At 45.6% G+C, this 509,783-nt stretch overlaps 1 protein-coding gene across 3 annotated transcripts; it reads right to left on the reverse strand.

Annotated features, from left to right (window-relative positions):
* Window positions 1-15,902: 15,902 nt before the first annotated feature.
* LOC135383958 (neural cell adhesion molecule 1-like) lies at window positions 15,903-357,106 on the reverse strand. Of its 3 annotated transcripts, none has more exons than XM_064613233.1 (14): window positions 356,802-357,106; window positions 125,815-126,150; window positions 80,327-80,437; window positions 73,885-74,091; window positions 55,360-55,659; window positions 53,694-53,984; window positions 43,905-44,201; window positions 37,524-37,832; window positions 31,734-31,859; window positions 31,079-31,106; window positions 29,572-29,654; window positions 26,237-26,370; window positions 23,134-23,457; window positions 15,903-17,833 (listed from the first exon to the last, which is right to left on the reverse strand). In XM_064613233.1, the coding sequence occupies exons 1-13, from the start codon at window positions 356,938-356,940 to the stop codon at window positions 23,188-23,190; spliced, it is 2,631 nt and encodes an 876-aa protein (XP_064469303.1). In that variant the 5' UTR covers window positions 356,941-357,106; the 3' UTR covers window positions 15,903-17,833; window positions 23,134-23,187. The 3 variants fall into 3 exon arrangements, with proteins under 3 accessions (XP_064469303.1, XP_064469304.1, XP_064469302.1); XM_064613234.1 differs by having other exon boundaries at window positions 26,237-26,361; window positions 31,734-31,862; XM_064613232.1 differs by having other exon boundaries at window positions 31,734-31,862.
* Window positions 357,107-509,783: the final 152,677 nt, after the last annotated feature.

Raw genomic sequence — 509,783 nt, forward strand, 5'->3', positions numbered from 1 at the left:
ACAAAAACTCCCTTAAGATAGCCAAACGGTGCTTCGTTCGGTTAGAAGCAGGCATTGGTTGTTCCCACCGTGAAACCAGGCAAGCCCCTAAATGCCCGTCCTTTCACCCTGTGAGCCTGTCAAGCTGTATGGGAAAACTAACGGAGACAAAGGTTTTGCATCGTCTCGACTGGTGCGTCGAAAAACATGGTGTGTTTTCTCAGGGAATGGCTCAATTACGTCGCCACCGAAGCTCCATGGATCCAGTTCTCGACCTGTTCTCTGCAGTCCAACATCCTCGTGCTCATCGACGGATCGTCCTGTCGGCTTTCCTGGACATCACGCGCGCTTACGATACCGTTTCACACACTTGTGTACTGCACGCCTTGCACATCTTTTGTATTCCCATCCACTCTTCAGCTGGCTCCAAGACCGAACTGTCGCTGTCCATACATCCCAGGGCCAAATCCCTAAGCATAACGTTCGTCAAGGAACTCCGGAAGGTAGGATCCCGAGTCCTACACTCTTTAATGTGGTGATTACGGTCCTAAAATCGATAATTCCTCGAAAAGTGGCGTTCTCTGTGTATGCAGATGACGGTGCCTTTTGGGCAGTAGGAAAATCACGACCTGCCATTCAGCGCCGCTTGCAGCTGGCTTTAGATAACATCCACAAGTACATCACGCAACTGGGGACGGACCTTTCGTTGAAAAGTGCGTCGAGGTCTTGAAGAAGAAGCTTGAGCCTGTACGTCTCAATCGCTTCCTTTGCGTGGTCATGGACTCGGATCAGTGTTGGACTCGCCACATTAAGCACCTTGAAGCCAAAGTGGTGCAATGGCTCCCGACTATTCAACAACTTTCTGGTTCAGGATGTGGCTCTAATCAGCTCCCTTCTTACAGTTCGCAGGCCTTTGGTACGGGCGACTCTCCTTTACATCCTTCCGATCCTGCATAGGATTCCTACAACATCATTAAATAGCCTTTGGAGCCTGTTTGCTCGAAGCCTTCGTCGCTGACTTGGAGTTTCAAGAATCGCTGAAACTGGTGAACCCCCGATTGAGGTTCTACGTCAATGTGAAATAGCTCGGCAGTTCCTGTGTTTGCGTACGCCTAATCGCCGTCACCCGCTCCTCAGGAAAATTCGATACGGCACTGAAAGCGACTTTACGACTTCTATCGAGTGGCGCAGAGCACACGCTCGAACCTAACTGGCTATGGACGTAACACTGCCGGAAGCCCCTTGGTCTCTACTGGTCCCGCCCGCGCTTCGTAAGTATTCCGAATCTTTGGGAACGAAGAGACCAAGTTCCCCCCAAGTCCTTCGAGCTTATTTTTATGTTCTGGTACAAGGGAAATTATCCACCTCTGCAGCAGTGTACACGGATGGCGCTTCCAGAAATGGCAAATCTGCCTCGGCATTTGTAATACCATCCGAAGGCGTAGTTTAAGGACGACGCCTTTCGTATCCAACCTCATAAACAGCTGCACAACTATATGCCGTTCTATTCTTTCTGCAGCACAGAGCGGATTTTACCCCGCGAGAATAGACAGCGTTCACCGACTCAAAATCTGCAGTGGGAGCTGCACTGCACTGGCGTCGGGAAGGACGTCTTTCCGAACGTCGAAGTATAAAAATAAATGATAGCTTACCTGAGCCTCTCAAAGAAACGTTCGCGCGGAGATTTATATTGCTCTTATGTGAGAATTTTTATGGCTGAGCAACACGCTGCATGGAGTTTCGTATTTGTGTGCGCGGTGTTTGAGTGAGCTGCAGATCTTCCAGGCGCGATGTCTGTCACGTCGTCTTATCAGCCAATTAATCACGCAGGAGTTCCTCATGGGCTTGTACGTGGTCGCTAGTTGATCGTGAAGCGGATGAGCGCAAAGCAAACGAGATAAAATAAAATGGAGAGATTACAAGCTTCTTCCACTATGTTTACCTAAGTTGAATTATTCAGTTGAAGTATGCAACTGGGCGTTGTGAGGCTTATGTTGCGTTTGTGCTTCTATGTTTAATTGTCTAATCTACTACTGCATTACTTCCACACGGCAGCGGATAAGCTACTCAGTTCTGTCGAAGTTGTCCTGGAGCGAGGCCCCTAGGTTGAAAGCTCCCTCAACACATGCGACCATCCATGGCAGCCCAAAGTGCAAAAAGAGGACCGCAGCAGTTTTCTTCGACATCGTGCATGCCTTTTGGCACCGGATCGACGTATCTAGTGAAGCAGGCCCTCGATACAATCAACATTCGGAGGGAGGCTTTCACTCTCGCCACTTACTTTCATGATGCTTTCAGGGACGGTAGATTTAAGGCGCGCCTGGGAAAGGCACTCAGCCTTCCCAGACGCCAAAATCATCTAGGATACATACCCAGTAGCCTTCTCTTCAATCTGGTCCTCTTTGTTCTTTCCAGGTCCTTACCTTCTCTGACATTATCAGCCCTGTACCGGAGCTCAACTTTTCATATCTGCGCAGCCGACTGATGTCTGTGGGCATCAAGAAAAAAAATTGCAGATGATCACGGAAGGTGTTGCGATTATCAGCGGCAGCTGTTAGTGACCTTTGCTGACGCTGCGAAAACGTTTACTTTCCTTGTCTCAGAGTTCCTTTTCATCATGTACAACCAGCAAACCTGCATCTTATCTCTCCTTCAAGGTTATTAAAACCTATCCCTTAATGCTGTATTAACCTCCACCGTGCATGAGGGTATGATCGAGGCGCCGGATCTGCATAAATGGCACTCGCGGAGAGGTCAGTCGTTCACTCATCAAGTCTAGCTCCGGCAAATTGGTCGGCATGGGCGGATGGACATAGCCTTGACACGCTGCGAGTTGCGGAACCTTGCCGGCGCGCAGTGAACACAGACATGTCGAGGCAACGCGAGACGTGGTCAGGTCGGCGTCGGGTAGGAGATCTCAATGCCTAGTTCCCACTTGTTGTGTTGATGCCCGACGCGAAGTCGCGGTGCGAATTGTGACTTCAAGGGACGTCGGCAGAAAGCACGTTTTCAGTTTTCACTACGGCGAGCTTGCCGCTATGTCTCGCGGTTGACGAGACTCTTCGGTAATATTCCGTCGGTCGGCTGTTCTTTTAGTGTGTTCTGTGGTGTCTGCATGTAGTTTCCTCTAACTTCGACAGTTCTAGACAGGTCTAGAATAAGTCGGAGGAGTAGAAGAGGTTCAGCAGATTGGAAGGCCTTTATGATAACGTTTCCCAAAATATGGTATTACGCCAGGCACCTGATTCTTTTAAAGTGGGTGGCATCACGTTGCTGATCTTGGACTTGAAAGCTTCCTGTTTGTTTTCGGTTTGCTTCCCTGGAACGCTTCCGACGTGCTAAAACTCATTAATGTGTGCTTCCTTTAGAATCCCCTACTCCGCACGCAGCTGCCGCTTTCCCGCGCCACTTTCCCTTCCCACACCTGTTTCCTCTTTTTTCCTCCTCTCGGGCACTGAGATGCGAGGGTTTTTTGTTCCACAGACACGGCGATCTCCTGAAACCATCCCGTTAACAGCTGACGCTGTAAAACACTGGAAAGTTCAGACAAGCCATTCAAGAGGACATTATTGCGGTTGACAACCACTTTAGCGTCCGCGACTGAATCTTTTTCAGGACAAATGCTACATGATCCTGGGCCCGGGGAAAGACTCGTCGCACCTGTCCCCGTTCTCCCGAATGGCATACCTTACTCAGTGCGAAGACTCAGGGTGCGTTGATAAACCAACTCCCCGGGTAGAGTTGATCACGTGACCAGGTTGTACCATGTGATGCCATGTGATCACGGAGTAGCTCACCGGCCGATTAGATGTAGGAGCGCAAGGCGCAACCGGACAGAGTAACTTGGAGGCGGGTAGCTTCATCTTACGTGCGTCACGGCTGCTGTATTGCGATGACGCCGTAAGATATACAGCTTCGCGTTGACAACAGGTACAGACTTTATTAATTATGAAAATCGTTAAACCCCAAGACAAGGAAAACAGAGACGATCACAAACACATCCTGGAAGACAGAAACAGGTTTATACTCAGCCAGGACCTTTCAACCGGAGAAAATTTGACAGAGAGAGAGAAGACGACACGGGGGGATTGCTAACACAATTCGCTCTACTCTTAATTTGCACCAATTCCAGGAGGAGCCCTTTGGCCCAGTTTCAATCTTTCTTTAGCACAGATGTCGACTGAACGTCCGCCAGGCAATTGTTACATTCGTCCAAATGTCTACGCTCACACAGTTCGAAATTGGTGGCGGCAGTTTTTATGTTTTGGTTGTGCTTCGTCAATCTTGTATTTAAATAGCGTCCAGTTTGGCTCACATAGCAGAAACCAAACGCCACGCATGTGGTAAGCAATATTTTGCACACAATTCACAAATTTCTCCTTGTGGATGATGCCACATTGCGTCCGGACCTAAGTGAACGGTGTCAACTGGGAAAAGCAAAAAGTATTTGAGAAAGCAACATGCACGATAAATTTCTCCACAACAGAGAGAACATTGTGGGAAACACCGTGTGGAAACACAAACGTTCAACAGCCTGTGTATCTGTGCCTGTATGCTTGAGTGAACAAAGTGAGAAAAACTTTTTATTAGTGAAGAACCAAGTAGGGAATGTATGATCCCACCTCTGACTGTTTCGGAACGAGCGCTGTCACTTTGAAGAATCGGCTTTGGGTATACTTACCCATAGTACCAACAAAGGCTAGGTGACAGTAACGACTTTAGATTCAGGAACGGGATCATATTGTCAGCCACAGATTCAGTAGAGAAGAGGGATAATTAATATATTGAGAGAAAAATAAAAAAATCTTTGGAGACGAATAATCCATGTACTGTCGCCTTGCAGGTGCTAGGTGAATGATTAGATGCTTTCTGACGTAATATCTCACAATAATGGAGCATATAGAAATGAAACCTTGTGGTGTTGCCCCAGCTAACCCGTAGCTGTGTAAAAAACTAGCTCAGGCCCTGATGCTTTAAATTTAAGAAATTTGTACATCGTCCAAAGCAGCACATGAAAAGCAAGTCACTGACGCAGGGTGGCCACAACCACTTGTTCATCAGACAGGGAACAAGTCTGCAAGAACAGGCGGTCTTCTGTACGGCAGTGATCGCTGACGATGACGAAGCTGCAGAACTGGTTCCAGAAACGAGGACTGATGTGGAGATTCCTGGAATGGTGACCAACTTGAAGTGAATGAAGTGCACATTGCGTGAAGGTCCTCGATTTCCTGCGTGTAGATACAACGCCGTACGACACACAGTAGTACGAGGACGAAGTGCCAATGCCAGACGGGAAATTGAATGGCATTCCCAGCGAATGACGTTCGCACCGAATGTCGTTTGTTTGTATTGCGTTGAGCTACACGAAGAAAAAGAATGTCATTCGCAAATGGTGTCACTGTCGATGATTAAGACACCACGGCCAAACATACGAAGCTATATACAACTGCATTCGTTATATTTTATTTAGTTTTTCTCGAAACTAGCTAAACATTATATTACTTCACAAAATCGTTGCGTTTTGGACGACACTCAGTTGCCTAAGTATCAGAAACTGCAAAACAGATATGGCATACACCACACCCATGCAACTCCATCTGCTCCATGGCAGTGCAAGCTTTTACAGCCGTGCCCCTTGAATGTAAAAAATGCTGATTGATTTTAATAAACAATCTACAGGGAAATATAATGTATTTTTTGTACATTGCATGTCACACATGTATCACCACAGCAGGTTGTGTTATGCATGTGTAGCCGCAGCGTCATCCTCATCACCAGCACCGCCAGCGGTTACGCGCAGCACTGCGCGCGACCCGAGCTTTCGTTTTCGGTTCATCGCCATTAACCGTCATTATAACCCATCAACCTCAGTAGAGCCTGGTCGCCTCCTTTCTCGCTCTACAACTGGTGACCCGAACGTGACGTTCCAATGTTCCACCATCATGAACGGTGACCAGCACTCCACCAGCCCTTCGCCTCCCAACCACCGCCACTTGAAGCTTCTGTGGCACCCCCTTTCGCAATCCTCCCTTTCGCCGACCTCCCTTTCGCAATCCTTGACGCCGACTTCCTCCGCCATTTCGACCTTCTTGTGGATATTCGGCGCCAGCGCCTCGTCGACAACACTACTCCTTTGCACGTTCATGGAGCCCCAGCGCATATAGCCGCCATTTGTCCCACCATACGGCTACCGCTGCCCGCTGCTTTCGCCGACATTGTCACAGAGTTCCCCGCTGTCCTGCGCCAATCGCACGCCTCTTGCCCGCCTTGTCACAGCGTCACTCACCACATCGTGACACGGGGCCCGCCTGTCTTCGCTCGCCCCAGACGGCTGGCTCCCGAGCGCCTCGTCATTGCGAAAAGGGAATTTGAGCACATACTCGAACTGGGGATCATTCGACCTTCATGCAGCCCGTGGTCTTCCGCTCTCTACATGGTGCCCAAAGCAACAGCTGGTGATTGGCGCACATGTGGGGACTACCGTGTACTCAACATCGTCACGGTACCGGACAGATACCCGCTTCCCCATATTCAGGACTTCACGGCGAATCTTGACGGAGCGACCATCTTCTCCAAGATAGACGTTATCAAAGCCTATCACCAAATTCCCGTCCATCCCCCTGGCATCCCGAAGACTGCTATAACCACTCCTTTTGGCCTCTGAATACGTGCGGATGCCCTTTGGCCTGCGTAATGCCGCGCAGACATTCCAGCGATTTATCAACGAAGTGCTCCGCGGCCTGGACTTCGCATTCGCATACATGGATGACATCCTCGTCGCAAGTCCATCTCCGGAGGCTCATCGCGCCCATCTGCGCGACCTGTTCTCGCGCCTGCAGGACTACGGAGTCTCTATCAATGCCACGAAGTGCGAGTTTGGCGTTACCACCCTTACCTTCCTGGGACACACCATCACCCCGGAAGGCATCCGACCACTCTCATCCAAGCTCCAACCTCTCCACGCTCCATCCATGCTCCAACCTCTCTACGCCGCTCTCGGCGCTGACCATCCGAAAGAGGCCCGCGCTGCCCCCCTGGAGTGGCCACCGGCAGCGGATAGCGCGTTCGCAGAAGTCAAGCAGGCCCTGGCAGATGCTGTGCTGCTCCACCACCCTCGTCCTGACGCCGAGACAGCGTTGTTCGTCGACGCATCCACTGCTGCTGTCGGCGCCGTCTTGCAGCAGCGTCAGGATGGCAACTGGAAACCTCTCGGTTTCTTTTCCCAGTGCCTCTCGCCAGTAGAAACACGCTACAGCACCTTCGGGCGTGAGCTCCTCGCCGCCTACCTGGCATGCAGACACTACCGCCATTTTCTCGAGGGCGCCCGTTTGTGCTGTACACAAACCACAAGCCTCTCATGTTCGCCCTGCGATCGGCATCCCTCAACCACTCGCCTCGTGAAACCCGCCACATGTGCTACCTCCTGGAATTCACGACCGGTGTACGCCACGTCCCCGGCGAAGCCAATGCAGCTGCCTAACGCCCAATGCAGCTGCCTAACGTCCGGCCGCGAGAGCAGCCGGACGTTAGTGCTCTCCATCCGCCCCCCGCGGTCGATTTGGACGGCATCGCCCAAGCGCAACAGGCTGATCAAGAGCTCGCCGATCTTCGTTCATCCCCGCCTCATCCACCATTTTTCCGGAAATCTCGCTCCCCGGTTCGACGGCGAGTCTATGGTGCGACACATCTACTGGTACCCCGCGCCCTTTCGTTCCCCTGGACTTTCGCCGGCCTGTTTTCAACGCCCTCCACTCGCTGTCCCACCCTGGCGTGCGCGGAACGCAAAAGATCGTCGCTGAGCGCTACATATGGCCTCGCATGAATGCCGGTGTCCGTGCCTGGGCGCGCGCCTGCCTTGCCTGCCAGCGGTCCAAAATCCACCGCCACACCATCTCGCCTCCATCGCGGTTCCTTCCGCCAGATGCTCGTTTCGACCAGGTGCACATCGACTTGGTCGGCCCGCTTCCTCCGGCCAAGGGCTACCGCTACCAGCTCTCGTGCATCGACCGGTTTACCCGCTGGCCGGAGGTAACGCCGATTCCTGACATCACAGCAGAGACGGTGGCCCATGCATTCCTCTTCTCCTAGGTTTCCCGATTCGGCGTCCCGTCCACTGTCACCACGGACAGAGGACGCCAGTTTGAATCGGCCCTCTTCCGTCATCTGTGCAGCGCCCTCGGAACCCATCACATCCGAACCACGGCCTACCATCCGGCTGCAACGGCCTGGTCGAGCGCCTTCATCGGCAGCTCAAGGTTTCCCTCCGCGCCACTGACCACGGCGACACAACATGGCCCGAGCGTCTTCCCTTCGTCCTGCTTTGCCTTCGCGCCGCGATCCGCCAGGACGACTGCAGCGCGGCCCACATGGTCTACGGCTGCCCGTTCCGCCTTCCCGGAGCATTCTTCACCCCCTCGGCTCCGCTCGTGCCCGACCCTTCCTCATACATCGACCGTCTCCGCCAGCTCTTCCAGGACCTCAAGCCCACGCCTACCCGCTCCGGTCCCGCAACAGGCGTGTTCGTGAGCCCCGCCCTTCATCAAGTCACTCACGTTTTCGTCCGCCGGGACTCTGTACGCACCAGCTTGCAGCCACCCTACGACGGCCCCCACAGGGTCATCTCGCGAGCCGGGAAGTTTTTCCGCCTGGATCTTCCGCGGGGACCCGACACTGTGTCCATCGACAGGCTCAAGCCCGCATTCCTGGAGTCGGCACCTCTGGTATCGCCCGAACCGCCCTCCCTACGTCCGCGCTCACCTCCTGTCTCCGGCCTTTCTCCTCCCTTCACGTCGGGTACATTGGGCTCCGCAGCTCGCACACTACGCGCCGCCCGCCGCCTCGGGCAGCCTCCTGCCTTCCTTGGCTCCGGCGCCCGACCTTCCCGCTGCCCTCTTCGCCGGCTTTGTCATCCGCCACGGGGGGAGCCCTGTAGCAGCAGCGTCGTCATCATCACCAGCACCGCCATCGGTTACGCGCAGCACTGCGCGCGACCCGAGCTTTCGTTTTCGGTTCGTCGCCATTAACCGTCATTAAAACCCATCAACCTCAGTAGAGCCTGGTCGCCTCCTTTCTCGCTCTACACATGCTATGTTGCCCATACAGGCATTGCATAGGCAATATATGAGATATAGGTCCTATATCTCCTATAATACCTATATTTCCTATAGCCCTGTAAGACCTATAACTCTTGTAATACCTATATACCTACTAACTAACTCCCACAAAAACAACGGACGGTTGACTGCGAAACACAAAGCACTCGTAGACGAGCGCGTTTGGCTTGCTGAAATCTCAGCTCAGGCGGCGTATCCATTTGGAGACGCGTCGACTGGGCATTCTAGCGACATTGATAATCTCTGCGTGCATTGCATGGGGTGACGAGTACAGCTTGGGACAAAAGTTTACGGAACACGGCACTTGCGCATTTCCTCACCGGAGTTGTCTCCTGCTAGCTATCCGGGCGAGTTCAAATAAGAAACGGGTGACCGGCTATGCTATCCATCTCCTAGTATGAGTATCCGCTCCTGTTTGCTGCTAGGATGTCACCCGAATGGAGAAATGCGACACCCCGGTGTTCCGTAAACTTCTGTCCCAAGCTGTACACAGGAGTCCTGAGGGCCCTGATCTTGAAGTTTCACATGGCGATCATTATCGTTATATTTAAACTTCGCGCGCTCCAAAGGTTCGCTAGGCTCGCGCAAGAGCTCGTTGTGAATCACTGACTGCAGTGATGCATTTAACGCGCGTTATGGGATAACGGCAAGTTACAGATCGGGCCTCTGTACAGTCTTGACGAAATGGACGATGAAGACGACAGGACACTAGAGGACGATTCAGTGCAAAAAGAAGCAGGAATGCAAAAGAGAGACGCTATCATGAACATTCTGTAGATTGTGCCTGTAAGTTACGGGAAGCTGTACAGGATGTATTTTTCAATTCCATTATTGAAATGTTCAGCAGCTCCTGCCTCGAGTTCCAACTTCTTCTTCAGTACCTCAAGAATGTCCTCAAGGATCTGCTTGCTTTTGGGTGGCTGTTTTGGGTGGCTGCTGCAGGTGTACATCCTCTCGTGTGCTGTTGACGCCTTGCAATGAAGTTAATCCATTTTTTCCGAGTTCGGCCCACTGTTTTCTACATTAGAAAGATTAAGTTGCCCCATGCATGCATGCAACAGGTCAGACTACACAAGTGGTAATAAAACCACAGCGCTAGTTACCTGTCGTTCCCACTTTATTTATTGTGGTCCTTCCTGGAAAAGTGTGGCCAGCTTACTGAAGCGCAACAGATATCCTGTGGAAATGCACGTTTTGATTATTGCACTTACAAAACCAACATAATACTTACGTTGCCCAAAACGATTGAGGCATTAGGCCCTTCTATGGAAGCCGCTCACAAATTGCGAGCAGACTGGTTAACGCATCATCTGTCCATTTAGTTGGCCCCTTTTCCTTCGTGGGTATTTGGAGGGTACATTAGGTTTAGGTGAGGTTGCCTCAGCTTCATTACATACATACGTCTGAAGACAACTGCGGTCATGAGCGACGCCACAGTGGTCGGGTCTGTGGAATAATTTTGCCCAACCTGAGGCTTCTTTCAACGGCACATGGAACAATACCCGAAGCGCTATGCATCAGCGCCAAGATTAACAAACAAGTGACGAGAACTACGCCTCGGAAGCAAAAACAACACCCTCCGCCGCATAACTTTTTAATACGAATTCATTTTCCTTCTTTTCTGCCTTTCTGCGTATACGCCTAACGGAACCTCTTTTTCTTTTTTGTTTTGTGCGTCATGTGGGGGAAGTGAGACTTACCTTGGAGACCAGGGAAATGTATTTCGCAGATGAAAGCATGGGCACTTGCCTCAGCCTATGCGCAAATGAAACACCGGAAAATGTCGCATCACAAATGTGTTGCCTTATCAGCGGCGAAATAAACACTCGAAGTTTCCCGAAATCGGGAGACGCTGCCGGCATGACATAATTACTCGAACCTACCGGTCCCTCCGACCACACAACCATGTTCCACGGAAGAGTTCCACGGACGTCGGCGGCATGTGCGACACCGAAATAGCCGAACTCCCCAGTACGTCCGTAAAGAGCCACGCACCGTGGAGAGGACATGAGGACGACGAACAAAATCAAGCCGAAATAACGTAATTTCACCCCGGATTACGCGTCCACCACGTCCGCCACCGGGCGTCCCCGTATTGGGAGGCTCGTCTCTTTCTATCTTGTGTTCCTTTGTTTTTGTTTCCTTCCCGGGTAGCGTCTGCCGCTCCTGGCCTGTTGTCAGGTGCAGCCAGCTTTACTGCGCGTGTATTTCGGTCTGAACGCCGTCTTTAAATGAGAACACGCTGCGCTTGTCTTGCAGCGGTTGCACGGCGCAGGTTTTCCCATGTCACTCATTTCGGAAGTAGTGTTATGAAGAAATATGCGCTCTTCTACCGCTGCAAGACAAGAGCAGAGTCATCTCATTTAACACGGTGCTCATACGGAAACGCCAAACCGAAACGCATTCCGCTGTGGAATTCCGGTTCTCGCACACAGGGTGACAAACAGGAATGAAAACGCGAAAGTAAACGTGTAACTTTTATTCTTATGTTTTTATATCATTAAGTATAAAACAGACACGACAGCACACTAGATACGCTGATCATATGAGGAATAGGTTTGAAAATGAGAAGACAAATTGTCATGGGCAATTAGGGACACTGGCATATGGACACTCAAAATGTAGCACACCAATAACGTCCTGCACACAATAAAGTCAGCACCCATTCAGAAACTAAATATGAATTGAGAAAGCTGAAATGGAGACTTACACATACACAGTAAGTTAAGGAACAGTAACACAAGTTACGTTGTCTTCTCTGGTGAACCGTTCCTGTGACTAGGATTTCCTTCCTCAAGGGTGGCACTGCAGGACTCAGATGAAAGGGCAGGGGCTCCTACTCAGGCACACTGGGGGCTCAAATAAAACAAAGGAAAGTTGAAATAGTTTAAACATTGTTGGGAATACAGAAAAATCAAATGTAAGTCAATTATCTGGGCCCAAAAGCTGTCATTCAAAGTTAGTGTAGTCAACTGAACTTAAATTTTGGTGTCTGACTGAGCGCCCAGACCGCAACCAGATTTCGAATGAAACGAAGCACACCGGAAGATGCCCTAATGATGGCGCAAAATTAACTTCATACAATGACCCATTAGAATTGCATGCAGTCCGGTTTTCTGCGATTTCTACTTTGTAACGTGTTGGTAGTGGAATGTTGAATGTCGGCTCAAATGAAATTTATGAAATTCAATTTTTAATGGTTTGAAGATTTTCACCTTCCCTGTACTAATATGACGACGAGGAGAGGCACCTGCGTTTCAATGCATAGGCACGGTGAAATACAGCGTCGTTCGTAACGTCTTCTATTACACAAGAACCGACATCTCAGTCGTTTCAGTCAACTCCACACTGTGATCCACAGCAGATATTTACGCTAACGGTTACTGTAGAGATGCAGGTTAAGGAAAGCCTTGTCCCGAGTCAGTCAACCGGTGAAACCCCGTGCTGTCAGCAACTTGTTGTGCGCGTTTCTTACGCACCGCACGCGACACAACTGTTGAAATAACGTAAATAGATACTCACTGTCAAACAAGAACGCAGATATCAGACGAACACAGGAGCATGTTGATGAGCAGGATATCTTGAAAACGCTGCAACGCCGCCAATGCATCTGGACTGTCTTGGCTGTGGCAGGCTAGAGCATGTTCAGATGGCGTGTACACTGGAAAGGTCACGTGGTTCCGTAGATTTCTTCAAGCATCACTTGCTGAGTGGCGGGATGCCGGCGCGCCATCCATCCCCGGCACGTTCGGGGGGGGGGGGGGGGGGATCTTTGCTGTACTTTTGAGATAGCGCGAAGCGGGATTTAATAGGGATGTCCGAGCTGCTCCCAGAACCGCGAGGACGTTCGGCTCAAGTATGGACGTCTGTCGTTCCTTCGCGATTACTTCCTGGTTTACTCGACCTATTTTGGAACGCCACTTCCAGTAGAATGCAACTCCCGAGTTAACTTGAGTAGGTTTAGGAACGCACCCTCAGCTGTAGCTTGACCTTGTGGTCGAGAGCCGACTCTTATAGGCACCATTCACAAAAGACCTGAAAGTTCGCCTCGCGACTAGAATGCGACATCTGAATGCCCCAAACGTAGAGTGCTAGCCATTCATCAGGCCACAACGTCAGCAAGGTACTTTATGGCCCCGTATTCGCTCATACCATCCCTTCGCGCTCCAGGACCTGGATTGCTCCACAGAAAGGGATTAAGAAATACCCTAGGCGTTTCCTGTCTTGGCATGAAGCAAGGTTGTGTACGCAGGGGCTCCAGCCTTTCACCTTCTCTTCGCCTTATCTCACCAGTCACTCAACAACTCCAGGAACAGCTCACCCGATTCCACACCACCGGCCCTAATCGCCAGACTTCAGGGTCGTATACACTCCCGCAGTGATTTATCCAGACCCCCTATACCCCCCTGACATCCACCCAAAATCTACAGGAGACCCCCCTAAAATTTTGTGAGATTGTGCAATATTTCATCAAAAGCATGTAAAGACACCCCCTTGCGGAGCCCAACAACCCTGTGACGGCGCTGGTGCATGGAAGCCCGGAAGAAGGACGAAGAGAAGCGGCGGCGGCAGTTCCTTGCAGCTGTAGCTCGAGAGAGGGTGTAGACTGGCTTCGCTGGAAAAACGAACTGGACGGAACTTCTGGCTCGAACCGCAGACTTGCAGACACCGGCCCTTGGTGGACTTCAACCTCCACTGCACTTCCCGGTCTGTTCCAGCTGCCGCCTCACTGTCACGTCGTACGAGGGTTCTCCATCAGTTCGGCCATTCATCCCACCCGGTTCCAGTTACCCTGGGCGGTACCCGACCGGGTCCGGCGACATCCCTGGCAGCCCATACCACCAAGGGAGTAAAATCACGTTCAAAACCCTCGTTTGTGCCTGTGTCTCGATGTTTCCCACTATGCTCCCCACACCAGGTGTAGGCCAGCTCACCGTGAGGTGAACGGGATCATTCACGACAAACCCCCCAAAACGAAATTCTCTGTAAACCAGTGTACTCCCGCCTTGCGGCAAATCATTTAACGGGCATTCCCCTTTCTTCTTTCCGTCAACCCTGAGCAGCGTGTTGCCAGTCTCGGTTGAGATATCGGTCGTCAACTCACCCTTTGCCTTTCGGATTCAGTTTCCGCGTTAGGCAGCGAAGGCCTGCAAGCGACCGCTTTCCATCGGACAGTACATCAGCTGTGAATAATCAACCCACAATGTTGTCTTCGCACGCTCCAGGGTAAACGAAACCTCCACGATCGAACTCTCGTTATTACACTTGCAGGACGCACCCGTGCTAATTGCTATCCTGCTTGCGAGGTTATTGGGGACACATAGCTCTCGTGGCCAGAAAAATGTTACAGAAACCACTTCACTGGTTCTCTACAATATGCGAAGCATCGTGTATGATGACTCACGACGTGACGTAGAAGAAGAGGCCAGATTTTGTTACGATGCCAGATAGCCACATCGCAACTCACGACGCAGCTCGCCATGAATAAAAGGACGCCAAGGACGCAACTGCTCAGGCACCACCGATGCGACGCTCTTGAAAGTCTTTGCATTATTGCCAGCCTTGTTACCGTCGTATTTCAGTATTGGGTTGAGGATACGAGTTTCTTTCGGGCCAGAACGGTGCATTAAGCGACACACAGACCTGGTCTTGTCCAGTCGCCGTGCGCTGTTTCCGGTCGAGGAGCTCCTCTTCTGTGGGTTGCGAGGCCCCACCTCATCTGACGCAACGAGTGCCTGAAGATCGGGTTTTAGAAACCGTTTATTATGCACGGTTTACGACGCAATCATTGACGTCAGCAGCGCACCACTTAGAAATCGGTTTTGCATTGGTCTGGGCGCGAATGTGAACGAGTCCGTATTACCGCTTCGTGTACGCGCGGCGCGGCGCGGCGCGGTGCGGCCGGCTCCTTGTGCCGCAGGCAATAAGGCGCGATTGTGAAGGACTGCGTACTCCATTTACTCGCGGCACGTGTACACCTCCTTGTTTGGTTACGAGGCCAGAACACGCACCACTTTTTCGGTGTCAGTATCTAAAGAATGCTTCGCATTAAAATACGGAATCACAGAATAGTCACATCTTTGTACGGTGTCCCGCGTTTGGACTGGTCAGTGCGCAGTTACGGAGAAAGGATAAAGTTTTCGAATATATCTTGTCCCTCACCTGCATTTTATGAAATATAGGGCGCACATTGTTTCTGCAGCCCTCACATTGGATAACTCAAGCCGGTTATTGGGTATTTTCGACGGTGGTTTCTTGAACTCTACGCTCGGTTCAGAAACTGAAGCTGAAGCCCGGACAAATGAAGACCGAAGGACTGAAATTCGTCCGCGTGTTTCATTTCCGTGTGGCGTGGGATGCAGATACATGAGGAACGGATAGATAAACGGGCGGAAGGAGTGAAAATGGAGGTAGGAATGTGCAAGTTCCATGACAGGTCGGATTCTAGCCTGACACCTAAGCACGTTGTGTTGTCAGCACGGCGCAATCTGATCAGTCATAGAACTTGCTGGTTTCGTTATGGGCATTAAGAGAGGTTGGACCGTATACTCCTCACAATCACTGAAACCTGAAATCACTGAAGCTAGTGCACAAATACTGAAGACATTTAGAATTATTTGGGATTTGGAAAGTGTGCGCGCTTCAAGGACACCCGCTCTGCAGTACGACTTTTCTTTGTTTTGTTTGTTTGCCCTCGATTTTCGCAAGTCAAACTGTCGTATTTTATTCGTCGCACAGAGAAGCAAACCATTCGCACCCGTACTTCACTGGTGCAAAGAAACAGAACGAGAATGCTTGGAACATAAAAAATTTTATTCTCGGGAGAGTGTCTTCTAATAATTTTGCCATCTATGCATGACTCATAAATTTAACGCATTCATCAGCAATATGTATCCAAAGAAAACGCCTCTGTGCGACACCAGTAGGCACAGACCACACTCGTTACCTGGAACTTTCAAACACAAAACGGGACTAAGACACGAACACGTGAACGTATCACGAAAGGCAATGACTAGTGTTTCACGGGCAAGCTGTACACTATTCCCACGTTCTTTATGTTTTGTTGCGGCTTGATGTGAAGAGGCACTTCAGAGTGGTATCACACTGTCGAAAGCTGTTACAAGATCTCGAGACTATGTCGTAGAAAGGTGTACATTTATCAAAATAATTATAGGTATGAAGTGTGAAAGCAAGGTGCTTCGACATCACCATTTACATGTCAGAAACAAAATGCACGGACACGAAACGAGAAATCAGACGCTGTTCGGCATTTAGGTCACTTCAAGCTACCACCACTTGCCAATGACGCATGTACTTGGCTGACAAGACGGTCAACAGTGGCAAACTCCAACTCCGTGCATGCACTCAAACAACTTCGCACGTCATCCCTTGTTTATCCACAGAATGTCGTGACCCCCCGTATTTGTGTGAACGTGATATGTCGTTTAGCTACCACTAAACCAGCGTTGTACACAGCATCATCGAAACATATATGGACACATCCAGCTAAGAAAACGAGAAAAAAAAAAGAAAAAGAAAGAAAGACAAAGAAAGAAAAAGAAAAACAGCTTGAAACAACGCTGTCAAATTATGTAATAAAATACGCTAGTGCTTTTCATCACACTGGAATGCATCATTGGTGACGTTATGACGGAATCCTGTTCCTATCAATGAAATGATTTGCCACGTGGCTCGTTACCAACGTCGCAGCCTTAATCTTCCTCTTGATAAATGGCATGTGATTTATGTAAACGTTTCTGGGGGAAGTACTATTAATTTTTTTAAGTAGCTCCGGAGTCGTGCTATTGTTCTCTTAATGTGTGGAATGGTACACAAGTTCGGTTTGCTCGAACGTTTACGCAGTTCTACGAAGACTACCAAGACAGTGTGCTCAACGCGGACTGCCCTATATTGACACGACATTTAGGCTTGCTCCGTAGTTTATCTTACTTGACGATAATGACATTCCTCGTGGGCTTGTAATGACCTTAAAGCCGTTCATGAAAGGAAATAAAACTGGGTACGCGACATCCTACCTCATTGCAACTTCCTGGGTATGGCCTAAGGACGGGATTCGAAGTCTACCGTTATACCCGTGCCTTCTTATAGATTTCTTGAGTTTTCCCTTCTTATAGCGTCAGTTTCATTGTTATTTATGTACCGCGGGATCGTTCAAACAAAGCAAATCAGATCCTGAAGCTATCTGCCAAAAATTATGGTACATAGCTGCATCACTACCTGCTGATCACTTTCTGTGAAGAGTCGTCACCTGTAACTCATCGCATGCACGGAGCATGTAGAAATATATTACCTAGTATGCAACTCTTTCATACTCACTTATATGTATGTATATATATATATATATGTATGTGTAAGTATGTACAGTTTGAAAAATCATAAACTATTATGTTGTTCAACAGTTCATGTCTTATAATCATCGTCCGAAGGCACCCCTACTGGCAGTTTAGGGGCACAATAACGTATCGATTAGTCACACTATAGTCACCATGTTTCTTTAGCACCACCTTCCAACGAACAAAGCAATCGTGTTTGGCTTCTTAGGAGCCCAGTGGCTCAAAAGTGAACGTGGCACATAGGCTGGGTGCAGATGTCAGTCTTCTTTCGGGGGAAAGTGTTGGAGCTGTCCCGGAGCCGCGAGCTGTGAGCTGATATGAGTTGAGCAGACTTTCAGTGGCTCCACCGACCCCCCTTTCAAGGGCACTTCCGCGCCGCTTTGGCTACTGCAAAGAAAGAAGAGAAATGCTCGCTTCAGACAAGAACGGCATCGTGCCCCTAGCAGGAGATTACACAGATAGTCATGTTGACCCGTTCCATTCCGTAGCATTTACAACAATAGTTACGTTACAGCGTCAGCTGTTATGTGCAGACCAACCGCTGATCGCGTGGTCTGCGTAGCTCCGCACAGAACGGATGTTTAGTGGAATGGCAATAAGAAAAGAAGCGTCTATTTAATGCGCGCCGACCACGTCATTCACCACGGAAGAAAAGGGCGAAACAGCTGCGGCGCGACAGGAGAGGGTGACAGCAACCAGATTGGGTGCGGCGCCTGGATAGGAGGCCATCACGCCACCACGTTGCCGGGCTCCTCCGGTATCCGCCGTCGCGGCACGGTTGAAAAACGAGACAACACAAACGACACAAGCACGTGAAATATCAACATTCCCGGCAGCCTATAGTGCGCCACCAAAATGACGGGAAACGCATGTCAGGATAATCTCAGGTGAAACATACGATACGCTCACAAATTTTGGTAGGAATGTACTAGTAATATCAGTCAAGTAAACATCAACACAGCGACAGGTTTAGAGAGTCATCAGCGAAGACGACGAAAGCAACACAAAAAGTAACACATTAGACAGAAAAGGAACGTCCAACGTCCAACCTTTTTATCAAATGATTAAAGGTTAATTATGATTAAAAGTTGGAAGTTCGACATTGATTGATTGATTCGGAAAATAAAAAGCGCAGATGGAAGTGGACTGTGTGTGGTGTTCGACGATCTCCGGCTTTCTTTGCGTTACTTTTAATGTTTTTGTCGTCCTCACAAGTGCCAACTGGCCCCGCTCGCGTCTCTTATGGCGAATTCGGATGGACATCTTATGGCAACACAGCCTAGCGCCCAGAAATTGCTAGGTCGGCGCCCCAGCTGGAACACGTGACCGCTCGCACCAGAACATGAGTGCTAGGAATCTAGTTGTTTTAGCCGCTTGGATCACGCTAGGGGCATCGCTGTCACTCGCATTCGAATTCTGCCGTCTGCTAGCACACATGAACTTCAACGTGCTGGCCAATGAGGGCCCTCGCTACCCTCGCGATGCGGATATGAGGACACCGCATATTGTTGTGCAATCTGCTACCCGGTCGCTTTGAGGCCGGGTGGAAAAGTGATAACTGGAAAATTCCTCTCGCCCAGAAAGTATCACGCGAACATGCGAGACCTCGCAAAACAAGCGGGAACAGGCCGGATCTAGCCGAAAAAGTTGCCACGAATGACCACCCGAATTCGCCATTAGTTAGAGAGTCCTCGGCTGCTACATGCCAGTGGCAACAGTTTGCTATCACTAACGCAAGATAAACTGTACGAGCACCGAATCGAATGGGAACGCCACGACCGTTAATGAAGCGAGTATTTTTATGTTCGTTATTTTTATACACGAATATGTTTTTATTTTGTGCTCGAGTACCACGCGGGCAGCCACTTCGGCAGTCCTGCTATAGAACGAGTATGGACGTCCACAAAACTGCGTGGCTGCTTCCGTCTTATTTCTCAAGAATGCAGATGCGAATGCTGAATTTTACTGAAGAAGTTAAGCATCAGCGTCTTCATTCGTCGAAAGTAGAAACAGATTGCGATTAAATAATAGATACATCATTAGTACGTGTGCTGACTCGTGCACGAACACGGGCAAGTTCTCTTTTTCCTTATGGTGACGTGAAAGTAGAGATGTGCGCCGGTGCACCTTTTGTCGTCGACGACGTTGGGTCATATATATTGAGCAGTCGCCTGCGGCATGCTCACCACGGCCGTTGCCTGTATGCACTGCCGGTGTACATGGGCTGCTGATTTGGTCACCAAGCAAACTGCCAAGATCATGACGTTATCTCAAAACCAGTCTTAAAAAAACTTTATATAATGGAAGGGAGATTTGCCCAGCCATTTGTGCTTATTCAAACGAGTGTACTGACAATACAAGTATAAGCTGATTTAAACAGGTTTTACCGACCAGAATTTTAAAAACAACGTACAATCACGTCACATGTCACGTCACATGTCGACGTCACGTCACATGTCGACAGCAGAGAACAGCCATCAATTTGGGATTAAAATCCCGGCAGAGCAAGACACAGCTTGCCTTAAAGGGACTATGAAATTTCCCGAACCCCCATACTTTTTTTCGATGGAAACTGTTCTTCCCGCAGAGAAACTAATATGCCACAAATTTTTCCGGACGAAATCGCTCCACTCTGCGAGGAGCGCGCGCTGGAAATGTCTCTTCCGCGTTCCTCCTCTCCCGCCCATATTTCTCTGCCGATGGTGTAACTGTACGGACCGCACTTCGGTTCCCCGTTACGTCCCCGGTGTTGCACAATGGCAAGTAATGCCGCGAGCTCGCGCTGTGGCTGCCGCCACTGCCGAAATCGGCAATCGCGCGAAAGCTGCTGTCATGGAGATTTCCACTCCCGATGAACGCATACGCGGGATCCTACGGCGCATGCTCCTGGCGGGATTCCTCGGCTCGGCAACACGTCACGATGACGTGTTGCTGAGCCGGCCGTGGTCGCGTCAAGTTACCCGTTGTGTCTCCGCTCGGCAGCTCGTCACGGCGCGGCGCCAGCTGTCCTCCCTTCGCCGCTCCGTTTAAATTCGCTCCCGAGAAATCCGCTCGCGCGACGAAAGTAAAATTTCGGTTCTAGACTCAGAAAAATGTCTTCTTTCGAACGAAACGAAGAAAAAAATCGTTTCATAGTCCCTTTAAGAAGTGTTTATCATACACACGATCAGCTATAAACACAAAAAAAATATTCAGAGCTTTGTCCGTATCACTTCACCATACAGGCCGGACGCTACAAAAGGAGGAAGTCAGTCTCCTGATGCCCTCCTTGGAATGTCACGTGATCTTAAGTTGGGATCGACCGACTTAATATATATTTTACCTCCCCCAGAACAATGCCAGTAGAGCATGCAACTCGGGAACGCCTGACCTAAAGTTGCCTGGCCTAAAATTAACCAAAACAAATATTAGAATTCGACGAATCGTTTTCTTTCGCAAGACATCTCTACCACTCGACCCCCTGTGGACGACGATTCATGTGCTGATTCCTCGCTGCATGTGCTGCACCGTTATCTCAAGAAACCTGGGGATCTGCTCGGGGCAGTGAAGTGGCCCAACCTTTTTTGTAGAATGGAACTTTTTTTACAGAACTGTCAGTGGTATATTCTAAGCTTTCCACATGTTATAGGAAGCCGGGGCATTTTCTCCCGTAAAGTCAAGTCAAGTCAAGTCAAGCCTAATCTACTCCCAAAGTTAAGCCAACACGCCTGATCGTCCAGTTTCGAGCCCTGTTTGCTCCGTTCTAAAAAGGAATTTTGACAAAACCGATGCAGAATTAGTTAGTAAGAGACATTAAGGGTACACTCCTCCAGGGTGGGGTATTTTCAGTGAAACTACTGCAGTTTTGGGTAGCAGAAGTGGGCCCAGCGAAATCGGTACCGTCGGCCGCTGCCAAAAACATGTTACCGAGTCAGTTCGCTTTCCCCAGCCTGCGGAGTGCTTACTTAGGTCCTGGCTATGGTTGATAGTTACCCTAGCTATAAAGTTGATTATTATAATATGCACTGTTTCTTTTAACCTGCTTATTCAGTCTACTTCGAAATGGTAACTACCAAGCACAACCACGTTTCACAAGAGAAATATTATTTTATTGTTCAGACAAAGTATTTTTCGAAGACGAAGACGTCGCCTCTGTATTTCTCACACTCAAGAAAACGTTGCCCAGCTGTCGTATTTGGAAATATAATTATTTGACGCGACCGCAACTTTGATCGTTTCTACAACCAACATTCCAGACATTTTTTCCTCTGTCAGTCTCTCTATCAATAGACCCTTTTCAAAGGACAGTCTGATTACCTTCTAGCAGACGACATTCGGCCATATCTTTGGCACGTCGTACATGCGGTGCCGTGTATAGTAAGCGAACGCGCGATGGTGAACGAGAATATTCAGTGGCCGAGAGACTTGACGAACATACCAGATGGGTATTCCCAAAGACGTGCGGACACCTTTTGTGAACATATAGTGCATCTGGCATGACTGGCCGCGCTAGCGAGAACAGCTATTATGCGTGTCATATACGGATTCTACTTCCATCCGTGTCGCCTTGTCGACTTTCAGATACGGTACACCATATTTTTACATGCTGCATGCATTGTGTTTCCTATGCACATTTCAAGACCAGTCGTGTATTTTGAAAGTGGGACCTTACTGTGTTTCATGCTTTCGCCGATGCTTCCTACTATCCTACTACATGTTCAACGCTTTCGCCTGCGAGGTATTTATAGTTCGTCCATTTAGAATGGCAACAGAACGCTTCAGACGATAGTTACTTGGAAAGCCATGTATCACGTGAACTTTAACCGGCAAACAGTTTGTGCACACGACTTGTTTCGTTCGGCGTCTCTCACACCACGCTGGCTGCAGAGGGGCACGCAACAACAGACTGACATTACAAATGCAGATGGACGATCCACTCATGAAAAGAGCGATGCTTCGATGAGGAAGCAGACCAAGTCCCAGGCGGCGGCCGACAAAAGATCACCCCAGACGCGCGGTTCAAACAGAGCCATACTGTCCGCGCGCGGGCAACGCTTCCATCCTTGCCCAAAATATGGCGGAGGCCCGCGGCCCGCGGCCAGAGCGTAGTTGGTTCGCCTTAAACCGGATGGCGCCGAGTTATGAAAACACCCTATTGGTGCGATACACTACATAGCATGGAAAGCGGTGTGTTCACCCCCTTGAAATGACAAGAACAGTATTGGTGTCGATGCAGGAGGTGTCACACTGACATAATTTATCTTGTCACAACTTCATTTCCCTCCGTATTTTTGAAGGCACTTCGTGATGGCTGACCTTTCAGTTGTGCGTAATGTCTGCAGCTTCAGCACTGATCACACTGCTGCTGCAGGGTACGCCTGAGAGCTGAACCTACCGTTCGCTATGTACAATGAACGGACGCAACATTATTGCCAAAACGAAGATTACACACACACACACACACACACACAAATACTATCGTGGTAGTACTCATGTTTTCTCCCTGCAGTTTTGTACTTCTTGAAATACGATGTACAAAGTTCAAACTTCGTTCACCGACACGTAGAGTAACGCATTACAAAGTAGTTGGTGCCTTAATGGTAACGCGTTAATTTGAGTAATGAGTTATGATAGTGCATTCGATTTTAGAGATAAGTAATGAGTAACGTAATGTCATGGCATTTTTTCCAAGTCTTGCTGATACATACCGTATGGGGATGTAGAGCTTATGATGCAGGTCCAGCTGCACCATACTCGTTGAGCTATACTGTGCTTTCTCTCCTATTTGACATTAAGGGTGTCTCGCACGTGGCACCGCCTTCATCCTCGAGTTCCTCCCCCGTAAGGCCCAGGTTACCTGGCACCGGCCGTAGGGTCCTGTGGAAATCTATTCGTGCATATTCGGTGGGAGAATCCTGCATTTGAGAACTCTGACACGGTGCAGTCCTCCTCAGAGTCCCAGTGCCTGACGTGGGCACAAGTGTCACACCCTTCGGGAATGTCAGTTCTGCATACGTTACTTCACTGGGATCCTGTGCAAAAGAAATCACAGTGTCAACCATGTCACGCTACACATATAGTGCTCATAAAATGTGCAGAGGAACTCCAAAATCTTGACAACCGGAAAAGAGTTTACAGTGATTTCATTGCCTATTGACTTGCCAATTTGCCCACAAAGCGTTACGCGTTGTTCCGTTGTTCAGGTCTCGGGCGTGTTGAAAAGACAACATTTAAAGTAGTCCAAAATCAAAGCTGAAAGAAATGGTCGGAAGGAAGTTGTCTGCCCAAATTGCATCTCTGTTTGCACCAACCTTTTTGGGCCTACTACATTTCACCGGACAAATTAAGAATTCTTATATTAATTTGCATACAGTCTTAGTGTCGTGCGTAGCAGCTGTACACGTTACGCTGCTACCGTATTCGCTACTTTTTTCAGAAGCGGCGTAGTATTCCGCTACGTTTTAAGATGGTATTGGCTAAAGTATTTCCGTTAGAAATTCAGGGTAGCGGAGTGCTCTTTCTCGGCTACCGGTACTTTCCATGAAATGAAAAACGTAGAATGCGGAGGGGGCAAAAGCACGACACCCAAAAACCTGTTTTTCTTTCTCTTTATTTCATTGCCTTCTCATTCAAGCAGACATGTCTGGCAATCCTCCTAGATTGCCACTACTCTCATAACTTAAGCCCCCTGAATATAATGAGAAATGACGCCGTTATCTCGTAGTATCTCAGAATCCAGTTTCCTTGCGTGCATGCGTGTACTTTTCAACGTCTTCCGAAACGCATTACAGTCTATGTGATGGTGAATAACATCAACAACATGTCTCCGTTTTCAGTTATACAAGCAGCTGCAACGCTATACCGGATGCGTGTTCAGTCGTTTATTGCAATTGTATTTTTCGCTGCAGGCAAACAATATGTTGTTTAGTACGGGACAGGAAGAGAGAGAGATGGTGGAAACACGACAAAATATCCTCATTGTCATTTCACGGGAGAAAACTTTGCTTTACGTGCGTTTCGTTTCCTACTAGTCCGATGCATGGGCGCCGTTAAGGGGGGGGGGGGGGCAGCAAGAGGTTTTTTTTACTTCTTCTTCACTTTTTTTTTCGTGACTTTGCAAGAGCCCTGCCGAGTGAGATGGATCGGTCGGCTTCTTTAAAGTGATAACTAAAAGCATCGGCTCTTGGGTCGTGTAACTGTGGTAATTCAACAAATAGCAACATCTCATGCACCAACAAGTTGCGGGAGGCAGAGACAGTAGCGGGAGCGTTTTAATGACGGATGTCTCTGATGGCACTCGGAGTTATTGCGCAAGAGTGAGTTGTAGAACGTCACATTCCCACACGGGGGACTGTGCAGTTTCGCGTGGGTGCGAGAACTTGCCCCTCCTTTAAAAATTGATTAGCGGCGCCCATGGTTCGATGTACTAGTCCGATGTGAAACAGGCATGAGTCAGGCTTTCTATCGAGATTAAATAACCCTAGCTTTTTTTTTTTTTTTTTTTTGTCGTCTAACGCGATGTTGTTTCGGATGACGCATGTAAGCCTGCGGAAAGTGCGCTTTGCCTTCGTTGACGATTTCCTTCAGTCATAATACTGCATGGGGGCTCACGCTGCTTGTCGTGTTTGTCCCCCTCTGTGTGCTCGGCGTTTGTAACATGGCACGTGAGAGAAACGGTAACGGTTTACGCAGCCACAGCTGGCAAATCGCTTGTAAAAAAAAGAAGAAAAAAGTAGCATGTTTTTAAATCAATAAGTGATGCGGTATATTTTGCAGAACTAAACCCAATGAAAATCAACACGGTTACAATAGGTAGACGGAAGAGCTTGAGGTTGGGAATTGTGGATATTTAGAACACGGAACTGCTCTCTTAGAACAACATTCATGAGAACTCGTTGTGTTGCGGAAGATAACGTAAACGCGGATAATAGGCCGTTTTACAATAGGGCAGCCACGCGCTCTGGGACCCAAAAGACATCAGAAGTCGTCTCTGCGCTTTCTGCATAATACTGTTTGATTTCTGGGCATGCGCAGTGAAGACCTCTTATTTCTTTGGGGACCCAAAGCACATGCGTACCCTGATCCAAATCTGCCTAAATCGGAGACACCAATTACCAAGGCGGTAGCTTGTGGTGTGAGGAATTTAAATCATCCACCATCGCAAGATACACGGGACAACGATATGCCTGAACACCGATTATATAGGTAGCGAAAGACAGCGGAAGAGTACTTAGGTTACTTCAATTTGTTAGCGGGAGTGGCATCCCGCTACATTTTCGAATTTGCATGCGACGCCAATATTGCTCTGCTTTTGAGCGAAGTAAAGGGCTAGCCGTATTCCGTTACTTCGTTTCGGTAGAGGAGGCGACACTGATTCACTTGCATTGCCAAGTTCCACAGCGCTTTTGTAATGAAGACACATTCGCTTTGTTTTTAATTATCGTTATTACGCTTATTATTTATTGTCTGTATAAGTATCTGTATTTATTTCTATTCATTGTCTATGTAAGTCCCATGCCCATATAGAGACCGTGCAGTAAAGTTTCGGAGGGGAGAAAGAAGGCGCTAAGCGGTCGTGTAGCGGCCGTGCTTTGTTCGCAAGAATCGTCTACATTTCGTTTGCTTCCCTTATCTGCTTTTCTGAATGGCAGTGAAGTTGGTAGTGATGAAAAGGCGGTGTAGGGAGCGACCGGAGAGTTAAAATTCTACCACTTTGGCACTGTCGCCACAGTGTTCGGCGTGCCACCTGGAAAAGCGCACGTCCCCTATAGCCAGAGAGGCAGCGAGGCAGCGAACAGGACCTTAGCTTACCCTCTTTGGCGAAGACGTCCTATGGCTTCCCAAGCTCTCTAAACTTTCTTTTAATGGAGCTGCCACTGTGTACGTGTCCGTCCCAGCAGTTAATGACATTACTTTCTCTGTTGCGACGTCGTAACCTGAAAATACTGTTGAATGAACACTGGATATTAAGGCAGGCGTTGACATCATTAGATACGAGCTGCGCAAAATATCGCTAAGGCTAATACAATTACTAGGCTCTGCAGGAGTGGCATGCAGCATCTTTTGTTGACGACATTTCATTGTGTGCGCCATTTAAACTCGGAATATTTACACAGAAATCCGCACTGACTAATGAATAAACAGTGTTGGAGCCTTTGCTGAATGAGGGCAAAAAACGAAGAAAGAATACGACGCTGTTGATTTTTTAATTGTTCAAGAAATTCATACGATAGTTATTTCAGCGTTCGCATATCGAAACGTTCACTCCTTCCAGACGTGCGTTCATAGTGGTGGTATGTTCCTGTATGTCATCTCACACAATGTCATTCTAGGCAAGTCTAGACACACGATGTCATTCTAGACACACACAAGTCTAGACACACGATGTCATTCTAGACTTTAAACTTTGTACACAATAAGAGACAGAGGCAAACGTGATTTTGAAGGAATAATTGTTGTTGTTCAGTGCATCTATCAAGTGTGCCAAGCCCACAAATGTGAACTGATTTCTGGGTTCTGCTATGACAGGTGTTAATCCCAGCTGTGTATTTTGCACTGGCCCTTGTAACCCCGAACACGCGTCTTCATCACGGCATTACTTACGTTTTTCATAGGTTTATCAAAGTTTCCTAACCTTTTATCACCGGTTCTGCATTCACAGTGTATCGGCCAGCTCTGTGATTATTTGCTGCGACATTGGGTCCCCTAGCGGATTCTAGAGTGAATTTATTGACACATTTATACACAATTATTTGTTTGTAATATCCCAACGCATGCACAACAACTCTAATTTTTGTGGTTCATATAGCACAGTAAAGGTATCGCAATTATTAGTTGCATTACATTTCCATGTTCCAGGACGCGCGTGTGTTTTCGTTTTCTGTTGTTGTCTGCCATCTAGAAAGCGAGAGCTCAGATATGACTAGGCAGCAGATATCAGCGAGATGGTGATTTCACGCCCTCGCTGAGTGGCTCCTAATTTGGGAATACTCGAGTGAGAAGTGTGACATTATCACGCTCTCGCCTGTCAAAATCGCCCGTTTGGAAACGCAGCATTAAACGGACGGACGGTCGCATCCGGAAGTTGATCTATGAAACCGATACTACTATGTTCCGCATCGGCCGGCAATCTACTTGGCTAATTTGTTCGTCCGCCCTTTCAAGAGACTGCACAGGGGGTGCAGACCACGAACCTCTTTCGCGCTGCAGGTGAGCCACAAGTATTATTTCCGGGCAAAAACGCATGTTTTCAGCCGCGCAAAAGCATTAGTCAAACAACGAAAATTTTATGAGGGGTGTATTATACACTGTTCCTTCAAATCTCAGAGGCTAGGCAATGAGCTAGGCAGGGGCTAGTCCGTGTGCACATCTGCTGTGTTGTGTTTGTTGGTGTGCTAACAATTGTGAGCACGTCTGCTTCCTTTTAGTTATTAACGGGTAAATCACCGTTATGACAAGTGGCTGATAGCTTTTAGGGTTGAAATTCCTGAAAGAGCCAATATAAAATATGACGACGCTAAATTAGGAACGGAATAAATGAAGAATGTGAGCAAAATATCGACGTATGTCTATCTAGATCTCCGTCGTCATTTTTCACTATCTACAAATGCCACTGGGGCAGCGCCCAGCATCAACCCCATCTCATCATCATCTCTTTATGTGTATGTGTGTGTGTGTCAATCTACTACTAATGTGAGAATAAGACTAGAAACTCCTCAGATAAGTAACAAATATGATGTGTTTCACTGCGCATAGATAAATACTGCTTTACTTCCTGTGCTGCTGGTGGCTATTTTGATTTCGAAGTTTGTCCTAAACCGGGCAGAGAGAGAGAGAGAAAGCAGGAGGTGGTAGCGACATTTCCTAGATGCTGTGAAAGGTACATGCATACATGTACCTTTTTTTAGTCGCATCTCATGGCCTCAAACCTGCTGGATGGTAATGCCTATACTTGCATCAGCTAATCTGTTCTGTTACTACTCATTACAATCACTTCTAGCAGCAGCTATAAATGCAGTATAATTAGCAATCTAAAACAAGTGATAGCTGAACTCAGCAACTTTTCCCATTATTGCTGAAGTGATTTTCGATAACACAGTGAATGTTTCAGCCACGTTGATTTGTTTTTCGACCGTCGCCGCGAACCAACTATGGCTGCCGCGTTAAATGCTGTGGGTGTGCAATAAGAATGCATTGCTCAACATTCTGCATCTTGATATACGTTTCTGTCGTGCATTTACAACGAGGTTTGTATGGGTGTCAGGAAAGATGGCGTTCTTAAAGGGACTGTAAAGTGAAATATAACAACCACGTTTCAAGATACCAGCGTGTAGAACTGGGCTGTGACGACACACACACAAATCAGCAAGTCTCAGTTCTAGAAACTGAAGGGTGGCGACCTTCGACTTTCGCGGTGGACAAAGTGGGAGCCGGTCGCGGATTGGCGGACAGATATCACGTGATATTGAAGCACTACGAAACGCACTTGAGACAGGTTGTAAACTTCAATTAGAAATGTCTTGAACAACAACAACAAATCTTGAGAAGCGCGGTTTAAACTGTTGTAATGGCTGTAACCTATCGCCATCTGTTGGCGTTTCTCTCTCTCCGCGTCTCGGTGCCGGTGCAGTCTGGTTATCTGCCATCATCCACGGCTGCGTTGGGAGTGGAGTAACCAGACGACGAAAGCTGTGAAAGTTCCTCGGTATTGCTGCTGTCTGCAAACCTCGCATCCGTGCGCTTTCTACGGATGTCTGGTTTACGTTCTAGTGTTCCGGGATACACTGATCGCGCACCTTCGACTACGAAACGCGCACTGCACCCGCGACGCACCATATGTCTCGCCTAGTTGCTCGCGTTTTCAATAGATGGCGCTCGAGTCGCTTCGGGGTTGGCGCGTCTGGGAGTCCGCAAGTTTTGCTCGGCGCGGCAATCTTTGAAATTCAATTGCTGAAAAAATGTTCAATGTACAGCAGAGCAATTATGTATATGAAATTTCCACGTTACAAGCTTTCAGAAAAGTACACAGTTTATGCAGGTTTGCCATTCGCTTTACAGTCCCTTCAAGCTTGTTCATGTCAACATATTTGTACTGGTGTCAATATAAGAAATTTCTTCCAGAACCCCGATTCAGGAAAGTTTCTTACTCGTAGTGGCAGGTATAATGTCAGGCCCTTTCTCCTCCATGTCAACAGACTCGTCAGGGTCTTTCTTGAGCAAAGTTAAAGATCTGAAAGACAATGCACAAGCTAACTTTACATAATCCACTTCGGAGAACATTCCAGACTCGTAGATCAGTAACAAACTTTTTCCTTCTATTATTGGTTTTCGTCCTATAGCCATCCGGTGGCCATCAGAAACATTTCAAAGTTCAATAGTGTCACAATGAGGTAAGAAGCCACTCCACCCTCTCTGCACAAACATTTGTAAACATTTGTTACAATGACTTGTTCCAAAATTTTCGCCAACGTCTACCACGGCGTCAACATTGCGCTCTATGCCGTCCCATTTCTTAATCTTCTCAAAGGTGATAATATTAATTGGGAGTAGATTATATAGAGTAGCATAGCAGAGTAGTAGAGCAGTCAGATGTCGTATACAACATTTGACTCATTCTTAATTCATGGCAAATTGTAGGTAGACATTTTCATGTGAGAAATTAAAATTGGAGAGCAGCAGGTGGGTAGAAGGTCGGAGGGACAAACTAGAAACACTTGCAAACGTGTTAACGAAATATGTTCATGATGCGTGTTCATAAACCTGTTGTGTAAGCTCCCCGTCATACTGAACAAGGAACATGCTCGCACCTGATGAAGGACGGACTCCGTCCGAAAGCTTGTTTTTCAGTAAAATAAATGTTTCAATCTCTTTAAATACTTATTTTATTCACTTGCGAGTGCTAGACTTCTCCCACTTTTGCCTGTTAGTTTCCTTTTCAACAAGTATAGTTAACTGTTTGATAGCCTCCATTATAACTATGGTAATAGCAAGCAACTGCGCACATATTGGGTGCAAAACATACAGTACCCAGTTACCCAGATACAGTTAAAACATACAGGCGACCTGAATGGTGTGTTATTTCCTTTTCGGCATTGCGCTAAGCTGTTCTTCACTTCTCGCTAACTGTTGTTATACTTAAGTACCTAATGTATATGCGGAGCTATATTTTTGTTTCTTCAAAATGTCGCAGTGGAGTGTACAATGTAATATCTTTTTGTAATAGCTTTTAGTGCAAAAGCCTTGTCCTATGAATTTTTTCGTAACTAGTTTGTCGGTGTATGTGTAATATTCCTGCTGTGTTTAACTGTAATGTCATTCCACGCCACGTAGTGTGCGGTCCCCGGGTTTTCTCAAGCTGCAGAGTAGCAGCTTTTCAGCTGGGGCCACTGCCACCTTTGCAGATGGAAGCGGATCTATATCAATTAAAAAAAAATGATGGGTTTGTTGCAAACCACTTTGCTCTCTGTGGCAATGTTATAACCGATGTTCGAGTGAAATGCGTGAAAATTTTCAGAGAAACATGAAACGAGTCCATACTGAAGCCTAAGAAGAGTGACACACCGTCTTTCATCCACGCAATACAAACTGCGGTACTCACAGTACACACACGCACACACATAGCATATTTTACGACGGATATAACTCTTCACTTACTTGTCTTCCAAGTGCTCCTTCTCGGGACCTATAAAAGGATATAACGCGTGTTACACATCGATCAGAACAACAACAACATACGACAACAGAGAGAGGGCGCAGACAAGCTGGTTCATGATGACAAGGATGCAACCCGAGACAGACGTCTGTTGTTTATTTCCCTGTCTCGGGTTGCATCCTTGTCAACAACAACATAGTATATTCGGTAAACTTCTTAACGTCACCTATAAATTTATCTTTTACCTAACTTAGAAAAACACCGGCAAATAAATCTGAAAATCACGCTCATGAAAATTTGACAAGCGATGATGCCCTAACCTAACCTCAAGCGTTTAAATACTGCGGCGCATTTACACACCACCGAGACGCTTGATAACTGACGAGCCGCTATACACAAGCCCGTTTCCTCATCCCACAATTATCAGGAAAACAACGAGATTTAGCCGAGGCAGACCACAACTAGGGACGACACAAAGGAAAAGGTTATCAGGAAAAGTTCTCGGGAAAGGTTGCGCTACAAATTTACTTGACGTGCGTTTGCAAACCTGATCTTCTTTAGAGAAATTGAAGGTGCACGGTGAGAAATTGAGGAGTATATAGGGATAAATTAGAAATTAAAGGTGACTAATTTGTTGCACGCGTATGTGGAACTTACTTTTGCCTCGTTTCACTTTTTTGCAACGCAGGAAGATGGCTACTACGACAGCAGCGATGACGAGTGCTATGACCACACCAATGAGAACTCCGAGGACTGGCCTGATGATGATCATCCCTTGCACACCTGCTGTACGAAATATAAGGCCGATTTAGTTTGTAGCCGTTGTAAACGAGAGTTCAGTTGTCAGGTAAAATCCGTCCCCTTGAAAGTAGTCTTCGGTAATTGTTGCCGGCTTTGTCATACGTGCTCTCTCAGAGCATTTGCTTATTGTATCGCGGTTCGTATTGCAAATTACACGTGATCACAGATTCCTTATCAAGTTTACCCACAAATTTGTTTCAGAAAAAAAAAAGTGGCAGCAAAAGTGGCAGGCGTATTGTTACTTATACCCCCCTATCATCACGGGCAGTACTTAGGTTTCTTTAACAAGCTTTCAACTGTAGAGCACGGTGATAGAAGCTCCGAGGTTTGGTTGTGTGAAAGGTGCAAAAGAAAATGGGACTGAGGAGAAGATGATGTTCGCACTAAGGCAATTCGTAGCGGTTATAACAATATGAGCCATGTGATTACTCTTTCGGAGGGCAGAGGGATCGATTGATGACAGAGACACCTTCGTAGAAACTGAATTCAAACATGGGGTGGAGGCGAAAGAACGGGAAATCGCTCCACCTGCGGCTCCATCCCTATGCACGTCCCTATTGCTCTGTGCTACGCAGCTACGCAAGCCAACGTTACAAGCGTCTTGATTAGGTCAGATAAACGGAAACGACAAACAGCTGCCTTACCACAGAGTATCGTTACGCGATTATCCCATACCATATTTTTTCTTGTTTACAGCGACATCATTCTGCTTAACGCCCCCACACTGTATACAGTGGTAGTAGCGAAAGTAGCGCTAAGAAGACAATAACAAACATCCTCAATCAAACGTGAGAACGTCATAGTCCCTTATACGAAGGAATTTCATTTGCCCAGCGCACTCTAAATTTCATTGTGGATATTAAATGCGATAGCATTTCTTTAATGGACTTTTGGGACCTCGGTGTACCTCTAACCCATGACCCAATTCTGAATATCTAATCCATGCAATGCTCTCGTCCTCTCTTATGTAAGAACCAATATAAAGCGTCATGAAATTTCGGTCATCCTATGAATTTTATGGCGTATATTCTCTCAAGATTATCTGCAATCAAAGTATTCAATCGTGTTTTTGCACAAAGAATGGTGCAGCGTATCCATGGCATCGTTAATACATTCCGTTCGCATCTAAACAATTTTCTTCTCTAATTCTAAATGTATAATCTAAAATATTGCCTAATGTGAACAATGTTCTCTTGTCTTCATTTGCAAAAGAACTACTGTAAAATCCACATGAAATTTACAGCATCCTGCGATGTCAATACCCTAACACACAAAAAAAAAAGAAGAGAGAGAGGGAGAGAAACACAATTTCTGTCAGCGTAAATGTGCACCGTAAAACAGGAGTTCTTATACATATCTTATCGCACACTACACTCTATAATGTGAAGGTCACAACATGTTCAAGTCATGCTCAGGGCCAACCACAGGCCCGATTGACACAATCATCTTTCCACACTTGAGAGAAAACCGGGATGTGGAAAATTTTCCCGGCCGACAATTAAATCCACGTCTAAAATTAGCTGTCTCGAGACGTAAACCACCGAATTAATAATAATATTAATAATAATAATAAACATCTAAGATTCCGGAAAATGGAATAGGCGTCCTCATGATAACGAAGCGAAAGAGAGTACAACGTGGGTCTGAATGAGAGTTCGTTTAAACGTAGTAAACTTGTGCCTTAAGAGTGTGCTGCATTATCATTTTTTATTTTATTCCTTCAGCTAGCCTTATCACCTGTCCGCGGCTCAAAAGTTGCTTTAAGCTCGCATATATCGTGAATATATGCCTTTATGCCTCCTTCGCATTATACAATAGCCTCCCCGCTGTGTCTAGTTTTGGAAGGGCTTAGGAAAGATACGACCATGACGCATGCGTGTTTTTGACACGGCTGTCTTGCTCAACATTTATCTTGGCACCTTAAAACTGACACAGTATCTCGAAGGAGTAGCACGTGTCCTTTCATATAAGAGACTTGATGAGAAATACTCGCGTCCGAGGCGGGACGCCTGACTTATGATAAATTATTCTGAAGGTTGTTAGGCGCACGATTAATGTAATATTCTCGCGCCCCGGAAGCTGTCGTTATAACGTGCAAATGTAAAAAAATGAAGCAACAAGAAGGTTACACACGTGTTCGCGCGAGTTCCTCAGAAAAGAGAATCAGAGCGGCAGAGACAAAAGCAGAATGAAATGCTAAATGAGCTAAGTTAAAAAAAAGAGCGCGCCCCGTGAGCTTCGCCGTATACTGGAAGAGCAGTGAAAACTGAGAAAAGAGAATATATTGTTGAGTATGTACGTGTTTGAAGAACGGAAGTTCGCAGTGGACCAGTCGTTCGAAGAACAAAACCAGACAACGACCGACTTCTTGGTCTAGCATGAGGCAACTAAATCATTTTATTTTGAGACGAAAAAAAAAAACATACTTGTGCCACGAAATGAGCAGTGATGCTAATGATGATGATTGATTAACCAGACGCAGGATATTCGTACACCAACAAAAACCCCCGACGCGTCGGTTTATCATTTCAAAGGAGAGAGTCCAAAACCAGCTGTGCACATGACGTTCTGTGCGTGAGAGACTGGCTTAGATAGTGTATCTGCGACCATCTTGTCCGTCGGGATATACTGAAGCAAGAATTCCTTGTTCTCTGCGTCGTTGCGCGCGTAGAGATACTTCAAGGCGATATCTTTTGACCGCTGATGATGAACTGGGTTTTCCATGAGTTTGATAGCTGACTGACTATCACGGTTGAGCTTTAGTCCACCAGAGCTGTATTTTCCGAGACGGAGTTCATGTAAAAACGCCTTGATCCCATTTCCTTCTCGCATGGTTTCCACAAGAGCTACATACTCTGCTTCACATGTTGACAAGGCTTCTGTTTACAGAACCTCCAACTAATGGCTCCCCACGAGAAAACAAACACGTAAGCGCTACTGGAGTTTCCTTCACTTTGCTCGTTCCAGCTAGCGTCGGAGTACCCGATCACGTTGTCTACACGAACTGTGTAGGTAAGACTCTCGTCTCGTGTTCCTTTCAGGTATCGCAGTATCCGCTTAGTGAAGTTCCAATGCACTTCCGAGAAAGAGTTATTGAATTGACTCAAGAAATTTGTTGCAAAAGCAATGTCAGGTCTAGTTCCCTGAACGAAGTACATAAGATGGTCCATAAGACCTTGGTACGCTATGTTTAGTTTCTCTTTGTTCTCCCACGCTTCCTTTTTGTCTTCCTGTGCTTCGTTCTATAGCAGAGCTTTCCAGTTGGAAATGTCCATTGGTGTTTTCACCGGTTTACACTGCTCCATCTGGACTCCTAAGTATGTCATCTATCTGTTTTCTTTGACTGAGTGTCAGCGTCTTAGCCTTTTTGTCTTGGTGAACTTCTATGCCTAGTATATACTTGGGTTCACTCAGGCCTTTTAAGTCAACACTTTTTGCAAGTTCATCAATGGCGTCTTGCAACGCTTGCTGCGTGTTTGCGAACATAATCATGTCGCCGTCGTAAACGCTTAGAATGACTTTCACACTTCCCTTTCGGAGACGGTACACACACCAGTTTGACTCCAACCGTCTATAGCCTTGTTTAAGCAGGCTTGCGTCCAACGTCTTAATACCCCTGTCACACGGGCATTTCGATCCTTCTCGAATCTGATCTGCATCGAACTTCCCGAGCATGCTCGAGTTTTGACGCTGCTACACGGCCACTTTCGTTTTTGACGTCTGAGATCGTCGAGACGATCTTCCCAGATGTCTATGAGAACTGAAGTCTCCTGGTCAGTCCACAAATTCCGTGCGGACGAGGCAGCACCGCTTGAAGTCATTGCGACCGAATGTATACGCGAACCAAACAGACTGATCCGGCGTGGCCGATTAGCTGTTCCGGCTGTTGTCGCGCGGTGTCGAGAATATAGGCAAATGAATAAACGGAAATCATTAATTTCGCGTTTCCTATATAACAGCGATATTAGTGGTAATTTATCGTATACCGATGTGAGCATCATTTGTAGCTCCGCGCGCATGTCCGTCAAATTATGACAGTTCACCGGGGTCGAGGATGCAAATGGCGGCCGTCGAGCCGCCTTGAAATTCGCAATCCTGTTATGGGAACTGTCTTGAGTCAAGCAGGATCAAAGTTCGATCCTGCTTGGAAGCGGCCGTGTAGCACCATATGATCTGCATTGGGTTCAAGCGGGTTCGGTCAAGCAGGATCGAAAATGCCCGTGTGACAGGGGTTATTCCTGCAAACCATATGATTTTCGTTGTTTAGAGCGGGTTGTTCCATGTATACCACTTCGTCCAATTTTCCGTGAAGGTAGGCAGTTTTCACATCCAGTTGTCGCATAAACATCCCCTCTTCAATTGCGAGTGCAAGGAGTAGACTCACGCTGGTTAATTTCACTACTGAAGCCTCAAAGTAGTCTATCCCTTGAACTTGTGAGCAGCCCACTGCCACGACGCGTGCTTTATATTTTTCAACTGTTCCTGCGGACCTCTTTTTACGCGAAAGACCCACTTGGACTTCACTACTTTCATACAAGGTTCTCTCTTCACAAGGGTCCAAGTGCCCATTTTATGCAATGAAGAAATTTCCTCTTCCATTGCCTGCTTCCATTCTCGCCGCTCCGGTGAGGTAATAGATTCGTCATAACTGCAATGTTCTTGAAGATCTTCTTCGACCGATTTACAGTACCTTTTTTTCTATGGGTCTATTTGTATTCGTTGGGGGATCTTTTTTTCCCGCGTAGGTCTCTGTGGCTCAACTACTGGAGGTGCTTGTGGGCTTTCAGTTTCGTGGCGCTACAGTCACAAACCTTTACTCGCATCTGGCATCGTACAAAAAATAAATAAACAAACAAACAAAAAATGTAGGTTGTTAGTACAATTATTTCATCTCTGAACCGATTCCCCAAACGGCAACCGTATCAAATTTTTTTCGGTTCATATCCGGTTCGGATCAGGACAAGGAAAAGAATTGTTCAGGTTCGTAGCAGTTCGGGCTCGACAGAAAATACCGTTTTTTTTTTTCGGTTCGGATTCAGTTGTGGTTCCGATCCCTGCGTATACGTATCGGTGTGTACGGAGGGACGAAGTTGACATGTTCCAGCATCACTATGCCTTCTAGTATTTTGTGAGTTGAAATTGTGATGCGGGCTGTATACTTGCTATAGACAGGGAACAAATTGGTCTATTTATGTGTCTACTTCATGAAAACGACTTACATATGTGCATGTTAGCAGATTTCGAACGATTTTGGACAAAATGTGATTCCGTCTGCTGAATCAGAAAAAGAGTAGCGATGGTTAAACCACATGAACCAGTAGCGTTATCAGGGCTTACGCCGCAAACAGGATGATGCTAGGCGCACATATCAGGCCGGTACGGCATTATTGTTATCCTGTGAACTTGCATACGGGAAGAAAACGTTCTCCTCATTAGATGAAGATGTAACAATGTAATAGCCGAGAATTTGCCATGCTTCTCAACGAAGAACAATTTACTTTTTTTTACAAGAACTGTTCGTAACGAATACCTCAGTATCATAAGTAGCAGTTGACAATATGGTTGCTTTCTATTTTCCCACAAACGCAAATTGATTAATAATTCAATCTGAATGAAACGTGGACTGCACGTCGGCCGCTTCCTTACCAGTAAACTTCTCAGCAGGCCTCAGAGTGTGTGTCATCACCACATGGGGCGCGCTGCGACCCTTCGGGTTGGTCGCGTACACGTGTACGCGGAACGTGGTTCCACCTGGAAGGTTGCGTATGACGAAAGCCGGAATCCCTGAGGGTGAACTCAGATTGGCGTAAAGGGTTCCTGATTCCAGTTCATAAACTTCCGCGACGAAGATAGGTGGTGACATGCCGCCGTCCCAGTGACCTTCAGTGCACTCAATTGACATTCCGTCTTCTGTGGCGTTTATTTGGGAGCAGTTGATTACAGAATCCGGAGGACCTAGAAGAAGATTGGAAATTTTACATATATCGCGATATTGTTGCGAACAAATGGGACACTGTAAGAATATCATGTATTATATTTAGGGTTCCGGTTTTCGGATTTATCCGAAAAAATCGGAAAACGTACTCCGCTAAAATTTTGAGCAATTCGGATTAATCCGAAAGACTCCGCTTGGCAGATGTTTCACCTGATAACCGGGTTACTGTTGTTGGCCTCCTTTTGTGTCCTGGGTTTTTTCTGACCTCGGGTACTGGCCCCACCGCAACATAATAATGGTGCATAATGTAAAACCCCAAGACTAGGGAACACGAAAGGACAGACTTCTTCTTGTTCCCCCGAACTGACCCTTTTTGTCCTCAACTGGTTGTTCCCTTCCCTCTGGTTGTACATAATTCTTGTATGTGAAGTAAAATTTTCAGCTGTGTTTGAGACTTCGTGTTTGTGACTGTCCTTTCGTGTTCCCTGGTCTCGGGGCTTTACATTATGCATCATCTTCACCAGCTCGCTTGCTTCCTAGCCGTTTTTTCATTATAATAATGGTTTCCGTGACCTAGCGTTTTCTGCGACGGTCATCTCGACCACTTGAGGATTCACCGCCCGGGTTTTTTCCCAGTCTGTTTCCTGATTTCCTTGTCGTACATGTGACCTAAGCACTAAAATAAGCATCGAACCGAGGCCATACGGAGTGATATTTTTGAAAGGACAACTAGTTGCAGTGCTGACGACTAGACAGGACGCAAACGAAAGCTGCCCTGCGACTACGTCAAGTAGTACCCTGATTTCGAGGAGTTGACATCGTCCCTCGATCGTGATGCAAAGGGTGTTCTATGTAAGTATTGCCGCATAACAGTGAGCACTAAACACGGAAAGGATGCATTTGGAATTGCGGAACACCTCAGTGTGCGTCGCACGAAATGTATTGTTAAGCTTGTGTCTCTTTAGTGTAGAAGCAATAAATGTGACAACTGCGTTTTCGCTGCACAACTGCGTGCGTCGTCAAGTTTTCTCCGACATTCGGGCATTAACTGAGCTGGAAATCATACACTCCGAAAAAATCAATTTTTTGAAAACAGAATAAACTCCGAAAAACATCATCCCAGTAACACCCAGAAACAAACCCCGAAACCCTGGAACCGTAATTACAATGTACAACAGGTTCGCTAAAGGAGAAGCGGAAATCCGCCACCATTCTCCTGGAGAACGTACCCCAAAAGTGTTTATTTCAACCTCCTCTTTTCCTTCCCCTGTTCCCTTCCTCTTCAAGCCCTACATGTATCAATCCTTCGTAGGTGCTGTACAAACTCTGAGCGTAGGGTTGACGTAGATGTGTACCACGTGGGGAAGCGTAGTTTTTCTGCTTGTGCATTTCTTATTACGTATCACGGAACATGCTACTGAGAGCAAAGCCAGGTGTTCGGCACGTTGGTGAGACATGAGGTGAAGACAAGAATGATAGGGGCACAAAGAGAAACCATCGCGGACGATACATCGGACTGATTTGTCCCCGTCTCCGTTTGCATCTTCGGCAGTCTAAATCTCAGTTTTTTTTCCTTTTAATTCCGTTTCAGCGCTGCGAAGCAACTGTGGCTATGAGCTGCGTACAGATGTGGACAGATGGAGAGAAGACAGCACGAAGGAGTGGGGGACGGGGGAACGGTGCCGACATTCGTCTGGAAAGTCTTCGGAAAATCCAAGGAAAACCTTAGACAGCACAGCCGGCGGTAGGATTCGAACCCACCACCTCGCAGTCTTCAGCACGACTTTGGCTGCCATCAACGCGCGGGACACCTAAACCCGCTCGGTCATGCCGCTGGTATACGCACAGGGGAGACCTGGGGAATCGGTAACGAATGTGCCATTTGATCGTGCTTCCCTTTGAGCAGCCGTAATGGGAGCACGATAGCAATGGTTAGGTGTGAATAAGCTAGAGGTAGTGCTTGGTAGAGAGGGTGAGAACAATGTGATGTCAGACACCTCTGCACAAGTGAAACACGAATTTTATTCAAAAGACCATTGGGCACTATGCACATGACTAGCCTGTAATATGAAATTAACTGACTTGCAAAATTTCCCTTCTACGACGATGTGATTGGGCTTGCTGGCCGAGGCGAATACAAGCATTATTTTTAGTCATCGGCAATGAATTTTTTTAACGACTAATAAGAATATATATTCGCCAAATGTGTGCGCAGAAGCACTTTCGGAACAATAGAGCCCTACATTTCCTGACATGTGCAGTACTCTTTTCTTCAGAAATATATGTCTCAAGGGGAAGAAATGAATACAACGTACCGATATAAAGGTTACTTGCAACTTAATTCCGGTAATTAGATTGTTCGTGTTACTAGACCCACAGCACAGTATTGCGGCACATTGTGCAAAGTAGGTTACCTATCCAGCTTTTCGGCGCAAGTTCAGTCGATTCGACGATAGTCCAGAAAGTCTTCAACGTCTAAAGTTCACCACCCTACGCAGCCGCATTAAACGACATCCTTTCAAAAGTTTTAGCGCCCTTATCTGAAACACTAAACGCCGGTCACAACCCCTGAGCTATTGTAACGGATTAAAATAAAAGCACCCTTTGTCCCGAGAACAAAGGCAGCCGCTAACATCGCTGAATTGTTTATTACACGCTCAGTCATCTGCAGAGCATTAGGGAAGCGTCCTAAAGCGATGGTTGTTTTTGCGTCATCCACGTCATCCTTGATGCAGAGAAAGCAGCGTTTAGAAGCTTCACGCATAGATTCAGAAGGCGGAAAATGTAAGCCCACCCACTGTTTAAATTTCCGTCACCAAAACAAAAGGGTCTTTTTCCGACGAGGCAGATACACGAAATGGGTGGGCGTTCTGCAGGACAAATGTTCCGGAAAGGTGGCACTTGCAACTCCCCTCTGCAGCAACAGCTTTGAGGAGAAGAGAAAAAAAGAAAGAAAAAGGCCAGTAACCGCTCCTTCAGACGGACCAAGTTTCCTGCGGCCTGATCTATGAGGCGAGGCACGGTAAAAGATATACAAGAGGCGCGCATGAGCTCTGCTTGTGAAGAGTTCGTCGGCTGGGCAGAATGTAAAGAATGCTAGAAGGTGTGTGCGGTTGGGTGGAAGGTTTAATGGAAACCTGTCATTGCTTTCTACGGGGCGCTTGAGTACTTGCGGTTTGGGCGCTGTGCGTCATTGAGTGAGGGGGTGACACACCTTTTAGGAACATGTATGTGTTTTATAATACCTTAAAAATGCTCTTAGAAAAGGGAAGAACAAAAACAGACTAACCTAGCTGCTTCGCACTTAATACGAAGCTGAACGCCTTAGGCGCGCAGTCATTTGCAAAATGAGAGACAAATCATTTGCACCGCGTAAAAAGTTAATGACAACAGCATCAAGTGTGCCGTTAAAGTGCGTGTATTTGTGTGTACATAAGCACTGATGTATGTAACGTGAAGAATAGAGGTTTAGAGGCCAGGAAGTAATATAAAAACAAGGAAAATGCTGCTTGCGTTGATGTTTCTAGTGCACCAAGACTTTATCAAGTTTCACATGTATGGGGTGACGAAAAGTAAAGCAAATGGAGTCGACGCTTTGGTGTAGGCTGTACCTTACTCAGGTCCGAGGAAGACCTGAGGAGGGCCTGAGTAAGGCAGAACCTTCACCGAAACGTCGGACGCACGATTGTACTACTGACACAATAATTACGTTGCACTGAGGGGGGAATCTGCTTATAGGACCTTGCACTAAATTCCTACCGTTACAATTTTGTAGCACACACATATTCTTGCACTGAAATTTAAATGATGGTCGGCCGCGAAGTGATACACGTATAAACATATGAGCAGTTTAATATGAGCGTTGAATAAGTAAAAGGCCACTTGTAGAAATACTATGGATGTTGACGTTGCAGCCGAAACATGTCCCGCTCTTCAGAGGCCAGACTTTGCCCAAGTAGCTTTTGTTGATGAAATCGTCAAAACTGCGACAAGCTGGTATACATTCGTGCTTTAAAAAAAAACTGGGGCTTGAGGAGACAAAAAAAAAGAACAACACAACACAGGGGCTAATAAACAGCAAATACGTTTATTAAGGTCAGAGTCACCCGGGCACAACACGGACGAAATCTCGCAGCGCTCTCGGAAGCCGTTGCTGAAGCCGTGGCCGTTGACACAGCAACCCGTCACTCTCCCTTCCGAGGGTGCTGCGAGATTTCGTCTGTCTCATAGAACTCCAATAATAACAAGAAACCGAGCTAGCGAAGACGGGGTCTTAACAAGTGAGCCACCATGATAGATACGCTAGGCCTAACATTTTACGAATGGTGTCTCCTACGAGCTCCGTGCGCAATTCACGCACACTGTAGCACAATTTTTAAACACTATAATGCCCGTTCCTTACGGAATACGAAGCAATCCATGCGCATACGATGATAGCAAACAAAACGAATGCACTTCGCACACAGCATGGCACACGGAGCCCAGCGAGAGGAAGCACGACTTGGATTGGATTGGATACCAGGGTGCCGAAGCGGAGTGGCATTCACGCGTGAAAAGGTAGTGGCCAAATCCATCGATGATGGCACCTCCCAGACTTCGACGTTGGGAGGAGGTATTGCACCCGTAAAAGCAATTTTCTCTCCCAGATTACTCTTTCCCTGTCAGCTTTTTCTCTAGCCTCTCTCCTTGTGATTCCTTGTGCCCGGATAACTCTGACCCTAATAAATGTATTTGCTGGTTTTGGGCACCTTTGTCGCATTGTCCCGTTTTCTTTGCCCGTGTTTTGTTTTGCAATAAACCTATATCCCCCCCCCCCCCCCCCGTTTTCTTCACCTCAAGCTCAAGGTTTTGTTTCAAGCATAAAGTAGCGTTTGCCTGCACGTTGCCAGCCCAAGTACCTTCTTAAACGGTTTTTCCGTTTTAGTGTGTTACTCTCCAAGCTATTGTTGTCCGTGTAGCACCTATTTACTAGTTATGCATCTATATACGCATGCATATATATGGGGTGGAAACATTAGTATACAAAATTAGGAACTCATGTGCCAGCAACAGATTTCTAGAAGCTTGTTTTCTCCACGAGGTAATGGTAATCGGTAATCACAACATTTGAAACTTCTTGTAAGCATGGATGAATGACAGTGACACATCAACAACTTGGCATCTTTACCCTCTGGGCATTACGGAAATTAGGGCTACTTCATAAGGACTTCAACAAGAGGCTTCCAAAAAAGAAGGCGCCTGCCATAGGAGTCTATCAAGGAAGCTCCAGAATACATCTAAAGAAAAGGAGGTCGAAAGTTTCGAAAACAATGCTGCGCTCCAAAAAGAACCTGTATCATCATGGCATACAGATACCTAAATTAAATATCTTCTTGTTTATCCTGCTTCCCGCACACAGAAGGCACATACAGAAGGCAAGCGCGGAAAGAACTTCACATCGGACATCCTAACTGATTTATGTTTGAAGCGAAGTCCAAGAGCGGAAGAGACGTAAAAAGAATTCGAATGAAGGATGAAGCGCATGACCGGTTAAAGCAGCATCAGGCTGAATGAAGAAGAACATCAAAAGAAGATTGGTCTCAAAGGAAGACCGATGATATTGCGCTTGAGTCAACAACCGTCCCAGAGGTTAGGTGTATCCCCTCCCTTTTTTCTTCTTGCTCCAGCTAACCGTAGAAGATAAATTGTGCCGTAATGCCAGTATGTCATACCAAATCTGATTCACCTAGCTTGTTACTGGCCAATAGGTTTTCGACGTTCTGGGGCCACAGGATCAAGCAAATGGTCCTCACTGTCATATAGCAAATTGCTGATACGACGCTGACGCCATGGCGAGATCACCGGTGAGTAACGTCAATTGCTCTAGAGAGGGTAACGTCTTGAGGCAGAGGATATAGTACAAAAAATACGGACAATAATTCATGGGAGTTTGAAATCCGGAATGTTGATAACGTGACACAAAACGCAACAAAATTTAGACTGCTGCGGAAACACAGAGGCAAGACAAAAAGCACCTGACCCATCAGGGAAGAACCACGCACGCTACGAGCAACTTGTCATGATTCAAGAGATGTGCTGACAGCCCGACTTACCCGCAGGGACAATGGTGAAGACGCAGGGCTCTCTCTGGATGCCGACCGCGTTTGTGCCCCAACACAAGAGCGTTCCGTAGTCGTCGTTGGTGTGCGGCATGAAGCTCACGATGCTATGGGAATAACTGGAGGAGATGCCCTTGGTGATATCCATGCGCTTCCCGGTCGATGAGCTATTAAAGGACCAACGGAAGGACACGTCCGCAGGGTCGGCGTCCAGGTCGCACCGCACAGATACAGACTCCTGCTTTGACACTCCATACACCAACTTCTGTTCGGATTTGCACACGGGAGCGTCTGCAGCAACATGCATGAAATGTGGAGACGAAAATAACATATAACTTATTGTTAATAAATTACACAGGCAGCAATGAAACTGTAGAAGTGTCCTCTAAACATGACGTCATGCCTAAACATACGTGTCCCCAACATTTATCAATAGTGTTTGTCGCGAACGGTGGATCTCAGTGTTATATTGAGAGGACGCCTCTTCGTTGATCACATTGCGTTCGTTTATTGCACTCGAGCAAGTCGAGCAGTTAAAAGAGAGTCGCCTCTTGGTTGCCAAAAATGCATCGGCGCGGCTCCCCTGTCGCCATGCCCGTGGTCATGACTCCTGCTCTAATTAGCTGCTAAGTTCGCAAAGGTTCCAGGCTTAGGAGCAGCACAGACACTAGAAAAAGTATGCCACAGCTTACTCCGCGGGGTTTCATCAAGCACTGTTGCTATACGAGACCCTGCTTGAAAGCGAGCCCGTGCCGTTTGAATTGGCGTGCATTCCAAAGGGAAATCAGGCATTAAGGGCAGCCACAACGACAACGCGAGGTTGTGAAGAATTCAGCCTCTCCCTATTAATTTCTTTTTTTTTTTCTCTCTTTTTTTGCCAACATCCAACATTTGCTCGGCTGCAGCATAATCTGCGCAATTAGGTTTGTAGGGTTCCTGGTGAACTTCAGCTGATTAGTGTTTGCGTGTTTCTTAATTTACTACAGCCATAAACGCCGGGAAGGAATGAAGGATAACGAAAGCACACAAAAGAGATTTCTCGTTGCCACGTGGTCAAGCTGGAATCGCTAACTATGAGGGCAAATTTCGGCCATCTAGGCGAATATGCTTTTTCCGTTCTTATACACATGTTGTGTCTTCTTTAGCGCTCTACGTGCAATGGTACGATTCAGAGTCCTGTCAGATCGCGCTGCATGTATATTAGATAACATCGGAGATCAAATCAGATAGGCAATCAGGTAGACAGAAATTCAGATCGATAGATACAAACAAATACAAATGAAATAGATCAGATAGTAAAGAAAAAACAACTGGATAAAACAGCTGACCATGTAGCTGTCGCGAACGTGTTTGCTAACTCTGTTTCACAGATATCGCGCGTTGCAAGTTTATTACGCGTGTTTGTTCGCTGCTCACGAGGCTGCCAGCGGCATGCAGTTTTTGAGGACCCTCGAAAGCTTCGATGGCGTTTCACGAAACTGCATCAAGACCAGGGCCATGCAAGTCAATGGCAATTCAAGGTGCCCGTGTAGCAGCACCCGTTCCATACCACTGACGCATATTCAAGCCTGCGTTCTTCCCCGACTTGAATATGCGTCAGTGGTATGGAATGCTTTATGTGCCACCAATATCAAACGTCTTGAAGCTGTGCAAAAGAGGGCACTTCATATTATTCATTGGCGTTTCTTGCAGAATATCCCGCATTTTTATCGTATGACTATGACAAGCTTTCAAATTACCTGCACTTGCTTCCTCTTGTTAACCGCCGCCACATTCATGGCATGATGTTTCTTTATAAATGTGTGTACTCAATATTTGATTCCCCTTTTCTGTTAGGCCGCCTAAATTTTTGTCTCCCGCGTGCTACTCTGCGGAACCCCCCAACGTTCTATGTCAACCACTGCTGTCCTAATGACCCCATTACACGATGCCAAATCTTGTTTAACTCGCTCCCTTCATCTCTCGATATTTTTTCAACATCATGTACATCATTCATGTGTCATATCTCTTCTCATTTTTCGGAGATTGCTTTTCTTTGACTTTTTCAGATAATTTCCCTTTTGCTGCAGTGCGATTGCATGTGTTTCTCACATTACAATGTGCGTGTGCAATTCAAGTCATGTATTTTTTTTTCTTTTCTTCATGTACAGTCTCTTTTGTTTTTGTTTTTGTGTGTGTGACCGCATAGATCGTGTCTTGTTGTTAGTGCATATTGTATTACTGTATTTGTATGTATATTGGGTCTATTTGTAGTGCATTGTATTGTATTTGTGTGCGCCAACATTAGGGTCGTCACGACCGTTCTTGGGCACCAATAAAACATTATTATTATTATTATTAATATTCAGTTCGATCACCATTCATTTCAAGGACTATAGAAACGGCTTTATGACAGCGGTATTATTTATTGGAGTTAAAGAGCTAGTGGTTCGTCCCATAACAATATGCTACATTAGAAATTGGTACCAAACTATCGGTCACAACTTATGATCGATAGTTAGACTGTTAGACCGTAAGACCGATAGTACCTAAACGACGAGGAAAGTTTATGACTCATAAACATTCCCCGTTTTTCTTTTTCTTTCTCTCTCTTCCTTCCTTCCTTCCTTCATCAAGATTGTCCTGATCCTCAGGACGGAGGGGCTTCGCCCCATCCCGTCAACGCCTCGCTTTACGGACAATTCATAGCCTTAATTTGTATGTGAGAATGGAAGAACCCTGTGTATGATATGACCAAGACACAGACTGTCGATATTATGAGTATACCAAAGTAGCGTAATACTTTGTTCCAATTTTCATTGGTTGGCTGTCGGCAATACTGGTCCAATAGTGAACCAATATTAGAGCAGTACTGCCAATATATAACCACAATGTTGGACCAAGAGGCTGTGCTGTTTGGGCATGTATCATTCAAGCATATCGTTGTGGGAGCTTCGTCACCAAATAGTTCCAAAGTGCAGTCCAGTAAAAGATGTACCGAAGTGAATTGTATTGGTTAATCACAGTTACTTGCCAGCGTTCACGTTGTACTCACTTAGGTGCTACGTCAGCCACAGGACATACGAGCAGCAAAACATACCGGTCACAGAAATTACCCCCTTTCACTTGGCACCTGAATTTATCTGTCATTCCCATTTTTGATGCGCGGAATTTTACATTTCTTCGTCGCTCACCGCTCTTTTAGGTGAGCGCTCTTCAAGTTGTACGGCGTTCCCCCTTCCTCGCTTATCGAACAAGAAAAACGAAGAAGAAGCAAAATCCGTACAGTAGAACATGGCGGAGAAAACCACGATCGCACGGGTCAGCAAACTGGCGCAATATTTTAATGCGAGAAAAAAACTGATCCCGCCAGCGAAAGCTGGAAACCGTTAACAGCGGCTACGAAAACCACGTCAACAGAGCACCAATAATGGCGCAACAGCTTGCAGAGACGCAATGGCAGGCGCCTTTCCGCGTCTTTCTCTTTCGGCAAGCTGAAGTCGTTGCTTCTTCTGATAACAACGACCGTTCTGCTATCAAAGATTGCGAGTGTCCCCCCCCCCCCTTGCATGTTTTTTTTTCTTTCTTTCTTTCTTTCTTTCTTTCTTTCTTTCCTACATATGCAGCTCTGGCTACTTGGGTGTGCGGGCAACAGTTTTAGCGCTCTAGTTTTAGTGTACCATAAAAATGCTGTAACCTCTGCACCGCTTGGGGAAAGCCGCTAGACGATATCTATAGTATATTCTCTTTTGCTCCTTGCGTTACTTTAGGGCTGAAAACAAAATCCCTGATGGAATACAGGGAGCTATTCTCTTCCGCGTGGCAGCAACGAATTTGAATGGCAAATTCGGAGGGAATTGACAGGTCTCCTGAGACGCAGTCCCGACTTTATTGAACGTGCTTTCACGTTTCTGTTTGCTCTCCGCTGATGTCATACATGCGTACTGTGCAGGCTCCAGACTTCCATGACATTTTTTTTTCTCCTTTTTTCGTCTAGTATAGCGCCTAGCTAAACTTTCTGAAAAAGGTGGGAACGCCGTCAACCATTACGTTATGCAGATCACTGCTACATAAACTACGCCATATATATTTAAATAAACTGCAACATTTATTGATTTAAATGTCTGCATCGCGAAAAACCGTTAAAATCCTGTACAACATCAGAAGAGCACGTCAAGATACCGGTACCACCGCCAGAGCATTGCGTACGACGAACATATTCACGTTACGTTTATCCCACACACATCAGTGAATTGTCATTCACAGTCTCAAAGTGAATATAGGCACCGTGTTCTCGACTAAACCATATATTTCTTAGACAATGAAATGTCTCTACTACCGCAGGTGTTTTTCTCTATTCCATTTTCTACCGCTTTTTTTTCTTTTTTTTTCCATTGTATTATATTTTCTTCTATTACATTCTATTACACACCAAGGGAGTGCACTTAGTACCGTAGGGAGCCCGAATGATCTCCGTGGCCGATACAGTGCTGTCAAGGTACTAAGCTTTCCCATGTTAACTACATATATTTTACGTATTGGCTTGAATAGTGGCTATCACAGTGCCAGCAGTGGCACAAGACGTCTTCTTCAAGCATACGGGCTAGGGAGAGCCATACATTCTGGAGTGCTGGCTCAACTCACAGATAGCGAATGGGCGTTTCTTTAATTCGATTCCATTCCTTTCAATGTGGCTGACAGTGTGCTCCCGATCGCTTCGTATTCCGCCCCACATGGCAAACTTTCGCACGGTTGGTATATTGGTACTAATGTATATGGAGTCACTCTACACTGTGTGTTCCGCCGTGTTGTTCTGTAAGGGGCACGGATACATATGCGGTAGAGATGCGCGGAACTGCCTACGGGGACTTGTCCCTCACATCAGATGCAAGGCCTACGAGTTGTTGCTGAGTTCCTCTCCAGCACAGGACTAATGGCAAACTCGAATAGGACAGTTTTCATCATCATCCCTTTCTCATCGCTTCCGCAAGAGCAACGGGGCAGTGTACCGCCATAGCGACGGTGGATGACCCACCACATCATCATCCCATTTATGTGTGTGCGTGCGTGTGTGCGTATATATATATATATATAATGAGGAAAAAAAGCCATTACACAAAGAAGTAAATGACACTAGACGTGTTGGAAATTTCAAACACGTCTAGTGTCATTCACTTGTTTCTGTAATGGATTTTTTTCCCTCATTATAATTCACTGGCTTGCACTGTGGCATTGAGGAGTGTTCAGAATCCCTTCCAGGTGTATATCGCTCGCTGAGCGACTCCTGTTTTGCCGATTCCGAACGATGCGCAGCTACCCAGAGCTGACGAGCCGCAAACACGGCGAAACACGTGTCCTCTGGTGCTGTCGCATCGTTCCATCAGTATATATAACAGCGCGAATATATAGAACAGTATACAGAGAAGAACAAGATACATACAAGAACAATATATAGAACAGCGCGAATCTTATCTCATTCATAAATTCCAATGTCAGATAAACGAAAATCCAGGAATCCTTTCTACTATTCGCAACCTGCATTCCTAATCCAGCACAATACATACGCTCTTTTGTCTCTTTTTCAGGCTCACTGGTATTTCCTCAAGATCCTGCTGCACAGACCCGGTCATTCCCCTTTCACTTAGTCACAAACCTCTGTTAGTCATGACAAAAGCGCATGCGCTGCTCTCTTTCCCTTGTACATAACCCTCTCCCATATATAAAGCTTGTTCTTGTCACCAAACCCCAGTCCCGTCGAAGGCAGCGCTGACTGCCGAAACGTCGACCCCTATCCCTATATGTGTTAATAAACTCCCCTTTGTGTTTTCCTGTAAGCTCTTTGTCGTCTTCTGATTTTTCCTGCTTATTTCATTCTCGTGGTCAACCGCCCTCCTAAGCTTCTAATTATATATATATATATATTGTGAGACATAAACGAGCTCATTGGACCACTCACTGAGACGGCGCCTTTCAAGATGGCGATCGACAGCGCAGTCTCGCATCTCAGCTTTAGCGAAATCGACAGCACACACGCAAGTAACGCAGGATCTGGGTTCACTCGTTCTGGTGATAACGCATTCTTTTGTTGTGAACGATATTTAGCTGTCACTCCCCCCACCCTCCTTCGTGACACAGCAACAACAACGATAAATAATGACGATGAGATGAGGTGTTTCACCGCGGTGGTGCGGCACCCTACCCCATTGCACGTGGAACATTATGTGAAGATGATGAAGGAAGGATGAAAATACAAGAAAGAACTAAAGCGTCTGGGGCAATCCAGACACTATGACAATCATTATCTTACACTTTACGTGCCTATACTCCCGAATTTATTCCAATCTCGAACGAAGATGTCATTTTTAACGCTGTAACAACTACTTTATTGCGAGATGATAAATCGGGAGTTTCAACGCTACGGGCGATACTCTACCCCATTTTTGGTGGTGATGCGGGGACTGAAATAATGAACCTCTTCACAGTAGGAATCGAATTCCTATGGTATCCAGAAAGGTGAAGAGAGCTTTGAGGGCAGAACGTTGGTGGGCTGGACGTGGCCAGGGACCAAGCATTGTTGTGAGCTCGTTAAGGGATCCGGAGAGTACGGATCGAGAAGGTTGGTAACGCCGTATACCTGGTATGTCAGCAATGCTTCCTAATGTAGGCAGCGATGACATTTTATTTGCTCCATAAATTCGCTGGTTCAAAAACGTGACTTGCAGTCAACGACGCTGTCAATGCTCTGCGCGCGGAAGGCCTGAAGAAACCAAGAACATGACGCAACTTCCGTTTACTTCCTGATCTCTCGACGATGCACGACATGCCGCTAAAAATCGTGCACTGCGCGATCGACGAAAAACGGGAAACGGAGGCGGCTTTTCCCGCCCCGCGGCAAGAGTTCACCGCACCGTTCTTGCATTTCCGCGCACATTCTCAGGATGTGGGTACTCTTCCTTCCAGTCCTTTTTGTCAGGAATAGCAAGTCGACTCTTTGCCTGCCTAACCTTTCCTTCTTCTCCTTTTCCTTTTTTTAGTAAACATACCCCCTTTCTTTTTTTATGTCATTTGCATACAGAAGGTTCTTAGTGCACTAATCTTTCAAACTACGTCTCGTTTCCCCACCCCCACCCCAAGTGGGGTGGGGATAAGTCGGGGAGTTGCTCAACTAACCAACCTGCGCGATTAAAATATTTTAAGTATTCCAAGACATTCTTCGGGTGTGCCTTTCCTGAAACACCAAGACATACGATCACTCGCGTTAAAGTTAAAAACAACTAAAACGTTATCAAGTATCGCGGAACTTGCGCTGTAAATGTTTTATTACCGTCCAAATCAGCCGGGCTGACTCAATTGGAACTTTTCTACGTTCTTTCTAAGTAAACCACAAAAAAAAAAGTAAAAGACAAATCCTCGAAATAAAGGATACCAAAGGGAAACTACCTGTACCTGCGTTTCATACTGTTTTTTTGAAAAGCCATAGCAGTTTGTTCTGAAACGCTTTTTTTCTTCTCTTCTTCTGCTTCTTCAGTGTGCTTTACGCAGCAGCAAAGAAAACGTGGAATGTGTGCACCCCGGAGGGTTCCCGCCTATCAGTTCCTTTCTTCTACTGTGTCTACGATTGGGGTAGATCGAAGACCTTCCATTCTCTTTTGATGTCTGCTTAAACACTACTTATTTCTTTTCTCATTCGGTATCGAAGAGAACTTAAGTACCATTCTGTAACTGCCTCAAGTATCATATCTGTAGTTACACAACCCAAGCAAACAATCTGTTCCTGAAGAATGTCCTAATGTATCTCTGGAGATTCTATTAGACTTGTATCATTTGGAAGCAATCACTTCGTCCACACACCACTGTATTAGTTTAAAGTAGACAAATGTGATGTGGTTCGATACGTAGGAGATGATGATATCCTTTGATATGATTCACTAATGGGAGTGTGCCGAACAGAAATGCACCTCACCATTAAGAGAATGAATGCGCGTACTGTCATTCTGATATCTGTTATGCGCTCATATACCAATTAACAACTCACTCATCACCGATATTCCTATCTTGCGTGCGTCTGCAACGGCAGTTTTCACTGCTTTTCCTTGTTTTTCTTCAGCTGTTATCATTGCAGTAGGGAATGCATATTGTGATGGAATGAGGTAAATCAAGGACGCGCTTTTTGTTTCTGGCAGAACAAACACCACGTTCACTTTGCAAATTTCGGTGCTGACTTCGAGCAATTAAATTTCTGGAAATTACAATTTGGTAAAATATTTTGCAGTATACGAGGCAAAACATTCCTGCTGATAAGTGTCGCTAATCGCATATTTTTCTATATCGCACTTTTTTATTAAAATTGTTTTACATGGTTACTGAAACACCCGGTATATAACGGCCGACAAAGTAGTATCGCGCCACGTCTAATCATTTTAGAATGTCATACGTCTTGAATGTTCTTGGCAGTTCTCCTTCGTCAATCGTTCATTTGCTCCGTATTATACGGGAAGAGATATCCGTTCGCGCTTACGGGCTACGGGTTGCGCTTACGTAGTACCCGTCTCGTTGCCGGCTGCCCGTTCCTCCATCGTTCACATTACTACGTTTCGGCGCTCCGTTCCTCCAATCAGGAGCGGCCTTCTAGAGCGCCATCCTTCCGAAGAAAAGTGAAATAGAGCCACAGGGTAGCACGGCGTCCAGCGTCCAGCACGCCGATGACGGCTGCTTTGGAAGGCAATCAGACATTCCTTGACGATGTTCTTAACTGTTCACCGTTTATGTTCTTAGCTTAACGCCATCGTCGCCAGTGCAACGTACAACTCGCTGCTTCAGACAGGTTCATGGAGTGAAGATATCACCTGACAGACCCACTGCTATGCTAATTGTCATAGATGAGTTTTCTTTTTTCGTGGAATCTTCTCAACTTGGAGAATAAGAGCTTCTAGACATCCAGTGTTTCCGCCATCTTTGCAAGGAGACGCGCGAGACAAAACGCTTGCGCGGCATCCGAACTTTTCTGCTATCATAATGGCCAGTGGGCTTACGGTTACGGAGCTTGCTGGAGAAAAATTGAAGTTGCCTCAACTCCTTACGAAAACGATCTTGCGGGCGCCGTCTCTTCGTCGTCATGGCAACCCCCACTGTAAGCGCCCGTAACCCGTAGCCGCAAGCGTAAACGTGACAGTGTGAACCAGCCTTAAGTGTTTTGTCGCCTTTTGCGGTAGTGCTAAGGGCGGCGGCGGCGGTGCTGCTGCAGCCTGCCGTTGTTTGTCTCAGATTATGGCATGCACATGGTAACGTTGGGTCTTCTCGCAAATGGCAAGTTTGCGAATAGATGGCGATTTACCTATAGTTCAAACGGAGGACTGTACCACTTGGAAACCATTTCTTTACTAGTAGGTGTCTGTGTGGTTAGCCCTGACGTTAGCTTACCCACGAAGGCGACACCAGCTGCGCATGAGTTGCTACGACAACGTCATCTTTTCCCGGCCCTAGCGGAAACCTTATATCGTCACACCGGCCAGGAGCTATTTCTCTTCGACAGGCTTGTTTTGGCACTGAGGCTTCAATTGTTCAGCCCGTCTTCGCTGCTGTTCCGCAATGCCGCACACACACATACAGCACCATTCCACACAGTCACTAAAGAAGGTAAACCCCACATGAAAAGGTACACCATCCTTCTTTCCTGGTGTAGCCAGCAATCTCTTTGTCGCGACCTGCGTCACATTTATTTTGTTTTTTTCTGTTCCTCACCATCACCATCACCAGTTCAAAACAATATCCACTGAGTTTGGTGTAGGCAACTTGAATACTCACATTTCACGCGGAGGTACAGGTCCTTGCTCACTCCTCGACCTTCCTTGTTGGTGGCTGAGCACGCGTAGCGGCCACGTTGCCAACGCTGTACCCGCTGAAGCACTAGGCTCTGTGTACTAACGATGATACCCAGCGTGGAGTTTGATACGAGTTCCCGTCCGTCGAATAGCCATCCCACGTCAGTGGTGTAAGGATTGGCGACAATCTTGCAGTCAAGATACACGTCTCTGCCCTCCTGAATCTCCGTGTCTCTGAGATTGCTGCCAAGCTGAAGTGTCACTATTGGAGCATCTGCAATGAATTCGCAACGGGTTGGAACGGGTGTAATCTTTTGTGAAGACGACGAAGCCACCTGTATGACATGATGATCTGTGACGTATAAGCATATAAGTTGGGCGAACTGATCGTAACACTACATGGGAAAAGGGGCACAAAAGACTGGAAATATCGCCATATATTGTTTTATATTTTCAGACAAATTGCACAGAGCTTCTGCAAGTGCAGCGGCGCTGACACGAAGACGGTGAAGAAGCTTTCTTTCTGTGTGTGTGTTTAACCAACGACTCCAAATATTTTCTTGTGTCCCTTGCTAAATTTTCTGTTTCCTCTTTATTTCTTGATTCTCTGGGAGGATCTAGGTAGAACTGCGGCATCAGTTGCTGCTTCGTACGATGGAATAGGCTTTGCTCACTGAACCTGACACTAATAATTTTTGTTGTGAGCTTTCATTAAATTTATCGGCTATCCCTACCTGTCACCAAAACAGCAAAAAAAAAAAAAGAGAAAGAGACGAAAAAACAGTATTTTAGTGTATGTGTGGGTTTAATTGCGGTGTTTAGCTGAAAAACACAATTTTCTTTTTGTCTTCTTCAAAGCCTTACATGCCTCCGTGCAACACCTACATTTTCATGGAGCTTAGCCACTTGGCGACTTGTATAGCGTTTCATACCATTCACGGAAGCAGAGCAGCCTTCAGCATATCACTTCGTTAGATAACTATTTCATATTTTATCACAGTTACTCATTATGTCGACAGTGTCATTAGAGAGTTTCAGTAGATCGTACGCAAAGGCGATAGCGTACGTAACAGATAGCGTTGGTGCTTCGGCGCACTGCGCGAAGCTGCACTGAGCTCTTTCTGTTAGGGGCGTGCGCAGAACAATCAACGCTATCCATTACGTACGCAAAGGCGACCAGCCTACGATGTACTAAAACTCTCTATTCTCATGAAACCTCCAGTTCGAAGCGTGTAAGAAACGACATCAAGGCTTAGGAAGGCACAACGGCAACGACGGTTAAAAGATTTCAAGTGTGGCAATGCGTAAGTCGTTATTACAGAGTCGACTTCCTGTACTATTACTATTTACTACGCCCCAATGATATGTTTACCTCCTTAAATCGTCATTTCATCCCATTTATATCATTACATTTTATTATTATTATTATTCCATACTCTATCACAGTTACTCATTCCAATGGCAGTGGCGTTCTCAGGGCCCTTTACAGGAAGTCAATCACGACCTCTTAAACAAGGACTATAACCTTGACTAACTCACTAAACCCGCACGCTGGAAAAAGTACTGCAACACGACAAATTCTGCATACAATGCGACACAAAATCGCATGCCAGCTAAATCAAACTGCAATACACAAAACATCGACTTACAATAGACCTCCAGCTTCCACCCTTCTTCAAGAGCACTCCCTGGGATGGCTTTGTTTTCCGCGCGGCAAGACAAAATACGGTTATTGTCGTCGACTGTGGGTGTAAATAGCAGCACTGATGTGCTGGTACTGAGACCACCCTTGCTGTCGTCCTCACGCACCGACCGTATCTGCTGACCGTTCTTCCACCAGGTGAGGGAGGCTTGAGGTCGGGATCCGCTCGACGTGCACACCAGCTCGACTTCCTTGTTGGCCGAGAGAGGCCGCTCCGGGGGCTGTATCGTTACGTCCAACGGTTTGACTGAAGCAGTAAGCGTGTGTTAATATACGAAAACAAACTGAAAAACAAGTAAACTGCATACTCTGCTAATATCTCAGATTAACACCACGCTAGAACTGCGCCGCACATCTAGCCAACCATCATCCCGTATAGCATCGTTCTCCGCCCTCCTCGGTAGCTCAGTCGGTAACGTGTTGGCTTGCTGAGCTCAAGATCGCGGGTTCGATCCCGGCCGAGTAAGGTAGCAATGTGGGGGAGGTAAACATTGCTCCCAGCATGGCTCCGGCGCACGTCAAAAGAACCCCAAGTGGTCGAAACTATCCGCAGTCCTACCCTGCGGCACTGCCGTACTATAGGCAAACAAACCTTACATGTAACATCATGGCACCATTATTAGTGAGTTATAGTACATCGTACGCTATCGCATTTGCGTACGAAAGGGATAGCGCTGTTAGTTCTGCTCATGCTCAAGACACAAGCAGAGCTTTGCGCAGAACCACAACGCTATATCTTACGTGCGCAAAGGCGACAGCAAGCGTTATATTACAACTCACTATTATTTAGCATCGTTCTCTCTTTCCGATCTGGTGAAAACAGAGGGCGTAAACAACTCTCTGTGACGCTGATGCGGTTACAAAATGGCATACATGCAGGCGCGAGCTGGTGGATGAACTCCATACTGAAGAAGCCTGAAGTCGTGTCCTTTCTGTGATTTGCACATAACTAGCGCTTGAAGCGCTTGAACTGCGGTATGAAGCCCATGCAGTTACGGCAAGTGTCCCAAGAAAAGCGTATGCCCAGCGCTTTCCACAAAATGGAGTGAAAGTGGTATTATTCTGTGCAATCGTCGGCCTTGAGCATCTTATCTAGTTCTATTTTAAGAGTGCAGATGGCACAATCGAGCGTATTTTGCTTTTTGTTTGTCTGTTTGTTTATTTTTCTACTGAGAGGAATATTGAAGTGATGACAACAAAGGCATACAGAGCAAAAATACAAATGATGATCCTAAAAATGATTCGATATGGGTATCTTTCCGAGCCGTGCAAGATGAAAAATATCACAAGCTGCTACGTCGCCCTTGAATAGTATAAAATAGTCAAAACTAGTGATGAACTTGCCTTTGGATTGTTATTAGCACCTCTCATGGCTATGGTATACTGTCAGTCGACCTCACAACAATGTACAATGCACCAGAACAGCTGGGCAAACTTACGTAACATAAACGTCAATAACGTGAACCAGCTTCGCACACTGGCATCACGCGAGCAACTACATGTTCGTGTTTTTTTTTTTTTTTTTATATAAATCGTTGATTTGCTTATCATCGTGTGGAACTAAGTGTATACGGGATGGCTGATAGTACTGCAGTACACTGCACAAGGTAGGCGTATGAAAAAACGTTATTTGACCACGCTGTTGTAGTATTGCATGAGATGACAAATATTAAGCAGAACCCTTTCTAACGAAACTTCATTCACGTCCTTCAAAGCGCAGGAATGGTAAGCAACGAATGACAGTTTTTGAACGAGACTTCCCAAATACATCTGCAAGATGGGTACTCATTTGAAGTACCTAGTGTAAAAGACTGTTGACTGTAGAATGCCTTAGGAGGATCGAGTCATAAAAATAAGTTCAGAGACATAAAGACCAACTTTACACTTTCCTAATTAGTGTAACATCTGCCGCGATTTATCACCTGCTCACCATTGTCCTTGGCGAGCGCTGCACGCAAGTGCGATAATACACCCTGGCGAAGGTATAAGCTCCACTGCTTTCAACACCTGAAAACAGTTGGGACCAACCGCATTTTGCTCGTTGTGTCGCCAAACTCTGAGCTGCGTTTATAAATGCCCCACGAAATCATACTCGATGCTTTCAAATATTTATAGCCCTTTTGCTTATATGAATCCACATATGAACTTAGCCAGCATCGCGCCTTAAGTTCCGTGTCTCCATTTTACGGATGCTGAATTCATGAGACTGCTTCGCGAGAAACGCGTATTACGTTGCCAGTTTCCTGTACCACGGAGGTAGATTGCCCTAACGGAAATGTTTAAATAATGCAAACCAGATTACTCGTGTGGCAAGGAACGTGTCGCAAAGGTGTTTTGCAGAATACATGCTTATCTAATTTTCACAATGTCTACTCCATGAAAGTTTATTGCCCCAGTTTCTGCGCCAGGGAAGCCTACTGGAGGTGTTCATTTACCGTGTGAGGACTCAGTTATTTAAATGTTTCTTGCTTTCACAATGTACCTCCAGACATCCGCAATGACGTGGATGCCATTACCTAAAAAACGCAGTAAAGGCAACCGTAATAGCCCAATTCGATTGGATTTGAATTGGATTGGATTGGATTGGAGCCCCATTCGAATGTACACCTCAGATCTCCTAACGCGCTTAGTTTTTCTTGAACGCTTTCAGCGACACATTCAATGCTTAGAAGACCATGGTAGTTCGCTTAGTGACTCGTGCAATGTTACGAAGAATAAAAGATGCCGAGCAAAAGAAAATGTCAAGGCCCACACATCCTCTCCTTTTGCTAAACAGGCATATTTTGTCGGCCCCTCATTGCGGGACATCTACGGCTGTCGTGTCCGCTTACATGGAAATAGCGTCAAAGATTTGCATATTTCTCAAAAAATGCCATTTCATTTGCATCATATCATCACTTCTACGCTAAGTGCCTCATTACTACGGCTAGTGACGCAGTGAAAAAGTCAAAAGTGTGAAATGTGAAAGTGCCGTGAAAAATGATCGCATGGCGTCCACGTGTAATCACGTCCTGAAACATTGTGTGATGCAAAAGAAACATAGAGATTAAAATGTCGAAAATGAACAGTCTATAGCATGATACCGAACGAGGGACAGTTCAGTACACATGTACATCTGTGCACTTAGCTAGCTCAAATGTTATTCAGACAACAATGTCAAATGGTTTGAAGAGTACGTTTGAGGCTTTATTTACTTTACTTATTATTTACTTATATTTACTTTCCTTATTTACTTTATTAGGAGATGATGAATGGGGAGGTTCATCGCCAGGGGCGATGCTCTTCCCCATTGCTGGTGGTGATGCAGGGAATGAAATAATGAGCCCCTTCAAAATAAGGATCGAAGTCCTATGGTATACAGAAAGGTGAAGAGAGCTTTTGAGGGCAGAACGTTGGCGGGCTGGATGTGGCCAGGGACCTTTATAAAACGCAGGGTAGCTTCATAAAACTATCATACACCTAAATAACTGCGCAGATAAAATCTTATTTGCGGTGGTTTCACGCAACATACGTGTGAAGAGCGAAAATATATTCCTCTTAAGCACTGTTACGGGAGACGTTTCCTAAATACAGAAAGTATTAGCAGTCTCCTGCTGAGGAACGCCGCTGATTACTTTTAACGGATCACTCACTGAGTGTACAGAACGCAAATCTTTTCGCACCAAGTCCCTGTGAAGTGGCTATTACAATTTGTTTAATGCAGTCGCGCTATGCGCAAGCCCTAATTTTAGGAACTGATCAACTACCGTATGCGATGACGTTAAAAGCTGATATTACAAAATTATGAAGACATGTTATTTAGAGGAGCCTAACAGAAGCATGCTGACACCCTTGGGACGATGCACCTTATGTGAAACTATCGGACGAATTTGCGCAGGCGGTACTAATGACGGCGAATAATACTGAGCAGCAACCTATCATTAGAGAGGAATTCCCTGCTACACAAGACGCCGTGTTAATGAGATGCCTATTGTCTAAATGGCGCCGTCTTACAGCCGCTATAGCCGAAACCCTTTGAACATAGTCACACAAATTCCGTGTTAGGCCCGCGAAGCAACTGTGGCTATGTGCAGCATAGAGGCGTGGACAGAGTAAGGTGGAGTTGGAGAAAAAGCGTTAGTGTACGTCTATTGCTGACCTCAGCCGCAAACTGCCGACTGCAAGGTGCCGGCTATCCGTCTGGAAAATGTTCCGGAAAACCCGGGGAAACCTCAGACAGCACAGCAGGTGGTGGGTTCAGTCCCACCACCTCCCACTCTTCAACACGGCTATCCCCTGCCCACCACCGGCGAGCGGATGCTGAACCCACTCTGGCATGTCGCTGTTTTAGCCACACGAACCAGTAAACCAGGGCCGACCCGACATTGTGTTTGCTCCGTCGTTTTATTCATATTTCACTGACATAATAACGTATAAGGAGTTTTCGCAGACGTCACGCAGTGTCCTGGCAGTGACGTGGCATACTCGTAAGCTCCTCCCACTGGTGGTCACTTTTCGTACTAGCGGCATTGGAAGATGACAAACTGCGCTATTTTTCAATGCGACAACCAAACGTGAGAACGACAATGATGACCTGTCTTCGGGATAAAAGAAGGATACGGACGCGACCGGATTTCAAAACACCATTCAAGGCGTCGTTTTCGAGCAAATGCTAGAAAATCTCGGCAGCTGCGCCCAAAAAGTGACCACCACCATGGCGGCCAAACGCGCTCGTTATACGTCATGTGAAAACATCAATGTCAGGAAATGTTATGAAGGAGCTGATGTCACCATCGTTGTCCCGACTACAGGATCTGACGTGCAAATGATATAACGCGAATTTTGACACACTGTGTCACAGAACAAAGCAATACGACGAGGGTGGTGCTTCAGGGACGTTCCTGGTGGCCATTAAAACCCGAAGGAGTCCCCTTGGCATCTGCCTTGCTGCAAGGAGCACTGGCGCTGTTCTGTTATGGTTGCAGGAATAAAAAAGTAATCGACTACCTCCTGAAGGGAGACCATCGTTCAGTGACTAGTCGTTCAAACTCCCAGTTGGAGCAGTGATTTGGAATTTTCGATTTTTTGTTTGTTTGTACAGGTAACCTTTAATACGCTTCCTTATTCTTAAATTCTCATATCCGGTGGTAGATAATTTAACATGTACCATAACATATGTCCATATATTTCTGCCATCTCATCATCTCGACGACATCAAGTCTCAGGCACGTTCAAGCACGTTTATGGTATGAGGCGCGGAGGCTAGTTCTTGAGGAAGTATGGAGTCAGTCGCCACGGAAACGAGCAGCTTATTTTGTGTGCGATTCAGGAAGTGTACTTCAATATCTGTGGTGCTACGTGAGTGACTTGCTGGTGTACCCATGTTTCCCGTGTAGTGGGGTAGTGTACTGCTTTCCAGTGGTGAATCACCCCATGTCACAGTCAGGATTTATTTGTTGTTGTTGTTGTTGCTGGTCTACCGATCTGTGGTTTCGCTAACGTTTATGTTTTCCTTAGGAACAACACCACCGAGTGCGCTGATGATGAGTGGGGAAATTCGTCACCTCAGTTGTGGCCCACTACCCCAATGTTGACGGAACTGCATGAGATGAGAGACGGTAGGAAGGCTGCCCATCAGTATCTGCGAAGTAAGGCTCCCGTAAACGAGGGAAGGCACAGAATGTTGCGAGGCGTACTAAAGGACATAAAGGGGACTGGTGAGTTGCAGAAAATCCAGAAAAATCTGCAGGGCGCGACGGTGTTGCAGGATGTCGGCCTAGGATGCAAGTACTGTCGCCAAAGTGAACGGAGCGGCAGTGATATTTGAATCGGCTTTGTAACTTTTCTCGTAAACTCCTGAAGAGGACGCAGTCCACGATCCCGTACTGGATAACTGCCAGCACGGCACACCTCCTCAGGATAATAAATGCGTACAAATGAAAAATAACGAGCCTCGTCAGCACCCTGTCCAGCACTGTTGTGGTCTTCAAATGTTTATGGTGTTCCTGACAATGTTATGTTAGTGTTATACTCTGTTTCTGAGTAACCCTCTGCGCTCGTTTCGGAGATTTGACCTTAATTTCGTCATCCATTTTTCTTTTTTTTTAATGGCACAAACACCCGACGACTTCTCAACTGCATTGTGAGCTACGTAACTCATTTCATTCTTATTTGGCATGAGACCATCGACATTTCCTTGAGTCTGAGGAAGGACAAAAACAGAGAAGGGAACACGGAACGAAGTGGACAACACGGAACTTGAGTCCCGTGTTGTCCACTTCGTTCATCTAGCTCATCATCGTTCCTCATTTGGCATCCCTGCAGAGTGTGAAACACTGCACGTCATCGCCATTATCTATCAGTTCTCGTTGCAGACGCCGTGTTCACGCCACGGCAAACGTGCCGACAGACGAGATTCTCCGAACAGCTTTTCTGATGTCACATAGCATACGTCACATGGGCGACAGGTCAACAACGCGTTCTCTCATTCACGCGGTGTTCACTTGTGATCATATCGAGTACCGTGCACTAAAAAATACAAACGTTTTCTTGTCGTTTGTCTTCATTTATTTTACTTATCCCTCCCCAGTGCTCAAAAACTTTCAATCGTCTGTTCATTTCGAAGTCAGTAAGTTATACAGCGTCGGCCATGTATCCTACTTTCAACAAATCAAAACCCTTGCAACTCTACCATCCGGCGTCTACGTCGTCAATTTTCTCAAATACCTTTGGGAAATCACGGCTTCAAAAGCCTGTGGGAATTTCGTTCTTGAGGCCCGCAACACGACGCGCAGCAAGAATTCTTTCAAAAGAGGCGCAAGGAGGGATTGTCTGAGGCACAAACCACGAGGTCATGAGTGCACACGAGAGGTATAGTCTCAGGAAGCAACCTCTACACTCCGCACTTCTTCACGCGGGATGAAAAATTAGATTTTTTTAAACGTCACTCGCAGATGCTACCGGTCTGTAGGCGTGTATTCACCGAAGTGCACCACTGCGTATTTTGCGTTCGGCACAGTTTCAAGGCGCCCTTCTTCTCACAGTTTCAGTTGCCAAGTCTTCTTTTTATTTTCGTTCTCTTGGCAACATTGCAATCCAGATTCCGAGACCTGTGCTATTCATTTTTGTGCAGTTCCCAACGGTGCATATAACATAAAGTGTCCTCTTTCGCACGAACAGAAGTAGTGTGCTGGAACGTTGCTGGCATGCCTCTTCCACTTCGTCTTGTTTGCTTTCACGATCGTATTCTGAAATCGTGAATCGTGAAATTTTGAAATGAAATATGATTCTCGTTTTTTTTTGCGTTTAACAACTGTTTTATAACCTGATTCTAGTATAATTATTTTTAAATTGTTGTCCATGATATGACCTGGCAGGTTGAAATGAACGGAAATGGGCGATTGACGCTTATTTTGGATATCAAACTTATGTCCGTAGAACCTTTCCCGCATGGAGTTGGAGGATTCCCCAATGTATTGTACATTGCATATGCTCCATAATATTAGATAAAAAATATTCGAAGAATTACAATGGAGCGGTTGGAGGATGCTGAATGAGAATTCAGAGCTAGTACTACGGTGGATGTAGAAGGGAGAATGAAATTGCAAGTTTGAACCGTTGTGTTACCACATGTGTAGCAACCAGATTGTTGTTGTGTTAAACGGGAAGATGCAAGAATGTTGCGTAGATTATTAGATCTACGGAATGCAACCAGTGGGGGAGTCGGGAATAGTTCTTTTTAATTTGTCGTCCCCATGTAGGATTTGAGAATGGATTTATCATTTGATAGTAGTCTTGTGATACGAGGTGGAGAAGATGACGTTATCATTAACCTTTTTTTGGGTCTGGGGATGAGTAAGGAATTTCTGTCAACCGATGAGGATTTGATTAACGATCCATGCAGAAGTTCGGGGGGATAATTTCTATTCTCAAAATCTAAAGTCATTTCCTGGGCGTGTTTAATGTAGTCGTTATTATCAGAGCAAATGCGTTTTGATACGGAGGTACTGACCAAGAGGTATGCTTCTTTTTTGTGAATTGAGGTGGTAGCTATTGAAGTGAAGGTATTGGCATCGGTCATTCGGTTTCTTGTATAACTCTGTGATGAGCTTCCCTGATTTTAGAGAAACTGTGACATCCAGGAAGTGGATTTCCGTTTCAGAATAGTTACAAGTGAATTCGATTTTCTCATGGAGATAGTTGAAGTGGTTGAAGAATGGTTGCAAAGAAGACTCATCTCCAGACCATACAACAAAAATGTCGTCAATGAATGGAAGGAACAACAGAGGTTTTATGGGGAAGGATTCAACTGTTTTTCTTTTTTTCAAAAGGGCTCATGAATAAATTAGCATAGTTTCGGGATACCCGGGAGCCCTTAGCTGTTCCGTGGATCTGTAGAAAATGTGTTATTATTATTATTATGTGTTATAAAAATTATTGCAGTTCAGTACTAATTCCTAGAGTCCTAATTCCTAATTGCGGAGCGGAATATAGCCCCCTCTTGGAATTAGTACTCAACTGCAGTAATCTATCTACATTTTCAGAATCATTTTCTATCACTATACACGTGTTTGACCAGTCCGTCGTCATGCGAGGCCGGAGATTCCCTGTCACGCTTTTGCCATATGCACTGCGTGAGCCATTTCTGTCACTTTTCTTTAACGAATTCCCTTATCTTGACCTTCGCTGGTATTCCTTATGCTTCCATTGGGGAACTTGTGGTTTCGTTTCCCCTTCCAGAGCGATACGTGCTTTTTCTTCTTCGCTCCTTTTTCCTCTCTCGTTCTTTTTTGTTGTCCCCGCCTCTCTGTTTTCACGTGACCACTTCGTATGCTCGTACATAGAGAGGTCAGCTCTTTATCACTTTTGTACCTGACGAAATGCAGGCTACTGCAAGAAAGCTTGTACCTTAAGAAACAGTAGTTTCAGTGTTTTTATCTTTTTATCACTCGTGTTGACTGCACTTGAAAAAGTTTCTACATTCCTCCATTCCTGTTTGAGAAGAAAGAGAAGAAAAAAAAGGATAGCGTGGTCTCAGATGATTCGGACGAACGTGCAAATTGGGGCGGTGCAAAATTCATGATCAAACAATCTGTTACTGAAAAATGCATATTAGAAAGCCGGGATCAAAGGAAGAACGCTAACGTGAAACAACTACATCAGAAGAGCACCGCCTAACAAAAAAAGTATACAGGCATAGCGAGAGCACGGCAAGCACGTTGTTTTTACTTTCTTGAAAGCGTATTCCTTCTGTATTTTTGAACGTATAGTAGCCTTCAGCATTAAGGCGCAGCAGAAGACATGCAGGGACTAAGCAATGAAGAAAGACGAAACTGTTACCGTGATGAGAACGGAGGAAAAAAAGTGTTCTTGGTATATTCTATCACGAAGTGCAGCGGTTCTAATCAGAGTCCCAAACTCCCTCGACGCTCCGTTACCGAAACTGCGGACGACGAGAAGATCTAAAGAAACTCTTTTCATCTGGATAAACGCGCAATTAAGGAAAGTAGGGTACCCAACGACCAGGTTGTTGCGTTCTTACTTTCTGAAACGTCCTACATGGTAAACCTAATGTACTATACCCTTTTACACCGGGGCGAGTATCCCTTGCGCAAATATCTTCAGCATTTGGCCTTGATCATGCAGAAGATTGGATACTGTGCATGTTGCAAAATATGAGGTTACCTTCATCGAGTTATAGAGGACGCGCTTTCTGAAGATGTGCCGTAGTGAACATCACGCGCCATTTATTTAAGCAGTCTACAACATTTTCTGTAGAATTACAGCCAAGAAGTACACATCCCTATTGACAGAGGTATCGAAGACAACAGTACAATGATATGGCTCAAGCCAGGTTTCGACGTGTCGTGAGTACGGTGCTAAAGAGAATGAGGGGTATCTTTCCTTGATAATGCGATATCTTACTGAACATATCTATGCTTTCTTCTTCTTTTTTTTACTGTTCCTTTTCGATTTTTACGCAATGCCGTCGATACTTTTAGCCCTATCTATTCGCATTCTGGCGTCGTGGCCGCACCTCATGTGGCGAATTTCTCCATTCGTCATCATCAATTTATCTGTTGTTGTTGTTTAGCCCTGTCCATTGTCATTATGCCGTTAAATATTTCGATATTCTGACCTACGCGCCAGCAAACTCAGTCCTTGCTCAGTGCACCACTGCTTCTTTGCCCACGTTATCTGGATTTCGCAATTTCGATCTCAAACCTGATACAAGAGATTTTTTTTAGCCCCGGTTCGTTCAATTTCATTACTGTGTCTGCCACCTCCACCACAACTTAAATGGATTGGGAAAAGTAGAGACATCTTTCTCCCTTTCCCGACGCGACCATGGACAATTAATGGCGACCACAGCGTAGGTTTGCATGGTACGACCACCATGCAAGGTCCAAGGTCGAGGCGGCAAGATCAAGAGATGGCGGTACTTTTTCCCAGCTCAGGGACTTTACCACAACTGGCGCGAGGTCATGTGAGCGTAACAAAAACAAGAAGAGAAGAAACATCTACTTATTGCGTAGGTTACAAGCTTCTAACGTCCGCAATAAATAGACGTTTCATCACTTCTTGTTTTTGCTATATCGAGGCTATCTTTTTCAAAGCTATAAAAGCTTAAAGCTTAAAGAAACAAATATATATTTTTACAATTTGATCAAATTGTAAACATATGCTCAACGTGCAGTCAGAAAGCTTCGGCTATTTTTAATTAGTATATATATATATATATATATAAAGAGGGGGGAAAGCCATTAAAAAAAAGGTAAATGATGCTAGACGTGTTTGAAATTCAAACTTACAGTTAAGATGGCTTCTATGGCTGCACGTAGAGAAACAGATACTCATTGAACGATGCGACAGCACCAGAGGACACGTGTTTCGCCGTGTTTGCGGCTCGTCGGCCCTGGGTAGCTGCGCATCGTTCGGGATTGGCAAACCAGGGGTCACTCAGCGAGCGATATACACCTGGGAGGGTGACCAAGCACTCCTCAATGCCACAGTGCAAGCCAGTGAATTATAAAGAGGGGGAAAAGCCATTAAAAAAATAGGTAAATGATGCTATATATATATATATATATATATATAGAACAAATAGGTTAATATATCAGACGGCTACGAAGTTGAATAAAAGTGAAATAATAAGACTTGGACTACAGATTACAGGAACGTTAACAAAAACTAATTTATTTATTGGGCAATTTAACACATAGATTAAAAAAAGAATGGTCGACGTTTCGACAGTGGCACTGTCTTCGTCAGGACAATATATATATATATATATATATAGTAGGAAAATGTTAGCCGGAACTCTTTGGCTGCACATATAGCATATGCTTGTGCAGTTACAAACATATATATATAGTACTGGCATGGCGACGTTTGACTTACAAACATATGTTATACATGCCGCCAAAGAGTTCCTGCTATTTTTTCCGATATATATATATATATATATATATATATATATATATATATACTATATGTAATATACTTTATAATATTTTACAATATATATATTTATATGCTTGATACTATACTACATATAATACTATATATATATATATATATATATAGTAGTGCTAATAGGTTATCTTCTTGGTTTTCTTTATACTTTCACGTGATACTTTGATTTCTACGTGTTTGTACTATATCTGAACCTCTTTCTGGCTGTACCATACCGTACTCTTCCACGTGCAATGGGGTAGGGTACTGCACCGCCGCGGTGAAACACCCCATGTTGTCATCATTGGCTTTATAGTTGTTGATGCTGCTGGCTTTACTTTTTCAAAGTAAGTTTAGAATTTACAATTACTTTCAAGGGAGCATCGATATGTTCTCATGAAAGAAGGTGCCCGATAAAATAATTACTGCACACGGCGCTTTTTCGGGTACTTCAACCTTTTTTGTCTTCTCAAAGTATTGGAGCTCAAAAGACGTTTCAGACCACGTGACACTAACATTACCTGCATTGTGTATCGATACGGAAAATATCTTCATTCACGATCATGGGGAGGCGTAACCTAATCCAAAGGTACTTTTCCGAGTGGCTCTCACGACAGATTCAAGAGATAGTAAAGGAGAACTCTGCAAATTACATTCTGCATATATCCTGTAAAAATCATAAATGTGAACAAGCATAACGGACGTGGTCAACGTACCCTTCGAGCATTTTGAAACTACAAACAATATTCTGCATGCCGCAATACAAAGCGAGTGTGGTTCCCTAATGCTTCGCGCCGCACAAATACAGCGTAATCTAGTACCTATGTAGTATATCTACGCCATAGCAACAAGGAGAGCCCAGGAGCCGTCTCACATGGCATCAACTGTGCGTGTGCTACGATTTGCTTGAAAAACAGAACGAAATAAATAGCGCAGAATTTAATGGCCAAAAAGAAGCGTGCTGTTCCCATGTGTATTGATGGGTATAATGATGGTGGAATCGGATACTCCCTTTTGGCGTCTCTTTCACTGTTTCGCAAAACTTCCTGTACTTTTTGCACAGTTACGACTTTCATTACGTACAGGCTCTTTGTGGCGAATATTCTGTAATGACCAGGATAACTACAGCTAGAAAATACAAAACCAGATGCTCGTTTTGTTTGGTATACGCTGAACGATGCGAGGAAAAGGTTTCTCTTTGTTTGTGTTATTTGTCACACAGAAATGACTCTGTTGCAAGATGTTGCAACGAAAGACGAAAACGTTAACTTTTTATTGGACTCATGTTCTTCACTATCGGTGTTGCGAACAGCAACAACTCACCGAGAATATCTCTACAGTGACGCCATCTATCTGTATTATTTATCAATACATAACATGCCTTTTTTTTTTTTTAAGTAACTCGAAGAAGAAGAGAATAAACACAATCGGCACTTTCAGTCTTGAAATCTTCTGGAGACTTTAACCTTCCGTCGTGAACGTGTAACCATCCGTTGCCTTGTAACATTAAGTGATACGGAGTCCTCAGCGGAACGTGCCGGGTCAGTTCCGACCACTTCCACTTCTGGTGGTGTGCTGGATGTTGTCAAGCAGTAATCCTCAGCGGATGACCTCTAGGCTTCTTGCTGGAGGCCTACTGGATAGTTGGTTGCATGCCACAGATGTACACGATCCCTACGGTACGGTGGTCCTTGCCCTGCCCGGACCACATAGGACGTAGGCTGCGTCCCCACCTGGTACACAGTTACCCTCAGCCACCGGTTTCCATTCCAGAACCAGACTGCTTCATTTATGCTCAGTGGCATCAGCGATTTTCGGTGCTTGTCACCATGGATATGTTGTGCTTGTCGCCTTCTGCGAAGCTCTTGCTGGTAGTGTCTGGTAGGAAAGTCCGGCTTGAGAAGTGTAGGATGGACAGGTACAAAACTATTCAGTTTCCTCCCCATGAGCATTTCTGCTGGTGACGGCAAACCATCGAGAGGATTGCACGATAGTTATGCACTATCATGGGATCTTGGCCACTTTGCACTGCCTTGATGAGGGACGATTTAACAGTTTTTACACAGCGCTCAACTAGTCCATTGGACTGTGGGTAAAGGGGTGAAGATGGGTTGTGTAGAATGTCCCACTCGCTATTTTTTAAATTCCGTGTTAGAGCCGCGAAGCAACTGTGGCTATGAGCGGCGTACAGACGTGGACAGATGGAGAGAGGACAGCAGGAATGAGTGGGGGACAGGGGTTAGTATCAGTATAGTCAGAGCCTTCCAGAGGGATTTCGCGTGGTGATGTTACATAAGGCACTGCGTCTTCCTTGAGGACTATTTTGTGTTTCCCATTTAGACGACCTGGCCCTACAAATACATCTTCGTACTCTCGCACGATTGTCTCCGGTGTTTCATGTGTCATCGCTTGAACTGGAGTCACCTTTACCAGCACATCTGTGGTTACGTGCTTCGATTGAGGTATGCGATTCACCAAATTCAAGGCTTTACAGGCATCTAGCCCCAGGATTGTTATGGCATGCAGGTCCACAACTATGAACTTCAGTGTCTTTTCACAGTTATTTGTGGCACAGTTTAGTTCACACTTATCCACAACTGGAAAGCTCTCGCCGCAATACGTAATAACTCTGACTTGAGTGCGATATACAGTTGTCCTCTGTTGCCATTTTAGCAATGCACGCTTGGATATGACGTTGACCTGGGTACCAGTGTCCAATTTGGCTGACACAAGTTGTTCGTTCATATTTACTTGCTCTATCCACTCTCCCGACCCTCTCTGCAGGTCACATACTGTAAGGATGTCTAGTGATACAACATCGCTGTCCTCTTCTAGGCATTGCACCTTTTTGTCACCTGCCTGTTGACGTCTGACACTCATGCACACGTGTGCTAAGTGATTCAGTAGGTTGCAGTTAAAACAGGTATTTCCACATGCCTGACATTTCCACGGCTGGTGTGACTGTCCACATCTTGAAATTTTTTCCTGTTGTCCTACTGCTTTCCTTCACGGTCATGTTGTTGACGCTGGGCAGATGGTCCTCCATTTTGCATGTTGCTACGACTCTCGGCGTCTTTGGTAGCTCCGTCGGTATTCTTTGTCTTCTATCGCAACACGTTTAGCGTTGGAGTCTCTTTCATAGCATCTCAAAGGGCTTTTGACAATTCTGCTGCTTTCCCCAGCGCAATGATAGATTCTAATGTTATGTTAGCTTCACGGAGCAAGCGTTCGCGGAGGACGCCATCTCGGATCCCCATTATGAGACGATCCTTCACCACTCGTTTGTACGAGGTCACCAAATTCGCAGTGCTCTGCCTGCAACTTTACCTCTCCTGCAAACTGGTGAAACGACTGGCCTTGCTGTTGCCATAAAAAGTTGTCAAAGGTTGCATTCGTCACATTCTTGTATGGTTTGAAATGGTTGTCGAACGCCGTCAACACCTGCTCTGTGCTTCGGAAGCTCCCTTCCTGCGTTGCTTTGAACGTTAGCGTTTGATAGATGTCGGTAATTTCCTTGCCAGCCACATGCACAAAAAGTGATATCCTGGTGTCGTTGCCTTCACGACGATACTTGCACGCCTCCTCGTAGATTCCAAAGCTTCGGCGCCATTTTGCCCATGCCTCTGCCGGGTTGGACGTTGCTTGAAACGACGGAACTTGTTGCAGGGATGCTACCATGGGTGTGCTTGCGTTATTCTGAGTTCCCTTCAGGGTTCCTTGACTTCTGACACCATGTTATATGTCACACAGAAATTACTCGGTTGCAACAAGTTGCAACGAAACACGAAAACGTTGACTTTTTATTGCACTCATGTTCTTCACAGCCATATGCAGCGTTGCGAACAGTAACAACTCACCGAGAATATCTCTACAGTGGCGCCATCTATCTGTATTACATATCAATACATAACAGTTTGTAAATGTAGCATCCCGTGCAGGGAGCGACATCAGGAACAGTCTGACGTGAACATCAGTATTCCACGCGTTTACGGAACACCACGTTGACGTAACACCAGAAAACATGACGCTTGCTCTGGTCAGAGGTGAGCGCGGATAAGATTGACAGTATCTGTATCCGCACGGTATCCTCGCACGTGGGATCCGCGACCGCACCCGCAACCGCACTAGGTAAAATATGAGTATTCGCATCCACATTGGCGCGGGTATTAAGAATATCTGCACATTCTGCATAAAAAAAAATGCACGTAACGACAAATTTCGAAAGAAGTAATGTTCTCGCGCACAGGCAGAGCAGTGCAGTTTCATTCGCATTTTACGCGCGCAGACTTCAAAACGTTTTATTTCTATACGCAAACCAGGATTCCACGCGGATATCCGCGCTGATCCTCATTTACAACCGCTCCCGCGCACACCTCTATAGTTCTGATGTCCTCAGAGCAACCTAGTGTCACAGTATTCAACCAGACGAGAAAGCGATATCAGCATAGTCTGGTGTGAACATCAGGATGCTTGATGTAACCGAAGAAAAAGCCTGATGTCCCTTCCAGTGTTCTCGCAGAACGCTGATGTCGACAAGAACAGCGAGTTCTTCCACGTTTCTTCGCAACGTCTCTCTATCAGTGCTGCAAAATAGTTAGCGTGATCTCAAGTGCTTGTGAATAATCCTTCTAAGCTACGAGTGTCTTTGTAGGTTCGTACTGCCATTCCTACTTGAAACTATTGCTCTAGCAGTCTGTGTAACACTGCACCGCACATAAAAATGGAAGCGTTTCTGCTAACCGTCAGCAGATTAATCAGTCTGTTTTGAAACATCCAAGCGTGGGGATGTTGGCCGCGCATCTGAAGCAATTCGCGCTTCATCTTCAGGATTTTACTCGTTTTTCAAGCATGTAATTGATGTGTGAGGTATGCATTCGTGCATGCCAAGCATTCCATCCGTCACAAGCTTTTACCCCTAATCGCATGCATTATGAGCGCTGATCGGAACGCACAATGCGAGATGAAATGCAGTGAGAGCAACTGTTTTGAAGAAACATGGTGTTATATATGTCGGTATAGCTGCCTGGCACTGGCATGCTGTTATAACACTGTCTTTTGAAGTGGCGTGTGGCTTGCTGGTTAAGTTTGGACGAAGCGGCAGGCAATGATGACTAATGCATTGTACTCGAGGTGGTGGTGAAAACTCATTCTATCTTGCGTTTCAAGTTTGATGGCTTTACGCAAGTTTTTACGCACGGAAGGCAAACTGGGCGGGAAATCGCAAGTACCCAAGTCTGCTCAGCTTAGTAGGCAAGACAGAGGTGCAGAGCTCTGTGTATTTTTGGCTGCTGGTTCATGTTCTCACACAACATACATACATGGTTTGCAAACAGCATCGCCGACGGGTGCTCTGAAATGGAGGAATGGCAGTGGACGTAATTAACTGAGTGAAATGTGGTTGAGGTATTACAATATTGCAGCTAACTAGCATTGTGCGTCAATGAAAGGCAGTCACCACAAAGGTGTGCAAGACAGCACGCAGAAGTTAATCACATTGTGTGTTCTTCGGCCTGGCTTGTAATTACGCGTTGTATTTATTGGTGTGATGCATTCGTTGATATAGGTATGGTATCGGTGTTACATTTTTCACCAATTTCATTTCTTAAACTTGAACTACTGCATTCGCTACGATATGCCTTCAGGATGTAACCTTATACGCACTTTCCTTACTATTCCTGGAACCACTTCAACAGAACATATAGAGCTGTTCCTGTGATTTGCCTCATGAAGGACAACAAAAAGTGTGTACTATGTACTACCATATAGTTACTGCAGTAGAGGAAATCTATCGCTATATTACAGGAACACGGCAGAATATGCGACGAATGTTCTCGGGCAGGTATAACCAAAGTGTCATGAATCCCTTTCCTTTGCGTCAGGCACGTAGTACACCGTAGACCGTCTTCTTCTATAGCGCTTCCGACATGATAGCGTGGCTGTCGATAATGATAGCACAAACAATAGCCCCCGTATCTCAAGAGTCCAGACACGTTCTCGGTATTGAGCGGCTGCGAAGGCAACTCGCACCAGACAGACAATCCCTTAATAGAGAGCTCTTCGACACCCTGCTAATAGAATCAATACGATTTCCATGTTTGTCTTTCGCCCCGCGATCGAATGAACGAAACGCTTCTCTCACGGGCACTGGCTGGCTTCCGAGACTCTATTCATCACATGAGGGTGCGTCGGAGTGCGCAAAATAGCATGGCGTAGAACGGGAACACTGTGCAGAAGTGTAAAGTCTAGTGTCAAAATAATTAGGTCGTACATTACCGAGGAAATGACAGAATAGGTCCCCAGTGGCGCAGCCCGCTTGCATGAACGTTGAGAAGATTCCGCAATGGTGTCCTCAGTAGCTTTGGCAGTGCTTTATACGCACGAGTGTCGTTGAGGATTGTAGCACGCGCAGGAAGCACTACCGAAGCGGAATCTGAGGCGGCGCCACTGAGGAATATCTTCAACGTTCGTGCACGCCAGCACCGCTTATTCTCTATTTGAATTGGGTAACGCCCACCAGTTTAGTCATACTTGTGAATTCGTCGTCGCGAGTAGTGGTCGCATGTATATGCTACAAGTAGTCTGTGTCTACCTCGTCCGTGTTTGCTTTTCCGTGTGTGCTCAGGCTTACCTCCTTATGGATACGACCCATCAGCTGGCCTGTCCGTATGGCATTTTATCTGTCACATTGCAAATATGTACTTTCGTGCATAACTTGAGCATATGCTCATTGGTGCACGAGTACAGGTTGCAACTGCTGAAGTTCGGGGATGCGATGTCTTACTGTGCAGAATGAATTACAATAAATGCTCGCACGTTTGACTAATTGTTAGTCATCGCCTTTGCCTGCTTTAACACTAGTCATAGGTCTTTCAAAGTACTTGCAAAGTACTGTATTTCGCATTATGTTTTAAATTGCCAACGCAAGTTACCAATTTTCTTCTTCGGTCTAAACGTAATACACATAAAGACGATGCCGGAGTTGCGTATGGCAAAAGTACATAATTAATGCCAAAACACAGGAGGTACAAGCTCCGCTTACGGTTAAGGTCGAGGGTGACGGAGCTAGAGGCCGGAACAGTGATGTTGTTGTTGGCTGCTTGACAGGTGAGGATTGCGAGCAAATCGTTTCGGGTGAGGGCGCTGATTTCCAGCTTGTTCTTCACCAATGAACCGTCCGGAGAAAAGAAGTAGGACTCGTCCAATAGCGTGTAGTCCTTCCACCATGTGACAGCCGGCCGTGGCTTCCCTGCGGCGTACGGAGAAGTTGTCCAATAAACATTCAGCAGCAAGATCTAGAAAACTGGAAGAGGCTTAGCAAATGCACGCGGTCAGTTCACGAGCAGACATTCCTAATCGCAGTCAACTGATGATTGAAGCTGAGGGCTGAGTGTGCCTCAGGCGCACTTGTGCCGGAATACTAAAACACACTTTTTTTTCGTTTGCTTTCCATGCGCTTAATTGTATTAAACAAGTATTTTATCCATCCTGGCCAGGGTCTGGCCTCTGGATTAAACGCACTCTCCTTTACCATGGAACATCGGAAAATACGGACACTTTTTTCGACGAGTTAAAAATTCAAGTGCAAAAAGACGACGTGCGGAAGGAAACGTATTAAAGTTTTCGGGCTTTATCATCCAACATTTTATCTGGTCATGAAGAATGGACCTCATAAATCGTGCTGTTCCGATAGTAAGAATAATAACTAGTAGCGACTGGTAGGACGTCTCCCGTTGTGGAGACTCGATCATTAAACATAGGAGGCGGACGCCAGCATCTTTCGTCCATGAAAAAAAAAAAAAAAAGAAAGAACAGGTTTTTCCATCTGGTTATGAAGCTGCAGCTTCATTTCAGTTCTTGTCTGATAGCGGTCGGTTTTCGCGCATGGTTTGCTTTCCAGTCTACTTGCGTGCAGGTTTCATGACAACTACACATCCACACGTGCTCTTCACTGAGTCCTCGAGACAGTTTCAACGTTTTACAGGAACGCGTCTCAGGAAGCACAAACAAATGTAAGGTACGCATGCAATACTGCAAGGCCGTCTCCTTTCATCAAAATCCCGCATTGTGGAGTCTCTAAGGTTGCTTTGTTCATCGCTTGTACCGAACGCCGATTCCTTTAGTTTAAACACTCGCGTCTCTCTCACGCATCCTCTGCAGGCGCTTCCCATGCAGATGCGAAATGCGTGGGAAAACCAGACAAAAAACCCGCTGTGAAAATGTGCGCCAAACGAAGCGAAGGATTATTCTCCGTTTCACACCGCTCTCAAATGTGCAGACAGATTTGAAAACCGGGCTTTCCTTTAACCACCGCACAACCAGCACAGTACAAAGCCATAAACAGACAAGTCTTTCCGTTCTGCGCTGTTCTTAAAAGGAAAGTTTGCTTCGAGAAGATCTTTTCCGCGCCGGAGCATATATTTCCACTATTTGTGGTAGCGAGACCTTCGCGCATATGCATATAAATTACTTTATATAAAGCCCCTACGCAGAGGATGAGATATATAGGTCCATATATTATGGGACCGGCGCATCCACAACTGGAAGTTGTTCTTGCTCATTGCTCTGCATACAGGGAGCCTTTCGGGCACAATAAATTTGTCGCCGTCGTCGGAATCGCGTTTACCAACGCGATCTGGCCATAAACCACGCGATTCTATGTAATGCACCAGGGATCACTGTGCATATGCATGCGATAACGTCCTTGGGAGCAATCCCCACTCGAGCTTGCCGCTAGATGTGCTGGCGAAAAATACCAAAAGTGTGAGCGGGTTCATTAAATTAAGGACTTGTGCTAGCGAAGACAAGCGCGCTGCAGTGCACAATAAATTTGCTAGGATGATAGGTAGCGTCCCGCGAAATTATGCGCACGCGGAACGGGAAGGTACGAATGGGAATGTGATCTTCATAATTTAATGACTTCCACAGAAATGAAGACGCGATCAAGGTTGATGGAGAGCAACGTTCTTTCCGATTTCTAGCTTAAAGATTTCGTGATGTGGTTGATGGCAGTCATAAGGAAGGGATATGAGGTCGATATTAGGGAATTTGCAAACACCAGCACGAAGTGTCTCATGAAAAAAAAAAAAAAAAAACATCGCTATAGGCTCCTAGTTAAAGAATAAAGAAACCATCAAATTTTCTCGCATAATTACTTGGCTACTTTTAGAAGGAAAAAGTCTCCAAGCGTGATTTAGCGCAGCTGACGACCTGTCTGTGCTACACTGAAAACAACTAGCAATCTAAATGTTAAGTTAGTGTTGAGATTAGGGGTACTATTCAATAATAACTGCAGAATGTGAATACCCAACGTTAAGCAGTCGTTACTTTAACGTCATGCCGTAAAAGGTAGGGTGAAAGAGCTCCCAATACAAAATGTGTTTTCGATTTTGATGGCACGTTCGATCCGTCTCCACAGAAGATGAAACACTTCCATCACCATAAGCTTGTTGTTGCTGTTGTTGTTGTTCACGTAAAAGCACATATCTAGCCTGGCATGACGTGTGCACAGCCGTGTACATTCTCTGTAGAGACAGCCGAAACGACTCTGAACGGTTAGATGCGGCCAGGGTGCTGTAGGAGCGCACGCCAGTAGCACAGCGCACTGTTTGTAGTAGACGAATTTGTCATTGGAGATGCGCGAACACTCCCCCATTCGCGTCACTACTGCATCTCTAATCTAGATTTGAGCGCCAGTCGCCACGTCGCGTATTTTTAGCGCCCTTGTAAATCAAAATGCGCCGTGATAATAGGTCGCTTGGCAACAGCATTTTGTGCATTGATACGCCGCCTAACGAATTAAGCGCATTATTAATATTATTATTATTAGTAGTAGTAGTATTTTCTAATGCCACTATCGATTAAATCCCGTGCCTTCGTGATCCTAGTCCTACCGACTTTATGCCACTGCGACCTACGCGGCTGACGACGTGGGTGTGTGGGAGTAGCTGGGACGGACGGACAGACAGATACATAGTGGGAAATGACAACTCGCGGCTGAGATCGTGATGACGTGATTACGTCACGTCAGGTGATTAGCCGGGCCTCCACGACGACGCCACAGGGCTCATGACTGGGTTACGATGGCGTTCCTTTTCTCTTTTTTAACTAGATTGCGCAGTGGCAAAAAACCGTTCAGCAAAAATGTTCTGCATGCCTTGTACTGATAGATTACTTGAAGAATGAAACGAGGATTCGAGCAACGCTAAGTGTCAACCCATTGCTCCTTCTTGCTTGTCATAGAGCACTGGTAGCGCCAAGTGTCATGACTCCATACGCAGCACACTTCAATACCTAGTCTTTTGCAAATATACGCAAATTTAAACTAAATAAATATGCAAGTCAGTAACAACGTCATCGTCGCTAGCTCTCGTCGACGGGCCTTTCGGTAATTTGCATCTTGTAGTATCGGTACAATAGTACGTACTTCCTCCTACATCAATGGACTCCACGAACAAAGATAAAATGTTTCACAAAATGGAAACAGGTGTGAACATCTGAGAAAAAATGTCTAGGATTACAGGTGACGCGCGTATTGAAGCGCTACACAGAGCCTCCCAGTCGGGCATGGTGGTGTCACTCTCTCCGGAGCGCACAATGAGTGACGTGGACATGCTCCGTGACGTATGCAAGGTGGATAAGAGTTCCGATCGTGGGACTGATGCGACTTCATGCTCACGCTAACATCCTTAGTCGCGTCAGGATATCTCGCCGAAAGAGCACGATTTCTTCTTGAAGTGGACACTTTGGTCACTCCAGCGTCTGTGGGAACGAAGAGGGCTGATGCAGTAGTGTCCCGTACCAGAGTTCTTTGTTAGACCTGACAGACGGTTCATGCTATGAGCAATAGAATGGGTAATGAGCTCCTGCGCAGTGCCGCACCAAGCAGGTCATTACCGCACTTCAGCCAAGCGGTAAGCGTAGAAGAAACAGAAGATTTGCACTACGTCTGTCCGTCCAAAGGCTACTAGGGTTCTACGCACAAGCTCCAGCATCCGCTTTCACGTCTACATGTGACACAATTTACACAGGACGTGTCCTCTACTGAGATACTGCTTCATCGCTGTCTGCTGAATGTGCCCTATAGTGCCCGCCGGTGTGGGTCGTTGTAAGAGGGTGCATAACATATCCTAGTTACGTGCGTACGGTACCTTCATCCCTCTCAGTGCTAACAGCTGGGGATGTCTGCACTGGAGGGCCGGCTACTCAGTATAGAAAATGCTCTGGAAGCGTGATCTAATCAACACCAGGAACGCGCTTTGCAGAGAGCTTGGATATACTGACCCACGTAGCAGGTTTTGAATCCCAGTCGATAACAGCTGTTGTTAGTTTATGGGCCACAATACGAAAGGGCTAGGGTACTTCGATCGTAGCGTAAGTGTGTCCGTGAGTCGCAGCGTGAGTAGGCAGGGAATTAGGTGCATATCGTTCCAATAAATAACGTCAATGTGGCATATAAATAATAATATGTAAAGCTGCACATAATGATCAATAAGCGACAAAAAAAAAAGAAAACTGTCTTCTGTGTCGTCTCAACTGTGAGCAGGTCGTATCCGTTGCGCTGTCATTGTTTTTACACACAGGTAAGCGATATGTCCTTTAGATAAGACAGCAGTCTCAGCGATGCGCGATACACTAGGCGAAACTGAACTGGTTCCTAATGATTACATAGTGACGTTTAAGCAAACACAGGTACTGCTATGGGTAAAAAATTGCGGAACACGGCAGTGGCGTATTTCTTCATCGGAGCGACACCCTGCTAGAAGTCAGGAAAAGATTAGGTAAGAAACGGGTGACCGGCTATTCTATCCACCTGCCAGTATAGGTGTCCATTCCTGCTTGCTGCGATAGTGCCGCTGCAATGGAGAAATGCGACACACCGGTGTTCCGTAAACTATACTTTTGTCCCAAGCTCTACTAAATTGTTCCGCATAACGGACCAAAACTGCTGCTTAGCAGTAACTGCATGCATTAAATTGAATTTGAGTTGAGCTTCGAGAGCAATCTGCTCTACAACATTCCTTCTACGGCTAAAAACTGGTGTACGGGTGGATGTCTGCAGATACGTCACAAATTCCTCAACCAGAAATCCATGGGCTTAAATGGGGATGGCGCATAAATCAAGGCGCCGTTTAACCAAAAAGAAAGAAAACGAAAAATGACTAATACAGTCTCAGGAACGAAAGCTGATGAAAAGTGAGCGTGGCACTAATATTGTCTTTCCAATACAATCATCCTTAAACGTGGCTTTAATTAGCAGCCGAGGAAATGATGAATATGCATGAAGCTAGAGCGTTTGAATCAATAATGTAGAATCAATATTGGCAAAACGCAGCAGGAAAATTCCACAAAACACCTAAAAAACAGAAGCAGGACTAGATCATATCTTTGACGTAATTTAATGCAATAATAAGATTAATATAAGTAAGTTTATAAGTTTATAAGTAATTAATAATAAGATTATTCGTGTTTGTCGTTTCGTACTCGGATGCTGTGATATTTTACAGTCTCGCTCTATCATTACAATTCCATAATATGGTCAGTCACCACTGAATAACTAGATTAACTGCATGGGTTTTAAAGAACAACTTAACAACAACAACAAAGCAATGATAATGTAGTGGGATGTTAAAGAACCTAAGGTGAAGCTGGTAGGTACACAAATGTGGGTCCTTCTGCTAAATAACATTTGAAAGTGATTGGTCAGCGATAGCTTGTGATTGAAGGAGCTATGAACGAGAAAATTTGGAATGTGAAGAAGAAGCAAGATAAAAAGAAGAAAAGTGGAAGAAAGAGTGATATCGCTGATGCATGAGTGTGCGACACTATGGTCGTGTTTTATCTACGACAGACACGTTTAAGACCTGATCTGCGCTTTGTGCTAACTACAGATTGCAATAGGTAGCCGCGTCAATCAATGATACAACAAGTAGTACTGGAACCTGGTTGTCGTATGGTTGTGCTGTTGTGCTGCGGAATATTTTATCTGGCAGAGTAACTCTGCTATGGTTGACATACTATATATTTCGTGCTGTTCAACACAGGTATATGAAGCGACGAAGCCGGGTAAGTTCTACGGTGCCTCACTGAGGTCCCAAAGCTTTAGAGCATGTTATAGGCATCGATGTTCCATCAGTGTCTGACTGCAGTGCGGAATGCGCGTTGCATGCCATGTGGGAGTCATGACCCTATAATTTTCACGATTTCACGACACTGAGTCTGGTCGTCCAGTGATGCCAACTAGAATCGTTGGCAGCAATGGGCTTCAGAGTGGCGTTCACAGACAACTAGGATGGGTTCCAGTTTCTCCAAAAATAATTAGACTTAAAGATGAACGCATGAAATGCCAGTTCAGTTTCCAGGGAAACAGTAGAAACAGCGGCATGGAAAAGCAGCCTTCAGCCAAAGAAATTAACTCGATAGAACATACCTGCACTGTAGATGACTGTGCCATGTGCATTATGTTATGCTTAACCAGAACTTACCTATGTCGACTTGGCAGGACAGAGTGAGAGGGTCGCCTTCATTGAAAGGTCCCACGAGCCCTTGAAGTTGCTTGCCGTTCTCGTCCTGGATAAATGGCTCTCCCGGTGGCACTGAAAAGGAATAGGTGCAAAAATATTCAATTTGCATAGGTACGATATACTATAATATACAGGATGTCTTTTTTTTTTCGCTACACATTTTTCATTAAAAAACTATAAGGGCTATAGACATCCTGTTTTCACTTCTATCGGCGGACGTTCTTGACCATCTGTTGCTCGACCGTCGAATGATTAACTACCTAAAAATCGTTAAAGGGACCGAAAAGTGAATATAAACCTATCGAAACTTTATGTTCAGCGAAAAGCTTGAATCTTCAAGGGTTCAAATATCAAAGAACTCCGCTGAAATTGCTGTAGTTTTTCTGTAATCGAATTTCCCATGATTGCATGTCCAGGGACCTAGTAGGAAACCGAGCAGTCTGTCAACGACTGCATCACCCCGCGCCCTCTGTCAACGACGCATGTAATACGGGAGCTTCCGGACGCTAATCCTGCGAAAACGAAAATGGCCTTAGCATTTGTGACCACTTTCTACGTCAAGAATGTCGAACTTCTTGAACATGAGTGCGCTGGAATTCCTCATTCCAGAACTATCGCTCACACAACTTCTGTTCGTGCGATAGCGTGCTGGAAAGCGTGTTCTTCGCAGCAGAAGATTCCTCGTCCAGAGATTTACCGGAGTCACCTTCGTCCTCACCAGTAGCTCACCGCGCCGTGAGCACGGACGTGTTTGTGAAATTTACATGTATCAGGGAGAAACACTTGTGTAAGCCGAAACAAGCGCTGTTTTTTCGTCGTGCAGGTGTTCATTTGGGAAATGCAAACCTATGGATACCATGGACCAGTGTTTTTACTGCCGAGAGGTAGAGAATGCGTCTGAAAAGCAGAGACAATTGCATCACAACTGACGAATATTTTGAAATACTGTGCCTGGACACCGAAGTACTGCAAGTGCCTTTTACATACATCCGAGAAACTGAACAGCATGGCAACATACGCGTAAGCGCCGTGTGGTCTTTACGCGCTACTTGAACGGCAAACCGGACGGAAAACCCTTATTTCAACAGGAAATTCCGTCATATCACCTGTCGGCTATTCACAAGGAGGATATGGGGTGCTCTGAGAAAGCACAATAGAAAGTATTCTTCCTGCGTGCGTCGGGCATGCTATTAGGGACGCTTTCCCCATCAGTGTGCGGACTTTTAGAAATGTATATATTGAACATGACAACATGAGACATATTGAACATCTTTCATCTGTATATATTTATGTCAGCAAATTTTCATTTCTTGCTTGCTGCAAGTTTTTCTCATTGCTTTTTCTTTGCAGTCACAGCATATTATAATTATTAGTTTGTTCCTGGAGGGTTAAGTAACCCGGGGGCATATCTGTATTTGTAGATTATACTCATGTCTTCTATATATATGAGGAGTATTAAATAAGATAATTTTCATCAGTGTCACTCAGCTGAACTGTGTTCATAACCTTTTAATATACTTCTTATTGACCAGATTTCCAAATGCCAAATAATATTCGAGCCGAGATTGGGATTTAACACTTAATTAACTCTGTTTCGCTAAAAGGAGTACTTGTAACTGATTCATTATCATATCACCAACTAACATTCGTAAAGAAGGACTACTTCAAGTATTGCAACCCTTAATCTAGGTTCAAAGTTAACCATGCAGTATTGGTGTGGGCAATAATACTCCAAATGGCTAAATAATTTATTGTGTAAGTTCTCTGTTACTCTAATTGGGATGTACTTTTGTAAAGTACTTTTGACAGCCCTGCAAATTGAAAGTGGCTTCAGTGCACACGACAAACGCATCGTAACATTTAACTGAAATATAATGTAAGAGCTGAAGCAACATTTTGTCACAACTCCAACTATAGCCTTCTTTTTTTATTGTCCAGGGATTTAGGAAACAGAGCAGGACTTCCTGCCCTCTGATGTTTTGACATGCTTGATAGAGTTGCAAAACCTGCAATAAAATAAACAAGAGAAGTATAAACAGTTTTGTCTTTCTCTTTTAACAAAAAAGTTATATTTTACCATTTGTGCACTTTTGTATTCTGTGTTGATGAAAATATTACAGGAACAATACTGCTGCAGTTAGATCCAACAATGACCTGTCATCTTGATGAAGATGAGAACTTTTCTTCACGTGTGCTAAGTGAGACAAAAGAACAACAACAACATATATATTGTGATGATGAAGTGGGGAGATTTTCCACTCTAGGAGTGGAACGCTACCCCATAGCTAGGGGTCTAATATGAGTGGTGACAATGATCAGTGATGACGATGAGAGATGACGGGAATGATCGAAGTGGCGATGACGATGCTGGACGTGATCGTGGTGGTGGGAGTGTCCGAGACAAAAGAAATGTACAATGAAGGTTGTACAAAAACAGCAAATCTACATTGACTAAAATTTTATATATGTGGATGTCACCACACGTAGTTTCCATCCAAAGGTAGGACTAGGCAAGGTTGTTTGGTTGTTGTTGGTAGGTTGCTGGCATGTTGGTGTGCTGTACCGTTATAGCACATCAATATAGATGAGGGGCAAACACAGTAGACAAGCGTGATGGCTGCAAACTCTCAATTGAAGATTTATTCAACACAACAAGAAACTGAAAGCATGAGTAGAAAAAGGCAGTGTCAATGCAATGCATGGAGAACCACATTAATCTCTGAGAGGGTAGGATCGGGAGAGCAATAAAGAGAAATGACAGTTGCGTCCGAAATAGGGGAACTCTGCAGAGTTAGGACCAATATGATGTGGTAACCTTGCATGGCTCACTGCAGCTGTGACACACTTTGAAAAATTCCAGTAGTGGGGATTCAAAGACCAGGAACTTCCGCTGTTTCACTGGAAATTCAAGTGTAGAGTATGCATCTCTAGAAAATTAATTAGCGTTCCTTAGTCTACCTCAACAGGAAGTATTCCTCTACCCTTCAAAGAATATAGTAGTTCTCATCGGTTTCTTCTCTATACTGTTCACGTCATACTATGTTCTGCACCTGTCCAAAGACCCCCAAAATGTCACAAAGTCTGCAACACGTAAAAGATCTAGTGATCCCATCAGTGGACTTTGCATACCTGTTTTCAGCTATTTCTGCCATGTCAGCTTGAGTGCCTGGATCACATATACACGAAGCAGTCTTGAGCCACTTCAACACTGGAAGGCCCCCAAAATTAAATTTGTTGATGTTGACAATGTTCAGCACGGGACAAGTAGGATAACATAAGTTAAATGGAATACGTCATCGCTATATTATAATTTTCACATGTGTGACACCTGTACAGGTTGGGACAAAAGTTTACGGAACACGCGAGCGGCGTATTTTTTCCTCGGGACGACACCCTAGCGGCGGTCGGAAGCGGGATAGCTCACTCGTTCGGAGGGGTGGCGGTAGGCCGCCGTGCTGGAAGCGACGTACTGCGGCAGTTTTGGTATTGAGTGTGTTGGGAAAATTGAGTGCTATTCATCTGTCTCGCAAGGAAGCATGTTGCAGATGCTAGGGAGCTCTCTGCTGTAGATATGATAAGAAGGACAGATAATGGAGGTTCACAATCAGCTTTTATTGCAATATAAAATGAAAAAGTCGGGCGCACTTGACCGAACAGAATAAAAATAAAAAGAAACTGAAAGAAGAACGGCAAAGCCAGGGCTACCCTTTTACCAAATGAGTAGTATTTTGCGCTTTCTACCGCAATGATAGCAGCCATCCGTCGTGGCAGCGACTTATATAGGCGATGAATGAGGCCGATATCGCTCTGAAGATCTGTCCATTCGGCTAATACCATTTCCCACATTGAGTCCTTTCTTCGGATTGGCCTCTGCTGACTCATCATACGGTACTTGAGGTTACCCCAGATGTTTTGTTATATTTAAATCAAGGCTTGTCGAGACGAGACGAACTGTGGGAAGCAAAGTGGTCTTGAGTACCCTGGACCTGTGGATAGGGCAGAGTTGAACCGCCCATCTGGGCGAACGAGTGGTCTGAGTCGCTGATAGCTCGGGCAGCCACACACACTCAGGTTTGGTTCCTGGGCACTGGATAGCACGCGTTACACGTACTGGGGCATGAACCTTTGCGACAAAATAGTCAGTATTACAAAAACAGGCAAAGTTATCTATAAGAGTAAATAACCTGGCAATGTATACCTGGTAGCTCAGGCAACCCCGTATATAGTAACGCCTCTTCAATGGGTCAGGACTCCACTAGCGCGACAAGTGCCGTGAACTTGGATTACGCTGTTCTTTTATAAAATTCCAAGATAGAGGATGAGAAGGTTTTAGGGAGAGCCTACTTTCTAAAATGGGTGAGGTATCTTGTCTTCAATAGTAATCTCTAGACTGCATTGTAGTACAGCATCTTGATTATCACATACCGACGTAACCTCAAGGAATTCTTGGCCGCGTCTCAGATTCAAATTGTTATCATGTGATACCTGCGAAAAGCTTAAAAGATGAAAGAGAGCCGGTCCCAGGCACATTTCAAAATGAGTGAAAGAGAAAGTACCAGAAGGATAAGCATCGAAAAGAGGCGGGAGATTATCGGACTCTCCCAGGCCGGAGTGTCCCAGCGCGCCATTGCTCAGCGAATCGGCTGCTGTCTATCTTCGGTCAACCGCATCGTGCAAGCATACAGAGACGAAAATCGAATTGAAGATGCTCCCCGAAGCGGTAGGCCATCGTCGACCACGGCCGAAGATGACAGGGCCATTATAGGAGCCACCTGCGCGGATCCTTTTTCCACGGCGGTGGACATAAAGCGGGAGCTCGGCCTGGGCGTGTCTGCAAAGACAGTAAGGCGACGACTCAAGTTTCTAGGTCTGGAGTCTGGCGTCGCCGTGCAGAAGCCGCTGCTCACTGCGGATCACACGGCAGCTAGACTACAGTTCGCCATTCGACACCAGCACTGGGACGTTGCAGAATGGGGAAACGTCGTGTTTAGCGACGAAGCGGCGTTCAGCACTCGATGGTGACAAACAAGACGGGTGTGGCGGCCCCCGAAGTCCAGGTATATAATCTTTCATTACTCTCATAGAGAACTTAGCCCCTTTTTCTAACACTGTCTATTTTGTCACAAAGGTACATGCCCCAGTACGTGTACCGGGTACTATCAAGTGGCCGCCAGACCGTTACCGTATGGGGCTGCCTGTCTTACCAGGGGCTCGGGCCACTTGTGCGCCTTGATGGGCGCTTCAACTCTGCGCTCTACATTGAAGTCATCGAGAGCTCCCTGCTGCCGTACGTGCTTGACGGACCGTTCCCCGACGGTTGTTTCCTTTATCAGCACGACGGCAGCTCTATTCACATGTCCAAGAAAACCCAGGACCGCCTGGAGGACTTGTGCATCCAGCAGCTCCCCTGGCCTGCGAAAAGCCCGGATTTGAACATAATTGAAAATATCTGGGGCATCCTCAAGTACCGCATGATGAGTCAGCGCAGACCCATCAGAAGCAAGGACGCACTGTGGGAAACCGTATTAGCGGAATGGACAGCCCTCAGGAGAGATATCGGCCTCATTCACCGCCTCTATGAGTCTCTGCCACGACGGATGGCTGCAGTCATTGCGGCAGAAGGCGCCGTAACAAAATATTAGGCCTTTGTAAACTGGGTAGCTCTGGCTTTGCCGTTTTTCTGTTCCTTTTCTTTTTGTTCGGAAATTAAGTGCACTCAATTTTCTTTTCATTTTATATATCATTCTCATTCTTTTCATTTTGCAATAAAAGCTGATTGTGAACTGAAAATCGCCCTGGATTATCAATCCTTCTTATCATATCTACATCAGAGAGCTCCCTAGCATCTGCAACATGTCTCATTGCGAGACCAGATGAATAGAACTAAATTTTCCCAACATACTCAATACCAAAACTGCCGCAGTACGTCGCTTCCAGCACGGCGGCCTACCGCCACCCCTCCGAACGAGTGAGCTATCCCGCTTCCGACCGCCGCTAGGGTGTCGTCCCGAGGAAAAAATACGCCGCTCGCGTGTTCCGTAAACTTTTGTCCCAAGCTGTACATACCTAAGACGTTGTGTTGAACTTGTCACCTCGGTGAAGCAAAATCACTGGTTACTGAACCGCAGTTTGCTTCGGACGTCTTCGCAGCTCGCCTTCTACGGCATCTTCGTAGTCATCGGCAACAAAATGAGCTCAGCACACACGACACGACTGCTGTATCTAATAGCCGAGTGCTTCGAACCACATTTGTTTTCGCGCACTGTCCTGAGGAACCTTGTGCTAGAACACGCCCGTCGTCGAAGATGAACGAAGATTATTTTTGCATCCCCGAACACCAAAACTACACCAGGCATATGTAGGTCTCTCTAATACGTGATACAGCAGCCACAGACATGTCATTCACTTCCATTTTCTGCTTCGCGCGACCAACACGACCACCCACGAGGTAGACAATGAACGCGATAACACACAGACGACCTTGCAGATGGCGCGGCGGATCGTAGCTCGTAGCGGTGAAGTAGCTGAATGCTTTATTAATGCTTTATCAATGTAGAAACTATGGAAGTGAGCGTCATTTTTAAAATGGCGTTTAGCTGTAAGATAATGTGAGTCAACTTTGTTCTCTACAAAATTAACTCTCACGTGGTAAGGGTTGACTAATCCCTGGGAGCCCTGGACCCGAACCCAAGTTGCTCTTTTTCGCCGTTTGTTGGCACCGTCCATGTTTCGGCAATCCGAATTGAGAAGTAATGCTTTCTGTGAGTTATCAAACAACGACGTTGTGCACGATAGTGGGCAAAAATATGGGGGTTATTTTTCACTTTTCGGTCCCTATAATGAACTTTTTAATTATAAAAGCTACGAAGTTATCCCAATGAGAACATCTGTTCCTTTCGGTCACCTGATATCGTAGCCGTTTACAGAACAAAAATCCGTTCGGTAGATCCTTCGCAAAAAAATTCGTGAAGGAACACCATTTTTTAATTGATTTTGTTCATTGCGCATCTTCGGAGACCCGCCTTTCCTTCACCGCCAATGTGAGAGGGTGAAAGAGCACACTGTCCCCTCTTGCGTCCTGAAAAAAAGATTAAAAGAAAACAGAAAATGCAACCCAAGATAAGGGCAGTTCCGATAACGTCACCCGATACATGTGTTTTTCTACTGTTTCCGACAGTTCCCAAGCAGCACAATGTACTGAAAGTCGAGTGCAATAGAGGTGGAGGGTATGTGTCTTATCAATGTTCTTTAGTTTCAAAAGTCTGTACAAGGTCTTCCAACTACCCGTCCACCCCTATTGCACTCGACTTTCAGTACATTGTGCTGCTTGGGTTAAAGCGACGCATGAGGCGGCACTGTGCTCCTTCACACTTTCACATTGGGGGTGAAGGAAAGACGCGTCTCCGAAGATGTGCGCCTTCGAAGTGAACAAAATAAAGAGAAAAAGAAACTGTGTTCCTTCCCTAACTTTTTGCGAACGATCTACCGGACGGATTTTTGTTCTGAAAACGGCTGCGATATCACGTGACCGAAAGGAACAGATGTTCTCATTGGGATAACTTCGTAGCTTTTATATTTAAAACGTCAATTACCGACTTTTCGGTAATTAGTCATTCGACGGTTGAGCAACAGATGGCCAAGGACGTCCACCGGCCCACAGATGATAGAAGTGGAAACAGGATGTATATAGGCCTTATAGTTTTTTAATAAAAAATCTGTATCGAAAAACAAAAAAGACACCCTGTATAATGTCTAGCAAAGGCGCCGCAGTGTAATCGCACTCTAGAGAAATGTTTGAAACGCTCTCGCGGTTAGCATTGCTGGACGATCAGGAGACAATAGAGTACAGTGAACCCTCGTTAATATGACGCCCGATAATATGACTTACGCGCTTTACGACCCTACTCCTGGGGAACAATGCAGCGAAACCTCTGCAAATCCCCCGTTAATATGACAATTCCGCATTATGACCAAAATTTTCGGGAACGACCATGGTCATAATAACGAGGGTTCACTGTACAATAACAGGGTGTTCGCACTGTAAATGTATCGCAACAAACCAGCCATGCAATGTAACAAGCACTCCACGCTTTCGTTTGGCATATCCACAAAGCTGGACTCGCCGATCGATATGGCACTCGTAACTTAGCACTAGTGACAGATCGTGAGCCACATCGAGCCACATCGTGCCACATCGTGACTCAATTACTCTGTGGTCTTGCTGTTGCCTATGCGGTCCGCACGTCTCTAATTGACGTGCACGTGCTTACGCGTGTTTCTGCGTGATTTAAACGTCGACTACCGTTTTTCGAATCGCAATATCATGGCGAATTCCGCTGGTCTTTTCGTGGAGCGCGATGTAGTGCGCTGGTGTGGGCTCAGTGTGACACGAACGAAGATGGACCGACCAATGAAACGTGACAGACGCTGCACTGAAGCGACCATATAACATTGCACGCGCAAGCCAATGTATTTTCTGCGCTATACAACGAGCATTGGAATTTGATATCAACTACCAGCGTTCGTGGGTTACGCGTCGGGCGGCGGAAATGCGGACGCGGAAATGCGGCTACGGAAAAGGGAAATAGGGTATCAAGTGTCTGCTAAAGATTGCAACATGCTGAGGAAAGCTTTTAATCCGTTGCATCATTGGGTTACTCCCCACCCCCGCAGATTTCTTTGGTGTGCGCTAAAAACGCATCTCGGACTATAGATGGGGCCACGAGAACCGTGGGCGGAGAAGCGTTTATGGCAGACTGCCAAGACGGGAGAGCGACGCCTTACTTCGTCCTGGCGTGGGCCTGCCGACATGATCAAAGGGTCGTTCTCGGACTTCCCATGTTGCAGCATAGGCCTAGGCACTTGGGGGCCGGAGCCCCCCCGCCCCCCGGCCTCAGCCCCCGGAACTTTTCCAGGATTCCCAGGCCCCCTCCAAGAAGTCTACTTAGCTGACACTCAAGATGAACGTTTCGATGGACATCCTAAGAATCGCATGTTTCGTGCGAGTGAACATGAATATCCTGCAAAAATTTGCGTGTTACCGGCACCGGCACGACAATCGACTTCGATATTGATTGTGAACCTGACACCCTGAAACGTACCGATTCTGTAAAGCATACCAGCACTCGTTTTTATGCAATAGTATTACTCTGGTACGAGCACAAGTCCTCCTGGCCGCTGTAAGACAAAAAAAAAAAAAAGAAACAAAGACAGAAACAAACGTTCAGTAGTTGCATGGCGTTCACGGGTACCGCGAAGGAATCTCGTTTGACCCCTAAAACAGACCTGTACACTAACTTGAGTAGAATATTTAGGTTATGTATCTTAAACTATTTTACGAGTACCTTGGTATCTTGCAGATGCGTTCAAGGGTCAGTACTAAGTACTCTAACTTCTATACTTTTTCGATAACTTCTACTCATTCTTCAAGTTACTTTGAAGATACTTCTCAGCGTGACACGGAAGTCGAGCGAAATGTTCTCTTTTTTCTTGGCAATGCGCTTTGTAGTGTAGATGTGCTTTGACGTCTAAGATATGCGACGCAAACACAGCCCTTTTGGGGTAGGATAGCGTGCAGCGCCTTGGGAACGAGAGCATGCCCGAGGCGACGTGTTGTCTTGAAGGGTATGCGGGTAAACGATTGAGACCCCTACCAGGCAGGAAGACACGTGCCAATGGCCATAGCGAGAGAAGGCACGTAAAATATTAATAACACCTCATGAGGTTAAAGGAAGGATAAGGAGAAACACGAAAGTAAATTCTGGCGTTCACGTCTGTAGAGCGTATCTTCGATATTGGGGGTAATGGGTGATGGGGGTAATGGGTTTTAAAAAAGCCGGGCCGAGCTATCGGATAATAATTTTGAAAAACAACTGTTCCCCCGAGCTAACAAAGCTTAATGGTAATGCCATTTTCAACTTGACGCAAGACTAGATTAGATTATAATTAGAGCAAAAAAACATGGAGATGGTCGCTCCTACAAAACAACTAGACCCGAAAAAAGGACACCATGTTCTGCGTAATTCAACCATTGACCATCCCAAGTTTCACAACGACTACCGTCATCGGGCATCAAAGTCCGCGCACCTGCTCAGGAAGCAGACGATGGCGCAAGGGACCGCCTCGTGATACACCGAACACGTCCCTCCACCGCGGACTCGTAATGGGAGGTATACGCTCGCCCCTTCCGCTTCGGCGCCCCGTACCGTCGCGGTACGCCGTGGTCCCGCACTCTTCGTATTTCTTTGATAGCGAATACCAACTGTAAGTCGAAGTATCTTGCAAGTAGCTACCTTTAAGAGTATTTAGTACTCTACCTTAAATACTTTTCGGGATTGGGTATTTAGTACTCTACTCAGTTACATTTTATGCACGGTACTCAGTAACTTAACATAAATAATTTTTGTGAGTATCTTGTACAAGCCAGCCCTGAAAGGACTGCAGTCGGAAGACGGACCGTTGCCGTGCTGTGTGACGTTCAAATTAATTGAGGAACCAGCTGCGGGATCGCGGTTCCTTCAGTTTCACATCGGGCGACTATTTCTTCACGCCAAACCCCACATCGCCTTAACGTCTCGTTACATAACTCATTGCAGTTATGCTTCTACATTTGACGATATCTGCAAACCATTACGCCCAAATTAAAATTATCCCCGCATTTTCTTAGCAGTTCAACGATTGGTATCGTTTTACTCGGTGCATCAGCAATGAGACCGCAATAGCTTTTAATAGCTTGGGTTAGATTAGTTTGTCATTGCGCTACTTACTCGTTATGTTCCGTAATCATTTATTTTATTTATCAATTTATTTGCTATACCTTAAGGGCCTTAAAGGGCGTTACATGAGTATAATTACACTGCCAAATTACAAAGCGGGAAATCTTGTTCATTTCCTCCTAGGGGTTTCCTTCAAAGACTGACGGGAATGAATGAAGCGGTATAATTTTCGATCGGTGACAGAATCAAGCACTACGTTGACTCCATGCGCCTTTGATCCGAGATGTAACAATTTTCGCGATGAGCTAAGTTTGGTTCAGGTACTATCGGTCTTCTTTAATCGTTCTGATGAGCCAATGTAAAAGAAATAATGAAAAATCTCCAGACACACGTTTTTCTTTCACTTAGCACGAGCAGGATCCCCATCCTAAGTGATAATTATACGGGTTCCGCTATAATTACTCCATAGAACGATTCATTAGCGCCTTTTTCATCCGCCAATCTGTGAGGGCAATTTGCCAAGAAGGTCGTAAGGGACCTGAGCGCAAAAAGCGCGACCAACGGGAGCCAATGCGCAATTGGAACTCATCAGACATCGATTCGTGCAAATCGAAGGCAGCGCATGTTTATTTCCTTGTCGGAGTCCAAGGAGAATGAAACAGGCGGAATCTCGCATCTCCGTTTTCTCTCCTGGAATCACAGGAATCGAAAATCGATCTGCGTGTACTCGTCATTTTTGATGTCCTACTTTGGACACCACGGGGTGCCGCGCCGGTTGTGCTCCTGTTGTTTGGGGAGGGGGGGGGGGGGGGGGGGGAGCAGATGGAAACAGAAGCGAAAGTACGCGCCATATGCGCTCAATTTCATTTCAAGCAATATTGCTTCTACAACCGACATCGTCGGAGCGGACATTTGAGCTTTGTGTCAGGCCTAGCATATTTGCCGCGGTAGTATTCTCCTTCTCAGGAAGGCAAACAGACGTTGATAGCGCGTTCGTCCCCAATCAAGAGCACATTAGTCGCATTAAGGGTAGAACTAAACGTAGAACCCGAGACAAGGAAACAGGAAGGACAAGACGTCAAGTTCTCGAACTGGTCGTCTCGTCCTTCCATGTCTCGGGTTATACGTTTAGTTACGATGTACTATTTCGCTTGTGCCTTAGCCCTTCATCCCTTAAGGGCACAAGACGTACGGGTAAAAAGTTGTTTGTGAAGAATTTCATTGGACCAGTTGCAGTTACGGTGCATCTCCACGTGCGGTATATTACCTGCCATGCCCCGAGGTAGGCTATCGTAATGTCTACGGTGAAGTACCTCTTCCTGTCGCACGCATGTAGCTGTGTTTTTGTTGGTGTTATAAAGAATTTCATGCATATCCTGTAAGTACCGTAGACTAGCCGATGCGGTCAGCTCGCTGAGAAACAATCACAAGTCTCTTCTGCAGTCAGCAGCAACTATAGAAACACAAATTTGTTGTGGTTGCCCGTTGCAACTCCCCAAGGGATACTATCAACATACATTAATTATTTCGATTCATATTCATGGCATCATTAGAGCCGCTTCGATTTGTGTTAAAGGAAGTCAACCACGCAATCACTGTAACGATTCAGGAATGGATGGAACGTAGGCAAGTCCCAGGAGCGCACTACAAGGTACTCAATGGTTGTAAAAAAATCGGATTTATTTGATTTAAATCTATGTTTTATTTAAATCATGCTCACGTATTTGACCCTCTCCCTCCATTTTTTATATTTCTTTAGATAAACGAACCCCCCTCCCCCTCATAACAATCAGGCACGATGACAATCCGATCCAGCATCCATTCACCCATGTGATGTCCTTGGCACATACCTACCTTCCATCAAACGCTGCTTCCAGTTGTTATAAACTTTAAGGCAACGGGACCCCCCTTTAAAAGCTACATGTTTTGCGATGAAGTTGTTCGGGGCGTAACTGCACTTAACTGGTGGAAATCTGCTGGATAGTTCTTGCAATCAGACGAGTTAGGTGCCGTGTTGCAGCTACAGATCGCGCTAGCGCCTTCTGGGGGTACCGAAAGGGCATTTTCGTCGCTTGCGTTGGAGCAAGCAAAGTTGCGGAACCGACTAGGAATTGAGAAGGGCACGAAAATAGTATTTCATTTCTCATGCAATACATGGACAAGCGGCAGTGATTTTAGTTAGCGAGTGTTCTTACGTGTCCGACAACATTCTAGTGACGCGTATTTGCAGATTGTAAGTGCAAGGTTTATTCACCTTTTCACTGTTTACAACCAGCAAGCTCAACCGGAAGTAGTCTAAAGATCCCAGCGTCAGCGGCTACATGTGGCATACGCAAGGGGGCGCAATTTCCCAACAACTGAATTCGGATGTGAAGAAAAGTGCTGGAATCGATAAGTAGATCAGTAGAGAGAGGAAGAGAAACTGAAAAACTGAAAAGGAGAAAATCATCTTCTGCAGGCACCTTGCAAGTGATCTCATTTGATGCATAGTGTTTTCCTTCGTTGCTTCTTCTATGGTGCTCTGGCGTCAGAAGCATAAATAGGTAAATTAAAACTATCACCTTCTAACGTCCGTACCTTTCATAAGCAAGATCATAAGTAAGCATGCCAATGGAACGCTCCATGGGTGAACGAAATAAGCATGCACACCTACAACGACGTCTTTGTTTAGCAATCTAGCACCTCTGGTGCCTTGCTAGCAGTACATATTATTTATCCTTACTTTTTGGTGGCTCTGTGTCACTTGGTATTATACGACCCTGCTGCAATAAGCAAAAGCAAGGCACAGTTTTTGTGTGGCAAGTAGCTGGTATCATTTGCGTCCACGTTGGTATAGACATACTCAGGTTAGGGAAAAGCAAACATGAAAAGTATTTACTTTAAAAAGGGATGAACCTTCTTCCCTCACACGAGCAACTTATACGGACCTCATCATAAGTGCAGAAACACAAGCCCTGCGTAACTACCGCCGTCATTTATTAGTCGCACCTGTTACCGCACTCGCCGTTCTACAGGCGGTAACGGACGATTGATCCTGAGAAACCATCGTTAATATTAATGATGATAACCCAGAGAGACAAGAAAAAATAATTTGCGCAAGTATTCCGCGAGCCGTCCAGTAATTTACGTGCTTTTCTGGCGGCGCTCAGTATCTTCAAATGTTCCGTAGCAGCAATACACAAAATGAATGAATCGTAGCAATTTCGTACATCATGCATAATTTATCGAGGAAGCGCTATTGAAAGAACACTAATCTCTTATGGCAACGTCATGAACGGTAACGCATTATGCGTATATCGTTTGTTTGATTTACCGAACGAACATTCAAGGAGAACAGGCACCGATAAGAAAGAAGTGATGTACGGCGCTCGTTGAAAGCGCTCCGGCAGGCGTTTCTTTCTGCTCAAAGCAAGCTTTGCCCTCGCGTATCGTCCGATGGCATAGGAACATCACCGACCCGCATCACCATAAAGCAGATGAATGAGAGGGACGGGTATGACAGGGAACCTTTATATTGAAGATGACTTTCAATATAGTTCAAAGTTTGCCAAGTTAACATACGGAAGATGCACGTTCTATGCAGTGTTTCTTTCTCTTTTTTTTTTTCTCGAAGCGGATACATATTTCTGCCTTTTCGCTTTTCCTGGAAAGGAAGATTTGGAGGAGCCGATGAAAATCTGTAACGGCAGATAACGTTCGACGAGGAAGGAGAACGCTGTCACCGGTTCCCTTCAAAGCAGCTTCATGCAAGAAACGAAGATGGTTTACAAAAGTTGGCTTTAGGGTATTACAAAAAGCGGCGGCAACTGAATTAGTCATCAATGTAGTATACCAGATTCGTGCAGTGCGTGCCTCAGGGAAGCATTTGCTGTGGGGGAATGTACACCGCGGGCCGTGCGATTGCGCTTCTCTGCTCAAGTTACCTGGTATCCACCCTCACGAAATGACGGGAGAACGGCGTTAGTCAGCTCCCTGGGAGATGCTTGAGCTAGAAACGCGTACTTTACGCTGCAGGTCATAGACATTCAATGTCCCCCTTCGCTCCACCATAAATATTCATCTGCATGTATTTCCATAACGGTGGCACTTGGATGGAAGTTCGCCGGAAGGTTGGAACGTTGGTATAGTGTCGTTCTTAGTTCGTTCACGTTGTCATCATCATCCTAATCTCACAACAGTTCTTTCCCATAATATAAATATGGTGAGACAGAATCAGCACCCTAAACGTCACGATCGTCATCATCCGTTTAGGGGCGCGGGCTTTCGAGCCCTTAGCATTCCTTCCCTTCTTGTATACCATAAACGGTGCCTTATATATATATATATATCTATAATATTTTTTATATGTAAGGATCTTTTGCACAGCCTGAAGCATAGGTACACAATAAATATCTTGAACATGCTCGAGATGAGGACATGTGTGGCGGACATGAGCTTTTCATCACAAGCGTACATTGCTTCATCAAGACCTCAAGAAACTAACATGCACTTTGTCGAAATAATAATGGTACCGTGATGTTACGCGTAAGGTTTGTCTGCGCGGCGTGGCGACATGTTGCACGTGCCGCGGGGTAGGACTGCGGATAATTTGGGCCATCTGGGGTTCGTTTGACATGCGCCGGAAATCTCCGACACACGGTACTAAAAGCGATGTTTGTCTCCCTCACATTGCTACCGCCGAGAAGTGGAAAATTCGGGCATCTGGTGAAGGTACGTGAAAGGAGAAGCGTCATGAGGGGAGCCGTCGATATTTCGAAAAGCGACTGTTGTTCAGGCTTTTGCTTCAACCTATAGCACATGCTTGCACTTAATCGGAATTTGAATTGGAAAAGAAAGAAAAATATGGAGATGTTAGTCCCGACGCAGTAAGAACTGGCTACTCCGAAACGCGTTTGTTGGTGGAAAAATAGAGCCAGGAAAAATAGAGAAAAAAAAAGACAAGAAAGAGGTACAGTGAGTCAAGCAGGAGAATGCATAAAGGAAACGGCGGAAAGGAAAGGGGGAGACGTTAGGCACACAGGAACATTCACTGGTTCATAATGTCACATACCGTGCGAACACAGTGTCACAGATGTTGTCACAGAGAGTTAAGCAGGTTCGAAGCGGTAAGGAAGTCAACAAGAGCGCGCAATGCCGTCACCTGATGATGGGCTTGCACTTAAAAATTGGCATCGAATGATTCAATTTAGATTCTTGCTGAACGTGCAGGTTGATCAATATTTGCACACCTTGCACAAGATCGTCGTGGTATGTATCTTACGCGCGGTTCATACTGCTACGCGTATGACACGCGCAGTGCAGCGGAGGACGGTGCAATAACTAACATCCAATAGTTTTTTTGACGAACAATGAAATTAACATGAGAGAACTGATGTTCTGACGCTGGAACAACATAGAAGGGACAAATACATACAAAGCCTATATTTGCCTAAGAAATTCACGATGAAAGATGAAAGTCACTGAAAAGGTTGAACTGAATGTCACTGAAAATGAACATGGCAAATATTCAACAATTAATGCATCATTTTTCTACGTAATTCCCAAGCTTTCCAGTGCAGTGCGCAATCGTTTGCGAAGCGCTTGTATTCCAGCAGATAAGAAAAGTTTTTGGGTAGGGTCCGGTGTCCATTGATGCACCACATTGTTATACACCTTGCAACAACAGTAGGTTCGTACAGATGAAGCTCATTTCGTGTCCATTAGCTTAGAAAAATCAGAGTTAGCGGTCGTGCAAAATAAACCAAAAACCGTTGAACATACGCTGTTTTCCTTATTAGAAAGTGTGCTCACACATGCACTTTTATTACGATACAACAGCTTCGTGAGAGGTGCCCCACAGCGCAAATGGTATTTTGAAATCCTAGTACGGTAGCTAAAATCTTGGAAGACTATTGCCGTCTAATGACTTGCGCGAGAAGTGTGACGCAAGTGTTAAAGAACGGCAATAGCTCGAACTTCTTTATTTTCTCCGCTCCACAAGAAGAGCCTTCTTTTCCAATTTATTTTTACGCCGAGGAACGCATACAAATGTATCTTTTCAGGGAAGTGCATGTCCTACCAGAAAGTCCGTTACGAAATCAATATCGCGCATTTGGAGGCCACTTCGGAATTTTCGAGAGCTGTCGAGACGAAGTGCGAATACTTTGTTAGAATTTCGAGTTCCTTCCTTGGGAGTGTAGAGGAAGAGACTTTCTTTCGATGTTTGCAGATTGCGCCATCTGAAATAGCACATGGGACAGACTGTTTTCGTTGCCGGTAGCGTTGCATCAACTGTATATATACGCACCGTTGTCGGTCTTGAAGAGGGAAAAAAATATCAGACTCTCACAGTCTGTAAGAAATCCAGAAAGCGGAGGTATGGGGAAGCTCGCGCTCGTTCTATTACTTGCTACACTTAGAAATTCGTTAGGCCAATCTGGAGCTTTTATAGACCTTGGTTAGTCCTTGACAAATTTGTTTAAATCAACGTGGCCATTCTTGCCGTATTTTCTGAAATTGCTGTGTTCGTTAGCGGAACGGTAGGGTGCACTGTAATCACTCCTGGGCTCCGATTTCAACTCTGAGATAGGAATCGTTAGGGCCAGTTCTCACTTGGCGACGCCCGACGCGGCGTCGTGAGCGGGCGGCGGAAATAGACGCGCATTGCCGGAGTCGGGAGAGGAGAGACGTCGAGCAAAAAAAACTGCCATTGCGACCTTCTCTCACGACGTCGGCGAGAGCTGCTTAGAACGACAGCTGGCGACCAATTAGGTGACACAGAAAGGCCACGCCTCCTGATTTTTCGTCTGCTTTGGACGACGGAATGCCACTGTGATGGGAACATGAAAGTCGTGCGCGCTGACGGGGCGGCGGAAATGCTCCTCTACTTTCGCCGCCCGCTCACGACGCCGCGTCGGGCGTCGCCAAGTGAGAACTGGCCCTCATAGTTAGATTTAAAGTTTGCGCGCTCCAAAGCCACTCTGGTAGCATCGCAAAAGAGCTCCTGGCGAATCACAGCTCCCGTCGCCACCACCACCGACACAGCTCCGGTGGCTCAGTGGTTAGCGTGCTGGCCATGTCACACCGAGATTAGGAGGTACCCGGGTTCGAATCCCTGTGCAGACTGTGCTGTCTGGGGTTTCTCCTGGGTTTTTCTCAGACGCTTTCAGACATATGTCGGCGTAGGTCCCCTAAAGAAGTCGGCCCAGGACGCACATTCCCCAAGGACGTCAGTCGTGACGTTGCCGACGTCTGTGAGGCCGACGACGGCGAGCCCTTTCACCATCACCACCACCACCACAGGCGAACAACAACAAATATATTCTGACGGCCAAATGGGGAGGTTTTCCACTCTAGGGGTGGAACGCTACCCCATAGCTGGGGGTCTAATATGAGTGATGACGGTGATGATCGGAGCGTTGATGGCGATCCTCATTGTGATGGTGGGAATGTCCGAGGGCGTTGTCGCGGTCACAACGAGTCTTTTCGGCAAGTCACCTTAAAAAAAAAAAACTATGTGACGTAAGACCGCCCTGGAGTGGCCAGCGGTGTCTCAAGGGTCAATGGTGCACGACAAGTTGAAGAGGCGGCAGCCAAGAGTGGCAAGCTGTGATTGCAGCGTACACCGCTCGTTGATAGAAGTCCGACAGCGGAGGAGTATGTGCTCTACGTTGGCAAGTACACCGCACTCGTTGCAAATAGGGCAAGCCTCACAACCTAGCTGGTAGCTACAGAAGGGAGTGAAGGCCACCTTCAGACCAATCACGTGCGGAGTGACGCATTTCACTCGCATTATGCGATAATTTGAAGACCAGGCTCCAGGTGTCAGTGGAGGTATGCAAATCGTCATGGCACAATGCAGTTCCGAGTCCTACGCAGTTTTTAAATCTTAATATATCCTCTAAGTATTTAAAGGGCTAGTTCGGAGACATTATTACCACAGGCGTTTCGTTTCAGTTATTGGTGATTTCGAAGAACACGTTGGAATATGTTCGTTGCGCTACAAACAGAGTCACATGACCCGTCCTCGTTTTCATGAGGATAAGGAGCATACCGATGCAATAAACTGCGCTTATTTGCGTCCGACATAGACACAGAGCGCAACACAATAAATCATTTAACGCCTTTAGCCGCTCAAAACACGTGAATTTTAATAAAAAAAACTTTTTTATCCAGCAAACTGGATCAAAGGGTGTAAAACCGTTTGATCCAGTTGCTGGATAAAAAAGGGCTTTTTTTAATTTAAGAGCGTTACTAAAGGTATAGTATCGACGTAAACCACATTTTATCCCAGCGTCGATCATTAGGGGTGTAAAGTGGGGTGTCGAAAGAGGTGTTTACGTCGTGTACACCTTTTTTTACACCTCATTTGAGCTGGAAATGTGGTTAATAATGAAAGCGCTAGTAGAGCGTGTTGGTTTAGGTGAAACATAATGTACGAACGCGACTGTGTGTCTGAGTCGTCCGTCTGAGTATCTGTCTTGTTCGTGCGTCCTGCTTGAAGGGGCACGGACAATTGGTCACCAAAAAACTGCTGATGCCGGACAATTGCTCACCACAGAACCACTGAAGATGAACAATTGCTCACGCCTTTCACCGCAGTTATATCGCGGTTTTATTTCGCGTTTTAAGTGATGTGATGTTAATTCGCGTTTATGGCGCCCACATAGTACTTAACTTTCTTATGTTAGCTGAACTTCTTTTTTAGCTTTCTAAGATTGCTTCAAATGGATCTAGGAAATCCACCAGCGAAGAGGGTGAGGCGAGAGGTCGCCCACTTGCAGGCACGGCTGAAGCATCTTTGTCAGGGCTACCTGCGTCACCAGGATCTTCCAACACACATAGTAGCCGTGGGGAGATGCATCCGCTTCCAAAGCCATTATGATGATGAAAATAAACACCACGTGGTTTCAAAAGCACACTTGTCTTTGGGAGAAGAGCTTCGCTTTTTCCACGAATAAGGTGAAGAACTCACAAGGAAGCAGAACCCGCAACATGGCAAGGAAGCATGCAGGCGAGCTGGCAATGACGGACATCGGTAATTAAAACCCCGAGACACATAAACGACACGCCGTACTGTGACTGTGTTGTTTATGTTTTCCTCAGTCTCTGGGTTTTAATTATGGATGCTCGACGTTTGCGGAAAGCGTTCAACCGTAGAAGACGAAAAAGGGAGTTCGACCAACATAAAAACGTCAGGTACATAAGCGCCATAAACGCGAAATAAAACAACATCACAAAGAAAGAAGAAATAATAACAACAAGAAGTTTATTTTATGATTAACTTAATAATATATCTATTTATCTGATTGTGTGTGGTGGGGGGTATGTTTATTACATTATAAAAAAGGAGGGAAAGGTTAGCCTGCGCTACGGCGGCTTGCTATTCCCAGCAAAGAATGAAAAATGAAAAGAAAAAGAAAGACAAACAAAAAGGACAACAACCACGAAATTGATCACAGTGATTGATCTGATTGTGATCGTATTAACTTTATTATTGTGATCACAGCATAAGTGCGGTGTAAGAGGCGGTGAGCAATTGTCCGGCTTCAGCGGTTGTGTGGTGAGCAATTGTCCGGGATCCATGTTTGGAAATATGGTGTTGAAAACGGTGTTTTAATTCGTGGTGTATTAACAAAAGAAAAAGTGTACTCGTTTCACAGCTCCACTCAGCAAGTAATTATATTATAGACGATAGCCTGAAGCCTGAGTAAAAACGCAGTACTTGACAGGGAGGGGTGTCAGGAATGTTAGCAAGTATACTTTCACTCGTTGCTGACGCACAAGTTTTAATTGCAAAACGCATTCCCGTCATCGTTACAGACCTTCGCCGCCCCACTACACCTAACGAACGTGCCTCAGCAAATTGTATTTCATTATATTATCCATCCAGTACGTACACGGCGTGACCAGCCGCAATGCCCGAGTAACGCAGGTGCGTTACGGCGCTTATAAGCTGGTTCCACAGCGTTGCCGAGCAAACGACGGATGCCTGTGACGCATTGCGCTCCGGTTTAGTTTGTACCACGGTCTCTTTACACTCTCTGGGTCGAGTGTGTAGAGGGATCGTGGTTGTACTGTCATTTTCAGGGTGGTGCTTGCCATACAAGCAAAAACGACGGACTGCTTTGCTGTGCATCTATGCTGTTCTGGGAGCTAGCATTACACTATTTCAGAGGGAGTTACTTAAATGCCACAAAACACCCCTTCCTCAAAGGTGTTTCGAAGGTGCTTTTCTTTTAAAGCACCCTTTTGGAAGGGTGTCTTATGAGGAATACACATAATTAAAGGGTGCTTCAGAAAACACCCACGGGAGTCGGGAGACGGGTTCAATTTCTCCTTTTTTTCCTTACAAACAAACAAACCCACATGTCAGGGCGTAAATAAAGGAGCGCGCCATGGGAAAACCACGTGCTTAAAAAAGGTGTAAAATGATTCACTCTCAATCTATTGTACAGGTACCAGCTCCCGTGGCATAGTGGTTAGGGTGGCCGCTTTCCACGGCGAGGCTGGGACGTGAAGCGGGTTCGAATCCCGACACTGGTTGTGGTGCTCCCCCTGGGTTTTCCGGTAAGCTTTCCAGAGGAACATCGGCACAGTTTCCCCTGAAGTCGGCCCGGGACGCATACTAACCCCCGTCCCCCTACTACTTCCTGCTGTCCTCTCTCATCTATCTTCGTCTGTACGCCGCCCATATTCACAGTTGCTTCGCGGCGCTCACACAGAATAAAGGGTTAACGGAATCACTGCGTTGTGTTATATTGTTAACTGAACACTCATATCGTGGTGATCACTACTGGCACTGGTCATTGATATTATTCAATGATGAGTTCAGAGCACAAATCAGGTGGAATACGTGCGGTCCTCCATGCACCAATGGTTCGTGCACTAATGCCTTACTGCTCGAACATATGAGATTGCACATAATGATTACACATTTTGGTAACCTTATTCAGGACAAGCGGTGTTCTTTCCACGTCTCGCTAGTTAACGAAGGGTAGCCTCAGCGGCTTACTAAGTTGAGAAAATGCCAGTAAATGGACGCCACAGTGCGTTCAGCTTAATGAAAGGCAATCTTCGTGCCATGATTTTTTTCTGTACTGAACACGTAAGAAACGTGGAACAAGGGGAGGAAACGCTGGGTCAGCCAGGAGAACAACCATTACAGAGTCTCAGAAAGCGTTCCTCGGTGAAGGTTGACCCACACTGGTTCATCAAGGAGGGAAAGAAGCTAAGCGGATACAAAACACAAAACGTTAATGCGCTTGTAGTATACGAAAAGCACCTTTGGTCACGTTTCCGTTCAGGGCACTTCTTGAGTGCCATTACGTTTTATACCCTAGGAGGATTCCCGCATCGCGTCAGGGGAGCACGATAATCGGAGTTCGACCCTGTCATTGCTTTGTCTTCTCACGCTCTCTGTCTTCTTGAAAGAGCTCAACGCTTCGAACGAAGTAGGCATGAATAAAAAAACAAGCGGCTTGATGGTACGTTTTTATGGCCTCACAGCTCATGGCATTAATTAACGCTACGTTGGACGCTTAAACAAAGATACGTAGGTTAGATATGTGGCTTTACCCAGGATGTACAATGCGCGTAGATCATATAGAATGTTATAAGACCGCATATAATATCACGAATTGAACTTGCCAGGGGAGACAACAAAGCAAGCACGTAGTGGTTATGATGACATGGGGGTGTTTCACCAATGGAGCTATACGGAGACCTGGCCACTACGCGTCACATATTAGATGAGTAAAAAGGGAACGAACCGGAAAGGAATGAAGGGGAACGAATATGAGCCTTCGTCGGTGAAACGCTAGTAGTATGAGATAGGGCAGAACGATACCGGGGCTAAGCTAGTTTGATTTACAAACTGCAAGATGGGACAAGCGCAAGCTTGCCTAAGTTAGTTCCACAGCAACAAGACCTCATTACATTAGTAACGGCTGCTTGGTGGTCCCCGCACTCTATAGTCAACCACCATGCGCGCGTCGCCGGACAGCTATGGCCAACGAGCGAACACCCCAAAGGCGTCATCATCATCACCGCACACATGCTGTTGGGTCTTGTGGTCAAGACAACACTGACCATGAACTTTGATAAGGACAGCGTGAACTGATAGCGATTTGCGGGGGCTCACACGCTCCCAAGTAGGGGGCGCTAGTGATGTGTGGGAAGCAGATATAAGCGAGTGGCGTGACAACGCAGGGGGTCTTTTTCCTCGGTATTGCCGGTTGCGGGCTGGGCTGTATTTCGCAAGTGTTAAAGGTATGCAATAAACCTTTGTTGTTGTTGTTCGAACCTTTTGCTTGCTGTGTCTTCCTCGGTGACATAGCGGTTGGACTGACGCCCCGAGGTTGTGGAAACACGGGTTTCCACAACTGGCGCCCAACGTTTGGGGTCACAATTCGTCCGTTTGACAGCGGGGAGGACGCAGCACACGTTTCTCATTTTTAGTTTGGTACGTTGTTTTCTTTCTTTTCTTTTCTTTCATTCACAACTCCACCGGTTTGCTTGTGTTCTTTTTCCGGGGTGTCATTTTTTTCCTTTTTTGAGCTAGCGTTGTTCTTTTGAGTGTGTTTGCTTGTATTTGAGTGCTTTAGAGCTCCCACTCGGTGCCCGAGCCCCGGAGCCGATGCACCATTCACCGCCAGGCCAATACAATCTCCGGAGCAAAGGCCCTGTTCATCAGCGGTCCCGTTCATAGGAGACTCTGGTTTCGGACAACTCGGCGCCTTTGGAGCCGAAAGGACCAGCCGAGGACAAAGAGGTACATGCAGTGCCTCCGTCCGAAGGTACGCCAACTACGGTACCTGCAGTGCCGCAGTTGGACTCCGCTATAATGACAGAACTCTTGTCACGCATGACGGAGTTATGTTCGTTGGTGGCACAACGCCTTGATGCCGGGTCAGTTTCGCAGCCGCAGGCACGAGCACCCTCGCGACTGAATTTACCGGTCCCTACCTTCTCAGGGTATAACGATAAAAAGTCGGTCGCAGACTTTTTGGATGACCTTACAGCCTATCAGGCTGGTATGGGAATCTCAGATCAGCTCCTGATACAACGCATCCTGCAGGTTGCTTTGATCGGAGACGCCGCTTGCTGGCTTCGGCTGCAGTCGAGGTTTACGTCCGTTCAGGACTTTCAGAACCGGTTTAAGAGCGAATTTCTTCCCCTGGATTAGGAATATCGTATCCTGGAGGAACTGCATAAGCGTGCTCAGCATCCAGATGAGACCTTAGCAGAATTCGTTCAGGCCTTTCTTGCTGTGGCGATTGGGACGGCAAGTGCTGTGCGAAAGATATGCAATAAATCCTTGTTTGTTATTTGAACCTTTTGCCTGCTGTGTCTTCTTCGGCGACGGAGCGGACGGACTGACGCCACGAGGTTGTGGAAACACGGGTTTCTTTTGCTTTGTGCTGCTGCTTTGCTTTTGTGCACGAGCAGGATGACAGTGTCCCGTGACCGACGATGGCGGTGCCGATGCCGATTAGGATGTATCCCGGAGCCAACGGTAGCGACACAGGGTGGTAAAAATAGCACGGGAAAAAAGTGACTGAAGAAGTTCCTACAACAGAAAATTTTATTCAAACTCGGAGCGTAGGAAGTCTGTGAAGTTATGTACTTTTAGGGCAGCCATTCGAAACAAAGTGAAGTGAAGTGAAGCTGTTAAACGACGTAGACGTTCTCGATGCATGCACCAGGTGTGCCACCCTGAGTGCGACGACGTGCGTCTACCCGACGTGTTCAATGGACACGTTGACAGTATAGTACCCGAAACTTTTTAGCGCGACCAGAATGTACGGCTCGGAATTATCTCCATCATTTGACGTTTTTAGTTTTTAGAAACTGCGGAAACGACACTTAACTTCACAAACTTTCCACTTCCTCGAGTTCGAATTACTCTTGCTTAGTAAAATCTGCTTTGTTATTCTGTGTGGAGTTTTCAATATACATCTCAATATTCGCAACAGATTTTTTTTTTTAATCTATCAAGGGAACACAGTGGCTTGTTGGTACGATATGATGTAAATGAAAGCGCAGAACTTCTAAGGTAGGGACACAAAGGACAACATGCAAGCGCATCTACCTGTTGTCTCCTCTGTTCCTCTATTCCAAGTTCTGTGCCTCAGGTTAAATGATACACTATGAGATCCGCATGGATGCCGCTTTTGCAGTTGCATAAAGGGCCAAACAACAACTTTTGTGAGACGATGAATGGGGTAAACCGCCAGGCAGACACCCTCTCGATTGAGAGTCTGCAAGTAGAAGATGACTTCTCCAAGATTATATTGATTCATTGACCTGAGATAGAATCATAGAATTGGACCTATGATTCATGCCTAACACTGCTAGCACCCGGAAAAATGTTCTCGAAACACAACGTGTCTCGCGTATCTGGTGAGATGGGGGTCCTGATGTCCTGAACCCCATTAATTTCTGCCGTCACATATGCTTCAATGGACCTCACGTACTGCATGTCGTATGCCGGAGCCGGAACCCCTTAGGAAAATCCTGGGGCGCGTCCCTGGAAGCGCGTGAGTACCGTAGCATTGTTGCGCAGTCGGTGCTTTTGCAATGAGCGGAACGATGCTGCGGTGCCCACGCGCTTCCAGGAACGCGCCCCTAGAACCGCCCCAGCGTGCGGCAAGTAGCCAGCGAGTTGAAGAAAGTAAATGTCGCAAGCATCCGCGTGTTGAAGACATTGGCGTGAAAAATGACTTAGGGGCCATTCATGCTAATTTCTCATTTCTTCCTTGGTGCATGGCAAAAGCTGGAGCCTGGAAACTCGTCTCTCTGAGATGCTTTGGACGTTACCCATGAAGTGCGGAGGACCCTGCGAAGGTCACATAGTGGACCTGTCTCTGTCACGAACGGCGAGGCTTAAAGCTTTATATAGAACGGACTCAAAGTATCGCAGTCTCTGAGCGCCGTCTCGAAGATGCTTTCTTTTTTCGTGAAGTCTTTCACTTTTGAAAACCAACCTGAGAATGGCTTTGGTGGCATTCCACAATTATCACTGAGGAATAGCTGAATGAACGTAGGCACCAAGTTCTAATAAAGAATGTATTTCCGTTTGCACGGCGCGTTTTTAGACTATTTACGTATTTGTGCAGCTCCTACCTAGGCTAAAGCATCTGGAACAAAATTCCCTGTGTACCTTAATATTTCTGCATAATATGTGTACACTTACACATTTATTATCACATAAAGCTCCAGACCTTACTCATGATGATGATTTTCACATTACAATGTTGGCTCATGCCGCCAATGGGAGATGAAATACTGTCTAAATAACTTTGAAGGACCAGCATAGATGCTACTAAAGGGACTGCAAAGCAAACTATAACCACTGTTTGTTAAGAACAACAACTTTATTTTAATGATGATGAATGAAGAGTTCCATCGCCAGGGGCAATAGCCTACCCAAGTGTTAAGATATTATCATGCAGAACTTGGCTTTGTGATGTAAGTCATCACCTCACTGTTCTTCATACTTTTCGTATGAATGGATTTGGAACACTTTTAGAGCCTTATCGGTGGTGGCCTTCTACGTTCACCGGGAAAAACAGTGGGAGCCCGCCTCGGATTGGCGGACACGTATCACGTGATACTGAAATGCTACGTAACGCATTTCTGACAGGTTGCTTTTTCTATCAGACCTGTTTTCAAAGCAAAAAAAGTGTTGTGTCCGCAAATTTTGCTTGGCGCAGCAATATTTGAAATTAGATTGCTAAAAAAAACGTAACAACACAGCTATTACGTATCTGAAGCGTCCGACTTGCAAGCTTTCAGAAAAGCACACAGTTTCTATAGGTTTACTCACTATGCAGTCCCTTTAAATTCAACATAGCCACACTATATGACAAGGTGTTGAGGGGCAAAAACGAAACAGAACTGCACTGTCAAGATAAATAACTTGATACACAAGGACCAGTGCACAGTACTGCAAAGCCTCATGGCTTTTTTGCCCTGATTTCCAACACCGTGAGTGTGAAATAAATTATCTATCTATCTATCATCTACTACATACATACACAGTACATAGTGCATAGTACATTGTAACTCAGGGCGACAGTCGCCGATATTTCGGACGAGGGAAAAGGACGAAGACATTTCAACCCTCAAAACGCTGGGCTGCACATTTCGATTGCATAGATAGGAACGCGTCTGTCAACCGTGAATGCTTTTTTGTCTGTGCATTTTTATGTTGATGAGTAAGGTTCATTTTATTAAGTCATTTACATAGACTGTCAAGAACATCCTCTGAACTATCAACGAGAATACGACAAGTGACAATACGACATAGTGGCAACGAAGAGAAAATATTAACTATGTACCTTTTCCATTTTCAACTACGACATTCAAATGTGTTACAGCTCTCACAAGCAAAGGTGCCAACGTATCCTAGGCTCTACACGAGTCTTCTTGACGAAAGAAATAACCATGCTTCCTTTTTGTCCATTAATTATGGAGCAGGTACATGCTGTACTCAATGCTCATTATTTCGAATACATTAGTAGTGCAACGCAAGAAGAATAACATGTGCGCGCTATTTCCCGATGTGCGCTCATTGTGAGGTGCGTGTAACGAGGAGTTTCACGTCAAAATGACGAATGCTACTACCGCGTACTAGCCCGAGACGTTCGCATGGTGCTTGCTAAACTATCCACACTGAACAGCTTTCTGCTGATGATCACCCAAGCAGGCTGGAATGATCAAAACAGTTTATTTGCAATGCAGACAGGCTACATATATTTTATTTTCGCGATTGTAACGGTTTGAAGTAAGAGCAAAAAGGTACCCACATAAATGAATGCACAACGATTTCATTATTATTTCATATTTTCTTTTGGAACGTTAAAAAGCAAAGGCGACCATTGGTAGGGTATCTCATTAGAAGTGACCACTACAGTTTCCTCTGTACAGCGAAAAGATAGGTCTTGAATGCTGCTCCGACTGGAGTTTCCGTGCGTGCACTTTCATACGCAGTCCTTCATTTTGCACGCGCGCCATTTGCTGACGTCCCTACTTCGGCCATTGTTCAACACAACGACTTCAGCAAGAAACTTGGAGCAATAACAATCTTTTTGGTTACCCGGCATGCATCACGTGTGAGAAAGACGATTATAAACTAATCAGCTGAGCCGCGGATGAGCTCTCATAAGCCGATTTCAAGGCCATGTGTTAAAGGTTACGTAGATGTACGAGCGCGTTTTTGGACGCTACAATGTAGCAAAAGCCATCCGCTCACAAAGTGCGTTGCCATTAATCATAAGAAACGCCCATCTGAAGGGTTAGTATGGTTTGTTCATAATGTTCCTTGTGAGTGTGAAAGCATCGCTGCCGTTTCTCATGACTACCACATTAAAACGCCGCGAATGAACTACTCTGAGAAACACCTACTAACAATACTTACCAATGCACTGATAACAATAAAAACTACACAGTTTATTAACAAAAGGGCTGGCAAAAAATAGGATATGCTCATATCCGCCCGCAGGACGCGGCTTGTGAAACCTGGGCACCGGATCTGTTCGCGCGCCTCACAGGGAACCGTCTCGTGCGGCCCTCGCGTAACCATGTGGGACATAAAAAATATTTTCACGCCCTTATCAAAAAGTACCTTCTCAATTTTTTATATACTTTAGTATAGATATTGATCTGTCATCTCCATCTATTTGAATTGCTCTTGGCCGAACGCTTCATTTTCAAAAATGCCGTTGAAAACGGCCAACTTTACCAAAACTACGGCATTTGGTATTAAATTGGGCAAAAAGTATTGTGTGGTCGGCCTTCAAAACATGTGATTTTGAAGTATGGAAGGTCGAGAACACGCTGAATTTATTTGTCCCTTCCAGCTTGTGCGAAGAGTGCCCTAAGCAAGGCGCAAAGTTGTAAGAAATAGCGCCAAAAGCATCCCTGTTTCGCTGCCCGAAAATGAAACACAAGGGAAGAACTTGATATTGGCAGAATGTTATGGCCACGCTCTTTCATTTTATGTCACTAAAGTCCACCTAAACTCAAAACCCTGCTCAGTAGGTAACTTTTTTCGTAGCATGGTTTTCGCGATTCTGACGAACTTTAACCCTGCCTAAATCGACAACGGTTCAACATTGTCCAGTAAAACTCGGGAAAATATCTTTATTTGCAAAAAGGAGTCCATCATAATTTTTGGAAGCAAAACTGACGGGGTCGAGCACGACCTTTGGGTGATTTGGCCTGGAATGACCCAGTTGGTTAAGCTTCTCGCGCTGACTGTGTAGCCTCAGTTTGGTAAAGTTTCGTTTTTCGAGCGTTGGCTATAATGTTTGTGTTTGATCACGTGGATGCGCTGATTCCGTTCCTGTCACCTTGTATGGTGGTAGTATTAGCGAAAGCTTCCGCTAGTACAGAATATGCGTATAATATACGCCCCGGCGAGGTGTATCCCTACGAGTCACAGCCAAGTCGGAGGCCTCACGTTGATTGGACAATAAGATGCGGGAAGGGGCAGTTTCCGCAATGTATGCCCCTTAGCAATTGAATGCGCTGGGGTTGACGTACCCTTGACGTTTTGCGCCGATTCGGAGGAAGGAAATAGGAACCTCCAAACCTTACCTGTATTCACTTTTTAATTGCAAACGGCGCAACGGATGGATCTCGTTCCTTTTGCATTATTGTCATGATGACGGAATCTTTCATATCCCGAAGATAATTTTTTGCACTTCCGTGTTCCTTTAAAGGTGAAAAGGATGCTGAGGCTAACGAGTGAACGCGGTGTTGAAATGCAGATAAAGTGGTCACTGTAACTGCATTTTTTTTTTCTTAGCTTCAAGACTAAGCTTAAGCTAAGCTTCAGAACTGTAAGCTAAAGACTACAAGCTAAGGCTTGTACACTAACCCCACCTTAATTTACCAAAATATAGGTACGAGAAGAACGCGATTGGCCGAATATTCTGGCAGATCGTGTGTGGTATATGTGAATTTGGATTATTTGGGAACGTTGTATAGGACGAATATTTGAACGTCCATGTTCTCACGCCTCCACAGAATCGCATACCACCCGGGAGGCACTTACTCTCTCGTGCTGTTGGGAGGTGCATTCGGTGAGTGGCGAAGCACTTGGACGCACTGCTGCCGACACGGCAGAAGAGAGCGCAAGGTCCACTTCGTTAATTTGCCACGACGCAATTAGAGATTAGTACACACACCTACAGCCCATCAACTCGCTGCTGAGAATCGCCTTTCCCCCAATGGCTTCCGGAGATTTGCATTCGTAATTACCAAATACTACAAGGAGCGGGGTCACCACTTCAAAGAACGTTCCTCCGCTTCTAGATTAGTGCTTCTGGATAGCAACGAAATACGTGCAGTATTTCGTTGCTATCCAGAAGCACTAATCTAGAAGCGGAGGAACGTTCTTTGAAGTGGTGACCCCGCTCCTTGTAGTATTTGGTAATTACGAATTACTTCAGGAATGTCAGATGATCAAAAAAGGAGATAGAAAATGTTATTTCCGTGTAAAGTACTACAGACAGCGTGTTACTTGATGGCCACACGGAGATTGGCTACCACGGCACGAGATTCATAGGCATTTCTCAGTAATGTCACATGGTGGTCACGATTTGCAAGCAGTGGACCATCAGCATTTTCCACTGGTAGGGCAGCACGACGGGATGTTAAAGACCTGTTCAGACCACGACCTACTAGATTATAACGACCATGTTATAATCGCCCACCCCTATGAGGAGCCCGTCCGCACGATCCACTTGGGGCGCTGCTCATCGGCACGCGAGATAGACATCATGGTTGGACAATGGAAATTGAATTTTGAACACGAAGAAGGCGGACGTACGACTACCGTAGCAAACGACCAGCTCCCGTGGCTCAGTGGTTAGCGTGCTAGCCATGTCACGTCGAGACTGGGAGGTACCCGGGTTCGAATCCCGGTGGCGGCTGTGGCGGCTGTGCTGTCTGGGGTTTTTCCTGGGTTTTCCTCAGACGCTTTCAGACATATGTCGGCACAGTTCCCCTAGAAGTCGGCCCAGGACGCACATTTCCCCAGGGCGTCAGACGTGACGTTGCCCACATACGTGAGGCCGACAACGGCAAGCCCTTTCAACATCACCACCACCACCACCGTAGCAGACGACAAAAACAGCTCCCATGAAAACGCGTAGAATGACGATAATCGACTTCAGAATGAAACACCTTCCGTGGGACATCCACCGCTTGTACAAAAATACTTAGGGTAGCTGAAGTATAAAGTATTGTAGAAGTTGAGGAAGCAATAACCGGGCCGATGAGTAGCGCTGTGGAAAGGGCGCAAATGCGGCGCTGGGAAGGGGTGCCTATTACATGGTCGTTATAATCTAGTAGGACGTGGTTCAGACTTCAATTATCTCACTAAGGCAATTCGCAGTTACATACTGGGCAGCGGGATGTAAACGTGATCCTCCACATTCCAATAAGTTATGCAGTTCCACGTTATGCACTTTCAGCTTAAATATGTTTAGAATGGTTAGAGGAGACGACCAATTTAGTCACAGTCTCCGAAGTTGTAGGCTAAATCGTGACGATGAACTTTCATAGCAGATCAACTCCTGACTTTTCGCCGCTCACTCCTTTCCCCAGTATGAACGTTTGTCGAATGCCGCAACCCAGTATCTTCCTCTTTCTCCGCTTTTTGCAACGTTATTTACAGGTCAATTACAACATTATTTGGCATGCTTACAAATTGTCACGTCTTGCAAAGACTAAAGAAGCGAAGTAGCTAGGTTAGGTGGTGGTGACGTACTCGACAAAAACATGCATTAGCCTGTGTTATTTATAGCTCGCAAAAGCCGGAAGTTTGTAGCGGGCCGTGGACAACAACGAAGATGGCCACGCGCCTTGAGCACCAGCTTCTGTTCCACCGGCGCGGCCATGGAGATAGGCCACCGTAATCGCCTCGCCGTGGCATACCATCACCGTCGGTCGGGACTCATGTAGAGGAACTCCACCTCCTCTACAATTCTATTATGTTTCTATCAGGTGAGATTAAAGGCAGATTCAGCAGTGTTCGCGAACGAAAAGTCAATAAAATAGCTGTGTATCAGTGATCATGTCATTTTGCCGGTACGTTTTGCGTTTGGTGCGTTTGGTGAGCTAGAATAGTCATTGTGCGCGATTATTACACTTTCATCAACATTAAATGCGAAGTCAAGCCAAATTTTGCAAAATCGCTCTTGTCGCAGAACACGTCAGCTATCAACCGCACAGTTTCGACGCTATGATCGATTATAATCGGATCCCGGGATTTCGGCATAATTTCATGTCCCGTCATACCGGAATAATGAATTTCAGCTTTCTGGAAAACGAATATGCGGCCGCACGGGTCAAAAGGAAGGAACGATGTGTTACCGACTCTTCGTTTCGAGCGGCCATCCCCTAAAATGTCATTAGCAATCCGTAACCGAACCAACCTCGTCGTCCACGATACATAGCACAGACGTTACCTGCTGACTTATGTGAACCACGCACTGACACAAAACACGCGATGTTTTCATTCCTTCCCAATAAATCGCAGTGGTTTGTCAGCGCTTCGTTTGTCTACTCACGTCCTGTCTCTGCGCTGTTGTATGTGGCATTAAAACTTCTACGAATTCTTGAGTCTTCCGGTTCATAAGGCGGCACGAAGTATTGCAGAATCCCCCCTCTCTCTGCAGAATTTCTCTTTTTCCTTTTTTGCTTTTGACCTCCATGAATACGTATGTTTGAAAGTGAGAGGGAAAAAAACTCAGACAGCCTTTTGAGGAAACTAGACTGGGATGCTCCAGACCAGAACGCAAGAATTACTGTGGATGACTAAAAGGAGGAGAAGAGCAAAACGCACCGGTACCCAGAATAATAATCACAACAATAAATGAAGGAGAAGTAATGATGACATGGGCTGTTTCCTCGTGGTAGCCGAAGGACCGTACCCAACTTCACAGAGGTTAATATGAGAGCCATGCGACGCCATGCGACGACATGCGAACGAGAAGAGACGCATTCCAAGTCGATATTCCTGCACGGTGCGAATGCTAAATATAAAACGCGGCGAACTTTTCCCCAGTGAGCAGCTTTTCTTTCTCTCACTCTCTCTCTCTCTTCGTTTGTTTGTTTATTTGCGTGGTTGTGTGTGTGTGTGTTTTCTTCCACTAGAATGTTCCCCGGGGATGACAGGACACGCACAGTTTAACGCAGTTTGTTTTAGTATATCGGCGTGCAGCTGGATACAGTCCTATACGGCATCCTGGGAATAGCTGCAAAAAAAAAATCCCGATCTCGTCCCGGGACCCCCGGATCCACGTTCAGAAATCCCGAAATCCGAAAATCGGGCCGCGATTCCGAACCCTAATCATCAAGTTATTCAATATCAGTTCAGTCCACCTGATAACTGTCAAAGCTGTCATTCGAGAAGTGCCTCTTGCCGCCCATAGTAAGCATGGTGCGATTCTGGACTGCCCCATTACTTTCTGGGCAATAAGCTATAAACTGTGTCCTTGTTAAGCGCTTTTTCACGCAACAACATCTGTGTCTTTTCCGTAGGAACCAGGCTCACCCCACAGACCCAGTCCATACATTTGTGGAAACACACGACCACACTGGGAAGCGTTCACATATCCACATATGGTCTGGGCCTGCAGCTAGCCAATTTAGATAGTACCCTATGGCAAATGGACCGCGAACACGGCGGTTCTTCCACCGTCATTTGTTCTTGCGTTAAATCAAGCGTAACGAAGTTTATTTTGTTGCTTCAGTCTAATAAAACGATGGTGAACTTAACCGGCCTCCTTCGCATCTGGCAAATTTCTTTTTGTCTTCCGAAAGCCGACTATTCGAGGCACCGCACAGGTTATCAATCTTGAAGGGCAATCTCCTAAAACCACGGATGGCTACAAGTGTTTAGAAGATAAGAACAGACGCAGAGATAGAGGGTAATTGAAAGAAGAGCAAGCACTACAAAAAATGGAGTGCACAGAGTTGGTTGGAATAGCTGTTGTTGCATTGTGTAGCAGTATAGCATTGTTATTGATGATCCTTATGCATGGACGCGTATATATATATATATATGTGTGTGTGTGTGTGTGTGTGTGTGTGTGTATACAAAGTGAAAAGTACAAGCAACGGGCAACAAAGAAAAGCAAAGAAGTAGCAAACAAACTGCATAACAAAAGGTATTCACTGAAGAATGTCATCTATATGCAGCAAAGGCTCGGTCTTCTTCGAGTATCCATACCATGCATGTGCGAACATGTAGCTGTTAGTGAGAATATGCGCATTTTCCGGATAACGCATAATCCCATATTGGACAGCTGAATAGCTTTCTTACATAGTCATACTTCCAGCAGAATAGCTCACACATAATCTCCCGCACACAAAAGCCGGGAACTAACAGTCTGCCGTGCTTTCTCAGTAAAACCCAACTGCGCACGATAGACTGCACATGAAAAAGGCACCTAAAAGAAGCAAACAAGTGAAATGAGTACCTTTATGACTGGCTTAGCTTTCTATCAATTGCACTATATTATTTTGTGTTATAATCCAACTAAGTATAAGCAGACTAAGTGTTTCACGGGCTAAGTAGGCTAAATTTAGGCATTAGGCTAACTATTCACGCATCATTGACGTGCCCCAGGATGCACATGCTTGCTAAACAGCGAGTTTCTTTTTGTGTAGGCCGGAGCATTGGAGTACGCTGTGGCAAAGCGCAAGTTCACGCGTTACCCAATAAAAGCTTCAGCAAACACGACGACATACTTTGGAAACAATTTACAAAATTTGCTAACTACCCTCACAACTCCTTCCCACGAACCCTTTCCTGGCTTGCACTCTAAGGCTCGTACGAGTTCTTCCGGTTTATAAAGAATTCGTCCTTAAACACTTCATGCATATGCTATAAGCATCGCGAAAAGAGGATTCCCAAGTCCATTACAATATCTTGTTGCTTTCGTGTTATATCACAGTAGTCGCGTGTGTTTTGAAAGCAGACCACGTATTCCGCGCGTAGGGAGATGGTTTTCTCAGTGGAAATAATTCACTACGATTCCCGGCGTTGTCAAACAAGGCTTACTCTCAGCCCGTGCTAGTTGTTCCCTGAGGCGTGTTTTCATTTCTCTGTGCTCAGAAGTATGCTTTTCCAATCTTATCTAAGAGAAATCTTGTTCTGTGGATGCCGCGAACGCACGTAATAGGCATGTGCATTCCGCTGTGGAAAAGCAAACAGTGAAAAGTAAAACTAAAGAAGCCTGAAAGAAACTGCAAAAAGAAAGTTCTTGTTTTTAGGATATGGGCCTTCCGATATGAAACCATCGGCTAAGGCTGGCTTGGTGTCAAAGACGCCATCTGGTTTGCGGACTCACAAGAAAGATTACTAAGGCTCATTCAGTAAGCAGCATGACCAGCACCGCACAATCGGCTCATGCGTCCAAGAAAGCAAACTGATTTTGCAGGAGCTAGGAACTGGCGTTCGGTAACGAGGTCAGAAGTAACAACGTCAATTACTGCCGGTATTGGCAATGGCAGAAATTAAATAGCTTCTGTGAAACTCTTTCGCCAAACAAATATCATCCGTAAATAACTTTCATGGAAACATCCGTCACCGTGAAAAGTTTTATTGACTCAAACTAAGCGTTCATGTATTACCCAAGGAAAAACTGTGCAACAATCAGTTCGCTTACCTGCCATATTGGCGCTCTCTACAAGGCTGTTAAGCAGAGCACGATCCGTTGCGGGAAACTTCAATACTCCATGTTTAGCGCAATCAAAATGCATGGTACTCGCTTCTAAGGAGGAGAAAATGGGTCAAACAAAGTTTGTTCAGTCTAGGCCTCCATGTGTTACACGAGGCCGGAACGCTTCACGACGCCCCATAGAAAACTGATGCCGAACTTAGTTTACTTTCTGTTACTTTACTTTCGCCTAATAAGTGTTGCCCATTGCTCAGGCTTGTTTCATCGTGCATTTTGTCCACCAGATAGCCTGCGTTTGTGCTATTTTGTCAGTTTGTTTACTTACCGCAATTGCGCTCGCTACATGGCTCAGAATGGTGACGATGTCCTTGGATGGCATTCTGTGCAAAATGCATAAGAGTAACAAAATAGCGAATTATAGCACACATTTTTTACCATCCTCGATCCTCCGCTCCGGCAATAGCATGCCACACCATCTCCCCAAAAGTGGTTTCATGCACTTCAAGCAAGCCATGTTTAACCCTTACAGCGTTCCTCCGAATAAACGATATATCTGGCAAAAATTGAAGCAGAATGCTAATTTGAAGTACTTTAAATTACTTCCACCCGTTGCTCGGCACATCCTGTGCCTGCAGATGGTCACAACAGACGACGCTAACCGTCGTCATCACACTTTTTTTTTTTTTTCTGTTACAAGCACTTTTGAGAATCAAATTTGAGATGTTCACACAAATGCCAGAATTGAATTCTTCAAAATGTGTGCTATAATTCGCTATTTTGTTAGTCTTATGAATTTTACACAGAACGCCACTGCATCCGACGACATCGTCACCATTCTGAGCCATGTAGCGAGCGCCATTGCGGTAAGTAAGTAAACTAACAAAATAGCATAAACGCAGGCTATAGCTGGTGGACGAAATCCACGATGAAACAAGCCTGAGCAATGGGGAACACTTATTAGACCAGCAGAGAAGAGTGTTTATTCTGGCAGGGTGCTGCCGGTGGACTGACGGCCAGAGAGCCGAGAAGCGCGGGCCGAAAAAGGAAAAGGGGGCGCGCGATAGATGGCACGGCTGGATGTCGTCGTTGTCGTCACCACAGTATCTTCTATTCGGTTGAGAATAATTAATTATAATTGTAATTGCAGTACTAATTGTAGTCTTATTCTGCGCTTCCTCCTTAATAACTTGATGGCGTCTCCATCGTCCTCGATTGCAGCGCCGCCGCAAGCTGTTGACGCCGCGATAGTCCTGCAGCGCGGAGAGCGCGGTCGTTCCACTGTACTCTTCTAGTTGACTGTACTCTGGCTAGCGTTGCTACAGAACATGTACCTCCGCAAGGTATATCGCTACGCGTCGTAGCCAATTCGGAGCTTCCCTCGTACACCTCGTACGGCGTTGATTGGACAATGACATGCGGGCATGGGCCGTTCCCGCAACATATTTCCTTCGACAATAGACGTCTACTCGAAACGTCATCATGACGTTGGTAGACAGATTGAAACCGAAACAAATCGGAGGGGGACGGCTGGCTTTCACGAATCGGCACTTGTTCGCTGCCTCCTATTGAAAGAAAAGTACGACAGAAGGTCGCGTCCCTTTCAGAGGCCACCTCCTCAAGACCGTGGCTTTCGTGAGCGATCTTGTTCGCCCCTAGCTACCAGGGTAGTTTAACTGTACCAAATTAGTGGCGCTGTCAAACACTATGACGTCATTTGTTTACAAACAGGGAGAGGTGTATTGGGAGCGCTGGAGGTGATGTGCCCTTGACGATTTTCGCCGATTCGGAGGAAGGTAAGAGGAAGCTCCGAAATTGACAAACCCCTACAAACCCCTACAAACGGTACAACGGATGAGCCCCGTTCCTTTTACGTTACTGTCATGGTAGCGGGGACCTTTCATATGGCGAAGAGACATTTCGGCACTCTAACGCCTCTTTAAAGCCGAATTTGCGTATATTTCAATCTGATGGGTTGAGAAATCTTGCTGGCAATAAGTTAACGTTGGATGTAAATAGAGTCATACAACTCCAAAATCTCTTTCCTCCGCGTTCAAACTGGAATAATAATGTATTTATTATTAATAGTGATAAAAACCCCAGTGCTAGGACATAGGACGATACGAAGAAGGAGACACGACAACTGCACTGACTTTTGCGCTTTACTGCACTGAGTTGAACTGTGCTTTTAATAACGAATAACCAACCAGCCCAGATTTTAACCTTATTTAATAATGTCTAGAACGAATGCCATGACGGGAGCGCCAAGAACGGATGTAACATAAACCAACTGTGAAAACACAACAACAGGAAACAGGGGAATTGCTACATGAAGCCCCTTTAATCCGTATAGCGTTCATGCGGCCAGAGGCATGCCTCATTTTTAAGCTCTATCGGACTCGCTATGACGGATAGCGCCCCTTGTGTTTCGTGCACTTTTTCACGGCTCTCTCTGTCTCAATGACAAAAGACGTGTCACGACGAAAGTGGGTGATAAGCACTTCGAAGCCATGCTTTCAATTATGCGAGGCCAAGTTTTTTCTTTCTTTCTGAATCTGTTTTCCAGACCTGTTCGTTATGAGGTAAGCCTGGTCCACTTTGTCATACTTATGTGAGTGCACACGGGGACATGTAATATATCGCTCCCTTTGCATATTTCAAGGACCTGTTCATATGCCTAATGCCATACGGGATCATGACCGTTACTATCCGACAACTCACAGTTTAGATAATACGACCGTGATATGACATTATGCAGCTCACTTCTAGATGCTGGAAGAGTGAACGCCGTAAGGAGAAAACAAAAACAAAACAAAAAACGGCTGTTTAACCCGAGGGCCTCACCCAATGTGAATAGGAGACACTGTTCGATAAAACCCTGCGAGGAACTTCACAGCCTTATCAAACCTCTTGGATATTTGTGACCGGTGCAGGCGAAAATAGTTACGTAGTGCACTTTCTGGCGTTCGAAAGAAACATTTATGTACAACAAAGATATATACTACATGTAACAAACTTGTATGACCTTTTTTGTTTTGTTTTGTTGTGTGTGTGTGTGTGTGCCGCTGGAGGCCGCAGGCTTGTAGCATGACAGCCCTTTGAGGATATCTGTGGGGCGTCTGAACTAGCCGAAGATAAGTTCGCGAAGAGTTGAAGTTTCATTACGCGACATTCAGGATGCCATGTGACTCACAAAAGTATATCTAAGCTCCTCCGGCGACGGGACTCAAGCGTAGAAGAAAGGACGGGGTATAGGTTGTCGTGCTCTGTCTGACCTGCGTTTCGTGGCAGTTGCCTCTAAAGGAGATTCTTAAAAAATGAAATAAAATAAAAGGACAGAAAAAAAAAGACGAAACGTTGGGCGCGTTGGGACCGTTTCGCGGTGTGTAAAGGATTCCACGATAGTAGATGCGAAAGACGCAAAGCAAAAGGTAAACAAGATTGCAAAGTGAAGTAGCTGCAAGGTTTAAGGGTTCCCAGAGGAGCATCTAGAAAACGCCAGAATGCAGTTACCGTCGCGGGACAGCTGGGCCAGAAACAGAGTCCCTTGTAGTGGAATTACCAACAAAAATCGACCAAGACAGCAGGAATGTGAAATATAACAGTTGTCTTCTTTAGGACCCATAACGAACAAACTGCCGGCCATGTATTTCGTATGGTGCGCTGGAAGAATAGTACCTAAGATTACGTTGCGTTGTTCACACACGCGCCTTCAGAAGCCATGTAGAAAAGAGAAGCAGTTTAGGAGTTGCCAAAATGACACACACAGAGAGAGAGAGAGAGAGAGAGGGAGAAAGAGATGTGATGACGGCGATGATGATATGAATCTGTTGTCTTCCATCAAGACTGCCCCCTGCCTAACTGCTTACAGAAGAAGTGGTGATGTGAAGTTGCATTAGTCGATTGCGTGTCTCTCGCAAGGCCGATTGCCGTCAAGAAAATTCACCCCAATTGATAACTATTCCTGCTTCACCAGGTTCAGACGCACGAGGACTTAAATGCTGCACTGCAGAACGAGGGTATATGATAGAAACACACGGAAAACACCGAGACCGAGGACTACACAGGGTGTGTGGTCCTCGTGCGTCTTCCACAACAGATTCCTCAACAGTTCCGCACGTGAAGGATTACGTATGAGAGAATACTGTAGGAAGAGTGCATGCCATTGTGTGTGACATTATACTACAAACGATTTTGCAGGGCATGTTGAGTCGAGGGCTCTCAACGACAAGAACAAGAAGAACATAGCGGTATACCGCTGCATTATGACATTGTTACTCTTCTGTGAAAATCTAGGGGGATCGCAGTTGAAAAATGCCAGTGAAATGTTGGTGACCACTGCAAATCCTAAGAAGGTCTCACAATCATGAAAAGTTCCACGTGAAGCTCGAATATTTCGCGGATGCCATATTTGACTCCCATGAATTTGCTTTCGACAGCATCCTCGTCCAGTATTCCAAGCGCGCGTGATTTCAACAAATTGGTGTCCTCCCCCGTATAGTGGTGTTCGTATATCGCTCTCAAAATTACGGTCTCAATTTTCCCAGTATCAAACTCTGTTCGCGCACATGTGTTCCAGATTACAAGCGGGACATAAAATATTAATATTCCCGAGCGAATGCGTTACACTAGCAATCACGGATTGCCGCTTCTCCAATTCCCCACTGACTCGTTCGACTGGCGACTGGAGACGCGAGCATTTGTGGAAGCGCACGGCCACTCTCTCATCACGGGACGAAATATGATATGAAGCAAGAAGAAGGGCAACGGAAGGAAAGAGGAAAAAATGTTCACGCTTACAGCCATGCATCTCAATGCCTCCTGTTCGTTAGCTTTGAGCAAACCCTTTCCGAATGGACGTTGAAGGCAAAATTGAGTTCGCTGTTGCAATTCCGTGTGGTTTACTTTGTATTTTATTTTCAGTCTTCCGCCGTCTATTTCTTTACAACCGCTCTCGGAAAACATGCGGGTGCAAATGTTGCCGGTTCCCTGCGGGTCTAACTAAAGATACGTTTCGTTTTGTATGTCCAATTTTCGATCTATTTTTCGTTCGCGCATTCGTTTCAGTGGTGGAACCTTATCGCCAGTCGCATCATATATTAAGTCATATCTCTGTCCAACCTGTAGGAAGATATGAATGGGGTTTGTGCCCTCGACCATATTTCTCCCAATCCCGTGTTTAAAAAAAAATGTGCAGGGTGGTTCACATAACGGGATAAAAAAAAATCGTACGAAGAAATCTACTTCCCCGAACATTATGGGGTCAACGCTATTTATTTCGGGGGAGATTTTGTCACGACTTGCGAGCAGTTCTATCAAATTTAATTCGCGAGAAATTGAATTTTCCCAATTGAACTCTGAAATGTGCCAAGTCAACCTCACCGTTTTCGGACAAAAACAGGTAGAGACGGATTTACCCCATTCTATTGCAAAATGCATTCACTACTATAATGGTAATAGCTTGAAAAAAATTGCGAAAACCGACCTTGGCGCAAATTGCCGGCCGCGCCTGTGAACATAATCGTCATCAGCTTCGGGACTCGAGCATTCGAGCCCTTAGCACTCGACCTGCCCTTTGCAACCTCGTCCGCAGGCGGACGTGTTCTCGAAGAGAGACTAAAAGATGAACAATTTCTTCAAGTACATTAATTAACTCTTTAATTAGGGGATTTTGCGCAAAAAAAAACAAGATAGCACAATCGGAGACAATCCTCGTTGAAAGCCGTTCCATTTCATTTAAATCCTGAAACGCATTAAGAGTATCCATAGTCCAATTTTGCCATCCAAGTGAGCGGGATTGCCTCTTCGAGAGGATGTGCGCCTGGCCGTATAACTCAACTGCAGAAACAACATCTATGGTGATCTCATGGCGTTCTTATAAAAATATGTAAAGGATAAAGATGAACACCAGGTTTCCGAGCACTATAGTAGCTTCTCAAAGTATAGGATTTCTGTGTTGCGTTTTCTGACGGAGTGCAGTGTCCGTTTTTGTTTTTGTTTTGTTCTTTTTTATTTATGTTTTCACGGCGTGCTCTTACGCATGCAGCCCTATCCACGTGACACACCATCGATGTTCCAACGTTCGCGGTCACCTTCCCTCTTGATTCCCAGTAGATCACGGAATCGAATTAATTTGAAGCTAACATCGGCGGTTAACGCTTTAGAGCCTTGTAAACGGGGAAAAAAAGAGGGTCTTGCGACTCTACATTTTATATTTTGTCTAGTCTAATCCTAACGGGGAAGACGCGGAATGTCGAGAGTGCTTGTTGCATTGCAACTACTACATCGTTGTATTGCTATGGGGGAATTTATGACACGTTGTGAACACATACAGGGTGTCCCAGAAAACGTGTCACTGAATTATAATTACAAAACAACGCCACCTAAAATCATGCGGTCAACGGCTTTTATCCTTGCTAGGTTTTTGACACGTCCTGATGTGAAAGTCATGTAACGTAAGTTTAATTATGTAAATATTTGCGAAGTGAACTCTGAAATTTGCCAAGTAAAGGTTACCTTTTTACCCCACCAATATGAAGAGCGTGCCGAATTTACTCAAATTCATGATAATTGACAGTGACATTCAGAACCTATCCCATAGAAAAAAATAGCCGAACATCACGTTTTTTTCTGATCACCCGAGCATAACGCACGACGACTTTTTGAGCGCGATCGCTGTCAGTCGTAGAAAAAGTGACAGTTCCTCAAATTGGGAGAGGGAAGGCATGATCCCAGCGGAAGCCGGACGCGATAAGCCATGTCTGTGTTGCCTCTTTCTGGGATGCCGGTGCGGGCAGGGTGTCCAACCTCCTTTCGTCGGAATGACAACGATTGCGCTGAAAGATTCTTCGCGCGCTATCCTCTGGGAGAGCCGTACAGCATGATGTTCGGCTATTTTTTCAGATGGGATAGCTCCTCAATATCCCCGTCGATCATCATTAATTTGAGTAAACAGGGTACGCTATTCACATTGGTGAGGTAAAAAAGTGACATTTACTTAGAAAATTTCGGAGTTCAGTTCGCCAAAATTTACATAATTAAACTTACGCTACATGACATTCACATCACGAGGTGGTAAAAACCTAGTAATAACAATGCCGTTGACCGCATAATTCTAGGCAGTGTAGATTTTTACTATAATTCAGTGGCATGTTTTTTGGGACACCCTGTATACACACACATTGCACGGCGCTCATACGTCTAAGTGACACATGGCTGTAACCGTAAAAAATTACTGCATCGATATTACATTAGTATAATACGATAAGCCTTCTTTCTCAATAATACGCTCTGCCTTGCGAGAGTGACACAAGGCATGTTCAAGGCATACATCATTCAACATAAACTGATTTCGCTTCGCATCTCGATTGACGATACTGACGTTATAGAAGCAGTTGTGTGACACAAAAAGCTTAAGAGACATTTGTGCCTTTTGTTTTCACGCTTTGACAAATCACTTGCAACAGTTCTCAATGAAACGATGTATTTTAGCAGCTAGTCGCACTCGAGGCGATATGAAGCACGTGTAGAAAGGTGTACAACGTTCGTGACGTTGAAAATTGAGTAAATGGCGAATACAGGAATATTATAAGGCGCGCAAATTGCACTTCGCACGGCACTGCATGCAACTTCCTTTGACACCTTATCGTAGAGAATAGCGGCCATGCTCGCGCGATAACTCTGGACACCCTTTTGTAACTTTATATCACGCTCCGGTAGTGACATCCCGTTGCAGCCGTCGCACGAAATAATTATGCGTGTCACACACAAAAGGGAACAAAGGGTCATTAGACGACGAGAACGTGAGTTTGCGCCCGTCTAACGGAAAATCTAATTCCGGACACGAGGATTTTAGCCTGCATAATACAGATTTAATGACGTGACACTCAAAAAACGCCAGGCTAATAACATCCCTCCTGAAATATTCAAAGCGAAGAAACTAAAACTACACGTTTTCGTCAGAATTAGTACAAAAGCGTCAGGGCGGCAGTCGAAATGATGGACGCAAGCGATTATGGGTGGCAGAACAATTGCTAGGCGCCGTACGATATAATGTGCGGGATTTTTGCGGTATGAAGCAGACGACGAAAACTTGTAAGGAACTCTTGCGTGCCTAATTCCGGTTAGTTAAATTGCGGTTTTCGGGATTACATTCATATCATAAGAAGGATTGATTATTTGTAGAACGCACAACATGAATAAGCAGTGTTCGTACGCCGTGCCACACGATGGTAGGCATGCTCTAATGGGAGACGATATCGGTTTAGGGTACATTTTGGTATGAATATAGTGGTGTAACGAGATATTTCTAAACAAAGAAAGTGCCCGAGTCGAATTGTTGAGGTTTCTTTTTTTCATAATCATCGTCGTCATCACTGAGGTTTCGTAGCGCCACTATGATAATTGGTAATCGGAGTAGATTTACCTCTAAACAACTAGAACTCAGTTATACAAAATTACGTATACCAAAATTACGTATATACTAACAGAAAAGTAGTACGCGTAAGTCACATCTTGAAAGATGCCGGGGCAAGTCAGTCATTATAGCAAACATTGCAATGCACCTATGTCGCAATAGATATACAGGTCTTTGGTCATCCCGACTGAACCTGCATTTGTAGAATATACGTTCTACCGTACTCTATATATAGGCTATTCGGTTGCAAGATAAGTTTAACTGGATTGTGGTCTATTGGAGCTAGGTGGCTGCCCTAAGGGCGCCTGCAGCTCCAGTTCTTACGCGTTAAAATATAATAATTGCAAATGAAAAAGTCAATATGCGCGGAACTAAATTTTTGTTTTTCTTTGTTCATTTTTTGCATGCTAGTGGTAACGCTTCTTTGCGCGTTTCTGAAGGCGAAGCACTCTTGCTTTTGCTTCACGTTACAGCCACTGGAAGCGCCACGGAACTGGACGATGTTAGCAGACCCTGACGGCCCGCTTCACTATCATCGCATTTCATTCCAACAGCGCAGCAGGTTTAGAGTTGAGTAGATACATAGCAGAGGAGGTTTGAAAAAGTGGGTGAAATCGGTACACAGTATTCATGCATGGCAAGCGTGGGCGTAAACAGGGCGTCTTTGCGGCACTCGCTTCTACAAAGGGTGATTTCACGCTACACAGAGCTAGGTAGTATTCTGCTCGGACAGATACAGCCGGAAAGAGATGGAAGCAAGCGAATCGCACCATCATTAATGCAGCCGAAGGAGAAGTGGAGAGTTGGACCAACGCGAGCGCATCACGTGATACCGTTACGGACACGGGCATTGTCCGACTCTATCTCGCTGTTTGTAGAATGCATTCTGCATTCAAAAGGAGCTGCGGTTTTAAAATGGAAAGGCAAAACATTACAGCAGAAGAAAAGGCGCAGGGAAACAAATGGTTGCCTTACTTCGTAGCACCCATTGGCAGCGACCTTCTGTTCGCATCGCCTCGGTGCCTTTTGTGTTCTTGAGGCAAATATCTGACAGCCTGCCACGGACATGGGTATATCGATTTGATGGCACTTACTTAAATACGATCGCTACTGAAGCCTATTTTAAGCGCTAAAAGCAAAGCTCAACGACATTAGGGTGCCCGAATACTAGCTCCCTCTGTGTAGGGTGAAGTCAACCGTGTCGTCTGCTACGAATTTTCGCCATCTTTACGCCCACGCAAAGCCCCGATGCGCTCACAAAAGTGTAGCTATACGCTTAGCTAACACTACAATTTAGAATTGAATAGATAGATAACAGAGGAGGTTTAGAAAAGTGGGTGAAATCGATACACAGCTTTCCCGCATGGTAAGCGTGGGTGTAAACATGGCGGCTTTGCGGCGTTCGCTTCTACAAAGGGTGATTGCACACTACACAGTGGGATGTAGTATCCAGGCACCCTGGACGACACACGCTGGTAGTGTTACCTGTGTGGGTCGTTCGTCTTTTGCTCTTTGGCTTCACCGATGTTGATTGTCGCTCAAGCGAAATGCTGTTGAGCAGCACATCGCGCAAATTACGCCGACGATTGCGTTCATACCTCAATACTAATTCCTACACTCTGCATGCATAGAGAGGCTTACCAATGACTTTGAGATTGATGACGGTGTTGACAGACCGTGCCTTACGGAAGTCTACCCGGCAGCGGTATTCTCCAGCGTCGTCTTCTTCCACTGGGTCCAGTTGCAGAAAGGCCGGCCGGTTCATCATGTTGAAGTAGGCTCTTGTTCCCAGCTCACTAACGGCGGACTGCCTGGCTTGGTCCAAGTGGCCTCGCCGGGCGTCCAACGTGTAGATGGGCGCAGGGCCTTCGTCCTTGTACCACAACACTAGGGCGACGGCGTCGTCAGCGGACGGTGGCGTAATGTCGCACGGCAGCGCCACTTTTCCGCGGATTACCGCCGTGTAGAGGATTGAAGCTGTCAGAAAGAAAAAAAGGCAACAATTAGCCAATGCATATTATCAGTGGCATGGAAGTTGTACGATATTCCATTGCTATTGTGTGACCAAGAAGTGACGGTCGTTCGCGCCACGAACAAACACTTCGGGGTTTACTTCGCATTCAGTGCTTAGTGGCTTTCTGGTAGATTAGGGAGACCGTTAGCTTCTGGTTGTTATCACAATCCTTGAGGATGAAGAATGTACAAACTGAACGAAATACGTTTTCACTGTAACAACACTTACGGGTGCACCATAACCAGATGTATTACTCTTTCGATAAGGAAACGGGCGAGACTTAAGTTTGTGTACCTACTGCACAACCACAAGTTAGGCATACTCCCCGACCAGTATTTATCCAAGACACAAACCAGACATACCCGACGTAAGCATCACTTAAAATAACGCTCGCACTAACAGATTGAAGAGCTCATTTGTTGTGAGAACCATCGAAAATTTGAATGAGATACCGCAGGACGCAGCGATATGCCTGGGAAACCCGAATGCTTATCTTGGCCACGTGTAGCATGTTTAACATTTCATCTATGTAATAGATATAGCTTGTATTTATGCCATCACTTTACTGTTTCCGTACTTGTTATTTGTTCCGTTTGTTTGTCCGTGTACAATTGCGCAGTGAACACACGCCCACTATGGCCCTAGTGTTACTCATTTCAGTTAAACCCTTTCATTCTTTACGAATAGTTAAAGGGTTTAACTGAAATAAGTAACAGGGCGTGGCGCCACATGCAGCCGCTGACGCTGGGAAACCTAGACAACTTCCGCTTGTGCCATCTCTTTGTAAACAACGAAAGAGTGAATAGGGAATAGAAAGTGATAAAAAGACAAACGAAAGAGATACGAAGTGTAGAGAGACAGTAGAGAGTATCAGCAAACCGTTGATAACGTTGCTTGCGTCGAACCGTATCAACCAGAACCAATCAGTGGATAAGGTTTTGAGTCACACGACTGCGGTTGGTTCCGATGGGCACGATAACCTTACCAACGTTTTGTTAAAACTGCCTAATAGCAGCCTAAACCTCGAGCATTATTGATACAGATAGAAAGCATGTCGTAAGTAAGCTTAAAATAACGTTGACGCCGTTGCCTTAAGAGTAGACAAAATTTGATTAATCATAACTCGTTTGCACCACATGACACCAGCGGCATGACCGAGTGGATAAAAGCAGTGTCATGTATGCTAAAGGGAGTCTCGCCATTAATGGGGCCTTCCTGTTTCTGGAGCTCCACCCACACCCACTTTTTGAGCTCTCTGGCCAATCACGAGCAGTTCGCTATTAATCCCAGGCTATCCAATATCACCCGTATTCACTGGGTGCAGACATTTCCGGGAAACTGGATTGGATTGGATTGAATAGGATATTCTGTGACGATCTACTCACATAATGGATTTTGCGGCCACTTTTACCGACGCCATCTGGATGGGGAGGGGCACGTCGGAAAGACGCAGAACAGCAGCAGTGTTTGCTAGCAGAAGTGATTGGCCGGCAGAACCGCTTGTTGGGACAGACTGCCGGTAGTATATGTATTATATTTACGTATTTTATTTATAAAACAAAACAAGATTTAATCAAGACAATACGAGCAAACAAAGAACGAGCAAGGGTGCGTATGTGAACAAAAGTCTGTCATACATTGCAAATTTTTGGGCATCCGTCGCGTTTTTTCTTCTTTCTTTCTTTCTTTTTTTTTTGTGCTTGTTGCTTGCGATCGCTGTCTTTACTAGGCTTAACAAGGACGACGTAACATATTCTTTTCACGCAAACTGGACACTGGAGCGTAATTTAAAGGTGATTTGCGAGACAATTGCAACAGAATGTGCCCTTACGTAACAAAATTGAAGTTATATGTCATGAACTCGCTTCACCGTTCCAAACTACGCCGCCATTTTGGGGGAAATTTTAGTGCCACGGCGGCTCGCATAGGCAAAAACAGTCAGTTATAAACACTGAATTCAATTGATAGGTCGAGCCCCTTCTTTAGGCTCTTCCTAATGGCCAGCTTTCCTTTGGCACACACGGCACTGGATATGTAAGGTCACTGCATTGGGGAAAGTAACGCCATCCTTTTCCTTTCCTGCAGCGACCTTGGAGCAACAATGGCGACCGCAGCGTGGTAATCCAGTGACTACAGAAAGAGCGTCCGCTCGATGGTGGTGGCCAGGGTCGTCTTGAAGAGTGGAAGGCGTTGGGTTCCAATCATACCACCAGCTCGGTTGTGTAAGGTTTTTTCCTGGGTTTTCTGGCGGACTTTCCAGACAAATGTCGGCAAAGTTCCCGTGAAGTCGCCCCATGACGCGTACTAATCCCCACCCTGTTCCCGACTCCTTCCTTTCCTGCTGTCCTCTCTCCATCTATCCACATCTACACGCTGCCCATCGTTACAGCTGCTTCGCGTCGCCAACACGGGATACAACACAACAACACAATACTTCGACCCCAACTGAACCCCTTGACAGCATTGCTGATTCAGTAGAGTAGCCTTGTGCCTTTCTGAAGCTTGCCTATACCACACTTCGCCTGGTACTGAGCCGCTCAAACGTGTATCTGTTCAAGTGTCCTAACAATAAACACAAAGCAAATAGCTATACGAAAAACAAGAAAAACGAAAAGGGATGTTAATACAAAGAAGAAAGCAGTGCAAATAGATTACGTCACTGACGTCGTTGCCGTTCGATCTCATACCACATTCGAGGGCTTCGCCGCTAAGATAGAACGGCACTTTTATGAGTACATTTAATTTCCACATTGATCCAATAGCTTCCGCTTCTATATTGAACGTCACGTTAAGCAGAACTCCTAAGTCCACACACACGCGTACAGCTGTGTCGCTCGTGCTAAGTCCCAAAAGAAGTTATGTTTGTGCGAAAGGTTTAGTTCCTCCCAGGAAAATCCATCCACTCTGCGCTGGTTGCTATGGAGACCTCAGGCGCGGATACGTTTCCAGTGCCTCTGAGGCATCTTTCGGGCCACCGACTCCTACTTTATTAAGCTGGGACATTTCGTTGCGCAACGATCATGCGGTCTTCCACTATATATATTATTCCTTCTTTCCCGTGCGTGGAATTTAACAGGGATTTCTCGCTCCTTGTGGGCGTTAGCGCTTTACAGTTGAATGTTGTACATTGAAATTTGAAATTTGTTGCTAGGCATCGTCTGGATGCGGCTGAACGAAGAGAGGAGCACTTGGATGAAGATTTCACCAGTTCTGGTCCGGTGCAGGCCTGAGTGGAAGTAGTGAGTTCTCGTTGCAGATATCAAAGTTCCGCCTTGAAACACGCATTATCCGTTATTAGGCACACTCCTCACGTGTGCTGTTATGTCCGGCTATGGGAACGTCATCTGCCCAGCCATCTTGTGCTTTGTTTGCCCGTCCGCCTGCCATCGGTGAGCCATTTCCCCGACCAAGCGACAACCCACTCTTGAGGGATCACGAGGGGAAGACCGAGGTCTTGTTCCGAGAACCACGTCCGGAGGTAACCTCTTTCCCATGGAGCATCGGCTACATAAGCTGACACGCACACCTGCTAATCCAGATTTCATATTTTGTACGTTCCTGTAAATACACTTCCCATTTCGTTGTGCTTCTTGCGACTGCCGACGTTTCTGCCCAGGGTGTTGGGGATCAACCTCGCTACAGTCTGGCAGTTCGCAACAAGTGGTGATCCGCGACGGAATGGGATCCACGACTTCGGGATGCAGCTGGTAAACGGTTACGCTTTATTCCCATTTGGCCAGGAATATATTTGTGGGTTATCAATTCTATCCTGGGGTCCCTCTCATCGTACTAGCTGAATGTTTTGCGTTTAGCACGAGAGATGTGTGTTAGGACAGGAGCGAAACGCGACGTAACTGCATCATGGATTCGGTAAGCGTCCTTAGAGCTGATTTGCTGCACGTGTGTGCAAGGATTTTAGGATACCCATAGACAGTACGGCAAAGAAGGCGCAAGTTATTGAGGCAATTCTTCTGGCTGAAGTCGAGGAGGATGAGATTAATAAAACCCTCACAGCCGTAGAAAAGTCGAAACAGGAACAAAAGGAAAAACAGAAGCAGGAATCTCAGGCTCTCGAACTAGAGAAGGTAAAAGTTACAACAGATGAGACAGTCACAGGCGTTCGAGCTACAGAACATGAAGCTAGAACTCGAGCTCCGTAAGCAGGCGCCACATCTCTCAGCAAACAGTAAGCCGGTTTCGAGGGCAGAGAACTTAGACATGTCCAGGCTTCTGGAGTCCTTCAAGATTGGCCAAGATATTGCGCTATTTCTGGTCAACTTCAAGTGTGTGCGCGAAAGAGAAGTGCACTGGAAAGGAACTTGGCTCGCTAGGCTTATGACACTCATCCCGTGTGAGGTGGCGGACAGTGTAGCTCGCTTTTCTGCAGAAGACACGAAAGACTACGCGTAAGTAAAGCGAAGGGCGTAAGTAAAGCGGCTGTTGAAGCGCTTCCGTCTTTCTGCCAAAGCGTTCAGGTGTAGGTTCCGCGATGGCACGGGAAGGAATGAGACGAGCTTTGCCGGTAGAGCGTTCAGCATTAAGGCAAACCTGCGCGAATGGCTAAACAGTGCGGATGCTTTCTGAAACGCGTATAACGTTGTAGAGGTAATTGCGTTGGAACAATCATACCTAGAAGTCCAAGAAACCATTAGAAATTGGACTCGAGATAAGTCTGGGGTAGACACAGTTGAGGCAGCTGAAGACCACGCAGATCAGTACGTCTCGTTATGAGGGTTAGACGCAAAGGAGGCCAAAGTTGCCGAGAGAAGTAGGCCAAAGACCAGTCGAAAAACGGGAACAAAGGGAGCGCACCTGCGAAAACAGTCCTGAGAGCGGCCGACAGGCTTAGCGAAAGGGGGACAGAAGAAACAGGAGGGGCGCGATGAAAGGGCAAAGGCGAAAGTTTTTGAAAAAACAAAAAAACAAAAAAAACGTTGTTTGTTATAAGAAGTGTCATCAAGACGGGCACATAGCAGCAGGATGTCCCAAAACGTACGTAGCAGTGACACTTCAGGTTGATAGGGATGACAAAGACATTTTATTCCGTATTTAACGCGACATTTGTCGGCTTGTGGATGATTCTACAAACCTGAGGATTCTTTAACGTGCGCTTGAAATCTATGCGCCGGCACGCCGTACTTAGCATTCCTCGCGGAAGATCGTGTGTCGAAGCAACTTGTACCTTGCCAGAACCCGCAACATAAAAACAGAACAGAAAAAAAAAATAGACAGACGGGTACACGCATGAGAATGTCGTTCCTGTGAGTCCTACCTATCGCTTGGATAAGGAACTTAAAACTGTGATGCGAAATATTTTTACGACGGCAACAACTGACGTGCAGAACCGTGCAACACAGACTTTTTTTACATACGAGTATATCTCGGTGACGAGAAAATACATGAGGCAACGTGAGGCACTGACAGAGCAATCGCAACCTCGGGGGCCGGATAAGTTTACTTGAGAGAGACGACAGCGCAGCGTGAACGCCTTTGGCAAACAGGCGCCGAGCAACCAGACACCCAGAATTTCCATAAGAATGCGTTTCAGCCTAGGAATCTGCAAACCGCTCCGGTTTCCAGCGTGAACACCTTAGAAAAACTGCTGTTTGTATTTCTCCTCTGTGTTTGTGTTTTTGCGCTCCTTTTCCCGTCTTCCAGAAGGTAAGCAAAAAAAGAAAAAAACGATTCGAAGAATAAGAGAGGATATATCATTCACTTTCTTGCAAAACAGCAATTTTTCTTTGTCGCCGCGTTGGTGCATAGGAAGAGGAAAGGCACAGTGAACATGGATCGATATGTCTGAGCGCGCTAAGGGTGCTTGATCGTTCTCACTAAGCGTTTCTTTCGAAGGCGTGCTGGTGACGTGTGTTGTTGGGACGTCTTGGTTCCTCTAACAAGGTGCCAGATTTTTGCTGGATTTCGTGGTGCCGCGCTTGTGCCGGTGGGCTGAGTCGCGTTGTAGATTGGTGCGTGACACGCCGTCGTTTGTACTTTCGCATGTATTGTGGCGACGGACGCTGTGTCAGGAATCGTTATAGAACACGGTTTGCGAAAAGTACATGTAATTTATTTTGATCAAGGGTTCCAGGAAATAAGTTTTCATCTAGTTTAGGAATTACAGGCCAGAAGCGAGAACAGGAGCTTCACACCTCACGCGTACTTCTAATGTGGTGAATATAAAGAAGCACCTCGGCAAGTGAGCGCACATCAGCTGATGGCATTACGCACCCGTAAGAACTCTTTAGCTCTAGAAAATGGGAGGAATTCGGTGAGTGGCGAACTACAAACGTTTTTGAAGATAAGTTCACCCTGTGGTAACTCACCTAATAAGTCAACAATGCAAAATAAACTATTTTTATGAAACATTGACTATTTGCGTACCAGGGCATTGGAACCTCTGAATCGAAAATAAGAAATAGGCAATTTTTACAATGATATGGTAATTATTTCCACACCAACGTCAACTCAGTTTTATTTCTTGGTTTTAGTCAGAGTTTACTGGCCTTACACAACATGAATATAGCTCTGACAATAAGCACGGATGGTAGCAATCAGTCTCTAGCAGCAAGTCTCCGTCTTTCTCAGCTACTCTCCCAAGGACAGGGTACATTGTGAAAGTGCGTTGAGGAGGGTCTTTGGTGTATTTGGTCTATGAACTTTTGAACTATTTGTCTTGCTAACTGTTGATTGATTGATTGATTGAGAAATAAAAATATGGAGATATGGTTAACTGTTGAGTTTGTATGTTTAAATGTTGCTTGCATGGTCATTAGTTGGACCTTGCTTGTTCTTTGTAATGCCTAATAGACATCTTGGAGTTGCATTTGTTGCGTTTCCCTGCTTTCTCTTCTATTTACGCGCTCTGGCGTAGGACTCACATCTCCCTATTTTTTTTCTTTTTCGATCAATTAATCAGCCTTTATTTTCCGGTCCTTTTTTGCCAAGATTAAACATTCATCGGTTCCTTTTACCCCGAGCTCTTAAATACTTGCCGGAAATTACCTCCTTTACCAAAAGTAATTTCTTATTGGAACTCATGCTCGTCATCGGCGTTGGGATGATGTCGTTGTGACACACAAATAAGGGTTCTGGAACATCGCAACTGCACCCGCACAAGTTGAATCGATACGTGTCTCCACAGAGCGGATATGTCGTTGAGCTGTTGTTCTTATAATTGTGAAATTCGATATTGAAAGACTCTTTCGTCTATGCTGGAGAGGATATGTGTTTGTGCTTTTGCGTTGAAGCCTTTTCCTTTCCTTCGTTGCGCGAGCGTCACCAGACGGCGGGATTGAGTGAGTTCAGCGGTGTCACTTTCCTTGCGCACCCAGAGATTATTCCTTCTGCTGTGAGTTGTAAAAGTCGTGGGGGCTCCATCCTACGCGTGGAATACGGCTTAACTAGCTCGAGCAGCGCTGCCCCACTGTCATTGATTATGCTGCACCATTCCCAATCCTTTTCCCAAGCGTGCCGCGACTGCCGCATCGCTAAATAGTGCAAATGCGCTCTTGAAGCTGGTGAAATGAAGGCGCTTGTAATACGGCTGTGTCCGTGTTCTGGGCATAAGTACGAAGTAATGATGACGGTTCGTTTCGCGGTTCTTATGTGTGAGTAAGCGAAAATTTCAGCGAGTCATTCCAAGCAGTACCTACCCGCGGTTAATCCGCTCTCGGTGCTACTGTATGCCTAATAGTATCCCTATACTATCAGTTTCTTCCATGCAGCACCTTTGGGTGGTTGCTCGCAGCGAAACCTATTTCTGTGTACTTCTGTAGTATCGGGACAGATGTAACCGACATCCGTATGGAATGGTCGTGATTCGTATGGCCGTGATAATGAAGCGGAGAGCTCCTAGAGCAACTGCGAGTATTGAGGTAAGTAATAACATTAGACGGAGAAAGTGTTTATAATCATTATGGCGAACACAAAATTAGACCGAAGACTAACAAAAAAACTAACAAATACAAAGACAGGTAGAAATCCAGCGAACCGGTAAGGGAGTACGGAGGGAGGTGCGTCAGGACGAGAGCCGCCGATATTTCGAACAGAGACGCCCAAAAGAAGAGTCTCTGTTCGAAATATCAGCGGCTCTCGTCCTGAGGCAACAACAGCAAAAACTTCATTAGGAGATGATGAACGGGGAGTTTCGTCGCTAGGACGCACTGAGGCATCTTGACATCCCGAGGCACTTCACTTCATAGCAAATACAAAGTAAGGACATCACAAAAAAAAAAAAGACTGGAGTGTGCCCAGCTCAGCCATTATGTAGATAAAGTGTTCCTACAAGGTAAAAATTGAAGCTAAACTACTAAGGACGTATGCTCAAGCTCCAACCAAGCTAGTACAGAAGCGGTCCCGACGTTTCGGACCCGTCTTGGCTACTTCATGGATTGATACTGAAGTCCAGGGAACAGCACGTTTTATATTCGGCGCATCATCGTTCGTGTGGTCACGTGACAGATGGCGTTGACATATATGCCCGGTTGGATCGCTATGGAGCGATTAAGGTTTCCAGTTGTGGACTGGATATGCCATGACTGAATCAGGGGCCTTCTGGGCAGGTCACTTTCAAGGTCACTGACGCGGCCATGATCAAAGTCTATGACGATCTATCTCTTCTCCTATGATATCAAAATCTATGACGTCTATTCCGATTGAGTCATGGCATATCTAGTCCACAACTGCAAACCCGAGCCGCTGCGTAGGGACCCTAAAGGGCGTATATGTCAACGCGCTGTGTCACGCGACCACAAGAACAATGATGCACCAAGTATGAAACATGCTGCTTCCTAGACTCCACTGTGACTCCTGAAGAAGAGGCCAAGCTGGTTCCGAAACGCTGTGACCCCTTCTGTACGAGCTTGGCTGGAGCTTCAGCATGACCCTAGATTTCTAGCCAACCAGACACATATCTGTCGAATATCTTCAGTTTCAAAATTACTAAATTATTAAACCGTGTTGACACCTGACGAACAAGTTAACTCTCTAGAATATAACAATGCAAGCAACTGCTTCAGGCTAGCTGTTGGGAACAATTGCCTAAGCCTGAAGAGTTATATTGCCCCAGAATAAGGGAAATGTTAAGAACAACTAAAATTTGCTCTGTTTATGAAGCACCGAGTCTGTTTCTCAAGTCAACTGCCGTTCTGACGTAACGTACAATATGAAAGGCAGTACAGAAACGAACAGTAAGGCTCTACCATTTTATCTGTCCGTACATGCTTGACAAAAGACAATCTGATTAATTCATCGATAGTAATGGATTGTTTATCTTTCAATCATCATCATCATCAATGGAATAAAGTGATAAGAGGTCAATGTGTCACATAACATAGCCCCTTCCCAATATCACACGCAGGTAGTCTCTGTCATTCTTTTTTTTTTTTTTTTTTTTTACAGGTTCTCTGCGTTAGGACCTAGAGGCCTGACTAGCAACGACATACATGGAGATGCTGAAGGACGAGCGTAATACAAAACGTTAGCGTATTAGACAATATTCTCACAGTGAAAAGGGTGTCCTCACTACTTTCACGGCATCACGCGTTCAATTGAGACACAATTCGCGTGTACCACGCCATAGGCTGCATCATAAATATTTCAACGTCCTTGCATCGAGGTACACACAAGTGCCTTTTGCCGTGTGCAACCTCAGGCAACCGTTTTCATAAAGATATCCTGTCCCTCACTCTTTTGTAGTTTGTCTTCTTCTTTTTTTTCTTTTTCGTAGTGTTGGTCGGACGCCATGCGGGGATATACACCTAATTCTGTCCTCCATCATTTTTGAGACGGTACAAGGTGACGGGCTGCCTCATAGAGATGCGTCAAAGATGGTCATTGGCGAACCGCCGAACATAAAGGGCGAACCGCTCTCGCGGGAAAGAAGTGGGTAGAAGAAAACGTCGGAAGTAAGTGGTTCCACGGGGGAAATAAAGCGACATATAAAAAGGACAGTGCATCAAGGAATACAAAAGCGGGGAAGGGAAAGTGGACGGTAACATTGTATGGAGATTGATGAACGCTGGAGCGAAGCGACTTGCCCTGTTGGGTGAAACCTTAGATAACCCCATTCGAGCCACAGACGCTTGTAGCACATGTACAAAAAGAAAGCGGTGATATCGTCATGGCGGCCTTCCTGTACGCAAAGGATGGTTCAATGTTTCCCAGCAAGTGTACAGAAGTTACGTGAATAACAGAAACGGTCAACCTGAGCGCTGTTTTGCACGTCTCATCTGAAAAGTCAGCCGTTCAGTATTTTCTCCAAAAATGCCATACACAATCATCTGTATTTTAACGTAAAGTTAATTTTGCTTGGTATTGATGACGTTTGTGTTAGATGAGAAAAATATTGTGATGTAGCGCGTTCGCTTCTTCGTTAGTATTGGTGTCTCGTAATTGCCGAGCGATCTGTCTGCCGATGTGGGGTCATGTTGCTCTGGAAGAACCGTGCGGCCTAGGCCGACTTCCCAGAGAACTTTGCCGGCATTTGCCTGATAGCGTCAGAGGAAAACTCGGGGAAAAACACACAGGCCGCGCAGATACCTCTTAGCAGGCCAGGTACTCCAGAGCTGGGATCGGAAGCGTTTTTTTTTTTTCGGCTCGGTTCAGGTTCAGGAATATTGGTTCGGTTCGGGTTCAGCTCCGCAGCAGCGCAAAATATCGGTTCGAACCGGTTCAGGAAAGTGAATTTTAAGCAGATTGCCATGGGTTAAAAGCAAGCACATCCTTACGAATACCAAATAACACAAATGTAGTTTTGTTGTTGTTGTTGTTGCCGACACAGCAGTGGTTCACGGCAACAGTGCGTGTTACAGATCTGCATTTCAGGTGCAACGTTACGGTAGCATACTGTACTCTCCATGTTCACTCATCGTATATATCCTGTTACATCCCGCTCAGGGACTGGCTGTTATTTCCAGAGCCCAAAATGAAAACTTGAAGTTGCTGGACAACAAAAATCGCGTACAAGGAAGCCTACAACTGCCAAAAGGAAGACCAAAAAGCTAACACAACTGAATGAATGCAATAGCGGCGAGGAGGAAATACCTCGCGCACTTGGGTTGCAGATTTGTTTTGCTCGGTTTCGGTTTCAAATTTGTTTGGCAACACTGCTCAATCCCCAGTGTAAATCGTAGTTCTGAACTCTCACTACGCACATTACGTCTGAACCGTTTCGCGAACAGGTAACCGCCTAAATTTATTTCGGTTCAGTTTCGGTTCGGTTCAACGCGAGAATGGTTCGGTTCAGTTCCGGTTCAGCGAAAAATACGGGGTTTTAGCGGTTTTCGGTACGGGTTCAGTTTCGGTTCCGACAAGAGCCATAAGTGGACGCTGCGCAGTCTGTCGACGGAGTGCAGGCCAACAGCACAACACTCTCACGACGCCAAAAGGTGTTATGTAGACCGGTGCGAATAGCGGATTGAAAACCGAAGCGAATAGTCACAAAATCGAACTGTTTTCACGCATAGGCGAAGCGTAAATAAAGTGCAATCGTGCAGGAAAACTAAGCAGAGAACAGATGTATTTTAATTCGCAGGCGGTATACAAATCAGTATGCGTTCAGAAGGTGGTGTTGCCGTCCAGAAACACTCGCTGCTCTACGTGATCCGACAGAAGACTGTCCCTGGATGTCACGGTAAGGCCACAAACTATAGGCGAAGAATAGTCGTTCGCTCGCTACTTTGATGGCTGGAATAAAAAGATATCTCCGCGCCCCGTTCGCATGCTTGTTGTATAGCTGCACCCTGTTTTGCGCCACCATGGTAGTGGACATTCTGTGCGCTATGCACTCAACAAAGCAAAAGCCCCCAAGAGAAAACGAGGAGGAAGCAGACTGCTGCTCCACCTCGTTTTGACTTAAGAAAGTGCGATTAAACAATGTCTCAGGCAGTTTCGCTGTAGATTAACTGCTTGTTCTTGCGTGGCTTTTTGCGCGGCAACTGTTGGAATATATTCGGTATGGAAGAGGCATTCGATTCGATTCGCAATTCGAATACCGAAATTCGAATCGAACATATCAGTATTTGCTTCGATGTTCGAAAAATCCGGATATTCGCAAGGCACAAGTGTTATGTCGATCCCGTCCACATTTTTGTTCTTCATAATCGTCATTTTTCCCCTTATTTTCTCCTTCAATCTCAAAAGATTGCCGAGTCAGCTTGAAGCGTCGTGGAGCAGCAGGTTCCAACACTTGTGGGACTACCATCTTCATAATTTCTCTAAGTATTCATCCATTCATCCATTAATCCAAGCGTTCTTCGAAACGCCTGCAGAAAGTCAATCGCGCTCTATCGCAATGTGTTGCGTGTCTCTCGAGCCACAGGGCTGTACCCATTGGTGAGGCTGCAGGACTGTTAAGAAACACATTTATGAATAAGACCAGAAGGGGTGAAGCAGTTCTTCTAATGGCCGGGCCATCCCAGTTTTTTTATTCACGAATGAAAAATTTGGAACGATTCTGTGAAGCAGTCGTCTCAACGGCGCTACTCTCGCCCGTTTGCTTGTTGTTAAACGATACTGGTGGTCTGCAGCCGTGAAACATATATTTTGCGACGCAAAATTGGCATGGGATTGCGCCGGTGAGCAGCCAGCGCTTCCCCGACAGCTGCATTGTTCCCACCAGTGCCGGTGTGTGCAAACATCTACTGTAGGCTTTTGTCCTTTTCAAATAGCGGTATTGTGTACCACGATTCTGTACTGCACAATAACTGAAAGGCTATTTGTGCCGTGCACTGTACGAAGTGCTGTGAAAGCATAGATCTTGGCCGCAGTAGACAGTATCTTTTGTGATAGGCGGATGGCATGGTGTACACTGGATCCTTGCATCACATAGGCGCAGGTTGATCATGTGTATAGCACATTCCAATCTGTGTACTTTGTACTGCACTTTAAGTACTTTTCTTCTGTATTTTCCTTCCAATTACTCAAGTACCGAATTGGCAATACAAACGTAAATTTTGGTTGCAAAATCATTTCTTTCGCTTCATAATTAATCAGTGTAAACTATCCTTGTTTTCTAGCTGGCACTTGGCAAAAATGCTTGCTGAAAGCTTTCTAAAGATAGCAGTCGAAACATGATTATCTCATGCACTAGCAAGTGTTGAAACGTCCAGCGATACGATCTAAATTTGAAAGGCATTGATGAGTTCTTTAAAGTACGAGGGGCGTTCAAGCAAACCGGGACTTTCTGCCTCCTGAGTGTACAAATGGCTCGCTCTACTCCTTTTTCGTCATTTTCACACGCGACGGGCCTCCGCGTTCACCACGTGGTGGTCCAAAGTTTGTGCAAAACAGAAGACACGTGCTGGACAAGACGGCCGACAACGAGGTGAGCGCGCACATCGAACAGCGAATTGTCATGAAGTTTCTCGTGAATGAAGGCGTAAAGTCATCTGAAGTTCACAGAAAACTTCAGGCTCAGTATATGGCCACGATACACTTAGCCGCAGCAAAGCGTTTGAGTGGTGCAAACGGTTCCGAGACGGCCGTACATCAGCGCTGGGCGATCCCGGCCGGGGCGGCTCAGAGCCCAGTGTCAGAGTTCCCGAGAACATCCAACTTGAGGAGCGCCTGATCCTCAAGGACCGACGGATAACATGTGTCGATATCAATCGTGCATATAGTGCGATCAATAGTGCATAATGCTGGTGGTTCTCAGGGATGTGCATAAGGCGCTGAAGCAAAAGCGGTCGGGCCTCATCACGAACGGAGTCCTCCTCCTACAGTACAATGCACGCCCGCATACCGCGCATCTCACGACACGCACCTTACAGGAACTTGGCTGGGTGTTGCTGCCACATCCCCCTTACAGTCCAGACCTCGCCCCTAGCGATTTCCATGTCTTCGGGCCACTGAAGGTGTTCCTTGGGAGCCGCCACTTCTGCGACGACAAGGTCAAAAATGCAGTCCGATCATGGCTGCTACGCGCCGGTAAGGATTTCGACGCTGCTGGCATCCAAGCCCCCGTGAAACGCTGGGACAAGTGCATTAGTGCCCCCCAACTGGATATTACGTAGAAAAATAAAACTAATTTCTCGGCTGTAAGTTCATTTTACTTTTGCGAAAAATGAAAAGTCCCGGTTTGACTTCAACGCCCCTCGTATTTTCAAATGACTTTGTACTTTACTTTAAGTACATTTCTAGTATGGTGCTTTGTACAGGTGCTAGGTACTTGGGACTTTACTTGAAGTGCAATTTTCCGGTACTTTGCCCATCATTGGTAGCGAGACAGCGTATGATGCGAGGGGTGACATTACGAACGCACGACCGGATTGGACATCATATGATGAAACATTTCAACAATTGAAATTATAAGAACCAAACATTGATTCACACACAGCCGACGCTGAGAATAGCGTTACAATTGCGTAACCGTACCCTCAGTTTTTGTCAAGATCAGCTACGACGACACCCATGATGGCATGATGGAACCCACGACTCTTTCCCTATACGGCGTATTCCCATTGGTATGTTGATTAGAACCAGGCATACGTTTGCGAGTGATTCGAAGGTGCGTTCATACCTCGCTCAGTGCGGCACAACATCTATCGGTCCATTGTGTTCCGCAGTCTAGTTGCAGCGCCGGCCATTGGTTTCCAGATGATCAGATACATACGTCGTCCGCGTACGGCAAGCCAGTTTTTGTCACCACCACCACCGCCACCGTCCGCGTACATGCAGATGTGTATGCCCCGCGCAAGGATGTCATGTAAATCATCTATCAATCAACCAATCTAGGCAATAACTACGCATTGCTTGCCTTCCGACAACATATATGTTCTATAATGTAAATGAAGACGTTGATTGTTCGCGCTTGCAGTGTATTTTAATCCTTGTTGCAGAATTGTCTAGACAGTTTACGTTAAAATGTCATATGCTTTCTAAATGAATTCCCTATTGCGATAAATATAGTGACGACCACCATATCGTTTCGGTCCTACAACTTGTACACTTATCAAAACATATTGCGACGCGTGCGGAAATGAATCATGATGAGCTGCGTGTGTCAACAATATAATGTACTTTATTTTGCTTGTGTGTTTAGGACTGATTTCTTCACCCCCGTCACAAAATCGCGTTACCACTTTCTAATCAAGAGCTCTTCCTGGGCCTTTCTACAGTACAACACATAGGTTAAGGGTAGATACAGAGAATAAGCAAGGAGAAAGCGAAGAAGTGCAATTTTCTACGCAGCAGTGTGAATGGCTCGTTCCGAAAATTGAGACTAAATTGAAAACCAGAATGGCATAGTATTGTTCATATGGGGTCGCAGCGAAACGAATATATTCTATATGCTCGTATTACTAAGCATCGGCTCAAATAGGTTGATATACTTGTATGCTATGTGATGACTGCGTATATCATCCACAGTAAAACGTGCACAAGAGCAGACACACCAACGTGTTCTATTCGTAGGAACGGAGCCACTCTTCGCTTCAGAAATGGATAGGACGAGGTTGCGTGATGCAATCCTGCACCATGATTTTCCCTCTCCGAATTCCATTGTGGATATTCAACACGAGATCGTGCTACAGTCCCAGAAGTCAGGGCTAGGAAGAACAGACACCATCGTCATCTCTTATTTCCATGCTTTCTCTCCAACTACAAACAGATGCAGTACGCCTATCGTCGTGGCTAGTACAAAACTGCCCCATATACATATTCACTTAATCATATGCATCTACGCACGACACTGCTGCATTATCGACCGATAAACCTGCGTCTCCACTGTAACACTAAAACATAGAACAGAATCAATAAAATTGGGCGGGTAAATTTTAATTAAACGAAATACCAATCAACGCTGCTCTTAGAGCCGGTTTGGAGACTTGTTAAACAGTACAAACGCTTGCTGGGACGTGACATTTCTTTAATTAAACTCCGTGAAAATCCGTTGCGCTCATGCATGTTTGCGCACGTTGCTAGACAGCCCACACAAATGTTTCCCAGGCACTTCTCTCGACTTTCTGAGCTTGATGTACAGGTGGTTTGTTGCCATTATCTTGTAATCAGATATATTTGCAATATTTTTCTTACATGTCCAGGGAAAAAACGAACGAACATGCACGAATCCGAATGTCACGAAGGTGTCAAGTATTGCCTCGATAAATGTACGTGTGAACTATTTCGTTTCTGCGCGCGCACTGTTTCACGGTATATGAAACGTCATCTGTCCGATGCGACGTTGCCATTTTTGGAGAATATCGTCAGGCGCGTCATTCTTCTTGTTGTACATACGTTTTCGCGCGAGGACAACGCCAAGCCTCGGCGGCTGTCAAATGGAGCAACCAAACACCGAATATGTCCAGAAAGTTCAGACGTATTCTATCGGACTGTACACGCGATGCTGTCATGAAGCAGAAAGCCAATGTACACAAAATTAAATTGTTCATTAAGATTTATTTTTTTCATGATTGTGTGAACATTTCTCACCGTGATTCAGGTGGGAGAGCACTCCTGCGTTACCGACCCTAACACTAGGGTCGGGAATCCCTGGTCACTTTTACAACTGTCCTCTCGAGGTTTGGCGGCGGCGAATGACCCACCAAATCATCATCCCATTTGTGCGCGCGCGCGCGCGTGTGTGTGTCCAGGTTTGTATCTAAGCTAACTCGAGGGGCCCGCTTCACTGTAATCACACTCCATTTCTGCTGCTCAACCACATTGTGTTTGCGCGCCAAGAGAGCGCGGCAAGTAGCATTTTGTTTGCTTTCTTCTCCTGCGTACACGTGCTGCTGCAGTGAAAGCACGCTTTACAGGAGACCACCACGTCCCCTTTGTGTGTGTGTGTGTGTGTGTGTGTGTCCAGGTTTCTATCTAAGCTAACTCGAGCGGCCCGCTTCACTGCAATCACACTCCATTTCTGCTGCTCAACAACATTGTGTCTGCGCGCCAAGAGAGCGAGAAGAGGAATTTTGCTTGGTTTCTTCTCTTGCGTACACGGTGTCGGTGCAGTGAAAGCACGCTTCGCGGGAGACCCCCACGTCCCCTTTGTGTGTGTGTCTAGGTTTGTACCTACGCTAACTCGAGGGTCCCGCTTCACTGTAATCACACTCCGTTTCTGCTGCTCAACAACGTTGTGTCTGCGCGCCAAGACAGCGGGAAGAGGCATTTTGCTTGGTTTCTTCTCCTGCGTACACGGTGTCACTGCAGTGAAAGCACGCTTCACAGGAGACCACCACGTCCCCCTTGTCTGACTTGTTGAATGCATTCTCCATTAATAAAGCACATTTCCTCACTCATTGTCATCATCATGTGTGTGTGTGTGTGTGTGTGTGTCCAGGTTTGTATCTAAGCTATCTCGAGGGGCCCGCTTACTGTCATCACACTCCATTTCTGCTGCTCAACAACATTGTGCCGGCGCTCCAAGAGAGCGGGAAGAGGCATTTTGCGTGGTTTCTTCTCCTGCGTACATGATGTCGGTGCAGTGAAAGCACTCTTCGCAGGAGACTACCACGTCCCCTTTATGTGTGTATCCAGGTTTGTATCTAAGCTAACTCGAGAGGCCCGCTTCACTGTAATCGCACCCCATTTCTGCAGCTCAACAACATTGTGTCTGCGCGCCAAGAGAGCGGGAAGAGGCATTTTGCTTGGTTTCTTCTTCTGCGTGCACGGTGTCGCTGCAGTGAAAGCACGCTTCACAGGAGACCACCACGTCCCCTTTGTCTGACTTGTTAAGTACATTCTGCATTAATAAAGCACATTTCCTGACTCATTGTCGTCATCATCATTATCAATACCATTTCCTCATGTATGTGTGTGTCACTACGTCTATCTGTTATTATTGTTGCATTAAAAGCAGAAAATGAGTGATCGAAGGAGAAGACACTGCCGTCCAATTGTTTATTTACAAGTGCACGTTTGTCAATCTGCTAGTAATTTCGTGGTACTACACACCTCACTGCCGCCAGATATTTTGCAGGTAGAATCACGGATGTTCGTCACAAAATCGTTCTGCACTTCCCATTGTAGTCGAACTATCACGCATGGCGCCGACATACCGCGCTCATAAAAAATGCTCACTTGTTAAACGTACCTTGGTGAAAATCATTTCCATTGGTACAAAGTTTACTGTAGCAACAGAAGCGTATACGAAGAGGGGAGTCAAGTCCTGTAGATCACATAAACAAAATACAGAAACCGACACTGAAGATTTTAGTTTAAGTTTAATTTGTACAAGCTTTCGCGTGGAGGTCCACGCTTCCTCAGGTACCTGAGGAAGCGTGGACCTCCACGCGAAAGCTTGTACAAATTAAACTTAAACTAAAATCTTCAGTGTCGGTTTCTGTATTTTGTTTATGTAGCAACAGAAGCTGAACTTTGTTGAAGCTGAACACGTTGACGTAAACGACCGAGACCCCAGCGCACTCTGCTTTCGAAATACACCTTATCGGCAGCCAGAAAAGGTGGACCGCGCCAGTGAAACCGCACACGAAATTAGCTTACGACTCAAGTAGCTCTAACGTACGCAGGATATTTCTGCGACCACAAGAATGAAACTCAGTATCCGCCGCACGACAACAGGACAACAATAGGGCTGATAGAGAACAATTTGAGAATGCAACTGCGCCAGTCTTGCAACGCGTGGTGTATTGAAGATAGGGCAGGCGTATTGAATGCAAATCCCTTGTGTATGGAAGATGGCGAATCCGCAGCAAATTGGTTCACAGAGTAATAAAAGGGCAAACATCGTGCGTTCCTTTATATTACTTATATTACTTACGCTTTATACCGTGGTCAGTATTGTGGCAAATTCTAAACAAACAACAAAAAAAAAAGTCCTGGTGCTGCAAGACAAGATTAAAAGGAATGGGTGAAGCGATCGAGTAGAGTTGAAAGAACGGAAGGAGAGATGCGTATTTATTTCTACTCGCCCTGAAATATACTCAGGCGGAGGAAGTTTCATTCTTTTTGATACAGCCAACTGTACGTCGTATGTTTCCTTCGGAAGACCGAAATCTATTAGGCGTATCTGCGACCCCGCACTGGAGATTACATGGCTCATCGGAGCATCCCTTCTTTGGATGATATCCCCATGAGGTCATAGGTGAGGATTTTGGAAAAGTTGTCGACAGATGTCTCTCAGAGACTACAACAGAAGACAAACGACGGCGTTGGTGTCTGAATGTGTCCTGACAAAGAGCTGTGTGGGAATAGTATGAAGACTGTGCTGATCTTATGACAAGCGGGACAGTGAGCACTGAAGAGATCGATCAAAGAGATACGTGTCTGCCGCACTAACGACTCATGATCGAAAACGTGCTATTGCTTCTGTGAAGTTGTACAGCGTAGGACAGCCAGTACTTTTGAAGAAATTTGTTAGATATTACTAATACGCTCGTGTCGCGAACACGGCTTCGCCATTGTCTTGCCTTTTTCTCCTTGGCGCCTTTTGTGCACCTGAGACCGCATTTCTTTAAACGTTATGCCACACCACACCGGATCACTCACGCAAACGTTACCTTCTCCGTGACCATTTATTATGCTCTCCTGGCACGTGAGGAGCGTCCGCTATTGCTAGAACTTCCAAAGTAACGTGATGGAACACTGCGCCAAACGCTCCACAGTTGCCGTGCCAGCACATGCCACTGAGTGCAACCATCGCCACAATGTGAAAAAGTACTGGGGATATAACAGGGGGAAATATCTGGCAGGAAACCGTCGCATGTCCCTATCAAAAATCCGCCTAAGAGACCACTCAAGATTTCCTAAGAGGTCTGAGAGGACTACCAAAAAAATCTGAAAGGTCTGAGAAGACCCTCTAGCACAGGGGTCTCAAACACGCGGCCCACGGGACACATGTGGCCCGCGGCGACCTATTCTGTGGCCTGCAGTCCCTTCACAACCAAAGAGAACGAAGCTCCCTTCTTAAAATGTAGTGAAGAATTTGGAATAAAACCAGATTTTTATGCACTGTTTTTAGCCTTGCCCTGTGTACTGCTGCCCCTATCCATGATAGGAAGAATATACGCATGTGAGATCTGCGCCTCATGAACCTCACCAAGTTACGAACACAGCAACAGGGTCTTCACGTGCACTTCGGTAAACTGCCACCGTAACTAATGTCAGGAGGATGGGCTTATCTTAGTTTTCACACTCAGTCAACTAGGGACACTAAAAAATTAAGACGAAGCTGTTACGTACAAAGGTCATTGTATTTCAGTTTTAGAACACATTACAGTACCACAGTACAAACAACAACAACAACAACTTTATTTTTGACCTTGGAGAGAGGGGAGTTTCATCGCCACAGGCGATACTCTACCCCATTGTTGGTTGGAATGGGGGGAATAAAATAACGAGCCCCTTCATAATAACGATAGAAATCACACAAGTACCACAGTACATTTAGCCACATTACAGTAGAAAAATCGAAGCCATCCATTGTCAATAATGTCAGCTAGCTGTTTCTCTCTGATGTTTCCATTTCTTTTTCCCAAACTGAAACTCTAGGCAAAGACAACAATAGAGTGTGTAAATGGGATATATTTTTCAGTGCTCCTGAACATTGTGGAAATCCTTTGTGAAGGACTACGTATTTTTCCAGAATCAATTTTTAATATTTTCAGTACCCGATTTGAAAGGCGGCTTGGTGTGTGAAGTGAGGTCTTTCAGTAACGATTCTGCACACACCATCCAGGCTCCACAATAACTACACCACTCCTGTTTTTTGTGTATATTTTTATTCTATTGTATATCAGGGTATCTTATGGTAATAACCACCATTTCTTTGCTGTGTGACCCTCCATGACGTGAGCTTAGTTCAAAGCGGCACGCGACTCCGTTAGACTTTGAGGACCCTGCTTTACATCTCTGGAGGATCTGAAAGGACCTTCAGAGAAAGACTGAAAGCTGTTATTGGACATGAGAGAACTCATGTTCTGAGGCTGGAACAACAAAGAAGGACAAATACATACAAAGCCTCAAATTGCCTAAGAAATTAACGAAAGAAATTAATGAAATTGCCAAAGAAATTAAATTAATTTCATCTCTCATCTGTTATTGCTCCCTTCATGCAGGCCTAAGAGGTCTGAGAGGACCTTTAATCAAAATCTGAAAGGTGTTGTAGAAACCTTCAGGCAGCCCTGAGGGATCTGAGAGGACCTTTCGGACCAGGTTCGAGGGGTCGTGCAAGACTTTCCAGAGCAAGTTGTTGCTCAGCAAGGATGCTACAACATCCGTGTTGCAAAATAGTTCGCAAGATTTCAAATGTTTCTGGATTATTATTCCTCCAAGGTATCGGTGCCGTGATAGCTTCGTGTTGTCGCTCCTCCTCGAAGCTACTGTTTTTGCAATCCGTGCAACGTTGCACCGCACATAAGTGGAAGCGTTTCCGCCAGCGGATTAATCAGTCTGTTTTGAAACGTCGAAGTGTGAGGGTGACGGCCGAGCATCTCAAGTAGTTCGCGCTTTGTCTGCGGGAGTTTAGCCGTTTTTGTGGTATGTAGACGATGTGTCAGATATCCTTTCTTGAGTGACAGGCATTCCCGTTCTCTTTCGCTTTTATCCCTTCTCACATGCACGCATTATGAGCGCTGATACGAATATAGCAAAATGAAATGCCGTGAGGCCGTTGCCAACCGCGCTTTGCGCAAACGGTATGTTATATTGCGATGCCTACGTCACATTGACATCCCGAATTGGTATTTCTCGATGATTAAGCTCGTACGGAGCGGCATGCAAGGGATGTTAAGAGATTTGTCTCAAGTTGGTGGGGAAAAATTAATCTCGCCGAAGTTAGATGGCGTTTTTACGCAAGCAAGGCAAACTGGACGGTACATCGTGAGTCCCAAAGTGTATATACAAAACACAGACGAACATGATCACCGAGAAGCTGAGTTCTTTAATATTTTTTTTTGTTGTTGTTGTCGCTGTTAGTTGTTCGAAGATTATGAATTTACGCTCTGTTGAATACGACAGTGTGTGTTGGTGATGTACGTACATGTTTAAAGACACGTAAGTGCTGAATTAAGTGTTTGTTGCTACTATTTACTGTTTCGTGTGATTTCTTGCGAGCGAACCTTAACTTCATGTTAAATATTCACAATTGTGCAAGACATTTGAAATAACAGTTATGTAATTCGACATTGCAGTGTGCATGCCTTGAGTATATCTGTACCATGGAAGGAAGTCAATGTGTATGCAGAGTACTGTGACATGCACCTGTCTGTTTCTATCTCTGCCGTATCGTACCGTATGATCCTATACCGCTCCGACTACAGGTGCAGTATACATGGACCAAATTGGACCTCGGTGTTTGTATGTCGCATCATAGAATCAACATCTGATGTAACATCAGAACATTAAGCTTCAATTTCGCATCAGACCATGGAGGTCTGATGTCCAGGACACCAAGGTCCCAAATTACAGCCTGATGTTTACATGAGGATTGCTTGGTGTCCCTGGTGTGCCTATTGAGAGGTCCCTTGAAGGTGAGAGGTCTCTGGCCTGGGAGGTCCCGTTAACCTAGGGACATCACAGAAGAGCACTGCACGAGCCGCATCCGTAGGCCCAGGCCCGGCCTGAGCCTGGCCTTTCTTTGATTTACCCGCCCGGGCCCGTCACGACGGCTTCATCCCTGGCCAATGCCTGGCCCAAGCCCGAAACAATTTCTAGGTTCTCAGGCTCAGACACGGCCCGAGCCCGAGATATTTATACACGCTATATAGGCTACACGGTACGGCACAGCCCAGTGTAGGCGGGATGTAAAAGTTGACCGTGGCTAGCAAACAGTGGGGTAACACAGGCTCGTGCCCGACCTAGGCACCTGCCACGCGGAATCACTTATGCACCATTTCCGTCTCAAGGTTGCCCGCTCTCCATTGCTTCTGTACAAAATTGGGCAATCCAGCTCCCCCTTGTGTTCCAGCTGTGGCGTGGTGGCTGATATTTCTCAATATCTCCTGCACTGCCGGCAGCTCCTTCCCCAACGACAAGCCCATCGTCACCGTCTAATGCAGCTTGGGTGCAGCGCAATGTCCATGGCCACCCTCCTTGGTCTCGTCCCTCGGACTACCCAGTGGGCCGACACCACAGCCCTGCTCCGCTTCCTGCAAGATTCGGGCCCTGCGTACACCCTCTCACCGGGCTGTACTCGTGCTCTGGCCGTTTTTTTATATAGTTGTTTTCTCGCTTTCTTTTTCTTTCTTTTGCTGGCTGATCTTTCATCTTTTCTTTTCTTTCTGTTAAACATATCCCCCCTCCCAACCTAGGCACGGCCCGAGCTCATAGTGCGCAAACCCGAGCCCATACAAGGCCCGCAAAAAGAAGGGTTTACCCGGCCCGGCTCCTCGGGCTTTCGGATAAGCTCGAGCCCCTGCAGTGATTTACCTCTCAACATGGGAGGCCCTGTCAACCTAAGAGATCCTCTCAGCCTGAAAGGTCAACATGAGGGATCGTCTCAGCCTGAGGGGCCCCATAGCACATCAGACCTGAGGGGCTTTTTCATGAACAACCGAAACGTACATACAGGAGAGCATACTAAAACACTTTAAGGTAAGGTAAGCAGACACACGCGAGGTGACTGTGTATCTCATGTATGCAATCTTCGGTTGTTCAATTGTGTGTCACGAACTCGGCAAATTTTCTATTGTTACGGTCTACCATTTTTCAATTCTACGACATGTCAAATACCGTGCAGTGCGATGTAAAACAAATAACACCCATTCATCTGTAATGCCTGCAGCCAACGTCCTGCGTCTTCTTTGTTTCAATGGCGTGCACTGCTCTAAAACGCACGAGTATTTCCTGGACAATCTAACAGCAACATCTCTTTCCAGCTCCCCTCGTGTAAGATTTTTCTATCAAAAGCGGAAGAGCGAAACCTAAAAGATAGTAAAAACTCATACGTCACGAAAACTTCCTGAAGCAGTAGCTCAAGTTACGAGCAACGCGTCTCTCCGCTGCATCTTACCAACTTGTACGAAAAACTTGAAGCTGTCGACGGAGAATTGTTTTAGAGCTGATGATCATTGCGATGGTGCTGGAATGAATCGTTGCACACCAAGACATAACATTTCAGCATTACCACATGCGAGCCAGAAAGTAAAGCCTGCTTCGGTAGAACTATGAGGGGACGATAAAACATACGGGCGAACTGAACGGAACAGGAAATGATGAGTGGAAGCAACATTTCATGTACCAGCGGAAGTGGATGCCATAGGCCTTCTTCCGAGCTCCTGTGTCCATAAACGCGCGTCCATTTCGTGTTTCCTGAAGAAAATTGCTCAGCGTATAATTGTGTGTGACACTATAACCCGCTTCCACCGGAAAGCACGCAGGGGCGAGTTTCCGTGTCGAAAAATCTTAAATGTTTCACCACAGTATGCTGCATCACAGAAAGTATAGGTGCAATATACAAAATGCGCAGTCTTTATTATGCGGTGCAGAATGATAGCGTGAAAGTAGTGATTTCTCTCCTTATTTATTTATTTATTTATTTGTTGTTCAACCAACGTCGAGCTCGTCCTCGTTGACTTGCAGACACAACGAAGCTACATTAAAACTACTATATAACACAACTCAATAAGGACCAGAAGGAATTCGCAATAATGAAGACGTCAAATCCGCTAATCGTATTTTCATCGCCGAAGAAAAATGTAATCGTGTTATATCATAAACAAGCATTAGTTTATATTGTTCCGGTATGCTTTTTAGAGATGATAAGGAAGGGCTCTATGCGGACGTTGTACCTAAGGAGTGATATTAAACGGTAGGAGGAACTTGCGGGAGACTGCACTTCTTCAGGTTGAAAAAATGGTCTCGTGCACGAAAGTCTTGTTTAGCTTGAGTAAATAAATAAGTTGCTCCTACCGTTTAATAGCACTCCTTCTTTTACTCCTCATCGGCAACTTGACATCGCTCATGTTTTTGGCGTTCTTATCTGGACGATAGTTTGTTCATTTCGAGCAATGAAGAATTACATTGCGAAAACGCTAGACTACAGTAATCATTATTTCATCCCTCATTTGCTGTTTCCTGGTTTCGCCTGCTTACCTGAGGTCTTATCTTCTGACGGTCCCTTCGTCCCTTCGGTAATGTGAGCATCTTGCTCAAACGAGCACTTGTGTGCAGGAAGACGGATGTGATAACACGATACTATAATATAGCACGGTAATGTAATACGAAACGATAGCGCAGAAACGGTTGGTCACATTGTTCACTTAATGAAAGTATGTTGTTGTTCTTGCTGCTAGTGAAATCGAATGCGAGGGGGAAAGGATTTCTAATGAATACTGTTGCCTACTGTCTGGCAAGCACTGGAAACGCCATATCTCGTTTTGAAGTTCAAGAGCCTGCAGTATTCACCAAGAATAGTTGACTTGTAATATTTAGCGCCCCGTTATAGAAGCCACGAGGAGTCAGACGCGAAATTCATGGGACGGTGAGTCATGCGAATAATTTTTTCACATGTCAAGTGTCTGCACGTGGCACAAGACCGCAAATGGAATATCTGGGCAGCTAGGACATTGGAGTAAAAAAAAAAAAAAACTCGCATGATTATGATTTCTGAAAATTATGCTGATGATAAAGAATGCGGTCAACAACCACGACATGTTCCTCAAATGCTATACCAACAACTGCACGCAAGATACAAAAGAAAAAGGAAGAAAGGAAGGAAACGGACACGCTTCAAATTCCTATGTGCATAACTGTAAGTGCGCTGAAGCTCTTCCACAGCCACCACCTAGGGTGTTTTACGGCCTCGCCCCGTCTTCGCAGACGACGCCATATATTTTCGTCACGCGCGTTCGTGAACTAGGCAGGAAATTCCCGAGCGATATGCGCGCTATGCGGGGGGTTCCGGACGGTAGCCCGTTTAAACTTTCATCCTGACGCAAATGATGCCCCGGAGGTAGACGGTGCGCCATATCTGCTACCTTCCACCTTCCCGTTGAGCAGGCAGCCTATAGCGGCACGCACGCAAAGGCAGCGCCCGGTATAAGGACGGTAGATTTCGCGTAGCACTCTCTACTTCCGCGACCCGGATATTTGTTCAGTGCTAGGAAAGGCAAATTTGGAAAATAACGTATCCCCTAGATTCACCGGTAAACTAAGCTTATAAAGACGTAGCCGACGTAGATAAGGTTATGCTGTTGCTGCTGCATAGCGGTAATGAGATTTCTATGCGGCGCGGGAATGGAACGCGTTCTGACCTCCGTTTAGTAATGGGGGCTTGGTGATGTTAAGTACAGCCAAGACAGCGTTAACGGTGCTCTTCGTTTTCTCATCGACGGGGGCGGTTCAGTAATGATGTCAATGTAATGAGAGCTCGGTTGGTAATGGACGAATAATGCTGCATTTTTGGGACACAGATATAATTTGGTAACGCGCACGCTATATGTACCGAACCTATTTATTACACATTTATAGGGTTCCTACTTTCCCTGCATCAGTTACTTTTTTCTGTTCCCTGTATGAATGAACCGACATGGTTGTGTGAGATTGATCTCGTTTCCTCGAACTCTATGCATGAAAGGAAAAAAGGTATATTGGGTCGTACGTTTATATTTAGCGAAAAGAAAAATGCGTATGTTAGTTCTAGACTTCGTTAGTTTCCGGACGAAGAAGTAATACGCGGCAAGAAAGCAGGCGAGCTGGTGATAATTGATCTTCATACCGAACCCTGAAACTGGAGAAATAACACACAATACAGGAGTCTGTTGAGACTCTTGCATTGTATGTTATTTCCCCAGTCTCAGGGTTCGTTATGAAGAAGAAGTAATACTTTCTACTTTCATTCTTTATTTATCGCGCACATAGGTGAACCAAACGAAACGCTCGCGTGGTACCAAGTTATTTGAGTTATCTGTGTCGCTTCCTCGAGATATTCTATATCTATCATTACACTGGAAGTCACTAAGTATAAGCAAATACGTACTATTATGCACTCCTTGCAACATACTTGTCCGAAATCGTCATGTCGCTGTTTATCCTGCCTCAAATCTGCAGGTGTTGCAGGTGTTGTTTCTTCGAACTGATAGACTCGTACGGCAGACTGCCCACCCTCAAACGCAATAATGGTACGGCTCCTTCCGGGGCTGCCAAGTCAATACAGGCTGCTGTACCTTCGAATGAATATATCGGACAAGTGTGTCGCAAGCAGCACATACAGGTATCAGTTTCTAAGAAATTTTGTTTGGCACAGTACACTACGCTACGCTACGCTGGAACGAGGTTGAATATCGTCAATCACTTACAGATATTAGCGAGTTTTAGTGAATCGTTTTTGCTCAAACCATTCGTAAACGGTATAGCGGGGAACCAGGGACAAGATGGAGTGACTCAGAATGGAATCCTCTGGCTGGACAGTGGCAAAACCGTTCACGAACCATTTCAGCGAAAACGATTCACTAAAACTCCTTACTGTACAATACAGTACCCTATTTAGTGCCGTCTCCTTGCAGCGCGGGTTATTCTGACATTGCTCTCGTGGGATATAACAGCTGTCAGGATAGCAGATAAAATAGCGAAAAGTTGATACAAAATTAGTCGACTATACCACAGTAAGGATGTACTATCATAGCGCACTTCCCCAAACGCGGACTGAAGGCGATCACGAGATTTTCGCGTTCCATGGATTGGGTACGCTTTAATTTCGACAGACAGTAATATATCAGAGAATAATAACGTTCCCTGGAGGGATATCCCGGCGGAGTATCTGGTTCGTTTCTTTCCTCTCTTAGACTTTTGTCGTAGCGCGTGCTAGTACCAACACTGTTGCTCCATTCTTGAGAGCAAAAGAGCACGAAAATCCCCAACGGCAGTCGCGGTACGAGCTGTAGCATACTCAATGCCTGGTAACCGTACGTATGCAAATGTCTATGGAAATAAGGAGCACAAGGCGGTTGTCCCAAGCCTTACATGGCCGTGCTCCTCTTTGCCTATTTTCCCAGGGAGCATTTGCACGCTGAGCTTTTCCAGGTTGAGCACCTCTTGCGTGGAGCAATCTGCAACTTCGTTGCACTCATGCAAATTGCGTCACATGTGACTTGCAAAGTTCGGGGCCATACAAGAGGGATTTCTAGAGCCCTCATATAGACTTAAACATAGTCGGAGACAGTAACGCAAGACAACAGTTGAACTCGAAATTGAATGTCGAATTCTAAACCAATTGCTTTCGTTTTTTAGGATAATATAAAGGTTCGATTCTATACGCACATATAGTACGAGAACAAGACCTTTCCCGAAACAACGCCTCTTTTACCAAAACAGTCAGAGGAACGATAACAGCAATTATATGGGACGCGTTTTCTTATTCAACCCGAGTTGCCAAGGAGTTGGGTAATGACGTCAGAGCCTTTACCATCACGTAACTGCAGAGTAGCCACCTTTGACCGGGACTGTAATAAAGTGCTCTAGAGTTCGTCCAGTTGACGCTTGCGGAACCTGAGTTCTGCAATAGTGCACATGTCCTGCACGTTTTCTAAGGGCGTTCGGCCATTTCCCGAGAGATTTCGTTGCATTGAACGGACGCGGATCGACTCGTTGCACGTCATTCTCTATGTGACCGCACTCCCATTCATGCTGCCCACAGACCATAAGGATGTGGTGCAGCCTCGCCGCGCACTCAACAGGAACAAAGTAGGAATGTGCGAAACCGAAGCGAATAGTTATAGAATATTTATAATATTCTATAAATAGTTATAAAACCGAAGTGAATACAAAGCAAATAGTAGTATACATGGAGCACACGTTCGGATATAGGCATGTCCACCTGATGTATGCGCGATTTATTAATGTGGAGTATCACTCGCTTTATTTTATGCACTCTTAATTGTGTCGTTTTCTGCCTTACATGTGCAGTTCCGTAACAATTCGAATATATTCAGTTCGAAAGAAACAGCGATTCGATTCGAAATTCGAATTTGTAATTCTGTATTTGATTCGAAAATCGAATTGAATACATAATTATTCGCTTCAGTATTCGAAAAATTCGGATATTCACACAGCCCCAGAGCAGTGGTTCTGAACTTATGTTATTCCAGGGAACCCATAACCGTGCCAGCACAACCTCAAGTAACCTACTACTACTACTACTGTGTAGAAGTGGGTGAGGCGAACTAGATGTCGTACGAGTAGCAAATTCTTATTCTGTATAACTGATTATTTAATTGTTAAATCATAATTTATTTAATTGTTTCGTCGCAAAACGTTGCTTGTGGTTTAACGGATTTTTTCAACTGTTTCACCGTACTTCCCCACAGATAACGCATTGTGGGATGCCACTGTCGCTTGAAAATCCAACGTCTATGTAGGCAGGAGAGTATCTCTAAGGTTTGTCAGAAGTAGTTCTGACTTTTCATTTGTTCGTAATGCTTTGGAAACACAAGAGAAAAGCAAAAGCGTATCGCCGCGAAATTGTCGGGTTGAGTTGCGGGTGAAGCCAACCGATAAAGGCGACAGCTGCTGGCTCTAGTCTTGCTGCTTCTCTTGCAGCTGGCAGTGACCGTCAGCCGCGGCAACCTGCTACTGCGGTCTCGATCTCAATCCCAATGCCAACGATCAAACGTCGAGCCGATAAAAAGGCTGTCCGAGAGCGATGCTTGGTATATGGACGACCCGCACCCCTACGTCATTGATTACGTAACGCCGTCACGCAAACCATGCTGGTGCGCACTGTCAGCTTTGTCAACTTTATCAGCTTTATCAGCCGACGTGTTTTTCCCGCCGTGTTTTTTCTTGCCCACCGCAGCAAAATATAACCTCGAACCGGTCTTCTCCTGATGTCACATGTTTGTAAACAGAAGGTCGTCTATAGGCGGTGGTGATGCTGAACTCTCGATAGTGGTATGAGGATCGAACCATCGATAGTGAGAAAACTATCGATTGCACTATCGATAGTGGACTGTCGATAGTGACAAAACTATCCGATAGTACTATCGAGAGTCGGCTATCGGGAAGCTATCGGGGAGCAGATAAAAATAGAAAAAGAAAATGCCTCACTCCTGCAAGTTTTACATTACAACTCAGAGCAGCTTTCCCTTCCGACGCTGACCTTCAGCTTCTAATGCCGCTCCAACTAACCGCAAGGTCATGCAATACACTCTGGATTGGATTGGCTTATGGTTATGGCTAGATTGACTGCAGCATTGCAGTCTCATGAGTGCGATGATTATGATGAGCATCTTCTTTCGCTGCTTGCGGTGCATTATTCATACGTTAAAGACAAACGGAAAGAACTTGCGTCGTGCACGTGATTCTGTTTTCGTTGTCACTCTGCCAGTGCGAAAACGGCGACGGGAACGAAAGCAACGATAGCAAGAACGAAATCTAGCTATCGATAGTAAAGCAAAACGAGGAGACAGTACTATCGATAGTCAATTATCGTAAAACTTTCGACAGTTTTTCAACACTATCGATAGTGTTGAAACGATAGCCAACAATCGATAATTGAGAGCTTTAGCAGACCGTTGATAACGTGGCTTGCGTCGAACCGTATCAACCGGAACCAATCAGTGGGCAAGATTCTGAGTCACGCACCACTGCGATTGGTTGCGATCCATCTGACTATCGATATTACTATCGATAGTCAATTTTTCGATAGTTTTCTATCACTAAGAGGCGGTGAAGTTACACTCGCGGGCGCTGAACCATATCCTGTTCCCGGAACCTCAGTACAAGGCATGTGGCACCCCGGTTGAGACACACTGGCATATAGAGTAAAGAAATTAAGAGCGGAACCTCCAATTCACTCATGTTTTCTCGCTCACTCTCTGTTCACTCGCATTTTACTCCCATAGAAAGTGTACGCGCGTCTTCCATATTATACTGATACATTCTCTAACATTGTGTGCAACAACAGCAACCATTCGTCGTCGCTATCCTTTGTGGACTGTGCGAAATGGACTCCGCGGCCAGATCGCTTCTTATTTTGTACACTCATTCATTTTCTTGTCATTTTCCCCCCTTCCAAACGAGAAAAATGATCATGTGTGACGTGTGCTCAATAATAAACGCACAGGAGTGAACCGTGCGCTGTAGATTTACCGTCAAAGTAATCCTGCACTTTTACACACTTTAAGAAAACAAGGAGTAAAATTGCAGCATCTAGTCCCTTAGATTCCAATAACTCCCGCATTTTAGTCCGCTAACCCCGACATTTGCTCCCCAGGACTGCAAATAGGCACTCAACTTCGCTAATGGTCTTCAGAATGCAACATTCTTCGTAAATATGTCCTCTTGGTCAATTTGATGGCACAAGGCTGTATAACTCAACCAACTTAGCAATTTTCCAGCCACGCAGGGTAAGAAACAGTTACTGCTTCTTTCTTCGCAAATTGTGCCCTATGTATGTCGCAAGATTTTATATCACTCTGTATATCACGGTTGACGGTTTGATTCAAAGTATTTTCATGCATGCACACGAATTATGTACCAGGGACTCCTAGAACGGAGCGTGAAATGCAGTCTCCACTCTGTGACATTCATTTACTCCCGTGCATTTACTCCTGAAAACGACTATTTTTTGTGGCAATGCATTTACCCAAAAGGAGTAATATTGTATGTGTGTTTTTTTTTCTTTTTTCTTAGAGTGCAACAGAACTTCATAGCATAACACTCCTAGCCCCCGGGACGTCCGGAATAAATGGCTGTTCTCTCCCCTTATTTTTTTAGCGGAAAGGGTACACCTCGTTGCGATACTGACGCAGTTGTGTTGTTACGAACGGGCGTACGTCCCTTGCTTCCCACACATCATATGTGATAATGTTACCATTCTGTGAAATAGTTGACCTTCAGCCTGTTATGTGGTGAAGTTCTGTTTTAACAGTGTGCCGCACATAACACGAAGGCTCAAAAGTCAGCTTCCGATACAGTGTACGGTTGCTAATCTACTAATCTGCTAATCTACGGTCGCTATATGCTGGACCATGAAGCGCCCTTAAAACACATGCCATCATACGTCTTAATAAAGTCACGTGAAGGGGCACTTCGCCACGGTCTATAAATCCGCATACAGAGAGAAGAACACACAAAAATGAGTTACGGAAGGTTACATTTTAAGAATAGTTCATTTCTTTCGCTTCGTAGACGGCTAATTACGATGGCAGTAACACTTTTCTGCAAAATAGCAGAATGGGAGAGAAACAGCGAAACCTATATTCGTGACACAACAACGTGCAACGACCACCCATCCAGATCTTTAGTTCTTTCGGCATGTGTGAAGTGTTGCGCAAGGTATCGGAGCGAAAGAACTGGGTGACGTACTCCTTTCGTTTCTTATTTTTGCAGTCGATCAGTCGCTATTGACGGACAGTCGCTATTGACAAAAGAAATGAAAAGTCAACAGACATCCTCGTATATCACTCATCCTCATATGTCCTGGGTACATCACTCTAACCATTTGTGTGTTTACACGGAAGTCGCTACAGAATGGATGTTGTCGCGGTACACGTCGTATGGAAACGCCATCGAAACACGTGTATCAACGTTGCTCTAGGAGTCAATATTTGAACCTATACGATACAAATAGCTCTCTTAGAACAGGTCACAAATTCCGGCATCACTGTATCCAAGACATTCTTATTAGACTTTTTCCCTAGCAAACCAGATATATAGGGCGTTTTTATTATTATTATTATTGCTTAAATATTTATTTTATAAGGAAGCTACGAGTAGGTACTACCTTTTTGCGGGTTGGGTTACACGACAAGGCGACTGTCTCGCCAAGACAAGATGTAACTAATCGATAACTATAATTCTCTATAACTAATTGATTAACCCTTTAATTATGAACAATCCTTCTTGAACGCCACTCTGCTTTTTTTCTTTTCTTTTTTTGAAAATTCTGAAACGAGCCCGTTCGTTGAAATATGCATCGTGGAATTTTGATGCGCAAATTCGCCGAAACCGCACTGATGCAGCAACGCAGGGAGGACAACGCTCATTCCACGTGAAAGGGCCACGTGCTCTGGAGTGCTCATCTGCTGGCCAGATAAGCCACAGGAGGGGAAGGTCATGTCCAAGGAGGCTATATACCTGAGCTTCTGGAGCGGCGATCCCCCATATACACCATTGTGAGCGGGTGAAGCCAGCGGCCATATCGGAAGGGGCAAAAACTGACACCGCAAGTACGGTTGCAGGCAAAGTTTACGGTTTCGTTTTTTTCTTCTTTTCCTTTATTTATTTATTTATTTTTTGCAGCTGCGTATTGCGGGGAAACCGATAAAAAGAATCAGTTCGTCAGACGTATGTCTTTATGAGCAGTAAATCATAGATTTGGTAGGTGATGCTCGCATTTGCAAGGGGGTTATGAGAGTTTTATCCGGCGACTTCCAGCTGTATTTCACGGTCCAGTTAAAAGCGACAGATGGGCAGAACACCCTTTTTAAAGCACTTATTTTGCATGTTTGCATAAAAGCAGACATCCTAGAGTGTCTGCAGATGTTTATTGATCCTTTTTTTTTTTTTTTTTTTTGTTCTTTCTAAGATGGCCACGCGCCGGCGTCACCTGCGCGGGCGGCTCCTTCCACTTCGGAAGTTTTAGTATATGACCTCCTTCGTCATGTCCCCAATGTGCTCCTCATGAGCGCGGTGTTGGTTTCGGCTCATTTGCATAGCAATGTGTGGCGATGGATATTTCAACGTACGTGCTCATTTCAGGACAAAAAAAAAGAAAAACACCAGCGGCTTGGCCGAGCGGGTTATGCCGTCCCGCTCGTTGGCGATAGCCAAGGTCGTGCTGAAGACTGGGAGGTGTTGGGTTCGAATCCTGCCACCGGCTGTGCTGTCTGAGGTTTTCCCTGGGTTTTCCGAAGGCTTTCCAGACGAATGTCGGCACAATTCCACCTGAAGTCGGCTCAGGACGCATACTAATCTCCCACTCCTTCCTGCTGTCCTCTCTCCATCTGTCCACGTCTGTGCGCCGATCATAGCCACAGTTGCTTCGCGGCGCTAACACGTAATAAAAAATTAAACGTGAATTTCAACGAAAATTGTCTTCCTTTTGTCGCGTTGGGCTGATAGAGCCTAACTAAACAGTTAATTAATGAATCAAATAACTCGTATTTAATTAATAGTTACATACACTTTTCACCTGGCTGTCACGTGCAAAAACGGCATCTATGCTGCTGTCATAGTTTTTTTTAATAAGAAATCTGTAACAAATAAAAAGAACACTACCTATAACATTGTCATCGCCATTGAGTAACAATGCAACGTCAACGCTCTCACAACATCGTCATTCTTTTTGTTGCGTTTGAACTGCCATCCTTCACCTACGAGGTAATAAATAATACGTCAGAGCGAGTCTTGCGGTCTATTAACTTAGTGTTACATTTCGTAATATTTTTCGACGGTGTGTCCACAGAATGCAGGTACATGCGGGTACGGAGTTATTCCTGCTGAACATGAGAGAACTGATGTACTGAGGCTGGAACAACATAGAAAGGACAAATACATACAAGGCCTGAAATTGCCTAATAATTAACGATGAAAGATGAAAGTCACTGAAAAGGTTATTAGCCAGAAGATGTAGGTTCGAGTCCTGCAGCTGGCTGACCTTTTCAGTGACTTTCATCTTTCATCGTTATTCCTGTTGCTGTTCCTCCGATGGCTCAGGACCCCATTTAGCAATGATGCTATGCACGTACTTTGCGTACGGTGACGCAGTGCTTTTTTTTTTTTTACTTTCGTGTTAGCGCCGCGAAGCAACTGTGGCTATGAGCGGCGTACAGGTGTGGACAGATGGAGAGAGGACAGCACGAAGGAGTGGGGTGACAGGGGGGTTAGTATGCGTTCTGGGCTGACTTCAGGGGGAACTGTGCCGACATTCGTCTGGACAGACAGCACAGCCGGTGGTAGGATTCGAACCCACTACCTCCCAGTCAGCACGACACTAATGAGCGAGGCGCCGGTGACGCAGTGGTGCTGCCTAACGTTTTGTAATGGATCCTCCACTATGACCGTCCCCTCCAGGTTACACCTTTCTCTGCAGCCACCAGATTGTAGGGTAAAGTAAGCCTTTATTGTTTGTCTCTCTTCTTCTTTTTTCCTTACTGCTTGGTTCACGGCTCTCGTCGTTTTGTACTCCGGAGGCGACTTATTATGTATTCCCTCAAGCCACCTCCCTCTAGATTCCCTTGTTGTTGACAAGCAGCCTTCGTCGCTGAGAGTCTGAATTCCTTCTGCCGTGAAATAACGGCGCGCAAGCACATTCCAAAGAGATTCTCTCACTCTTTGCTTCATGATATCACGCGAGGCACATATATAAATAACAAATGGCGCGGCATGTCTATGAAAAATGAACCAGCCTCGCCGAATCAGAGAAAACGAATAAAGAAGAGAGAGTGGCCATCGCTGCAGGAACGAACCTCACTGACCGGCTCATACCACATAAGAAAGAATCGGCCATGCATGGGCTAGTTCCAGCTATAGCATTATATCCGTGCAGATAAATGAGACCGCCATCCGCAACGAATTCGGGCCTCCTTTGATGGGAACAGTAGCAAAAGTGCCCATTCTTCCATTGTGTGTCCAGTGGTTTCCCTCGGAGGTATTGTTCCATACGGATGACATATAGAAGTGTTTGTTTTGGCTTGTGACTCTACAGGTACTGGATCAGTCAGTCGTGACACCGCCGGGTTTAACAACTCCGCATTTTTCTTTTTCGTCCCCTAATGTAATATTATATTGACTGTACAAGCGTTTCTCATCATGTTGCAGTATTGTCAACAGTACGGTAAGAGCCGTAAGTGCGAATCTATGTCCCGTTCACACTGTTTCATTTTCACGCGTTTCGGATGCGGCGCGGCACGGTTGTCATGGCAACGAAGTACGGCGCTGCGGATTACCTCCGGCTACGCAGCTGACCTATGAGCGAATGCGCACTGGAGAGTGGGTACAGATAGATAAATAGATAATTAGACGCATAAAGAGTGGTGTCGAAAGGGAAAACACAGGCGTTTCCCGTATCACGAACGCATGTGTCTGAAGTTCTGAACAGCGTGCCGTATACAACAACCGCACCTGCACTCGATCTGTGCCGTACCCGCAGCAGACAGAAGTTGCAGTGTGAACCAGGTATTGTTCTGAACAGCCTCACTGCGTTGCATCAAACTGCTGTCATCATGACCGGCACCGTTTAAATCGCTTGAAAACGCCACCCCTTATCTCCGTCGCTCAGGTAAGGTCAATGCGCTAACCGTATAAGGCTAACCGGGAGCAGGCTAACTAGCCTGCGGCTCCCTCCCGTCTCAACGTCTGTCTGTCCTCGTCCCCTCAGCGCTTCACATTCGATAGCCTGCGGCGTCCGTTGGCAAGGTTTCAGTGCGTGGCGTGGGAATTTACAATACTGGCGAATGTTGTGCAAGAACTGACCACGTGTTTCTATACTGAGTGCGTAGCATCGAAGTGGCATCGCACTGGTGTCTGATGCTTCAGATAAAAGATTCTACTTGTATATAGGCCATACATTCTAAATTTCTCCTACAAAGTTTAGAGGTTGGTATAGTTCAGCTTTGCCAATGCTCGTGCGATGCATTTTGTTTTTTTCACACAAATTGGACATACCTGCTATCATTTTGGTAGCACCTGGTCGATTTCGGCTTGCAGCTTACAACCTATTAATGCAGAGTAGCACGTCCTTATTTGTATCCTGGCCAACCGCTGTGCATAACCTTCTCTCTCCCTCGCTCTCTCTCTTTTTTTTTCACCTTGCCATGAGAGTCGTATTCAACAATATTTTACTTCGCGAGGAGCATAGTGTAAATATATATATATATAATCTCCTCACACATAATTTCTGTAGGACGCCGACCGATAAAAGGCAACTGAAGAACAAAATTAAACTGTTGGTCTATGTTCACACGTGCCGAGAAATTTACACAGGTAAAAAAAAAAAAAAAAAAAAAAACGGGACAGCGTCGTAGCGCTTTGTTGACAGCGTGGCATTTAATGGGTAATGCCCCTGGCATACCCGGGAGATCGATCTCAGCGAGGTGCAACCGCTAACCAGAAAGACGCGGGTTCAAATCTTGGCACTGGCACTTACTGTATCTTCGTTTACTCCCCTTCTTACACTCCACATAAAGCTCAGCAATCTGCACAATCTGGAACACGTATACGTATAAGTGACGCTCGACACACGCGTCCTATTCAAACACCGAAGAGCTTGAATCGAATAGAATCAGATTGATGCCATTCCGTTGCAACATCATAAGGTTAAAGTAATACAGCGGGAACGGGAGAACTCTCTGTGAACCCCGCAATTTGCAGGCGGCGCTGTGTACGAAATTAATAAAATGGTCCATTTCATCTGCAAAGGGTTACGCTACGGGCATTCTTCCTATCGACTGGAGCAATATTTGAACCGGGCGTAAACCGAGCGCACGAATATATTCCCACAACGGTGCTCATATTATGCCTTGAGAAGTGAACCCCATTATCCCGTGCAGCGAACGTCCTCCACTTCGACCCGGGGGCATGCATAATACACAGGCCTCTCCCATTCATCCACTGTGCCGTAACACCGGGGATTCATAGCCGGGGCACTGCAGTTATAGCTGCCTGCCAAATCGCTGGACCCAGGAATTCCACGGCGTGCCTCTAATTGCAGGAAGCACGTCACAAGCGTCAAACGCACGCCAGCGGACGCGTTCGTCGTTCCCTGATTGCGTTAAATGTTATCGGGAGTATTACTGGGCGGAAATCGTCACCGTCATTAGGATGCACGCGCTAGCCGAAAATTAATTCGCCTATAGACTAAGGTTACAATTTGAACATTTCCAACTCGTATAGACTCTGTACGTGCGTATCTAAAAGTTCCTCCGCATAATGACATATTTGGAATGGTGTCTGTGTCTGGCAGGGATGGTAGGAAGGGGTCGGAAGTATAGGGGGTGCCAGATATATAGGAAGCCATGATCTGCAGGTGTTCCGAGACGCATTTTGGGATCCACGACTCGGAATTGAAACCTTCCAGCGGATGTGCCGTAATAATGCTGCGTATGTAATGAATAGGGGAGGGGACACCCGCTATGCCCGTAGTAGAGCAGTAGGAAAATGGCAGCAGGAGGAACAGCTCTGAAAATTATGCGGAACACGAGTTGCATGACTGACACGACATTGAGGCATGATTTGAAAGAAAACACGACGTTTCGTAAGTACTGAGGCAATACCGACGTTGCTGTATATGAGAATCCAAGAATGGCAGCATAGAACAGTACGCCAGCCAACAAAATATTTTACAAGTTGACTAATTCTTTTAATTGGGCTGGTTCATTATGTAGGCGCAATGAAATGTACTGGCGACCACTATGCAAGACTGCGACATAACATTGTGCTGGTTACATTTGTGCAGAGCGTCCACTTTTTTTTTTTTGTCTTGGTGCATGTTAGTTGGGGCCATGACCTACTAAGATCAGTGTTTCGCGAACTCCCGTACGTGACACCTTTGAGTAGTACCAAACCTACCATGACCTCCCACCTTTGTAAGCCTTCCGAAAATTTACGTTTTTCAATGACGCAGATACATTTACATCGTAATTTATTTCAAAAAACATTAACTGTAGAGAGAGCTACCAAAAATGCATATTAATGTTTTTAACAAGGATTGATTTAATCATGTTTTTTAATGAGGAGGATGTATTTGCTTTCTTCATACAATCAAATCAATACGTTGGTCTGTGTAGCTCAAGGTAAAACGCATGTCGGCTTGGACCCTTCATGACCCCCAGAAAAAGGCTCATGGCCCATTTGGGTGTCATGACCCGCAGTTTGAGAAACACTGTACTAGATTATAACGACACTATCATGATCGGCAACCCCTATGAGGAGCCCGTCCGCCCGATCGCCTAGGGGCGCTACTCATAGGCCCGCGAGATCTACATCATGACTGGACAATGGAAATTAGAATTTTGAACGCACAGAAACGAACGTACGACTACCGTAACAGACGACAGCCACAGTTTCTGTGAAAATGCGTAAAATGATGATGATAATCAACTTTAGAAATAAGTAGCTCCAGTGGGACAGCCACTGCTTGCACAAAAGTACTAAGCTAAGCTGATGTACAACGTATTGTAGAAGTTGAGGAAGCAATAACCGGGCCGATGAGTAGCGCCACCGCTATATAGCTTCCAAATGCGGTGCTGGGAAGGGGTGCCTATGACATGGTCGTTATAATCTGGTAGGTCGTGGTTGGGACACCACTAAAATTATTGCGCTGGGCACTATAGGAGCTACATAGACTAGCGGGAAAATAGCTGCAGTATTTGCGTTAAATTTATTCGGTAGCTAAAAGTCGTATCCCCCAACATTTTTGAATTTGTAGCGCATCTAATATTGCGGTACACTTGAGTGGAGTAGCGGGAAACGGCATACCGTTACTTATAGTTTCGGTAGCACCTACGACACTGTGAATGAGAAAACTAAGAAGAAAAAAAAAATGACAGACGACCACGGTAGGTGTTGCGATTTCCAGCGGCAACTGCTGTTGCCACTTTTGCTGACGCTGAAGTTGTTTTTCTTTTGTGGAATGCGCTCGATGTGCTAAAACTCCCTAATCTGTGATTTCTTCCGTGTTAGCGCCTCGAAACAACCGTACAGGTGTGGAGAGATGGAGAGAGGAGAGCAGGACGAAGTGGGGGAAGAGTGATTTGGTACGCGTCCTGGGCCCACTTCAGGGGGAACGGTGCCGTCATTCGTCTGGGGAGTCGGCCACAAAACCCAGAGAAAACCTTAGACAGTACAGCCGGTGGTGGTTTCAAACCAAATCTTCCGCACGACCTAGGCTACCACCAACGAACGGACGCTTTTACCGATTCGGCCATGCCACTGATCGCTAAATGTGGCCGCACAGCGCGTCTCACGCGATGTCGATAACAGTTTTGTAGACAGGGTACGCCAAGCACCTGATTCCTTTCCAGTGACTGACATCACGTTGCTGGTCTTGGATTTGAAAGTGCTTCCTTTTCATGTCCGTGCCCCGCAAGCAGATACCGCTATCTAGCGCCGCTTGCCTTTTCCACACGTGCGCGCACCTGTCACTACTTTCCTCCTCTCTGGAGCAGAGGGGCGACAAGGATCTTGCCACGTAGACTAGAGCTGTGCGCCGCCGACTCGGGCCGCGTTCGCCCACGACCTGCCTCACGCCGTTGCCGCCGCCGGCTCCAGCCTGGCGTGCCGGTGGGCTTCGAGCGTTCAGCCCGGCGTTCCGTGGTTGATTTCGTTTTATGTGTGGGCGAGTGGGAGAGCGCATGCGGGAATCTCAAAACGGTTTCCTTTGGGATTTCTCATGGCACCGGAAACGAGTTGTCCGTTCCAAAAAGAATAAAGAAAAGGCGTCGATCTTTTCTATCGATAAAAGTTCAAACGCAACAAAAACGTTTGGCGCTATCTTGGTAGTCTAGTTCCGCAAGATGCTGACAAGAAGAGAAAGATCGGGCCTCATTTCTTCTGTAAAGAGTGCAATGGTACCGCAATGGTATGATCGTATGGCAGTATGGCATGGGCTAGCATTTGCATGCTCGCGCTGCCGGCGCTATACCGCCGCCGGTCGAACTGTCATCGACGCTCAGGTCTAACACGGACACTTCATAACGCCCGGATCCCGGATCCTTCCCGTTAACAGCTGCCTCAGTAAAACAATGAAAAATAGGAGAAACGAAGTGATGATCCCTGGTCCTCCATAAGTTGACAAAAGATGTGCTGAAATTATCCCGGAATGGCTCTCTATTCATGTCTACGTTAGAGCGGGGAGCGGAGTCCGTCCTCTTTAGCGACATAAATGGCGAAAAAGAAGAAGAAGAGAAAGAAAAGAAACGAAAACGTCATACTGGGCCACCTTTATCGCAAAACAGTGGCACGTAATTTTTGTCAGTGGTTTAGCGTCATGAATTTAACGGTAGGTCATCGAGGTGTTTTGTGCCCAAAATCTAGCATTACTTCATAGTTGCATACGGTAAGCGCACAACAACAACAGCCTTATTTGGAGATGATGAATTGGGAGTTTCATCGACAGGGGCGATAGTCTACCCCATTGCTGCTCGTGATGTGAGGAATAAAATAATCAGCCTCTTCACAATAAGGATCGAAGTCCTATGGTGTCCAAAAAGGTCGAAATAGCTTTGAGGGCAGAGCGTTGGTGGGGCGGATGTGGCCAGGGACCAAGCAACTTTGAGAGAGAGAGGGGGAGCGAGAGTCCAGCTGATTACGGCTGCGTTCCAATACCCCGGTTAGTCGACTGCCTAGCGGTCTAACCGGAAGTGCCGCCATGTTAAGTCTCGTTCCAAATCTAGCCAAGTCCGCTATTCAGTCGGCTACAGCCTAGTGCGCATCGATGCAGTCTAGTTATACGCCTGACCATCTGACAGCCGGGATGGCTGACAGCGGGAAACCCTAGTACCTGCTGCGCTTGCGCCGTACGCATTTCTTGCGTGAGCAACGAGATGGCGCCACAGGCGCCTCGACTAGGCAAGCCTGTTCCAATAGTGACAAGCAAAGGCTCAGCTGCCTAGTCAGGCGGCTTCGCGGCCGCGAGGTATTGGAACGCAGTCTAAGAGACCCGGAGAGTGCGCTTCGGGAAGGTTGGTATTGTGGGCTATGAAGAAGAATGTGCTCTAGATTTTCTCCAGCGCTGCGGGGACAGCATCTGGGAGAATCAACTATAAAAACAAACTTTTTGCAGAGCACGCTTACTCTCTTTAAAATAGTACAGAAAGATGAGAAAAAGTCGCATATTGTTCTACAGTATCAACGATTTTTGACTGCGTATTACCAAAGACAACGGCAGTTCCAAATTAGCGCGAGCAGCGCGGTACAGTGTCGCCTCCGGTGGCAAAACGCCCCACTCAAGTCCACGAAAATAAAGCTATCGTTACTGACACCGATATATGTCTTTCATAGAAGCGTCCCGTATTTGGAAGTGCCTCACGCAGACCGTCAGCCCTTTCGTGGCATGCCTTATCTTTAAGGGCAGTGGCGTAATCGCGTTAATTCTCCTTTTCTGCGCCAGACGCTTCGGCAATCGCTCGAAGCACCGGCAAGCTCTTAAACGACCTGGGATCGCAAATTCGTGCCACTTCATTCCTTCGACAACACCATCATGCTGGTTGACAGATAAGCAGCACATTTCACTCGATCTCAGCCTTTCAATGGCTTCGTCACTTTATGCAAGCTTTATGCAGTCTAAAGTTATAACATACTATATATTCAGAGCTTAGAGGGCATGGCCGAACGGGTTAAGGCGTCCCGCTCGTTGGTGGTAACTAAGATTGTGTTGAAGACTGGGAGGTGGTGGGTTCGAATCCTCCCACCGGCTCTGCTGTCTGAGGTTTTTTCCGCACACTTTTCAGATGAATGTCGGCACAGTTCCCCTTGAAGTCGTCCCAGGATGCATACTAACCCCCCTGCCCCCACTCACTCCTGCTGTCCTCTCTCCATCTGTCCACATCTGTACTCTCGTCGTAGCCACAGCTGCTTCGCGGTTTTCACAAAGAACAAAAAAGCGTAGAAGAGCTTAGCGATAACGCACAGGGTGGTTGGACTTGTTTCTCAAACAGGGTTGTTTGCGAGCACAGCACAAACTCAACAAGAGAGATGGATCTTTTATTTTTTTTTTTACAATGAAAAAAGAGAATGCACGGTAACGCGTGGTATTTAATGTATGGCCCCACCTTATGGAGAACGCCAAAAAGTAAACTTTTGTTAGGAGTCACCAAACTCTCATTATCATACGCAGAGAGCCAACAACAGCCCGTTCTTTTCTTCTTTTTTTTTCGCCATGCTTAAACCATTAAATGTCATCGTCCCGGCTAAAGTACACGTTAAAAAGAACCACCGTCCCAGTCGACCGCAAAAACGCGCAATCTGCAACATGGTTCCGGTTTTCCCAGGAGAACAAGCGATACAGCGCAGCGTGCTATAGGAAGGTACGGTTCGCCTCTCTGGCTGGCGCCAACCCTTGGCGTCTGCAATGGCGGCTGGTTTAATGAGGAGGGGAAAAGGAAAGGCTGTTGCGTTAGGGAACGCTCTGCAGAAGTCGAATAGGGCGGGCGCCTCTGTCAACAGCACGTTGCTCAGCCTTCGTTCTTTATCTTATTCTTGCTTTTCTTGGGGTGAGGATTTATGAAACGAGAGCACTTGCTGTTTGCGCGCGGAACGTAAAAAGAAAAAAAAAAGAATGAGTAAGAGGTCGATGAAATTGCAGACAGTGGAAAAAGAAGAAGGTGGAAGAAAGGGGGTAAAATGACAGCGTGCGCCTCAGGCGACTATGATGACGGCCAAAAAGGAGGCCCGAAAATTCGCGCTGAATACTAGCCGCGATATAATCTCGGAGGATGACGACAAGAGAAGGATGACAATTGCATTGGGAATATCAATGTCGGTTTGAACATGTGTTGGAGAGTGCGTAATACTGGCCATGCGCGAGATCTGCTTGGGCGGGGGGAGGGGGGGGTGATGTTGGGGGAGTGTACGGTCGACCTGCTGTGTAGTGGCGGCTCGGTGCACCCAGGTGAGGGAGAAGAGGGGAGGGTGAAAGAGGGACGGGAGAGATGATGATGGTCGTACAGGAGGGGGGGGGGTGCTAACCCTATTGTTCTGGGATTGGGTAGTTCAATAGAACTACCCACCACAGAAGACATCTGAGCATCCACAATAGTCTTCTTTGGGATGATCCCTGCACCACGGTAACCGCCAGGATTATTGGCGAAGTTACCTCATGTCTCGGTTATGCTGGTACCGGTCGTTACCTTTTTGTTGAACGTTGTCCGCGGAAAAATGAAATTTGCCTGTCTATTGACATGTTTTGGACATTTTGTGGCTTCTTTGACCTTCCTTTTGACTTTTATTTCCAATAGACAATTATCCAAACAATTGCTCTCGACGGCCTTTGGTGTTTCTTTTTCCTGAAAGTCTAAAGAGGTCGCGCAAAAGGAAATCTGTTGACTGCCTTTGAACTTCCCTTTTCTTCTTTCTCAAAAGGCAAGTCAATAGGTAGTCCAAAGACGACCAAAAAGGGTGTTTCGAAGGAATCACGAAAATTTAGGTGGAAGTGTAAAGTGGATTAGTGTTGCGGTAATAGATTACACTATAAGGGGGTTAGACATTCCTTTAGTAGGAAAGAAAAGAATGCCAGGGGTTCCACGTGATAGCACAAACATATATAATCCCGTGAACGGGCTGAGTATGAATGAGTCAATAGGGCTCTGCATGATTTCACAGCGGTTAAGTAACTTAATTATTTGCACTGCAGTATAAGAAAGGAAAAAGAAACAAGCGTTTTTGCTTCCATTAATTATAGTATCACCTCATATTTTTTTCCTTCATCTTCTTCTTTTTCCTTCAATACTGTCATTTTTAGCGTGCACCTTTCCTGCTAAATTCCTCGCTTTTGGTGACAGTGAATCACGGCGGGCAACATTGTATAGTTTCCAAGCCAAGCCATTCCTTCCTCGCCTACGTTTCTTTGCCATGTTTACTTGATAGCGTCGTGGCGCAATTGACAAGTTCTCTGATAAGGTCGTGTTTTTCGCGTTCCAAGTGGATTTTTGTTCGTGTGAAGTGGCCCGATGTGGGCATGCTGGACGTCTATCCGATCGAAAACCTCTAGGACGTTGATGCGGGTTTACAGATGCCGCAAAGCGTAGATGATTTGTGCGGAAGAAAATTCGTCGTCAAATGGATTTCCGACACTGATGCTTCCGAGGCTTAGGGTAAGGTGGGGCAAGATGAGACAGAAACTTGCAATTGAATATGGAATTTTTATTTTTCGTGTTTTTCAAGAAAAACTACCCATAGGCACATTCTCAGATGTCTAGAGCTTCTGATCTGTATATCAGAACGGACGTAACCGGTTCTAAAATAAGCACAGAACAAGAAATTCAAAAATGAAGATTGTCTCATCTTGCCCAAACCCTCGGGGCAAGACGAGACAGCGCGTGAGGCAAGATGAGACATGCAGTGGTAATGAGCTACACAAATTAGCTTTTGTAATTTAAGCACCTACACAATCCCCTTGAGCCCACCGCCCACATGATGTGCGATAAAACCATACAGAACCCGGTGCTATTTCCCTCCACCGTCCTTACAAGGCACCGCCAGTCTGATGTGTCGCTGGTCACTTGCTGTTGAGCGCGCTTCTGCTTTGCTCAAAATATCCTAGGACACAGGAAAACTTCCAGAAAAATCTTGGGCAATATGCAAAAAAGGAATCTGTGAGGAACAAGCATAAGGCCTACTAATAGTTGACTTAGCAGTTTCTAAATTACATTAAATTTAAATTGCATTATAAATTACATTAAGTTGTCGCGTCTTGCACCGTGGATACCATCGGATGCCTTAATTTTTCTGTTAAACACCGGATAACCATTTAATCATAACCGCTTACATTGAGAGAATAAACCTACGACACGCTGCTGCACAGCTGACAAGAAAAACGACTACAGAAAATTGCGCCTTTTTTGCGGGTCTATTTACATTCCAGGTAGAAGTAACCGATTTTTTTCTCTTCATGGCAAATACCAATCCAGACAATTCTCACGTGCAATAGAGCGGACATGCAGAGCCGCCTATGAGTAAAGTTTCAAGCGCACGGGCCAATGCGTCTCTGGGACAGGCGGCGTCGAACCAAAAATGTCGCATCTTGCCACGTGTCACATCTTGACCCACCTTGCCCTATATTGTTGCTAACGGTGAGTCTTCTAATATTTTACTTATTTCAACATATTAAGGGAGGGATAAGTTTAATGATGATAAAAAGTATTTGTAGCTGCTGCACGTAGTAAGCTGCAGTGCACGTGGTTCTGAGTTAGAGCTCAGCTCAACTCTTTATTTTCCGAGCGCCTACAGAAGATTTCAGTTGCATACTTAATGGTCCACACCGGCCAGCCGTATATTGAGAGAGGACGCGCAATACAGTTGGGGGACTTGTTTATTCCACTACCTATCACGATGACGGAGTAACATAACTGGTGTCTAATTAATCTATGGAAGTGTGTGTAAATGTCAAGTATGCGACACAGTAATGGCCACTCTTTGTCCCCATATGGGGGATAGGCGTAGAGGGTGTGTGATATTACTCAATTAAATGCAGATGCCGCGGATTTCAAAATATTTAGGAGATACTATTCTATGTTTTGAATCAAATGCTGAAAATTGTGCTTTCCCTGTAGGAACACGGTGAAAGTAGACAAGCATCAGCCTACGAGAGACCAAGGAAAGCTTCGCGTCAATGCTTTCAAAAATGAAGTGACTCAATAAAGTACACCTGTTCACCATGTGATTTTGCGTTCCTGTCCCTCAATATTTCACAGCAAATTGAAAATTCAATTAAATTTGTGGCCAGGGCAACCCGAGACAACGTAGTATGTGCGGTGGGGGGGAGGAAGTAATCAAAAGAAAAATCAATGACTTTCAATAGATGTTCAACGCAAACGTGTTCGCTCTCAAAAGGAAGTCTAAAGTAGGTCTGACCCAAATGACCATTAGTTCGCCAGAGCAATTCCAGAGGATTTTCCATATAAGAACTATAGAATTGCGACATCATGTCTACTGACTCTTTTGACTTATTTTATATAATTTCTATGACATGGACAAATATTTTTCATAAGGTACTGACGGAGACTGTCTTCGCGTTGGACTACTCAGCTGTAGTAGGTTCACTTGTAACTGGTGTGTGCCGTATGGTTTGTTTTAAATTCTGCCAACTTCTGGGATCAACTATACTGAACGGCAAAATAAAACGCAAGCAGCGTTCACCTTCATTTATTCAACAAATGAAGGTGGTTTACTCACGTATAGGTTTCAGAAACTAAAAGAAATAAACCAGCGGCATGGCCGAGCGGGTTAAAGCATCCGCTCGTTTGTGGTAGCCAAAGTCGTGCTAAAGACTGGGAGGTGGTAGGTTAGAATCCTACCACCGGCTGTGCTGGCCGTGGTCTTCCCTGGGTTTTCCGGCAAACTTTCCAGAAGAATGTTGGCACATTTCCCCTTCAAGTCGGCCCAGGACGCGTACTAACCCCGCCTGTCCCCCACACCTTCCTTCTGTGCTCTCTCCATCTGTCCACGTCTGTATGCCTCTCGTAGCCACAGTTGCTTCGGGCTCTAACACGGAATAAAAAAAGTTCCGTATACAACCAGTCCACTGAAACTGTTGATGCACACGGCGTGCAGCGCGCACGTCCCATAATGCTGTTGCTCCACATTTTTTTACTGATATTTTCGTTTTACGCTGTGCAGAAAAGCTGTACGTATTCACACAACGTGAGGAAATTCTGTGTGCTATTTGCAAGCTATCATAACGTCATTCAGAGTTCTGTATCTGAAAAGCCTCAAAGGAGCAGCTGTCGAAACTTTGATACACTTCGCATGTCTCGATTCACCTTCTATGGGAGCGTTCCCTGTAGAACAATTAATGAATACTAATGCGCCCCTGCACGCATATATTATTTGCACACTACTTAATCGTTAAGTTAGTGTGGCGCGATTCGCTCAAATTTGTGCTTATATCCGTATTGCGCTGAAACCCATAGGGTCTGTGGAGCAATGGTATTTGCGAGGAGCGGCACCAATTCCCCACAGTAATTCCACTGAGTGAGCGGATGTTTGTACAACGGGCGTGTGCACCTTGTGTAAACACGTCCATAATATCTCTTTTTCACGCTCGTTTCGGTTCCCAGACGAGCATGAAAGGTACTACATTGCATACGGCACACGCAATGCGCGTACTAGTAGGATTGGTACTGGAGTTCGCCCAACAAAGGGCGCAGTCATAGTGGAAAATGCAGTGATCCGATGAAAGCTGATCGAAGCACGCGCCGCCGAATGCAGGCCTGTACAAGATACAAGGTAAAAGTATTTAGGTTAAGCTGCTGAGTACCGGGGGGGGGGGGGGGGTAACTGAGCTGAGTACTAAATACCCAATCTTGAAAATTATTTAAGACACAGTATACGTAACACCCGTGCCACACGGGCTGGCTAGAACTGCTTTGCAGTAGTGGTCCCTTATAGCTCTGAAGGGCCATTAATGGAAAGGAGTTCGCGCAGCTCGCATTACTCTTAGTGCACCCCGGAATTGCTCAATGCCTCGGCGATACGGGCGTAGACTTCACCATTGTGTTTTTGTCCATGAAGGTCACATAAATTGGCTACCAATAACTTTATTTACAGTCCATGCCACTGTACACGTGACTTTTTGGGCGCGAGATTATTCTATTTATTATCACCCGAAAAAGATATCATAAGGCCCGTGTAAGATTTTAAAACTATTTTAACGACTGATAAAAATGTTCAACATCGGCATTTGTGTGCTAAATAATCGGGATCGTCGGAGGAGTGTGCTATCGTGGCTACGCCTTTTCGGTCGGAAAGGAGATAGTCAGTCTCCTTTTTTCGAAAAGGCCAGTTATCTAAAAGGCGAATATCCATTACCGTGTGTCAATGGGCACAAAACGCCGTTTCTTTTCCTTTCCTCCTCTGGAAAGGCCTTTAGAGTGCCTGTGTGTCTGGGGTACCCAAAGTAATCTTAAAAGTAACTCGTTACTTTCACGATATTTTGACATCACACTTGGAATTTGCTATCAACGAAATATGAAGAGCGTAAACTGGGAAATACCATTAACAAAAAGCTTTATTAGCTCGCAGGAACAACTTCCTTCCAAAATTACAATGCCATAGCCTGCCCCGTTCTTTCTTCAGAACAGACACTCTACAGATGAAAACAAATGCTCTACAGTAACGACAGAACCTACTGTCGTTTTTCTCATTGTCGTTAACCTCATAAAGAGTTATTAGCATTTTACGTGCCTTCTCTCGCTTTCAGCACGGGTTTCTGATAGTGCTTGATAGGAGTCTCAATGGATTACCCACATACCCTTCAGGACAGCACATCGCCTCATCCATGATCCCAAACCCGAGGTGCTGCCCGCTACCCCTTCCCAAGAGGGACGTGGATGTCCCGAATATCTCAGACGCTAAAGCATTTGTACAGGCGCATTGCCGAGGTAAAAGAAAATCTTTCGTCACAATCTGTGGATGTTGGAAAATAAGTAGAATTTATTGAGAAAAGTATTTAGCACAGATTACGAACTACTGAACTTTGAAAGTATTTGCACAATTTCAGGTTTATCACGGAAGTATTTAGGATACGACACTTATAAATACTCGACTCATGTTGTACTATGCAAGTCTGCCGCCGATATTTCGAACACAAACGCAAAGTCGAAGAACGGACATTCGCTAGGAAGGGTCACAGTATAGTTTGTGCTTCGAGGAATGCAAAGGCCAAACTTGAAGTTTTCTCGCGAATAGTGTGGGCGATCGTGCTGCCTCTGCACTGGCGCTTTCGTCTCCCCGTGCCCCTGTGTACCGCCGCCACTGGCACGTAAGAGAAAAAAGAGCATCTTTAAATTTAAATTACCTACGTTAAATAGAACCTTTTTCTTTTTGTGACGAAGAGCTCTCATAAGCTCTCATATTTTGAACACGTTTGCTTTTCTTTTTTCTTATAGGTGTGGGAATAGGTAAATATGATTTGTTCTTGGTGTTTTCTGACAAACTTTTCCATGTGTGACGTCTGCTAAATTATGCAATTTCACATTGTGAGAGGTAGGTTACCAACCAATTTACAAAAAGTTGACGCAGTATATATCGATGTCTGGGGAAGCGGCGCGGGACGCAGGATAACTGTGTTCTGTGTATTGCTGTTGGCAGCGTCATTCTGTGCCGAGCTGCTTTCTCGCCGATGTTAACGTAAACATTCCTAATTATACGCGCATCTGTTAGAGAGGCCGAGTACCCGCACTCTACGGCAAAAAAGAAAGAAAAGAGAAGAGCAAATTTGGGAGAAATTAGAGCCTCCAGAGACTCCTAGACAGCAATTGCTTCCAATTCCAGTCCTCTGACCCCGAAACCTACTTTCCAGCACTGCAGATATTGTTTCTAACCTTCACATAAACGCCCGTGCATATATTGTCTCAAAAAGAATTAATGGTTGCGGCGCAACGCATACTCCCCAGAGTTGTTGAGACAGCTCCTGTTCGCCTGGTCACAAGGCATCGTATCATTGTGGCATAGATAGGCATTCTTATGGCTTCATTGTGGGAAGTTAGCCAGGTTTACGAATGTTAGCTGCATTTGGGGTAATGAATTAAATGCGTTGAAATGACTAACTCTTGCGCAACGACTTCTGTAAAGATTAGGGATGGGACAATCCTCGGATCTACCGAATCTTAGGCAGGGATTCGAGATTCGGGAATCCGAATATAATAATAATAATAATAATAATGGTACTGCATGTTATACGTAAGGTTTGTCTGCGCAGTGTGGCGACATGTTGCACGTGCCGCAGGGTAGGACTGCGGATAATTTGGACCACCTGGGGTTCTTCTGACGTGCGCCATTAATCTCCGACACACGGTGCTGGAAGCAATGTTTACCTCTCCCACATTGCTACTGCCGTCGGCCGGGAACGAACCCGAATCTTTCGAACCCACCAACCAGGTTCGTTTGTTTCTTTTTTAAAATTGGCGCCTCCGGAGTCCATCGAAAGCCTAATTGGCCTCATCCGAATCCCAGTGCCCAATACGGTGAATCGAATCGTTCGAATCCACCAACCACGTTTGTTTGTTTCTTTTTAAATTTGGCGCCTCCAGAGCCCATAGAAAGCCTTATTGGCCTGCACCGGGCCTCAACGGTTAATTCCAATGCCATTCAATGTTTAATGATTAATCACGGTCCGGGCCGCAGTGAGTAATTGCGTCTGAACCACACCATCAAGCTCCGACATTAAGTTTAAAAGTAACATGGCTTCTGATTGTTTCTAAGTTTTATAAAAAGAATTCAGACACGAGAGTTTAGGTATTTCCTGTAGCCGATGAACAACATGTTAAATATAAATTACGTTTACGAAGTAGTATAGAGTATGTTTTCTCCTGAAAGTGAAGCATTGTTTAAATTGTTTTTCATTAAACAAATATATGAAATTCTGCTTAAAAACTCTTCTCAGTAGGTTTTTGAACTTTTTTTTTAAAGAGAGGATCCGAAAGATTTGAGATTCGTAAGATTCGTGGATTCGCAGAACCTTCCTTGGATTCGGATTCGGGAAATTCTGGATTCGTCCCATCCTTAGTAAAGATTATTGCACGAACATCATTCTGTAGGTGCTGTTAATGCACACATTGCCAGAAGGACCTGTATGCGGCCATCCAGGCATTCGTAACTGCGGTCCCATAAGTGGTTCAGCGGGTTGGAATGCACGAGACCCAAGACGAGAGCCCTAGTGTCTAATTGACGTGGCGGACAACGACGAGTTCGCATAAATTGCACTTCCTCGTTGGCCGCAGCCCCAGTTTTTAGTTGGCGGTTGCCATTCCCAGAATGCCGACCAAGAGTAAATGAGTGCGTGTGTGTGTCCCTGCCTAACGGCACCATCAACACCTCCTAATTACCATTAACGACTCCCACTCGACTGAGCCCCGGACAAAACGACCCACCAATGAAACTCGGCCTTCCTCTGTTGCAGATATACTCAATTCTTTGGCCTTCGATGGTGGTTTCGTTAACTTTGGCAGCAATGAACCTTGCCTATATTGCTGTCCGCAGCTCAATTATTGATCAGCTTTATAGGGCAGCGTGTTGGCATACGTACCTCTGGAGAAAAGCAATCCGGCGTTTTCCTGAGTAAGCTTAAAGTTGTGAAGGGACACTGATCGCCACAGGAAAAAGTGGCTGCGACTGCGATTATTGAGATTTTTGTGGCGCAAAAGCAAGTAGGCTATAGTGTGGGGAAAAAAGATAGAAAAATGTAGCTGCGTTCTCGATTACTTGGAGATAACTTTTTATGAACAGTGTGTTCGCCCTTCAGTCTTCCTGCGTGCTTTAATTTATAAGGTGCCTTACCAGAAATGTTTATTCACCACCAACAGAAAATATATCAAGTAATAGGTTGAATGCGATTGCTTGTAGCTTTTTGCCATGACTTACGAGTACTAAATTTTCAGTCTCGGGAAACGGAATTTTCTTTATTGAACTCTGAAATTTTATAAGTCACAGTCACGTGATATCTTTTTTCTGGAAACAGAAATCACATGTCGGATTTACGGCCAGACATGTGAAGATACTACAAAAAAGTATTATTTAAAATACGTTACTAGACACTGAGTGCAAAATATATTTAAAATACACTAAGGATAGTTAGAAATGAAAGCACTTAGAGTAGAGTAATAAATACTATGAAAAGTATTTATGAAAGTTATAAAATACTCAAAAAATATACAGCCACAAATGTGTCAAAATATGCCCGCAAATTAAACATATGCTTTACCTGCACGCACTAGTAGCTGCATTTCAACGTGCTCATCCGACAACCGACCTCTCTTCCTTTGAAAAATGTTTCAAGCCAAATGATAGCAGCGTGGACTTCTTTTGAAACGGCCTGGAAAGGTCAACTTTTGTCAGGCGCGACAAAAGAAAAAGAAAACAGGTGCGGAACAAAAAAAAAAAAAAGAAAGAGAAAGGAGAGAAAAGACTCGACAAAAATGAAAGAGTAATTAGAGTACTCAGCAGTAAATACTGAAAAAAGTATTTTAAAACAGGTCAAATACTCTTCATGAAACGTAAGATAGTAAGATAACAAAATAAGTTTTTAGGATACAGTATTTGGAGTAGGGTACTAAATATAGCTCCAAGTCTGGATTGACCCCACTCCATTATAAACTTAATTTCCCTACTGCAAGGGTTTAAAAAAAGCAGACTCCCTTCAGATGCAACGAGAGTAACGCGATAGCAGTCATTGAACCGGTGAGAAAATGCGGAGATAGTTTCAAATTGCGCATAATGGTTTGCAGATATGAGTCAAATGTAGGAGCAGAAGTGCAATGAGTTATGATGTAATGCTAGAGAGGGTAACGTGTTGTGGGGTTTGGGGTGAAGAAATAAAACCCACTGACCCGAATTACAGGATAGTTTGCTTGTTTCTTCACCGTTTAGACCTGCTTCTGCGGGCCAGGTAGCGCGAGTGAGCAGCAACGTCAGCGCCACAAAATATGCAACGCGCGGTAGTTAGGCGGCACTTTCAAATACATGGTCTCGAGTTGGCAAGATGCACCGATCTTTCTGTGGATTTCCTACAGGTTTTGTAGCTTTCCTTGGTGCCATGCCGCATGCACCATGTCAAAACCCGTTGATGAAACCACCTACTGTTGGACCCGTGGCCGCTTGGGCCCGAAATGGCGCTGTGCAAACTTTGCTGCAACAGCCCAATATACACGGGTTTAGAATACGCACACTAGCGGCTTATGAGTGCTGTAATACCTATTTCAAGAGCCATTGATTTTAATCATCTGAAGTATTTACTTGAAACCTGTGGGGATGACGACGGGCCTAACTGGATTTACTGCAACGCGTAGACAGCGGCCACCATCATGGGAAGTCCGAGAACGACTGTTTCATGACCGTTCATGTCGGCAGGCCTACCAATGTTATACCAATGCCCGCAGCTGCCTCGTAATAACCTCACCTAGCAAACACGCGCAGTGCTGTGATTTACTACGCACTGTTACAGCGGGTTGTGAAGCATCCCTCTGCACGCGAGCTGTGTACGGGAAAAGGGGAGGAGTTACGTTGAATACCCCGCCGTAACCATTTCTACTCCCACGGTTCCCGTGGCGCCATTTGTCGTCTGAGGTGAGTTTTCGGCGCAGATCACAGGGCGTTTTCAGGAGGTAGCCCAATAATGCTATATTGGATTTAAAAAAGCCTGCACCTTTTGGCATGGTACCAAACGCGTTTAAATGCGGCTGCTTTATAGGGCCATCGTTGGCGGTACATTTTTAGTAACATGGTCCGATGCAGCTACAGAAGGACCTGTAAGGTGGTTGGCCTTATACAGAAGTGGAAACCGTCGTTTCGAGGCAGGCAATTTGCCTGGGGCTACCAGTTCACTATCAAGTAAATACATAAAGGGTCGAAAACATAAGTAAAAAGAACGGTGACATGCTTTTCTGTTTCGTTCTCACTGTTTTTTCAGACAACTGTTGTTTTCTAACATTTTGTCGCTATCGACAGGACCATCGAAAGGCTACCGAGGCGGCAAGTCGAAGTCCTCCTCGCGTCTCTATTTCACGGAGAACTGAGGGCTCTCGATTATATGGGCGTCTCGAATACGTTTTTCAGCTTCTATTAAAGAAAGTATTTTGTCGATTTAAAAAAAAAAATTTGCACATGTTAAGTGAAACAGAGGTTATGTGCACCGTGGGTAGGCTCGAACTGTTTGGCACTAGCACGCGACGACTTATAAAGTCGTTGCAACAACAGCTTCCAATTTGGAGGCTCGTCGATAACTATAATAAGACAAGATGGCAAGGAAGCATGGTGACTGGTGATGACGGACATCCATAATCAAACCATGGGACTGAGGGACACACAAACCCGTGTCGTGTTGTTTGCGTGCCTCTCAGTCTCAGTGTTTGGACTAAGGCTATAATGAGGTTTATTGTAAAAGAAATTTTTTGTACTGGCTCCCGGATGCTAAGAGTTCCCAACTGAAATAAAGTCTGAAGCAAGTGCACACTGATGCATGAAAGCTTGTTATAGATAAAATAGACGCTCCTAAACATGTAATCTCATCATTTTTTTATCAAAAATAGAAGCTGAAAGGCGGTCCCGAAGAGCCGTGAGACACAGACGGAAGCGCCGCGGTCACTGTACGTCCAGTATGTGTGCCGTGTTCAAAGCTCTTTTGAGCTTTCTGGACACAATCGGACTTCGATCCTTATTATGAAGGGGGTCATTCTCGCATTCCCCACATCACCACCGGCAATGGGGTAGAGCATCGCCTCTGGCGATGAAATTCCCCATTCATCATCGTAAAATAAAGTTGGCGTTGTTAGAAAATTGAAGCTTGCTATCCAGTGCCAGTATATGTCACAGTTGGAGAAACGATTCGGAATTTCCTCAAGACGTGTTTTACGCCTACCTCTTTGTCAATCATATTTGACGTTGTTTTATCGACAGTTATAATGAAGAAGCAGAGTTTTGCCCAGGCGCGGACAGGAAATGAGAAGAAAAGTGCCTTAACAAGTTGTGGGAGTCACTCCTGAATAGTAAATCGGATTAAGGCAGTTCCTCCAAACGCAGTTTAGAGGCAATTATCTGTCCGCGTTGCCTACTAAATGGTCCTGCCTCCAGACAGGCACTTTCTGTATTCGTATTTTTTGCGAAAACTAATTAGCACGGCGAATATTCGTTCAGATGAAATGTGTGAGCTTTCTAGCAGTTCTGTACACAGACAGTGGCTTAATGGACATTCCCTACCTGCAGGCTAAACGAACGTGGGCATTCCTCTCTTAAATACGTTCCGTGGTCTCTAATTAGCAGCCGCATTACCATAAAAAAGTGCCTTTTATTCGAAAACGTTGGTGTAATTATGAGACCACAAAAAGGAAACTAGTGACATCTTTGTATTGGTCTATGTCAGTTACGCGTTTAATTTATGTTAGCAAACAGGGAGTCATTGGTATGTCTCAGTTATGCTGAGGGTACACGGCACTGTCTTGCAAAGGTTGCAGCAAGTACAGCACAGAAAGCACTGTATAGAGACAAAGTTCATGACCTGTGCTGTGGTTGCATTAGGGATATTTATATTATACGAACGATACAGAAGGACGGACAATTAGCGGGACGGATTTGTAATATTTCGGTAGTACTTCAATTAATACACGTTTCATTTCATGCGCATTTCAACAAGCGCTTCGCGTAGCGGAGAAAGAATGTTCGCGTTTTTTTTTTTTTTTCGGGGGGGGGGGGGGGGGGGGTAATGTAGTGGGCAGTACACCAGGGGGAGAAGAAAGCGTGAAAAAACGCAATACTGGTATTACAACACACACCGGCACACAGATCACAACAAGCACTGACGTAATGTGTTTCCTCAAATTCGACCTATCTCGCTAAAATCGAACTTTCGTGCATAGCCCAAAAAGGGGCGCTCTTTGCATCAACAGTCCTTCTCCGACGGTGTACATACGTGGAGATCCTTCGAACCTGAATTCCCTGCTGTCATGTATGGAGAACGACCGTCAGAATGTCATTTGTGGCCGACGCTATGTGCCATAACAGAAAGCTAGTTATACGTCATAGCTTCTTGCCATATGCATTTTGTAGCGCTCGCTTGCATAAGATCACTTGCGGGACAGGATACGTGAATCACTTTTGATCGTGTCTCTCCGTGTATGACGTGCTATTCAGCTGTCATTTTGCGTCCTGGATAGCACCGGCCTGCGAAACTTCCATGCATCCTTCTGTCAAGCTGGTATTCTAGGATCTTATGTACGACAAGGTTATTTTCGCTATGTTTCAATGCATATCGAGCGCTCGTCGTGTCAGCTGATTTGAAGATGATCACTCAGGATAGTAAATAGACAATTCCATGCGCACTTTGACAAAGAGAGCTAATGCGCTGTCAGAGGTCCCAACGTTCCAAAGATACCCAGTTCCGCCCAAGCCCTCCGCTGAAATTGTTAAAAACGTCTCCATTTGTCAGTGCGTAATTTTGAAGGAATCCCTGGACTAGACATGAAACAGGTTAGTGAAATGGATATCGAAAAATATGAGTCAGACACGGCACAGGCGTCTTCGGAGCGCATCCGATACGCGGCATTCGCATTCACGGCGTTTAATTGCAAGACGCAACAAAAGTCGACCGGGAGAAAAGGAGAAAAAAAAAATCCATGTGCGGTGCAACTGTATGTCAAGTAAGTTAGCCAGGAAAAAGAAAAGCGCTGAGGTCTGGTGTAAACGGTGGGTATACATTAATTGCACTAATGTATGTACATTCGTATGTACACTTTGCATGCACTTGTATGTACACTTTGAAGTAGGCTTATCTTCAAACTGTACGCTTGCAAGGAACCTCCATCGTGTTGTGGTGCGTTATCATAATATTCGAAGGCCCCAAGCAGCAGATCTCGTTTTACGTCTGTACGGGTTTACTCGATACGTGTTGAAAAATTGAGCTTGATCTCTCAAGAAATGAATGGCTTAAAATTAAAAAAAAAAGTTGATTCCACCAACCAAAAAAGGTTCTTGCGAGATTGGCATACTTCTTATTTCTTATCGTGCTTTATTTAATATTCGATAGTGATAATTTGTGACTTTACGTATGATGATAAGCGGAGTCACAGTTGCGAGTCCGTAGTGTAATATTGCTTTAACGTTCCCTGACATCCCAGCACGTGGAACCTCATGTTTCACACTTCCCGCGGATGATAACTTCTCTAGACAACTTGTACCATATCACTTATAAGCGATATGGCACAAGTTGTCTAGAGATATTGTGACGCCATTATAATGGCGTCCGTGTCCCAAACCACAAGCATGGGAGCAGTAAGCGGATACATTACCAACTGGACCAATTAGCACACGTGCTTCAATTAACGCATGAGTTTACCAAGCCGCTCAGATGACTGGGCTAAGTGGTACCATGTTTCACTTTGATGGACAAGAGGTGCCGGCGTCACTTATGCTGAACCCACAACGAATAAACAACAATTACGGGCGTCCAATTAATCTCAATTCCACCCCAAGGTATGTTTCATTGACCAATGTAAGGCGAAGCAAGAAAGCTGCGAACGTTCACGATAATGGGAGCCAGACATACACAAGGGAAATGGCTCAGGAGGGCGTTCTTCATTGCAGTATTTTTTCCTTTTCCTTCTTCACCAACAACTACCATGTTTACTTTCCCGATTTGTAAACAGACCCTTTCCCCGTCCCTGCAACTAGGCACGCTTCAGACATACCAGAAGGAAAGAAGAAAAAAATCAATACAAGTGATTATCAGCGGCTTCGTAATTTGTTAGTGGTTTTCTTTCACAATAAAAACAGAACAAGCTGCCTTTCTCAGCCACAAGAACTAATCAATAGGAGAGGATGGATACGGGCTAAAGGAGGGGAAAGTTAGGAAGTCTTTTTCCTATACGAGTATATAGCTATGGGTGGAAGAACAGAAGAGATACGGGTGCAACTCGATTTCCACGGGAAGATACGAGGAAATTGCGAGGACATTGGGAAGACTCCGGTTATGGGACGAGATTGGGCGGCCCGGCCCACGCTTGATAGCGAAACAGCGGGTGGCGAAGATAGGGGGAAGCGAGGGAGGCCGTATAAGAATGGAAAGCGAAGATCGTGATTGGAATATGAGAGCTAGAAGTGGTCGATGGATACTCTTGGGGTTAAGGAACGGGTGGACAGAAAGCGACACAGATTCTGCGTCTGAGGAGAATTTTGACGAGGACGGTACAACAGTGACAAAATAAAGCGACAGACAGGAATCGCGGTGGAACAGGAGTAGGCTGGAGTTTGTAATCGTGTGCGACAGTGTGAAACGTTGCGGATGGTTAGGTGTTCAAAGGCATACACAGAGAGGACGGACAGTGAACAGGTAGAGTCAAATGAAGAGTCAGGCATGCCAGCAGGTGTGACGTGGCCTGAAGATTCATACCCTGAGTATGAGGAGGACTGAAAGGACAACACAACTACACCTAGCAATGAAGTGTGCCATTTTCACATTGCAGAACATATGAAGGGGAGAGGATTTTAAGAGAGGCTTTTGATCATCTTCCTCCCTGGTATCACTTTCCTCCTCTCTGGCTTGTGCTGACTGCAAAGGCGCTGGGTGTGAGGCTAGCTGGAGAACGGTGTATTGACATTGTTTGCACACATCTGAGCACGTGTTCAATAGAATTCTATGAAAAGCTAGCTATAATCATCGGTAGTTTCATTAATGCAGGCCACCTGGAAAATAGATATTTGTTATTATTATTGCAAGCACCTTCAAGTGTCTCCTCCCAGCAGTTCCTTCATGGTCCGCACGTCATTCAGTTTTATTTAACAGTCCAAAGAAAGATTGATTGATTAATTCGCTTTTTTTTATAGGAACAACAGCAAGGGTCATAATACGCCAGTACTGTGGTCCACAGTAAGAACATCATCTGTTGAAAGGTGTTATGAAGTTTGACACAATGACAAAACAAAAACCAAAGACAGAGAAGAACAGCGAGGGGGCCGTGGGGTAGAGCTGTCTCTCTCTCTAGTTCGTCTGGAGAAGTCCGTCAGATGAAAATGTAATAAGACAGCTCCTGCTCTTGAAGTCTGCTTTTCTCGAGAAAGGACAAAAATGTTGATGCTGTGCTTCTCGGTTGACGTCGCTCGGTATTCCGTCACGACCGGGGACAGAATTGCGTGATAAGGTTGAGAGGGCTTCGTACTCTTCACTCGTATTCCTCTTTGAAAGCGGTGGTGGCTTCTTTTTTACGACCGTTTCTGGATGCGTTTTTTCCGCCATGAACTCATACTCTTCATCATCAAAATAGACACTTGGTTGGAATATGGCAGCCGTCAAAAAAGTAGACAGCTCCGGGAATGGAGCCGCGCACTTGTAGAATGTCGGTTGAGTGCTCTAACCACTATCACTCGACAAGTCCTTGTCAGCGTAGGGTAGTGGTTAGCGCAGTCAACCGGCGATCGAGAGGTGTTGGAATCCCGCCGCTGACTGGCTTTTTCGGCGACTGCGATATTTTGCTGTTCTCGGGCACCTTGGGTTGTGTTCGTCTGTTCCCTCTGTTCGCGTGTTTCAGCCTCAGAGCATTTACTTTCCATGAAATGTTGCTGCTGTCATTACGTCGAGGTAGATTTCCTGTTCAGCGTCTCTCCTTATCTCTTGTCTCTGCTGGGAAGAGAATTGCCATGGCAGTCCCTAAGAGGAGCTTGAACATTGAAGAACACCCTCGATATACTAGACCATTGATCCTTCAGCCTTGAGAAGGTACTGGGGAGTTGAACAAAGCATCACCGACAACCTGCGCTGTGTGCCTTAATGAGCTGTGTCAATGACATGCGGGATGAAGTAATGTCTAAAACACTCAAAGCGTCATGGACCAGCTGGGCGCACCGGTGTCTCCTTCCCTTTTTTTTAACCTACGTCTATCTCTCTCGCTCTCTTTTTTACGTCTATCTTTACTTCCGTGGATGAAATCAGTAATCGAAAACACATTTATTCTCCGTGAAAAACAATAATCAGATAATAATTTATAACTGGTGACCTTATATTGGTGAACTATGATCATGAACGACGCCACAGTGGTCGGTCTGTGGATTACACCAGGGAGTAGAACCGAATCCGAACCTGAACCGAAAACAGTTATTAACCGTTATTTTTGGCCGAACAGGAACTGAACGGAACCGAAACAGTCGACGCCGACTTGGAGCTGAACCGGAACTGAACCGTTAAAAAAATACCGGTAACCGGCTCAAATAACGGTTCATACGGAACTAAGGGTGAAACTTTGCATGTTGTGAATGAACATAAAAAATAAATCTTTTTTTCTCTCTCTCTCTCATTCTTGCTTCTTCTGTGAGCTTCGTAGCCTTCCTCTTACTTGCCGAAAAAGTCGTGCCCTGCAGAAATGCTCTGGATTGTCTCGAGTCGCGAAATAATAACAACAACAACAGCAACAACTTTATTTTAAGATGATGAATGGCAAGTTATGATTGAAAACTGAAAACTGTTTTGACTAATAATGTCTAAGACATACACAAGAATATATATAAGAATTATGGACCAACGACACTTTTGGCTAGCATTAAGGAAGTGACATATATTATAATAATATACTAATCAACCTGACCTATACAGGACGTCCAACCTAACTGCAGAAATGATCGCTGACACATAGCACTGTCCAAGAAAAACTGACTGCCCTCCTATGACATTTGTGTTACGAACAGGTGCAGCGTTGTTAGATCCAGCCTGTCTGTAACACAAACGTTATAGGAGAGCTGTCAGTTTTTCTTGGACATCGCCATGTGGTAGAGATCATTTCTACGGTTATCATGGACATCCTGTATATGTGCATATAAATGCGAGTGGGCGGACCAACCGATGGATATGTCGTCGGCTGTAGGACTATAAGTCTTTCAAATTTTCTCTTCGTCGTTGGTTTGTTTCTTATTCTCCTGTTCTTTTTTGTGTAGTGCATTGCAAAAGCAAACTATCTGAGCTCAAATACAGCGTGCGTCCGTGCGTACGACGCTGCAGGATAAACTGCCAACGTGCGTGTGTAAACTTACAAAAGAACATACCAAGCTAGTTTTCTTTGTGCATTCGAAATAAAAAAGGTAAAGCCAATCATGCTGACATCGTATTTAAAAATCTTGAATAGGCCGAAACTGAGTCGAACTCTCTGTTTGCACTTGCTCTTACCCGTGCTCTGTATTTGTTTCACAGATACTTCACTCTAACGCGACATGGTAGCACGGCGGCGGTCAGTGATGAACGATAACGCGCATACACATAAAGACTCCGGGCTCAGAATCGCACAATTCCAATCTACCATGACGCATCGTTTACTGATTAACGTGTATTCGTGTCTCGTGTCTGCTAATCAATATATCAATATCAATTATTTAAATGACTTAGGCCGAGGTAGCAGGCTTTTGGTTGACTGTTATATTCCTGCCGAGATTCTGCGAACAATCCGGTGGGTTAGTTAACCACAACGACATGAGCCACTTGCTGGGGTAGTCAACACAAACGGGTAATTCATGGTTGCGCTGCTGTCGTAACCACTACTAAACTTGTCTTTCATTTCGCGCAAAATCTTTCATAATCCTGAACGACCGTTGACGTTTTCCTGTCCACTGTAGCAGCACTGTACGACACAAACGGAAGTGTGCTTTAACCTGCCTGTTCTGCTTCGTTCCCACCCGCGGCCCGTGAACCGAACAGTTTGGAAAAAACCGGTTTGAACCATTATAGTTGCCTCCTGGAGCTGAACCGGAACTGAACCCTTACCGTCGGACCTAAACCCGATCCGAACCGATAAACGTTTCGGTTTGACTCTCTGGATGTCGAACGATCTATACATGTACGGATATAGATAAAGATTGTAGTTTCAATTCTGGCGAAACATATGTTGAATATGTTTTACTTTTGCCTAGTACTGAATTATACTTGTATGTGTGTGTGTGGGGGGGGGAGAGGCATTAGGCAATAAGTCGAGAATGACTTGATTATCCCTCAGCCCCCTGCATAAGGTATAAACAGTAAGTAAAATGAAATAGTCATGTACATGTCATAGCCATAGTTATAGTTCAAGAACTACAGTCATATTGTGTTCCTGTTACACACTTTTCAGGACTAAGAAGCTTCCAGCACCTGCACCAATGCAACCAGTGCATGGCAGCATGCTTGCTGCCATTCCTGCAGATGGGCAGGATGGAACTCCGCCTTGTCAAATAGGGACGACAGCCTTCAGGGGTGTCAAACAACGAGGCAGGTGAAGAAGATAGCCCTGTGTCTAGTGAGTACTCTGTTATGTCTCCAGTGGAACCTAATTGTGTCGGAGAGTAGACAGTTCCACAGTTGTGGAACACTTTGTTCCACATTTAGCGTCATTCAGGCAAACCGACATGTTAAAGCAACTTGTACACTGCCACTAAGTTGCTGGGCCCTCGGCCGGGTTCGAACCCGCGTCCTTGGAATCAGCAGTCGAACACGCTACCAAATGAGCCACCGAGTCCGATAAATACTACGATCGTATTATAGTCGTACAGAATAGTCCGTCATACAGAACAGTGGTTTCCACTTCTGGAAATAGTCAGTCCACTTCGAGTGCTTATTATGCACAGTGCGGGAATATTAACGATCTTTCGCCATCTTCATTGCCAGCATTGTTTGCGTAGTATACGTAGCTTTTCTTTCTCCTTTTTTCGTCTTGTGCAGTTGTTTTGAAAACGAGTGCATAAACGGGATTGTGCCCATGTCAAGGAGCTACTCTCGCTGCTGTTAGGCAATTCCCGGTATAGTAATTTGAAATTTCACTGACTGGTTATTTACGCTGTGAATACCTGATGCCAGTGATGCTAGTCTGTGCAGATGAAATTCTGATTTCGGGAGAAGCTTATTTATTCCCCCCTTTCATCATCATCATTTCTTATTATCGAACAGGGAGAAGGAATGGACACTGTTTGTACAGAACAGATGAAGCCGATCCCAAGGCACGGGCCTCGCGTTCTTTGTCAGTTCAGTTCGGATTTTCTGCAACGCCGATCCTTCCACAGATCTTATCCCTCTACATGCCATTTGCTTGCCTTGTAGCGGCAGGCTGCTGGGCGGGGCGTCTTGCTTACCTGACCTATAGCCCTGCCAGACCGCAGAGAGTCCCAACACGTATACGATTTCAGAATGAGCATGAATCGCTTCTTTGGCGGGCGCGATCGCGAGACGCCTGAGCGAGGAAATTTTCTGAATTCAAACGGTATTGATAGGGAGGACAAGTTACCATTGTAGAGGAGGTGGTGTTACCCTACATGAGTCCTGACCGGGCGATGATGGAATGTTCCAGCGGGCAAATGGACGTGGCTTCACACTAAGACGGTGCCGGTAGAACTGGCTGCCAGGCGCAGTAGCGCGCGGCAGCAGATGCGCGTCGTCGTCGTCGTCCACGGGCCGCCACATCATCCCCCCCTCAGACGCGGAGCGGTGCATGCGGTCGAGGTCCGCGTCGATACCATGGAGAGGAGAATGACGACGGCTCGTAGATGGTGGACGACTGGCCACACGGCTTGTGCTTGTGGCAGTTGATGCAACAGCAGCGGGATGGCGGGAACAAGAGTGCTGCGATCCGGCCGGGTTCCAGTGATGGGATGTGAATGCCGATTGGCTGAGTGGTTGGGTGCTTGAGTGGTTGCTGACTGTGTTGATTGTCTGCTGAGTGCGTTGAGCCCTTGTTGAGTGCGCTGAGTGATTGCTGCCGAGCGTTGATTGTTGCTGAGTGAGCGAGTTGCTCAGTGCTGATTGTTGCTGGGTGAGTGCGTTGATGAGTGGGCGACAGTACCGGGACCGGTACGACAGCGTGAATGCCGGTTGCCGCCAGAGAAGTGCCGGGGAGGTCCATCATGAAGCAGGTGGAGGCCGGAAAGTCAGCTTACTGTGGTCTCCCTGCGGGTCCCCGGTCGAACAGTGGTCCCGGTGCGCCTTGCCTGCTAGAGGGTGGTTCGCTGCTGGTTTGCCGAAAAATTTAGGATGTTGCATGGCCGAATTACGCCGAACATGGTCTCCGTAGTTCGGGTCGCCAAATGTAGAGGAGGTGGTGTTCCCCTACATGAGTCCTGACCGGCGATGATGGAATGTCCCAGCGGGCAGATGGACGTGGCCTCACACTAGGACGGTGCCGGTAGAACTGGCTGCCAGGCGCAGTAGCGCGCGGCAGCAGATGCGCGTCGTCGTCGTCGTCCACGGGCCGCCACACCATATTTCTATTTCTCCCTCCTATCAAAGCAATCACTACAAACAAACACAAACACACACCGACCCGCTAAATATGTGCTCAGATGTCATCAAGCGATTACACAATATGAGGCTCTTAGTGAATAATCTTATTCACTATTATTCGAAGTGACAGACATGAACATCGCAGACCAGTGCTGCAACTTTAAAATCGCTGTAGCCGAACATCCAAGAAACGAGTTCAAATATTCATGCGCTAGAAGAAATGGGACGATATTTAACTTCCTTCACTTGTTCTGACCTGGACTTATTATCTTCCTTTTATTTTCGCATGGTCGTAATTGTAACGAACAGATCCACCTGTACCTGATGGCGCTCGTAAATGAAAAGGGGTATCCTCTTTGTAACGACTCTCATCCCTCAGTACGAACGGCTGTTTCTCGCCGAGAAGCGAACGGGTAAATGAGGCAGGAGGCTTCACGTTTTTCTTCTGCCGGAAACCCATCGCTCTCAGTTCAGGACAAGCAGCTCGTAAAGCGAGACGAACGACTCTATGGGCGATAAAATTCCAATTAAAGTTTAATTGGGGCTGTGGCGTGTGTGCGGGTAGTATCTCCGCGCATGCTCATACAGGGCCCTCCTTTGTGACGAACGATGCTCCACATGTCAGTTAATAGACACGTGCCGTCCAGCTTATTTATTTGTGGGTTTTATGTCGAAGAGTACACGTGGACAAGGCACAGCATCAAGATGAACTTCGCACGGGCGTGCTCAGCGCGTAGAGTCATGGTCTGAACGTTGCTATTATATGCCGTATGTCGACGAAGGGTAGTGCCACACAAGATCACGTACGCATGGACGCGTGAACGTAGCTGACGTTCAATGTTACCGACGAAGCGATGCGATGTGGGAGCTCCTGGTTCCGCCCTATTTTGGATCAACCAGAATCGATGCACATTATAACGTTATGATTTCGGTCATCATCCCTTTGAGTTGTATAAACTGATAACATAATTACAGAGGCAGTCGGAACATGCACCATCGATTTGGAACGTTCAGCGTCAGGACTTGTGCAGTAACTTGTGCAGTAACTGAGTCGAGTATTAAAGTTACGTATCGTAAATACCTTTGCGAGTAACCTGGTATCTTTCAAATACTTTCAAATGTCAGTATTTAGTAATCGAATACAAATACTTTTTTTAAGAAGTTCTACTCATTTTTCAAGTTACTTTGAAGATACTTCTCTGTGCGTGACACGAAGGTCGACCGAAATATTATCTTTTTTCTCGGCAATGCGCTTTGCACGGTACGTATGCTTTAGCGTCTGAGATATTCGGGACATCCATGTACCTCTCAGGAAGGGGGGGGGGGGTATATTTATTAGACGAAAAGGAAAGAAAAAAAAAGGGAGGAAAGGTCAGCCAAACGGGACGTCGGCTTGCTATTCCAGATATAAATAAATAAAGAAGGGGTAGTGTGCTGCGCCTTGGGTTTTGGAGCATGTGTGAGGCGATGTGTTCTCCTGAAGGGCATGCGGGTGAACCATTAAGACCCCTATCATGCAGGATAAAAGACCCATGCCGAAAGCCGTAGCGAGAGAGGGCACTTAGAGTATTAATAACCCTTTATGAGGTTAAAACAACGATAAGAAGAAAAACAAAAGTAAACTGGGGTAGCAGAATTCGCTTGCGCGAATTCAACCTCCCTTTGTTGTTGTTGTTGTTGGTGGTGGTGGTGATAGGGCCTCCCTTTGTTATTTTACCAACAACCAACCAACCAACCAACCAACCAAAAGTAAATTATGTCATTTCTCTCGAGTTATGTCATTCGTTCGCGTCTGTAGGGCGCCTGTTCAGTATTGGGGGTATTGTGCTGAAAAAGAAAAATACCGGGGCAGGCTACAGGATTGTAAGTTTCAAAAACAGTTGTTCAATGTAATAAAGCTTCTTGGTATTGCCATTTTCAACTTCACACTCTTCGTATTCCTTTGACAGGGAGTTCGAACTGTGACGTCAAAGTATCTTCAAGGTAATGAGTCAGTTTATAGAGTATTTAACACTCTATCTTAAATACTTTTCAAGTTTGGGTATTTGGTACTCTACCTAGTTACTTTTTTGCCCGGTACCCAGTAACTTCATTTTAATACTTTCTCCGAGTATTTTGTACAAGCCTGGCGCATACCTATTCCGGTTACACATTTAAATCGGATATATAACTTCCGGCCGCCAATTTTACATTGTACTTATTCTCCGCATTCGATAAGCAAGGGTCGCGTTTGTAGAACGACAACACAGAGTGCTCGAGTGAAGAACAGCCGGAATATGTCCTTTTCACCTCCAGGAAGATTACCAAAGTTTTCAACGACTTCAGGACGGAAATACTTCGTCTACAGCTATGCGATGCACTTTAATGTGAATCACATGAGCCAATCCCCGGTTTCGTTCAGTTATAGGTTTTAAGCCAGAGCTCTGTGCGAATGCCATGCTAGAGGGACCGTAATGAGCAGGCTACGCGTCGATAGGAAAAGTTTGTAAAGCTGAAGCCGATAGCCAGGAGAGCAGATTACCGTCCTTAAATGTTTGTCAATACGCCGTCCAAGCACTGCCCGAGCATTAATGGGAAATCGATGACAAATTTGGATTCCAGACGAAGTCTGCACCAGACGTGAAAGAAAGTGTCATTTTCGTTTCATTTAAGTTATTTGTAACAACAGCTGTCTCTTGCAAGAGGTATCTCATTTCCGGTGCAGAAGCGAGACCAGTCACTTTGAACTGCGAGAAAATGCGAGATCGACTCGAGACCACGAATGCATTGAAAGTTTTTAATCGAGATGCGGAGCGCGTACGTCGGAATAAAATGGAGAAAAGGTATATAACTCGAATAACACGTGGATGATCAGAGGCAGATCACAAGGACAAAACGATTCCCTCGCCAAACATTTAAAGGGACCATCCCATCCGGAAACGTGTGTATAAGACCGATAGTGTAATGTATTTGGAACCGCTTCACAGTCTTTTTGGCCAAATTTTTCTTTAAAAAAAACAGCTTACATATTAAATAAACGAGTTTTAAACACCCCCACTGTATCTGCACGAAGCCCCAGCGACAGTAACATCATGATGACGTGGGCTAGGCACACCAATGGGAGCGTAACGCAGGTGATTGTCTCCCCTAGCTCGTCTACTTCGTGTTCGCATCGCAAATTATAAGTGAAAAGTCCGCTTTAAATACGTCGATTTTTGCTTATGAGTGGGAATTCTGTCGCGACCATGCCGCGTGAAACGCCGCGTTACCTTCCTAGCTGTACGAACACGTCATGCGCTAACCCAGAAACGACATTCCGACACTCCACAAGCCGACCACAGGTATCCGCGACTTGAAGACGCCCGCCCTCCAGCCCGTCACGCCGGTCGCCAAAGGGCGCGCCCTGACTTTACTCGTCCGTCCGTGTGACGTTTTCTGTCTTTCCCAGAGAGAAAATTCCGCCATACTCTCAACATCCGGCGTCTGCTCTGCCGTGCATTAGAGCAAATTGCACAGAAACCCCCTTTTTTCCCCTAGTTCAACTAGGGGAAATTCCTCTAGAAGGAAACCTGGTTGCAAATACAGAAATAAGAATACTAGGTAGTAGGTACAAGGGCAGGAATAACAGCAAGAAGGACTCACCTTACGCGTAAGTCTACTCCGAATTATTATTCAACTTCATTAACTTTTTATTCATAAGTTGCGTATTGTCATCAACTAGGGTAAATTCCTCTAGAAGGAAACCTGGTTGCAAATACAGAAGTAACAATAAGAACACTAGGAAGGGAGTTGTCTTATGACAGAAGCCGCCGATATTTCGAACAGAGACTGTTCTTCTTCTGGGAGATGAGACTGTTCTTCTTCCCAGAAGAACAACAGTCTCTGTTCGAAATATCAGCGGCTTCTATCCTGAGGCAACTCCCTTCCTACATCTCTACCGGTTCGCTGGATTTCTACCCAATAAGAACACTAGGTAGTGTAAGGATAGGAATAACTGCAAGAACAGGGTGAGGATATCAGCGCTGGAGAGCTTATAGGATCTCATACCCAAGAAATATTTAACGATAACATAAAAGCGCGCTCCCCCGACAGTTATCAAGGGACCGTATAAGGGATCATATCAAGGGACCTTGATAAAAGTCTGACCGTAGAGAGTGGCCTCAGTTGTTATGGGCACATACATAGAAGCGCTCAAGCCACACCGGTGTCCGTACCCTGACTGGAAATATCCTAGGCCAGAACATAATAACTGCAATTGCACAATTCCGCTGGGCTGCTAGGTTAATATGTTTTCCATTATATAGGTGTTCCTTTTACAGCGACAGCTGTACATGCGGAGTTAAGCATCGGATAGCATCGGATAGATGCCGTGTGTCTCAGTCACGGAAGAACCGCGCTGCGAAGGTGGCGCGATGCACCGTTGGGTATCACCAGACGTGTGGTGATGCAGGTGACGGGAATGGAAAGCACAAGACGCAGGGCTTTACGCTAGGATGGCTCCGCCGAGGGAGGTTCTTAGTGCAGAACAGATTGCTGCAAGGAAGGCGTGGAATGCAGAAAGGCGAAGAGCTCGACGTGCCCACGCTGATGAGCGACGAAGCCAAGGCACGACTTGCAGCGGCGGAACGAGAGTATTGGAACGAGAAAGAAGAAAGCGCAAGTCTGAGCAATTTGAAGAAGAATCTGTGAAGCGTGTTTGTGTTCACCGTTTGCAGCATGCCGATTCCTATTTCAAGTGTGCATTCCTGAACAACCAGTTTGGAGCCGTTTGCAGCGTGTACGACAGGTTTTGGTTCGGGAACGACGTGCGGCCGGTGAATAGGTTTCGAGTTGCAATGCATTTGTATGAGATAATTTGGAAATATTAACATATTATACGTAAGAACTCTCAAACATTGCGAAATAATCGTGTTAAAGTCTCCCCAAAATGCGTACCGGCACAGCTGTCGCTGTATTTTAGTTGCGAGTACTAACGCTTGCGCAGCTACGCGAATTTTTTTTCCACGTCTCATATTTTTTATATAAAAAAGCCGTGAAAGCAGCATCTATGTCGTTTTTGCAGTTGAGTGATATGACCAAGCGGGTATCCTCCGGAAGAGATTAAGTAGCTACACGATTACTAATTACCTAAAATTCAGTAACTCTTTAATTCAGGGATTCCGTGCAAAAGCGAGGTAGCAGATTTTCTCCCATTCAGCCATCTCGCTTTCGCCCGAAAATTCCCAAATTAAAGAGTTAATTAATCGATTTTAGGTAATTAGTTATCTTGTAGTTACATACTGTCTTCGAAAGGATGTCCACCTGACCGCAGGACCTGCCTGCAAAACCGGTATCTCTGTAACTTTTTTAGTTTTTTTTTTATAAAAAAATCGGTAACGGATAAAGATGAACACCCTGTATAAGTTCCCATCTTCGTGTCTTCTTTTTCTTTTTGCGTGTTGAATGGTTACTTCCTTTATGATCCGAAGCGACAAGTAGAAAAAGGCACGAGTTTTTTTTTTTTTTTTTTTTTCTTACATGTCCTGGCATACTCATCCGTTGACATCAGCGTTTGGCTTAAATAGAAAACTAGACAACTCTGAAAGTGACGCACTGAAGTGATTTAACGTGTGTCGATTGTTGTCTGAATTTTGAGTGTAGTGTCAAGCGCTTGCTGTTTAGAGTTAGTAGGGGCCAGCTATTTGTCGATCAACTTCTGTGCATACTGTTTTAAAATGTTAAGCACAGTACGGTATTAAATTTGAGGGCTGACGGCTGAAGACGTGTTTTCTCTCTTGCGTTTTACCATATTCTAATAAGAAATAGATCTTGAATATTAGGGGACTCATCTGTGCGAGGCACAGAATATTTGTTCTCGAAAAGCAGTACAACAGTGAGCGCCGACACACATTATGCAGCCATTGGATTTAGACGAAGTGTAAATATCGCCAGAAGGGAAATGAAACACTCTTCTAACACCGCACCGAATATCTAAATTAGCAGAAAAGTGCTTTGATCGTTACTAGATATCACGTGGCCATACCTGCCACTAGGAAGTATATTGTTTCTTGGCTCTCCTCCTGCGTTTTTATTCTTCATTTCTTTCGCCATACAGTGTCTTTGCCGTCTCGCGAACCTATCCACAGCTCACGTCAGTGAACGACTCCTCCATGCTGGCACGTTAAGCGCCAAAAACTGCTTATCGCGACGAGAACAGGTTAAAATACGGGATGTGGGCATCACACACCGAGCGGAATAAGAAAGGTAATCGATATAACGAGGTTAATTGCGCACCCTGCTTGCATGCGACGAAGAAGGCGTGAGTCACGTGATCATACTTCCCATGCAAAAACGACGGCAGCGCCCGTCTCTCTAGTGGTGTAGCTCGCGCACATTTTACGGTATGAAACATTGATACGATCAGCCTATGTGGTGCGAACGAATCGCTCTCCTTATCGCAGCGCTTCGTAGATTTTATTATAACAGTTGCATTAATTGACACAACGTAATACACCACATGCCATCTGGAGCTGCCGCAGTCGGTGCTGATACTGCTTGGACACGCCCTATGTACTACTAGGATGATGAACATTGAAGCAAGCACAAAGCGTTATGTATTGTTATGAACTGTTGAAGATGTGTAGTACATGAAGGGCGAAGAACATGCACCGGGCCTCGAAACCGTTTCATAGTACCGAGTACCATGAACTTCGCACTCGCAGCTGTTTTTAACCGCATCCTTCGACCACTTGCAAATGTATGCGTCCTTCACCTGCACTTTTACAAGGTACAAGGCACTTTTACAACATAACCCTGCTACAATGCAGTTAAAGTGCGCACGGCCAATGGTACGTCCGTTTGTTGCTGCTTCGTGAAGCTCTCAAGAATTGCTTTCGTTTTCCTTTACAAGATCGCAGACGACTGCTACTACGTTAGTTCGCGACCTCTGATACCCGCACAAGATGCAATAGAGTGGAAGCACACATCGCATGCAGGTCCGGTACATAAGCCAGGGCCACGAAAATGCCCATCCTCTCGAGGCTCACAACCTATTACGGGCGGATATCGCCGTTTCCGTCCAGAACTTTCGAAGCAAGAAATGGACCGGAACAAACACAGGCGGATTTCGGCTTTCGACACACTGCTTTATCCTCTCGGTCAGTCGTAGTAGCCCAAGCGAAGCTAAGCCTTTGCTCAGAGCTTGTATAAGGTACGTGAGGGCATGGCGACGTTTGAGCAACAAACATATACGCTACTGGCACATGGCTACTGATATATACCTACTTGCTTGGGTCGGGGAGAGGCCTGCAGGATTGCTATATAATATATATATATATATATGCGTACTGCTGATGAGGCCCAAGAAGGCCGAAACAGCTGTCCAGTACTGGCATGGCGACGTTTGACTTACAAACATATGCTATACGTGCAGCCAAAGAGCTCCTGCTAATTTTTTTTCCCCCTTATACATTTGACTGGCTTTGCACTGGGCTTTCAGAGGTGTCCTATGACACCCTGACGGGAGGCATCACGTGCCACGTGACCTTCTGACGCCATCCGCTCAAACGTTGCCTGCCTGCGTACTGCTGATGAGGCCCAAGAAGGCCGAAACAGCTGTCCAGTACTGGCATGGCGACGTTTGACTTACAAACATATGCTATACGTGCAGCCAAAGAGCTCCTGCTAATTTTTTTTCCCCTTATACATTTGACTGGCTTTGCACTGGGCTTTCAGAGGTGTCCTATGACACCCTGACGGGAGGCATCACGTGCCACGTGACCTTCTGACGCCATCCGCTCAAACGTTGCCTGCCTGCGTACTGCTGATGAGGCCCAAGAAGGCCGAAACAGCTGTCCAGTACTGGCATGGCGACGTTTGACTTACAAACATATGCTATACGTGCAGCCAAAGAGCTCCTGCTAATTTTTTTTCCCCCTTATACATTTGACTGGCTTTGCACTGGGCTTTCAGAGGTGTCCTATGACACCCTGACGGGAGGCATCACGTGCCACGTGACCTTCTGACGCCATCCGCTCAAACGTTGCCTGCCTGCGTACTGCTGATGAGGCCCAAGAAGGCCGAAACAGCTGTCCAGTACTGGCATGGCGACGTTTGACTTACAAACATATGCTATACGTGCAGCCAAAGAGCTCCTGCTAATTTTTTTTCCCCCTTATACATTTGACTGGCTTTGCACTGGGCTTTCAGAGGTGTCCTATGACACCCTGACGGGAGGCATCACGTGCCACGTGACCTTCTGACGCCATCTGCTCAAACGTTGCCTGCCTGCGTACTGCTGATGAGGCCCAAGAAGGCCGAAACAGCTGTCCAGTACTGGCATGGCGACGTTTGACTTACAAACATATGCTATACGTGCAGCCAAAGAGCTCCTGCTAATTTTTTTTCCCCCTTATACATTTGACTGGCTTTGCACTGGGCTTTCAGAGGTGTCCTATGACACCCTGACGGGAGGCATCACGTGCCACGTGACCTTCTGACGCCATCCGCTCAAACGTTGCCTGCCTGCGTACTGCTGATGAGGCCCAAGAAGGCCGAAACAGCTGTCCAGTACTGGCATGGCGACGTTTGACTTACAAATATATATATATATATATATTATATAGCGATACTGTAAAATAAATTTATACTCGAGCGGCAGAGAACATGTACCGTCAATCAGCGTGCTCTGGAAGTTTTTTCATGCTCATCATCCATTGCTCATGCTCATTGCTCACAGCACATTTCATGCTCATCATCCATTTTGAATGTGTAGCGAATACGTTACGACAGTATGTCTCTGCGCATGAGAGAAAGAAAAGGTTGGAGAAAGCACGTGTCAAAGCGTCTGTTCCGCTCAGGAAGCAGCAATATGGGGACATTCGCACACGGGCCACAACACTGTGTTGAAAGAGATGAAGCAACATGGATGGTGGTAGTAGTGCTAAAACAGCTCACCGTTGTCGGCCTCACAGAGGTGGGCAACGTCACGACTAACGTTCTGGGGGAATGTGCATCCTGGGCCGACTTCTAAGGGAACTGTGCCGACATATGTCCGAAAACGTCTGAGGAGCGTCAGCGCTCTCAGTTCTTCACCACGTTAATGTAAGAAGGGGGGGGGGAAGAAAATGGTGACCGACCTGTTCCTGTTTTCCTCTCACTCTTGTTTCAGAAATACTGTGGTTTCGTAACCTTGCTGCCGTTATCAGCAGAAGCATCGAAAAGGAAGCTGATAAGGCAGGCCCAGGTTTCACCTCCGCCGCTTGATGACAGAGAACTACGGGCACCCGAGACAATTTGCAAGTCCGCAAACGGCAGCTATTATAATTTTTCAGCAATTATAGCTATTTCTTCCACTGTTCTTTTACCTATACCCCCCCCCCCCCCCGCCCTGTTTTCAGTATGCGTAATGTTTCTGTTCTCTTTGAACACAGCAGGTCATAACAGGCAATTTAGCAACATCAGTTGTTCAGTTAGCTTTTTTTATATATAAGCACATCGCTCGGTTTGAAAAAGACCAAAAATATGAAGAGAAAGAAAGCAGCATTTTCGCTATAAAGCATACTCTCCAAGAGGTTATTCATGCAAAAACAGGTGGATGTCGCATTACAATCATCGATGACCAATTTTCCCAGGATTTATCCAATACGACCTGGGGTGAACACTCAACTTCTTTAGTGGTGGTTAAGCGGCAGTAGGTTCATCACCCCTCAGCGTTTGTACGGTGGTGAGGCGATAAAGAGAGAATTGATTTTTGTCACGAAATGACTTCAAATCCAACTGGATTAGCAAAACCAGCTTGCCGATGAAGTTAACGGTAGAGGATAAATACACGACACGTGCGCTTAGAAAAGCGAGAGACCTTTCATTACCCAATATTTCTTGATCACGATAAAGCTGCAAGCGAACGTGGAAAGAAACTGGAGTGGCGCTGTACAAGCTGTGCCAACTATGGCATTGCCATCACCTTATTTACTATGTTTCAAGACGATTCCTGATACACGATGCCATTTATTGTCCGATCACGGCTTTGTTTAATGGAAGCAGCTGTGCTATCACGAAGTAGCGAATATATTTTAGGTCAAATTACGCAAATGCTCATTTTTATTACAGCCACAGGGTAGAAGATGTAATGCCTGAGCAGTGTAAATTGCGACCCTCCAACGAACTGTCGATTTATATATCAATATTAACGTTAATAAACGTAGTAGGTCACAGTGTTGTGTTATAATAAATTATGGTAATGAATAATAATCAACATGACTGCCAGACCTTATTGGTTGTAAGACTTTTTCGTGTGGTGTTCCTGAAAGGTACTTTAACGACTGTGCCGTGAACTTTGTTTCTCTACTTTGCTTTGCCGAAGGGTTCATTTAGTCGCATAAAAGAAATTCAACATATTCCATACGATGAGAATGTAATGTAATTCGTTTTCTCATGCATACATTGGTTAATATATCGATGCAGTTCGTCCCGGCTAATCCACGTCTCTACGACCTGGAGAGATGTTCGTCATTCCCAAACGTTTGGGCACCATGGTTTGAACAAGCGTGCACTCTTTAAAAAAGGGTGTGTTGTAACTCCTTTTTTGGGGAGTGCACCCTTGTCACATATATGACTCTCTTTGGAGTGTACAATTACTCTCCATTACCCTCGTTAAGGAGTCTCCTCACTCCTTAACGAGGGTAATGGAGGGTAATTGTACGCTCCAAAGGGAGTGATATATGTGGCAAGGGCGTGCTCCCCAAGAAAGAGTTACAACAAACCGTCGTTTTAAGAGTGTAGTACCAATGCCGAGACCTATGATAACCAGATGCCCAGTATTTCATAACCATTTCTTCACTTCGCGGCACGTTCCGTCAGCGACGACTTTAACTGGACGACTTGAAGTGGGACATCTACCAACAAATTTCTGCCATGCTCAAACAATGATGTCCATCTTGTGAGGGTCGCATACGGAATTGTCGGTTATCTATACACACTTTACACAGAAATAGAAATACCAAGAGAAAAAAAATGGAAACGTAGGTCGCACTGGTGCGACCAGCTGTTCCAGGACGCTTGACGTGTGAAAGCACTGAATGACTTAAAAGATGATTTCAGCACGTATGTCCACGAGGTAGTTCGTCAGTGCACACAGCGCAGGTTGCTGGCGCTGCCTTGGCCACATTTTACATAATATCATTAATGCTGGCCTATTTTGTGCCTTTCTAGTAGAAAATGCGATCACTACACGATTACTTGATGCTGTTACTTGCCGCGAATATTGCCGCCTTTTGAATTGAAACAGAGTGCGACATAAACAAACAAAATTGACTTTGGTAAAACTGCTATGTGATTCGCATTAATGGCATGCAAGGGTGAAGCGACACATAGCCTATGCATCAGCGCAGTATATTACACCAATGTATTACACCAATGTATTACACCATGCGCAATGTATTACACCATACCGAAGGATAGCATTTATGAACGCCCCTTGTATTCTCCACCACACACACACATTTGTATGAAATTCGGCATGAAAATTCTGCGAAAATACATTTTCATAGAATGTTCACGTATTATAAAGCTACCAGAGCCTCAAATAGTGTATAGGCTGATATTTTGCAGTTGAGTTGCAGGACACATTCTTTTGGGATACCGGAAGTTCTACAAACACTTGTATGCGTCTGTCTTCTGCGAAAAGAAAAAAAAAAACGTATTGCCTATTCAACTTTTATTCAATCAACCTTAAGGTTGTGAACAGCATAGTCATCGAGGTGTAGAGGCGCTATGGTAAATTCCATCATGCGCACTCAGGAGCCTTTGCGCACTATAGAATTTTGCAGCTTTCGAAACGACGGCGTGTTTAAGGAACGCATTGAAATTCAAGCGCCAGAATGCTGCTCTCTGGAAGCTCATTTTTCGTCTCGTTTACACGAATTGGTAAGTACTGCTATGAGGATAAAAAAAGACACGCAGCGAGTTCTCCTTTAGGAAAATAGTTTCCTCTCGTCGTGCTACAGTAATGCTCATAGTCTCAGCGTTCGCGCGATATGCACCAAATTACAGAGAAACTACGCTCGCTCGCTGGCTCGCGGAAGTCTTTCGCTGAGGTAGACTTCAACGGAAGCAAAAGTGCTGCGCCTCATTATTTCGGCTGCTTTTGAATTTTTCAAAGTGCGTAAACGACTCCGAATGGTTCTAAAGCGTAATGCAAATTTTGCGCGAGTCTGATGAGCACCCGAACGTCGAATCCTCTCGTTTTCCTTACTTGCTGGAGACTTTTTTACTTTGGACAATGGGACACGTATGACGAAATGCTGATGGCAATGCGGGGATATTTGTTTTACTGTGCTCGTCGCATGCGCACAGCATCACGTAAAAGTCCATTAACTCGCTATTCCGGTTCTACAATAACTCACATCAACGGCAGTCGCTGAAGCGGAGGCAGCGGCTGGAGTGACGCACACACATTCGAGTTTGGTTGTTCCAATATACAGTCTGCTTCTTCTTAATGTACGCCTGTAAAGTAGCAGAGCACGGTATACAGGAGACACAGATCAAACGAGGAATTATAGCGAACTGCTGCGCATCTGCGTACCATTAAGCGATTTTTCTACCTCTCCTGAAAGACGACTAATTTCATGTGCGTGGAGCCGTGTTCACGGGAGAGAAGACACGTCAAAAAGAGCGACTGACGGTAGTTCCACAAATGACTGGTCCAGTATTTTTTTTTAATAACAAATTCAGGAGTTTATTAACTCATGTGACGTGTGCAATTAGGAATTGGTACAAATTTTAAGAAGACTCTTGTAGGTCTCTTGATGTCCTGGAACAGAACGTGCGACACTGACTTAATTACATCGGAAATAACAGACGAGCTGCGATTGACTACTTTCTTACATAAATATGACGGTAATACTCAACGACGGAACTGAAGACATAGCTGGAAGGCAGTCATATTTTTGGGGTAAGTTCCGAGCTTCCGCCAAACGAGGACGAGGGTAGAGGGTAGAAGGCACGTGCAATTTATAAAGAGGCAGCATAGCAAAAGCGGATGTAAAGGGGGGGGGGGAGGGCATATATAAGTTTAATGAACAGGAGGTGGCATCCACGCAGGGAAAGGTCAGCCAGACCTATGTCGACTTGCTTCGCCCTGGTGGAGCAAAAAAAAAAGAAGAAACGACCGGCTTCGTCGCATTGGAGGCGAGCGCCAAGGGCCGCAGTTCTCAGGTTACAGCGTAACCCTCAGCTGGGCGTCCTGTAGGTATTGCAGGAGAGCCCTTGTAACGGCTCCCTGCTGTTGGCGTGCGACGGGGCCGAGAAGCACGGCCAGTGAGAGCGAACCGTGTCCCAGGCGTTGGAGGCGATCAGCGAGGACAGCGCGGGCTGCAGAGTACTCTGAGCAGGTTAGTATAGGAGGTGATCGACGTCTGCTACTGCGCCACAGGTAGCGCAGCTAGCTGGGCGACGCTTTCCGTCCCTGCACAAGTATTGCGGTGTATATGCGACGTTGTGTCGGAGCCGATGGAGCAGCGCTTCTTCTGCGCGGACGAGCTGCTGGGGTGGGGTGAATTGCATATCCGGGTCAATGGACTGGATATACGCATTAGCGCGTACAGCGTCTTCGGCAGAGCGGCGCATTTCGGATGCACACCACAGGCGGATCTTTATAAGGCAGGCGGACGGTGTGAGCGGTATAGCTGGCGGGGAGACGTCTGCATGGGCACGCCTCGCGGCGGCGTGTGAGGCCTATGTGGCTGGGAACCCACTTTAGCCGCACACCGTGGCCAGAGGCGCAAACAGAATCGCATGCGGTGGTGATAGCCGTTTGGAGGTCGCTGATGATTTTGGTGGCGTGAGAATTCAGGATCTCCAGGGCTGCCTTGCTGTCGGTGAGGATCGTCCACTCTGCAGGTGGAGAGGAATAGATGTGCTGAAGGGCCATATTGATGGCGAATAGCTCTGCTTCCGTTGAGGACGTCTCGTTGGGGAGCTTGGACGCTTTCCCAAAAGCTTCATGGGGCATATAAAAGGCTGCAGTTGCTCCACCAGGCATCACAGACCCATCAGTATAGACGGTCTGCCTTCCATGGTGCGAGGCTAGGTGTTCCAGGCCAAGTTGATGTACTACAGCCGCTGGCTTGTCGCTTTTTTTCCCAAGGCCATGGATGAATGTGCATATGGGAGGTCGGTCGAGAGCTCACGATGGGGGAGCATACGATACGAGGGATGTGGGAGGTGGGACAACACACTTCATACGGCGCACTGCGCTACCAAAGGCAGACGTGGGGCTGTCGTAGTCGATGGTCCTGAGGTAGTGGAAAGGGTGCCGAGTCATTAGCCGCGTGTAAATGCGGAGGGTCTCCCAATCTCGCAGGGTGGTAACAAGTGCTTTCCTTGCCTCTGCGAGTGCCGAATGAGTTTCCGTGGTCTTGGGTAAGCCCAGGCATGCGCGAAGGCTGCGGGACTGGATGCTCAGGAGTTCCCGCTCGTGAGTCGTGCGCAGGCCATGCAGCACTGGGATGCTGTACCGCAGGAAGCCGAGCACGAGGGAGCTGTGAATTTGGCGAAGGTCGCGACAGGTGGGGCCCCAAGACGCTCCAGGGATGTGCCGTAGGACGTTCACTGATCTTTATGTGCTTAGACCACGAGAGCTGTCTGTCAATGATCACGCCAAGGCACTTGCAGTGCGTCACAAATTGAAGCGGGGTTCCGGCAACATGGAGTGGGTAACTGGTGAAGGGCCGCCAAGTAAATGCCATGACGACTGTCTTGCTAGGGGACACACGGAGTCCTCTGTCAGGGTAGAGGGATGTAGAGGGTAATATCATAAGCCCTTATTTTTCCAACCCCTGAACTATATACACATTATCTTCTGAATTAGGCATTTTTGTGATTTCACGTAAAAGACAGCAAGCCACTGAAAATTCCGGTATTGAACAAAAGCCTAACAAAGGCACGTACATGTTCTGTAGAAAAAGAAAAAGGAAACAAAAACTAGGAAAAGAAAGACGTGCACTTGAAGAACAAGAACGTAAACAAATACCTTAATTTCGGTACATATATCGTAAGGATGCCCGCCTACTGACCCATATATAAGCTCCGTTCTAAAGCTAATCGCTATGCGCCCTGGGAATTTTTTGGAACACGAGCTGAGTAAAAGACGGGCGAAACCCTAGAAGAAAAAAGAAATTTATATATACGAGAGGCGTTCAAGTCAAACCGGGACTTTCTGTCTTCTGAGTGTACAGATGGCTCGCGCTACTTCTTTTTCATCATTTTCACACGCGACAGGTCTCCGCGTTCACCACGTAGTGGTCCAAAGTTTGTGCAAAATAGAAGACACGTGCTGGACAAGATGGCCGACAACGAGGTGAGCGCGCACATCGAACAGCGAATTGTCATGAAGTTCCTCGCCAATGAAGGCATAAACTCATCTGAAATTCACAGAAGACTTCAGGCGCAGTATGGCCACGATACACTTAGCCGCCGCAAAGCGTTTGAGTGGTGCGAACGGTTCCGAGACGGCCGTACATCAGTGCAGGACGATCCCGGCCGGGGCGGCTCAGAGCCCAGTGTCAGAGTTCCTGAGAACATCCAACTTGTGGAGCGCCTGATCATCAAGGACCGACTGATAACATATATCGAACTGGCTCGAAAGACGGACCTTTCTGTGGGAAAGTTGAAAACTATCATCCATGAACACCTCCAGTTTCGGAAAGCCGGGCCTCATCACCAAAGGAGTCCTCCTCCTACAGGACAATGCACGCCCGCATACCGCGCATCTCACGACACGCACCTTACACGAACTTGGCTGGGAGTTGCTGTCACATCCCCCTTACAGTTCAGACCTCGCCCCCGGCGATTTCCATCTTTTCGGGCCACCGAAGGCGTTCCTTGGGGGCCGCCACTTCAGCTGCGACGACGAGGTCAAGAATGCGGTCCGATCATGGCTGCTACGCGTCGGTAAGGATTTCTACGCTGCTGGCATCCAAGCCCTCGTGAAACGCTGGGACAAGTGCATTAGTGCAGCTGGAGATTACGTTGAAAAATAAAACTAATTTCTCGCCTGTAAGTTCATTTTACTATTGCGAAAAGTGAAACGCCCCCCGTATATATAAAAAGAGCTGAGATAGAAATAAAAACGAATGTGGTTCATCCGGGAGGAACCGAAGAAGTACAAGCGCATTCCTGCGAATTGTTATGAAAAAGGGGGTAGATTCGTTGTAAGATATATCCAATGTACATACAGCCTACCGCGTTACGTGTTATACCTTGAGATCCTTGCGCCTCTATTGAAAGTAATGACTGACATGGAAAGGAAACGAATGAAGACGTCGGCCAAAGCAGAAGAGTCGAAGTGGAGCTACAAGCATCACCTAGAGCTCAAGAGCTCATGGAACTTACCCGTCATTCTGTAGCATTGAAGTAAAGCAAAAAATAAATAAAAAACATGTTCACAAGAAAGAGAGAGACCAGGTCACGTTCCATTTACCGTTACTATACTGATCATTCCTTCCACAGTATTCTCCCTATGCATTCTCCCGTGTATTTGCGCAATGTTATCCGTTCCTTGTCTGGCCACTTAAGGGGGCACTCAAAAGCAAAAACAACTTGATGTCAAACGAAAGACCGTGTTTCAATCAGTATAGCGCAATCAAAATTAGTTCACACAGCGCTACCGTCTAGAAGAAAAACGCAATGAAAACAGAGCCGTCTTTGCCGGCAACCAAAGGGATCCTCAGGAATGAAAGATTGGCGGAATCCAATAAGACAGCAGAGAAGCGCGCGCGCGCCTATGTGTGTGGATTTGGAAGGGGGCCGGTCGTAGTGTTCGGTACATGCGCGGCATGATGCGCATTGCTGCATTTTTCAATACTGATTTACTGAATTGTAATCCACAACAGTTCACAAATGATCCAGTGACAGCATTATCTCCACGTCCTTCGGACAGCGGCACCGGTCCGCTTCGTAACTCGCACTACATTTCTCGCCGGAACTGCTTCATGGCGTGGCCCGCGCGTGCACGCGCAGCATGGCCTAAAGGAACCCGATGTATACCCGATGCACGAGCTGAAGCGACGTTCAAGAAAGAATCCGGTACAATCCTGATTGTAGCATCGTAACGGAATTGAAGTTTTGAATTATGACAACAAATGCGAAACTAACGTAGCGTGTAACATAATTTGAAGTAAACTAGCTTTTGCATTCCAGTACTGCTTTGAGCCCTTTAGAAGCTAACGGTCACCGGTGACTTTTACGACTGTACTGCTTCTCCAGAGAGGGACGATCTTCTGCGTCGAATTAGATGTAGCTTTCCACCTTGTATCTGTTAAGCGATGCCGTCGATTTTATTGTATGCAATTTCGTTAACAACAAAGTGTTGCGACATCTGTGGAGTGTCACCACGTTTGCAGAATTGATTCTATGTGAGGTAACATGATTACAATCATTCACATTTTCGTTCCTAGTTTGCCGTGAATATCTTGAGTGCAATATTTTCAGCAGCGCAGAATCGGACTGTATATACCTCCCGTTACAAACGCAAATGGGTTAATTTTTAATACCTTCACGCGTTCCTGGTCAAGCTGGGAGGAGGATTTTTTATTATTTATTTCTTCATACTGCATGCGCTGCCAATCGGCATGCGTAGTGGGAAGGGCAGATATAACGCACAAATTTCATATGTGACAAATAAACAGAGTATGTACATGCCTGTGTACATTCGTTTATATGCACCTTGACACTCATAACATATAGATGAGCGCACTAATTACGGGATTCTAACGCTGTGCCACAACCTACACACTTTTAATTTACTACTACCAATTACTCAGCACAACAGAAAATTGAAGTTGGTACCATACGTTCAAACCAGAAGGGCAGTATCGAAAATACAAATAATACAATACTATACAATACAGGGCAGTACAGACTAAAGCACGACTGCGAAGAAAAACAACGGTAAATCATATACGCCCCCCCTGTATATGTCTATTGAGAAGAGAGGAAAGAAAGGAAAGATTAGTCAGGCACAGGCCGACTTGCTATTCATTTCAGAAAAAAAGAAGAAGAAAGTAAATAGAAATTAGAGGCTGCTCGAGATGCCGGAGGCATGAAGGAAGTGCAAGACTGTAGTCGTGACCACTCCCCGGTTGTGCGGGACTGGGCCAAGAAGAGTGGCCGAGTTAAAGTTGTGGTAAACCGAAGTGGAAACGGAAGTGGCGTCGGAGTCGTTGAGGAAGATACCGGTTGCAAGATAGATAGTGCTCAATGGTGGCTTCCACGCTGCAAGTTGTGGAGTTGGAAGAGTTCCACAGGCGCATTGTATATAGGAGTGAGGTTGTGCGTGCAACACTCAGTCGAAGGCGGTGGAGAAGTGATTTTTTCTTAGCACTCCATTGCAACGACAGGCAATAGTAAAGTCCTGCAGGGGGTCAATGAGTCGCGAGAAAGGGTCAAGTGCGGATAAAGCTTCAGCAAGTAGCATATCGTCTGCAGCTAGAGCTGGTGCGAGAAACTCGTGGAATGTAAGACCTGCTTTCAGAAATGTGTCCTCAGTAAGGTTTACTTATAACACACACACACACACACCACACACCACACACACACACACACACACACACACACACACACACGCGCGCACGCACGCACGCACGCACGCACACACACACACCTATTAGCCACACGCTCGCCCCATTTTTTCTTTTTCTATCACATCACATCACACACGATCCCTAGCAGTGAATTGAATTTGCCACGCGGATAGTGACCCTCTACATAAACGCGCTACCGGCAGTGATGAAATGTCTCCGAGAGCGGAATCCGTGGCCTCACTCCAGGATTGCTTCGACAGAACTCACTATGAGGTGCACTGCCGCATCATCCTCGTTCACGGGCCGCTAGAAACTCATTTGACGCGAACACCCGAAGATTATTGTAATGTGAATGTAATTTGTAATGGATTTTAGGATAACCTTTCCCCCTTTTTTTTCCTTTGTTCTAATAAATATCCCCCCGGTTAGATGTGCAACGATCACGATATATCGTTCCTCTTTTCGATTGCATACTACTTATTACTGCTCTCCAGTGAGCCGTGAGGAATGTCAAGGGCTCTTGTCTGCAACAACGAAGGAAATATTGACATTGAAATGTTCATAAGACTAGAAAAACGGCGTCACCGCACCAGTAACACATTGGAGCGATGGTTCGGCTACGGCAGGCTGCAGGTACGCAAACCTACTAAGGGTGACGTTCTACTAGGAGCAGGACAGCATACACGCATATAATAAGAAAAAAATTGAGGTTCCTTTCGGAACACACAGAGTGCAAAAGCAAGAAAGTAATCTGCTGTTTGCGCAGCCATTGCTCATCTTCTAGCACACAAAAAAGAAAAAAGAAGAAAGAAAGAAAGGAAGAAGCCTTGCTTTCGCTCTCACATTAATTGTGTACACACAGCCGGGCGGTGAGCATGTCGATATATTTCTACCGCGCACGCACCTACCACGAATTTAGTAACACGAAGTGGGCTTTCACTACAGCGGCCGCTAACACAATATACTCTAAAGTGGTCTATCTACGCTGGTTCCAAAACACAGACGCTTTCAAGAGCGCTTTCGTGACTGGCATTCGAAACGTGTTCTTTCTGCTAGGCGTACTTCCAAATAGCTTCAACTGGCCTATATTTAGCTCGGTCGAAAACAACAGAAAGGCAGAGTGGCGGTTTTGAAGAACGATAAAAGTACGCGGAATCGGTGGGCGAAATATTGTGGTGGTGGGAGGTGAATGCTAAAATATGAAGAAATCTGAAGAGAGAGAACGGGAGTCCAGCAGCTCAAGCAGCACGGTGTTCTCGAAATGTGAGTGGGTGAGGTGGGTGGGAAGATCAAGGTTGGCTTCTGCGTCGACAGATCTGCGAACGGATTTCTTGCCAGATACCCCCATGTATACTAGAACTTTCAGTACATTATGATAAGTTGAGACCTTTGACGTGTTGGAACATACTTGTAGTAGAGGAGCGCGGAAAAAAACATGGACACAGAAAACGATAAGCGTTAGTTTGTTCTCTTCTTTGTCCGTATTTTTTCCGCGCTACTCCACTACATGATGTTTCCTGGGCAAGTCGTTCGCTCGAATGCACAACTAGCTGGTACACAGCGATGATGTGACAGGGAAAAAAAAAGTGACCAATCTAGGTCATGGGCCCTAAAACGGACAAGGGCAGGTACTTTCTCGTAGACGAGCTTTCGAACTCTTGGGCGTTTTCGGCATCCGTTTATTGCGCCCTCTTGTACAGTGTTTCCACATGCGGCAAATGAGCGCCGTAACGCGTATGCTGGGTGGAAAATCCTTGCCGCAGTGCGGAGAAGCCGCCTCCGCGTTTCGCTTTATCTCGACCGCGCAATGCACGAGTTTTAGCAGCATGCCGCGTATCGTCGGTCAGTCAGGTCGTCAACGGAGACTGCGTCACGCTCTTCTTTTCTTCCGGCCTCCCACGCAGTCTGCAGCACGTTGACAGCGTCGTCAGCGGCAACATCTTGAGAGCCGCGGAACCCGCAGGCAGTAGCGGCTCCTCGTTAGCAAGCAGTCTGCTGCCGCCCAGCGGCAGCCTGCAGACGCGTTCCGCACATGTGCACCGCATGTGGGTACATGCCCTTAGAACCAACGTACTCTGCGTGTTCTGGCACTTTGTGGTGATACATCAGCACATTGTATGAAGAGCTAATGTCGGCAAACATCAGTGCATGGTTAATTCATGATTATAAACATTTTGTGAAAGTGTAACACATTTGTGGACTGAGGTAGTGGTGGTCGATCCTACGCCTTACGATTCTGGTGAGAGATATGCCACTACATTAATTAAATCGTGCCTGTTATCTTATCACCAACACACTAAGGCTCGCTCACACGCACAAGAGTACACTCACTCACCACATTCATATCCTCTCTCACATACTTCCAGTAAACAATCACAGCTCTCGCAGACGAATGCAATCGAGGCGGGCGGCATCTTTCATAAGTGACGTAGTAGTAGTCAAGGCCAATGAAAGAATGAGTAAAACGCATAACTGGGAGATGACAGATGATGAAACAGACATTCGTCAACTATGACAATTGTAGGAAACAGGATACATGATATGATACGCATAAGACATACGAAATGATAACTATGGTGATCACTAACAGTATTGCCATTAACTATGTTTCCTGAAAATACAGTGTTTTTATTACACTAACAGTATTGCCATTAACTATGTTTCCTGAAAATACAGTGTTTTTATTACAGAACACCTTTAAGTGGGACTCCGGAACAAAATCGCCGGAAAGGTTGTGGTATATCTATAACCTTTAGGATGTCAGGAACATGTGTACGAAATATCTCGTTCCAAAACTGCGCAGATTTTATTCAAACGAATTTATTAGGAAGCGAGCGCTTCGTCTCTGTGAAGCGAGAGGCCACTGAAAGCAACACACTGCTGACATCATCCGGCATCTGGCAAGGAAGAATGCATGTCGAAGCAGACGACAATGCTGGGTGACGTCACGGTATCCTCCTCCGTACGAACCACCGTAGTATACAGTAAGGTTTCGGTTTGCTATTGTCATCATTTACCAATGAGTTACTCGAGCGGGAGCGTGCGATCTTGCAGCACGAACTGCATGCGATAGATCATCGCCCATTTACCATAGGCAAGGTGCTGGGCCCATGGTCCAGTCCAGCTCATACACGCCAAGCTCTGCGTCACCTTTGGGACTTCTTGTCATCAACAGGCCTCTCCACCCTGCTTTGATTACCGGACCCCTTATCATATCCATCATCATATCATCATCTCTCATCACGTACAAGTGGCACTGGGGCAGCGCCCAGCCTGCTGGCCGGCATCAGCCCCATCTCATCATCGTATCTCTATTTGTGTGTGTGTGTGTGAGTTACTCGCGGAAAATGTGTGCGAATGTTGAATTCGGTATCGAGGGGGTGGTTCTTGTTTGGTATGATGCTCACGCAATTTTTTTCGAATCCTTGCGAAGTCTCCCTTTAAACGGGGGGTAGACGCCTTTCCTTTCTGAGGGGGTGGGATATGTTTATTAAATATAAAGAAAGGAGGAAAGGTCAGACAGGCCAAGGTCGACTTGCTGTTCCCAAAAGATAAAAAAAGAAGAAAAAGAAACAAAAGAGAAAAAAGAAGCAGAAAAGGAAAAGAGATAGTGGCAGGGGACGATGAGGTGGCTCAAAGGCTCTCAAGGTGGGGTAGCTGATGGGGTGGCTCAAGGCTCAAAGGCTGCTGAGCAGTCCAGTGTCCTTTAGGTAACGCAGTGGGGCTCGGGTGACTGCCCACTGACTGGAGTGCCGGACAGGTCCCAGCAGCGTCGCCAGGGAAAGTTCCCTGTGGCCTAGGGAAGTGAGATCTGTGGCGAGGACGGCTCGGGAGCCGGCGTACCGCTTGCAGTGCAATTTCTGAGGGATATGCTTGTAATCTATCCATTACCAAGGTTTGTCATACAACCGAGAAAACTAACAAATAAAGCATAGCTGGCTAGCTAGGACAAGCTAAATACTGGAAGTACAAACGCATAAAAGCGACGCCGCACACACACACACACACACACACACACAATCCGTCAAGTGGGAGCTGACCAGGTGTTGTGTACCGAAGTCGCCAAACACGAGTGTGAAGAGTAAAATACTAGGAACCTTTTGAGAAATCTACCAGGATCCTCTTCGTGATACGGCTTGATCTATTTTATAATGTTACACAACATGCTAAGAATCGCATGCGTACTCCTGAGGCACATTGAATCTGGTATTCTGTATTAGGCTCGGGCGAACGAGATTCCAACTTTTTCTTATATTCTCAAAAGCTAAGAAGGAAAGAAAGATTTTCAGAGCAGCTTTAGCTTGTCACGATGATTCAAGCCTCGAGGGGAAAACAAAGCAGCTTACTCAGAAGCCAAAATCCATACCCCATGCATTGTTTCGTTCCTGTTTCTTTCGTTATTTTTCTTTTTTTATTCGGTGCTTGCGCCGCGAACCAACCGTGGCTGTGAGCGGCGTACGGACGTGGAAAGATGGAGAGAGGACAGCTGCAAGGAGTGGGCGTCCAGTCTCGGGGTGGAAAGCGGTCATCCTAACCACTATGCCACGGGAGCTCGTTTATTCTCAAATAGTTCAGTGATTTCATGTTTCCCGACTGCCGCTTAGAGAGCATTATCTTACAAAACCGTTTGATACTCCGGTACACCTCGCAGAAACAACGAAGAGAACAACAACGCACCTAGCAGATATATCCTATTAAGTGTACATTCAAAATGGACGTGGTATTCCCATGAATGGCCAGTACATTTTTTTAACAGCTGTTTATCCTCCCATATCCACTTTCAGCACTGAGAAGAAAAGAGCAAGCGAAAGAACTTAGATCCCTCCAACGTCATGTTAGCGCATTATGACCTCCGACGTTGTGGCGCCAAAAAAAAAAAACATCCTACATCAAACATATATATTTTTCTTGAATTGAACCGAAAAATATATACATTAACAAACACATTGAGATGTGTTTCCTATTTCAAACGAATTCAATTAATTGAATTGTTCTTGTTACCACATCTCGTCCACCAGCACCCGCGGCATAGTGGTTAGGATGATCGCTGTCCTCGCCGAGACTGGGAGGTGACGCAGGTTCGAATCCCCGCACCGACTGTGCTGTCTCGGGTTTTTCCTGGGTTTTCCGGCAGATGTTCCAGACGAATGTCGGCACAGTTCCCCCTGAAGTCGGCCCACGACGCACACTAACACCCTGGCCCCCGCTCCTTCCTTCTGTCCTCTCTCCATCTGTCCACGTCTGTACGCCTCACATAGCCACAGTTGCTTCGCGGCGCTAACACGGAATAATAAAAAAGACACCTCATCGAAGCTGTTGACTAATCCTTCTCCACAACAAGACCTGTGTAAGAGAATCCGCTTCGTGAGCCGATGTTGTCTAGGCAAAGTACACGAAAGAAAAATAGATAATAAAAACAATGTGTGCTTATAACTCTCGGTAAACGTTTCTTTGGGCTATGCACGTGGAAATTTCATTCTTGCAGTGCTTAAAGAAAAGAAGGGGAGGTAGATGTTTCAGCTGAAACAATTGGACATATTGGAAAGGCGCATAGTGGCAGTACAGCTCCTAAGCCAAATATGTGAAATGCGGAATGAAGAGTTTATAACAAGTGCCCTTCTTTTTCTCTTCTTTTTTTTATCTGCATTAAACATATCCAGCCCCCCCCCCCCCCCTTACCGTCAAGCACGCTTGTATTTTCTACCTGTGTCTACAAAACAACTGTGCTCTCTGCGAAGTTTATACGTCAAATTTATACAAATGGTCATGAAAGCTGTGAAAAATACGCCCACCACTGCACGTATGAAACAAACCCGGGATGGCCAATAGTGCTGGTAAGATGCGGGGTAGTTGGTGAACATCCATCACAATCGCCAGGCAGCAGGAAACACGCAGACAAGGGTAACGGAACATATGAACAACACAGCTGCCAACTTACTTAAACCTGTTGCATTTCGGTTCACTTCCTCGTGGCTAGCCCTTAAAACATGCGTTTTGTATTGTAATAAATCTAGTTGTAAGTTGGCAGTCGTGTCGTTCACGTGTTCCGTAACCCTTGTCCGCTTATTTCCTGTTGCCTGGCCATTGTGCATGATGGCCGATAGTGGATTGGCTTGGTTCACTGGTGCTCTAAAAAAACTTGCATGAAAAAGTTTAAGTGCTGTGCAGAGCTACTGATGAGAATGATACGACTGACACGACTAAGTCCACGAAGGTCAAATTCTTTTTTCGTGTAAAATGAAACAACTATGCAAATGTGATTACAAAAATACCAGTTTGATTTATTTTTCTGCGACAATTTTGCGACGGAAAGCGAGTTTCCAGGAAACCGAGATATTTTGCAAGCAGTCTTTATTCAACATACTGAAGAGGAATGACAGCTTACACGAACGGCACGTTAATCTGCTCAATCCTTCTCGGCCTGATTCTGTCTAGTGCTGTATGTCTTTCGTAGAGACATCGTGAACGTCCCGTCTGTAATTTTGCACTATTTTGTCGGTGCAAAACATGCGTCTCTTTCTGTTTCTCTCATTCCATTTCTTTTTCTGTTTTCTTCTTCTTTTTCTTTTTTTGCTCGCACTTGTGGAGCAACCCACATGTAAGCTTATATGAAAACGAAAAGAAAGTTAAATGATGTGTTAAAGCACTCTCTCGCAGAAATTTTCAAAATCGCAATCAGAAATCACTAAAAGTTCGGACTGAAATTACCGTATTTCAAAGTTTCCCTAAACAATTGTCCCAGTGCTGACAATGAAAAAAAAAAAAACAATGTCGCCGATATCCCGGAACGTCAAATTGCCGCTTCTTCAGGGTGAGCACATACGAAGGTTCTTGTAGTAATGTAATAACATTATCTCGAGGGGGAAAAAAGAGTTCGTGTGGCTTGAGCAGTAAGTAACGGTGGTTAATAATTCCCAGTTACAAATAGAAAAAGCTCCGCGTAAGCGTAAACATCGTCTACGAAAAGCTCTATAGACACACAAGTAATGTACATCGGACCGGCAAGCAAACACGCAAGACAAGAAAACAAAGCACGAGCAAGTCAACATTCACTTCGTCAACCTGAATCTGTACTATTAATAATAATTGGGAGTAGATTTACACGCTAGGTCCGCCCACATTTGTGCGGCTACATGCTGCACGTGCCACCGGGTAGGACTGCGGATAATTTCTCCCACCTCGGAGTTCTTTTGACATGCGCCCGAAAACTCCGACACACGATGCTGAAAGCGATGTTTCCCTCCCCCACATTGCTACCGTCCTCGGCCAAGCTCTGCCACCAACATTGTACGCCACGTTCGATTCACCTATTAAGCACGCTAGATGGGAATTGCGGCACACTCGACCAAGTCATTACAGTGAACGGTACATTTCAATCATGACTCTGTTATACAGCGATGTATTTCAAAAGGCGCTTATACTTAATGAATTCGTTTCTGCCATTATCAACGTAGCCTAGAACAGTTGCCAGTAATCAATAAGGCTCGGTGCATCTCACTTAAAGGGCATGTTGACGCCGAGATTAAAACCTTTGCTCTGAGTGCGGCCAATCTTTGCCTGTCCCCCTATTTCAATGGCTGCAGACGTTCAATCACACGCACAAAAGGAAAGGGAGGCCCCCATGTGGCACACCGCATCAACAATCTAGCGAATAGGAGGTTATGTTACTAAAAGAAGAAACGATGGCAACGCAGATGACACAGAAAATCGATGAGAACAGTTGCGATATTTCTACAAGGCGCATTATTAGGAATGTGACACAGCCACACCCCGTGTTTGGTTCGCGGTTGAACGACCTAGTTCCCTGTAGGAAGGGGAAAAGAAAAAAGAACGAGAGAAATGAAATTGAAACGGCGCATCAATTTCGACAGATTATACCTTTCCGCCATGCTCTCGGAAGAATGATTTTAATCTGCCGCACAGATACCCAGTGCTGTGGGAGCGCACTTTTCTTTCTTTTCTTTTTTTGAATGCGAAGTTCCTTCTACATTTTTAAAGCGAGCGCTATCTGAACAAGCGCAATTCTCTGTTCATCTTTTGTTTTTTCTTAAATGGAAAAAGTACTTTCGTCTCAGGATTTCGATTTGACCAATGATGACCGAAAAGCTTCGCAATGCAAATGGAGAACGCGCGCTCACTTAAATGATCGCTTCTGGTTTCAGCTAATAGACCATAGCATAGGAGAAATTCTTCTACGGTACTTCGACATTTTCGGGCTTCCGTTCTCGTTTTTCCCCTGGAGACTCGCCGTATAGGGCGACAAGCAGTGATATATGTGATTTTACGTAAAAGTATGGTCCTCTTTCTTTGAACGCGTAATGTGTCAACCTCCAAAGGAGCATTGGCTTCAATGCTCTCTGAGTAGTTGACGCGTTAGACGCTTGGTGGTGCTACACGCATGTTCAATGTAAAGTCACTGGTGCTATATTTTTGTTTTAGGAATAGCAAGCCGAAATAAACGTATACCCCCCCCCCCCCCCCACACACACTGGGGAAAGTAACGCCAAACTTTCCCTTTCCCGCCTCGACCTTGGAGCAACTACAGTGGCTAGAAGGAGAAGTGTGCCGGGCGCCATATACACGCCATGCGATAGGGAAGCGCAAATCGCAATGACAGGTTCTGGCGCCGCAGAGGGCGCTGCAACCCCTGGGCGGGTCGGGTCGCGGTAAGCAGACGCTTACTTGTCAGCTCAGCGTTTGTCGTTTCGAGCATTTGTTTGTTCAATTTGTGTCTCTTTTGACGCTCTTGTGTGTCACTTAGCGAAGTCTGGGTATCCAGTCTTCACGACAGGGTCTATGCCACCGAGAGGACGAACATGAGGTCTTCCTGTTCCGACCACCGAAGGAAACTATCCGCAAAGAAGAGTGCGCGTAACGTAAAGCACGCGGAGAAAGGACTGACAATTAACTGCGTTGTGTGCGAACGGCACTTCGACGAAGGGTATACCGTGAGAACTCTTTGGCACATCATTGACGACGAAAACGTTGAAATTCCGAGGAACAGGTGCTAACGGACGATGCCGTTCCAGCCCTGTTTCCGGACGCGCAGAAGTATTTCACGAAGAAAGTGCGCCCATCAAAAGAAACCTGGATTCTGGTGCGCAGGTGCACAACCTCAACCCGTTGTGCATCTCAGCAGTGAAGGAAACGATTTTGCAATCTCTGTCAATGTACGGCGCATGAAAGAATGGTGAATGACATGACACATAAAAAAAAGAAAAGAAATATAATTCCGTGTCCAAAATTCTTTTTTTGCTGCATACGGACTTAGTTTGGACTGGTTACAAAACGGACAAATTGTCGTATAAAAGCTGTATACAGTGTGCTTAATACAGAATTTGATAAGGGCTGGTTAGAAAGCGGTTAAGAATTCCTGTTTAGAAAATGTATAAAGTGCGCTCAATAAACCCTGTACGCACCTTTATTGAGGTTTCTGTCTGCTAGACTGCGAGTGATTAGAAGTAATAATAATCGGGTGTGTACGTCGCGAGACAACTGAGATCATGAGCGACGCCACAGCGGTCGGTCTGTGAATTGCTTTTGTCCACCTGAGGGTTCTTTGACGTGCGATGAAAGCTCATCACACGGCACCCCGTATTTAACGTCCCTCGCGGAGGACGGCGTGTCTAAGCAACTTGTACCCTGCCACCAAGTTGCTGGCGTCCTCGGCTGGGTTCGAACCCGCGATCTCAGGATCAGAGGGAGCGAATAGGCTGGATAGGTCATGGTTATAAGAGCTGCAAACTAGAAAATCATTTTGATAAGCCGCACAGATCCAAGAAAATGAGTTCACCAGCTACTTCGACAAGAGATGCCTTATACCCTGGCCATGGACTGGCCAAGCTCATTTCCGTGCTGGAAGAAGCATTTACGTTATATTTTTCCACTCAGAAGCTCTACGTCCGCAGTATCTTTGATTGTAAGTTCTTGACCAATCTAAGGCTTGAACAAATTGGCTGTGACGTGCGTTGCAATGAACTGACTGGACGTGTTCTTCAGTTCTTTTAGTCACACGACTGCATTCTCTTACAAAGTTTGTTTTTCTTTCTCTCTCAAATTTTCTTGAATAAGGAGAATGTGTCAAAAAGAGAGCGACGGAAGCATTTGAAAATACGCTCGAACGGAAACATATCTGCTTGAGTCTAAGGATCAAAGAGATGTTTCGGTTCAATCGTATATGTATACACCAGCTCGCTTGTCTCCTCTACTTATGTTCAACGAAAATACGCTATTTTTGCTTGAAAATACGCCATTTGCAAATATTTTCTATGACGTCTCGGTAATATAAAATATAAAAGTGTTCAGTGCTGTACGATCATGACCATTTTTTTTCTTGTTGAAAGCGTATTTTTTTCTTTCGTGTTTAAAAATTGCGCGTGCTCGTGTTCTCGTTGTTATTGCTGCATAATTAAGAGGACATGAATCAAGTACCACCAAGATTTATTTTCAAGCTAACGTGAAATCCTGGGGTTGAGTGCCGAACTCTGCAACTTCCCACGTAGGAACCCTTCGGGAGGTAACTCGCCTAATGCGACCAGCGCCACCTGGATCCTTTCATTGCAGTTTTGTGCGCTTATTTCCCGGCGCCCGGCACACTTCTCCTTCTAGCCACTGTAGAGCAACAGTGGCGGCCGCAGCGTGGGTTGGTATGGAACGGCCACCATTACTGCTCCAAGGTCGCGGCGGCAAAGATCAGACGGCGGCGGTACTTTCCGAATTCCGGTGGCTTTAGCTCAATGGCCATTTGTTTCAACGGTCATTGGAGAGTGCCTGTGTGACAGTGCTATTAGGCGGGCGTATGACGGCTCCGAGTCACAACGTAGTGCGGGTGCGTGCTTCACACTGTTGCTTGTACACTGATCTGGATGCGGAAACACTTGTCAACGTATACACAGAGCATATTTGCATACTTTTATAGGAAACGCGTAAACGTTGGCGTTAACGGAACGTGTGAAGTGGTTTTCCCGTCTGCGTGGTGCCTGTCGTCTTCTCGTATACCCCTCCCCCCTCCACTCTCAATGTGCGGACTACGTTCTCCGCATGCGGAAATGTGTGTACCTCTAACTACAACCCTTATACTGACTCGGAGTATAGAAAGTCGAACGACGACGAAAAGATGCGGCCTTGGCCGTTCCGTCTTTGCGTATGGCTCGCACTTGTCCCGCACTCAACTGCATGTTGAAATAATAAACAAGCCTTGACATACAGCATCACTCCAATCCTTGTACAGATCACCGCCGTACCGAATACGAGGCACTCAGTTGAACATTTGAGCAGCCTTTTCGACGAGGAATCGACATATATTAGGCTGCCTCCGCAGCATCAGATATTTCCATTCCAATTTCCCATATTGAAGCAGCTGGCACTGACAAGTGCAAGGGCGCGATGTTTGGAGATTCAACACCTACGGAGAACAACGCATGCTATTGGCAGGTGGAGATGGATAGTTATGCAGTCATGACCCTGAGCCCATCTCGCACGTTGAGCACACGCGATAGACCTGCGGCTGTAAACGAAGTCACTCGTGTGCACGGTCGTGTTAACGGGCACGCTTGAGGCAAATCAAGGAAGGGTGTGCGTAACAGTGAGTCCTAGTGAACCGCCTTCGTCTGTTTGCGAACGGTGTTGCGGATGAGGAGAGGATGTGTTTAACTTTCAAAGAGGGGGGTCTTGAAGGGGGGTCTTGAAGGATGCCTTGAAGCAAGGTCGACAAGTTGCATTGCTGCTGGTCGGCGAGCGTCAAAACGTTTCGGAACATTTGAGAAAGGACGGCTGACTAAAGCTCCCTACTGCCATAGAACGGAACCCTGAAACGTTTCGCCTTATATCTGCAATAAGCTCCATAAAAAAAAAGTACTGTTATTATGCTTTGACAAATGTACTCACAGTTCTGTGAGCAACGCTGGTTTACTGACTAGGGTGTACGTGCAGCTGACGTGTAGACGTCGTGTCGGCTGCCGACGCAACACTTATCACTGTCAAACTTCAACAAAGAAGCACTGAGCCTCAACTAACTTCAACCGTGTACAGAACCAATATGCCATATAACTCTGAACGATTTAATAATGAATGTTGCACTTTTGTGACAGAAATTACTTCATACATCTAGTGTCTATCTGGAGGAAATGTGGGCACAAATCATGGCACAAATCATGCACTCATGTACTTATTCAACATGGTATATACGTTATTCACTAACTACTTCCATTGCTTGCCGAGAGCAAAGCAGACAGGCTTTCCGGTCACGTCGTAACCTCCGCAGGGATTGGGCGTGATATAGTGTAGCCGTACATTGGTCCTGCGCGGTGGTAGCTCATACAGAATGCAAATTGAAATGGGAATCGGTCGCTTTCAGAGCAGCATGGGAGTTGGGCAACGCCAATACAGCTATATAGACGATGTGGATTTTACTGAGCTCCGCCATTAGGCTCGCATGTAAAATATAGCAGAGCCGCAGTCTGCTTTTTGTTCACTGTTTCCATTGTAAAGCATTTTCGTTATATCAATATCGACAACGCAGCTTTCGACAGAAAGACGATGTAGAACGTGAAATATAATTGCATCATCAGTCATTGTGACCTCTCAGTTCTCGAAACATTATACAGGGTGTTCAAAATTAAGCTTTCACTAGCACTTTATAAATAGGCGAACAAAAGAAAACTGGTGCTATTTTTTCTGTTCCTTGAGTAAGAAACAGGTGCTACATAATTAGGAGCACCTGTTTCATACACAAGTAGCGTGAAGTTATCATCTGGTTTCCTGTCATCGCTGTGTTTGCGTAGCGCTCGTGAAAGCTTAATTTTGAACACCCTGTATGTATGTCATATACAAACAACTATTCCGCTGACGAATTCACGAGAGGAGTCGTGAATTCAAGCGCATATAGTTTACCAATGTTTGTAATTCGTATCATACAGGTTGACGTAACAAAGACACGTATTACATGTTTTACACTTAACGTGTTGGTTCGTAAGGAACGCGAACAAGCTAACAGAGAAATGCCGCGCACATCACAATTTAACGCCGTGCAAGCAATAAACTTAACGCGAATGGAAGGTCAGAGAAATAAACGGATACTTTAGAACGGCGAGTCTGTTCTGAGAACTCCATGTTTCAAGTAAGGAAACAATCGACAAAGAGGTAGAAGAAATCCAATCCAACCCAATCGGATAGAGGAAAGCACAATGTAAGACAGAAGAAAACCAATATCGCATCTTCCTCTTCCTTATAACATCACACCACCGCCACCACCAATATCGCATCCAGGTGTGAGAGGTCTCTAGCAATCACAAAAGAGCATTGTGTGCGAGCACTTAATACATAAAGAACTACCGAGTGTGCATCTAACCTAACCCGTACCGCTAACGAACCTGCATCTCAAAGTATATATCCCTCACAAAAATATCAACTTGGTATCCGTTGAGAACCAAATATGTTTCATTGAGTCTACAGAGACTCTGTTGAAAATCAGCTCGTAACGAGTTTTCCGTATGGAACGTCAAAAGAATGTATCACTGTCTCTACATGCATTCCAAACGAGAGCCACCAAAAAGGTTCTCTATTGAGTTTCAAGTCAAATTCAAAGTTGTAGTGGGTTTATGATTATGGTCATACATATTTTGTCAGCGTAGTGTGACCAAACGTGCCGTCTGCCTCTCTGTTTTTCTTGTGCTCTCATCAACACACAGACACTTATGAAAACTTATTGCTCACAAGAAAGTGTTCATGATTAAGGGTATAGCATTCAGAACTTTCCATTTTCTTTTTTTTTTATTTCAGTGACAGCATAAAAGTGATACATTAAGGCTGAAAGGCCATCCGGATCATAGCCGAAGCTAGTGCGATCCGTAGAAACATGTCAAACAAATATATGACAGCAGTATACACTGAACCCCAATACTACTACACTAAAAATATAGTCACAAAAATCCTAAACAGTGTTATCTATATTGATTCAAGACCAGTACTGTGAAGTAAGTGCCTATGTAATGCTAATTTAAAGTTCCTAGATGAAATTACAGATAGTGGTAAGGAATTCCACTTAGTTACACCTTGATATTGTAAAGTACGCATCCCATGCTCATTCGCTTGTTGTTGTACTAAGAGATGATGCCCTAACACAGAGCGGCTGGTGCGAGTTACAGAGGAAAAATGAAGACCTAGAACTAGCCCTTCAGTAATAATACATTTCCTTATCATCAATACAGTCCTTTCAAAACACAGTGTGTTAAATGGCAGAATGTGCAGTGTTTCATACAAAGGTAGACATGATTGCCTAGGATGTGCATTCAATATTGTGCGAATTATACGGTTTTGAAGAAGTTCAATGGGTCTTAAGTAAGTTTTATAAGTGTGCCCCCATGATTCAACGCAATATAAGAGGTGACATTGGACTAATGAGAAATACAGAGTTCTTAAGACAGCCAGAGGGAAGATTTTGCTCACCCTGTACAAAGCACCACACGCTTGAGATAACTTAGAACATACTTGTGAAATATGTGGCTTCCAGTTAAGATGGAAGTCTAGCACAACACCCAGGTACTTAATACTATTAAGGCGTTCGATGGGTAAGCCCTTGATGATAATATTAAATTTTGATAAGTCAACACTTTTACGATGCGAACGAAATACTATGTATTTTGTCTTCGATATATTTAACTCAAGGGCATTGTTTTCTAACCATTCGAGAAGCAATGGCATAAAAGAAGCAATGTTGGTTCGAATTGTATCTATACATTTGCTAGTAAAAAACAACGCCGTATCATCAGCATACATAATGCAATTTGAAGACATGCCACTAGGGAAGTCATTTACATACAAAATAAAGAACAAAGGTCCCAAGGCCGAGCCCTGGGGGACGCCAGTATGTATTGGGAGTGACGAAGAGTGGTGCCCGGCAATAGATACAGTTTGTGTTCTATTGCTGAGGTAACTGGAGAAAAACTCTAAAGAGTGGCCTCTTATACCATATTTAGACAATTTAGCGAGGAGGATATTGTGTTGAACTGTATCAAAGGCCTTCTTCAAATCTAAAAAAATGCCAACACAGTATTCACCTCTATTAATAGCACTGTTGATAATTTCAGTTGCTGAAAGTACAGCAGTAGCTGTGGACCTCGACCTGCGAAACCCATGTTGGTTTGGGCTGATTATATTGTGTTTTTCAAAGAAAGTTGTTAATCTAGAGAATAGTACTTTTTCGAAAATTATGTTAAGCGCGCTTAACACGGAGATTGGGCGGTAATTAGTTAAATTATTATAGTCGCCATTTTTATATACTGGTACCACTCTAGCACTTTTCAAGATAGCTGGATAGCGAGCCTCAGCAATAGAAGAATTAAAGACTGTAGCCAGCACTGGACATAGGATGTCTCTATTCTGCCGTATTACCTTCATAGTGATATTGTCACTGCCAGGCGAAGTATTATCAGAACACTTATTTATAGCCTCGAGAATATCGTCACAAGTAACACCGAACAGTGCAAACGTATTCTCATTGTCATTATGAGTATGGCATGGGACACTGCCAATGTAGTTTCCACGTGAAGAGCCCAAGTTAACAAAGAACCCATTAAAATGCTCGCACAATAAGGTCAGATCATCAGTCGTCGTAGGCAGTACTTGCTTTGGCAATTTCTCTCCCATAGCCTCATTTATAATCCGCCATACTAGACGGGGATTACTGCTTGTCCGTATTAACTGACAATAATATTCACGTTTACGCTCTCGGATCATCTTAACCGAGATATTACGATAATAACTAAATTTATTTTTGAAGTGCTGATTTTGATTATCCCGTTTGAACTTACGTGCCCAATAATTTTTTTCTCTCAAAATTTTTCTCTCTTTTTATAGAGGCGGTTAGGTTTTCCCACGGTGGAATAACATTTCCATAAACATTGACAGACAGACGAAAAACGAAAACTGAATTTCTCTTTTAGACGTCTTTTTTGTACCATTTTTCCTGTAATTAACTATTGGATTCCCGTTTGCAACAAACTGTTCCATTCGCAGAGCAACACTTTCTACAAAGTGCCATCGGCACGCAAGTTTTACTTAAGTATACTTTCCCCTAATCAGAAAGTACCGATATCAAATGCTTCCGCTGTTTCGCCATGCCACAATCACGATAGTCACCGCGATAAGAAATAAGAAACTGTGCATCACTTTTTGCTGATCTTTCGATGCCACATACTATATTATACTTGATAACATATACTTTGATATATGTCTATGTTGCATACTTGTTTCCATTAAGAGTTATGTGATTAACTAAAAAGAGTGCTAATTTTTATTTAGCGACATTCAATTTTGTGCTTCATCAAATTCCCGTTATGTTAGACCTTCAGGAAGTTTCTCACCTGGTTCGCAAAAATAGCGCTAGATGCCAAACATATAAAACTTAGAAATATATTTCTTATGAGTTATCTGACTCGTCTTTCGTAGCGTCGACGAATTCAATTTTCTCCGGAATCGCTATTTATTTAGACAGAGTATAAGAACGATTAGAACCTAATTAGAAAGTACTGATATGAAATGCTTCCGCTGTTTCGCCATGCCACAATCACGACATAGTCACCGCGAAACAATAAGAAATAAGAAACTGTGCATCACTTTTTGCTGATCTTTCGATGCCACATACTGTAATACTATACCCGTTATGTTAGACCTTCAGCAAGTTTCCCACATGGTTCGCAAAAATAGCGCTAGATGTTAAACATATAAAACTTAGAAACATATTTTTTTATTAGTTATCTGACTCGTCTTTCGTAGCGGCGACGGATTCAATTTTCTCCGGAATCGCTATTTATTTAGACAGAGTCTAGGAACGATTAAAACGATTAGAACCTAATTAGAAAGTACTGATATCAAATGCTTCCGCTGTTTCGCCATGCCACAATCACGACATAGTCACCGCGAAACAATAAGAAATAAGAAACTGTGCATCGCTTTTTGCTGATCTTTCGATGCCACATACTGTAATACTATACCCGTTATGTTAGACCTTCAGCAAGTTTCCCACATGGTTCGCAAAAATAGCGCTAGATGCCAAACATATAAAACTTAGAAATATATTTCTTATGAGTTATCTGACTCGCCTTTCGTAGCGTCGACGAATTAAATTTCCTCCGGAATCGCTATTTATCTAGACAGAGTCTAAGAAGGATTAGAACCTAATTAGAAAGTACTGATATCAAATGCTTCCGCTGTTTCGCCATGCCACAATCACGACATAGTCACCGCGAAACAATAAGAAATAAGAAACTGTGCATCACTTTTTGCTGATCTTTCGATGCCACATACTGTAATACTATACCCGTTATGTTAGACCTTCAGCAAGTTTCCCACATGGTTCGCAAAAATAGCGCTAGATGCCAAACATATAAAACTTAGAAATATATTTCTTATGAGTTATCTGACTCGCCTTTCGTAGCGTCGACGAATTCAATTTCCTCCGGAATCGCTATTTATCTAGACAGAGTCTAAGAAGGATTAGAACCTAATTAGAAAGTACTGATATCAAATACTTCCGCTGTTTCGCCATGCCACAATCACGACATAGTCACCGCGAAACAATAAGAAATAAGAAACTGTGCATCACTTTTTGCTGATCTTTCGATGCCACATACTGTAATACTATACCCGTTATGTTAGACCTTCAGCAAGTTTCCCACATGGTTCGCAAAAATAGCGCTAGATGTTAAACATATAAAACCTAGAAACATATTTTTTATTAGTTATCTGACTCGTCTTTCGTAGCGGTGACGGATTCAATTTTCTCCGGAATCGCTATTTATTTAGACAGAGTCTAAGAAGGATTAGAACCTAATTAGAAAGTACTGATATCAAATGCTTCCGCTGTTTCGCCATGCCACAATCACGACATAGTCACCGCGAAACAATAAGAAATAAGAAACTGTGCATCACTTTTTGCTGATCTTTCGATGCCACATACTGTAATACTATACCCGTTATGTTAGACCTTCAGCAAGTTTCCCACATGGTTCGCAAAAATAGCGCTAGATGCCAAACATATAAAACTTAGAAATATATTTCTTATGAGTTATCTGACTCGCCTTTCGTAGCGTCGACGAATTCAATTTCCTCCGGAATCGCTATTTATCTAGACAGAGTCTAAGAAGGATTAGAACCTAATTAGAAAGTACTGATATCAAATGCTTCCGCTGTTTCGCCATGCCACAATCACGACATAGTCACCGCGAAACAATAAGAAATAAGAAACTGTGCATCACTTTTTGCTGATCTTTCGATGCCACATACTGTAATACTATACCCGTTATGTTAGACCTTCAGCAAGTTTCCCACATGGTTCGCAAAAATAGCGCTAGATGTTAAACATATAAAACCTAGAAACATATTTTTTATTAGTTATCTGACTCGTCTTTCGTAGCGGTGACGGATTCAATTTTCTCCGGAATCGCTATTTATTTAGACAGAGTCTAGGAACGATTAAAACGATTAGAACCTAATTAGAAAGTACTGATATCAAATGCTTCCGCTGTTTCGCCATGTCACAATCGCGGTATAGTCACAGCGAAACATTAAGAAATAAGAAACTGTGCATCACTTTTTGCTGATCTTTCGATGCCACATACTATAATACTATACCCGTTATGTTATACCTTCAGCAAGTTTCCCACCTGGTTTGCCAAAATAGCGCTAGATGTCAAACATATAAAACTTAGAAATATATTTTTTTATTAGTTATCTGGCTCGTCTTTCGTAGCGTCGACGGATTCAATTTTCTCCGGAATCGCTATTATTTAGACAGAGTCTAAGGACGATTTTCTTTTACTGATATTCATTTTCTCGTGCAGATTGTTTCGCGGGGAACAGCCAGCTAAGATAATACCATTGTAGCTCGGCACGCGTGCATTTACGGAAGCAATTTCAGTCACGTTATGAAAAACGAGATTCTTACTTCGCGATACCTTTGCAATCGCGCGAAGGTACCGGCATTATAATTACAGCGGAAGCGATTCAGTTGCTCTGCTTTGCGAGCTATCAGACGACGTTGAGGTGTTTTCTTTTTTTTTTTTTTTTCGGTTGCGAATGACGAAAGCTGCGCTCGGATTGGTGTAGTCGGAGGACGTGAATCGAATGTCTCAGCGAGAGAGAAAGGACTTGCCTGAGCGCACCCTTGTGTGCTATGTAGGTATCTACAAGACGCACACTTTGGTAATCAAAAGTTCGCTGAGCGCATGGAAAATTCAAAGGATCGAGGATGAGTTCGAAGAAGACGTTTCTCTTTGATCCGATGATTTAAGGAGTATTTTACAGAAGCGTCGTTCTCCAGAATCTCGTTATGTCTTCGGTCCCTTGATTGGTTGTGCCGTTTTATTGACGAGTAATCTGCCTGTTGGTATTGCGACATGTTGCTGGGGGGAAAGCGTGCGGGGATATGGAGCAGGGATATGGAGCAGGGATATGAACCACGATCACTTTCCAGTCTATGCGCGATATGCTATATATCCACTCAGTCACGCGAGTTGGTTAGGCTTTAGAACGGAAAGGCGTACACGACTGGCCGGATATAGTTTATTAAATAGATAAGGGCCAATACATCGAATACAATACCAAAGTACAATATGCAGCAATTTTTTTTCTGCGATTGTTGCGAAGTCTCCCCTTAAATGTGTGACTGTTGGCAGACTTTTGACAGTGTTCAAAGACAATGTCATTAGGGAGAACTGCGTTATTGTTCCTTCGCTTTAACAATCACTACCAATTAGAATGCTGTTGGATACTTCGGCTTTCCTGTTTAATTAAAGGATTTGCTGTCTTTGAAAAGTGGGGGGGGGGAACGTTGGGTATAGGCGAGCTGTCTCCCTGCTGCCGGCACGCTGCTCGGGAGAGAGGGAAGCGAGATGAAGGGGATGCTCGTGAGTTCATTTCCTGCTATGCAGTACCGACTGAATGGTCCTATAGCCATCCTTGAGGGTCGACGACCTAGAAGAAGTTCAGCAAAGTTCTTTGAACGAGGTTCCGAAGGTGGAGGTTGCCACGAGGAGTTGTGTTTGAGATGGCGTGCTTGCCGTCTTTCCTTTTCCCCTGTCTCGTGTTATTCCTCCGTATGGCATATTCGACTGGCAGCCACCGATCGCTCTTGAGCGCGCACTCTATCTACAACTGGTGATGGAGGGGACTCAACATGGACGGTCTGTTCTTAGAAGGAGAAACCACGTGACACGATAGGCCCAGTCACGGACACCGCACGGCGACTCCGACGCGGAAAAGGAATGCGATACTCTCTACCCCTATTTAATGACGCTAGTGAAAACGGAGCGCTCTGACAACGGCTTCTGCTGTTTCAACACGTATCAACAACAAACCGCTCAGCCTTGCAGCAATATTGGGTCCTTGTTCTAACCCTGTGCAGCACCGTCAATGCCTGCATTCATTCTGTGTGTTCCTGACGTCTTCTAACCTGCTTGAAGTCCTCCGACCTCAGAGCTGTTGCCATGAATACGGAGATGTGATCTTCACAGCATTTCATCTCCGGTGGCCGACCGGATGAACTACTATCCCCATCAGTTACGACGCACCTGCGTGTGTCATATGTCATTTGCGTGTGTCATGTGTGTGTGCGAGTGTGTATGCCTCATCTTTTTCATCGTTATCCGATTGATATACTAACCCACATGCACTGAGGTATGGTACTCCAATTGTTGCGGTGAATCACCTCATCTCATCGTCATTCATGTAGTAGTAGTAGTTGTTGTTGTTGTTCTGCTGTTTCTTTCTTCCTCCAGCTCGAAGCGCTCTAGTTGCGACTAAAGAGGGCGCCTTGCGATTTTCAAGATGGCAGCGAAGAGGCGATCGCTGAGTTAATTGTTGTGTCGTACCCGTACGCGTAGTTATTTGTCTAGGTCACGTATCTTCGTGATGTCATCGATGTGACGTAAAACCTGAAAAGAAGCCGTCAGCTTCCTCTAAGTGCTATTTTCGATCATATATGCGGTAACGATTCGAACCGGTGTCGGGACAGGTGCTACGAAAACATGCGTAGGAGTGTGGTGGGAGAAGAAGCCGTCCTCAAAAGCAGGCCATGTAATCTGCTGCCAGCTCGTATTGCGTGAAAATGGCAAGAGTATGTTGATCAACCTGGCTCTTCAGACGAGCAATCTCAAAGATCCGCCGCGAAACATTAGTGTCACTGTGGACAGCACGTCAGTTGTTTAGGTTAGCGTCTCCGCAGTGCCGCAGATTAACAAGGAACAACTTTTTTTTCCCCGCAGGCTAGATGTTCGTGCAAAGGCTGCACATGCAAAGCCACAGATCAATTTTATGCTCCTATATATTGCAAAGACTACCTTCGTCCTTGCACAATCTTTAGCCTAATACCTTCCTTGCTTCGAGATGCTTATTCGAGATAATCATATCCCTTCCTTTAATCTTAATCCATATTTTTTCTTCTTGCAGGATAGTCATCAGAAATATCGATGAGCTCTCCTCTAGGGATGTGGAGCAACGCTAGGGGAAAGTGTATCAGGCTCAAATTATCGAACCGACAAAAGTGAAAGACTTGTGCCATGTGAAACAAGCTCCGGCATTTCAACTCGACGACAGTCAACTTGAAGAGATACAACATGATTTCGTCAAAGCAACTCCGTGCTCCGCTCTATATAGCTTTGTACAAGAAAAGATGCTGTTATCCAAGTATGCACCAGGCGAATGTAGCTAACCAGAAGCCCACCCACACGAACAATATACCGACAGAGCAAATTGTGTAGCCTTCCTCAAGAACATATCGTATGACTTCGTTTTAAGTGTTGTAATACAAACAGTTTTCCATCAAGTAGCATTTTACGACATTGTTCATTTTAAAATTTATAAATGCGCACTACAAGGGGCAGAAACCTTTGTCCGCTACTTTTATTAGGGTAATGTTGCCATCAGCCCAGAATCTGTAGCAGGGCTATCCCGTCTCACAAAATCACAATCTTGTCCTATGTAGCACAAAGCAAGGAGGGTACGAATAAGAGGAAGTGCGTGCCATGAGCATTCGGCCTTTCAGGAGAAGGGGGGCGTCAACGTGAATCAGGATTACTAATCCACTGCTAATGTTGTTATTTTTAGCAGTCTTTTCTGACCACATAATGTTTCTCTCCGTACGAATGCTTGCCTTGTTTGGCGCGGCATCAGTTTTCTTTCGTTGTGTTTTGGCACTGTCTTTTGGAAATTTTTGTTTTTGCTTTTAACTTTCTTGAAACATCTCATCATTACATGCATCGCAGGTACTGTGTACATGCGATACCAAACAACACTTCTTAGTTATCATACATACATTGTTTGTATTGGAAGGTGACAATTACCAGCGCAATATTTTAGATTACTTATTCGAGTCACCTATGTACTAAGGCTTCACGTATTTATTATAAGAAGTGCAACATGTTGCTGTTGTACCCTTCTTTGCAAGCAAATAAATCTGGCATATTTTTAGCAGCTCTCAATATTGTGCAAAAAGGAAAAACTCCTTTATGGCTCCTTCTCACTGAGGAAGAAAGCATAAAACTTGTTTTGCAATGTTTACTTGTATTGTGTTACTTGTGTTAAAGCACTAACTGCACATATATACATGTTACGCACGCCAGCAGGAATGCTAAATGACACACAGACAACGAAAGTACGCAGAGCAAGAGAAGGAATTTATTTGCAAATAAGCTAGTAGTTACAGTGCGGGTATTGTCTTCATTTTAGCGGAAGGTCCTGACGAACGCAAAGCTTCCGCTGCAAGATAGACTGTCTACTGCACTTTTAATAACTTAGCTGTAAATAAACGACCCGTTCTTTTACCATTTGTACCTTCTGTGGGAATGTATGGTCATGCTATTCATATTTCGTAAACAAGTAAAATAAATATTCTATTCAACCTTCTGCTGGTCGGTTCACGTGCGAACGAGTGAAAACTAGCTGTTTCCACAACAGCCCGGATGATGCACTGTGGAACACATCTTCCTGCGCTTTTAAACGATCAGTATCTTTTTTCGCTGTCCGGCTTCTTCTTTTCCCCCTTTAACCAAAAAGCTAGCGCAGTCTTGCATTCAACAACACCTGTGTGGCTGGCAATTTATGATCGTCTGGAATGCAAGCTTGAACCGGGAGTGACCGCAGAGCTAATACCAATTTCGCTCGCGTGGCGGTGACACGGTAGCTGAAAGTTGCGGCCATTAGTCAAGATGTACCAGATCGCCAGAGCCCTTGTCCTTTTGCCGTGTATTTCATCGTGTTTTCCTCAATATTCATAGATGCAGCTTTTCTTCTTGTTCTTCCGCAATAACATTTCGAAGAATTCGTTAGATGCACAGGCCTCTCTTCTAGGGAGTACAAATTAATTGGCAAAATAAAGATGCACATTACGTTGCACACTTGCCATGTGACTGGAAAAGAAAGCAAACTCAACGGTGGGCGAATCCTTTCAAGCTTGCCTTTTAAAGAAACACTGCATGGTAAAACATTGCAAGACGAATAACCAGAAAGGAATTGATACTAGAACACAGCAAACCCCGCAGCCAACATTCTGCACGCTACACAGAGCGTGCCTTGTTTGCAGAGCATATTTCTTTGCGTGTTTAACTACTCGTAAGAAGTAGGTCCGGTAATAAAAAAAGTGTGCGTTTGAAGGAACATTTCGCACAGAAATTAAGGCAAATGCACGGTGCAAAATAATTGAAATCGTTGGCAGTTATTTATAATTGAATTGGACAAGTAAAGCCCTTCTAATAAAACCAATCAAATACTTTGCTATAAACTGTTTTGTCCTACTGTATTTATTTATTTTATTAAATAAAACAATGTAGACAGCATTATGGCACATAAAAAGTGTGAACCGTTGCTTTGCCATCTGCAATCAAACTTTACGGCGCTCCGGTGAAAATTCACGAAGCGTCCATCTCACATAATTCTTCCATGACAGTACGGGAACAGCGAGCACGACCTACCCTGAGCAGCGTAGTCTTTGCGAAGCTGCTTTCCTAGAGGGCTCATACGCACTTAATCGCGTTATTTCCCCGGGGCAAACAAAATTACCCGAGCGAGCTCTGCTTTACTCTAGTACACTCTTCGTCATTCGACTCTATCACTAATTCAGTCGAGCTTTCCGGGACAAATGCCAAGAGAAGATGGGGATCGTACAAACTGAAGGAGAAACGTTTTCACTGGAACGGCACTTTAGGGTTCATCATAAACAGATGTTTTGCCCTTTCAGCGAGGGGTTGACGGCTACGAAGGGACAAGGTTTAGCTGAAATTAAGCTTTCCTTAAATATCCGTCCCATGTTTTGTAGCGGAAGACATTCCTGATTCAACTGCAAGTGTTGCCGTTTATGACTCCTAAGCCGGCATGAGTACCTCAAAGGGTCATTGCGGTAGCGGTACGCTCGACAGTCAGCGTCTGATGTAAGAGTGACATTACAAAACGTCATAGTAGCACACGATGGTATCGCGACGTGATCACGGCGGCGTGTGATCGATCAGCGCCACAAAACGCCGTTTAGAGTAACAGGCGGTAACATGACCTGATGGTGAGCCAACATCCCAAGCAGCACAATGTACCGAAAGTCGAGTGCAATAGGGGTGGACGGTATGTGTCTTATCAATGTTCTTTAGTTTCACGAGTCTGTTCAAGGCCTTCCACCTACCCGTCCACCCCTATTGCACTTGACTTTCAGTGCATTGTGCTGCTTGGGATGTTATTACACGTAAATTATGTAACACAGCCGGCTTGTAACGTTTAAAATAGTGGACCGAGGCAGTACGAATCATTTGAACTGGCTCCGGTGCATCAGTTGTTAGAGCGTCCGCCTACTAATCCCACGGTTGTGGGTTCCAACACGGCAGGGGACAACTTGGTGGCAGGGTATAACTTGCTTAGACACGCCGTCCTCTACGAGAACGCTAAATACGGTGTGGAATGTGCTGAGATTACGGCGCACTTTGAAGAACCCTCCCGTGGAAATCTTTAATCCGCGAACTGACTGCTGTGGCATCGCTCATTATGATTACAGTTGTCGCACCACGTAATCATCGCGGAGTTGTCTCACAACGGATCGTCAGCTCGTCAACAACAGAAAGATTGCGCTTTGGCAAGTACCCAATGGTGACTTGCAGCGTGTGTGTATGTGTATGTTTTTTTTTTTTTTTTTACAAACATTATCATGCAACGCGCTTTGTTTGCGCGGTATTCCATTTGTTTCCGCTGCCTAAATTATAACATAGAAGGGACTTTTCGTGCTTGAATTTCCATGCGTAGTGAATTTCATTTAGTAACGTTCAGGGGCTGTGACGAGTCCTTCAATGCCCTCTTTCAGTGCTTTTGTGTTTTCCAGTTATCCTACTAATAGTATATAAATGCGTCAAGCAGGAATATTGGTAAAAATATCTGGAACAATACATTTCTACCACCACAATATTTGCGACTTCACGTGGGGCTCACTTTTGTTTTAACTTTACATATCCCCCTTCACTCTGTAGAATCTTTATCATTCAAAACTCTTATCTGATCAACAGCCGTTTCGTTGATGTATGACTTGTGCTTAATTGTACTTAGCTGAGCAGTAACTACATCACAGAAACAATATCTTTTGTAACTTGGAACGTGGTGCAATACGTTTGAGGCGATGGAATTTGTAATAAAATTTTATTACATCATACTCCAATATCAACTAATTTCGTTACAGTCAGCGTGTAAATCACAGGTGTGCCCTCCGCATGCCGATCGACAGGCGATAGCGTGTCGGGGTGCGCAATGCATTCTGGGTAGGTCCTGGCTTGACGTCACAGCGAACGTCGTCATACACGTGACCATAAAAATGGCGGCGCCCGTGACCAGCGGCCGTACGGTTTGTCAACAAAGCGATTGCCGTTTCTATGCTTCAATTTGTAAATTCTTTCGATCCGTACCAGAAAGCTTTACCCAATATGGTTTCAATTATACAGGTCGGCTTGCGTACGGTGGCCCCGTACTGCTCGCCATTCACAACGATGTTATAACGACGCCGTTGCCAGTGCTCAGGCAGCCGATGTGATGCACTGAGAATTCGCAAGAACAAACAAGCATACGTCGATTAACAAGCACCCGTGCAACTGACTCCAGCAAAATACGTTCATCGACTGATTCTATGCTGACAAGAAAATGTTGACCAGCGCGAAAACGGAACATACACAAGGTCGCACGACCTCAAGATGACGTTTCCCGTCATGTTTGTGAGAACGTTGGAGGACTGGAACCGGTTGCCAGTTCCTTTGCTTAGTGATGTATGTAACGATACTGTGTTTACTCGGCTGTTAGAAACTGTTGTGTAGCATGTGGTAATTCTGTGTATAGAAGTTTAAAGCGTTTCCTTGATGTACTGATGTGTTATCTGTGTGAACATGTGGCTCTCCTGTAACGGTCTGGTAGGGCCCACAGTATTAATAAATAATGTTGGACCAGGACAAGGCGGCGATTTTGCCAGGAGCGACCGCTTGAGGGTGGTTACAAAATCTGAACCTTGTGCCCCCTCCGTGATGTAAATTTAGTGACATTACACCATTCATTTTCCGCATTTTAATCCGAAAAAAAAAAAAAAACTCCCATGCTGGAAGTGGGTGGGCAAAACGACTTCACATCAAGGCCCGGAGGGAACAAGGAAGTTTCCCATGGGCTTGACTGATTCCTGCTAACAACATCAGCGGTGCTGTCCACCCTGGCTGCTTTCGCTGCTATCAGGATGATGTTAATGGACTACAGCACAGTGCCACCACCTTACGCATTAGCTGAAAATGCGCTAAGTATAGGAAGAAGCGCCTTAGCGGAAAAAAGAGAGAAGTGATGTGACTAAGCAACGGTGACGCCAACTCAGACGCCAGCCGAGATCCAAAGAATCATTCGAGCCGACGGCAAAGAAAGGCACGGTAAGGATTTTTTTTTTTCGACTGCGCCACATTTGTTCATATTTCCCCCCACAGCCATGCCGTGTGGTCGCTGCGCGTTTGCAACAGTTTCTGACTGAATGCTCTGCCTTCCGAAATGTCCTTACAAGGAATCAGCGATGCTTGTTGATCAGGTCCTGCTGAAGTATGTACGCATCCTCCTAGCGGTTAGCGTTAGCTCGTCGTTGTTTTAGTGGTTCTCTATGTAAGGTCTTGAACAGATACACTTGCTAGGTGCTTTCAAACACACCATTTTGTAACGCGAGCCGACGAAGCATACTAATATGCAGTTCCCTCGAGGATCCCAGTGTTTCAAACCACCAAGCACAAGGAATAGTGCGGCAGAATACGAAACATAAGGCGGGCATGCTGATTGAAATCTTTCAGGGCTTAGCCCACGGGGCAGTAGAAAGTTTCCTCTTGCTAAAGAACGTGGTATAAAACTCCGCGCGCGCGGATCGTTGATATGCAAAGCGCGTGTTCTTCCTTGAGAGGCGTCAGAGCGTTCCCTGCCCCGTGCTTACGAAATCGCAATTCGCTGCAGCGTGTTATTGTAAGTGCTCAATCTGGGTGACCACGAATGATTCCATTACAAAGTCGAATAACATTATTAATTCGCGCGTTCCAGCTGGGAGGCTTTCAACATTCCTGCCTGAAGCAGTACAGATAAATATTGAAACACACGAGATAATCTCGCCCTATAAAATATGGGAAGGCTTGAAGGCAGGTGTGGGCGTCTCTTTGAATGAATACTCTGATCTACATCGTAATGCTCCGGAGCTTTATGTAAGAATCGAATATGTATATGTATGTAGAGATGTAAAACTTTCAGAAATGTTTTCTGCCAGCAACAGCATCCTAGCTGTTTCGTTGCGTTTTAGAAAGAGTAAAAATGTTAAAAAAACAAAAACAAAACTGAAAGACGTGGCACTATCTAGCATATGTTTTCTTACGAGCAAGCCAACATATCCTGGAGCTTAAGGTGACCCAGAAGTGTAGAGACCGAATCAAGTGAACACCACAGACTCAAAGTTAGCACTGAAGCACGTGTTAATTGCTGGTTTTGTGAATGTGCCGTCCACTTCGTTCCTTCTCTGTCCTTCCGTGTCTCCCCCCCCCCCCTCAAACTCCAGGGAATATTTCCCTTCTCACGTGCACACCAGTGAGCATTCATTTTTTTCGGCATTCTCCTATTCTGTTCGTATTTACTCCGTAACATTGCAGGTTCAATAAGGCAAAAAGATATTCCTTCATTGCACAACAAGGCAAAAGGTCAATTTCCTGCAGACTTCTCACGACGGGGATGTAACAGTTCGTAACCAGTAACGCCGGCTCGAAGCACTCAGGAGGCCTCCCTGTGGATTGCTCGAAGCTTTTTCCACATTGGGATTCGAGTGCCACGTAGACCAGTCTTCGCCTGCGACCCTGTTGCGCAGTTTAGTACAGGTTGGGACAAAAGTTTACGGAACACGCGAGCGGCGTACTTTTTCTTCGCTGCGACACCCTAGCGACTGCAGGAAGCGGGTGAGTTCACTGTTTCGGAGGGGTGGAAGGGTACGCTGTTAGCGACACACAGCGGTAGCTTCCACTTCCCAAACAACCAGGCGATACCGGAACTACCGCTGTGTCTCTGGCATCGCACGCTTGCACCCCTCTGAAGCGGTGAACTCACCCGCTTCCGCCAGCCGCTAGGGTGTCGTACCGACGGAAAAATACGCCGCTCGCGTGTTCCGTAAACTTTTGTCCCAACCTGTACGCATATTTCCAAACTGAGACCAGTTTCTTCTTACCACGCAGATGCCTGCCAAAACAGCAGACAGGCGCTAGGAAAGCCGTGGCACATTTTAACTATTTGCCGACTACTCACCTTTGAACCTCAGTAAGAGCACATAGCAAAACGTTTCAAAGCGTTGCCCCGCGGAACAAACCAGCTTGCGAAGTTTCCGAATACTGACGGAGAAAATGCACCAAAATACGTAAGCGGCATCCGGAAATGACGGCGATGATCTCTCCCTACTTCGAAACGAGGTACGTTATTGCCCCCCGAAAACGAAAACGAAACTGACGTGCAATTGACAGTGCAAAACGAGGAAAATACCGTTAAAAGAAAACAAAAAAGAAGCTCTTCAGACGTATTCTAGCCCTTCATTTACACTGCAAGAAAACAAGTCTTTCTTTTCGTTTCGCTTTCTTTATTCCTTTATTCTCCTTCTACATTTCTAGCAGACAGTGTTGTACCTGTTACCGAAATATGGCACCGCGTTACCGATGCCCGTTACTAGAGTAAAAAGTATCGAAATGCCGATATCGATACTTATTTTTTAAAGTAACGGAATACCGCTATCGTTACTCAAAACGCTAGCGCGATACTTTGCTCGATACTTTTGTGGGAAATGCGAAGAAGATACAACATCGAAAACACGGAATGCACACAAAATAAAAAAGTTGTCGCACTATCAGCAAAAATAAAAGACAAGAAAACGAAAAAGATGTGTGTTATAACACGATAAAGATAACCTTAAGAATGCCGAAACTGTTACTCTTAAGTGCATGTTGTTGAGATATTAATTGCTCCACAAGAAACCACTGAACGTAGGGTTTGTTGACGGCATTGATGCAAAAGTTCACGCAGATGCAGGGGAAAAAATCTCTCTTGACCCATTTTTCTCTCAAACCAGAAGAGCACTTCCCACTGCGCAGCCTCGAATGAAACATTGGAACCGACTACCCGTGCTATATGCGCGCCTGTCTAAAAAGAGGGTTAGGAAAAAGAACAGTACAAAAACGGAGGCATCGAGCTGCGAAACGGTGGAAATACAAAAGGCGCGAACGAGAAACAGACAGATTTTTACCACAACAGATGGCTTTACAACGAAGCTTGTCGTGAACGCGCTGTAAATCTTAAACCCATTTGGTGGTGCAGCTGAACCATGTAGAACAGTTTTTGCAGAGGAAGCTTTAGGAAACGGGAAACGGAGCCTGTAGCTCTGAATAGAAACAATACATTACAGTGCATTATTGGTAATGGTAGTGTGACACGTGTAGTTTTTTTTTTTTTTCCTGCACATCTTTGCGCAAGAGATTCGTCATGCTTTCAACTGCCAATGACATAAGTTCTATTGTCTAAGGGCGTTATTTCGTTATTTCGTTTCTGATCAGACAATGATCAATCGTGCAATATGTGAACCTCTATGATGCATTAGGATGGTGTTATGCACCCGAATCAGCGTTGCGTATTTACAGCGTGAGTAAAAAAGCTAGAACAAGCCCCAATAGAAAACTCGTTGTGCGTTCGCTGTCTGATTTCTTTCGTCTGTTCTATTCAAGCAGCGTGTAAACGTGGCTGTATTTGTCCTGCAACTGATAGACAACTGAAAGGACAAATGCTTGGGGACATATCTTCCACCAAACTTCACCCCAAAATGTCAGCGGTTCAGAATTTGTATCGGTAAGTGTGGCTACCCCTCACGAAGAGGCCTACCGCGGTGAAGCACGCTTTACAGTGTGCCAGTTCGTGCTGGAGTTATACGGGCACTGTCAAGGAGTACAAGTAGATCCTGTAGGGCTTTCGTCCTTCGTACGATAGCGTCAACGATTGGAACAGCGGCAATACATCGGGGAACGAAGCACGAGCCATAATGCAGAACGTGGGGGTGAGCACATATCTCGGATCTCCCCTACTGGTGCCTGAGTGACCATCTATGTATTGCGTGACAGATCCCACTAAGTGTACGCGACGTTGTAGTGCCATACACGACAGCTCAGCGCAACCAACAATTTTCTGCGCGCGAATTGACCAAGCTATATTTGCCTGTCCGAGTGGTAGGGTACTTCACGGGCTCTGAGGAGTATAGCGCGCGAAGCAGTAACACGCGCACCAATATAATATGAGAGCACAACGAGGGCCCGCAGCCCCACTTATACGGTTTGTGAGTCTTACGAAATTTTACACTTTCACTCTGCAATGACACTAAGCTTGTCTCGACACTTCAACTTACCCTTATTTTGCGCATGACTGCTTGACTGCATTGCAAGAAGGGATTAGACTATTTCGTGAATCGAACCTCAAGACCGACCACGAAAGTGAATTGACGTTTGTAATATATTCATCTTACTTTTCCACCGGCACTTATTTTTCTGTCGAATTTTCCTCTCCCACTCTCTCTTTCTTCTTCTTTGTTTTCTATTTTCTTTCATTCAGCAGCGGCGCCATCGAAGCGAGCAGTGGGCAATCGACATGACACGAAGAAACAGAAAATAAATCGTAAAGGAAAGGTAATGTTTTGGCTATGGCGTGGTCCGGAATAGCTGTGCCCTTTTGCCCGGAAAATTGAAACTGTCATCGGCAGTTGCGTTAAGAATGCCACGAATACCAACGTTGGCATCACAGGGTAGGGAACGATATTTTTCTTGTTTCCTATGAGTATGGGCGCTGAAAGCATATATTTCCCCTTACCCTCATACGGAAGCATATATTTACAGGGAGCATGAACTTTTCTACTTGTCCAGGGTGACTTACTGTAATAATTCTGCACCGTAATAATCCTGTAAATGTACTGTATAATACTGTAAGCGTAATAAGAGATTACTAATGTAGTAGTTATGAGACTTTATTCAAATAAACTCTAATACATAACATGAACGGAAGCACTCTGCGATTAGGTATTTGTTATAAGCATGCAACACTCAGCGTATGACGAACATTGGTTCCTATCTTATTGATATTCACTGTATGCGGCCTCGGTCTAAGGCATGTGTACGTTTCTTCGCAATGAGAATAAACTAAGCCTCTTCGATGTTTATGCGTCATTACCAGGCCAGTTCAGCTCGCAAAGAAACTTTAGCAACCTGAACATAAGTAATTGTTCGGCTTATTGGTGATATGGCATTACCACTTTCCGTTCTTCAGTACATGTAAAGGTAAAGGTCGCCCTGAAGGTGAACCGGCTTGAAACGCCTCGCGAACCCATGCATGAACGAAGGCACATGAAAGAGATCCGAGAGCGTGTTCTAGACGGAGCCGAATATATAAAGTAGTATCGCGCTTATTGCAGCGTGTCCTTTGCACCTGCGTCCGTACCTGTACGAGTATATGCGTGTCCTTTGTACTTGAGGACGCTTGTCTGGTGGTTGTCTAAGAATCTGGCAAACGAAGGTCTCCCGCTGGAACGTCCTCGGAACATCTGCACCTTCAAGTCATTGTCAACGACGATCAACTTGGCAATCGGCGTTCGCACTGACGCACTTGACAACTGCTGATGAGGAGGATATCTCGTAGCTCGATATGGACCAGAACATTATCATGGAGCAACGCAAGGCCAAATGACGCGTCTCTACAGTGTGCTTACCATGCAGACCTCAACCACTGCAATAGATGCCGACAGCACGGCCCGGGTGTGCAGGTTTGGCGGGTTAGGATCAAAAAAGGCAGAAGAAATGGGAAACGGGCACCGGTGGACGGATCGAAGCAATAGAAAAGAATTCGACAGTTTTGGGAGCAGCTTCAGCTGGAGCGAAAAGAAAACACGAATCATCTGAACATTATTTCGCTTATTGCATACGGTTCTGTCATTTGAAGCACGAGACGCTTGACACCGATTCTTAACACACTTGAGCGTTAAAGTGCCTTGAGGAAAACCAAAACTTGCAACTGTGTTCAGTTGAACGCCATCCACTAAAATGTGCCGAGGCATCCATAGTATATGTTCGACTCTTCCCGTTCCAAGAAACAACATCGTTGGAAGTGTAAAGCTTCCTCTGGCGGCGAAGCTCGCAAGCACAGGCATGCGAAATATCAGGTAGCAAAAATAAGCAAGCCGTGAAGAGAGCACGATTCATTCGTTTCGTTTCTATTATATTATTTTGGCGCCTCTATGAGAATTATTAATGCAATTTCAATCGCGTGGAACATGAATAGTTCGGAATCCATAAGCGACTACCGAAAAACGCGCTGCAGGCACAAGTGGACTCCGACAAACTCTAAAGGGACCTTCGCAAGGCAGCCACCGATCGCTCTAGAGCGCGCTATCTTCGACTGATGAGGACGGACTGCTCTGACAACAGCTTCAATAGTCATTTCTTTCTTCTTCTGTGTTCCTCTACCTCGGAGCACTCTGTGGCATAGAGCAGTGGTACAGTGCTGGCCAAAAGTTTACGGAACACGCTCCGGCACATTCCTTCCTCAGTGACACGCTAGCAGCGAATGGGGCCGTTACAGACATCAACCAACGTAACCCAGTCACCCGTTTCCAATTTCGTAGGGTACCATTCGCTGCTAACGTGTCACTCTGGGGAAGGAATGCTCCGGAGGGTGTTCCGTAAACTTCTGTCCAGTACCGTACCGCCAGTCGAAGATACCATAAGCTATGCTAACGTGCCGTGCACGAATATAATATCTGGCCTGTATCTACAACAAGAACAACAACAACAGACATAGCTTTAGTTTTCTTCTGCTCTCATATCGGAAAGCACGAAAAAAAAAAAAGAACAAAAAAGAACGAGGCTTAGCAGATCGGAAAGTGTTCAGGATAGGCGGTTCCGTGAACATGGTAGGCTAGCCGCGCTGCAGCTTTCAATTCACGGACACCACATTGGTGATCTTGGACTTGAAAGCGTCCCTTGTCGTTTCGTTTCGTTTTCACAGTGTACTTCAGATCTGCCGAAACACCCTAGTGTGTCGCAGGGATGGGTAGTATTTAAATACATTGTAATTAAAATACTATTTAAAATACGAATACATGTATTTCTATTTTGTATTTAAATACCTACTAGAAAATGTTTTTATAATTATCTTTAAATACCAATTTTCGGGTATTTGTTCTTGTAAATACTTGATAAATACTCCTAAATACAGAATATACTGTCTCTTATCCTAAAATTACCCGGCATTTCACCTTTCGGGAAGAAGGGCGAGTTCGGGGCGCTGTTATACCGCGTTTGCGCCAGCACGCGCATGCGACAACCAGTTTAGATGGCGAATTTTTCGCTGTTGTTGCGCACAACGATAGCGACCACCCCATTACCTTGTTGTACGAGGCACCTTCGTCAAATTTAGTACGAGCCTTTGTTCATCGGCACCTGTGGAGATGCTGTAGTCCTATGCGAATCTGATAGTACGGCCGAAAAAAAGATGACCAAAAGATAGAGTATTCGTGAAACTTCTAGTATTAATATCACCAAGATAATCTAACAAATAAATGTTACTGTTGCTTGCTGATTTGTTATTATGATCATCATTATTTCTGGAATTCCAGATGCCATCCTCCTCACAGTATTTGTGGGGGCAGTTTCGGTATTTAAATACTGTATTTATATTTTGTATTTAAATACTCATGTTGAAAAGTATTTATGAAGAATATTTAGATACCCCTTTCAACAAAGTGTATTTCTATTTAAATACTAAAAAAATGTATTTATGCCCATCTCTGGTGTGTCGCCGCTTTCGTTCCATTTTCACAGTACGACACTGTGGCACACTGTATCATCGTGGGGCTTTGTAAAAGTATTTTGACACGCTAGATGACAGAAATCTTGACTGCATAGCATTACGGCAGACTCTACACAATTAACAACAACAACAACAGATATATTCTGATGATGAAGTGGGGAGGTTTTCCGCTCTAGGAGAGGAACGCTACCCCATAGCTAGGGGCTCTAATATGAGTGGTGATAATGATGAGCGATGACGATGAGAGATGACGGGAATGATCGGAGCGACGATGGCGATCCTGATCGTGGTGGTGGGAATGTCCGAGAGCGCCGTTGGGGTCACAATGAGTCCTTCAGGCCTGTCACCTCAAAAAAGCCAACTACACGTAAGGCCGCCCTGGAGTGGGTGGATAACTGGTTGCAGATTTTCGAGAGAACGCGGTTCGGATGCACCATCAGTGTATTTCATCCTCGGAGCAATGCCTATATGCCACAATTAGGGGATGGTGGGGCAAGATGAGACAGAAATTTGGAATTGAATATGGAATTTTTATTTTTCGTGTTTTTCACAAAAACTAGCCATAGGCACATTCTCAGAGGTCTAGAGCTTCTGATCTGTAAATCGTACGTAGCCGGTTCTAAAATAAACACAGCACAAGAAATTCAAAAACACAGATTGGCAAGACGAGACATCCCGTGGGGCAAGATGAGACAAGCAGTGGTAAAGAACTATACAAATTAGTTTGTTTGTTTGTTGCAATCCAAGCACCTACACAGCTCCCTCGAGCCCACCGCCCACATGATATGCAGTAAAACCACACAGAACGCGGTGCTATTTCACTGCACCGTCCTTTACAAACAAGAGACCACCAGTCTGGTGTGTGCCTGGTGGTCGCTTGCTTTTGAGTGCGCTTCTACTTTGCAGGGAATATAGTAGGAAACAGTAAAATTTGCTAATAAAATCCTAGGCAATATGCAAAAAAAGGAACCTCCGACGAACATGCATAAAGCCACCTGATAGTTGACGTATCAGTTTCTAAATTACATTAAATTTAAATTGCATCAAAATTCAAATTACATTGAGTTGTCGCGTCTTGCCCGGTGCATATTACTGGATGCATTAATTTTTCAGTTAAATACCGAATAACCAAGAGTACCCATATTTTGCATATATGTAGATGAATGAACTAAGAAATAGGATTTTGACTTACATTGACAGAATAAGCCTGCGACACGCTGCTGAACAGCTGACAAGGAATAAGACTACAGAAAACCGCGCCTTTTTTGCGGGTCTTTACATTCCACGCAGAAGTAACCGATGTGTTACCTGTTCAACGCAAACGCTAATCCGGAAAATTCTCACGTGCAATAAAGACATGCAGAGCCACCTATGAACAACGTTTCATGCGCATGGAGCAATGCGTCTCTGAGACAGGCGGCGTCAAGCAAAAAATGTCTCGTACTGCCCCCACCGGCATCGGTGGGTCAGTCGGTAGCGTGTTCCCAAGATCGCGGGTTCGATCCCGGGCGAGGACCCCAGCAACTTGGTGGTAGGGTACAAGTTGCTTAGACACGCCGTGTTCCGCGAGAACGTTAAATACGGGGTGCCGTGTGTTGAGCTTTAATCGCACGTTAAAGAACCCTCAGGTGAGCAAAAGCAATCCACAGACCGACCGCTGTGGTGTTGCTCATGACTTCTGTTGTCTCGCGACGTAAACCCCCAATTATATAATTAAAAATCATCGTCCCCACCTTACCCTAATATTCCTAAACTTGTGAGAGGGCAAAAACTGCATTTGTCTCTGCAGTAACCTCGCCAGTGTGACCTTTCCATACGGATGAGAAGCGAAGACAGAGTAGAGTCCAGCGCAAACATCGCCTGGTTAAACAACAGCAAGGCAAAGTATCCATCGCTACAGCACGTGTGCAAGCAAGGAAGAAACGAGAACCAGCGCAAAAGGCAAACGATGTAACGGAATTAGGCAAAATGGGCTTTTCATGTAGCACCAATAAAAGAAATATTTTTTTGTCGCACGCCATTTGTTACGCTCTGATAGCCTAACTGCACGTATATGCATCTAACTCCAAACGCGTTTATCATCATTATTCGGCAAGTAGAGTGCACTGTGGTGGCTACTGGTTAAAGCAGGGATCAATGTACACTCAAAGAGGCGGGCAAAAGCAGGCAAATCCAAATGACAGTACGTAGTGTACGTGCATGCTTATTGAGCATGTCACGATTGCTATGGCTGTTTACACTCGTTAAACGTGGGCGCAGATTCCAACTTGCCCAATTCCATCTTGCGCGATTTATTTTTATAAGCACTACATAACACCAGACGTTCCTAATTACATGTTTCTAACAGTGATTAGTTGATGATGATGATGATGACAGAGGAAGAAATATGGAGATGTGAGCCCGCTTAACGCGGGACAAGCTACTGCAGATCTAGTAGGGGGAAAAGCTCCTAAAAGTTGCGGTGTGTAGACACATGTATTGCTTTGGGCATAGCTTTAAAGAAGCACAGGAATCACTCCAGTCACTACCCTTCTTTAAGCCAGACCTGAATTTCATAATACGCTATGTGAAGTGATTCATTCGACAGATACACAAATATCATATAATTGGATTCTAAAATTCGCGACCGTGCGCAACGGTGGCAATTCCCGCAGCTAGATCGCACAAGTCGTTTTGACGTCATTACGGTACAGTCTGCTGATAGGTTTAGAGAAACGTCGTCCGTTAGACAAGGAGAACTGGGAAGACAGGGAAAAGAGGAATCGGAAAGCGCCGAACCTAACTGAACCAAGGTCACCCATGTGATCGTAGTGACATCACCGGTGACGGTTTTCCTGCACCTCCTCCTCCTCGTTTTACACTGCAGAGCGGGGTGAGCGGGAAAGTGTGCGTCCATGTTTGGGTGCGTCTTTCTTTAAATAAAAATACTGCATACAGAGAAAAGTTGTGTATTAGTTGTCAAGTCATGTCGCATCCTGTCATGGTGCGTCAGAAACGGAAAATCTTCGAGATGGCTTGCTCCTTTAAGAATTGTTTATAACCGCCTGTGAGTCATTTTTGCCCTACAGAGAAAGCTGTGCTTCCGTTGCAAAGTCGACATAACTGGATGCACAGGGGCATACAAACGCATTTCACGTATATAGGTAATAGACGATATTTATTTGGCCGAGTGAGTTTGCATATGTATTTCGTTTCTTGAATAGAGAAAAAGGCTTTAGTGGAAGCTCTCCGCAACTATCAAGAAAATGTACTGAAAAATGGCGACTCGATCAGACGAACCATTTAAAGGATTTCTCACTTCTTTGTTATTTGTGATACTGTTCTACACTTACTACTTTTTTGCTACTTTATTCGTGTCAGCACATTGTGGAGCAGACGCCGTCCGGGCGCTCAACGTGTTTCTCCTCCCCATTATTTGTGAGTGACAATCGTCCATGCTCACACGCAAGAATTGTGCGGTCTTTACTGGGATAAGTTCGAGACCTCGTCGTAGTTGCTCAAAATACACAAAATTGAACACCGCACTTCACGCCCTTTCAGTATCAGCAACGAAAGAAAAAGAACCGCAAGAAACGGCGATGGAAGCCGTTGACACATGTTAGACTCAAAAATCGAGAATCGAGACGCTATTTGGGAAATGTCGTCTCCATGTAGCCATGAAGAGACGGCCCAAACTCGTGTCGTGAACAAAGTAATAGATAAGGCAGGAGCAGACGCCGTACAAAGAACCAAAAAACGGGAAAGAAAAAAATCGAGAAAGAATTCAACCGACAGCTGTTGTCCGGAACCAAGGCGAGAGCTCTCGACGACGAAAGGCTTTGACATGGCGATGGCCCCGTCGTCAATGAAACGTGGAACGTTGTGAGCGTTCTCTCAGGAGCACGTCATCAGCTCACGAGAAAAAAGAAAAAAAAAGCTGCTCGTAAGTGAAGTACATCGTCGTCGCCAATTCTTGTATGTCATAAAGAACGGGGGCATTTGAAAGCTCCCTAGTGGCGGCACGGCGTCTGTTACACCGTGTAAAGCTTGAGCGCGCAAGCCAATCAAGAGAATGGACACGGAAATCATAGTGACAGAACGGCAATATTCAGCGTGGCGCGGAACAAGGGACGTCTGTTCGCGGAACGTTACTGCTTTGGCCCGTTGCAGCTCGTCGGCGACGCTAAAGGAGTATTTTTTTGAACAACGTGGAGGAAATTGTGCGGTGCATTTTAGGCTGCTGTAGCTGGGTGACACTCCGTCACTGCGTGCTTTAAAATGAGCTTTCGATTCGGGCTGAAATAAGTACATTTTGCTTGAGGTTAAATGCTGCGAATAGATATGATTCCACGAGCACGTTTCATGCCGTCAAGCGTTGAAGTGAATTAAGAAGGTCTCGGCAGGTAGATTAACAGATGCAGTTGTTTTCAAGGTTTCAGAGAAAAGATACAGCGAGAAAGGAAGGAGGGAAACGGAGACGCTGACAAAGAGCACCTAGGAAGCATTTAAATAATCGATTTCACCATTATTATTGAATAGGTGGAGTGTTTTCAAATTCCACAACATAAGTAGCACACTGCACTCTATGTCAAAACCTGTTAGTTGAAAGACACCGCCGCACACATGTGCATCTAACTGCCAGCTCGCACTTTTCCTCGACGTACCGGTACGTTCGCGCTTGCACTTAAAAGCGTCGGACAATGATATCGACCCAGGCTTCACTGAGAATAATTGGCCCGAACACGCTTGTCAGCCAGTTTTAAGATAAGTGCATGCTAAGCTTCCAGGAAAATTATACACACGTCATTTTTAACCATATTACCAATTTGTCGCAAAAAGACGGCGCCCCGCAGTGCCGCACATTTTCGCGCTGTCGGTAATCTGAGGTCACATATAGTATAAAGGAGCTTATAAATAAGCCGAATAACGAAGAACGCTCCTGAAGTATTTGGCAATATGATGAATGCGAGAAGCGTCGTATTAAGGCAAGTGCGCGCTCATCGAGCAAGAAGTAAAAATGGCTGCGCGTTTTCGCCTAGCCCATCGGGGATTAAATTCTTGCCGCTACCTCGCAGTTTTCGGAGCCGATATTTCTTGATCACAAAAACCGTCGTTAGGGATGAGGAATATACACAGGAAAAAACAGAACACTGAACAAAACAGAAGGAAAAGAACGCCACCGAGAGGATTTATAACAGCGCAGTGCGCTGATCATCGATTTTTCCTTTAGATGCGGCAGATTTTCGAGATAAGGCTTAGTGCTACGTTCCTTGACAGCGGCACTCCGATAGAAATAATAGCGAGTCCCATCATCGCATGCGTTCACCGAGGTGCACTTTGGGATTAGGTATCTACTGCCTTTAAGTCTCATGCTCACATTCGCGCCCGGTATTTTAAACCGCCCACAATCACCAATACGTTATATTTTGCGCCTCTGCGATGATCGCATGTGAGTGAGTGCGGTTGAATTAAGAACTCTCATCGTACCTGTTTCCATTCAGGCAAAGTGTAGAAAGTTGATAAAAGGCGTTCGAATTCCGCATTTTCTCTAGAGCGCTTTATATTGGTTTGAGACGTCAAGACGCCATGACGCTCGTTCAATACTCGTCATTCTCTTGATGGTGACAGCCATCAGAGCCTTGGTTCATATGAGTGTTTTTTTTTTCTTCTTCTTCTTCTTTTTGGCAACGTCTTGTGCTTAGATGTCAGCACGGACACCTTGGTTCTTCTTGGCGCTAGTTAGGCGGCGACACTGTGCATGTACATTACCGGATAAAACAACATTATAAATTTTGCGCACGTGCATTCTCAGTCTCCTAGAGTGTGAAATGCGCAAAGCTAAATGCCCACTTCTCCTTTAGGCAATGAGCGGGCAATGGGCAATGACAAAGAGCGGGATGTGACTATTCCCACCATGCCCTATGGTCTCATCAACGTGTACCGAAGAAAAAAGAAAACACAGAGATAGAAACAGCAGAGCGAGAGAGAGAGAAAAAAAACCCAGCAAAACAACATGACATGAAACGTGTGTGAGGGCACAATTTACTTTAAAACCACATCAGGCGCTCGACCAAAGTCCCTTGCTTGTTTCATGGAGTCAAGGTCACTTATATAGCTTCCATGCAGACAGTATTGCAGCCTCGAAAAATGCTCAGCTATAATTCCATTTCGCAGAGATCACAAACCGCGATCACTGTGGTCGCAGGACCGTCCTGACTCGTGATGACGGAGCGCCAGGTCCAGCGATAATGGCACCAGATACTGTACAGGGCATTATTGCAGAAATCTAAAAATCGTTGGATGTACGCGACACACTGCATGGGTCGCTTTCTTGTTTACACGGTATTCCCACCTTGGACAGCTCCCTCTTTGATCTCAAGCTTTACTCTTATAGTTCCTCATATCCCTGATATGTAATTCTGTGAGTTATTACTTGTTTTTACTGGTCAACACGAAAAGCGTTGGACTTGCGTTGCTTTTTCGCCGTTTGAAAAGAAGCTGCTTCAATTTTCATGAATCTATAGCAGCAGCCCGAAACCGAAAAAAGAAGCCTTTCATTTTCGTATTTTCTGCAGTAGAAAATCGCGTCTCAGTCGATTTTATTTTCTCATTTAATGCGTGACGCATGGGATAACACATGAGGCACACAAAAACAGAAGAAGACAAAAAAAAAAAAAAATAGAAAGCCAAAAGCAAGGATTGCGGAACCTTTTCAGCAAAGCACGCAATTCTTGCGTTACTTTTATATTCCCGGTATTGCCGTCATACCATTCTGCCACGCTCTCGCTGCGAGGTCGCGACTTTCCTTTCTGCCTAAAGAAGAAAGCAAAGCAAATAGTGTATGCAGTAGTTCCTTCTATAAGGAAAAAATACGCTAGATGGTGGCAGCTATACGGCTAGCCAAACTGTCCATTTGGTTCGGTATCGACGGGAACGCAGTGATAAAACATTTAAGGTAAATTTTCTCTGTGAGCACGTTTCTCCAAAGGAAATTGTTGTAACTAGGGCCCAGGAGTTCATGCAAAATGCATATTTTTAGAATTAGCATTAGAATTTTTAGAATTAGTACGTTATAATGGATATCCAAACGTTTCTCCACACATCACCAATCGCAACGACACAAATACATAATTTTTCATGTGTCATATAATTGCATATTTCGGCTTATCTCTCCGTGACCATATTAAGTCGTATTTCTGTGCCATTTGAACGATTTTTTTTAACGTTTGCCGTTTCTCTTGATTTGGCAGGACTCACGTTGTTTCAAGAGAGAGGTCATCTACCAAGATCCGTGTTCCAGCTACACATCCAAGCTAGCTACAACGCTGCTTTTAGGCTGCTTCGTACTACTCAGTCAGTGGATTCGGCTAACACCAGTTGCACCCAAAACCACCTTCCGAAAACAGAAGGCGCGACAGGTAGCCAGCGAGTTCAAGTTGTGGTTGATAAATATAAGGCGATCACGTTATTGCAGTATTAGCAAGTTAGTGCAGAGCGCCGTTCTACAAGGCGATGAACAGCACGACGGAGAGCCGTCTGTGCATGGCCTAGATGAGCTATAGATAGTTTATTCGCCGGAATAACATCCAGGGACATAGGACGCATTTTCGCGGTTCCTGGCTTCCTTCAATGGTAAACCACGAAGTATTTACGGTAATCGTCCCACGTAAAAATGCGCCATGCATACATGTGTGTGCACACATTTTAAAACCGCTAAGATGAACACGAAATACGTGAGCGTGCACACGTGAACGTACGTCCAAACTGCCGATAAAGATGTGCATTTTCTTTTTCTGATTTCTTTTAACAATGCACGCATTTATACAGTTCCCAAGTACGCAATGACTTCCGGAGCAGCATTCCCACCATCATAATATTCGGCATGTTTAGACAGTTCGCGACGCATATTTGCATGCACATTTTGGAAGATTTTGTGCATAAAGTCGGAGCCCTAGTTATAACGATTCTTCGCAAATTTCGTTTCTTCTCGCTCTCTCTGTTTTCTTTTCTTTTTTTTCAGGTGAAACAAGCCGTGCCAGCAGATGAACCTAGACGAACCACCTAGATAAAGGGCTTGTTCCACCTGACGTTGGCCTTATGCCTTTGTCTGTTGCGCGCGCAAATATCTTTTATAAGAATCTTTTTTCTCCGCGATTAAACCTAGTTGGGAGTATGCAGTTTTTCTGTCTGCGTTTTTGTTCTAAACCGTTGCCTTGTTTCCATTGCTGCAGCATTCTGCGGAGTATGATATGGTACAAACTACCCCCCTCGTTCCCTTTTTGACTCATCCCTTTATTGGATACAAAGTTTCAATTGTCTCACTTAAGTGACGTAACGGTTGCAAATACACAGCAGCAAGAACAATTATATTTTGACCATGAAGTGGGGAGGTTTTCCTCTCTAGGAGTGGAACGCTACCCTATAGCTAGGGGGTCTAATATGAGTGATGGCGATCATGAGAGATGACGATGATGATTGGAGTGGTGACGGCGATCCTGATGGTGATAGTGGGAATGCCCGAGGGCGCTGTCGGGGTCACAATGAGTCCACTATAGACCAGTCTTCTAAAAAAAAAACTACATAACGTAAGGAAGCCCTGGAGCGGGCCGCAGTGTCCCAAAGCAAGCTGTGATCGCAGTGTGCGCGTCTCGTTGATACCAGTCCGACAGCGGATGAGTATGTGTTCTACGTTGTCATGTACACCACACTCGTTGCAAATAGGGCAGGCCTCGCAGCCTAGCTGGTAGCGATAGAACGGAGTGAAGGCCACGTTCAGACGTAGCGTGTGGATGTGGAAGATTTGCAGGCGGAAGGTATAACGGCGTCGGGCCTGCACTTCGCGAAGGGGACCCGATTGGAATGTCGTGTTGCCACTGTAGGGTAGACCAGGAATCAGGCAAATGCTGAGAAGGGATCTTCTGTCTCCTCTTGAAAGTATAATGGGCATAGAAGGCCGTTGTTGATGTGCTGCGGCAGCGGTAGCGTCGGCCTCGTGGTTCCCAGTTATTCCGCAATGCCCTGGTGTAGAGGGCTTCATGCAAATAAACGATAGCTACACCACTCAGGAATGACGAGAACTGGCTCGCATACCCCTAGCAAGTTTCGCTTTCCTTGTTCCAACCATTGGTGTTACTAGCTTTTTAAAAAAAAAATGTTTTAACTTTTTAAATATGGGATCTTATCACCTGCAGACATGTAACGGCGCACGTGAGACACGCTCACCTTACACACGAGGACATCCGAACCACAGCTCACATGCTTTTTCGCGTAAACACAGCTTCCCAAAGAGGTCCGACGGAAAATTCAATTACGTTTCTTCAAGAAAGCTGGGCTCGAAACAAAAGAGCGTGGCTTAAATGTATGCGAATAGAACAAGGACCGCATAGCTTACGCAAAGCACGACTACACGAGGAAGAAAGGGGAGAGGTTCTTCACTGCAGAACACGTTTCCCATCTTGCGCACTTCGGGACCGTTTGTGGGCCAAGGAACAAAATGCGCGATACAACTTTCTACGCCGCATACTCGAGAAAAAAAGAAAGAAAGAAAATAAAGTACGTATGATACGGGCGCATTCTATGTGCTTTATTTTCGCTCTTGTTGTGTAGGAGTAAATGCGACCCGCATAAAACATTTAGAGCGGCGATGCTTCCTGAAGTAGCAGTGCTATAGTGCAAGTAGAATTCATACAAGCAGACGAAAAGGAACCATAAACGATTCGTGCGATCGTTCTCAAATTGTAGTTTGCTTGTCGGAATGAGATTTCGCACGCGCAGCTTTAAGTGTGGATGGGGGGGATATACCCCAGAGTAGATCTCGTTTTGTGGCGAGGACGGGAAGAAGCAATGTTTTCATTTTCAAGTTAGCGTACAACAAGGTTAGGACTTCAGGTGAAGTAACCGCATATGTACACAGAGACGTAAAGGTAATGACACCGTGTGACTCTTGTCATCCCCCCATCTGTTCTACGGAAAACAAGTCCAGCTCGTAGACGCAACATAAATAGCTGCCATCACTGGTATGCCTACCGTCCAGAGAAAGAGATAGGCCAGCTTACCGCTGTGTACGCGAAGCGTACCCTTGGACAGGGGCACGCGCCTATGAGTGAGTTTTAGTATAACGTACGATGTCGCCTTTGCGTATATAACGAATAGCGTTGGTGGTTCTGCGCACGCGCAAGACACAAACAGAGCTTTGCGCATTGCACAGAACCACCACGCTATCTCTTACGCAAAGGCGACAGCGTACGTTATACTAAAACTCAGTATTGATGTAACCTTAACGTACGGACATAAGGAGTATTCGCTTAAGTTTGTGTATAACAGACCTCTCCTTGACTGTAAACAAACGACGTCATAGTGTTCGACAGCGCCACCAATTTGGTAGAGTTGAACTACGTTCGAAGCTAGGGGGAACAAGGTCGCGCCCTTGCCCTTGAAAGCCGCGGTCTTAAAGGGATTACGATGGCCCCACAAACGTACGCGACATTCGGCCCTACTTTTCTTTCAATAGGAGGCAGCGAACAAGCGTCCATTTGTGGAACCCAGCCCTCCCCTTCCGATCTGTTTCGGTTTCAGTCTGTATAGTCAGTCGATATAAAATACCAGGTTCATTGGTATACCCACTTTCTTTTCCTTTTCTTTTCTTTCCTTCTTTTTGTTTTCCTTTTCGTTTCCTTTCTTCTTTCCCTTTTTTTTTGGAATAGCAAGCCGACCTCCGTCTGGCTCACTTTTGCTTTTCTTTTTTCTTAATTAACATATATCCCCCCCCCCCCCCACTTTGATTCACAACTGATCATTTGTGTTAAATGCGTGCGTATTGTTTGCCATGAATTAGTAGCCTGTTTGGCTGTCTTTCCCGTTTAATGCGATACCATTATTCGGCTAGCTCCTCAGAAATCCCTGTGGTCTGCGCTGAAATCTCAGCTCGGACGATAGGTGGCGCTACGAGAACCGTGACCGCAGAAACGTTTATGGCAGGGTATTCAGCGTAATTCCTCCCTTTTCCCGTATACAGCTCGCGTGCGGAGAGTTGCTTGATAACCTGGTTGCGGCTAGGAGTGCCTAGTAAAACACAGCCCCGGGCGTCTTTGCTAGGTAAGGTTATCGTGATGCATCTGCTGGCATTGGAACGCTACGTTGTAGTACACCTTGCAAGCGGGACTGCCAAGGCGGGAGAGCGACGTCTTGCTTCGTCGTGACGTGAGACCTGCCTACATAAACAAACAGTCGTTCTCGGACTTACCATGTTGGTGGCCGTTGTCTTCGCGTTGCAGTAAGTCCACTAAGGCCTGTCGTCATCACCACGGGTTTTGTGTGAATGCTTCGCAAAATTAACACCAATGGCTCTCGAAATACGTATTTCAGCGCTCATACGCCGTCACTATGCAGATGTTAAACCCACGTACGTAACGTAAGAAGCAAACGGACAAAGAAGTTATCCTCTCATGCGGGTCAATGGACCTTATTTCTTCACGCCAAACTCCACAGCGCGTTATCCTCTCTAGCATTACATCAGTTCTGGCCCTAAATTTCACCCATATCTGCAAACCATTACGCGCAATTTAAAATTATCTCCGCATTTTCATGACATCGCACTACAACTCGTTGCTTCAGAAAGGAGACCGCTAATTTTGTTTTCCTCGATCAGAATAAGAAGTTGCCAGAGTAAGAATCTGTGTAAGGGTGAGGCAAGATGGTTGTATTCGTTGCTCTGCAAGACGAAGCACCGTCAAACGTTAAGTCGCAAACTGAGCGACTACAGAAATTGGATGCAAATATGGCACAGTCAAGAGCCTCGACCAATGGCCGTACAATATTCAATATGCATACTGTACATTGCACAAAGTACAGTGAGCAATCAGGTAGAGTATCCTCTGTGGACACCCAAGTCATCCTCAGCAAAATAGAGATCATGTTGTACACCTATTGTATATTTTACCTGCAGGGTGTCTATTTTTATCCTCTACAGATTTTTTAATGAAAAAGGCATCAGAGCGGCACAGGTGCCTTTTCTGCAGGTGGATTTTACGGCCATACGGACATTCTGCTGAAGACAGTATGAAACTCCTAGATGACTAATTACCGTAATTTCACGCGTATTAGCCGCACCGCAGATAAGGCGCAGGACCTGTTTTTACGAACGTTTTGAAAATTTTCGGGCAGATAAGCCGCGGGCAATCCGAGGTGACTGATTTGTGCAACAAAGGAGACCACAGAGAAGGCCATAAACCCTGTGTTCCATACTCCGTGGTCGGGATGGTGTACCATTAAGGAAATCAGTTCTAGTGTTCTACGAAGATCGGACTTCGCCCTTGTGTGTTTTTTCATGGATCGACAGGTGATTGGCCTTCAAGAAGGCACGAATCAGTAACAACTTGGGGTAGAGCTGCTTGGGAGAAGACACCAGGAAGGTCAATCTACTCGAATGTGGACGTGCCCCTGTTACGCATTGTTCGTGCATTGGCAGGGCGGCGCTGTTCGAGAGACACTGTCGCCCTTTCGGTTAAAACCTGGGTATGAGGAAAGTACCAGGGCAAAATAGTTATCACATAAGCCGCACCGGTGGATAAGCCGCAGAGCGGCCGTGAGGAAAAAAAATCGCGCATAAGCCGCGGCTAATACGCGTGAAATTACGGTACCTAAAATTCATTAATTGAGTTTTCAATTAAATGTTTTCGGCGAAATATGGAACAGCAGGACTCGAGCAGTCATTATTTAACCGGACCATATTTAAAAAATCCCTCAAAAGCAGTATATCCATCGCAAATTTTGCTATGCAACTGAGCTGCATTTGAACGAAGCGGGTCTCGTGCGCAGCCAGACAGCGCCCGTTCCACATCGGAGGCTCACATGCTTTGAAGCGATGGAGCCGATTGGAATAGGTGCTGATTAGGTGACCACTTGGCCGTTCAGATAAGCTGCCGGAGGCGAATATCGTGTATTTTACGGCGCTGCGTTGCCGGTGGTTTCCTTTCCGGCTCCCTCGCATAGTAAAATTTCGCTATGTATATTTCAACGTAGTTGCTCGCCTCAGGGTTTTAAGAGAGAATAGGGTAGCTTCTCAATTATAACGTTAGTCATCCTTCACCATTGAAGCTGTCCAACTGTCCTAACGGAATACAAGAGATGTACGGACCTGGGACATGACGTTATCTTCCAATGGATCCCGGGGCACATTGGCATCCGCGGTAACGAAACTGCAGACGAGCTAGCTGGAATTGCACACCTGGCTTCCACCAAATATACGTCGTGATGTATACAGGGTCGGACATCAAACTTCCACTAAGGTCCATGACAGACGACATGTGCAAACGAAAATGGCTACAAGGTGATGGTGGGTCATCTCTTCTCAGAAGAATAGACCCGGAACTAAAATTCAGCATCGCTCCCTCGACTGCCAGAAGTGTCGAAACATTTCTACATCGTGCACGCCTGAACGTCCCATATGGCCGCCATTTCCTGCATATGGTGGGCAAGGTGGATTCCCCGTATTGCCCAGTGTGCGGGATGGAAGAAAATACTGAACATATTTTTATGGAGTGCAGAAGAAATCAGACCCAACGCAAGACATTGCGGGCCGCACTAACTCGTGCGGACAACAGAGCTTTCTCCATAGAGAAGGTCTTGGGGACGTGGGACGCCAACCAGAGAGACGCCGCATTCAAGGCTCTCGTAGGCTTCATCTCAAGTTGTCCTCTTTATGCTCAGTACTAATTCATCTGTACGTGACGCCCTGGTTCCTGTGTGGCGCGATCCTCTGACGGTCATGCCCGTGAACAGTGCGCCGTACAGCCTAGCCTAGTCATCTCTCTTTCCTTGTTGTTGTTTTTCGTACCTTTTTCTCGGAGTAGCAGAACTTATCAGGTGACAAGTTCAACCTCTCCGTATTATTTTTAGTCCGTCCAACTCCAAAGTTAGACATCGAAATTGAGGTAATTATTCATCTAGTAGTCACAGACCCACATCGGTAAAATGTTCATCCTGCCGTATACGAACTACCTGCAGGAAATGCATACATGCTCCTTTCGTACCTCTCTCATTAAATCTCTGTAAATGATAAAAATAAACAACCTGTATATGCAATATAAATGTCTCTCTGTGCTTGCATAAAGGAACCAGGACGCAGCACGCTGTCACTTCGCTACTACTTTTCTCTCACCGGCATCGATGCTTATGACGGAAAACGACGCGCACCCTGGGACATTGCAAGTGCGAGCACTTATCCACTGCGAGTCCCACTCAGTGCTTCCCTGGCATTCGACACGCGTTCGATAGGTCCATTCCGATAGGGAGACTTTCTTCCTTCTGCCTGCATTACGGTTCACTTGAACGACATTGCCAAAATGTTGCAGTTCCGTCGAATTCCTTGCTCAATGGTCTCGAAACGGAGCAGGCCCCGTGAAAAGCGAGAACTTCCACACATTCCTCGGGTAATGAAGGGCAGCGCAGCGAAGAAAAAAACGCTAAACAAAAGACGACGTCAAAGCCAGAGAACGGGGCAAATTATTTATCGCTACTGCCGCTTATGTTCCAGTGCCCAGATGAGTGCACATCCCATCTGTCCATTTTGTCTGCTCATTTTGTGTCCCTCTTTTGATGACGCGCGTGCACTGACGGACCACAGGCTTCCGTTCATTTGTTTGTTCGGGAGCTGAGCGTAACGCAGATGATACCATTCCAGAGGCATAAATAAAGATGAAAACAAAATGACCTGCTGCACTCTATAGTCGCAACGGCAAGAACGGCTATTGTCGGCTGTATAATGCTGATGAATATGATATAGACCACTCGCCGAGAGAACCTCGCAACTAATTGCGTGAACGGTTCATCTTCAGCCGTGTGATACGTGAACTCAGCAGACGCAGAATGTACGATGTAGTGCTTACACCGTTTACAAACGTTTAATGCAAATTAATTTACCCGCAGGTGTGATATCCAGAATAGGAATTACCCAGTGCCACAATGACGCTGCGCAGCATGATGAGAACATATACAGTCTCTAAGCAACAGATCTGACAATGTAGCATGACTCGGGCCTAATGTAGCATAACTCAACAAAATTATTCGGCGCAGCATGATCCCTGTTATCCTTGCGCCTGCAGTAAGGTCAAATCAAATCAAAATCACACCTGAATCGGTTTCACCATCTGTAAGCAGAGCCGTCGCGAGGCGAGTTTGCGCCCGGGGCAGGGCAAATCTGAAGCGTCCCCCCCCCTCCCTTTCCAGTTGCCGCCAGAAGCGCTGTAAGCAATTAAAAAAAAACGCTTATTTGCACTGCTGATATCGTAAATTCAAATTATCTTCATTCCCGCTTTATACTGTCCAATTAATCTGCCAGCGCCTGCCGTTCGGCGCCCTCACTGGTGAAGAGACCTGGGGCGGCTGCCCCTCTCGCGCCTTTGTCTAAGACTTTGTCTGTAAGCACACTTGGAGCAACTAATGCCGTCGCGCGTTTCGTAACCCCCACTACTGCCCCTGTGAGGTGATGTGCAATATTAGGGGGAATCGTTATCGCGCAACGACACGTTACAATTGGTTTATAAACCAGGCCAGCCTCCGTTTCTTTCCAACGCGGACCTTAGTACGTGTTTTTGCGTGACATGCTGAGCTTCTTCATTGACAAGGATGATGGACGAGATCCCACGTGAGACAGCGCGCAACACACCAAGGCTTTTGTACACCGCAGGGCATGCCATGCGTCAAAACCCATTAATAGCATGATCGTGCAGTAACTCTCCTTTCACATCACACGTTTCCAGACTCCTCAAGTCCCTGAGGAATCCTTATTTCTTCGACGGATTCCTCCCTTTCCCCAAACCAGTCAGTCTTCGGAGACCTGCGAGCGCCCATAAATGCAAAGGTTGACTATGTGCCATCAGCGCATTAGGGGGACAATGTCAAGAAGGAGATGTGGCCCCCATTACGCAGCCTGTGAGACAGCCTGATTCACATGAATGATCCGAGAGAGAGTGAAATATGCTTTCAGCAGCGTAGTAAATGGATCTCTTAAGCAGCGCACGCTATTGTTCAATTTGTAATCGCTTCAAGTAACGAAAGATAGGCAAATGAGAGCTTAAAGGGATCGAAATCACTTTACGAAAACGCGCCATAGATGAAACTACCAAAACGAAGAGCAAAAACGTGATACCATCCACTTCGAATGTAGAAGGCGGTTCGCTTATGGTATTTACAGATTGGATATCGGCTTATCGTCAACACCAGGGAATTTTTGGTAGATCGTAAGCACTCTACGAAAACGGTATGATAAAGGCAAGGCCTCAAACCGGAGCTTAGCAATGTGATGTCGCCTGCTTCAAAAACGCAGGGCGACTGCCTTATCATCTTATCATGTTTTCGAAGCTGTTAGCGTGAACAACTTCCGATGTACTAAAACTCGCTACTTTCTGATCTGTTAATACTTGGGGAAAGGCAGAGATTGCCAGTATTAACATCATTCCACTCAACTCCACAAAGGCTGTCATACTAACAAGTTCGTTCACTGAACAAAGTGTAGTCGTTTAACTGTTATCCTCCGCGCGTTGGTACGTGGTATACTGCATGTAGTCTACCTTCCGTAGAACTGAAGGGTAGGTAATGCTACGTGCCCTCATGGAAGCTCAGGCTACCATAATAGGGAGTTTTGTGGCGCTCAAGGAGTCGTGTTCCCACCGATAACAGCTCCAACGAAGGGACACGACTCATGAACGGTGACATTTCGGTGACTCCCCAATTTCCGTGGTTTAGTTGGCGGCGCGAAAATTTCCCGATAAAGCACACAAACTCAGTCCAATACAGAGCTCTGGTCCAGCATGGCCTAGAGCGCTATGTGTCATTACATTTTTGACGTTTCCTGCGGCTGGGGTGAACGTTGGTGATTGGGAAAAGTCACAGGTGAAGCGTCGGCTAGTTTGGATACCACGTAGGTAGCACGTTTTGAATTCGCCTTCACTCGCCCTCATAAGAGTGGCGATTGTGTTTACTGCTATTGCGTCTGTCTTGGACGACGTCCCGACGATAAGAAAAGCGCTTTCGCTAACGTTTTTTCTTGCCACAACAGCACCGGGCACACTGTCCGCCATCTTGCTTCCAAACTTCTCGGGTGACGCAGACGTATACGAAAGGCTTCCGATAAATCCCGAATGAGTGGGAGCGCGATAGCTTTACGTACACGAAAGCCTCTCCCACTCAGCCGGAGCATGCGCAGCCGCAACGGTGCTGAGTCGGAGACTTATCGGAAATACAAACGACGCAACTAAAACTCCCTAATATTGAAAGGAAGAAACAGTGTTAAACTACATAAATATCGTAGCTAGAATGCACATGAACGCGTCATCGTGTCGCTTCGAGGTCTTAGCGCAACAGAACGCAGTAGTGCGTCCTATGCCTCGATACGGAAGAAATAAATAATAACTTCCGGCGAACAAAACCAAGTTAGCCAACCATCCACTAGCGCACCGCAGAGACGTCGCCACTCTACGATCGACTGTCTCAACCACGTCGTTCGCTTCGCCAACGATCGGCACGCACACCAGCCCATCAAACACATCTTCCGCCAACCTACACTCTTGCTAAGAGAGCAATAGAAGAGGACGACAGACGGAAATCACTCTCGCGTACTCTCTTTTCGCCTTATATTTCATGGCCACATATATCGCGGAAATCACACGGACACCCAAAAGAAAAGGAAGACTCTCTCCTTCCAAATAGACAATCTCATATCTCGCCGAGAGACTCTTCCTTCTGGCTACTTGGGACGCCATTAGCGGGGCCGCTGTCGCGAGACCAACATAAAGAAAGGCCGGCAAACCAGGGATATGGGGAGAAAGACGAATGGCGGCCAGGCAGGAACATCGGTCGTGACATACCCTCATGGGACGTAAAATTCATCTGGGCTCCGATCTGCCACTTGTGGCTATTCAAAGCCGCGCGACCCAGATGATGTATCCGCGTGATTTCGTTATACGGATTGCCTCCCCCCTCGTTATGCCGTCACGGACTTCTTTGTTGCCGTGTCTTATAAGGAACGGACAAGGAAGGTGTTGGAGCGTAGGTGTTCAGGAGAAACGATGCAAGGTATGGAGGGAGAATGGCACAAAGCGTCTCGAATACCCGTTTATTTATTTAGTTTTTCCTTCTTTCTTGAATCGGTTCCGTGCGGTGACGTCTGCAGCGCAGACGCTGGCGTCAGTCGTTGCTATTGTCGGCGCGAACATATGATCTGGTCGACTCAGAACAAGGCTACACTTCAAGCGACACTGATGGTTGAGTTGGAGTACAACAAACGGTATAATTTTATAGTTTACATATACATAATCTGCGAATGGGAGGCATGCTGAAAAGCGAGGGCTCTTTCTTCTCCTTTCGTCCCTTCTGGGTATATATATTTTTACTGATTTGACTTTTAGATTGCATCTTTTGTTCTTTACATCGAGCCTTTCTGTAGTACTATGACACTGTACCTATGTAAGTAGTTTCGTCATTTTAATGCGTGTCGCTGATATTTCACTTTCTTGTTGCGTGTACATTCAGCGTGGAAGATGGTGGTTATGTGCAGGGTTTCGAACGTCGTCGCCGTCTTCTTCTAAAAAACGTGGTAGTTTTTAGCAGCACAACGCGCTGTCCGCGAGAAGCTACCTCATTTTCGCCTCTCTGCAACGTCATACACCGGAATGACGCGATGAATGCAGCCGTGCTGATTTAAGCGTGAAAGGGTAACCCCGTATCTGCCAACAGACAGATATAGACGTCATACACCGCTACATGTAACACGGAACGCCGCTGGCGTGTGCCACCCATTCAGCCATCGTGCAGTCATGACGCAACAACGGTTTTTGCTGTTTCACGTAACAAGGTCGTGAGATTACATGCGGAGCTCACACGACGATTTGTGCATTACAAATGTTATTTTGTAACGCGTTACTATCTGGTATATTTCTTTCTATTTTCTTCCGTTATTTCGTACCTTTTGTACCAATTGCTCCACGTCATTTTCATATTAGTCATAAAATATCATTTTGCGTTATGCCTTGTTGCACAAGAGGGGCCAAATTTTCTAGCTGTGCTACTGGGCCCCCATGACAACTTGCAGTCGTGTTTCAATTGGAAATAAAGGAAAGTAGAGGACTACAGAACAAGGGTGTCACGTACACTTACCGAACTGGTATAGAGAACAGCCAGAACAGACACTCACCTGTAAAGAAGGAAATGCACAATCATTAACAATGCGACAATTAACTGGCGCAAAATCCTGTAAACAGGACTCCAGAAAGAATATTACCGCCGAGCCATGTATGCGCCAACAACGGCTTCAAGCAACCGTGGAACGCACCAGAATAATATTTCCATACGATATTGCGCCCACACAGCGAGTCCAAAGCAGATATAAAAAGAAGCAGAGACTTTCCTTTACCAACGCAGTATTCCACCATCAACGTTCCATTTACGCGAAGCTGCAACATCAACTTCCTAAACAGGCTGCTTTCCTTTTATCCAAACTTCGAAAATAGCGAGACATGATTTGTCATATTCCACGACCTCCTTTTCCTGTATGCGAAATGAAGTAAACCAGCGAAAACACGGCCAGCAACGAACACAAGAGTGGCAATATAAATTCGCGCACACCTTTCTCTCTTCAAGACGGCGCGGGAAACGCTCCGTTCGTGACAAATACCCGTGACGCCCTGGAGCCGTCGCATTCCGTCTGCGCAAGGCATAAATTGCGAAAGACGCGTGGCCCAAGGTGGAAATGCACGAAACATCTTCCCGATCGATAACGATAAAAGATAGTGAACAAAAACGACAGCAAAAAGAGGGGGCCCGCATTTCGTCAAAACGATAGTAGAAATAAAGAAAAGCTTGAGGGAAGAAGCGATGTAGCACATTCCGAAATTCCATCTCGAAGTTGCTGTTTTGCTTTGCCACGTTCCGTCTGCGTTGGCCGTGAGATGTCAGTCGTCAAGTGACTGGCAGAGACGAATCGCTGCTATCGTGCTGCGGACCAATCACGGAGTTCCTTTCGTTGTTCATGTGCGTGGATGTAAAAGGAAGATAGAGTAGGGACGAGGGGGAAGTCACACACCAGTGGACATCTTGCTTGTGAAAAGGCTTCAGAAGTGTTGTGAGTGTGCAGTGTAGTGAGTCCACTTGAATCGCGGATGCTTTCACTGCCTTGCCCACAAGTGTGCAGTCCTCCGGTGAATATCATTTGTGTCACGTGGTAGCCGTGCAATGTCGCTGAAGTTTGCCTCTTCGTTTTCTTGTTTTGGATACTTTTCTCGTTATTTCCTTTTCTTCCTTGCGGTAAACATGGTGGCAGGTGCTTTGTTACAGATTAATTTATTGTTCTTTTCCACTTGCAGATGGAGAGCTGGAACGAATGAATGACTGTCGTGTCGCTGTCTTAAATGCGTCGAAACGCACATTCAGAATTTGTCGCTCAAATGTTCTGTGGACTTAGAAAGGTGCTGTTGAAGACACGGTTAGCTAAAATCGCCTGTCAGTAGTTCCGCCGCCCATATTACCTCAGTAGCGCTTGAAAGTGTTTTGCCAATATTGTATTTGAAGGTGGACCATGTGCTGCACGTGTTTATTACTCCAAAGAAACAGTCTTGCAACACCAGGACATTTGAGATGGGATAAACCACGGAGTACTGATTTTAGACCAGCCATGTCCCCTACAGTACATCTCTTCGTGTGCTAGAATAGAATGCTGTTCTGAGGCAGAAGCAAGTATGAGTGACGAGTATATAAGACGACGCATAATGACTGCAATGCCGTTTATTTGGATTTGAATGCAAAACGTCACACCGTGTTATTTCAGAGGAAAGGGACAGTGACTTTTCCAAATATCGCCGACCACCTGAAAACGTAAGGTTACTTTCAGTGGTAGCTCCATTTTTTTTTTTTTTTTGTAACCTTTGGATGCGTTCTACGTCAACAGATTTTTCACCGAATTTTGTCCTTTTTTTCTTCTGAGGCTTATGCGACCGACGACCAGATTTGCGACGATGAAAATAACAAGCGCTCTGTGTGATATTTTGAAAACCTTGCAGCTGCTCGTATGCTCTGGAGTTTGAACCCTCCAACTGTTCTCCGGCTTGCATGGAATCAGCACGAAACATTCTTGCCGACGAACACTTCAAAACATTCTCTGATGGTCTTCAGCCCACAGCGCGCACACAAACAAGACGCTCTAATTGAGTTAGGCTACCATTACGCTGATTGTTCGGTCCTAGACCTTCGTCTTTTTTAACGATCTGTTACTAAAGCAATTATTAATTGCTTCCGAGTCTGCAGCCAAGAAAGCCCGGCTGTCGATAAACCAGCCGGTCGGTAAGACGAACTGGCAGAAGTACGAAGCGTGAATAGATCTCCATCAGGGCGTGAAGAGGAGCCCTCCTAATCGAGTGTCTTTTTCTCCATATCCATGTTCAGCGCCCGCTAGGCGGAATAGTCTTTATGAGCTCACGATCAATGTGGCCAAGGGTCGTCTCTTGGCCACCGCCCAAGTTCATATCCATGGGAAGAAGGCTCATCTGCGCACAAAAGCGTAGCAAAGCATTGTGACTACTGGGCGATTCTCTTCTATCCATCTTCTTCCCATTCTGATCTAATTTTTATGACCCCCTTGGAGTTGCACCGCTGCGTTTCGACAAAGCGTGGAGAAACTTGGAAATAATGCATGTCTGCCGAGGCATTTTGACCGCGCTCATTGTGACCGCCCCAGAGACGAATGCATGTCGGATATTGAGAAACCAAGGCGAAACACCTCTAGCGATTCACTGTGGCCAGTGATGACTTCATCGTTGAATCGTTCCGAGGTCGAAGGCGACTAGAGTCGTGTGGGGAATTCGGGGTGCCGCCGCGAATCGTTGCACTGCTACAAGCTCGATTATTCGCTTGTGTATAGGGACGATGAGAAATTGCGCTCTTCGGAGTGCCAACGTGTTTTCCCGACAAACAGAACTCTGATGGCCGCAATGATGAGATTAAAGGTTCAATCTCTATAGCTTAAGGCTGTCGCTTTTCTATTTCTTTACTGTAAACTACAGGATGTAGAACACTGAAACTGCGCATTTACTGCAATTTAGGTTTGATAATGATTATTGGTTTTGCGTCCCGCTTTAGATTTGAAGCCAGTAGAAACGCGAGAAGGGAAACACGAATTTGTTTGTGTCAACGGTTCGTAAACGTATTAAAACGTCGGCAGCTCAATTTCGGAAAGTCGGCATCTACTCTTCGTCGGGGAAAAATCGTCTATCAAGCTACATTAAAACTCGTACATGTTGTCTAGAAGCAAGGCTGCTTGTCTTCACAGAGCGAATGTGATTTGTGTATGTCCTCCCCCCCCCCCCCTTTAAGACAATATGGAACATTAGCATGTCGGGAGCACATTACGATAACGATACGATAAAATATGGAAGCTCAGCAATGGGATGTCACGCACTTGAAAGGCATTTCATGGTTCAGAACGATTACAGCAAATACGTTCCAACTGACGAGAACTCGCTATTATCTTTCTGACTGGATCTAGACTGTGACTGGAGTGTCTAGAGCCTCTCAATTCGCTTTTCTCGTTCTCCAATCACAACTTTCTGTCGTACAAAAACAGAATCGACGCACACGCACACACGTGATACTCGAACCACTCATTAACCAATTCCCTCTCCTTCAGGCATCGCTCCTCCCACCGTCCTTAATATTGTAAAGCCCCGAAAAGCGAGTGCCAATTTATCTAATCGATCCGACATATGCTAATGACGCACTCGCTAATCTCGTAAGGCAGCGCGAACTTTGGGCGATGAAGGCGCTTGCTACTCCTTCAACATTGACTGGAATATTTGAGATTTTAAATTTGCATCGATCGAGTACTTCCTCACCTTCCCCCAAGGACGAATCCCTCTGCGACATAAGCGTTCCATGCACTAATCACTCTCGGTGTCTGCCCCTCTGGTAGAACGGGTGTACCCACTGGTGAGGCTGTAGATTGAAATGCAAATTTTGTTTGGTCCGACCCTTTTAATAGCCTGGGACAACGTGTTTGGCGACTGAGGAATGGGAACGCGTTCTTGGGGAGACGAATTATTCCCGAGGGCTTAGTGGCATTCCTTCGTGTCTGCAAACAAACCAGTAATGATTACGGTTAAGAGATGAAGAAGTGGGAAGAGGTCGTCTTAGATTCCGACTAGCAGACCGGCATCTTAATTAAAGGAAGGGGGAAAGCGCGCCTAGGGCCATTGCGCCTACTGTTCTATCCTTTTTAGCCGCAACGAAAGATATTTGCCCAAACCTGGTCCAGTCATGAGTGCGACATTTCTATCGTGTTCATAATTTTTCGAGGCAAATTTCTTTCCTGTCCAAAGATGTGATAAAATGCGTCTCGAACTGCTAAGGTACATGGCAGAAAAACATGTAGCGGAGCGATTGGAAGATTAGCTCCATGTTGATTGGACATAAAACTTACACAACGAGAAAACCTAAGGGAAACTCACAATTTCCTTTACCAAATCGCATTTATTTTTATTACTTTATTTATTCAAGACATTTCTGCCTTTGGGCACATGGTAAAAGTCACAATGTGCCTAACAATGTTTATGTGTGTTGTCCGTTTCCTCGACGCGTTAATATCATAATATGTGTTCCAATGACCATCGGTTCTGCCTTCGCTTTTTTCTTCATCCTGCTTTTGTTCGGCGTAGCACAGCCAGAAGAGAACTCAATCGTTTCGTAGACAACATCAACAACGACGCGATTTGAATAATGATTAGTGGGGAGTTTCGTCGCAGGGGGCGATATTCTACCCCGTTGCTGGCGGTTATGTGGTGCAATGGAATAATGAGGCGCCTCACAGTGAGGACAGAAGTCCTATGGTATCTAAAAACTTTGGAAGTGCTTTTAGTGCAGAGATTTGGTGGGCTGTATTCGGTTGTGGACTTCATTCTCACCACTCCACTCTAATGTTGCGCATGAAATGAGGTAGGGTGCTGCTCTCCAGCGGTGGATCACCCCATCTCATAGTCACGCATTATCTGTTGTTTGTTGTTGTCCGTTTCCTTGACAATCTTCTTGTTATACTCTTTACCGTTGCAACCATTGGCAGAAATATCAGAGAGCCTCATCACGTATTGAGTCTTCAACCCACACATAAAACACCATTCGTTATGTGCCTTTTTTTTTCTTCTTAATTTGTGGAACATGTATACATATGATGTTAAATGCCGCCACCACCACCACCACCACCATTTCTGTTTTCGGTGACGCAGCGTGAACCATCGGAAGGGCGCGGTAGCGGAATTGATTCACCAACAATGTCGTTTGAGTAGGAAAAACTTTGTTGTCGAAGAAACGACTAGGGAAGGAACTCAAAGGAATCATAAAAACAACGTTCTCACAGGAGATAAGACAGTAAGTATTAACCCATATTTCTTTCCGTTACAGCGCGATGATACGGTCACTATTTATTAGACGGCGAGGTATGTGGCACCAGTCTCACCCATGTTGACTTACTTAAAGCGTTATTCCTTCCAATCAGGTACGTAGGAAGGACACTATCATTGTTTCCGAGCCTCGGGAGTAACGACATGTATTGCGACTTGCAGACCGGCTGTCTATCCCAAACTCGTTGCCGTAATAAATAGTGACCGTAGCTAGATGCGGGGTTTATCTTGGTACGGGAAAAGGACATTAGTAAGACAAACAGCGCCGGCTGATGAGATGGTAATAGAGCTGGGTAATCACCACGGAAGCCACTGCGGGCGTCGCATGTGGAATCGCATTATTGTGTCTGGAAGAGAATAACGAACCTCGATGTTACTTTCATAAAAGTCTCCTTTCGCTTTAACGGTTGGAGTTGGAGTTGGACGGACTAAAAATAATAAGGAGAGGTTGAACTTGTCACCTGACAAGTTCTGCTTCTCCGAGAAAAAGCTACGAAAAACAACAACAAGGAAAGAGAGATGACTAGGCTAGGCTGTACGGCGCACTGTTCACGGGCACATGACCGTCAGAGGATCGCGCCACACAGGAACCAGGGCGTCACGTACAGATGAATTAGTACTGAGCATCAAGAGAACAACATGAGATGAAGCCTACGAGAGCCTTGAATGCGGCGTCTCTCTGGTTGGCGTCCGGCGCCAAGACCTTCTCTATGGAGAAAGCTCTGTTGTCCAGACGGGTTAGTGCGGCCCGCAATTCTTGCGTTGGGACTGATGTCTTCTGCACTCCATAAAAATATGTTCAGTATTTTTTTCCATCCCACACACTGGGCAATCCGGGGATCCGCCTTCCCCACCATATGCAGGAAATGCCGGCCATACGGGACGTTCAGGCGTGCACGATGTAAAAATGTTTCGATACTTCTGGCAGTCGAGGGAGGGATGCTGAATTTTAGTTCCGGATCTATTCTTCTGAGAAGAGATTACCCACCGTCACCTTGTAGCCATTTGCGTTTGCACATGTCGCCTGTCATGGACCTAGTTGAAGTTTGATGTCCGACCCTGCATACATCACGACGTATTTGGTGGAAGCCAGGTGTGCAATTCCAGCTGGCTCGTCTGCAGTTTCGTTACCGCGGATGCCAATGTGCCCCGGGATACATTGGAAGATAACGTCATGTCCCAGGTCCGTACATCTCTTGTATTCCGTTAGGATCTCTTCACCGTTGAAGCTGTCCAACTGTTCCCCAAGAAAGCCAAAATGGCCTCCAGACTAGCTTTTGAGTCCCTGTAGACAATCCAGTGCGCAGGTCGCACGTGCGTGGCTATGTATCTCACGGCAAGGTGTATAGCTACCAGTTCCGCTGTCGTGGAAGAGGTCCTATGGGATAACAGCACTATGCCCTCCTTGGAGTGCTGCGGTACCACGTATGCAGCTGCAGATCCGGATTTCGTCGTGGAGCCATCGGTGAACACAGCAATTCTTAGTTGGTTGTTCTCCAACATGGACAGGCAGTATGGTTTCAGGGCCGAAGGCGGCAGATTTGACTTTTGATGATGGACACCTGGCACCGCGGTGTAGATGCGAGGACAGCCAAGCGACCATGGAGGATGTAAGGTCGTACAAGGAGAAGGCCTCTTAGGCAGTGTCTTGCGGTATGGGGAAACGGCCTCGTAGAAAGAAGAGTTTCTACGGCGCACTTTCCGTACCAGAGTATGTCTGCCGTGTTGCGTGCGCAGTCGGATGTAGTGCCGCAGAGTCTCTTGTGTGCTCAATACATCCACCAGTGCTTCTCTGGCCTCCACTGTAGACAGTGTGTCGGAAGAAGCAACGGGTACACCTAAGCAGACTTTGCCAGCACGCTCTGGAGCGTCTTCTCCGAGGTCTCGCTGATGACCCTTGACACCAATGACACTTGGTGAGGGTGACACTTTGGTGACACTTGGTGACACTTTGATACAGACAAAAAGCTGCAAAAACTGCAGCTTGACGAGGTCTGACCCCCCCCCTTTGTAGACTCGACAGATAGAACAAAGCAATGACAATAGCAAACCAGACAATGCAAAGCGAACAGCAATGACAAATAGCAAACCAGACGAATTATGGAGTGACAATGGTAATGAACACAACGCATTAAGATGCATAAAACAAAAAAGCTATGAGAACACACGAAATAATATGACTACCCTAGTGAACATACATGGCCTTTATAGAGCGAATTGAGCTGATGTTAGTGTTGTTTTGGATATGGGAATTGATATGTCGTGGAAGATTATATAAAACCAACTGTGAGCCATAATTAGTTCGTGCACACGGTGTGAAGTAGGGCTCATTGTAGCGTAGTGAATAAGAGGTTAATCTCGTGGTTGAATAGGCTAGGGCTAGAAAGACGTGACTATTTTGCTTTACTGAAGTTACATATGTAATGGACATACGGTACTTGAGATCCATAATTCTGATTATGCTAAATTTCGCGAAGAGGGCTCCTGTTGGATGTAAAAAGGGAACGTTTGCTATGTGACGAAGTACCTTCTTCTGACACAAAAGTAACCTTTCAAGATTTGTTTGCGTTGTGGTTCCCCAAACTATAGGTGACTGTATGTGAGGTGAGGGTAGACCAGTACGTTATAGGTCATAACTTTTGCATTAGTTGGAAGGACGTTTCTGTGTCGACCTAAAATGCCGATCACGCGCGATATTTTGTTAGTGATGTAACCGACGTGTTTATCCCACGACATCGTATCAGTGAACCAGACGCCCAGTGACTTCACCTCCTTGACAAAAGATATCGTGCTTGTACCGATAACAATAGATTCGGAGAAGGAAATAGCCTTATGCAGTGGGTGAAAAACACCAGCCTTCCCAAGCAGCAAAATGCACTGAAAGTCGAGTGCAATAGGGGTGGACGGGTAGGTGGAAGGCCTTGAACAGATTCGTGAAACTACAGAACGCCGATAAGACACATACCGTTCACCCCTATTGCACTCGACTTTCAGTACATTGTGCTGCTTGGGTTGGTTTTAAGCCCAAGCAGCACAATGTACTGAAAGTCGAGTGCAATAGGGGTGGACGGGTAGGTGGAAGACCTTGAACAGACTCTTGAAGCTAAGGAACATTGATAACACACATACCGTCCACCCCTATTGCACTCGACTTTCAGTACATTGTGCTGCTTGGGAGGGGGTTAATTTTTGTGGACCACGTGTAGAAGGTTGATAGGAGAGTTGTTCATCTTTGTTGTTAAATCTGTGAGACACTTTCCTTGCAGGAATAGGGCGGTGTCATCAGCGTAAGCTATCTTAATGTGGTTCGATAAGGCAAACATGTCATGAAAAGCAGTGGCCCAAGAATGCTTCCTTGTGGTACAACGGTTATGATGTGGTATATTCCCGAACACTGCCCCTGAATATCAACCAACTGTTTGCGATGCTGAAGATAAGTGCGTATTAAATTTAATAGAACACTGCGGATACCGTAGTGCTCAAGCTTTAAGAAGAGAACACCGTGATTCAGTAAATGGAAAGCATTGGTGAAATCGATGAACAGACCGTGAGTAATGAGTTTTTCTTCGAACCCGGAAAGGATATATTCTTTCTGGGACAGATGAGCTAGTTCTGCCGAGCGTTGCTTTCTAAATCCAAACTGAGAATAGGAAAGCCTGGAATTATTTGTTAAAAATGATAAATGACGGCTGTAGATTAATTTCTCTAAACCCTTTGAAAATACTGGTAAGATTGATATGGGCCTATAGTTACTGAGAACATTAGGGTCCCCTTTATGTAAAACGACCACTTTTGCAATTTGCATGTCCTTCGGAAACACACCGGCATAAATTATTTCGTTAAAAATAAAAGCTAATACAGGAGCAATTATATCGAGAACGAATTTAATTGGGCGGATCTGAAACCCGTCCTTATCACATACTACTATTCTTGAGGTTTTTAAAAATTGAAATGACCTCTTGTGAATCTGTTGGAAACAGAAAGAAACCGTGGTCTTGACGTAGAACGGAGTGTATGCAGGGATAATGTGAACTTGTACGTGTGGAATTGTGTAAGTTTGACAGGGATGCAAAAAAAGTGTTAAACTCTCCAGCTAACCGTGCACCAGTTAGAACCGTTCCACCTACGGTCAACTCCTCGACAGGGCTGTTTTCCCGACTGTAAATTGATTTAAGACTCTTTCATGCAATATTTGGCTTAGCAAAAACATTATCCAAAACTGAATTGTAATTGTAATATAGCTTTTTTGCGCTACGTAACTTCGAGTTTACATTGTTTCGATTTTTTTAAAATAATTAGATCTTCGGGTGACCTATTTTTTATGACCTTTCTATAAAGCTTATTTCTAATATTTAACATTTGTCTCAGTTCCTTTGTTACCCAAGGTTTACGAATTTTTGCGGAAACCCTGAAAGCTTTAACAGGAAAATGCTTATCGTATAGTTTACGAAACTCACAAGGAAGCTTTCATACGCTCTCTCCGAATCCTTCTCATTAAAAATGTGTTCCCAGGATGTTAGTAATAGGTCATTTCGAAATGCCTCAAGCGACGACTGCTGAATGGATGGTGTGACACATGTGTCTGAACCTTTGGTCGTTTGCTAAGTGACGGTACCGCTACAGAAATAGGCATATGATCGCTTATATCCGCGCTGATGACAAAGGCTATGGGATCGAGTTCATTTGTGATGAACAGGTCTAGTGATGTCGCTGAGACACCGGTGACCCGGGTAGCAATCTCAATGACGTTACTGAAACCATTTGCATCCAAAAGTGTTTGAAGGCGTAACTGATGAGGGGTTTTAGTGAGCATGTCAATGTTGAAATCGCTTCCCATGACGAGAGTATAGTTACTGTGCGTCACAAAGGAAAACAGTCGCTACAGAAAATCTAACATAGGTTGGATATGGCCATCCTGCGGTCCATATGTAACTGTGAATAAATGTTTGTCACTTTCTACTGTCAATATTTCAAAATCGCCTGTAGAAGAGGTAAAGTCATCTACAATGTGGCAATGAAACGATTTTCTGACAAGAATTGCGACACCTCCTGCTTTCCTTCCTATCCTGTTAAGAGGGAATAGGGTGTATCCTTGCAAGAGATAGTGATCCTCACCACAACACCAGGTCTCTGTGAACATAATGACATCTAGCTGGTCTAGGAAGTGGTCAAAGAGGCAATCTAATTCATCTTTCTGGCGTTCATTCATTCACCTGGCGTTTAGATGGAAACAGTTTATAGATGGGGTGTTTTAAGGCCCTGCAGAAGATAAGAAAGGCGGGCAGGTGGCACAAGCCGTGTCATAGTCACAGAAAAACACACATATCGAGGAGACATGCTAACAGATTCTAGCAAGATCCAGTTCGTCCCTTATTTGTATTAAGGCTGGTTCACACTGTCACGTTTACGCTTGCGTCTACGGGTTACGGGCGCTTACGGTGGGGGTTGCCATGATGACGAAGAGACGGCGCCCGCAAGATCGTTTCCGCAAGGAGTTGAAGCAACTTCAACTTTTCTCCCGCAAGCTCCGTAACCGTATGCGCACTGGCCAATAGGATGGCAGAAAAGTTCGGATGCCGCGCAAGCGTTTTGTCTCGCGCATCTCCTTGCAAAGATGGCGGAAACATTGGATGTCTTAGAAGTTCTTATTCTCCTAGTTGAGAAGTTTCCCTGGCTATGCAATAGCAAAAGAAGCGACTACAGGGATGCCACGAAAAAAGAAAACTCATGGATGACAATTAGCATAGCAGTGGGTCTGTCAGGTGACATCTTTACTCAATGAATCTGTCCGAAGTAGCGAGTTGTACGTTGCACTGTCGACGATGGCGTTAACTTAAGAACATTAACAGTAAAGAACATCGTCAAGGAATATCTGATTGTCTTCCAAAGTAGTCGGCACAGGGGTGCTCGACGCTGGACGCCATGCTATTCTGTGGCTCTATTTCACTTTTCTTCGGAAGGATGGCGCTCTAGGAGGCCACTCCTCATTGGAGGAACGGAGCGCCGAAACGTAGCAATGTGAACGATGGAGGAACGTAGCCGGCAACGAGATGGGTACTACGTAAACGCAACCCGTAGCCCGTAAGCGCGAACGTGGCAGTGTGAACCAGCCTTTACTGGGGATCTGTCCTCCTTTCGGGCAAATATTTTGCCTTCTCGGCTCCAAACATATTTCCAGTTGATTTCCTTCTTCTCTGCAACAGTTTGGCCCAATAGCTTTTTCAAGGTTGGACATAAATGCTCATTTATGAATACAGGATGTCGTACACTATGACCAAGTTCTACAGTTGTTAGCCGTATCCTCCTTGCATTGTACAGAAACTCGTCGCGTTGTCCCTTCGGGTAAACTGAACGACAATGTTGCTCCCGCCTACACTTTTTACGCTCGGAACACGGTGCCATGCTAGAATGTCTTCCCGTGACAAGGGCTCTGAGATCTTGTCGCCGATCAACCTTACAATGTCGATAGGGTTTTCATTTGCCTCCAGAGGAATGCCCATTATTTCAAGGTTAGCGCGTCGGCTATATTGTTCAAGATCCGTGATTTTTTTCGTGTTTTCTTTTACTTGTTTTTTGAGGGTATCACAGGTTTCGTTCAGCATTTTATTTTGTTCTTTGAGTTGAGCGTTCTCAGTTATGATTTCGTCAATTTTTTGGACAACCTCTTCAAATGTTTTGTTGAAGAAAGCCATGGTAGAATGAAATTCAGATAGCTCTTTTCGGATGTCTTTCTGAAATCAGTCCTGGAAATTTTTCCATTCAGACCGTAATTCTTTCTTTATCTCAACGGTTAACTTCGTTAATTCTCTCGTCATCATACAGTCACTCTTATGTCAACCGACTCACACTTAGCAGCGGCAGCAGCACAAGCGTATAGAATAATACATATAGCACGTATATACAGGGTGTTTCAGTTAAATCCCCGGGCTTAATAATTCGCGAACGGGTGCACCAATCCACGAGCTTTCTTTTTTACAAGTATCTGTCCGATACCACGTACAAGCTGCATACCGTGTGAATGAGTGGGAGGCGCTCATTATTAAAATAAAAATGCAAATGAGTTTCGTAAAAAAGCGTAACTTCTAAAGCAGGGCGCTGTCGGCATTAAAATGGGTACTACCCCTTTTGGGACCTTCAGTGGACACCTTTTAGAGAAAAATCTGCCACCGAAGCGGGTCATTTGTTGCAGTAATTAATTGGTTTCGGTTTACGTTTTTTTTTTTTTTTTTTTTTTTTTTGCGGCTGGTCGCGGCGAAGCGCAAAAGGGCGTATTTCATTTGTGTAATTCATTGGTGTAAGGACGTAATTCATTGATGGATAAGGGAGTGAAAGAGCGTCCTTTTGCGCTTCGCAGCGACAAGCCGCGACAAAAATACGTAAACCGAAACTAATTAATTACTGCAACAAATGACCCGCTTCGGTGGCAGATTTTTCTCTAAAAGGTGTCCACTGAAGGTCCCAAAAGGGGTAGTACCCATTTTAATGCCGACAGCGCCCTGCTTTAGAAGTTACGCTTTTTTACTTAACTCATTTGCATTTTTATCTTAATAATGAGCGCCTCCCACTAATCCACACGGTGTGCAGCTTGTAGGTGGTATCGGACAGATACTTGTAAAAAAGAAATCTCGTGGATTGGTGCACCCGTTCGCGAATTATTTAGCCCGGGGATTTAAATGAAACACCCGGTATAGCACAATATATAGAGCACGTTTAACAATTTGCGTCCTCAAACGAGCTGCTGCTGCCAAGGGAAGATCGTTGAAGTGTGGGGGTCGCTTTTGTAGGCGTATGGCTTGCAGAAGAATCCAGTCGTCGAAACAGGTTGATGCCCACGGCGATTTCCGATGCACTCAGCGCAAGTCTGAGCGGTGGAGACGATGTGAACACGTGTTAAAGATAAAGTAGAAAGTCGACCTGGAATATACTGATAGCACGTTTAACAATTTGCGTCCTCAAACGAGCTGCTGCTGCCAAGTGTGTAATGCCATGCAGGACCGGTAGATGATATGCCATCACCTGCCGATAGGCATATATCATCGGCGTACATACCGATGTGCACTTCCTTATGGAGTTGCTGAAGAAGAAGTGCCATAACTACATTGAATAGTAGGGGGTTAAGTACACTCCCTTGTGGTACACTGCTGGAGACGTCGTGATTGTCACCGCCTCCGTCTTCCGTGTACGGAACGGCCTCGTAGGAAGTCCGCAATCCAGCGCAGGAGCCGACCGTGAATTCCACGGATGTACAGGCCATGAAGTACATGGTGATGACTAACCGTGTCATATGCTCTGCGAATGTCTAAAAAGGCCGCCACCGTGACTCGACCTTCGACTCGCTCATGCTCCACGAAGGTGACCAGATCCAATATGCCGTCCATGGTGCATCTGGCCTTCCTGAAACCGGACATACAGTCCGGAAATAATTTGTTTGTTTCTAGGACCCACTCGATTCAGTGTAGGGTCATTCTCTCCATCACCTTGCAGACACAGCTGGACAGGCTTATTGGTTGAAAGGCTGCTATATCACTAGGCGACTTTCCTGGGTTAAGGACTGGGACCAGCTTCGAAACTTTCCAAGCGGGGGGAAGCGCACCGTCATGCCAAATCTCATTGAAGATCTTCAGCAAAGCTTCCTGCGCCCCGACGCCAAGATATTGGATGTGTTTGTAGGTGACCTCGTCGGGACCTGGTGACGATTTGCTTCGCTCTGAAAGGCTGCGGCTGTGTGCTTTGCGACCCAAGCGACCGGATCAGCTGCCACACACGAGTCGTCGGTGTAGACGGAGTAAGCACTGAGCAGAAGTGTCGCCACTGCTGCCGGGACAGTTTTTGTAGGTGACGTCGGATCACCCACTGCGGTCGGCATAGGCGTCTCACTCGCGATAGGCGTCTTGGTTGCCTGTCCGACGGAATCTCCTTTCCGCTCTGCGGCGAACCGCGCGCAACCCCTCGAACTCCATGTTAACTCGAGTGTAAGTGTCACGTACAGTGACAATCTTGGACGCCACGTGAGCTGCGCCGTGCAACGCCTCAGTGAAATCTTCGAAGGTGCTTGCATGGGCTGTAGCATTCGTGGATTGAAATTGATAGCGTTTCCAATCAGCTAGTCGTATCTGTCGCGGCTTTCTCCGGCGGCTTGAGGAACGGAGCGTGACCATCACGGGGATATGATCACTCCCCATTGTGTCCGTGTATGTGCACCACTCAAGTTGTCGCGCGAGCACTTTGGAATAGAAGGTAACGTAAATGGCACTGTTGTATTACTGACCGCGAAGGAATGTGGGTGACCCGTGCGTGACCGCTTTAATGCTTGGTTCACACTGTTGCATTTTCATGCGTTACGGATGCGGCGCGACACGGTTGTCATGACAACGAAGCACGACACTCCGAAAAGCACACGCACCGCAAGAGTTGAGCTCGACGGAACTCCATGCGGTACGGGCTACCTGCGGAGATGCAGCTGACCAATGAGCGAACGCGCTCCGCGCAAGCTCCCCGTGCACGGCACGTTCCTGTAGTATTTGGCGAACCCACTGTCGTCGTCAGCAGAAGCGCTGCTGCTGCCATTTGAACAACAAGTGGCCAGTTTACGCGCTCTGTATGACGCAGATACGCTTCAATACACATCAAAGTTTCGCCGACCACATCACGTTGTCCGTTCATGGCTGCCTGTGGAATGGAGACGTGCTGGAGTGGAGACGTGATTGGTCAACCACAAGCGTTTGACGTATCAAGAACGCATATGTCTGAACAGCGTGTCGTACGACAGCCGCCTCCGCACTGGATCCGCACCGTAACCGCAACGGAGAGAAGTTGTAGTGTGAACCACGCATTACGGTTGTTAATACACGGTGCTGCACTTCCGCGAGCATCTGATTCTCCCGGCGAGTTATGTGTACTAATTGGTTGCAAGCAGCATTGCGACGGAGAGGCTTTACTCCCCGTAAATGCTGTCATTTTTATGTGGACTGTGGCATGCGTTCTGAAACGTGGAAGGAGTGAATAGGCTGAACACATACAAATATTTTTGAATTTTTTTTATTTTGGTTTGTCCCTCGATGAAAGCAGAGTAAGGGTGTAAATCATTTTGGCGCTATTTAGATGCCCTTCATATTCACGGTAAGTAACACTTGATTATAACTATTGTTAGGCGGTGAAGTAACAGATAGGAAAGTGAGGACAGGAGGATGTCGGGTCAACTTTATTCGTCACACTAGCTAAAGACCCCATCCCCATATGCTGCTGCATAACAACATAAGGTAATAATTGTGCCACGGATAGAACAGTTCATATTCATGAACATATTCATGTGATATGCCGAGTAAAGTTCTCGAATATAATATTCAGTGGCATTTTATGGAAACACGTCAATCGGTTCAAGATAAAATGTTGCGGCCCACTGTGCGCATCTAGTGCACGTACTCGACCTGTGTGAGTATGCGAAAATAAAAATAACATGGAGTAGGAGTTCCATCAGCATAATATACCGGCTTACTCTACATCCCTTATTTCGTCGTTTCGAATTTCGAAATTTCGCTTTTGCCCATCGTTTCGCAATATACGTGTTGCTTTCTGTATGCATACCTATCTTGATGCCGTGAGACATCCGCCAGTATACCATGTACAGTAGCTTCTGGAAGCTCCTGTTAATGATCGAGAGCTCGAGAGTCCAGTATAGTGGACGAACAACGAAAAAGTTTGATGTGTTTTAATAAAGGTCAGCACGCGGCTACACGTGCTATGGAGCAGCCGGCGACCATATGTTGATGTCGAAGCCTACACATCCATGTTGTTTTATTGTCGTTTTTTTTTCAATTCCAATTCCCATAAAAGGCGTGGTAGGATAAAATTGTGGCCACGTAAAATGCGGCACGCAATACACAGGGTGGGTGCTCTAAAAGGTCAGTCACATTTTCGTGTAAGACGTGATACCTCCATGACGGGATACTTCCTTGACGCACTAGACTTCCTCTGCCTCAGAGTAAAGAATTTATGCCAGAGAAACCTACGCAAAAATTGTGGTTACCAAGCACTGCTCTGTGTAACAAAGCATATACGACCACGCAAACTTTCGTCCCCATCCATCGGTATAGCGCATAGGAAATGCATGAAGACGAAAGTTTGCGTGGCCGTATTTATTTTTCTACTCAGTGGCTGGTAACCACGATTGGTTCGCAGGTTTGTCTGGCATAAAGTATTCACTGTGTGGCAGCGGAAGTCTGTCTGTCAAGTAGGTACAGCGTCACGCGCGAAAATGTGACTGGCTTTTTATAGCACTCGCGCGCCCTGTACTTTTCCCGAGGAGTCGTCACACGTGACTCAAACCCCGACATCCAGATTAACAGTCCACGCGTAAACTAAAACCAGCTTGGTGCATGTGATCCACATCGCAGCTTATTTCGTAGCGCAGGAAGTAAGAGGTGACTTGGGGCGCCCAGGGAAATTCACTACAACACGAATGGGTTGTCTAATGCAGAGCCAACAGGAGGGACGCGCGCCAGGAAATTAGGAACGAGTTCGCCGGTAGATGGAGCACGTTGCCTGCACATAATTAAACGCGCGGAGGGACATGCAGCAGGCAGGGAAGAGACTGCGAAAGTAGCGGGCTATCACCATTTCGACGGAGGGGGTGTCAGCTATTTATCCCCACATGTCCAAAGGAACAAATGAAAGAGCAGCGCCGGAAATTTACAACGCCAATGACATCGTAGATGCCATGAACAGCAGCCACCGACAACGCGCTGCTTGTGTTATTTTGAGCATAGACGTTCATAGTGCTTTCGAATGTTCGAATGTCGTGCTTCACAATCTCCGAGGAGAAAGGTTCGCCCCGTAGACCAGTTATGGCGTATTCCATTGGGAGAGCTGATTTTGCCTCGCGCTGGGCGGGGTTTGAGTGCATGCTCCCGGCGGGGTCACAGGGGTTTGCTTCGTCAAGGGAATGCTAACAGTCGTTCAAGGTGCGAAGCGCGCGCTGCGCATAGCGTGTGACACCGTGCTTTCCCGGGTTTGTTTAGCCGTCAAAAACTACTGCTCTTTCCAGCAAACTTTTGGGCCGTGCTCCGCCAATTCAACGTCTGACCCGTTCTGCCAATGGAAGAGCTTTTGTTCCTACCAGGGGCTAAACTTTGACACAGCTCCGCCGGAATGCGCCCTTAGAGTCAATGACGCGGAAAAAATAAACGCGCATGGCTTAAACGCGAAATGCACTAGGTCACCTAATCAATGTACCGACTATTTCATCGGTTTGGAACAGATGCCTTGCTTGTACAGCTGGGCTTCTGAATGCTGACCAAAACTCGAATGTTCATATTACGACACGGTTTTATTTGCCCGCATCCATGATTGAAAGTCATGGTGGCACGAAGCACACGCCTGCCGTGAACAAGGGGTGAGAGGCATCGCCAACAGATATAATTTCTTAGGCATTGTCTCCGCGTGTGTGTACACGTCTTCCGGGTGCGTGCGAAAGGCGTTGCAACTCAGACTTGTGTAAGAGCGCCCCTTTACCAGTCTATGTTACTATTCGCCACGCGGACGATGCATGTTGTCGAGCCTTCGCCATATCTCCAGCAATTAACCCATACGCGCATCTTACATACCCGTGCCCAGCTGTACCTGCTGCCATAGTTGAGAGCTATGAACGACTGCACAGCCGCGGGGGGACACTGTCTTCGAGCAAATATGGGCAGCGTCCACGAGAATGTGTAGAAAGCAGACGATGCCGCGCTTCGTCTGAGTCCTGAGTTACCGAGAGCGGTTCTATTCTTCTTTCCATTGGGACAAATCGCATAACGTGATAAAAATACATGAATTCTCCAGAATCCACAAAAAATGAAAGTTCAATTAGGTTCAACAGTTGCCACAGTCCTCCTCGTTTGTTGCCAAAGTGCTCGCAGTCAATGCAAGTAAGGTGGGGGGTTATTGAGAGTGAGGGTGAGGTGGGGAGGAGAGTGAGGGTGGGGTCTTCCGGTGGAGGGGATGAGTCCCCCTCAAATGTAACCATCGACTGATACAGTGTAGAGGGTCAGCAAGTCTGTACTTTTTTTTTTTTTCAGGGTGAAAGGATTGAGCATAAGGATGATGGTTAACGCGCTTTTGCCAAAGCGGTACTACATCGATTCTGGGTTACAACAACGGAACACTTGCTGAAAGAAGACAGAAATAAGCCGCAGCTTCTACGGCTGGTACGTATAACGTAACGTGTGAGCTTATAACTCAAACGTCATATCGCTAGCACTGGGACGTGATTCAGGTTCGAATTCAAACAACTCAGGGAAAAGAGGTGCTTACGCCAGGAATCGAACCTGGGTCTTCTGATCTCTTACTTCTAGTTTACGTCTCTGTGTCGTCCCTAACTGTGGTCTGCCTCGGCCAATTATCTCTGTTTACATCAGGTTCGAATCCTCGCACCAGCTGTGCTGTCTTCTGTGTGTTTTCCATGGGTTTCCTCAGACGCCGTAAAGCAAATGTCGGCACAGTTCCGTGTGTAGTCGGCCCGGGACGCACGATGCCCCCCCTCCCCCTTTCCAGAGCATCATGGTGCCACACCGGCTTGCAGACTGCTCGCCAGTGGTGGTGGTGGTGATGGTGAAAGGGCTCGCCGTTGACGGCCTCACGTAGGTGGGCAGCGTCACGACTGACGGCTTGAGGGAATGTGCGTCCTGGGCAGACTTCTAAGAGAACTGTGCCGACATGTAACAAGCCACCAATCAACCAACCAACCAGCCATGGGCAACTGTTTATCGTCATTTTAGAGAATACATCAGCAGACTGTAGGTAACATTTGGAGAAGTGGCGCCAAAAGGTCACGTGTAAGGTCTCAAGTACGACAGAAATACCTCTCCAGCGCTGTTAATTCCACGTGTTTGAGTTATCAATTCTTCCCTAAAGAAGATAATTTTTCACATAATATCTAACTATAAATACTGAGTTTTAGTGTGTGGCAGCCCGTGGACGACGACGCGCCTCTGCTGCCGCGCGCCACTGCGCCTGCCAGCCAGTTTTACCGGCACCGGCCTAGCGTGAGGTCACGAACATCTGCTCGCCGGGACATTGGTCACACCGGTCAGTACTCATGTGAAGGGATACCATCTCCTCTACATTTGGTAACCCGAACAAAGAACACCATGTTCGGAGTAATTCGGCTCAGTACCATCCCAAATTTTGCATCGGCCAACGAATCGCTTCAGAAGTCATCACTGAAGGTACGGTGCCTCGTTCCTCCGAGGAATCGCTAGGCGATGACGCTCACTCTCACTGAAAGACGTGGCACTTCACAGCGCTGCTCCCGCCTTGCACTACTTTCAACACGCCATGGTCACCTTCACTGCGTTACCCCGCCTCACGCTTTGCGGCGGTCCTGCTTGGGCCTTTACCAACGGCACCTCTCCGAGCCACACGCTCCTGTTCGGGTCGCGGTACGCCGCTCCCGACTGCACCACAACTGCACCACACGCATCTCCTGCTAGCGGTTCAGAAACAAAGCCCGCCCTATATTCCCATCTGGCATACTTCATCAGACCTCCTCTTGGCAACCCCCGCAGCCAACCACCCTCTGGCCGACAGGCGGCACCGGGACCACTGTTCCACCGGGGACTCGCAGGGAGACCACAGTAATCTCTGTTCCTCGGCAATTCCCAGGCGACAACCCTTCAAGCTTTCCACGGACGTACCGGTTGCGGTACTGTCGACCACGCTATTGCAGCCCTTCACTAGAACCCGCCCGGCTTACATCGCGCTTGCCCACTGCCATAACCACAAGCCGTGTAACACAGCCGTCCCTCGTCCATGTGTCGTCCTCATTCTCCTCTTCGTGGTACGACGAGAAAATCGAAACCATAAGCACCGCTTCGCGTCTGAGGGGGGGAGTGATGTGACAGTCCGTGGACGACGACGACGCGCCTCTGCTGCCGTGCGCCACTACGCCTGTCAGGCAGTTCTACCGGCGCCATGTTAGCATGAGGCCACGAACATCTGTCCGCTGGGACATCCATCACCGCTGGTCAGGACTCGTGTGGAGTAACACCACATTATCTACACGTGCATCGTACGCCATCGCCTTTGCGTACGAAAGGAATAGCGTTGGTGGTTCTGCGCACACGCAAAAAACGAAATAGTTTCGGGTAGTGCGCAGGACCACCGCACTATCCCATACGTACGTAAAGGCGATAACGTAGGATGCACTAAAACTCCCAAATATAACTGCAAAGACGCCGTATCCCGCTCCGTGCAGGCGACCTGCCTGACAAAGCGAACCTCGTTATATGCGGTGTGTAAAGGGGGAGAAGCTCGATCACGAAACGTGCGTTCCTTTTACGGCGTTCTAGGATTAGAGTAGGTTCTTAGCGACGCAAACGGCAATTTGATTAAAGCGGGAGGGATTTGGAGAGAACGTAATACGCTTTCTGTTGAACCACATGCATATGTAAACCACATGAGGATGACAACACACGTGCTTGCCAAGCTGCGCGAGCAGTGGTTGTCGGAGACAGAGAAAAACGGAGATGGACGCAGTAATAACCCCGGCATAATCCTGCCTGTTATGTCACGGTGACTTGCTTTTGTTGTTCTCTAAATATCGATAGGACTCTCGGACTATGAGATCTGTAGAGAAAGGGGGACCTATCTAGAGAAGGGGAAGAAGTGGAAGGTGACCTTGCACGGATCGATGTAACAACTATATCGACATTCGACTGCAATGGCAGTTTGGAAACCTAAGTTAAACGTCAAGAAACACAGCCTGACGGGATTTGACCCCAATGTCGCCGCCAAGTCTCTGCATGAGGACCATGGTGCGTATTAAACAAACAAAAAAAAAAGCACACGGCGATTAAAGGGTGAGCCTGTTGGAATATGAAAAGCACTCGTTCCATTGCTGTCTGTTTATAGCGTAACATCTGTGGTCGTCAGGGAGCAACATTGTCATCGAAATAAACGAATATAATCTACCTCACCCTGTGCTGCCCCCACTACGAAAACAACTGCGAGTCGCTATTAACGGACTATTGCTGTTCGCTACTTCACTCACAAGTAGCGCAACGTTAGCGTCTCAACAAGCTAGCGCAACGCTAGCGTCTCTCTCGTAGTTCAAAGTAGCTTTTTCTTTCTATTAAACATATACCACCGCCCCGCCCCCCCTCAAAGTAGCTGAAGAAATGTGTACAGTGCTGGACAAAAGTTAACGAAATGCGCGAGCAGTGAATGTTTTTTCCCCGCGACGCGGCTCCCTAACTGCGGGCGGAAGCAGGCGAGCTCACTCGTTAAGAGGGGTGGGCGAGTACGCTGGTTGCGGCACACCGCTGAAGTTTCGGTATCGCTTGAGTGTGGTCGCGAGTGTTTTGGATTGGTGTCGCTAGCTCTCCCCCTCTGAACGAGTGAACGAGTTCGCTTCCGCCCGCCGCTAAGGTGTCGCGCCGAGGAGAAAATACACCGCTCGAACTTTCGGTAAACATTTGTCCAGCACTGTACTATTTAAATTCTTTCACAACAATTCAATTTTCGTTCCTACAATTTAACTTCCCACATCATAGTGTAAGGTATATGAATTAACGTTGCGCATTTCGGGGTTCTTTAGGGTGCGCCGAAATGGATATCTCAGCAACTTGTGCCCTGCCAGGAGGTTGCTAGCGTCCTTGGCCGGGTTCGAACCTGAACCCTTGAGGTGAGTATTCAGACAAGCTACCAACTTCAAGAAGATGCTGAGAGAGCGTGAAATATTCTACGTGTTGTTCACTCAAAACTTGCCTCTTCCAGGAAGAGATTGTTGAGAAGGATTACGATCCCTCTGAGGTCGTTGCTGCAGCCGTCGTAAAGGAGGCCAAGTCTGCCGCATTCGTAACGTCTTGCAGGCACGTTTAATTATCACGTTTCATAATTCGCGTTTAATTCGTAGTTAATTTTGTAAGAACCTCAGAACCCTTGCAGTATTAAGCGAAAGTAGAACGTTTGCGTCGAGTTCGAAATGCCAGGGAGCTCTCGCGGGAACGAACCTTTACTGAGTGTTACTCTTCGCTCGCTCTCGCGTCGCGCACTACAATATAAAACGGCGACTGTTATTTCACAGAGTCGTTGTAAAGACTTGAAGGCTATAGCATGCGCGTCACGCACTTCATTTCTGCATCGAAAGCGAAGTGCAAGCTATTGTGTTTGTCGCCGAGGAGACTCAAAAAGTGGTTTTGCCGGCAAGGAAGTCCAAGATGTTGACAAACCGTCAGCCGCTCGCAAAACTCGTACACAAAAAAAATGTTGCTGGAGAACGCGGGTTAAACTGTCGTTTTTAGTGGTGGCCGAATGTTTTTTCCGAGCCTTATCGAACGTAGGAATGGTTTATAGAGAGGTAGAGAATCCAGTGAACCTCAGGAAGAGAGCCGAATATTTCGAAAAGAGGGACTTCACCAAGAAGAACAGTCTCTGTCCGGAATGTCGGCGGCTCTCGTCCTGAGCCTGTTCACTTAACATAGGAATAGAAAAGCGACAGCGTTTGCAAACCTAGGTTGATTGCGGAGTGGGGGAGGGGGGGGAACTATTCCCATTCCCTAATAAGACAACATAGAATGCAGAGTGCAGAAACGAAAACAAAAGACAAAAGTGAGAGGTAGTTCAAGGGTAGCACAAAAATCAACTTCACTTTCCTACATTTTTGCGTTCATGCTCGTACCGTGGCGCGAACAATTGCGTGGGGGATGTCAAACGTTGTCACTGCCACTCAGGACCACGCGGTGACCAGGAATGAATAAGGACTTGGATAAAAGGGTGTAACTTGTGGGCTACCCCAGAGGCTATGACCATATCCACCGTCAAATATACCAAGCACGTGCGGTTTCGTTACAAAAGTCTTGCATGCTAAAATCTCCATTTTATTTCTTCTTAAAGTCAGTCAATCTTCCATGTCGTAAGATTTACACAAGATTACACATGTACATTGTGTCTCACAAAGATGTGACAAAAGAAATAATTCCCTAGCCCTTGTATATCCCCTCAGGAAGGTTGAAGGTTAAAGCAAACCTTCAAGAACGTTCAACTTGTTTGTGCTATGTTTTTGATGATGGGTGTGGTACACCGGATCTTGACTACTCCTAACCATCTTTACTTGAACAGGGCAGCCAAAGCGGCAGTTCAGGCTGTAAGATCTCTGTAAGCTTACATAAAAATGGAGCTGGAAGACAACAGTAATTAAGCGAAACCAAGATTTGTTTTGATTTTAATGCGTTAGCATTAGGAGTGTCAAAATGGAAAAAGCTGTGTGTGTGTGTGTGTGTGTGAGAGAGAGAGAGAGAGATGGTGGAGCCGCACCGAGGCAGAGGTGTAAGTGAACATGTAAAGGGGATATAAGAGGGTAAATGTAAATGGAGATAAATGATATGAAATTGACCTAGTTGACAGTGATTAAGAGTAAGAGCTAAGAGTAATTAAAGCTAGAGGTAATTAAAGGTAATTAAAGTTACAAAGTAGAGCTTAAAGGTAATGAAAGATTAAATGAAATTAAACGTTACCGAAGGTAACCGCAGGTTCCCGAAGGTAATTAATGGTATTTAACGTCAATTAAAGGAAAATTGAGAGTAATTAAAGGGAGTAAACGTAATTAAAGCTAATTAAATGAAATTCGACATTACCTCAGGTAACCTGTGGATACCTTCGGTAATTAAAAGGTTATTGAAAGTAATTGAGGCTAATTAAAGGTTAATTAAATGGACTTGCATATAATAATTGAACGTGTCGAACCGGAAGTTGGTCTTAGAGCGGAAGTCAAGTATCGACGGGAAAAGACGCTTAATGCTAATGCATTTCTCTCATGTTTCAACCAACAGACAAAAAAAGCTGTGCCACCAAACTTCTCCTGTGCCGATACTTCAAACAAAATTTGCTCCCTTAAAGCAGGAAAAAAAATTGCGAAGGAAAGGAAATATCGGGGCATTAAAAGAAGCGCGCCTAGAAAGAGGCACTCGAACGTCAAGTATCCTGTTTTGGAGTACCCCTCGCGAACACCGTCAGCCGAGAAGTCGTCAAATTGGTAGAAGAGAAGCCCTGTATACGGCCAAGCAGGCAATGGCAGTGCCTACTGGCAGTGCATTCTGTCCGAGACTGCGTTTGTCACTTGAAATTTTCTTGCGCCGTAATCATCTCATCGATAACCTCAGCAAAAGATAAAAATACAGTTACAAGGTACCGATCCTTTAATCTCAGTCAGATCTATCTTGAATAAGCTAAAGTGTCCGTGCCTTTCTCCTAGGACCTTGGTTGAAGGCGAAAGGGACCCCCTCACTCTGCAACTGGGCGTTATGAGGCTTGTGTTGTGTTTGACCTTCGAAGTTTAATTGCCTCATCTACTACTACGTCGCGCAGCGCAGTGAACTTCGTCGCAAAAAAATCGCTCCATGGAGGTTAACCTTTATCGGATTGGTCGCGGATTTCGCAGTGCTTAGCGAGCGCGCCTCGTCCAGGCTTCCTTACATCGCCCTTGTATTTGTCGCAGCCTTTCGGTGAACTTCTTTGGCTCGCCGATGTATGATGCGTTCCTGAGCTCTTCCTGAACGTTCGTTGAAAATTTGGGTTGGCAGCAGTTTGATCAACTCAGACACACTTGTGTCTAAGATGTTCATGTTCATCCATAATGAACATCATCTATGTTCATGGCCATATACTACATATTTACATTATATTATAGACTACGTTATACTACATTATTATACACTGTGGGAATTATATACCGGCGGCATGACCAAGCGAGTGAAAGCATTCGCTCGTTGGTGATAGCCAAGGTCGTGTTGAAGACTGGGAGGTGTTGGGTTCGAATCCTACCACCGACTGTGCTGTCTGAGGTTTTCCCTGGGTTTTCCGGCACACCTTCCAGACAAAAATCGGCCCAGTTCCCCTTGAAGTCGCCCCAGGACGCATACTAACCCCCTGTCCCCCTACTCCTTCCTGCTCTCTTCTCTCCATCTATCCAAGTCTACGATGAAAGATGAAAGTCACTGAAGTCTTAGGCAATTTGAGGCTTTGTTTGTATCTGTCCCCTCTATGTTGTTCCAGCCTCAGAACATCAGTTTATCTCTTATCCAAGTCTGTATGCTGCTCATAGCCACAGTTGCTTCACGGCGCTAACATAAGAACTGACGTGATGATGATGAGTTGGAGTTCCAATGCTCACGAGCGAATATTTGTTCAAAGTATGTCGGAAGGAAGTTTCAACTCTCTTTGTGTACAGCGAACACCGCGAACGCCGCTAGACCAGTGTCATCGATCGATCCGGGAGGAAGGCGTTATGGGACTGACCGCTCGGTCCGATGCCATGCCGCTAGCTTTTCGCGCCGTCGAGCCAATGTTTTTCTTGGCCGACGGAACGTCAACACCGCTTAATGAGGATCTTACGAAGCATAAGGATGTACGGACCATATTGAGTGGCTTCCTTTCGACTACGCTTCACGTCACTTCACGTTCCGAAGGTGATCACGCAAATTCTAAAGGACTTGAACTCAAAATGTAATAATCGTACACTTCGGAGCAGATCTACACGCAAGCTGTAAATGTGTAGAGGAGTAAAATATGACAATAACATTATATGCTTACCCAAAAACTGGTGATTATTTTAACGCAATGACTCAATCGGTCATCCTAACGAGGTCCGGAACGACACGTGAGGCTGAGCTAGTCTGAGCCTCTCCGGTGCCGTTATTCTGTGTCTCGCTCGCCGTTTTACAGCGACATCGCGGCGCTGTGAGCAACGCAAGCTGCAAGCTGCGAAGGTGGCGTGATGCGACCGTGGGTATCACGTTAATTGTGGTAATGCAGTCTGCGGGACTGGAACGCACAAGACGTCAGGCCTTTAGCCGGCGGCACAGGGTGGATAGTGTCGACGCAGTGGGTTGTGAAAAAATTGGCTTTAGTGTTGTCTCTTCAGTCACACAAATAAACATGCAGGACGGGCTCTGGTATCGATTGCGTTCTGGCCCGAAACGTGGACATCATTCTCACACCACAATGCCCGTGGCAATTGGCGTCACTGGGGGGTGTGAGGGGTCCGGACTGAGCGACGGGACGGAAGGGGCTGACACGCCGCACCAGTTCCATCGATTCCTCTCTTTCTCTGCAGCACGTTGATGAAACAATGCCACCACGTCATTTGTTTTTCTGCGTGTGTCATAATACTGTTTTATCGTGTATTGCATTGTATGGAAAGAGATCCATTATTGAGAGAGAGGGTGATGCAAAGAGCACCCGCACCGGGTGACGCCTGCATTAGTACCGCCACTGCCCCTGGCTATACCCCGATACCACTATCCCCTTTCTTTTCCTCTTCTAATGAATATATCCCCCCGTGAGTACATATTATAGGTATCACAAAGCGCATTTAACGTTCGTGTGACCAAAGGTGTTACCCCGCATCTCTTGTCTTGCGCACTTGCAATACGAAATCGTTGAGAAAAGATTGTAAAGATTCCTAAACATCGGAACAGGGATCGAGTTGCAATGGGTTCGTAAGAGATGATTTCGAAATATTAACGTATTATATTTTGAGAACTCTCAAACACAGACTAAGAACCCTGTTAATGTCTGCCCACGATCCGTAGCGACGCAGCTGTCGCCATATTTCAGCGGCGAGTACCAAAGGTTGTACAGCAACTCGAAATTTTCTCGCCACAGCAGGTCTCATTTCGTTCGATTGTATTCCGATGCTGGGCACCGGGAGAGGAAATGCGCTCAATGTGTCGCTCGGTGGAATGATTTGGTAGCATTACAACCAGAGGGAGGAAAAGCGGTGAAAGAGAGAGAGTATCGAGAAAGTAGAGATGCGGGTCATAGCTGTTCGCTGGCTGTCCGCAGGAGCTAGATTGATTACATAAATTAAATTAAATTATTCCTTCAGTGAACTATATTGCCATAACATTACATGATATTTCTTAGGCGTCAGCCACATAAGCGTATATGGGTGCCCATGGCTTGGTAATACGTATGTTTCGAAACTGCAATTCCAATCAACGCTGATTAAAACATCTTGCATGGAAATGCGGCTGCATTTGATGTATCGGTGAGCAAAGACGCACTATTTCGCATGAACGAACCATATGCTTTTATCTTTTCGAGATTTCCTCCGAGAAGGCCATGTTTCTCCGAGCTGAAACATAATCAAGAACGGCAAGATGAAAGCAGCAGCGTTAAGTGGCTCAGTTGTGAACAATCAAGAGAGACCGTCCTTGCGCGAAAAACGTGACGCGGTTCTTCCATCGACGAATTCCGCCCCCACCCCCCACTATTGCTTCCACTAACGCCGCTGTGTCCCAGTTTTTGTTATTTCGTTGAGCTGCGTTCCATTTTATTATGCTGTTGTTGATTTTTGTTTTGTTTCTCAGTGCTTCGGAAAATGGAGTAATTGGGCATTTTGTCACAAACGCCGCCGTAAAATGATGATCTCCTAGGAAACGCAGAGCGGCACAGACATCGTCGGCTTTTGAAGTCGAGATTTCCTAAAGCAAGACTAACGTGTGTGTGTGTGTGTGCTGATGAAGAAGTGTGGGCGTTGTTTTTCACGTTCAAAATTCCCATGAAAAATCAACGAGATCAGGAGCGGTCGCTAATGTACGCATACGCATTTGGATTGCTGAATAAGTAAGCGGCTAGAAAAACGGGGTCTTTCGTTTGGTCTTATAGATACGAGTATTTGACACCGCATTCGGAAAGCGAAAATAACGAAGCCGGAACATGAAGATGGCCAACAACGCAGAGCACGACTGGGCACGGAACTCAAACACCTTTAATAATGATGTCCGGATGTAAAAAAGTTGGAGTGTTATGAGCAGAAAAGCAGTACTTTAGAACTTCCGCTGGCAAATAGTTGTCAAGAGGTGGTAATAATATTGAAAATGGGAAAGAATTTTCATGCAGGCTGTTGCTCACGAGCATCTCGAGAATATCGCGCAAAGAGCAGATGCAACGAGGTGATGATGATGCAAAGAGCAGACCGGACCCTACGTATAGCGTACAAACCTGTGTACGTATGTGGATCTTACGTAAAGTGTGGGTCCCAAAAAAGGTAAGGACAATGTAAAATAAAACGAACATAGAAATGCCCCGTGTGGGCAGTACAGTATTCTCATTTGATACTTTGTGTGCTGGGATGTCCGCCTTAGTCAAAGACTCCTCTGAGGCAGACTTGTACACGACATTCGAAAAAGGCAATTGATTACCGTTGCTCTTACTATGGCGAAAAAGTTTTTTTTTTTTTGCCGTGACAAATTATCCGCCTGAAACTGTAATCAAGTAACGACTAAAAAGGTAACGCATTACTCTGACCGTTAGTTTCAACAATACTAATAAGTCATATGGCTAATTAAAGCGTGCGAAATTCCACGTACAGTGCTGGACAAAAGTTTACGGAACACTCTCCAGCGCATTCCTTCCTCAGAGTGGCAATCTAGCAGCGAATGGGACTGTACGGACTTACATACATGTGCCTAGGCAACCCAGTCACCTGTTTGCAAGTTACAAGGGTGCCATTCGCTGCTAGCGTGTCACCGTGAGGAAGGAATGCGCCGGGGGGGGGGGGGGGGGGGGGTTCCGTAAACTTTTGTTCAGCACTGTACCTTTACCCGTTTTCTGATATTGCAGTTCGTTGCCTTGAAAGAGGATAGGAGCTTTTGTTTATGTAGTCACATTATGCATTTAAACAACACATTGCTTTTGTCTTTTCTCTCCGTCACAATAAACATTCCCGAGAAGCCCAAGTCACGGCCATATATCAGGAGAGCTAGTCCGGCATGGAAGTGTAGAAGAGTGTGGACAATCGTAACTACCAACTCATGATTCCATGGTTCAATCGCTCTGTGCATATCCTTCCGAGGTGTTGACCCTTGAGGTCTTCACAATAGAAGCGCTGAGCCGCGTTACATTCGAGCTTGGAAACTCCATGTGGATCACTATATCCCGACCAATTGTACATACAGCCGGCAGCGGTAGGAAGGTATTAAGGTGTCTCCACTCCCCAGACACTCAAAATGCATATACGGAATGCTATTACAATGAATTCCACTTATTATTGATTCATTTCCAGAAGACAGGAAATGGGGGTTAGGAGCAAAATTGATACATCCCTGACGAGGCTCATAACCCCACAGCACTACGACAGCAGAGTGGTATATATGCTGGAGTTATTCTGGAGTTACTACTCCACTGTTTGTAATAAATCTTAGTACTCGCTTTTGTAACACAAAACATAAACAAAATTAAACGAAATAGTTTAAAGTGCTTACGGAGCTCCGATTTCGAAATGAGTTGAAAAGTACGTGAAACGGTATCCCACTTGATTGATTGATTACTGCTACATTATAGTTGACTACTGGATTTAGACAGCATGCACCTTTCAATAATTTTGCAAGCAAGCACAGCAACACAACGCGTACAATTACCTCTAACCTCTTCAGTACGCTCGGGGCGAAGTTAATGCGACGTTACGAGGCTAATTCCAAAGCATCGTTCTGTTTGCGGTAAATATCATAAAGCGAAGTCAGGCCCCAACCACGCTCTAGTCCCCTCACGTCCATGGCCTCCGATGTAACACGTGAATGCGGTTACTCTGACAGCCTAATCTCCGGGGACCAAGCGAACGGTGCAGGTGAATAGGGGAGCAGAAAGAGTGCTATTGCGTGTGTGGGCAACGCCTGTGATTCGTGCGGACGTCCGTACGTATGGTCTTCCACATAATGTGTAGTTGCTATGTAAATCATTTTGCGCCAATCAAAAGTTTGTGCGTCGTAGCTACAGTAAGCTACCGAAAGGGGAGGAGGGGCTGGCTGTAACGCATCACGCCAGGCCCAGTGGTATAGCGTTCGTAAGTGACCCTAGATTTGAAGAGTAAACCAGGAGTTACATTATCATCCAGTGATCGCATGTTTACTGCATGGAAAAGCACAATGGTTATACGCATTGCATCACGTAACGTGTTCTAAACAAGGGCTGCAGCTGTAACAAAATAATAATAACGTATAATGAAATAATGTCATTAATGGCATAACAAAAATAATAAAAATAATGCGGAGTGGGATTTACACGTAAGGTGAGTGAGATTGCATGAGTGTGGCGATATTTTACACAACGGTGTGTCAAAAGGTAGGACTGCGGATAACTTCGATCACATGGGGTTCTTTAGTGTGCGACAATAATCTGTAACACATGGTGCTGGAAGCAATGTCCGTCTCATCTGCCTCACTACAAAGCTAAAACTCGACCAATCACAGACATTTTTTGCCGTTTTAGGAATGAACTAATAACAGGAAAGAACCGGTGTTGCAATGAGAACAATACGATAGATATTCTACAGTACATGTACGGGATCCTATAGGCGCAGCTTATGAAGTTAGAGACCCAGAGGGAAGAAACCCAGTTTGTGTTGTCCAATTCTCTCACAAGACAGGTTGTATGTCGTATAATTTACATTCCTATGCCGACCGCAGCTATCCAGATTTACGCCAGCATATTGACATAATGTTCATTTGTCATTTGTACATTTATTTTTGGCCACTAAAGTCAGTCGTTATGTGCAGACTCATTAGATAAAACAAAAGTTAAAAGCTAAAAACAAAAAGAAAAACACAAAAAACAAAAACAGGCAATCTTGTACCTAATATACAAACGTTTTCCTCGCAAAGTCCGAGAAGAGGGATTTATTCGGCCATTGAAAAGAAGGCTTACCCAACTTCCTTGACCGTGTTTTTTGTTGTATGTCCAGTGCGTGTCGTTTGAAAATCTCTATAGGTCCCGGTTGGGAAATATCGCATGAAATAGATACTGGTTGAAATGTCGCTTGGATTTGTTGTCTTCTTGCTTATTATTATTATGGAATGTCGTTGTGGATCCACGTTCACGAGATTTTTTTTTTTTTTTTACTGGGAACAAAACCTTCAAAAAGCCTTCGTTTCGCGTTCAAGCACATCACAAGCCTCCCGATTTGAGCTCGAATCATGAGCGACAGCAGGCTTAATGGCTGGACATGTTAAAATTCACAGTGTTATGGTTTTACGTTTCCTTTCGCGCGAGTGACTGGAACTGCGCGTGGCATCCACTCTATACAACGGCCACTCCATCATAGTCCCCATCATACATACGTGTCTAGGTGTCGCAATAATGATAGGGCGTCGCTATGACATTCGAAATATTGTTGCAAGCCTTATGGAAACAGCAAGAATAAACGAGGTCAAAACTCATGATACCTAAACTCATAACAGGAATAATAATTATGTTGTAGAGACACTTTTTGCCTATACTCTCCCGCCTGCTGAACCGTGACGAGGACGATAAAATGATAAGGGGTATTTTGTTATTAGGATTATCCAGGTTTCCGTTTACCCCCAACACATAATACGTGGACCACGTGTGGAATCATATAGCACCAAAGTTTGAGTAAAAAAAGGTGGCTATTTCGCGCAACGATTCGTGTCATCTTAGTTCAACAAGAAGTAAATAGCAATGCCAAAATCCTATTAACTGTGAATACACTGAGGGAACCCAGGTAGAAATCTGAGTTTGAACCCAAGTGGATCCACTTGAAAAACAAAATGGTTCCATTTTGTTTCCCAAGCGGTTCCACTTGTTTTTCAACCGGATCCACTCGGGATTCCAGCTCAGATTTTTGCCTCAGGAGGTAAAACGGATAGGAACACTTTATTACAATTAAAATGTACAAGACTTTCGTGCAGAGCTTGCACTTCATCAGGTTAAAGAATAGCTATAAAACAGGACGTATATGTAGCAGTAATATATACGTCCTGCTGTATGGCTACTCTATAACATGATGAACTGCAGGCTCTGCACGAAGGTCTTGTTCATTTTAAAGGTAATAAAGTGTTCCTATCCGTTTTACCTTCCCTCAGACATGACTTGTTTAGTGGCAAGAAGTGGTAACGCTCTTTTCCACGGAAATCAGACGGGATTGAGCGGTACTGCTTTATCCATACTTGCGGAATGACCCAGCTGTCAATGAAGAAAAATGAGGTGGTCGCCTCGAATTACAAAATCACTAGACGTCGAACAATTTGTCACCACACCTTTCAAAAACGAAAGTTCCTCGTAATAAATGTAACGAATGTAGCGCTTTTGCGATCGGTCATTCCTTTCGCATTTCTTTTATTCGATATCGCCACCGTATTTTACGACGACATCGCACGCGCCGAAGTGCGACTCACAGTTTTGGTTTACTTAACTTCACAACGCGCCTTCTAAGTGTCGATGACCACGACTATAACTTTCAGTCACTTTATTAATAGGGAACATTCGGCGTACGTCGGCCATATCCCCGCACCGCCGTCACTCATTAAACGGGTTATGAACTCTACCAAGCTAGCCCGCCGACGGTGTCGGCTCCACCATCAGCTCCTAGCCAACCATCATACCGGACGACAACGTTCTCGACCCTGATTTGTTGATAACCGGAGTCTGTTATGTAGCCATTCTGTACGGCATAACTGATACAAAACAGGCTTCGTCTCCCGTTTTCAACACCTCAGACACGAGAACGTTGGAATGATGAGAATTCGGGATGATGGTTGCCTAGGAACGTGCTATGTGGCGGAGTTAATTTTTTAAGAGTGTAGAGCAGAACGTTATGTGTGCCTCCGCGTTGGCGTCTGATTGGGTGCTACAATTCTTCAAATGACGTAACAATGGATAGAGGTATCTGGACGGTGGTATGTTTACTTGCCCGTGTCCGAGAAGAAGTGCGTTCTTCTATTAACGCTGCACACGTTATGAAGAAGAAGTATTGAACAATAAATTATAAATAGAATTACGAAGCACAGAAGAACACCTATTACACCCGTAACTAAATACCTGCAAATAGGAGCTCTCCATCTCCTTTAAGTCCCCCTGAAATTAATCTCTCCGTGAGGTTTGATTGAGTAACGAAGAACGCTTGGTTCATTTTCCGGGATGCTAATTCAGTACAGGATAGTTTCCGCCGGTGGCTCCGATAGCAAAAACGACACATATCCGGGGAGATATTCACAAAGTTAATTTCCAGGCGACATTCCATTTATATATATATCCCGATTTCCTCCCCAGGGGAAAGAAATGAAAGAGGAAAAATAACGCCATGCATGTGTTTCGCTTCCTCGAGGTAGGAACCAAGAGAGAGTCATTACGATTGGAAAATATCTAATTAGAAATCTTCCGGGAGGACAAGTAAGAGGCCCTCCCTGGCGACAATTTCTGTCACGGGCGACAGCGAGGAGCCGACTAGGAACGTGAGCCGTTATTAAAGAAAGAACGTTTCCTTAGTATGACGCGAAATCAAGATTGCAGTCGGATGTCTGTCCTGAAAATCCCCTACTTGGGAAACGAACAGTTCGAACAAATGCCGGCGCATTCAGATTATTAGAGAAAGAGGGGGGGGATTTCGAGCGGTCTGCCTGCCTGGGTTGGCGGCACGTTGCTCGGGGAAGGGGTGAAAGGGGGTGGGGAAGGGGAAAGCCTAAGATCCGTTCAGAGAGCACGCGAGGTTTTGGGCCGCTGGGTGCCCTAAACTATGGTGGTGGGGTTCCATGCGGCTCGCTGCAGCCATGGAGTGAAACTTTGTTGCATCCGTTTTTTACGGTATCCAGCTAGTACTCATGTGTTAAGTATTGCTTAATTGATATCATGCCAAGAAAAGAGAAGGGGAGGGGAAAAATCAAGCATATCCCACGAACACGTTTTTTTTTTTTTTTTTCGTGTCAACCCTGTTGGGCGATCCGTGGTCAATGTTCAATGTCAAAGGTCAAGGAGGTCAACATTTCCTGACCCATTTGAATTTCCCTTCCCACGCTTCACCCACAGTTTTGTCGTCTGATTGGCTTAAGGCAACCAGTGTGTACCAGCTGTGATCCCACCCGTGGTTAGCGCGCCGGCCATGTCACGTCGAGACTAGGAGGTACCCGGGTTCGAATCCGGTGCCGGCTGTGCTGTCTGGGGTTTTTCCTGGGTTTTCCTCAGACGCTTTCAGACATTTGTCGGTACAGTTCCCTTAGAAGTCGACCGAGGACGCACATTCCCCCAGTGCGCAAGTCGTGACGTTGACCACCTCTGTGAAGCCGACTACGGCGAGCCCTTTCACCACCACGCCCCCCACTTCCGACATGCCATGTACTATGCAATGAGACACACTCTAGCCGTGTTCAACGTAAGAACGACCCAAAATGTAGTCCCTCGACCCTAACAGTGCTACTCCGCCTGCGGGTTGTACTGCAGGACGACCAGGTGCAGTCTGCTGTAGGGCTCCAATATTTTCGGTGTCGGCGCGCTATTTTTCGCGACGAAGAGTGATGCGGCTAGCTATTGCAGCCAATAGAAATAAGCGAAGGGCGGAGCTGAAACGTGCCCTTCTTAGGGTGTTCCTTTGAAATGGCTAACATCACGTCGCTAATATTTGTTTTGAGAGCTTCCTTTACAGTGTCCTTTTCGTAAATGCTTTAGGTCTACTAAGATTCCCGACGATTATCCTCATAATGGTTTCAGACTTTGAATTTCTGAAGATTCAAAGCGTGCTCGATGGTAATTCACAAGTCAACGAAACCGGCAAACGTACTAGGTAATGAAGACGAAATAAGGATAAAAATTTGGGCATTAACATGAAACGTCCATTACATTTTTCTCCAGCTACATAAACTAATTTGAAGGCATTTATTTCCCGAGTAGGAGCATATAACAAATGTTCATTGGGAAAACCTTAAAGTAGACGATATTTGGTGAATGTAATACAGGGGATGAACAAGATAAGCCCAGGATGTTGTTTTTGTTTCTAACTGTTTACACGGTACCACTCCGATGAAGAGACTGTCTTTATTTGTGTACGTGTCCGTTCCAAGCCTTTGCGTTTCACGGTTTGCAGCATTTCACGCTAGCTCCAGTTCATGCTTGCTTGCGTTCGGATTGCGATTCAACGTAAGGACAAGTTTCGAGGCATAGCTATTTCCCAACCAAACTTTGAACATTCTCCGTGCACATTACCCCTGCAGATAAACCTGCGTTCGTTTGTTTTCACGTTCATACTTAAAGGCGTACATATATCAACGCTCATGATGTTTATGAACGTGGAACATAGAGGTTGAATGAACGAATGAAAGGATCCTTTGGAATCGCGAGCATACGGTGAACATATTCACGTTGAGATACATGGTAACTTGGAAAGCATGGCTTTGCTCCTTCGAATTTTGTCTGCCGATATGAAACAGACATACCTGTAAAGTAATTATTACAAGTGATTCAATTATATTGAATATTATGTAATTGTAACTGTGACTGAATTGCTTACGTAAGTAATTACAATTAGTGAACTTTGTGTGTGATTTGGGATACATCCTCATTTCAAATGTTGAATATCTTTCGCAATGTCCGCAATTTTTAGTCTTTCACGAAAGACTCGAAAGATAAGATTAGTGTGTACGGACGCAATGCGTGTGCCGCAGTGGATGCCAGTCTTGGAATGTAACTTAGCCAATTAATTAATTAACAATTTGCTTTGAACCCTCGATCTTGGGATCAGCAGGCGTACCCGCTACCGACTGAGCCACTCAGGGCGGCGTAACTTAGCTAGAAGTAACTAGTTAAGGGAAAAGTAACTAGTAACTAGTGTAACTGACTACTCTTCCTCAGCAAGTAACTTTCAGCTGTAACTAGTTACCTCTTTGCAGTCACCACAGTTAGAGTAACTAGTTACTTTCATGATTGTAAGCTTTTTGCAGTTTCAGAAAGTGTTTTTTTTCACTACCCGTTGCCGCATGTTATTCGTGGCTCACACAACTGCCCGTAGCCGTTAAAAAACTGTCATATGAAAGAGGTGTGGCTATCACGGCTACGCAGAACCAGACATGTACAAAATACCGAAAAAAAAAAGTATTTGAAATAAGATACAGAGCACATAAGCGAAAATGTATTTGAAATACAGTACAAATTACTTACGAATAAAAGTATTTAGAGTAAAATACTAAGTGCTTGAAAAAGTAATTGAGGTACTCACAAGATACTTTGGTACTCAGCATAAAGAACAGACACCACGATAGCCTTTATAACCGTTATTCTCTGTTTCGGCAACGCATTCGAAATAGGGCCTCAGATAAGGCCAAGGCAGTAAAGGCGCAGCCTTCGTGTGGGGCTCCATCCTGAGATGTTACCATGCGCGCAGCCAACAGTGACTGAAAACAACCCTTAGAAATCGTCTTCCTATATGGTATCTTTCAAAGCTGAAGGAGATCAGCACTCAGGTCAATGGCATATCCCAAAAGCAGGTCCGGAATTCACCGAATTCCAGAAGCGTTTAGACCATCGACCTGAGAGCCACTTCTTGCATGAAAACCGGCCAGAGGTACAAGTCCCGCTTCGTTTCTGCGTCACAGAAGGGTTGTAGGGGATCCCATTCCATGCATGAGTATAGAACATCCAGGGGGATTAACATGCGTCCTGCTACTCCGTACACGCAGAGAGAACAAAAATTGTGAGGTCATCTCTTGCCCTACCCTGACCTGTCATCGGTAGGATGAGAAGAGAAACGCCAGGGCGCTTCGGAAAAAAATCCTCACGCGTCTATGAGCCAGAATAATGGAAGTAATTGAAATACTGAGTAGAAAATACTTAAAAAGTACTTAAATTCGATTACAAGATACGTTTCTTGAAAAGTAATTAGCAAGATACAAAATACGGAAAAAGTATTTAAATTACTGTATTCTAAATACAATACTCAAGATACGTACATGTCTGCCGGCAGAAGCAAGCGCGTGCCGCGTCCACGGTATTCGGGAGTGGTCCCCAATGCTAGAATATGTTCGCAGTACGCTCGCACAGAAGCGCAAGGCTGGAACTCAGCCTCGTAAAGGGCTCGAATTACAGATAATTTTGGTATTGCTACAATATAAAGCGTTACCGCTCCTGATGACAAGAAACCAGTTCTGTGTGTGACTTCTAAGTTTTAGTTTTGTGTTCTCCCTTTTACTTTGCTTTTGTTCTTTGTCTTCTCCTTTTCTTTTCTTCCCCCCTTTTTTTTTGGAATAGCAAGCCGACCTCCGTCTGGCTGACCTCTCCTTTTCGTTTTTCTTAATAAACATATTCCCCCCCCCCCTCCAGTTCTGCGGTCAGCGCTCCTAGGAAGAAGCGGCACAGAGTACAGAGTACATTTTAAATTGTGTGCGTTGTGCATTACTTTAAATACGTTTCCTTATAGTACCTTCGCATTAACTACTCAGTACCAAACTGGAACTTGAAAGAGAAAAATCAGAATAGCAATAAATACGTTTTGCGCCTGCAAGCGGCATTTTTGAGTAGAATAATTCACAAGACCTATACTCCTGGACAAGTCAACTCCTACAGGTCAACTCGCCCCCCGGATTCTAAAGACGTATGTGATTGGCTTAGACGGACGTACGACGCCTCCTGCTCACAACGTAGTGCGCATGCGCGCTTCAAACTCCTGCTTGTGCACAGGTCATGTTGCGAAAACACTCGACGGATACGGCGTACTTTCCATACCTTGCAAACACGTAAGGTTGCAGAGCCTTTGCAGAGCCTGTGAGTCGCCTTCCTCGTCTGTCTAGCTGGATTCTGGTGTGTTCGCTTGCTGAGCTCAAGCTAGCGGGTGCATACTCGGCCGAGGAGGATAGCAATGTGGGGGAGGAAAACATTGCTTCCAGCACCGTGTGTCGGAAATTTCCGGCGCACGTCAAAGAACCCCAGGTGGCCGAAATTATCCGCAGTCCTGCCCTGCGGCATGTGCAACATGTCGCCACACTAGCGAGACAAGGCTTACGTGTAACATCACGGCACCATTATTATTTGTCTGGCATCCGCCATTTTATTCGTATGCCCCTCTCTCAATGTACGGGCTACACTACCCGCTCTCTCTTTCTCTTGTCTGGTCAGGATGTTGTTTATTACTCAGGTAGACATAACTACCTTAAGACAGTCACAATCGGATAAACCAAGGGAAACCAGCAAACATGCACGCGACTGTTCCTCAGTGAAATATAACGGGTAGACCAGCGGCACAAGAACCCTACGTCATCTAGCACCATCAACTGTGCCTCTAGTGAACCACAATATACTTGACGACTAGATAAGAGGGAACATCACACGTATGCTGCGACTCTGGGCAACGACCCTGCACCTGTTGCGCCGAAACACGAAGCGGGGCAAAAGATACCACTAAACCTGTCGGAGACGCGCCTCTCCATGCGGTGCCTAAAGGTGAAAACCCTACAAACTTTCTATTAAACATATATCACCCCCCCCCCCCTGACCCGGCTGGAGGAGAAAAACACCTGTTATTGTTGCTCTTATGTTGTCTCGGAGTACGGGCTACCCCTATTACTGAAAACTTCTTTCGTGCTCCCAACCAGTTGGGAACACGAAAATACACACACAATAAGTGTTTGCCGCTGTTCTCGTGTTCGCTGCACACTCGCTTCCGTTGACAACAATTGTTGTGCGTGTGCAATAATCATTTTATTTCGCAGTGCGAGGTTGACTTTTCTTGTTGCATGATGAAAGAAGGCGGAAGAGACTGGAATCACACGTACCTCCATTTTGCACTTAGCCATTTTACGTTTTCTTCTCGACTACATGGTGATTTTCGTTGCTAGCAACAGATAAAAGAAGGACGTTCTTCATCGTGCTTCATATCGCTCGGTAAATGTTTGTTTTGAAATGCGCGCGATGTGTCTGAATCCAGCGGGGAGCGCTCGGAAATGTGTGCTCGGATTAGTGTTCGAACACTTGCAGGAGTGGATAAATCTGGGGGGAAAATATTTTGCACAAACACAGCTGTTTTCCTGTACGCGCGTAAAGGCCCACGGTTCACATGTACGAGCAAGCAATAAACAATCTGGACGTCATAACTAGCATGCAGTTGAAAAAATATTCGCCATATGTGATTGCAAGTGCAACTAGTTTCTCCATGTTTGTCACAACTAAACGATGAAACGCAAGTTATAAAAAAATAAATTTCCAATGTACTTGACGAGTACGGTAACGTGAGACGCAGAACAGAAAATCTTGCGATGTAGCCTCGAACAACCTACTAAGCCGGGTACTCCAAATCACTTATTCGAGCACGTGATGTAAATGCACGCATGGTGCATGATATAAGTGTGTACGTTTGAAAGCGTGTGTGAAAGAAGAGTGAAAGGAGGAAATATCCATATATATCCATAAAACCAGGGTTCATTTCGCTCGAGTGCTGAACTTAACTGGTCACTGGCAGGGCAGCATCCTCCAGTCTAAGTCTAATGGATTCCTATCTATAGTCGGTCAAGGGCAGCGCGTACATCGGAAACGAAAAAATAAAAAATAAATAAAGAATAAAAATGACATGACAACTTGTCTGTCTGTTGCTATTCAGTAATGTCCTCTACTGGCATAGCGACGTTTGAGCACTTGTAAATATATGCTATACGTGTAGCTAAAGACCTCCGGCTATTTTTTTTCGTTACATACTTCACTGGCTTTGCACTGGGCTTTCAGTGGTGAGCCGCACACCCTGACGGGAAGAATCATATGCTACGTGACCTTCTGACACTATCCGCTCAAACGTTGCCTGCCTGCGTACTGCTGACGATGGCCCAATAAGGCCGAAACAGCTCTCCAGTACTGGTGTGGAGACGCGGTTGAGCTCTTACACACACACACACACACACACATATAGAGATACATACACACATACACACAAATACATACATACACACATAGGATAGAGAGCGAGAAAGATATAGGCTACAAGTAATGAAGAGATTTGGGAAGCCGTTTAAGCTCCACGTGTAGTGTTCCCCTCTCATTTTCCCCCTTTCCCTTGTATATAAGCCCTTGTCACCTATTTCCGAGTTTAGTCCTGTTGAAGGCAGCGCTGACTGCCAAAACGTCGACCCCTATTTGTAACTATAAATCTATTTCTAGTACCTCCCCCTTAATTATTAATGTAATAAAAGTAGCAACTGTTTTTAATCCTTATACGGCTTCCCAAGTCTCTTCATTACTTGTAGTCTACATATATATATATATATATATATATATATATATATATATATATATATACAGGGTGTCCTAGCTAAATGCGAGCCGAACTTATTTTTCCAAAATGTATATATCACTTTTTCCGAGATGAAATCAATTGCAATATAGCATATGCTGAAGGGCACTCCTTAGGTGGGCATTAGCAAACTCCTAAGGCAATGTCTTCATTAACTTTCAATAATTAACTTTTTAATTATAAAAGCTAGGAAGTTGTACCAATGAGAACATCTGGTCCCTTCGGTCACCTTATACCGGAGCCGTTTTCAGAAGGAAAATCCGTTCGATAGATCGTCCGCAAAAAACTCGTGAAGGAACACCATTTTCTTCTTTGTTTTGTACATTGCGCATCTTCGTAGATGCGCATTTCCTTCACCCCCAATGTGAGAGGGTGAAGGAGCACAGTGCCGCCTCATGAGTTGAAGAAGAGCTTCAACTTGGGGAAACGAAACAAAAACAAATGTATCGGGAGACTATCGGAACTGCCCTTATCTTGGGTTGTATTTTCTGTTTTCTTTTAATCTTTTTCCAGGACGCAAGAGGCGATAGTGTGCTCTTTCACCCTCTCACATAGTGGGTGAAGGAAAGTCGCGTCTCCGAAGATGCGCAATTAGCAAAATAAAGAAAAAATTGTGTTCCTTCACGAATTTTTTGCGGACGATCTATCGAACGGATTTTTGTTCTCAAAACGAATGACCGAGGGTACCAGATGTTCTCATTGGGACAACTTCGTAGCTTTTATAATTAAAAAGTTAGTTATTGAAAGTCAAGTAAGACATTGCCTTAGGAGTTTGCTAATGCCCTCCTAAGGGGTGCTCTTGAGCATAAGCAATATTACAATTGATTTCATTTCGGAAAAAGTGATGTATATATTTTTCAAAATATGTTCGCATATAGCAGGGACACCATGTATGTATATGGCGAAAGATATGACCCACAATTCGTCGCAGCAATTCCAGCCGCGGCGGAGCTCTCGCGTGCCCTCGGATCCCAGATCCCGGAACCTATAGCCTCGACAGTGAATTATTTTGCGAACGTTTCCGTCGAATCAATGGTACATAACAATTATCTTTCATTTCAGATCCACATATTGTACCCTCAAGACTACCTCATTAATTTTTTTTCCGTATGCGTTCTCAGTATTTCTTTATAGCGTACGGAGGCTAGAACCTCAAAGGCAGCCATGTTTGTCGAGATTGTGTGTGTGTGTGTGTTGTGCTGGTAATTCGAAGATTGAATGTGGCAAGACGCTGAGAATTTCGCGATAGATTAGTTGATCTATCGAACGCGAAGTAGTTATTGTTTCTCTGCGTGCGGTGTGTTCTTGTGAGAAATTCGACTTACAATGCTGTGTAGATTGGACAGCGACTAACTATGAGTCTACAGCAGTCTGGTACAGTAGAATAATCAAGTTACGTGCCTTAAATACTTTTGCGAGTAACTTGGCATCTCGCATGTACTTTCAAACGTCAGTATTTCGTGATCTAGCATAAATACTTTTTTCGATACCTTCTAGTAATTTCTCAAGTTACTTTGAAGATACGTCTCTGTGCGTAACACCAAGGCCGAGCGAACGATTCCCTTTTGTTTTTTGTCCCAAATAATAAAGCACTATGAGGTTGGTAATATTACACTGCCTAGGGTGCTGACTTCGGAATCAAGCCTCAGAGGGCACCCGTGCGCCGCGGCGCGGTCGGAAATTATGCGGCAAATCAGGGACCATGTTTCTCGTCGAGTTCGGCCTCCTCCTTTCTACTCCGTGGCTGGAAACCACCACTTCTACAGCAGACATGGTTGACGGACTGGCACATTCTTTCTCGAGGAATGCCTTCCCTAATCCATATGAGGACCAGCACCAAGACAAGGACCATGTTTCCACGACCAAATTTTGAAGCCGGAAACTGGCGAACTGAAGGGATGAAACTCACTACTCATTAAATAAAATAGTTGTTGTTTATAGCTAATAACTTAAGCCGCCGCTCAAACATTCGCGTTTATAACGCGTCATTCGTAGAAGACAGTCTGGAAAGCAAGAAACAGGCGCTACTTTCGTCAACGCACATCACGATTAACGAAATTAAATGATACTACCACACTCCAAACACGTTGAACTAGTAATAGGTTAAAATTTATGTATCGATCAGTTCTAAATAAGGTGGTCTTTAGTGCAGACAGTTTGCTGAGGCCGCACCTGGTGAGAAGCACGAGACACCAGCATGACGCTTCGCTTGTTCCGTTTTTTGCCAGAACAAACGTTTTTAAAAATTCATTTCTTGGGAGAGCAATGGAGGAGTGGAATGGACTGCCTGAATCTGCTGTGTCCATGGAGAACATTGAACGCTTTGAAAGAGCTGTTATCAATATTTACGGTTAGTGTCAATATAAATGCTGCTCCAATAACTAATGCACTGTGTTTTTTACTTTGTTTCGCCTGGTGTATACCCTCCTGCTTGGGCCAGCTTTTTGCCCGCAGTATGTACTGAATAAGTAAATTAAATAAATGAATGTTGTCCCCACGTTGCCGCAGATGAATGTAGTCACGAATCACTTTGCGCAACGCCCACGATACTCGTCCGAGCACAGTACAAGGGGCATTGCTCGCTGCATGTTTCATGCGATTTTTCGCAGACACGCCGCTTTCTATTTAATCCCCTCACCAGGCACACTCTGTTAAACTGGTTCGACAAACCGGGAACAGCTGTTCCCCGCGCACGAAAAGACGCTCCGCAACCAGGGAAATACTTCACCCTCGAAAATCCCGCTTAGTAATCGCTTCCAAAGGAGTGTGGAAATATTTAAAGGCGACCATTCAGTGCCACCCTCCATTGCACACACACACGCATTTACTCAGCGGAGGGGGATACTGCGTTCGGTGCCATTTCGTATCACGCAATTGAACCTTGTGATGGGGGAGCTCGATTTATCAGTGCTTTAGCTTTAGATTCTAAAAAGAAAACGAAAATGTCTGAGAGATGGAGGACGGGGAGGGTGCGCCTGGCTTGGCGTGCAGCTCCAATCGCGTGGTGCTTGTGGTGAAAACGCCCGAGTTCCGAGTAGGGCAGTACGCTTGATCTCGGTTTATACCGGTACGGAGCCAGGCCGAATAGGTCTGTGCAGGTGCGTACGTTAACACTGACATGAAAAGACATCATTATTAATTGCAGGTGTCGAGGCGTAATTACGATAATGATATGGTGTGGATATAGACTCACACCTAATTTAATTTACGACTGCGATGCGGAAAGTACGGTTTCATAAAATATGATCGACAAAAGCGAAATGGTGCCGACAATCGTAGTTCGTATTCATGAAGTAAAGCCATAACGTGTCCGTTCCTGTAAGATCTGTAGTGTGGGGGAGCGTTAGGTGGATGTAATAACTTACGGCGATATTAATCGCATTTGGCACCGACGTGTCTAAGTAAATCACTCATTTCAGGTTGCATGTGAAAGACTACGGATGGCATTTTCGTCTTCAGGTATGTGTTCCCTGTGTCCCCTGTTCTGTATGGCGGTTACGGTAAGGATATTTCAATAATGACACCTCTTCGCAGACGCGAATACGTGAAAGCCTGCAGCCCTGAGAGAGCATCAGTGAATCTTTAAACCCATATCTAACATATGAGTCAAATACAAATTCAACGTCACCCACATCAAATACTTGATTTAAAAATGAGGCAAAATGTAACCACCACTACACGGAGTACGTCTTGCTGTTATTATTACCAGAAGGCGACTAAGCTACTTCCCTTGCATATCAGAAATAAAAAAGGATTGTAGTTAGATGTGTGAAGAAATGGGCGCGTCTAGCCGCTAGTTTATCATTCATTCATAAAACTTGCAACATCATAGACACACCCGTTTACTTGATCATTATCATTCTTCATCTCGCATGAGCAACCAGTTTAAAATTCGCTCGTTAATCCCCTTATTCCCCGCTATTCCTGCGCAGATCCGTCAAACTTAGGGATAATATACCGAACGATATTATTCATCACTCGTTCCCGTTTTGGGTGAAGTAACGAATTGTCTTCTCAACGTTTTATTTGTATGCTTTATTCATCTGTAAAGTAGCTCTAGTTCAAACATGAGGCTTGGGTGCGACATCGATGGTTATTTTACATTCCACTATGCAAGCCAAATTATGCATTACAGTGCGATATATGTGATGTGCAGTGTTTTGTCTCTCTTTGCGTACATTTTCTTTTTTCTTTTTTTTTTTGTGTGTGTAAGATGTAAGATGTCAACGGCGCTCTACATTCCTCTGTGGAGTCGCTTGATGCAGCAGACTTTGACAAGTAGAGCACGGGATTCTAAGCGGAGACCCGGGGCTAGATTTTGAACTTTTCGCTATCCCGTAACGCTTGCTAAACGCTCGTGCTCCCCGGTTGACGGCCAATGCGCGTGACGGAATGAGCGCGCAAATTTTGAAAAATAGCTATAACGATCGTTATGTGCACATCAAGATTGAGCCCCCGTAATGTAGGGTAAACTGGGATAAAGATGAAGTGGGATGCAGGCCTCGTGCGAAGTCGAAACGACAGCCAAATGAATCAGCATCTAGCAGATCAGAACTTCAGAAGTCACCGTTCTGAAGAAAAATGTCTATAGTTCCGTCGTGCGTAAAATGCTCGAAAGATCCGTCAAGTATGAAGTATAACTGCCCAGACGTACAGCATTCTACGAAATTGAACACTCCTTCTGCAAAAATAACTTTTCTTACATCTGTATGTTTCTCTTCCTTTCGTTTCCTTTCATTCAGAAATTTAGAAGAGCGGACGCTGGTCGCGGTGAAAAAACAGTTGCCGCGTTGAATGCAGCGAAACCACATCAAACTCTACGCTGAGAGCCCACCATTTCGCCGAAGTATCAGCTAACGCCATTGCAGACATTCCTTTTGATTGGGGAAAGCAGGAAGAAAGACAGGGAAGACTGCGTAACTGCAGTGCGATGTGTCTACGCCGGACACACGGCAGATTAATGACGCTCCCTCCTTGCCAGGTCACACAACAGCACGGCCTGTCTCTGGAGTCCGAACACTGCCCGTCTACTCAAATCCAATTTCCGAACACATCTGTCACCCTTTTCCTCTAATATACGGCACAATACCCAGCGCAGACACACCACGCGACACAATATATAATAATAAAGCAACCCTTTTTCCTAAGAAGGAGCTGTAACTTGCAACATCCCTCGCCGGTCAACGAACTGAACTTGCTCTGATTAACAAAGGACTGTTGCCCCGACATTTTGTCTTTTATGGCCACTACGCAGGAAGACGGCCCCCGGAAGAGAACTAATTCGAACGCTGCCCCTCCGTGACTGGGTTACAAATTGGAAACTACGAACTTCCAGCTCCTTTCAGCCACGGTTACAGCGCGAGCTTCGCCTTAGGCCTAATTTACTTTGCAGGAACGTATTACAGGGAGAGGAAGGTTGTATGTCAAGAGCAAACATTTGCAAGCATTGCCAAGCTTGTTCGTGATAACATGAGCGGTGGAAGAGTCCGCGTTCACGATCGTCTTGATGTGGAGAGATCTCGACACGCATTGTTCTACGTGGCCCTTGGCGGTTCAGAAATATTTGGTGAAACCTTAGTCCCGTACTTGTCAGAGGTTCTAGAATAGTTTGAAAATCGATACGTCTGACTGTTCTGGGAAGCAAACATCTATTTATCGAGGCACCGACCGTGCAGGATAGCAAGATACCAGGATGCAGGACACTACAAATTGCGTTCTCTCTCGTCGTCTGCGTGTGAGCGCGTGAACATAGGCTTCCGTATTGCTCTTTGTCCTGAGATGAGCATGCCGCTAGCAGATGAGTGAAGCAAAGTGAAGCGATAACGTGTCCTGGATGCCACAATATTCTCTAAAGTCTAAAATTTGGATTCTATTCTAGATTCTATAATTCTATAAAGTATAGATACGTTCTTCCGCTGGTGTTTTGTTGCGCTAAAGGTGGAGATAACGAGAGCAAAACAATAAATTGCACTCAGTGCTGCTCGACGTCTTGACGCTTCCTCCTTGCAAATTCCGCTGCCTGTACTTCTTTCTCACCGTCGCTATTTTAGCAGAAAATTATGCCCTCATGCAAAATACTAAACGTACCTCATTGTTATGAATCTTATGTTCACAGAACTTTGAGACATCATTTGCGGTAATTTAAATGCCTGTCGTCGGCCGGTGCGGCCGGCGCCAGCAAAACGATCATGGTAGACGACGACAGCCGTCCTTATAACGCTTTATCGATCATGCGTTGGTATAGGGGCATGCGCGTATGCTCCAGTTGTTGCTTGAATTGAATCCCTCAATACGCGTGTTATAAGCTGTGATTCCTCCATCCATCGACATCGCCACTGTTCTGAGCCATATGGCGATCTCATTGCGGTATAGACATACGTTCGGCACAGGCTTTCTATGCAGGAATTGTGAAACTTTCTGGTCTGGTGGAATACATGGATGCCTAGGTATGATACTCAGTGAGTCTAGATTCCGACTTCGTATCGAACAAGAGTTACAGGGTATCTACATAGAGCTGCTGTTTCATCGTTCACGGCGACAGTGGAGAGATTTCTTAAAGCTGTGCCGGGAGGAGCTTAACCCTGGGTCTTTGTTTTGAATTCGAACGTCATGCCAAAGAGCTGTAAACACCCTCGAATGTGACATATGTGTGACGCTATTCGATGATGCAAATTTCGCGAACAAAGTCGTTCTCGCCTCGATAGTCCTTTTTTCCCTTCTTCTTCTTCTTCGTCTTGCAGATTTTTTTCTTTTCGTTTCTTCTTTCAAGAAACGAGCCTGGAATGGTTTCATGTTTGAATCTTCGATTATGATAGTCAATATTATATTTAATAGATGCATAGATGGCGTTAGGGGAGCCGATTTATTTTACTGTTTTTCACTTGAGTACGCACATAACTACTCGGTCCGCACAGGAAAAAAAAAGACACATTACTTACGGAGTTGAGTTGAAAGAGACAAGAAAAATACTAATACTATTATCGGGGTCTTGATTGATTGACTGATTGAAAAATGAAAAGATGAAGATATGGGTTCCGGCAGAGTTGGGACAGGTTACAGGGTCTCATAGTTAAACAAAGCTGCTGCGTCTGCATTAGGACACTGAGACTTCCTTTCGTGGGGCAAACGCAACTCAGGCCATAGTTCTTCCACTAGAAATCTGGACCTTTCTGTTATTCTTTGTTGAACAATACAGGGACGACATTGACGTGTCTAGGATTTAGAAAATTTATATAGTCTTATTGCTGCAGCTTATAGGCATCTGTTTTCGTAATGCGGGTATGCGCTTTACCACAGACTTAACGATCAGCACGCGTAGTGAGATTCACAATGCGACCATGCGTACGCCGATACAAAGCCGCAGACAGATAGGAAAGGAGCTTGTAAATTAATATTTGCTTGAAACGCGCAGGGTTTTGCAAAGTCAACTGACTTAGATGGCGCGACAGAGTTTGTCCCCTTCTGTGTGTAACGGTATGTTGCCTGGAAGTAAGCATGGCTAACGACAGAACTATGCATGCTTCACTGGAAGGATTACATGCGCCGTGCAGTTCAATGACCACCAACTTTGTACCGCATAGAAGAAGGGGCCACGCAGAAAGTCTTGTTGATAAATGGGGTGCCACAAGGCAGTGTCTTAAGCCTAATACTTTTGAACTTTGTAATGGTGGGCCTGGATTGACACCAGCGTCAATATATCTATTTATGCCGACGACGTCTGCATATTGACTCTTGGGAAATCGAGGGCAGCAATACAGTGTCATATTTACCATTCGCTGGATAGAATTTTTGAGGTATCTAACTGAGTCAGGCATGCACATACCAACTGAAGAAGAAAAACAAAACAGCATTGGCCTTAACTAGGAATCATGTGCCGCGGTATCAGCTTTTCCTTGGCAATGCGTCGCTCAGAAAAGTTAGACATCATAGCTTTCTGGGTCTTGTTCAACTGCGTCCAACTTGTCCAGGACGAAACATGTCGATTACTTGGAGCACAAAGGACACTTGGACACAAAGGAGCAGCGGTTAATCCTCGTCATTCGTCACTTTGCTGATGCCAAGTAGGAAATGAATTAGAAGTATCTTCTTGCAATCCACTATGGATGGCCAGGAGATATCAACGGTCCAATGGATACCATCTCTCACATCACAGATCACCAACCTCTGTTGAGCTAAATGACGCCCTATTGTTTCTACGAAAGATATCGTGAGATAGTCCGCGGACCTGAGTAGGCTACATGCATTCAAAGCAAAGGCCGCTCTGCAAAGTATCACCAACATGGGGATTAGTGGGTCGCTCGCCTCAGTTGTAACATACATCTTCCACCTAGCCTCTGGGCGATCAATGTCACCGTATATCCTTGCAGTGGGTCCCCGGTCACTGTGGGGAATCAAGAGGCCGACAGTGCGGCAAATGAGTGCCATCAGTCCCGGATTGACATGCCAGTTGTGCTGTCGAGAGGAGTCAGGAGGTCACTTTTGGCGAAGACAGTCCAGCCAGTGGCTCTACAGAAATGTAGTCGGGACACCACAGACAGGTGCCTCATGCATGCGGCAGATCAAAATTTCTCTCATACTGTTCCTGACTGTTTACCACGCTCCTTTACCTCCCTCCTGCATAGAGTTCGCCTCAATGTAGCCCGCACTCCGCAATTCAAGTACAGGATCGGATACTGTGATACACGCTAATGCTACAACTGTGCCGTCGTCGCGAACATTGAGCATGTCCTCATAGAATGTGAGCTCGTACACAACGGAGTGGTGGCTACTCCGTGCTCATTTGAGTACTGTCAGCAGGAAGCTATTCAAGCTGGCTATATTTATAGGCCCTTGTCAGGACCATGTGCAACACCGTCGAGGTCTTCAAATGTTTGTGGAGTTCCTGGTAAATACCGGTTTGCACCAGAAGCTTCAGACGCTTCAGTGTTATGCTCTGTTTTCGAATTACCCACGGTGCTCCATTTCGGTGTTTCTCTTACTTTATTCTCCTTTTTGCTCGGCATAGCACAGCCAAAGAAGGACTCCCCAATGGACCTTTTTCATATACGCGTCGTATCCAAGCGGCTCTCCAGCGAACCACGCTCGGAGCGCGTAAAAACAAATCCACGTGGGTAGCACAAAGGACCAGAACCGGTCCGGAGTGGGGCCGACGAGCTCGCGCTGTTCGTGCGGTCTCCCCACTGGTCCCCACTTCTATCGTCTCCATACTGCGCCCTCTATTGAAGACGGAGATAAGCCTCTCCGGCGCCTCAAGGTCATGCGCATAAGCGGTTGTGAAAAAGGTCCATTGTTCCGTGAACGACTTGTAGTTACCTCATTTCATTTCATCCTCATACGTCTCACCTATAATGTTCCACATACAATGGGTTGCAGTGCTGCTTCCCCAGCGGTAAAACAACCCATGACATCAGTCATCATTTAACTGTGGTTGCTGCGCTTAGTTTTATGTGTCATAGTTTTATTTGTTTTGCATGCTAGTCAGAGTTGTATCTGTCTGCAGGTAACGCGCAATGTTATTTGAATTTTATTCGAGGGAACCCGCGATCGTGCCCCGCACGGCCTCAGGGAACCTAGTACACTCGAACAAATGTGTAGAAGTGGATGAGGCGAACTAGATGTCGTACAAATAGTAACATTTAACTGATCATTTAATTGTTCAATTAAAAATTATTTAATTGTCCACTGTTTCGCCGCAAGAGGTCGCTTGAACTTTGTCGGATTCATTCAAGCGTTTCACTGTACTTCCCGTACCCACAGTACGCGTTGTGGGGGCCACTAATGCTTGTAAATCCCAGGCCCATGCAGGACAGTAGTTCCGAAGTTTCTCCGAAGTAGCTTCGACTTTCCAAGTGCCTGTGATGCTTTCGAAAGACATGAGAGAAGCAAAGGCGTGGTGCGGAGAAGTTGTCCTGTTGAGCCAACTGATGAAGATGACAGCTGCTGGCTCTACTCTTTATAATAAGCGTCAACTGTGGAATCCTGGTCCTGTAACATCGATGTCAATTCCAATGCCAACGATCAAATGTCGAGCATGACCCGGTACCAAGACTGTACAGAGATGTACGCGCTGAACCTCATGACAGGGTTCGCGGAACTCTGCTTTGAGAAACACTGCTCTAGCACAACGCTGTTTCCATAAAGAAGGCTCATCCAGCAACTGCGTTCCTAAGGCTAAATACACGTCCACACACATCCTGCCATTCCAGGCGCCCGCTGCCGCAGGAATTTGGATAAATACCATAATAGACTGCTTCTTCCAATGTAATTAAAGTAAGCAGCATCTTAAGCTATTAAAGGTTACAGACTGTGCGCGGCAATTTACTTTCTTGCTTTTTATTGCTCCAGAATGTATGATGTTCGATCGTGTACAATAACCGAAGCATCACGCGTCTGTGCTACAATAATTATTATTCTTATTTATGCGGCAATGAAATGTGTACTATACAATATCAAATCATCAGGCGTTTCCCTGCTGCGTTTTTAAGCTCTGTAACTTAACTGTTAATAACTGAGTAGAAGGTTACAATATATGTCACTATGTGACTCTTCTATGTCACTACAAAAGCTGTTGCTGCTTCTTAAATCTGACAGTGAAAGCTGCATCGCGGGCCACCGGCTTACCTCTGCATAATGCGGCCCGTTATGTATCCTAAAATTCGTGCAATTCATGAGTATCTTGAGCATCTGGCAGCATAGTCTAAATCAATTCGTTCTCTATTTGTCTCGTTTGTTTATGAATATTTAATGCGGATGCAGGTGACGGATTATACCGACGGGCAACATTTGCGCGTGCGGCTTTGCATATTTCAGATTCTACCGAATAAGGAGCACAATAGCAGGGAATTTGGTATGCGCTTTCACGTGTATTGTGCGCCACGCAATGTTGCTCTACTGAATAGGGAACCGGCAGAATGAATAACCAAACAATGCTCTATTCACATCAAGCGAGGACGACGAATGCGGTTACCGAAGGAACACAATGGCTGTTTGTAATGTTCTAATTGCTCGATCTAAGAAAAGGCGAAGAAGCTGTGCCAATAACATACGAGATATGAAATGCCTACGGCAATGTTTGACCAAGGCTGCGTGTGGTGTTGAACAGTTTATAGGTCAGTCAGTCAGTTAGTCAGTCAGTTATTTATTTATGTCAGTTAAAAAATAAAACGTTCCATTGGACCGTGAGGTCGAGCCCAAAAAACGAGTCAAAACAGTCACAGCCAATCAGGTAAGGCAACCTCGTCGGATGCCACTTTGAAATGTTGCACTCCCTTCCCTTTGTGCCACCTGTGAAGCTTCAGCTAACCGGTCTTCGACCAGACTACGGTGAGACTGGTGAGGAGACACCAGACTGTGGTGAGGGTGGTACGCCAACATCTGGCAAGAAGAGGTCTGAAAGTTGTACTTTATGGGGTGAGCCGATTGAAACGTCCCAGTATCATGCGCTCAACATATCCTTTGGATATCTTGCGCAATCCGGATATACAAAAGCAACGAATGCGACTTCTGTATTAAAAGATAAAAGAGCGAGATGAGATGAGCTCATCTCCATTAACGCAATCATTCAACAATTTCACTTATATTCTACAACAGAGCCAACAGGCCAGTTCTAAAAAAAAAATCTCACTTTAATTTAATTTCTATGTGCGCTATGAATCTACATTCGAGGCCCCGCATGAACTGGCACTTCTAACAATTATTTGACGGGCTGAATTTCGACCAGCTATGACACGCATACGTACACTGATGAACAGAGATGATGGTGGCTTCATCCCCGGTGCGATGAAGAGAACACGAACAGTAATATTTAAGGAGCCCATTGAATATTGATAATGAGAAAATGAAGTTACACAGACCAGATGTTCAACTTGTCGATATCCTATAGCAACCATTCAATGCATCACTTCACCCGTGACTCGCCAGGGCCTCTCGCACAAGGGACCATCGCAACGTTTATTTCGAATCCCGTCCTATACGAAAACGGTTTCGAGGTGCCGCCGCGTAACGTTTGGAGTGTGACAACTTTAAAACTAATTATAATAACACCCCTGTTACAAGTACAGCCTTCGACGACCGTTGAAGCAAACTGCCTTAAGAAAGGCGGGTAGCACCAGCAAGCGTGCATTGTGTCAACTTCTAAAAAGGACACTGAATCCAATGCTACTTGGCAGGTTGACATGATACACGCTTGCTGGCGCTACGCGCGTTTTCTTTTTAAGGCAGTTAGTTTTAACGGTCGTCGAAGGCTGTCCGTGTAACAGGGATATAAGAGTTTAGGGCCCTGGGGTTTCTTCCTCAAACAGCAAGAGCTAGTGGTTTGATTATCACACGTAAATTAAGGTATACATGCGAGAATAATAATCTGTCACTGTAGCAATCCAAAAAATAAAACATGGTAATCACTCTTACTTGATCGCCGAGGCCAATCGATTAGTGGTTCGCACTTCAATGCGTCCTCGGAAAAGTATTAAGTGCACAAAGAGCCAAAACATTACTGAAGGGCAAGTACGCCTTTTTGCAACATTTAGAACGAATTATGCATATCTGGTCGGTGGAGCCTCCCGGTTCGCGTGTGGATATCGTGCAGAGCGCAGAAAAAGCGCGGGGCCTTCCATGGCACGCACAGACAGACACTGTGTGAAGGTAGAAGGCGCTGAACTCTAAATACGCTACAACAGGTTGCCCTGCACACGAGAGAGGGTAAATGTAATGTGGGGTCCATCCACATTAAAGTGCAGTTGAGGGAGAAGCGAGGCAAACTTCAATTATCCGTACATGATGTGAGGCACAGCACAAACGTAAGATTGAATACAGGTCTGAAAATAGGCCGTGGCGACCAAGATAGTCATCAAGAAATTTCTGCTTCGAAAGGCAAAAAGAAGCAAAGTGCCGTCATGTGTTTTGGGACAAGTTGCACTCGTTCATCATCAAGAGAGTTGTACCACGCGGACGAGCGGACAATGTACTTTTTTTTTCCTAGCTTAATCAACGTGCTCTTCGTGAACTGCATTGTAAATTCGGGGCGGCATAATGACCGTTTTCGGAGAACCATCCTATATTTCTCTCTCCACCTTTTCCTCCACGTAAGTACGTTGAAAGAGGGTCCAACAGCGTCCACCACAGCGCTATACCGACGATGCGGACATTTAGGGTTTCTTCTCCAGGGAGCGGCTAGTGTGCAGATGTAGCTAATGTCTGAAACTTTTTTCTGTGCGTGATAATGACCCTCTCTTTCTTTCTTGTTTGCCTGTGAAAAAGTTCCCGGCAGGAAAGGTGTCGGCGGTGCCGCCTTGCATCGCTCGATGATGAGAAGGGGTGTGAAAGAAAATTCCTTCTCCAGAATTAGTTGTGTGTAATGTACTTTTCTCGAAAAACGAAGCGAGATTATCTGTTAATGTCATATGCGCTCTCTTGCGTGCTCATTATTTCATTCCCCACATCACCATCAGCTTTGGGGCAAAGCATCGCCCCTGGCGATGAAAGTCCCAACTCTTCATGTTAAAAATAAAGTTGTTGTTGTGGCATGCGAAAAATCTGTATACGAAGAAGGCATATAAAGGATGGGAGAGCGTGACCTATCGTTGCGGAGATCGGGTTGGTTATATACAAGATGAAGCAGTCATCCTGTAGATCAACTGAATAGCAATGGATGCAATATCTTGACACTGCGTAGACACCAGGTGATGACTGAGCTGTTACGTTTCCCTTGATCGAAGCCAGAAAGCGTAATAAAACATTAGATTGCGTCCAAAAATTCAGAAATACGTCTCTGTCACATGCTGAACAGTAAACAAAATATATTTTTCTCGTTTCTTCAAGCGCAACTGAAGCTCTCCCAGACTGCTCAGGTGTAACCACGTAAGATACTTTCCTACCGTGTACCTTTTTCGCGCGCAGCGCTTTTGGCGCAGGTCATCGTGATTTCAACCTGTGCAAAAGTTCATGATGTATCGCAGTGGAGTTGTCATTCGACATTTTGTTTGTGTGTCCGGTCCAATTTCTCCACCTGTGCAGGTCGGAAAGCGCAGGTGGACATCACGAATTATTCGGTTAAAGCGTTCGCCCTGGTCACAGCAGTGTCCTCGACTTTCCATAGCAACATTATTTCCTTCCCTCACATCCTCCCTTCTTCCTTCCTTCTTTCCTTCCTCTATGTGGCTTTCACCCCACAATCCAAGTGCATGAACAGATGCTGTGACACAAGCCTCTCTTCCACCTGCGGTGTCGTGGCGAGCACCTAGCACATTCTTATGGAATATGCACTCTACTGCCGGCAAAGGCGGATACTGTGTGATGAGCTTGCCCGTATCAGCAAGAGACCGCTCAATTTAGCTGCACTCATTGGCCCCTATGAAGATCCTGTACTCCATCGTTGTGCCCTTCACCTGTTGATGGATTTCGTGTCGTCAACTGGATTGCTCCAGACGCTTTAATTCTTTCTCGTATTTTCATCATCTTCATATAATGTTCCACGTGCAATGGGGTAGGGTACCGCACCACCGCGGTGAAACACCCCATCTCATGGTCATCATCTATTGTTATTGTTGTTGTTGTTGTTCCCACACATAAGCCATCTGACATGTGGAAAAGATGAAGACAGAGAAGCGATAGGAGAAAACGTTTTCCTGGGGTGAATTTACTCGCTGAAGGCGTTGCCTATCTCGCATTTCATGTCCTGGTCTTGGAAGGTTATCTTTGCTCTACGGAAACACACACACAAAAGGAAAAACGTGAAAGAAGACCCATTCTGAGCAGAGTTTTCGCGGACCACATGCTATTGATCCCATTACGTGCAAGGCATCCCGAATGTTTGCTCGAGAGGATCTATTCACAACGGAGGAAATGTCTACGCACGGGAGCGCCCAGGATTAAAATGTATGACCCGAAACGATAGGAATACCACGTCGAGATCTTTCATGTTTCGTCGGGATACATCCATCTTGCAGCGGGACTCGTGGGATATGGAGAGGATGCCGGGGCTAGAAACGAACGGAGACTGATACGCTGCATGGAAGAAGAAGAAAAAAAATGTTGCGGTATAGGACCGAGATGTTGCTTAAACATCCGAGAAAATAGAACATTGGGAACACGAAGGGATATGAAGGGTGGAAGAGCGTGACCGATCGTTGCGGAGGTCGGCTTGGTATACAAGATGAAGCGGTCATCCTGTAGTTTAGCCGGTTTGCTCGACAGGCGTGATTAATGCGAATCGGCAAACTCGCATAGCGGGAAATGATCACCCAAAACTACACCTGAACGAACAGGTGCGTTTCTTGTTCACCTTCAATCGATAAAGAAACACTGCTCTTTCTTGCATACTTTCTTTCTCTCTTTCTAGTACACGTACTGCTGTCTTTTGTACTCACTGCGATGAGTTTCAAGTGAGCAGGAACGTAGAGTATAATCTTTACCAAGAATGTCGTCAGGAAATGTCACCCCAAGTATTTTGTTGCACGTGACCTAGGTGTTTATGTAGATAGCAAACTAAAGTTCACCCACCATGTTAGTCATAGTGTTAGGTCGGCCTACTTTGTATTGGGGTTAACTAGAATCACTCCAGGCTTTAGCGATCCGCACTGCTTTATTAGACTGTATCTTTCTCATGTCGTTCCCAGATTGGAATATTGCTCAGTGGTATGGAATCGTATTGTTGCAGTTCATTCCTCTCATATTGAAAGTGTACAACGCAGATTTATGCGCATATATTTCAACAGGTACTTAGGCGACTGCATTATTATGAATGCACACGAATTCTTAATCGGTGTAACATTGAAACCTTAAATCAGAGACGTATGAAGCTTGACTTGACATTTCTTTTCAAATGTGTGCATGGATCATTGAACTGCCCACGTTTGATTTAATCCGTTGCCTCTTATGCTCCCGTAAGACGTTCATGCCAGATCTAGGTACTTTCGTTTATCCTAGCACTTTTAGATGTGTGTTAACTAACGTTATGTAAAATGAAATCATTTGTTATTTCTTTTTCATCGGTAGACTTTCCTGTCCTGTTGCACTACCTGTTTTGTTGCACCACTTAGAAGGTCATGTGCTGTTTTGGGGCAACAACTTAATGAAGGGAAATGATAATATACGCAACTTCAAAAGATTCACACACACAAGATTCACTTAGTTGAGAGTCTGCAGGTGGTTTGTCCCATTTATCTTCTAACTCCTTGTCCGCGTCTATTGCTGCACTAAGCAGATATGAATATTCAAAAGATTGAACGTAATTCAACGAGGTTCATGCCCACACAATTCATTGCAGTAAAAACTTTTCTATGCCTGTTTCTTGGGCGTTCCAGGCGCTCACGTTTGTCCTCGTGCTCGGGCTCTGGGCTGCCTCAACTCCCTTGGCTTTAGTGCAGGAGTAGCATTGAATTAAATTTAAAAACACAAACGAGTAGTACTTGCAACAAAATAATTGCGGGTTATATGGAAAAACAATGTTTAGTAAACTATGCATTCCATTAATGAACACACCTGGAAAGGATAAGGAAGGGAGTTGCCTCAGGACAGAAGCCGCCGATATTTCGAACAGAGACCGTTCTTCCCGTGAGCTGTTCTTCCCGGACTGTTCTTCCCGGAGAAAGGAAAAGTGTCTCCCTATAGGATGACTTAAATAAATCTTGGAATTTGGACGTGTTTGAACCCTGAATTGCATTCTAAAGGCATGTTCCATATGGCTCACCCTTTTTCTGGAATCTTGTGCGAACTTCTCACACCTGTAACCCTTCACACTTCCTTGGTGTACCAAGTTCCGCCTGTCGCGAAGGAGCTCTCAAGCAAGCAAGAACAGTGTAACTTCATTACGTTCTCGCGAAGGAAAAATTAAAGAGAGAGAGAGAGAAGCACAGCCATTTCGGCAGCAGAGGCATGTCACCCTCGTGATGTGTCACCTCTCCTACATTTCAGTTTAATGTATTTTCTTTTTTGGCAAAGTCGTTGTTATGTGATGTGTTCTTGACAAGCTGGTGATGGTCGCTGCGCGTGGTGTGATGTGATTTGGAGTTGAAATTGTGTGCTTTGTTTTGGCTATGTACTGCCCCTCCTTCTACGGCATGCCCAATGCCAGAAGTATTCTGAGTAAATAAATAAATAATACTAGGCAATTGTTTTTCATCTGTGACACACAAGACACACATTGTGAACGAAACTTTTCAGTCTCATTCAATAACCGAAGTTATTGCAGTTCAGTGGCCTGTCGTCGCACGCGCGCACGCACGGACAGACAGAGAGTCAATCCGTTGGCTATGGGACTTTTCGTATCATTTAGAATAAAGCGAGAGAGAGAGAGAGAACCCTCGATTAATGAATCTCGAATTCTCCCACTTTATGAACGGTGCCCTCTTGGACATCCCCTTCTTCACTCCTAAAAATGAACAAAATGAACTCCCAAGTGGATCATGCATAACTGAGCAATTGTCTGTGTTGCTGAGGTAGGTTGGACAGCAACGCAGAGGGTGCAAGCTTGTAGAGTGTCATGGCACCTATACATATTATTTGAAATTAAGTTTCACGCAGATGTTTGAGCGAGTGCCGAATATAATGCATATCAACGATAACACTCTGCATGACACAAAAAGTGCCATAGCTCCATCTGTGAGCTTGATGGCGTCCATACCATATAAATACCATGTCGTCCATACCATACCATGAAAATGTCGCCCAGGAGATCAGAGCTAACCCTCACATGAACGAAACGCACAACACCAGAAAAAAGAACGACTAGCCTTACGGACAAATGTTTCGTCTGAGACAGTGAAACACAACGATGACATGAATTAGCGGTTGCCAGCGGAATAATAAGGGCCGAAACTAGCAGTTTTTGTCCGTTTCCTGGGGGAATAGGTCTCTTTTGTGAGGCGCGAAGGATCTGAAGATCTATAAAAAGGAGCCCCACGAAAACGAGCTCGGAAGAGCATAAAACATCGCGGAACCCCGTTTTTCTTTCTACGCGAAGCACGTATCCCGGCTATGTATATATATACATATATAGCCGAAATAACAAATGCCGTACAAATGAGGTAATTAGACAATGGGTAAGAAGATCGCGACCCCAGAGCTTTTCTCTGGTTCGTTACTGTACCCGGTTTCAGAGAAATAAAATACCCTACATTCATGTTCCTACTTTGTTTCCTTGCTTGGTACACCGTCCCCTCGTGTTGTCGAGCGGCAGCTCGGGGATGCGTTGAAATTGGAATCAGGAGTTCTGTTCTTTAGTTATATATAGGGGAATGTGCACGTTGTAACCACAAGATCGATTAATCACTGGATGAGTGAAGGAACGTTGGTATAACGAATGTATGGCAAATAATTCGTGGCGAGTCGGGTTTCGATAAGGAGATCAGGTGGCTTCTGGCTCCTTAAAATGTTCCTGGAATCTGAATCCAAGAGGTCGAATTAGGTCGTGATGTGGGTCACGTCTGCGGATAACGTTCCCCTCACTTGGGCAGGCCTACATGAGAAAATTTTCTGACGAAGGCAATAAACGAGCACTGTGTCACTCCTCCTTCATGAAGTAAGTCGACCATTCGTCTGACTGACCTTTCCTACGCATTTTGCTGGCAAGTGTCCTACTTACGAGGGGCGTTCAAGTCAACCCGGGACTTTCTGTCTCTTGGCTGTACAAATGACTCGCGCTACTTCTTTTCCCTCATTTTCACACGCGACAGGCCTCCGCGTTCACCACGTGGTGGTCCAAAGTTTGTGCAAAACAGAAGACACGTGCTGGACAAGATGCCCGACAAATAGGTGAGCGCGCACATCGAACAGCGAATTGCCATGAAGCTTCTCGTAAATAAAGGCGTAAAGTCATCTGAAATTCACAGAAGACTTCAGGCTCAGTATGGCCACGATGCACTTAGCCGTATATCAATAGCCACATATCAATAGTGCATATAGTGCGATCAATACTGCATATTACTGCGAGATTCTCAGGGGTGTGCATAAGGCGCTGAAGCAAAATCGGCCGGGCCTCATCATCAAAGGAGTCCACCTCCTACAGGACAATGCACGCCCGCATACCGCACATCTCACGACACGCACCTTGCAGGAACTTGGCTGGGAGTTGCTGCCACATCCCCCTTACAGTCCAGACCTCGCCCCAAGCGGTTTCCACCTCTTCGTGCCAGTGAAGGCGTTCCTTGCGGGCCCAGCTGCGACGACGAGGTCAAGAATGCGGTTCGACCATGGCTGCTACGCGCCGGTAAGGATTTCTACGCTGCTGGCATCCAAGCCCTCGTGAAACGCTGGGGCAAGTGCGTTAATGCAGCTGGAGATTACGCGGAAAAATAAAACTAATTTCTCGCCTGTAAGTTCATTTTACTTTTGCGAAAAATGAAAAGTCCCGGTTTGACTTCAACGCCCCTCGTATTTTCAAATGACTTTGTACTTTACTTTAAGTACATTTCTAGTATGGTACTTTGTACAGGTGCTAGGTACTTGGGACTTTACTTGAAGTGCAATTTTCCGGTACTTTGTCCATCATTGGTAGCGAGACAGCGTATGATGCGAGGGGTGACATTACGAACGCACGACCGGATTGGACATCATATGGTGAAACATTTCCACAATTGAAATTATAAGAACCAAACACCGATTCACACACAGCTGACGCTGAGAATAGCGTTACAATTGCGTAACCGTACCCTCAGTTTTTGTCATGATCAGCTACGATGACACCCATGATGGCATGATGGAATCAACGACTCTTTCCCTACATGATCCCTTCTTATATCACGATCTCCTTGCCATTTTTTTTCTTAAGGGTGTCACGACATATTGGGCATCACTCTCTTGCCAGGCTTATACGACGAATGACAATTTGGAAATGAAAGGAAAAGAAGGAAAAAGATGGAGATGTTGCGACTGATCAGTTTGTTAGTGAACACTGAAAGAAGCCCTATCTTGCAGAGCCACCAACGCGTTTTAGCGTTCACGTGCGCTAGATAGTTTTCTTCTTCTTCTTTATTTATTTATTTGTTTTTGTTGCTGTTGTTATAATTTCTGAGCAGCAGCACTCCGCGTACATATTAACCTGCGATATACGTGTGGCAGCCCTTCACAAAAGAGGCGTAGCAGCAGAAAAATGCAATTTGCGGGCATACTGAAGTTCTTCATAACGGAAATAAGTTCAACGCTCTAAGATTTCCCCTGCTGTAAAGAAACAGCGTACGGTCGAATCTGCCTTCAACTATTCGGTCAAACCGCTCGATAATGGCGGATCTTTAAAAAAAAAATATTTGCCTGGAGCCGGCACAAAGCAGCTCGCACCCGCGCCATCTCAAAAGGAGGACCGCAACGACTATCGCAACGCGAAACGCTACGCAAAATATCAAACGCAACAAAATATCAACAAACGCAAAATATCACTGCTGTTCGTTTTCCCCCCTCTTTTCCTCTGTTCCACCGATACCTTTTCGACCTCATAGCCCCTTCTGTCAGAGACTGGCCTTCCATCATCCTCCAACAGTTTATATCCCGTTGCACACTCAGCATATTTAGCACTCTGCCTCAGCAGTACGTGACATGATGCCACGGCACTTTTCGTTCCTCCTACACAAAGGTGTGTGTGTGTAGTGTAAGGGTTTATCACGATTGTTTAGGAGAAGAGTACCGTTCGCAAAATGTGTACACCACATGCAATGAATACAGTCCCACTATCCACCAGACGTGTGTAACGTTCAATACGACTCACGCAAGTGTAGTGTAGTTCTATTTGAATATTCTGAGCACAACTTTTGTATTTCAGATCGGGGCCTTCCTTTTCTCGCAAAATTTCCCAAGGAGAAATATAGCGGAACGTGCACCCGTGCTGAAGCATTACAAAATTATGAGCTGAAAGCAAAAATATCGACCGTGAATGCCCAGCAGAACCGAAAGAGAAAACCACGTCGTCAGTTGGCTCCCTGGTTACAAGGTCACCCTCCGAAACAGACTGAACCTTTTTAAAGAGCTTTATGATGCCGTCCACTGCGGGAATCGAAACACCATTTACTGCTTACCAAATCGTTCCCCTTTCGCAACGGCACGCAAGCACGACAGCAGAACTTTCGTTATATTCAGAAATGTGATAGAAGTGTCAGATCCTGACAGAGTTACCTGATTCAATCTCGAGTTCCGATATGAACGTCGCACAACCATGTCGGAATGGAAGGACGCACCACGAAGCCGGAGCTATATTTAAAGGACCGATATACAGCAGCCAGAAAACGCAGAAAGAAGCAAATCTTGTAGGATCCACTCTAGTCCAGGCTGAAAAGAGCTCGACAGGTGCTCCCGTGTTACTGTTTCTCGTACGTATATGAATAGCATGCCGAGGGAAGAACGTGAGAAGAACGAGGGAAGACTCAAAGTAACTCCCACCTTCGAAAGCGGAAAGGTTGCGGAATACTTTGCGTACCATTGGAAATTCACGAAAGCAGTAACTATCATTTTCATCTTATTTACTCTTGTCAGGGAAAATAGTATAACGTGTTGTTTATCGCATAACGGATTGATTTTAAACGCCGCTCTGCATAAGAATTTAGTTCAGTTCATGTCGACATCAAGATGTGAACATGATTGACACATGAAAGATGAAAGTCACTGAAAAGGTTAGCCAGCTGTAGGATTGACATGCCATGACTCCCATGATTGACACGCCAACAGACACTGACAAGGAACAGGTTACCATAGTATGAACACATACAAAAAAGAACCCGACCTTTGCGGCGTTTTAAATTGCGATGTGGAGAGAGGGAGAGAGAACAACTGAAACCGGTGGGAGATAGTGAAGCTTACTATGCGCTCGGCGCCGACTTCAATACTTCAGGAGGAACTGCGCAGGCATTCTCAGAAAACTTGAGACAGCAGAATCGGTGGAAGATTTCACTAGGTAAATTCTTGCGGAATCAGCAAGTCGCATAATGTAATCGCCTAGTCAAATCTTCTCTAACCTATTAGCCCATTAGTCCGAGGTAGATTTATTTGTGCCAAAAGCTATTGCGTGGAAAAGAAGCATCACAGTTTGTTCTACATTGAGGACAACACTCCCCCTTTCTGGCATTCAGAACATCTCTCAATTACATCTCTTCTGTATTACCCTTCTTCTGTATGTAATTTCTAGACCCCGGATTTCTATAGGCAATGCCTACTTTTTTTCTTGTGAATCTAATAGTACCTTTCTGATGCAAGAGCACTAGTTAGGTGATAAGGACGCAAGTAACATGGGTCTTATTTTGCCTAAAAATGCCTATTTCGACGTAAGCGCCTATTTCTGAGTTCCTGCCTAAAAGAGCAACTATGCCCCAAAAAATGCCTAAAATGGCATTTCCTTGACGATTATTATTTGTTTCAACCACTGATCTCTATGTATAAAGGCTGGATCGCGTATGGGAGAGGGGCTCGTGAGAGAGAGGCACGCATTCGGGCCGCCATGTTGGTGGGCCCTAAAACGCTGCGTGTGCCCATTGGAAACAATGGGAGGCAACAGAGATTGTGAGTATTTATTGCGCTACAGGCGTTGATCATTGTTTGTCGTCACGCGATTTTGTAAGGTGCCAGTATACTGATGTATCCTAACAGTGTTTCGCAGGTGCCCTGCATTTCGATTCTTAATAACGTTATGTTTTGCATTCCGAAACTAGACCGTCACTGCAGTGCAGCGCTGGGAATTGTACTACAGCACGTTTCCCAGCCAATATTTCAATAAGAAACGATGTGAGGTTAACAACAACCATGTATATAATATCCCGTGCTGCGTTCTGGACAAAAATTGTTCCACAAAGAACGGTCCCAGAAGGGATACCCGCATGGTAGAAAGAAATCGCCCCGTAGAATCACAGCCGTTGTTTCAAACAGGCGTATGCGTTTAATTTGATTGATATCAAGCAAGAAAGGGTCTTTTAGTGAACGACAGTGGTGTCTTCGATGTAATGCCTCGCAAATATGAACACACCGAAGCATCCCAAACAATTACTGCACGCAATTAGATTACGCTTAGGCCAGTTAATCTAGGTGTTGATGTAAACTTAATGAAGTTATTTAGTAAGTGGTAACACCTCCTTGAGACACAAAACTTATATCCTTTTGAAGTACAGCACTTCTTTTTTCTTCTTCCTTCATTTTTTCTGATTATTTGCAGGTGAAATTGAATGTCCTTCTCGCGTACTCACATGCTTTTGCTGAATAGAACTGCAGCGTGAACAAAGCTGCGTAAGGATGGGGGCCTGCCATCCACTGCTGACTTTGTCATGCTAGTTATGTGGAGCACGTTGCAAAATATGCAGCTGCACATCTGAAACTCCAATCATTATCATCGTCATCTAAAAGGGAATGTGGTAGCACTGCTGTGAAACCAGGCACGATTTCTGAAAACCCTCTATGGCACTTACCGCAGTTTGCACACTTTTCTTCAGCGTCAGTCTCTCTCATAGGAGTCACTTTGCATTAACAGTGATTCCCATCTTACATTTTCATGTGCGAGGGCTCTCTTGCACTACACATGTACGGTTTCCCAACTGCAACATGACGATTTGGAGCTTGAAACTGGAGCCCTGGTGTTCCCTGTGTATGAAATGATACCAACTGAATCTTGTCAAACGTGATGTTTAGTGGAAGATGGCTTTCTTGCATTCTGAGTGACAAAGATTAACACGATATGCTTTTGTAAAGATAAGTGATGTTATGCTCTATGAATAAAGAAAATATACATTTTTTCAAGTTCAACATTTATTCTGGCATATACGCATTTCAAGATACAATGAATGCGCAGGGAAGTGACAAAACAATACATTTATTATTTTGTGACCTCCCTGCAATGACAATATATATCACAGAAATGACAACGTACAGGTACACTATGTAAATTTGTTGCACCCAATTTTCATACATGCTGCATTTTAAATTTTTGTTTTGCTGCCTATGTGTTCAGTGTATTACAAATTGCGTAATGCAAACAACACTTTGTTAATTTCAAGCTTTTTGCTCCCATCCAAGATATTCCTGTCCTGAAGGAACCGCCCCTTCGACACCATAAATATTCAGTAGGTTTCACTCTGGCAGGCCCTGCCACTGCAAATTTCCTGAATTGAAACCCTTCAAACTGTGTCATAACCTTAAATACGTCAATATTTTTGCAAGTAGTTTACATGCTGGAGGACACTCCTCCTGCAGCTAAGGCAACTACAGAGAGTTCCAAGAGGCCGAAGGTAAACTTACAGCTGCATGAGTTTGATCAACAGTAGTGCATTCTCAAGAAATAATTTTCTTCTTATAGCATATATGTGCATGCCTAGTAACTGAAACAATGACCACAGTTCCGCAACGAGTTTTAATTCCTGAGGGTGTACACTGTAGAGGTGGGTTAGATCTACAACAGTTAATACAAGGTATTATACACTATGAATCAGTGATGGCCACTAAGTACTTCTACTATAACTACTAACTACTTTGCAATGGAGTAGTTTAACTAGTAGTTCAACTACTTTTCAGGCAGGGTAGTTAAAACTACTTCTTTAACTACTGCAGTGTAGTTTAACTACATCTATAACTACTTAATGTTGTCCATCAACACCAATCCCATTCTATAGCGTTCTAAGACCCCTAAATATGAATCACAAGCAGTGATAAAAGTGAACATTTAGTACACATGCACGGCACAATTGCTCTGCACCTCCGTTCTCATCAAACAAGTAGCTCAAGGTAAAAATCGGAAGCACAGCCATGCCGTAAAGCTTGCGGCAAAATCGGAAGTAGTTGGCGCCTGCAGTAACCTAACTACTGTAGCCAACTACTCGAAATAGTAGTTTAACTAGTAGTTGCACACTACATTTCTGCAAGTAGTTGATAACTACTTTTTAACTACAATCAGGTAGTTTAACTACATGTAGTTAACTACTGGCTATCACTGCTATGAATACTTTTAAAAATCTCATGTGACACATATGCTTTTACTTTTTGGAGGTGCTGCGGTGATCGAAGTTTGTGGGCACTGCTCAGGTTTTGCACCCATTTCTTGCGTATGTCGAGGCAGCTGTGAAGGAGACAACATTTGTTAGGTTGCAACTAGTTAAAAATAAATATGTTGTTTAGTAAAAGCATCGCATAAATGTTTAAAACATCAGTTTAAAACAGGGTTTACAATCTTGATATCTTTTAAAAATTTCAACGTTTAAACGCTGTTGTAAAAGAAATTATAGCTTCATCACTAAGACACAATGCTGGGTGAAGGGGTCTAAGGTGTATATAAAGCTCTTTGAAGTGATGTGTTCCATGATGTGAACATGTAAAGAGAATGTACAAAATTGAGAGAGGCTCACCACAGTGCGTGCACTGGGGTGGTTCCTCCTCGTACAGTAGGAACCCGTGAATGATGAACATGATACTTATCTGTAAGCTCGATCGCATCAGACGATGACACAGGTGATGCTCGATGACACAGACGATCCTCCGGGTAGCCCCCGTGAGGAAACCTGTATTGAGGGACCACACTGCTGCAAATAACACGACAAGATACAAATTATTATTATCGCAACAAGCTGACAACATAGCTCAGACACAAAGGCGGTATCCAAGTCACACCACACCACCGTTACGTAGGATTCTTTGTCACAAATCAAACCAAGGCACAAAATAATACCAATACAAGAAAAAGGGTGACTATCTTGGTCTTATTATGACGTAATACTGAACTTATACGCGAAGGTGGTTCAAAGAAATGACTGTGCACTTGCTTCCGTAGAGAACACTTGGTACCGTGCTAGCAATGCATGCAGAAAAGCGCTCGAGTGCTCGCACATATTGATGACACCACTATCAGTGTAGTGTAACATGTTATCTCCAGCATGTTATGCACTCAAACTGTATTTGCCGGCGGGTAAAATGCATGTGGGTTCGATTGAACCTCGGAAGAGCGATCAAACAACTTGCACCCAGTGCTGGTTTTGGACAAAAAAACACTTCATAATTGTCAAATAAATGTACAGAATGGACGCCTATTTATTCCTTGATAAAGAATGACTCACCTGTAGAAATTTCGGCCCGGTATCATTGCCGGTACGGTTGGTACGACCGTAATTGCAAGAAGTTGCCATGATCGCTGCGGCGACTGTTTTGGGTACAGTAAGATGGCGGCCGGTTGCCGCACGATCGCGCTCCCTATCCGCGATCCAGCCTTTTACAATCGAGATCAGTGGTTTCAACGCGCTCGGAGATGAAATGGACACTGCTGTCGGTACTCCAACGCGTTCGAGAAGGAGAAAGAACGGCCGCCGCTCGCGCGTCGTCGGCGCCGGCTTGTCTGCAGACGCACATCTGCAACGCACGTTCAGGAGCCTTACAACCTCAGTCGTCAGTTGTGGTTTGTTGACCGCTACAAACCTCGCAACATGCCGAAGGTGAAGTCAAGCAAGCGGAAGCTGATAAATTCTTGGATTGAAAAGTTCGATTGCTACACCACCGATGGGGATGTAGTATTCTGTCAGCCGTGTGGGAGAAAAGTAAGTTGCGTTCGAGTGGCATCCCAATTTAGAGGGTTGACTGATTGGTTAAAGCTGAGACCAACTGCACATCATTTGTGCCAGACAGCGAAGTTATTTTGACCCGCTTGCTGGCTGATCGTTCATGAAAGCTCATATCAATGCAGGTCGCATGCGAGAAAAAATGTCACCTGGACCAGCACGCTGCCACAGCCACCCATACGTTCAACTGTGGCAAAGACCTCCCGTCCACGTCGCGGCAAAGCCGCAAAGCTTCCTCAAGGACTGCGCGCCAGATGCAAAGAAAAGTGCTCTGCACGCTGATTTGTGCACAGCACTTGTGGCAGCGAATATTCCATGGACCAAGCTTGAGAATCCCGCTTTCAGGAGTTTCTTGGAAAAATACTGCAACACAAAAATTCCATGCGAGTCCACACTGAGAAAAAACTATTTGGGATATACGTACGAGGAAGTGCTTTCCAGCATTCGGTCTGAGGTAGGAGACTCCAGCATTTGGATTTCAGTGGACGAGACGACGGATGCCAATGGTAGATACATTGCGAACATGGTAATTGGGAAGTTAGAATCGCAGAAACCGACTCGGCCATTCCTGATTGCTAGCAAGCCACTGGAGAAAACGAACGGCAATACAGTGGCATACTTCGTCAACACGTCTCTTAAGATTCTCTATCCCTCTGGGGCTGACGACGAGAAGGTACTGCTCCTGTACACTGATGCTGCTGCCTACATGCACCGCGCTGCCACGCTGCTAAAGGTCTTCTTCCCGAGAATGATGCACGTCACGTGCCTCGCACACGCACTCCACCGAGTTGCAGAAGAAGTGTGAACCAATTTCACAGAAGTCAATCAACTCGTCTCCTCAGTGAAAAAGGTGTTTCTGAAAGCCCCCGCTAGAGTTCAGACATTTAAGGACAAGCTGCCTGACGTACCACTTCCCCCTGAACCCATTTTGACCCGATGGGGTACGTGGCTGAATGCAGTGGACTACTTACACAGCCACTTTGAAGGTCTGCGCTCTGTGATTCTCGAGTTCTCGAGAGATGAAGCAGAGAGCGTAAGGCGTGCACAGGACATCTTTGAGCTGGCGAAGCTTCCTGGAGAACTGGCGCACATTTCGGCGAACTACGTGTTCATAGCTGACAGCATCAGGTGACTGGAGACTTCCGGTCAAGCACTCTGCGACGCTGTTGCTACCATTGCTGCTGTGCGAGAAAATATCGAGAAAGTGCCCAAGGGGCCTGTCGCCGACGAAGTACTGAAAAAGCTTAAGTATGTTCTGGAGAAAAATCCAGGGTTTAAAATCTTAGAATCAGTGGCTGGTGTGCTTGCCGGAACTGAACTGATGACACCAGAGGAAATACGCCCCTCGGACGTTCCAAACCTCAAGTTTGCGCCAGTTACTTCGGTCGACGTTGAACGTAGTTCTCGGCGTACAAGCTCGCACTTAGCGACAGGCGACGAAGTTTCACGCCCACAAACTTAAAAATGGTGCTTGTGTCATATTGTTACCATAACCTCACGTGAGGCAGACTTCATTTCTATTCTTATTTTCCCCACTTATTTAACGTTTGTTACGTTTTTATTTTCTGTAACCCATTGTCATGGGCATTCTCGCATGTCATGTTCTTCCATTACTACTTGTTACTTCCTGATATTACCTCTCTGAGGGGAAATAAACAGAAATCCGTCTTCTCGGGAATGCTAAGGCGTGAAAAGCGTGCCTAAATATATTATGCCTATTTTTACTTTTTGATGCCTGAACTGAGATGTTTCGGGCCTATTATAGGCGCCTAAAATCGTTATTTTTAGAGCCTGAACACCCGGGGCCTAGTAATTTCCTATTCGTGGCATGCTGGCCTAGTTGAGTTTCGACTTAAATTCGTTCAAGAAATTCTGTTCACGTATAGTTAGCAATGCCGTCATACCCAAGGGGGCCTCTATGCTCGCAAGGACAATGACCCGCAATCTGGAGACAATCACGTCACGGGAACGAACTCGCTGGCAATAAAATTTCTTCATAAATATTTCGCTGCGGATTTAGCTGAAATCAAGAAACATACGATGAGGACCATATGAAACGCATCACTGCTGTGCCCTACGCGATATTTTTTATCTGCACAGATTTTGTACGAAAAAGCTATGACAGCTGCATACATGCCGTTTTTGCAGTGGATGACTATAAGTACCTAAAATTCTGTTAATTATTTTTTAATTAGGTGCTTTCCGGCAAAAGTGAGATAGCAAAATGGGAGATAATCCTCTTTGAAGGCCATTCTAACTTTTTTAAAAATCCTGAAACGAGCACGAACTTTGAAATATCGATCGCCGATATTTCAAAGTTTAGCGAAAGCTAAATTACAACATTAATACCAACACTCCCCCTTAATACACCATGTCGATCCGTTTCGTTACACCCAAATAGACACAATGTCCAAGAGTTTTGATTCCATTCAGGGCTTTTGTGAAAAGATCCGCAAGGTTTCTCGACGATTCCATATATTGCAAGTCAAGTTTCTCATCTTCAATCTTCTCTCTCAGGAAGAAGTACCTAAGGTCAATGTGCTTGCTTCTTTCAGATGTGACTTGATTTTTAGTAAGAGAAATTGCGCCCGGGTTGTCGACGAACAAAACTTGCGGCTTCTTTACGAGATCATTAGCTCCCAGTTCATCGATAAAATGCTGAAACCACAGCACATCCTTTCCGGCGTGACACATGGCCAGGTATTCGGCTTCAACTGTTGACAGTGCAGTTGTTCGCTGCTTTTTACTACTCCAAGATATACAGTGAACCCTCGTTATTATGACCATGGTCGTTCCCGAAAATTTTGGTCATAATGCGGAATTGTCATATTAACGGGGGTGATTTACAGGGGTTACACAGCGTTGTTCCCCAAGATGGTCGTAAAGCGCGTATGTCAGATTATCGGGGGTCATATTAACGAGGGTTCACTTAGCACCACCAGCCAAAGTGATCGCGTATCCACTGAGGGATTTTCTGTCTGTTTTGTAAAACCAAATCTGGTCTGGTTCCTCCGGCAAGGTACAGCAACGCTTCAACTGCTTGTCTATACAGACTTTGCTTTAGAAGACACACTTTGTCCCTACCCCCTTCCGTAAAAGGTTGGGGTTGTTCCATGTAGACAGTCTCCTCTAGTGTTCCATTTCCAGTCCCATTTCCAGTCCATTCAGGTACGTGCTGTGATATCGACCTGGTGAATCTTCCAGTCCCTTTCTACTCCTATGGCCAACAACGCCCTAACACACTTGAGCATCACGACAGGTGAAAACGTTTCTTTGAAATCTATCACTTTCACTTGGGAATATCAGCATGCCACTAAACATGCCTTGTAGCGCTCCAACTTACCATCTGTGTTATATTTCTTACGAAACACCAACTTTCATTTCATCACTTGTCTGTCTTTTAGCCGTGACACGAGCTCCCACGTTTCGAAAGTTTTGAGATTATCTAACTCGGATTGTATAGCTGCTTTCCATTCTTCTTTATCCGGAGCTGAGAGAGCTTCATCCAGAGTTTTTGGATCTCTGGAGGTGACTTGGTTCACTAAGCTTTGAAACCAGCGCTCGCTTTCTGCATGCCTCGACATACATCTCGTCAATATGCCGCATTAATTCATCCAATGCGCCTCGATGTGGCTTTTACCGCGCAGTGGCGTTACCGCTTGAGGCAAGTTGACTCTCCCCAATGCAGTCATTGCGGTGCTGCAGAAGATCTAGAGCATATTCTTCTCCATTGCCCATACTACCAACCTTCCCGAACAGTACTCTCCGAATCCCTTAACGAGCTGAACTCCCGCCCCCTCTCTCTCACAAAATTGCTTGGTCCCTGGCCACATCCAGCCCATGAACGCTCTGCCCTCCAAGCTCTCTTCACCTTTCTGGATACCATAGGGGCTCATTATTTCATTCCCCGCATCACCACCAGCAATGGGGTAGAGTATCGCCCCCGACGATGAAACTCCCCATCCATCATCTTCTAATAAAGTTGTTGTTGTTGTTGTCGATCGCCGAATTTCGCTACCCAAATGAGCCGAAAGTGAAACCGCGCGCCTCAGGACCGCTTCTCCGCTTCTCCGCAGTGGCTAATCTGGTCCGCGAATCGGTTCATCTGGCCAGCGGATCAGCACAAACCCTCGAAAACACGTGACCCTCGCACGTGAAAATGAGCGCTGACCTTTCTGCGCTCCTGATTTTTTGCTTGTTTTTTTTTTAATTCCGCGTTAACGCCGCGAAGCAACTGTGGCTATGAGCGGCGTACAGACGTGGACAGATGGGGAGAAGACAGCAGGAAGGAGTGGGGGACAGGTGGTTAGTATGCGTCATGGGCCGACTTCAAGGGGGAAAAGGGGGGGAAAGGGGGATTCGTCTGGAAAGTCTGCCGGAAAGCCCCAGACAGCACAGCCAGTGCGGGGATTCGAACCGGCGTCACCCCCCAGTCTCGGCGTCGAAAGCCATCATCCTAACCACTATGCCACGGGAGATGGTGCGCTCGATCCTGAGTAATTTTTCTACGGATTTTTCTGTTACTGCGCGCTATGTGCGGCGCGGGTTATTGGCTGGGAATTACCGTTTGCTTCGCATTTACTTCGGCCTTAAATTGACGGAGAGCTGAGCACGGCCGGCAATTTGCGCCTCTCGTGGGGGGGGGGGGGGGGGGGGACGTTGGGTGGACGAGCGATGTGCCTGTCTAGGCTGATGGCACGTAGCTCGGATTGCGCCTCTCGATACGGCGGTTTTCGCAATTTTTTCCCCAGCTAATATTGTGGTATGTGTATTTTATGATGGAATGGGGTAAATCTGTCATGCGCTTTCTGTGTTTGACAAAAAAAAAAAACGGAAAGAAACTTAAGATAATTCTATTTCTCGCGACTACAAATTTATCAAAGTAATTTGGACGTGGCACAAGTTCGCTGAAAATAAACACCGTTAACCCCATTAATCTCGGACATGTACATTTTTGAACGTAATTTCGCGAGAACTTAGGTGAAACACACTATATATTTTTAAGCATGCGTACACACGTACAGCGTATAACTGATGCACTTTTTCCGCCTATCACTACTCATATATGTAATTAGCTTGTGATTTGTGATGTCTATTTTGATTAACGTAAAACATGTTCCCAGAAAAGAAAAGGTCCCTTACGCAGCTCTGTGAAAAGTCATCTGATTTCAAGACCGCAGAGCCCTATACTCCTCCTGGCTGACATTGCGTCTTTTCTCTTTTCTTTCTATTAAACATATATCCCACCACCCCTATACTCCGGGACAGGCCAACTCCGACGAGAAATCTTAAGATGTCTGTCATTGGCTTCGGCGGGCCCATAAAGCCTCCGAGTCACAACATAGTGCGCCCGCTTGCTTCAAACTGTTGCCTGTACACTGACCATGCTACGAGAACACACGTCGGAGACCGTACGTAGACTTCGAGTACATTAGCATGCGTTTAAAGTCTAAAGATATTCGCGCTACCGAAACAATGCGGATCGGCTTCCCCGTGTGCATGTCGTCCGCCACCTTCGCGTAAGCCCCACTCTCAGTGTGCGGACTACATTCTCTGCTGGCAGAGATACACCTCTGTGCCTGCGGCTCATGAGGTGTCTCTGAGCATAGTTCAAGTCTCGCTTGCCGTATAGCGCACAAGATCGTAAGCAAAGCGATGTCACGTGTGGGTGTCACGCGACACGGAATAAATCTCGTGCGTCCAGAATTTAAGTCATTCCAATCTACGTGCCCCACACTGTATTCTCCCAGCATATTACCCCTCTATGTGACGCAGAAGTATGATAAAATTAACTTCCGATTTCCGTCTCCTCACCACAGCTCCTGCCGGTCTTCTAAAGTGAAGCGGAGAGCAGAGACGCGTGCTGTTGCTATGAGACGGATGCCAGAGCTCACGGTGACGCCAACTACTCTAGAAGAATTCGAAATAATGAAGTTTTGCGGGTTCTTTCGAAAATACGTACAAGTGCGTAAAGTCACTGACGGCACTTATATTCTGAGGCTTCGCGCGAGGTTGATTGATTTTACGAAATAAAGATGAAATGCCACCATTCCATAACAGTATGCAAATGGGCCTTGTGAGGCTTGTCTTGTGTTTGTCATTCTATGCCTAACTGTCTCACCCACTACAACGTTAAATTGTTCCAGTCGCGCTGGTTACGTCAAATTTAGTCGGCAATAAGAGTGTACTCTAGTTAACAACAGCAAAGCTTAATTTTAAATATGCTGATAGGCATGCTTCATGGCGACAGGCACGATACCTCAGAACTAGGGTTCCGCGTTTTCCTCATTTATTCTTGTGAAGATTCGTCGGGCATTTTCGGGATTTATATCTTTTGTCAAATTCGAAATTTTTCGGAATTTTAAAACGTTTGTGCCCAAAATAGGTGCCGAAAAATCGGCAGCTATAATCACCTGGCAGAGTTACCGAAGGATGAGCTGTTTCCCTAAAAACAGCGTGAAATGGTGACATTACGAACTGAAACATATTTGCATAACAAACCGTCAATACGTGCTACGGAAGATACTTCAAAATCAGGATTTCCTTTCACGTAGCCATTGGGGGCTTTCCTCTTGCGTCCCATTTCGCAGCCGCTGGAGAGAATGCCCTAGGGTTTTGCGCCAGCCAACTCAAAACGACTACTCCTGACCTAAACGCGCAGGGTCATCGCTACTCCTTGACCAATGACAGGTACAGTCATGATTCGTGGAAGGAGAGCAGCTTAGTAGGAAGAGATTGGGGACGAAAAAGATTTCCTTTCCTTTGTTGAGGGGCTCTAGGTCTACTTGAACCCCGTTGACCTAGAGTCACTAAATAAGCTTCGCTTCAGAGTATCGACACTAAGGTCCAAGGGAGAGCAGAAGCGCCATCTTGTTTCCGCGCCACACCCGTACCATCCCCAGTTAAGGATCAAAGACGGCTAACCTAATGCTCGCTGTGGGATAGAGAAGCGTGTATGATTGTTGTGCGATAATCGATGTATTGTCCACCAGAGCGTCCCGATGATGCCAAGGTGAGCTCAAGGCCGTCAACCATGATGAGCTGCTTCCAAGGGAAAGGAACATTTCATCCGCGCACGATAGACGGCATCATGCGCTAGAATGCGTGTGCGCGTGGCTACCGTGGCGCCGAAACAAGATGGCGGACACTAGCTCTTGAAACTTAGTGTCAATACTCTGAAGCGAAACTTATTTAGTGACTCTACGTTGAACCACTCATAAATGTTACGGAAAAAAGGTTTTTCCATAAACAAGAGATAGCGGCCCGCAGGGCGGAGGAAAAAAAACACACAATCGGGCACCGGCATTTTCGGTATATGTAGCACCATATGCAATAGTATGATTCGGAATTTTTCGGAACACGACGAATTTCGAAAAAAAAAAATATTCGTCCGTTATTTATCGGCAATTTTTCGGCAAATGCCCGAAACGCGGAACCCTACCCATAACCTATTGCAAGGTAATTCATTCTATGTTAAAATTGTTAAGTCTTGACCGAAACCTCTATTTTGTGCACTACTGCGAACGTTGAACACTCATAAAAAAAGATGTTCTTGACCATTTTGAGGGCATTTGTGTTTATGAATGGTAGTAGCTTATTCGGCAACCGGCTACACCGGGAAAAGCGCTGTGTGCCCTCATAGACCCGCCATTAATCATTAAGGGTGTGTCACATAAAAGTGCCTCGAAACCCCGCACTCTAATCATGTGCATTACCATAAATCCTTACTATGTACATGGTAACCATGTTTCATACATAAACTACTCTATATGCTTTAGTCAGCGATGTCATACAAAAAGGGGGAGAGAAAGGAAAATGAGGTTACATCGTCCCTGCGGCGGAGCTCAGGGCTGCTCAGGCTCACATCTGCTGAGTGCACTGCAGTTCAATGAGCCATTCGCAACAGCTAAATCGTGGCGCATATATTGTGACTCAAGACTCAGGTCGAAATGCCCTGCAAGCAGTGTTGGTTTCCGCCCATTGGTCTCCCATTGTACCTCTCTTGTGTTGCGAAGAGGTGCGGTATCACTCTACAGCGGATGCCTGGTCGTACTGGCATTCCTGGCAACGACGCAGCAGAGGTAGCTTCCCGAGCGCAAACGTGCGGTCCACTACGTCGGACGTACTTCACTTCTGCTTAACGCGCGGTCGATGTCTTGCGCTGTGAGCAAGAGAATGTGCAGGGAGCTGGTGGTTTAGTGAATACACGTCGACAAGGATATCGTCACTTCACAGGATAGACGCAAATAACTCCTTCGGGGTCTTCATCGCATCGGTTCCTAGAAACACTGTTCAATCGCCTGCACTAATCAGTTTCTGCAGAAGATCGCGAAACGACCTCCCCTAACTGCGCTGTGGAATTGTGGAGGATGTGCAATACATCCTGGTTGTCAGTGAACGTTACTCTGAAGACCTCCACCGCCTGAAGTGATATCGGCGGCACTTGACGACCGGATTTCCAATGTCATCAAAATTGTAGGGCCGTGGCGCTCACATGGCAGGCAAACGAGTTTTCCACGCCCTAGTGAAATATTTCTGGGATATCACCACAGGGAAGGTACCACCATATCTTTGCAGGCACCACATTCTAAGGCTTAGGTACCTCAGAGAGTAACAGTGGAGCTTATCAGGCTTCATCTTGTATAGTGTATAGTTTAGGTGTTATGGAGTAGCTGCATCCACCTATGTGGGACTATCATCTGCATATTTTATTTTTATTTTATTTTTCACCGATCCCCATCGGAAGGCTCCTTCACTTTTTCCTAAAACATTTTTAGACAAGTATGTATGTTTTAATGTTGAAGGTTGCACAAAGTGACAGTGCGATACAGCATCGCAAATTAAGATCGAAATATTTTAGCACAGCTGCTCGGAAGAAAAGCGATCTGTCGAATGCACTAAAGCAAACGGAGACTCTATAAGGAGTGAATGGAGGAAGAGACAGCGAGAAAGTCCCTATTCCGCTGCCAGAGAATGGTGAACTTTCCTAAGCGTTCTCTAGGCACCTCGCACACTTTAAAATATACGATCGTGAAGTTTTTTTTTTTCTTTTTTTCCTTTTCGAGGTCTCCCTCGCATACAGAGATGCGTGAAGAACCCGTCAATTGGAATGCAGCTTTTGCCTCAGTCGCGCTGCAGCGGGACAGTTTAAAATTGAGTGCAATAAGAAACGCATCGTAAACGGTTGAAAGTTTTCTTACTGCGAATTTCTTGAAAACCGGGTCACAAAAGGTGTGGGTTCTTTACGCATTTCGACAAAGAATGTCAATAAGAGCTTACGAAGGTTAGCGGAACGATGAAACTCGAGTCTCATCAAGCTAGAAAAAAACTTTTTTTTTAAAAAAACGGTTTTGTTGAATTCAAGTGCGGTTTCTCAAACTTCCTAGAAAAATATGTAACACTCTCAGCTTAAACTAATATTTAGACAAACCTTTCCTAAGTCGTCTACAGTTTAACGAAGAAAGTATAACCTGGATCTAACAACAACAACAACAAATAAATCGTGATTATGACCTGGGATGATTCACTTGGATCTAAGGTTTACAAGTGGGGATCTGGATTCCTCGTACCTTTAGCTTTGATTCAAAAGCTGAACATTGGAGCACGACATGCACACCCTCAAAGAAGAGATGCTTGTAATTTTTCTTCAATTTTCGTAGTGACTCAAACTGCTGGTCGTAATCCGCACTTTACGTCAATAAGGGGAATAATGTCAGACAAGGTGATCGTCACTCGGTGGAACGCAGGATGTAATATGCGGTGGTTATGCTCCTAACGTTTTGATCGTGCGCGCTTCCGAATGCCAATGGGAGGGACAGGAAACGTTAAAGAAAAATATGCTCATCGTTGTTCCACAGATATATCTACATTTCTTGGCAGGTGTTTTTCTCACATACATACATTTGCGCATGCGTATTTGCAAGTATACCGTGAGCGACATAACCCGCGTAACGGTGGTGGTGGCATAGTGGCGTGCTATTTAAGAGAGGTCTGTCTGTCGGTGTGGCGGCATGTTGCTCGAGGGGGATCGCGCATCCTGGGCCAACTACACAGGGAACAGTGTCGATATTTGTCTAAAGCGTCTGATGAAAACACAGAAAACATCTGGGAAGCATCCAGACAGCACAGCCGGCGTCGGGATTCGAACAAGTGCCACCTCCCAGCCTCGGGGTGGAATGTCATCATCGTAACAACTAAGCCACGGGACCTTGTCCAGTGGAACGGTTCACTAAAACGATGAACAAATAGAACAAATAGAACATTCCATGATGTTACCATTATTAACAATATATTTCCAATATAGGTAACTTGCAGTTAATTCGAATAAATAACCCACGAAAGATCCACTAAAATAAAGTTGTTGTTGCTGTTTGTTTTTCCCCTAGAAAAACCGCTTGTATAAAAGACGGCACAACAATACTAACAAAAGAAGAAGAAAAAACTGCTGCTCTTCGAAATGTACCATGACGTCTTGTGCGCATGTTTGCATACAGCAAGGTGCCTTATCACGGCCTTAATAAGTTCATACCGTTCAAATAAATTGTTCACCTGACATCTGTTCACCAGAGTGTCCCTGCCATACAATGCGAAGAATGAGGCCTATACGCACAGATCATGGTCACGCAGAGCACTAAAGATTCTGACCAGAAGGTGAAAACAGGAGTGCTGTTAGGGACACGGTTAGCTTAAATCGCCTGTCAGGACTTCGCGGTCCCATATTACTTCTGTTGCACGTGGAAGTGTTGTGCCAATATTGTATTTGAAGGTGGACCATGTGCTGCACGTGTTTCCTGGAAAGAAATAGTCTTGCAACACCTCGAGATTTGAGACGCGATAAACCACGGAGTGCTGATTTTAGACAACCGTGACCCCTACAGTACATTCAACTAGCACCGAACGAGTAGTACGATTGACACTCGAAGGGCTTCGCGCGTGTCTCGTGTGGACTCCAGAGCTTTCGACGTCGCGAAACTCTAGATCCTTAGAGGTCCGACAAGGCGCTGAGGGCACTTCAGGATTTTCTACGTACACCTGGGTTTATGGACATTCTATCACTTGCCAAGTGTGTGCTGTGTGTGCTCTCGCAGCGGTTCCTCTTCTTGTTTTACGCTCACTCGTTTGAACCTTTTGAACTACATGTTGCAGTCCATCATGTTTGTATTCAACTACATGTTTGTATTCACCGAGCGTATAGGCGTCCTAGGGCAGCCAGTCCGACTTTGTCGCGACTCTTTTTTTTTTTTTTGCTTTCTCACATCACTATCGTCAGTACGATTGACGTCTGACGTGTCACGAAAGATGTGTAACTGGATTTGCAGAAAAAGAAAACTCTAATTTTCATTTCGAAGTTAGGTAATGACGATAAGTAATATGACAACCACCAATACAGAAGGGTAATCTGCGTGTTCTATTTTGATTCGATCTCTCAGGGTTTCAATTCGCTCATTTTTAGAATGACGCTGGACGCATTTTTCGAATCAAATTTGTTTGGGACTGCGAAAAACGAGATTGTATCAGAAACTTGAGACACAGAAACCTGAATTAAATAATTCAGTATTCTTCCGTGTCATGTCGCTTACGAGTTATGCGATATGACATGGCCATGTACTTCGGATGGCACGCTTTTCACTAAAGCCGACAACCAGACTATGATCGATGATGTCGCAATACATCCAACGCGCCTTGGGGGATGGGAGGGGGGGAAGCGAAAAAGTTTTCGGCAGTTATTGGACAGCAATAAATAAATTCTGTTCGGAGGAAGAAGGCAGTACCCGTTGCGTAATACTGCAAGGGAAGACAAGAAGCAAACCTCGACACGGCACAAATATATCTTCGGAAATTTGAAATGACGCCCCTACCAGGCAACGTTACAAGTGGAGACGACGGCATCGTGACAGCGCTTGTAACGAGGTGCGAATGCTTTCGGTTTTACAAAGAAAAGAGCAAATAATGCGCAGATTTTGAAAGTTGCCTTGGGATAAGATAAAGGATAAGTGCAGCGCTCAATTTTGTGTTCCACCATATAACGTTTATCTGCGTGATCAGTTTATTGACAGCTATTTTATTCATACGATTATTATGTACTCTTTATTCCGAGTGCTTCGAGCTGGGTAAGCGTTTTTCTGAATGTGATAGTTTCTCAGAATTTGCAAGTAACATGTCGAAGTTTTCGAAGCAGCGTTAGTACCCTCCTTGCCGGGCAGCGGACAAAGCGCAGCGACCACCATGCTCGCCGTACAACCTACTATTTTGTGCATTAGAAGCACTTTGTCTGCCCAGCCCTCTTGTCTTTAATTTCTATCTTCTTTGGCAGTGAAACTGGGATCCAAATCTCTCTCAGCCTAACACAACATTTTTCATCTTACTTCGTTGCTGCACAGCTTTCTCGGAAGCGCAGAATTGTCACGCAATGGTCTGCACGCTGTTGAATGAGTGTGTATTACGTGCGACAGGTTTGAGCTCTTTCAGTCTAGGAATGTATAGAATGCCAGCGCCCATTTGTACACGGTCTAAAGGGCACATAAACCTCACTTTTCTTTCATTTCTTTTTCTTCTTCTTTTTTTGCTCTCATAGTGTTTCAGTGGAATTAAGTGTCACACAATCTTAACTGCTGCTAGAGTTGTCACCGTATAACGAAACACTTTTTCGTGCGTGTAGGATGGTAGAAACGGCACAATAGTTTTCGTTTTCGTCATCATCATTACTTATTTGTTGTTGTTGTTCGTACCTCACCGCGATATCTTTCCTGTAGATGAGTATCGTATTAAAATATGAATTATGCAACATGGGTCACTTAGTGACGATTCATTCGTTGCTTCGTATGTCGAAAAGTATTTTAGGAACGTTTGCGTTGGACATTGGTGGTGACGGAGGCATCACATGCGCGAAGTACCTACGCATAATTCCACAACCACTGCGACATTGCAACGTTGCCACAACAGCACAACATCTTTACGACAACACCTTTCTTGATACTGTACATGCAAGCCGTTGATGCGTTGATGCAGCACCTTGAGGCAAACCGTTGTCGTTGTCAACACGCACGGCATTCTTAACGTAAGAATGCCATGAGTGAATGCCATTCTTAACTTAAGAATGCCACTAGGAAGTACACTCATGTTAGCAACTTCACGAGCTTCATTGGAACAAGCTTGATATGGGGCACGACGGAAACACTACCCTTTAACTGGACCGTTACTTGGGAGAATTTGAGTACAGATCAGAAATAATTTAATGAGGCCGAGCTCTCAATGGCAAGCAGAGAGCAATAAAGGGAAATGTAAATGAGCAGGCCGTACCGAGGATGTGGAAAGCGTCGGTACGGAAAGGGATTGAAATTGCTGTTAATTCGCCAGAATTGCATCGATCGCCGTCAAACTCGCTTTTAGAGGACCGAACCTAACGCGCTTCCAATTCAGACCTCTCGTCGCAAATGTACTGTTTCGTGAAGTTAGTGAGGGCTGACTGTTACAAGAATTGTGTAGCACGGCAGTGTAGCACTATTTGGTAGGTCAGTCCAATCGACGTTTGTGAATCTGGCACCAGTAAAAGTAAAATCTGGCACTTGTAAAAGGCACCATCGTAATTGTAACTTACATTTCAACCTTAGTGCTCTACGATGGCGATGCTCAATGAACCTATCTTGAGAACCGAACACGAACAGCGTTCTGTGTAGTGAGACGTTGAGTAAGGGGAGTAAGATAGTTTAACGTGCAATTGTATTGGTTGTAGAGCTTGAGTAGCTTGGTATTGCGAAGTCCGATTTAGGGAGGCTCTGTTGCACATGTGGGATAGCGTGACTTTGTCCCAAACAACTACTCAAAAGGCATACGCTAATTGCCAGAACAGGAAAGTACAAGATGCACCCTCCTTCTGTTCACAGCAAATTCAAAAACACTCTTTCTGGGTAAAAAAAAAGGTGTTTTTAAGCAAATACACCTTTTTTAATTCCACAAAGTTAACCAAAGGCCGCAAAAGGGTGCTAAAAAGGTGTATGAGAAAATACACTCTTTATTACACCAAGTGCTGGATCAAAAAGGGTGTTTTTATGCGTTTACACCTGTCTTTACACCCTTCAAGTAACACTGGTGTCGAAAAATGTGTTTACGTTATATACAACCTTTCTACACTGGTGTTGAAAATGGTGTTTTCATTCGCGAGAGAAAAATTACATTGGCTTGACAGCCCCGCTCATTAGGTAATGACATTATAGACGATAGCTTGAGTTGAAAACACAATATTTGACAAGGAGGGATGTCAGGAAGCTCGCTGATATCTTTGACTCGTTACAGGCGTACGTGTTAATTGCAAAGACATATTTTCGTCACCGTTACAGACGAGTTTTGCCGCACTAAGCTTAGCGAACGTACTCCAACGAACTGTATTTCAGTGTATGATCAATCTGGTACGCCAATTTAGGCTACCGAGGGTGCTCGGGCTCATTACCGGCATCGTCTGAAGGTGGTGGCATCGTAACGCCGCTCATTTCACGAGCACGGACAGCGTTACGATGTTGCGATCTTCACGTCTTGCCTTACGCATGTCCAACTATTTTGCTTTCATTTTATTTGAATAGTTTTTTTTTCTTTTTTGCTCACTCACGGTGTTGCTAGCACGATGAGGGTTGCCAGTGACGCGCTGCGCTCCAGTTTAGGTTCTGCGGTGGAACCACGGCTGGAACTGTGCCGTCTCTAGTGTGGTTGTTGCCATACAAGCAAAAACGGCGGACTGTATGGCTTACACCCTTTCGAAAGGGTGTAAAAGTGTTAAACACCCCCCTAAAAGGGTGTTGAAAGGGTGCAAAACAATGCATTTTCAAGGAAAAGCACCCCTTCAAATGGTGTTTTACACAGAATACACCCTATAAAAAGGGTGTTCCAGACCATAAGGTGTAAAAAGTGGTGTGAGTTATAGGACAAGCCATTTACACCCATAAGGGTGTTTTTCAGTTTACAGTAGTTATGGAGTAAATCGAACTCGAGGATAAGCGTTCATATTATGTATCCGTGAAAACATAAGTGGCACCATGTTCGCGCTTGTCGTCAAGCGCCGATGTCACGCAATGTGACGTGATGTCGATCAAATGTTACCAAAGTAATGTTACCACTGATAGACGATGCTGGTGCTTGCACTCGTTTAAGTAACATGATATTACCCAAGCTTCAACCCCTCGTACAGGAATACTTTTGTGCGTGGGGCCGATCCCGGGATGGCAACACTATCGTAAATCGTATGATTATGACAGTTTATTGAAACATTTACACCTACACACGTTGGCTACACGACGCAAAGTTGCAGGCGCCATGTTCCTTCGCAAGTGTGTCCATTCACGGGTGGGTTCTTCATTTTTGTTAAGCCTTTTAAAGATTTGTCCTCCACGTGTTTCACTACAGAATTCCTCATCATTTTACGGTGAAAAAATTTGCCCATCTGATCCTATTACTCGTTGTCAAAATCTGTTAGACTGACTTTCTTCATCTTTGGTCTTCGTCTTCCTTCGTCTTCGTCACTTCTTTCGTCTTTTCTCCACCCCGAGGGTATCCTTCAAGCGTGAGGTTACTTCTGTCTTGGTATGATCTCAATTGTATGTAATTATATGCTGGGAATGACACTCATAACTCCGTGTAAGCAGTGGAGGGAGGCAAAGGGTGTGTCTTGGATTACACGGCCTATCAAACGGTCGTCGGGGCAGTATCGCATGCGTTGTTGTTACCAGGAAGACTTTTTCTAAAATTCATCGATATATAGCATTGTTTCCTATCGTACACCGCTCTATTTCTGGATGTTGTTTTTGATTCATGTTCAGTGCAGATTTTTTTTATGTATGTTTGTTTATGATGCGCTTCGTAATATGTCGTGATGTGCGCCAACACTAAGGCCCTTATGGCTGTTCTTGGGCATAAAAAACATTATTATTATTATTCTAAGTATCCTTATTGTTATTACTATTATCATTATTATTATATTTTAGCCGCTCATTCTCACGAAAGTACACTATAACGGCAATTATTGCGGCAATGTGAAAACTCTCATCTCGTTTTCTTTCTACAATCAAACTCAAACTCGAACTCATCTCATCAGCGTCAGCAAAAGTGGCTAACAGCTGCCGCTGGAAATCGCAACACTCTCTGTTATTTTTTTATTCCGCTAGAATGTTCCATGGGGTCCACAGGAAACGCACACTGTATCCCAATTTGTTATGAATCAATGTGCTGGGAGGATATGTGCTTTACGGCAAACTGGTCATAGCTGCAAAAAAAAAAAAAGAGATAGAGAGAAAGAGAGAAATCCCGATCGCGTCCCGGGTGCCACATTTAGAAATAACGAATCACGTTCTCAGTGTCCCAGTTAAAGGTTTCGAAACGGCAACAAAGGTTGCGTGCCTTGATTCCTTCTTCTGTCTGTATGTATTCTAGCTAATCAAAGTAGCGAAGAAAGCCAAAGTGCACCCAGATACGGGAATGCAAGCAACCCACGGTCGTGAGTAAGCAAAATAGAAATAAAATATATAATTGCACACGGACCTAATGTGGCGCACTCTTCACATCGCTTCTATACTCAAACTCATCGTCATCTGAATGTTCTGAATGTTTTGATGCGTATTGAATAAGAACGCGCTCCGTACAATAATTATTGTGATTTTGATATGTATCTGTAGGAAATCGAAAGTTGTGTCATTAAGAGAAATGAAGGCGTATCATGTCTGTATTGCGGACTCATCTAACGCACCTCATAGTTGAGTCAACGGTTCGGAATAACGTAACAGAAATATCCTAGGGTTGTATTCACGTAGCACATTTTGCCCAGTATGGCACCAACGGAGAGAGGAGCTGCGACTTCCCCTAATAATTATATCAGGACACTTGACAGGGAATTGAAAACGTTGGTAAACGCTATGTGCTTTAGTTAAATGACATGTAAAATATTAACGTTGCCATTGTATAGATACTCGTAGGTGCGCTAAAGTTTAGTTAAACACATCACTGAATGTGACCCTCGTTTAACCCATGACAATTAGCTATCCGAAAATATTTTTCAGTCGACTTCTTGAGGTGGGTCAAGACACTTCCGGGTAGCAAACGTTTGCACTCAAATGTACATCTCTATACCGCGGCTTTCCTCCGGAAGCATTTCCTTTCGAGAAGGGGCATGCGGGCAGTCTGAACCTAGAGAGATTCGTATAGAGCCTAGGGAAAGCTCCCGCACGAGCGCTTTCACGTCGTCTCGAGTATATTTGCCAGAAGCGTCCGTGAACCAATCTTCACGCAGCGAGAGCGATTTCATATATTTTGCCCTATTAATCCATGGTCAGAATAGTATTTTCACAATCATTTCACAATCATTCACAAGTTCAGCGCGGCAGCTTGGCATCTCTCCTTGTTATACTTGTGCTTCGACCATTCGCCCTTCTATCTTTCTTAATTGGTTCAGTGCGCACAAAGTACTATCGTGTAACTATTGGGAGTTTTAGTGAGTCGCTTCCGCCCGAAGCAAACGGCCAATTCTGCCGATTCAGAAAGGCTTAGGCGAAGCGAACTAAAGCGACTTCAAGTGAGTCGGATGAATCGTTCCTCTCCAAATCCATTCCAGGTGGATTTTAGCAGCAGCTACTGCATCGGTCTGGATAATTCACAGGTGTTTTCCTCCGTAGTAAACATGGCATATCGCAGCGTACGTTACGACTTTCCCTTTACGTAGGGCTCGAGCGACTTGAGGACGTCACTCAGTGCTTATGTATACTTCGGCAAAACGCACTCATGAGCACGCTCATTCATGCTCCCTCACGCTCAATGTGGCGAATGAGTTGAGCATGAGTCAGCTAATGGAGAGCTGAGCAGGATGTGAGTGAGCATGAGTGAGACAAATGGAGAGCTGAGCAGGAGGTGAGTGAGCATGAGTGAGACAAATGAAGAGATGTAGCGAGTGGTAACGAAAGTCTCCGGATCACCGCGTGCGCTGTGTAGATCAGCCTGACGAATACCGCTATGGGGGTTCCTCCCCACTATCAATCTAACCGTCATCACATGCCATTAAGTCCTTCTCGATATCCGGAACAATGGTAACATAACACCATGGGCGAAGGGCAGTGTCTTGGTTGCAGCTGCTACTGTGATATACTTGTCAAAATCCACACTTCTGAGCATGCTCACTCATGCTCGCTCATGCTGACTCATGCTCAATGTGACGAATGAGTTCAGCATGAGTCAGCAAACGAATATTTGAGTGGGGAGTGAGTGAGCATGCGTGAGCAAACGGTGAACTGAGCATGAAGTGAGTGAGCAGGAGAAGTGTCGATATATCTCAGGCACACTGCGATTCGGTCGCGCGTTCTTGAGACAGGAGGATGAAAAATTCAGCCTTTTTAAAATTCTGTGTTAGCGCCGCGAAGCAGATGCTGCTATGAGCGGCGTGTAGATGTGAACAGATGTAGGGAGGACAGCAATACGGAGTAGGGGACAGGGGCGGGGGGTTAGTATGCGTCCTGGGCCGACTTCAGGGGAAACTGTGCCGACATTCGTCTGGAAAGTCTTCGGGGAAAAAAAAGTCAGTTTCGCTTTGAAAATGTTTGCATCACCCGCGTAAGACCAACTCTCCATATAGTTAGACTGTGAGGACCAACACCGAACAGGGAATTAGAGGGGATGATGAATTTTGCATAGCTCTCATACGCCAACCCTGGACGCTTTCTATCGAGTGGAATACTCTACTGAATACGTCGCTGCATCCAAGAACATCCCGCAGAAATATTTACAACGTCCCTAACCGAAAAGATCATCTAAGTGGTTCTGCGAGCGCTCTTCAAACAGCCGCCATTTTCCCTTGGCGATGTCATTAATCGGTCATGGCCTTTGAGTGAAACAAAGCGACTCAGGACGTGTGAGTCGTCCCGACGAAACCGTGCTCTCGAGGACTGCACTCTAAATCCGGTCCCCCTTATCGTCCCCCTTAACGGCCTGTAACCTGTGTTCCAGGGGTTACACTGGCATTTCCCCCTTAAAACCATGGGTTACTTCGTCTAGAACCCATTCCAAGGGTTACATGAGCCCGCTGTAACGCTTCGGCACCGTGCTACAAGGGTGACAGTGACGTGTCATCGATGTCACCCTTGAAATATCACCCTTACGTAATTCCAGTCACCCATACTCTCAACCGTAACCCTTATTACGAGGACAAGAACGAATTTGCTACAAGTTTCGCGTCTTCTGCGCCTGCGCTTAAACATTCAAACTGAACGGACGCGGACGCTCGGAGCTTCGAGTCCAGGCTTGGATCAAGTTGTCTCTGCGACCCGTTGGCTTTGAACTCTTCCGTCTTGTTGTTGTTGCTGTAGTGATGTTCACTTCCGAGGACATTCGCGGCAACTTTTGCGGTCGGTGCAAGCAAAATGAGTGTGATTGTGCTGAGTTTATGAGGAAGATTGAGGATCATGCCGGCGACCGCACTGGGTGGTGTGTGTTCTGCGGCCATTCGCCTTCAACACAGGGGCGTCTTAAATCAATTGGTGAGTGTCTTCCGCAATTATTAAAGCCATGAATTGTGCTGTCGCAAAACAAACAAGGGGCGGTGCTTTTTGTAGACGTGCCTCGCGTTGAGGAGATGGTTGTGGCCACCATTCGCGACGAAACAGTGAGTTTGTAACGGTGTGTATCTCTTCTCTTTTTACATTTTTCCTGTCTTTCTTTTAAGGTGTGACCGGCTTTTGAGAGCGAGTGTAGCTGTCTGACGTAAGCTAAGGCTTGTTCATGCATGTGTCTTTTCAAGATGCAGAAACAGTGATGACCTGGGTACACCAGGATCGAATTTCACGGTGCAGTAAGCCTCTGTGTACAACTGTTCGACTATTCTAGAACGATTGGAGTACAAGCTACGGTACACCACCAGGATAACGCAAGCCGCAGAGTGAAGTCTCATACAATATCTTGCATGTACTTGTCAGCATTTCGTATCTGGTTCCCAGGAGCAGATTTGTTGTCAGTAATTCAGATCCGTCATGTTGTCAGTACTCACATCCGCATTAACAGACAGCTGGCTTAACGAAGCAAACTAATGTTTCCCGACTCTGAGTAGTTGTGAAATAATTTTGTAATTTGTCATTTAGCCATAATAAATCGATGTGTTCCATACTCGGATTTCATGTACAAGTGTGCATGCGTTTATTTTATCACAAACACAATTTTATTTTCATGCCTGTACACTGCCACTTCTCTAGAAGTACATGAGCTGGGGCCACATGGCGATGCACTCAGCGAGCGGGCTTCACCACAAGCTACACTGCTGTAAGGGGAAGAGCGCTGCAGAGGACTGGTAACCCATAAAGCGGGGTTCAGCGCCTACGGGAAGGGTTACGTTTCGTAACCCATAAGGCTAAAAAACTGCGGCCTTGAGTGTCACCCTTATGTGCAGGCCACGCCTACATAACCCGTACAAAAGGGTTAGACCATAACCCCTGATGTAAGGGTTAAAAAATGATCATTTTTTAACCCTTACTATGGGTGACCAAATTGAGTGTGGCTCTACCGTTCGTAATGCGCACGCGCGATCGGTCATTTCCCTTGAGCGAAAGTGACTCGTGAATACTCTTTAATGAAGCTAAAATGCACGAAAGTAACCTCATTTCATTGCTTAGACGTATGACATACACACCATATTTTTATGGGCGTTTCTTTACAAAAGCGGGTGCTTATGCCATAATTTTGCTATTCAACTGCCAAGAGGTCGACTATGATGCTCATGAACTCAAACGGCCCACTTGTCTCCAATCACTCGACATTTCGTTGAAAACGTCCAAAGTGAAGTAACGCTCTCTAGACTAGCATTCGTCCAGCCTTTGCGCGGGAAGACAAGCTGAATGTAGTTTCGTGTTTAGCTTATAATCTATAAGGCAGTTCAATAACCTTGCATTCATTAAAATATTAAATTTATCCGTTGCCAACGTATGGCATGACTACCTATAAACTTGCTCTTTTTTTTTAAATCTTATTCTTAAGACCTCGGAGTATATGTCGCCTGACTGGAAGCAATTTCCGTTAGAGAATTACACGAGGGAATTCTATACTACAGCTTGCTTTCAAACTGCTTGTCGCTGTCACAGCTCCATTAATGCCGGCATTGCGCCATTGATAATGCACGGCTCGTTAAATGATAGTTATTTCGCATATTTTCGTGGATTTGTATATTGAGGGGTACACATATAAGAATTTTCTGAGTATCGTGCTGCAGTGTCATACTTTGTATATTGTTCAGCGATATCTTTCTGTTGCAGTAAAACTTAAAACGCTATTCCGTCAAGTACCAAAGTATCAAAGCATATCCCACAAAGAGGTGCATTGTTTGGTACTTTGGTACCTGACGGAATAGGGCTTTAAGTGATGTAAATAAATAAACGAAGAAAATGGCCACAATGACCTTCACACACTCTTTCCTGTCTAGAACGTGTTCAAGTAAACATCATATAAACAGACTACAAGCAGGCTGAAGTTGAAGAAATCGCGGTGACCCGGCAATAACATTCTGATCCATAGCACATATCTAAGGAAGTTGATAAGACGATTGAAATGTTTGCTGCACTCCAAATCGAATATTGAGAGGTAACATGTTAAAGAAATATTCCAAAAGAACGAAGTTTTTTCTGTCAGGGACTCCAGGGATGACATTCTATACACGAAAATGCCTGTCATTATTCCTAATGAACGTGATGTGAAAGTCTTTCATGTGTATCGCCCCTTGGATGATGCACAAAAATGTTTGTACAGTATTAGTCAATAAATATGACACGTGACAACAACGGATAAATCGTGGCTTGCATATATGAAGACTTAGATAGACAGACTCCGTATTACAGTCGAAACAATGCGAAACGTACGTGTCGAAAACCCCACCCGGCACACGTTCGCTGCTTTTCTCTCACAGTCAGCTGCCTGATAAGCCTAAGCATGCAGCTGCTATCGCCGAGAAAAGGGGTCCGAGGCTGACAAGGAGCAACCAATACGTTGCTTAGTTTTGTGTCTCACAGTCACATACCACGGGAAATGCACGCCTTACAATTATTGAGTTCACTGCACGGTAGATCACGCCATATATGCTTGTTGCCCGGGAGAAAGTAATCATGTAGCGAGAAGTGGTTACTATATACAGGGTATTTCAGTTAAATGCTCGGGCCAAATAATTCACGAGCGAGTGTATCAATCGAATAAATTTCTATTTTACAAGTATCTGTCCGATACCACCTACAAGCTGGCTGCCGTGTGAATAAGTGGGAGGCGTTCATTATTCAAATAAAATTTCGAATGAGTTTCGTGAAAAACATAACTTCTAAAGCAGGGCGCCGTCGGCATTCAAGTGGGTACTACACCTTTTGGGACCTTCACTGGACACCTTTTAGAGAAATATCGGTCACCGGAGCGGGTCATTTGTTGCAATAATTAATTCGTTTCGGTTTGCATGTTTTTGTCGCGGCTGGCCGCGGTGAAGCGCAAAAGCACGCTCTTCTACTCCTTAATCCACCAATGAATTACGTCGGTTTGCGCTTCGCGGCGACCAGCCGCGACAAAAATATGTAAACCGAAACAAATTGATTACTGCAACAAATGGCGCACTTCAGTGGCAGATTTTTCTCTAAAACGGGTCCACTGAAGGTCCCAAAGCGTCAATACTCATTTTAATGCTGACGGCACCGTGCTTCAGAAATTATGTTTTTTCACGAAACACATTTGAGTTTTTTTATTTAAACCATGAGCGCATCACACTCGTTCACACTGTGCGCATCTTGTAGGTGGCATCCGACAGATACTTCTACTAAATAAGGAAGTTATTCGAGTGGTGCACCAGTTCGCGAATTACTTAGCAAGGATATTTAACTGAAACTCCTTGTATAAATGTGTATATATATATATATATATATATATATATATATACGCATGGCGCCGAGCTTCAACTTTTCGATATTCAATATCGCACGGTAATTGTACCATACCATTAAATTCACTACAAAATAACGCACGGTGGCTGAAATCACCGCTCGTTTACGCGCCAACAAAAATGGTATCCTAAATGTTGCTACATTTAAGGACGGTGCCGCCCACGCCCCGAAAAGAAAACTCTGTAGGCTGCTACCTGTTAGGCAACGCCCGAGTGTGCGATCTTAACACAGTCGCTCAGTCAAGTCGCGTGACACCCACAATGTACCCAGTTAAAAATTTATACGCGGTATTCCTGAGTTCGAGAACGAGGCCAAGAATCCCTGAAGGCATCCTGAATCCTGAAGGCTGTGCCAAAGAAACAAAACGACGCGACTTGCTATGTCATTATGTTAGCAACATGCATTTTGGTTTTCTATTCCGTAGGTTCTATAAGGGTGCCAGTCAGTTAAACGAATAACGAAGAAACCCCCCGAAGAATCGCTGAGGGGCACCGTGCTTTATCGCTAATTCATGTATGATTTGTCTCTAACTAATCTCCTGTTTTGTTGTAGTATAATGACGTTCGTTTGAAGAGTCCCGCCTTGGTTTGATTTCGGTGTACACGAGTACATGAGGCTACCGTCAGTTATACGAGAGGGAGGTATCCGGTGGGATTGGTGATTCCGTTAAAATCGAGTAAGCGCGACTGAACAATAAAATGTAGTTGACCAATTAAATTACATTTTCGAATTATACCTAAAACAAATTTAAAAAGAGCATTTGTAATCCCTTGTCCGCTAACACATTACCCGATGATCACAGTTTTGACAGCAGCTTCGAAAGACTTCGTTCTTCTTCTCTTGGCTACTTCGTAATAACTTATTTCACCTTTTATACCGAATGCTCTCTACCTCGTGCCCCTGTGTCGACGATTTTCCCGATCAACTAGTTGACTGGAGAAACAAACGTTCGTTTCACATTGTTATTTCGAAATATTACTTGTCATACTACAGGCTCACGTATACACATGTAATAAAAAAAAGTCCATACTTTTCTCTACAACCACCACCACCACCATCATCATGGTTAGGAACGAAAACTATAATGTCGGGTTGCGGAAATAATTTCTGAAATTGCCCCATATTTCGCTAAAATAGATTTGCTGCGAGATACCGACTTCGCAAAACGTATATCCTGTGGTGAGATGAAAGTGCTTATCGAAAGGTATATGCATTCCCTAACCGGCAACGAACGCACGCAAACAAGCGAAACCACCTAAGCTGGTACGTTTTGTGCCATATTAACGGCCCATGCAAAGTCCTTCTGAGTTACTATGCATAAAGAAACGTATACATATACACATAAAAAAAAAGAAAACAGCACAGAATACGAAACTATATTTCTGCTTTCGCAACCAAGCGATATAACAAATCACTTTGATAGATGCTCGTTTGCTTTGACGCTTTCTTGTCTTTATATTTATTTCTTTTTTTCTGCGCGCTATCCCTTCAATTAGCCTTTGTTTGGAGAGTTATACGCCTGCAGCCAATAAGCAACAAACATGCGGGAATTGTGTGTACCGGTTGCCCTTCACATAATTAGCGTAATTAGCCGAGCACGAAAGGATCTTTTTTAGAGCCTCTTTCCAGATCCTCTTGCATCGTTACATGTTTAGATGTTTATGCCAGGCACTTTCAATTTGCTCGACTGAGCTTACTATTAAACAACGGTTGCAATGCCACATATCAAGCCTCATAACAAGGATGGGGGTAATTACCGCAGGAAGCGGTTCATTTCTTGGTTGCAATGGCACTCAGCTATGAACCCAAAAGAATAAACTGTTGCATTCGTCGCCAGCTCGGTAGGAATCAGGCTGAAATGAAAAGGTACTCGCGTTAAATAACCGCACAAATTCATATGCAGAAGCTGTTGGGAATGAGAAGAAAAAAAAAACAGCTTTCTGTCGGAGTTTTTCGTCAGAGCACTTTGGCTCTATTCGCAGACCCAAAAGCTAAGGTGCCCTTTCATGATGAGTACCGAAACGAATTCAAGAGTAAGATATCCAGAAGCATTTCAACTGTTAATGTCGATGCTTCGCAACGGTTTCCTGCTCCTACGCTGAACAGAATCCACTTCGAAAGCACATGAAGTGGAAATTTTAGCTCTACCCGATATGATATACGTTTTCAGTATGGAAGCCTGAGGATTCCACGTTTTTTTTTTCTTTTTTTTTGTGTGTAAGTTTTTTATTCCCTGATATTTCTCGATGAGTATCATAAAAGTAAAATGAGAAGTTACGTGAACTCAAAGGGTGCTTCTGGCACGCATAAGACAGATATTCTAACGAGGAAAGTTGGTGATTGTTAAAGAAAAAATATGACGATCGTAGTTCCACAAACGTCAAAAAATTGGGAGTTGGTTTACACGTAAGGTGGGGTCCCGGGTGGGTGGGTGAAACCCACCACTTCCACAAACGTGAATTCGTCCATTCCACAGCACGCGTCAAAAGTTACGTTCATGCACTAGAATCTATAGCGCAGGACGAAAAGCGATAGGCAACATCATGGACAGTCGAAGTCAGCGAAGGGCAATGCCGATCATCTCACAGCACACATTTCTAGTGTCCTTCGTTAAAGCACTATGACGAATTTCCTTTCTGACTGACAAATTGACGGTGGTCGGATTCGAACTCACCACCTCCCAGTCTTCAGCACGACCTAGCCTGCCAAGAACAAGCGGACAACTTTTACCCTCTTTGACTTGCCGCTGGTGTGTACGTTAATAATTGTTGTTGATGACTGATGATAAATCACTGCTGTTCCCGCACCTGCGGGACCTTAACGTATTTACAATATAAAATCAACAATAAATAAACCCTTCAGTACTGACAGATCACGTTATCACATACCACATAATAGCATATTCCAATTGACGCAGAAGGTTACATTCACGAAATCAGTAAGCCTATGACATGAAATCGTGTGGGAACTTTTGATCCGCTCTAGATAAATGACAGTTCACGTTCAAGTCCAGTGAATGGCATTGCTTTGTTGAAGACGGGCACTTCGGAAGCATCTTTTCATGATGGTTATAATGGAAAAAACTGAAAAGAAATACAAGACGTGAAAAAATTACAAAGAAAACAAAATTACCGGATGGTTACGATTTTGTAACGCGAATTTCAGCGGTAGCTGTTGTGTGTTGATGTTGATACCTCTGTTGCTGATATATGCACAACTATTTTAGAGTGACGAGTACTGCCTTGGGATCTGTGAAGTGAGTGGTGATGTGCAGAGCTGGGATTAGCGGGACAAATATATTATTAAAATTGGGACAAAAGTGGGCCAGGAAACGCTGCAAAATCGGGACACTTTCCGAGACGCACTTAACGTACCCATGTCTGAGTACGTCAAAATTGCTTTTATTAGCTTTAGATTACTTGTTTTGCATCACCGAAACCGAAACGGAGGGTTTTGTGATACAGCCACAGAGATTTCCCGGGACGTTCCCGTTAACAGCTACCTCTGTAAAAGGAATGTGTACGCATTGTTTTGGTTACGCGTCCAATGATTTTCACATCGTTCTCCTTTTTCCGCTGTACTACACTTTCCCAGCTTTAGACGTTCGTCATGATCCTTCTATCACTGCACGCAGCAGTCTTCCATTGAGTGCGAGCAGCAGCGTTATCTCGCGTACCCGATACAGATACCCGATAGGTGGAATCAGGAACGTGCAATCAAATATGTTGATCAATATGCCCAAATCAGAGCCCGGCACTAGAAAAGCATCTGTGGTACGTTAAGTTCATGGAACACGTCGTATTAAAACCGGGCAAGGACAAACGATGGTATGCAAATGCCGTGCGCGGTCGTGTTCCAACCGAAGGAAAAAAAAAAAAAACTCTGAGGTACCATCTCTCATTTCAGCGAACCACCTGGAAACCGTAAATTATATGATCACATCCCATTGTTGAGATAAACGACCGCCGCTATTACGCGCAATCTTGGAGTCCATCGAAGACCATTTAGAAGGATGTTATCCATTGATTTTGAGGAGACCTTACAACTGCTATTTCAATCGCGGCGATCGGAGTAGACTGGCGGCCTGCATCAGATGACAGTGTACAGAAACCTGGGTCAGGAAACAGGGGTGTAAAGAAAAAAAAAGAGAAATTATCTTCAAGCTGTCTTTTGTATCTATATATGCAAAAGTTACCTATCGTTCAAATAGACCAAAACTGTGTGTAATGCGGACCTGTTTTGTACACACGTTGGCATTGAATATGGCTCCTAACAGCAACGGGCGACTATTGGACTTACTACAATTTGTTACCTTCTGCTTAATAACGAAATGAGTAATAATGTCAGGTAACTCGGCTTACTCCAGTATAACCACCCCAGGGTAGGAGTCGTATGCAGCACCTAGACGCACGACACCCACGCCACTTACTCGGTAAAGTGGACTTCCCGCCAAGCAACTCTGTCATATATAGGCTGCCAAGTTCACCCTACTTGTCAACACCGTATTACACGTGAATTCACTCATTCTTCCCGTTCCCGCAAAGGGGCAAAGCAAACTTTTATCCCGCTACTCACCAAATGGTTGCTCTTTGTTAGCAGGCGACTGGATGAGACTTCCTCTTTCCCATCTGTGAGCTGAAGCACACCACGACAAACCTAGCACAAGCAGTCGCAATGTGGTCGGAAACAGCGCTGGTCGCACACCAGTAGCCATCGCGTTTCACATGAGAGGCGCACCAGAATCACACGATGATCCGCATCCCTGGCACAGCACAATATCAGCGGGAAAAGAGAAAGAAAGCGCTTGGAGTAGCAGCAGCAGTAGCGGGAGTTGACAAGGGCCTTGCAGCGACACTTGGGCCAGCGTGGAAATATTCCGGGCTGAGTCCTGTCCCCGCTCTGCGGCGCACTATCTCCGCGGCTCGGCCCCCAACATCGATCCACGTGAGCAGCGAACGGCCCGCAAGACGGCGCCACAAACGTGGAACGCAACATCTTCCAACCCGGTGTGCACCAAACCAGGGTTCAACGAGCACACCGTCGCGGGCATTGCCGGTTAAAGGTCCTATAATAACGCGCGTCATTTTAATATGGAGGGGAAAGGGACAGGAGTACGGAAGTCAGGAATTGAGTAGCTGAAAAAATGTATCGTTTCATACGTACAGTGTACCGCAATAAGCACTGAAAATGTTGCTCCCAGATTCACATTGATAACGACAATTACAACTTTTTTTGCCCATGTGACTGTGATTGATAGATAGATTGATTGATTTATTCAGATATTTAAAAAAACATGGGGATGTGAGACCACACAAAGTCGGGTCAGTTTACTCCACTAATCGTGAGCAAAAATATATATATATATATATATACAAACAAACCAACCTGTGAAAGGAGAATATCGTGTATTGCTTGCACGGGCAATGCTGCCCGGGCGTTTGATCCTGTCCAAGGGCCCCATATTAGTGTCTGGATAAATTACGGCCGCTCGTCATCACTCTTCTACTAAGGGTATATCGATCTGGCCGTGTTTCAACACAACAGCGAGAAAAATGGCGAAAGAAGTAGGAGGTGGAAAATTAACCACGACGGTTCGTGATAAGTAGCAACATAACATGCATTAAACGAAACGTGCCTAGAACAACTCTGCCCCTTGTTATCAAGAAAAAAGTACAATACTCTTCCAACATTAGGCAGTAGGTCTCGAGCACAGTGAAAAGAAAGAGAACTAAGATAGCTTTGGATCTAACGAATCAGACAATCACACAATATACGTTAACGACAGACGCGAGTTTTGACCCGTGTCAATAAGCACATCATTCGTGGCGCACACCCACATCACGTACCGCATGAGCATATAAACCCTGCTCTCTCTCTGCGTGTCTGAGCAGCGCGTATTATTTGGCATTCGTACGAATCTTTGTCGATAGAGTGACCGTGGTGTGGAGATTTATGTGACAGCATTGGCACCGTCAACGTGTGTCACAGGGCTCTATCAATAACCGCGCCGCAAAAGTTTGCTCACCATGGACACGCGATGAGATACAGACCCCGTTTGCTGTTAGACCTTGCCATCGCAAGCTTCAATACCGCGTGTTTGTAGACTGCACTCGTCGCGGCAACTACTCTATGCTATGGGCGCTTCTAAACCTGCATAAGAGACACCACAACTTGGGCTATGACTTTAGTAGTTCCTGTTACTCAAGGTTCCAGCAGTCAAGGTCAAACAGAGTCAAGGAACACCACATTATATATAAATAAAGACTGTAGTAATTGCATTACATTTACACGTAAAGTGTGTCAACCTATTTTTGTGGCGCATGCTGCACGTGCCGCAGGGTAGGTCTGGGGATAATTTCGACAACCTGGGGTTCTTTTGACGTGCGCGGGAAGCGTATTTGCAAAACACTACCCAGAACAGCAGATCGCGCTCGGACGAGAGCTGATGATCCTTAGCGGACGAGAGCTGATGGTCCTGCAACCTGGGTTACCATGGCTACGCCGGGACGCTACGCTCTCTCGCCGGTTTCATATATCCGCATCTATCCATGGAGGAAGGAAAGCAGGTCTCTTCAGTCAGGTATCTTTTCAGTCTGTTGTTTCTTGGCCCATCTGCGTGTTGTGTCTAACTCCTCTGCGAGCACCGACAGCGTAGCACTGTGCGCACTTCCCAAACGGTGCAGTTTTGTGTCTGATGCTGCATTTTTGCTTGTTATTCTGTTTCAAGGCAAAATGGAAGGGTAGACGCCAATTAGACCAATTAGCATAAATACTGTTTTTTCATTTGATAATTGTAGACCCCTACCGGTTACGTAATCGTTCGCACAGTCGACTCCTCTCTGCACCACTCGTCTTAAAATACTGGGACTTTTGCTTGCTGCCCATATGCAGATATCGTCCGCATACAAGGATATCTTGATACGTGGTGCCGTCTCAGGGACGGCTGCGCGAAGTCCTGCCATAACGAGATTGAAAAGTAGCGGGCTCAGCACACTGCCTTGCGGTAGTCCTACATTCTGTAATCTTGTACTGCTGAAGATGTTTCCAATACGTACTTTAAAATGCCGGTCCGTAAGAAAAGCATAGACTAAGCGCAATGTACGCCCGCCAATGCCTACTGCTGTTAGTGCGTCGAGGGCGCTTTGTGTTGAAACCATATCGAAGGCCTGTTTAATGTCGAAAAATACCGCGGCAGTGCGTGTGCCGCGTTTTGCTGCCTCATCCGTATCCGATACCAGGTCCAGCAGTGTGTCCGAGGCGCTGAGGTGTTTGCGGAAGCCTGTCATGGTGCCAGGGAGTAGGTCATTTCCTTCCAGAAACCAAGTAATTCTTCGATGCACAAGGCGTTCGGCGAGTTTGGCTATGCATGATGTCAGCCATATCGGCCGGTATGAAGATAACTCGGATTTTGGTTTCCCAGGCTTTGGAACAGGTACCATTATCGACTCTTTCCATGTTTGTGGAAGACGTGAGGTGGTCCATGCTTCATTCATCTGCTCTAGTAACTTACGTAGGGCAGAGTCTGGGAGGTTACGGAGTGCTTGGTTTGTCACGCCATCGCTTCCAGGTGCTCCTCTCGGTTTGAGCTTCCTAATGGCATAGACAAGTTCTTCCATCGTGAAATCGTTGTCAAGGGGGTGAGCTTCAATCAGTTGTGGTGCTGGATGGGGTTTGGAGTATCGACTTATCGCGAAATTTGCAGCAAACTCCTCTGCTAGTTCTTCTTGCGTCTTTTGTGTAGCCAATGTTAAAGAAGTGAAAAGGTTCGAGCTCTTCGTAAGGTTCATCATGGGCTTGGCTACTCCCAATACTCGTCCAATGGAAGACTGTGCGTTCAGTGACGAAGAGAAGCTTTTCCACTGTGCGCGTCGAAGTGTGTTGGAATACCTACGAAGAACAGCTGAGATTCTTCTGTAGTCAGTTAGCGATGCAGGATTTTTCCGGCGTCGTAATCTTCGCCGCGCTCTTTGCCTGGCTGCACAGGGCTTCAGGTATTTGAGATCCGGTTTTGGGTCTGTGCTTGGAGTTGTTATGTGCCTGGAAGCTGCTTTAAGGCAAGCCATTGTAGCACTGGCGATGCCACCTTCAGACCTGCTCATAAGGGTACTCAACTTGTCCCAATTAACGACTTTCGTGGGTTTTTTTGCTGGTCATGCCGCGGCCTTGGACGGTAATTTCGATGGGGAAGTGGTCACTGCCGCGCGTGTCTAGCATGACTTCCCAGTTCAATAAGACGTCTTTTGAGTGGAAGCATAAGTCGATTGTGCTGTAATGAGGATAATGGAAGAACGTGGGCTCTCCGTTATTTGCCATTATTAAGTTTGTTTCTTCAAAGTCTGTGACTAAGGCTTTCCCTCTGTTGTCACTGTTTTTGTCTCCCTAGAGAGGGTGGTGGGCATTGAAGTCACCGCTTATTATGAGAGGTTTAGGGAGCGTATCTGTGACAGTCCTCAGGAAATCAGATCGAAGTTTCGCCTTTTTGTTTGATGGTCGGCAGTACACGTCCACTATGGTGATATCCTCCATCCCCATTTTTGTCTTTACTGTGACTACTTCAGTGTCTTTGTTGCAAAGATGGGACGTCTTGAGTTGGTGCTGTGGGAGCTGCAATGCAAAGAAGAGAGCTACGCATCCGTACTTAAATGAATCTAGTGTTGTCGGGGCAGTATACTTGTTGAAACCATCTAAGTTCATGTGCAAGGGCAAGTTAGCTTCCTGTATAGACAGTATATCGAATTTCTTCTTCACTAGCCAGAGTTTCAGTTCGTTCCACTTCGGACGTAAGCAATTGCAGTTCCACTGCAGGATGGTGCATTCCATGTTGCGAAATTGTGCGGTCGATTTGGTTTGGATTTTACAGTAAACTGAGAATGACCGACTGGAAAGGTAGAATTAGGTTTAGGATGCGTAGTACGTTTTCTGGTAGTGCATCTGTCGTTACTAGCTTTTGTAAAAAGGCGAATATCAACGAGACAATAGTCGCTGCAACATTGGACTGTTGTAATGCTTGGTGGTGACGATTGTTGTGGTGTACAGGACTACTTGTTTTGTGTTCTTGCGTGCCAGGAGCCTGTGTGGTAACTTGATTGCCCTGAGGATTCGAGATACTTTCCCCCTGACTTGACATTGCTTTTTGCTGGACGGGTGCCGCTTCTCTGGCCAGCGTATTAATTTCCCGTGTTGGTTGTGTGTCGCGTGCTCCTTTGACGGATGCGTAGGGAATGACTTCTCCCAGCTCCCATACTGCTTGTGAGAATGATTTTGTTTCTTTATTTGGCTTGCTGGCTGTTTTGCCTCGCGTTGCGTTCGTGTGTGACTCAATCGGTTTTTGCGTACGTTCGGACGTGTGCTCTGGCATGGCTGCTGTTACTCCACTCAAAGGTGAGAAATTAGCCAGGTTATCGTGGGTTTCGCTACACATCATCATTTCAGGCAAGCCTTGAGGTTGCGAAATCCTCTTGTTCTCTGGTTTTGTGGTAGTTCCGTGGGTGGCACTTGTCCACTGAGCGGACCAAACTGTTTTGGCAACGTGTTATTTCGCCTCTCTGTATGTGCTGTTGGAACGGGAGCTAGCCCTGGCAATGCGTCTCTGATCTTTCAGTTTGGGACAGTCTTTAGCAGTAGAGGAGTGGGTCCCTCCGCAGTTGACGCAGAAGCGGTTCTTTCCTTTGGCACTCGCCGTTCTCGTGGGCACTGCCACAGTTTGCACAAACTTCTTTTCTGTTACAGCATGTCGATATATGACCATACCGATAGCACTTCTCGCACTGTAGTGCTCTTGGCTGAAACTGATACACGTGCATGCTCACAAGGTGGAAGGTAATTTGCTGCTACCAGTCCTCCTCAGGTACCCGCGGACGCTGCTGTAGAGTATGTACCACTGCGCCCATACACCATGTTGCAAGCCCATTGGCCTAGACTGTGCACGCGCTCCGGTTGGTCGAGAACGTTTTGAAATCGCATTTTGTAGCGCGCATGTGTGTACAGCGTCTCGGCCGTTCCAGCATAGTTTCGAAATAGCATGGCCGGCACGTCGTCCACCTGCGTTCGGTGGTGTCAATCGACAGAACAGTTTGCAGAAATATGTTCTCGGGTTTATGAGTTCGTCATTGTGAGTCTACGCGTGTTGTGCTGTTTCTGGACACAACTGTTATCCCACGAACAATTTGTCAATTGCGGTACCGGAATGCTTCATGAGTTGGAGCGTGAAGAACAAGTTCGAGCGCCGTTGGACTTCGAGGACTGTCAACAAAGACAGGATTACGTGCCACACAAGCGCTTTTCGCTTCGCTATAATGGATGCACCGCAGCGAAAGAAGATGCTCATCATGAAATGGTACGCACTCATGAGACTGGCTCGGTATTAGGAGTTGAACGGTGTATTCGTTCTGCTTCATGCTCGAACTTTGTCCCAGTGTGTCAGCAACGCAGTGGGCTTTGTACGCACAGTACACCCATGAATTATATCTTTGAATTAGTGCTTTGTATCAAATAAATCTTTATTTTACCCCAAAATCGCTGTAGTTATTTTGAATACCGAGTAACGGCGGCAGGCCTGAAATCCAGTAGAAGTCGATGGTAGCCAGGGCCGACCGAAAAGCCAGCCAGACATGCAGGCCCCTGATTGGCTGACTGGTTGTGCATAATATCCACCACGTCGCAATTTCATTGGTCGTGTGCCCAGTGTTGTGTGAATTATCTCAAACTATGAGCTCTATGGGGAGCTGTTGGAGCCTGCTGCTACTCCTTCCTGCTGTCCTCTCTCCATCTGTCCACGTCTGTACGCCGCTCATAGCCACAGTTGCTTCGCGGCTCTAACACGGAATTCAAAATACATAAATAAATAAAAAACATCCCTTCGTCTTTACGACCAACTTAGCAATGAAAGTAGAGTAGTTTTCGCACAGCACGAGAAACTTACAACGACGCAAACAAGGAATACTGATATAATGTACCAACTACACAGCAACTTTCGGCATGCTATACACGGCAATTAAAGGACGCAGAGAAGCCGAGAAAGGAGCTCACTGCCGAGTGCAATACTTTCCTTTTACTTGTTAATTATCTTCCTTCCGTGCAATTAGCTTCCTACTGCGCCCGCTCCTTCTTGTACGCCTTGCTTCCATGTTTGTGTTTGTGTTGTGTAGAGGCCAACAAACTGTTTTCTTTTAATTAGTTAGCATTCTGAACGCCCTCAACGGGGGAACCGTTGCGTGATACACATAAAACACGGATATCATCACTCAAAGAGCGAGGAACACTTGATACCAGGTACACGCTGTGAACAAAACGTGTTTCCCCTGGCCTACCGTAAATGCACGGAGCTACAATGTGAAAGGCCTGTGCCCCATAACCCAATTTGCGCAAACCAGGAAGCGTTCTTGTGCCTTCTCTTTGTGTTTCTGTCCATACGCTGGTCGAGGCACATTTTTGTTGATTTGATCCCTCTACTGGTTCATCTTCTAAGAGGACTGTCGTCGTTGCGAGATCTGGATGACCACGGAGAGTTGATTCCTTCTTTCCTCTTCTAGTGGTGTCTCAGGTAGACACCATGTAAGCAAATGACTGCATTGCGAAATGTTATGTCACGCAACGCGATCACGGTTACGTGGTAACGGGTGTCATATCGACTCTCACATTATATTATGCTTACCACAACATGCAAATTACGGAGTTCTGAATTTATTATCTTGGCTGCCTTGCTGTCGTCAGGCTGCTGTGTTACCCCTCAAAACAAGATCATAACGCCGGTGCACGCCACTGCTGAAACTATGGAACGGTTCCCGCGAACTTGGTTATCAGCAAGCGCTCTAATCCGTGGGCTTATGGCAGCGTGCCCTGGAGATGGAAGCACCAGCTCTCGAGCGCCGCCGATTGGCTTAACGTTCTCCACGGAGGCTTTAGGAAGGCTCCGAATTGCTTCGGGCGAAGATAACATCTAAGTGTCCTTAAGTGCAAACTGTAGAGAGGACGGGGAAAAAGTAAGTGTCGCCCGTGTGCTGCGAGTTAATTACATCTGTGAATCATACAATAAGTTAGAACCAAGTGGCGGCGGAGTTTATAGAATATAAACTCTTCGGGAAGCAGCACGCTCTTCTTGGACGCAAATATACGTTCATCTAAATTGTCCTGTCTAGTTTGCACTATTTAATTGCGTGTCCGGAAAATTCTTCGCGCACGTTTCGAATCGAAAGTGCGTGCAACAGAGTGGTCCACCATTTATTCAACGGTGGAATATTTTTCGAAATACACAGTTTCGGGGTGAGAGAAACACGTTATTGGTCTGGACATGTCACGTGATACAACGGCGCCGGAACAACGCTACCTAGATAAAGAAAGCCTGCTCCTCTTCCTCCCTTCGCTGCCTTGCAATATAAAGTCAGGATGCTGTCCGTTTCAGCCAATCCACGCCGACAATTGGTACTAAGTTATTAGTGGGTTATTAGCGGGTGAGTTATTAGTAGCTACTAATGCGGCTGGTGGCAGCTCGTCTTCATGGCAAAGCGACTAGGCTTTCTTGATCGCGGTGTCTCTGGCTGAGCCACCCCACTCATCATCACACCATCAGAATTAGTGTTGTTGTTTTTAATCACGTGACACAAAAAGATGGTACAGTCACTTCAGCTTCGCATATTGTCAACAACGTGACGAAGAAGATTTCAATCAAATGCGACAGAGGACATAAGCCGGATATTCTTTATTCCAGGCTTCTAAACAACAGCAAGACGGTGGGAAGTTCATCTTGCACATTCCAGAACAGCAAGCCTCGAGAGTTACGCGTCAAACGCGGTTGCGGTTCAACTGACGGATGATAACTCCGAGCAGTGCGAGCAGTTACGTTTTCCCTTTTTGTCGTCGATATTGCTGCGCGAGAGTTTTCGGCGAAAAAAAAAAAAAAAAACGCATTTGAGGAAAGAGAGAAATGGTACTGATATGCAATGGGGAATGGAGAGGCACGGACACTTCCCTTCACAAAATGTGTGATTCACAGTTGTTTATGTGATGAAACGGGAGCGACGACTTCCAAATCTATAGTATAACTTTAGTGATGCTACCATACATAATTGAAAACGGCATGATCGTTTACTGGAAGCCCCTCTGCTGGGATATGGTCCTTCTCTCATTGAACAGCGAAAGGCTCTTGGTGAGACACGCTATATTTCTAAGTGCGTGGCGGGGGAATATGTAAGAAATATTATGCAGAGAAGGTTATCAACAACAAAAAAAGAAAGAAACAAAAAAAAAACTATCTGCTATTCTCCATTCATGAGTTCTTAGCTACTAGCAATTTATTGGTGCTACCAAAACGAAAACACGGGTGTCCACGATGAAAGATGAAAGTCACTGAAAAGGTTAGCCAGCTGTAGGGATCGAACCCACATCTACTGGATTGCCGGTCCAGGGCTCTACCAATTGAGCTAAGCTAACACGCCTCTCCAGCGACTTTCGGGGTGCGTCATCTGAAGGGACGACAAACCAGCCACTCACTCTCACTCACCCTCCTTTCACTCTTACATTTTTGCTCACTCATACACACATTCATACGACGGAAATCGACGCAAGCGGCACCTGTTGAACAAGAGATAAACTGATGTTCTGAGGCTGGAACAACACACAAGGGACAGATACAAACAAAGCCTCAAATTGCCTAAGAAATCAACGATGAAAGATGAAAGTCACTGAAAAGGTTAGCCAGCTGTAGGGATCGAACCCACATCTACTGGATTGCCGGTCCAGGGCAAAAATGAGCAAAAATGTAAGAGTGAAAGGAGGGTGAGTGAGAGTGAGTGGCTGGTTTGTCGTCCCTTCAGATGACGCACCCCGAAAGTCGCTGGAGAGGCGTGTTAGCTTAGCTCAATTGGTAGAGCCCTGGACCGGCAATCCAGTAGATGTGGGTTCGATCCCTACAGCTGGCTAACCTTTTCAGTGACTTTCATCTTTCATCGTTGATTTCTTAGGCAATTTGAGGCTTTGTTTGTATCTGTCCCTTGTGTGTTGTTCCAGCCTCAGAACATCAGTTTATCTCTTGTTCAACGGGTGTCCAGTTTGTGTAATACACCCACATACACCGCACCTGCATTGACATGATCCCTAAGAAGTTCATGAATGTGGTACAGTTTTTGATGCGAAGTCAGACCCGTGAACAGCCCAGCACAAGTTACGTTCCAACCTCCGTTTGCTCAATCCCGCACACAAGTCAACCGCAGTGCTATGATACCATTCCTTTCAAACACGAAACACCTCAGGGTAAGAAGCGTTCAGTCCAATTACGGATTTCGCAGCCTGCGTCGAAGTCAGCCCGTCGCACGATATTGATGCTTCACTTCCATCGGAAGCAAAATAGAGGGTAGGTAATGGTTGAACAAGAAACAAAAGTACGATGAAGAAGGAGAAAAGTACGTCCCAGTATGCTTCAGAGGCAGCTCATTTTCAAGACGGATAGGACTAACCGCCAAGTACGGAAACTGCGCTAGCAAAACTTTCGCACGCGTAAATGAGATTTCCGTCACTACTTGCGCCTGCCGCTGACAGGAAGGAATTTGCTGCTCCACACTCGCACTGCGCAGTGAGTCACGTTCTCAAACTTGCGCGGACGGGATATGTGGACTACGGTAGTGTGCGTGATTCGAATGCGTTTGCGACTCTTAGTTAAGAAAACTCATTTAAAGGTCTGTTTCCGATGAGTACTACTTTATAGCTATGCCAAGTAGACAGCACTGATTATTATGTTAGCGCTCGGCTCAATGCGACGTGTCTCGATGGTAAAGGAGGTACACTTTGGAGAGTGGAAGCGTGAACAGCACTGTGCCTATTGCTTCCTGTGGGCTGGGTAACTGGAAGCGATTCCATCGGATATCATATGCAGGGCAAACGCGGTGATTGGCAATTCCTTACCAAGCCCACAATAATCGTGGCACATAATTATTATGGCATTCAGGGCGTAGAGGACACACGGTTATCAGGAAGATGCTCTGTCATAAAACTTTGCCGCCAAAGCTACTCTGCCAAAGCAACACTGCCAAAGCGGCGCACTTGACTGAGGATTTCCTGCAATGTTGCTGTAAAACCCGTGACATACAGCGCTAGAACAAACAATGCCCGCGCGCTTCGTGAGGTCTGAAACTACCTAAGCTCACGCTATCAAGCCCCTGCTGCAGCTACTGAGTATCAGCGGTCGAAGAAAATTGGACGGTCAAGCACCTATCTACCTTGCGGCAGAATGGACACTGACGTCCCATGCAGCGGATTTCGTAACTGCTAAACGGGCAAGACATTCGCATCCCCGCTACATTTCTTTATCGTATTATGTGGATATTCGAGGTCGAAAGAGACCAAAGTAAGTCAAGGCTTCAAAGTAAGTCAACTGTTCTTGTCTAAGTAAAAGAACAAGCAACGCTGTCCGTATCAGCTCGAGTAATTTGCAATTACTATGCACATTTTTAGATCATTTAGATGGGGATGCAGTCGACATGTAGCATTTCCTATGTGGATGCACCAGGTATAAGCTTTGCCAAACGATTGCTCATGAACGTGAATTTTTGCTAAAAGTATTTTGTGCGAGTGAGTTACTGGCTAGGACCTCAAAAGTAGCTTTTGCGTTGGAGCAAAATCCGAGTAACTCGACGTCAGACGTTCTTCATATCACATAACAGGCAAGGAATGCAGGTCGTTAGTCAGGGGAAACTGTGTAGCGTGGTACGGTGAAACGCATCGCGGAAAAGCTGTTCCTGACAGGAAGCATGCAAACACAAGTATAATCCAATATGAAAGGTCGTCAGTTTTTTTCTCCTTTTTTTTACGTGACACAGATACATTATCCTGAATTAAAGACAGTATGCTGCATGTTTGAGTTTTTCATTTTGATTGCGGTCCGCATCTACGAGATCGTGGTTAAGCTCTACAGTTGCTAAATAGAGCTTCCGGGAGGTAGCTGTTACGTGTGCACATATAGATAGAAGAAAGCTGTACAGTCTAACAGGCGTCAGCGTACACGTAAGTATGGTTCGGAGAAAGCGCGGGTCCTCATTAATAAAGCTCCAGGCAATTAGGCAGGCCGCGCAAGCCCGTAAGCAACGCCCCGTTTCTCCACACATGAAGTCGGTAATGAAGACGCAACATCTATTGCGGACTTGGTGGTGAGGATTGCAGTACCTTTCTGTAGCCTCCTGCTGCAACCAGTACAAACAGAAATAATACTGTTAAGCGAACGTGACTCTTAGCAAGCACTAATCTGAGTGTTTCCAAGAAATACTTGCTCATTACCTCTCACGTGGTAAAGAAAGTTGGGCTTAAACCTGCGTGTTCTCAATAACATAATAGAGTGGCCACGGTTTCTTGTATGTGTGAGCTCGCGCAGAACAAAGCGCAGGGCATTAAAGTGAACTAACTACTAAATGTTTCTTCCACGCAATTCAACGGGCATCAGCTCTAACACTTTGCGGTGTAGCCCCGGTGAGTGCTAGATAACTTAGATAACGCACAACTATTTGCAGCGCAACCTGAAGAGGTTTTGAGGAAACATACACTCAGGCTGCCTTGCGAACAACCCGCTTTAAAAGCCCAGTCCTTCCAAAACCATAGTGCGATCTTTAAGTGCACTGTATACTACGGAGCGCACAAGCTATATCATCCTGGCGAGCAAATACAAGGGCTTTTGTCCGTATTGTGACAGCACTCTTCGCGTCGATCTACACTTCGTGTTCTTTTCTGCTTGTTCCTACTACTCTTAGGCTTAATGCCAGCCTCCAAGCACAGATCACTCTCTGTGTGTGGACACCATCATTTGGTCTGTGCGGGCATACTGACGGTTATTTCGACAGCATATTTGAGATAGTTATGTAGTGTTCAGCAAAATAATTCCCTGGAGAGTATGCCTCAGAAGAGAGTCCACAATGTCGACATGTATAACATTCGCTCTTGCGCGAAGACTGGCTGTGTCCTTTCGATAGTGGGATCCCGAAGTCTCCTTGCGAGTGCGAGCCCACGTGTTCACAGGATAAGTGTGAAGAAACAGCATCCAGTTCTCACTTTGATGTTGGATAAGGAAGAGGCACTTACTGAGTGGTGGAAGAGAGGAAACGCGATGCCTCGGGAGGGGTTCCGCGGCCAATCATCCCCGATGCGCATAACGGTTTTGCGGTTCATGCAAAGAGCTCACGACGTGTTGCTTGCAGTGAGGTTTTAGCAAGTCGTTGTAAGAACCTGTGCAGAACCATCTGTTCTGTTCATGGTTCCATGAAATAGTTTTTACTTTTTAGCGTAGCAGTGCTCTGTGGGCACGTCGTCGGTTTGGGAGGGGATTCATACCTATGCCAACAAATTTAAAGGAGTTCCTTGAGGTCACAAAGCTTAAGAACCAAAGGTCCTTAAGCCAAGGGTTCCTTGGTTCACCTGCAACGCGAGAGGTTCACAGAAGAAATGGCACAATAGAGTCCAAACTTTGAATGAAACGGAACTTTCCTTCTTCTGATATACTTGCGACTTGTGCGCAAGCATCGTCCTCCAACGTACGAGTGTTAAAGGAAACGTAAAGTGAAATATAACCACAATGTTTCAAGGTACCGTCATGTAGAACTGCTGTGTGATCACACACACAAGTCATCACCTCTCACTTCTTTATACTTTTTGCACTGATTAATTTTGAACAATTTTAGAAACTTAAAGGTCGCGACCCTCAACGTTCGCACAGAACGGAGTTCGGGTCATTCCCGGATTGGCGGACTGACATCACATGATATTGAAATATAACGGAACGCATCTGAGACAGGTTACTAATCACCATTAGACTTTTTTTTTAAGAACAGCAGCAGTCCTTGGTTTAAACTTTTAACGGTGGTAACATGCGAGTTCCGTGCCTGTGATGTGATCTGCGCCATCTGTTGGCATTTCTCTCTCTGTGTGTCGTCTGCTCATTGTATCGCTGCTGTTTGCAAACTCTCGCATCCAAGTGATTTAAACGAATGTGTGGTTTGCGTTCCTGTGTTCCCGAATACACAAGGCGTGCGCCTTCGCAATGAAGTGCTTACTGCACTCTCGAGAAACGCACTATCTCATCTGATGTACCGTCTAGTTGCCTGCGTTCTCAACAGATGGCGCGCGAGTCGCCTCAGTCGCTCCTGGAGTCAGCTAGCTTGCTTTGCGCAGCAATCTTTGAAATTGAATTGCCGAAACAATGCTCAGAATACAGCATAACTATTACGTATATGAAGCCTCCAACTTACAAGCTTTCAGAAAACCATACAGTTTCTGCAGGTTTGCCATTCACTTTACAGTTCCTTTAATAAATGGAATCACTGGAAGCGCTTTTCTGCGTGGCAGGTACATCCCCGTACCTCCTCCATACTATACGGCAAGCATCTTTTCGCGACCAAATGGACAATGCGGTTTGTGAGGAAATTTGCGTATTTGTACACACCATTTCGGCATTTCCCGTTTTCCTTCATTATTCATTAACCATACGTATAAACATACTCGTCTCCCTCTGCATTTCCATCTTTTCCTCTTTAACGCAGAATCGCCGAAACGATGAGTAGGAAATAACTGTACTTCAGAAATGATTGCTGCTTGTAGATATGCAAAAATAAAATCTGTTCATCCCAAAACGATCGCTCGTGTTATTTGCATTGGTGCAACGTGTATGACAGCCATAGAAATCTTAAGGAGTATGCTAGAAGGAAACCTCCGAAACTGGGACGTACGGGCGAGGGGAGCGCCATATTGAATCAGCTACTGTTGCCGCGGCGCATGCAAACAAAGGAATCCAGTAAGCATACAGGAAACATAACGCCAAAAATGTTTTTGGAACACTAACACACCGCCAGAACCCATGAAACCGTAAGATATATGAAAACACACACACACACGAAGAAACAGACACGACACGGACGCCGTATGGGGACGCAGTCTCCGCCGCTGCCGCAGCCTCAACCAGCCTTGACTACAAGCCTGGATGGGGACGGACACTGACAAAATATGTAGCCGACGAAAGCAGAGGAGCAACCGAGCAAGTGTTGCAACAGTTTTTGGAACTGTGGCTGCTTTCACGGGCTGGAAATACACGACGTTTCCTCGGCTGATTCAATATGGCTGCCTCCGAGCGCATACGTTGAGAGAGGGAAGGGCCCCGTTCAAGTATTTTGCTCTCCTCCGATCCTCCTCCCCAGCTTTCCTTCTAGCCTCTTTCCGTAAGATTTCTATGATGACAGCACACTGTGAAGCTCATAGTGTTTGAAGTCGGAAATTGGCAGGAACGATTAATGCACTACTCCTCAGGTTACGAGATTATATCGGTGTCTGTCCTGCAATCCCGAAAGTACAATGCAGCCGGCGTTCATCGCGCCAATGGAGAGATTATTCTACGCAGACGAAACTAAGCTTGACAGCATGGCTGGAAACGCGTGGCGATAGGACGCATGAACAGTACAGTCGCGAAACGGCATTTTATTCAGGTATTTTGGTGTGGCACGGTACACAGCTTACAGATACGAAGGAACGCACAGGGCGATTTTACAGCGTCAGCTGTATAGTGGAGACTTTCTCAAGACCGCGTCGGCGTGGACGGCGTTCGCATGTCCGCACAAAACTCTTATCGCATGTGAGATCAGCGCTGTGAATAAGGATGAGAATCCCGCCAGTTTACAACCTATCGATGGAAAGTGAGATAAAAAAAAGCAAAGTACGTCAGTTTTACAGCGTCAGCTGTGCCGTGCAGCTTCCCATAGGGCTCGTGGTGGCTGTGTGCTACTTCTCGCCTCGCGCCGCGCCGCGCCGGAACGCATCCGCGACTTTATCGTGTATATACTCGCGCCTTACTGCACGCACACGCTTCTCGTCCTCAGAGACTTCAACGTGGATGTTTCACTGGCCAAGAACACCCCTTTCCTAAGTGATATGTCCGAACAACTGGACCTTACACTATGCACCGACATCCGCCAACCCACAATCAGTCATGGCTCATGCATAGACTTGGTGTTCCAGAACAGTCCCCTCGTTCAGAACACCACTCACCTCGACAACTATTTCAGCGACCACAAATCAATAGGGGAGACCGAGGAGAGTTGTCACAGTTTTTACTTCTTACTTTGTTCTTTGCGATCTTTTGGCTACACAAAGTACACATTAAGCTAAAGCTGGCTTCCAAAAACAGTTTATAAAACAGATTTGCGCGGAGCTCGTCAAGTGTGACAATACGCTCCAGTAGCGGGGCAGGTTCTCACACGGGCTGGCGAAGGTTGTCGCAGCTGCAGTTTCTCGAAATCTCTATTGTGGAGGGTACCGAATAAAATACCATTGGAAATGCTCATGGACAACAAACTAACCGAGCAGAAACGAACCTCCTATGTTAAGACTTCCACTTTATATTTCCACGTCTGTCCTAGCTGTACAGGATTCATGCAAGCTAGCCATTACTGGCTGGTAGACCTGTACTGTAAATGTAAAAAGCGGCACTAAATTATTGCAGGATGTCTAAGATGTACTAAAAGAGATACTGAAGCACTTTCTCGCCGATATAGTTCGCGCTGTCAGCTGTTCTACCAGTTGAAGTACCTGACAACTTACCCCGCCTCGTATAAGACAACTGACCCCTATGAAACCCGCAACGATTTTATCTCAGCAGAGGACTTCACTGTGGAGTGTATTCCGCTGAAAGTTCGTGAAAAGATTTCCGAAAGTTGAATAAACATTACAAACTCGTGCATTCTTTATAGTGTCAGTGTGTGTCGTGCAAAATTGGAAAATTGCAAGAACGGAAAATTTTACTTACTCGTGACAGAAACAAGTCTTGTGCTGTGAGCACCTTGCCATACCTTCCATGACAATGAAGGTTTCTTCAGTTAGTGGTTGCTCGTGCGGCTAAAAAACAGCGGAAAATGTCTCACCTGCTGCTTCGTTTTCTTTAAGTAGCGGGTGTGACAACTGACCCGTGTGACAACTCTCCCCGGTCTCCCCTACTCATCACGCTTAAACAAATCTGTCTACACACTTTCATCTGGCCTCATTTCATCACACGCACAGCTGACGGTGAATTTCGCGTTAGACGAGTCGTAACCGTCATGTAATTTTTTGATAGGATATATGCTTTTTTATAAAGAACCTATCAGGGCAGCATAGGTGCGGTTTTACAGGCGCACTGTATGCGGCCAGCCGGAGATTCTGTCGAAGGGAGTGTAACAAGATGACCAATTACCTAAACCTCATCAATGAACCCTTTAATTAGAAGAAGCCCTTTTAGATATTTAAGATAGCAACATCGGAGCCTTTATTTAAAGCCTTCTTTTTAATAGTTCCATGCATTCACCGCCAAAAGTTTGCTATGCAAATGAAGCGAAACCAAAATCACGCACATCAGGAGCCACGTATCGCTTTTGTCCGTTTCAGGAAAGGGAAAGTGTAACACGAATGGACAGATGGATTTGTGTGAGGAAACAAATATGAACCAAAAGATGCAACGAAGCACCTCTCATCATTACACTGGCACCATGCAAAAATGAACATTGGAGAGCACGAGAGTTGTTGATGAAGCGGACATTCTATAAGAGAAAGATAGGAAACGATGATCAGGACAAAAGTTGTAATGCCACAGGTAGGCATTACATTTGTTTCGGCATCATCACAACGCACACGATTAATCACTCATTCAGTTCGGCTTATTTCTTTCGAATACCGTCATTTGGAATATGATTGCGCAATTTAAAGGGCACTCTGAACAGCTAGGTACATTTTCATCTTGCCGTGGCTGTTACACGCATCTGGAGAAGCACTGCGACCTTGCTAAGCATATAAAAGCGTGTTAGGTACTCTGTGGGACTGTTTGAAAGGGGATGTGACACTTTAGGACTGAGAGACACTTTCATGTAATATGGTTCATTACCTAATACACGCATTGTATTCTGCACATTGACAAACGAATTATTTTTCTACGCGCTTCACTTGGAGAGATACAAACATCCTGAACACAAGTACGCTTCCACCTCTGACGGAACGAGCGAGAGCATACGGCCATTCCCATTGGTAGCTGCAAGCACGTAACTTCATTCTGGCTGGCTCACTGGCGGAGACGTTTGCAGTGATGCCAGCCTGATGAGCCGGTGACACAGCTGACAGTTCGTGACACAGCTGATATTGTCTTGAACGGGCTCAATGCAGCGCTGTTTGCGAGAGGGCTGGAAGCGTCGCCAGAGAAGTCAAAATGCATGGTCTGCATTCCCCGTGGAAAGTACGAGGGCAAAGACTTCCCAAGTCTGAGCATTAACAATACTCCCATCCCAAGATGCGCGTCATGTAAACATCTTGGTGTCATCATCGATAGCGCATTACGCTGGTCTAAGCAAGTGAACGAGATTATCTGCAAGGGAAAGACAACGCTCAACCTGCTTCGCAGAATCCGCGGTAAATCATGGGGCTGCAATGCGCGGTCATTGCTCATCCTTCACAAAGCCCTCATCTTCTCGCGCATTCTCTACGTGGCGCCGTACGTAGACCTCGCGCCTACACAGTGGCAGGCCCTTGAGCGCCTTCATCGCGCCGGAATAAGAACTGCACTTGGTCTCCCAACCTTTTCTAGCGTCACCCAAACGTACGTGGAAGCTAAGGAAAAGCCTGTCAGTGACAGAGGAGAATGCGTCAACGTCTATCAACAAACATTCCCTCTTCACAGACCTCGAACACAGGACACACACATCCCTAGGACGCCTGGCTAGTGCCATCAGCTCTCTAGCCAACAGGGGAGCTCTTCCTCGGCTCCCAGCTAGTCCACCTACGCAACCATGGCTGGAGTTCGTGCCCGCAACAACGCTTCACATCCCGGGTCTACGGAAGAAGAGCGAGTCCAGCCCCCTGGTGGCCAGGATGGCGGCTGAGAACCTGATAAGCGACGTCTATCACACGCATACTCTGGTGTTCACGGATGGCTCCATCGACAACCGTTCCGAGAGCGCTACCAGCGCGTACTACATACCATCAATGAACATGGCCTGGCAAGGGAAATCAATTCGTTACCCAATCTCATCTACGACGGCCGAGCTCCTGGCCTTGTTACACGCAGCTGCTGCGGTTCAAGTCACCGGAATAACTAAGGCTGTTTTGCTTACAGAATCCAGAAGCGCCCTCTACAACGTGATCAACCCCACGTGTGGTAGCATCCTAGCCCAATGTATAAGGAGGTCGTGTGCCCAGCATAGACTAACCGGAGGTTAGCTTACGCTCCAATGGATCCCGTCTCATGTCGGCATCAGAGGCAACGAAAGAGCGGACCAGCTAGCATACTCAGCACACCACAGCTGCAGCCCATTCTTACCACTTCCGGCCGACACTGACAGGCACATGGTCGTCAAACAGCTAGTTGAGGTGCGTCATCCTGGCATACAGGACATCATGCAGAATCACCGACCCTCTCTTCCCATGAAATATCTTCCCTGTGTTATGCAGACAATGCTCCATCGATTACGAACGGGACCTGCGTTCACGAACTCGTAACTGTTCAAAATCGTCTCCAGGGAGGACTCCAGTTACGGTCACTGTAATCATCCGGAGACTATCGCGCAAATCCTGACAGAATGCTGTGCATACCATACTATGCGGGAAACTCAACTTCCCCACGCGAGGCCTGGCATACTGACGGACGTCCTCTTCCCCGAACGTTCTTATGCGGAACGACTTTCGAAAACTCGCGGCCTCGTGCGCTTTCTTCAAGAAACGCGCCTCGCGGAGAGACCACTCTGGTGCACCTCTCATCTACAGTGTGCCTCTGTCCCATCAGTATCGGTCATTCTGCCTATGCATCACTTTGAAATCCTCAACTCCCCTCTCCCCCTTTCCTTTTTTTTTTTTTTTGGCTATAGTCGTGACGATGCCCACTTGAGTGTGGCCAACAACGGCAAGCTATACCTCGACACCCCCCCCCCCCCCTGATGAGCCGGTCGGTGCTGGTTTTTTACGCCTCGATTACACTCTTCACTGGTGAAGCTGGCGATGCAGGCTTACATAGATGCAAACAGCCATCTTTTACGTTTATCTGTGATTACTTGGGACGAACTTGTCGCAATCTTTTTAACGCGTCTATGTTAACAAAGCAGAAAACGTCCCCTAAGTACGTATGTCGAACTCCTGTAAAAACTGCGCTCGCATTCTTAAATCCTCAGCGACCCTTCGATTCCCCCCGTCGCGATGCGTACCTTTTCCCATCTTTTTGTTCTTCGACGTCGTCGCCCCATACCGCGGTAGCATTAACTGGATACAAGCCACCAAGCAGTCTGTCCTCTACGTAAACTTTGCGACGCTGACGCTGTCGTATACCAGCGCCCCGTCAAGATGCAAATAAACCCACGTTAACGCGCCACAGAACACCAATGCAAGAGATGCCACGTCAACATAGCTCTTTAATATACGGATACTTTAAATTATCGATTTTCCAACTAAACAATGACTGCGAGTACGTGGAACGTGTGTCAACTCTGTCAGCGCGTCGGTTTATTTGGCGTTTGTATACGGATACAATGGCTACGTAGCGCAGAAATTGTCACCGGAAGAAATAATAAAAATAAACACGCAACACCATATGGTGAAATATAAAGGAAACATGATTACTTGGACTTTGTTCTTTTCGCCCTTCCCCTTCTTGGACAGCGTAGCGAAGGCGAAGAAAAGCAGTAAGAACAACAACGTCCGTCCTTGTTAGCCGTCGCGGTTCGGTAGTGCTACATAGATGCAGCTGCAGACGCATACAAGCTGTAGATATAAGCCGCGTCAAGAGCTCAATAAGGAGGCAGTGAAGCGTTGCCTAAAACTAGAATAAAGTGGATGCATGACGCAATTAGAACTAGTGATGTCATTATCTGAGCAGCGATAATGCGCGTGCGCGCAGTACCCACCATCGTGAGGTACTGAACATTACAGATAAGAAGGCTCCTGACTGGGGCTTTGTGTCGCTGCATCACTAATGGCCGTTGTATGCGCCTCACTGAACTTAGCAGACTGATTAGAATAAATGGAGCGGAAGGAGGATTCTTAATAAAATGACCGGCCCGCCCATCCTTCTTAGGAACAGATAAGCTGCCACTGCTGTAATTGTCCTCGGCACCCGCCGCGCAGGGGTTTTCGTTGCTGAGCTTATGTTGTTCGACATATACTCTACAAGGTTGTGCAGTTTATAGTATCTAATGTCGCCGCTTTTTCTTAGGGATTTCCTCGATGAAGCCTCCTGCAGAATGATAACAACGTTTCACGATATTTTGTTAAGTAGATTGGTGATTGTACATAAGTACACACCGTGACATTTACATGGATTCGTAGTTTTCTGAGGTGATCAAGTTGTACTCAAGTTGTTCTCGCTTTCGCACCAGACAACTTCCAAGGTCAAACATGTGGTGGAAAAAGCGACAAAAGAACGGTTTGCGCTGTTTTGAATTCAAGAGACGTTGTCAGGCGCTAGCGACGAAACAAAAATAAATAAACACGTGAAAAAGAATTGGCCGCATCTTTGGGCATTCTGGCAAAGGCGCTTAAATGCGGTAGGTCTACAGGGTGTTTCACGTGATGCGTCATAAACATCCATCGATTTAAAAATCTACTTCTCTGAACATTATGGGATCCACGCTATTTATCTCCAGTGGAGGTTTTACCATTACTTCTGAGCACTTTTATCAAATTTAATTCGCTAGAAATTGATTTTTTTTCAATTGAACTCTGAAATTTGCCAAGTCAACCTCACGTGTGTTTTGTGTGTGTGTGTGTCTTCTATGAAACAGAAAGCTCATGCAGGATTTACCCACTCGAGCACAAAGTACATTCACAACTCCAGAGGTAATAGCCAGGAAAAAAGTGCGAAAGCCGTCCTTTCGAAGAGCGCAAATTGGCGGCTAAGCTCAGTTCTGCGTCAAGATTAGAGTCACTAAATAAGCTTCGCTTCAGAGTATCGTCACTGAGGTCCAAGGGAGAGCAGGAGCGCCATCTTGTTTCCGCACCACACCGATACCATTCCCAGTTGAGGATCAAAGACAGCTATCACAGTGCTCGCTGTGGGATAGAGAAGCGTATGATTGTTGTGCTATAATCCATGTATTGTCCATCAGAGCGCCCAGAGGATGTCAAGGTGAGCTCAAGGCCGTCAGCTTTGATGAGTTGCTTGCAAGAGAAAGGAACATTTCACCCGCGCACGATAGATGGCATCGTCCGCTAAAATGCGACTGAAGTGTGTGTGCGCGTGGCTACCGTAGCGAGGAAACAAGATGGCGCATGCTCGCTCTTGGAACTCAGTGTCGATACTCTGAAGCGAAGCTTATTTAGTGATTCTAGTCAAGGTAATCCAAGATGCGGAGGAAGGAAAACGGTCACCCGCCCCTTCCTGATTCCTTCTCACTCTTCTTTCACAGAACGTCACGTTGCAAACGTGTTGCCGTTTTCATATGTAGGCTGGGAAAGGAAAAGTGAAAAGGAAAGTGAAAAGTGACAGGTATATGGCCTCCCCGCATCGCTTCTTTGGGAGATCTGAGTGGGGCCGCATATTTGCAGGCCGCGAAAGGACGATTTTCGCAATTTTTTTTCGGCTATCACCTTTATAGTAGTGCTCATTTTGCGCTAGAATGGGGTAAATCCTGCATGCGCTTTCTGCTTCTGTCAAAAAACAAAAAACGTCAGGTTGACTTGGCCAAATTTCGGAGTTAAATTGGGAAAATTCAATTTCTCGCAAATTAAATTTGATAAAAGTACTCAGACGTAATGGCAAAATTTCCCCTGAGATAAATAGCGTTGAACCCATAATGTTCAGACAAGTAAATATTTAAATATAATTTTATAACACTACGCTGTATATAGGGCCATCTTTCGATCCGGTTCCTCGAGTTCCCATTCCATTTCGGTGCCTTTCTTTCTTCGCATCTTCTACTGCTTAGACGGACCTACACGGATGCCGACGTTGGAGAAACCTGAACCTTATAAAACAGGAGTCTCAGACACGCGATTTGAACAAAATAATTTGTGTCTAATTTTTGTCTAATTTCGCGTGCATGAGACCTGGATGGGCGGGCTCTACAATAAGCTCGTAAACTCCAGTACTAGTTTACGAACGTGCTCATCCGTAGCTGCCGTGCTCAACCGTGCCGAAAAAACTCAAATTGCTATGCGACCGTAAGTTCTTCATGTGGTTCGCGAGCAAAAAGAAGCGCTCATATACGTACGTTCTGCGCAACACGCGCTGGATCAGTTCTATATGCCAGGCGAGGGTGAAAACAGTGAGGGCTGAAACCGGAGACGCGGAAGCACAAAAGAAATTTCTCTGACACAGCAACTGTTTATTACGAACAGAACGCTTGTATGCCCAAAAACCTCTGCTTATGTGTGCTCTTTCACTTCTCTCGTAAAAACAGTACCTGAAAATCTCGTTTCATTCCTAATTCTTCGTTATATTTTTTGAAAGGGTGCACCTTCTTTCTGTTCGGGGGTCAAAGGGACTTGGGCCGCAGAATAGCTGATTCCGGGGTGCGTCTTTGAGACCGGGGGTATGTATTGTATTTTCTGGTACTTTATGGTAATTATTGGTCCGTTTTCATGGGGACCTCCATGACGTAGCCTAACGTCAATGTGAGCCGAAACTCGATTTGTGTTTGAGGCCCCTGCTGTAAAGCTATCGCTGTAAAGAAACGTGCATCTAGCCCCGCATAAAAATATTTCTCCCTTTGCAACCATGCAGTCTCACATACCTTCTGCGATGTGCTGCAGAATAATAGCGCACCCTTTAAGAGGTGAACCACATGGAGCGACGACTAGCGCGATTTTCGCGTCAAATCTCTTGTTGCGCGGAAGGTCAGCGACGCCACTCTCTTTGTTTCACCCGCGACGTCGCAAGCAACCCTCTGCCAGATTTGTGTCGCGGTTGTACAGCAGGACAGCGGAACCCAGAGCGTAAAGCACCAAAAATGCCGGCACTGACAACGCCAACGTGGTTCTTTCGAAAATGTGGAGTGATCACAGTCAGTCTGTGTAATCATGGTGTCGTGCAAAGCAATGTCGGCCGACATTAATGAATACATAATTGAGGGAGCGCACGCACGTGCACCGATTTGGGACATTTCCAGTAGATATTACAAAAAAAAAAAAAGATATGACGAAGACGACGACAGACCATAGAGAACGGGTAAAATGAAAAAGAAATCGAAGTGGGATGGACACCATGACTGTAGGGAGCTTGAATAGTAGGTCACTCTCCGTGCACAGAGGGAGCTAGTATTCAGGCACCCTACAGTCATGGTGCCCATTACGCCACCTACAGACATGCTTAACTTGCTTCTCTTATCAGTATTGAATACACCCCTACTTCCGGTCGCTATAAGGGGTGTTTTTGTAATGTGGGGTGCGCCACATGTCATTATACTTACTAGTTTTGTACATGTTTATCAACGTCGTGCTGGCAGGCATACGACTCGCACATCTGGGTACAGCGTGCGCGACATCGCGTTGTTGTCGCTCCTTGTGGTTCGAGACATGACAAGCCACCTCATCGCGCTTGGTGCGACGTCGCCGTGCGCGACGGTCCCTCTCAAGAGTCGCTTAGTGTGGTTTAGCCTTTACAAGTACCTATGAGATCTAGCTAAATAAGAACATACTTTCGGAGTACACGTATACAGGCTACTATATTTGTCTAATACTGCCCATATCTACTGTTGCACAAACAACAATCACTTCAATCAGTTAAACTTAGCTCCCTCTTCCTTTTGCATTTATAACCAAAAAGAGAACTGAGCAAGCGCCGCCCCGTGTGCAATTGTAAAGTATTACATCCACCAGGTCCCCACCTCGTGTAATGCTTGAGTAATAAATGCCACACGTTAGCGCTGCCATTACAACGCCTCATCATTTAGCAAACTACCAGCTCCCCCTCAGTACACTATGCAAATGACCAGGAACACTGAGAAGCCCACTAATAATCGCTTTTTTGGCTCATTCTCTATCGCGGACGAGTAACGCAATACAAACGGTCCTCACACCGAGCAGGGAACGGCTGTGGTAACGTTAGTGCGTATGTACCTACTAGCGGTAATCGAAAGCGAGAGGGGCGGCCAAGAGTGCGCATATTTCTTTGGCGTGTGCGCGCGGCAAACGTGACTGCGGAGTTGGCGTTAATGAGAACCGTTGAACGACGTCCGCGTCATTTGGTCCAGGGACGCGACCACGCCCCTACTGTTATTACGGCACCCGCCCCAGTCGGTGTACTGCTTCCCGTCTCGTTAATTTGCTCGCTATCTTGTGGCACGCAGGCCGCCGTTAAAATAAAATTAGCAATCACGGCGGGCTTCCTTGCACGTTCCAGGTTACGCGATCAATCAGCCGCCTTACGTTCGCCCGGATTGACGTGCTGATATCGGGCGACGCGCAGCCCGGGAGGCATTGCTGGTTGCGGTTACCTGGGGTGTCAGCGAAGCGAGAGGGTGCGAATTGGTCCTCCTGTTCGGGAGGGGGGAGGGGGGTTGTATCGACGTCGCGCTGCACTGGCTTCAACGTGAGAAAGCTTAGGTGTCATTTATTCGAGGAGGAGTTTAAAAGGAATCTTAAAATGAACGTAATGAAATCTAAATCGCGCTAGTAAACGGCTTCTGTCCGCCCCTCATTTTCATGAATTTCGCGAAACGAACAAGGTGCGAATTTTAAGGGCACGCGAAAATTTCGGTGAAGAACTGACGCTTGAAGGGCTATACTGGAATAGGAATCATTATTTTCGATGGTGGTTGCACAGGGTTGATTGATTTGTCATAAAAAAGCTGTAAAGAAATGTACTACTAGGCACTTGAACTCGTTCGCAGCGCAAGCATATGCAATGTCGCATTTGTCAAATACGATACGGACAATCTGTAGTCTCATCACAAAGTCAGTTATTCAAGCGGAGGATTTTCGTATCTTGGACATGCGAAAGTTACCAGCCGCAAATATGCTCCTTGTGCCCTACCGAAACGCAAAATGAGGATGCGAAATTAAAGGGTTTTACAGTATGTTATGCCCTCCCACTAGACGGAGCGGCTTGATAGGAAGAGTGACGTCACGAACCAACATCAAACAGGGCCCAGCAAGTGGAAGCACGCACGAGAGAGGCTATTGGTTTTTTGTCTGGTGAGGGCGAGAAACCAGCAGACGTTCGTGGGACAATGAAGACGCAGTATGGGGACGTTCGCTTCAGCAGGTTCATGAGGGGCACAGAAAGTTTAAATGTGCCGTGTCAACTTTCGCCCCGCTCCGGACGGCAGCGCGTTGGGACTATGCTTGACGTTATCGCTGCAGTGGAAGCGGTGATACGTGAAAGTCAGTGGCTAACTATCGATGAGGTGGCTGAAGAATTGAAGATTAGTCATGGCTGGACGCGCCGGATCATTTACGAGGAGCTTCGGTACCACTAGGCGCGTATCGAACCAACTCGGACCTGAGGTGAAAGTACGCCGTGTCTGACATCTCTTAAACGCTGCTACTGCGTTATGAAGCTAAATGAGATAGTTTCGTACAGCGTATAGTAACTGGAGAGGAATGCTCGGTTCATTACATCAAGCAAGAGACACGAAGCTGTATAGGAGTGGCGGCATTCATCAGCGTCGTTCTGTACAGCTTGGTCAGCCGGCAAATTGGTGCTTACATGTTATGGGACCAATGTGAGGCCACTATGCAGCTTCTGCCTGAGCAATATGGGATGTACATTGGCGGTTCTGGAATGGAATATCGGCTGCCAATATTAGGGCGGGTTCCAATTGTGAAATTAGGCCAACATTGGTAATTCGGGATAGCTGATATTCGTCCAGCCTGGGACCCACAATAGGGGCGCTGCCTGGGTCCTAGCCCCTCACATCGCGGCCTGCTGAGTTCCGCCGTGGTTGTACAGCACGATAAGACGTGGCTACACACAGTTCTTGTGACTGACAGGGCATAGAACAGAACCGGAACTGAACAGTTATTATTTTTATCTTTTTCTCGTGCCGCACATTCTCTAACGATTCCATTTCCGCTTTAGCCAACGTGAGACGGGTGGACTGGCCGTTGATCCCGTTTCCCCGATAAGGTTACATCACGTGCATCCAATTGAGCGAAGGGGGACCGGGAGACACGGGCAGAATAACGGACGGATGGTTTGTTTTGCTTTTTTTTTTAATGGCTATGATGCGTAAAGCGGATGAGCACCCTCTCTCTTTTTGTTTATACCAGTTCGCACGCGTAGCACTCCTTCCGCAATCTTTCGTTAAGTGCAACCATCCCGTTTCTCCCACGCGCTTACTTTCGAAATGTAATGATTTGTTTTACCCTATACCATAGTTACCCACCTGCGAACATGACACTACCAGGCGGTTCTTCCTCACTTTTTCACATGTCGGATTTTGTTTCACTATTGTACGCGTCAATTTTATTCCGGAAGATCAATTAATTACCTGAACTACTCAACTGCCGACTATCCAATTGATTGTTTATATGTGACTGTCCCTTGACTTCAATCAATGGACCGTATAGGGGCAGTTGGTACATATTCATAATGAAACTGCTGCAATAGACGGTGATTAAAGGTGAAGATGAAGTAGACAAGACACCTGCAAGCACCTGCATTCTTGTGTTGTGAGATCGTTGCATTAGTTCACATTTAATTGCTCTGACAAAGTTAGAAGGGAATTGTCTTTACATGCCCCCATAATGTGAAAACTGCTCCCGCTTACATGTTGCGGTTTTTGTGGATGTTATCTCTCGCTAACTTTGCGGTACACACGTGTCCTTAGGCAATGGCATTTTGGGTCCTGTTTTTCCAGGCGTGCGTAATCTGCCTGCGATTGTTGTTTATAAACATTGTGTGTTGATTAAATTTCGTTCGTTGAGAACCTGCAGGTGTCCTGTCTTCTTCGTCTTAACCTCTTGACGTCGTCTATCGCTGCAGTTTGATTAAGTCTATTGACTGTCTAATTTCGGACTACGCTGCACTTCATGCAAGGGGAAAAAAGATAAGACATACGCAGCTGATATTATGGCGTAGATGTAGGAGCTATACTGAGATATACTTTTCATATCATTTGAAACAAATTGCCGCTGTGTGTTTTCCAGTTCAAATTAGGTGATTGCCAGTTGGGAAATGAGTAGGAGGTGCACCATCATCTCATGAACAACAACAAAAAAAGAGAGAACCCCGATTTCTGGGATGAAATTAAATGCAACGCGGAAACCGCGGCATAATGTAAAACGGAACCTGCATCTGGTTGTCCATGCTGCTCAAGAAAAGGATCGCGAGCATTTCTCTTGATACTGAAAATTCGGTTGAAGGTAGTCGCAGCATTAGCTTACACCAATTTTCTGAAAATAATGCCAAAAAACGTATAGATGCGTAACAAGGTTTAGGCAGTGAGGTGTAATGCAGTGTTTGGTAAAGATCCAGATAATAAGGCGTTAGGCAACAAAAGAAAGGTGCGTGCAATAAAATCACGAAAACTCGGCAACAACACTTCCATCACTTTCATTGGGGGAAGATGGGTTGAGCGCTTCATTGCGACAGGGATACTCCACCCCATTGCTTGAAAATATCCAAATGCGCATTTACCGTTCACTAGCACAGATAACTTGCAAAGAGAGAGAGAAAACATGTATCTGCTCTTACCGACGAAGGGAAGTACGTTTCGTTTCATGTCACCACCCCGACCAAATCAGACGAACACAAGATATGTCAACAAGTCTCTACGCCAGGCTTAAAATATGCAGAAACTGGCATGCCACGCAGATTTTGCACGAGGAAGTCTCAGGAACGGCGAAACTGTAATACAGCCAACAAGTAAATCAAAGCCTTATTCATCGCTTACGATACGACAGGAGCTTTCGGGTATCACGGCGAACCTCGGAAGCACTCGTTGCTCGTCTCAATTTATTTCCCATGGCAACACAGGGGCGCCATTATCAGAGTATCGTTCCTTCGCTGAAGATCAAGATGAGGACGCTTCGTACGGTTCTGCACTTTCGCTTTATGCGCGCACAAGAGGAAGGTTACTATCGAGGGGCGATGGAGTCGTTGGAAGCAAGATGCCGCTCAAGAGAACAACTGGTAAAAGTGGTTTTCCAGATGAATCTGATCAAAGAGAGCTGTCTTCGTAGCGTAAGATTAGTCCTGCCGTCGACGAAACAGGAAAGGTTTTAAACGAGCCAGGTGGGAATTGGTTATTACTTTTACCGGGACTCGTAAACGAAGGAGACGAGTTGCAGGAAAGAAATTTTCGTTGCCAAGCAACAGGGTGCTAGTGGGTGAATGCTCACTACATGCTTCTTCGGTTCGTTGATTTCGACATTCCTAATAAAAAGTGGTAATATTATAGTTTAGTTTTCTGTATGCTAGTCCGGGTAGGATTTTTAAAAAACTCTGAAAGCTCTAGTTTATTTGTTTTTCGGAGATGTACGCATTTATGAGTGGGTTTCCGAGTGGGAGACACGCTGGTTTGGTTTGCTTTTAAGAAAAAATAATATGGAGACTTTCGCTTCACTAATGTGACGCCCGCAACTACACATCAGTTGCACCAGCTACTTCGATTCGAGACACGCTACTTCAACCTTCTACATAAATTTTTAGCGGTGGCACAGCTAAACTACTTAACATAACTTAATTCGCTCTACTTTACTCGCATACTTTACTTTACCTTAAATACCTCATTCGTTCTGATCCGTGCCACCTAGAATATGTGGACCGAAGGCAAAATTATACGTCCCCGATCAAGCAGGGTTTTGCATTGCCGCTTTATTCTTTTCATCCAACCGCGCACCTCCAAGTTAAACTACTGAATGCAAATGCGATGCACTCTGGACCCCGATTTCGAGCAATTGAAAACCACAAAAGGCGGCTGTATCGCGAATGATCCGTCACTCGATCGAAACAGCCGCTCAACACAATACAACGCTTGCATTCCACGCAAATCCCAATTAAATAATTTGGGTGGCTCCCACCTTGGTCGTTCGCTAGGGATAGTATATATTTCAATGGGTGGAAAGTGAAAGAGAAGGAGAGGATGAAAACCAGAAAAACCTCTCATCAAATGCCATTTGCAGGCTCTCACCCAGGCAACTTCAGCAGCCAGGGAATCGATTCATCATCTTGCTGCTCCGCGTGCTCCGATTTCTGTTTCGCCTGAGCGACCGAAGGTGGTGGGGGTAACGTTATGGCGAATTACCTTCGTTCGAAATGTTAATTACGCTCGCAGTTCATTTGTTGCTGGCGGGCGATCGCGCGAATGCGCCCCGGGGAAAGCTGTCGGCGATCACGCCCGCTCTCTCTATCTCTCTCTATCTCCCTCACACACACATTCTGTCTGTCGAAATAGCCGAGCGGAAGTGAATCGATGACACGACAAGAACGAGGCAAACGTGGTGTTTCGAAAAGTTTTGTTTTGCGAAGCGAACACTGATGGAAATGTGATCGATTGCACTTTTATTGCAATGGTGTTACAGTTTGAATTGTTTCCAATTCACACTGCTTTCTGTATGATATATTTCGCTGTAAGTCGGCGACTCATCTTTCTGATACTCCTGTGGTCAGTCTTTCATACCAAGTATAACTGTTACTTTGTGCACACGGTGCCATTCTCCATATTGCTCGAGTGAAGAAGGCAACGTGGAATCTTCATGTAATTTCTGCAGGACAGTACAGCTAGCGTCCGGAAATCTTAAGTTAGGCTAGGCGGTGCACTTCGGAACAAGTGTGTGAGTGGGAAGACGGGGACCCACCACAGTAAACTGTCGAGTCCATTGTAATTTTGTCCAACGAAGAAATCGCTGCAACTCTCCAAGAAAACGACTACAATAAATACACACTACGTTCGAACGACTGGACAGCAGGGTCTTCGATATAGTGAAGGTGCTGGGACTTTGGACACCGAACACGAGGGATATCTGCCTTGGCAGACCTGTGGAATGAATACCTTCTCCTAGGCTTCTCTGTGTGTGATCTTGAGATAATTGTGAATAGTGAACATGTGAATAGTGAATATCGAATTTGAGCGGTTAGCCCATACTCAGTATATTCGGTGCCGCAAATTGAAGGCCACGCAAATACTGCTCCAACTTAACTATAGCGGCAAACCTCTTCATTCCACTCTTTCGCCTGCATTTCACGAACGCTAATTCAGAAGTCCAATAAGCTCAGTTCTACTAACGCTAAAGGGTGGATTTGTGACACGAGAGCACTTTGCCGCATGACTTTTTTTCTTTTTTTCGAAAAGCGGTTCTGAGGAAAGCAGAGATAGCAGTGGTCGATATTCAGAAACGTCAACCTGTGCTGATTAATGAGCTCCTTTCTTTCTTTCTCGCGACTAACGCGAGAATCAGTGCGACAGATCCGCAAACATAACATTCGCAACGAAAGGCACGAAAGCACGAAAGTGTAAGCACATCGAAAAAGGATCGTGGCGACCTTTAGTCGTTCGTTCTCATCAACATCATATGTTCTCCATTTTTGCAAGAAGGGTGCTTCAATTTGAAGAAAGAAAGACAGAAATGGATCTGATCCGACGCTAAGAAAGGGAGATATCAAATTTGAAAACCTCACTGCATCCAGCCAATATGAGATGCGTCGAATTGCATGTACGCGCACCAACCAACATACAAAAGAGCAATAGAAAGGAAGAAACAACGAATCGGCATGCACTATGCACAAGTTAGTGATTGCAAAACAACGCTCACAGCACACACTTACCCCCGGACTACAGAGAAGGGCACGGCGCGTCGTCTTACATGATGTATCAACCGATGAACAGGAATCACATCAGACGCAAAAAGAATAGAAAAAACGAAAAACGAAACGAAAAACAAAACGAAAAAAAGGAAGGAGTCGTTCCTTTCATGCATGCACTGAAGCACTGCAGCAAATACCCATCTCTTTCGACAATCGGCAATCTTCCGTTCGTCCGCCAGCTCGAAGCGCTACGCAATTCGTAGCTATGTTGCATCCAGCAATCATCTTCACATTCTTCCTATGATTTCTGGAGGATTGGCTTTTATCACGCGAGATAATAAAACCCGGAGCCGTATCTGCGCAGAAGTCAAAAGCTATTTTCGACGATAGGACAATCCATCCTCACGAGGCAGCGAAACCAAGAGAGACATCATTCCCACGCGGCAAACGGTTAGGGGGGCGATAACATGCTAGGCGTTTCATACTGAGGGCCTTGAATATATGGCTGCAGGCATCTTTACTGACACTGCAAAAGAAGAGGAAAGAACAGCGGCGTCTAGAGTCAAGGAAATGCAGCAGCGAAGACTGCCCCCCGGGGTGTCGAAATCCCCTCGACGGGTTTTTCCTCTGCCATATATATATATATATATACTCCTGTTTTTGTTTGTTGTTGTTGTTTTTGCTATTTTTATTCTATTTATTTTTCGCCTTCAGTCTTTACTGCCGATCTAACTCCCTGCGAGTAAAAAGTTATTTGAGAAGGAAGCGCCCTGTATACGCCGAGATTTACACCAGACGACTTCTCCGACTGACCGCTCAAAGAAATCTATTTTCTCGAAAAATTTTTGCGACCTATACTTTAACAGCCGCTGTTGATTCAGTCGGCACAACGGCTTTCAGAGAGCCTTTTACGTTCTTCGAGGTTTGTTTGCTGGGACGTTCCATAAACAACCGTGCAAGAAAGCAAGCAACTGCAAAGCTTTATAAGGATGGATCGTAGAGGCTCTGCGTGAAGCATAAAAATAACTTTGGCAGCAATAAATAACCCTTAACGCGGTCTCTTCGGAGAGAAGAAAGAGGAAATGTAATTCGTACTTGTTCGTTTCAGCCGCCATAGCGGCGAAGGAGGCCTGCAGCTTTTATGAACATTCTTGGGTTTACGAGGGCGGTTTATGAAGTGTGGCGCTTCGTCGGATTGTATTTGTACGGTTCCGAATCATTTGAGGAGATGGCACAAAATTCGAGGGTAAGGAGCGATGAAACGGAATTTGCGATACGAAGGGATAGGAAGGGTCGGCTATATCAATATGGGTACTGCGAATTTCGTCGACAACACACTTATGCCTTCGTGTTTATAAGCCCTCTCACTAGTTAGCGTGATATATCAAACTATGTTGCGCTTCCAAATCACTCATGGTGTCAGTGTGAGTGGAGATGTAACTTCTTTTGAACATTCTACACGTTTTATCACGCTCACCTCGCAAAGACTGGAGACTGTATCGTCGCCATCGAGAAGAACCTGTAATAGTGGAGGATATTTACACGTAAGGTGTGTCAGCCTAGAATGTTTTTTTCTTTTTATTCCATGTTAGCGCCGCGAAGAGGCTGTGGCTATGTGCGGGGTACAGATGCGGAGAGAGGACAGCAGGAAGGAGAGAGGGACAGTGTGCGTCCTGGACCGTCTTCAAGGGGAACTGTGCCGACATTCGTCGGGAAAGTCTTCGGAAAGCCCAGGGAAAACCTCAGACAGCACATCCGGTGGTGGGATTCGAACCCATCACCTCCAAGTCTTCAGCACGACCTTGGCTACGACCAACGAGCGGGACACCTTAACCCGCTGGGCCATGCCACTGGTCAGCCTAGGATGCATTTTGTAACCTAATAACGTTTGGAAAAACTCGTATTATTTTGTGTCGCAAGATTATTGAACTGCATCTCAACGTACCCGTAGTGTGTGTCCTGGAAGGACAGAACAACAGCAAACGACAGAGAGAGAGAGAGAGAGAGAGAGAGGAAGAGAAAGTTCACATTCTGACAGTCGCCCCTCCAAGGAAACATGGTGTAGAAAAGTGGCTAGATAAGTAGACGCTTATCAGGGTACTGCTCCCAACATCTTTGATTGAGATACAGAACACACACACGTCGGGTACATACACAAGCGTCAAACTCTGCCCTGAGAATTTGACGCTTTAGAAAGATATTCGCACATTACGTTTATTAATGGTAAATTCCTTAATGGACCGACAGGCGTTTCAAACGGTGGCCTAAGAGAGGTCCTACAGGACAACATTTGAAGCAGTATATGCGAGAGAGGGGGAGAGAAAGAGAAAATGTATATATTTATAATATAATATTCAACAACAATAATATGATAATAATAATAACAAAATAATATGTATAATATTCCTTTCTTTTATTTTCTATCTGCAACGTCCTCGGCTGCATCTACACTGAATGAGGTAACGCTGTGGTAATGCTGAACTATATGGAAGTGTAGAAGCGTGATACATATCAGGTGACCCCCCAATTTTTTTTCCCCCGTTGCGGCGTATTCTGCACGTAATGTCATGGTCTCCTGCGAAAGAACGACAGGCAGAGATGACAGACAGAGCGCCTGCGAGTCCTCTGTTTCGCACACTTAACCTCAACTCGTGAAAATAGTGTATCTGAGAACGACGGAACGTCGTGATGTACCGTTGTCGTCGGACATGTGACTCGTGACGTAATGCGGCACAGCTCAAGCAGGTATATGCGGCGTGTGACACGAGAAAAAAGAAAAAAAAAGTCACGGGGACTTCTCTACGTCACGCGGGGATCGTGTGTGGACCGGCCGCAACTGCTTTCTCCAACTGTTTTTTTTTTTGTAAATATGATTGCGCGGGAAGCAAATCACTGCCGGTCCGTTCCCTGGCCCGACATCCTGCAGCACTGTCGCGCCCTGCAGGTTTTGTAGTATTTTCTGTAAAACACCGGTCTCATTTATGTCCTTTAGGACGCCTCTCCACATTCTGTCCCTTCCTTCATTTAGGGGGCCTTACTTTGCATGTGCTTATGTGCAGCCTTTCTACCGTCTCTCCCCCACCTCAAAACTCTTTTGACCTTTTTGGACACCACAGGACTTCGATCCTCATTGTGAAGGGGCTCACTATTTAATCCCGTACCTCACCACCAGTAGTGGGGTACGGTATCGCCCCTAGCGATAAAACTCCCCATTCATCATCTTCAAATAAAGTTGTTGTTGTTTGTCTCTCCCCCATCGTCACCTCATTGTCATTTTACATCTCTTGCAGTCCCGTCGGCATTGGGGTAGTGAGCCACAACTCAGGTGTCGAATTGCCCCCATTCATCATCATCAGTGTATTTGTAGTTGTTCTTGTTGATTGCGGAGTTATAATACACCACAGAGGGAAACTATTTTCCACGGTGACTCCTCGCGGACAGCTTGACAAATGAGAGAGGGTTTGGAAACACGTGAAATGGCACCTCGTTGCTCCTTTAAAGCATCTGTAAACATTGACAACCCATAGCCTAAGTACGATAAAACGCCCCGCTATAGGGACAAAAAAAAGACAAACAACAACTTTGACTGAGGGACTGCCCCCCCCCCCCCCTTCCTCCCCCCCTCTCCCCCCCCCCCCCCCCCCCCCACACACACACATCCACAATGTAATCACGACGATTATCCTTTCGAGTGCTGTACTGAAGTCCATTGGCATTCGATTCACAGATGATTTGTTTAATGTGCTGGGAGAACATCACACAGATCGTCATAGATAAGACATTAGGTAACAAATATTCCATCATCAGTTTCAAAAGAAAGCTAAGGTTATGGAACGGACCAGTGGCCCAATATTGGTCAACTCGTTGGAACGTTAGGCAGTCTTTTTCTTCGCGGTCCCGCACTGAATACCAAACGTGCAGGGAGACGTAGGTAGTCTATGAGTCTGGGCATACCATGACATGAAGACATACTAAACTCGAACCATAGGTCATTGTGAAACATTGCGAAACATTGCGAAACGAAACGTAGAGAACACACTCCTGTAAAGGGTACTTCGCCACACTATGGCTCACAATGAGGCACAGCCGAATGATAGAACATCCGACGCTAGGTATATCCGACAACGGCTTTCAGGATGACACGGAAGCTTTCTAAGTTTATTAAGTACGAGCTTTCGCGTGGTGGACAACGCTTCATCAGGTACAGAATGAAATGGTGAACTCACACAAGTATCATGGACACGTAAAAGAAGGAGATAGATATCGGGAAGAGGGTAAGAATGCGAGGCTTGGATAACAAGAGAGAGATTATTTCTCCCATCTGTACTGAACTCTTCTTGTCTTTCTTAAACTCTTTCGGTTTAATAGAAAAACGAAATCGCAAGACATCTGAGTCCGTCTTTGCTTTGTTGTTCTCAGTGCTAACCGTTGAGGGAATCAGATATCACACGTCCTATTCGCTTCCTCGCAGACAGCAAAGCGGCGTTCCCTGATTTCTTGCAGTTATATTTCGATATCTGTAACTGCTGATATTAAAATTTTACAATTTTAAAATCTCTATGACCACGCCTGGGCCTGATGGTACCCAAGCCGTATTCCTCAAGGCTTACTGTGATATCTTTGCGCCTGTCCTTACGTATATATTTAACTTGTCGCTCAATCTCATGATTTTTCCTCGCCAATGGAAATCATCTGTAATTGTTCCGGTTCACAGGTCAGCCAGCAAACTAATTGTACAAAATGACCTATCAGCATATTATGTGCTTCCTCCAAAGTACTTGAACACATCGTTTACATGAACCTAATGCCTTGTTCCCAGTGTTGCATTTTCATGCGTTACGGATGCGGCGCGACACGGTTGTCATGACAACGAAGCACGACACTCCGAAAAGCACATGCTCCGCAAGAGTTGAGCTCGACCGAAGTCCATGCGGTACGGGCTACCTGCGGAGATGCAGCTGACCAATGAGCGAACGCGCTCCGCGCAAGCGCATCACTACTGTGCTGTCGCGTGCTTTTCCAACATGGCTGCCTCCGGTGAAAGCACGTTTGCAAAACAAGAAGCTCTAATTTCAGAGGTCGAGAAATACCCGTGGCTCTACGACCCACGCCGAGCCGAGTACAGAGATTCATTCAGAGATTAAAAGTTTCGCCGACCTCATCACGTTGCCCGGTCATGGCTGCCTGTGGAATGGAGACGTGGTGGAGTGGAGACGTGATTGGTCAACCACAAGCGGTTGACGTATCAAGAACGCATATGTCTGAACAGCGTGTCGTACGACAGCTGCCTCCGCACTGGATCCGCACCGTAACCGCAACGGAGAGAAGTTGTAGTGTGAACCACGCATAACCTCCTTTTTCAAAACAAAGTTTGTAGAGAACCAACATGGTGTTCTGGCAGGGAGGTCGATGCTCTCTATCCTTGTATCTTTCCTTTCTCTAGCTCCACCGATTATGAATACACGTCAAGCTGATGTTATTTATTTCGATATTTCCAAAGCATTTGACCTAATGGAAAATGGTGTTCTTTTATGTAAACTACAATAGTATGAAGAGTCCGAATATATCATTCGTTTTCTTGAATAGTACTTACGCGAGTGCAGTAGCTCTGTCCTCGTCCCTCGGTCACCGCTCTAACGTCTTCGTTCCTTCTTCGGGTATTCCTCTAGGGTCTAACCTTGGCCCGTTACTCTGCAACATCTTCATGAACGACCTTGCATCTTCTGTTAAACATTCAACTCTGTTACGTTACAGAACGCTGACGACATCAAAATATTGCGAACTATATCCTCACCTTCAGATTGTGCTCTCGTGCATGAAGGCATAACTGGTATACTTCATTGGTACACTAACAACCGCCTCAAGGCTAACGCTGCAAAAACTAAGAGTGCTTCGCTTACCCGTAAAACAAATGTTACTCGCTTTCGCTACATGTGAAGTGCTGATATATCTCGGGTGAGTACTGTCCGTGATCTTCGAGCCAGGGGGCTTAATCGCTTCATCGTCGTTACGGTTGTTACGAGCTAATGAGTGGCGGGAAATTCAAAAAGGCGGGCGGAAAAACAAAAAAGATGGGCACGTGACATATTGCGCGTGACGTATACCACGCCCTTCACGTATCGCGCGAAGAGCGCCGCGCACGTGTTTTATCACGTGCCCTGCTCGACGAGTGCCCCGCCTCTCGTTAGCTCGTTACGCGTGCAAGCGATTAAGTCCCCTGCTTTGATGCCAAACTCACGTTCCATGATCATGTCGCTGTAGTACACCGTTCTGCTCTTCGGGTGCTGGGTTATTGTTAACTTATACGTGCAAAGTTTTTGGAACTCCCTCTGTTTTTGTTAAACTCTACAATACATTCGTTTTACAATAATTAGAGTATGCATATGTTGCATGGAACGCTTTGTGCCTTACTGAGAACAATCGCCCAGAAGCTGTTCAGAAACGTGCACTTCACTTTGTTCATAACTTTTCCCTCAGGGATATCCCTGGCTTTCAATCGTTCGACGACCCGGGTCTCTTAACATACTTTCAACTCCACTCCCTAACATCGCGGCGTCAAATTGCTGATGTCACATTCCTTTACAAGTGTGTACATTCCATTGTTGACTCCCCATTCTTGCTAGGTCGCATAAATTTCCGCTATTCTTGTGGCGCCTTTCGCAATCCCCCGTCATTTTATGTACACAAAACCTGCCCTTATGACCTACTTACGCGCTGCCAAATCTTGGTAAACACGTTTCCGTCCTCATGTGATATTTTTTCCTCATATGCTGAATTTAAACGTAACATTGCATCTTCCTTACCTCAACTTCAGTTGCCTTCATCTGCTTCTTTGCTCTTGCTGCCTTCACTTTTATTGTTTACTGACCTTTCCTTGTCATCCTCATCATTTCACCGTCTCATGTATTGTTTCAAGTATTGCAATTTCGGTGCCTCTTCCCCAATTGTCATTTTGTTCTATTATATCCCCCATATGTTCATCATCTGTATGTATGCTCATTCTTTCGCACCTTCATGTGCGTTCGATAATTGCGTTCTAGCCTTTGTTCTTTTTATCACTTTACCGTGTTGCTGCATACTATATGTATATATTACTTGTACTTTGCTGTAACCTGATAGTGCGCCAACATCAAGGCTCCTGCTGCCGTTTTTCCCCCATTCATTCATTCATTCATTCATTCATTCATTCATTCATTCATTCATTCATTCATTCATTCATTCATTCATTAAGATTCCGTTTAAAATCGAATTGGTGTTAGAGAGTGACTTGTGGTATGTAGTAGCGAAAATTACATCATGTTTGTTCTTTTTAGGTTTGGGGATGAATAGCGACGCTCAGTCTACAGTGGACGATTTTACAAAGGACTCATGAATGAGTTCAGAGGGATAGTTTCTTTTTTGAAAATCGAGGGACATTTGTTGGGCGTGCTTGATAAAACCATTATTATCCGAGCAAATATGCATAATGCGTAGACTTTGGCAGTACGGTATGCTTGTTTTCTGGTGATTAGGATGATAGCTGTCATAGTGGAGGTAACGTCGCTTATGCGTTGTTCTTTTTTTTTTTTTTACCAGATTTGAATGAAACCGTTGCGTCAAGTACGTTGACTGATTATTGGAATAATTACAGGAGAACATAATTTTGTCGTGGAAAGAATTGAAGTGATCAAAGAACGATTGCAAACATGATTAATCGCCAGACCAGAGGATAAAGATACTATCGATGATTCGAAGAAACAGGTGTGGCTTAAGTGGGAAAGGGTTAATCGCTAAAGTTTCGAAATGGCAAATAAATGCGTTGGCATAGTTGGGGGATACCCGGGAGCCCATGGCTGCACCATGTATCTGGATGAAATGTTGTTGGTTAACAACAGAGTTATTACAATTGAGGATTAACTCTAAGAGAGGAATGATAGCTCAAACAGGGAGAATCTCTGAAGGATGAGTATTAAGATACGGTTGAACTGCCACAGGGCCTTCATCATGGGGAATATTAGTATGAAGCAGAACGACATCCATAGTGGCTACGAGGATGTTACTGTGGTCCTGAACGGTAGTGGATTTTAGAAAGGAAATCATTGGTACCTTTGACGTAGGATGTAAGGAGGGGTGGAATATGTTTTAAGCGATGTTCAACAGCTAAGGATAGCTTTTCCGTAGGAGCGTTAATACTCGTAATGATAGGTCTTCCTGGCCTGATTTCTTTATGAAGTTTGATGAGAAGGTAAAAATTGTCTGGATTAACAATCTTAGGACGCAGGAATTTGCAAACGTGGACATGTATGTGTTTACGCTAGGTGAGTTCGTTAGTTTATTATTAATAAGACGACAGAACGAAAGAATTGGATCACGGTCAACAACCATGTATAATGAAGAGTCACTCAGATGCCTTTCTACAGCCGTCTTGGACTTGATTCATCCTATACCTGCTCTAGCAATGACTTTCAGTTTGGAAGAGAAGCAGGTCGCAGCAGACGAACCAACGTAAGCGTAGTCATACATTAGCAATGAGGCTCCTGAGAAGCTTACCTTGTTGCAGTTCGTTGAAGTAGACGTACCACCGAATTCATGAACGAGCCTCGACTCGACGCTCCGCCTCGACTCCAACGAGTGGGGGAAAGCACAGCTCCTCCACTCAATGAGACCATGCGTTTCATGAACCCGTTTCGGAGATTCCTCCGCCAAGGCGGTCCTCGAGAAACCGTCCTCGAATAAAGCTGTACTGTCGTCCCCAGCTGTCTTTCGGGACCCCTCGAAAATGTTAATTATCGTGCTTAAAACACACTTATGGCATGAAAAATAAATGTAATTCTTTACTTTATTTCGACCAACGTGCATTACAAATACAAGGACAAGGGACTGCAAGTGTTTGAAGAAGGGTGCAAGTGTTTCGAAGAGGGAAACAGACTGATAGGTTTCCTAGTTTTCTGGTCTGGCAATTACAACCACAACAGCAGCAGCTAGCTTAACGGCATGGTCACCGCGTATCAAATAATATGAAATATGGTGTCACTGCTTGTCACTCTTCTATTACGTTACAATACGTGGCGTGCATGGCTGTTTGTTAGCGGATTGCTATGTTTACCCAACGCCTTGAGGGTAGCTATAAACAATCAAACAAACAAAAAAGATTTTACAACAACATCCCGAGCAAAGAATCGGGGAAACCATTGTTGGGAGTCACTGCGAGCATGCCGTACGAACTTTTATGGCCCTCATTCGCGCTCTGCCTAAACGGTGGAGCCTGTTATCCCACCCAACAAACGAAATTCGTATCATTGGAACAATAACTACAAAAAATATCATGACTATGACCTGGGGTGACACTACTGGGACTCCCAATACCCCAAATCTCCCAAATACCCTAAAAAAGGGGGAGGGATGCGACAAAATTCTCGCGACCGTTTGAGACGAAAGATGGACGCTTTGCCGCTTTGTCTTCGACTGCAAAAAAAAATACATAAATAAAATGAAAAAGAACGAAAGAAAAACGAGAGAAAAAAAAAACATGAATGAAAGATTTGTTGAGCCGTTTCGGTGATAGCTGGAGCAGGGGTTGGGCCAGCTTGATACAGTATAAAGATTACGGAGAAACATTGCGGAGGCAGATCAGATGTTTATTTTTTTAGATGTCCAGTCAATGCACTGTTTCTTTTTTTTTTTTTTTTGCAGCACTTTCTGCGTGAAAACATCCTTCAAACATACCTTCTTTGTGCTAAATAGCGCGACAGAAGGAAAATTTATGACATATTGTCTTGAAAAGTGTGCTTGCGAGAAGGTGTGGGATTTTTTCCACAACGCGTTTCCAACCATCGTTTGACACATTCACAATGTCTCCCGTGGCAGTTCGAAAATTCCTAACGCCATAAAATCACACGTTGACGGACAGCTGTAGCACAGGAGGTAGCGGCAGCCCACGATTGCACACATTTTCCTCCAGCAGCAATATATCCAAAAGGCTTCGTACGGTTGTCTTCATGAAGCGGTAACGTATACCATATGAGGAACTCGTGATCATCAAAATGTTCAAAAGGAGTTTGGTGGCCCCTTATTGAACGTTGTCGCTCAGTGGTACTGTTGTCAGCACCCAGTTAAAGGCCATCATAGGACAAAACGCAGTCGACGAACGCAGCGAACGACCTATCTTCCGCCATGACACCAGCAGAGCTCGAGTTGAGGAGCGTTCTCGAGGTAGCACCGATGCTACCTCGAGATTTTCGAGGAATGCACGGAGGAATTCCTCCACTCGAGGAGCGTTTCGAGTCAAGGTCGATTTATGAAGCGCAAAACCGGCTTCGAGGAGCAGCTCGAGTCGAGTTTCGAGTCGAGGCTCGTTCATGAATTCGGCCGGTAGTCAGCTATGCGATAGTATGAACGTTCACACCAGTGTAAAGCAACGGCGTGTTAATTTGCCCACCGCATCACCGTACTGTCGTTGCCGCCTTTTTAATGCAGTTTTATAAGTTATAACCTTCCAGATCAGCCCTAAAGAATTTTATACTTTAAAATCGCTAGAAAAAAATCCCGGGCCAAAATATGAACCATATACCACCCAGTTTTGAACGTTTTTCAAGAATTTGCTTTCGGCAGTGCACTTTTTGCTTTGCTCAGAGACTAGAGGTTCAATCATTCCGCTGCAGTACCTTTGTATTTTATTGTCACGGTGATTGAAGTACATGCCTGTACATGGGATCAATCATGGGATTCCGAGATGGGATTCCCCGATTGAGATAACAATGAGACAAAACGCATACACAACCTTTGCATAGTAACTCTGATGTTTCCCGTGTGCGTTTTGTGTGTCTCTGCTCGGCGCTCTGTCTCCAGGTGTCAATCAAACATTCGTAATAAATTAATCCTTTCAATAACTTTTTTTTCTCGACGCGTTATATAGGAAAGCTGACGAAGCCTTTTATCTTCTCCTCTAAAAAGAGGCGTCCTTTTAGTCTCGGTCGTCACGTATAGCGCCCATCGATTGATTTCACACTGGTACTATAGAAGGACGAAGCCAAGCACTTACAAAAATGGATCACAGAAGTATCAAAACCTGGCAAGCAGCAGGAAGTGAACTGCCGAGGCTACTTAGAGGAGCAATGAGGTGCCATTTAACATGGCTCGAAACCCTGTCCCATTCGTCATGCTGTCCATCAGGAGTCACCATGCAAAATATTTTCGCTCTGAGATGTATCATAACTGCATAATTTACAAAAAGAAGAAAGCAGCCGCAGACGGTAAACACGGTCCTCGCGTGATGCAGGGAAGTTCCCCGTGGTTTTTCTTATTTTTTTCTTTCTCTTTCTTTCTTCTCAGCTCACACGCCGCTTATACCTGCTCGAACTGTACCGCTCTACGTCACGAGTACACGTGCACCTGGACCACCTTACGTCACAACGTTCCCTCGTTCTCGGATACGCTCTTTTCACGAGTGGAGGATTTTTTTTTAGGCTGTGCGGAACAGAGTGCTCGCGTGCGCTATGCAGATTACCTGCACTCGTCGTTGCTCCGCAGGAGTTCATTTTATTTGTTGCAGAACACGACGCAGCGAAAAAAGAATGAAACAGAGTTGGGGCTGACCTCAGTACTCCTTTAATGTTGAAGAAGAGGCTGTGTTTCAGATCTCCGGATGGTTTATTTGTCAAGCGAGGGTTTCACGTTGTGTTGAACGTGATGTACGTGGAAACCTTTCGTAGAAGCCCCAAAGGGCTTCGGTCGGTAGGTATGTTGCCTGCTGCCAAGACCTTAGAGTATGCTTTCCTGCTCCTTTCCCCACACCCTGTACTTAGAGCCCAGTCCACCTCCGGCACGCAAGGAGTAAAATCACGCGATAGTTGAATCGCCTCACTTCTGCGGGAGGTTTTGCTCTTGCTCACATGCACTGCGCCACAAAGCAGGTTCGACGACGCCGATACCCCTCGAAAGAGCAAAGTGACGCACGATGTTCCGGCATTTGTGTCGCAGGAATCAAAAATCGAATACCGCTTATCGGCACCGCGCAAGGAAGGAAATATGCGTGTGCTATTAAGGTGCTTGAAAGACAGGCAGGGAAAAAGAATTGTAAATAATTCAACCCTGTGCTAGGAATTAAACAACTCGTGATTATTCCACAGTTCCGCGCTACGACTCCGCCAACAGTAGGTTTGCAGCCCCTCACAGTCCCGAAATCACGGGAGGTGGAAACTGGCGAGGCCCAGGGATTTTAGGATTCTGGATTATTGCGGATCCCAACACTCGTCCGTGAAGGCTATACGCAGCGAAGCACCAGACGCCTGCAATTTGCTTTTACTCCGTTGCAGGGAATAAACTTGTACGTTATTATCAACAGCTCAGCGGACCCACGGGGCTAAGGTGTCAAGGGCTGTATTCTGCTGATTGCTCGGTGTGGCTACTCATTCTTCAAGCAAGTTCACAGTGCATCTGACAGCATCTCTGAGCATCTGCAAGTCCAGGAAAGGCACTGGCGAACGTCCGCTTAAACTATGAGTTGAAGGACACGCCAGTTGAGTGTGACTTTGTATGTCTGTACTTTCTAAACCTACCAGCTCTCGTGGTATAGTGGCATAGGTTAGGCTGGCCGTTTTCCACGCCGAGACTGGGAGGTCGCACGGGTTCGAATCCTGTCACCGACTGTGCTGTCTGAAGTTTTCCCTGGGGTTTCCGAAGACTTTCCAGACGAATGTCGGCACAGTTCCCCCTGAAGTCGGCCCTGGACGCATACTAACCTGTCTCTCCCCCACACCTTCCTGCTGTCCTCTTTCCATCTGTCCCCGTCTGTACGCCGCTCATAGCCACAGTTGCTTCGCGGGGCTAATACGGAATAAAAAACTTTCTAAACCCATTTAAAATCAATGGCAGGCCTGTTACGAACTCGTTATACAAACTAATACCACTTACAAGTCAGCTTGTAGGACAGAATTATCAAGGATCAATCTACAGATGTTATAAACCTACCGAAAACAACTATGCAGGCGAATATTACACCAGACTGAAGCATCTAGGTATAGGATGCATATAAGCGTCAGCATTATCGTGATTTGTTCGACTGAAATACGTTGTACGAATACGTCATGTTGAATAAAGCGTGCAGGCATTGTCATGAGAACAGAAACACGTCTAACCTGTTTGTTTTCACGACAGAATCCACTATCCTCTGAAATTATTTACGACAGGACCTCTCTGCGAATAAATAGGACTCAGCATCACCAAGTGCCTTGTGCAGAGTGGAAAGTCGTGTTGTACAGGAGCGAGGAATTACTTGTGCATTTTTGTCCTGCACGCTAGAGCATGTACTGCTCTCGTCGCTGTCTATCAAGGCAGGCGAGCGTGCACTGAACAACCGGCCTAGTGCGATCTCTGTGCATCACAGGATATCACTGCATGCATCAAATGAGAAACAAGCCGCATCTTTACTCCAAATTGGGGCTGATTCGGGCAACCGATTGGGTGAAGAATATTCGAGATCTAGACCCGTTGTCGTAGCACAGCCTTCGAGTATTTGACATGGATATTTGACGAACCAAGCACTCCGAATGCTTATGAGTTATGACATGCATTCTTGCAACACTTTTCGACAACACTCAAGAGTCGCTTTGCGCATACAAAGCCTACCGGGAAATAACAATGTCCTTACCGTTATATAGTCAACTAGCATTTGAATGCCATAGTGCAATGTTTCACCAGACAGGTACCATAAGCGCTTTCTGTTTCCCATTACGTCTCCCACCCACCTCGCAAATGAAATTCCCACCGCTGCTATATTCCATCCGCGACGTAATATCTACAATAATGAACAAAGCCAATATCACCGTTACAGCAGATGTTACAGCCGGCACAGCGATGTGAAATCGAAACTGCATCGCATTTACGGGTAAATGCCGCATAACTTGGGCCGTCGGTTCAATCTAGCATTAGTGGAAAAGTGCAAAAGTAGGGCGTGCCGCACTCGAGACCGTGTCGAGAGGATTTCCGTCCCAGATGTTTGCCTGCCTGTCTCCACAAGCGCAGTGGGCTCAGTGAGGGACTTACAAGAGATCTGACAGCCGGGGAACATTGTGGTTCCAGACTCTCAACCCAGACACATCTGTGTTTTCGCTTTAGGCTGGTTTATATTTTGCCTCAAAAAGTACGTCACGGCAAAAGAAGCGATCAGCTGTGTTCGTCGCGGTAATGTTTGCTGGATTTTGGTAGTATACGAAAACGAATTAAGGCACTAGAAGCGGTTTATAAGAAAGCGAGATCTTAAGGCAGGACACTTGAGATGAAACAATAAAACGCAACTGTCATTAAACTGATACAATGTTCTCACCCGTGCTACTGTGTGAACCGGCCGTTCAGCAGGATTAAGCTCTAACACCCAATGGAAATCAAAATCAGAAAACAAACGTGCCCAGAACACCTCTTTCTACGTACGCATAAAATCTGTGCATATCTCACATCAATAATATCAGTCAAAAGAGTGTAAACGCTTTGTACACGAAGCTTTTCGTGTAAGTACATAACACATGTAAACAGGCCGTTTTCTATCTCTTATTTCTCTCTCTATATATATACTTCTTTAAATTTACTGATCAACTTATCTCTCTTTTCTTTTTCTCGTTTACAGAATATTGATAATAAAAGAGAGTGTTATAGTAGATCGTTGATAACGTCACCGTGATTCTACCGTACCTTCCGGAACCAATGGCAGCATGCGTGACTCGGAATCTTCGGTCTCTTCGATTTGGCTGCACTTGCTAAACACGTTCAGGCTGTGCACCACTTCTGTATTCGTTTTGTCGGTGCCCTTTGCACTCTCGTATTCGTTTTGTAACGGTGCAGCACTAGTTCTGAGCGAGTTCACGGCCGGCCTGCACTTGCTGGATAGGAAGTGCAGTACGAGTGCACGCGGAGCAAACGACATGTCTGCAACGCTGACGGCTCCTTGACATGCGTGCGATGCAATACCCGTTACAGTGTCGCGATAAACAGTTGGGTAGCGATAACGCGGTTATATTTGAGACCGGCTGGTTCGCATTTTGCCCCGCCCGGGAAGCATATTATACTTGTCTTTACAGTGCTGGAAAAAGTGGCAAGCTTCGCAGCGTCCTAGAATGTTTTTTTTTCTTTTCATAAAAATAGAGAGAGACGAACCACCGAGTAGGAAAAACAGGACTCCTATTCGTAGTACCTTCCCAGAATGTTCCTGTGATAGCCAGGAACATGACTGCGATCTTCCTTCCGTTTCGCGCACGCAAGTAGAATGCATACGTCGTCAACTTGTTGTTGCAGCGTGTCGTCAATCTAGGCAGGAAGACCTCTCGAATCCTCACGTCACTCCCGCCCCCCCCCCCCCCTTGTCGAAATCCAGCAGCTCCAAAGCTGCTTACAGGTATAAAGCCGTAACGAACACTTATTTCAATCCAAGAATACACACGACACACAAACAATTTACATGAAAGGACAAGCGTAAAGAACATGACAGTCGCCGCGGTGCGGGCAGCAGACGATTGATTGATTGATTGATTGATTATTTATAAGAAAACCAGGGAGAAATTGAACTTGTCTCCTGACTAGTTCTGCTACTCCCAAAACAAAACAACAAACAAACAAACAAACAAACCCAAAACAAACAAAAGTACATTCCCCATCCCCAACAATTAGTGTGTTAGTACACTAGGTGCGAGTGAATAAATATCACTAGAACATGCAGAGAAACAGATACACACTAATGCAAAGATACACACTACAAATACACACCAATACACACTACAAAGACGACAGCAGACGACTAGCCTGCACCTGCACTCGCTTGTCCGTTTTGGAAGCGCTGGTGTTGAACATACACTTGCATGTGTCTCGGTCTGCGGTGCACACTCTTTGCACCATATCGGCACTCCCCTGAAATAGTGCCGGTGGTGCAGGCCAAATCGAAGATACCGCTTTTTAGTTGATTGGGAGCGATTAGACGCCACGTCATCAACGGTGTACTAACGCTCGCCAAAATACTACGAGGGCCACGATGCGCCTTTCACAGATGAGTCACAGATGGATCGTAGTGCACCTCTAGTCGCCAAATTAATGAACTTACTAATTAGATCTCTCCGAGCATTTGTGAGGTAGCAGAATTGGAGCAAGTCATCACTTAACTCCACTTTTTTTTTAATATCCTGAAAGAAGCACGTACTTTGAGATATGAAAAGCCAAACTTTGGCATGCAACTGAGCCGAAACTCAAACCACGAACTTCTCGAGCACAAGAGTAGTGCCGTGTGTTCGCACCGGAGGGACAAGTGTTTTGTAACGATCGACCTGATTGGAATAAACGCTGATCTGATGGCTATGATAGACCGCTTTCCGGCTCAAATAAGCCTGAGCGATGTCATTTGCGTGCTCGCAGGAGCGCCTATAGTTCTAGTTTCGGTTCATTATTTGTATACCAAAGTTTTGCGATTTATATCTCAAAATACGTGGTCGTTATTTTAAAAAAGTGGGGATTCAAATAACGAGTGCCTCCTACTCTGCTTCCCGTATTTTCTCGAAAACCTCAAATAAAACAAGTAAATTTGTTAATTATATGTAATTAGTCCTTCAGTAGTTGCATGCACTTTCCCACAGGATGTCAGCTTGGCCGCGTAACCCACCTGCAAACATCGTAAAACAAAATCTGCAAAGAAAGAAAGGGAAAAAGAAAACACGCTGTTCATTTTTATCGGTTATTTGTTTTATAGAAACACAAAAACGCGGATCCTGTTTTTGAAGGTGGGACCGCCGGCGAGACGGCAGGTTTTTGTGAGACATTCTCCAACTTCCAGATGGTACCGAAACTCACAAGAAAGTGGTCTGAAATAGCGCAGGAAGTGAAACCTCCCTTTACGTCAGAAGGCCACGTTCGATAACGACATCTGCGTCATGACTGGATAATCGTACGCTGCTTCCCTGTGACCAGATAAATATCTTAGATGGGACACTATACTGCCACCGCACTTATATCGCGCTGTTCTTCCACATTATATTCTCTCAATTTATGTTCCGTGCATCCGAGCGCTGCGCGCCTTCTGTTCACTGCTGTACAGCACAGCAGGTCGGGCAAATATACTCCGTGGCAGAAAAAGTGGAGATGGTTATGTTTCAGCAACTTCTCCCCAAACCTAATATACTCGACCAATAACATCGCCTTTATACTGTAGCTGGAGAATGTGGTGGGCTGGTTGGTGAGATTGCATGTTTTGGCGACACAGAAACGTACAAACAACACACATCGCAGGGGGCGGGGGATATGTTTCTTAAAACAAAAAGAAAGGAAATCCCGATACTGTTTCTGTTTGTTTTATTCCCGTTACAAACCCCGAAGTTTATCTTGGCGAACCCTGTATATTATGTACGTTTACTCGAAGTGCATTTCTTTGCCATAGAGCTAAAGGTAAAGGTTGAAAGTTGCGGCCTCTTTGCGTTGTTTGTACGTGTCACCCAAAACATGCGATTTATACTGTACTTTGCAGAATCGCCCCTCCATCCGATCCTTCCTCACATAATACACACCAGGAACACTTCTTTATGGCCACGTGTAATCCTTAAGAGCAGAAGTTGCCCCCATCCTAGGGCTATAAAGCGAAAGGGCGGTGCAGTACAAAGTGCACTACACAGATGCAACAAAAAAGCTCATTTCAAGCTACATTTAGGTCACGATACTGATCTATATGCGAACCGTAGAGCGTCCACGCACTGCATTCGTGCTATAGAACGGCATGCGACCGCGCCTAACCCGAATGGGTCCGAACTCCGTTTTATTTCCGAGAGAATGTTTTGAACGCCGCCTGGCTGGAATGGTGGGTGGTCAGTCACTCGATAAATCTTCCTGTAGGCGCCGTCCGAGACGAAGTCCCTGCATTGTATGCCGGAGCATGTGTACGTGGATTTAGATTGAGGGCGCGTTATTCTCCACTCTAGATTGTCTTCGGACAGTAGAAAGGAGGGCGTCCTTACGAGAGTTCGCAGCTATATGATAAGGAGATTGGTAGAGACGCCTTTCTTTGTGTCAAGACAAGCAAGTCGTAAATCAACGGCTACTAAATAACTTTGTTTTGATTTCATTTGAAAGTTGCATATTCTTTGTTGCTGTTCCGTGTTAGCGCCGCGAAGCGACTGTGGCTATGAGCGGCGTACAGATGTGGACAGATGGAGAGAGGTACAGCAAGCAGGAAGGTGTGGGGACAGGGGGTGTTAGTATGCGTCCTGAACCTACTTCAGGGGGAACTGTGCCGACATTCGTCAGGAAAGTCTTCGGAAAACCCAGGGAAACCCTCAGACAGCACAGCCGGTGGTAGGATTCGAACCTACCACCTGCCAATCTTCAGCACAACCGAGGCTACAACCAACCAACGGGACGCCATAACCCGCCCGGCCATGCTGCTGGTCATATTCTTTGCGAATAGCCGAATAATAGTATATTTCTGCCCGACTGCTTGTATACACTCGTGCTCTTTCATAGAGGAGTATTTTCATTAGATTATGTCGCCAGACAGAGCACGTAATATATCGAAGGAACACATGGATGCTCCGGCAGCTATTACGTGAGCGCCATTACGTACTACATCGAAATTGCATTATTCCACGTTCAATACGTGAGACATCATATCTTACTGTACATTTAAATCGAAGTTAACGCAGCAAGGAGCAATAGTGAGTTTTAGTATATCGTACGCTATCCCCTTTGCGTACGTAATGGGTAGCGTTCTTGGTTACGTGCACGCGCAAGGTAAACGCCGAGCTCTGAGCATTGCGCAGAACCACCACACTATTCCTTACGTACGCAAACACGACAGCATACTTTATATTAAAGCTCACTAATATTACGCTTCTTGATAATTCGGTCAGTTCACGTTTTGATCCCGGGATTGCGGGTTCGAACCCGGCCGAGGACGCCCGCAACTTGGTGGCACGGTACGTGTTGCTTAGACACGTCGTATTCCGCGAGGGACGTTAAATACGGGTTGCCGTGTGGTGAGCCTTCACCGCACGTTAAAGTACCCTTAGGTGGTGGGCAAAATGGGCAAAAGCAATCCACAGACCGACAGCTGTGGCGTCGCTCACGATCTCAGTTGTCTCGTGACGTTAACACCCAATAATAATAACAATAATAATAATAATAATTATTATTATTATTATTATTATTATTATTATTATATAATTATATTATATATTATAATTAATTATATTATTATTATATTATAATAATAATAATTATTATTATTATTATTATTATTATTATTATTATTATTAATAATTCCATCAGGGCACGTGTACTATACGTGTTAGTGTGGTCCGGAAAGAGATTATGTAGGCCGTTTCAGAAATTGCCTGATTTTAGGCCGCGCTGAAAGTAGTATAGCATCGTATTGGAGCCACATCAGCAGTGTTTGTGTTACAATAGGGATAAGCATGAAGTCGGGACGCTAGGGATCCAGCAGCTGCCACCCTAAGAAGCTGCCAGGAAGGATTCTTCGGCACATCCTTCACAGGGCTCTATCAAGGCATAACGCTGACCTGCAGTAGCCGTATTTCAAATCCATTTTGTCTTCGTTTTGTCTTTTAGGGTGCACAGCGGAATGTAGGATTATTCCTGCGGTGCGCATCGTAGTAACGTGAAAGTCGAATATTTGATTATGGTGCTGTTGTTGATAATGACATTGGGAGAAAGAGACATAGAGATGCAAGCCTCACTCTGCTTTGTGCCGGCTCTAGTGCGCATTGCTAGTAGAATATTAAAGAGTGAATCGCAGAGACAAATTGCAAGCAAGCTGGTATCTCTCCCATTCATTATTATTTTTTCCAACACCAAAATTCCTGTTGGTAACATTTGCCTGAGTTTGGGGACTACGACAAAAGACCGCCGTCCGTTTATGCGTGTTTTCTGTGCATATCTGCCCAGACTCAGGGAAATCATACCAGCAACACAAACAATGAAGTTTCTACCACCACTGTGAGAAAACGTAACGGAGTTCAATTGCAATGCGTGTTGCCAAATGGCTGGCAAGCTAGCCCCGTAAATCTTTGTGAGGAAGACGTAAGTGGCGGCAACCATGTCATGATCGCCGCTGAGGCGGCATCCTATCCCGAGGGCAAAAGGCCCGCATCTGTTCGAACCAGTCGGAAGATAGTAAATCCTCTGCTTCGCTCGATCTGCCTCACACCTCGTTGCGTTTGGTGGAGGTGCGAGAAAAAAGAAAAGAAAAGAAAAATAATAATCATAAAATGTATAGACCTTGTCACGTTACTCTCAGACCACCAGTCTCCGTCCGCTCCTTAACCTTGTTCCCATAGACGACGCCACAGGGGTTGACAGGGGTTGACTGCCAAAATCGCTCTTGCCATTGGGATGAATACTGGTGACCTCCGTCTTTAATGAGCACGACTGACGATAACGTAACGTTCCATATAACTAGTCATCCGGTAAACATCTGAGTAGCGTATCAACGTTCGAGAGTGGCACCATCTCTCTGTTGGCCGTCCAAAGGGCTTTGGCTCGAGGGTCCCTCGCGTATTAGTTTGCCGGTGCTTAATGGCCTGCCGACATCAACAGATCATAAGCTGCAGTGCCTCCTGGCGCGAAGCCTCCGTGTGTGCCTCGGCGTCCCCCGAGCAGTTATTGCTGAAGCGAGGGACACCCCGCTGGAGGTTCTTCGCTACGGTGAGACCTGCCGACTTTTCCTCCGCCTTTTATCCCATCATCGGCGGCACCCGCTCGTATCGAAGATCTTGAGGCGCAAGCACTGCAAGGTCCGCTCGGTGATGACTCAGCTGAGCGTCCCGCGTTTCGTAGTGAAGACAGTGGTTCCCAGTGCCCCTCCATGGTCTCTGTCAAGCCCAGTCACCTGCCTAACTAATCCTGGCCTGCATGGAAAGAAAACGGATACAGCCCAGTGTGTCGCCAAGCAGCTTACCCTGGGCATGATGAACGACAACTACACGGCGTCAACGTCAGTTTTCACTGACGGGTCATCTACTCGGGGTGGATCGTCCTCGGCATTTGTCATTAAATCTCAGTCAGTCTCCTGTGGTCACCGTCTTTCTCACAGAACATCGTCTACGTGTGCCGAGATTTACGCCATTCTATTTGCTATGCAAAAATATCAGCCAGTCCAGCTCAGTCCTGGGTCGTCTTTACAGACTCAAGACCCGCGCTCCAGTGTGTGGCCAACTTGGGGATACGTGGACTCCTCAGTCCTGTTGTCTTTGACATCCTGCAAGCTTATAAGAAGGCGACCATTGTAGGCCACACTGTAGTATTGCAGTGGATCCCCGGACATGTCGGTATCAGCGGCAACGAAGAAGCAGACAGAGCCGCGTTGAACGCCCATCAGCACGCTGCTTTTTCCCCGATAATGATGTCTTCGGGCGACCGAAGACACCTCCTCTCGACACTCACCGGTCCCAAGATGCAGGCTCAGTGGGAACACGACATAGCTCACTCCCTTCTCTCTGATGTAGACCCCACGCTCTCTCTCGTCCTTCCTCCGCGACTACCGCGCCCCTTAACTGCTCTCTTCCACCGCTTGAGGCTCAACGTTGCCTTTAGACCTGCCTTTCAACAACGTCTCCGCTCCACCTTGTCTTCCCTCTGCCCCACTTGTGGAGTGCACGGCGACCTCAGCTACGTCATCCTGGCTTGTGGGCAATACCACCACGAGCGTGCCCTAATGGAACTCTCTATGCAACGCATTGACAAGCGGCCGTTCAACCTAGCGAAGATCCTCGGTCCGTGGTGGAACGCTGCCCACCAGACGCAGGGCCTTCGTCTTCTGGCGGAGTACTTGTGCTCCACCGGTCTGACGACGGCTCTTTGAAAGCCCCATCATCATCCCTTCATCCTCCCCCAACGCGAAATAGAGCAGTGTACCGCCTCAGCGGCGGTGAATCGCCCACCCCATCACCATCCAATGTATGTGTGTGTGTGTGTTCGAGAGATGAAGGAAAAATAAGTCTGCTTGCTTCCGCGTGCGATATGCACAGTTGTTCACGTGAGGAGTGCTGGCCGATGCGATATCCTTTCTACACCAGTTCCCCAGCGGGAGAAAATGAACGGGCACGATATGAACACGAACGAACACGAAAATGAACGAAAACACACACGGGAAAATGAAGGAACTCGGCAAACGGCAGTCCACACGTGCACAGTTCCTGTGACTACCACAGGGCGGCAGCACTAATGGCGGCGCCCATTTCTTCAAACGCGTTTTTGTGTATAGATGTCACTCAATGAAAAAAAAAAAAAGCTACCAAAATGTGTACTGCTGAGTTGTTGCAGCGCGCTTCGTAATAACCGCCGTCACGTATACGTATACGACATCGTACGTATATGTTTCCCAAATCACACATAAGCTTTTGAATTGTGTTCCTGAGTACGCGATGTGTTGGGGTAAAATGCTTACCTGTACCGTGGGAACTGCAAGTGGTATAGCGAGAAACTCAACTTGGTAACTCTTGACATCGCCGCCGTGCACAAACCACAAGTCGTGAAAGATGCTAGAGCTCGCAACGTTATCGAAAAATGACAGATGCTTGAATAAGGAATTGTTGTGTCATTCAAGTGAATCTCACGGGAAATTTTGCCTGAACTGTAGCCAGCCTTGATTTCGTGCGACCCAGGTTTTGTTCGAACCTCCAGAATTACCCCTACACCTGTTGCGGAGATCGAGCAACTTTTAGCCATCTACTGGTATGCAGATTACTTGGTAATTAAGGGAGACCCGGGGAAGCGCGCTAAGACTGTGCAGTTTTGCGGCAAACCCCCGGATAAGGATGGATAACGTTGAGAATTAATGAGTGCTACTCTCAACAAAGAAGCGAGCTACTGCTAGAACTAGTGTTAGTACTGCAGCAACGCAAGCGTCTTGTATCTCCTGTGAAACTTTTCCGTTCTCTTTTTTATCCAGATAAAAGCGAGAAATTGCGTCTGTTGCAAATACATTCAATGTGTTCCAATATCGAACACGTTTTACTTACACTGATACATAATCTGTCGAGCCGTTGTTCATTTATGTGAAACAAAAATAAAAAGCCATTTATAAACGTTTATGGGTGCTTTGTCGAGTATATTGATCAAGCCTCAGTACAGCCTTCCTATTGGTCGTTTGTGCGAAATGGGTCATTTTAGAAAAGATTGGTGCCTTCGTGGGGCCAACCCGCAAAGTTGCGAGAGCGTAACGGTGGGCACGTTCCCTTTGTATCAACGATGGACATTTTTGGTCCTATTTTGGCTAAGGCTATTTTGGTTCTAACATCAAGATCGTAGTGCCCCAGGAAGCAACATCGTCCACTTAGGACACTCGTTCTGTCATCACAAGCTCGAGGAAGATCGTAAGCAATTTTCTGTTCCCCGCAGCGCCGGAGAGATTTCTACTTACGACAGAGGAATACCGTTGCAAGAGTTGATGTCAGCGAGCTGCCAAATAACAGTATAGTGTGCGACTTTTCAGGGGGCTTGCCACCTTTTATGCTCGCCCACGATGAAGACTGCATAAATCGTCTGACGTGTCATAACATGCGTGTGCCGTCAAGAATTAAAAATACAAAATTGAAACATGATGAGGAGAGGCGACGGAGACACGGACAGAGGACACACACAAACAGCGTCCGTACAACGTCCAGGAAAGGTCCGTATTCCCTTTGTGTTGCTGAATTAATTCAGATGAGTAAGGCAAAACAGAAAATGAACAAAATCTGTTGAAAATGCTGTTTCACGCGTAGCCGTTGGGCGCCATATTGTGGATAAAAAATGTGCGCCAAATCTTTGAGGCCAAAGTTGCGGGCAAGTGTCGTGAGTGAGAAATGGTCGTGGGTGGCAAGTGGCAAAATAACTGTGGGGTGAGAATCTAGCCTGTAGGCTTAGGTTTTCAGGTGTGGAGCATGGTCCCCGACTTGAAACACATCACTGCCTAGCCCTGATCGGGTCGGGCTCAGGCTTTCGGGTCAGTACTGTCCGTGGCAGCGCCCTAGTGGTCCTATATCGAATGTTAGCTTCTGCTTCACGTTCCAACCAATTTGTTTTTTTTTGTTTTTTTTTCGGTACGACACGCCACCGCCTCGCGTATGCATCGTCATCTTTTTATCAAATGGCCCATTTGCTCAATGTGAATGAGCGTTCTCGAGCGACATGCGAGGTGGGGAAGGTAGTCCATCCCGGTGATCTTCTCCAGTACTGGAAGGCAGTCTAACAGGGATCAATAGACTGCCAGGAGTGATGGATGTGGCCGCCTTGCATCCCCTTAGGCTTTGGCACCGCGTAACACATCACATCTCCGCCTCTTTCGCCTCATTACTCTCTAACAAAGACACGCATATTCAAAGCACTGCGCTGAGGAGAAGCTGCAAGAAAGAGCGTTGTTCACCAGGGTAACCGTCAGAAGAGCCACGAAGTCACCCCAAAGGCTGGGTTTCCGTAAGGACGATAAATGTTCTGCATGCAGATTCATGCATCGAAGTGGCCCAAAATACCACGGGGTACCATGAATTATAATCTGCGCCGCCTGACGTCTGCAAAAGTGGCGCAAAAAGCTACGCCACGAACCAATTTGTTCAACCTGTTTGGCGATGCACGAAACGATTTGTATTAACGCCGTGATGCAGTCGGATTTACCGATGGTTATCGTGCACGCACAGCTTCGTTTGGCACTATGGCATGTAGTTTGTCTTCGTTTGGCACACGTGGTAAGCTTCTCCGCTTTATTTTGGCATGCCGTTAATATGGGGACCACAGCATTTTAATGCGCTATTTATTAAATGCTAGACTATGAATGGAGCGAAACGGTAGGTGCTTACGCTACGCAACCGCCGTAGCTCCGTGTATTTGCGTAGAGGAAGGTTGGATAAAATTTTGAAATATACTTAAATATGAGCACTTGCACCGCGAATATTGGTATATTTTTTTTAGAAAAGGTGTGCCATCGCTTCTGCTTGGTGCTTGCTCTCTCTTGCCTCGAGTACTTCACATGGAAAGCCTTACCTGTTTTCGATGTACGCCGTTTATAATATACATGGTAGCTACCTATAAAAGTTTACTGAAAATGGCTTCCATCTTCACTGTTCCCAGACGCTTTTGGAGGTTTTTGGTTCTAACTTTGGATTGCAATGTTGAATCGGTTTGAAATTTACCACGATGTAACTAATTAGAGTTCCTCGCGGATACGGGAATTTTCAACCAGCATTGAGTAATTGGCGAGTACGGCGCGCCGGCATTGGTAAACTTTTATAGGGACAGCACGCTAAAGTTTTCGGCCGACACCCGCGCCCCCACTAGGCTAAATGTGGGTAACCTCCTGGTACCTACCGCGCAGTCCCGTACAACTGCATCGATTTCGATCACCGCTCGGAAGGGTTGAAGTTAGTTTAAGCTGGTTACGACACCGAGACCGTGATACAACAACAGTCAGACGGCTCGAGAGACATTTACCTTCACGTTTTGTGAATGGGTTCTGGGCGAAAACGGAAGAACGGCTGCTATTGCTGCGTAGTAAGCTCCCACAACAACAGGGCTCCCGTCAAGGGAAAGCAACCTGCCATAAAGTTTTATGCTTTCCCTTTTCCTTTAATATAATTTAAATTTAATGTAATTTAGAAACTGGTAAATCAACTATTAGGTGGTCTTATGCTTGTTCCTCAGATATTTCTTTTTTTTTTTGTGTATTGCCTAGGATTTGGCAGCAAATGTTCCTGTTTCCTAGGATATTTGGAGCAAAGCAGAAGCGCACGCAAACAAGCGACCAGTCACATGTCAGACTGGCTGTGCCGTATTTGCAAAGAACGACGGAGAATAATAGTACCGGGTTATGTGTGGTTTTATTGCACTTTATGTGAGCGATGGGCTCAAGGGGGTTGCGTAGGAGCACGGGCTTTACATTGTCTGATTGGATTGCAAAAACTAATTTGTATAGTTAATTACCACGGCGTGTCTCATATTTCCCCACTCGATGTCTCGTCTTGCCCCGAGGGTTGGGCAAGGTGAGACAATCTGCATTTTTGAATTTCTTGTTCTGTTATCTTAGACCGCCTAAATCCGTTCTGCGTTTATAGGTTAGAAGCTCTAGACCCCTGAGAATTCCTATGGCTAGTTGTTCTTTTTTTTTTTAAACACGAAAAATTTAAAATTTCATATTCAAGTGCAAATTTCTGTCTCATTTTGCCCCACCTTACCCTACGTGTGTTCGTCTAGGCCAGACACTGTGCCGTCAGTTTCGATTTTCCGTCACTGAAGACTTCCTCGCGTACGGCTTTCACGTGTTTTGCATTCCGGAGCAGATTTCCTTTCTTGACGGTACTTCCACAGAAGTAGTCTGTAAGGTCAATGGGAGGAAAGCCGCCAAATAAAACACGCGTGACTGCACGTACGCCGTGATACTGTCCGAAACGTACCAAAGCAACGAACGGCTCCGTTTGGTACCGAGTCAAAATGTACGGAGTCACCATAGAGGGCGTGCTCAGGCAAACCACCAGAGCGCCCTCAAGCTAGCGTGCGGTGCCTATAGGCAGCTACCCTGTGGCATTTAAAGAAGACAATGAAGACATTAAACAGCGTCGGCGTTCGAGGAGGGGGCATGTTACCAAGAAAACGTACACGTTTGGCGACCTCCCATGCAGATCGCTGATGCTGACAGCCGTGCGCTTGTTACAGGGAATATTACGTCACATCTACCTGCTGATGAAGAGCGAAGCGACGTGCATCTATCGATGTGAGAGATATTCGATGGTCACGAGGTCTTGGGTCAAACAAACGGTCGTTCTCGGACTTCCCATGTTGGTGGCCGTTGTCTACGCGTAGCAGCAAATCCAGTTAGGCCTGTCGTCATCTCCACAGGTTTCATATGAATGCTGAAGATCATGGAAATCAATCCACCTCGAAATACACGAAAAAAATAATAGTGTGATTTATGCATTATTCACTCGAGGTACCTGCCATCGGCAACAGCGCGACAATCGACTTTGAGTTTGGTTGTGAACGTGACACGCTGAAACGTACCGATTCTGTTTGCGAGACGACTGAACACGCCGAAGTGCACGGATTATATAACGTATTTCGGCACTCATAAGCCCTTACTATGCATATACTAAACGTGTACACATGTACACAACAAAGAAGAAACAAACAAGATAGGCTCGAATAAAAAAGTTATCCTCTAATTCGGATCAATGAATCTTATTTCTGCACGCCAAACCCCACAGCGCGTTATCCTCTCTTACTCCATAACTCATTGCAGTTGTGCTCCTGCATTTGGCCCATATCGGCAAACCACCACGCGCAATTTAAAATTATCCCCGCATTTTCTTAGCAGTTCAACGATTGCTATTGCGTTACACTCCATTTCCAGACGAGCGATTTTGACACGCGAGAGTATGTGAACGTCGCTCTTCTGGCTCTCGCTCTCGCTCGAGTATTCCCATACTAGCGAGACACGCAGCCAGACCGTGAAAAATCGGCAGCGAGTGCGAAATCACCATCTCGCTGATATCACCGGCCTCTCGGTATTTTCGGTCTTGCTTCCAAGATGGCGGACCAAACAAACAAAAGGAAACGAAAACGCATACGCGCATGCTGGCGCTTCGAAATGTAATGAAACTAGTCACTGTGCCATAATTTTGACAGTACTATGTCAAGTACAAAATAAAAAAGAGAAAAAAAGAAAGAAGCTGTTTTGCATGAGTCGTGTCATTTCAAACAAACAGTTGTGTGTAAATGTGTAAATAAATTCCCTCCAGATCCCGCCAGGTGACCGAACGTCGCAGCAAATAATCACAGAACTGGCCGATGCTTTGTGAGTGCAGAACAGGTGATTAAAAGTTAGGATACTTAGACAAACCTCTGAAAAATGTAAGCAATCCCGTAGTGAATAGGGTTGGAAACACCGTGCCACTTTTACAGATCCGGGATTCTTGGATTGATTTAAAAATAGCACGCATGCCCAGCCTTTGTGTAGGAAAGGAGTTGCCTCAGGACAGAAGCCGCCGATATTTCGAACAGAGACTGTTCTTCTTCTGGGCACCGTCCTCATCATTGGCATGGTATTTAAAGGGTTAGGTGTGACGTGTGTAAAGGTTGTTAAAGGTTAAAGGTTGTTGTTGTTGTTTAAAGGTTCATGCGAATTGTGGGTCAACAGCCCGGAGGGAAGAAAGGTTCCGTACGGGCTTTTACGGCCGGAGTGAATGGCTGCTTTGTTAGAGTGTGGAGGGGATTATGTGAACGTAGTGATCTAGGCTACAGACCGGTTACAGAAAAATGGAAGGTTCACGAACACGTGGACGAAACGGGACAACAGGCAAGAATTGGCAAGCATAGCGAAAGATAAGGAGGTTAGTGGTTACGTGGGGAAAATTCCAGAACCAGCAAAGGTTTTTTTTTTTCATATTTTATTTTATATTTTTATATTTTATCATATTTCATATTTTATTTGTGAAGTGTTTCTAGGGTGCCTTGTGATTTGTTGCAGGGATGGGCATAAATACATCTTTTGAGTATTTAAATATAAATACAAAATACTTTGTTGACAGGGGTATTTAAATACTCTTCATAAATAGTTTTCAACATGAGTATTTAAATACAAACTATAAATACTGTATTTAAATACCGTAACTACTACCATAAATACTGTGAGGAAGATGTCATCTGGAATTATAGAATTAATTATGATCATAAGGAGAAATCAGCAAGAAAGAATAGCATTTATTTGTTAGATTACCATGGCGATTTTAATATTAGAAATTTCTCGAAGACTGCTTCTTTTAGGCATCTTCTGTTCGGCCGTACAATCAGATTCGCAAAGGAGAACAGCATCTCCACAGGTGCCAATGAACAAATGCGTGTATTAAATTTGACGAAGATGCTTCGCAGAACAATGTAATCGGGTAGTCACGACCGTTGTCCGCAACAACAGTGAAAAACTCGCCATCTAAAATGGTTTGTCGCATGCGCATGCTAGCGCAAACCCGGCATAATTGCGCCCCAAACTCGCCCTTCTTCCCGAAAGGTCAAATGCAGGGCAACTTTAAGATATGAGTCAGTATATTCTGTATTTAAGAGTATTTATAAAGTATTTACAAGAATAAATACCCGAAAGTTGGTATTTAAATATAATTATAAATACATTTTTCAAGTCTGTATTTAAATACAAAATATAAATACATGTATTTATATTTTAAATAGTATTTTAATTACAATGTATTTAAATACTGCCCATCCCTGATTTTGTTGATACCGGACGGGTGAAGAGCGTTGAACTTGTATATGAGATAAGACTCCCTATCACGTCTGTCAGGTGTGGATCTAAACCCGGTTTCTAGAATATATAGTTTAATGTTGTCAAAATTGTGACCAGGAACGTTAAAGTGTTCGGCAACTGCTTTGGGGAGTTTGCTGGACGTGTCGGTTCTGTGTCCGGTAAGGCGGTTGTTCATTTGTTGGCCGGTTTCACCAATGTACTGCATAGAGCAGTCGCCGCATTCAATGCAGTATATGACATTGGAGCTTGTGCATGTGAATGCGTGGTTAACGGGGTGGGTGTAATTGCTCGCAGTGCTTTTGATGGAGTTAGCGTGTTGAACGTGCTTGCATGTGCCTCCGGGCTGTTGACCCACAATTCGCATGAACCTTTAAACACGTCACACCTAACCCTTTAAATACCATGCCAATGATGAGGACGGTGCCCAGAAGAAGAACAGTCTCTGTTCGAAATATCGGCGGCTTCTGTCCTGAGGCAACTCCTTTCCTACATTCTACCGGTTCGCTGGATTTCTACCCATCTACAGCCTTTGTGTAGTAATTCTGATGATTCTTGTGTATGTCCTCTCGGCGTTGTGTCACTGCGTGTTAATCAAAACATTCGACACTTGTTATCAAAAATTGAGGGCCGTTTTATGTTCTCCTCAAATGAAATGTTTGTCACGCATTACGCCCACGAATTTATTTCACGCCGTCACCGAATACGAAACAAAGATTCGGCTTCCAAATCTGTATCACTGAAGCATCAAAAAATGCCAGGCAACAGTAAGTGAACACCCCCGGATGCTTAATGTTGAGGTGTTGAGGCAAAGGCTGGTTTCCGAAAACGCTCGTTTTTTTCTCCTGTTCACGTGCGCGCCCCAATAACGGCGGCTTCACGCCGCCGGTGCCTCTCAAACGACGAAAGCAACGCACGAAGCTCTGGTGCGTGTGTCACAAGCGTCAAAAATGAAAGCCTGCCTACCAGCACCTCGCAAAAAAAAAGAAAAGAAAAAGAAATTGTCATTCAAAACGCGTGCTAGAAATTCAATTAAATTAAATACCTCGAAATTGTTACACTGTTCTGCGTCACGAGTGCTCCAACAGTAGGTTCGCAGTATTCACCGCAAATCCCGAAATCCCACGGCGTTTTGAAAAAATCCCGGGATTTCGGTACGTGAAAAAACAGCCGATATCCCGCGATTTCGAGATTTGGGACATCCCGGATCCCAACACTAGTAGTGAAGACGCGTGTGGTGTGCGGGGTTAGAAGGGCGAGTGCAAAACACACAAAGGGAGTTTTTTTTTTTTTTTAATTCCATGTTAGCGCCGCGAACTGTGGCTATGAGCGGTGTTACAGACGTGGACAGGTGGAAAGAGGACAGCAGGTAGGAGTGGGGGACAGGGGGTTAGCATGCGTCCTGGGCCGACTTCAACGGGAACTGTGCTGGAATTCGGCTGGAAAGTCTTCGGAAAACCCAGGGAAAACCTCCGACAGCACAGCCGGTGTCAGGATTCGAATCCGTGTCACCTCCTAATCACGGCGTGGAAAGCGATCACCTTAACCACCATGGCACGGGAGCTGGTACAAAGGGGATTAAAGGCTGTCATTGCAGAACACAGAATTCAGGTAAAAATTTGCCCGCTTGATAGATGCACGTAACAAAAAATCATTCCTTCATAATCACGTTATTGCATCTGTGTGTCCTATTGTGTACAAAGTATGAAGTACCTAGAGAATGGCATTATTATGTGAGATGACTTAGAGGAACTACACGCATTTTGGACGACATGAAGAATGCAGCCTTCTGCTCCAGCGTTTCTCGCGAGTACACTTTTGGGGACAGAGGCGCTGGACGCGGTGTCGCTAAGCGACAGCCAGAGGTAGCGAGTATTCGTATTCGCGTTTGTTTCCAGGTCTTGCTGTAAAGTTCGCTCCTTTCGGAACGTAGCATTACTTCCCGTTGCATTAAGTGGGGGACCGCAAATTTTTGGCATTCGCGCTGTTTGTGGGCAACCAATTAAAAATAAAGTAAATCAAATGAAAATCACCTCAATCCGGCCACAGTGACAAAGACATCGTGCTCATTGGTTGGCTGATTGGGCAGTTAAGAAAGCGTTTTAAAAAGCTCGCCGCCACCCACCATTTCAACGATTAATTTTTTACAAGTCACCGAAAAACTGTCCAAGTCTAGCAAGATGCTACAACAGCATTAGATCACTGTACAAACATTTAAAAAATCCCTCAATCACAAGCGTTATTCCATTTCGTCGCAAGAATATCTATCCCTAGTCTTTTCTGGGCGATGCTGCACGAACGCGATGATACATTTGCATATAGCCAATCCTGTCTTATGCAGCGTTCCGTGACCATGCTAAATGTGTACGCGGTCACGCGGTCGTATAGACCCACTTCTGTTTGCAAACAAGAGGGCGCATCTGCGCATGCGCATAGAGCAGACGTCGCTGGTGTGCAAAAGAGAGTGGGGAATCACATGGTGTGTACGGCGTATCATCCTTTCTGCACAGTGTAGCACATCCAATAGCCACACCACTTTGCGGCATGCCCTTAATAACGTCCGAACACATCCAGTGACTCGATGATTCCGCGATTTTTGCCCACCAAACAGGACAGCAGTGCCGCCGCATCGTTATGACGTCACGCAGTGAAGTGAGTCTATACTTGTGACGTTTCTTTCTTTCTTTCGTTTTTTCACAAAGGCCACTTTTGAATGTTAATGATGGAACCAAAGAGCTGCTACAGGGATGCCCTCAGCAAAAGACGAAAAACTCATCGAATGTTACTGTCAGTCCTATCACAACACCGTAGTGTAATTTTGTTAGAATTATTTCAAACGTGTCATGATAGGAGGCAAACAAGGTGGTTCATATGAATTCGTAGCCTACACGTGTATCTTCGGCCAACTTGTTCCGAGTAGAAATCTCTTAGTGCGTAGAAGTGAATTGTTGAAACAAAGCCAATTATTTTCTTACGTTAGAGACTGCAACCACCGTATTTCTCGACGCGACTGGGACGCTCACATGTACTTTACAGAAATTCGATGCCAGCATAGTAACTGAAAGCTATTCGGCCGTCTACGATCATGTTTTTGTGAGAAACTGCTCCACATCCAGAAGGGGCATTACAATAGGGAAAGAGGGCAAAAAACATGCGAGAAACGTCTTATAGCAGAGACCGGGAAAAAATCTCGTTTGTGTCCCTTTGGCTTCCTGTGTTTTATAAACTTACTTACCTCTGTGAGGCTATACTTAAAAAAAAATATCGTTTCCACTGACAACATTTCACTTCCGTTCTGTTCCATTTTGTTGATTTCGACATAATCTACATACACCATTAGGTATATTCCATTACAACAACATCTAAAACTTCCAGCGGTCTCCTGTGTCACGAAATGATATCCGTTGGGCGGATCCAGTATCATGCATCGTATTCAGTCATTATACTCCTACTCATGTTCATCGCGTTCAGCCAGCAATACCGACGTTCTCTTTCCCCATTTCGCCCTCTCTTTGCCTCCTTGTGTTTCATGTATTTGTACCTACCTGATCTATTAAAGTCTCATTTGTCGTTTGGAACCCGTCTCGTCCTGTTCTTCGGTGTTTCGTCGTCTAATTCGTCCTTGAACTGGAACGGCTCAAACTCAAGAAGATGTATCGGCTAGCTAGGTTGAAATGTGTTACTATGTTCTACGATAGAGGAACATGTTTGTAATACGTGTATGTACTGAAATTGATTTTTTTATGAGCAGTTTCGTAATGCTTACAATTATCCAAACGATCTGCGTCATTTCATTGTCTTAGTGTCTGTCCGGTATTGCGCAACCCTCGCAAAGCAGCGTTGATTGGACATTGCCCATTACGTTGAAAGGGGCGGGCGCACTTTCTCTATGGTAGCTAGAAAGGGTGGTACTTCGACCGCGCCGCTTCTCCCGTACATCGGAGCACGCCGCCGCTGGAAGACGGCGCCAGCGGGCGCTGGGAGTCTGAGGTATGCTATGTTCGCCGCGTTCGCGCGTACGTTTTGCTTGCGTCCCCGGCCCGCTCGTCTATTTCTTTGCCTTTTTAGCGTTTTGTGTCTCTCAGCAAGTGACCACTTGGTTCTCTCAGCGCACAGGGATGACACCTGAATGCCTGGACAACGTAAGCAGCATGTCAAACACTGTTTTGTGCCCGGCTGCAACACTGGATACCGTTACGCAACTGGAAAGTTCGCGCTCTTCGCCGTTCCGCAGGACCCAGAAAGGTTTCAACAATGGAATCAGCGTACACCAAGTGCAGCCATGCCTCTCCAAACGCATTCGGCCGTTTGCGAAATACACTACGACGACTGCGCTTTTACGCCAACGCACCCGTCGTGAACGTCAAGATCGAGCCGATGAAGCGTGACCAGCCTACCCTGAAAGATGGTGCGGTACGTACAATACTCCCGGACCCAAAAATTCCCGGACAAATTCCAAGAAGCTGCCCGCTCAGCGCAACAGGAGGAACCGCAACGTGGAGTCGCCAGTGCCTTGCAAAAGAAGGAATACATCTGACCCTGACATGGGTGATGAAGCTGTAGACGCCGGAAATACGTCGGCACAGAAGGACCCTTCCCTTCTTCCCTGCTTCCTTTGAAGCAGCTTTCACTAGATTTTTCAGCATGTACAAATTACATCCTGACAGGCTCCATGGGTTGACCACCAGTGCTCGAGCCTCAACACACAAACTTGGTTGTGATCTCCACAGAAATGAACTAACAGGTGCTGAGTGCAAATTGTATTTGATCACAAAGCTCTTTTTTTACGTAAAAGGCGTAAACCTCGACAGATACCAGAGAAGAGTACGCAGGAATATGCCCAAACAGTCTCGACTAAACTAATATAGCACCCAGGAAGACCAGGCCAAGCGCTTTGTTTATTTATTTATTATTTATTTAAACAAGCTATATGTATTATTTATTTAATATTTATTTTATTTTCGTTGCGGTAGCTGCTATGCTAGTCGCCAATACTTCAGGCCAGGGCTGTATGATCGTCCTAGCCATAAATAGTCAAATGTATCCTGTTTGTGCAGTAAAGTGCCGTTATTGCTGAGGAAAGGGCGGATAACTAAAAGGTATAATATGTAATTGGAGCAGCCGCGGCAGCTTTTCGCGCTCGCTAGAATCTGTCGGCTGTTATCGTACGAATTGCGTTTTGTTGTTATTGTTTTTTCATGTGAAAGCCCCGCAATCGTTCAGGAATACACGTAGCCCCTGTTCGTAGTATCTCGGCTAAAAATAAACTCGCAAGAAAATGCTTCCGAACGCGATTATTGGCGAAACTCATCGAAATGCGAACCGCCGACTGGGAAAACAACGCATACCTCCGGCTCGGAGCGCCCTCTGCGCCTTTCTTCCAGCGGGAGCGTGCGCTTCTCTCGCCGGTCGGGGAACCACCCTTTCTAGCTACCATACTTTCTCGAACAAACTGTGACGCCATTTTGGAAGTTGAAGCTTGCGTAGTCCACTGTAATGCGCGCAAAGGTTGCCAGCTCGACTGTTAACGTTCAACACTATCAAGTATGAAGTTTACAATAACTGCAGGCACGGGGGGGGGGGGGGGTATATATTTATTAAGAAAAAAAAAGAAAGGAAAAGTACACGCACACACGCACGCGCTCAGGCACGCTTGTAGATATATCCTACGAGCAGCACTCAAAGGTATGCTGCATAGCGGAAGCAATAAAGAACTTTGGAGTTGAATTTTTTCTTCTTCTTCTATGATATTGCACAAAATCTCCAACACTTGCAGTACGTTACTACAAAAAAAAAAAGAAACTGTCAATACTTTGTGGAATAGTTCAACTTGATATCTTTTGCATTGTTACTCTGGTTGTGACACAATTTCAGCGCACCGCAAACACAGTCTGGCGGTCACATGGTGGTGTGACGTAGCACTACAATGCCACGGGCGGACCTGGGCCCTATATAGCCGTTGCTTTAAAAACACCTAATGACTGAGCAAGGGGTGCACTAGGAAGCACACTTCTTTGCAATAATGCTAAGCAAGGGCACATTAGGAAGGATGTTCTTGCACAATAACGCTAACTGGGTTGAACATCGTAACCATTTAGTAAATACGTTCGCGTAGCCGATGTCTGTGAACGTCCCAAACGCTATGCATGTGAAAAGACATCCAAGTTAGCCAGCACCTGGTGTTAGTAGGGTTCGCATCCTGAGGTCCCGATATCCCGGGATTCCAATATTAATTTTGAAGTCCCGAAATCCAAATCTCGGGGTTTCGAGGTAATTAATTTTGGCTTTCCTTAGCAACGAATAGTTGTATAAGGAACTAGAGACGCAGGACAAAGAAAGAACCAAGACAAGGCTAGGGTTGGTTGTTGCCAGTAAACTTTTACCGAGTCTAAGAACTATTGCCGTGCTTGTCTCTTTGCCCCGCGTCTCTCAATCTTTGTTCCTGATACGTTGTGCACCCGTTAGTCTGCGCCCCGTCCCCTTCTGTCCAGCGAGTACTTGGCGGTGCGTGTGAAAATGCCAGGAGGTATGTTGGCGACTTTTGCTTTCAGGCGTTCCTTTCGCAAGAAAAAAAAAAACATCCTTCGCAGTCTGAAACTAAACAACTGCGTCCTCCTCGACACATGACAAAAACCTCAGCTGCTGATCCAACTCATCACATAGCCCATAGCCGAGAACAGCCATGAAGTAGCAGTAAAAGCCGGCCCGCACGGTGCGTATTTCTGTGAATATCGCGCGACGTAAAACTCTGCATGCATGGCCACGCACCGTGATAAAATACGCTTGTCAAACCGCATCGGGCGCCAATCCCGCTGCTGCGTGCACAGCGGGCTTGGCGTATGTGCTTTACAAAGTGTTGGCAACATTCTCCCCTCCTCCCAGTTCCGGCCTGAAATCATTGTTTTTGTGTGCGTTCCTTTGTAATAGATTTGCATCTGGTAAAATGGACCCCCACGGGCGAAAGTTGTTGTGCTTGGAGATGTTGCTCTTTCAGCTTTTTCGGAAGAGCGGCCATTGCTAAAAACGAAGTAGGATGCTGGACCGGAACCACAAGTGACTTGCTGTGCCGTGATTGGTTGCTATGGACGCCCGTGAGCTGACTGTTGCGTGAAATATCAAACCTGCTCCGATGCAATGAATGACGCGGTACGAGCAGCTGCGACTTAAAAATTTCGCGCTGGGCGTGAAAACTCAGCTTTTGCGCAAGAAAAACGCCGAGCATGTCGGCCTTAACTCCCACAAAAACGATCACAAGGATTCTTCCTACCTGTGAGAATGCACAAAATATTGCAGATCTTTCCCTCTCCCCCTCCTTTCTTATTCGTTTTATTTTCATCAATACCTTGATTTGTAAGCTAAAATATCGAGAAAGAAAAGAACACTCGACTACTCCAGACCACAGCAGAATAGTTGCTATGGGGGGGGGGGGGGGGGATAAAAAGTGAGAAGAGCAAAACACATAAATAGGTATACGAAACGCGCTGTACTGCTATTTGCACTTGCGTCAAGTTGCGTGGATGCGCAAGTGGGGACAGCGCACAAAGATCCCGAAACCGTCCCGGGATTGCGGGAACGTTATTTTAGATATCCCAAAATCCCGTGAATGAAAAAAAAAGAAAGAAAGAAAACACGGCATTCCGAATGGTAGCGTATTGTGAGCACGGGTCATATTGGAAGAGCTGCGGCCGCCGGATGAACACTATTTACAAGCAGAAAAGGCAACAGCTTCACAAGACCCAGGGGGTGAAGCTCCCCCTCTATTAGCGGAACACACAGTTACGGCGCACTATCCAGTTTTTATGACTGCGATAATTGGACACTGCAATAACCGCTCGTTCAATGAGTTCCGATGCGTCTGCCCTAATAGACAGGCATATCATTTCAGACTGGAAAAAGAATCAATACACGCTTCTCACTCACATCATTGAAGGTTTCAAAATTCGATAGACGGCCAGGCGAAATGAAAGAGCAAAAACAAGAAACAGAGCTCATATCATTTCATTAAAAAATGAGCTTTGATTACTCTTCTTCCGCTTCTTTCAAATAGCAGGGATCGATACTCACTGAAATATTGGAAGTCTTTCGAACAAAGGACGCTATCTGAGCTCCATATCTATATTTACACCAAGGAAAGTAATGTGTAAATCCGTGGTAGTTGAGTACGGTCGATACTGCTGTTGCTAATTAACTCGTACGAGCGAAATATTTAATTTCGACAAAACCACAAAGTACATTGCAATGTATTTTCTGAGTGAGTTCCCCGGTGGTGCTCCCTTCGAATGCAATGAGCAGTTTTTCAGAGAATAACAGCTCTGTAGCCACGCAAACGTAGCCACGCAAATGTAGCCAGACATATCTGGGCGGACTCACCGTAAGTGTCAGTCTCCTCCCAATTAATTAAAAGCGCAGTAAAATAGTACACGAGATCACCTCTAGAGACAAAGATTGATTCCACAAATGGATGTTAGGACGCAGTGCCTTTTATTTGCAGAACGTATAGAACCATAACATATAACTTTATAATTAGTATTAAATAATAGAAATACGGTTTGGAGAAATTTGAGGTTTTCAGCTTCAAGATAATCTACTTTTTGTAACACCGACATTTCGAGTTAGTGTATTATAGAAATCCAGCAATCAAATAAATAATAAATAAATATGAACAATAAATATATGAACAATAAATGAGTAACAATGAGCGACTATACTCTCCAAGCAAGCAAGCAGTCCGCAGTGTCATCTAACATTTCTCGAAAACTCAGTTTGCGTAATGTCTTCATTTCTTTAGCGGTTGCTTACACACTCAAAAGCGTTCGGTCGAAATTGAAGACGCAAGTAGGACAATTGGAATGGCAAGCGTTTCTCGTTGAGGTGTTGAGCACTCTTAGCGGCAGGTGGAATCACCCCGTGTCATAGTCACGATTTATTTGTTGTTGTTAGCGGCAAGCTTCAAAAACAAAGGGGCCGGGATATGTTTATTAGAAAAAAAGGAAGGAAAGGTCAGCCAGACAAATGTCGGAAAAAGAAGAAACGGCTTTACGGACAAAAGATGAATACAGGTAAATACAACACGAATAAAGAAAGTGCGTCGCAGCTCCGAACTAGTGTATATTCGTGAAAACGGCGAAATGGATAAAGTGTTTTTAATGAAACTAATAAACGGTGAGCTTAAGCTCACCGTTTGTTAGTTCATAATCATTCTGAAGTCATCATTAGTTCATAATCATTCATAATCATTCTTAGTTCATAATCATTCTGAAGAGAAAATTTTCTCGTCAGAGTTGCTCTCTGTAACATATACTGTTCGGTCATCGCGCTCCAGTGGACCACACAGACTAGGGGAGAGGGGGATATGTTTATTAGAGTGAAAGAAAAACGAAAAAAAGGAAATGTCAGCCAAGCTTCACAGACTACTATGCCTACGCCACGTACGCAGATGCTATACAGGGCGTTCAAAATTAAGCTTTCACGAGCGCTACGCAAACACAGCGATGACAGGAACCGAATGATAACTTTACGCTACTTGTGCAAGAAACAGGTGCTGCTAATTATGCTGCACCTGTTTCTTACTCAAGGAACAGAAAAAGTAGCACCAGTTTTCTTTTGTTCGCCTATTTATAAAGTGCTAGTGAAAGCTTAATTTTGAACACCCTGTATAACGATGCTGTTCCCCTAATCCTGACTTTTTTTTTTGTTATTTATTTTAAGAGGTTTACAATGTGTGTTGCAATATTTTATATAATATCTTTCTGTTTTTTTTAAATATCTATATATCTATTATAATATATATATATATATATATATATATATATATATATATGAATGTATAACTGAGTACAGATGGACGCGAAAACAAATAGACTACAAGTAATGAAGAGACTTGGGAGGCCGTATAAGGGTTAAAAACACTTGCTACTTTTATTACATTAATAATTAAGGGGGCGCTAGGAATAGATTTACAGTTAGGGGTCGACGTTTCGGCAGTCAGCGCTGCCTTCAACAGAACTAAACTTGGAAATAGGTGACAAGGGCTTATATACAAGGGAAAGGGGGAAAATGAGAGGGGAACAGTGCACGTGGAGCGGAGTTGGTGATGTTGCAGGAGCGTTGTTGCTAATGGTCCATTGAGCACTTGCAGGAGCGTTGGCTGTCTTCCAGGAGAGTTCTCCTTGGTCGTCTGATAAACCTGAAAAGATAAGAGAGATACGGCAGAAAGAACGAAAGAGGGTCGGGGGACTTGGTCTAGGAGCTAAGGCTGCGAACTGTAGACAATACGCCGGGGTCTTCGTTTATCGTGGACTGGAATTTGTGGATTAGGAATGATTCACGCTGTTGCCTGCTACGGTCTGAGGGGAAACCAGATTGTAAGATGTACACGTGGATGTCCTTGAATGAGTGGCCGGTTTGATTGAAATGACGCGACACAGGGAGATTTGGTTTCTTTGTAATATCGTACCTGTGATTATTAAAACGAATTCGGAATGATGTTGTAGTTTGGCCGATATATTGTGCTTTGCATGCGTTGCATTCCAATAGATATACTACGTTGGATGAGTTGCAGTCAGAAGTAGTTTTGATTTTTACTTGGAAGTTGCTGTTTGTGCTTTGTACCCTGTCTGCAGTCTGCATTACAATACAAATTTGGCATCTTCGTCCGTTGCATGGGTGGCAGCCTTCGGTTGTAGGAGGTGGCTTATTGACTTTTGCGTTGACTAAGTGGTCTTGAAGATTTCTTGCACGACGATATGCTATGCGTGGCGGTTCTGGGAATATTTCTCCAAGGCGCTCCGTCTGTGTTAAAATTGGGTGATGATGTTTCAGTATGTTTTTAAGGTTAGGGATCGCGCCATTGAAGGTGACTGTAAGATTAACCCGCTTGGGGCGTTCGGGGCGTGTTGAGTTTTTTAGAAGTACTAATCGCAGTGAACTTCTAAAAAACTCAACACGCCCCGAACGCCCCAAGCGGGTTAATCTTACAGTCACCTTCAATGGCGCGATCCCTAACCTTAAAAACATACTGAAACGTCATCACCCAATTTTAACACAGTCGGAGCGCCTTGGAGAAATATTCCCAGAACCGCCACGCATAGCATATCGTCGTGCAAGAAATCTTCAAGACCACTTAGTCAACGCAAAAGTCAATAAGCCACCTCCTACAACCGAAGGCTGCCACCCATGCAACGGACGAAGATGCCAAATTTGTATTGTAATGCAGACTGCAGACAGGGTACAAAGCACAAACAGCAACTTCCAAGTAAAAATCAAAACTACTTCTGACTGCAACTCATCCAACGTAGTATATCTATTGGAATGCAACGCATGCAAAGCACAATATATCGGCCAAACTACAACATCATTCCGAATTCGTTTTAATAATCACAGGTACGATATTACAAAGAAACCAAATCTCCCTGTGTCGCGTCATTTCAATCAAACCGGCCACTCATTCAAGGACATCCACGTGTACATCTTACAATCTGGTTTCCCCTCAGACCGTAGCAGGCAACAGCGTGAATCATTCCTAATCCACAAATTCCAGTCCACGATAAACGAAGACCCCGGCGTATTGTCTACAGTTCGCAGCCTTAGCTCCTAGACCAAGTCCCCCGACCCTCTTTCGTTCTTTCTGCCGTATCTCTCTTATCTTTTCAGGTTTATCAGACGACCAAGGAGAACTCTCCTGGAAGACAGCCAACGCTCCTGCAAGTGCTCAATGGACCATTAGCAACAACGCTCCTGCAACATCACCAACTCCGCTCCACGTGCACTGTTCCCCTCTCATTTTCCCCCTTTCCCTTGTATATAAGCCCTTGTCACCTATTTCCAAGTTTAGTTCTGTTGAAGGCAGCGCTGACTGCCGAAACGTCGACCCCTAACTGTAAATCTATTCCTAGCGCCCCCTTAATTATTAATGTAATAAAAGTAGCAAGTGTTTTTAACCCTTATACGGCCTTCCAAGTCTCTTCATTACTTGTAGTCTATATATATATATATTATAATATCTATTATAATATCTTTCTTATTTTTATATAATATCATTCTGTTATTGTAATGCTATCTATCGGCCTTCTATATCATCATTGTCATCATTTATTGTTGTTGTTGTTAGTCTGTCCACTTAATATTGTCATAAATTAACCTGTCAGAGCGTGTTTTGTTCTGAGTGCCTGTTTTGCTGACTGCTGTTTTATTTCTCTACCTGCTGCATCTCAGCAGCTCGTCTAAACATTGTCAGACACTCAAACAATAATAAACCCAATTAATCAATCAGTCGAAGCTTGTATTGGCTAGACCAAATAGCTAGAGGCCGTTAAAGGCTAAATATAACGTAACATGGTAACACAATAGACTGTATCACAAGATGCGACAGACAGTAAAGCGCTTACGCGTGAGTCGTGAGAGACCCTTGTACTTTAGGAATGGAATACATCCGACAACAGGCTTTTTTTCCTTTGTCCATCCTTCAGCAACATACAATCATTATTCAAATGAGTCTGAGAATTCCCCGTATTGCTTCCAGAGCCTAAGTTCTGGTTCGCGTGCCAAAGTCAGCACAATAGAGCCTCCACTGCGTTTAAAGAAAGTACAGCCTCGCTGCTCGGAGAACCACAGACGATGTCCGCAAAGGAAAACGCGAAGTACGCGAAGAATGCTGCAGAAAACGCTACGCGAGGCGCTCAGCTTGCGTAACATTTATCATAATAGCGTTGTGTATTTTTAAGGGTTGGCAGAGGAGAATGAAATTGAGAAGGCGCCACTTACTCCTTCGCCTTCGGATGGACATTAGTTCTTCGGAGAACACTTCTCAATAGGAGTTGCACTACAGTATACAACTCGTTGTCCAACGTGCTTGCGATTACGCATAGACGTGTGCCGACTTTTAAATTAGGTATACATGCTACCGCTTTTGGGTGTTACTATACGTACTCACATTAGGGTTAGAAGAGCTATGCCTACTTTTTAAAAACATGGGATGAACATATTAAGGTGTGTCTTGCGACCTACGTATCCTTTTTTTCTACTTCTTTTCCGTTCTATTCTGTGTCGTATGATCATAATAATTCGTGGCTCTACGTCCCGAGACAACTGTGATAATGAGCAAAGTCACAGTGGCCGTGGATCTGTGTCTCAACACACGGCAGACCGTATTTGACGTCGCTCGGGGAAAACAGCCTGTCAATGCAACTTCTACCCTGCCACCATATTGCAGGCGTCCTCGGACGTGGTGCGAACCCGCTACCAACTGAGCCACCTAGGCCTGCTCAATCGCAATGATTTCTTTGTCTCTCGCTACTATGAGTCAAATACAAATATAAGAAGGAACTCCATTTGACTCTTGTTTGCGACTATAATGCGAATTAAGTTTGAGCATGTCGACAGGGACGCACACATAGCTCAGGAATTTTCGTTGCAAAAAGGATATTTGTCCAGTCACGGCCAAGGCGTCTAAGGAGACAGAAGTATGCAATGTTTAGATGTGTTTCTCGTCAAGGACCGGTGTTTGAAGAGCGCCAACTTTGAAAAAAAAAGTGGGCATTGAGCAATTTAGTTATTGTCATTCAAGGGGTCGAGAATCGCCTCTCAGATCAAACACCTCATTCATTATCAGCTAAACAAAGTTGTTGTAGCTTGTTAGTTATTCGTTAGAATACCTACTTTGTGCACGGAGTAATGATCGACAAAATATATAACGATATGAGAGAGTGACATTCCCATTTCAAGGCGAGACCCAAAAGCTACCCGCGGCTGCGTGTTTTACCGTTTACGTTTGGCTTCTGTGCTTTTTCCTAACGCCCATCTAATAACATCACTTCTGTAAATCCTTTCTGCTATACCATATTGTTGCGCCCTACGGTGACGCTAACCAAGCCGATGGCCTATTCACATGGCCCAACTGAATATTTGCTGATGTAGCTTTCTAATTAATTAGAAAGAGGGTAATCGTTTTCTAATTAATTGGAGAGCTACATAAGCAAAAACGGCGTGTACCCAATGTATGCTGCATCTGTTCCAACCACTTCCAGCCATCATCCTGCAGCGAGTAACCCAATAACATAAAAGGTCACCTCAAACCCAGAACCATACCTCGTATCCAGAAAAGATTGGAATCCACTTGAGCAGAATCACTCTTGACAGTTCAGGAAAGTAAGCGGCACTTGCGCGAACTGGTAAATTACGTTTCACACGTGTGAAGTGAATAAAGAGCAAAGTGGCCGAGGTGTGAATCTCGCAGAGTCTCAGATGTAGGACGCACGCCCTGACGGCCCCGATTACGGTCGGCACAAAATAAAATGAAGCATCTGGGAACCCACGTCGTGACCCTAGAACCATTCGGAGGATGACCGGACACTTCATGCAAAAAAATGTTACGACAAGATCAAATAAACGGCAAAGAGATTTAAGTCGCTGTTAGAGCGGCTTTTGCTCTCAAGCAAACTGCGTGGCTATAGCGTTCAGAGATTTGCAGAGCTGTCTCTAGGTTGTCGATTCCCGCAATCGTAGTACATCGGGTGCTTGGTAAAATCGGACGAGTTGATTCCGATGGAGCCTCGAACACCGAATGGTATAATACCTAACATTCAAACCAACAAGAGTCTCCACGATTTTTTGCAATGCCCAAATATACAGATGGACGGAATGTTAGTAATTTTTCATCTCCTAAACATGCTGCGAGCATTGGAGGAGCTGTAACGGGATTTTTTTTTTCGGGGTTAGGGTCGATGCTCGTGCATGATATAACATCACTTGCATGATGTACGAGGGTGGTTCCATAAGTTTCCTGCCCGACCAACTTTTAATCGTCATAGTGACGAAACACTTTTCATCACTTTATCACTTTTCGACATAGTCACCCTTAACTTCGATGCACTTTTGACACCTTTCAACCAGCATTCTTATACCCTTGAAAAAATAGTCTGAAGCTTTGTCCGCCAAATGCTGGAAAACTGCCTCTTGCACCTCACTATCGTTTTGAAATCTCCGTCCTCTGAGATCCCTTTTCAAGTTTGAGAACAGGAAGTAGTCACTCGGTGCCAAGTCTGGACTGTAGGGTGGGTGGTGGATTTCTTCTTTTTTCTTCGAGTCGCATTCACTGTGGTGTTCCTCTCTTTGAAGTCGATGAGGAGGATCCCGTGACAATCCCAAAATATTGTTGTCATGATCTTCTTTGTGGATTGTGTGACCTTGGCTTTCCTTCGGGGTGATTCTACTGGTTTGCACCATTCCATCGACTCCTTTTTCGAAAGGGGATCATAGTAGAGCACCATAGTCTCATCCCCTGTGACAATTGACTTCAATATTTCTTTTTCGTTCTCTTGACAGAGCTCCAAAAACTCTTTGGCACAGACGACGCGCTGTTGCTTTTGAACTGACGATAGAAGTCGTGGCACCCATCTCGCACTGACCTTTTTCATGTGAAGGCACTCGTCGATGATGCGAAAAACGGTTGTTTTGGAAAGCCCCAGCCTTTCTGAGATTTCCTTCACCTTCAGACGCCTGTCGCTCAGCACTTCCTCCTCGACAAGAGACAAATTTTCTTGTGTCACCACTTCCACTGGACGACCATCGCGTGGATCATCTTCAATGGACTCTCGCCCCAGTCGAAACTGCTTAGCCATTTACCGTTGTGTACGACGGAGAGGCTTCCCTGTACACGTTGTCCAGTGGCGCTTTATTTCCTCAGGCGAAAGTCCGTCTTTTGTCAATAATTTTATCACAGCGTGGAATTTTTTATAACTTTTTTATCACAATTTTTTATCACGGAAGATATTTATCACTCGATTCTTTCCATTTTAACTGAAGAGTGCACCCTGGCTGTTTAAAATGCCGCTCTCCAACCGACAAAAGCATGGAGAGGGTTGAGGGTGGTGCTCCGGCCCTCCAACAGATGGCGCCACGCGTCCTTAATTGCATTTTCAAATTCGCGCGCATTTTCTACCTCGGGCCGGAAACTTATGGAACCACCCTCGTAATATAAAACAGTCAAGTGTAAACTCGCAATTGTAGAATTGAATCGCCATTAGAACATACCTGTTCCCGGTTTTGCCATACTTTCATCTGTTTTCCTACTAGTTGAGATAGTAACATCATCTTCATCACATTTTTGTTGTTGGGGTAATAACCGCTTTCCAATGCCCCCTCTGCTTGTCACTGTTTTGAGCCCTAACAAAATTCCGTGGTGATTTATCTTTTATAGAACGGATGAAAGCACTGTATCGTATCATATTTTCTTGTCGATTAGCACCCCTGAAGTGGCGCCCTGATCTTTAACGTATTACGGCGAACCCCCCCCCCCCCCCATAATTGATCGCACGTTGTGGAAATTCAAGGACAAATTCTGCATTTTTAATAATTCGTAATTGGCTCTCTAACTCCACCTCAGCTACATTCAGCGAGTCATTTCTCGGCGACTACATGGGAGCTTTCAAATCTCTTTCAGAAACCTTTTCGGGCTACAGCGTTCGTATGTCAGAATCTCGACCTTCAATCTCAAAATGTGGTCGTAGTGGCACCACGATTTGTCCAACGATGTCTGTTAAGTATGATTTGGGGCTTTTTCGTAAGTTTCAAAAAAATTGTTTTTTTTTTTTTTTACAATTCTTACATTATTGCATGCACGTTCCAACTTCGAGGAGGTTCTGCTAGTTACCAAGGTGTCGAATATTACACGAGCAACATGGATAACTTCTCGGCAGCTGCAGGTCAGAAGCTTTTATTCTAAATCTTATTAGGTTGAGTAACAAAGAGCAAAAAATGTTATCCTTAAGTTAGGAGCTGCTATACATGTTACGGGTACAATGACACTGTATAGGGGTATAGTCGACATTTATTTTCTTGGAATGGATGTTGTGATAAGAAAGCGATATAATGTTTACAAGAGACCTTCCCAAACTGTCGAAACCGCGTCTACGCTGTCGCTCTCACGCAGTCAGTGAACCCCGTGCGCTTTTACAATTTAGCTTCTATTCCCTTCATTTCTCCGATGGTAGGTTCCTTCATTTCCGTCGTAGTCCGAAGCGAGCACTTGCAGCAAAATCTCATATATATGTGAGTCTGTCACTGTTCCAGAACAAAACGACTCCGTGGGACGTCAGGCTCCCAGGATATGAATCACTCTGAATGGTCTCGAACGTTTTGATGAACCAACGCTGTGAAAACAGAACATACCCAGTTCGCAAGCCAGAAACTTTCGTCCGCCTTTTTCACGTAGCAACCGTTACGACAGCTGAATTTTAATATTGCGATATTCTCTTCAACGAACGCGATAAACTTGAACGCGCATACTTTGCCTAAGTCAGGGAAGAAGTAAGAACGTCGAAGAGGCGAGACCTTGCAGAGCATAAACTCAGAGCAAATGCCAACAAGTTGTGACAATGTAGTCTATTTTCTGACTGTTGCAACTACATTTCTCTGCGGCTTCATTGTGAACCTCCTGTAGTAGCGCCCCAATGAAAAAACGTAGCACTAATATTGTGATAGAAATTGTTATTACCGATGTACCTGTAGAACACAGAGATGTGATCGACCGTGTCACACAATATCAATGACGCGATACCTTCTGTCGTGTTTCGATCCCCAAGATCAAGCGTAAGCCAATCAGAAAGTAGCGTTCCAAAAGGTTAGTCGGTTGCGCTTATTCTACTTTATTCCTTGGAGGTACAGTGACTTCCTCCAACACATGGGAATACGCTACAGAATGTTCCAAATAAATGCAAACGAAGAATGCCCATAGGAGACTCTCGAAGAAAGGCCTGTGGCCCAATCCTCTTAATGTCATCCGTAATACTCGCAGGTATTGAACAACGGGTCGTTGGCTTAGTGGAAACTTCAAGTATACGTGCACAACCAGATCGTGTATTTGAGCCGCGCCTATAGAGGCGTGAAACAACAACGACGACTACATGAATGGCGATGGGATGAGGTGATTCACCGAAACAATTGCGTGAAACTTAATGGCTGGAGACAAAAAAAAGTATCAAGGGCCACAAAAACGATTTTAAACAAAATGCGTGTTTCTTTCTTTTTTTTTCTTTATTCCGCCGGAAAACGTGATTTCTCGCCGTAATTCTCAATTTGCATGAACACTTCTGCGGAAAAAATATCGACTGCCCGCCGCTCCTAGTCGCGACTGGACTCCTCGTCTTCATATCTTGTTGCCTAACCTAATCTCGCCTAACTTAATCATCAGAAGCACAAGAGAGCTACACGTAACTGATTTCATCAAGGACTGCATTTTCATCAGCACATAATTCGACTGCCAACGTGCCTACCATTTTCCACTTTTTCTTATTGAACGCCCCCCCCCCCCCCCCACACACTCTACCATTTGTTAGGAACACACTGGAGTCATAACGAATTTGGAAAGGCAGACAGCTATTGTAGTGACTGTGATAAGTATAGGGAACAAGCGAGGATAAGATGACATTCACGGAAATAAGAGATGGATTACAGCGCAAATAAAAATACGAAAAATATTCCCCGATATGGCTTAAAGGGCAATTCCATTAACTATGCATTGGGGAATCCCATAATTAGGAGAGCCACAGAGCCCGCACATGTGAAAACCGTGCGCTGTAGCAAACTATGTAGAACGTCCCCGCATCATGTTTCAGTGCAATGTGTGTTGCAAATTTTCTGAATTTTTCCTTCTGGCGAAATTTACTTTGTTAGCAATGTTACGAAAATAGCTAGAGATCATGAAAGAAGAAGCGAGAGACACGGACATAAAAAAGACGCACAAGTCCTCACACACAACAAAATGCGCGCTTTCAAAATTCTGCGTAAGGGTGTACTATAGTGCACTTTGGCACATTAAATATCCTGAACACATAAATGTAAACTGTCATTCCGTATTTCCATGCCATTTCACAGAAAATTCTTGCCGTAGCTAACTGTTACGGCGTAAATGGCGTTTGTTCTAATGCCCTTAAGTTGTATCGTTTTACCCCTTTCTATTCAAGATGCGATACTTGTGGTGTCAAGCACAGGTGATCATTTTTGCACACAAAACGTTGTGTACTTGATAACGCTGGAATGTGGGATTTCACATGTACGCCAGAAGAATCGCTCTGTGTGCTGCCTGAATGAGGAGCGTCGGGAACATGACTCCAATGCACAAAAGATGTCTGCGTACTCAGTGCTCATCTCAATGAATGTCAAGGCTGGAGACCTCTTGTTCAAAAGACTAAGCTGTTGTTGCGCGTGATCACTTAAATCACCGGTGGTTGTATGTGGGTATGTTGAAATCGCCACAACGGGAAATGCCATTAGCAATCCCTCCTTTTTTCCTCTTTCACCCCTTCACTCGTTCCCTGGAGTACTATAAGTTGTGTTGACCAAATAAAAATCGTTGCTGTGCTTTAGGACTTTTGTGTTTGTATGCGTCTTTCTGTGTTCGCAACTCTCGATTCTTCTGTCAAGCTTCGTTACCGGCAAGTACCGCAACTGTCCTCTCGTTAACTACGGATATTTGCTGCGTTGTTCAGTTGTGAAATCATAGCGCCCTCTATGGTGGTTCTGCGTAAACAGAGCAGCCGATGAGCGATGGTGCCCTCTCCCCCTTTTTCTTTCTCTCTCCATGTTCTCTGCTGCCATGGGCCGTGATACAAGAGGAAAAAAGGAAATCGATCATTTCACGAGAGCATAGCGCCGCCTGTGAAACGTATTTCAAAGCAGAAGGCTCGGTGTCTGAAAGTGTCGAAAGGCAGCGCAGAGAGGTCACTCAGCACTCGAGCTACGCGCCAGGCAGATTTTTTTGGCGGCGGCGGCGGCGGCGTGCCACCCTTGCACGTGTGGCGGCGGGGGTGACAGCTGACACATGGCATGGCGGCGTTCGGCCCAAAATGAGCAATGTACGCTTCGTATGGCACTGGGGGAGCATCCAGATCACCAGAATGTACGGCAACACTGTGAGAGATCACCCTCCCTTACCCTTTCGATCAAATATTTAGAGGGCATGGCCGCTATGCCATATCACCTTACAGCGTAGAAGCCCCGGAGACTACTTCGCAGGCCCCAGCCGAGCTACAGTGAGGAGTCGAGCTTTGCCACTTCACACTGTGAAATATAGGTCAGACAGCTCTTCGTAGAGGAAAGTATGAAGAACGAGTTTTTTCTCGTTTTTGCAGGAAATTCATCGATTTCACTGATTTTCGAAATCGATGTACCGCAATGTAAAGCCACCAGGTTGCAGTGCCAGCACAACTGGTGCAGTGCCGTGTATGCCAAAGGGAGTCTGGCCATTAATGGAACCTGCCTATACCTGAGGCTGCACCCACTTTTTGAGGTATCTAGCCAATCACAGGTCGAAATACAGTTGTCTATTATTATATCCATCCAGTACTTATACCTCACCCTTATTTACTGGGTGCTACCATTTTGGAGAAACACGATTGATTTGGATTGAAATGGATATCACTGGTGACAGACCAAAACGACGGATTTTGCGCCCACTTTTATCAACGCCATCTGCATAGAGAGAGGCATGTTGGGAAGGCTCAGAATTGCTGAAATGGTTGCTGGCAGAAATGATTGACCAGGAGAGCGGTACAACTGCTTCTTCGTAGCATATGACTGCCGGTATGAAGTTTTAAATCACTTAATGTAAGTACACTGAATCAAAAATGAGCAAAGATGTATGTATAAATGAAATGCAATTATATAATGCAAAAGTCTTACGTATAAGGGTCGTCCTTCTTGCTATTTCCTTGGTATCACGGTCTTATCTGGGCCTAATGTTAGCGGCGAAACATCCCATTTTTGCGTAAATAAATATGGCGGAGCGAAACTTGAAGCTGATTTTGCACATGCGTACATGAGGATATATAGTCACCGTATGAAATTAAAGTAGTCTGAAATTTTTTTGTCACGACATCTCCGCTTCGCCGTTCCAAGCACCATCCTCCATCTTGGAGAAAATTTGGTGTCATGGCAGCGCCCACGGAAAACGGTCACCAATGAAATGCGCCCAAGTTTGATTGACAGGTCGAGCCTCTTTTTTAGGCTCCTCCTAATGGCCAGACTCCCTTTGGCATACACGGCACTGAACTGGGGCGGCGGTGTCGCTGCGTGGCGCGCCAGGTGAAAACGGCGCGGCACGATAGCTCTACGCAGCACTAGAGGTGTGTGCCGAGGGCAAATTTTGTCGGCGGCGATGTACCCCCTGTTTCGGAGGCGCCACTGATCTGTTTCCACAGGGGTGACATAAATCCGCCATCTTTGTAACTATCCTCAAGCGTGTGCTTTCTGCAAAACAGCCACCGCGTTCTGCTCGCACGTCATAGAAAACGTCATTTTGAGGTCATGTGACTTTGTTTACTACTTTGTTTACATGTAACTGTCGTTCTGTTCTGTCGCTTATTAACATATTTCCGTCGTTTATAAAGCCAAGAGATGGACGTGTTTTGCCAGCGTAAACTATGCGGTGATTCTCCCGCAACATGGTAGCCCATATCTCCTTCGTTTAAGTACATCGCATCGGCTCAGTGAGTCTTGACGTACGGTCGTCATCACATCTTTGGAAGTCGTCAACGGTACGAGGCCTTATGTGATAAACTACGCGTTTTACTGCAAGATTATTGAATAAAAATAATTACCGTGGTCGAAAGGCACCAGAACATCCAAAACTGCCGATCACTTGCACGGCCGTCTTTAAGGTCACGTGTGCCTTGACGTTTGCTGTGACGTACGACCAGGACCTGTCCAGGGTGCATCGCGTTCGCCCAGCACGCTTTCGTCTACGGAGCAATACATTGGTTGCCACCCCTGTGTCTGTTTCTACTGGCGTGACACTTCCTCCCTCATCCGCTTCTGTAAAAGTTCTGCAAAAGTACACCGTGTACACGGTGCTCTCGTTTTGCAGTCTTTGATGCACTCAAGTTTTAAAGATGTTAAATACAAAATATCGTCAGAACGCTGTGAGGCAACGACTGTCGGGAAAAACAAAATTAGATTTCGGATAGAATATTAATGAAGTAAGCTTTACCATAAAAAAGAAGTGCTACGGGATCAAAGACTGAAATAAGAATTCATAAAACAGACAGAATGATCCCACTGGGTTCCGAGTAATTCTGTGGACTTTCGACAAATAATGCTGTAAGTTCGTGGTGCTGATGGATTTCGAGTACCATTTGATGTCACATCTACAGGACAGAACATCAAAAAAGAACTGTGATCGGCATCTGACACAACACGCACAGAACTTTGTATATCGTCCGTAAGGCGGGCCCGCATGGTGCGTGTTTCCGTGAACATCTCGCTGCGTTAAACTCTGCATGGCCACGCACCGTGCAAAAATACGCCTGTCAAACCGCATCGGGCGCAAATCCCGCTGCTGCGTGTACAGCGGGTTTGGCGTATGTGCTTTAAGAAGTGTTGGCAACATTCTCCTCTTATTCCTATTCTGTCCTGGAATGGTTGTTTCTGTGTGCGTTCCTTTGTATTTGATTTGCATTTGGGAAAATGGACACTCACGAGCGAAAGTTGCTGTACTTGGAGATGTCCTTCTGCCGCTTTTTCGTAAGAGCGGCCGTTCCTAAAAAGGAAGTAGGATGCTGGACGGGAACCAGAAGTGACTAGCTGCGCCGTGATTGGTTGCTATGGACGCCCGTGACTGACGCCGTGGACTGACTGCTGCTCTGATGCAGTGAATCACGCGCTACGAGCAGCTGCGACGTACAAAATATCGCGCTGAGAGCGAAAACTAAGCTTTTACGCAAGAAAAACGCACCATGCCGGCCGGCCTTTACAGTGCTCCCACTCACCTCCCAAACGGTAGCATATAGTTCGTCTTCGGGGCGTCTTCCAGACACCGTTTGCCAAAATTATCACCGCCAATTATTGTTCTTCGCTTCTGATCCTTTTCGTAAACCAAGGTCCCGAAGAGGGACCACCAGCGCGACAGTGAATTGCGATAGTCTTTCCTTGAACACATGTTTGTCTTTCTTTCTTGCAAAGGTTTCTAGTAATTTCTTTCTAGCTAAGTCGGCAGAAACGCGTTTCGCGCCTCCCCAGAGTCCGGCACGTGGCAACGCACGCGGTGCGAGGAGGGCAGGGCGAGTGCAAAGCGCAAATGCACAGGGGGAAAAAAAGCACTCTTTCCCACATTCCAGCTCTTGCGTTACCGGCGACAGCGGCGATTCTTATGTTCCCGGCGGCAGTTTGCACTTAAAATTTACGCTGCCGCATGAAAACGCATCAGGACTTATAATACGTGCCACACCTGTCATCTGGCACCAACACTTGTGCAAAGCCCCTGTAGACAAATTGATGACGCATCAGCTCATGTAAAGCCAAGCCAAGGCAAGATTTTGAGCGTCACGTGGCCTCCCGAAGCAGCCGTACTGTAGCGTTATCCAAGTAGGATTCAAGGCAGTCCGAGCGCTGACTTGACATTTTCACCACACGTGTCAAGACGAGCTTGCTGCGTAAGAACACTTCAAGCCGAGCAGGGTTTCTAAGTGCATTGGCGCTCTTCCAAGGCATCTGCAAGTCAAGTCGAGATGAGGTCACATCTACGAATTCGGGGGTGAATCTACCGAACATCTCGTGAACACAGCGGCGTTATGTACCGTCGCGTGTACCAACCGCGTATTGTTAGCAGTGGTACATGGTACCCCATCATATTTTTTATTCTCCCTAATTAAGTAATGAGATAAGGTTAATTACCCAACGCACAAAATATTGTTTTAGGGGCGGAATACCAGCTCTCGTGGCACGCGGGTTCGAATCCCCTAACCGGCTGTGCTGTCTGGGGTTTTCCGGCAGACTTTCCAGACGAATGTTTGCACATTTCCTCCTGAAGTCGGCCCCGGACGCATACTAACCCCACTGTCCCCCACTCCTTCCTGCTGTCATCTCTCCATCTGTCCGCGTCTCTACGTCGCTCATGGCCACAGTTGCTTCGCGGCACTAACACGGAATTTGAAAGAAAAAATGGGGGTGGAAGTGCCAAGCGAGATGTTCTTCAACGCCTTGAAAACACCTGACCGAAGTGTTTCCAACAAGCTGAAGCGCAGATGCAGTTGAAATTAAAGTGCAGTTGAAGCGGCTAGTTGACTAATTAATTAAATTGGGCTAATTCATTAGATAGGCGCAATGAATTTTGTTTCTAGTCTTGGGGAATGTCAGTTGGGACACCCCTAAAAATAAAGGCGTTTACTTGGTGCCTTGTTTGCGTGATAACTTTGTGATAATTTTGTGATTACAGCATGATGGCCTTGGCTGCCACTAGGGGTTGGGTGTATGCAGTTGGTATATTTAAGATGTGTCTCTGCCATTAACGTTGTTTGTCCGTCAGTGCTTCGTCTGTTTTGTATCTCTGTGTCCCCTGCACCGGGGTTTTAACGCTTTTAAAATTATTGTGCTGGACGACACTACAGGAAATACGTAGACTAGCGGAAAAGTAGCAGGAAGTATTTGCGTTAAATTTATTCGGTAGAAATATTGGTATCCCCTTACATTTCATAATTTGTAGCCACTATACTATTGCGCTACATTTGAGTGTAGTAGCGGAAAACGGCATTCCGTTGCCTGCGACATTGCCAACGGTGAAACTGAGAAGAAAAATAACAAGAAGTGTTTGATATAGGCGCACAGGAGTGCACATGTACAGGAGCAATCGCATTGCCTCGTACTGCTGGGTGAAACACCTCCCATCGTGATGCATGTAGCTGTTGTTCAGTTGTTGTACTACTGATGCCGTTTGTCACACTGAGTCACGAGCCGCGAATGCGATAGAAGCACATCGTATCCACTTATCTCAGTGAATCCTCTCCCATTAGGTCATGTAAACCAATACGCTGGGAAGGATTGTGCGATAAGTGGATACGATACACTACTGTAGCATACACATAAACGCGGCTAAGGGAATTGTCAAAAACACAAAGTAATTAATACGTAAGTAATAAGTAAGCAGTAATTACACCCATGCTGGTGGTGAAAAGGCTCGCCGTTGTCGGCCTCAGAGGTGGGCAACGTCACGACTGACGCCCTGGGGGAATGTGCGTCCTGGGCCGACTTCTAAGGGAAATGTGCCGACATATGTCTGAAAGCGTCTGAGGAAAACCCACGAAAAACCCCAGACATCACAGCCGGCACCGGGATTCGAACCCGGGTACCTCCCAGTCTCGACGTGACATGGCCATCAGGCTGACCACTGAGCCACGGGAGCTGGTACACCCATACTGGCTATTTTACGCTGCCTCAAGTTAGTAGTCGTCCAAGGAGCCATTTACCTTCACACGCAAAAACACAAGCAGTTTTTCTGCTTACAGTGAAAGGGCCGTTTTAGGGGGCCAGTCCAGTCGGCCTGCAAATTATTTTAAGAATGCGGCTACAAGACATGTCCAATATTCCACGGCATTGGTGACGCCCCGAGATGGGGATTCAACAAACAGCGCTTTGCGAAGGAGGAACCACGAATTCAATTGAAGCTGAATACGCGATATATAAGCTCGTAAACCAGACGTGCGTTCAAGGACTTTATTGCACAAAAAGAAATCCGCACCCTACGCAATTTACGCATCACGAACTCTGTATCCTTCTTCCAAACAGGAAGATACACGTAGATTTCTTTGTCCACTTTGTCGTGCACCCTTCTCGTACAAGAAAAGGAAATGGCAATTTTGGATGGGAGACGCCAAGAAAAGGGTAAACAGACTGGCATCAGCAGTTCCCTTCTAGTGAATCCCATTCATCTCTTGACACGCCTAGGAGCCTAAACCGCCACCCTAGCGATTATTACTGGCAACGTAGACAGCCCCTTTTCCACCGAGATACGAGGGGTTATTCTCTACAACTGGAGCAAATCATTTGCGACGACGGAAATGGACGCAGAAAATCCTCCTTCACCAAAGGATAGACATTTCTGTGCGGCCGACACGAAGGCGTCACTGCCATCCACAAAGTGGCCTCCCCAAGACACATCCCTTCCTTGCGAGATTTCCGAAAAATCGATTACAAGCCGAATATCTGCCTAGGGCAGAGATGCACCAAAAAGGTGACATACTTTACGAAAGGGACATGAGGAACAGGAGAAAGAAGACATAAAACGCGCGAAGACAAATAGCGAGCCATTGCTACCTCCAAATGAGGGTATTCTTCATGAAATATGAAAGAAAGTACAGAGTGCCATTTATCCTATAGCATTTATAATAAGTGATTGTGTACATTCTGCAGGAAATTTTCCTGCACAAACGTCAGTCGACAGTGCGATATTTCGCTTCGAAAATACGACTTAGCGTTACCGTCTCGAAATTGTGCAGGGTAGCGACGTATAAAAATGGACCGATGCCGGCATGCTTGGCTCAGCAATTGCTCAATGCACGCGCTTCATTTTGTTGTCTACAAGTAGGGCTTTGGGGGCGATTCAATTGTGGTAAATTTTCAAGTGATTGAGCATCGCGTACTGCACAATATGGGCTACGAAACTAGTTTCCGTCATACAATAAGTCGCAAAACTAGTGTGAGCTTGTTGATATCACATTTCAAAGTGTGTTTTGCAACTTCATTGTTCGGAGTAGGTAAACAAAGCGTCGTGTCTTTTGGAACTTGAATACGAAAATATATCACGAACGCAACAAGATACCGCCATAGTCATTGCACCTCAAATGTACCGCCGCATTTGCTTGAGAGGGACTATCGCGTCCAGAAACGTGTGTATGAGACCGATACAGCAATAGCCTACTTGGCCATATATATCTTCCGAAAATAGCTTACATATCTATACAGGGTGTCCCAGAAAGCGTGTCATTGAATTATAATAAAAAAACTACACCACCTAGAGTCATGCGGTTAAAGGCATTTGTTCTTACTGGGTTTTTGCCACCTCCTGATGTGAATGTCGTATAACGTAAGTTTAGTTACGTAAATCTTTGCAAGCTTAAGTCTGAAATTTGCCACGTAAAGGTCACTTTTTTACCCCACCAATGTGAAGAGCGTGTCTTATTTACTCAAATTAAAGATAATTGATAGGTATATTCAGGAGCTATCCCACCGGAAAAAATAGCCAAACATCATGTTCGACGGAGCTCCCACAGGATAGCGCAAAGTGAAATTTTCAGCGCAATCTTTGTCGGTCCGACGAAAGGAGGTTGGAAACCTAGCCAACCGCGGCATCGCAGAAAGAGATAACACAGGCATGGCTTATCGCGTTCGACTTTCGCTGGGATACTGCTTTCCCTCTCCCAGTTTTAGGAACTGCTTTTTCTACTATCACTCTGTGGGCTGGCTTTGGAACCTCCTTTCGTCTGACTGTGAGCGATTGCGCTCAAAAAGTCGGAGCGCGTTATGGTCCGGTCCTCCGAAAAGCATGATGTTCGGCTATTTTTTTCGATGGGATAGCGCATGAATATCACTGTCAATTATCATGAATTTGAGTGAATTCTGCTCGCTCTTCATATTGATGGGGTAAAACAGCGACCTTCACTTGGCAAATTTCCGAGTTGAGTTCGCAAATATTTACATAATTAAACTTACAATACATGACATTCACATGAGGTGGTGGCAAAATCCTAACAAGAACAAATGCCGTTAACCGCATGATTCTAGGTGTCGTAGTTTTTTCATTATAATTCAATTACACGTTTTCTGGGACACCGTGTATAAACGAGTTTTAAAGCTACCTCTACACCTAAGGAAGCCCCAGTGATAGTAACATCATGATGACGGAAGCCAGGGACACCAATGGGCGTGCAGCGCAGGCGATCTCCGAGGTCGTCTGCTTCGCGTTCGCATGGAAATATAACAAGTTAAAAGTTATCTGTAAATAAGCCAATTTTCGCTTATGTATGTGAATTCTGACGCGAATGTCGCGTATGTGAATGTATGTAAGTGTGTATGTATGTGAATGTCGCAGGGAACACTCTGCTACCTTCCTGGCTGTACGAACACGTCCTGCGCTCACCCAGAAACGACATTCCACAAGCCGATCACAGATATTCGTGACTAGCAGACGCCCGCTCTCCAGTGCGCCTCACCGGTCACAAAAGGGCGCTCCCTGATTGGACTCCCTGAGGCCAACAACGGCAAGCTGTTACCATAACCAATACCAGAAACACCACCCTGACTGGACTTGTCGGTATGACGTATTCTCCGATTTTCAGAGAGGGAATGCCGTCATCATCCGGCGTCGGCTCTTGCCGTGCATCATATCAAATTGCACAGAAACGATCCACTAATTCGTGTCGGGTTTTCGGTGTTGTGTGTGTGTGTGTAATTGAAGGTTTTATGGCGCAAGGGCAGCTTGGGCCAAAGAGCGCCAAATCAATGACTTAATGACTATGAATGTTTACGATGTTAACCAATTAAAAAGCTTCTGTTCTCATAAAAAGCATGGTAAAAACGTAAATGTTATTACTTGAAAACTGTCGCTACCTCGGAAAGATGTATTTTATCAACTTTGTAGAGTCTAAAAAACCAAGGACACTGTCATAAGAGACAATCCCATCGTCACCTAGTAAAAGAGATGGATGATATGGTAAGTGATATCGATAAAATATTGGAAAGTGAGTGATGCGGTGGCGGTCATACAAGGGACAACTGATAAGAATATGCAGTACGGTCAGTGGTTCACTACAGTGTTGACAGACCGGTTGTTCCTCGGCCCGGAGCAGATAATTATGCGATAGGTGGGAATGCCCAATTCGCAATCGTGTCAAGATTACGTCATGGTGTCTGTTACCATGAGTGAAACTTCCTCGCTCTCTTATGACTGGCTTTACCAAGTGCAACTTATTAGCTGCCTCTTTGTTCCACCTCGGCTGCCACTGCGAGAATAACCTGTGTTTGATAGTAGCTCTGTAATCTTGAAACGGTATTTGCACTGTGCTCTCTGCAGCAGTTGAGGTTGTATCTCTCGCTACTCTGTCAGCTAGTTTGTTCCCAGCAATCCCAGCATGGCTTGGGACCCAACAGAAGTTAATCACATGTCCATTTTTATGGAGTTTATGAAGCAGCACCAAGAGATGATGAAGAAGAGCGTTTTTCGTTGGTTGCCAGAATGGATTTACAAGGATGGTCTTTCAGGGACGGAACCTTTCGAACATAGGTCAGCGTCAGGTTTTCGGTGTTATTGTCAGTGATAAACGAGGAGTAAAACGGCGCTATAGTTTCGGAATCGACACGGACTGATCGGCATTCCCTTTCAAGGAGCAGCGAGGTGAACCCCCGCCCCCGTTTTTTTTTTTTTTTTTTTTGGCCGCTGAGTGCTCTCCAACGAATAAAAAGACCTCCTGCGAAAGAACGTTGACCGAAAGGCAACCTAGAGAGAGCGCGCGAGGCCTGTGTTCCGCACACTTTTAAAAAATCATCTCCTCGTGAAAGGAGAGCATCGCAGAAAGAGAGGGCATCGTGACGCAACATGGCCTCAGCACGGGGCTCGTGACGTACAGCGGTACAGCTATAGTACAGCTCAAGCTCCACGTGAGCTGAGAAGAAACAAACAAACAAACAAAAAACGGCACGGGGCCTTGTCCACGTCACACGATGATCGTGTCCGCGGCTGCTTTCTACGTTTTGTAAATTCAATAGCGCATATATAATACACCCCAGAGGGGAAATATTTGCCTGGTGACTCCTGGTGGACAGCTTGACACATAAGGCAGGGTTTCGAGACATGTTAAATGTCATCTCATTGCTCGTTTATGGTGTTTGTGACACAGATGAAGCATTTCTGGCAAGATAGAATGGCATTTGCTTACACAGGTTGGCGAACGCGATCAAGTTGTTTTCTCACTTTAAATAGGTCATACTGTAGGTACGTGAGCCACACAAACTGAAACACAATAATATTATTCGGGAGTCAGTGTATGCCAACATGTTTATCAGCTTTGCACGCTTGCTTGGTGGTAGTACACAGGCGATTACCTTTAAAGCAATTGATTGCTTGTAGCATTTGACATGTTTCGGGGGAATTTTTTTTTTCTGTAAATGCTTGGTAACGGAAGTAATATCACACGGGTAGAGTCTTCCTGATAAACTCATGCTCGCGAAAAAACGCGTAGCTTTTTTGGCGTAGTCAAACCATTTATAAGATAAGCTATCGTGTGGCTGGAAAACTAGAAGCGGGGATAGGCACCAACAGTAAGTTCTAATTCATGTGAGACCAAAGCTGTGGTGCAGTATGCCAAGAGCATTGGTCTGGGTGATAACGAATGGGGTGTTTCATCTGAGAGGCGCTTCTCCCACGTCAATTAATGAGAGTAATTAAATTGCTCAATGCTCACTTTTATGGTTTTTTTTTCGGTTGGTGCTCTCCAAACACCGGTACTTGACAAGAAACACATCTAAACTTTGCGTAGTTCTGTCTCCTAAAGCGCTAAATACGGTGTGCCGTGTGCTGAGATTTCGGGACGCGTTGAGGCACCATCAGCTGGGCAAAACCAAGCCCCAGATTGTGGCGTCACTCAGGATCGTAGGTTGCACTTTTCATGTTGTACCAATATCGGCAGCCCATGTGCGGCCAGTATTGACCAACCTGACAGCACACCTTGAGCCAATACAGATGTGCTGCCTGGGATACGAGAAGCTAAGCTTGTCTGCAGACACAGTTAAGCGAGATCGTGAGGACGAAAAAAGATTAATGGACGATCACATAGGGGGAGGGGGCATCACAGTTTAATAAAAATGCGCACTATGAAAGAGTGTTTGATGTCCGCGCAGCAAAATTACGGCAGAAATAGCTGCGCAGAAACTGTCGTTCATATGCGATACCATTTAGGAGTTGATTGCGGTGAACAAAGCCGTGGCGACGGAACATGCCCAGGATGAGCTCATAAATTATATTACATTTCAACGACATCCTGCGCAGGGATTAGAGTCGTAATTTCTTCTTTTTTTTCAGCTGGGCTCGTACATTTCGCGTTTTTGCTCTACACCTGCGATTCCCAATCACTTCCAAACTTATCAGGATCGGATAGCCCTCGGAGCTTTATATGCAGTCAGCACAATGCTTCACCTGCCTCGAGTATAGTTACTCTAGAACATAGCTGGGCGAACTCACTCATGAGGGCCCTCATGAGTGCCCCTCACCCTCACCTCACGCCTTTGAGGTGAGGGTGAGTGAGGGCAAGACCGCGATCAGGCCATCCGTGAGTGCACTCATGAGGTTCTTACCCTCATGAGGTCTCCTGTGAGTGCACTCATGAGGTTTTGTCCCTCATGAGACCTCCTGTGAGTGCACTCATGAGGTTTTGCCCCTCATGAGACCTCCTGTGAGTGCACACATGAGGTCTGAGGGGCGCCAGGTCTGTGTGAGTGAAGTCACTGGTGAGGCCTGAGGGGTGTGAGGTCAGTATGAGTGCATTCAGAAATGAGGTTAAATTACGCTTACGAGACGTGGGCAAATTATGAAGGCACTAGTGATATGGTTCCAGCCACCCAACTACCGGCATGGTGCACTTTAAAGGGCCCGAGTGCACGTTTTTAGCAATTTCGTCTACGTCGCGCTCGGAACACAACAAAGCCTCCTGAGCTGACTGATTACTTCATGATATGGTTCCAGCGACCCACCTACCGGCAGGGTGCACTTTAAAGGGCTGGTGTGCCCGTTTTTAGCAATTTCGTCTACGTCGCGCTGGGAACACACCCACGTGTCCTGAGTTGACTGATTACTTGGTGATATGATTCCAGCGACCCAACTACAGGCATGGTGCACTTTAAAGGGCCCGAGTGCACGTTTTTAGCAATTTCGTCTACGTCGCGCTCGGAACACAACAAAGCCTCCTGAGCTGACTGATTACTTCATGATATGGTTCCAGCGACCCACCTACCGGCAGGGTGCACTTTAAAGGGCTGGTGTGCCCGTTTTTAGCAATTTCGTCTACGTCGCTCTGGGAACACAGCAAAGCCTCCTGAGCTGATTGATTACTTGGTGATATGGTTCTATCAACCCACCTACACGCAGTGTGCACTGTAAAGGCCTGGTGTGCCCGTTTTTAGCAGTTTCGTATATGTCGCGCTGGGAAAGAGCAAAGCGTCTTGGCTGACTGATTACTTGGTGACATGGTTCCAGCGATCCAACTACCTGGAGGGTGCACCTTAAAGGGCTGATGTGCACGTTTTTAGCAATTTCGTCTACGTCGCGCTCGGAACACAACAAAGCCTCCTGAGCTGACTGATTACTTCATGATATGGTTCCAGCGACCCACCTACCGGCAGGGTGCACTTTAAAGGGCTGGTGTGCCCGTTTTTAGCAATTTCGTCTACGTCGCGCTGGGAACACACCCACGTGTCCTGAGTTGACTGATTACTTGGTGATATGGTTCCAGCGACCCAACTACAGGCATGGTGCACTTTAAAGGGTCCGAGTGCACGTTTTTAGCAATTTCGTCTACGTCGCGCTCGGAACACAACAAAGCCTCCTGAGCTGACTGATTACTTCATGATATGGTTCCAGCGACCCACCTACCGGCAGGGTGCACTTTAAAGGGCTGGTGTGCCCACTTTTAGCAATTTCGTCTACGTCGCTCTGGGAACACAGCCACGCGTCCTGAGCTGACTAATTACTTCGTGATATGGTTCCAGCGACTCGACTACAGGCAGGGTGCACTTTAAAGGGCTGGTGTGCACGTTTTTACCAATTTCATTTATGTCGCGCTGGGAACACAACAAAGCCTCCTGAGCTGATTGATTACTTGGTGATATGGTTCTATCGACCCACCTACACGCAGTGTGCACTGTAAAGGCCTGGTGTGCCCGTTTTTAGCAGTTTCGTATATGTCGCGCTGGGAAAGAGCAAAGCGTCTTGGCTGACTGATTACTTGGTGACATGGTTCCAGCGATCCAACTACCTACAGGGTGCACCTTAAAGGGCTGATGTGCACGTTTTTAGCAATTTCGTCTACGTCGCGCTGGGAACACAGCCAAGTGTACTGGGTTTTGTTGTGTTCCCAGCGCGACATAGACGAAATTGCTAAAAACCGGCGCACCTGCCCTTTAAAGCGCACGCTCTCGGTAGTTGAGTCGCTGGAACCATATCACGAAGTAATCAGTCAGCTCAGGAGGCTTTGCTGTGTTCCCAGCGCGACGTAGACGAAATTGCTCAAAACGGGCACACCAGCCCTGTAAAGTGTACCCTGCCTGTATATGGGTCGATGGAACCATATCGCCAACTAATCAGTCAGCTCAGGACGATTTGCTGTGTTCCCAGTGCGACGTAGACGAAATTGCTAAAAACGAGCACACCAGCCCTATAAAGTGAACCCTACCGGTAGTTCGGTCACTGGAACCATATCACCAAGTAATCAGTCAGCTCAGGACGCTTTGCTGTGTTCCCAGCGCAACATAGACGGAATTGGTAAAAACGTGCACACCAGCCCTTTAAAGTGCACCCTGCCTGTAGTTGGGTTGCTGGAACCATATCGCAAAGTAATCAGTCAGCTCAGGACGCTTCGCTGTGTTCCCAGCGCGACGTAGACGAAAATGCTAAAAACGAGCACACCAGCCCTTTAAAGTACACCCTGCCGGTAGTTCGGTCACTGGAACCATATCACCAAGTAATCAGTCAGCTCATGACGCTTTGCTGTGTTCCCAGCGCAACATAGACGAGATTGGTAAAAACGGGCACACCAGCCCTTCAAAGTGCACCCTGCCTGTAGTTGGATCGCTGGAACCATATCACCAAGTAATCAGTCAGCTCAGGACGCTTCGCTGTGTTCCCAGCGCGACATAGACGAAATTGCTAAAAACGGGCACACCAGCCCTTTAAAGTGCACCCTGCCGGTAGTTCGGTCACTGGAACCATATCACCAAGTAATCAGTCAGCTCCGGACGTTTTGCTGTGTTCCCAGCGCAACATAGACGAAATTGGTAAAAACGTGCACACCAGCCCTTTAAAGTGCACTCTGCCTGTAGTTGGGTCGCTGGAACCATATCGCCAAGTAATCAGTCAGCTCAGGATGGTTTGCTGTGTTCCCAGCGTAACATAGACGAAATTGGTAAAAACGTGCACACCAGCCCTTTAAAGTGCACCCTCCCGGTAGTTGGGTCGCTGGAACCATATCGCCAAGTAATCAGTCAGCTCAGGACGCTTTGCTGTGTTCCCAGCGCGACATAGACTAAATTTGTAAAAACGTGCACACCAGCCCTTTAAAGTGCACCCTGCCTGTAATTAGGTCGCTGGAACCATATCGCAAAGTAATCAGTCCGCTCAGGACGCTTTGCTGTGTTCCCAGCGCGACGTAGACGAAATTGCTAAATACGTGCACACCAGCCCTTTAAAGTGTACACAGCCAGTGGTTGTGTCGCTGGAACCACATCATGCGTCATTTGACCTCATTTCTGAATGCCCTCATACTGACCTCACATACCTCAGGCCTCACCAGTGACGTCACTCACAGAGACCTGGCGCCCCTCAGACCTCATGAGTGCACTCACAGGAGGTCTCATGAGGGACACAACCTCATGAGTGCACTCACAGGAGACATCATGAGGGTAAGACCCTCAGGGCTTGCGTTTGTGAGTGCCGTGAGGGTGAGGGCGGTGAGGATGAGGGCGATTGAGGGCATGTGTCTGTGAGGGCCGTGAGGGTGAGGGCGAGTGAGGGCCTGTGCTCGTGAGGGCGATTGAGGGCATGTGTCTGTGAGGGCCGTGAGGGCGAGGGCGAGTGAGGGCATGTGCTCGTAAGGGGTGTGAGGGTGAGGGCGAATGAGGGCATGTGCCTGTGAGGGCCGTGAAGGTGAGGGCGAGTGAAGTTTCACCAAAATGCCCACCTATGCTCTAGAAGCGTTGCGAATTGGGGTAGTTGGTACATGTACTTGCCAAAAATGCAACCAAAGGCAACAAACACGAAGAAGACGCAAGTACAACGGGACACAGCTGATACTTTCGGATTGTCCTTAACGTGAATATATTAAAATATACCTGTCATATCCTATGGGGTCAATGCTATTTGCCTCGACTTCTGACCACTTTTATCATATTTTAATTCGCCAGAAATTCAATTTTCCCAATTGAACTCCGTAGTTTGCCAAGCTCACCTCACATTTCTTTGACAGAAACAGAAAGCACATGCTTGAGTTACCAAATTCTATTGCAAAATACATTCACCACAACATGGGTAACTGCCTGAAAAAAACTGCGAAAACCTTCGTTTCCAGTCGTGCAAATTGCCGGCCGCGCTCAGATCTCCGAAAGACGCGATGCGAAGAGGACACAAACCTGCCCTTTCACTTTCCCTTTTGCGAGCTTGTGCTGATAACGGCAGCATGGTTGCAACGTCAAGTTATCTGAAAGAAGAGCGAGAGGAAAACAAGAAGATGCTGTGAGCGTTTTTCTTCCGCCGCATCTTGCATTAATTTAACGGATAACTGAACTCGGCCGACAATTTGCGCGCCTCGAAACAACGTTTCTTGTTTTTTTTGTGTGTTTTTTTTCAGCTTTTACCAAAGCCGTAGGGAATGTGTTTCACAATGCAAGGGAGTAAACCCGACGTGCGCTTCCTGTTCTTGTAAATAAATAAAAAAAGTCGACTTCGCACATTTCGACTTCAATTTCACGCCAATTAAGTTTGATACGGGTGATCAGAAGTCATGGCAAGATGTATCCGACATAAATAGCATTGACCTCATTGTGTTCAGACAGGTAGAGTTTGTAATGCTATTTCTTTTTTTTTTTGTCACGTTAGGAGAATTGCCCTGTATATACGTTGTGATGAAAAGTAAACCTGTTAGTTGGGCGCAGCAGCTGTTCCTCGTTGTACCTCTGCCTTCTTCGTGTGTGTTGCCTTTGGCAGCATTTTTAGCGAGTGATTGCTGAAAAATGACATGTCGCGAACTGGTAGGCTGGCAATGTTACGTTATGTTATGTTAGCTCGAGTATTCGAATGTAAAAAGTTATTTTGGACGTATAAAGCGTCCTCTTGGGCGTTGAGTGGTAACATGGAGCTCAACTTGCTTCTTTTAGGAAAGTTAAGTTTCGAATTGTTAACGGTAAACGGGCCCTTAGTTTACCGATGCGGGTCAGGATCAAGTGACTACATCAAGAGCCATTGAGTACAGGACCTCACTCACGGTCTAAAGGGGCGAAACACACACACACACAAAGCGTGAAAAGAACGGCGCAATATGAATAAAAAGTGCATTTAATGCCTTCGTTCTTTGTGAAGAGTGAGTGAGCCAGCTGGACGGATGAACGAATCTCTCCTTTCCTGCTACTCCAGAAAGCTACCTGATCGCGTACGCTTCCCGTCAAATCCATGTGAAATATTCTTGAACGCGCATTAGTGATAACCGCCAAACATATCATATCAGACAATTTACAGTGACAGCTGTATATATGGAGTTAAGCATCGGATAGCGGAGTGCGTGCGCCGTGTATGACAGATGTCGCGGCGCGGTGAGTCACGGAAGAAGCGCGCTGCGAAGGTGGCGTGATACCACGTTGAGTATCACGTGAGGTGTGGTGATGCAGGTGGCGGGAGTGCAAGGCACATGACGCCAGGCATTTGACGAGGATTGGAAGGTTCCTAGTGAAGGTTCTTGTCTTGTGTGCTTGTAATACGAACTCGTTCAGTAAAGATAGTAAAGATTCCTAAACATCAGGACAGGGTTCGAGTTGCAATGCATGTGTAAGAGATAATTTCGAAATATTAAGCTAATATATGTTGAGAACTCTCTAGCACAGAGAAAGAATCGTGTTAAAGTCTGCCCACAATCCGTAGTGACGCAGATGTCGCTGTATTTCAGCCGCGAGTACAAAAGGTTGCCCAGCTACTCGCAATTTTCTTTCATACCACAGCAGTGCCATGAACTGAGAACTCAGCAGAACAAACCATCGAACTGACCTGGATTTCTTGCTCATGCTGAGCCACACGTGAGCAGTCCACGACAAGTAGTTTATGTTCCATCTTCATGTTTCAGTGATCTGTCATTGCTTCATAAAACTCAGGTTTCGTATTGACCGTGTGCATTTTTTTTTCAATCAAATTGCTTAGTTCTGAACGATACAAGGAATCAGGCGGTGCTCTTACACACGCTGTTCTATATATCACCGTATAGGATTTAGCTTACTTCTCTCTCTCTCTCTTCTGGGACGCTGGTTTGAACTAAAGGGCCCTATTTTATCACCGCAGGAGGTATTAGTATTCATGTTGCTTACCGAGAATAATATTCCGGCGCACCGTTGGGCACATTGAAGACAAGGCTGTGCGTAATCTTCCATAAACACGAGGCGTGCGAAGTCGAGACGCCGAGCACAACTCCTTCAGATTCTGCTTGATACAGCGCGAGACGAAAGAACAGAGACAGCGCGTGGCGTGAAATTATATTGGTAATTAAACAGGCTTATGGTGCGAGCGCCTTTCCAGGACGTAATACGAAAGTAAGAAAATTTGTAGTAGTGGAATAATCTGCTCGGCGGAGAGAGGGCGCATTACTTCATGAACACATTATGTGGCGGTGGCACCCTGAAGGAAGCGTACAATTTTGATACAGCTTTCTGTTGTGGTCCTGTAAGACAGTGATAACGCGAGGCGTTTGTTATGCAGCATGACATCTATGTGCTCGTGGTTTCCGCTTCATACAGCAATTATAGTGGGACGACCGCTCTGACATTCAAAGATAATGAAGCAAAGCGTATCGCGAAGCACGTTCCCAAAATGAGGTGCGAAGGGCTGCTAAATATTCAGGTTTCTTCCTTTAAACTGACTGAGCATGGTAGCGCTGTTGCAACAATGTAGCTTTCTATACGCAGTTTCCCTTCCTTGCACAAGTATTCACGGCTGCGTTCGTCCGTGACGTTTCTACTGTACAATTCAACACCAGGAATAAACCTCTACCCGAGAAACGTTATCATGACGTTGGTAGACGGACTGAAACCGAAACAAATCGGAAGGGGAGGGCTGGGTTCCATGAATAGACACTTGTTCGCTGCCTCCTAGTGAAAGAAAAGTAGGACCGAAGGCCGCGTCGACGATGACGTTGGATTGAGTCAGTCGCGTGACATGCATGCTCGAGCCAGTGCAACTTTTTCTGCACTACAACCACCGCTGAGTTCGCTATTAGAAAACGTGGAGTGCCGCTGCGGTGACTCCTACCCAGGGATCGGAACCGGAACTGAACCCGAACCGAAAACAAAAAAAAAAAAACGTTTTCTGACGAAACCGAACCGAACATTTTTTTGCTTGTCCTGAACCGAACCGAAACTGAACCAAAAAAATTCATACGGTTACCGGTTCGGGAATCGGTTCAGAGGTGAACTAATGGTACTACTGCCCGACCTTTTTTTTCTTTTTACTCACCTGAAACGGTTTTCTCACACCTTTCTCTTACAACCGTGTACGGTGAGCGTAAGCTCGCTTTCATGTAGCAAAATTACTGCTACCGGTTAGACCGGGACCGAAAGAAGTAACTGTTCCACTCCCTGTAAGTGTGCCGACCGCTGACCGATATTTTTTTGTCTCTCTGTGTGTGGGGGTGATCTCCCTGAGCCGAACCCGAACCGAACCGATATACCTGAACCAGTTGAAGTTGATAATTTCGGTTCAGCGGAGGTAAACCCGAACCGAACCAATATGCCTGAACCCGAACCCGAACCGAACCGAAAAAAATACCGTTTCCGATCCCTGCTCCTACCTAAGTTCTCTTACAACGAATGTGACAGCATCTTCATCAATAGATGCTATGACTTCAAAGGATAGGCAGCAGGATGTATGTGATCTTCTCCTGAGAATCCAGCTCTGCATAAGAGGGTGCTGAGTGTCGCAACTTCTAGTGGGCATGGCAGCGCTGCAAGGATTCACGTTTTCATGAAGTTTCCCTTCTTTACACAGGTTAGTAATAATGAAACGCTCTTCGCAAATTTAGATGTTTAGTACCACTGCCATGCCAAGTAACATGTGTTCTTGTTATTGCAAATTGCGTTGATGTTATTTGCCAGTTGCTAGCTCTGCCTGGCAACGTACGAATACATCGAGGGCCAATGCGTGAAAAAGAAGAACAATTTAACAAAGCAATGGATATACTGAAAGTGCTTAATAGATCTAATATCGATATTAATGTAGAATTGACTAATATACGTCAAAAGTTTAATACTCACGACAACGCCAGACGTCTCAGCACGTGTCACAGCCCCTGAAACAGGCACTGCATTGCTGTAAGCCAGTCGTACGTCTGAATGGCCCTCCGGGACAACATTAACTGAACCTACCATTGCATCTTCAGATTTAACGCCATATGACTTGGAAAATTGGTCACGGCGATCAACTTTGTTTTGATCCCGCGGAAAGCCTTTTTTTATTCTGTGTTAGCGCCGCGAAGCAACTGTGGCTATGAGCGGCGTACAAATGTGGACAGGTGGAGAGGACGGCAGGAAGGAGCGGATGAGGGTGGGTTAGTGTGCGTCCTGGGACAACTTCAGAGGGAGCTGTGCAGACATTCGTCTAGAAAGTCTTCGAAAAGCTCTCGTGAGACCTCAGACGTACAGCACAGCAGCTGGTAGGATTCAAGCCCGCCCTCCCAGTATTCAGCATGACCTTGGCTACCACCAACGAGCGGAGGTTTTTCCCCGCCCAGCCATGCTGCTGCTGAGTCAAATTCAATCTTCCATGCCTTGATGATAACGATTCCGCCAGTCTCAGGCCAAAGCGTGTTTTTTATTCAACTCGAGTAACCCGCAAGTTGGGTATGACGTATTCTCATGTGACCCCAGAGTAGTCACCTCCGACAGGACTTTTCGAGGATTTGCTCTGCAGTGGAAGATGGCGGACGTCGAAGTTTCGCGCGCTCCTTTGCGCCAAATTGTAAGGGCCGTTCAGGAAGAGGAATTCAATTCAGTTCAATTTCAATTCAATTCTTTATTTATTTGCATTACGTGAAGGAACACGCAGGGACGAGGCCAGAAAGCAGCCATGTCGGCCCCTTGATGAGGGCGTAGTCCCAATATTTCACTTCTGTCAGCAGGACAACATGAAACAATTTGATAATTTTAACCTGTACAAATGATAGATAAGAGAAAAGAAAAGATGATAAATACCCACTATAACAACATATAGTAAAACTAAGCAAGCTGAACACGACAAAGCGCTAGCTACCTAAGCAACCCAAATGCCAGCAAGCAGAACATAAGAACGGGACAACAACAACAACAACAAAAAAAGAAGCGAAACAAAAACAAAGCACTGTGGAGTTGATAAAATAACGCGCGCAAAGCAGGTATTGAAAGACTCTCAACATTCACATCCTTGCTCGAAAGATTGTTTAGTGTTTTTGACAGTGTAAAAGAAAACAGCTCATCGGCATACTTAGTCCCAGAGGCGGGAATTTCCCAGCGTGCGGTACACCGGGTGCGCTGTGACAGGTGTCGCTCCAAAGAAAACAGTGACAATGCAAGTTGGTTATTATTCTTTAGGGCTAGCAAATAGGTTTTGAGGAGAAAATATGTATGAAAGCTAGTTATTTTCAGAATCCTAAGTGCGCTAAAATAACCTTTGAGTATGACTGTCATGAGCAACATCTGCCACAACACGAACGGTCCGCTTCGGAGCAACAAATAGTGTGTTGATATTGCCTTGACATGTGGTGCCCCATAAAAATCAATAACGAAGCGTAGAAACTATAACAGAATTATATATAACCATTTTAACCTTCTGAGGCAGAACATGGCGATAACGGTTCATAAGCCCAATTGGTTTAGAGATTTTTTATTTGACGTAGGATACATGGCGGTTCGGGGATAAGTTTTCGGAGAAATCTACTCCGAAGATCTTGACGGACTTTACAAGTTCGATGCTGTTTTGTTCAAGAAATAAAGAAATAGGAGTCTCAACGGGCTTGTTTTTAGGTCCGAAGAGTATAGCTTTTGTTTTCTTTGCGTTGAGAACTAAGTGGGTTACACCTGCCCAACGGTCCACCGCAGCTAAAGCCATGTTAGCGTTTTGTACGATATGTTCGACGACTGATGTGCCCGAAGCGAACTTCGCCACTGTGGATGTGCTTACTATGCCGTTGATGTAAATGTTGATAAATAAAGGACCTAGAACACTACCCTGCGGGACACCAGTCAACATTTCAAGTCCGGTGGGACAGTTCGTGTTTATGGAAACGTACTGCTGTCGTCAGGTGAGGTATCACTCGAAAAACGATGGCGCAATGCCGCGAATGCCGTGCTTATTTAATTTGGCCAACAGTACAGAACGATCTAAGAAATCGAAGGCCTTGGTAAAATCCAAGTAGAGTACAAATGTATATACGATGGGTGTTCAAGTCAAACCGGGACATTTTTCGCAAAACTGTTATTTATTTATGTTATTTTTCACGTTTTATTTTCCAACGTAATCTCCAGCTGCAGTAATGCACTTGTCCCAGCATTTCACGAGGGCTTGGATGCCAGCAGCGTAGAAAGCCTTACCGGCGCGTAGCAGCCATGATCGGACCGCATTCTTGACCCCGTCATCGCAGCTGAAGTGACGGCCCCCAAGGAACGCCTTGAGTGGTCTGAAGAGATGGAAATCGCTGGGGGCGAGATGTGAAGAAGCGAGATGAAGGGGGATGTGGCAGCAACTCCCAGCCAAGTTCCTGTAAGGTGCGTGTCGTGAGATGTGCGGTATGCGGGCGTGCATTGCCCTGTAGGAGGACTCCTTTGGTGATGAGGCTTTTGCGCCTTTTGCACATCCTTGAGAACCTGGCAGTAATATGCACTATTGATGGTGGTACCACTGGGCAGAAAATCAACATGAACAACGCCAGCCTTGTCCCAGAAAACCGTGGCCATGACCTTACCCGCAGACGGGGTGCTTCGGAACTTCTATGGAGCTGGCGAGCCCGGATGCTTCCACTGTTTTGATGCGCGTTTAGACTCAGGAGTGAGATCGTGCACCCACGTTTCATCGCACGTGATGATCCGATCAAGGAACGGCTGTGCTTCAGTGTCGAAACGGTACCTTAGCTCTTAGGAGATTTCCAGTCTTCTCTGCCGGCCAAACACGGGGAGCTGCCTCGGGACCCAACGGGCACTAACTTTACGAAACTGGAGGTGTTCGTGAATGACAGTGTTCAACGTTCCCACAGAAAGGCCCGTCTTTCGAGCCAGTTCGAGACATGTTATCCGTCGGTCCTTGAGGATCAGGCGCTCCACAAGTTGGATGTTCTCAGGAATTCTGACACTGGGCTCCGAGCCGCCCCAGCCGGGATCGTCCTGCACTGGTGTACGGCCGTCTCGGAACCGTTTGCACCACTCAAACGCTTTGCTGCGGCTAAGTGTATCGTGGCCATACTGACCTTGAAGACTTCTGTGAACTTCTGATGACTTTACGCCTTCATTCACGAGAAACTTCATGACAATTCGCTGTTCGATGTGCGCGCTCACCTCGTTGTCGGCCATCTTGTCCAGCATGTGTGTTCTGTTTTGCACAAACGTTGGACCACCACGTGATGAACGCGGAGGCCTGTCGCGTGTGAAAGTGACGAAAAAGAAGTAGCGCGAGCCATTTGTAGACTCATGAGACAGAAAGTCCCGGTTTGACTTGGACACCCGACGTAATTTCTTCTCGATATTGCGTACGATTTCCTCCTTCATATATAAAAGAGCTAGCTCGCTGCTCCGTGAGCTCAGAAAACCAAATAGGTGTCTGTAAGTATGCGGCAGGACAGCAATCTGGTGGTGTGTTGAAATATCGAAAATTCGAGGTGAAATGGGGCGCTATTAATGCACTTAGGCGTTATCATTTTTTTTTTTTTTGCTTGTTGTGCAGCAGGCATCCTCAGTAAAAGTCGCATTTACCTGGTGGTCAAGCCTGCATTCTTCGCGAATTATAGTCAGAGGTTTTAAATATAGCGACATCTAAACTGCCCCGCATAACTTAATTATTGCTGCACTCCTGTAATATTTACATCAGCCATGCATGCAGATTACTTGTTAATAATGTACTGCTCGTGACACGGTTCTCTGAAATCGCTTGTCAGTTGTTCAGCACCCTATATTTCCTTGATTGACCTGGAACATGTTATTCCAATATGCTATTTAAAGGTGGACCATATGCTGCACGTGTTTCTTGCTCAAAATAAATGATCTTGCAACACCTGGAGACTTGAGATGGTTCAAACCAAGGGGTGCTGATTTCAGGCAACCGTGTCGCAGGCAGTACATAAAGTCCAGCTGACAACTGATCGGATTCGAGGACCAATTATTACACCCGATGATTTCGGGTTGCGGGGTGAACCTCGAAATAAAGTGATCGAAATAAATGTTTCGTGGTCCACCGATTGAAAATGAGCCATATAAAATGCACAGTCGCGCGCGAGAAAATGCCAACAGCGAACTTTCAGCGACTAACCTGGACAAAAAATGCAAGCACCCTACTTGAACTAACTCGATAATAAACATCCAACATACTTTGCCAGCGTGTCAGCCCTGCTAAGCATAATGACCGCTAAATGGTGGCTTGCATTCGCTAAAACGAATTCGACATACTCGTACATCGAAGACTCGTGCTGTTAGGAGGCTAATTAGTAGTACCAGTTTTTTAAGCACGGCGTATCCACGAAGCAATGGAGCATTTTCTTCGTTCCAAGACCGTGAATTTTGCAACCGCGGGAATATCGTGGCCCTCCCAAATAATCATACCCTATGAATAAGAACCACGAGCTGTGTAACCTGGCCTGCAGTATTGCAAAATACTTACTGTTCGAGTTGAATTTAAAAAAAAAGTCCGTGGCGATTTAGTGGTAAACGCGAGAGAAATGTGTTAGCAAATACTGAAATAAAGTTAAAATCCGGGTGGGCTCGTGATCCATTCTAAAAGCGATAAAAACCCCGGTGCGTACAAACAGTGCTGTGTTTCTCTCGTCCTTTGTCCCTTTCGTTTTCCCCTCGCACTGTTTTTTTTTATCGCTTTTAGAAATGTTTTAGCATTAATCGCCTTTCCCGGTCTATACTTGACTTCAGGGAATCCACTGCCGGTGCAAACCAGACTTCCTGTTGTCCACTTCCTGTCTAAACCCGGCTTCCGGTTGTTCACCTTCGGTCTAACCTGACTTCCGGTTGTCCACTTCCAGTCTATACTTGACTTCCGATATCCACTTCTGTCCAACTCGACTTCCGATTGACAGCTTCAGGTCTAACCTGACTTCCGGTTGTCTACGTCCGGTCTATACTTGACTTCCGGTTCGACACATTCTATTACTATATGTAAGTCCATTTAATTAACCTTTAAAATTAGTCTCAATAACTTTCAATTAACCCTTAATTACCGAAGACAAGTGCAGGCTACTTGAGGTAATATTGAATATAATTTCATTTAACTATGTTAACTTGCTTTAATTACTCTCAATTTCACTTTAATTGACGTTACTTACCTTTAGTTACATTGAATTACTTCCCGTAATCTGCGGTTACCTTTGGTAATCTCCAATTTCATTTAATCTTTCTTTTAGTTACATATATACATATATCTTACATTGATTACCTTTAAACTGAACTTCCTTGCTGTAATTACCTTTAATTACTCTTACTTTTTCTTACTCTTAACTACACTCAAATACTCCAATTTCATATCATTTACCTTCATTAACATTTACCCTCTTATATCCCCTTTGCATGTCCACTGATACCTCTGCGTCGGTGGCGCTTCATCATCTCTCTCACACACACACTCATACATGCAGCTTTTTCGATTTTGACACTCCTAATGCTAGGGCATTTAAAAAAAAGCACTATTTAATGCAGATGCGGGCACGCTGTGCACTTTCCGAAAGTGCTCTACAATTCTGATCCAATCTCCTATCTGGGCAGTAATCTTCTCGTAGGTCATATTGACCTTTTTGTACACCATAGGTCTTCGATCTTATTGTGAATGGGATTATTATTTCATCACCACATCACCACCAGCAATGTGCAATCACCACCGCCCTGAAAGCGACTTCTACCGAGTACCACAGAGGACACGCCAGAGTCTCAGTGCTTTCGTAGCTATAAGGATGCAGCATCTCCGAAAGCCCCCTGGTCTCTTGCTGCACGCCCGACCTTCGTAAGTCTTCCGAACCTTCTAGAACCAAGAGATCAGGTTCCCCCTGAAGCCCTTCGAGACCATTGTTATGCTTTGTAGACGAGAAGTTTGCTATGTCTGTAGCAGCATACACAGATGGCGCATCCAGAAATGGCAAGTCCGCCTCTGCATTCGTCATACCATTCGAAGGCGTAGTTCAAGAACGTCGCCTTTCGCATCCAACCTCATCAACAGTTTCGGAGCTCTATGCCATCCTTTTGTTTTTACAACACATCGTCGGTTTTACCACGCGGGAATGGGCAGTCTTCACTGACTCAAAATGTGCACTGCAAGCTATTGAGAATTCGCGCATACGAGGCTCATCCGCTCCCCCAGTGACGGATCTGTTAATGTCTTACCACCTTGTGTACGAAGCAGGGCACAGGCTGGTTCTCCAGTGGAGCCCAGCCCATTGCGGTGTCGTGGGGAATGAACAGGCCGACAGCGCAGCAGAAGCAGCTACCTCGTCTCGGAGACGGCCGTGTATTGCCCTGCTGAGAGGAGACAGTCGTTCCATTCTTCGACGCCCCGTGACACCCTTGGCTTCCCGACAATAGACAACTGACACTCTCCCCCCATCTATGCTGAGAAGAGTCGATCCGCATGCCGCGAAACAGATGTCGTCAACATGCTGCATTAATTCATCGAATGCCACTGGATGTGGCTTTTACAGCTCAGTGGCGTTACCGCTTGAGACAAGTTGACTCTCCCAGATGTTGTGACTGCGGTGCTCTAGAAGATCTAGAACACATTCTTCATTGCCCACACTACCAACCTTCAGAAACCGCACTCTCCGGGCCTCTTAACCAGCTAGATTCTCGCCTCCCTGTCTCTCAATATTTCTTGGTCCATGGTCAAACCCAGTCCACCAACTCTGTGCCCTCAAAACTCTTTTGACATTCGAACACCATAGGACTTCGAACCTTAATGTGAAGGGGCTTATTATTTCATCCCCACATCACCACCAGCAATGGGGCAGAGTATCACCCCTGGCGATGAAACTCCCCATTCATCAACGCCTAATAAAGTTGTTGTTTCTCCCATCACCGTCAGCAATGGGGTAGAGTATCGCCCCTGGCGAAACTCCCCATTCATCGTCTGAAAATAAAGTTGTTTTGTTGTTAGTAGGTCACAACGATAACTGTGAAACATTTTCCTAAACTTCTGTAGACATAAAGCTTTCAAAACTCGGCAAAGACCAAGCAGAAGCTGGGCAACTGTCGTGTGTAGCAGACGACAATTCCGTACGTGTATGTGTGTGACGTCATAACCCCAGCTTACCCTGCTTAGGAGCAGAGTAGAGAAAAGTTGTTACCAGGTTTAGCTCTGGCTATTTTTCGCTGCAAAGTTATGACCTCATTTCCGCTGCTCTGGCTACTCTAGCTATTTTTCACCCGCTTAATGTAACTCGGACCTGCCAGAGTTGAATAAGAAAACGCGCTCTGAGATACGTGCCCAGCAATTGGTTGGTGAAAACGTTTTTACATTAATAAGAATAAAAAGAGTCCATGGACCCTTGCGTTGGCAGCAGATCACTTAAGAAATTTAATTAACATACGTATCTCGGGATAACGATAAGGTAAAATCTAAAATGGAACACCCGCATGGAGAATATTGGCAGCTCTCCAATTAGGAAATTTTCTATTGAGGAGAGAGAAAAAAAATCATGGTCGATCCATTGGTGGGTGCGACTGAAATGCGTTAGTATTAAAACTTGAAAACCCTTTGGGGACTCCCCTCCACAAAGCTACACAACTCTTCAACGGCCCTTCACACGACCGTACACAACGCTAATGCAAGACAGCATCCGCAGCCAAACAAGCCCATCGGGATTCCTCCGATTGAGCTTGGCGGCGCTGTGTGCTGTATCGCAGCCTCAGCCTTTTTCGGCGCCGCTCCTCCGCACACCTTCCATAACCCATGGCGCGCCCACGCAGACACGTCTGACCCTGTGGACCACCACAGCTGCACTCCCGATGCAGGGGCGCCGCGCCCGCTCTTTCCCTCGTTCCCCTCAACTCACGGGGCATGCGCGCCGCGCCATGGCTACAGGCAGACCACGCCGAGATTCTTTCGTAGCGAGGGCTCTAATGCTGACGCATTACAAAAAACACCACCCAGTGTGAAATGGCAGCGTACAAAACTTTCATCCGGTCCCTCCTGGAAAGCGCCGCAATAATCTGGGACCATCAGTAGAAACAGATACCTATTAAACTGGACGTGTACAAAGAATGTCAGCAAGATGTATTTATTCGAAATTTAGGTGTTTAAATTCCGTCTTTGTGCCCCTGAACCGCGCACACTACGAACCTTCGAATGCAAGAAAGACGATACATCGATTGAAGTTTATTTATGGTCAGATGGTACTGATCTACCATTGCATTCGCCTCGAGATCGAGCAGCGTCGCCACCATGCGGCTGCTCCGTGAACTGCCTTTAGTGGGGACGCGCCGCTTGAGCTGGTGCTTTCGCTGTGGTCATCGTGTTCGAAAACGTGCCCGGAAGGATCAATTTCTGGACATTTGAGTTTTTAAAATCGCTTCAAACTGAGTGAAAATGACTTGGTGGAAAACTTTTTTCAACTTCTCTAGTTCTCTGCACCAGCGTGCTTAGCAGAGAAGAAAACTACAGAAAGTCCATATGTTCCAGTATGCGGATTCCACTCGGCCTGTGTTATATTATATTTGTCACTGCTGTTCTGTGTGTCAAACAAAATGTAACAAGAGCTAAGGTCAACGATGTAACAGTTTTTTTTAAGCATACAAATATGTCACAGTTATTTATAGAATGGCTTCTGTGCTAACGGTTTGAAGTTACTCCACAATGCTAAGTTCGGATATTCTGTACGCTAACACAAGTTGCATCGAATATATGAGTATATGTATATATATATATTTATGACACGGGCGTTTTTAAATGTGTGAATTTCAAGCTTTCGTCTCATTTCATCTGACCGTATGACAGGCTAGACTTTTATCTTTCACATGCGTAATCATTGGAACACACGCATTCAAGGTAAAATGCACCATCCCTGAACGTTCTATGTGAAGCATGAGTGTTTTGGGGGATATGAAGCACGTCTGCAACAGCGTGTTTCAGAATATACCTGCCGCTCGAACCAAAAACTTAGTTCACATGTATTTCCTGACCGGCAGCACCCCACACAAAGTCAAGTCCACCACACAGGTGTGGTCATCAGCTAACATATTTTAGCACCATTTAATGAATGCCCGCATGTAAACGAATCAAACTTGGGACCTCTCCCGGACTAGCACGACCTGAATAACCACTGCTGTTATTCGACGGAAAAATTGTAGCCAAGGGCCCTTATATTGCATTCGTGCACATTTGTGCATTTAGGTTCATTGTTATTGATTAGTACGTTGTACATTGAGATCAGTAGAGACAGCAATTTTGGGTTATTTTATTTTTTTAATCCTTATTGTCGCGATGTAAGATAGAAGTACAGGGAAAGACAGCTATACACAAGCGACGAATAAATATTCGAGCGACAGCAGCCAAAAGACTAAAACAAAATCTCGCTTATGGAACAAAGGAGGCAGTGTTTCCCTTCAAAAGCACACAGGAGATATTCTTTTCACAACTTCTCGACTTGAGCGTTTCGCAGTGCAGCACTTTTGTCAACTTCCGAACCATATCAGCGTTCTAAATATCGCATTTCAACACATATCCACAATATGTGAGGCACTGACAGCGGCATTTCATCCAGAAGCACTGCTATATATCTGCGTAGAAAAGCCAGAGCCTGCTGCGTCCGATCATGCCGTATCCCCACTAGGGCATCCGTCGCAGCGCCACCTACAGTTCGATCTCGAGGCGAAGGCTTTCTTCATCCAAGACGTCAGTCAACGAGTCTCATGCCCGGTTTCACCAACGCCGGTTAACTTTGAACCGAAATCAAGGATTGTTAGAACTTGAAGATCGCATTCAATTACTTGTTTCAAACGTTAGCTAGTTACGTGATGAATGTTTCAGTGACAATAACTCCCTTTAGTGAAGCAGAGTTATGCGTTAAATTCACGTTAAGGGACCGTTGATCTTGGTTCAAATGTTAATCGGTGTTGGTGAAAGCGGGGATCAATCACTCGAATGTATTTCTCTGTTGTAACTATGATTCCAGTACTTCGGACTTTATTATTTCTTTGTCTTGACATTCAGAAGGGTGTTTGCGGAGTTTACTATCCTCGGAGCATTTGAATTTTTTCGTCCTTTATTTTTATAACTGGGTCTGCATCCGGAATTCGGCGAAAAAGCGATGGCTGTGAAACGACATCCTCAGCCGCCTTGCACACAGGCTTACTGCTGAACTCGCAGGCATGGGCATCCGTATGATGATCGCATGGCGGCTTGAACATCACGAAAATATTTCCTGACATAGTTGGAAGGCCAGTTTTCGCTTGCGTCCAATCTTGCCGTCCGCGTCGCAACAACAAGCTGTCCCTTAAAGAAGACAATTTGTATGCCACCTGTGCCGTCTTGTCCACGTCGAAGAGGAGGAGGAGAAGCATCATGGAAAGTAGCAACTCTGAGGCTAGAACGCACTGAACTGACAAACAACACAAGCCTCAAGGTTCCTAGGAATATGAAACGTGTTCGGTATAGCATGAAAATAGTCACCAGATGCCACTGCCTCGTCCTGCGTTGCATGCATGTGTGTATAAGAAAACATACGGCAGAGAATGTAAAGAGATTAAGCAGGTGTCTTGTTCTTTGAAAAAGGCTCATTGACAAGTTCTAGGTTGCCGTGCCATATTGACGTGATGGTTAGCTCACTTGAGTGAAATCATGAGTTGCGGGAACCTTCAACCTCTCGCTGTTCGAAGAGCAAGCACGATATCTCTTGACAGGAAAAGGAACGAGCCCTGTGAATCTTGCTGAGCTTTCGGTTACTCGAACCTCCGAAAAGAAAGCTTTTCCATAAAAAAATCGAATACCTTTACATTTTACGTGTGTACGTTTTTCGGATTTATCGGATCAATACAAAGGCCTGGAACCCTACAAATAGCTCGGCCACTGATACATTTAAACAATTATTTTTCGCAAAAGTATCAAGGAAGGGATTGTCCTTCCTCTTGCTATTTATTGTGTCCCTCAGATCTCTTAAAGTTAGGCTTTGGCAAAAGGGATAAAAATCTTGCTGGCATAGGCTTTGTTGTGTTTTGTTATTGTATTGGTCATGATGTGTGTGGTTTATGGTGGCCATAGGTTGTGCATTTGTTTGTCAGTTGACAATATTGGTTTAACTTTGCAATACTATGACTGTATGTTACTAAAGTAACTACTTGGGTACGAGATGGGCCTGCAGTATTGCAAAATAACTTTAAAATATATTTAGTCTCAAATGAGCTAACACGGATGTAGAAAAACGAACGATTTAACTGGTGCATCTGCGGGAGCGCTGCACTTTTTGATGCAAAGTGGCCTCAGTCTTGCATTACTGTTTTTGCTCTGTGGCTGTAGCTAGAGTCGGGATCTGGGATATCCCGAATCCCGAAACCACGGCATCTCGCTTGTTTTTCCAGGTTCCGAAATCCCGGAATCTCGGGAGTTTCATTTTGCTCTTTCTTACCCTTGTTGTGAGTCTTGTGTGGTCCCCTTCGCGATCTGCCTCTTGTTTTTAGCTCCCTTGGCAGAAGGAGACGTCTCCGTTTGTATCTGCATTTTGTTTTTCTATTTTCTTGTATATTTCCCTATTTTCCCTCCCTATCTACTGGTATATATACATGCTGTGCGTAGGCTAACTTTATAACCTGATGAAGTGAAGGCTTTGCACGAAAGCTTTGTTTTTAACATTTTAAATAAAAGTTGCTCCTAACCATCTTCCCATTATTGTTGTGCTCTATCGAAACGCTGATTTTGACATCGCCTTTTTATCTTTTCCAGTAGTCTTGGGACCCGAAAGAAATACCGCGAATCCACAGTTGGCGTAGTAGCAACGCGTAACTGTGGGCTCCTTAATATCCAGCATTGGTTTCCGATGATCTACAATTTAACTGTATCTCGAGCTGCCCAAAAGGGCACGCACATTTCTGACCGTGCGAGTAGCCGGCCCCTCTTGTTGGCCCGGAATTGTGGCGCACATGCTGGAGCTTTGCGCGTCTGTTTGGCTTTCGTCGTCACTCAAAGGCAAAGAAATAGCGCTTTTCAAGTTTTCATGAGCGGAGTTGGAAGAGGATCACTTCTCACACATGCCAACGCATACTCGCTAACCATCGCTCCATCAAGCGTAGAAGCCGAACGAGCATTCAGTTCAGCTAACAATATATGTAGAAAAAGTCGTTCCCGCGCAGCTACGGGATAGCAGGCTTGAAGCGTTGTGCTTTCTGCGCTCCTCCTATTTCACCTACCATGAACACGCAAGTCAGTGATGACTGGGGGATGAACCGCGCTAATGATATTCTGCTTCGAACTGTTTGATGACTACACTCATGTGGAAAGTCGTAACATATTTCTTGAATTTGTTTTGCAAATAAACCATCTGGTGTTTCGAATTTCTCTTCAGCACTGTGCAGGTCGGGGAATTCACTCCCAGCCTCTTCCTAAATTTTCCGCCTCCAGTGATTCAGTTTTGTTGTCCCAGTAGTTGTACTTTGTAATAGTGCTTAGTTTCGTTCTTTGCGGCAGTACGAAATGAAGGGATGGGCGCTATGACGACGACTGCCCGCATAAAGCTAAGGTTGTTATTGGGCAGAACGCAAGAAGGTTGCAAATGCATTTTTTTTTAATGTAAAGAGCATATCAGAAAGAAAGAAAATCGCTCTTATGTCGAATGTTTTGATTGCCGCGCATCGAGAGAGTACGAAGGAGACACACAACACGATTGAAAAACGTTACAGTTGGTCCTGCAAGGCTTTGCATGAGAGATGTCTAGGTTTTATCTCAATCCCGAGATCCCGGGACGGCATCTCGGGATTGAGATTCGTCGGAAACTCGTTTCCCGGGAGATTCCCGGTATTCGTCGGAAAAAAATCCGGAAATCCCGAGATTAGCCCGGGATTCCCAACCCTAGCTATAGTTCAATTTGTTGCTACAATCTGTTGTTTTCGCTGCATCAGCAATGCTTAAGGCGAACCACGGCGCCAGTGGTCAGCCCGCTGTTATTTGTATCTACACGTCATCCTACGTTGGCATTGGCTGTCAGTACGGCCGAGAACTCTCCAATTTATTATCATCTTCCATCGAACCAAACCGACGAGGATTTGTGGATGGTACCCAGTCCCGACGAAACTTGAAGTGAAGCAGAAAGGAAGAGATGTAGAGAAATACGTTTCATGTGCGAAATGCCAAAGTTTTGATCTGCTTCTCCTCGTTGAGGTTGTGTGTATTTTAAATTATTTAAGTCGTTTATCCTGGAACACGCTGAAGTTTTGCACTGGTAACCAGCGTTTGCATTAGAACTCGAGAATGCATGACCCGTAGGCAAGGGCAAGTATAGAGTGGGCTGCTGCCTAAAGGGGGTGCAACACCCTCCGCGTTTCGTCAATTCCGCCCAATAGATGGAGCACAGGACGATCTAAGTGATTACCTAGCGTTCACTGGGGAGGCTCCTGGTACTACCAAAACACAGCGCGAGAAGACACGACGGAAGAAGAGAAGACAGGACAGGCGCTGACTCCAACGAACAGTTTAATAACACAAAAACCAGTACGCAGGCGCACAGCCGCCAACCCAGTCAGCCCACTTTGGTCCAAAAGCGCAGACGCTCAGACAGACACAATCACTACCGCCTCGACAACATCCTCCTACTTTAAAAGCGATAAAACCCCCGTGCCGGGGAACAAGTCAACAGACGACACAACACACAGGCACAGCCCAATTTTTAACCATGTTCCCCGGCACGGGGGTTTTATCGCTTTTAAAGTATGCTGTACCGAACAGCCCAATTTTTAACCATTTTCAACATCCTCCTCTCCCCCGATAACAAAGACACAGAAGTTTGGCTCACACACCTACCGCCTCTATCCCCTACTGGTACTACGGCAGCAGACGGTTACATGTTACATTACGCGCTGATTCACCATATCAGCGGAAAGGATTGCAAGGCACAATTTACCTCTTGCTTTGTTCTTTTATGTTCGACCTCTAGCTTGCCTTTATCACCTTGAGAACAGCGTCCGCGTGTAATCTGTTATTTGTGCGTGTGACAGCAGACGGATCCCCCCCCCCCCCCCCCCCCGACAGTTTCATTCAAGAGAACCTCGCGAATACACCAAATGTTTCCAACACTCGTTGTGGAACCGCGGAGAAACAAGAAAAAAGAAGAATTAAGAACAGTAGCTGATTGCGCAGACCTTCAACATTAATTTGAAAAACTGTTGCTGGCCTATTGAGAAAGGAATTTAGTGGAGACCTGGAGAGACCTCTGCAAACAGTCATCCACAGAATCCGCCTAGGTCAGCTTTATTCACGGACAACACTCTACGGAATGAAACTCATATCAACTTCGTTATGCCGCACATGCAACACTCCGGAAGGCACACTTCACATAATCATGCAGTGTCCATGTTACGAGACTCACGAAGAACAACTTCAGGCTGTGCTCGATAAGCTTGACTCTCGACCTTTCAGCTTCTGCAAACTATTTAGTTACTGGCGCTACAAACAGCAACAAGTGAAAGTAATGAGAGCCCTCTGCGCATTTTTAAAAGACAGCGGTATCGTCAACCGCTATTAAGCCGTTCTCTCGCTGATGTGAAAATGAGAGAATGAAGGAAACAGTGACGCTCATCGCAGAGCGTCGCACGTTCAAGACACGCCTTCACACTACGCTGAAGCTTAAAAGAATGGAGCTGCAGGTGCACACCAGGGAGACCACATAGCTCCTGACACTATCCAGTTAGATGAAGAAGAAGAATTTAGTGGTATGGCTTGCGGATGCCCCAATGATCTTCATGAATAAATTCATGGCAAGCTCACATGTGCTTCTGTGTATTCGGAATCGTCGGGATCATTTCGTGAACAGCCAAATTACTGCACCATCGTCAGCCCCAGATTAGCAGTGCACTGACCTGTAAAATGATTGTGGACTGTTCTGCGATATCACGGTGCTTTGACACTGGCGCATATAATGCTGTATTTTTGGTTCAGTGTGATCGGTAAAGACAAGCCAAGTTGTGTAGTCGGCAGTGCGGTCTTACATGGCGTTCATTCCCAGTTTTGACGGCATCTGATCACCTGAACAGTGATGGGTGTCTCAGTATAGTTGACAGTGCTGTTGTCGACACATTTACGCCGACGCCACAAGTTCGGCACTCATATTTGTACACAGAGTCGAAAAAGAAGGGAATGAAGCTGCATATGACAGCAGCGGCAGCTATCTTCACGAGCATGGTGCCAGCGGTACAGTGCTTGTGGTGGATTGTACAGCGTGCGGGGGCATCGGGCAGGTTGCTGGTCGCCATTCGTGGGCATCAAGGGTAGGCTGTAACAACCGGATGACTTGATAGCCAGATGCTTTTGTAACGAGGTGGCATGCATCAACAGTTGTGCACTGGAATTTCTAAGGCGAGCTCGGTGCACAAATTGTGACCAATGAGACGCGGACGCTGACCATCGGCCACCGTGCTCGCAACAAGTCCCTCCGTTCCCTAACCTGGAGAAGGGCGATTTGGCGTACGCGAAGTTCTATACCAAGTTCTAGGCCACCAATGTTTTAACTGTCAGCCAAACTGTTCGCTGCTGTTTTAGTACACAGAATGCAGAACGTCGAAATTATAGAACTGTCATCTGCGGCACATTAGTGTTACCGTTCCCTGTAGTATTTTATCCCATGAAAAGAAAATTAAGCAGGCATGCGAACGCTGTGTTATTTCACTGAAACTCACGCATCCCTCATACAGCACGTCCTAATCCACAAGGACACTTCAAGACAACGTAACGTTTGAGTGTTGTCTATAACAGGATGCGACCGCCGCACACAAATGGGATTGGGCAATAAGCTGACCAAGTACAGCGTTGTGCAGGATGCGCATATTTCAGTTAAGCGCCATACCGACTAAGAAGAGCTCAAATAGGTGTAGATAAAAAACGAACAGCTGATTATGAGAATCGGAAACACCTGTGGCTGAACTGAGTTTGTTCGCAGAAGGGTTCCGAGGGCAGTCGAAAAGATGAATACAAGAGATAAGCTTCCACAATAAACAGTACCCAATGAACAGCAGGAGCACCACGGACACACAAGCATACATGAATTAAGCTTCCTGTGATAAGTCAGCTAGGGTACAGTGTCCCCCTGTGTGACGCTGTCCACGCTCCACGGGAATGTGCTCATGTTCGTCATGACACCGGCGGCGGAGCAGAGGCTTCGGCCACTGGGCCCGATAACTTGGATTAGATGATGAAGGCACATTGGGGTCAACTGCAAGAACAGCAATGGAGAGCTGTGTGACGAAAAGGGAATCGTAGTGTGTATACCATGCACAGCAGTATGAATACACAGTCTGACGAAAGGGTTGTACTACGAAGACCTCTCCTGCGTCTTGTATTTCTCCTTGTAGTCAGGGTCTCTGATCGGCATACTGCGTGGTATGCGTGGGTCAACAACCTCTGGATGGAGCTAGTATACCCAGCCCCAGTGGATAGCAGTGGATACAGCTACTCTGTTCACGTCCATACGATCTGACATGGTATCTCGTTGACCCTCGGTAGCTGTAACGGCCTTCAGCAAGCACATTTTGCATTGCAGCGTAATTTTGCCTCCGCAATCCATTTCTGTTCTCTGACGTTATCTTCTTGACAGCAAGTGTGCAGTTGGATGGACTGTGGATTCTCAGAGCTTACAATTAGGTGAACAAGTGTATATTGTCCACAATGATTCGCTCTTCAACAACACAGGGTCCGTTTCCGGACGTACCTGCAAACACGTCTTGCGTACTGTCCCTTCTGCTAGGTCTCGATGCAAGATTGCTTAATTCGTGAGAGTCTGGTACTACTTAAAGATTCTCCAGATGCCTTCTCTTGTAGAATTTCAGGGCTTGTTCTATGCGTCACTTCCGTTTTCCGCAGACAGGTTCCCTGATATGCTCAAAACCGTGACTGGCAGGCACAGCACAGCCACGGAACGAAGGGTTCCGAGATAACGAGCGACAGCTGCGCGTCCACACTCCATTTATTATCACATGCGAAAAGACAGATTGTGACAATTCATCCGGTTTTTCCCACTTGTGCAGACTTCTGTGGCATGCATATAGATGGCACTACCGCGCACAGCCAAGAACCCAGCGGGTCAGCCTTCGCTAACCACTGCTCACAAGAATACGTGTAGCAACTTTATGCTTCGACATAAACAAATTCTTTCGGGACATATTGATTTCAGACATATTTTTCTAGTACTTAATGGGATTAAAATTCTCGCCTTAGGTCTACTTATTTTGTGACCAGCCAACAAATTTGAAGGAAGCGCGAAACGCAATTTCTGACGTCTGCGAAAAAAAATCCCAACATAAAAGATGAGTTTCTGGCACCACTAAGTACTAGAACCCATTCAGATCTTCAATTCAAGACTGATTTTACAAGATTTTATGCAAATTGAGCAATTCCTTGCGGAGTTATGCGGTTTGAAAAATGCATGAGGAATGCCATTGGGCAGGGAGGGTGTTGCACCCCCTTAAGATTAACACTGCAGCGCGATACTCCAAGTCGATTGATAGCGCCCGCACATCACTGACACGTATATTCACGAAACGGGGAAACATCGTTGCTCAACAAACTTTGAATTTGTGTTCACTGCGCGTCTGTGTACTAGGCTCGCCAAGTAAAAGTTCAAGTTTTCTGTCGTTCCCGTTATTGAATTGGGCTACGCCGTATATGAAAGACGAAATGGTGAAACGCGAGAAGAACGCAGAATATTTCGTGTTATATGTATCCAATAAGAGGGCTTCTCTCATGCTCTCAATTGGAGAGATGGAGAGGTTGATTCGAAGAATTCACCCTTACAAGACAACCCCTATTGCCATCTATGTTCCTGGATATGCATAATTGGGAGCCACATTCCTCGCCTATTGAAGCAGGCATCTAAAGAAACGCCGTAGCTCTTATGGGCACGCTCCACGGGGTTCAAGTTGCACTGTACTACCCGAATGCTAAATTCAAGTACGTGTCCTGAATTGCACTGCAAAAATTCGATTGCATGGTATGTGGAATACGTTATGCGGTGACCTGAACACCCACTTTTCACTTTCAACAGAAGCAAATTTACTATCCAAAACATACATGAAGCCTCATGTTCTACGCGCAACAGGAATACCGTGTTGTGCAGTCTCATTCCTTTAGCACGATGCTTTGGTCGTTGCCAATTTTTCCATCGGGCCAGACACGAAGCTCACGCTGCAGACATGTGCCACACGTTTCGATCGCTAAAAGTAGCAATGGCTCAGAAACCCTCCCGTACCTCTTTAGCTACTTTCCCATAGCATATAAATAAGCCACAATAAAAGGGGGGGGGCACTGTTCGGTTCGACAAAACGTTTGTGCAAGTCAGCAGATCGCCATCTCATGGAGTCATGTCAGATAGATAAGTTAGGGAAGATGTGCGTTAGCACACCCACCGCGATGCTTTCGCCGAAAAAAAAAATTCATCGATAAGGACGAACGGTATGACTGATAAGATGTGTTATCTTTGGGGTGCTGGAGGGCACTGTTCATCTTGTCTGGTTTGCTTTCCTTTATTTTTTTATCGCCATTCGTAAGTAAGGGTGAAACCTCGACGTTCACCGTGTTGTGTGTGCTGTTTTTCCCTCCGCCGTCGCCACATTTGTTCCCATAGCATGATCTCGGCACTATACGTCACCAAAATGTAGTTTAACTGACGTATCATATAACTACCTAACCGCGACGCCGCTTCCACAGAGGATGCCGGTGTTTCAATGTATCGTAGTGGCGTATCGTAGTAGTCGTATCTGGTTTTGCGCATGCGCAGCGGCACCGATGACCTTGGGTGCGCCGGACAAGGTTATCTACGTGTTCAATAGATGACTCTGGATGGGGACGACAGAAGTGGGGGCCAGTGGGGACACCCGGGAGTTGAACCCACACCCTCCTATATCCGTTCAGAGATGCCTGTACTAGATACATTATGCTAGCTACGTCCTCATCAACACATCCTCATTATTAGTGCTGTTATTTATCACACGCAATTGGGCGCTGTGAAGCGTGAGCATTGTGTTCATCCGTCTATGTTTTTTTTTTTTTTTTGCCTCCTCAGCTACCAGCTACTGGATCCTGTATGACGATATTTCTAATTTCCTATAACAAAGCGTAATTACGTAACGGATCTGTGTGCTATTTGCTCTGCACAACGACAAGGGTCGCCTTCCCGCTTAGCACTGCGACCGCAACCGAGTGCTCGACTAGCGTTCATACTAAGCGTTAAGAATAACAATGTGAGCGAATGTGTTCATCTGGATTCTCTTTCTTCCGTTTGTTTTTGTACGACGAGACACTGCTCCGCGAACATACAACAATAACGTGCTGCTACTGGACAGAGAGAACGTAACGGGGACCTTGTATTTAACAACTTTTCCGCATAATACGAAACACAGAATGGTCATGACACATGTATGTTCAACCAATGCTCAACATGACACATGTATGCTCAACATGACACATGTTGATGTGCAATATGTTCAATTATCATGGGCAAATATTCATGTCGGCTTTCGAGCTCATGGTTTGACCGCTATAAAATCCAATGGTAACCCCGTGACCAGTCGCAATACAGGAAGGTTTCGAACATGTGCGATCTTTACACATCGTAATCGATGAGATCGCTCAAGAAGCGTCACGGATCTTCCGAATACACGAGCGCCGAGCTTTACAAACGCCAACCCGTCAGCGGTCAAACGCCAGCGTTTGAGTTTGAGTGTTAGAAAAAAAGCCATAACTATGATAAGAACCGTAGTATGTATCTATTTATTGATGCTTGCAGGTGCACATAAATATATTAAATATTTTGTAAAACAGAAACCCCAATAAGAAAAACCTAAGCGTGGTCCCCAACTGAAACGGACGGCACGATGCATAAAAGTTGATATCGCCTACGCATTGTGTCATTGTCGACATTTCTTTTTGCGCCTAATGCTTGCAATCGTTGCAGGAGCACGCTCTCTCTCGCTCGTGTGCAGGTACTTGGATAGAATGATAGTCGAACGGTTCATTACCTCCTAGGCAACGCAGCTGTCGCCACGTACGATCCACAAGGGCCATCTGCATATTGCGTTAGATAGAGAGCAAGGATTAGGGCCAAGTGCTCGCATTTGATTTCGCGATTGAACAGACTAAGGAGCTCTTCCACTTCAAAATGGGGTTCCCGCAGATAAGTAGCCCTATACGTCCGAATATCACCTTACGAAGATTACCTTTCCGTCCAATGGCTGTGCACCGTGCAGAATTGTAAAGACGTGATGGACAGTTCGCTCTTGAATATGCGTGCTATACGGCTGCAGGATACAGATCGAACGGTAATCGAAATAATGACCGAGAGGGCAATTCAAAACGCGGAAACTACATTACTGATGCGTGCACATCACATCATCATCCCACGTTCTTGCGTATGCAGAGAAACGTGACATAAGGTTGAAGAAGGGCATTCCGCTTGCCAGAAAGGGCGGCAAGGTAATATGTACCTGTACAACAAAATAATAATAATAATAATAAGACAGAGAAATAAGCTAAACACAACCAACTGAAAGGCACAGCGCAAGGTATAGTACAACGTTTTACATGTGATTGGATATGATTTTTGGTTGCTTCTATTAAGGTGGTCACCGTTGTACTTTGCAGTGTGGGTACCGGAATCCACGCTCACCTGTAAAGGATTCCTTCGGGGTCACTTTACCGCGGTGAAGTCTAGTATTGTTGTCTGTGTTCTCCGCTGTGTCGACACTAGTCGAATTCTAGCAACGGTGCCAGGTTATATTACGGTACCAGCCGTTACCTTTTCTTTTTTTTCGTGAGACGTGTTTTCTTGTTTTTATATTCAATAGATGTGTTCGATAGTTTCTTTGACGTCGGCAAAGCAGAACTACGTAACTTTACTTCGATCTATGAGGTTGAGGAAGTTCTTTCTCTTTGTGCTTCCAGTTTTCAATCTCATTAGGAGCGACGTTTCTTCGCTAGCGCAGCCCCTCGCGAGGGCAGGAGCTGTCTTCTTGCATTTTTCTTTATTCCGTCTGTCTGAAAAATAATGATGATGATTTGATTTGATTTGATTTGATTTGACCTTACTGGCGTAAGGAATGATGATGATGATCATGATTGGAGTTTTAGTGGCACACGGCTAGCTACCTAGCTCATCTGCGCTATGTGCAGAAAGCTCTTCGTTGTGCTCTTCATGGCCTTCGACAACTGGAATACCATGAGTCTGAGTTACTTATTTTATCGAGCACAAGTTCAAACGTCTTCAAGAGACAAGTTTCCAGACTCCAGATTTTTCCGCAAGTAAGAAGATTACAAATTAGCACGGCAGGCCGCCTAGTTATTTTCCACACCAATGTCTTCAAGAGGTGTCGGAACACACGGATGCTTGCGGCATCTATTTTCTTTTTCTACTAGCTCACTACTTGTCGCGCGTTCTGTTCTAGAGAAATTCGTTCTGGGTGTTCGTGATACTAGCCACCAATGTGGTCGATGGTCACCCCACTGTGTACACACATATCCCTGGCATCACGAGCAAAAACGACCATCCTCCGCCTGTCCTGCGCTACCTCGTGCTGGAGAACCTGGACGCCCTACACAGCCAGCGACTGCAAATATATACCGTCGGCTCGGTCTCCGCGGCCGTCTTCACAGCAGCACTGTGCCTGCCTTCCAAAAACATCGAACAAGCCTTCGAGCTTCCCCACGAAACGTCGTCCACCGAAGCGGAACTTGTAGCCCTCACGAAGCACTGAAGCTTGTATCCTCTTGACCACCTGGAAGGTGGACAGTCCTCACAGACAGCAAGTCGGCGCTGGAAGCACAGTCTTCGCCTCGCTCGCAAGTTGTTTCTGACATCCGCTCACTGATCCTGACTGTGCACAACCTCCTCGTCACCTCAGGCCACTCCGTGTGGTTTCAGTGGGTGCCCAGCCACATTGGCTTGCCGGGAAACACACGTACCGACGCAGCAGCGAGGCGCGCTCATGGCGCAGCTGAGTGCAACACTGTCATCCCGTTATCACCCTCCGTCTGCCGCATACACAGCCGCCGGCGCTTTTCCTTCGACACCCGCCTTTTCATGGAAAACTCTGTCGCAGCCAACACCTTCCTCCACCGCACTGACCCGCAGATGGCCTTCACTGTGTCGCTACGGCTGTCTCGAAAGGAGGAGTCAGCTCGCCATCGTCTTCGCCTGAATTTCGCCCGTACTCCATCGTTCCTGTTCAAGATCAAGCAGCGTTACTATTCGGCGTGCCCCTTCTGCTCCACCGACGCTGCTCCACCCATCATTTACTCTTGACCTGTCCAAGATATGCCGCTCCTCGGACTGCACTCACGCACAGCCTATCTGCCCTGGGGCACAGAGACCTCTCTTTGGCCACTCTACTGGGCCCTGTAGGGCAGAAGCAATGGGCTGTTACCAGAGCGCTGGTATGCTTCCTGGGTGACTCTGGGCTCCTAGTCTGCCTCTGAGCGATCGTGCACTGATGCCCCCCTGCTGCCCATGTGCCGCTTGCGTCTTTTTCCTTTTCTGTTTCTGTTTCTTTTTCTGTCTCTTTTTTCTTTCTTTTTTCTACAAGGAATAGCAAGTCGACTTCTGTCTTGCTGACCTTTCCTTTCTGCTTGCCTTTTTTTTGTAATAAACATATTCCCGCCCCTCCCCCCCCCCCCCAGCCGAATTCACCGATTGCTTAGCACGAAGCAGCCTAAAGAAATGTACTAGCATAGATGTGTACCTGTATACCCATAACCTTGTGGGCTTATGACGTCTCTTTTAACCAGTGTTGAACCGTTACCGAAATATTGTATCGCTTTACCGATACTGGTTACCAGAGTAAAAATTGCAAAATGCCGATACCGATACTTCTTTTTAAGGTAACGTAAGGTAAAGTCTCGTCGACTGTGGTTTGCAGACAGTAGCCGTAACCTGAATGTTCTCGGACAGATGGACCCCAACCTAAGAGTTTTCATGCCTCGCGGCATACCCCGATCTGCTGAGACTCTTATTCACCGTCTTCGAGCTTGCGTCCCGTTATGCCGTTCTCTACTGCACAGGATGGGTCTGGTTGAGTCTCAGTTGTGCCCCGAGTGTGATGTGGTGGATGACGGCTGTCACGTCTTGCTGGAGTGCCGCCACTTCAAATCAGAGAGACAGTCACTCCTTGCCGGCATTTTACGCATGACGGACCGCCCAGTGTAGCTGACTCGTTAATTGGGTCATTGGGTTACTCCGCGCAATCAAGGGAAGGCAATCCGTCTACTGGTAGCCTTCCTGAGTGAGACTGGTCTCACAACTGTATTGTGAACACTACGTGAGAACTCCCTTTTAGTGTGAACTGCTGACACCGTATTTTGTAGATCTGTGGTGTGCTATTTTGTTATCCCGCTCTATTGATTGAGTACCCGTGAGTTTGTGAGGGATCCCGCTGTGATTCAGGGTTTTCATTCAGAGTGTGTAGTACTATACAGCTTTTGCAATGGAGCGTGTAACACCCATGGTGGGTTGCTGAAAGCTCCAAGGTTTACTTTATTTTACTAATTTACTAACTAACTAACTTAAGGTAACGGGGTACCGCTACCGTTACTAAAATAAAGTAACGCGATACTTTGCTTGATACTTTTGGAGGAAATACGAAGGAGATGCAACGTCGGAATCTCGATTACGTAAACACTCCATGTGTATAATAGCGAATTCGGAGAAGACAGTTTTGAAGCAAAAAGACAAAATATTTATTACGCAGCTTGGACGCTTTGGTTGGCTTTTATCAACAGCAGGTCCTGAGAGTTTTGTTCTGGCATACTAGCAGGCCGCGGTCTCTCCGGCAGCAGACAGAGGCTGATGCGACATTTCCGTTAGCGTCAGGCCCATATATACCGTGGAGTCGAATGACTAAGAAAACCTATCCGAAGTTAACAATACCAGAGTATATGTGAGCGTGACTCAGTGTCACACGGCAGCTTAGCCGTGGAATCCAGAGCGCATTGTCAAGGGCTTGACCTCAGTTGGCCAGCGAAGTTTCGATAGCGCCGCATTCTCCTCAAAGCTCCCCTTCAATACCTTCAGCGTCTAGAGCATACCTAGAACCCTTTTGTTGAGCCCAGCGTGGTTATTTCCTCCATGTTCGAAGAAAGAAATGAATGCGTATTAGATGCGCTAGACCATTTCAGGAACTCCCAGTGCTCCTCGCGCCGCACATGCTGCATCCTGAGCGCTTACTGTCATGGGGGAAGGGATAATGATCTTCCACGTTTCGTTTTTGCTGACCTTAATACGTGCGGGACAATGGGCCGAGAGAGGAGAAATCGAAACAGTTTGGAGACCTTCGCCTTCTTTCCGCTAACACAAGTTCCCACAGTTCAAAGCGGGCGCTAAGCGCTCTGTAATTTTCTGACGTCGTCTATTACCGTTTGAAGCATGTTAGCGTGTCCACAGGCTTCTTGTAGAGCGCAAGGCGGATCAGTGGCAGTGAACAAAAGTAAGAAATATGACCGGTGAAGAAATTGTGCGGAAGTGTGTGTGTGAAAGTGCGGCACAAAATTTGTAACGGAAATACTTTTCCGATACTGGTTTAAAATAGCATTGCGATCCGCACTTCGCTACCGAAAAAAGTACCGATTACGGTAACGGCGTTACGTACAACACTGCTTTTACACAACGAGATGGGCGTGAGCAGTCACAAAACGAAGGATAGGGCAAACGTTGGAAAAATGATTCAACTGGTGCCGAAATATGACATAGTTTGCAACCGTCATATTTTATTACAATCAGGAAGAAATATGCAGCAACACGCAATTCGTGTACAGTTGCAAACGTTTCCCCCCTCATGTAACGCCCTCACGGGCATTTTTTGTAAATAAATAAATAAATTATATGACACACGAAATGTTGTAGATTTTGTGTCGTTGTGATTGGCAATGTGTGGATAATCGTTAGGATATTCGTGAGAACGAATTCTAAAAATATGCATTTTGCATAAAGTCCCCGGGCCTAGTCATACAAATAAAAGCGCGTGCCCTAGCTTTTCTTATAGGTATGCAGGCACCCTTCACGCGCGTCTATTCAGTCTATTTATCTACCCATCCAATCTATCACATGTCTATTTCGTTAGGTGTAGGAAAAATAAAATGGAGAACGTGCCGCTCGTGAAGAGGGCCGGCCATGCACTGTCTATTCTGTTAGCTAATTACAGTACACGAACAAGCCTGGCTTAGTTTGATGCAATATTTCCTGCATGCAGACGCACACGTGGGAGATTTGTTAAAAACCCCGCGGCTCGACATGTTTCCAGGAACAGCTTTGTTAGTTCCAAAGAGCAATTCCGTAGGGGATAACTAATTATGTTAACGAAAAATAGGATTTCAGTGACAGCTTTCTGTATTACCTCCAGGGAGAGGATCAAAGACTTCCCGCACTTGAGCATTGTTACCAGACACTGGATCCTTACACTTGAAACCATGGTTACGGGAAGCTGGAAGAAACTCTGATAGTGTTTTTTGTGAATATTAGAGTCCTGAAATGTGATATCATGATCTTACTGTGGTAGATTGCATCTTGGCTGTGACTCTGATTGTTTGAATACTGTTTGTGTGTAAAGCATATCGGTTTTAAAGACGAGGCCACACTGCGTCGTACGTGGACACGCTAAAATGGACAATTTCTTAATACGCGTATGCGCATGCATAGCCATCTGTTGCCGGTCGTTATTTTAATTAGAGATAAACATCGTTTAGCGTAGGCTTCGTCGGGACGTGCACATTTCATGCGACGCCTACGTGGGCGTTTGCGACCTCTGCAGTTTCTCTTTCCATTCCTGGGCTGAATGGCGGGTGGGGGGGGGGGCATCAGATAGCGACACCAGTTTTGAAACAATTAACAATGGACATGATGCGGAGCAGATATCGCGAGCACACGGCAGTGTTCACGGATGGATCTCCCACTTCTCAACGCTCGACCACTGCTCTCACCACTGCGGATGACTCGGTGACTCATGGGTACCGATTATCACATCGCACATCCTCAGCGTCCCCCCTACCCACCCCGCCCTCTGCAGAGCTACATGCTATCTTACTATTCCTCAGAAATGTCCCATCACTCAGCGCCGTAACTGGGTGGTATACTACGATGCCAAGGCTGCCCTGCGATGTATTGCACATGTGAGTCTTCCTGAATCCCTGGCTCCGGTAGTTTACAACCCATCCTCCAGGAAATCAGCAGTCTACGGACGAGTAGGATCTCTACAGTAGTATCTACAGTAGTATCTCCACGAAGTATATCTACAGTAGATTATTGGATGTGGTGGCATCCACGGGAATGAAGAAGCGGACAGGGCTACGGCAGCCGCGTATGGATCCCGATCGACAATACCCATTATCCTCTCCAAAGGGGAGAGAAGAAGGTGCCCTACGGATATGGTAAAGCCCCTGTCCCATCTACAATGGTGTCAAGATGACTTATCAAGGTCCCTCTCATGAGAGAAGCGGATCCCGATTTATCCCTCAACTTGCCCCATCGGCTGCCTCGCACAGGCTCCGTCTCCGGTGTGGCCCTGAACCCACTCATCGAACACAGGCTTTGTCGCTGTGACACCATATTATGCTCCAGGTGTGCCGTGCTAGCAGACATCAAGCATGTGATCGTGGACTGTGTCCTCTTCAAGAGTCGACGAGAAAAGTTACGAAACCGCATGAGGCAAATCACTGCCACTGCGTTCACTTTGGCGACAGTCTGTGGACAGACATCCTGCAACACCGTCGCGCTCTGCAGATTTTGCTGGATTTTCTGCAACACAACGGTCCCCTTTACGTACTTTAGTACGCCTCTCCACATTCTGTGCCTACCCTGTCTTCCTCATTTACGGGGGCCTTACTTCGCAGATGCTGATATGCAGCCTTACTATAGTACAGACTTTCTCCTATCGTAACATCATTGTCATTTTACATCTCATGCAGTCCCGTTGGCATTGGGGTGATGGGCTACAACTCAGGTGGCGAAGTTTCCCATTCATCATGATCAGTGTGTTTGCTGCTGCTGCTCTTTTTGTTATTATTGTTTGCACGTTTCAGGCTGAGACTTGACGACCTTCTTACTCATAATGCCTGAAAGGCACTTTCACTGCCACCGCGTACATTCTCTTTGTACACTGCCACACATCCCACCACTCCGAATGAACGCCGCCATGATTACTAACTGCAAAACACGGGGTCGCAAGAATGCGCATTAACACGTGTTCGAGCGGACTACTACAGTATGTCACTTGTTACTCAACTCACTGATCCACTTATAGCGCTGTGAGAAAAATGAGAGTTAGCTCTATGTGATATTCCTTCGACATTTTATCGTTAGGGTCGATGAGTATGTGGAAATGGACCGTCTTATGATGGAACACGGTAGCGATTTGGGCTTGTTGGTAGCAGTCTGTTATGAGAAGGGTTGTCATCCTGCCGCTTATTTGCTGCTTGTGCCGGCTGCCGGTTGAAAGGCAATACCAGCAGCTTTTTCCCGGTATTTTACCACATAAGGCGTTCGGCGTAGAACTTTCGGCAAATTGCGTGAGGCCATCGAAGGAATTTGGAACGGGCCCAGCCTCAACTGTTTCTCAGTTTCCACCTTTTTCAACCAGCTCATTTTCCACTGTTTCCCAGTCTTGTTTTCGCTCTATGTCGATACAGCAAGAGTACAAGCGGAACAAACAGTTCGATTTTTTTGTCCGCGCCCCTGTTGAATTCACACTTTCTCTTTGGGCTTCTCTTTCACCACCCCTCTCATATTCTCTCTCTCTCTCTCTCGCTCCTGTGTATCACTCTTAATTTCCCTCGCCGATTCCTTTACCCTCCTGCCTCTCCCTTTTCGTCTCTCTCGCTCGGCCAGCATTTTTCACGGTCAAAGGTGGCAGCGCTAGTTGTAAGAGTTGGTACCAGTGCTGTATTTTGTCCTGTACCATCATTCTTCTTACGCAATTTAAGCACGGAGCTTTTATAAGTCCTAGAATGGTCCATTGTGTTCGCACAGGCATACGCACTTCGTCCTGCTCCAGCCAACACTACTCGCTAGTGGTTTTAATTTTATAAGTAGAGCTGAGTGCGGGTAAGTAGCGGGAGCGGTAGTAGGAAGTAGCGGGTAAGTGAGCGGGGTTTACCCATGGACGCAGTGAGGCTAAATCCACACTTTACCCGCAACCCGCACTGTGACTGGGTTCCGACTAGTAAACAGTGCGAAGCTGCGAAATCAATGAAGAGAGTACGATATCATTTAGGTGTTCATTAAGGGAGTCGTAGAATTCGTCGGGTGACGAATTCAATTTCCCCCTTCTTTTTTATATTCCAACTCAAACTTAGAACGATATCGTCCATAATGACGGTTAGTTGTGAGCGTACCATGTGGTCAAGTTCTGTGTTTAAAGTCTGCGAGGTAAAACGATTGGCATTGTAACAGCTAGTCCAATCTGACCGCGATATTGTGAGATGTGTTGCCGGATAGAGTTGACTTCAAAAAAACGAGAGGAATTTCCACGAGGGCGTTTTTGTATGGTTTAACGTTCGATGTCGAACATGTCAGCTATTTAAGTAAAAGTCAAAGGTGCTCAGGTGTGAGGTGAAATAACCATGAGATGTGCGAGAAAAAGTTTACCTTTGTGGCTGTTTTTCTCGACAAAAACGTGGGAAATGACAAAATTAAAAAGTTAGGGTGGCAAAAGGTTTGTTTAGTGGATGCAGGTAATGCGGATTTACCCGCACTACCCACGATCGCAATGCGGGTACATCCGCATTTTACCCGCACCCCACAGCGGCACTGAATTTGTACCCGCAAATCGCAAAACCGCCCGGGTATCCGTGGGTACACGCGCACCCGCGCTCACCTATATTGATGAGTTACAGATACTCCTGCGACCAATACCTTTTAACAACATATTGCTACCCAAAAAGGCACGAGGAACAGTCCCATGCCCTGCGTTACGTGCAATACGTCGCCACACTAGAGGCTGACGCACCTTACGTTCAAATATACTCCATTTACCTAAGGTACGAGAAAAAGGACAGGAAAGAGGATAGCATGAGAAATACACTCCAAACGCTGTCCGATAGGACAAGAAAGTGAATGGCGTCTAACATAAATAGCATATTGCAATTGAAGCGTAATTAGATATCATGAGCATCATTCCAAAGCATTAAACTTAGACAGAGGCTATATCACTTGAGTTATTTCAGCTGTGTACACTTTTAGGCGGCCTAATTTCACCAAACTTTAGGAAGACTTGGGATAGTTTTCGCTGTGCCGGCAATGCTGAAGTCAGAAAGAAAAGAAAACAAAAGAGAAAATAGGGGGCGCAGTTTTATCAAAACTTGTTTCATGACTTATCGTATGGTCCTCATTTCCTGAAAAATGAGCGACCGTAGACCTCTTGCGTGCTCCTTTTGTGTATATAACAGACAAACATAATTACGACATCAGCCACACAACCGCTTTAGCTACCGCCATGCAACAAAATATATTAGAAAGCAACGACATCCTATCGCACATAATAATTTCCTGTACGGTAATTCACTACGGCCCGCGTCATGACATAGCGACAATGTCTTACTGACTCTGTGCAGCACCCACAAACAACATGCAGAAAGAAGATCAACACTTAGGAAGATTGCTATGATAAAGAAAGAAAGAAGGGCGAAAATTAGCCGGGGTGAAGGAACAGGGAGAAAAGTGCAAGGACTGGGACTAAGCAAACCTATACACGAAGTACCTTTGCGTCTGTCGCATCCGAGAGGGTCTCACTAGCTCTCCGGAAATGGACACAGAGACTGGCCACCAACACGGTAGGAAGAGGATTCTCGGGGCCGGTGTTACAAGATCCCCGGGGGCGTTTCCGATTCCTTCCAAGGAGAGGCAGAACTAGGTGCATTCCGCACAAAAACCGCAGGAAGTAAGGAGTCCATTGGGTGAACACAACCCTGCTCTCGATATCCTCATGGTACACAAGCAGCATTCTCACCGTTTTGTAGTCGACCGTTCTTATATGCTCATGTTTCTGCCTCGGGCACTAAATGTATATTGCGAACACGTGTACTTTCGTAAGTTAGTGGCGCTGTGTTGGTGGATGTAATGTTCCTATAGTTCGTGCCGAGCCCATTGTGAAGCCTTCTCGCCCTGAAAGGGTGTGCTCGAAGTATGCTTGTAGTTTTGCGTTTGCTGTTTATTGTTCGGGTGGCAGGAAATGACGCGTGCGTTGGGAAAGTCTGAAAAAGGACTGTAAAATAATGTGCACGCATTTAGGGCATCGAAAAAAGGGTTTCAGACGTCCACGTCTATAATAAATAGAGACATATGTGAAGCATGAGAGGAACGGAAGAACGTTAGCTACTTTTTTGAGTTAGGTTGTGCAACATGATCAGGGTTCCAGAGATTCCGTTTGCAGCTGAAAATGCGGATCTTGAGTTTGGTAACGAAAAACACGGATTTGGCACTGCTAAAGGGGAATAACAAAACTTTGCTTTATTGTGCTGGGAGACGTGAGTGTTTATTCTCCTGAAGCACGTAACTAGTTCCACGTTTCATCGTAAATCGTTTCAACTACACCTTCGCTACAGTCTTTTGCTGACCGTAGCAGCCACTTGCATTACCAGAAGAGAACAACAGCGTATTCTCGGAATATGCGAATGACTTTTCTACAGAAGCGAAACAACCCGTAATTTTTTTCGGGATGTCCTCGCTGAACAAATTCGCGTGCTCTCTCAATTCCCGGTATATCCACGTTTCAAGTGTTTAGTGCGCCTTAGTGCATTGTATAGAGGTTACATTTGCATACAAATTACGAGAACACAAGAGTTTCGCGTGCGTAAAGCACATAATTCGGATATTTTTGGAGTAGAAAGCTAGGATCTCTGGACACGATTTAACGTGCATTACGTATAATCGTGTAAGTGCATTGTAGCACAAATTGAAGGGAAAATGAAGTGTCCTTCAGTGTTTTGATTTAATGATAGCATACAGCTCGGCGGTTCTTTCCCTGCTACTTGTAGTACGTTACATTCAGGGGAGACCCGCGTTGGTAACACACTGTCGTGGGTCGTTTTGTGGGTCTACAACCCTTGATACTGAGCACACGGCGACACCTGCGACCGCTATCCCTCGTACAACCGTGGTTTCTCCAGCTCCAATTATTTCTGTTGCTGTGAATCGTTAATACAAAACCAAAGGCAGATTAGAAATCAATATGTGATTGCTTCTAGAAAACGAAAGCGTAAGAAAGGTTATAAAGTGTTTTACGACGATGCATTAGAACAGTATAGAGTCACTAAATAAGCTACGCTTCAGAGTATCGACACTGAGTTCCAAGAGCGAGCATGCGCCATCTTGTTTCGGCGCGACGCTACCAACGCGCACGCGCACTGCACACGTTAGCGCACGATGCCATCTATCGTGCGCGGGTTAAATGTTTCTTTCGTTTGCAAGCAGCAGTTGACGGCCTTGAGCTCACCTTGACATCCTCTGGACGCTGTGGTTGACAATACATGAATTATCGCGCAACAATCATACACGCTTCTCTATCCCACAGGGAGCATTACGTTAGCCGTCTTTGATCCTCAAATGGGGATGGTACCGGTGTGGTGCGGAAACAAGATGGCGCCCCTGCTCTCCCTTGGACCTCAGTGTCGATACTCTGAAGCGAAGCTTTAGTCAGGGTGTCGGAGCGAACCGAAAACCGAAAAAAACCCGCTATTTTGGTGCGAACCGGAACGGAATCGAAACCGTATACGTTTTTTTTTCGCTCAGGAGGGAAACGGGAAAATATATTTAACGGTTTTCGGTCCTAGAAAAAACTTCGCCATTTTGGAATACGGATAGGCGAATGAAACAGACGTCGTGTGCTCTGAAGTCATGTCATGGATACTATACGAGAGTTACGGTTACAGTGGAATGTATGTCGGTATACTATGACCCTTAGGCTCCCTTTGTAATGGTTCATCGTTCGCGCACGCACACAGACTTAGAGGTACATGTGACTCTCTAGCAATGTGCCGTAATGTTCGTTTTAATTTGATCCCCGCAAACTCTCCTCAACTAAACAGCGACCCAAGGGGGCTGCGTAACGGCTTCTTTAACGGTAATGTCGCGCAACGCGTCCCTTGTTTGAAAGCAGCTAAGTTGAATACATTTACGTATACGCGAGGGCAAGCCCGTGCGAAATGGCAACTCTTTTGTGGACAGGACACGAAGAAAATAAAACGGAGAAATCGAGCGCGTTTGTGAGTGAAGATGTTCCATTTGCGTCGTACTCGTGCGGTAGTGCTTGCTGGCTAGAGACTAGCAACAGACATTCGGATATGACGCCATCGCTCCAATCCAGCAAGAAAGTACTTTACGTATGACATCACGGCAAGCAAGTCCGTTTGTAGCATGTGCTTCAAGAAAGGAGAAAGCCCATTTGAATAGACAGTAACCTACAGGAACCAGGAGCTACCAATTTCACAGCTGTTTATTAATATTAAATACCATGTATGCGGAATAAACGGGTTTACATTTTGTAACATTTATTTTTTTATGGGGATGAATATTCCCAGCAGAAGCGGAACCGGTTAAAAACCGGTATGAACCGCTATTTTTTTGCTCTGGAGCAGAACCGGTACCGGATCGTTTATGATTTAACCGGAACGAAAACCGGAACGAAAAACGTTTCGGTTCGACACTCTGGCTTTAGTGACTCTAGAGCAGTACGGTACCCCATGCGAATGGAGATTCATTCTACCCGTCATCCAATGCATCGCCATTAAATGGAGCGCCATAATGCAACCTACCTATCTTGTCCTTAACATTCCACGCTCCTAGTGCCGAGCACACGCAGGAAAAGAAAGTCTCGCTCTGCAAAAAGAAGAAGACGCTCAGGATAAGACAAACAGGATCGTGCTGTGTCATGATCGTCACAGAACGCAATGCAAGAACTGCGCTTTCAAGCTTTTCTGTCCAGTAAATTCTCTTCTGTCCAGTAAGACTCTTTGGCTGCGGCTGCGGCTCACCGTATCTCCAGAGCCGTGCCCATTATCCTCTCCAACGGAGATAGACTCTTGTACTTTTCCGCGTTGGTGTCATCCTTGGCCCGCCAGCACTGCATGGCGCCATGACATGGCTCAATGATCACTTCTCCATGCAGTGGACCCGTCATTATCATTTAAGATTCCAGGTGGCTTCCCTCGCAGCTTTACGTCACTTCTGCGGCGTCTACGACTCAACGTCGCCTTCACCCCTGTGCTCCGGGTTAAGCTGGGTAACACGCCGCTATGCCCAGCTTACCACACCCCGGCTACGATCCTCCATATCATCGAGGACTGTGACCTGTACACGTGTGAACACCGGGTGTTCCGACGCCAACTTGAGCTCCTTGGTTATAGACCATTCAGCTTCTCCAAAGTACTTGGCCCACGGAGCTCTCCTGCGCATCAGTGCCGGGCTCTTCGCTCCCTTTTTACTTTTATGCAAGCCGATGGACTCCTCGAAGAGCTCTAAACAGAACTCCGACCTGCCGTTGCTTAGCGTCCACCATAATTCGTCCTCTCATATTAACCTCCGTGAAGCGGGGTAGGGATTAAATCACAACACGGTGTCCTTCTATTTGTTTCAAACAGTTGCTTGAAGGTTTGTGTCACTACACTGTACAAGATAACATTCTGCTCTGTGAACTTCAATCATAACCCACTGGTTCACAATTCACTCTTCCACTTCGCGTTGAGGTGCACTGTTTTCTGGTCTGAATCCCAGAGTGTGTGCAACGATCCCCCCTCCACCCCACCCCCAACACACACGCACACGTATGACCCAAAGCATCGAGAATGGAAGTCGTGCGCATCATCACATTGATTATCATTCGACACACCACCTTTAGACAGCACAACGGTTACTTGGCTTGAACGTCTCAAGATTGTCATGTGGGATCCGCTATGCTGCCAATTTTTCCTCGAAAATGCTGACGCATCATCACCATTTTCCCACGGCATGCTAAATCAGGAACGGAGTGAACCTAGAGGAAGGGGAGATGCTTCAAAAACAAACTGTTCCAATATCCTACCACCGTTCTGAAAGACCTTCAAGTAAGCGGCCCTGACAACTTTTTGTCTTCAACAAGACTATACTTATCCCCCGCCCTCGGTTATTCGGCCCTCTGCATGACCTCAGGCATGTGCACGCCCAGTGTCCTTATTTCAAAGATGCAGCTTTTCTGTTTTAATGGAGCGATGACACATCAAGAGGAGCTTCCAGTGGGCTGTCACGTTGTTCCGCTGCACGCGTCGTACAACTTCAATACAGTCGTAAGATATTACCACCTGCCACTCATTGGGAAGCCTGCGTACTTAACGTCCTCTTTTCTTTGAGCGTTTTATTTTGGCGGTTGACTGCGCAACTGATCACCGTGTACTTTATAGGAGTATTCCATTTGACCGACAGCCGTAGGGAGCGTGTTTTTCCGTTCTTCCTTCCCTTGCTTTATTTTTTTTGACAATTCATGAAATGTAAAATCCTTGTGCTGCGTCAAAGAGAAACGTCTGCATTCGTCTTGCGAGCGCGACAGCTTGACACTTTCTCTGGCTGTGCCAGTAATATTTAGGTTTCGTACACTGTTTTAAGGGAATATACTCTGTACTAATGGAAGTGGTACCCCGCGTAAAAGAGATGAACCGAAAGAAATATATTTTTATTCACGATTGTTTTGGAGAAGGAATGCAGCAATTATTTCGCGAGTTTGCAGTCATTGATTATAATGAATCAGTAGAGGAGTAATAGAGCGACAAAATATTCAACGAAATGTCAGTGAGGCACAAAAGCTGCGCTGTGCTGTCTAAATATTCGGCAGGGTAAATCCAAAGCACATACTTAGAAACGGCCTGGAGTTGCGTGATACCATCCTTTTAGATGCGGTGCTTCCACTGCACTCAAGATGACAAGCTGTGTAGGGAGATGATGGAAGAGATACAAAAACCAAATTTCGAGTTGCGCGCATTGCAGATGTAGTATTGTCCGCACATACAAAGCGCAGCCTCAGTGACTGTACCCTGAGAGTATAGAAGAAGTGGCATCGAAAAGAAAGACTTCCTCGCTTCTCAGCAATAATTTCACCATGTTTCTACTCCTCGACAAGAACATTCCTACAACTGACTGCGCAGCCACCAGAGTATTGTATCAGCACTGAGTTCCATTGTTCTTTTGATGCCTTTTCTTGAAAGTTCAGAACATATGACAACCCATCTATGCGAGAGTCAATGAATGAGGAAGATTCTGGTAGTGTTGGTGTGGTTGTCCCCTCATAACCACATTGCCTGCCTCCTCGCCGTTCTTGCAGCAGAGTACGCCCCGCTCGTTGTTTTCTTGCCTGCGTCCCGCGCACCTTGTCTTGGGCGGGTTTGATCATACTACCGGCCTCGGTGGCTCAGTTGGTAGCGGTTCGCCTACTGATCCCAGCGTTGTGGGTTCGAACCCGGCCGAGGACACCGGCAAGTTGGTGACAGGGTACAGGTTACATTGACGGTGTGTGTGCCGTGTGTTGAGTTTTCAGTGCACGTTAAAGAACCCTAAGGTGTGCAAAATTAATCCACAGACCAAGAACTGTGGCGTCGCCCATGGTCACAGTTGTTTCGCGACGTAAAGCCACGAATCAATTAATTACGAACTGTGGCTACCCACCAGAGGCCAGATTTCGAACTGGTCGACATTCCGTATCAAGCATAAAAGAAACAGGTAATCGGGGGTAGATTTACACGTAAGGTGTGTTGACGATTTGTGTGGCGACATACTGCATGTACCGCAGGTATCAAGTCCTGTATGAACCCAAGCAGCACAATGCACTGAAAGTCGAGTGCATTAGGGGTGGACGGTTATGTGTCTTATCGATCTTCTTTAGTTTCACGAGTGTGTTCAAGGCCTTTCACCTACCCGTCCACCCCTATTGCACTCGACTTTCAGTACATTGTGCTGCCTGGGAAGCGTTAAATGCTCATCACATCGCCCTTGATTAGCCACCAGCTCCCGAGCGAAGGCCAATGTCGGTTTTCACGTGCCGTGACGTTGGCGGCATTTGGAGCTCGCAAACTTCGACAGTAACGATTACGCTCGCTGCGCGCGCCAGGACCCAGCACACCGCTACGTTCCTTCATGACTTCTCACCGTCATGGTCAGGAGGTCATTTTGCAGATTATTCTATATTTACTTTGTGTAGTCCGTATCTTGGACTTGGAAAGTACTATGAATAGTACTAGGTATACCAAAAAGAGGGGCGCTATTGTGAACGCAGAGGTCGGCAGTGGCAGTAATAGTAGGAAATATTAACTGAACATATTTGCGCAGGGCGGTGCACTAAACTGCACTTCAGCATCGTTTAGTCACTGTGACGTTAGAGAACTGCGAAGTGAGTTGCTCTGATTCTGATGAAGCCCATTTAACATGGAGACTACAAGACAAAAGGGTATTAAAAGGGGCGAACAAGTGTCCTCTGCATACCCCACGCACGCACGCACGCACGCACGCACGCACGCACGCACGCACGCACGCACGCACGCACGCACACTAACACACACGCACGCACAGACAGACAGACAACGATGCCATACAACGATCGTGCTCACATGGGTAATCTGACTGGACCCTAGTCTTGAATAGAATAGAAAATGCAGAATAGAAAGTCATATTGTTTCTTCCGCAGAAAGCTCAGGACAGTCCACACCAAGCAAGCCTTGATATTTTTATACTGATCCAATATCGCCCAGTCCCCTTGAAACCAGTACCCTCCCAACACGAAATTCGATGAAAAGCTGCCGCACTCACAAACCGCTTCAAAATTAATGGTGGATGACACACTTAACACAATTCTCAACCGTTCCGAAAAGCGGATCACGTTGTGCGACGCGTTGCAGAAAGGAGCTTGAAAGCGTCATTGGATTGCCATCAATTTCCACCTAAAATGAGTTAACTAAATTTGATATCGACACCAACAGTTGCCCTGCTGACATGCGTTCCTCGAACAAATACTTCATCTTATTGAGGGCGCCAGGCGCTCTGCTCTCAAACTCAAAATTTACGATCGCAAATCAATGTGCGCACCCAAGCGGGAGTCGCCGCGACGCCTCTTCACGCTGGATGTCCCGTCGAAGAAAGCTGATAACTGCTCTCAAATTCGTATTAGGGCCACTCTAAATACCGCGATGAGACGCGAAATGGAAATCAGTCAAGACTAATGACCACTTCTTTGTGAGACGCGTACGCGAATGCCCGCGGCTTCAAACGTTGATTCTCCTGGGAGCACAATTGGAGAAACGCTGTCGCAGCTACTGAAATCTTGAAGTGAGGAGAGTAAAACAAAGTGCATTTCCTTTCTTTCTTTTTTTTGGGGGGGGGGATTGACGATTAATTACAGATTGAATGATTCTCTAGTTAGAACGAAACATCAAACGCGTCTACGAAGCATAGTCACTAATGGAATACTTGGCTCGAGGCAAAATGGAGTGCATATGAACAGTTCTGTGCTTATTCCTGGGGTGTCTCATGAGAACAAAGCGAACATTATGCAGAGCCAAAGCGGTACGTTTCATAAATGTGGCGGAATTTTGCAGTCATCGAAGGCCAGCAAAACAGGGTAGACGAAAGGACATAGTTTCAATGCAGACATTGCGTGCACAAACTTGCAATGCATTATTCATAAAAGCTTCCTTTCTGCACGGTGCTTCGATCGACGTTGCCAACTTTATATACTACCTACGCATAATGACTTCATTGGAGCTCAGCCGTACGCTCATATCGCCTCGCGAGCTGCATGTGTTGTAGAGAAGGGTGGTGGTGGTGATACTGCTTGTCGTGGAGGCAACGCTCAAGCGGGCAACGTCACGACTACAGCAGGGTTGATCGTACGTCCTTTGCCGACTTCATGGGGAACTGTGCCGATGTTTGCCTTAGAGCGTCCAAGGAAAACCGACGGAAAGCACCCAGACAGCACAGCCGGCGGGGGGATTCGAACCTGGGTCTCCTCCCAGTCTCGGCGTGGAATGCCATCACCCAAGCAGCACAACATCTTGGTCCAATATTGGCAATACCGGCCCAATATGGGTCCAACATTGTACCCATATTGGGCCCCTCTTGCCAATATTGGTCCAATATGGGTTCATCTATATGAGTCCAGTGTTGGACCCATACCGGGCCGGTATTGGGAATATAGGACCAAGATGTTGTGCTGCTTGGGTGCCATCATCGTAGCCACTATAGGCCACGGGAGCTGGTCTTGCCATTATAATTGCTATATTTCTTACATGGCGCATTATTGAATCGACTGTGTTCAGGACAGTAATTATTTCGGAGACGTTTTGCCTTTTTCTTCGCCGTCCCTTACCTTTAAGTTGGTGTCCGCAAGAAAGTGCAAATTCGCTGTTTCATTGATGTCACCCTATTGCTATGCATCTTGAAACCAATTTCCGACTGGCTGCCGGATTATAAAGGGAAACGTCAACCTTTCGTTTAACGCTCATGGCACATCTTCAAAAAGCTCGTTTATTTGGGCACACGCTTATATCTCACACGATGGAAGAACTGCAGGCAAAAAAGAAATTAAAATTACTCGCACTGCACGGAAATTGCACTTTCGAAACCGCAGTTACCAAAACATCAGCGCAACTGCACACTCAGATAGAAATAGGCTCGAAGAAAAATACTCCGAGCAAAATCAATAAACCATCTTACCAGCAGCGGCTCGCAGCTTACGTGGAGCAGCTTAAGTATATGACTAAAGCTTTCACCATTCGTGTTCATACGAACACGAAAAGACCGGGGCTATTCATACCCCTTGTCGGCTGAGTGAGGAGCCGAAGGAAGGGCCTTACAATGTATGTGTAGACTGCTGTGATCACGCGCTTGTGGTTTTCGAATATCAACAGCGTGTAAACAGATGACTAAAGCCTTCCTTGATTCAACCTCCTAGATGTCTAGCTCAACTCAACCTTTCCTGTGGAAAAGACGGAAGAAATATCCGGGCCACTTTACAGCTATAGGAGTGCCCGTAAGAGGACACAAGTACTCCAAAGATGTTCAGACAATAAACTTAATTGTTTTGAGGTTCAGAAAGTGTTTCGCCGCACTGCGCTAATATAGCACATAATGAAAGGAGATTTAAGTGGTTTATTATGTCACTTATTGCACGATCACACGAATTAATTAAGCGCTAACTAGAAACAAGAAGTCACTAGTCAAATGTAAAGAATATTCTTAAGAAGTCTGCACTTTGCGAAGACACGGATGAGTTCAGTTTACAGATGACATTTCCGACATTGTGCTGGTCCGTTCAAGAAATATGAGTAAACAACACACACGAGGCACAAGAAATCGAAGAGCCCGCGTATTCCACGGAAAAGTAAGCCCGATAGAGCGTCGAAACCATTCCCTTCCCTCCCTTCCTTCGACCACCGAAACCGTGCTAGTGCTTAGGATTAATCGATGAAACGGAGTAGAAAATCCCGAACTCTAAAATTCGCTCTTGCGAAATAGTACAGTGGGTGCCAGCAAGCTCAGTAGTTTCCATCTATTCCTCACAAAGTGGATTTGTGATTCCAGGCATAAGCCTGATCCATAGTAGTGACTGAGGGCGTTTCTTGATACCAACGGGTAATGTAGCTCCGACGGTATAAGCATACTAAGCTGCTTGGGACACAAGCAGCGATATTTTGCAGCAAAAAGATACGCATGAAGATTCAGCTGTGGATATTCGCTGTGAGATCGACCTATAGGAGGCGACACTGTCACCATTCTAGTGTGGATAACACGTGGGTCGATGTTTGGAGTTGATGGTTCTTTTCCGCAATTCTTGTGTATATTCACCGGAAGATCAATTGTGCCGCGATGGTACGATACTATTCGGTTCCCCGATGCTCCACCTACTGCACTGAACGCGGAATAAACGTGTAAAAGCAGACGACGCGTCAACACTGTGGTAGTTCTCTGTTCTCCGCAGCGCGCCGACACCGTTCGATCTCGGAGCGAATAGTCTCAAAAGAGTGGTGTAGATTATCTCTTCGAAAGCAGGGTCATGCATCGTGATATCGCGGTTCAAGTGGTTCATCTATCAGAAATGCCCCAGGAGCGTACTTGTGTTAACCAGGATTTCCACGCAAGGAATATGTGATGTTGTTGTCGATGTGAATGTGCGCGTGTGAATTATTTTTGCTGCCTTTGTTTAGCGCGGCAGTTAGGCGGCGCCATGTGACGGCGCCTCTGGTCTAATGTCAATGCAACAACAACCTTACTGTGTGATGATGGACGGGAAGTTTCATCGCCAGGGACGATACTCTACCCCATTGCCGGTGGTGACGCGGGGAATATAAATAATGAGCCCCTTCACAATAAATAACGTTCATGCTGCATGAAAAGTTGCAATAAGGCTGAGCTCTGAACATCGCTGCCTCCTTATGCTCCGGGAGCACTCAGAAAGCTAGGCTGAAGACGGACTCCTCGAGATCAAATAGCATAGAGTGGATCGCTTTGCGCGTAAATCTACTCCCCGTTATTAGTTATTAGAATGTCAGAAGATCTCAGTGGAATTTTCTTTTTTTCACTTTCCCGATGGTTTCGACTTTTTTAACACATGTATGTACTGAGCTACATTGATACTTCCTAAACTAACTCTCTTATCTGGTAACGAGAGTTGTATTTCCGCTATATCGTTTGCTTGCGTTGAACTGGCGTTCGTCTTTGGAGTTTCTGAAATCGTGCTCGGATTAAGAATGGATCATCACTTCTGGCAGTCGTACGGAAGTGTCAAAGTTCAACGGCAGTAGCATTTTTTTTAAAATCTACTCTGAATTTTCTTATTATTTAGGATTATCGTTTTCTCCTGCAAGCTCTTTTCTCGGCTTACATATTTCCAGATGGAATCCTAAAACAGCCAAAGCGATGTACAAAGCCGACAACACTTTGGCCCTGGAGCCTGCTGCATAGGCGAATTCAGATATATTTGCGCATTTTTATTGTCATAAAACTCGTGGAATACTCGCTGCATGAGACTTCTTTCTCACACGCTACGAGACCTAGTGACGTAGTTGGAAAGCTTGGCAGCAAAACGGAGCTTAGAAAAGGTGTCAAATAGTTGTCTCATCAAATGTAGCAGTAAATTTCATGAAAAGCTGCGAAAATACGCGAGTGCACAGTGGAGGGGGAGGAGTTGCAATTGAATAACCTACCTACTAGCCCAGCAAGCATTTTAGCAATTTTATTGTCTCTCTGAGCTGAGCAATATCTTCGAGATGTAACGCGAAATGTTCAAAGCTATCAAATTACTGTAAGTATTCGAACGACTAAATTACGAAATAACAAAATTATTTTAAAAATGTGTATCATTATTCGCTACTGTTTATTTTACAACGAAATAGATATATAACATGCAACTACTCCACTTTCTCGGTTCCTCCCTCCGTCCACATTATACCTGCTCACACATAGCTACTCGGCTGACCTATCAGTGAAGTGTTGCCTATGGGACTCACGACTGCAATGGGACCGTGAGCCGCTGCTCTCCACGCCAGGCGTATAATCTTGTATCATGAAGACGCAAGTCGCAGTCAGCTACAGTTTTTTAGGAGCAGCAAGCCAAATATTGGCTGACCTCTCTCAACACTTAAAAAGAAGAAGAAGACACAGATTTTTCCTATTCTTGTTTCGTACAGCACGCTTCGATATGTTGCTCCCATGGGTGACAACAATTCTTGCGTAATTCAGCACTAGCAGCTTTTGGTACCATTAATTATTCATAATGTTATTCTCGTCAATTCAAATTTCATTTGAGATACCACGCGTAAATTCAAAGACGACATCCTAACCATGGGATAATGTGACGCAAAGGCAAGGTTTTACGTGCCCATTAGTTTGGTCTCAAGGGTCACTTTGCTTGCGGAGGAAGAAAGAAAAAGGCGGCGACTGGATCTGGAGAGATAATCGGATATACGTTGCAGACCAACACTCACCAGTATGTAGCCTTGTCCGCAAGTAATAACATATGTAGAACTCACCTGCAAGAGAGAAACAATAAACATGAATTTTCTTCCCATGTGTCGAGCAAAACAAATCCCTTAATCTACAATGCATGAAGCTTAACCACAAAAATAAACTTGTAATGTTCCACACGGAAGACCCCTTGCCTCCAGTCTAGAGCATTGGAACGTAACTTTATTGTTCTCCTTCGCAACCTCTTCCTCTTCGTCTTCTGCCCACTACAAAACTCTTAATGGATGTCTGATCTAATCCTTATTTTAGCTGATTCTATGGCTAAGCTGTCCCTTTTTTCACTTAACCATGAAACATATCCCCCCCCCTTACAGCATCTTAAATAACCTAAAGATACTTTTAAAGATTTTATGATGTAGTGGTGTAGTTTGATGCAGTGCTCATTGCAATTATGGATACCTTAAGAAAAGGCACTGCTCAACTATACCTCTAACCAGTAAAGTGCGATAGCTGATGAAGCGGCCACGGCAAGGCGACTCGAATCCATCCTATCGTAGTCTGCGGCTGGGTGTTGTTACGCTCAAGTGTTCGTGCGTGCCGTGGTTCACTGCCCTCAGCTCCTACACCGCACCGTTGCCACCTTAAATTGCGCACGAGTGGTATCCCTTACGAACCTCGAGTTCTTAAAGCTGAATTTGTTGATATATTGCATACACATACAAACACACGCGAACGAACGAACGCACGGACGGACGGACGGACGGTCGAACGAACGAACGAACGAACGAACGGACGGACGGACGGACGGACGGACGGACGGACGGACGGACGGACGGACGGACGGACGGACGGACGGACGGACGGACGGACGGGCGGACGGACGGACGAACGAACGGACGAACGAACGAACGAACGAACAAAAGTGCAGTCCTGCGATAAAAGAATTCTACGCGCCCTCCTGAAACATTCTGTACAATTCATTTCGAAACATCCCAGTCAGCGGGCTGGCTACAATGGTATATATCTGGTAGCACGCTCCACATCTCAATAGCCTGCTCAAAGGAACTGTACTTGAAGGCATCCACGCGTGGCAGGTACGGCTGCAGTGGCCCGTCATGACGTATTAGTTTCAGCTGTCCTTTTTATGCGGCACAATTTATGCAAATTAGACAATAATTATGTATACGTTTAGCTCCGCGTTATTGTTTCATCTTCTTGTTTCATATGTTGCAAAGCAAAATTCATGAACGCTCGTGTACTCCAATGTAAACTCGGCGATCGATGTGCTTGCCTAACGTGTCTAATTAACGCAGTCCCCTTCAACTCCCTAATGAAGCTTCTCAATTAAGGCTTGCATTTCAAATGTAAGTTGTTGGTACCGCGCTCTTTGGATCGTTTTCCTTCGTGTGATTGCTGATGGTTGTGATTCTTGTTGAAGAAATCAAAAAATAGTGCTGGTTTGGGTGCTCGATGAAACGATAAAGCGACAGTGATGATGTGGGCAACTATTTAGGCGGTGTGAACTATACGGAAGTGAAACCCATTAATCAGTGATTAAAATCCTAGATTTTATAGACATGGACCCCGATCTTGAACTTTCACATAGCGATGGTAATCTTTATATGTAACCTACGCGCGCTCTTAGAGTCGCTTTAGCAGGTTCGTGCAAGAGTCCGAGGCGAGTCGCGGGCCGAAGTGATGCATTTGCGGTTGAAACAAACTTGGTTACCTTTCTTGATTATGCTGCGCCGTATCTGCAAAAGTAGGGTCAGGTGGATAGGGTTTACTCTGACTGTAACGTGCTGTCTAACTGTGACTGTACTGTATTTGACCTCGTGAATCTTTCGCTTCTTGTGGGCTAACTCCGTCATTATGGCATGTGCTCCCTTTTTTGTAAATGGTTTGTCAGTTATTTAGACGAGAGGTTGGATACTGTTAGAGTCTGTCACAGATTCTCTACAAATTACGTTGCCAAGTCGGGTGTACCACAAGTCTCGATTTTGGGGCCGTTATTATTCAATGTCTTCATTAGTGATGTAGATCACGTAGTAAACTCGGTTAAATTTCTCAAGTTTGCCGGTGACCTGAAAATCTTTCTTGCTGTATCTGATATATCGGATTGTGTATCGCTTCAAGCCGATGTCGATGCTATTGCTACTCGGAGCCTTTACAACGAGCTCCTATTGAACACAGTAAAGACTAGAGTATTGTCGTTCACCAACAAAGTAAACCCTACACTGTTTTTTTTTTTAATCAGCTCTGTGAAACAGAGCTATACAAATCGTTCGCTATCTATCTTGGGATCTGGTTGGATCATCGTCTCTCATTTAATGTCCACGTGGAACACGTTGTAAAAAGAGCCTACCGATTTCTTGGTCTTATCTCTAGAATGACTCGTGACTTGAGCGGACCAGATTGTTTACAGACTCACTTCTTCTTTTACCTGTCTTAGAATTTGGGTCAGTTGCACGGAACTGCATTGCACAAACTAATGTTACACGTCTAGATGCAGTTTTTAAGCGTTATTTAAAAATGTGTTCTCGAGGATTCCCACTTGGTGATATGCAACACGCATCTGTATCCTGTCTGTGTAACCCAAGAGTAAGTCGTGATTTCATTTTTCTGTACAAATGTGTGCACAATATTATACATGCAGAGCCTGTCTTCTTCTTATTAATATTATTATGATTATTATCAGTATCATCTTCATCAGTATCATCGTCATCATTATTATTGACAAGTTGAAGATCCATTGTGTCACATTCCCGAAACAAAACGATGAGCCAAAATTCGGGATTAGATTACTCAGACACTGACGGAAAGAAACAACGGACACCTGTTTTCCTGAGAGTCAGGAAACAGCGCAGGAATGCTATGACTAATGCACGGTGACGTTGGCCGACCAGAGAAAGAAAGAAGAAGTACTTCTATGCTTGGTGGCAGCCAGCCTTTTCCAAATTTCAAAAGTCGTTTTTATGATGCCACCTTCGTTTTCAAGGGAGACATTTCACAACTGTGTTCAGTTCATGTAAATGATTGCGGGAATACCGCAAGCTTGAAACCATTTAGTTGCGAAGTCTTCCTTTAAGGCTCCACTCTCCTGTATGCAGTATTATGATCTGATATATTGCTTTGACAAATGATTGCTTTGTTCTCCAAAGTGAAATTAACAAAGTAAAATTATGGTATGGACAGAACGGGGTAATTTTAAATGCATCGAAAATATGTGTGATGTCTGTTACCACGAAACTGTCTATTGACTAAACTATTCTAAACTATTGCCTTCTCTTCCACACTGGGGGATAGATACCCCTTTGAAAAGATCACTCGTAGCTCGCGACTTGGGTGTTTTCGTAGACAGTAAGTTGAAACTTGTCGAACGTGTTAACCATATTATTAGCACGTCCTACTCAGGACTTGGGTTTGTTTCAAGGGTTACGCGAGGATTCAGCTACCCTCATTGTCTCATTAGATTATATCGTTCTTTAATCTTGCCAAAGCTAGAGTACACTGTTCCGTTGTATGGAATTGTACTGGAAATGTTTTGGCATCAATCACAGGAAATGTACAACGCCGATATATTAGAATTTACTTTGATAGATATCTCCGGAGACGGCATTTTTATGAATATAACAGAATACGTAGTCATTGCAATTTATACACGTTGGTTGCCAGACGCAAAAGTCGAGACCTTATATTTTTGTGCAAATGTGTTCATGGCATTTTCGATAGCCACTGTTTGACCGAATCAATTAGTTTTCATGCACCAATGAGAACTTTCCGTCAGTGTCGTGTTTTTAATGTTCCAAGATTTAGATCACTGAGTTCCCTGGCCCGTGTGCAGCATATTTATATTAATGAAACTTGCGACATTGACGTTTTTGATTGTACAATGTTTAACTAATTAATTTTCCACTGTTTTGTACTAGCCATTGTACCGTATTAGAAGGCCATCGCGCTGTTGATGGACAAGCTAATAAAACTATATATTATCGCGGTCGTGATCGTTGTATCCTTGTTTTGCAAGAACGTGGCTGTCAAAGAAGCGTTGATGGGCAAGTAGTCCAGAAACCTCGATGAGAGATACAGCGTCGACTAAAGTAGGGTTGTGATCTGTGTCACAAGCTTGCATCTCCATCAATAGCGGCACTGAAAGGAACGAGAGTCGCGTGTCTCAGAAGGAAACGAGCTTTGTTCCATGCTTTCCACAACCGAAAGGGAACACAAGGGAACACAAATTAACGGTAACTTTTTATGATTAGCTTCCTAGTTTTCACGCCGTGCCAATATGAGCTTGCTAACGTTAACATGACATCATTTTACATCATTATTTGTTATTGTTGTTCGATAACGTTTACTTACTGTGGAAGCTCCGAAAAATAACAAAGCACCGTGAGACCTATGCAGGCTTGTACAAGATTTATTCTCAAATAGTAAAAAGTCTTTGTCAAGTTACTGAGTACTGGACAAGAAACTAACTGAGTAGGGTGCTCTCATACATGTTCGTTCCGTTCCAATGGGCGCGTTAAGTAGCTACTCTCTTACTCCTTCTCGGGCGCCCGGAGTTTCGTGCTCCTGGAGGAGCTATTAAACGGCACTTGGACGCTCGAACACACTCGCTGTGCTGCCGTTTCCATCTTTCTCTATCTTCTGTTCTCCCTGCTCTGCTACCGCCCCACGTCTTGCGTTCTCTTTCTTCGCTTTCGTGGAGAGGAGGGAAGAGGTCGATACATGAACACGATACATGAACAGCGCGTTCGCGTACGAAGGTCTGAGTGCGAGCGTAACCACTTAACGGTAGGAGTGCCAAAGAGACAAACACTCGCGCTCCGGTGCAGCCACCTAACGCGGCCTATGTTCGTTCCCATGCTCGTTCATCTTCTTCTTCTTCCCGTCCCATTATATGGCTCGCTAGTCGTGTAAAAATAATGAACAAAAAATTATGTCACAGTATGTATAATCGTGGAGCAATACACAAAAATTGTAGAGCATAATTCTGCCACGACGATGGCGTCGGATTAGAATGGTACTAAGTATGACACGAGAAGTAGTCTTTGCTGAGTTCTAGGGCGCATGCGAGTCCGAGGCATGAAAGGAAGACATAGGGGTATCAGTAGTATCAGAAGGAGAGGAGGAGGCTGCCCTTTTTCCTAAGCGTAAACACTTATTTGAGTACCTCTATGTATTTTTTTTTTTCATTGGCATGGACGTACAATGCGCAGGCTTACTGTCGGGCTTCATAAACAGCAGACTTAGAATAAATTTGCAGTGCAACAAAACGTTTTTCTAGAGAGCTTGAACAGAACGTTATTGAACTTTTTTTAAAATTCCGTGTTAGAATGTTATGGAACTATTCAAGAGACTCTACCTCAGGAAATATAAGAATGCTTTGCTGCTCACATTCACGAGCACTATGTCCGCAATGTACTCTAAAAGAGAAGAATTCGAAAACTACTATAGACATCCATCTCTTTCTGGCGGACGGAACAACTCTAAAAAATTTGTCTCGTCCAGTTGAAAGCATCCTGACGTCATCGAACGCACGGTTAGCCGCTTGTGTGATCGCCCAAGCGAAAAATCCTTCCGCCACCTTTCTTTGGCAGCTTCAAAGTCAGTGAGTCGTTAGGAAAAACGAAACTAGGAACTTTGTCGACGCTTTGCTGTGGTCACTATATCTGCTCTCGTTTAGCTTCCTCGTTGAGACTATCGTACTTGCTCGTTACGGGCCCTTATGTGCTGTGATGTCACCGGCCCGAACGAACTACAGCTGCCAACGAGGCCGCAATTGTTTGCCGCTGTTGGCCGCTTGGAATGTTTTCAAACAATGGGGATGTTTAATTTTGTTTGGATAGCTCGCATGGCTTGTCTTTGTAACTTCTTCATCTTCTCGGGGATATCTCACAGCCTTCATGCAACCACAGTGTAAATACGATGAAAGGGAAAGAATGTCATTTTCTACACAGCCCTGGGAGCAATACATATTCGTTTGTGCAGAAATTCCGTTACTGCAAATCTCCAAACGAAGAATTTGAAGACCTAAAGAGTGGGTAGACCCACTCGTAAGGCAAACGGTTTCGTTCGATCGTTACTGGACCGAGAGATTACGCCCCTGTCACGTTAACGAAAAGAGCGCGTCATACACCACGTGCCCGAGTTCAGAGCGCCTCGCGCTACGTTAGATCGATGTAGGCGATGAAGCCTGAGAGCGCGTGAACACGCTCGTTGGGCAGACGCGGACGACACCGTTGGTCGTTACGCGAGCGAGAGATTACGCCTTTGTCCCGTTAACGAAGCGCGTTAAAAGCGCGTCACGTGAAACGTGTCACGTGTCCATGTTAACGAGAGCCTCGCCCCTTATAAGCTCGCCAGCGGTGGCGATTAAGCCCCCAGAGGCGCTGAACGCTACCCCTTCCCAGCCGTATATTAAGAGGGAGTCTGGCCATTGGAAGGAGTCACATAAAGAGGCTCAACCTGTCAATCACAGTTTCGCGCCTCTGATTGGTTTGCTTTTTACCAAGGGGGTTGCGATGACACCTTATTGGTACCAAAAATGGCGATGAAAACAAACACAGCGAAACGGGGATTTTGTGACAAAGAATTTTCACAGACTACTCTGACTTTACGCTGCAAATGTACATCCTCATATACTTTTCAAATCAGTTTCAACTGATGCTCCCTCCATCGATATCTAACCGAAAATAATACCTTTTGTTGTTGGTGTGAGACCTAATGAACACGGCGATCACAAGGAAATCTAAACAAAAACGGCACTGTGCCGTACAATATTATATGTCATTACTGGATTTCATGGATATAAACATTCTTGCCTTTTTTATTTCAACTATTCATGTAGATTTGTTTAAAAATCGTTCCGACAGCAGAATGTGTCTCAGCAGGTGGTCCTGCCGGCAGCGGTACAACGACGGAAGCAGACGACAATTCCCGACGTGCCTTACGCACCCTAGGTGGCGTTCATCAAATTTGCACCAAAAGTCCACTAGTTCTGCAGATTGCGAGAGGTATCTATTTCAATCCCATCCAATCCACTTGCCACCCAAAATGGCGCTGGCCATGTTGTATAACAAATAGTGTAACAAATATAAATAATGTAACAAATAGTGAGGATAGGTTGATTGGTAGCGCCCAATGTTTCAAGACTCCATTGGTCAGAAACCTGAAAAAGTGGTTGGAGCTTCAGGAATGGGCATGACCCATTAATGGCCAGACTCCCTTTTAATATACGACTCTGCCTCTTCCCAACAGGGACATGGATTTCCCGAATACTTCAGACGCTAAAGCATATACACAACGCGGATATCCGTGACAAACAAATATATTTTGTTAGCGTCACACACACAGATGTAACTTAAAAGTAACTTGGAAAACGAGTAGATGTTATTGAAAAAAGCATTTAATTCTTCACTAAGTACTGGCCTTTGAAAGTATTGCAAGATACTAAGTTACTGGCAAAAGTATTTAAGATACGCAAATTAAATGGCGCAACCAACCTGTATTCAGGCTACTGTACAAGTCTGAACCCATGTAATGAATAGCGATATCTGTGCCTATTCAATTTGGTTCGTTGTTGACACAACTAAAGGAAACTCAAACACGTACTCAGCTGTACAATGACTCATGTAATATCAGCCTGGTGGCAATTTGTTCCAACAGGAAACGTCCTTACAATAATGTCAGTATTGAGATTTGTTAATTATTGTAATAGATGGCTGTCTCCTCGTATTCAGCGTCTTCGAAAGCACAAATACCGAATACTCTCTTCTTTCAGCCCCTTCCGGCCGCAGTAAATGGATTTGATATCTTTTTCTTTTCTTTTTTTTTTTTGCACTTCGGGAACCTTACTTAAGCGGATAATTGGCTCGCCTCCTTTGATTAGCCTACTATTACGTTCCATAAGTCTAATAAATTATTGGCGGGTATGCTTTGATTAGCTATTTTTAGGATTCTACTCCGTCATCTTTCACATGATTTTTCGTGCAGATTCTATATTTCAATATTCCAGCACTAAGAGCCAGCTAAGATCACTTCCACCGAAGATGATAAGCAGTCATGTATATATATTAAACTCTTTTACCTATATATATATATATATATAGTCAACCCTCGATTTATGAACACCCTCGGTTCCCCGAAAAATCGTTCATAAGTCGAGGGATTCATAAATCGAAAATTCAGTTAACTGAGTACTATCGAGCAAATGGAACAGTATTTCCGAGTTGTGATTGTGTTTATAACTGCATATATTGTGTAATTTTGCTTTGAACCATGCCTTCCGCTGTGTCAATCTTGGAAAGAGATGTCACCACATTCGCACTGGACTGGTCTCGGATTTCCTCCGGGATTTTTAACCTCCGTTTATTAATCTCCGGGTGACAGCGACCACCTTATTCATCAACTGAGGTCAGGAACACTTGGTCGCACCTTGTGCAATCCCGGAAAACCCGTTTGTTGTTCCGATTTCGAGGGGTTAAGAACCGAGGGTGCATTACCCGGAAAACGTTTTCTGCATTCAGGCGTCATTCATAAGACCACGGAATTATCCCTTTGAAGGTTTCTGTTGACCTCGGAACGATCCGTTCATAAATTGAGGGCAAAAACGCTGGGCAACTCCTAGTTGGTTCCCAGAAATTCCGTTCATTATTCGAATATCGAGGTTCATAAAACGAGGGAATTCATAAATCGAAGGTTCATAAATCGAGTGTTGACTGTATAGGTACTAACAAAATCTCGGGCAGACAACGAAGATGTAGGAAGTAGGAAAAGGGGGAGTTTATTTACTAGTGGAAAGTTAATGGGGAAGTCAATGTTGCAGCGGAAGCTCCGCCTTCGTCAGGACTGAAGAATGACCAAATATATAGATACTCGTGGAACGATGCGACAGCACCAGAGGACACGTGTTTCGCCGTGTTGCCGGCTCGTCAGCTCTGGGTAGCTGCGCATCGTTCGGAATCGGCAAATCAGGGGTCGCTCAGCGAGCGATATACACCTGGGAGGGTGACTGAGCTCTCCTCAATGCCACAGTGCAAGCCAGTGAATTATAATAATGGCTTTTCCCCCCTCATTATATATATACAGTCAACCCTCGATTTATGAACCTTCGATTTATGAATTCCCTCGTTTTATGAACACGAGCACAGGGAACCAAACTTTTTCCATTCATTTTTCTCTCGTTTTATGAACTTCGATGTTCGAATAATGAACGGAATTTCTGGGAACCAACTAGGAGTTGCCCAGCGTTTTTGCCCTCAATATATGAACGGATCGTTCCGAGGTCAACAGAAACCTTCAAAGGGATTATTCCGTGGTTTTATGGATGACGCCTGAACGGACAAAACGTTTTCCAGGTATTGCGCCCTCGGTTCTTAACCCCTCGAAATCCGAACAACAAACGGGTTTTCCGGGGTTTTCGTTTTCCAAACGTTTTCCAGGAACACTTCGTCGCACAAGGTGCGACGAAGTGTTCCTGACCTCAGTTGATGAATAAGGTGGTCGCTGTCACCCGGAGATTAATAAACGGAGGTTAAAAATCCCGGAGGAAATCCGAGACCAATCCAGTGCGAATGTGGTGACATCTCTTCTTTCCAAGATTGACACAGCGGAAGGCATGGTCCAAAGCAGAATTAAACAATTTAGTATTGCATAATAAACAGAGTGTGAATGCGCTAACGTATGTCCTTTGTGAGATTGATACAGCAGAAGGCATGGTCAAAAGCAAAATTACACAATATATGGCATTATAAACACAATCCCAACTCAGAAATACTGTTCCATTTGCTCGATAGTACTCAGTTAACGGAATTTTCGATTTATGAATCCCTCGATTTATGAACGATTTTTTGGGGAACCGAGGGTGTTCATAAATCAAGGGTTGACTGTATATATATTTTTTTATTCCGTGTTAGCGCCGCGAAGCAACTGTGCCTATGAGCGGCGTACAGACGTGGACAGATGGAGAGAGGACAGCAGGAAGGAGTTGGGGACAGGGGGGTTAATATGCGTCCTGGGCCGACTTCAGGGGGAACTGTGCCGACATTCGTCTGGAAAGTCGTCGGAAAACCTAGGGAAAACCTCAGAGAGCACAGCCGGTGATAGGATTCGAACCCGTGTCACCTCCCAGTCTCGGCGTGGAAAGCGATCATCCTAACCACTATGCCACGGGAGCTGTTTATATATATATATATATATAGATACTCATTGAACGATGCGACAGCACCAGAGGACACGTGTTTCGCCGTGTTTGCGGCTCGTCGGCCCTGGGTAGCTGCGCATCGTTCGGGATTGGCAAACCAGGGGTCACTCAGCGAGCGATATACACCTGGGAGGGTGACCGAGCACTCTTCAATGCCACAGTGCAAGCCAGTGAATTATAAAGAGGGGGGGAAAGCCATTAAAAAATAGGTAAATGATGCTAGACGTGTTTGAAATTCAAACTTACAGTTAAGATGGCTTCTATGGCTGCACGTAGAGAAACAGATACTCATTGAACGATGCGACAGCACCAGAGGACACGTGTTTCGCCGTGTTTGCGGCTCGTCGGCCCTGGGTAGCTGCGCATCGTTCGGGATTGGCAAACCAGGGGTCACTCAGCGAGCGATATACACCTGGGAGGGTGACCGAGCACTCTTCAATGCCACAGTGCAAGCCAGTGAATTATAAAGAGGGGGGGAAAGCCATTAAAAAATAGGTAAATGATGCTAGACGTGTTTGAAATTCAAACTTACAGTTAAGATGGCTTCTATGGCTGCACGTAGAGAAACAGATACTCATTGAACGATGCGACAGCACCAGAGGACACGTGTTTCGCCGTGTTTGCGGCTCGTCGGCCCTGGGTAGCTGCGCATCGTTCGGGATTGGCAAACCAGGGGTCACTCAGCGAGCGATATACACCTGGGAGGGTGACCGAGCACTCTTCAATGCCACAGTGCAAGCCAGTGAATTATAAAGAGGGGGGGAAAGCCATTAAAAAATAGGTAAATGATGCTAGACGTGTTTGAAATTCAAACTTACAGTTAAGATGGCTTCTATGGCTGCACGTAGAGAAACAGATACTCATTGAACGATGCGACAGCACCAGAGGACACGTGTTTCGCCGTGTTTGCGGCTCGTCGGCCCTGGGTAGCTGCGCATCGTTCGGGATTGGCAAACCAGGGGTCACTCAGCGAGCGATATACACCTGGGAGGGTGACCGAGCACTCTTCAATGCCACAGTGCAAGCCAGTGAATTATAAAGAGGGGGGGAAAGCCATTAAAAAATAGGTAAGTGATGCTAGACGTGTTTGAAATTCAAACTTACAGTTAAGATGGCTTCTATGGCTGCACGTAGAGAAACAGATACTCATTGAACGATGCGACAGCACCAGAGGACACGTGTTTCGCCGTGTTTGCGGCTCGTCGGCCCTGGGTAGCTGCGCATCGTTCGGGATTGGCAAACCAGGGGTCACTCAGCGAGCGATATACACCTGGGAGGGTGACCGAGCACTCTTCAATGCCACAGTGCAAGCCAGTGAATTATAAAGAGGGGGGGAAAGCCATTAAAAAATAGGTAAATGATGCTAGACGTGTTTGAAATT

This window comes from Ornithodoros turicata, chromosome 2 (assembly GCF_037126465.1).
Source record: "Ornithodoros turicata isolate Travis chromosome 2, ASM3712646v1, whole genome shotgun sequence".
Taxonomy (NCBI): domain Eukaryota; kingdom Metazoa; phylum Arthropoda; class Arachnida; order Ixodida; family Argasidae; genus Ornithodoros; species Ornithodoros turicata.

Excerpts from the sequence above, each read along its gene's own strand:
- LOC135383958 (XM_064613232.1), bottom strand. The coding sequence starts at position 356,940 with ATGGCTACTGGTGTGCGACCAGCGCTGTTTCCGACCACATTGCGACTG. Across the intron at positions 74,092-80,326 it reads GTCCTGCCAAGTCGACATAG|GGAAGCCACGGCCGGCTGTC; the intron begins GTAAGTTCTGGT and ends CGTACGCCGCAG. Across the intron at positions 23,458-26,236 it reads GGACGTCTTCGCCAAAGAGG|GATCCCAGTGAAGTAACGTA; the intron begins GTAAGCTAAGGT and ends TCTTTTGCACAG.